The 540,960-nt window shown below is 37.1% G+C and overlaps 18 protein-coding genes and 1 long non-coding RNA gene across 32 annotated transcripts; 9 read left to right on the top strand and 10 right to left on the bottom strand.

Annotated features, from left to right (window-relative positions):
• Positions 1 to 27,056: 27,056 nt before the first annotated feature.
• On the top strand, positions 27,057 to 52,684 carry vwc2l (von Willebrand factor C domain containing 2 like). 2 transcript variants are annotated; one of them, XM_028021888.1, is made up of 4 exons: positions 27,057 to 27,658; positions 28,593 to 29,137; positions 46,247 to 46,376; positions 52,012 to 52,684. In XM_028021888.1, exons 2-4 carry the CDS (start codon positions 28,712 to 28,714, stop codon positions 52,158 to 52,160), a joined length of 705 nt encoding a protein of 234 aa, XP_027877689.1. In that variant the 5' UTR covers positions 27,057 to 27,658; positions 28,593 to 28,711; the 3' UTR covers positions 52,161 to 52,684. The 2 variants fall into 2 exon arrangements, with proteins under 2 accessions (XP_027877689.1, XP_027877687.1); XM_028021886.1 differs by having other exon boundaries at positions 27,058 to 27,955.
• Positions 52,685 to 61,284: 8,600 nt separating this feature from the next.
• On the bottom strand, positions 61,285 to 83,747 carry bard1 (BRCA1 associated RING domain 1). The gene is made up of 11 exons (XM_028024463.1): positions 83,520 to 83,747; positions 82,172 to 82,228; positions 81,510 to 81,658; positions 79,038 to 80,095; positions 78,396 to 78,476; positions 75,666 to 75,838; positions 69,676 to 69,808; positions 69,418 to 69,550; positions 66,007 to 66,099; positions 63,459 to 63,556; positions 61,285 to 62,415 (listed from the first exon to the last, which is right to left on the bottom strand). The coding sequence occupies exons 1-11, from the start codon at positions 83,609 to 83,611 to the stop codon at positions 62,080 to 62,082; spliced, it is 2,403 nt and encodes an 800-aa protein (XP_027880264.1). The 5' UTR covers positions 83,612 to 83,747; the 3' UTR covers positions 61,285 to 62,079.
• A 3,376-nt stretch (positions 83,748 to 87,123) lies between these two features.
• Positions 87,124 to 155,362, bottom strand: abca12 (ATP-binding cassette, sub-family A (ABC1), member 12). The gene is made up of 71 exons (XM_028022585.1): positions 155,097 to 155,362; positions 153,449 to 153,527; positions 153,206 to 153,299; positions 151,325 to 151,460; positions 150,241 to 150,371; positions 149,974 to 150,044; positions 149,412 to 149,582; positions 149,035 to 149,228; positions 148,640 to 148,758; positions 148,414 to 148,514; positions 148,028 to 148,174; positions 146,574 to 146,731; positions 146,016 to 146,149; positions 145,192 to 145,322; positions 144,788 to 144,946; positions 144,417 to 144,625; positions 144,054 to 144,187; positions 142,981 to 143,095; positions 139,634 to 142,240; positions 138,543 to 138,655; positions 138,346 to 138,413; positions 138,111 to 138,247; positions 137,804 to 137,934; positions 136,410 to 136,552; positions 133,930 to 134,097; positions 133,526 to 133,743; positions 130,378 to 131,286; positions 130,115 to 130,221; positions 128,156 to 128,253; positions 127,481 to 127,680; positions 127,166 to 127,236; positions 126,018 to 126,145; positions 125,564 to 125,728; positions 124,653 to 124,817; positions 124,187 to 124,382; positions 123,293 to 123,432; positions 122,790 to 122,909; positions 122,534 to 122,624; positions 121,471 to 121,650; positions 120,617 to 120,944; positions 119,642 to 119,756; positions 118,785 to 119,114; positions 118,171 to 118,240; positions 117,946 to 118,080; positions 117,253 to 117,414; positions 116,936 to 117,119; positions 116,253 to 116,471; positions 115,285 to 115,481; positions 112,998 to 113,155; positions 111,361 to 111,594; positions 111,133 to 111,274; positions 109,786 to 110,032; positions 108,573 to 108,662; positions 107,502 to 107,589; positions 107,232 to 107,359; positions 106,002 to 106,089; positions 105,572 to 105,680; positions 103,237 to 103,291; positions 101,100 to 101,277; positions 100,886 to 101,001; positions 97,747 to 97,909; positions 97,394 to 97,647; positions 96,956 to 97,160; positions 96,272 to 96,381; positions 95,892 to 96,042; positions 92,010 to 92,144; positions 90,808 to 90,911; positions 90,440 to 90,532; positions 90,217 to 90,322; positions 88,299 to 88,436; positions 87,124 to 87,805 (listed from the first exon to the last, which is right to left on the bottom strand). Exons 2-71 carry the CDS (start codon positions 153,512 to 153,514, stop codon positions 87,701 to 87,703), a joined length of 13,362 nt encoding a protein of 4,453 aa, XP_027878386.1. The 5' UTR covers positions 153,515 to 153,527; positions 155,097 to 155,362; the 3' UTR covers positions 87,124 to 87,700.
• Positions 155,363 to 158,751: 3,389 nt separating this feature from the next.
• pofut2 (protein O-fucosyltransferase 2) lies at positions 158,752 to 164,960 on the bottom strand. Its single transcript, XM_028022767.1, has 9 exons — positions 164,742 to 164,960; positions 163,934 to 164,187; positions 163,689 to 163,833; positions 163,381 to 163,491; positions 162,438 to 162,504; positions 162,100 to 162,225; positions 160,836 to 161,016; positions 160,445 to 160,568; positions 158,752 to 159,459 (listed from the first exon to the last, which is right to left on the bottom strand). The coding sequence occupies exons 1-9, from the start codon at positions 164,915 to 164,917 to the stop codon at positions 159,306 to 159,308; spliced, it is 1,338 nt and encodes a 445-aa protein (XP_027878568.1). The 5' UTR covers positions 164,918 to 164,960; the 3' UTR covers positions 158,752 to 159,305.
• A 728-nt stretch (positions 164,961 to 165,688) lies between these two features.
• On the bottom strand, positions 165,689 to 171,291 carry LOC114147944 (tubulin alpha chain-like). Its single transcript, XM_028022765.1, has 4 exons — positions 171,128 to 171,291; positions 167,246 to 167,465; positions 166,929 to 167,077; positions 165,689 to 166,837 (listed from the first exon to the last, which is right to left on the bottom strand). The coding sequence occupies exons 1-4, from the start codon at positions 171,128 to 171,130 to the stop codon at positions 165,863 to 165,865; spliced, it is 1,347 nt and encodes a 448-aa protein (XP_027878566.1). The 5' UTR covers positions 171,131 to 171,291; the 3' UTR covers positions 165,689 to 165,862.
• Positions 171,292 to 174,199: 2,908 nt separating this feature from the next.
• Positions 174,200 to 177,333, top strand: LOC114147945 (tubulin alpha chain-like). The gene is made up of 4 exons (XM_028022766.1): positions 174,200 to 174,291; positions 174,423 to 174,642; positions 174,966 to 175,114; positions 175,211 to 177,333. The coding sequence occupies exons 1-4, from the start codon at positions 174,289 to 174,291 to the stop codon at positions 176,183 to 176,185; spliced, it is 1,347 nt and encodes a 448-aa protein (XP_027878567.1). The 5' UTR covers positions 174,200 to 174,288; the 3' UTR covers positions 176,186 to 177,333.
• Positions 177,334 to 177,711: 378 nt separating this feature from the next.
• On the top strand, positions 177,712 to 180,458 carry LOC114147943 (tubulin alpha chain). Its single transcript, XM_028022764.1, has 4 exons — positions 177,712 to 177,832; positions 178,781 to 179,003; positions 179,092 to 179,240; positions 179,361 to 180,458. Exons 1-4 carry the CDS (start codon positions 177,830 to 177,832, stop codon positions 180,336 to 180,338), a joined length of 1,353 nt encoding a protein of 450 aa, XP_027878565.1. The 5' UTR covers positions 177,712 to 177,829; the 3' UTR covers positions 180,339 to 180,458.
• An 8,646-nt stretch (positions 180,459 to 189,104) lies between these two features.
• Positions 189,105 to 201,651, top strand: dnajb2 (DnaJ heat shock protein family (Hsp40) member B2). 3 transcript variants are annotated; one of them, XM_028022602.1, is made up of 11 exons: positions 191,672 to 192,596; positions 193,767 to 193,862; positions 194,131 to 194,240; positions 194,533 to 194,586; positions 194,749 to 194,862; positions 195,100 to 195,174; positions 195,323 to 195,449; positions 195,579 to 195,649; positions 197,823 to 198,098; positions 201,099 to 201,172; positions 201,308 to 201,651. In XM_028022602.1, the coding sequence occupies exons 2-10, from the start codon at positions 193,798 to 193,800 to the stop codon at positions 201,125 to 201,127; spliced, it is 921 nt and encodes a 306-aa protein (XP_027878403.1). In that variant the 5' UTR covers positions 191,672 to 192,596; positions 193,767 to 193,797; the 3' UTR covers positions 201,128 to 201,172; positions 201,308 to 201,651. The 3 variants fall into 3 exon arrangements, 2 of the variants coding, with proteins under 2 accessions (XP_027878402.1, XP_027878403.1); XR_003596161.1 differs by lacking the exons at positions 201,099 to 201,172; positions 201,308 to 201,651 and adding an exon at positions 196,280 to 196,533 and having other exon boundaries at positions 189,106 to 192,596; positions 197,823 to 197,960; XM_028022601.1 differs by lacking the exons at positions 201,099 to 201,172; positions 201,308 to 201,651 and having other exon boundaries at positions 189,105 to 192,596; positions 197,823 to 200,892.
• Positions 201,652 to 202,018: 367 nt separating this feature from the next.
• ptprna (protein tyrosine phosphatase receptor type Na) lies at positions 202,019 to 228,679 on the bottom strand. The gene is made up of 24 exons (XM_028022600.1): positions 228,315 to 228,679; positions 223,768 to 223,818; positions 218,478 to 218,588; positions 218,091 to 218,208; positions 217,848 to 217,995; positions 217,489 to 217,684; positions 215,394 to 215,540; positions 215,156 to 215,281; positions 214,978 to 215,012; positions 214,624 to 214,874; positions 214,418 to 214,504; positions 214,243 to 214,322; positions 214,031 to 214,095; positions 211,732 to 211,941; positions 210,813 to 211,079; positions 210,577 to 210,724; positions 210,315 to 210,388; positions 209,971 to 210,048; positions 209,448 to 209,567; positions 209,093 to 209,259; positions 204,019 to 204,072; positions 203,841 to 203,905; positions 203,593 to 203,666; positions 202,019 to 203,472 (listed from the first exon to the last, which is right to left on the bottom strand). Exons 1-24 carry the CDS (start codon positions 228,388 to 228,390, stop codon positions 203,401 to 203,403), a joined length of 2,820 nt encoding a protein of 939 aa, XP_027878401.1. The 5' UTR covers positions 228,391 to 228,679; the 3' UTR covers positions 202,019 to 203,400.
• A 6,137-nt stretch (positions 228,680 to 234,816) lies between these two features.
• On the bottom strand, positions 234,817 to 279,947 carry tmem198aa (transmembrane protein 198aa). Of its 4 annotated transcripts, none has more exons than XM_028023161.1 (8): positions 279,423 to 279,947; positions 260,354 to 260,646; positions 255,099 to 255,337; positions 254,502 to 254,714; positions 253,746 to 253,869; positions 249,154 to 249,464; positions 248,425 to 248,612; positions 234,817 to 234,827 (listed from the first exon to the last, which is right to left on the bottom strand). In XM_028023161.1, exons 2-7 carry the CDS (start codon positions 260,490 to 260,492, stop codon positions 248,463 to 248,465), a joined length of 1,176 nt encoding a protein of 391 aa, XP_027878962.1. In that variant the 5' UTR covers positions 260,493 to 260,646; positions 279,423 to 279,947; the 3' UTR covers positions 234,817 to 234,827; positions 248,425 to 248,462. The 4 variants fall into 4 exon arrangements, with proteins under 4 accessions (XP_027878962.1, XP_027878961.1, XP_027878960.1 ...); XM_028023160.1 differs by lacking the exon at positions 234,817 to 234,827 and adding an exon at positions 262,363 to 262,404 and having other exon boundaries at positions 245,328 to 248,612; positions 279,423 to 279,946; XM_028023159.1 differs by lacking the exon at positions 234,817 to 234,827 and having other exon boundaries at positions 245,328 to 248,612; positions 279,423 to 279,946.
• desma (desmin a) lies at positions 236,952 to 243,397 on the top strand. Its single transcript, XM_028023158.1, has 10 exons — positions 236,952 to 237,645; positions 239,001 to 239,061; positions 239,203 to 239,298; positions 240,645 to 240,806; positions 240,884 to 241,009; positions 241,126 to 241,236; positions 241,466 to 241,575; positions 241,667 to 241,719; positions 242,272 to 242,357; positions 243,292 to 243,397. The coding sequence occupies exons 1-10, from the start codon at positions 237,065 to 237,067 to the stop codon at positions 243,331 to 243,333; spliced, it is 1,428 nt and encodes a 475-aa protein (XP_027878959.1). The 5' UTR covers positions 236,952 to 237,064; the 3' UTR covers positions 243,334 to 243,397.
• A 1,678-nt stretch (positions 279,948 to 281,625) lies between the features above and the next one.
• Positions 281,626 to 300,601, top strand: bin1a (bridging integrator 1a). 6 transcript variants are annotated; one of them, XR_003596220.1, is made up of 20 exons: positions 281,626 to 281,954; positions 283,731 to 283,811; positions 283,941 to 283,995; positions 284,082 to 284,176; positions 286,289 to 286,384; positions 286,620 to 286,730; positions 286,818 to 286,910; positions 287,721 to 287,806; positions 287,947 to 288,022; positions 288,421 to 288,476; positions 289,282 to 289,326; positions 290,423 to 290,492; positions 290,927 to 291,049; positions 291,260 to 291,343; positions 292,535 to 292,555; positions 294,968 to 295,354; positions 295,816 to 295,872; positions 296,729 to 296,822; positions 296,926 to 297,027; positions 297,319 to 300,601. XR_003596220.1 is itself a non-coding variant. In XM_028023134.1 (20 exons), the coding sequence occupies exons 1-20, from the start codon at positions 281,868 to 281,870 to the stop codon at positions 297,418 to 297,420; spliced, it is 1,911 nt and encodes a 636-aa protein (XP_027878935.1). In that variant the 5' UTR covers positions 281,627 to 281,867; the 3' UTR covers positions 297,421 to 300,601. The 6 variants fall into 6 exon arrangements, 5 of the variants coding, with proteins under 5 accessions (XP_027878936.1, XP_027878935.1, XP_027878937.1 ...); XM_028023134.1 differs by having other exon boundaries at positions 281,627 to 281,954; positions 296,739 to 296,822; XM_028023135.1 differs by lacking the exon at positions 289,282 to 289,326 and having other exon boundaries at positions 296,739 to 296,822.
• An 807-nt stretch (positions 300,602 to 301,408) lies between these two features.
• ihha (Indian hedgehog signaling molecule a) lies at positions 301,409 to 311,276 on the bottom strand. Its single transcript, XM_028023140.1, has 4 exons — positions 310,971 to 311,276; positions 308,853 to 309,010; positions 308,525 to 308,628; positions 301,409 to 303,471 (listed from the first exon to the last, which is right to left on the bottom strand). The coding sequence occupies exons 1-4, from the start codon at positions 311,274 to 311,276 to the stop codon at positions 302,735 to 302,737; spliced, it is 1,305 nt and encodes a 434-aa protein (XP_027878941.1). The 3' UTR covers positions 301,409 to 302,734.
• Positions 311,277 to 343,194: 31,918 nt separating this feature from the next.
• Positions 343,195 to 352,453, top strand: snx4 (sorting nexin 4). The gene is made up of 14 exons (XM_028023534.1): positions 343,195 to 343,344; positions 343,916 to 344,040; positions 345,437 to 345,578; positions 345,709 to 345,858; positions 346,337 to 346,384; positions 346,533 to 346,588; positions 346,971 to 347,043; positions 347,357 to 347,418; positions 347,690 to 347,755; positions 347,911 to 348,000; positions 349,033 to 349,132; positions 349,369 to 349,514; positions 350,729 to 350,843; positions 350,995 to 352,453. The coding sequence occupies exons 1-14, from the start codon at positions 343,201 to 343,203 to the stop codon at positions 351,040 to 351,042; spliced, it is 1,365 nt and encodes a 454-aa protein (XP_027879335.1). The 5' UTR covers positions 343,195 to 343,200; the 3' UTR covers positions 351,043 to 352,453.
• A 2,833-nt stretch (positions 352,454 to 355,286) lies between these two features.
• LOC114148903 (protein TsetseEP) lies at positions 355,287 to 377,311 on the top strand. Of its 2 annotated transcripts, XM_028024410.1 has the most exons (12): positions 355,287 to 355,602; positions 362,250 to 362,347; positions 362,650 to 362,959; positions 362,996 to 363,178; positions 364,034 to 364,116; positions 364,222 to 364,282; positions 366,920 to 366,955; positions 370,559 to 370,588; positions 371,305 to 371,328; positions 372,488 to 372,598; positions 373,893 to 373,955; positions 374,047 to 377,311. In XM_028024410.1, the coding sequence occupies exons 1-12, from the start codon at positions 355,539 to 355,541 to the stop codon at positions 374,091 to 374,093; spliced, it is 1,110 nt and encodes a 369-aa protein (XP_027880211.1). In that variant the 5' UTR covers positions 355,287 to 355,538; the 3' UTR covers positions 374,094 to 377,311. The 2 variants fall into 2 exon arrangements, with proteins under 2 accessions (XP_027880211.1, XP_027880209.1); XM_028024408.1 differs by having other exon boundaries at positions 355,288 to 355,602; positions 362,650 to 363,178.
• LOC114148904 (uncharacterized) lies at positions 356,073 to 361,051 on the bottom strand. Its single transcript, XR_003596379.1, has 2 exons — positions 358,879 to 361,051; positions 356,073 to 358,828 (listed from the first exon to the last, which is right to left on the bottom strand). It is a non-coding gene; the product is annotated as an uncharacterized LOC114148904 (long non-coding RNA).
• A 3,036-nt stretch (positions 377,312 to 380,347) lies between the features above and the next one.
• Positions 380,348 to 390,826, top strand: arsh (arylsulfatase H). Its single transcript, XM_028024159.1, has 11 exons — positions 380,348 to 380,428; positions 380,903 to 381,058; positions 381,818 to 381,939; positions 382,059 to 382,181; positions 383,225 to 383,427; positions 384,056 to 384,276; positions 385,091 to 385,227; positions 385,449 to 385,586; positions 385,669 to 385,828; positions 386,074 to 386,195; positions 389,379 to 390,826. The coding sequence occupies exons 2-11, from the start codon at positions 380,910 to 380,912 to the stop codon at positions 389,777 to 389,779; spliced, it is 1,776 nt and encodes a 591-aa protein (XP_027879960.1). The 5' UTR covers positions 380,348 to 380,428; positions 380,903 to 380,909; the 3' UTR covers positions 389,780 to 390,826.
• Positions 390,827 to 418,850: 28,024 nt separating this feature from the next.
• Positions 418,851 to 439,170, bottom strand: LOC114148220 (immunoglobulin superfamily member 10-like). Of its 2 annotated transcripts, none has more exons than XM_028023320.1 (12): positions 438,806 to 439,170; positions 437,758 to 437,971; positions 436,629 to 436,758; positions 435,009 to 435,250; positions 434,633 to 434,784; positions 430,412 to 433,956; positions 428,074 to 428,215; positions 427,435 to 427,570; positions 425,092 to 426,240; positions 424,785 to 424,992; positions 423,987 to 424,208; positions 418,851 to 423,878 (listed from the first exon to the last, which is right to left on the bottom strand). In XM_028023320.1, exons 2-12 carry the CDS (start codon positions 437,943 to 437,945, stop codon positions 421,812 to 421,814), a joined length of 8,181 nt encoding a protein of 2,726 aa, XP_027879121.1. In that variant the 5' UTR covers positions 437,946 to 437,971; positions 438,806 to 439,170; the 3' UTR covers positions 418,851 to 421,811. The 2 variants fall into 2 exon arrangements, with proteins under 2 accessions (XP_027879121.1, XP_027879120.1); XM_028023319.1 differs by having other exon boundaries at positions 437,758 to 437,945.
• A 46,490-nt stretch (positions 439,171 to 485,660) lies between these two features.
• LOC114148738 (neuroligin-4, X-linked-like) lies at positions 485,661 to 515,132 on the bottom strand. The gene is made up of 9 exons (XM_028024195.1): positions 514,598 to 515,132; positions 510,940 to 511,867; positions 510,295 to 510,447; positions 505,327 to 505,512; positions 503,597 to 504,047; positions 499,494 to 499,707; positions 496,851 to 496,975; positions 491,611 to 492,220; positions 485,661 to 489,464 (listed from the first exon to the last, which is right to left on the bottom strand). Exons 2-9 carry the CDS (start codon positions 511,409 to 511,411, stop codon positions 489,057 to 489,059), a joined length of 2,619 nt encoding a protein of 872 aa, XP_027879996.1. The 5' UTR covers positions 511,412 to 511,867; positions 514,598 to 515,132; the 3' UTR covers positions 485,661 to 489,056.
• Between the last annotated feature and the right edge of the window lie 25,828 nt (positions 515,133 to 540,960).

Here is a 540,960-nt window from a genome sequence, read left to right as displayed (position 1 = left end):
AATAACGGAGCAACTCTAGCCAAAGAAAATGACATGTTAACCTTGTAGTTCAATCTCAGAAAAGCAGAAGACGATGGATAAATGGATTGATTATTGATTTTGAAATTTTCCCATGTCTAATAGCAGGGATTGAATCATCACTAAGAAGATGTTTTAAAGATAAACCAGGAGAAGTCCTTCAATATTCTTCTCTCCATTAAATAGTTTTCTCTGTATCCAGACTCTTATGTACAGACTCTGCTGCATGCTCTAGTCTGAATGCCTAATCATTTTCTGCTCTAAATATTTAAAATTTCTCAATGTTTCCAACATTAAAAGTCCATCTTTCTTTTCTTTTTCATTTTTTCTTTTTTTTTTTACCTTAAGTGACTTGTCATCTCTGCTTAGGATTACAGCTCTGCCAAACGAACCATAACATTGCACTTTTTATGACATTGCACATCAGACAAGTCTTTAAATTTTGCCTGCTATTTATGTTTAGCATGACTGGCAGTATTAACAGAGATGGAATAAGAAAGGTTAGAGAAAAAGAAGCAAAAAAGAGAGGAGAAAGCGACCCAGCTGAGAAAATCAACAGAATTGCCATATTGGAACTTTAGAAATGCTAAATTAACACAATCCCATGTTCATTACTTAGTTTATCTGGCTCCATATTGTTTGAAATGTTAGGAACATTTATTGTTTTGTTCAGAGGTAATTGGTCTCAATTGTTCAAATAAATATTAAATTTTTTTCACTGTATTACCGGTACTAAATGCAAACCTCTAATATATAACAGCCAAGAATGAGTACCTGACAAAATCTGAAAGGCGAGAGTCTCAACTCTCCAGTCCAATGCGATAAACTTTCCAAACACCCATTTAATATTGGATGTTGCCTCTGCAGAATTATGAAATCTCAAAACAACACAATAAGCTGAGCGTGCAGGAGCCAATTTGCAACAGAAGTTTGGTTTCTGATAACAAAAGAAACAGTCTTAAGAGTGCTGCAATGGGTTTATTGATAAGCGGACAATAGATCTACAACAGAGTAAAATCTGGACTTAATGGCTAATCGCTGAAAGAATTTCACTGATTTAAGGTGTACCAAAATGCTTTATGGAGTAGTAAGGAATATGCAGTATTGTTCAGAAAGGCAATGTAACATATGAGCTTGATTTATCAGAATGGCAATGCTCAATATATGCACTTGTCTTAAAAATGAAACTATTTAAAATTCAAGTCACAAAAAGGAACCTAATGACAAGGCCATCTTAGAGCAGTTTGGCTGTTATTTAACAATAATGTCACTAATGAATACACACAGTAATGGCAGACCTTTTTGCTCTTGAGTGCACTGCTGACAGTAATACACAATGCAAACATAAGTCCAAAGCGAGCCTTAGGAATTAACGGCTATGCAGATATGTCAGTGTCACATTTTCGGCGATGTCCCTTTTTGTATAACCAGACCTATCATCCCTCTGGCAGCAATGGAGGAGCTTTACAGATTCCTGGGGAAAAGGGATATTAATTCAACAGCCTCTGCACTCCCAGCCTGTCATTAATCTCCTTGCAGCGCCAACATTGTGGTATCAAACTTTTATCGCTTTTGCATCAAATTTGGAATCCCAAAGAAATTCGATGCTAGTGCCAGGGCTCAAGTAAAAAAAAACTCTTTTTTTCAGACTTATTCAGAGAGGTGCTGGAGCTGAGCATAAATAGCTCAGCATATTTAATAGGTAGGAATTAGATTTATGCTTTTTGTTATTCTTTTGAGCACCAATGGTTAGACTTGGTTATTTGTCTATTTAGAAATAATTTAATAAGATTTTAAACATTAATTCTGACCAAAATATATATATACGTGTGTAATTTGAATTGAAAGTTACAACTCAAAATAGTCTTAATGGGAGATCTAACTTACTTATTTTTCTTTTAATATTTTTTAAACATAATTGACAAATTCCTAAAAAAAAAAAAAGTCTTCGGAAGTGTACTTAGCTCAAGTACCTTTAGATTATACACTACATGAATCTTAGTGAATGAAAATTCAAATAAGCAAAGGAGGGATTTGGGTTTCCTTGTCTGGAACATAAATTTAACAATTTACCTCCAGCATAAATAATGCTGTGATGTCTGGACCACATTTTTCACCTTTTATCGTAGAATTCCATCCAATCCTTGTGCTGCTGTTTTCCAATTCACAAACTGCTGTAATGTTTTTCAAGAAACTTTAGATCTGAGGAAAATGAAGTTCCACTGCGTCTTCACAGATGCTGCCTGTATCATCAGCTTTCTTAGCATGCCTTGATAGTGGAGGTGGAGAGGCCTGCAGAGGGCTGAAATGTGCACACCAAGGAGCAATAAGCGAGAAATAATTACGGAACTTCATCTGAAATACCTTCACAAATCTGAAACAGCTATAACTTTGAGCACGTATCTCTTTGGCATGACAAGAAATTCAATACTTTGATTTTTTTTTTTAAAACCTTTATATACATATATTAAAGAGCATAAACTTTCTTAACATCCTCAGGCTGAAAATAAACATTTTAGGTAGACAGAGTCTTACAGAACTAAAGATTCTGTAAGACTCCGCAGACTTTCCTGCTCTTGTGTCCACACCTACAGACATGCATGTTATAGCAGATTCATTCATCTGAATGACATCATTTTAATCATTTGGCCCAGAATGTATGAATTATTACAAAAGGAATATGTAAAAATGCCAATGAACTAAGAATTCAGTTACAGATCAATTGGCAACATGTTATTGTCATTACCTTCTCAATGTCTGATCCAGCACAATATCACTTTGTTGCTTGTCTTTTCCTTTGAGTGAATCGGGATTAAGTTGACTCGACAAAATGAATACACCCATTGTAGGTTTAAATAACTTTAGTGTGAATTAGGCAATATTCTTTCACATTTTGGCCAGTAAAATAATGTGATCATGGCCCTGTATTGCAGAAGTAAACATAAGTAATGTTCTTTCTCCTGGTAGGATATGTCTGTTCTGATTACTGTTCAGGTCCATAGATGAAAACTATCAAAACTCAAAGGGGCAGATTGTTTTTATGTATTTAAATAATATCAGGATATACTTTTACTCATAAAACTATCTCATATAATATAAATTTCTCCCATTAATTTTTTTGCGCAATTTATTTTTACAATTGCCCTACTTTTGCTATTAAACATAAAATCATTTTACATTAGAACAATGAATTCTATGTTTTCTGTTATTGCTTTGCAATAATAAGGCACAATTTCAGTATTTTGTATCCTAATATGTGTTAGATTGGGACTACACTACCCATATGTCATTTCTGTAAAGCTATGAAATTTCCCCAGCACTGAGTTCCTATAGTATCATTCCAATTATTATACAGGGCATGTATAGAAGCAATTTCATCCTTTGCTCCACTCATTAGTCTTTTCATCAGAACTTGATAATGAATGTAGTAAGGGGAAGGCAAGGTTGCTGCAAGTCAAAAAGATAATTTAGTGAACCTCCTCACTGCTCTAACCGGAGTTGTTTGGAGAACATTTTTTAAATGAACAAAGTTGATGCAAATTGGCAGGCAATCATGTAACTGGTTTCTACATATTTGACTGGCAGACAGCTTTTTTTGTTTTTTTCTAAATATATCTTTATAGTTATATGGTATGACTATGTATACGTTTAAACTGTTTACCGTTTGAAGATGCCTTGGTCAAGAGATATCAAGAGGGAAGTAGGAAGTGATTTGATGATGTCTTTATTATTTATCAACATGGATCGTTTCAATTTAAATTTCGATGTTTTATAAATCTCCTTGGAAGCTCAGAAATTATGCTATCATATTTTTCCTTAAGCGATCCATCTGGACTTCCCTGTTTCCTTAAGTATTGCACCACCAAGCATATAATAAAAATTCATGAACCTAGTAGATGTGATTTATTAAATTATCAGTTAATAATTCCAAATAAGAAAGTAAGACATAGAATTTCACTCATCCTACCACTGTATGGTGTAATATATGCATGGATTTTCTTTGCAGTATCAAAATACAAAATGTTGCAACGCAAAGGTCTTAAGGATAATCACAGCAGGGTGGAGGAGCTCCAGACACACAATGATGGGGTTTTCTAATAAGGGCTGTATGAGGTCAGCCCCGTACTTAGTGCAGAGATGTTGCATGATAAGATGCAGTGGTTTGACACAATATAAACAAAGCAATTTTCTTTGACAGAGCTTTCATCTCTACATGACTCAAATCAGGCCTGATGGCACTGAAGCACAAGGATGTTAATATATTTGAAGGCATTCAATTGAAAAGGTGGTGATGCAAGATTGGCACAATGAAAGTCATTGTAAATATGTCAGACACCAACCACTCCAGCTGCGAAACAAATTTAGACTCAGAATCCAACACCTGAGGTGATATGCTGCAAAGCTGTTATGTTTTCTTTAAGCATGTATGGGTACAGCCTTTTTCCTGTTTCTTTTAGGTTGATGTAATGATAATCATTTATTCATCTGTAATATCTTGACTGGCCTTGGCTTGTTTCCTCATTTTGATGTTCCGCACAATTTTTCTAATTTTGTCACATTTTTGAGGCGATTTACTATGATCAACCCACACAGAACAGTGTGTAATTGGGTAGAAGGAAAGCAGCAATCTGCAAAGGGCTTTCCAATTTGATAGGGGCATGCTAACTCACACATGGTTTCATCTATATCATTCCATAGTAGCTCTGGCTGCATGTTTAGGATAGCTGTCCTGCTGGAAGCTGAACTGCCAGCCAAGTCTCAGGTCTTCTGCAGTCATTGTTAGGTTTTATTCCAAGATGTTTCCATATTATAATCCATCCTGGACATTGTCCTTGTGTGTGCTGAAGAAAAGCATCTCTGCAACATGATGCTGCCATGATCATTTTTCACTTTGCAAATGGCACTCATAATATTTTGTATGACTGAAAAATTTCTTTAAAAGTATGCCAAGAGGTGAGAACGCTTTTGCAAGACACTAACTAGTTGCAGTTTTCAATAGCAACTCAGTGACAATGTGTTTGACAAGCATGATGAGCAAGTTATGTTTCAAGGTCCAAAACAAAGCATTTCCCGGCTATTTCACTAACTGAAAAAAGAACAGTTTAAACTGGAAATAATAATGTTTATAATGTTTTAAAAATATTCACTTAGTAAAATGTCATACTGTGCTTAGGTTTTCTTGTGTCTCAGGAAATATACACCCAGCCAAGAACACGTCCCTCAGCAATGATTTCAGCCTCATCAAAGTGGAATAAATGGGTTTTGGGAACATTCAGGAAAATGCTGCTTCTGCACTAAGATGCAGGGTGAGGTATGGAGTTGTTTACTGAATGTATCCATATCATGGCACCAAATGGCTGCTGTCAGACTGAGAACAGCCATTATTTCTTTCGACAGACCTGAAAGCACACAACCTGATGATGGTACCACACTGGCAGCTTTCAGTGTTGCATTTGGGTCTGCCTCCTTAAAGAAGCTTTCTCTGGATTCCTAATAGCTTTGAAATCCCAGTGTATTTTGATGAAGGTGTGATCATTATTACAACAGAATCCTACCATACTAGCAAAAGTAAAAATATAAATCAACAGCTTGTCAGGTGAAATCCTTTATCTATGGCTTTGCCTGGTAATGAAGTATGTCCTACCTTCAATTAGCCCTTCTCAGGGCTAACAGAGAGAGATAGAAACTCACACTTCTGCTGCAGTGAGCTCTGGAATCAGTAATTGATCTAGTCACCTATTACTTTGACATGCATGCATTTTGGATTTTGAGAGGAAGCCTTATTACCAGAAGAGGACTCAAAAAAACACAAGAACAAACAGCTAACTCACAAAGGTACAGTTAATGAGCAATTTTTTATTTGGTAGTTTCGAAGTGCTACCTGTCCTCCCTTTTATGCTTTGAATTTAAATAAATGAAAAGATTTTGAAAAACAAAACTTTGGAAAGAATAAAAAAACTATTTCTTGATAAACAATCCCCATAAAGAATCTTTTTAAATAGTGTAGTTCAAACAGCTACCAGAAAGTCAAAGTCAAAAACTTAACTTGGCAAATACAAAGCGATTGTCAGTAAGTAGAAAATTAATATACAGTAATGTAGAAAAAAGGATCTCTCTATAAAAAGTAGGAGAGCAAGGAATATATAGTACAGATAGAAAGGTGATTCCAAAATTGACTGCATGAAAACAATTTAAAACAGAATAGTGGCCAAATAAGTTACAAAGGGATCTAAAAAATTAATAATAAATGTGGCAAAAAAGTCAAATTCACATTAGCTTAAAACAGAACTAAAATAAATGGACCATAGTCATGAGTTATGAGTCAAAAACTGAGTTTTAATTTGCTTTGTAGGTTGCAGTGTTGCCACATCACAACATACTGATAACATTTTATGTCAAGTATCTGAAATGCTTTCTTTTTTTTTCAAATTTCAAAATAAAAGAATAATTTTAATTGTTTAATGAAATATAGATTTTCAGCTTTCCATGTTAATTGTATATGTTACATTACAGGAGACATATATTCCACCTATTTATCTGGTAACATAATTAGAAATTGGGAACTGGAATAAAGGCGGCATTGTGCACCATGTATTCATAGCTGGGCAGTCCTGCTGACAGAATTGCAGGGCTGTGATTGTCATCTATTCATTTCCTGGGACAGATTCAGAGTCAATCACTGACCCTTTCAAACAGAAACTCAGAACTGAATGAGGCAGGATTAGCTTTGCCCGCCATTGCCTTGTTTACTAACTGAGAACCAAAAAAAGCATTAAGCCATTAATAGGAGCATACAATTTTCTCCACTACTGTAGCCCCTAGTGGAGCAATGACTTTCATTTCCTGTTCTGTCTCTTGACAAAAATCCAATCAACCACAGATTGTAATTTATTCACACATTGTAAGACAAACCACTCTCAGTATATGAAGATGTCTCATTATTTCGGCACATACACACAATCAAAGCTTACCTCATTGTCTTAACAAAGGGTAGAACAAAGGGTCTGTTTTTTGTTTTCTTTAACTTGACTGACAGGGGGAGCGTGCCAACAAGCAAAGCGTTATTAATTTTGTACAATTAGAAAAATAATGGTTGTCCTTTTGTTTGTCATTCATCCGAAACACAATCAACCTTTTACTACCTAGTGGCTAGTAAGTGAAGAGGATGCTCATGTTGAGCACAACAATTTGGGAAATAATGAGAATGTTTAGAAACTTGTCACATATTCTCCACACTGGAGTTTACTTCAATGACTAAGTTTCATGAGGATTGATATTTGTAGTCATGAATACACATCAATTACCCTCTTGTTTGTTTTGCTTCTATCTTGATACATTCTAAACTAATCTTAAATGTTGATTAGCATTGCTTTTCCTTGTCAATAAGAAATAACAACATTACAAAAAATTTAATCCATGCTGAGCATGAGTTTTCTATGTTTTTCTTTTTTGCTTTTAAATAGTTCTGTAGTGACCCAATCTTAAGTGATCAGGGAAACTCAACTAAAAATAAGTTGAGTGCAAGCCTGAACAATTTTTGTTTTAATGCCAAAAGAAAACAATTTTGGAAAGATGTAACTCTCCATATGAAATTTGTGCCTATTGGTATTGACTGTATATCACTTTGTAACATAATCCAGTAATGAGTAAGACTCTGGTCCCATCTGAGGAAATTCACACCATAATCACACTGAAGTCCAGCCAAAACATAATTTGTATTATATGATTTGATGAGGCTCATTTGTCAAATTAAAAGTATCTATTAAGAATAGTACCTTTTAAACAGATTTTAAGCATACTGTCATCAAGCCCACATGTCCATATTAAAAATGTTTTATTATCATTATTAAGAAATGAGTTGCTTAAATCAGTAAGCTTCTCAATAATATTCTAATTTATTGAACATGACCAGGTAGTACATCAGCGTTCAATTGCAATCAAGCCAAAAATTATGTGCTCAGGCCAACCAGAGTTTAGTTGGTTCTAGAGTTCAGATGAGCTTAATTACCTGCTGAAACAAAGCAGTCTACCTAAAGATAAGATCATTTAAACAGTGCTAAAATTGAAAGCATCCAAAGAGTTGAATGAAATAACATTTAGACGCCTTAAAAAGCAAGAGTTTGTCAAAACGTAAAGGTTGTGATGGTGAACATGCTTTGCTGAAAGTGGAAATAAAATGCATGTCATCAAGTTAGGAAATGTAGCATTTTTTTGTCCTGTTTGCTAAACTACATCCTTAACAAAACCTGCAAAATAAATGTAAAAAAAACATTTATCACTGTGAATAATTTCAATATAGGCTAAGAAAGTTATTTGCTTCTTTTCCTTTCATCTCTCTCCCTCTCCTTCTAGAAACCGAGTTGCTCATCAGAATGAGTAATGCCGTGTATGTGTTTGATAAGTGCGCCCACCGCACCTCTGGAATTAAAAAATCAACTGAAGCATGAAATAAACAAAAGAGAGACTGTGATATTGCTTCTCTTTTCCAGCAATTACCAGGCGATGAAATGTTACATTTAAAATCACATAGATGCTAACACACATCACCAACCGTCCGTGTCTTAAGCTCCCCAACAACTTGTCAGGAATAAAAAGTTCAGCAGAGAAATGTAATGCCCTGGGACATGTTAGCACACAGATGAAGTATCTCAGATTAGTGCTTGTGTTTTTCATTTTGGCTGAAAGAAAATGAAAAACAGTTCTATTAACTGGTCAGACACAAGCAAACTTCAGATCATTTTTTTTTACTTAATTTTACATGTTTTGAATTGATCCCCTATAGAAAATTTCAATAAAACACAGCGGGAAAAATATCCTTTGAATATGTCAATATTTTTCTAATATGGAATTCCCATCAGATCTCATTTGCAACATAAGTTGCCACACATGTGCAGCTTAATCCATCCATTAAGTTATTAAGTGTGTGTCAAAAAATGGAATGATAGCGAATAAGTATCAATCCCATTTTCTGAATTGTATTCAAAACTTATCAGCTAGACATTTTTGGTAATGACAATTGCAAGATAACGTCTTTATAAAGACACTAGTCCTTGCATTGCCCACTTGTGACTTTGAGCCATTCTTCCACACAAACTGTCATGAAGGTTGTGAGGGTTTGGCTGTGGACTTTAATCTTCAGAGGGTACTCACTTGTTAAATGTAACATTTAAAATCACAGATGATTCACAAGGCTAGAAATACAAAACACTAAGGTTACAAAAGAGCTCTTTTCTCTTGCCTGCCATGATTTAGTTGTTTTTTTTTTTTTTTTTGTACAATACCTTCATAATGAGAAAACTTTTTATAGGCTATTATTTAGAACTAAATGGTTTGGCATGAATTTGCACTGATAAGAGCAGGAGTGCTTTCAGAATAATGATACCTTTCAGTTGGTTTCCTGCCTTTTATTCCTTCTTGCACATCATTTTATTCTCGTGCTTAACACTTATTTTGTGTCATTCAACTTTTATTATACCTGACTTGATTTATGTATCATTGTCATTTGTGTGCATGGATTTTGTGGGTGGTTATTGACATCTGGTTTGAAATGAATCATTTGACTTTCTAAGAGCTGTGGTTTAAGTAGGCCAGTATCAACCGGTTCACAGTGCCACCATTTCTAAATTTTACCCTTTTTTTCAGCATGCGGTGCGTACTGGGACTTTTTCTAGTGTTGCAACAGGTGTTGATTTGTGCTTCTCTGTCAATATGCTCCCCTTAAACTTCAGTACTAAACAAGCGATTAAATCACGTTTGCTCGCTCTCAGTCCATCACCAGAGCACTCTGTTTTCACACAGTGGGACTCCAGCAACCTGTCAAGCTTTGTGGTGAAGAGACAAAGCCAATGAGCTGACAGCCACTAATGAGAGGCATTAGTGAGAATTTTAATTAGCAAAACTTACATTTAGGTACAGAATGTACAGAAAAGGGGACTAGCTGTGAATCAGGGAAATGGAAAATTCAGTGCAGAACAGTAAAAAATCAAGAGCTCATGTGAGGCAGTACAGGAGAATAACATGAGTGAAAACTAACATATACTAACACAAATCTAAGAAAACTAAACAAAATGCCAGAATAAACTAAGAAACTAAATTCAAAAGAATAAACTTATATACCTTGAGCATTTGAGCAATAATTAACAATGAGAGATGAATAGAATATGGCAAGAACTGAACTGAGGTAGAAACATAGTAGACCACGACTTAAAAAAAAACAAATGAAATAAATATTCAGGAAGGGGAATGCAACAAGTTCAGTCAAACGAAAAGCCATCAGATTAGCTGATCTATAGAGAGAAAGGCCGACAGAATAGTGTTGATTTGACTAGTTAATCTACTGATCAGTAGACTGGTAGACAGATCTATATAAAAAATATTACCTAAGTTTCTGTCCCATAGTTGTGTAACCTAAGGAAGCCCTGACTTAGAATAATGTTGAAATTAACATGTCTCGAATTGCATTCACAGATTCAAAAATGTCTTTGCTGTCAAACAGAATATTGTAGGTCTCGTTGCGCTATCAACAAGTACATAGTGAAATATGTGGCAATACCTCTCCAATCAAATTATGTCGTTCCTTTGAGCTATAACACGGATGGAAAGGAAACTGAAAACAGCTTAGGCTCACACCTCTATTGATTTATCCTTTATTGCTTGAGATTTATGAATTATTGTGAATCTGATGTTGTCTCTCATAATGCTGCCATGGGCTTTTTAAATCAAGTTGACAGGCTTATTATTGAGCTTTGGCAGACTAGCCAGTGTAGCATGGAGGAATGTACCATCCCTGATTGTGGAGGAGAAAATATTACCCAACATTTTTCATGAGTTGCTGCATCAATACTGCTGCAGGTTTTCATGCAGTTGGAGTTGGTCTTGATTAGTTATATCAATAAAGTAGGTATTGATCATATAGTAAAAACAATTTATCATGAATTAGTTTTACTAATTTGACAAATATACACTTATAAATGGTATAAGAGCTACTACATTTTTCACTAAAATAAATATTTTTAGAAATGGCTCAAAAGGATTATAGTAATGAACCCCTTTTTGTCTTCTGAACTACCTTAGTTATTCATAGTACTAATTCAGCAAGGTACCCAAAACGTCCCAAGACAAGTTGACCTTTGTAACATTTCATGCCTGAAGTAGCCATCAGAATGTTTAAACATTGTGGCGATAAAAGGCTGAACATATTTGGCAATGATATGTTGCAGTGGTGTTATACAGATACTGAGTTTTTACTAAGGAGTCTAAAGTGTGCCAAGAAAATATCCCCCAAATAGTTGCAGCGCCTCTAAAAGTCTAAAACATTTATCCAATGGAGGATGGATTCATGATTTCAAGGTCTGACCATACCATTAAATTACTGCTGCTGCACAGACCAGGAACCTTTTTCCTGGTTTGTTATTGTCCAATTATTGTATACCTTTGTCAATAGTTGCTCAGGTTTCCTACTGTTAGCTGACAGAAGTGGAACCTGGTTTGGTCTCCTTTGACTGTAGTCCATTTGCTTTCAAGTTTGTGTTGTGCATTGAGAGACTGCTGTCTGTCCTTTCTCATTTGACCTCTGACATCAGCAAGTTGTTTTTCTACAACACAAATGCTGTTTATTATATATTGTATCTTTCTGATCATGTTCTGTAAACTTGAGTAGCTATTTGAAAACCCCAGTAGATGAGTAAATGTGGAACCAACAACTGCAGTAAAGCAAGCTCAGTGCAACTTAAATCTTCCTTCATCTCCATTTTGGTACTATGAATGAAATAGTCTTGACCACATAAAGATGTCCAATGGATCCAGTTCCTGCTATGATATTGGTTAAGTCATTACATTAACAAGTAACAAAACAGGTGTATAGAATAAAGTGGATTGTGAGTGGACAGACAGACAATTTCACCTTTTCACTCTATTTCAAAAAGCATCAATCAACAAATGGAGTCTGCTATCAATCAAATCATTTCTGCACAATACACGGCTTGACGTGGCTTGTACTTCTCCTGAAGTGAGTAAGAAAAATGGAGAAGAGTCACACAGAGCCGCGCAGGATCTGCTATGGAGATGAATTTGGCCGTGGCGCTTTGGGACAGAACCTGTTAAAGTGGCTTTAGTTAACATAACTGGAATTAAGTGTCAAAGATTATAACACAAGATGCGATGTGTTGTTTGCTGTATTTCTCAGTGGTACTGATCAAAGCATAAACCCATTTACTGAAAGGCCACCTTTTTCCACCAATAAACCTTTTTTTCTGTGGGTCAATAATTTTTTCTTCTGTCAGCCACAGTGCTGGGGATAGAACCGCTAAATGCTGATGGTACGAAGCAGTGGCTGCAATCCCATTTGAGCAGTCAACGGTACTTTGCCTTAAATGCTTTTCAATCTGCTGGAGATCGCATTAGTTGTCTGCTTCTTATCGACTCATCTAAAGAGTTTATGTCTTCATCTAATTAAGGGCAGTGCTTCCTTAATAGCTCTATGCTTAGGCTGAGTTATTTCATAAGTGGATATCTTGGCTCCTGGTCTACTATCTTTCACTTCACTGTCAGTTTCAGATCTTATTCCAATACTTATTCTGGTTTGTCTTGTATTATAATGATAACCATGGTTACCGTTGCAGCAAACTGTTAAATTATCAGCATTATTAAACCATAACTCCTTATTGAACACAAATAATTTTTATTCAATGTAGAGTAATACAGAAAACAGGTTTAACGTATATTCTTTATTTAATGCACTGTATGTTTAAATTATTGAACGTCAGCCTCTTGATATATTTCATCCCCTACCTGGGAGGCTTAGCAAAGTTGACAGGAGCAGAGTTCAGGCATATATTAGATGGATCCAAGGTGTCCACTGCCAAGGCCTGCCAACTCAGCCTGTTCCCATGCTGCTCTGTGTGTCATGAGGCCAAGCTTCCTATTTAGACAAGGGAATGAAAGATGGGCCATGGATGTATTATGCATGTAAATGCAGCAGAGAGGTAGGCAGCTGCTCTAACAAGCTAAGTCACTTTCCCAGTCCTGTCTTCCCTTCACAAATATAGACTGAACCTTTGAAGCTAATGGAGTTAACTCAAAGCACTGCAGAGAACCTTTCCTAATTCATGTGGAATGGAATAAATTTCTAGATTTTGAACATGACCATAAACCTCTATTAACCAACAATAAATGTGACAACAAATCTCACTTTATCAGTGCAGCACTTCACAGTGGGTCATACTATGTTTTTTTGTTTTTTTTCCAAGCAGGATTTGTCTTTATAGGCTTAATATATTTAACACTGGAATGTGCATGTGGCATTTAGCTGCAACTGTGTCTTTTTTGAGCATCACCCACAAATAAATATTCAACTGATAACAAAACATGTTTGCCATGTCTCAGCTTGCTCATTGGATGACTGCCTTCAGTGAACAATTTAAGTAATTCTTCTACATTATCGCTTCATCCAATGAAATCAATGACTGAATTTTCTGTCCATCAGGACTTACCTGGTTGTGACAGGTGTGTAACTCATAGACCTGAGTTCAAATTAGGAAAAGACATGTCCTAACAAAGACTGTTAAGATTATAAAGAAACAATAAACAAATCAGCTCCTCATGAGGAAATTATGCAAAAGGGGGAAAAAGGAGTAAATCTTGGCACATTTCTTGTTGCATTGATAGGTTTAGGGCTTTTATTTTGTTGTGGGCTCAATTAGTCCAGTGTAGATTAACCTCAGGCAAACCACATTTGTTTGGGTTTGATCTTATTTTAACCTGTAACAAAAGAATTATGGGAAAGTTTTACTGCTTAAAAATAAGATGGCTCACTTGGGGATTGGCCTTCTATTCATTTTGTGATTATTCACATCAAGTGGCTGAATAAGAAAAATATAAATTATTATACAGTGCCCAATGAATGTTTCAACCTTTTTTATTGCTTTTAAAAATCAAGCATGATCAACAAAATTGGGCTTTTTTGACAAAAAGTTTAGGACGAGGTGCTATTTTTTTCCAGTCTATGTTTATTTAGGATATGTAAAATAATCAAAAAATATAGCAAATATTAAAAGTGCACAGACCAGTACTGATAGCTAAAAATGGTTTTCAATGAAGTACCTGACCAAAAACAGGACATGTAAAATAATACCACAGGAGATAATACAAAAATATCCATTAAAGGTTTTTGGTATTTTAGATGAACTATCATCTGACATCAACACCTTGTTTTAGTCCAAAGAATAAAAATGGTAACAAATAGCTATATAAATCCAAAAGCTGCAGCAGAAATCACAAAAGGCTGTGTCAACATCTTTGACAAAGATCCTAGCAAGGCAGCTTAAAAGCAGAAATCTTACTTTAAAAGTTGTAATTATGGGTTTATAAGTTGGAAATTAGCATGCAGCAAAAAGTTCTAAACTAAGCTCTGGTAATAAATTAGCTTAATTTAATTACCATGGTGTGCCACCACATCACCATTCCAAATTTTGGGGCATTCAGTGTTTGCACAAAGTATAAATGCTATTTTACAACTTTTCCCTTTAAAACAAAGATATTTTTAATAGCTTTGTTTCAATATTTTATAACAGTATGAAAGTGCTTGATGGAAGGACAGCATATAATGTTTTTTTAAACCAATACATTTCTTTTAATTATGCATAATTCATTTTTTTCATTGCTCTCGTGATGAAGGGGCATTGAAAACATTTTTTACTTTTGGGTAAAAAACACTGTTAATACTTAAACAGCCTGCCTCTTGTTTTTGAATCGTTTCAACCATCTTCAAAACATTTGACCGGCCCTGTTCACAAGCAGACCTCATGTTAGCAGCTTTTTAATGATTCCACATTAATTTATTAAGAACAAACACAAGACCACTGGAATGCAAAGTAGGCATGAAGAATTAATTTGGAAAATAATGGTGATGTAAATTAGGGCAGATGTCTACTCCAAAATTAAATGGAATTGTGTTACTCTTGTGACCTTGCAGCATAAAAAGTAAACAAAACAAAAAAGAAAAATCATTATGATTAGACAAATTCAATTTGACATTTGTTTAGACACAGACAGACAGACAGACAGACAGACAGACAGACAGACAGACAGACAGACAGACAGACAGACAGACAGACAGACAGACAGACAGATAGATAGATAGATAGATAGATAGATAGATAGATAGATAGATAGATAGATAGATATTTTTTTTACTTGATATTTGACAAGCATATCCATGTCAGATAATGCCCAAGCAATCATGTACTTTTGGAAATATATAGACAGTACATATATACAGTATATACAATATATATATATATATATATATATATATATATATATATATATATATATATATATATATATATATATATATAACCCCGTTTACAAAACATGTAAACGGGGTTTACCTTGTTCTTTTATTTAACGAGGTAAGCCCCGTTGAGATCTAGATCTCATTTTCAAGAGGGACCTGGGCAAAAAGAAATTGCAATACATAGGAACCTGGTTACAAGATAAAAACAATTAATACATATGCACAAGTATAAAACAATAAAAACAATTTAAAAACAATGACACTGTTTCATAGAATCTTGTTGCCTATCTTTAAGAACTGCCCGAAATAAGTCCAGTGAAATCATTTCCGACATCTTAAGTTCAGACTGCAACTGATTCCACGCTGTGGGGGCCAACACAGTGAATGCCTGCTTCCCTTTTTCATACCAATATCACTACCTTTAAGACGGTGTCTTATTTGTATGAAGACCACACACTCAACTTGTGCCTTCTGACTCATGCACGGGTAAATGCATGTTGAAGGATTATGTACTGCTCTTCATTTTAGTAACAAATGTCAAGAGGTTAGTGACTCATATAGTCACTGAATAAATCATCATGATACACTGTAACTCTCCCCTGAGGTCTTTGCGGAAGCATTAACTGTTAATCACAGTCGACTTAAAAACCCCAATAGGAAAATCAAACTGTCAGATTGGTAGTATTAGAACACAATCTATAATGAAGTTTTCCCCAAGTACGAAATCATTTTGCAGCCATAAAGGTCACAATGTGCTTCAGTGGACATTGTTAAATCTTGCAATATAACTTCCATTAAGACCTTTTTCTTTGATCTGACAGCAAAGAACTTATTCAGAATACTAGCCACTGCACTTCTCTGGAAGTTCTACTGAATAGTAAAAATGTTCATTTCCAATACATTCAGTCAGAAAAGCAAGAGAGTCTGAAATACAAACCAACAACAAAAAGATTTTAGAATCCTTCTAATGGCTATTTGACATATCAGTTTTAAAACCTTGCTTCCATTTGCCCTATTCTGCCATTTACCGTGGGTCATATCGACAAAAAAACTTTAAACAGGAAATACCTTTCCTGCAGATTTACCTTCCTAGATACTTCCTAGCATCTGTTTTATTTGTTGTACACCAAAAAAGCACACACACACACACACACACATCCACACAGTGTAATTATAATGAGTGAAATAACAGAATTAATGAGAAATTGTGGATAAAAGGGACAAACTATTTGGCAAATATTCTACAAAAAGAATCCACATTAACAATTACATGATTGTGCAAACATGTAGCAATTACTGAGAATTTATTTTAAAACAATTACCCTCATTGTTCTGAACACAGAGTTTGACTTTCAGGAAAATTATTTATTTGTCACTGCTTTTGGGTATTTGTTCTTACCAACCAATTAGTCAACAACTAAAACACTGTATGTTTATCTTCATAAAGTACTATACAAAATCTAGAAGGGCATGAATATTAAAAGCACGCCAGATGTTAGGCCTGCTGCACCTTTCACATACTTAGTTAAATGGGTTTGCATTTCTTCCACAATTCTTTTATAAATGCATGTTTCTGTCAGTGAAACACCTGGTCCTATTAGTGTAACACACCAATCAACATTCTGCCATCTGCATCACTGATGGCAGCCCCTCAGTGGGTTACTATTCCCACTACGACATCTCTTGGAATCAGTGATAGATGGAAGAAAGAAAGTTGATGACGAAGGATATAATGAAAATGAGAGAGGCGGGGAAAAAAAATCCCCTGTGGTGAGATCCCTTGAGAATAAATCTCTGAGTACCAGAAAGCAGGAGGATTCAGGGGGACCATGTACAGTAAATCTTTTCTTTTGGTAATTTCCTTAAACCACCTGTCTGCAACTGTAACTTTGTGCAGAACTTTAGTGGATATTAATTCTGCTGCAAGAAAATAAAATCTACCTTTGGGTACAAAGAAATCTTTAAACTTTAAACCTTAAAATGTTTATTACTGGGTAAACTGAGCGATACTGAATAAAAGTGATACAGAGAGAGGGGTTTTAAGGAACCTCCACATGTGATCTTTGTGTATCTTTTTGTGTGGTTGGAAATCCAAATGCAGATGAAGAACGCAGACGAAAAAGGAGGACTACATTTAATGATAAGTAGAACTCCAGGGATTAGGCTTTGAGAGGTGACAGCAACAGATGATCTGACAAAGAAGTGATTAAACCATGGAGTATAATTGCAGAATGTTATACTGCGGAGAAAAGGAATAGATAAGCAACAGCTATGGGAGAATACAGAACTAAGGCACTAACAGTACTGAGTAACCACAGGGGAACACAACAAAACAAAACACTAGAATATGTAGAAAAACAAACGTGGGAAAAACACTAAAAATACAAACCTCAATAGACTAAGATTACTTAACCCCAACAGAGAGGGGAACACTGCGGACATTATTTAAAATCACCTTTTTAACCTTTCTATAATGTTATAAATGTCATTCCCTCATCAAATACATATACAGAGTGTTGCTTTGACTAATTTCTGCCTGTTTTAATAATCCTTGAATATCCTGTGGCAGTCACTTGGGGGTGCCTGCAATTTATCGTCTATTTCCCCCCATACAGACTAGCGGCAGCAGCAATTAGCAGATATGTGGTGCAACTGTGCATCTGCTGAGCTTATCATACAAACTAAAATGCTCCAAAGAGCTGTTATAAATGCATTAATGGATGGCATGGAGAAGCATTGTTATGATGACATGCTGAAGGGGGAATGTCAGAAAGGGTAGTAGGTCTTACAGAGACAAAGGCTAATTGAATGGCATTAGATGAAGCTATGATGCGAAGTCACATTTCTTTTAAGTTGTTTTGATTGATACACCATTTTCATAACAACTGTAGGTAACTTAGTTACTTGATTATTCTATAAAATGGCACTGTGTGCCTAGAAAATACAACTACGTTGTTGCTCAATTTCAACAAAGTAGTTCAAGTCTTCCAAGTAAGGTATGCTTAGTGTGAAAATATTGTTACTGTGATGTCAGTTCAGTAGAGGATTAGGTTAGATGTCAATCATCAATGATTTATTTTATATTTATATTTAATATGTAGTGCATAAATATTATCTCACACTCGTTTCCCCACAATGCATGAGAGCTATCAGGGGCCAAACAGTATACAGTTAAAAACAGTGCAACATCATCTAAGTTCATAAAAAGATGAAGGACCAAGAATAGAACCCCCAAAAATAATACAATAAGAATTCAGTTCAGGTCACAGTGTGAAAACTCCCTGTAGCAATGGAGCGGTCTTAGTCTTTGATCACTGCAAAGGTTAGAAAAATCCCTGTGCTATTAGTGGAAACATGGGTCCAGCAGGAACCAGAAGACATGCACCAACTCATAAAATAGTACTAATTAGAGCCTCACGACCTTTCCCTTTAAATGATGCAATAGACAACAGTTACATAAAGGCTCTACGTTACAGAGATCTAAAAAACAGGTGGGTAGCTATTTCAGGGTGTGCACAATGAATATCACCAGGAAGTTTCTATGACACTTGAAAAGTCAAAGGACCCAGCATACTGTCAGGCTCTACAGAAACTTTGCCGCAATCTTTAACTGCTGTATTAGTTTCAGCCCTGGACAACCAAAAATGTTTATGGCTCTACTAATGGAGATGTGGAGATATGACATCCCTGCAACTACTGCAGAGTAGCAATGTTGGATTGTGGGTAATAAATGTCGGTAGCCCATTGCCAAAACCAGCACAGTAATTTCCAATTGCAGAAAATTATTATCTACAAACTATGATTTATTACAAGAAATGTAGGGAGAAATATGATAAATGCATAGGAACTAGGATTTACAGTATTTCCATGTCAATTGTATGACAGAATAGGAATTTATTTTAGTCAATAGTGAATAAAACAGCAAACATGTTTAAACAACAAACATTTATCAAACATGTTTAACAGTGAATTAACATCTAAACTTTTAAAATATGACTATAAGCATTGCACATTAGGTCTGTGTGGTGCAGTTGTTATTGTTCATTTCAAAGAGGAAGACTGAAATATTATCTGTAGTATTTGAAAAACTTACCTTTAGCAATAATTTATTAAATAAAAGCACAGTCCCAACTTTAACGTATCATTCCTTTTGGGAACCCAAAAAACAGAGTAACAAAAAAGGTATGAGGATTGGCAAAAGAAACTGAAGAAAAATTCAAGCAAGGGGCAAATCACAAGAGAGGAGAATGAACCAGTAGAAGAAAAAACTGGAACACAGAGAAACAAGCAAAAATATTACAGGAATCACAGGTGAAGGTACAAGACAAACAAGAAAGAAACCAAAACATGGTCCAAAAATAAGAATGAACAGAAAGTATAGAAGAAAGCAGATAATGTACATAAGTACAAGATGTTAAAAGAGAACTTTTACAAATGACATTTTCAATAAATGTTAATACACCAAATACAGTAGTTGAATGCAAACATATAATTTATCAACTGAAAGTTACAATACTTTACCTAGTTTTGAATTACTTGACATTGATTTTGAGTTCCCTCATACGCATACACGTTCTGAATCTTATAGAAAATTGCTATTAATACTTTGCCCTTAATTAGAATCTCTTTTTTCATTTCAGACCTTCTTGTGCATTTGTTTGTGAAAACAAGAAATATAGTGGTTACACAAAGCGTATCATTCAGTGGTCTGCTTTCTTTGTCTGTGGTAAATGATGATGATCAGATGTGACTAAATTGCCCTCATGACCGACACCCCTCGAATGAACTGGCAATCAGGGTAACTGAGGAAGACAGGAATCACCATACATTGACTTGTGACTCCTCAGAAAAGCATAGATAAGAGGAAGCTGGTATTGTCTCAAACCATGTTGTCAATGTAAGACTGACTTAGAGCACAATTATGTGGCACCTGCAGAAAGCAATTAGTATAACACCAGCAAGGTGAACACCAGAACCAAATCTAAACCCAATTAGCTGGCTTCTAGTGTGAATATAATAGATAAACGTGTGCACAGTTTTTAGTGTGTGATACAGTTTTAGCATACTGTTTCAATCTAACATTTACATTTGACCTTTACTAGGATAAATATGCCATCAATCACAAGCCATACAGGGATATTTAGATATTTACTGTTCAAGCCCTGTCTTTGTCCTCCTTCCTGTGAAAAACGACATTCTCCAAGGTCTGCAACAGAGTGTTCCAGATGGGTTTTTTTCAGTCTTTTGTTTAAAAGTCCTATCAAAAACAGAAAATAGTGTACTTGTGAAATGTTATTTTGGCAAACTATCATTTTTAAAATAACTTTTTTTGTGATAGGTTCTAAAAATGTCCAAAAAAAAAAATAATTCTTTTGCTTTCTTAATGTGTTATTGGCAATTTCTTTTCATTTTCTCTTAGTGGAAAAAGAAAAAAACAATATTTTCCACCGAACCATTCTCAACCTCCTGCATAGTTAAACTGATCAGAGAAAATTTTAAACATGTTTTTCTTTTTTCGTGCAGTGGTTTTACCGGCATGCCTTTGTGCTATTTTCTGCCAGTACAAAGGATGTCTCACATGCTTGCAGGGTATGAATGAGTTTGGCCTCTGAAGACCTCTTGCACACAGCTGTTAGTTCTCCTAAAGTGCAAAACTAAAGTCTTTGGTGAGGCAGTTCTTAGTTTTTGTGTCCTGGGCTGCTGAAGAAATCCAACAGACCCGAGAGCAGCTGGAAACACTGAAAAGCCTACAGAGTTAGACTCTACAATAGCATCTTCAGCAGAGCTTTTATTTATGATTTACAGATTGTTTTCAGCCTGTCTTAACTTATGTCATTGTTTTGGTGTTGTAGAATAATAGCTTTTTATCTTAGTATTATTACTCAAATGTGTTAAATAGATTAATTATACTGTAGTTTGAAAAACAGACCTGCAATATGAAATACATGTACTTATATTCTAATGTAGTCAGCTACAAAATTGTTTTTTGGCAGGTAATAGAATCTATTTAGCATGAATCCATCTGTAGAAAGTTTAGAACTTGCAAGTGCTCTTTAAACATAAATGTAAAATGATTTTAAGCATTGAATTTTAAATTTTTTTTAACTTGGGTAGCTCAGTCATGATTCAACAATACTTCTACAAATGTCAGTGAAATTCAGATAGATAGTTTTCTGTTTCCTGTACATTTCTTGGCATTTTCATTTCCTATATTTCAGATTGGCTGAAACTGTGATCTAAAAACAATTAATTATCTGAAAGGACACAAATGACTATTTATATGAAAAATAAAAGTAGGAGCCAGTGTGTCAACAATAATTTTGACATGTGAAATACATACTAAGAACATGTGAAATATTTCCAGTCAGTCAGTGTTTGAAATGCCAGTGAAGCAGTGTATTCGGTGAGTTTCTTTTGATAGATATGCTTTATATTATGTTCTCAGTGCATGTTTCACACAGAGAGATCCATAATGGTGAAGACCTTCAACAATAACTCCCTATGTAATTAATCAGCAGCATACCTGTAGGTAACCACCAAAGACAAACACGGCAACTATTTTCAGGTTCATAAAATAGCATTTGAATAAATGATGACATTTTTGAAAAAGGAAATTATTTTAATATTTTAATAATCTTGGACCCTTTCCAGCTAAACGTTTTCTCAGGTATGACTAATATGAATGTAAACTAAATGAAGAGTTATTCACTGCAAGTTTGATATTAACTGGCATGATATTTTATTTCACATTTCTGGACTATCCCTTTAAGAGCATGAAAATATTGCATGAGACGAAGGTGATGACTACCCCTCGTAGGTTGATGGAATAATTATGGTACGATACCATTCATGATGAGCACTACTTTTGTTGGCATTCAATAAAGATATTCCATTTATCCACCCTCATGAATCAGTCCTTTATTAAAGCCTTAAAACTTGGAATATTGCATTTTATTCACATACTGCAGTGTCCCTTCAGGCCCTCTCTCCACTTCAGTGCTATTTGCATGTCTAAACCAGCAGAGTCATTAAAAGGCAACCAACCACAGCGGCAGAGTCTCCATGCTGAGTGCCTTCCTGAAGCTGCTGAAGCATCGTCAGCCTTGGGAGAAAGAGAATCAGAGAGCCTCTACAGGTCCCCTCTGGGAAGAAAAAAGAGCTCTTATTCTAACTCGGTGGAAAATGCCAGCACCCACAGGGGCACTGTTACACACAGCTGGGATAATAAGCATCACAGGGAGACCCACAATCCACCAGCAAACTGAAACCAGCACATGCATTTTCTCCCTAATCCACCATTGCCACAGAGCTATCTCATCCCCAAAAGCCAATGAATCTCCTCAACCTTGCCATAGTGGGACTATTTTAGTGTCTCAGTGTGGTGTGTAATATAGGATGAGGTTTATAGGACTACAGAGGTAAAAGGGATGCAGTGAAACAATGAGGGACGAGATGCACTCAGACTCGACCTGAAAGCCTTATAGCATGCAATTCACACAGCACATAGTATTCAAGTAACTGTGATCTTGAATCTAATTAGTTTTAAACATTCATGGATCACAACATAATTCAGCTGCAGCTTCTTATTCAAATCTTACTACCAGTTATTTAATAATACCATTATTATGCATACTAATAATCTTTAGGTATGTGAGAGAGGTGGGGAAGCTGATATGTGAGCTAATATTTTCATGATGATAAGGTGACTACACTGATTTACAACTCAAGCTCTGGAGGACACTTTTTGAGCTAATGCGTGGATCAGAGAAAGATGTGGATTTGTATTGTTATTCAGTTTAATCATCTGGGGATTGCAGGAGCTCTATCCATGGATTACATTTTTAAAAGTCCAATTTTACTACCATCACTAGTTTTGAGCCATTAAACACAAAACCCACTGAATTGTTACATGTCAAATTCATTACATTTTTAAGGATTACATTTCCAACTGAGACCTCAAAAAAGCCTCAACATTCTCATGCACAGCTCTTATGTCTTCGCAAAGGGGAAAATATAGATGCTATGCGCAACAGCCTTGATTTCTCTTAGGTTTTCTCCCCTGCTGTTAGTTCCTACTTGTGTGTTTTCCGCGCTCACACTTTCTCGCTCAGCTTCCTCCCTCCCAAGTATTCAGCTTAATAAGTTAGCATGAATGGCCACATCCAAATATAATGCCTGGGACCTGCTGGCGGGCTTTAAATGTGGCCCTAATGGCTAAACCATTATACTGCTCGGTACATACTCAGAGTGTACTGAATGTGTTGCTTTGGGAGAACTGAGCTGGTGGCAGGCAGGAGGTGGCAGTGGGGGGAGGGGTAGCGGGGAGAGTAAAGAGCTGCCTTTCCATTAGCTGATTGAATTGGAACCTATTCTTGTTTGCTGGCACTTGTTTGCTACACATTAAATAAGCCCAAGATGTAAACAACTCTGTTATGCCGCTCAAGAAAATCTCGCAGGAAAGCCATGTCACACCAGCAGGACTTTCACCTTCTTAGCCAGCAGTAAGACACAGGTTGTGTGCTGGTAGAAGTGGCTGCCTTAGTACATTTCTCGGTTCTGCTGATGCTTTGTATTAGCCACTCCATGTTTTGCGTGAGCCAGAGTGAAGGCCTAATGGACCATGGCGTGCTGAAGTGGTTGGGCGGCTGTCTCAGACAACACATCACACATTAGGATCCAACATTTACCCAAGTGCAATGTCAGATTTAATAAATGATATATATACACTTGTGGTGGCTCTATTGCAAAAGGGCGGTGAGAGAAAAGAAGATGACAGGCTTCACAAGCCATAAGTGTTCCTTTTTTTTTCTTTAAAACCAGGTCAACACACAAGATGTCTCTGTACAGAGAACACAGGAGGGAAGAGGTGTTGCTCTGCATAGTTAAGGACATGGTGTATTACATACTGCATAGTACATTGTTGCATTCTGGATAATAGTGGATACCTTTGACATTGATAAAGAACAAAAATGTATTATTTGGTGTTGCTTGCATTTTTTTACTTATGTTCAGACCCAGCATGACTCCAAGTTCCAACTTCTACTCCAAGAAAAATGTCTGACTTAGAAAAAAGCTAAATATAGTCAGGGACATACTGCCCTAACACACATTTAGTGAAGTCAGTTGTAAATTGATTTTTTTTTTTTTTAAATGTATCAGAAGATAGAATCAAAAAGTCATATTAAACATTGCCTTCCCCATTCCTGCTTTTGGAATAAGGGAAACATTAATTGTGCCCCTCAATTGGTCCTTGCACATTTGCCTGTTAAATGGTTCTGCTGTCACAGTTCTTATCCACTTTGCTCTTGTTACCTTGAGTTTGACAAGTTCCCACCTGCCACAGGTTTTTTTGTGACCGCAGCTTTGCTGTTATCTGCATTTCAAAGACCTGCCAACATTTTAGAGATAACTAACCTCGCAGAATCCCTGTCAATGGATCTACACGCGCCGTCTCACAGCCTGAGTGACTGAGTGCAGCGCCCAGAAGCTGTTACTTGATCTAATCATTGCAATCATAGACAGTATATATTATGAATCATTTTCAAGCCTTTTGCTTCCCTATCATTAGGAAATATTATGGAGAGCTGCACTGACAGAAGTTGGCTATTTCAACACTCTTTAGAAAGAGTTTTATTTGGATGTTGTGTATTGCCAAGCCTGAAGCTAATGGGGCATATACTTAAGTAATATTAACAGGGGGTACACTCGCTTTCTGCAGCTCAGACTCAAATACAGATGAGAAGAAAGTTACTTAAACACAAGAAGTACTTCATATTTAAGACATCCAACTGATGTACCTTTATCCAAACTAGAATTTAACATTTCCTGTCATTTTCATATGCTCTTTCTGATTATTTACTCTGTGACAATTGAACGTAAAAATGCAGATCACAATAAGAGACGTATTCAAAGCTTAACTTCATCAGAGAAACATACAGTAGATTGCTCCAGTTCATAGTTTAATGCAAAAGAGCATCTGCTGACATGTTTTGTTTTCTTTCAACCACAATTTATCCAAATGACTAAGTTAAGTACCAGGTAAAAACATGTTACAGCAGTTTTATTTTTCTTAATTCAACAAGTTATATAATATCAAGCAAATCGGTATAAAAATATACTGATGCTTGTGATTATATTTAATACATTCAAATCTATAAAACTGTTATTAGGAGTTTAATACTGAATGATTATTGGCATCGAACTTGATACCCTGCTAGTTTTTTCATCATTGTTGTGTATTGTTTCAATGAGATGTGGAATATTTGCTTTCATTGATTTTAATGAAGTGACAACTGATTTGTTTGTAGTTTCAATAGGGGGAATATTTGTTGTCTGTATGGACATTAATGTTTCGACTTAACATGAGGGAAGTTTCAGAACATGCAGTTCAATCATTTTACCAACTTTATCCAGTTCATCAATTTACCTGTACAAATCTGTGCCTTTATCATTATTAATTAAACACAGTCTTGCAGCAGTATTCATGCTCATAGATCTCTGTTCACATTTAGTCATGTTGCAAATGCACAGTTCAATGTATTTAATTGGAAAGAAAAGTAGTGAGCACAAATCAAGATCGGATAATCACAATCTGCATTTGGACTGAACATATATGCACCATGACTGCCAATTAGGTCTTTTAGGTTACAGCTCTACCAGCTTTGCACATCAACAGATGCAATTCTTTGCCCAGTCTTCTTCGCAAAATAGGTCAGGCTCATTTACTTTATATTATTTTATTTTTTGTGGACATCAGTTTTTAAATCATGCTGTTCTTCTTGGTCTTTCATAAAGGTCAGGTTCTTGGGATGGTCTAATAGTTGTTCTTAACAGATTTTCCCATTTTAGCTGTTAATCTGTGAAAATGTTTCAGAGCTCCATTGGGCTTCTTGTCTTCTTCTCTGATTAATAGACATAAACTTTTAAACAAACAATAACGTTACACACAAATATATACTATTTATTTTTAAGTAAGTGACTTCTTTAGACAATTTGGTCTACAGAATATTCTTTTTGTTTGTTTGTTTGTTTAGCAGTATGGAAGTAAAAGTGTTAACCCATATGTCCCCTGCTGTTTTCATTTTTGTCTTTTTTTGTAACTGTCTTTCCTCTTTATAATTTTTATACCCAGTAATCCCAGTAAAATTTATACAATATTAAAGTTTGAGGTTGTAAAGTGGCTGAAAGTGAAACGTTCAGAAGGTGTAAAAACTTTTGCCAGGCGCAGTATGGAGTCAGAATACTTTTTGCTGTGTAGGTTCCCCCCCCCCTGTGAGGCATTTTCAGCCACATTTTTGGAGTAGTTAAATATTCATGATTTCTCATAGGAATATTTAATTAACTGATGGTGCTCTGGGCTTTCTCTCTCTCAGTCATGTGCTTGGGCTGAAACAGTTAGGCAGTGGCCCCTATGGGTTAGCTTCTGTAAAACAAAGCCCGCATTGCCACAGAATCTTACTGTATTTTTTCTTCTTTTGCTGCGGGGGCAGAGAAAGTCTGACTCCCCTCTGTGTGATGCACGGCAGAATACAAATAGGTCGCCGTGAAAATGTGCTGCAAATTATGGGTGACTCAGGGGAACATGCTGCAGGTCATGTGTAAAGACAGGAGCAGAGATGCACACAAGTGCGTGTACAAAGACATATGCATAGTTAGTACCTCATTATGAGACAAGCATGCACCGAGGCGCACCAGTTCACAGACGCAATAGTAAACTAACACCCATCCGTAAACTGTAGCCTATACCTGCTCAATCTACCGGTTGAAATCTGACTTTTTTATTATTATTATTATCTGATTTTTTTTTTTTTTTAGCCCTTTAGGCGCTCCCCCAGAAATGTAGTGGTAGTTTTTCTGTGGTTGTGAGATGTGAGTGTTGTGACTGTGGGTGACACAGGAGGTGGACTGAGCGGAGCTGGGGGGCGCTCTGTTCTGCTCAGAGCAGGACGCAGGAGACGGTCGCTCTCCAAGGTTCTGAAAGTCGGGAGCGCTCCTTCCTCAGTCTCGCCTGCTGGCGATTAGTGCAAACCTCAACTGTAAAATCCTCTAATGACTGCCTTCATTCAGAAGTGCTTTGCTTTTTCCCCCCTTTTTTGCACAATCTTTCGTCTTAGTCATAGTGGATTTTTGTTTTACAATGCAACCGCTGGATGTACGCTCGCATATATGCGCAACAAGACCGACAGCCGCTGACCAACCTGCATCATTTGGATATACTGACTATACTCTGGATTCCCAAGGAACGCTATACGGAGGATTTTAAGCAGTTTTCTCTTTCCTTTTTTGTAGCTCTGTGCGTCCGTGCCGCATGCTGTTGGACGTGAACTGCGATATTGTCTCAGAAAGGTGAGTCGGATGAGGGTAATGATGACACAGACCTACTTTTTCGTGAATGTCACCGTCTTTGCATTTGCAAAGAGCGAAGAAAAAAAGGCTGATCACTACTTGCTTTTGAACCCTTAATCCACGAGGAAGGAGGGGAACAATAGTGTTACGGGGAACCTTGTGAATCTAATGCGTGGATGAGAGTGAAGTTTCCAATGGGCAAGGCGACTATCTGAGATCTGTTCCAGCAATCCGTGCTCTGGATTTTCTTGGCTTCACACAAAGAGGATATCAAGATAAAAAAAAAAAATAACCACGGTGAGTTTGCCTTATCGCTTAAAGTGCGCCACTGCTGTCCCTGAAATCCATCTGGCATTGTAAAACACGAAGCTCTAAATGCACAGAGATAGATTTTCAGCCTATTTTCAGCTGTTTTACTGCTTCTTTATAAAAACTATAAGAAGGGTGGTGGGTTTTAAAATGTATGGCTGCATAGCCGTGCTGATTTAGTTTACTATTAAAGCTAACACGAGCAAATGCATTTTAAATGTGACAAATGAAACTACCTGTTGTTTATGGTCCTTTATATAAAGTTTCTCAATTTTTTTAACCTCAAATTCACCTTTTCAGAATTTGGACACTCCACCCACTTCAGTAATGAATATCACAAGCCCTTTCCTCTGTTGTTCTGTTGCTGCTCTTGGACCTACATCTGCTGCACTATATAACAAACCTGTTGAACAGTATACGCTGCCAGACAACCGAAACGAAACTGCTTTTCATCGTGTAAAATAATCTGTATGATAAAACTTGTTGCAAGAAAAACAAGAAAGTACATCGCAAGGTGAGACGGGGTTGTGAGAATGCGCAAAACAGCAGCAGCGAAATCACCACCCCATGCCATGATTATTATCTGTGTATTTATTTATTTAATTTCTTTGTTATTCCACTGCAGAACATCCCTTTCGGATACACGATGACAGCAGTGATAACGATGATAGCAATGATAAAGACCTGGTCGGACCCGGAGAGAATACCCGGAGCTTAGAGATGACATCCACGCAGTCGTGTTGAATGTGGATGTTACCGCCGCGGGGAAGGATGGGCCCTCTCCTCTCGGCCGCCTCCGTCCTCCTCCTGTTTCTCCTCCTGGCCCTGAGCGTCGCGTCTCCGGCCACGGTTGGCAACCCCGAGGATTACGTTGCCGACGAGGCAGAGCGGACCGCCGCGGATAACATCGTCTTTGACGACTACAGGGGAAAAGGGTGCGTGGATGACAGCGGGTTCGTGTACAAGCTGGGGGAGCGTTTCTATCCGGGACACTCAAACTGCCCGTGCGTGTGCACGGAGGACGGGCCCGTGTGCGACCAGCCCGAGTGCCCGAAACTGCACCCGAAGTGCACGAAAGTAGAGCACAATGGATGCTGCCCCGAGTGCAAGGAGGTTAAAAACTTTTGCGAGTACCGAGGGAAAACGTACAAAATCCTGGAAGAATTCAAGGTAGGCCAATATTGTTTGAGTTTGTCGGTCCTTGCACACACCCATAAGGTAAACTGTTGCAATTTCGAGCACAGAACTTGGATGCATTTTGTTTGCGTAGATTTAAATAACTTATGCAAAGCAGATACACGGATCTGGCATAACATTATAGCCATCTGTCTCCAACTCTGACTCATTGAGGCATGAACTCTAATGACTCCTTGAAAGTTTATTATGATACATGACACCGAGATATTAACAGCAGATGTTTTAAGTCTTGTAAGCCGAGAGGCAGAGCCTTCATGGGTTGATCTTGTTTGACCAGGACATCCTTCAGATGGTCAATGGGATTGTGGTCTCGGGAATTCAGAGAACTTATTGCCTTTGAGGCACATTATCCCGACCATCACATAAAACTGTTTCTATTCAAGGCTGTAGGCCTCCAACAAAGCTCATCATGCAATAATGTTTCCTAGGGATTTTCAATCTTTCCCGTCCAAAGAGCAATTTCCACCCATGATCCAGCTAAATGAAATTTGCTTAGAGTTGCAAACGTTGAATAACTATTTAGAAAAAGAATAACTTCTCCATTTTTATAAAAATCCACAATAGAACATTTTGTTTACATTTTTAGGTTTTAAAATAAAAAATTAAAATTAAAAAGAGGATGAAAACATTTTCTTCTATGGTATATTTTTTGGAGAAAAACATGAAAAAATTCCTTGCAGTATTAGTCTTATGCTGTTGTGGAAATTCTTTACAAATGTGTCATGAAAGCACAAGGAAAATCTGCCAAAACCAGCCTTGTTTAAACCACTATGTTTAAAGATATTGCTTCGTTTTTGCCATTTTGGGCCCTCTTGCACCAACAAAGACGTTGCCCGCTTTCTCTAAGCTGAAATATTCATTAAAATAACTTACATAGATCTATCACCCTTATTATTCTCCACTGGACATGACACAAGAAGAATGATGACCAACAGTGGACCCAACATTTCCATTAAATTTTAATAAAATGTTTAGGTAGAATTTAATACGAAAATAATTGGTTACAATTTCTTATTCAATATTATATTTGCAAGCTATGTGTGCTAAGTATAATGGCTAATACTCAATAACCCCCCAAATTAAATTTCTTTTAATTCTGTATTTCATATTAAAAGTAGAGAGTGATTCTGTCTTCAAACACCCAAAGACATAATTATAGTACTTAGAAGACGAGTCAAATTCCTTTCTGAATATGTGCTACAGTGTTTTAGATCTGATTTGTACAGTATAATCTGATAGGTTTACTCATTGATAGAGCTAAACTTAAATATAAATATCTGTAATGATGGCTATAGTTATTCAGATTGTATCAATTTTACTGGAAACAATAATAGCCCTTGCTGATCCAGAATATCCATAATAAACTGATGAGCTATTTCTAACATGTACAGGTAATATTTGTCATATTAATTTTATAACAGCCACCGTGTATTCATTTTTAATGTTTTCATTTTACAATTTGTTCACAGAAGTCACCCAGGTGAATATGCAGACCTATAGTTCCATTCAATAAATGACACCAGAGAAGGTTAGCCATTTAAACTAGATGCGTTTGTTATGGATTATCTTAGAAATGTGTATTGTTTAGATTAGCTTTTATATACTGTAACCCTATCATCAAACTTTATTTTTGGCCAAGAGCACCAACAACGTTGCCACCCAGTGTGATTCCACCCTTTGTTGGACCATCGTTGCCACACCGACAGATCCTAAAACAGTATTTTCATGCGCTGTTGTGTGGACACTGAGTAAGCGCTCTTGCAGCAGGTCTCTACCCATCACACCAGTGTCTCTGCAGTGGTTATGGCGCATGACAGCACTGTCTGATTAAAAATGACACCAGGGGTATGACAACTACAGTCTGTGTTTAAACTGTTGCTGCCCATGAGAAGACCTCCTAGTTTAAGCTCCCCGCAAGTGAATCCAGGCTGGGTGTGACTGAAATAAGATATGACACAACATGGCCCAAACAACAAGCTCCATAGCTAATCTCAGATTTTAGTCATGTCTGAGCAAACAAATCAGTGCTCAGAGATAAGATTAGTGCATAAATTCCAGTTCACTCAATACAGCAAGCAGACAATGGGAATAAAACTTTTTTCCCCCCAACATTGTTGTAATTTGAACTTATATCATGTAATTAAGATAATTGATGACTGTTTTTCTCAAAATTGTCTTGTTAATTTTCCACACACTTTAACTTTCAGATCGCACAGTTATGACAAGTATAACATCATGTACAACTTTAAATTATTGCTTTAGTGGATAGATATGAATAGACATCATTTCCACAGATAATTGAATCTGGTGTAAAGTTTTTATACTATAAGTCAGATTAGAAGAAAGCTTTCCAACATCATGTTGTTGGTTGTCAACTCAAACAATATGTACCCTTTGTCTATGTCTCTAAAGAGCTCAGCAAGTAAAGTGGGGAAGCAGCTATTATTATCCTCTGAATGAAACTAAAGCTAAGTGAGTGCTCGTAGCTTGGATATATTATTGAAGAGCATCTAACAGCTAGTGCTATTTGGGAAATGTGTTCTCTTGTTCACGTAAAATAGGGACGCAAAGCGTATTTGTGAATTTTTTATAAATGTTTTAAACTCTATACAATGTTAAAAAAAACTGGAAGAAATAGGGGAAAGAGATTAAAATTGTGTACATGCACGTTTCTTTATTTGATCAATAATCTTGAATAATTATTCATTTTCTTACTTGTGTGAATGAACACACATTGTTGATCTTTAGTCATATACTGTCTGATATTTTAATGGTAAAAGTAGCTGCAAATAAATAGGAAAGTTTTCATCCATTTTCCACATCAGCCTGAAGAATCATATTCTAGTCCTCAACACAAACTGAAGTTTGACGGCTAGCTACAAGAAATTGCTCTCTTTGATCTATTTTTGTTGTATCTTGACCTTTCCAAAACAATTTTGTTATTGCCTTTGTCTGTGGTGGAACAAAGTGGATTTATTTATTTATTTATTTTTATGGAACATGATGTTTTTTATCGGAAATATAACACTTTATTACATTGTTTTCTGGTGGTAATTCATAATGGATTAGCTTTAATTTTTGGTTGGTTGGGGTTCTCACTCCTGTGAGCATCACAAATCACCCAGTTGCTGTTTAGTGCCACACATAACATTTTGTCTGGCTTTAGGGATAAGTAATTGTCACTCAATTACTGCTTAATGTTTGCTAAGCAGTTAATAAAAGACAATGTTTGTGAAGCTCATATAAGAAGTACAGCTGAATGTCATCAGCAAAAATAAGAAGCATTGCTAAACTGCTGAGTTATCTGGCTTAAAGAGGAATACATTTTAAAAACCAAATATGTCCTAGTACAGAGCAATGAAGAACTCCAAAAGCACTTCTTGCAGCCACACCAAAATGCCTGACAGAAAGATGAACCACTTTTGATCAAACCCAGACTTCCCAACCACATCCCTCAATCTGTTTCTCATAATAGAATTATTCTGACAGACTTGTGCCAAAAGATGAGGAAGGGTCTAATAAGACCAGAACTTTGTATTTGTCAAAACTTGTCAAAATATTACTGGTAGCTTTAAGTAGTGTTTTTGGAGTGGAATGCATTTAGCACAAAAACAAATTGTAAATGGTCATAGAAATTTTACTCCAAGTAGGCACTAAGAAGGTAAGCAACATCCTTGTCAAAAAGCTTTAGCATAAAAAGAAATTTGGAAATATGCCTAAAATTTTAAGCTTTTTCAGGATTGGTTCCATGTTTTAAATAGCTTGGGAACACCCTGGTCTAAAGGGAAATATTAAAAGAGATTATAAGCCAATGGCCAACAGTATCAAAGAATCTGAAAAAAACAACAGGTAAAACACCTGAAAAGCATTAGGCTTAACTTTATCTACAACAGCAATCATGTCAGCATATCTCACAGGTGTAAAAGTGTACCAGGAGTAAGTAGTCAGTTCTTTACTAGAAGAACAAGAAAGCTTTGGGAAAAATTTGGCATTAATTTCTCTAATCTTAGCAACAAAAAAAATCAAGTTTGTTGTCATCTGATTCAGAGTACACAGAAATGGATACAGCAACATGAGACACAATAGCAGTGATTTTGTCAAACAACACTTCAGGATTTCTTTTGTTTTTTGATATGGATCTAGAACATATTTCAATCTGCCTTTTACCTTTTTCAGTAATTTATCTTTGTTGATAAACTTTGCACTATATCTGTCACACAAACCACATGCAAAACATTTCATAACAATTTGACTTCATTTCAGTCAAAGATGAAATCAGGGCAAAGCTAGAAACCCTCTGGAAGATGCTCAAACATTTTTCATTAATGAAATTTTCTGTGCATTACATGGCAGTGAAACAAACTGAAACAGGCATGTGTGTGCACTCAAACTTCAGCTAAATAGGTCAGTAGAAAAGCATCATTTTTCACAATGTTCCGACTTTTTATTAGCAGTCGTGCAGTTTTTTAAAAGTAGGCCAGTGTTTACTTTCTGCTTTATTAACTTGTTTTTGATATTTTTCTTAGAAAGTATTCTGTTTCTTCTCCTAGACTATCATTGACAGTTTTACTAACAATTGTTGCACATGCCCTTCAATTGTTGACTTTTTCTGCTTCAATTTGAGCTCACTTGGCTAAGCAATTACTAGGTATTTCCAAAACATCTAAAATGTGTTTAATAAACAAGCATTTGTGCTTGTTTATTCAAGCACAAATGCACAACATTGTCAGTTCCAGCCAGTTCAATTGTTACTTTGCATAATTTATATTTGATTACTTTTTACCTGTGGAAACTGAACAAAAATTCAGTTTTAGGACAGTATGTGCTTGTCTTGTTCATCACAGTGTTAGATTTGAATGATACATAATTTAATTATTCATTCAAAAAATGACTAATATCTTTTGGGCAAAATAAGTAACGGATCGAGCTCTCATTAGCATGTTAGATTTGGTAAATGGTGTGTGGCATCAACCTCTTTAAAATCAATGTGCCTAATCTGTACTGACTGGTGTGTTAGTGTGTCAAACCAAATCCAGCTTAGCCGTGCATTGAGATGCAAGGTTTCAGATTTTATAAGTACATAAGCCCCCCATTTTCATGTGAGATCAAGTCCATCAATAGTGCATTTCACCTCCATGTTAACCTTGACCAAGGGCCCACAGAATGAGAGAATCCTTCAACACATTAAGAGTTAAAACCGTTTTTCATTGATTTCAGTTCAGATGGCATGAGGTAAATGAAGAGCAATTATGTACAATTTTTATGGTATCATACCAAAAACTGCAGCATCTTTACCCACTTTAATAAGACAGTCTCTTTAGTTTGAGAATGAAAGTCTCAGAACCCCACAGTGTTAAAGGAAAGAGTAGTATCTACTTAGGAGACCCATGTTTAAGGAGTGCGAAAGGTTATGGGTTGTCGGTCTTATTAGCCTTTCTTTATTGTAAGTAGGCTGTGTTTTGCATATCATATTCAGTTTATGACACAGGGGTTTAAACGGGTAACAAAAGAGTTTTTGAAAATCTTAAGTCAGATCTATGGTATTTGTTGATGGCCTCATGTTCACCATCTCACTGCAAAAATAATGCAATCAGTGTGTGCTGTTGGAATATTTTTTTTTCACATCCTCATTTTGTAAGATTATGTGGTGAAAAGGCCGCTATGGTTCTAACACAAATGGTGCTGTGGGTGAGTCTCTCCTTCGGTACTCTGAAAAGATTATAAACTATGGGACAGAATAAATCTGCCATTAGCATTAATTTGGATCTTAGGGAATGCATGTTTAGTTTTGTTTGAGTATAGAGCAAAACAAAATTTAAGAAAGTATTACACATACTTTTCATTATTACAAACATCTAATGTCTGCAGTTGAATACTTGGAATTTGTAATAGATTTATCAGTATGTATTATTCATAAATACTATTAGGTCTAGCTCTTCAGGAAATCATTTATCGTTTATTTAACCAGTGGAGAGCATAGTTTCGCTGGCTCTAGCCAGGTTTGTATGTAGTTTCTCTGATTAAATGTTCACTATACAAAAATAAGCTTAGTTTCATGGTTGAGAATGTATAAAGTATAAAACGACTAAAAAGAAATTGCAGTTTGCAGTCATGTTCAACAGATTAGAGCATTATGTTTTTTTACACTGATTTTATCTTGGGTTCCTCGTTTGACCTACAGCCTCAAAATCCACTGTACTGGGGTTAAAGATAAATATGTAGTGTAGTTATATATAAAATAAGCATCTTTTAGAAGCTTATTTGTGTACAAAGATGAAACACTTGATGCTGTATGTCTTTTGAAGTTTTGCTTAAACTAGCGAAACTGGTCAAATTTAGCACAACCTACATCAGCCTTGCTCTTTCACAAGATGTTTTACTTTTACCTGACTGAATTTGATCATTAGAAATGCAAGAAAATACTCATCTTTTTGTGATATCTTTTTTCTTCATAGTTGTTCTAAGGACAACAAAGCTTTACTGCACTTATGTAGTACTTAAAATTCAACACATACAGTTATCAGTTGTTAAAAACAGAAGCCATACACCCATGGCATGTGTGATCTTTTTTTATCACACATGCCAGTCGTTAGTAACTCTTGTTTATCAAAAACATTTGCGAGAGTACATCCATAAAGGATGTAGAAATGATTGCTGAAATTGATTTTCCTCTCCAATTTGCCAGAGGCAACAATAGTGCCTATAAGTGCGAAACAATTTTGTCACAAAGAACGGTTTATTTGTTTGAAATTTTGGCACCTGTAGTCAATGTTCAGTGTTTTGGGGAGAAAATTTGTCATGTTTCAAGTCATTCTACCTCTTTCTATGCATCCATAGACACTGTAAAATATATTTTTAAATACACACAATGAAAAGAAGCTGTTTGACTCCTATTAACTGCATGAGTAAGCTTCCTGTGACTTTGCTGTCCAGCTTAAAAGTTTGACCATTGCCATTAACATTTGCCCCCGCTGAAAGTTATTAGACCTTTTATTGCCTCGCAGCCCTGTTTCCATTTGTCTACGTGTGGAATGGAAAGCATGGCAGCCAATTCACTCTAATACCCAGCCAATAATAGTGGGAACAAGCGAAGTGTTTTTTTCACCTCAACATCTGGCAGCATGTCTAAATTTGGTGCAACTGCTCCATTTTCCTTTGTGTGTCTGGGCTTAGGCATGACTGATCCTCTTCACGGTAGACCTCATACAATAGGACTCGCTGAAAGCATCAGACGCCAGAGACTACTGACAGGAATTTTCTCCAATGTTTTATAGGCGCATAAAGTAGTGCTGATGTCGAATTCCATCTTTCATGTTCCATTCCCTATTTAGCATCTGTAGGCTTCTACCTGAGCTGTTTGACACACCAGTTTGCCAGATTAACCTACAAAGAAAATGTCACTGATTTAAGGATGTTTGATGCATGACTTTGAAGACCACTCATGATATGAAAAAAACAATGTTTTTCTTCAAAGGGAGTTGAATCATTTTTTTCTTTTATAAAACACGATTAAACCTGTGGATTACTGCGGACATATCAGGATGAAAAAAAACAAAACACTAATCAAGCTTTTAAAAATGTCCTTGGTGACCTTAATTAGTCCAGCTAACTTATTTTATGCCACTCTCATTCTTGCTCTAAGGAAACTCTTTGAGCATTTGAAATTATTTAATTCTCCTTGTAGCTGATGTAATTCAGCTAATTTTAACTTCGGTTGTCAACAATGATAAAATATGACAAGAGGAATTCACTGAATCAAACTGTTTTGCAAGATTTTCGCGCACATTAGCATATTGTTGAGATTCATCTCCCTTCTCGTTTGTTTGTTTGTTTGTCTGTTTGACCGACCTCCCACATCTCAAGCACAGCAGTTTTCTGCCTACACAAGAGTGTGTTCAGACACCATGAAAAATGTTTGTGCTTAGAGGTTTGAAATATCTCTTAAAATTGAAATAAACCAGACTGCACCAGAAAAAAAGCAGTCCTTACAATCTTAATACATGCTATGCAAAATATAAAACAGTGTTCATCTTAGATTACAGATGTAACAGCAAAGCAGCTATTAGGTATTTGTCTTAAGTTTTGGGTTAATTGATGGTTTCTCCAGAAGCTTGAGTGTACTCTTGTTTTGATAATGTTATGATTCTAAGTCAGATCTGGCTTAGAAATGGTTGTGCAGATATTGGTATTATAAGTTGTACTTGAACACTCAAATATGCAGTGGAGATCTTTTTTTATTTTTCTTTGTCCAATTCAGCTGGCAGCTTATGGTTTTTCTTACATTTCAATTATGCAAATAAAGGATGTTTTTAAGGTCTTTTTTTATCCTGTCTTATAAGTGGCTGACTAAAAAAAACAAACATGCTGTGCATTCAATTCAATTCAAAAATACGATATCTATACCAAAGGGAAAATAAATGTTGTCGTATCTCATATGATCCAGTTATCTTTCAAGAGTTGTTGTGGATTGTGATTTTGTGGGCAGAAATGATCCCCAGTAACAGTCAGTCTTGAAAAAATCTGAAGAAGCCTCACTGACTATAATACAGACTGCTGCTGTATAATAGTCACATGAGTGTTATGACATGCTATAGCTCAATTCCTAGGTAGCAGAGACAATATTATTTTACAGTAACATGTCCAGGATGACACAATCAGTTACTGGCAAACAGTCATTTTATCTAATTTGCTTTTGCCACTCCTTTTTAAATCTCTCTGGCTGTATGCTTAGAAAGCCTGGCAGAGACACTCTGGCCGTTATGATCGATGGAGGAGATAGTCATAGTTCAGGAATTATTTGTGCTTCAGAGATGTTAATCAGCTGCTCCCAGTTGTAAAAACCATGTCTTGTCACCAAAGTTGTGCATCACAAGTTTTAAAGAAATAAATGTAAGAGCAAAATTTTTTCCAGTGGCACACCATCTAAAGCCAGAGGGAATAATTGTCTAAAAGACCAATGCATCAACCAAGAAAATAAATCATGAGCCAAAGTCAACAAAAAGAACAAATCCAAACAATCAGAGATACTTCTAGTCAACACCAGGAGTAGCACAATTCTAGAAAAAACATTGGTCCAAATGCATAAAAATAAAATGTATTTTAGCATGCCAGCTGTACCTGGATGCAGCAAGCACAGCTGTTGGAAAAATCCTCTCTCATCTAAGAGGATTCCTCCTCTTCTCAGCGAATTGGATGCTGCACGTTGCCATGTGGACAGCAGCTGATTTTTCCCAAGTACCAGAGATACATTCACCTCAAAGTACTGTAGTTCCAGGTGAGTTATTCAGTTAAGTGCAGAGTAAGCAATATACTATGGATGTTTACGGATGCGTACGGCCACATAACGTTTTGATTCAGCCACCTTACGGCCCATGAAAATCCCATGTTCCCAAAAAGCAGAGTTAATTGATATCTGGGAGTCCTTCCAATTTTATTTTAATGTCATTTTTTAAAGTAGCACATAAACATTCAGAATGTGTTCAGGTATAAAACAACTTTGTATTTGTTCAGGACCCGTGCGTACTGAACAATCAGGGCCGTAACAGATATTTTTGATTGACAGCCAATAACCAACTTGCCGTTAATCCATTATAACGTTGGTAAAATAACGCCATTTCTCTACTTTGTCAATAGTCACTGTCTTTCCTGGTTAGATATCACTGTTTTTTTTATGTCACTAAGCACAAACTTCATTCATTGAGCAAACTTTCAGGTGGTCTTAGAAAATTACTTTTCTAAGTCTCACCTGGGCAAACAATGGAAAATAAGTCACACTTAAACTGCAGGTATCTTATACTCGCTCTGTACTAAGTATGTTTTCAGTCTTTACAATTGATTTTGTACTATGAAGGACAAGTAACATGTAATGGCAACCAAAGGAAGCAGAAGTGAAATGCAGTTAAGAGCTAAGGTGTCGTCATGGATTATACATAATAACTGAAATTCGATCAGACTTTTCAGTGATATGGAAAACTAATATAAAGGTACCCTAGAGTGCGCAACTTATTGGCGTTTAAAAGCATAAATTGAAGGAAATCATCTGAGAAGCTAAAATAAGGAGGTGTATGGACTGGAAAATTAAAGAGAGGAGGTGTGGGACAAGAAAGACCAAAGCAAAGGATAGTAATTTCAGAAGCAATATCATCTGTGACTGACAATGATAGTGTATTTTCATTACAGTATGAGAGAGAGGACAACCGCTGCAGTCTTTAGCACTTATAATAATTTGTTTCAAAAAGCTGTTTTCTTACAGTTGTCATTTTGATATCTGCTTTACTTTACATATTTATTTTAATATGTGTCTTGTCCTTGCTTATTTTACTTTCATATTGTCTTTTACTAAGATTAAAAATGTTTATACAGCTGCAATAGTCTTAAAGATAATGTCAAAACTTCAAACAAAGGGAGCATATTTCAATACAACAGTGACTAAACGTCTTAACTTCTCTTTGCTTTATGTGTCACATCAAGGTTGTGGTAGGAAATACAAACTCAATGTGCAGATTAAAATGTTAAATAATTTAATTTCAACCACGATGTTTATTTCTGAGGGAAAATGAGACTGGCATACCTCAAAAGAAAAATTAACAATGTAAAAAGGATTATTTCAAGGGAGTATTAACAAAGTGATATATCTGTTTCAATTTACATTGTATTAAACATGACATGAAGTAAATAGGAGCACTTTGTTGGCATTTCAGCAATCACACCCTTCTGGCATGTTGCTAACCAGCTTTTTGCTTTTTTCACTGGCATTTTTGAAAATTAATATTGGCTGATAAGCTCCAGCTCTGCGATTGGAAGGCCTCACTTGCCATCAACAAATTCTTTAGCTTCATCCACAGATTCTTTAATCAGAAAGTCAAGATTCTGGCTCTGCCTCTCCAAAATGTTAACATATTTTTATTCAAAAAAACACAATGAAATGAAATTAAATGAAAAGTTTATATTCCTCAATTCACGCCCAGGCATGATGACTCCACGACGACATGTTGAATCAAGAAATCATTAATAGAACCTGAAAAAAATGAAGTAGGCGACATAACTCACAAAGCAAGACATCATGTCCCAATGGTAAGAAATCCAAGAACAGATGAGAAAAAAAAGTTACCAATATCTATTGGTCTGAGAAGGGTGATTTATAAGGCTTTATGTCTCCAACAAACCATTATCTATAAGTAGAGAAAACAACAAGGACTCATCACAAAACTCATCACAGGAAGAGATCACAAAAGTACCAAGAAAAATATATCTAAGGCACTGCATACTCAACTTTCCTGATTTAAGGTCAGTGCTCATGACTGGACTGGGAAACAGTACCACCCATTAGAGTAGCAAGGCAAAAATGCTCTGACCAAAAAGAACACAAAAGTCCAGCTCAGATTTTCCAACATATTCATCTTGATAATCCTGAAGATTTTTGGAAAAATATTCTGCAGACGAATTTAAACACAGTATTTCAGAGAAAAAGAACATCATTCCTAAGTAAAACATGATGATGGTAGTGTGATGATCTGGGGCTGCTTTGGTGCTTCAGAACACACAACACTTATGAATAACTAAAGAAAAACAAAATTAAAATAATATGATATACATTAAGTATAATAAATAAAATGAAAACTGTTTTATATTTTCCAGGTAATCTACAGTACTATAAGTTACACTACTTTGGAGCCATATAACAGGCAACACCTTCTTATATCTCCCAGTGGGCTTCTGGATGTCTTCTTTAGAAATGAGCTGAGCTTAAGAGTAGAAACCATGCTTACACTGTGCTTTGGGACATCAATTTTCACCATATGGTTGGACAACAACCACTGGTTTAGAAATGTCTTTCACAGTTTATTTCTTCTTGAAACAAAATAGAGGGCTTTTTATGTTCATATCAGTTAAAGGTCCGTGACTGACAGTTCTATAAAATAGAAAATCTCTTACCAGCCATGAAATTGGCTTGTAGTGACATAGGAGTACATTTCTGTTTAGGCTGGTTTCAACACACTGCAGACAGTATAGCATCTCTCTGCGACAGAGATACTATCCCTTTAGTGGAGACATTTTTTGCACACTTTAAATTATAGTTCTATTATTTATTTATTTTTTCTTTGTCTGTTCATATATTCCTTTGATTTTTCTTATTTAGCCATTGAGTTCTAGTTTGTATTCTTTCCAGAAATCATGTCTATAATGGTGACCTAAACCAAAAATGGAAAAACTGTTCAAGCACTACTATCATCAAGAAATAAAATAATGGATGATTTTAAATACTTTTTCAAAGATAAAAATAAGAATATTGTTGTTGTATGCATTTGTATTCAAATCATGACTTTTATGCCCGTCTCTACAAGCTTTTATGTCTAAAGTTGTTATTTTGCTGTAAGGTCGACTACAGCAGTTCAAGTCGTACTTCTCAAGCCTTTTACAGCATCTTTTTTTTCTCCAGCATTGGTTTTTATTTATTTACATCCACTTTCCCAGTAATTCTGTCCAGTTTCCTTATTTCTGCCAAAGAAAAGTCTCCCCAGAGTAAGATATTGACACCACCGTGCCTTATGGTGGAGATGGTGTTTGGTCAATGTGTTATGAAGTGTTCATTTTCTGTCACACATAGCACATTTGGTCTTTTTTGACCAGAGTGCCTTCTTCTGCATGTTGCTCTGTCCCCTACATGGCTCGAAGTACTCTGCAAACAGGATTTCTAACACATTTGTTTTTACAACTGCTTTCTTCCAGCCAAACTTCTATAAAGGCAAACTTGTGGACAGATTCCCCCACCTGAACTGTGGCTGTCTGCACATCCTGGAGAGTCATCTTGCTTCTTTGATTAATGCTCTCCGTATCATTTCTGTCATTTCACTGTCATATTCTGTACTTTACAATATTGTTTAAAGGTTCATTCATTTCTGTAATTAAATTTATGAAGGAAATATTTGGTAGATTAATTACACATGGACTGAGGTTTTCTGGCCCTTAAATGTTACTTATGATTTTTGTTCTTACAGCTAATGGAAACAATATTTTAGATAAGACTTTTATATTTAGGGAAATGCATAATTTTTAATACAGAAAGGTGGGCCTAATAAAAAGTAAGTTTAATACTTGCTTAAATATTGTCATTTTTAAACATTTCAGACTGAAAAATGAGACATGACAAGATGTGACAAGACATGATAAAAATAAAACAGCTCAGAGAAGACCTGTGGCTTCCCTGGTCTTCACTGCATTGAGGCTCCTTAAAACTTTGAAACAGGCTACAAGACCAGATCTAAATGTCTTCAGCTTTGAGTGGCCACAGTACAAAGTGTTAGCAAGAAAAAGTGAGTTGCTTGACACTGTAGAAAATCTTAGGATGCAGTAGGAAGCTAAGAGTGTCGCCTGCGTTGGCAAGGGTCATCATGGGGTCAAGTATGGTGGTGAGAGCCTAATGCTTGGGGGGGAGGGGGGTGTTGACCAACGTATATCAAGATTCTTACCCTATAAAATCCATTTATTTTCCAAATTCCAATTTATTTTCCCCCAAATTCCACTTTTATTTTTGTGAATTTCATTTTTTCATCTTTACCATATTTATTAACCCAAAAAGTATATAATCATTGCATGAAAGAATTTTGAAAGTAGCTAGAGGTCAACATTAACTATTATTGTGTTTCATAAATATAACATACTGAAATAGAAAGATTTTTTTTTCCAACAAAAAGATGACTTTAGATTTATAACTACAACCCCAGTCATAATGCACAAGGACATAAAGAGCTAATAACGTCTCATTGAAACATTAAATCACTTATTTACATAAACCTGTGCTGTGCAGCTGTTGTTGCAGTTGCTTGCAGATTTAGTAATTTTGTGGGAGTTACAGCGTCTGACATAGCTGATGACATAAACAAAATGAATAACCCATCAATCCCCAAGCACAGTGTCAGTGCTGCAACATGGTCATTTTCTTGCCAAAGGACTTCTTGTTGCCAAAGCTAGCAGCCGTTTACCCTATGATGACAATAAATAGGAGTAAGAACAGGCCTATAATTGCAATAATTCAAACCTACACATTTAAGATTCATTTATTTATTGTATTTAGCCAGGCCAGCTAGAAAATTTGCTGAACATTGAAGTTTATTTGGCCTCGAGGGTATTTTCATACACTAGGCTTTTTTCCTTCTTTTAAGCTTATGTACAAATGTTATCTTAATTTAATATACTTCCTCTGCAGTGCGTCCTAATGGCAATCAGAACCTTTTTTTTGTTTCTTTTTAAAACAGGTTTCCAACCTGCACTCTGGTTTTCATTTGGTGTCGAAGTGAAATACTAATAATAATAATAAAAAAAAAAGCTATTTTGCAGCCTGGATGCTGAGCTTGTAAGCAGACATCAAATTCAGGCTGTTTCCAGAGTCCATAAAGAACAAGCGGGATAACCTGCTGGGATCTCGGTTCAGTGAATGGCAAGCCATGTTTGTATCTATGATGTAGATCATAGATACATCATAGATGTATGATGTATCTATGACATGATATATCATGTCATAGTACAATGTATCATGTCAATTTTCTCATTAAACCATTTGTTTTGTCATTAAACCATTTGTTACTGTACTAAGTATTAATTTGGAAGAGCAGCAGTTTGCTGTCATGTACATCATTTACAGTTTATTGCAAAAAGTATCCCCTCTTGACCTTTTCTACATTTTTCCAGATTCAAACAAAACACTTAAAATGTATTTAACTGGATTTTAAGAAGTAGATTGAGACAAACATAATGGTGAAGTGGAAGAATACAGTTTTTTTTTCACTTGCTTAAGTCTACTTTTGAAAACAGGGCCTGGTTTTTCATAACACTTCACACAATTAGCACAACACTGCAGATTACTAGCAAAATGGAAGACTTTAGTCAATACTACAATTTCTTACAAAAACCTTATTTTCGTATCAAAACATCAAACACATCCATCATATGATTTGATCCTGTTTGATTCAGTTGAACACTTCCATGTTTATCTTAAAGCACCTTTAACATTTATACACAGAAAGTGTAAAAATAATTTCACCAACACCACATGACACCGGCTGTATAGACCAGTGGATTTATTTACCTCACAGTTTACTGTAATGGCCCAAGTCCAGAAAAATATATGACAATAAGATCCGCATCTATCCACCTATTTGGCCACAATGCCTTGACAACTTTCCAGGCAATGTTTTTCATTAACAAGGCAAAGTCCCTTTGGTTTGCAGCAGTCATAATGTTTATAGTCTGTTCAAAAATGTAAGAATGAGGTCAATGTTGTAAGGACCAAAGTTGGCATGACAATGGAGGACTCCTTTCTGTGTTATGTCTGTACAAAGGGGTAATGTTACACAGGCTTCTTTGCCCTGACACAGTGACAGTAGCCCTGTGGCCAATGATATTTCTTCATTAACGGCTATGTTTATTTTATTTTATTAGGATATGTGACTTGTTGTCTTTTTATACTGTCTATTGACCTGATTTGTGTGTCCCTAGCTATTTAAATGTATGTGTGCACACCTGGTGGCAGAGTTTTAACAATTGGATCATATTGTATTGGAAGTAACATTATGATTGATTTCAGTGTCAAAGCTATATAAGCGTGTTTACTCATTTGCAGGATTTTTTATCCTTGACTGTTGGACTGTTTTAATTTTAGTGCCTCAGCAATCATACAAAACTGCAATTATTCAGTTTATTTAAAACTTTGTACCAATAATGCTCTTAAAAGCATACCATTAGCATTTAACTCTACTAGAGAATATTCAACAAATCAGTTTTTGCCATAGATTCTCAACTGGAATTGACTGAGTCATTGTAGCACACGATTATGTCTTGATCTAAATTATTCAATTGTAGCTTTGACTGTATGTTTTGGGTTGTTCACCTGTTGGAAAGCCAACATCAGCCTCAGTCTTAAGTCTGTTGCAGTTCCTGGTTTTCACACTATTTGTCACCATCTCTTTTCCTAGATCCCCTATTCGTTTTGAACAAAGACATTCTCACACTGTTAAGGCTCCCACAAACATTAATTTATACACTTAACAAACAGTATCAGACACTTTTGATGTACAAGGGAAATTATATTTTTTGTCATGCAAACATAAAAAAGGGGGATGCCCATATCTATTTAGATACTATTTAGATACTGACACTAAAATGAAAAATTAGTGCAACCAGTTGTTTTCATATGTCACCTAATTTCTTCTACTTCCTAGTTATGCTCTAATATGTATTTGTTTAATTAGTAATGTGTAATTTATTCTTAGTTTAAATTCTGCTGTTCTCTGAAGGCCTCAGGGCAACCTGTCAACAGGAAATCTCTTTACTATGTCTGCAGCACTCCAAAATTCTGGTCTTGATGAAAACGTTGCCATTGTTAAAACAACGTTGTCAGTTCCTTTTTGTACTCTTCCACAAATGCAGGAAAAACGGATGTTGAAAAGGTTATGTGGTCAGATGAGAACAGAACTACCTAGAAAATCCAAAGTGTGGTGAAAAACTAATAACCATTGCCCTGAAAACATAATCCCTAAAATGAAATGTGGTGGTGGCATTATCATGCAATTAAAATGCTCTAAGTATACACCCAAAATAAGTGTATGTGCATTTCCTAAAGGTTGTTTCACCTCATGTACAATAAAAAGTTAGAATTTCTAAAATGCAAAAATGCAATGGGGTGACCCATTGAACATTTTTAAACAGAGCAGAAACTCTCTTGATCCAAAATGACATTTTTAAATTATACTGAGTTTGTTAAAAATAAATCATTGACTATCAATTGTGTTATGCCAGACAACCAAATGTCATTTCAAGGCATTGCTTCACTCTGATTTCTACTGTTGCAGTAAGGAGTAACACAAAAACTGAGACACAAAAAAGTAGACTTGTTTTTCCAGGGCTGAACAAAAGAATTAGAAATTTGATTCGAGTATTCTTTTCTTAATTTATCATTTGCCTTTCAGAGTTCAGCAACTTTTGTTTTAATTGTAGCAGAAACTCATGCATGCAAAAACACATTCATTAAGGTAAAACCAAATGAATCATCTGACCCAGATTTCTTCTCTCTTCCTCTACCCACAGCCGTCGCCCTGTGAATGGTGCCGCTGTGAACCAAATAACGAGGTACACTGTGTGGTGTCCGACTGCGCTGTCCCAGAGTGTGTCAACCCTGTTTATGAGCCAGAGCAGTGCTGTCCCATCTGTAAACACGGTAAACATTCATTTTGACATTCTCAGGAAATCGGCGTGCATTAGATTTCTTTAGAGTTATTAGGTTTTCATTAAACCAGTGTGAGCAAGTTTATCTACAGTGTCACCAGATGATTTTATTCCCTTAGAAGATGAAGACGTAATTGATGTTTTATGTATTAAAATTATTACCTTTGGCCCACAAGACACTAATGAGCAGTACTAGTTTTAATTATAAATGACACACTAAGCAGAGTAAACATTAGCCCATTGATTAAAGGCGATGGTACGAAGGACTAATGGGTCCTTGGAGGGCTTTTTATCTGCAAGCGCCCAGGCACCCTTGTCACATACAACCAATCTCTAAATTAGAATTATAGGATTCCAATGGTTCATTGACTATTTGCAAGGCGAGGTGGGTGGCTTCCCTTAGCAAGTTCCAATTCCTGAGGGACAGATGGAGTTTTATGACTAAAGTCAAGCTGTTGGAAACATCGCACGCAAAGGGCACTTTGGGTAATATCAAATTCATAGCCTGAACACAATGCTGCATTCATAAAGAGAATGCATTTGGAACTAAAATATATGCAGGTGCATTTGAAAACCGATTCTTCCGTAGTAGTTGACCTGCATTTCATCAAGACAGCGCACATTTCCTTTTACACTAAGTCTTTTGTTTATGTCCATTGTATATAGTAATAATCCAACACATCTTTTCTCACACAAAAACACCTACAGTAACAAGGCTGCCGAAGCTGCTTGAGGAGATCTAATTCAGCCTGACAGGACACAATGACACCCTTGGCATTTCAGGGAGGGCCTGCTGTTTGCAGGTGCCCCAAGGGTGTTTGGTCAGACTCTGGGATACACATAAATCGCAATACAAGTGGAAGGCTTGGGGATGTGAAGAGAGGACAAAGAGGGAGTGATGTTTAGCTCTCACTTCTGGGCAGAGAACAAACAAGTGGGATGAAGACATGCTTGAGTCAAACCACCTGTCAGGGTGAGGCATGCATTTTTCTAAATAATTACACTGCTGTGCAAAAGAGCTCAGTAAGCATTTTTTTTAATTGATTAATTTATTTATTTGGCAGAGTGGAGCAATTGTATTATTCCTTTTTTGTTGTTCTGAGCAATATTTATGCATCATTTACTATGGAAGAGTTTTACCTTCTAGTTTGAGACCAGAGTCTGAAATTTTCAAAGTATTTTTCAATTAAATGTTTGCTTGTCAAAATGTTAGTCTTGGCTTTGTGGCTTTTGAAGAGGCAAGAGCAGCATAGGATTATCATAATACAACAACATGTAACTATACATGGAAAAGAAATGAAAGTAAAAATCTATAACATTATTAATAGCTTTTGTATAACAGAAAGCAATTAACACTTGTTGAGATTGATGTGTAATGCTCCTTTAGTTTCCGCACCATAACTGCCCACATTTTTTATTTTTTTTATTTTGGTAAGGTTTATATTTCAAAACATGTAACTTTGTCCTTTATGTAAGTTATGGAAAAGTCTTGGACCTTTTTTTAGCCAGTTGACTAGAATTGGACAAGTGGAAATGCGAGAAGTGCAGCCCAGGTTTGTGCTTCAAATAACCATAGAAAAGACAGGTCTCATTTGCGCTATTTTCTGGTACTCTGCATTGTACAATTTACACTGTTAATTGTATTTTTTTTTACCTTTTTAGAAGCCTGTAGATATCATAAACATTCATGCTTGGGTCTTTTAAAGAAAAGAAACAAAAACTGTGTCAATAATTTAACCCATTGATTTGACGATAAGACACAGCAGTGGGTCCAAGAATCATCCTTGTGGGACTCCTCTGATAGTAATGATGCCGAATGAATAGAAACAACTAGTTTCAGAAAAAAATGCTTCCCGTCATATTTTCAGTGAGACAAAAATAATAAATAATGTCATAAAGTAACAGCGTATGTTTTAAAACATCTATTCAATCAATTACATCAGTATAATGCTGTGAAGATAATGCTGAAATCAGCCCAAAGCAGAAATGTCAAACCATGGGTTGTTTTAGAAATGAATGTTACTATATATCAAAATCATTATGACAAAATTTTTAATGGATATGTTGGTTAATGTGGTAGTACTTGGCAGCCTCACAGAACTCACTTGCATATTTTTATATTGTAGTTAGGTGAATAAACTCTGCTTTTACTGATTAAAATTTATATTGGGTTGTTGGCATGGACCCAATTGCTCCATCGGTTGTGGGGGAGAGGGGCAGCCATCACAGAAAAGCTCTTAGTGTTGTGAGGCAATGGAGAAGAGAGACTGTATTCAAGCTAGACTCCAGAGGTGATATCGGTCAAAGATAACAATCCGTAAAACAATGAAAACAGAATTTGCTAACAGAACAAACTACACAATGCAAAACATATAAAAAATAACCTGTAAAAACCAGGAACTTTATTTACCCTGTGCGAGTAAAGGACAGATCCAGGGCAGGTGTGACAGTGAGCAAATTGGAACAAATTAGGTGTGAAGGGGGAGCAAAAAGCAAGAGCATCATGAAAGAAAAGCAGCGAACATGCAATAAAAATGAAGAGCGATGACAAAAAAAAGTTTAAAAAAAAAGAAAGGATTTCACCAAAACAGAGCTGGACAAAACACAATTAATCTAACAAATTTACAAGAATTAATAAAACATGGGGGGCGGTAACCACAACATGCAAAACAAATACAGTTCCTCTACTTTTCACTCAAAATAAAGAAGAAAAGATGTTGGTATTAATAAATATTAGAACAAGAGGTGGGGTATTACCCTATTTGGATTGCTGCAATCCTACTTTATCTTTAATTTATAAAACAATAGACCCATGCCTGTAGGTCTCACTGTATTGACAAGGCTTTGATTATTAAGATGGAGAGTTTGAGCATATCTTTTATGGTTTTCAATGATATAACTTATCATTGTATAAAAGGTAATATGTATTCAATAGTAGTATGAGTGTGGGCATTCAGCAAACAGGTCAGGTAAATATGCAATTATTCTGTCCTCACAAATTGGCAACAACTGATGAGCACTTAAGACCAGCGATCAAACATCCTTTGTGGAGGAAAACAGGAAGCTGAAACTGTGCTCCTGTGTCCCTAAGCCTGTCTGGCTGTAAAATGTTAACACTTGGCAGCAGCACTGGTCACACTCATCCCACATCAACCTCAACTGAGTTTGTCCTGTAACCTGTGCCAGCTGTCTAGAGGTAAATCAATGGGAGTTAAGACTTGGCGAGCACTTTCAGTGTCTCCTCTAAGCTCAGATCAAAGGGACCTTTACCAGGTCAACATCCTCCACCCAACCACCGAATAAGATTGAAATTATCTATGCTAAGGCATATGAGGAAGATGAGAACTCCTGGTAGACATTGTGTTCTTAGGCTTACTGTTCAGGGATATTTACTTCATTTCCACCTACTTTTTCCAAATACTACTTTAGTTGGAGGGAAACTATTGGACTCTTAGACTGCAAAAGTCAAATATTTATTAAACTAACTATTTAAAAACATTTAGAAAAAAAAAAACATGTACTACTTGACGGCTTGTCAACATAATTAGTGAGTCAGGCAATCATGGCACTTCAACTCAATGCATTTTGCTGGTGCCACATGACTGGTCAGAGTTTTTAGAAAATGCCAATCTACAGGGATTTATACACAGGGATCTCTAAGTTTACAGAAAATGACCCACAAAATAGAAACAAAATAGCATCAAGTGAGCTGCAGTTTTATGTACCAATGATGTCAGAGGAGAATAAACAGATTCCAGGTTCCAGATGATAGAAAGGTAAAAACTGCTTAAAGAACCACTCCTTAGAGCTAAGGTCTAAGGTCTGAATACATCTCTGAATAAATGATGTGTTAGACCATAAACCAAATGGGCTGCAGTAGCAGCAAAACATAACACCAGGTGCCTTCCTGTTTGCTAACCTGAGGAAACTGAGGGCCCAATTCACTCAAGCTCATCAGAATTGAACAACAGATTGGAAAATAACTTTTTAAAAAGTTCAACTAGTCTTGATTTTGCTAGGGTCAGAGTTTGGCCAAAAACATGAAAGCACTGATCCATCCTGCCTTGTCAAGACTGTGATGGTGGGGAATATTTTCTTGGCACACTTAGTATTAACTGAGCATTGTTTAAGTACCAGAGACTCCCTGTGTACTGCTGCTGACCATGTTTATGTTCAAAGCTTGCCCATATTCCAAAGGCTTCAGGAGTATCATGCACATCTCAGAGCTAAAAAAACCCCCAAAAAACTAATTTCACGACTATATAGTAAAGTGTTCTCTTTTAACCTCCACAGTCACCACATCTTAACCCCAAAAAACACTTTCTTCAGAAGAATATTTCTGACACCTGGTTTAATGTAAACCAGAACTAATTAAGGCACTTCTCAAGTTAAAGTAGGGCCCAACATGGTATTAGCAAGATGTAGCTAATAAAGTCACTGGTGAGTGAAAATCTTTTTGTTTTTCTAAAATGGTTGAAATTTTTTCCAGACATGTTGCAGGTGTACGGACAGGAACCATGTAACTTTTCTAGCTGACAGCCATTTAAACCTCTCACATTAGATTATCTCACACTAAATCAGTTTTATAGGGGCACTGAAATGACTACTGGCCCTGAAAGAGACTCTGTCTTCAAGAGTTATGACACATTTTGGTTTTTTTATAGCAAGTTGTAGAGGAGTTTTCAGTCATCCAGGTTGTACAGAGCTGAATGCTGAGAGCAATCTCAAGTGATTGTCACACCAATTGAGCTGTTGATTACTTTGTTTAAATGAGTAAAACTAGGTAAATTCTGCACACCTTCTACTTATTTTGTCTCATGAGGAATGGGGAGAGATACCTTCAGTTCTCCTTTAGGAATGGAAAAAAAATAAAACAAATAAGAAAACTGTTCGGTTTTTACCTGTAACATCATGCAGGTCGCAGCAGATTTAGCCTACAAGAAAACATTGCAATCTTTAAACAGTATCTGCCTCTGTACCACCTCAGATTACCAAATACATGGGAATGATGTGTGTTCCAGTGGCACAAAGGCTCATTTTAAAAAGGAATCCTATCAACAAGATGGAATCCACAAAGGTAAATCCTACTGAGCTTTAAGGATAAATCAGATGTCAAAATTAATCTGAGTACTTTATTGCCTTGCAAGTCTGTTCTTGCATTTGTAGGAGAAAAAAAAAAGAGAAAACTATAAGGAGTTCTGTGGCTCTTTCATACAGAAGTGAAGTGATTAACACCAACCCTCGTTCCGCCCTCTCAAAGCAGCTTTCTCTCTCTTCCTCTGCCTCTTTTTGTGCACTCCAGCCTCTCAGTGCTGCCAAGCCAGCGCCTGGCAGGCTCCTCTGCTCGTGGCGCATTAGGATGCAAAGCGCTCCATGTCGAGGGAGAAGGGGAGACTAACAAAAGCGCTTTAGTGTTGCAAAAACAAGCCCATCGGTGCGTGCCTGTGAAAAGATCTGTGCGTCTGCTCTGACTCCCCCAAATCCCCCCAGTTCTCTGCATCACTCCACCACCCCTTCTGCAAAGAGAAAGCTCTCGGGGGAGATGCATCCATTTCTTGTCGTTCTCAATCCTCGTTTCCTGTGTTTCTACCTCCTTCCCCCCTCCCCGATTCATTCTCATGCGGCAGGTCCAAATTGCTTTGCCGGAACGACGATCATCCCAGCCGGAAAGGAAGTAAAGGTGGACGACTGCACCATCTGCCGCTGCCACAACGGAGACTGGTGGAAGCCGGCGCAGTGCTTGCGGCGGGAATGTCTCAACGGCCAGTCTTCATAAAGAGAGACTCCACTGCGGATGGTGAATAAACTCAGGCGAAGCTCTGCCTACTGCGCCATTTTATATGATTGACAGGGCATGAGCACAATTCCTACAAAAAAAACAAAAAGAGTAAAAAGAAAACGAGAGAGTGTAGAATTAAAGAGATGCTCTCACGAACTTCACACAAATGCAAAATTTTTGTCAGTGAGAAGATAATGGAACTTGTCTCACGGCTGTTCCCGCCCTGCAGTTTTACTCGGCCTATATATTTTCAAAAGTTGACTCTGCTACTTTCTCTCAGAAACTTTCTAAGCTTCTTGAACTCTTTCCTATCCACCGGCAATGTTGAACTGCTCATGTCAAGTTTCTGTATGTATGTCATCAGCTTGTTGTTACTATATGTTCTTCACGGCCACGCTGGTGTTGTAAAGTTCGAACAGCAAGAAAAAGAAAAAAAGAAGAAAAAAATTTAAAGCACACTTTACTGAGCTTTTTTATGTTCTCCTGGTTATACTAGGATTACCACTGCAGATAAACTTGAGCTCCCCAACTTCCCTCCGAGAGCTTGTTTACAAAAGGCACATTAACGTTTGTCTTCATAAGACTTTTTAAAATCAATGTGGCTGTCGCTTATCTCTACCCTGCCATTGTCATATTTCATAAACCATAAAAATCCTAAAAAACAGTTATCTTTCTTTATAAGTATCCCATTACTTTGTGCCATGTCTCTGTGTAAGAGCAGCACAAACTGAGGAGGTCAGCATTACCACGTGTAGCTGAGGTGCAAGCAAGATGGCAGCCACTGCAGCCCTTTTGATGAGCAGAAACTACAGCCCTTCCTGACCAACTGGTTTCTTTGTTTGTTTTTTGTTCTCCGAGATCCAGATCTGCCAACTAACTAGCTGCTTGAACTTGTTATCAAAGCACGTAGTGAGCCAAGAGCAGCCTGCTTTAATTTTCCTTAATCAGGAGTATTCTGTAATAAATCATCCAGCTGGGTGCTTGGCTAAGCCTGCTTGCTGGGCACATATAGCACGAACCGGCACACAAAGGGGGGAATCTGCACATGGTGAAGCGCTTTTAGGCAGCATTCACAAGTGTGATGTCCATGTGACGATACAGCCGTGTCATTCATCCACTGTCTCAAGACAGTTTGTCGCTCTGCACTCACTGAGGCGCATAAACCACATGCATAAGGCGAGCTAAGATACAGAGCTCTAAAATGTAACACTGATTATGTCACAGATTTTCACTCCGCTCTCTCTTTTATGCACCAGAATGTCTAAGGCAGTGTAGAGCAGCTGTGTGCCCATCGCAATAATAAACATCAAGGCAAATATATTGAAGCACCTTACCAAGCACCATAAACATAAAATCTTTCACTTGATAAATACTACTCATTAATCCAAAGGTGATTTTCCATATGCTCCCGCCATTTATCACAAGGATTTTTTCCCCCGCGTTTCAAGAAAATCTGTTTCCGTTAACCTTTTAAACCCCATTCCTGTGCAGTGATGGATGAGTTGCTTAATAGCAGCTTCTAGCCCTCTGTAATGAGACAGCAATGAACAGAGGATTAAAGACCTGTGACTAAAGAGGTATGTCACCTTAAAAGGCATTAAAACTAATTTTAGAAGGATCCCAAAGTATGGATATCTGCTGCATGTCTTGAAAAGTAAATTGGGTAAAGTTCAGTTTTAAAGAGGCTGTTTGAAAATTATGTTAAAAGGTTTTAAGCAGTTAATGTCTTACCAATAGCAAATAAATGTCTTTGTATCGTCATTTAGTGTAAACCCATATTATTCGGTCACAGAGACTGAAGTTAACAAGAGACCCAAGATCAAATTATATCACCTTCTTATAACAATTCTCAAAAAACTCATTGAAGTTTATGTAAATGTTATTTTATGAAGCTTTAAATTGTTATCATCATCATTCTTGCATTATATGGTTATTTTCACAAAGGCCAATGAGTATTGATGCAAGAAATAAAGGAAGGAGATTTTGTACCACCAATAATGTTCCTACATGAAATGTAATGAAACAAAATTATTTCTGGTCTGAGTAATTACCTAATAGTAAAGTAAGTCCTGTAAAGATTTATGTAAAAATGTTCACTTAAATTTATGTTTTTGATTTTTACCGTAGTTCTTAATGTTTTACAAAATAGCACTTACAGAAATTACTATAATGGTGAAGTTGCTTTAGTGTTGGCCTGTTGTGTACTAGCCATTACCTTGAGCCTTTCTGACCAACCAATCTGGGTTTACACTAAGTGAAGTTAAGAAGCGTTATCTACGGTAGGTAAGATTTCTGCTCATAACCCAGTAAAATAACCCTATTTCAAAAATCCAGGGTTATCAACTTAAATAGATAAGAGATTTTAGGTAAGATTCTTTGAAGAGATCATCAGACTTCCACTGTAATAGCCCAAAAAAATATTGCAGTGATTTTGCTGCAAAATTATAATTCCTCGGTCATGGCAAGCCAACAGCTCTTCAAACAACCTATAGTGTCTTCACCTACTGCAAAACAATAAAATTTAATTAGGTGGAGTCAATAATATTACCTTCAAAAAAGGAAAAGGAAAATGGCAAGTTTATATATATATATATATATACACTGCTCAAAAAAATAAAGGGAACACTTAAACAACACAATATAACTCCAAGTAAATCAAACTTCTGTGAAATCAAACTGTCCACTTAGGAAGCAACACTGATTGACAATCAATTTCACCTGCTGTTGTGCAAATGGAACTTTGTACAGAACAAAGTATTCAATGAGAATATTTCTTTCATTCAGATCTAGGATGTGTTATTTGAGTGTTCCCTTTATTTTTTTGAGCAGTATATATATATAACCCTAGAGTTACTTATTCCATTCCCACAGCATGAGAACCAACCTAGCTTTAAAAATACAGCACAAACAACCTACAATATGCCATATGCCATTATTTGCACCTCTTAATACTTTTTTCTTGAGGTAATTAAGTCCTCTGTGATATAAAATTCCTCACAGCTGTACCACAGGGGATTAATATAGTTATCTAATCCCATCATCTCAAGTTGCACTTAATTTTTTATTTTGAGGTATCGGTTCAGTTGGTCTATGCAGCATTTTCCAATTATCGTTCTAGCTACACTGTCTCCTTTGTTCACAGATGCAGACATCCCAGGGAAATTAACTAGCTGGTGAATATGCCGTTTCTCTAAATTTCCAAGTCTATTGGAGCTTAAGGCGTTGATTTGTTACATGTTAACTTCCATTTGAATCAAAATGCAGTACATCATCTCAATTTGAAAAACGAGGGAAAAGGCTAAAATGTTGTCATTTTATACAACTGCATCAAAATGGCTAAGAAAACTTAAAAAACTCTCTTGTAAAACAGTATATAGTAAATATCTACTAAAATACTAGTGTTGCTAGTGTTGCATCCTAAGCACATTACCAAAGTATTTAAACTGTTCCATTTCAGGAATCAGCTAAAATGGCAGACTGACTTTTTCTACAAACTCTCACAACAATCTGTATGACTTCAGATAACAAAACTAACAGATAACTTCACGTACCTTTACTTTTTAAAAAATACCATGCTATCTAAGAGCAACAACAGAGTTTGCATCATTTTCATCTTTTAGCTGCTTTGATTTATCATCTTTCGTTGTGCACAGACAGAGCTCATCTATCTGGCGAGAGGTCTGCAGGCTCATAAAGCAACACTGACACGAATGGTTTATCAGCTGCAGCCTCTGTGCTCCAGACATTTCAGAATTATGAAACGAAATTCATTCATCATTATTACTTTAAATGCCATCTAATTATTCAGCTTTTAGATGTATCCAAAACAGGGAGAAAAAAAATGCTAGAATTACAGGTCAAAGCCGAGACTGACTGGACAGAAAAAAAGGGAGTTCAAACTGACAGCACCACATACTGTATGGACAGGACTCAAAGGCTACGCTGCCACCACAGATGCCTTATTGCTACTGTTCCAGATAAGATTCACAAAGTATGGCCTTTGGCAACCACACAGACTGCGCAGCTCTGGACTTTTCTAAGTGCTGGCTTGTATCATTCCTCCTTGCTGTGATTTACTGTCAGAGTTTACCCCCAAAACTATTCATTGTTTTATCCTCCAACGTTCTAGAAACAGCCAGTGGGTTCAACACGAGTACAAGGACAAGAGCAGTTCATTCACAGCCGAAACTCAAGAGGCTGGATCTAAAAATACACAGGCATTGATAAAGGTAAAAAAAAGAGAGAGAGGAAAAGAAAAAGAGAGAAGATGCAAAAGTGGTGGATATGATTTGCACACGAAAGCTACTTGATCCTTATTGCAATGTGACATTGTAGCTCACTGTAGTGCTTGCTCTCACAAATGCATTTCCAACGCCTCTGAAGCACACAGCTTTTAGCAAACTAAATTGGATGAACAATGGGTTCTCATTTTCTTGATTTGGTGAGCTGCTCTCATTGTCTGAGCTGGAAAGAAGAACGACAGAAGGTGAAGTGGTTGTCAACAGAAAGTAAAACAGCCTAGACTTTAGATTAAGTGTTGCTGCAAATGTTGGAGCGGAGTTGTTATTCAGGTTGCTCTCAGAGAGCAAATCTGTAAATTTATAGCTGGATTTATGCTTCATTGTAGTAGATTGGATGCAGGCATGCGACAGCGCTGCACTGCTGCATTGTTTTTTGTTTTTTTTTTGGGGGGGGGGCCGGGGGGTGGTGATTTGCATTTTAAGAAAAATCACTTGTTAATCAGTAGATTATCCCAGTGGCTTTCTTTAAGAAGCTACATGGTTAAGCATACAACTGTAGGCTTTAGTGAAACAAATCACACTACCTTTCAAAAAGCAGCACATATTTGCTGTTCTCCTAGCCTCCCATTACTATTCTCCTTGAAAATATGTGCAAGGACGGATCGGCTGCTCTGTCTGTCTTTGTGTACTTTCTTGCAAGGAAGTTGAGTCTTTTTGTACGTTTGCAAATATTTTGTTCAAACAATTCCATCTGTCCTGTCTTCACACTGCAGGCTTGTACATGGCCTTTTGTACAGGTTCCCCCTTTCTGCTTTTTCCACGAGACACCAACTTACTGTAGCTGGAAACTATCAACGATTGTGTTTTTTCCCCTTATTATTTTATTCTGCAACAAAACTGTTAAATGAAGTGTGCCTGAAAACCAACACAGATGTGGTAAAGAAAGATTAAAACACTGTTACTATACAATCAATTGTATTATTGTTTGGGTGGGGGGGCAAGCACTAAGGACTTGTTGATAGTAGACTCAAATCATAGGAACATTTTAACTCATGAGCATATTTGATTGTATTTGAATACATGTTCACACAAGTTCAATTGAAACCGAAAAACAGAGTCCAAATTTCAAAGCAATCCTTGGTGCTCCACTAGTTGTTTATATGTAAATATCTTCAAAAGTAAAATGTGTATTCTGAAATCTCAGCTGGAGTAAAAAAAATGTCATCAGAAATTACAAAATATGTATTATTCATTTAGACAACAAAATATTTTGTTAAATAGACATAAAAAGAAGTGTTATTCAAAGGATGTGTGTCAGTTCTTTTTTTGGTTGTGTTCAGCCATTTTCTTTTTTTAAATCAGGAGGAAGTTTTGCAATTTGTTGCCCCAGATCACCTTGAGAGACACGAAAGCATCTCCAAAAAACAAAAAAAAATAAGAAAAGACATGACTTGGAGGATGCTTTCTGGACAAATCCTACTGAATTCTTTTTATTTTTGCTAAACACAACAACTAGTGCAGTGAACCAGAAAGCAGCAACCCTAAGGGGACCCTAAGGTATTACGTTTCCAAGGCAGTGGAAATCCGAATAAAAAAAAAAAAAGCACAGTCCTGCTGGCTCATGGTTGCAGGAGAGGAAGAATAGGGAGATACCAGTGCTTAATGGTTTTGTAATGCTCTCTGAGTTCAAGGGCATTACTCACTGGTTCGTTCTTCCATTCCATTTCATTACAAGCCAGTCCGGGCTTCTATCTCGTCCTCCCTACTAATTGCCCTCCTCAACCTCCCACCATGAACAGAAAAGGGGGAAGCAATTTTATGCAGCACATTGCAATCAATAGCAATTAGGCGTGTCCCTTACTAATCCCGCTGAAAATGGTATCTTGGGAAATGGCCAGCAGAAGGTATTTAAAGTGCACATACCTGAATGTCTTTTTGGGTGTCAGGGCTTTATTTTCCTGTTGTACACATAACATTGACTTTCTGTCGGGTTTTTGGTATCTGTTATATACTAAGCAGACATTCTCAATTAGATAATTATCTCTTTCTCCTATATTCATTTGCAATAAAAAAAAAAATCACACTCAAAAAAATCCACGCACACACACACAACATTGAGTTCACATGGCAACAAACAAAACAGCCTGCAGAGTAGAATTTTGAGCAACAGATGAAAGTGCTCGAATTGAACTGCAGATCGACAGGCGCTGATGCCAAGCCTGTGCCGGAGTGTTGTTGTCAAGAGGTGGCAAATTATGATCTAATTCAATCCAATTTCAGCCGATCTAACTGCAGACCTCAACCCAAATCCACGAACTTTCTCTGCAGGGTGGTTTAGCTCACCCGTACAAGGCTGGTTGGTTCACCAGACAGCAACTTTACATCAGACACTATTTTATTATTGTTTCACCACCTCCTTCGGATGAGATCTGAATGTCTAACCTAGTTTACAAGTGAGAAAAAAAATACCAGAGAGGGCCTATGTTAGAGGGATTAATATATTTACTGTAGCCTGGATATATTGTACTTTGTCTTTGGGAAAACTATTTATCCTTCAGCTGCTGTGAGGCCTGCCTGGAAAGATTTTTTGGGAAGAGGGGTTTTACAGCATTTCAGGCATACTATATGGAGAAGCTGGTTCAATCAATCAATCAATCAAATGTTATTTGTATAGCACATTTCAGCAGCAAGGCATTTCAAAGTGCTTTACATCACTACAAACACAGAAACACAAAGCAATATAGAATCAATCATTAAGTCAAGTTACATCAATAAATGGTTGCCTTCATTTGATGATGCAAATTTTCTAAGGGAAAGGGATATTTTCAAGATAGTACCCTAATTGTGTGATTAACTTTATTAACTCAAGACTGCATACAACATCAAAGTGCATGTTGGTGTAAAGTTCAAGTACATAAATGTACTTGATGGTTGAAGATCAAATTTGGATTATTTGTGGTTGTGTCTTGGGGTGGTGTTTCAGCAAGTATCAATAAGTGTGTATGGTTAGTGGGTGTACGTACAGTATGTGAGTGGGTTTGTCACATTGGGGTGAATGTTTGTTACATTGGTGAAAATGGTAGAAGCCCTGCAACACACAGCTCCCAAGAGCAACGAAGGACAGGTGGACAACAGCCTCAGGCACAGAAACACAAGGCACCACCACAGGGTAGCCATGCACCCTGCACAGAGGCAGGACATCAGTGCAGCACAGGAGCAGCTGACCCCAGGCCAAAGGAGCACAGAATACCGGGCTCTGGGACCCAGCACCGATCCCCACCGGCCTAGGACCCACAACAAACCCCAGCAGTAAGACTTCACAGCACATACCTTGTAGGCGGCTCAGCAAAATCAGATGAACGTTCATAGATCTGAGTCAGCAAACAGCTTTCATTTCTACCTAGTACAACACCACAACAAAATGGCCATCTGTTCTACAACCATTAAGATATCAAGCAAACATCAACATTATAGCTGCAGCGGAAGCTCAAAAAATGCAATAGGAGCATCATAATCAGCAATCTTTAAAAGAGAAATCCTAGAAATACAGCATTAGCATTATGCTACCCGGAGCAAACGCTCATCATATAAATCAAAGCAAAGTTCGATGAACTGGCAAAGGACAATTGGAATCAGCTGGTGAACAGAAAAGGTAAAGAGCAGAGCAAAATGGTAGCTAATAACAAAGCAAAAACAAAAAAAAATGCTGAACAACAGAAATAGTTTACCTGCCATCCGGAAAATCCTCCATAATCAAGATGGAGAATTCGATTCGTTCTAAGATTCCGATTGACTGTTGTTCTTCTCACCAAAATCAACTTCATCGCCATGCATAGACCCAAAACTTTCACACATTTTCAGCGCACCGTAGACATTAATTTCAGTGATCTTCAGTGATGCCAAATATTGTTTTAATTTTTCCAAGCAACCTTATACAACTAATTTTTTTAGTTCCATTTCAGAGGAGCTGTAGTCTAGCGCCACGGAAGAGTCATGAAAGATGTCTGTGTGGGCGAAAATTCACTGTCTAGAGTCAACTGATGGAAAAGTGTAAAAAAAATCAAATTGTTTTGGGTTAGCACACACTATAAAGGAAAACTGTAATTTATTTATTCATAATCTTCCTTTGACATATGAGGTTAGCGCCTCCTATGGACCAGCCGCCACTAGGACTGCCACGTCCCTTAAGTCCAGCGTAAAAGGGGGACCAACTAACCAACAGGCCTCTTTTCCTGCTTTCACTCACACAAACATAGTGCCAAAAAATGCCAGTTGATGATAAATCAACAAATCTGTCAGGGGTGAGTAACCCTAGCGTGCCATTAATGGTCTTTCAGCCAAACATTCATTTTAGATTGATCAAAAAATTTAGTTCCTTCTCCGTTTCTCCTTGAGTATAACAGTGAACTGACTTAAAAGATGGTTTTGGTGTAAGGACTTCTTTATCTGTGAGGGGTCCCTCAGCCTATGCCAGTACTAGACTTGTTTTATGATGGATAATGATACTTTTTTCACTAGCTGGGAGGCACCTTTAGATCTCTGGCACACAGAGCCATTTTCCTTCCTGAAGGCTGGACATTCCCAGCGTGTACACTTGCAAATAATTGAAGAGATAAATGTGGCACCTGCAGGCATTTATAAGTGGCTTTAAACAATAAACATTGGCTGACTTAAGAAAAAGTATATTTATTTAAAGTAAATATAGTTTCAATCCAATAAATGTAAATATTGAAATTTTATTTCAATAACTCATTTCACCAAGTTACACAGACTGCATACATTAGACTGGTGTTTTAAAGCCTTCATTTCTGGTCATTTTGAAAATGTTCTAACAGCTATTGAAATGAAACTTTTAAGATCAGAATATTACGTCAGACAAATAATGTGTAAATATTTTAATACAGAAATGTGTGCTTAATGAGAGAAATTTGATAAGAACGCTACAATAGCTACTTTGAATCTGATAAGCCCCATCAGATCTAATTTACTGAGTAGGATGTACAGTGTAGAAGTATTTGCCATCCTACTCACATATTTCTTCTGTTTCCAGGTACCCAAGCACATGTGTATCACAGATAAACAGAGAATTGTTTCCACATTTTGTCTTATGACAACCACAAACTAAGAACAATCCCTTTTTGTTGACATAGTAAATTCAAATCATAATAGTAAATTCCTGAATTTTACCTTTTTAGATCTCTTTTCTTTAATTGTTAATTTAAGAGTCCAAAAATGATTCCATTTCTACTAGGAGTCTCTACATAATAAAAAACAAAGATAATATACTGAAGAATATTTTTAATTCAGAGAAACATACAATTACACAACTACTCCACAAAAACTATACAGACTAATTTTCTGAAAACACAAATGTATTGGCTGGATTGATTTTTTTTTTCAATTTCCATTTTAGTTATTTCAGTCTTATGAGGCACTGAAAGCAAACATTGGTTAATAACAGCAAGTCTAAAAAGAAGAACTTTATTAGAATTTGTGCCGTATTTTAAACACATACGGGATCATAAAATGAAACATAATTGTTTTAATTTGCAAAGGAATTAGTTATTTGTGATAGCAAACAACCAATGTACCACAAGTTAAAAACCATGCAGAGTGAGTAAAATCTAGAAGAAATGTTAATCATAGTGAATAAAAAAAGAAAAAACCCCAGTAATTTAATGCTGAGGCACAGGGAGGAGGCTGAAGGCTGCAATGCAGTCGATGATCCAGGTTGAGGGAGCGGACCACACTTTCCCTCGTCTGACAACCGCCGGCTTGTAGGTTCCCTGTGGGTTGTAGATGATGTACTGGGTGCAGAGTGCCTGGTCAGAGCCTGGCTCTGCATGGTAGGCTGCTGCATTCAGAGTCTGTGTAACGTCGCTGTCAGGCTTTGGCTGCCGCCTCAGAAGTTGGCCGCCTCCTTCTTGCAACAGCTTGGCGAGCTCGTCTTTGGTTGTCCCCTTAAAGGAGCCGAGGAGGAAGAAGAAACAGCCATCGAAAAGTGGTGGAAGCTGGAGAAACAAAACTCTAGTTAATGTGTTATTTAGGTATTTGTCATGCTTGCATGGCTCCTAATTCCAGATGAATAATTATTATTCCATCAAAAGAGTAGCTCAGAAAACATGAAACACAAACTGATAAAACAGATCTGAGGCTCTTGTGTTTTCAAGGCAAAATAATTCTCCAAAAGATTTAATTAAATCTCTATGAAATTCATAAATGCTATCAAATTTACTGTACAAGTGCTTAACTTAGATACTTTGCCAATAAGAGATTTTCAAAAACCTCACCCTCAAAAGGAACTTAGTAGTGTTGCTGTTTAAAGCAGCACTGAATTAGAGAACTGTTCAAAGTAACTCAAGCATCATAGAGTATAACATTTGAAGTAATGATGTTCTTTAATTATACTTTAAATTAAGTTCCCTTTTTATCTTAAGTGTTATCTTTATTACTATTTATGATATCACATTAAGTTTGAATTTTTTTGTCCTTTCAGCAAAAAAATAATATAAAAAAGAGAAAAGCACTGTCCTGTCATTTGTAAAGCAAATAGCTACTTATATTTACATTGTCTAATGACAATACTAATTTGTATAAATTGTAGTTTTTCATGATAAAACATCTTTTTTTTTCAACATCAATCACTATCAATAATCTAAAGCTACACTAAAATGTGATTCTGGTGGCAAATGCAGCCTCAAGACAGAAAGTCCAGCTTTATTTTCTATCAAGCTCTCTTAATCCATCTGCTGTCTGGTGAGCAAGTAGAAATTTTCAAGCCTTGCAACAAATTCTTGTTTGGTCTGAGGTCATGACTCCGACTTGGCCAGTGCAAAGTGTTTGTCTCGCCATTTGAGGATAGTTTGAGCTGCTGTTTCAGCTCTTTTCTTTTTGACCTCTCAAAAAAAAAGAAAAACCCAAAAGCTGCTTAGGAGGCATAACTACGTGTATACTGAATTCAAATATATTAAACCTAAACAAGACTCTAAACTAAACATGCCTCTTTTGATTTATTTATTTTTTTTTGCTTTGTATTTGTGTGTTTAAACTTTACCAAACTACATCTGTTGATGCGGCTGCGCTGAGGGCCTTCTCCCGCTTCATGCTCAGCTTCAGGCAGCCACTTTCCCGCCTGCAGACATGCTTTCACCCCTGCCGACAAACAGATAAAGCAAACAAAATTAAGCTTGCAGCTGATTATGCTGACATGAAAGATTGCGACAAGTTTTGAGAGGATGACAATGCTCGTGACTACTCTGTTACAAGCTAGAAGATTTCAAGGATTGCCAAAGCTGAAGTTGTTGACAGAGAGATGCTCCCAGAGTTATGGAGTTAACGAAGCAACTATCATTGTAAATATTAGACAAAACTTGAAACTTGAACACAGTCCAACTGAAACTGTGACAGCCAGTATAAGAAAATGTAAATTTCTTTAAGGAGTAGAATGCAAATGTCCCACAGTGGCTGGAGAAATGTACAGCATTTACAGCAGCAAATTATGGTAAAAATGGGATTATGCATTTTGTATGCATATCAAGAGATAATGCATGAAGAAAAAAAAAAAATCAAACAACCCATGAATCAAAGTTCTCTGTTAATGGCTATCATATTGTGGGACTTGTGAGATGGATGTAATGTTTTTCATAACTTCTTTTAAAAACGCATCACACAAGCATTACATGGTATGGATACACTTTCTTACCACACCTCCAAGCGAATTGCAAGATGTAAATAACTCAATCCAGATACGAATTTCAGACAAATCTAAATGTAGAATGTCCTAAAAATACTTACATACACAAATATAGAAACATTATACCTTCATCACAGGCAATTAGACATATTTTAAATTCATCTTTCCTCCACTCACAGTCAGGAGGAAAGTGGGAGAGAGAAAAACCTCTAGACATCAGTTAGAGAACTTCAGCAAGTCACAATAACAACCATTACTGGTTATCTACCAGGCAAACAATTGTTTAGAAAGCAAAAAAGGGAAAGCCTGTTCTCTTAATGCCCTCAAACGTAAACAAAGTTTGCTGTTTATTTACATGTTAAACCATGTAAATAACATGGTTTAACAGGAACCATGTAATTTACACTATGATTATCAAGGGATGATGAATGACTGATGGTTCCTTCTCTTAGTGTTAATATTTTACAGATGGAAAGTTTTGGAACAAAAAAAAATGCCATGAGCATTTAAACACAAAGGCTCTTCATCCAAACATTACAAGGTGTTGATGGTAACTACGCTAGGGGAGGTTGTGTGTTTGATATATCTGTTGCTCTATGACTCACTGCTTTTTAATGAATCGCTAACAAAACAGAACCATTCTCCAACCATCCACGTTTACGTCTATTCATCCATCCATCCATCCATTTTCTCTTCACCCTTGTCCCTAATGGGGTCGGGAGGGTTGCTGGTGTTTACGTCTATTCCTGAAAATTAATTCATAGTTTACGACTCAGTGACGGAAACAATTTTAATCAGCATTGTATCCATGGAAACACTTGCCCGACATATATGTTTCACCTCACAACCACCTCCGCAATCATTCGACAGCATCTTTATTTTCTGGAACGTTTCTCCCAGCTGTTCGGCAAGATGAGAAAATTAGTGTAAATGTGTGCAAGTGAAAAACCCTGCCACAATAACACAAATTACATACATGCATATCTGTAGGAAGCAGTAAATAGAGTGGCACCATTCAACCCACTTAATTATAGTTTTGTTTCCTGTAGGGGAGCTAGGCCAAAGAAAAGGAGCAGATACTGAGGTTAATCGCTGCGGATGATTGTGCTTAGTGCTGAGGACTTATTAGCATATTTATTTATGTTCAGTTCAACTTCTAACCTCCAACCTTTGTGAGTCACTGAATGAGTGAGTGGCAAGATAAATGCTCCCCCACTGATTAAACATTAAACCAACTGCAGCTCATTATGACACGTGGATCAGGTCAGGAGGAGTTTAATCCTCAAACAAAATGACCTTGAAGAGATGCCCTGAGGTGCAATATGGGCAATTAGGAGTAACAAGAAGACACAGAACTTCAGTAATAAAAGAAACTCAAGTAGGCATGAGTACATGGTTAAATACACATGTCCAAACCAAACTTGAAAAAATTATTCAAAAACATGAATTTGATTTCAACGGCTTGCGGAGAGTACAAAGTTTGAAGACATGCTCTAGATTTCTTCGGCACTGAGGAGAATTAACCTCTTGCCTTTATTGCATAGGCAGCCTCAAAAGTAAACTCAGTGTTGCTTAAAGTAGCAATTCGGATGTTGCCTGGGACATAGCGGGAAATTATAAATATATAAATCAATTGGTCATTGTAAAATGCTACAAAGTGGTTTGCTATTGCAAAAAGGGAGCTTTGTCAGAAAAAAAAACAATCAATGTTGTGCTAGCCTTGCTAAGAAGAATTTTTTATTTTATTTTTAATTTACAGGTGCCAAAAAGTATGAAAAAACTGCAATGGCACTGCCTTAGGATGACTGCGGTGAGAGGTTAGTATACTTCCAGCAGTAGCTTTAACATCAAATTCAAAAAAAGGTGCCCGCAGAGAATTGTTCCAGTCAGCAGCTCACTTCATACTTACAGCTGTATTTGACAACCCAGCAGCCAGCAAGAAGACCCAGGAGGGTGGAGTAGGTGGTGGGCATTTGTCCTTCTGGCACGACGACATGGCTCACTGGGAGAAGAAAACAAACATGTACAAACCCAAACTGAAAAGAGACACTTAAGGGAGTTGTGCTACAAACTTAAAATAACAGCAGTCTGTGCTTGACTAGATAGTTCCAGATTATGTGATCAATAATAAGGTATAAAGAACAAAGAAATATAAGAGGCCATTAAGGAGAAGCTTATTGTACATCAGACATGGAGACGTAGTACCTCACTACTGTATTTGTACTGGAACTTTTAACATGTTGTCACGTTATAACACACCGACATATTTTATAGGGATTTTATGTGGCACATTAACAAGAAAGCAGGGCAATGAGACATGGCTTTCACATTTTTGAGGAGGGGAAAAAAAATAAAAAAATCAGAAAAGTAAATAAAATCCAGTTAAACAAGCTGCATTCAGAAGTCCTCTAATTAGTAAAAATAAAATAAATAAATTGAACTGCTTAATTTATCTAAGAATTAATGCCGGTATTTTGTAATGACCTTAGAAATTGCTATATTAGTAAACAAACAACATAATGAAGACCAAGTAGGTTTAGGTTACAAAACAAAATCCCCAATCTTTGACCAGCCCATGGGATACTGGTCAGATCAATCAAACAAAAATGAAAAGGGTAACACATAACTGTAAACCTGTAAATAAACAGTTGTCCACCCAAACTGTGCAGAGATCCACAAGTCATATGGGAGAATCGGTCACAGCACACATATTAGGCATGCATAAATCACTTTTTTAAACGGAAGAATGGCCAGAAGAAAGCACTTGTTAAGGTAAGCCATTTTAAGTTCTTTTGCTGTTTGCTACAGACCATGAAGGGGAAACGGCAAGTGTGTTGAAGAAGTTGCTCAGGTCAGACGAAACCAAAATTAAACTTTTTCATCTGCATGCAAAGTGCTTGTGGAGAAAAACTGTCACCTTGAACACAATATCCTCATGGTGACACATGGAAGCAGTGTCATTCTGTTCTTTATCAGGAACTAGGCCTGCACGATAGTCAAAAATATTGCGTTCTGATATGATTGCTAAATATTGCATATGACCACATGATTGGTTAATACTGTGACAACTATTTCAATTAACCCACATTTCCCAAACTACAACCTATATTGTCTATCTTCACAATGTTTCCATCATCCCTTAAAAATCTTCGTCATGTCTAAATAAGGACACTTGAAGGTCGCTCAAGTGGCCAAATTAAGTATTGGCAAGCAGAGTTTTCATGCATAAAACCTGAGCTATTATAGTCCACAAAACAGTGTATCCAACCAGCTCTTTGTGATTGCAACAAAATAGGTCAGAACTAAATCTAAATGAGCCTTTGGGAAACTGATGTTGAAAGGAAAAAAAAAAAAGTCAAAAGTAAAGATCTCTAAACGTGCAAAGATGGAGGAATGCAAAAGTGTTGCAGCTGCATTTACAGCAAAAGGTGACCCACAAAGACATGGTTCAGAAGAGCCAAATAATAATGTTTGCCACTTTTATTTGAAGGTACTCTACTTTGTCCAACACTGCGAATGCTTTTAAAGTATAATATGCAGGGCATAACATTAGCAATCATCAGATATACACATAGCAAAACAACATATTCTCATATCTCAGTTTTTCAATTATACATTTAGAGAGAATGTAGATCTCTGGCTGTTGAGGTGATTTCATTCACTCCATAATTAGTCATTTTTTGGGTTAATAAACAAGTTTTGAATGAAAGAAAAGTAGAAATTAGAAAACTTTTTTTTTTATTAAAAAGTGGAATTTGGGAAATAATACAACAGATTTCATAGGACCTACCTTAACCTAGCTACAATGAAGGTATACTTCTCACAGTAATAATTCGCCAGCGTTTCTCACTTTGAGTGAGTGACCAGGTAACCTACTGTACACCTGTCAAACTGCTGCTGACAATGAAACAAAAACCAGAGCAGGGTTTTTTGCTATAAAAAGCAGGGTCACATAATAATAGGTTAATTAAAATTTAAATACAAGCTTATTGCCTCTTCATTCAATGAGTGAGCCGAGTTGACAAGTGCAGAACGAACATAATTATATCCCAGGGGTAAAACCCTTTTACATATTGCATTGAAACTATAGCATTCAGCTCGAAATGATAAAAACAAACAAAAAAAAAACGTCTGGAAGTACAAACAGTCACCCCTGCAGCCAGAGGGGGGGAAGCAACAAGAAGCTCCTCTGCTTTTCATTAGTGTGAATTCATCACTCTGACAGCACCTCCAAACATTTTATGAGGAACGATTTCAATTACTTCTGCTCTCCAGTGTTCTTCCAGCCATTACTATGCAACAGTGAAGGAGCTGCTGCATCACAATGATGCATACACCACTAAAAGCAGCCGTTTGCTACTGTTGAACCTTCATGAGTGATAATGCTCAGGTACTGACTCACAGCTTTTACAGTACAAATGGATCTATGTTTCTTAGTAAGGCGTATGGAGCATAACTGTGTGTGGGGAAAAATATCATTTGAGTTAAAAAAAAAAAAAAAACTCTAAGATTGCAGAAATAATTTCACCAAACATTAGATCTGCAGTGTGTGACTGTCTCTTCATGATAGATTTCTCATTCTTCCTAAATGGGAAGCTGGGACAAAACTGCCCATTTATATAACAACTTATGTGTACTTCTAAGAATATTGGGCAAGAAAAGGTGTTTATGCAACAACAGCTGCATGAAGGGGCTGCAGTGAAAAACTGGCTGTTGACCAATTTTCACCTTGATCGACCTTCTTTTTACCTTTAGCGAATTTGCCAAGTGAGAGTTTAACTAGGCCACGTGAGAGTTTAACTGGTGTCCAAACGCCAGTGTCCTGCCAGTTTTAGATGAGTCTCTGCTCCAACACAGCTGATTCAAATGGTCCAATTAACTCCTCTGCATGTGACGCCTGCTAACGACCCATCAGGTAGGAAAACTGTTGCTCTGTGTTATCATTTGGATCCTAATATAAAGAATATGTAATTTATGACTACTCATGGCAGGAAGACGAGAAAAAAGATATTTTGAATGCTGTTTCTTTCGTCCTATGCAATAGGTCCAAAAGAGAGCTCAGAAAAAACAAAAACAGGAATCGGTATCACGGAAAAATAAGTTTTACAATAAATGGAAATCGGCCAAAAATTCTGAAGGTGCATCTCCAATTTTTACATCTATTGTTTACTCCTGAAAATCTCAGTTGCTGAAAAGTTGTTAGAAAATAATGGCTGTCAAGCAATGACAATTTGCAACATAGAGGCAGAATTTCAGGTTTATTCCTGAAATAATTGATATCCATAAGCAAGAGTTAGTAAGTAAGATAAAAGAATACTACCTGAGTCAGAAAAGGTATCAACGATCCTTCCTCTCAGTAACACTCCCAGTTTGACTAGCTGACGCTGCTCTCGTGATGATAGCTTGCTGGCCAATAACATTAAAGTCCGATCCCTTCTTGCACTCTCGCTCGACTAAAATGAGACATAACAACACGGTTATACAGTCTCCGGGCACTTAATGCAAGAATATCACCACTTGAGGGTTGCCAAATGCAAGATGGAAAAAAAGGATTATTCACTGATTTATGAAGACATACCGCAGAGATAGTGGCTGAGGGGCTATGAGATGTATGAGAATTAGCATATTGGATTCTTTCTGCAGCTTCCTGGAAAATCGCCAGCATCTCCTGGCTCACTGCATAATCTGCAGGACGCTTTCCATGTAGATTACTGCAAAGAGGACATAAAATTTACTGATAAAGCATATCAGTGTTTCAAAGAATGTACCTCTTTGTGTATTAATGAGTTTGTAAAGATGAGGATGAAAAAAAAACATAAAATAAAACACAACTAAAGCAAAAGGACACACAAAAACTCAGGTGGTTTAGTGCAACAGGATGCTCCATTCTATACTCCGATATCTCATAAAGAATAACTTCTGATGTTAAACATAATAGTAACCACCAACAGAATTTTGTCAAGATTTGTATGTGTAAAAATGTAAAATCTCAGAGTTCTATAGATGTTTTCAATATTTTACCAGTCTAATTTCAAGCCAATTTGTCAAGTATTTCCCACCCCCCCATTTTGGCCCTCCTCACATTAGAATCTTTAGTCCAAAGTACATCTTCTCAATAAGAAATTAATATTCTTCCAACATGTTATCACAATACTTGCAAATCTAAGTCACAATCTCTTGCCAAGCAAAACTGTAGAGTTCAATAATCCCGTGTTGAGGGAAAATAATCTGGCAAAGAAATCACATACCAGCTGTTCGGTGAAGCTGTGCAACAATATATGATTTTCCCTTGATGAACAATAATCTTTGTCTCTCTTAAGTTTGATATGAAACTAAAGAAAACCGAAATATAAATTCCAGTTTTACCAAAGATCAAAATTATTTTCTTTCCATTAATACAACACTCTTCACATTCATTGCCAACCCTGATAAGATTATAATAAATCATCATGGACACCTAGTGACTCTTAGATGTCTGTTCCTGCTCGAATTCCCCAACAGTGAGCCTCACTCCCCTCCTCAAAGTGCATGATAGAAACATCCTTGTCAAACTTCGTTTTATTTTTATTTTTACTTTTTATTTGTTGATGTGTGTGGTGTTTCAGTTATTAAAACGGTTTCCTTACACCAAAATGAATTTGAATCCTGACTGGAGCCCTTCTTTACAGGGCGTACATGTTCTCCCCATGCAGGCATCATTTCCCTCTGACTTCTTCGCACAGTTACAAAACATCTGATATTTTGAGAAATGCATCTGAAGAAGAAGATCCCCGTTTCTGTGGGGATTCAGCATATATTTTAAATCTGGTACATAGTAACCTTTTCAATACCGTGTGAGTAATGGAGGCTTAAAATCAAATCAAAAGCACCGCTATGAACAGACACTCAAAGATGATAAAAGTGCAACCATCTCCTGGTTACAAAGAGGATGTTGAAATGAAGTGCGAGTTTGAGAAAGCTGCCTGAAAGGTCACCTTGAGGAAGTGCAAAAGAGGAAAAAAAAGGGATGAAGAGAGAGGATGGCAGGAAGAGAGGATACAAATAGAAGAACCGAGCCCAGCAGGTCGTCTCTAAAAGATTAGGCGTCAGCAAAGATAACACCTGGGGGACAATTAATAGGTCCACTGGTCCATAAAATATTTCATTTGGATTCATTCTCCCAGCCGAATACACACACAAATATAAACAAACAAAGAATGTCCCTGACACTTCAACATATGCAAGCACACACGCTGGTGTGTGCATGCGAGAAGAATATGTTAAAATTTCAAGGGAAAGGGGGGAAAAAAATCATGGCGGAGGTAAGGTAATAAACACTACAGGGCTTTGCTTCTGCTTAACCACAAGTTTGATTCTAGTGAGCATGAGCTGCAACATGCATCAAAACTAATCACTGCCACTATTTTGGGACTATAGAAACATTATAACAATACAATAACAATTATAGCAATCTAAACAGTCCTGATATTGCAATAGTGACATATTGTGCAGCTCTATAATAGTTTCTTACGTGTTATAAGATTATAAGGATGTTTTCAGTTTCTCAGTTCTTATGTTTTCATGCAAACATTTGCATTGTTATTCCACACAATAAAATAAAACTAATGGCAAAAGATTTTCATTTTTCGTTTAGACCTTCCATGTCAGTTGGCTTCAAACAGTATGCTGTGTATTATGCTCCTTCAACTGCATTTTCTCTCACTGTAAACATTATTTTTTTGCTCTAAAACTCAAAAAGAGAAATAAAGCTGTATGTAAACAAGGTTGTATTAGCTATCTTTTCTTCTTAGTGCCAAAGGTTTTATGGTTCGTGTTAAAATTAATCTTTCGGTGTAAGGCAAAAATGACTATTTGAATTATAAAGACTGATGAGCCATGTTAGGTCAGGAGTTTGCATCCTCCACAAAATGTCCTTTCCTCCATGCCTATGAATTTGTGCACAGGTTAGACAAAAGACCGCTGACTTTTACTGCATATATGATTTTTAGATTTTGTTCAAAATTAACAGTAAAATTAACAGAGGGTGTCTAGTCATTTCCAACAGTCTCCTTGCAGCACCTTTGCTTAAACCATTAGCAATATTTCAAATTTCAACAGAAAACAATTAGAGTTCAGCACATAGGAGCCAAAACTCTTCAGTCTGCACTGCGGCTTGGCAAGCAACTGCAGCAGACAGTATAGTTTATGGAGTATATACTCCAAAGATTGGGAACCTAATGACACCCACTCTCTAAAAGTTGTCAGACCCACATCATCTTAAAGGTGGCCTCTAAGGCTTTCCTGTAAACAAGCAAAGTTTTTGCTTACACTCAGTCTTTCTCACCAAAACACATTCTGTGAACCATTGAGGTTGAACAAAGCTGGAGAATAATTTTGCCAGCTATAAAAACATAAGCACAGAATTTTAATTCATTTTGTTTCTTATTTTGTAATGACATGTTGACTCTGTCCATCTGTGAGAACTGAATGCAGAGAATTAAATAGCCAACAAAGGCTCCAGTTAGCATACATGCATCCAAATCTAAATGTTCAATAATAACATTACGGTAGAAAAGCATAACATGTCACTATGAGGTAATCAATATAGTATTTTTGTAAATGTAAAAACAAACGGCTAGAAAATAATAAAGTTCCCAAAATAAATTCACAATTACCTTCTACTATTTTATGGCATTGCTTATTTGTTGTATGAGCATATATTTTGTAACTACACAGATCCAGTTTATATGCAGTACATTTTAATGATATGCGAGAACTGCATAAGGCCCTGAGTTGACATTAATTAACAACCAAATATAGGTTTTGAATTAGTGTATGGATTCAGCATTATTCCTCTGCCAGCTGTCAATTCAAACATACTGAGTAACTTCTGATCTACTTACCGTCATTTTTTTTTTACTTTAATGGTAATAACCAGTGGTAGCAAACTGCCTTTTGCATGTTCAGTGTGTAATTTTCAGGCCACTACTTTAACGTCCTTAAAGTTCAGCTGTGGTAATATTTACACCTCCTGCACAGATGCAGAGCATTATTTTGCATATCATGTGGCTGTTCAGGTGTATAAAATGCATTCAGATTTAAAACTAAGACTCATGTCTAATGCACGGTTGATTATGCAAATAAAGTTTGTGCTGCTATAGCAAGCACAAACACACAAATCTGACTTTTCACCCACAAGAACTGTTTTCCCTCAAAATCCTTATAGAATATTCTAGACAGACCTTTTATATTAGTCTTGATCTCTTATTATGTGCAGTTCTCAAAATATCAATGTTTGCTTGACCCTGAGCGTGATGCTCACACTCTTGTCAAAATATCTGACAATATGTTGAAGTATTTATTGTACATCTTAAAAATGTTCATAACTAAAACTTGAATATGAAAAAAGCTGAAAGAAAAAAGTTAAAGAAATATATTCAGTTTGACAGCCCCACCCAGCCTCTAATTCAAAGTCTGTTTCTTAATAGTTCATCAAGTCATTGTGACAACTCTTTCCCCCAGACACTAACGGCTGAGTTCTGAAGCTCAAAGAAATACAACACACACAACCATGAGAAGTCCTGCCTGTTTGAGAAAACAGACCCACATCGAACAGTACTGGTAAAAACCAAATATGATGAATATTTGATTTTTATTTTATGCTTTGAGATGTCCATCCAGTTTAGCTTAAAAATCTTGCAAGATTGTAGTTTTGCTTTTTTTTTTTTCCCCCACACCATATAATAAGGTACTAAAGGTGTCCTTTTAGTGATGCATTTTTTTAAAGTCAGAAATACAGAATCTTTTGCCTGTTTTAAGTTGTAATAAAGATAATTTATTGGGAAATAAATAACTGATCCCTCAGACTGAATTTTGATAGTGATGGCTATATGACACTGATCTTTTACAATCAATACGCTTTCAAGTGCAACACAGCAGTGGAACGGGAGAGCAATGAAAGAATACAGTTAAAAGACAGAAACCTGTCATGCACACAGGCAACAAAAGAAGCCATCAAAAACTACTTCCAAACCCAGAGCTTCGTGCCAGTCATTCCATTAGGAATTGAACTGGCAGATGTCTTTGCTTGGCTTGTGTGAATGTGGCAAGCACGGACGAAGTTTGGATGATGATTACATTCACCAGGCAGTGACCTGAAAAGCTCTCTGCATCAGTACTGAGAGGTTACAGAAGCGAAAAATGTATGGCCATGCATTAAAGGAGTCACCCAAGCAATAAGACAAACAGTCAAGCAAGCAATGTAGAAAAAAGACGATTGGTAATTACCAAAGAAGGAAAGCGACCCTGATCAACTAGACTAATCATCATAACGATGACCTAATGTCTCCTACCTCATTACAAACAATGTTCTGCCCATCTACACTGCTTCCATAAGTGTTAGTACAGCATCAGGAAAGTGATAATAAGCATTAGCCTTGCATCTGTCCACCTATGCACAATTTTTTTTCTCACACCCTGTTCCTATACACACACGGCTCATGAGTGATTGGGAAAAGAGCATTTCACCATTTCTGTATCCATCCAGTCATTGTCTGTATCCGGACAAGTGGATACAGACAATTACTTTCTAGCAGTCATTGGGTGAGATTTGGGGTACACTGTGGATAGGTCGCCAGTCCACCACAGGGCAATACAGAGACACACAGTACAAACACACATGCATGCACACACTCACATCTAGGGACATTTTTAGAGTAACTTATTGACCTAACAGTCGTGTTTTTAGACAATGAGAGAATCCACACATGCATAGAAAACATGCAAAACTCCATGCAGAAAGACTTGGAATTTGAACCCAAGCAACAGTGTGGGTTTACTACATTTAGCCAGGAAACTGAGGAAAACCTGCTTATTTATAAAAGGTAACATTTGAATTTAGTGAAAATGTTTTCCTTCCTGTATCAAAGCTTCCTTGCCCGATCTGTCAGTCTCATTTTGTCCAAGTAATCTACATCCAAAATTAAAATACTTTGTTTGATTAGAATGGGCTTGAGAGGTACATGTAATACAATTTGCCATATTTAGCAGGGAGCAGCTGTTGGCAACCATATCCTTTACCCTTAATGTAAAAAGTAAATATTCTGCATTGACAGAGAAACTTTTGTTGCCAAGCTTCAAAGTATTCATTACAAAGATGGATGAAAGTGGGCATGGGCCAGTATGAGGTTCTCAAGATATAATGACTTGACTAAAACTACTACCTTTTCATTGTATCATGGCAATTTACAAACAAACGTTTAAAGAAAGAAAATGCAGAACATGATTAAAATTATTTTGTGTAAGACAAAAATCCTTCCTACTTCACCAACATGTTAAATTTCATATTTCTGACTTCATATTTATTGATGTTTGAGATATAGCTTTTAGCAAAAATATAGCAAAAGTCTTCAACAAACTTGGTCAGACCTCTGTCTCTTTAAAAAGCTCCTACTCTTTCCAACAATGCGCCTTCAGCACAACTTCATAACAATGCTTATGATGTCAATAGTTACAACTATTACTAGGAGAGTTGAACAGAAAGTAGTCAACAAGACTACTTCAACAAGAAAAGACATATATGCAACTTACAGAACGTTCTGTGAGGCACCGAGCTGCAGCAGCAGCTTAACAATGGCTGCATGTCCATTCCTCACAGCATCATGGAGTGGAGAATCATTTTCATAGCCAGGTGTGTTCAACAGGGCTCCCCTTGCGACCAAAACCTTCACAGCTGCCAGGTGGCCCAGATTACAAGCCTCATGCTGAAACAAGAGGCAAAAAGGCTAGCAGTCATTCTGTGCAACTCATGCTCATTATTGTAAACTGTTATTTTCAAAGGAAGTCTATTACCATAAATTCTGCAATGAAATGTGTTTGGGTTTTTTTGTTTCCCACTTTGTGTTTGAGACGAAGATATATCCAAAAACACATCATGTAATTGTGAAAGGAATGTTTACCTCTGAAAAATACCTCCACACCTTCAATACACTTCTGCATATTTTTTGATACCTAATCAAATTAATAAAAACTAAAACAAACTCAATCACCTTCACTTTTTGTAATTATTCACTATTTAAAACAATATTTTTCTGAAACAAATACAAATGAGGCTTAGAACTAATAACATTTAATTTGACAAAGTTTTTAGCCTGTGTTAATGATTTATTTTTTCTAAACAAAAGTAGAACTGCACAAAATCTGCACAAAACGCTATTTTGCAGCATATGAAAGTTATATTTTAAATAATAGGAATTATATCTGGTGTAAGCATAAAGGACAATGAAGTAAATCCAAGTTTCCAAATATATCAAAATTGATGAATATAAAAGCATGACATCTAAAATATTATAGTGTACAGAATATTATGTCCAACCAGTCATTCTCGACTGTGATATTGCAATAACATTTGTGATCGTTTCATTGTGTACCTCTAATAAAATTATATGTTTTGGTTGTTTTCGGATTTTACAATTCAGCTAAAATGTTAACTATTTGTTTTAAATAAAAAGTCACAATAGGAAACACATAGCACAGTGAATACTGAGAATGAATTGCATTACAATATTTTATCTAGTAAATTAAACTTGCCTTTTATCATTTCTTACCACCCAACTGTTTCATGCAAACACAGGCTATTTCCAGCCTTTTTTTTTCTCTTTTTTTTTAGTGCTGGCCATCTGTACCGAACAAATGTTTGTTTTACTCGCAGGAATTAAAATCCACGGATTTGTAAAGTGCACAAACAAAATCTGTTTCATTTTATTTGCTCAAGGCTCAACAATCCCAGAAAAGCAGACACTTATATTATCTTAGAAGACTAATAAAACAGAGTTATGAAAGTGCTGCTGAAACTAGAGAAGTGAAAAAGACACATCGGGGAGCAGAAGCTCACATAAGTTCCAAGAAATATACAAGCAGTCAAATAATATTTCAAACTCAAAGCTGTATTGTAAGCATTTCAAAACATCAGCTGCAAACTGTCAGAGCTCAAATTGAACAAGTCTGAGGGGAGCTAGCAGTCACATTAAGGGATGTAATAAAGTCAGAGGCAAACACTGACATTTGTTCTCAAAGACAAAAAAAAAGCATGATAACCAAGGGAACAAGTGACAGCACTTCCAACTTTTCCTGTTGAAGCAGAACTGTGTAAAAGCACAAAGCAACACACCTTTTAGGTTAGCCTTAAACAATTCCAGCGATTACAGTAATTATCTTACCAAGGATACAACACTCTGATAAAGTCACAGCAAAATCCTTTTTAGCTGTGTTCCACATAAATTTCTATAAGAAAAGACAGTTAAAATTGTACTCAGGCTTCCTTTTGTTTAGCGCTTAATATTCTCTTAACATGAATAGTGTAAAGGATTAGATGAAACCTAGTGCTGAATAAAAATGACAAAATTCCCCTGTGCTACATCTATTAAACATAAAAAAACTGACTTCTTGTCATAAGAAAAGCTAAAGCTTTGGTCGTTCCAGGCTGTTGTCAGAAATGTGTGTGGCCAGCTTTTCTCGGGAGAACTGTGTGTATGGTTGAGCGGTATGAACTTAGAATTTTTTGCAGTATTCTGTGCTACTATTATGATAAGATTAAAGATGGTAAAAAAAAAAAAAACAAGTTTTTGTTTTATTTTTGGTAACTGTATGGTTGTGACTGCATGACAAAGCATTCATAGCACCAGAAACAATAATTTTTATAAAAAACATTTCCATTTGAAAACAGCTTCTTCAAGACGCCATTTACCAAAATGCACACAGTAACCGTATTTAATAATACTTATGAATTTATTGCCATTTATTGATAATCCTGTGGAACAGTGGAGAAAACAGCAAAAATAACATTTTCAATTGCATTGTAAGTTTTTTTTTTTACTTATTTACCATAAATAATTGAAACTTACAATGATAAAGATACATTTAAAATCCTATGATAAGAGTGACATTTTTCATTCAGTACAAATGTTTCACTTATGCAAATACAGTCATGTAAAATATAATAATTAGGACACCTAATTGAAAACCTGATTGCTTTCCAAACACAGGGATATTTCAGATCAAATTTAACAACACTTAAAAACAACATAAACAAAATAAATTTATTTTGTGATGAGAACTAAATCTGGACACCACCTCATTATCATAGATTCTACCAAATCTCCAAATAATTTAATTTCACTCATCAACCCAAAGAATGTTATTCCTGATTGCTGGTTTTTGTCCATGTTTTCTGTGGCCAAACATAGTCAGGCCTTCGTGTTTATTTTTATATCTCTTTGCTTCCATCTGTACAGTTGCTTAGATTGATGTATGTAGACTTACCAGTGGTGTCCAGCCGGCGTTATCTTTCAGGTTGGGGTCAGCTCCCTGATCCAGAAGTTCTTTGACAGAATCTACATCTCCCTGCAGGATACGTATAGTAAACAACAAACCTGAGGTGAGAATCACAAAAATGTAACGTCAACCCATATGAAAAAATAACACCCGATGCCTGAGGACAACACTCTGATAAAGTCACAGCAAAATGTGACTTTATCACACATTTTGTGTGATAAAAAATCACACAAGTGACTTTCAATCTCCACAGGCTGATTGATAAACCTGTGGAGGTTTATCAATCAGCCTCCACAGAGAGCCATTGATTCCCGTGTCAGTGATACTGGGAGGGATTACAGCCATGTTCATGAGGATTACTGAACAGCAGAACATGCCTGTCCGATCACCTGAGTACTGATTTGAAAAGGATTGGGTTTTTTATTATGAAAGAATCAGTAAACCATAAAAAGGCCACAAAGTCATGGCCTTTTAGCACCTTTGTCTGTCAAAGGTGCTAACCTTTGACTGACATTTAATTTTTATCTTTGTAGGAGACAATAGATGCAGCATTAACTTGAAATCTAGTTCCCTGGGTAAAGTTGCTTGCATTTTAGCTTTAGCAATGTGATCGGTACTAAACGTCTTCACCTTTATTGCAGCAAGATGTAGAGGGGTCTCTCCTCTGTGGTTCCTCTTCCTTATTGCAGGGCTTCCAGGGCTTGAACGGCCGAAAGACGACCGAGGACTGCACACGGATTTATTGTGGCTGTCTGAAGACATGAGGGCTACTACAGTCGGACTATGCTGTTTACCTTCTCTCGGGTGTTTCTTTTTCTTTTCACTTGTGGGGCTTGCTAAAGTTAAACGCTCAGTGAAAGGTGAAGCTTTTCCACCAGGTGATTTTCTCCTTTGGCCTGAAGAGGCCCTCTGTCTTTTTGGCGTGGTTTCCAAGGAGCAGTTTCTCTCCACTGTTTTGCTTCTTTTGGAGAGACTCTCCTGGGGAGACGTGTTTGTCTCTTTTTTGGAACTGTCATCCAGATTTGGGTTATTTGTTGACGACATCTGACTGGATGTGCTCTGACCATGCTGGCTTTGGTGACTCAGCACATTGATCTCCCCTCCCAAGAGACTTACGTTTATTGTGCGGTTGGTCAAACTGAGTTCACAGACCTGCGAGGCTTCAGCCTGGGCCTCATCAGTCGAGACAGAAGAGCTTAAGAAAGAAACCCTTTTGCGGGACCCTCTTGCTCCAACAGCACAGGATGGCTCTGGTCCAGATGAGGGATTTTGGTTGCCTGTAATTCCCCACTGCTGGTTTATGGCCTCCAGCTTCTTCTTTTTCAAATTCTCTTTAGTCTGTCTACGTGTGGCACTGGTGTGCCCTTGAACCTTCCTTGTAGTAGCAGTTTTCTTAGATCTTTTCTTTCCTTTACTGTTTACATTGCTTTCATTTTGTGAAGATGAAGAGTCTTGGGAGGACGAAGTGAAATTAAACACTGAAAGGTCCTGGCACTGAGCTGTGGGGACTTTGGACTGAGCAGCAGGCTGTTCTTCAAACGACTTCCTGTCTGGAGCAGTGATCTCTAAAGGCTTCTCTACCTTGCAGCGCACCTTTCGACTGCGAGGACTGAACCAGAGCTTAAAGTTCTTCTTGCATTTTAGAACTGCACCCTCCGCCTGCGAACTGACCTCAGCAACAGAGGAGTCTGAAATAAAATATATGAAAAAATAAATAAGTAAATAAAAAAGCAGAAGTGATATATTTTAAGAACAAAACAGTAATCCCATCCTTGTACTGTGCTCGCTACAAATTTTGAAAGTGAATTGTTTTCAGAAAGCCTTTTTCTCTGTGTGATAACATTCTACTATGCACTAAAAATTTAAAACAATTACAAGAACAATTCATTTCAATGCAATCAACTTTTGCACACATTTGACAACACATTTCCATTGCCTTGCAATATATAATAGTATAAAACAACCACAAGCATTCCAGAATTGTATTATTGGTTCAGTGGGTTAGGGTCAGATTTAGGTTAGGGTCAGAGCTGCAGTGGAATGGTTTAGATCCAAGTATCATGTGTTAAAAGTCAAGACAATAAATGTTTTGCTAAGAGGAATTAGCATAAAGCCAGGAGGCAAACTACCCAAGAAAGTTGAAACTGCAGTGAAACGTCACTGTGGACGACACAATACCAGGAAAATATGTAATTGCAATACAATTACATGTTGCATTACTGCATCATAATTACATAATTGTAATGCTGTAATTATTATGTTTTATCCACTTTATCCTGATTATTTGATTATATACAGTTTTCTCACTGTGAACTGTAAGGCTTAGCATCTCAGGTATACGAAGAATGACACATAATGTGACTTAAGGGCAACTAAAAACCGAGCAATAGGCTGAATATATACAGCTCTGTAAAAGAAATAAGAGACGACTGTACTGAATCCCCATTGAAAACCTTATGGTTATTCCACCAAATTTTGATTCCTGAACTTTTCCTGAGTTAAAACAGGAGTATCGTTGTTTTTAAATGAATATGAACTTGTTTCCTTTGCATTATTTAAGGCCTGAAAGCACTGCATCTTTTTCGTTATTTTGACCATTTCTCATTTTCTGAAAAATAAATACTACATTTTTGCTTGGAATTTCAGAAACATGTTGTCAGCAGTTCATAGAATAAAAGAACAATGTTCATTTTACTCAGAGTAAAATCAGAGAACTGACAATTTTGCAGTGGTCTCATTTTTTCCCCAGAGTTTTATATTACTGGTCTGCAGAATGATGGTGCATGTCCCTTTAAATATGATATCCAACCAAATACTGCATCCAAACAGTCATTTGCAACCACGACACCCTAAATATTAATATTTCAAAGGTGATTGTGATTTGATATATTGTGCAGTTCACCTCAAAACCAGGCACTCTGCATTCACACTTTTCTAATATTTTTGGAAAACATGAATGCTTTTCCTTCCACTTGAATCACGCACCACTTCATATTTGCTCATAACACAAAATCCCATTAAGAAATAATGAAGCTTGTGGCTGCAATGTGAAAAACATATCTGGACCGACTGAAAGCAACATGTTGCTGTGCATGCATTTACCTGGTTGTTCTGTGGGATTAAGCAGGGACTCCAAGTCACTGAAGAGCTGTATGATGCTGCTAAGCTGCCTGTTGATTTGAATGTCCTTCACCCACGCAGGGCTGAGACACACCGCGCAGCCGTCTCCTGCCCAGGGGCCAGCACAAGACCTGAGCAATAAGCCTTTCTTAGAATGGAGTCCTACTTACATTTCAGTACAAAGAAATACAGTGCATCTATTGATTCCCCCTCTTAGTAGTTTCAAAAAAGAAAGGTTTGTAGTTCATACCAACTTTGGATCTAAGCACATTAGATTTCTTCATCCATGTGAACCTTATACTTTCAGTATTAGCATCATTTAATCTCTGCAGAGATTAGTCCAAATAAATTAAGTAATTTTCCACGCCTGAGGCAGAACGAAGACGACTCCCACTGTGGCTATTTTCATGTGTCATAGCAGGAAAACCAGACTGTTTTTTAAATACCTTTCAGGCATGCCAGTATGCCCTGCCAGTAAACCAGCATCCACGCATTCATAATCTTGGCAGTCGCGCACTTAAATGCAACGAAGCAATCATTATCATTATTAGCTACACCTGTGTTCGGCAAATAAAAATTCCTACCACGGTGAACGCCTGCCCGTAATAAGCATATCACAGCAGAACACCGTGAGGTTACATTACCTGCACAGCATATGCTCGCACATCCCCAGACACACTGGCTCCTCCATCAAATTTGAGCTGGGAAACAGGGAAAGGATTTATTAGTCTGTGCCGGCTTAACTCATTGCCACACAAAGAAAGCAATTGCAATGCAAGATGCTGTGGAGCGGTAATTAGGTTTTTGATCTTTGCCATTTTGAGAGTATTAAAACCTAAATTCCTTTATCACAGAAAATAACTAGATTTGATACAACTCACCCTTCACTAAAATCACACGAGGAAAACTAAAAACACAAATGATCATTTGCAGGGACTTCGCATGGTGTTGCTTTTTGCCTGTATGCATTTCCAACATCTCACGCCATTTCTCTGAAGCTTATTTTTGCCTGGGGATTGTTTATTGAAATTCATCAGCTTCCTCATCCCTGGACTGCAGTGTGTACCATCAACTGTGAATTATTGTTCTCACAACATAAGGCTTTGTTTATTTTTCTTGCATGGTGGATGTGAAAAGTCTACACAGCCCTGTTAAAAAGACAGGAGAAATTAATGCAGAGTGCTTTTTACTTTAGCAGGGACTCCAACACGTACAAGTATGTAGATGAACAAGGTGAAATTCTTTAAGGGACAATTTTAAAGTATGTAGTTGCCTAAGTACACTGCTGTTGACTTATGACCAGAGTCGTTGTTAAGGCATAGGAAGATGTTCCTCTTCATCTTTCTTTTAGGAGGCTGAAACCTTCGCACCAACACTGACTGTTCATACCTTCCTAAAACTGAACAAAAACAGCCCCAAAGTATGATGCTGCCATCACTGTACTCTAATGAGGGTTTGAGATTATAAGAGCATGTGAACAATTACACAGCCACAATAGTTAATTTATATTTTTTAATAAAAAAAAAGAAAAAACAACCTGTTTGATAAATCAAATTAAAGATGAGAACATTTCTGAAATACTTTTCCTTGGTTTAATTTTTTTACATCATAAAAAGCTGGCATTTTAGCAGAGGCAAATAGACTTCAATATCTTGAATACTGATATGAAAATATTCTCAATAAATGTAATTGCAAATGCACAATGGCGTCAGACACTCATATACTGTATTACCATTCTACAGTATATTACGGTGGGAGAAATCCCTTCAACGCATCTAGTTATACTCGCTCTTTTGTCTTTTTCTGTTGCGTGTAAACATTCAGGTTAAAATGACGTGCTTATGCATGTTTAGACTCGTCGTGTATTAAAGCTAGAAGTGATTAATCCTGTTATATTTATTCCCCTCACAGGAATACACCTCGTGAAACAGCTGTTTACGTTGCATTTTGCGTAGCTACGCAGAAAAACGGTTCGGATTCGCACCAACTTACCATTTGGAGCAAAGCAACAGTCGACGAAAGTTTGCAACCGCCTCTTTAGTGTTCTTCCAGCCATCTGTTTGTAGCGATGTGGTGTTATCCATTTTTACAAAAGGAAATATTTCTATTACCGACTTGTTGTCGAACTCGTTTCTCCTATCCTGCCTCTAAAAAGTAAACCACAAAACAACAAACTACTTCCTGGTTCTTTACATCTCCCGCCAATTATTTACGGAAGTGACCTAAGGGTTGTGACGTCAACTGAGACGCGCATATTGTCTTAGTTGACGCTCCTTGCTATTTGAAGATTTTACAGACATGTAGGAGAAATATACTGTATAACGGTTCCGTACTATTTTGGCTAAAGGAACACGCAAGATATTGTGTTAAATTTACAAAACTTGCTGTGGATATTTCTTCACTTACAAAATAACATAAATGTGTCCAAAACAAGCTTTGACACGCGTGACTGATTAACATCACAGACTGGAATTGATTAATTTAAAAATAATTGCTAGAAATCATTATGACCTTTGATGTAATAAAACTAAATGCTCCGATTAGGTTCAGATAATGTTTCCTGCAGAACTGCAGCATCATTTTCTGCTTCATCAAGCAGATATAATTATATTGAGTTCAATACTACCAGTTAGCCTCCCATGCATGCAAAGGCCTCTTCAACTGGTGGAGCTCACACTGTATGGACCAGAGCATAGTTTTGCCATAAGAAACATTTCTGATAACATTCAGAAATTCCTTTAAAAAAATTCTACAATAGTAACAATTCTCAGTGGTGTAAACTCACAATGGAGTGCTTTGTTTTGACTATAGTGATTCTGCATAGCTTAATTCATGGAGCATGTCATTTTGAACACTGAAATGTAAAACTGTCACTGAAAATTGTACATTTCAAATATTTGGATTGACAAATTCAAAACCAGCAGTCAATGACAGTTTTAACTAAAATAAACTTTGTTCACTATTTCTATTGCCCAAGATATAAAATTCTAACATGGAATATATTATCAGTATAATATTGCAATATTCCAATTCCCATTCATGTGATAAGCAAGAGTAAAAAGTTTTGGTCACACTTTATTTGATGTGTTGTGAATAAGACTGTCATGACACCGTAACAAACATGACATAACACCTGTCATGAACGTGAGTAAGTCTTCATGAATATTTGTGACTGTTGTCATGATCATGATTTCTTGGTTAATGTCAATTTGTCATAACAAAGACATTTTGAATAATGTCAACTTTGTATTAAAAGTGTCATGATTTACCAAATGACACTTTATGACAACAGCCATAAATATTCATGAAGACTTACTCATGTTCATGACAGGTGTTATGTCATGTTTATGACGGTGTCATGACAGTTTTATTCACAACCCATCAAATAAAGTGTTACCAAAGTTTTTGTAGATGTACAATGTAAACAAAAATATGAAATGACTTTAAGAAGATAAATTAAACACATTGTGTCTATTACTGCAAAGTAGAAAACAAGTATTTAAACCACAGGGACTTTGTATGTAATGTAAAAAAAAAAATCTAATCAATCCCATTTACAAAAAACTTGGCTGGATAAAAATATTGAACAACTAAAACACTTTTCAGATATATTGTTTTAAGTAAAAACCTCTGAGATCCCAGTAAGTCTGAAAAGAAGCTTAAGGAATTCACAAAGATTACATTTCAAGATGTTAAATATCTATTTGCAAGCAAAGACTTGAAGGCTTATAGATTATTTGTCATCATCAAGCCTTCAGCACTGCAGCAAAGCCAGGCACACACTATGGTGGAAATAATTGCATGGGCTCAGTCGAATCCCTTTTAAAAATGACTGTGGGTGAACACTTTTTTTTTTTTTTTGCTGAATCCAATTGATTTAAGATCTGAAAGCAACACTGCAATTTTTGAGCCTGCACTGAAATAAGATAGACGAAGGCAAGGTAAAAAAAAAAAAATGTCCCCAGAGTTTAACAAATCAGACCGTGAATACATATTGTATTGTACATCTGCTTTTTGTTCTCTTGGTTAAATGTGATGGAATGCAGTTTTTCATCAGGACACAGCTCATAAGCCTGTATCCGCAATTGTATGTGGATGTATAACTATATGAGGTACAGGTGACTTTCTATTTCTGAATATACCAGTGATGAAGAGCAATATATGAACTGGGGAAATATGCGTTGCCATTCAGATGACACATTTTCCAAGAAACCTTTTGCTGGTTTTGCAAAAGGATGCAAAAAAAAAAACCCAACAACCTTATGCTGGGCCTATTACAACTGCAGCCCTTAATAATTAGAGTGTGAGCATTTGTACATTTTAGATCTGCTGCTTTCCAGGTAAATACTAGATCTAGATTTTTCCATCGCAGTGCTTTCTGTTTATATTCACAGTATGTGGGACACAGGGTTGTAAACAATCAGTGCTCATGACCAAGAGCAATATATTGCAAAGGCTAGTGGAAACACTTCTGTGCATACATATAAGGAGAACACAAACACTGTGAAAAACATACCATATATTTATAATACCTAGCTTCCTTTATTATTCTTAGTTTTTAAGATGTTTGTTAGTGTGCTAACATTTTTTCTAACATTTCTTGGTGTGCTTTAACATTGTTTTTTAGCTAAAATGGATTCAAGCTAAATGGATTTACAGTGCAATCCTGGTCTTCACTAACAGTTTTTTGTACCAGGTGACAGAACTTTATTGCACAGTGCCTTGCAAAAGCATACTAAAGCAAATAGGGCTTTATATGGCTTTCTTCTTCCAAGGTTTTCATCAAGGACAGATTTGGAGATTGCAGGGCAAATACTGGTCATGTCACCAGGTTCTTCCACCTGATCTGTGAATCTTTCCAACTCTTTCAGAATTACAATGGGCCTCTTGACTGCTTCTGTGATTGATAGCTTCCTTGCCCAGCCAACATTTGACAGCCATCTCTTTTTAGGTTTGCTGTTGTACTCCATTAGTAGAAATAAAACAGATCATAAAGGAATGTTGGAATGAACATTGCTCTATGAGCTGTTCAAAAGTGGGGATATTATTTTTTTTATAACCTAACCCTGACTTTATTTTCTTCACAACATTATGCTAAGAGTGCACCTTGGTCTTAATTATGCTGTTTAGTAACTAATGAGCTCTAATAAATCTATACAGCCTTCAACTAACACTTGAGAAAACCTTAAAGTGAAATAACAGGTGTAAATGATACACACTAATTATGCGAGTCCTAAAGTAATTTGATGCACTGGATTTTATTTCGGGTGTCACAGTTAAGGGGTGTTAAAGTATGCATGCCACCTTTTTCAGATTTATTTGTAAAACAACGTATTACAGTTTTTCACTTCTTAATCATGGGCAATTATTTAGTTGGCCTATCATATTCAATTAAAATGAAATACAGACAAGTTTGTCGTTGCAACTTAACTAAATGTGAAATACCTCAAAGAGATGTAATTATTTTCCAAGACAGTATGCATCACACACCTAAGCAACACAGAATAATAGAATAGTAATTAAATTCAGAAATAAACATGATATGGATCAAAAGTGATGAATCACAATGTAGAATCAGAAGAAAATGCATCACATGTACTGCAACAGCACTTGAAAAATAGTTTTATTTTGATTACAAAAATACATTCAAGATTATAGTTAAGATGGTCAAAGAGCAGGAGAGACTATTTAGTATTCAGTACAGCTACTCCAATAATGAGCTATATCCTTAGAGGGTGTGTTAAGGTGTAGAGCAAAACTGCACATTGAGTTTGGAGTAGAGATATTTTCTTTTCAGTTTTATCTAGTACTTAAGATAAAATGTACTTACATTTGAAAATTTGATGATGAGTAAGATTCATTTGACATAATCAAAGCATACCAGCATTATGGTCAGTTGAAGATAATAATTGAGGAATATTGAAAATTTGTTCTAGTAGCCCAGCCACAAAGAAAACAATTAAATTTCATAAATATTAAGATCTAGTAAATTAGGAAAGAAAACAGTAAGTAAACACAAGATCAATCTATAAACTTCATTTGCTCATCTGTGCATAAAATTGCAAGTGATAATTTGATCTGATAATTTCATTTACCCTGCATTTGATCATACTTTGCACATGTTACAGGTATTTTACATTGGGTAAATGAACCTTCATTCCAACCAGTCAGCTTTATGTCTTAGCAGCCTTAATGGGACCCAGGTCTTCAAAGTCATTTTCATCGTGAATTGGGATGGTTTCCATGCCAATATTTCCCATGGCAAAATTGATGAAGACCTGCGGGGATTCAGTAATAATGTAAGATGGAAGGCAAAGTAAAAAGTAATAATTTCTTCTGAAGAAAACTGTAATATTTAGCTTATCGTCTGGTCAGCTTCACAGCCCAACCCCCCTCTTTTTCTTCCATCTATGGTGTCTTCCAATCCCAGAGCCCCAAAGGGTTTAGACTAGTTGAAGAATATCAGCTTTGGCTGCATATAAAGCTCATGGATTCTCTTCTAAACTCATATTCCATTTATTTTCCCTCAGGCATACCCTCTGTCAGTTTTCCTCTGACTCTTTTAAACTTTCTATGCTCTGTCTTTCACTCCCACTCAGCTTTCTTCTGTCCCTGCTTCCCCTACCACCCTCCCGCTCTTTCTCTCATCTCATGTCCCTTTTTTCTGTCCCCTGCTACCATCTCCCCCACACCACAAAGTGACACAGTACTTCCTTCCCTCTCACTCTCACTCTCACTCTCTCTGTTTAGGTTCTGTCTCTTTTTCCTCACCTCATCCAGTGTGGTCTGGCTCACAGAGAAGTGTTTGATCCGCAGAGCATGTTTGTTGGACTCGAGCTGGCTGAAGATGTCAGCAACCCCACCAGGAGCATTTGGTACGTGGTATTCCACCATGGCAGAGTGCTGGTCCTGTGTGTTGAGAAAGAAAGCAGAGTTTGTGTTTAAAGTTGGTGAAAACATAAAACTCCCAGTGAAACCAAAAGTAGTGTACTGAACATTAGACATAAAGACATTTGCTTCGGGAGAAAATCGACATTCTTTGATAGCCAATCCACAATAAGCTATATACAAACTGAGTGTCAAGACCAAACTTGGAGCATTTTATATTCCTAGATTTTTAGCTAAACAAATCTCACACTTTTGGAAATCAGTAAACTTAACAGACCAATAGCAGTCAAAAAACAGCTCAAATTATTTTTAAACTTGCTATAAATAAACTTGTCATTATCATTTAGAATGAATCCACATTAGTTTGTCTCCAAAGCTAACTAGCAAGCATACTGGTTATTAGCTACTTAGATATATGCCAAGACCAAGGTGCTTGTACAACACCTACAACATTTATAATGGCTTATGCAGGCTTTTTTTTTTCATTGTCAAGTTTGCATTGAATAGTTATTTACAGAGTAAGCCAATAATTTTTTTAAACAGGAAATAGAAAGTGTGTCATCAATGATCCTCTTGTTTGAAACACATACTGAGAATAGAAAATGAAATACAGACAATACAGATGTTCAAAATAACTATATATTTACATTTCTGTCAGGTAGCTGATTTGACCCAAAACCCTTTTACAGGTTACATTCTCAAGAACATCACTGGTGGTGCATTGCCTCCAAGCTCCATTTCAAGTTTAATAGTCACTGGGTTATGGTTTAAGAACCACCAAATGCAAACTTAGTGATTTGAAGCTTCAAAACACAGCATTTGCATAAACCACTAATTTGTCTGATTGAATCTTGGCCCCTCTCAAAGTTGGCATTAGCTTCAGCATCAGGGGCCAGCTAATCTGGGTTTGAACTGAATGAAGATGGGAAAATAATCAATTTAAGACCTTATAAGTTTTACTGATCAATATAGTAATGCTAAGACTGTTTTAGGGCTGCACGTAATTAAATATGCAGCAACCTTCTGAACCTATCATTCTGTTTGGAATATCTTTAGAATGTGAAAACACAAATTTTCAACTATTGGTAAGTATTTAGAAGCTAAGGAGTTACAAATGTCCTTCAGGACTTTTTGAAAGTTTTTAACACAAACAGGAAGAATTACTTCTAAACCCACATCCATGTTTATGCAACAGCTTGTTGACGCTTAGTTTTTCACACTAAACAAAGTGGAATGTCAGAATGAAGTTGTCAGACTAGTAGAGAGAAAAAAAAAAGATTTACTGCCGCTGGCTATACACAGTGACTGTGCCATGTAATTACAGTGACACTGTCAGACATTACTTGGCAATATTTTAACTCTTCTTCTGTCTGTGTTTATAACGCTGGGTTATGGTAAGTTTATGGTTGACAGATTTCAATTAATTTGCAGAGACAAATGAAGTTTCAGCAAGTTCAAAAATATACATATCACTGATTCAGTCCTGTAAGATTAAACTATATTTTTAACACAAGTATTTACATAATTAAACAGTAAAAAATTGCACAATTTCACCAGACCTTTAAGCTGCTAAAATTTTAAGTTTCAAATATGTCTCTTCAGTGTGTTTCAATAAGGGAGAGAAACACATTGACTTAAAAGACTCAGACTCTACTTTATTTCATAATCATGTTGCATCTGCTATTTTTCTTTACAACAAACATCAATAAATGTCTCGCTACATTTATTAGAGCATGCTATCGTCTTTCACCTTAAGTCTGTTAAGTACTTTTGACTCCTTTGATGAGTTGACGAAGCTCACCTTGAGAAACGTGGTGGGGAATTCGCGCTGCATGAAAGCAGTGATTGCCTCTGTGTCGCACAAAGGCTTGGCCAAGTACATCTTCACAGTGAATCCGCTGCCAAACCTGCAGAAAAGAAATTTTTTACAAACAATGAACTGTTATTACATGTCTGAGGGGTGGCAAGCGTGTGGGTGAGGAAGAGAGCGGAGGTGTGTTGAAGGATGAGTAGAGGTCACTAACCTGTTCTTGATGTGCTGCAGGGAGCCCAGGCATCGGAACTGACCTTTCACCATGATGGCAAGACGGCTGCAGAGCGCCTCACACTCCTCCATGCTGAGATCCGGAGACAAGGGGAGAAAGATAAAAGGTCATGCAAGGACCATTCAAACTTAGAATAATTAGTCTTAAATATTATTATTTCAGCATATTTCATTTGCAGAACGCTAGGAAAGAGTGGAAAAACACAAAGCATATGGTGCTACACTGCTATCCAACTTGTTTGTCCAGTTTTGATTTTTTTTTTTTTATCCTTACTCCTTTTAATAAAAAGGCAAAGTATAGATTTTAGTTAGCTGAAATTAGAATACTAATCAAAATTTACTTCTTACCTGTGAGAGGTTAGAACCACTGCGCATTTGCCCCTCACTTCCTCTGAGATGATCTTCCATAGATGACGCTTAGTGCGTGGATCCATGCCAGAGCTTGGCTCATCCTGGGAAGATGAAATGAGTCAGTGAAGAAGAGGAGTGCATTGATATTAGTATTAGCGCTGCAATGACAAAGTGGTATGTGATTGGAATCAGCCCATTTTCCTCATCATCATCTCAAAACTTTCACCTTTATCCTATCGATGAACCCACTGCTTCAATCACTACCAGGTTGTGTTAACAACACTGTATTCTTGAAATGAATACAATGTGAATAAAAAATTACTAAGGTTCCCCTCAGAATGCAGTTATTTCAGTATCAGCATGGCATTGAAAAGGTAAAGATGTTAAACACTACTTAAAAGAAAGCTGTATTCTCTAAGACATCAAGACATGCAATTCCTTCAAGGTTGAAGACAACAAGACGTTCAACAGAAAACAATAAGATCGAGCAAAGCACACCAAAGTTGCTCAGTTTGATTACTTTGAGCTTTGAGCATCTGTTTATTATGAAACATGATGGAGCATTGGGAGTCTTTTAGAAATTTCACAAGTAAGTTATAAGGAAATTGCTGTTTTCACTAATTGAGAACATATAAAAGTAAAGACAGCTTAAATGCTATTTCTACAATAATTTTGTTATAGTTTTAAAATAATAAAAAAGTCCATGTTTTACAGTAGATTATATCCTGTCTTACATCTTCTGGTATCATAGTTTGTAAATCAGAATCAGGTTAATATCAGTACTGAAGAGTCTTTACAAAACGTGACAAAAATTGCAGAAAAATAATTGGCTTGTGACAGAGGCTGGCTTGTACCATACATTGGAAGAGTACCAGGAGGAGTTTAGAAAATTTTGATTTACTTATGGTAAAGCAAAAAAGATATGGAGAGACTGAGAGAATAATTTATTAGAAACATAACAGAAAAATAAAGTCTAAAGCTACAAGAAATACGGTGCCATATACCTTTGAGATGTGGAGTAATTAATAAGATCCACTCAATCTAAGGGATCATGACAAATGCAATGTGCAAGTATCTAATTTACTTTAAGGACCATTAAAAAAAAACTATAATCAACTAGGTTGATATTATCATTCTGGTGACCATTGAGGAAAATAATTAGCCAGGTGGGGTTGTATAGACAGGTGCATCCTCCTTACCAGTAGCAGGATTTGTGGATGTCCAATGAGCGCAAGAGCAGTGGAGAGCTTTCTGCGGGTTCCGCAGCTGTAGCCATCTGTGATGGTATTTTTGTAGTAATTCAGCTCTAGCCTCTTCAGAAGGTAGTTCACCACCTATAAGGGAAGGAAGCATGCAGGGATTAAACGAGTGTTGGGCAGAATAACTAGTACCATAGGTTTGTCCTCTACATGTTTATTCTTTTAAATAAAATGCAAGATCATCATAATTCTCTGTCCCTGTAACAATCCAAATTCAAAAATGACTGATTATTTATAGAACTGAAAGTTACATTTACAAGTAAAAGTCTTGTCAGTAATCTACACACACTCTTCATTGGCAACTTCAAAGATTTTTTAGAAAATAACTGAGTACTCATGTTTGAATTTAATGCAGATCTTCTCTAATTCCTTTTTTGCCAATAGTGGGAAACAAATCACTTAGCATAATAACTTTTACCCCACCACACTTGAAAGGTGGTTTTGGAATCCTTGCCTATCTCTCTCTCTCTCTCTGTATATATCTATATATATCTATATCTATAAATATATAGATATAGATATATATGTAGATATAGATATAGATATATATACAGAGAGAGAGATGATGCAACCTAATTAGAACCTCAAACTCAAAACTCAAATCAACTTCCTTAATCTTCTGACTCCAGATCTGTTGAAAGTTTGTTGAAATGCTTTAAAATCGGCTTAAACAAGCTCTAGTATTTATGATGAAAAATAATGGACAAAAAGTACACCAGAATCTTGTTGATGGCTATGACACGTGTGTGGTTTCTCTCTTGAGTCTTTATGAATCATTTTGACACTGTCTGGATGAAAACATGTGTACAAAAAAAAGATCACGTTGTTTAAAAAAAATCAAAAAAATCACAGAATTTGTCATTGGCAAAATCATTCCTCCCTGGAAAATTTACGTATTGGGTGTATGTAAACTTCTGATCGCAGCTGTATGGTATTTCCAACATGGAAAACTAAAAGCCATTCAATTGTTAACTAAAACAGATCTAAACCAACAGCCTCAAAGTTGATTTCCTACCCATTTAATCCACCAAATGGATGCTCTCAGCAGAGGTCCAAAAAGCCACTACTGCTTTGAGCGTATACTCAGCAGGGAAATGTGGATTTACAAGGACAAAGAGCAAACAGTGGCCTGCCCCTCACTGGGAACTTGATATTAATGGTCTTACAGTAATTGCTTTCTCCTATTCAGTCCAGTACAGCAACACAGTAAATTACACAAGGTGTCTATCAGCTATGCTCGCATGCATATTTAATATTGTTTGCACTGCAATGATGACATTACATGGTGACTTTACTGTATCAAAAACTGGCAGCAATCCTAAGGCAGAAGGAACTGATGCAGGAAAATCCATTTGGTAGATGTCAGTGAATTCTTTTTTGCAACGGAATAAGTCACCAAAGCAGAATGATACCTAACGATTAGAGGCGCTTGAAAACTATCTCCACTGTTGTCTTTTGATCAATCGCATGGAACTGTGAGCTCTAATACTAGTGTGCTTTAAAAAAGCTTGAGGTCATTTCCAATTAAACTATGGTCATTTCCTCACCAGCTGGAGAGTTGGAAAAGCAGATCAATAGAGCAAGCTAATGCAATAGATACCTCAGTTGGCTTAGATTTTCTACTTTTCCTTTGTAAGAGGATTTCAGCCATAACTCTTGTTTTTTCTGTTTGGTTCACTGATCCAGGTAGTTGAGGAATGTCTACAAAATTAAATAGTTACGAAAACTACTCAGTATTCATCTACCGAATCTGAATGACTAGTAGCTAGAGCTTATTACATTCCTCCCAGGTTCAGATCAAAATTTGTTGTGTTTTCATGTTCTCTCATAAAAGCCACTCTCCAGCACCTTTGATGTAACAACTCATTAAGCCGACAAAACCATGTCAACGTGAAATGACCCCATTAAGGTTTGTCTCATTATCCACAGCAAGGGGACTGTCAGCGGGAGACATCATCAAGAGAAATTCTCTATACATAGCTGCATCTTGGTGAATTAGGCTGACACTGCCGTTGTGGCTATTACAACCATTGTTGTCATTAGCCTGATCAGATGAAGGCGAAGGGCTTGTGACAACAACGGCGACAGTGATTAGTGTCAGACATCTATTTCTGTGCTTCATTGTCTCTCCCTGTCTTTGTGTGTCTGAGTATACTTGCTGATGTTGTCTCTGGTTTTGTTGATAACATGACTGAGAGTGTCAGAGACAATCAATGTTTTTTAGTTTCTGTGGAAAATGGAGCACAGGAAGAGAAAGGGAGGTAGATTTTTTTTTCTGCGTATAATCCAGATATGTCATGACAACTGCCGCGCCAGTTGTCAGTACTTATGAGAAATGATAGTACGTTTTAGCAGACTACTAAAAGTCAAAAAAGCGGTAAACATATCTTACATTGTATGTGAGGACAATTTTTTGACCTCTTTTACCTGTGATCTATGACATCATCCCAGAACGTCACCTCAGTCGACTTTAGCAAGATCAATATTAGTTTTTAGAGATTTATTGCTTTGTTCGCTGAACTAATGAAATGATGGTGATGTCACACAAAGCTGTGCTTATTCTGTGTGGTCAGTGAGGTGGGCTATAAAAAGATTAATGAGTTAGAAAAGCATGAGTCATGAAACATGACTGACTGAATCTCTATTTTAACCTGACTGGGTGACCATGCTTATTTACACTGAACTCACAAAACCCTTCAGTTAAGTGGCACAGATTTTCAACTGTATTTTGGTATTTCCATGGAGATAAGCCGCATAATTACAAAGTGTATCTACTGTAAATGCTAAGGAAATAAATACACTTATTCAATTTCTGTATTAATCAGATGATGCAAAGATTATATTATCTAAACACCTGAGTAATTTCATCTGAGTGGATATTGGTTTAGATAACAGAAAAAATAATCATAATCTGAATATAAATTTGTTAAATAAATATGCTTTAGCTTACCCAAAGTGTGTTGATATAGAGCATACTACTGCACTGAGCTAAAAGGTTTATTGTAAGTCTATCAAGTGTTATAATCACAGGAATACACATAGAGCCTACAGAAAAGAAAAGAAAAATCTGAATTTTAAAAGAAAAATATTCCAAAAGGAAGTTATGTTGAATTGGCTTTGGAGTGCAACAATCAGAATAGGAAAGGACCAGAAATATAAAAAAATTAATCTATGATTATTGATCCATAACTGCTTAATTTTATGCATGAAAGTGCACTGCCTTGGGATCTAGCAATGCACCTGCCATGTCGGAAGCTGATCAGGGAAAAACACAAGATTAGCACAAAAGCAAAGAACATACAGGTTGTCAGAAAGACAAAGATTGCTTGCTCTATATGCAAAATGTTTTCAAAGCTCCCTCTAAACTCCATTTTCGTTTTGTTCCTCTGCTAATTTCTCTCATGTTGGCAGCAGTGACAGACAGGCACGCTGAGTAATTACCACAGAAGCAAGATTGATTAGTTCTCTCAAAGATAAATGAGAAGAATGGGGATAAAGTGACACATCTAATAAGATCCTACCACCATCAATGTATCATTTAAACACAAATTTGCAGAAACGCAAAAAACACGTCTGCATTGATGAAAAGTTCAGTCCTCAATTCTGAAGTTTGGACGCCGAGCCAAGATGACAATAGCTTTTCCATTTCGCTCCAGACTGTAAGGCTTTCAGCACACATCATACGCTCTGATTAGGTATGCATGGAAGCAACAGCTTCCAGTGCTGCACTGAGAGTGCACCTTGGAATATGTATCAGATTCTGTGTCGTTTTGCATATGATGTTGTCACTACCCAAAGCTTTGAAAGACCGCTCTTGCTTACCCCAGCTATCTCTCTCTTTGAGATGCCACGAATGCGAGCATAGAAGTACAGATGTTCTTCTCCAGTGAGCAGATCGTCGAGTGCATCCACCTGGGGACAGTAGCCGATGTTAATTCCCTGGCCACGGCAGTCCATGATGTCCACCAAGTGCCTAGGGCCAAGAAAAATATTTTTAAATGGTATCAAATATGATTTCCTCTCTGAGACATACTTAATAGCTTTAGAATGACATGTAAACATCTGAAATATATTTGTATCCTCAAAAAAAAAAAAAGTAAAAGCTACGCTACAAACATTTACCTATTTCCATCAACACTGCACAAAAGACAATTTGAAAAGTTTGAATGTTTTGTGTATAAGCTAGTCGTCATACAGCTTACCCATTCCTGTCCCTGATCTGTGCGGAGCCATCCGTGGGGCTCACGTCTCCTGTCAGCATCTTGAAGGTGGTTGTTTTTCCTGCCCCATTTACTCCCAGGAGGCCAAAGCACTGAAAGGCAAAGGCTTAACTTAGTAACTCAAATGTTTATTTAGAAAGCAGTAAGATTACATTGATGTTCATGCAAGTTTTCAGAGCCTGAGTCTACAACAATGTAGCAAAAACAAAGTTAGTGGTTTAATACAAATGGATAAACAAAAAGATGTTGAGAAATAATTTAACATTTAAAAGATCTAATAATAAATGTCAGTCTCTTGTCACCTTTGAGTTCAAGAGGCAATAACTTTGTAAAATGAGTCCATAGCATTACAAAATATGGATACTTTGAATTAATATATTATAGCATTTGATTATACGAGTAATACTAATACTCGTATAATAATAGCAATAATTACAAAAACTGAATTTGGTTTAAATCTCTCATGGTGAGCTGTACAAGAACTAAACTCTTCAGAAAACAGCATAATTTAGACATTATTTGGACTCTGCTTTGTTTGGATAATTATAGAGATTTGTTTCTGCCACAGGTTGGTAATTGGGGAAACAATGACCACTTCACTGTCACACAGTCTTTAATCAGACTCCATTGTATTACTAATTTGTGTTCTTGTTTGTGAGTTCTTACCTCTCCAGCAGGGATGCCCACAGACAGCTTCTTGACAGCAGGGACCTTCCTACTGAAATGTTGGTAGATCTTAGTGAGCTGGTTGATCTGCAGAAGGTCTGACCTGGCTGCTCCACTGGTCACCCGAAGATTCTCCGTTGCCACATCCTCATCCTCCTCTTCAAGGTCAGACTGGGGCAGTGTCTTTCTCCCCAAAATTAGATGCCTACAAAAAGAGAGGTACTGAACCCACCATCTTCTGACACACTACTCTACACTTTGCTGCACCTGTTGTATATCCAACCTCATAACAGCAAGAAGACTGAAAAAACAGACCTTGAAACAACATTCTGTACATGTTGTATTGGTTTTAAGGGTTAAAATGAGTGGACCCTAACTTAGTGTTGTTCATAAGGACAAACAAAAAAAAAAAACTCCCTTTAGCATCTGGCACCTTACCTGACTTTCCGTATGAGGGATCTGTTTAGCAAGAGGCGCAGAGTGAAGAAGAAAAATCCTTGGATGAGGGAAGAGATGAACATCCAGCCCAAGCTCTCTGTGGAGAATGGACTCTTGTAGGCGTCAATTCCGTAGCCACTGAGAATCTGGATCTCGATGTTCGACCTGGCCAGCAGCATCAGTCCGTTCCCAAAGCTGAACTGGGGGAAGATGAGGAATGCGTTGCTCAGCTTTCTCAGGATCTCCTGGATGATCTGTTAGGATGAAAGAAAAAAAAAAAAACTAAGCTTAAAAGATCTTGTTTTTGAATTCAGTGTTGTGCTCTGTGTGGATATGTGAAACATCCTGATCACCTCAGAGTTGTGGATTGATATTTGTCCCAAAAAGTACAGAATGGAGGTGGTGATGATGGTGTTGGTGCTGATGAAGAGGTTGATGCACACATAGGTGATGAAGGCCTTTTCCACATCTTTGAAGATACCCGCTAGCAGATACATCCATGGGAATGTGGCAAACCTGAGAATATTTTAAAATAATTTATCACAAATAACATCCAGAAAAAAATTTAGATGAGGGTCTCTAAACAGACCAAACAGTCTATTTGAGCTTGATGAAAGCAGGCACAGAAGAATATTGAAAAAAGTAAAGTGGAAAATACCACACCAAAGGAGAGTAAACATTCAGTTTTGGTGCCAAAACAGACAAGGATAAATTACTTCTCTCTTTATTCTCCAGGTGGAGGAACATTTCCTTTCCTTTTTCTCTCACATAATCTGCTACTCCATCTGATTGGGGGGGAGGGGTTAGTGAGGAACAGAAGAAAAAAGTGAAACAAAGAGAGAAATGAAAATAAAAAAAAGGAGGAAAGGAATTGAAAGAGACACAGCTAGACAGAGACAAAGCATCTGTGTGCCATGTCCAAAAAAAAGGTGCTTGGTAGGCAGACTGTGGGTGCCAAGCCATGACAAGGAACAGAAGCAAGAAGGCTGCACACCAGACCAGGTGGGTGCAGCCTGACAGATGGAGTAGTGCGATTACTCATTGCTTGGGAGGGAGACATCTGTCTGATAAATGAGAAGCAGAGTGCTGACTCTGCCTACGATGATATGAGGCCTGGGAACAACAACGGTCAACACAGGTTCTAAATTCCCACTACAGTTGGTGAATGATATAATGGAGTCTTCCGGTACAAGTAAAGAAAACATAACAAACTATTGGTTTGAAAAATCTGAATATCTTTATCAGAAAGAGTTTTAAACTTAAGATCCAGCTGTCACTGTATTAGGGTCTATTTATTTCTTAGGCCTCTTTCTATGGAATAACCAAGTTGGGAGGGATTTTATAACAGCCTTTCTATGCTAATGCCATCTGTTGTCAAAAGAAATTAGAAAGTAAAAAAACAAAACAAAAAAAAAAAAAAAACATAGCTGTCTTTACGTTTGACAGTAGCAGCCTCCGTCTGGTCTGTGCTGTGAATTTAACCTCGCAGCAAACAAAGTAACATCCATTAGAGATTAGAAATCCCAGTGCATATGTGAGGAAAGGCTGTTGTAAATGTAGGAGCAGTTGAATGATCACAGGAAAATCCTCTGTAAGAAACATTGGATTTTTGATTGATCCAAAGTTTCACTGTTTGCCAACAAGATTTCAGTGTTTATATTGATAATATTTTACAGGCAGCCAGAAGCTTCGTGCTGACATCTTGTTACACACTGATGCTTAGTCAGAAGCCCCTGGGCCTTCCACCATAAAGCAATATGTACCCTTCCAGTCAAAAAATACATCTGTGGATTTATTTTGCAGAGGATTTTAAAGACTTTAAATTCTACCTTTAGAGTTTGGGGCTTGGGAGGATAAATTCACAAAAATCCAACAGGATTTCTTGCGTAAAAAACACAATTACAAAATAGGAAATTATCTTATTGTGACTATATTAGCCTTGCAACTCACAGTTTCCTTCAGTTCAAGATGAAATGCCTATTTGGTTAAATCGCCTCTTATAATGCCCTGGAAAAATATGTACTTGCCCAGCATTTAGCTTGTTGAAATCACAAATCTCAAAGTATATAATTTTTGAAAAATCACTCTGGACCAGCACTCCCCTCATAGTTGTAGTATCATGTTGTGGGAATGCTTTTCTTTAGTCAGGACAGGTACATTGATGGGAAGCTAAATAAAGCCAAATCCAGAGCAACATTGGAGGAAAACCTGTTAGGGGCTGTAAAAACCCTGAGGGGAGGTTCACCTTCCAGCAGAACAACAACCTTAAGCATAAAATCAGAGGTATAGTGTTTAGATTGCAGTATATTCATGAGTTAGAAAAGCCTACTGAAAGCCCAGATCTAATAATAATTTTCAAAGGTGACAAGAGACGAAAATAACTGTACACACTGGGTTTTTATCTAATCAGAGTCTAAGCCATATAGATGCAGAAAACCGGTATAGAGATACTGTAAAAAGTAATATAATTGAATTGAAGGCAACTTGTAATCTCAAAAAGAGACGGCTCTACAAATCATTGTCTTAAGGGGCATAACACATGGAAACTACTTCAAACTTTTCTTTTGTAAGCAGAAAAAATAAATAACTTATCTTTTGCTTTACAATTTTGCACCTAGTTTTGCACTGCTTTGTGTTGGTTTATCACATAAAATCCCAATAAAAATGTATTGATGCTTGTCATCAAAAGAAAACACAAGTTCAAGAGGCTGAATACTTTTTCAATGTAATGCGATGATCTGCACCACAAAGGGTTAATTGATACAATAGAGACTAGTGATTGAGCAACACAGTACAGTTATTTGTTGTATAATCAGAGCACCTTCTATGAATGAAGTTTTTAGCTTTTCATTTTTAAGGTCCCTGCTAAAAGCTCCAGTCAGCCGTGATTGAGCAAAAAATTGCATCCAGCAGGATGGAGCTGCTCAAACCTTTTATTTTATTTTTTTTTAAATTAGCTATAATTTGGTAGCTTCAAGAAGATGATCTTAATATAATCCTAAAGTTGAAGTAGAATTAGATTAGGAAGATAGGAAGAATGGGTAAGGAGTTATTTAATTTACCACTTTGATGTGATAAAAAAGTTTCATATAACTTTTGGATTTACGAAAAAAATAGTAAAGTCTTCATAGTTTTCCAATCTAAAACTGATTATTGTCTCACTACAAATTTCTTAGGCCGTTTGATACGTTTGAGCGATTATAATGTTTTCAAAGGTTACAGATTAGTAAAAATAACTGTATCATAACCAAAACCTAACTGTTTGATCAAGTACAAAATTCTGTTTTTGTTTCTTTACAATATAGAATTTACAGCTACTGTAGCATGTGTTCTGGCTTGAATGATTTCTATAAAGGTTGGAACAATATAATGGCCTAATTTATTATCACATACTATACATTTGAGGTGAAAAGTGCAACCACAAATGATAGCAAAAAAAAAAAGATAAAAATAATAATTATCAATTTCTAAACTTTTTCCAAAAATACTAACCCAAAGAGCACAAAAAGCAGGCTGATGGCACCCAAATTTTGTCGATCCGTAAAGGCAGGAATTTGGAAGGCAGCAGTCACACAGATCGTCAGTGTCACTGGGATCAAATAAATGACCTATGGGGCCACAAAAACATATTACCAATTATTTACATGATTAAGTCAGGTACTGCAATGTTCCTTTGGGTTTGCCGCCTCAATACAAGAAGATATACCATGTCATAAAAGAAGTTCACAGCCCAGTAGAAGGGCTCGCTGATGCCGGCGATGTGCTGGAGCCTCTTGGAGCCGCTGTGGTGCTCACTGACTTCGTAGATGGCAAAGCTGGCTGTCGCAATTGAAAATCCTGTGAGTACACACATGGCCACCATGATATGAAGCATTCCCTCGACACTGTGGGGGAAAGAAAAAAATCATTCAGACGATTGGATTAAGTTATGCTCATACTTCTTGAAGTATCATTAATCAGAAATATTCTTGAGGAAGATATTGCAGCTTGCTTTGCTTCGTCTGGACTGCAGTGAAGACAAATGAACCAATCTACTGGGATGTGCCAGAATTGTTTGAAAATTGCTTGAAAAGGGTGGCCCATTTTTAAGTTTTGCATCCAATGATCATTAGCGTCCCCTGTTGAGATCTGACTAATTTGAACAATTGAAGTGGCTAGTAATAAATGGAATCTCATTAATAAGTAATTCTTTGTACAAAAGGATTAATGTTCCTCACTTATAACAAGATAGCACCAAAAGAAAAAAAATAATTAGACAGCTTCATGTAGAGATTACTGTTGGGGCGGCTGTTCTGATTCAACACAGCTTCAAAACCTTGTTGAAGCTATGTTCAATTTTTGATGGTCAAATTATTTGAAGCCCCCAGTCAGCAGCTGTTCATTTCTCCAAAGCTTTTGTACTTCCACTGAAAAATGCTCAACTACATTTAGTACTCTGCTCAAGTATGTCTAAAACACAACAGATTAGACTAAATATCTTGCACAAGGCTGTGAGGAGGATGTGGATAAATCTGCCAGAGTGACCAAGAGCGAGGGCGAGGAAACAGCAGAGAGGGACATGTGGTGGGTGTTTTCAGGGCAGCGCTTACTACAGAAGAAAGCCAGGAACGGCAGCTACTCAGCAGGCTTGTTATCAGTGCAGCCAAGATAGCCTTACAATTTCTCCCAGGGGCACAGCTACAGCAAGGCGAGAATCAAGACATTTTAAGGAATACATCTGCCATATCTTTAACACAGCACAGGCCAAATCAATATATCAAGCGAGGAAGCCAAGTATTACCCTGGAGTGAATGAATGAGCAAATGTGGCTGCTGCAATATGTCAGCAGGCTGCAGCTCAGACAACAGAAGAAACTAGTGATAAGTCACAATGAATCGACTGGTGAGAGAGTTAGCTCGACTAGGGTTACAAAAAGAAGAGACTTTATGAAGCAACAACGTTGCTACAATTCCTTCTCGGAGTTTAATTTCCAAAGTGAAATACAAAGTATTTTTAATAAACTAATACTCTGAAGCCAAGGAGAATCAATCCACCTTAGTGCCACCTTAAGGATAAACACTCATTACATTGGGACTCTGATCAATAGCGCAAGCTAAGAAAAATCCATTTAGAAAATCAAATATGGGTAAATACTGCTGTCATGTATCTCCCTGTCCTTAATCCACCCTGACTTCACAGTCCAATTTTGAAAAATAGAATGTTTTTATTTTATTATCTCAGGTCATGCAAACAACAACTCATATTCCCTTCTAACTGGGGTAATTTTAGAATATTTACACCAACTGAACTGTTGATACCAGTGATGGACAGAGAAATGTGCAGGATTTGCTCAAAGATAATCAATATTCCAGCAGTTTTTAGACTGAATAGTATATGCAGAAAATCTCAGTTATGGTAATAATTACAATTTTTGAGGGAATACACACAGAAAATGTGATTTAATAATTCTAGCAATGCCAACACATACAAGATGCTAACATCTGCTCAAAATGTGGACTCTGCCATCCATTTGTTGATTTAAAATGACAGTAAAGCCATGTTTCACACTGCTCTCTAATGCATCACCTCTGTTCTTCATATGAGAGATTAAAACCATTAATGATGGGAAGGCTGTAAAAACGTAATTTGAATGCTTGTCTTACGCATTCTTATATTTCTTAAAGAGAAATATTCCAACATCAGTCTCAGCGGATCTCATTTTACAAAAGCTGCAGATCTCAAATCCACAGCAGAATTTTCAAGTGCTGAATCAGTGGTTGATACAGGTCTTTTCCATGACTACTGCTGTTTATGCTTTTGCGTGCTGGTAATCAGTTCAGCAGAACACTGAGCTTAGTTCTTACACTATGTCTTCATCATCCTTTCGGCCAAAGTAGGGGTGGCTGGAGACAGAAATGGCTGTAATAGAAAGAAACAGGGTATTTTATTATCAGTGGTAAAAAGAAAACAATACTGCATGCAAGCTGTTTTTTCAGCACAGAATCAAATGAGCAATGATATTCTCTTAGCCTGGGACACAGTCAATTGCAAAATACACAACAAGATGATTTGATTTGCTGGCGCACACAGAGGGGGAATTGAATTTACTTTGTCATTTTCCTGTGGAATTCTAGATGCTCACTGACACAAACAACTCTTCCTCGTGTTTTGGCTTACATTTCCTGAGACGGGAAGAGTATGTGTCCACCTGAAGCACATTAGCCTCAGAACAGAATGGAGGATCAGTGCGCTCCTTAAAAGCACCAAGAGTGCAAAGATGGGACATTTATGACTAATGCAAATTCATATTCATATCATGTTTGTATTTATCTTTAGCTGCTGTAACCATTTGTCTTATCTTGTAGTATATGCACTCCTATCTATGTATATGTACTTAGCTCTAACCATGAAGAAAGGATGTTTATTTTGAGAATATCCAGTCTTGTCACACTTCTAAGCTTGGTTTGGTGTGTGTATATTGGGATGAAATCTATAATGTTTCCAGGGCATGTTACTTTTGCCTTGACATCTTCGTCTCGTTTTATTTAGGTCGCCACTTTAAGCATTTGGCACGCATTAGGTTATGTAATTTCTTTTAATCATATTACATAGCACTGGAGCATGTCTGATGACTATGTGATGAAAATATGAACAAAGGAAGTATTTTTTGTAAAACATCAAGTATTGTCACATCCACCAAGTATGTGCACAATCTACATTGTGCTATTGCAAAAGGATAGAATAATTTACATTTGTCCAAATATCATTGGCTAATTTTCATTTGTCAAAATTTAAAGACCACCTCATATTCTGGCCTTTAATTTGAATTTGTTTTATAAAGTCTAAAAGTGCTAGCAAGTGACCAAAGGATTATAAAGCTAAATAAAGCAAAAGATAAATAGGAGCTCCTTGCTGATGGAGACTCTTCCAGCATTTGGCATTCTGATCCCAAATGCATCAGCATGGATGCATTTGGGATCCAACATCCCTCCAAACCTCCAACATCATCAGGAGGGTGATGTTGGAGCTTGCTTTTTGTTACGTTAACTGTGAAATACCGTATCGTCACTTTAATTTTTTTTTGTCTTCTAAATAGACCATGTTTTCTACAATTCAAGTTTGCTATAGGTGTTTTATTATTCTTAGTTGTACATTTCAGCTCATAACTTTGAGTTATTAAACAGCTGATAAAATGTATATTTTCTCAAGAGGTTGAAACAAAAAGTATCCCAATACAAAATGCAACACCAGTGAGTCTGATTAAAATCTACAGTCTTGACAGTAGAGACTGATGATCTAAAGTGTTACAGCACATCTGCAATAGTGGGTGGATATGGTCAGAAATCCTGTGAGAGGGGGATGAAAAAACTGTTTGAGGCAGACATCTAAAGGCTCCCAGCCCACTGCTTACACTGTGTGCACAATGTGAGAGTGAGAGCATCAGTTTTGACAGATAAACTGGTCACCTTGAAAAGTAATCTCACTGGATCCACACCCTTGCCAGCCTCCCCCATTAACGGTAACATTTAAATGGTTACACGTTTTCCTGGAGCAGTTCTATCATCTGCTGGGGAATTAAAATGCATGCGTCTGTTCTTCTGTTCATGCACCGTATACTGTATGTGTATCTGTGCACTTTTTATTATTCATATGTGCATGTATGTGTGTTTGTGTCCTGCTCAAAGGCAGATGGTTGGGGTGCTTCTCAGGGCTGAAACGAAACAAAAAACGTGGGCCAGCCTTGTCTCTCTTTAGCATAGTTCCCCAGTGGGTGACACTAATTAGTATGCACCACGCATCATGCTGTTAGTGTAAGGATACACAGCACCCCCTGGCTTTAATCTAGCAAAAATGAACCATGAGTAAACAAGCAGTTTGTAGCTGTCTTTATTTAGAGCACAAAAGGTGCAGGCTGCACCTGGTAATGCTGATATGCTAATATTGCTGATATGTATTTTTTTTTTTTGCTATCCTGTGTTTTTCGTGTGTTTTTTCTGATCAAATCTTTATATTAACAAGGATAAATTGCTTGCCTGAAGGGATATTTTGAATATCAGAGATTAACAGTGAAAAACTGAGGATATAACTTCTCAAAAATATCTCAAAATGGCATTAAGCTTCAACCAATAGTAATCCTATTACACAATTATTTCTGGTATTACCAGAAAACCCTGAAACAATTTCTTAAATCCAGCTTACCATATTTCTGTGGATCTTTGTCTGCTGGAATATTGGAACGCAGGATCAAGTTGTTGAGGCTGTTTAAGTACGCTGGCATTGTGTGGTGGCCCTCTGGGTTGAACCAGACCTATGATCATGTAGGCAAGCATTAAAAACAATCACTCACTTCACAGTGGTAAAATTCTGAAAATGTAAATTAGCTCAATGAAAGAACAACTTAAAGATTTGCAGAGCTTCAGATATTATTGTGGGAAGCCTTTACTGCACAAGTGTCGCAGTTAAGCAAATTTATGACAACAGTGACGATTTAACAGTCGGGCTCCATCTTAGAGCATTAATCTTGCAGAGTGCAATTAAGATGTTATATATTAACTTTTAAAAACTCTTCAGTACAACAATTAAAATTATAAAGATGACACTTTGTGGGCAAGTGGGAACACAAAGTTACCTTTGACAGTGTGCGGTTTTTGGGAACGGCCTTAAGGTCCATTCGCAAGTCAGGTGGGAGCGGCATGCCAAAAGCAAAGCCACCATACCTGAAAAATCAGAGTGGACACATCGATCAAAACAAGCAGCTCTGGTTCCTCGTGAGAAATAAAATGTGACATGCCCATGTTTTTCAGTGGATTCTTCTCTTGTTCTCACGGCAAATATCCAACACTGAGGTAAAAAGCATTTGAGGTAAAACCTCAAAGTATGAACATGAAGAGTCATTCGAGGCATACAGGAGGCTAGTTTATCTCAAGCTGAGCAACAATAAAAAGAAAGCTTTGAGGAATTATCAAACAAGTTTTTACATTTCTGCTCTCCCCTCTCTATAGTAATGCAATTTTTGAGAGACACATTTAACTAGGAATACTCAAAGTGCTGTCACACTGTTTCTCATCTATCACGATGTATCATGGTGCATTTTACATGGGGCTAAATTAGATGAAAGGAAGAGTGTTTAGAGAGTATTAAGTCTTGTCACATCTATGCAGTGGCAATTCCTGAAATGCGCAACAGCCCAGGGCGGCATCTTTTGGGAGAGGCATGAGCAAGTCAATATCAAGTAATCAATAAGCTATATATTTGTGTTTAGTGGATATAGAGAACCGCTTGTAGGATGTAATATTCCTTAGTCCTGATTAGAAAAAATAGTAAAAATGCTCTCATATGGGATACAATGCCATATTAGTGGAAATTACAATTCATTAATATTCATTTTCAGGTTTAAGTTGAGGTTAAAGTGCTACACACATCTAGGACATGGGGTTCTGTCTAACTAGCTTACTTTTCTACAAACTGCAAAACATGACATGCGTTTAGCAAAGGTAAAAAAAATACTACCAATAAGAACTTCACCGTATGTAATTTCAGCAGCAGAGTTTCTATGTATTTCAATAAAATCAAAGGCAGTTGATAGTATGATGGATTGATTAACAGGAAGGAAAGGTTCAGAATAAAATTCAAAATGGCATCTTCTGTCAAATCAAAACGGTATTTGCAAAATTACTAAAATACAGATAGAAGGATAAAATTGGGTAGAAAACAACATAATAAAATTATGCAAAACACATTATATTTTGACTTGCTAAATCAAAATATAATCAAATAATATTTTGCAACTCATTAATAAAACATGAGTAAACATTTTGCTGCACCACTATTAAACAGAGCTAAATTATCCTCCATTCACCTGTTCCTGATGAAGTCATTGGCTGTAGCCACCAGGTAGTTCTCCACGTTAACGCCAGTCAGATTGTAGACAATCTGAGATGAGGGGATCTTTTTGAAGGGGGGCTGAGGGTTGTCCTTCTTGCAAATCTGTCATATACAGAAGACGCAAATAGTTCACAATTGCCCATTTTTTTTACAATGATGGAGAACGTGGCCATCAGAGGAAACAAGTGAGAACACAAAAACTCACTCACTCGCACACATACTGTTCTCCCTGACCCAGACTCACCTGTTCCTGTTTGGTGCATTGACACACACTAAATGGTTTGGAGACATTCCCACCGGAGTGCCAGCTGTTTGTGCTCCTTGTGCAGATGCTTTAAGAGGAAAAATAACAAAAAAATAAAAAAAACATTTGCAGTGAGACAAGGCACCTCGACATGTGTTTGTGTTCATACCTTTTTCAAGATTCAGAATTTTGGAAAGAAAATAAATCAGATCAGAAAGAGTTGATCCTGTATGTTTGTCTGCGCCATACTAACAATGTGCATGGTTAAACTGAGAGAAGAGTAAAAGCCACAGTGACTCATGAAGAAGCTATGAGTTTGGCTGGTTTCAGTGAAACTAGAAGTTAAATATATTCTCTGATCACAGTTTTCCAAGCTGTTTAATGCGGTGAGATAGTTCATGAAATGCGTTTGTGTGGGTTATTGCTCGACTCCCACACAGTTTACTTTCCACCAAGTGGTTTAAGGGACACTACGTGCAAATAAAACAACAGACTGCTGAAATACATGCACAGTAACTGCCAATAATGATAGTTAAAGTGCTGTTTTTAGATTTACTTCTGCAAACACAATGTTTAGCAATAATCAATGTCATTTTTTTATAGCAGAAAGTTGTGAGCAAACATGCAAACTGTTTTATGCTTTTGCTATCCTTTTTTATGTTGTCTTTTAATGATTTTTTTTGGGGGGGGGAAAGGCAGGCGGTTTAAAATTCCCCATGGTTCTGCTTCATGAGTGCCAACATTGATTTGAGGGCCTGCAAGGGGAAAATCTCCCCTATAAACACGAGGTGTTTATGGAATACAGATGATGCTGTCACATCGCAGAGACCTGCTGCAGGCTTTCAGCCTCGTTCCTCGAGCTGAGCAGCAAGGAAATGAAGAGGAGAGACATGAGAGAGAGACCAGAGAGAATGAAAAATAAAAGACTAGAGAGAGGCTGTCCAGTAAAATAAAATAAAGAGAGAACCAGGAGGCATGGGAAGAATAGCAATCGCTGGAAAGTGAAGAGGCAGTTAGCAAAATGAGTGCATTTTTTAGCAAATGGGAACAGCTGGAAGCGTAATTACGTACTGGTTATCAGAGTTGTCGAGGCAGGCGTTATCGATCCCAGGGAATGACAGCATAGTGTCCACCAGATGGCTGGATTGAGGATTCTGGTTGCTGTGGAGTCAGAAAACACCCAGCTTAGACTTAAAGGTACCCTGAATACTTCAAGCAAAATGATGCAACCTAAAACAAAAAAAGTCAGTCTGAGGGGCTTTACTGAGATGTTATTTTAGGTTTCATAAAACCAATATATTAATCCTGGAACTGACATGTAGACACAATTAGTGGTATTTACTGAAAAACACAAGCACATGAAAGGCAGAGATGAAAGGAAAGCATGAAACAACTGACCTGCCACTTTAGATTTAGCTGATTTTGTTTTAGTCACCCCCTTCTCTTGATTTAAACTCAGGAATACACACTCATAAATAAACAATGAGATAATTACCATTGTTGATAAAAAAAATAAGAAACTAGATGCCTGAAAATAATGATAAAATCTACAAACAGGAAAGCCTTCTGTGCATCTAATCTGCCTTTGTGCCCCCACCCATAACATTCCTGCTAAATATAATGAAGTGTCATATTGTTGGTCTAATTTGTATGTCAAGTTAAAGAGGTGTAGGAGGAGTGTCCACTCCATCTTTGATATGGATTCACATTTCAGCGTTTTCTCCCCTGCTTTATGTCCCCTTGATCAAACAACAGAACATGTTGAGGATGAAGCCATCTCACGATCTACTGACACTCTTCATCTCTCTCAAGCATCAGAGCTCTCTGCATCTCGATGACCTCAAATCTTTGCATTCTTTGCCAGCACCTTGTACTTAAAGTCCATCTGCCCTTCAACAAACTACCACTTTAAATTGATTGTACAAGTGTTGCATGCAAATTACGTGGAAAGAAGTGATTAAATCACGCATTTGTGGAATATCCTGCTATTTCTATTTCAAATGTTTCGAGATTGTTTCCCGTGAAATCAGAGTGGCGTTGCTTCTTTTGGGTTATTTCCTATATGCAACAACAAAAAAGTCCTGACTGAAACTGTGCTGATAAGGACTTTAAATTCCCCTGACCAAAAAAAAGCATGTGATCAAATCACATGCTTTTAGTTTCCAGCTGAGAGGAGTGATTGCACAAGCGCTACCATTTGTCTGGAGCCCTGATTAGCCTGATTTACTTCTTTGATTTCCATTTCTGGTGTGGCCTGTAATTTCTCTGCCAAAGGGATTCTGACCTGAAGAAAGAGTAGCTCGGCCCGACGTTGTAGAGAGCAGGGCTCAGCTCCAGCTCAGGATAGTGCTGCACGTCGCTCTTGATGGAACCCAGGCCCATAGCGACTACCACAAAGAGAACAGGAAGCAGGAGCTGGGCAAGCAGGCTCTTCCAGTCTCTCCGGGTGTGATGGAACCTCTTGATCAGCATGGCTGTCAGCTGCTGCCAGGCCAGGGCTAGGCCAGATAGAGTGAATGACCCGGTAAGGTCTGGAAAACATCAACAAGGTGTTTGGTTTTTTTTAAATGTACAATGATCATAGAGGATAAAACAGTTCCAGAATATATTCTGGAAGCAGTAATATGTTTCAGAATATATTACCCCTTTGGAGAAATGTTGTGGTCTGTACAGTTATTGCCATTTCAAGTCAAGGACCAACAAAGATTTGTGCAGATTTATTTAAGATTTATTAAAGTTATGCAGCATAAATAAATATGTGAAACCAGGAGGGGAATCCTGCCAGAGTAGCCCTGGCAGGATTTCTCTCCTGGGAAAAAAGGGCTATCAGAGTAGCCCGTTTTACTCTGATACCCCCAAATAACTGCAACTAATTGCCTTCAGAAGTCACCTGATCAATGAATCTCCCTGTGTGCAACTTAATCTCAGTATAAATATAACTTTTCATGTAGGACATCTATCAAATGTGTTCTCAAAAGAATGTTAAAAAGAAAGTCATTGTTAGGAATGCAAAAAAAAAGTAGAAACAGAAACGATAAGGAGCAAGGTCTACTGGTCTGTTGAGACTAAAAATTTTGACTTACCAAGTACGGTGGAAGACTACAAAATGCACATCACCCTTAAAACCAACAATCACAGAAGAGCGCCAGTTAGAGGGGAATGCTTTAGATGAAGCCATATTAACGTGTAACAATGGCCCAGGCAAATTCCAGATATCAAATCTAAAAAAATAAATGTCTCCACCTGATCTGAATGAGCTTGACCCATTGTGCAAGAAGAAAGCACAAAGTAAGCTGGTAGAAGACCCCCTTAAAACTGTAACTGAACTGCAGCAAAAAGTGTTTCTACAAAGTTTTCACTCAACAGGTTTATTATAAATACACTTTTTGGATAGTTTTTCATGCATTTAAAGTTTTTTAAATGTATGCACTACTTTATGTTGTATACTGCACTAAAATACTGTGAAATCTGTGGCTGTAGCATGGCAAAATGTAAGCAGCTTACGGGAAGAGAAATACTTTTGAAAGGCACTGTAGGGGATTAATGGAAAACCAAAACACAATAGGTGAAGAACAGGAAGAGAAAAGAAGAAACTGTTGAAGCGAACAATGAAAACAGCATTTCAACTCACTGATCTTGTCACCAGTGCCGCAGCTGCTCGCATAGGAGTCTGATGAGAAGCTGTCGATAGATGCAGTGTCAGAAATCGTCTCAGAGATAGACAGAGGTCCGTCCTTGCCGTCTGGGCTTCCACTGGTCAACTGGAGAAACATCTGCATACGCCCAAGTAAAAAGGCTGCATTCAGTCATGGTTCAGCCTCTGTTTTCATTTTTCATATGTGGTTGTGTAAAAGCTCACCTCCTCCAGTGTGGTGTCAGACACGCCATAGCCCCCAAGCTGAAGATCGTCCAAGTTGGCATCCAGCGCAGTCAGGAGGGAGCGATATGATGAGGCGTTGGATGAAGTGAAGGGAGGTAGAGAGTAGACCACATCACCCCTCTCGGCTTCTTTAAGCCGTGCTTCAGGAAGATGAGCTTGGATGAAGGCCTTGAGGTCAGCACTGTCAATTCGCTCCGCTTCTGGGCTTTGGATCTGTAAGAAAAACAGCAGAAATTTTAAAGTCTATTTTTTCCTATTTGGTTACATAATCCGCTTTCCCTCCTGTATACTGAGAAGATGATATGGAGTTTTAATGTTTTGAGAAGAGTTTATAAATTTATTCTCCAAAAAACAAAGGTCTGCAAAACAAACAACTGAGCACTAAGAGGAAAAAAAAACATCTAAAAAAACTAAAATAAACTAAGTCAATTTTGCACAACCAGCACTAAAGGGCTGGTTGTGCAAAATACATAGGTAGTTCGTATTTGTAAAGTTCACCAATAACAAGAATTAGTTTTGAGTTGGATTCACACAGGTTGAAACTAATTTCACATTTCACCTCCCAATCTAAAATCCCACAACATTAATCTGAGATGTTTCAAGACATTTTTGCTTGCCTAAAATAAAGACATTTTTGGTATTCTGGCTATATCTAAGAAAAGAGTTAGAAATGACACAATACATTAAGAAGAAGGCACATTTCTCTACCCGTTACTGTAGTACTAAAAAACCCAAGCTTTGCACGGTGTGGCTGGGTTGCACTGACCCTGTGTGCGCTTTTATGAGTTTTTTTATGTGTTGTTTTGGAAACTGATGTTCTGACAGACCTCTCAGCTGTTTTACCATGACATTTGCCGTGCTCCTCATAAGTGTCACGCTAAGAATGTGGGAGGGTTCAAGAGAAAGTCATCAGGTTCTTGCCTTTTGTCTGAACTTTGGGCAATCTTTGGTGTTTGAAGTAGGTACGGTTTGCCATATTATTCAGTTTACAGCTGTTCAAGTTGTAATTTAAAAAGCATTACCTTTAAGTTCAATGTTCTACATAAAAAGCTAATGCTACATTTAAACTCGTTTGTGCACAACACAAGTTAAAAAAAGTAACTCATGCCAGTGTCGTCAGTCACAAAAAACGGCTAAAGGTGTATGCATGTGTACACACAGTATGTTGAAAAAACTCAAAAGCTAATTTTAAGAAGGAGTTTATAGTTTCAGTCAGATTTGTAATGGAAGTGGTGCCCATCTCTCAATGAGAATGTCAAAACCTAGAATTAATTTCCACAGGTTTCTCCATAATAGCGGATTGTGAAATGTTTCAATTTATGCCAGCCAAGAGCTATCCTTGACTGCTATGACAAACGAGAGATATTCAGGTGCTCCAAGCCCTTTGGGGATGAAGGTTGTGCCCTCCCATCTCTCAACTCTGTGTTATGCAAATATTATGACATTGACAACAAGTACCTCTGGCGTAACATGAAATATTTGACTTACTAAATGGAATAAATTCTGAGCACAAATTTATGTTGAAGAAGAAACAGCAGTAAGAGAGTTTTCACTGGTTTAATATCAGTTTTCATTGCTTTGCACCGACATGCCTGCATGCCTGTGAGGATGATTACCTTTTTGGTGAGGGTGAGCTTGTAGCCTTGACCCAGCTTGTCTTTCAAGTAGAAGGGTGAGCCGCAGCATTTCAGTCCACCTCTCTCCAAGAAGGCAATCCGGTCGCTCAACACTTCAGCCTCGTCCAAGTGGTGGGTGGACATAATAATGGTCCGATCTGAAAGGATACACGTACATGAGAAAAAGCTGCATCGTTGACTCGGGGATTATTGAACCAATAAATATAGATCAAACAGAGTTATTACAAAGGAAAAGAAACAAGAAATATCATCATACAAACTGTCATAAAAAGCGGTTTTATGAGTGTTTGTTTCTGAAATTGACTAGGAACTCTCACTGCAATAACATCTGAAACAGACCTTAAAGCTAATTTTTAATCTTTTTATCTTTCGATTTCAGTCAAGGCTTTACATACAGTCTTTATGAGCATGAATGTAATATTAAGTCAGAGATTTTGGCAATGGAGCTGAATGTTCTTTTTATGTTGGTATAATTTTATAACTTCTATTCACTTCAAAAACTAATTTAGAACACAACTTTGAATTTATTGTTGGATTTCTACAAATGGTCAAATTGGTAAATATAACTCCATAAATATTGGGTATGCAGTTCTGACTGGAGATTGTAGAACTCTTTCTGGCAGAAATATAATATAATAAAAAATAATTGTACAAATTCACTTAAATGTTTAATTTAAATTTTATGCAACTGACCAGGTTTTTAAGAATCCTCTACAAACTTTCAATAGTTTTGAGGTCAGAGTTGTAAAAAGGCTACTAAGAAAGTTTGATGTATGCCATCCAAAAGGTCCAAAATTAATCTGCTGTTGATGCTGATGATCTGTGTATATAAACGTCTGACCAGAACTATATTTAGCACACTAGTATTCCCTGTGCAGCAGCAGTAAACCTTAGCACTAAAAGAATGCAAAACATTTACAGATGAATTAAGTGGTATCTATGTTTTTAATAGAACTGATGGAATCCCTAGTTGCTGCTTTCAATCTAACTTCGTAAACAAAAGCAGCTCTCCCGTGAACTATAAACCAAGATTTTTTATTTTATAAACCTTTGGACTAACTCATATCTGGAGGAAATGTAGGCTTCAATAGTAGACATGGAAAACAATGTCATGAAATTATATAAAAAAGCTAAGAGTCAAATACTGAAGAAAAGAAAAAAAAACAAATTATAAGAAACATAGAAAATTAAACAATGAATTGTAATCCTGCCAAGTGATGATGTCAGGGAATTACACCCCTTAAAAAGCAATCATGTGATAAATAATCTGAACAGCAAAACAAATAAGCAGGCAATGTAACTCATTGAGAAGTAGTCTGCTTGACTGCTGCAAAAGGCAGCGGTAACAATCAAGTCTCTCTAGAAACAAAAGCCAAAGACTAAATTGTTTTATTAAATCCCAAGCAGTGATATTTCCGCTATAGTTTTCCATTTTGTTGACATATTTCCAGGGGAGTGATTCTTCTGAGACCATGGTGGCTGAAATGTTATGATTTGGAGCACATCGGCTGCCTCTGGCTCAGTGCAAGTTGCTGTTAGTTGACCTGTGATTTTTTTTTGTCAAATCAAAGCAACTTCTGAAAGCGATTGGGTCACCTTTGCCCGAGAGCCTAAGCTGCACTATAAATGACCAGCAAAGTATGGATCACAACAAAATCGGGCTTCAGCTATTTTCTGGAAGTTTTGTTGTTTGATCAGACTGTTATGAAATCAATTTAGAACTTAGATGACATAGCAGGAAAAAAAATGATTTAAACAAGCCATTTTAAGACGGCTTCATCAGCAGTGTTCTATCACAGCTTTTCCAGGAATGCTGAGTGACTGTGGATAAATTCATTCTGACAGGCCTTACCGCTTCCCTGCATCATGGAGTTTGTAGTTTTATCACAACATAATAACTATCCAATACTGAAAATGCAATATAACAATAACCAAATATCTGCAGCTAGAGCTACAAATCACAGAATAAATGGATGACACCAGAGCAGAGTTCTTATATTTAAAAAAAAAAAAGAAGAAGCACTGGAAATGTAAAATTACAAATTTAAGTCATAGCCAAATCTATTTTAAGCCCCAATCTTAAGCCTTGTGAAGGCCTAAGATTATTAGAGTTAAGAATCAAATTGACATACTTGTACTATGTTGTAGGTGTTTTATGCAAAAGTACTTAATTGCAGCTGTAACATTGGTAAATGGTAATAATAGCCACAGTATTGACTGATATAAAGTACATTTTGTTTACTGTCAGTATTTAAGTGAGACTCACTCTTCTTATACTGGATAACAATGTCCCAGATGCTGCGCCTGGAGCAGGGATCCACTCCTGTTGTGGGCTCATCCAGAACCACCAAGCGAGAGCCCCCAATGAAGGCGATGGAGATGGAGAGCTTACGCTTCATACCGCCTGACAAGGTATCAACCCGCTTGTGTCTATGAGCGTACAAGTCTGTCTCCTCCAGGATCCTAGAAGACGAGTCAATGGAAAACGTTTAATCTCGAGCTCGTGTGAACATTTTTTCCCTGCGTTCAGGCTGAGTGTTGGCTCGTTAAGTTCCATTAATTAGCCATCAGAGGTTTGCATTGCAAGAGATGTAGAGCGTTTTTGCCTTAAGGTACAAGCTTAATACCGCTCCCCTTGTAAAATTGAAACCCTCCAGAAAGAGTCTCATGATGCAATACAGCTTGAGATGAAGAAGAATAAAAAATTAATTCCGCCCTATACTGATTTAAGAAGATGCAAAAAGGACTAAAATAGATAGAAATATTACATGTTCTTGTAAAAATATAGTCTTGCAACTTCTTCCCAGTGCTTGCCCCTATGTCTGTGGAAGAAAAAGACATTCTGCAAATAATGAAAATCTGAAGTAAGAACTTATTTCAATGATTCTAGTTAGAACTACCGTTTTGCAGAAGCCTTGGCATTCTTATAAATCACAGTAGTTATTGCTCTAAAATCTATTCAAGTAAAGAAAATCACTACAACGTTAATTTAATACTTTCATATTTTATCCCACCAGTTTATTGAGCTAATATTTCTCCTAAGATTCTCATAACGCCCACACTTTCTGATTTTAAACTGGAAGTTGAAGAAAGACACTACGCAAAAGACACTCTTCAACATTCTCTGTGAAAAAATTAAAGACCAAATTTAACTGGTACACAATCTTTGAGCTTTTTGGTCTTTTGGATGCATTATAGACAGCAGTCTCCTTCTCTGATTGATGTGTCACTCACGTGCGGATTTGTTCTCGCAGTTCTCTTTGTGACCAGTGTGGGGCCTTGATCTGGCCGTACAGCAGCAGGTGCTCCTTGACAGTCATGTAGTCAAAGAGGACGTCATATTGCATGCAGACTCCAAGTTCTTGGCGGACTTTTTCTATGTTTGTCTGCATGTCCCTGCCATACACCTCGATGGAGCCAGATGTTGGGGGGTACAGACCAGTCAGGAGGGACCTGCACACAACACAGGTTAGGGCAGAGCTTGAAAATAAAGTCAAAAAGATACAAAAGGCGAAGAAAACCACTTTTTGATCTGCATATTTCTCTTGAACAATTACTTATTACTAGTTTTTATGGAACAAAAAAATATTGTATTTTCTCATTGTTATTTAATCTGGTAATGCTGCAGAACTCATTACATGTCCCCCTGGATGAGCGCATCAGCAAAATGAGTCACATTTAAAATGTAAATGTAAGTGCTCAAGTTGATGAAGATCCGTTGGGCTAATTTCTACTGCTGTGCATTTGCTGTGCCAGATTTGGACGGAACAATCTGTCTGTCAGCACTGAGCCACTGAAATGATTAAAGGGATGCGCACATCTAATCTTAAAAGCAGCTGCAGTGGTTATAATGAGTTGGGACTCACAGAGAAAGCTGATAAAACAACAAAAAACAATAAGAATGGATCCACACATACATGGTAGTTGTCTTGCCAGCTCCGTTGTGACCGAGCAGTGAGGTGACATGACCCTCATGAAAGTTGACATTCAGGTTCTGAATAGCTGTTTTGTCGCCATACATCTTGGTGAGACCGTGGAGTGCAACTCCCACTGGGAGCTCAGAGAAATCCTCGCCAGCTTCGTAGGACAGGCTGCTTTTGCCTGAGAGAAACATAAACATTGAGGTAAATTGTAAATCAAACAGAATTTTTAACAGGATCTAAATTAAAAATGACAAAAATTATAAATATAACAGAGATGTAAGAGGAAGAGAGAGTATTCTTGTCATGTGTACCTTTACCTTTGCTGTCTGCAAAGACAGGCTGGTTTTTCTGCATGATGTTGGAAAAGAGGAGTCCTTTGCTTGCACTTTTATTTGTCTGAAAACTGCTGCACATGTCAGTCCAGAAGGAGAGTTTGAACGGGAAATACCATGGAGCTGGGATTCCATATTTTCCTGATGGGTTACAAAGAAAGAAGTAGATCTATTTAAATAAATGAAAACAGGCAGGGTCTTAAAAAGACGTGCCTGCAGCAGCACATGAAAAAGAAGCTAGATTTATTATTTAAATCAAATGCTGTACTTATGATTTTGAGACAGAAGGACTTACAGAAGGACAGTTATTTATACAGTAATTTTGTTAAATTCAATGGTTTATAGAAGTCCTATTAGACATTATGGAGTACTTATTGTCATTTCAGTGAAAAATTAAAGTAAAACTAAAAACCATGAGTCCTTTTAATCGATTTTGGAGGCTGGACACCTGCTCCAGGAAATCAAACCCATAACATTGTCGCATTAAATAAAACTAGGGTTGAATCAGTCTACCAGTATATTTGTTCCAGCATTTGGTTAGGGAAATTATTGAAATTGGATGGACTGTATTCCAGCAGCTTTTATAGTAGAGTAGATGCAGAAATATTATCAAGAATATATCCCAGAAAGTAGCAGCACAAACTAATAGCAACCAATAATTGGAGGTTTCACCTGGGAAAACTGTCCTGATGTAGGCCCCGATGAGGAAGTACAGAAGGGAGTCAATGAGCAAGAACCAGCATAGAAATCCAAATGTTGCTGTGTCTCCAGCTATGGGCGAGGTGTAAGAGTTGCTCCACTGGATTCCTAGAGGAGAACAGAAAAGTGAATCCTTGATTCAGCTGGCTGAAATATCAGAAACATTCTGATGGTATTAAGGTATTCACACGCTCATACCTTCTCCCTGGGCCTCGTAGCGGGAAATGTATTGACTGGCATAGCAGAAGCAGGTCGGTGAAAACAAACTCTGTCAGAAAAGTGAAGAAATTTTTGACAGGAGATCAGAAGCAAAGAAACATTTCCCTTTTTTTTTTTTAACAAAGCTATGCAATGTGAAAATATGGCTCTTTCAAAATACAGTACAAAGATGTTCTCCAAGGTAAATTAGTTTTAGTTATTTGTAGTCAGAAAGTCTGACTTCCGATTAATACTCATCAGACAGCAGGGAGTAAACTTAAAAAAACTCAGGTTGTGTCATGCAAATGAGTGAACAGATTTTCAGAAAATTACTTCACCACATGCTACCTTTCAATATGCTGGAAAACAAAAAGATGAGAGCTACACAAAGACGTTTGCTGCATTATTTGTTGATTTTAATTTTTTTAGTCATATTTAAACAGCAAAACATTTTGGAGCAAAATAAACTAAATTATAGCTTGCATTTACTGTCTTTGTCTCGAAAAAGAGCAATTTTTAAAAATAAAATAAAATTATTTGGTCTAATTATACACAATAACCATGCTAGTTTTACGCACATTATAAATAATAAAGCCACTTCAGAGTATGCTCACCAGAGCGCTCTTCTGGGAAAGGGTTAGATTAGTCTCGACGGACATGACTATGATGAACGGGAAGAAGCTGAGGATGTAGATAAGGCTTCCACTTAGGCCAGCGATGTAGGTCTTGTCGAAGAAGGAGCTCATCAGGTAGCAGAAGGAAATGATGTTCAACCCAACGTCACAGAGGTAGAGGAAGATGAGGAAGCCGTTGCTTATGGGTAGGATGTTTCCAAACTTCAGCACCAGCGTGAGGACGATGATGGTCAGAATCAGGAAGCCGGCGCACTCCAGGAACCAGGCAAAGAAATGACTGAGCTGATTCACACCCATCATTTTCATGTACTGTAATTGGAAGGGAAATATTGTGATGAAGTATGTTGGAATGGAGAATGTGGCTAAAAAGATGTCAAAACTAAATAAAAAATTAAAAACCACAAAGTGTTTATAACTTTTAAATGTTTGCACATTCTGTCACATTATAGTGCAAACTTTGTTTTGTATTTTAGTAGTGTGTATTTGTATGTCAACTCCCTGAGAAAATAATTTGTATGACATTCTATTGCTGCAATTAAAGATGCAAATCATTTGTGGTATGCTTCTTCCAGCTTTGTACATACTTCAATTATCAAGTTTTGCCACTTGCTCATTGATCGTACCCATTCTATTGTAGGTGACTGTAATGGTGGAAGCTATAGTTCAACCACAGTCTCACTTTTTTGCAAACTAAAAGGAGACTGGATAAATAAATGCCACACTTTATAGTTTTTTTAAAAAATTATTTACAATAAATCAAATAAATCATAAATTTCTAAAAGTAAGCAGGTTACAATATAATACCATTAGTTTTCAGGTAGAGAAAAACCCATTACCTCATGCAGTCTCAGCTCTCTCTCGTGTACAAGTTTTTTCACGAAGTCAGCCACAAACAACACCCATGGTATCATCAGCAAGAGAGGGAAGACAAAAGAGATGGCCTCCAGATACCTGAGAAATACAGAGATGCCAGCTGTCAGTCAGACTCTCTGCAAACCAAACATCCAGACAGATGGAGGGGCCTATCAGTCAGTCACCGGCTTGACAGAGTGAGGAGAACATGGGTATGCTGACAACCGCATTGTCATTCTCGTCCTGCTATTGTTTACAAAAATAGATTAATCCGTATTGTGTTTTTTTATTGTTTGACCACTCAAACTAACAGCCTGAAAATTTTGATTTCAGTACATGCAGTGTGACATTTACTTAATTTTTTTTTGTACTGTTTAGGTGACAAATCAAAAAAAAAAAGAAAAAGAAAAAGAGAGCACATAGTCTCTTATAGCTGGTCAAAAGGCAGCCAGCTGGAGGGAGAAGCTCCACTGGCTCTTCTCAGATGAAATATGAGCGCTGCTAAAAGCTGCACTCCAGGGCAAGTGCACACATAGACATTAAATTCAGCAATAATTTATTGAAAACCATGTTGCGTGGCAATGGACAAGTTAATGTCAAAACCATGTTGGGTATGTTTTACAGAGAGAGAAAAGTGCTGTGTTCTTTAAGTAGTTTTTTTCTTTTTTTTAGTGCATGGGGTATTCAGTATATGGAATGTTTTCAAAAATGAATGCACAATTACATTGAATGTCAATGTACATGGTTCAGAGCTAATTACACTGTGACAGGTTCCTGTGAATGACTACTTACTGTCATTCTCAAGTGGCAAATGAATAATGAAATAGCATACATTATTCCACATCAATGCTTGTTCCCCCTCAGTGAGAGCGTGTATCCTTTCATGCCGCCTTGCACGCACTTATGCGTTAACTCCGTACACATCCATTCGTACGCATCCGCTAACGCAGAAAACTCACTCGTCTCGCAGAAAGCAGGGATAGGGGAAGGGCTGCAGCTGCACGGCCGGCTCTGTGACTTTCTGCCCGGTCTGGGTTTCGATGATGGCCCGGTCAATGTTCTCCTGCAGGTAGACGAACCCACGGTTGTAGCGCATTGTGTGGCTGGCCGAGATGTGGTTGTCCTTCACAAAGTACGGGTTTCGTGCCCGATCCGTACGCATGATGTTATCCATGTGCATTCGAATGGTGTAGCTGACTTTGGGAGGCAGTTCAGTCGAGGAGGAGGAAGAGGATCTGGCCTCACGTTTCCTTGATGAGTCTTCGTCTTCAGTCTTAAAGATGACACCTAAAGAACGTACAGCACATGCAGTATGAATTCACAAATCAACGGTTTGTTGCCTTTCATAAGCTTCAGCTTATTTTTGCTAAGCCTCCTAATCTCAGCTCATTATTAACAGCCTTTAGAGAACCAACACAGATGCACATAGAGAAAGCTGTGAATTATCACATACTGTGACAAAATAGCATCTTGTGCAGTTGAAAGCCAAGCTGTAGCTCTCTGTTGTGTAGGATCTAATAAGTCATCTTGTGAAATTTTCCTATTTTTTCAGTTTGGCTTAATAAACTGCATAATCCGTTTTTTTCTTATGCCATTACAGCGTTCTCCTTTTTTATGTTGTCAGCACTTTGATTTGTCTTGCTGCGGAAATGTGCTATACAAATAAACTTGCCTTTGATTCTTTTATTTTTTCCAGTGATCTTGATTAAATGAGATAGCTCACACTTAACCCAGTAGTCTGAAAACACAACATTCACATGGTCCAAACAGAACCAGACTTGCATGGCAGATAGATGACCTGATATTTACTCACTTGCATAGAGCTCACGGTTTTTGGCGAGTTCCTGGGCCATGGCGTTGAGCTCCTCAGCGGAGTCATAACCACGGTAACGGTCAAACTTGATGCAGGAGGAGATCTTCACCATGAGATTTGACAAACTGCTGATCTGATCGAGTATTTTCTTGTTCTTATGCAGCATCTCTGTCATGTTAGCTGTGAAAGAAAACACTTTTTAGCAAGGAGCTGACATAGTCAAACCTAAGTGCTACCTTGTGTTAAGAACAACACTCTTTGTTGTGGAAGTTGTTACTGTGAGAAGGACACTTAAAGATGGCTATTTTTATGCGTGATGAGAAGATCTTCTCTGAATATTCAGAGAAGGTTTGGATTTGCTCCAAACCATTTCAAAAGGTTTGGGGCAAATCTTTAATGTATCATCAAACCAAAAACTATAGGTCCCACTCCTTCATTTCAAATTCATTTTGTCAAAGGTTACATGTGTTCACATCTAAAAGATGAGATATTTCATCTGTAATGTATTTTGTCTGAATCCCATTTCACTAATTCTTTGCTATTCAGTTCAATCAGCTGTTTTGGTCCTTGTTACCAAAGTTAATTGCATGACTAAGTAATTATGCATACCATAACTTTAGATGGATTAGATATTAAATGATGACTGAATCTAATAAGACTTCACAAATGACTTTCATCTGGTTTGAGATGGAAAATGTGCCCAATATAAAAAGTTCTGAATGTATAAATTTAAGGAAAGAGAGAATTTCCATCTTTTCCTGTTGCCTAAAATTCTAATAATAATGTGAAACAACACCATGCTCTGCTCTGTTAAATTGTAATTCTGACAGATGCTGCATTCCTTTATTATGACTCCAATTAGTTTAAAAACCTGAATATCAAAGGTAAACCTAGAAAAACCTTCTCAGAAAAAATAAATCCCCCGTTTTGCATCTAAATCCTAAGAGCAATCGTATTTTCTGGCATCATGGATGTTTTATGCAAGTAATAAGTAACAGAAAAATCTACGTTTTGAGCTGGTATCTGCAGCTTACAAAAGTAAGACCCACAAATGCACACTCACAGAAGCTGCTGAGCGTCTTCTTTATGCTGTCGACATTTATGTCTGTCTGCATCTCAATGAAATTCTTCACAAAGGGGTTGTTGAGGGAATTCTGCCAGAAAGGTAGAGAGAGAGGAAGAGAGAGGTGGAAATTATGAACATCATCAAGATTCAGCTGCAGAAACTCATCCACGACAAGCTTTATCTTTAGATTTTCAAACGACAGAGAGGCGGCTGGCATGATCAGATATAAAAAAGCAGCTCTGAGACTTTATACCTGCAGCATTGGCAAAGTGGAGCGGAGTAATTCCGCTGACTTTATGATGTAATTTGAGGATTCGATCCAGTCCTCCGAGGATTTCTTCAGATTTGCAAACTCGTGCAAGGTGGCATTGGCCTGAGCAAAGTTAAGAGAAAGACATGAAAGAGTAAAACAATTGTGTATCAGCAGAAAGTCCAAACTTTGTGTGTTTATGCGGAATTGTGAGTGTGAGTGTTGCATTCAACTGAAAACAAAATCAGACCTGCTAAAATATTTAGATCATACCAATATGAACATGTGCAAAGAAAAGACGGTACTATGACCAAGAGAATCTAGAAATATCTAAATGTTTGGAAGTCACCCCATGTTGATAGCTTAACCACAATTTTAAAAAAGTAGAAATTGTTACAAACACAACTGAGATTGTTCTGTCTTTACAGTCTAATGATAATTTATTATTTGTCTGTATAAGTAAGTACGCCCACAGTGTATTTGTAAACCAAGAAGTTTGTATTTACTTTCTCCATTACAGCCCTTGTGGCAGGTGTGTCCGGTGTGAAGAGGATCTGGCCCATCAGCATTGGTTTGAGGAAGGCCCAGGCGATGGCTCCGCCTGTGGTATTGACCATGTCCAGATACATGTTCATGCAGAAGGGTGCTGCCCAAAGGGACGAAAGAGAAGCGTTAGGTACAGAGCTGAATTGCAAATGGAAAACATGCAAACTTAGATTAAGATTTAGAATCTGAGAATTTTGCTTCTACAGCCTTTTTTAAGAATAATCATGTTTTAAAATGTGTTACTGTATATAGTTAAACTGGTGAAAAATACATATATATTTGAAATATATCAACCTGGAAGATCTTCAAAAGGATATTTGATTGTAGAAATCTTTTTCCCCCTTTTTTTTTATTATGCCAAAGTTTGAGTATTCACAAATCAGAGGATTTGTCCAGTTTTACCTTGATCCCTAACCTCAATCATCGTATGCATTCATACTAAATAAATTTGAAAATATGTTCTAATGAGGATTAGTTGTCAGATTACCTTTTGAAAATAACTACCTCTAAGTAGGTATTATTAAAATGTTTTTTATTGGTCCAATGTAAAAGTCTAATCTTAGATGTCCTGTTTTGATTAGCTATAAGTGGAAATATCCATATAATTAACAAAGAGACATAAAAACATGATTGTCTAATTAACCTTTATAAATGAACTTGTCAGTAATATTCTAATTTATTGCATTAACATGTATTAATGTAAATGCAATAATATTAATATATGTTAAGAAAACCCTCAAGGTTAGATACGGTGGTATCTAAAACAAAAATTTCTACCAACACATTTTCTTAAATAAAAAGGAAAATGATTATATTAATAGTCTAAGTATTATGCCCCAAATCTTGCAACTTACAGGAGTCTCGTGGGATCTTGAACCTCTCAATCATCTCCTCCCTCTTTTGGTTGTTGTGGAATGAGGGGCCAGATTCAGACAGTTCAGGCAATTTGGAGATTCCAAACAGAGCGATGATGCCGTTGCTGCACAGAGCCCGGGACAGGGTCACGAATGTGGCTTTGGTGGACATGGTGCTTCTCCTTCCTCTTGTCATCTGGTTGGGGGAAAAAAAACAAAAAAACAATAAAATCACAGTCTCCATGCAAAATATTACTAAAAGAAAACTAGAAAGCTATTTTTTCCAGCCAAAATTATGCTTGCTAGAGATATACATAAAGTACATTTGTATTCCTGAAACGCCTTCTACCGCTATTGCATTGCAATTCTTTCTTTTGGCTACTTTGACCACCTATGTTTTAACACTATGTTTTAAAGAAAAGTGTATCCTGTGTAAACCTAGTTTATAGGTTTAATGAAAACGCACTTCGGAGAATTCAGTGCTGGAGTCCAGGTTAAGATCTTTGATGGATAGCAGGTAGCCATCCAATTGCTTGACTGCGGGAAGAATCTTGTTCATCATATCCGTTGCAACCGTTGCCACTTGGGCCATGACTTCTACCAGACCCTGGAGTTCCTCAGACAACACCATCTACAAGAAAGAGAGCAACATTCAGGTTTTGATCAAATCAACGAGACACATTGTTGTCTCTAAATTGAAAGAAAATTCTCAAGATACGGCCCACAAGTTAATAGTGGAGTGGTAGATATTTTATTATTATTTAACTATAAAGTTTATGCTATGAAAAATAATAAGTTGCAAAAATGAATGCAACAATGTGTCTAAAAAGCATATATGTGAAGGCATAATTAATTAAGTTGAATTTTAATTGAAAATTAAACTTTAAGAACTTTATTTAAATTCAAGAACTACACAAATTGTAGACAATCCTTGCATAACTTGATTACATCTTTAACCAATGTTATTCTATCTTAAATAAAATGTAATATTTAGCTAAATATGTCTTGTCAACTTATAGTCCTTGTCTTAGCATAATAACACACACGGAACAAAAAATGTTTAAAGAAAATCACAAATAAAATCATTGATAAAAGAGATAAATTCATGTGCAAACCTAAAATCTGTAAAAGTCACTGAAGAGCTAGCATGAGAGGTCTGGGTGTGAAATGGAAATTTTTGTCTTTTGTATTTTCTCTTATTTCTTTCTTTAATTAACTAAAACAGATTTAAAAAGGAAACAACGAAAAAAAAAGAAAAAATATGTGACTCATGTTTCTGAAACAAATCCTCTGTGACATCCTGCTGCTGCAGTTAGGCACTAGGTGCACTGTTTTGATGAGACGGGAGGGAAGACACATGTCGACTTTGAGCCTTACTCTGTAAATGACCTTCTCTGTGTTTATATGTTCAGCCGTCAGCAGTGAGAACTTGTACCAGTCTTCAGCAGACATAGCGCAGAAAGTTGCCAGAATGTCCACCTCTGTCGTGTTCACTGGTTCAGTGGGGTGACAATAATGCAGGTTTGCCAGCCACGTCAGGATCTGTTCCAAAAGGTATCATGAGAGATATATAAATAGGCCTTAATGCCAGAGACATGACTAAGATTGTATGTTGTGTATATAAAATGGATGTAAACATAAGAAAGTTTGATTTGATTTGATCAGACAAATCCATTTGAGCAGCAATGACAGAATTGCAGGTCTATTCATTGTTTTGTTAAAAAAATAACTCCCTGAATTATGAGGACAGAAATTTCAAATAAAAGGCACCAAAGAGCAGAAACAAAAAGTGCACTTCTAGTGAAACTCTAACATGTAGGTCTTGGCTCACCTCTGTGTTGTTAGGTAGAGGGGTTTCCATCAGAGCAAGAAGAGCTGCAGGATCTATATTCATGTGCTCCTGGACGGCCAGAATGAAAGCTTCCTTATTCCTCAGCATTTCGCCAGCTGTCACCACTCCTGCCAGAACAAACAAGATATGTCAGCTTAACGATATTTAGTTAAATTACAAAAAATTGCTTTTATGGAGAGTAACAAGGTGTTTTTGCATGAAGAGAAATTATTAGAAAAGTAAAGGAAAATACTTTTTTTAGTCTTAACAAAGACCCAAGTGAGAGAAAGAGTGGGCATCAGTTATACATAGGGAAACAGAATAATCATTAGCCTGTTTTTATGAGGAGGTTATACTAGTTTATAGTAAACTTGATTAACTTGGTTAACACAAACCATCAATCATATAGCGGCAACTCCGTGAATGAGGACACATATAGAAGGTAGCTTGCTAAAGTTCACACAGCTAATCAGAAATGGGAAAAAGAGGGGATTTAAGTGACTTGTGAATGCTGAGTTGTTTTTGGTGGGGTATATTTTCTTGGAGCACTTTCATATTAACTTAGCATCATTCAAACACCACAACCTACCAAAGAAATCATATTGAGATCAATAAGTCTACAGTGCTAATATGATGTTCAGTCATCAGATCTCAATTAATTTGAGCAAGACTGTGTTTTAATAAAATAGGAAACTTGCATATGAATGGGCAACTATTTGATGTTATCTTCAATATGGGGCAACATTTTTGAGAAATGTTTTCAATGCCTATGTGACTCTTTTACACAAAAAATAAATGTGGTAGGACCGACATGTTACTAGTTGGCCCTTTATAAGTTTTCTTTATAAGGTACACTTTACCTATACCTTGTAAAGTGGCTGGTAGTTGTATATTCTTATCAAAAAGATGGGGATATGCTTAAACCTTTACAGTGCAATGTGTACAATGTAATATTTGATTGCGGTAAGCTCCAATTTAATGGAGTTAAAAAAAAATGTTTGAAGGTTAAGAAATGTTAGATAAAATAAAGCCAAAGAAAGTTAAATCCTAATGGTAAATTCAAAATTAAAACCAGACAGACAAAACTGAAACTCATTAATTACAGCACTGACAGTTTTAAGAATGGACGTAGAGACTGACAGACTCACCTGGAGCAGTAATATTGATCGAGCGCAGACTGCTGATGTTCAAGCCCAGCGTTTCACTCAACAAAGCAGTCCTGTAACCATGTACATTCATACTGTAAATTAAGTTTGTACATAAAAAATATTGCAAATTATGCTGTTTAATTTATTCCAAGGGGATAACACACCATCATAATTTGATTAAATAAGTTAAGTTAATTGACTCTTCTTAAAAAACTACTAATGATATAGCCCCATAAGCATTTTGTATATTATATTTGCATGCTTCTTTGGACAATTTGTAATTTTAAAAAAATCAGATGAGGGAAATGTTTATACCAGTCTGACTGGAGGTTGTATCTTCTGGGATCTCCGACGACAGCCTGGAAGACGATTTCTGACAGGGAGGTTTTGTTGCTCTGTACAGCGTCAGCCAAGACCTGCAGGCTTGGCAAAACTGTGTGACAGAGATCCCCAGGTTTCATGGAAAGTGACTGCAAGAGCAGGGCCACCAAATCTGAGTTCTCCAAAGCACACACCTATAGGACACAAAGTGGCTATAAATATAATGAACTCTGATGGTATAAAATTATCAAATACATATTTAGACACTTTTTAATGAGATAAGGTGCAATACATCAAACATTAGTAATAACATACACACAAAAACACTTAAACTGCAAGAATATCTTGTTGAAGGTTTATTTGTAGTTCTAAGGAAGTGCAAAGAACAAAATAATGTCACTCAATTACAGCACAAAATCTTAAAACCTTGATAATTAGAGTGAAACTAAGAACTAGGTTCTGAGAGTGGACTTTATTGGTGATTTTTAGTTTTAAAAATGTAAGCAGTTCAAAGTGATTAGGTGATAACTTTCAGAATTGCTAATAGCACAGAAATTAAGCTGAATTTCAAAATGGTTGCATCTGTGAATACAATCCGCAGCAACCTTCACCTCGTCTGAGTCACTATCATACGATAAAAATAAATGACAGGCAAGTTAATGCACAAACCTCAGATCTCAGTTGGTTTAGTTGATCTGTGTATCCTGGGTCAGTTGGGCTGATCTGAAGGGCTGTCTGGATGGCTTCCTGCATGACTCTCAGGTTCTCTGTGACAGGTGGAAAAGACAGAGAGTTGCAGGGGTGAAAAGAGGGAGGCTGAGAGAGATGCCATTAGTGTCTGGAATCTTAAAGAGTTCGGCCTGCGAGGTGACAGAATAACATGACATCCCACTGGGCTTCATTACGACACACGCCATTACGGTGGTACCGTCGTTGAGCAATGAGCAGCAAATGATGTGCTTAAAGTAAAGCTCTGTGCGGGACTGATGGGGCCAGAAGGGCCAGCAGTCCTAGATGCCGTCATGCATAAAAACGCATCTGACAAGTCCTAAGAAAAGCACCACCTCAGGCTGCAAGATGGGATGACAGAATATTTAATTAGTCCAAAATTAGACAATTGTAATGTTTAATCTCAGGCTGCTCAATACCTTGAGGTCTTTGCAACCACAACAGTTTGCAGTGTTTATTAGTGGGGTTTGAGAGTTGAAAACTGAACTTGCCTACAAAGGGGTTCTATGCACACAGAAAAACATTATCGCACAAGCACAGAAGCATATTAAAAAGAGGTCATGGATGCATACTTGTGCGAGTGCAAGGGGAGACATTTAGCGAGGGCGGACAGGATAAGTGATTGAATTCTACTTTGCTAATGAGATTTAAAAAGGTGCTGAGTGGCTTTCTGTTGGAGATGGGCCACATGGCCTTGGGCTCTTTGGGAGTTGAAGCTAAGTCGGTGTGAAGTCTTATTCCTCATATCTGCAGAGTGAATATTCGAAGCGCTGTAATCATATGTGCAGTTACAACAGCACTAACAAAATGTTTTATGGTCTTCCCTTGGTCTTGCAACCGTTATAAATTACAGGGTGACGATGCTCCAAGCTGGAGTCACTGGTAACTGTTTAATGGCAGGCTGTATTTATACATTCAGGCTATCACAGTGGCTCTGCAAACACAAGCTATAGCAACAGCAAGTGAAGGAATAAGTAGCTAAATCTGAATTTACACGCATGCTCAGATGGAGATATTTTATTATTACTTATTTAGTTATTTATTTATTTATTTATTTATTATATTTAAGTCAATAACTCCATGTAGTTGGCTGGGCTTTCTTAGATAATGTTTTTTACCATTTGACATCACATGAGGATCTGAATTTGACCGTATTATCAAACAGTCATAGTCAAATTGTATTATGGGATTGGATTGGATTTGTACAAACCGGATTGTTTGATTATATATTCCTATATAATTTAATGTTTATAACAGAGACCTCTTTTCTAAGCGGTGTGGCTCAAAATTACATTAATAAGGCATTGGCATAGTAAAAATAATCTGAAATGACCTAAAATGAAATCCCAATCCCAAATAATAATAATAATAATAATAATAATAATAATAATTTTTAAACATTCATATATAATAATAATTTCAATAAGATTGTAAAATATAATCATTTAATAACAAGTTCTAGTTATGCAAAATGGTGAAATTGTTCAATATAAAAAATAAAATGCCTTTGTTATTTGTTATTTACTTAACTAGTAATTTAAACATTTTTGAAAAATCAATTAATGTTTTTATTTATTTAATGTATTCCTTTAAATTTCATAAAGTGATCAAATATGTACATTTATTTAAATGACTTATTGAATTTTGGTCCTCAATAAAGAAATGTCATCTCAATCAAGTTTTGGACAAGAAGCTCTTATTTTTCTAGTTGCACCAGAGTAAAAAAAGCAATCATCAAACATGTGTTGATATTAATGTAGTAAGAAAAAACAAAAAACAAAGACAAAACTGAAGCACAAATGTTCAATTCCACTCTTAGTGTTTTTTATGGATTTTGCATGAAAGCCTATAAAATATACTGAATAAAAGAGAATAGTCCAAAAAACATTTTTTTATTACCTGGAGATTCACTTGCCAGTGCCCTGCTAATGGTTTTGATCTCAGAGGCAAATGGCAAACCATCAGGAAGCATCTCAGCAGCATTTGTCAGAATATCCATTGATGGCCTGAGGAAAATAGTACCAAAAATGTTTATATAACCCAGACTACCATATAAGACAAACAAGGAAGAACAAGTTAGACTTATCATTGTTTGGACTAGAGAAAATAGTAGTGTACACAACATTTTTCTTTCTTTGGCTAATCTTTAAAGGAACACTTACGTCTCAAAAACTTGAGGATGAGTAAAGAAGGCAAACATCCCAAGGGTGGCATCAATAGTGTCTTCTCGTGAAGCATTCAAGCTCCATGGCATGTCTCTTGTTGCTCCCTTCATCACAATGTTCAGATCAGGATTTGAAAACAACACATGGGCCGTCTCTGTCATGTCTGCCGTGGTCGGAGGGACAGAGACGGCTCTGAACATGGCTGGGTAGTCGATTTGAAACATATCAATGATGTCATTCAAGGGGTCTCTTGTCATCATCAGCGACAGGTCGCGTTTCCGCCTGTTCCTCACTTCATGGTTGCCGCTGGACATTGGGGGTAGAACACCACTAGTGCTAACAAACTGGTGAAAAGCTGCAAATATGTTTCCAACCAGCTCTTCATACACTGCAGTATCCACGTCCACACTCACTCTGGTCAGAATAGACAGTGGAAGTCTGACGATTTCATACATCTTGGAAAGAGCCTGACTCAGCATTTCCAGTCCAAATGTTTCAGTTGAGGCCAGCCACACGGACATCTCATACACGCGCTCCACCGTCAAGTAAGTGCCGTTTGTTGCCAGGAAGTGCTCCATGGCCTGGTACACCACAGGCGAATGTCCAAAAGCCCTTGTATCGACAATCAGTGTAATTATACTTTCTATTGTGTCAGCAAAAAAGGCCAAATTAACTCCAGAAGCATTTCCTGACACCATGGGGAAGATGTCATTCAAAGTGATGTTTGCAGAGGTTAAGAAGATCACGGCTGCCTCTTCAATGAGCTCCTGGGATGAGCTGCTGCTTTCAGTGAGATGGTAGTTGACCAGAACGTGGCTCAGTGCTTTGAACGCAGCTTCAATGTAGGGCTGAAGGAAAGGAGCCACATCAAGCAATTCATCTGAAAGCTGTCTGATGGAAACCAAACTGTGGAAAGAAGACATTAAATGAATGTCAAAACGTAAATATGTTTGCATAACATAATAACCTTTGTTTTATTCTAATTCTTTATTGCAGTGATTCCCAAAATCTTTCTTTTTTTCTTTTCAGATTTGGAAGAAAAGGCATTTCCAATCTCACCCTTCATCCTCAGGAACAGATTAAAGAGCTATAACTCATGTAGTTAGACCTGTTTGATTCCCTGGGATACTCAGATTGTGATCCTTATCCCCATGCCCGGCTCATTAATGGTGCCGACATAAAATGAGAAATCAATTTTAAGAAGAGAAGAAGGCTGAATCATGGCTAAGCTACTATCTATTCAGACCTGCCTGTTTTCAGGCAGACCAGCGTTAAATTAATCAATTTGAATGCAAATGTGACCACTTCAGCTCCTCGTGTAATTATGTATGAATCAAATAGGTTTCAGTGGTGCTTTGTGGATAATGTGGTCACAGCAAATTAAGTATTAGGTTCACGATGAGTTCATGTAAGCTGCAGGTGAAATTGTCTCTAAAGGTCGGTGCTCTAAACAGAATTCGATGGAAATGTTTTCTTTTGTCGCTGCTGTATAGCACATCTTTTACTGATTGCGCTGTAGTCAGGAATGACCTGATCCGATCCCAGGTTTCAGCCCAGAGTCCTGATCACGGCACTTTTAATTAATCAGTATCAGGAGTGTTTAACAAAACTCTGGTTCCCAATATTTGTCATTGATCTATGTCTCTGATTATGTCAACCACTTCCCCAGCAATAATAGTTTTACGCAGCCAATTTTTCACAATTACAGCCTGCTTTTATTAACACAGTCTGAGAAACTGTATGAAAGTTTGTGTACATTATTTTGGTGATAAAATCACCAATTTTCAGCTTAGAAATGAAGCTTGTTTCATTCTTTACAATAGCTTTCAGAGTGGGAGAGAAGCTGCAGCAGTTCCCTCTGTCATGAGTCATGTGACCTGCTCTGTCTGATGTGCTTAGACATCACACACAGGTCTTTAACACCATCCTTTAATTTCCCAATCATTCAAAGCAGCACTTGTTTTGTGGAGCAGAGAAAAGACAATTCTGTCACCCTTCTAAACAAGGTAAATCATGTCCAGATAAAGGAAATGAAAATTGTAAATAAGTGGTATAAGGTGGTTGATCACATGGGCTAACCAACTTCTATGCATAGGATGAATTTGGATTGGACCTATGGGTAAAAAATATCACAGTTTCAGCATATGTTTCATGGCTAAATAAAGATTATTACTAAATAACCTTTAATATCCTACAAAGAATACCGTCATGACCATTCATTATTTTGATTGTTTTCAAAAGGAGAGTATCTTTGTTAGAGCATGATTAACTGGAATTGCATCAAAATATGTAGCAAGGTGAATAAAGTCATGTCAAAACAGAGAGGAAACATGCTAACATTCGCAGAACACTAAAGCAAATATGATCAGGATATGAGTTCATTATTCACTGTGGGTATGCTGAGTCAGAAACATTTTTAGAAACAAAAGCACATTATAGGAAACATGTTAAGTTACATTACAGCAGCTATTTTAATTGAACTAACCCATGTTGGAGCAGCATATTGAATCTGACCTACAGAAATCCCGGTTGGAACAAAAAATATCTGACACTGTAAGCAGAAAAAGGAACATAGGAAAGAACCGGAGAGACTGCTTCATCTGGAAGCTAGTTAGTGAGTGAATTGTAAGACTGATGAAACGTGGTGTATAATTTTACAGCATTTTAAAGTTGCTGCGTTGTAGTTAACGAATATGGCTTTATTAGCTTTAATGAAGTGTTGCGCTGCGATTCTGTACTGGCTGATGATTAAAATAACTCAGATTGGTGTTTGATGCAGTAGATCCCAATCAAACTGTCCTCAAACTTTTTGGTTAAATACCATAAAGGTTGTTTCTGTTTAAAAAAAATGGCAACGTTATGCTCCTTTTTTCATTCTATATTTTTCTCCTCTTTTCATTCTATATTCTTCTCAAGCAATTTTCCCATTTACCATGGGAAAATTGCTTGGGTTTCCTGGAGACCTAAATAGACCACTAAGTTAATTTGATATGATTTACTGTCAAAACAGCTCTTAGTGAGTTGAATTATTATCGCCAGATTCAACACTAACACATTGTTTAGTGATTTCCTTGAGAGCACCCAAATTATAACAAGAGTAAAGAGCACATCGTGTTAGGAACAACATAATCCAATTGTGGCTGACCTGCTTTGCAACTGCATGTCCTGGAGCAGCCTGTACCAGTATATGTGTCCCTCGTAGCTCAAATGCATGCCTGTCAGCTGCAGGAGCTGGCAGGAGAGAGTCTTGATGAACTGTTGTATCACATCTGTGCGGTTAATGCTGACGTGATAGAGAGACTGTAATGTTTTGACAATCCTGCCAGCTGCCAAGCTCACACTTATTGGTTCCATGTCCATGTGCTGTGTAGAAGCATGCAGGAGAAAAAGAGTGTAAGAAGCGAGACTGTTTATTTCCTGAGTGACAACACTGCCACCAAGTGTTGAAACTGTTTTTTTTTTGTTGTTTTTCATTTCCAAGAAAGCACTTTTTTTTTTTTTACAAACACATTTGTAGTTTGCATTTTAATTTGCCATGCTCCTACTCACACTCATGTTCAGGTGGGACAAGTCGGTGATTGCTGCTGCGTAGGCATCCAAAACAGGCTGCAGGCTGGTGTTGCACCACACAGCAAATCCGGAAAGGTTTGTCCCTGCTGCCTCTGCAAGAGGCTCCCAGGCTTTAAGGGCGTCACTCCAGTTCAGTGTGCCACTTGCCTAAAGAGACAAAAAAGGAGAAACCATTCTTATATCATGTTCCATACAATGTTCTAATAACCTGCTGAAAAAAAAAACATTGTGCTCAAAACACAAAAGACTGTAGGGAGGGGGTGGCAAGGGGAAGATCCAAATATCTCTTCTTTTGAGGTTTAGAAAGAACCTGTGGGAGAAAGATAATTCTCCCACAGGTGTCTGTTTTTCATTGTGTTAATGTTGTACGCCCACATAAGCACTGAATAAATAACATACACTGAAGTACCGTGTAGTCTCTTCCGTGTGTAGACTCTGAGGGTATTCATGTCTTTTGCAAGATAAGACACAAACTTTTCTCCACTGCATGGTGGTTTTTATCATGATAGGGAAATTAATTAGGATGGCTCTTTTTTAATTTGATGAGGAAATGTGCAGGTTCAGACAAAAACACAAAGGAACATAGAAACACTAACTTTCTGTTGCTGTTGAAAAATGTCAATTTTACACAGCAACTGAGGAAAATTCAAATCATGGCAGAGCAGAATTAGTATTCTGGCAAAGACACTCAGACATTAAAAGTTTAAAAGCACCCTCGGATCTGAGCAGCAGGTTGGTAAACCTTTAAGTGTATATGAGATTTGTTTATCCGCAAAAAAGACTCAGATGGGTGTTGGTTTTTTCACTCCTCCACCATTTTGTATACCCAGCTTTTGCAGGTGTGAATTTGGGAAAATAATAACCTGCAAAGTTCATACCAACCATGAATCAATTTGTACCAGCCAGGGAAACTATTGTTACTCACTCTGACAACCACCTAGCAATTTAGAGTTATTTTCCATAACCCACTCAATGTGGAAAATGTGGTTGTAGAAAACAAACATCACCTTGAGGCCAAGGGTTACTTTAGTTTGACACAAATACTAGCTAATTTGCTATTTTTAATGAGAGTAATACAAAGTTTTAGGTAATAATACAGAATGTGATTTGATTATATTACACATGGGATTTGAGCATTTTTATGACAATTTATCTCTAGAATTTCTAAAAAGATGAACCAGAGCACTGGCTTCATGTGCAGCTTCGCTAGATTCTCATCTCCCTTTAGTACTCCATCTGGTATTTCTCCCATTGAGTTAAATTCTTCTGGTTGAACTTCAACTGGGTCAATCAGTGAACAGAAGGTGTTGTTGTGAAGCGGAGGAAGTGAACAAAGCCATTCAGTTTATGTTGGCAATTATTTCAAATACTGAGCAATTTAAGTCAGAGCAAGAGGAGGGTTTAAGACATTTTATTGCTGGTAAAGACATAGTGGCTCAGCAGGGGTGGGCAATCCTGGTCCTCGAGGGCCAGTGTCCTGCAACTCTTAGATGTCTCTCTGGTCCAATTCACCAAATCACCTCTAAGTGCAGTCAAGTTCCCCAGAGTCCTGCTCATTATTTGACTCAGGTGTGTTGAAGTAGAGATACATCTAAAAGTTGCAAGAGAACAGCCCTCAAGGCCTGGAGTTGCTCACCCCTGGGCTAAGGGGTTGGTTTTTACATATAAATATGTAGCTATGAGGAAAAACTGAATTCATATGCCAGTGCTTCACTATATGGGTACAAAATGCAGGCTGAAAAGAGCAAAATGGCAATGCGTACATATTAATCTTGGCTACAATATTTCAAAGGGGCAAAATGACCCAAAGTCAATTCAAAGTCAGGCAAGCTATATTTTTTGTGAAGCTATACATGTAAAGTTAAAAGGTTTTTCTTTCACAGCCACATGTAAAAGAGAAACTATTATGATACTATTATTTTTTACGTTCTTGTTTCTTAAAAAAATAGACAACAAAACCAGTGCACACAACAAAAACACTTTTGAAATCTAACTTTTTATCTAAAGAGTAGATTTTTCACAAATATATGTAGAGTGAATAATTTATAAATAAATTCCTGCTTGCATGCAACCATCAGCTATTCTATATCCTGAAAATTTGTAATTTGGACTGTTTACCACTGAAGTCAAACCCACATTATATTCCAGTATGACAATACTGTCTCAAACCTTGTTGAGTTAAATAAATGTGCAGATGCCTATTCAAACTGTTAGAACAGACAGATTAAGTTACAAAAAAACAAGACAGTTTTGATACATTAATCAGATGGAAGCTATTGAAAAAAACGAGACATTAGACAAGGATGAGAAACGGCTCTTGTCAAATGCAATAATGCATGACAGCTGGTGTGATGGCTTTATTGTCCACCTCAAACGCAGACATGTAGACAACTATAACAAAAGGAAACTGCAAATGATTGTGAAGATTCAGAATAATGAGTGGATAAAAGCTGACTGACCTGCTGGGCTGCTTGAAGAGTTCCTTGTATGGCAAACTGCATTCCTTCTGTGAGCTCAGACATGTTGAGATGACTAGTGTTCACAGCCAGCCCAATGTCTCTCATCAGGGCCACCAGGGGCATCTGAAGGCTTTGTAGCATTACTGAGAAGAAGAAAAAATGAAACTGACAAATGCAAATTACCTCTATAAGCTAAATGAAAAATGTACAGACACGGTTCCTTTATGCATTTTAGTTTGAGATTAATAAAGATCAGATAATGTGAAGGAACACTGATGCATAAATGAGATAGTGCTGCCGTTTTCTTCATTTTCTCTTAGATTAATTATGACTACCTCTATCAAAGTACCTACATCGCATAATTTCTGTGTTTTATTTGTTATTTTATTTGGGATAAACATAACTGGTGGCAGCCAAAATCAGGTCAGGCCAGGACTCAGAAAACGGGACATTGTTACAGAACAATTATTATATGAATATATTCTGGAATGAGGCAGTTTTGAAAGTCAAAACACCACTGGTGACCCCAAGGGAGAGCTCTACGAAGGAGATGGAAATGCACCTTCAGGTGCTTTGAGTAGAAAAGCTAACTCACATGTCTTTACTTCCTAAAAGTTTACCAAAACCCTTAATTTATATACGCTTTCACAAAACATCAATGAAAATCCACAGATATGATGAGAGTTGTGTTCTTACAGTAGGAGTGGGCGTATGGAGGTTAACTTGTAACTAAATAATACAATACAAAAAAGATATAGAAATATATGGAGAATGCTGAAACAAAGTTCTCCTTTTTTATTTTTTACCAGTGTTGAAATAGTTTTTTAAACAAGGGAGAACAGAAACAGTTAGAAAACAACCTCTGGAGTGGACTTAAATTTGGACCAGAAACATCTTTAGTGATGCTTGAGCTAAATTTCAACACATAATTTGGACTAAAAGTTGTACATTTGCAAAAAAAGACTATACAATCCAAGTTAGTTAAATAAAACGGGTGTACCAAGTGAGCATTCAATAAAGATTACAGTCAAAATTGTCCGTCAAAGCTCACACAATCACTGGAATCATTTTGTCTTGGCAGACATGATTTGACCATGTGCTTGTTTGCCTGCCTAGCGGCAATAACCTTAATTTAACAAACTATAATTTAGGAAAATTGGCTGGAGCAGATAGAGTTGCTGAAAGGGAAGTGCCTGTTTAGTTTTGTGAATAATGTAGATGTTTAAAATAGCAAAATAAGGCTTTGAGGCAAGATTGCATACTCTTGGTACAATTGAAATTTGCACAGTGTGTGCCTTATTCCTTTTAGCTATCTAAACATGCTTTGTCTGGATGAGTCAGCAGTTTGCCTGTAAGACTTTTTTTGTGTCTGTTGTGTCTCTTGGTTTTCTCACCATTCTCTGCGTGCATGTTCTTTACCACAGCTTCAGTCAGTTTTTCAAAAACAGGCATGACTGATGAGATGTTCCTCCATAGTTCTTCTCCTTCGAAAGTTGACAGCAGGCCTTCCAGCATCTGTTCAAGGCTGGTACAGAAGAAAATAAAATTTGGATTAAGGCAACTTCATCTGTCTGTGAACTGAGGGAGATCAAAATGCATTATCTGGCACAGACAGCTTAAAGGTATGGTTTAAAATAACTTGAAAACACCAGGTAAATATTTCTTATATCTGTTTATATTGCTCTGAATAATTGTACTTACTTGTCCCATGTGTCTTGATCTGCATTCCCAGTCATCATCTGCTCCAAAGCAGAAACAATAAGGCTCAAATTGTCCAAAGATGTTGAAGGTGGGCTTTCAATTACAAGTTCCAAGAACATTCCCACAAGTTTGGCCAGCTGTTATTGAAACAAACACACACAATTAGGCATGACTTTATTATTACTTTTGTTGCAAAGGTTCTCACACTACATGTATCAGAGGACATAAACTGCACCTTGTCAATAAGATCTGGTAAGGTTTTCATTGACGCTCCCTCAAAACTCTCCCAGAGACTCATGTTGCCTGAAATTATATGGAACATTTTGACAAAGTCAACTTAAATTTGTAATGCTCAATATGCAAACAAATATCAGAAATCACCAGGATTTAACATGACGTCTCCCCAATAATTCCACTAAGAAGCTGACTTACCTTGGCCAGGGTTCAAGATGAAGTCTGTTATCTTAATGAGGACAGAGATGTAGTATTGTGCTGAGGAGTTTTGAGGCAGGAAGCTCTCGATGGCCTTCATCTCATTCAAAATTCTTGAAAACAAAGCAAAAAACAACAGTACTTTCCATTTTAGTATTCCTCTTGAAAAGGTTAAAATGTTCTTTTCAACTACTTTATCTGGTTTGTTTAACTACCAGAAAAAAAGTCTGACATAATGCTTCCTTTCTACAAATACATTTTATCTTTTTGCTTATCATTAGTGCAATAAATACCAGAGCATATCGACTTAATCCTTTAAGTACATATCTGCCATTGGAAATTTTGTGCAAACCATTTGTTAATGATCTGGGATGCTATGTACCTGCTGTGATAACTAACAATTATTTTCTTTATACTACACATAATCTCTTGAAAGGAAATGTATTTATGTTACTCCATCAAATTTCTCCCTGTTGGAGTCTGCATAGTTACCAATATTTTGGTAGGATCAGTGGTCATTATTTGTCAGATTCTATGAAAGGGCCAAAATGGATCAAACAGGGATCAGAACCAAAATAAAGTTTTCAGATATTATGCAAGTGAAACGATATCTAAACATTTTCATTTCACATTTATTATATTTAATAATTTATGAAAAATACTGATCTACAAAAACAAAAACTGATGGCTCATGGTTTAAATTAAATGGTGCAAATGGAATGAGAATGGAATAAGTTTGGGATGAAATGTCAGTGCAAAAGGACAGAATGAGAGTCTGAATAGGTAAAGTGGTAAACTGACCCTGCAGGGAATGTTTGCTCCTTACATGAAACAAAATAAGATATTGCTTCTGTTCACAGCTGACTTTACTGAATTAATTGCATGACAGGCCATATTTGGTTCAGACAGCAAGACACACCAATTTTAAAAGACAAAGATGTCAATAAAACAAAAACTGATTTTAAAGTCAAGATTTTTTTGCTCAACTATTATTTTCTAATCAAAATGTTCTCATATTTTTTCAACTGTGAAAACAAGAACTGTGATCATTTTACTCCACGAGAATTAGCAAAAGCAGCCCCATTACTCACATTTGATTCCACTGATCTGGCCCGCTGGATGTAGATGCACTCTCAAAGTATGTAGTGAGCAGCTTGACCATTGGCAGCAGATATTCTGCAAAGTCTTTTAGTATTGTTTGTTGGATAACTTTCTCAGCTCTCTCCAGGATGAATAGGGAGATGTTCCGTGACGAGGCAAAACTTGTGTCCTGATTAATGATAAAAGTCAGAGAACCCTCCACAATTCCCAGGATATCCTGCTGCACAGCAGGTGAAGGGGGCCCCAGGACTGGACCATGGATCTGCAGGGCTTTGTGGACGCCAGTTAGGATCGCAGCTATAAAGACATCGCTCTGTAATTCATCTGGTTGCTCTGCCATTCTTATGGCATTGTTGAAAGCCTCTGTGATGTTGGTTATTGTCAAGAGGAATGCTGCCACATCTTCGTCTATCAAAGGAGCTACTGTCTGTAGCAGAAGATTTAGGTCTCTAACAGAGGTGGAAAATGTTGTTGAAGAGTTTCCCCACTGGAGCATGCTAGAAATGGAGGAATGGACGTTTGGCTGTTTTATCCATCTCTCAGTGAGGTCAAGGTAGAGTCTGACTTGAAGCTGAATAGAGTGCAGCTGTTTCATGCCTGGAATGTTATCCTGAAGCTCCATTATGGTGTTTGTGTAGTTCAACAGGTGGCGAATGATCTCAATCGTTGTTTGTCCAATGACACTCAGGTCTGCACCATCCAATGGGTACTGCAGATTGTCCATCAGGAACTCAATCTTCTCACTGACATACAGGGTGAACTCAATCTGAGACAACTGGGTTGCCACTTGAATCCTCGTGATGTGGAAAAAGTCACGTAGGAACCTTGAGACTGAACTGTTTCTGGTGATCGTTTCCAGCTTCGTCAAATACCAATCCACAAGCTCCAGGAAGACTTTCTGTGTACGAATTGGGTCCTCCATTGAGGTAGTATTTAAGCGGTTAAATGGTTCCATGTCAGTGACCAGCTGTATCAGTTGCTCCACCATTGTGATTTCCATATTGATATCTGAACTGTTCTGTTGGTTCAGTTCAAGTATCATCTTGATATTGGTCAAGATGGTTTCCAAGGTTTGCACAACAGCAGTGTCAGGATCAGAGCTAAAGTCCACTTGGTTGAAATCTCTAAGAGTTTCTGTGACAACATCTGAGATGAAAAACAGGAGGGTTGTTTCGTTTCGGAGTGCTGGTGTGTTTGCCAGAAAGCTGCTAATGTCATTTATCAATCCAAGAAGACAGTCCGATGTCATTGTCAGGTTCCTCTCTTGTCCAGAACACGTTTTGTTAATGTCAGTGAAAATGTTCACCATCTTTACCACCAAATCATTCAGGTTGGAAGGTCCAGCAAGTGTTGCAATTTCATAAAGCTCGAACCCAGTGAGGTTTGACTGTTCCAGAATGTTCTTGAGACTAGCTGTTGTGATGTTTTGCATCTCTGTGACTAATTTCAAGAAATAAAGGGTCTGTTTGAATGTTTCCACATGGGCTGTATCATTTGGTGACAGCATAAGCGAGAAGACTATTGTGCTAAATTCTTCCAGCTCCTGGCTCCAGGGGACATTGCTGGCCAGTGGTATTGTGACAGTTGTATCTCCACCCACTGCAACCATGAATTCTATTATGTTATCAAGTAAAGTAAAGATTTCTGAAATTCCTTCCATGCAGTTCTTGCCTTCTTCACATTTGGGGACCAAATTCTGCAGAGCTTTAAACTTCTGCAGAAAGTAAGTTGCATTTTCCTGAACATTGGGTGGCAGGAAAGCCATCAACTTCTGAATGATTAGGTCCTGGGCAACATCTGGTACAACCTGAGAGAGAGCCTGGAGGTTGTCAGGGTTGAATAACTTAAGAAGGTCCATGAAGGCTGCCTGAAGGTCAGTGATTTGAGCAGTAGTTAGTTGGTCATTGGTTGACAGAAGATGCTCTATGTTTTGCTGTCTGAAGAGAGAAGTTACAATCTCTTGAATCTCTTGTAGGTATCCAAGAATTATGTTGGTTGGCTCACCATCTGGAGAATCAGCTAGATTTTGCAGAAGCTTCATGGCACCAAGGATGACTTCATCAAAGGACTGGTTGGTGAAACCGTAGAGTGCCTCTTTGAGAAAGGCAGCATCTTCAGGTTTAATGGAAGCTGCATATGTTAGCAAACTATGTCTCAAGATGTCAGAGAAAGAAAGTGTCAGGTTACTCTCCAAAGACAGGAACTCCATGATTAACTGCTCCAGTCCTTTCATTGCTAAATCGGTTTCTCTAGAGGTAAATATCTGGGGGTTGAGCCTGATTATCTGTAAGACTGCATCAAGCACTGTGGAGGCATTAACCGGAGCACTTTCGAAGAGCAGAGGCTGGAGTGGTTTAAGACCTGCGGATTCTAACAAATCACTGATGAGCGGACCTATGACGGCGGGGTCTGAGATATTTTGGTTAGGCAGAGCAATGATTGTTTGGACAAAGCCATCCAGGTCCAGAACCAACTTAATGAGATAGGCAGAGAGTGCATCTCCCTCTTCAATCGCATGTTTTAAATACGTGGCTGTCAGATTTTTGTAGACTTCCCCATACACATGCTGCAGCAGACTCCCTGTTCCTCTTAAAGCACTATAAGAGTAGGATAGAAAATAAGAACAAAAATTACGATTAGGTATGTTCATGTAACAACAATGATAAAGCAAGAAAACAGTATAAAAATTAATGTGGAAAGCGAAAACGTCTGAAAAGAACAAGTTCAAACAGGTTTGTCAGCTGCCACAACAACGGCCTTCATCTGCTCACCACACTGTTGATGTGGGATGATTTTTATTATATGTTCTTATGTACTTTTACATCAGAAATGTGTACTATCCTTTATTCTATTTGTAAAACCATGGGAATTTCTAATTTCCCTATGATTAAAACTACAATCTTATCCTATTTAAATTTGTGAACTCACTGGTTCATACTTTATGTGTTAATTAACTATCTCACTAAATTCCACAAAACCTAAGGAAATTTTGGAGCTCAGTGAAAGAGAAATTCAAAAATGAGCAAAAGAACAAAATAAATCTTTAATATCTTGGTTATTAACCTTGGTAGAGGTCTGTACCCTTAGAACATGTATCTCGTCCTGATACTGTCTAATATCTGTTATTTTATGTGAGATCATATTTTCCAACCAATAAGAATGACGACAAACATAGACGTAGCATTTGACAAAAGACCATTCCTCTAAATAGCAGTGTTTGATAAGACCATAGATAATCAATACTTAAAAGCTTTTGAAGGTAAATCAAGTCCACAGGGAGACAAAGTACTCACATAATTACCTCATATAATGTAGACAAACAGTTTTTGACACTTACTTCAGAAGGACATCTTCATTTGGTGACATCACAGCATCCGCTACTGCTTTGACGAACTTTGACCACTCCAGACCAGTGTCACAATGAAGGGCCATTGATTGGGCATTAACACAGCCTAAAAATAAAGTTAAAAAAAGGAGAAAAATAAAAAACAACTTTGTAGCAATATCTGGAAATACATATTTTTTTATTTTCACTGGTAAACATCTATTGATTACTGTATTTAGAAAAATTATCCTGGTTCACAGCAAACATAGGTTGGCTCAAAAGTATGCATACGGTAGTTGTACATTAGGAGTTGTTTTCAATCAACCAACAACATCTTTTCTGACAGCAAATGACACACGCATCTTTGCGAAAGATAAGACCGTGCACAATCAGTATCAATTCTAATTTATTTTATATTTTTAAGGTTTTTTAAGTTTTTAGTTGATAGAAAGGCCTTTATTGGCATTGCAATTCTTATAAATTCTTATAAGATTTTTGCAGCTCTTTATTAGCATTTTTGACAGTTTATTTTTTATGTGACGATCTTAAAGGCTTTAAGGTTGGAAGGCCTGATATTGTAGTCACCCTAATCTTTAGATGCATTCACAGATACCCTATTGCCAAGGTTTTTTAAAATGTGGTACAAGTGCCACTGGTGGTGCTTGGACTGCCTATTGATAGTAAAAAAAAAAACGAATCGCAATGGTAATAGTTTTTTTTAAATGTAGTTTAAAAAAATTGTATTAACTACAATGTAGAGCTGCTAAAAGTCAACATCCAAAAGAATGAGCTGACCGTTACATTGATATTTGTTTATTAAGAAAGAGAAGTGGAAAACGATTGAGAAACTTTCCAGATCTCCTAGTAAACAATGTTGGGTTAAATTAAAAGTGATTTTATGTTCTTCAACCAAATTATTATTCTTCTGCAGAGAATATCTTACTGAGCTCTTTTTAGTGGCTCAATCTATAATTGTGCACAGGACATAGAGCCAAATGGTGTCTGTTTATTTTTTCAAGTCCTTAATCTAGCTTCTTGATGACAGAAGAGAAGAAAAAAGGCAAAAGAAAAGCAGCTGCACTCACAGTTTGGTGGGTCTTTTTCAACATCAGGTCTGTAGTTCAGAATCCAGTAAGTGATGTGGAAGTAATCCTTCATGCTGGGCCACAAATCACTCTCCTCAAGCTTTTCTCCCAAGTTTTCCAATGACATGAGGAGACTGCATGAAAAACAAAACCAAAGGCTCCTTCAGATTAACAGTGGACGTTGGGCCACAACTTTCCACAAGTCTTGTTTTTGGAGCTATGATAATATGACTTCTAAATTCATGAGTTGGAAACAATTCCAGCTCATGGTCATTGTAATTTTAAAGCCTAAATAATATTCTGAACTGCTTTATTTTTAGAGCAACTACAAAAAGAAAGTGCAGTGAAAAGACATTGTAAAACCTCTGTTGAAGTGTTTCCTTGTAGTCATGTGTGTGGTGGCCAGGGATCCAGTCCAACCAGTAGTCTTGATCCAGAAGGGTTATGAATCTCTGCAAAAATTCTCCAAATTGCATGCTGGCATTGACCAAGTTGTTCCACTCAGAGAGCATCATGGGAAGTGTCAGGTTAAAGTCTGCTTGGCCTGTAAGGATGTAGTACACTTCTCCTGCCTGAAGGTAAAATATGACATTTTCAAACAAGATTCAAAATAAGAGTAGGAATTACATAATAAGAAGAATATTTAACACCCTTTCCTCAAATCTTGAGAATTTAATTTAAAACAATTATACAAATCCTTTTAGAAGTTTCTAAAAATATTGAATGACTTATACCTTTTGCACTACAGGATTCCAGTCCATCAGCAAAGCATGCTTCAGTGCAGGGATGTTTTGAAAGTACATAGATTTCCACACTTCTGCCTTTACAGTTTTGGAGGACAGCAGCCACTCGAAAGGCTCAAAAAGTTCCTCACAATCCTCACGTTCCACCGCCTTAAACAAATACAAGAAAAGTCTGTTGCAAAGCATATATTCCCACTCGTGTGTGACTTGTAGCTATCATATCTACTGAACAAAAGAATATAAGCTGAAAGTGTTGTTAGACCAACTACAGGTCTGTCTTACTTTTGCCTGAGGAGCAAAAGTAAGACATAAGTATAGATGCAATTTATATTTATTAATTTACATTTATTTAGCATAAGAACAAACTATGTTGAATTAAAATAGAATTACCCTACCTCCTCAATGACTTCCATCACACTGTCTATTACCCGGCTAAACCAAGCTGCTGCCTCCGACTGGTTCGTCTGCAGCATGTGATAGGTCATTTGGAGATTTTGTGCGTCTTCCAGGACATTGCTCATCACTTCTGTAAGTATAAGCAACAAATATATGACGATGAAACACCGGATTGGCTGATAATGTATTCAATGGGAAAGTGTTATCTTATGCTTAAGAAACGGATAATAAAACATATTATATATTATATTATATTATATATATATTATATATATTATGTATTCGTCTTTAATTTTAAGTCAGGATTATCTTTTTTTTATCAGTCCCCAAAGAAAGAGTGCATCCTTGTATTATTCAGCTCTCAGTTTCTCAACACAAAAAGTATACATACTATTCAGAGATGTTCAAGTCAATCAGAAAGGTTATTATTATTATAATAGGTGTATTAATCTTTTACTCATTGGACCGAGTCAGTTTTCACTTCATCTGTGTTTAATGAAAGTCTAAAATGCTTTGTGTGTCATAGTTAGATTAAGAATTTGGCATAATCTTAAACTTGTTTCACTTTCCTTTGGATTTCAAAGTTCTATTTCTATAACAGAAACTGCTGTGCATTTTTCTTTCTTATGTCTTCTGGTGTTTAGAAGGCTAAAAGAAAACCCCACCAATAGTATCGGCCTGGTAAAATGGGATGTATCATCATACAACAGTAAATGTTGAAGTGTATGGTATTTACAAAAAACAGAACAAAAAAACAACGTGACAGTGCTGTTACACCCATAGCACCTGACTTGCTATGAACATATTTTGTTTGTAGTCTTACTTTCTACAGTGACCAAAGTCACCTTTGCTGCCTTCATGGACTGGAAGCTGGTTTTGAGAGCTCTCTGAACAACCTCATCCAACTCAGGATCAATTTTTGCGATCTCCAGCAGCACTTGAGTGACTCCCATAAACCTGCCAAAGCAAAAAGTCGGACTCATTACTGAGGGGAAATTAACAGTTTCTTTTGTACAGATATGCAACAGCAAAGTCTGATTTAATAAAGAAGTAATTCAAAACCTTCAAGGTTGAGAGGAGAGAGAATATTGAATCTACAATGTATTTGTAGTCGAAAGTAGATATGATACAAAGAATGTCAAACACCTTTATAAGATGAAAAATGTCCATGTGAATAAAAAAAATCATTGAATAATTTATTGCTATTTCAGTGTCTTGCAATAGGAATAAATACTACCATTCAGCATAATATAATTCTATCAACTTTGTACCTATGAACCTTTCATTTTTGAGATGTTAACTAAATGACCAAAATTTGAAAATAGTTTATGAATCTTGAAATAAATGGCTGCATGTAAATAGGACATGTCCTTGTACTTACAGCTCTGCCTCATTGCTTTGTGGTTCTGTATCTAGGCTGCGCTTTGACCTGGAGACTTCCTGTTCCCCTGACGATGAACCTCCCATAAGACTTTGCACCATTTGTCTCACAAAGGACACATCATCTGCCGCCACATGCTTAGTCCATGCCAGGAAAACCTAGGGTTTAAAATGTCACAAAATTTCATTGACTTGTCAAGTGACTGCAGAGGCAAAATGGCTTCCTCTACAATCTGGTACAGTGCACCAAATGGTGACATTTATGTTTGAGTTGGAAATTGTCCCTTTTTAAATAAAGTTCATTATCAGAAGAGGAAATCCTACATATACTTTTTTAAGTAAAACAATTCCACATTAAACTTCTGCTTTAATCTTCAGTATCTGCAAAAGACAAATTAGTAAAGCAAAACATGTGAGGTACAGAATGGGAAGAACAATAAATAAATAAATAAATAAACTAAAATCTGTGAGCACCTATTTCATTTTCTAGCACACTTAGCGCATGTGTTACATCAGAGAAGCACATCAAATGCGTTCATTTTCACTGTTTTAACATCAAATGGGCATAAAGTAAAACGATATAAGGGTTAAGTGATTAGGAAATTTAAAAGATGGACACATGAGAAGTGTAAAGGTAAAGTGAATAGAAAGGTGAATAGAAAAGTAAAACACTGGACACACCCACGAATACATGTAAAATTTTCCAAGATCATAGGCATAAATTACGGGGTTTTTTCCACCTACTCAAGGTAGGATACACAACTGACAGCATTCCTGTTTTCAGGTCAGACCAGTCAAGTTAAAAGGGCTTCCAAAGATGATAACTTCACCTGGAAGTTCAGTCTTTGCAGCTGTTGGCAATATAGTCTATAATTAAAACTAATTGTCACAAATTTGATCCATGTGAGAGATGCTACAAATCATTGTGTCAACTGTTCCTCATGGCCATAAAATAAGAGCAGGCCGGCTGATGTTATTACTAAACTGTGGGCTTTGCATTAGACAAAGAGAGATTTAAAAAAAAAAAACCGATGCTCAGTCTGACTACGACAAACCTGACAATAAAGCAGACGTTTTTATTTTCTGCTCAAAAGCTGAGAAAAGTGGTGAAATAACCTAGTACCAGTGTAACTTAGTGGAAGCGATATATGCACAGAATTACTTATAATAGCTTAAAATTAATAAAATACAAGACGTGTTTGCTAACATCTTGCAAACATGCATATTTCCATGACTGCTAATTAACTTCTAATTAAATGCAGTTTCCTGGTCTGTTAGTGGCGGAACCGGAGTTGTCTGTTGTCAGCAGGGTTTTTTTGCATACCACTGGGTCTATTTAGCAACATGACACAGCAACAAAAAAAGGCGAAGCAGAAAAACATTCAGCAACTGGATCAATACTAATTTCCCAAACTACCTTTGGTTCTGATTATAACGCTTGAAATAACACCCTACCTCTTTTGCCACTTTGTCAGGACAAATCCAACTCAGGAGCATATCCAGGGTGCCTGTGCTGCAGGCTGCTGTTATCCACATTGTGTTGTTGCTGTTGAAACACAAGTGAGAGCGCACCATGTCTTTGTCCCACATCAGTCCTACAGCCTAGAATAGGGAGGACAGTTTATTATTATTATTTGTTTATTCAGTGATGAGTGACATAATAAATCCCCCCTCCCCCCCAGACATTGAAGATTTGGCAAAACCTGCACTGCAAATTTAAAGTCTTCTAGCTTTTGAAAATGGTTGCTTAACTGACACTTGGGGGCAAAAGCTAGAGGTTTTTACCCCAGCTTAGGCCATATTGGTAACCCTGTGCCTGTAGTCACTGGTACTTTGTTTACCTGGTGCAGTGGTATGTGAACCTCCTGTAGAATTAGCTTCACAATGTCACTGACTGAGTCACTCCTTAATGTGACAATGTCTCCAAGGCTTATCGAAACATCTAAAGAGATTTAAATCTCACATTAGCACGACATTTCCACAGCTTCTTTTTAAAGAATTATTAAAACAGCAAGAGATGGTATTCTCTTTATACATATTCAAATATAATATATGTTTTAAAGTTACCTTGTCCGGGCCAGTTCTGGACATACTGGATGATGTCAAAGCTTCCATCAAGCACTGGATCTACCTTGAAGATGAAGTCAGCAGAGTCAGGGAAGTTCTGCTGGGTGAAATTCAAAAAGCTAAAGAAAGAACAAGAAAATACAAATCTGTGAGTACAACAGGCAACCAATGAACCAATGCACATGGAGACAAATTAATTGTCAAGGTCATTAAAAAATTATAGGCTTAAAAGAAGGCTAAATATAGTATTTGAAAGCATATACCAGTGCAGAGGTAGTTTGAATAAGGATTTAGACAACTACCATCTAAGAGACCTGTCTTTTTGACATAAACCTTCATATATTGTATTTGTAAAATCAAGTTTTTGTGCTTTTACATCAGCAAAATTATATTACCTCTTCATGTTTGTGAGTAGGGTTTGCGTGTTGTTCAGTATGTCTTCAAGAGAATTGGCAGAGAAGAGCTTGGGAAAGGCTAGAAGGTTTTCCCACATTGATGTCTCATTTTGCAGCTGATCAAAAAACATCACTGTCCCTCCTGCCAGCAATAATATCTCATCCGGATTGGTCATCATTAGCTCTGTTATTACCTGAGAGCAAAGAAAAACATCTGAGCTGCTATGCAAAACAGGTTAAAAGAGCCATTTCTCTATTAATTTCAAAGTGGACTGAAAGAACAGATAATCATTTTTAGTTTTTGCACCATCACGAAATTAAAAGGTAACATGTGCACACTTAAGGCCAGATGGTTTAAATGACAAACTGGAACATACCTTGTTCAGTGTTTGAAGTGAGGCTTCTAACAGAGTGTTGTTGGAGTTGCAGAAAGTTACCATAGCATAGGTGACTGCATTGGGTGAGGTTTGGTTCATCCAAGGAAGTGTAACAGTGCAGAAAGCTTTCTTAAAAATGTTCACTGACTCCATAATTGTGTTCATGGTTTCCTGCAAGACCCAGGTTGGAATTTACAACAGTAAGTACAACATCCATCCAAGAAAATATGTATTCGATTCTCTTACACCAATGTTAAATTTTGGATTAATATATTATAATTAAGTGGAACAAATTAAACTCTTAGAAACAGACAATTAGTTTTACATGTTTTCATACATTTCTACAGAGTTACAAAAAATGCTCTTTATTGTCTCAAGGACTTGTATGCCCTGGTTTGACTGAAGACCCAGCTTTAGTCATTCTACACTCTTTCAAGCCAATGAGAGAAGTTTAAGAGTCTCTGTTGTCATTAGCTTATCTATCCTAAAGAGTATGTACATTATATTTCTGCAGAAATACAAACGACTGAGAACGACTGTCATTACTCTAGCGGACACTCACCTGATCGGGCAGAGAGGTGTTGAGGGGACCCATGAGAGGAACATTTGTATAGTTGGCTCTGTTAGATGAACCTTTAAAATATAAATCCACAGTTCAAGGAGAATGTCGAAGTCAATACAACAATCTGAATACCAGATAATAAAGTCAAATTCCAAAGACTTCTACTTTCCTGTATAACCAAATCTCAACCAATGGTGTGAGTAATTACCCTCATTATAACAAGAAAAAAAACAGTACAACATAAATGTATGTAAAGTAATAACATACCAATAATGCTTTCCATGAACTTAACCAACTTAGCAGGGTCATTTTGAGTGTCACTGGGGAAAGCCTGGCTGAAAAACTCCTTTCCTTGCATCAAACCTGCCAATGGAGATGTATTTGGCAAAGGAGCAGACCTGTGAAACAAATAATGAAATGAAATGACATCAGAGTTATATATTGATTTTCAGAACAATAAAATCAATCATTCCCATTCACGGGCACACGTGTGAAATGGTATTTCTTCAACATTAGTGGAATATCAACAAAGTCTTGCGCATATTTGTAATGGGAACACTGCTATTGTCACCAGCTCTACATTAGCTAGTTAAAACAGCCATTAAACAACCCCAAATCACAGAAAGTCCACCACAAATATTTTGAAGAAATAGAAGGGCAATTTTTTCATAAGTATTGTAAATTGACTATAACTGAAATGAAATGTGTCCCAAGCTGGGTAATCAGTGAGCCATAAAACAAGAGCGAGTATACTAGCCTGTATTGTGCGTAATATTTGTTATTCGAATATTAAACTGTACTCTTTTTCTAGTTTTTGCATGATTATATATACTTAAATCTCAAAAAAATATAATGACAATGATCATTGATTATTGCATATTTATTGTCTTGTTTGTTGTTCTGCTTATTTTTGTTTATCATGGACCATGTTTGTGTCTGAATAAAAAGGATTGATTGACAATGATAAACAGCATTTTTTGTTTGCTTATAGAACAGTCTTTGAGGGAAAACTAAGGTCAGGCGTTTTATATAGCTAGACACAAATTGAATGCAGACAACCTGAACGACAACACAAACTGGTTTTTCTACCAGCTATTCTCATTCCATTAAAGGGCATTCAACTTGTTTTTTTCTGCTTTATCAATCAACTAAAAAGAAAAGAAATCTTTATGTAAAAAAAAGCAACGTAAAAAAATTAAACAGAAAAAAGAACAGAAGCAATAAGTAAAGAACTGTTTTTCTCTGTAGCCAGAGAAAAAGGATCAGAGCCAGTTTCTTCTATAAAAGATGAGTTTGCAGTGAGCACACAAAGCGTATTCGTAAAGGTAAAATAAAGTAACAGACAGATTACCTTCGATCTCTTGATGACTTTGATGAAGTTGAGTGCAGGCGGGATGTGTTGTGACATCTGCTGTCTGTGTTGCAAAGAAGGGTCTGTAGGAAAGGGAAAAAGCCCGTGCTTGGTAGGTTCCTTGGTCCAACATAACCTAGAAGACAGTTAGAAAAATGTTATAGTTGGATGTAGATGTTCATAAGCAAAACCTTTAATGAGTATATTAGTAGCAAACTCTAGCAGTTATTTATTTCTCATGTTTCATTTTGAAAGAACATTTCATGAGAAACAATGTCATGGATAAAAAGTTTTAGTCTATTGAGTCAGTGCTATATCACTTCTATTCCCCTCACTGCAAAACCAACACCACCTTTTGTCAAGAAAACAATCTCAGCTTTGGTACAATGGAAAACAAAAGAAAATGACATGTGACGACCGTGAAGATCAAGTTACTGTCAACCAGCCATCACCGCTAAATTCATGGAACTATGCTTTCCCGGTATTCATTCTGGGGAGCTCATAGTGTTTTCTCAGTGACAGTCACAGTGATTGTGTGAGACATTGTCAAACCCAGAGAAAAATGACTTCTGAAAAACTTGCATTCCATGAAACGTCACAGCTTTTATCTGCTTTTATGTGCCCAGTTTTACTGAGTAAATAAAGTGTTGACACAAGGAGAAGTTAACTGAAGAAAATGAAAAACTCATGAAAACCACATAAGAAGAACAAAAAACTATGTATTCATAAATAGATATGAAATCAGTCTTTGTATTTGTTCTTTTACAATGTAGATAGAACTAAACAAAGTACAAATTACATAACTTTTAAAGACACTTAGTCAACAGGGTTACTTATACTTATATATATACTGTATATACAAATACAGTATATAGATATATATATGCATGTTCTCATGCAAATATAGCAGAAAATGTCCTAATAATATAGTGGATGTCTTTTTTTGTCTTTTTTTCTATACAAACCCACAGAGATGATCAAGTTCCAAGTGTGTGTTGATATTAAATATAATCTTTTTATAACAGGTTGAACAAACAAAAGGAAGTTGGTCAGCTGTTTACGTGAAAGTATGTACTCTTTCCCTGGTGTTATTTTGCAATACATTTACAATCCAGATCATGAACACTGATATATTGAAGTATGCAGTTTACTTGATTACCACCATTACTATCTATAATGTGTGTTTTTTTAAGCTGGAACCATTTCAATACCTGGTAACCAAAACACTAGATCATTTTTCTCCCTCAACATGAAAAAATATTTGACTATGAACACTCAAAGGAATGTGTGTGCCACTCCTATCTTACAGATACCCAAAGGATTTAAATAAATAAAAGCATACAAATGGCAAGTCAATAGTTGTATAGCAAGCTTTATTCTTAAGAGGAGTTGGTGTTTGACATATGTTTGCTCTGATTAAGAAACTTGAAAGTCCTGAAACATCAAACTACTGACCTTTAAGATGTCAATCCAGAGTCCTACACTGAATAGCAGCTCAGGAAGTCATGCACATTTTAAATCTGGTTTCTCAGCTTTAAGTAAGTCCTTCATAAAGACTTTCCAGGACTTAAGATAAATTTCCACTAATCCTGTGTTTTATTTTAAATATTTTCAATTAAACATGTTTAGCAACACTTGAAAAGCTATTAGAGATATAAGATACATAAGATACATTTTATATATTTATTCTTTTTGGGGGGTGAGGGGTGGAAATGTATAATCTACCTTAAATAATGGCTAGAAACAGAATAAAACATTGATTCATTAATCTGCCTTTAGAATTCTTATATGATCTCAATGTAATGACATTTGATTTCCAATACCTTCATTTGATTTGCTTGGGACTCTGAAATACTTTATTTGCTCCAGTTTTATACTTACATGTGTTTCTTACAATCGGAGGGAAATGGTTCCGAGTCACAGCGATGAGGATGAAGATGATCAAAGGCCAGGCAATCAGAGTCATGGACCACAACTAGGATGACATCGTAGGCGTCAGTAATGGTAATCAATTCTAACTACATTCATTTTAAGAAACACAAAGTTACATGAGACCTACTCTATGTTTTTTTCTTAATGTAAATATCTAAGCGAAAGCCTCCACTACATTGGAAAGTCACCCACCGGCTGTCTGATGATGCCCAGTCCATTCTTCCAGAGAAGAAGTTTCAGCTGTCTGAAGAACGCCATGGGACCAGAGAGGCTAAAAAAAATCAATAAAAGATAAATATACATTGATTCAGTGACATTCCCATTGTTACTTTTAGGCTAAAATAAATGGAAGTTTATAGAAAGCAGTAGCAATACTGTTTCTTGGTACAGTATGTTTTGTTTTCAGCTACAACATATTTATTCTGAAGAACCACGATGGATAAATTATTTCAGGACTGAAATTCAAAGCATGTATTCATAATTAGCCATTGAAATATTTTTCAAACTCTGGTACCAGTACCCTTGGTACTTCACTGTGTTTTAATGGTACCCAGATGAGATTTTGGTGCTAGTTAAAGGTAAATACAAATACGTTATTATGGTAATTTATTTCCATTTGTTTTCTGAAGAGTAATATTACTTGATTAACAAACTGAAGCAGGCCATATTGAAGGAACAAGTGCTGGAGGCGGATAATACTGTTTTTGTTTACATCTGAAGTTGGAACTTGGATCTGAGGAAAATCATTAAATCCAAGTTATTGTGTTTCAAGTTGAAGCTCAGAAACAATTTGCCAATGTTCATTGACCACGATTTAATAACAATGTAAATGTCCAAAGAATTAGATTAGGTTTCATAGTATTGTGTGAATCAAAGATTTGATTAGATATAAATCATCAGAAAGGCGAATAAACAGCAGCAACTTTTATGAATTTTAAGCACTCCTATTTCAGTTTCTGAGTAAAAGTTTAACTCCCTAATCAAACAAACCATCTTATAAGTAAATGTTCAGAAAAGGTCATGTGAATTTGTTCTAAGAGTCAGACCTTGTAAGGCAGCATTCCCTGTCATGATGTAATGTTTCCCCGGCATTTATTTTAGGAGAAAAAAAACAATATTTTAACCTTTTTTTCTCCATTCAGTAATCATCCATGGAATATTTGCTAAAGTTTTTTTTTTTAACAATTTCCTTCAGACTTCCAGTTAATCTGAACCTAAACCTTTAGGGATTGCTCTAAAGCTATGTTGAACGTGTTTTGAAGGTTGTGTGGAGGGGAGCTCAAATTAAGGGTGATGTCAAGGTGGGCTTCACATCATCGTAATTATAGAATTGTATTAGATATATACCACTGTAAACAAGCAAGAAGCTAATCAACAATTCTGGAAATGGTTTTCCAAAATGCCAGGAGTATAAAACTTTTATTCATTTCATTTAAATTGTATTTTATTGACAGGTTACTTTTATGTACAAAAGCAAATGCAATGCCATGTAATTAAAAAATGTTTTCAAATGATTAATCTTTTATGTAGTCATGGCTACTGGAGAAACTGTATCAGCTGTACCTAGTCTACTTTAAAAGTAATCAATTCTAGGAATGTAAAAACAGATAAATTGACATAAGCATTTTCAAGACATCTTCAAAGAAAAGCATTTTCAACCAAAGCACCAAAGTAATTTTAAAGTAGTTAAACATAATTAAGAAACAAATAAATGAAAGGAAAGTGAATTCTTCTTGTTTTCTTCTTTTTATAAATCAGCATTTAGAATTGATCCATGTGCTACACATTCATAAGCTGTTGCTTAATAATCCAACTTATTGTAAAAATAGTTTTGACCTACCTGAGCACTGTTGTCCTTGTAAATTAGTTAAATTGTTTGCTATCTGTGTGAAGTCCACGGGGTTATTAATAAGGACATCTTGCCGCAGGAGATAACCCCCTAGCAGGATGTCCTTTCCATCAGTCGTTAACTAAAGTAAACTGAGAAAATTTCCCTAAAAACAGGTCAAATCTAAAGCTCAGAACCCAAAACGTTCCCTCCGTGACTCCGCAGTGCTTGAAGCCGTAACAATCCTCACTTCATTAAACGTTCTTAGTTTTCCTGAGAATGATAAGCACCTCCTTTGTGCCAGTAGATCTGTGAAAGGGTGTGTACTCTTGCTGTGTTCTAAACAATGGAAAAAAAAAAAAAAAACCTCCATTACTTCCTCGAACAAATAGACATACTTAATACAGTACAGTATACAGAACAAGTAGAGGAGCTTTTAAGAACTTATTTAAATTAGAATCAAGGGATTGTATGTTGCAGATTTATAGAGCACTTTATAACATGTATATAAGCAATAATAAGTAAAAGAATATAATCTAAAATCATAAGGCTATGGGTAAGACATACTCATGGGAAAGGAGATGTGTAACGTGTAATTTAAATTACAGAAGACGAGTTATAAGGCAATCGTGCTATTATTCTACATTGTAAAAAGTGGCACAAAAGCATCAAGTTACGCCCAATCATTTTGTAGGCTGTTGTTGAGGCAGTAAATTCTCCAGAGGAATTAGTCACACATTATCACAGGACGAATCCACTGGGATAAATCATTTCCCCTTTATAGCTAAGAAACAAGATACACAAACACTAAATCACTGTAAAGTAACAATCAAAAGAAAGAAAGTATTTAGAAATGGAGTAGCCAACTATATAAAGAAAAATGGCAGGATTTCAGAAAAAAGAAAAACAAAATGGAAAGCACGTAATTTAAGTTGAACCATGTTTCCTTAAACAGAAGTTGTATAACAACATGGCGCTGCTCTGAAGTTTTATCTAATCCTGGTAAAAGAGCAGCTGTCAGGCAAGCTGAGCAACAAAAACATTCTTTTCATTTCAGCTCTTCTGCAACAACGTGAGCAACTGGAAGCTTCAGGGTTGGGCCTTGTGGAGTTACAGAGGTCATATGACACCTTTGGTTCGCAAAACATCCAGAAGTCATCCGTCATTAAGGTAGATAGACCGGTTTTTTATGCTGATATTATTATGCGAGGGTTAAAGGGTGCCACAGATACAGTTAAGCAAGGTGTAACTACACTCAAAGTTATTATTTTGAACAAGAATTAACTTGTCTTAACAGCGAACAGATTTTGAAGAATTAAGATGGTATATCAAAGTAAATAAATAAATACAGTCATATTAAATAAATTAGAATATTATTAAGAGGCACTTTTTTAAAACTTAATTCACTAAGCCTTTATTTCTGTTCACTATGACGAGCCTCCACTTACACCTAATGCAAACGGGATATTTTAGATTAGAATATTACATCATACACATAACAAAATCTGTTTTATTACAGGAATGTGGACTTTATGAAAAGTATGTTTCATATCTGGACGTAGGTTATCATTTTCAAATGGTATCTTTAACCTGTTAATCACGCCTCACCAGAATGAATATTCAAATTGAATATGATTGTATACCAAAAGAAGTAAGCCAAACTTTTAGGTTTGGAAATCCATTTTAAAAACAACTTACATTTTTTCTCAGAAAAAATAAAGATGGTTTCATGTAAAATAAATTTTACATAAAGTCATTAAATGTAAAAATATTTTTAATGCAGAAATGTAATCTTTGTAGATACAGAATTAATTTACTTGTACAAAAATAAGTTTCCATTATTTTTGGAAACTTATTTCCAAAAATAATAAAAACATAAATTGTTTTTAGAAATAATTTATGAAGTCATGTTAATTGCTGGTGTTGGCTGTGATAAAAGTCAGTACTGGTTGCTTTATGGAGATGCTTATTTAATTTGCCAGCACGACTTGGAACCTGCTCATAATGCCAATAGCATCACTTCTTGCTTAAATAATCTGGGAATTGATACCTCAGAGAATCTGTGGGATTTCATCAGGAGAAAGATATTTTTAACTATAACAATGTTAGCATGGCCACTGCCTTCCTATGCAATTCCACTCGAAAAAAATTCTCACTTGCAGCACATTCTGAGCTTTCTCCCCTTGACTTGGATTGTCTCCAGTAGATTTTCTCTACAAGGCTAATTAGCGAAAAGAAAGAGAAGTTGTGAACAATTACATTAATTTTCTGTGCTGCTTTTATTATTGTAGTCTGCCAGTAGTTTGTGCAATGGCAGCGGAGGACGTGAATGAAGTGGTTCAATCTGTGTTGACCACGCTTCTCTCTTCGCGGTGGAGGACAGCTGTTTACACTGCAGACAATTTCCGTTAAATTTCTTACGATCAAACTGGCACATTACATTTGTCACGGGAGAAACGTTAGCAATTGGGTAAAATTTAAAACCTCAACACAGTCCACGCCTCCAGGAAGCAATCGTTTCTCAACAGCCAAGAGCCCAGACCCTCTGTATGAAGCAAATAGTGTAGGACAAGGGGCTGGATTTAACCAGACTGCCACAACGTAGTCTTGGAGCTATAGTGTGGGGTGGCAGCATCAAATACACACTATCATTTTGTAAGCTGTTGTTGAGAAGGTATATTTCTCCACTGGGGTTAGTTACACTGTAAACTAGGAGAATCCACTGGGATAAGTCATGTGGGAAAAACAGACTTTTTTTTCCTTCCCAACAATTCCCTTGTCTAGTAAATGATGAAAGCTGTTTTAGAATAAGAGTCCACAATAATACAAAGACTAAGGGTAAGAGTTCAGAATAAAAAGCTGAATGGAAAAAATTGTTTGTTTCACATTTCCTTATACAAAGACACATAACTATGAGTATGTTTGCACTAAGCTTTTATTTTATGTCAAAGGGAGTTCCAGAAAGAGAAGCAGTCCAGCTAGCCGAACGACAAACGCATTCTTTCCATTTATCAGCAGAGGTTACAGCAGCTTAGCTACAACATGAGCTACACAAAGCGTCACTGTTGGGCCTTACAGGGTTATAGGTGACATAAGGCCATTGCTTTGTAAAAGGTTGAGACCGCGTCACCAAGGTAACTATAGTGTTTTCTTTCAGTTCTGCTAATACCATGTGGTTTTTATAGTCACAAACATAAAGGTAAAGGTGTAGTTAAAACACCTTATGCAATAGGGTCATTTTCCAAGACTGCTGATGAGGATTCAGACTGACCTTTAAAATAGGGATATCGTGACAAATCAATGTCTTTGAGGTTTATATAATATTATTCCCTCATCAAAAACATACCTGCTTTTATTTGCTTTGATTCTTTCATGCATGTCTAAGAAATTCTTGAATCTTTCATGGCAGCCATTCAGCGGTGGCTAGGCGCTTGCTCTCACAAAGAACCATCTATTTCCACAAAGCTCCTCTGGAAGCAGCAGTCTCAAGCCAAGCTTCTGCCTCACAGAGAACTACTCCCCGGTCTCAGTTCCTTCAGACTAGCAGTAGCAGCAATTAGCAATCACCTGGCAGAAGTGCACATCTGTCAAGCTCATCTTATGAACTACTTCTCAGTATTTTTGTGATATACAAAATTTAACTATGTGCCTAGAAAAAAGCATAATACCAAATCTTTAATCATTTTATTTACATTGCTTTTTTAGGAATAAAAAAATTAATTTCAGTTATGCATATACACTTTCTGTAAACAAATCTTTATTGAATGGTAGATCTTTAAGCCTAGCAAGCTTTGGTTCCTTCCTCTTGATGTGCTTTTGATTTTTTTATACATTATTCTTAAAATACTTCAGAATTCTTAAACAGTAAAAAACATTGTTGATAATATCAAATCTAAATCAAATACAGTCATACACTAGTGTCAGTCTCCACTTAACATAATTCACTCCACTTGTGAGTTAGAAATATAACGCAATAAATACAATACCCTTTTTTTATGAAAGATTCACAGACCATCGATCTAAATAAAACTATATACAAATTACATTTCTGAAGCCGACACTGTTGAGCAGCAGAGATTGAGCCTTTTAAGCACAAAGTTCAAACACAGTGGCCATCTAACACTGAAACCATGAAAAATCCCCAAACAGATCTTTTTTCATAAATCTGTCAGTTGTAATACTGCTTTTGGCACTTGTGCTTCAGAAGAGGTGGAGGTAAAGTTAATAAACAATTTTCCAGTGTGTGGGTTGTTCACATTGTTTCTCAGAGTCTCCACAGAATCGGTTGTACGTGGTTTTGGGATCAAACCCCAGGATTTCTCTTTCTTCGTGAATCCGAAAAGAGAAGGTGGAAACTGATGTCCCAATGAAAAACCTGGGAACAAACAATTAAAGATATAAATTAAGCAAAATTGTGAAGAAACAGCAAATAGAGGAACAAAAGACTATAAAGGTGTGTGAGAATGTCACTTGTGGTGAGAAACTCCATGAGTCACCCTGACCAGCTTATCAAGTTGGGTGATTTTTACTGACGATCTGAAGATGTGGCTGGAAGATCTCAGTACAGACTACGAGCTTACTATTTATACCCTGAAACACTGGTCTAGTGTAACACAATGATTCAGTAACTTATCAGATGTCCTAAAACAATGCTCTCATGTATCAAAGCAATTCAGTATCTTACCAGTCGCAACTCACCAACTGTACATGTTTCCGTTTTACATGCAGTATTTATAACATGTGTTTTAGCTGAAAGCCTATCATTTGCAATTTGACCATAATGCTGATAATCAACAATTTAAATGTGCAATATACCTACAGCTGTTAGTATACTACCACCACTTTAGTCATTACATTAAAAAAAAAAACAAGTGAAAAGTAATGTGATCTCATTGACATAAAAAACATTCCAAACTATAATGACTGCATTTCACTTAGTTCTGTAATTAAGAGACTAATTCAACTCTCATTAAACACCTGATCTGGCAATAATTTTTTGCAAGTTTTAGAATTGGTCAAAACTAGCATTTTGAAGAATTGGTCAAAACTTTTTTTACTTGTATTATTGCTAATACAAGTAAAAAAAAAAGATTGTATAGTAATAATATGGGGTCTAACAGCATGTCAATCACATTAAAAAAGGCTTCAAATGAACATGTAATTTACTTATATCTTCTGGTAAAATGAAAGGTTGGCGGGTTTGTATATGTGTCTGCATATTTATAATAAATGTTACACTGCCTCATTTCAAAATTGTTTGAATCACCTAGGTTAGTAGGCTGGAATTTCAAAGTGTCTACAATTTTTTTTAAGCTCTAAAACAAAAAAAAAGTAAAGTACAACCTGTCAAAGGAAATTACCTTGCATGAGCACATATCCACTGGTCAATAATAGCCACTCCTCCATCTCTGAGCAGCTCCAGATCCTCTTTGGATGGCTCAAACCGCACCATGTCTGGCAACAATCTTTTCAGCTCTCTCAGTTCTACATGAATAATAAGATCATTACCACTTGCTTGTTCTGTTGTCTTTATAATTTGTATGGGATTTATTTGCTTGTTGAATCAAACATGATCTAAAAAGTTAATGGATTAGATTTTGCATGTAATAAAAAAAAACAAATCACAGTTAGTAGAAATAATATTTAGGAACACAGGTCCGAAAGCAATTGGTAATGCACAAATGAATGAAACAAATACACATGTTATTTTGATAGATTTATTTCTTTCAATATAAGCTGCTCTGCCATTACCTTCTCCGTCTGCATCAGTTGCAACAAACACTGTCTGAAGCTTGTGTTTCTTCATCACACTGCGTATCTTTTTGGCTGCCCCTTTCAGGCTGGGCACATCATCTCTGTGACCCCAGATGAAGTCCTTCCTGCGAAGATGAACCCCAATATATGGACCTCCTATAGCAGAGCCAGGCTTGGACTGATGGGAATTTAAAGGAACAAGTTTAAATTGTTGAATTATTGCTAGTTCTGCTCTACATAAGTGTGTTTTTGTAGAGCACAGTTATGTAGAAGTCTACACAAAGCACAGTTAACACAGTGTTTAACAGTATTAACTGTTAAACACAGTTAACACTGTAAACACTGTTTAACAGTTATGTAGAGTAACAATATAGACTTACTGTATGTTACATTAAGCTGCTAATAAGGTCTGCTAATAAAAAGGCACACCTTCGACATGATGCTGCCAATATTTTTCAAGAGTGTTGCGCTATTTCTCTGGGTATTTGTTTTTCCTTCTACTTCACAATTCTACATTATTTTGTGTGGCTTTATCATAATACAATACATACTGAGATTTGTTGTAGTGTACATGAAAAGATATGAAAAACCATAATTCCTTTTATAAGGCCCTATATAATCAGGATATTTTTCAGCACAAGGATTGTGTTGAAAAATATCAGCACAATATCCCAGTGCTGCGATGTGACACCCCCTCAAATTGCAGAATTTGTTGGTTCAATAAGCAATGAGATAACTAAACTGGGATGGGCAATATCTTATTGTTCATCATTAAATAGGAACAGTAGTATTGATGATCTAAAATGATCTCCAATTGAGATCTCCAAATGTCCTTAAATGCTAAAAACTGCTAGCATGAGTGGGACTTTACTGCTTCAAATATCATGAGCATCAGAAGGCGTTTTATTGACATTTTAAAATTTGATCAAATGGAATTATTGTAGCTTGAAAGCTGTGAAAAAATATACTCTAACAAAGATTTGTCTCTTTTAGTTAGTTTTTTTTAACTGGCTGAGATAAAATATATTTAGCTGGTTTCTGTTTGTATTTCTAATTGTCCATCTCATGCAGTCGTTACTTCTGCTTTCTTGTCAAACAGGGTAGTGGTTATTATATAGCTCAATACATTATATAATCCATCTACTTGAAAGAGACAAATATATTCCCCTCAAGGTTGTGAATATGGTTATATGGCAAACATTTCATAACATGAAGTTTTCTAAGAAGTGGCTGTGCAATAATGGGGTACACAATGACTCACTTTCATGCGGGTCCAGTTTTCATTATATAGTGTACGGTCTGTGTCATCTGTGGAGTTCAGATATTTTGCTCTGAAATCATCCCCTATGAGTCGCAGGTGCTTGACGAAAACCATGCTGCGCCGGGTCTAAATGAAGTGAAAAAAATATAAATATCTCTGCATCATCTAACAAGAAACATCCTTTAAATGCATATTAAGGACACGTTCTTTCTCAAAGAGAGAAGAGCAATGCCCCAGGATTGGTCAACATTAACCTAAATTGTTATTAAGGAAAACAAAGAAACAAAAATCAACCTTTCGAAGACCAAAACGTCTAATACAGAGGTAGTGTTACTTACATTCCAGTAGTCTTTTCCAGCATAGTGATCATGTAGGAGAGTCTCTGCTCTGTCAAGCATGACTGAGCTAAAAAAAAACATCACAACAAACAAGTTGATTCAATCTGAGTTCCAGTAAGGTCAAAGAGAACAAACAGAGACACACCACACTAAAACAACAAAGAATTCAGATCATTCTTCCCTGGACACAAACAAAGGATAGGGATAGGTTACTTTTCAAGGAATTTTGCATTTAATCTTTCTCAGTATTTGATAAAGTACAACCGTTTTTAGTTAGTTTTCAATTTTGGCTGATTCCGTTTTTTCCCCCTAAGGACTGCAACACATAAAACGACAAATGTGGTCCAAATAATAATAGCAGTTTTGAATCCCACAGAAAATAAAGAAACTACAAAATAATTCTAATTTATGCATCACGGCATATGCCTCTAACTTTGATCAGACTTTTATTAATTATTGTCAAGATATGCATCTTGACAATAATTAATTGTTGTGCATCAATGTGCATCTAAGAATGCACATTGGTGAGCATTCTTAGATGTGATAAATAAAGAAAAACTGTTTTTTTTTTCAGTATTTAGCTGCTGATTACTGATATGTCAGTCAAGAAAAACTGGAGGATTCTGATTTCTGAAAAACTGACTGGAGCATCTTCAGTGCTAAAGTGAGAACATGACATAGTTTCAACAATTTATCAGTAAATTCGATGCAGAAGCATTTCCAATTAAACAAAACTGATTCACCCCATGCTTTATAAGTAATGATTAGCAATGTATTTGGACATTATGATTTCTATCATTATATCCAATATACTTATTATTTATTATTATATTTATTTTTCTTTGGGTTTTATCATTTTTTTTGGATTAAGAATGTGCAACGGTATATGATATTTCAGAAAGTATTTATGTTCGTGGAATGTGAAATATATTTGCGGACTTACATTGCTGTGAAGTTTTTCTGAAGAACTGGGGCCATGATGGATGCATGGCCTTGAGCTGATAAACATGTCACATTCCGAGCCCTTGTTTCTTCATAGCCCCAAAACCAGCCCCTGCAGAAACACACAGAATAGTGCAGAAAAAGAGCTTGTTTCTACATGTCTGATTAAACATTTCATCAAGATAAATGCATTTACTTGACATTTATTCTTTATTACTTCTACTGTGCTCTCAAGCTGGTGTATATTACACATATAGCGTCTTGGTCATGGACTATAAAAACTTTATCTGTATTGTATACATTTTTTACCTGTAGTAGCCCTGTTTATCTTTGGTGTACAGTAGCTTCTCAATGCATGCACGCTCATCAACTTTTTCCTCCCATCTTCCATCAGTCCATCCTTCGGCATAGTTCTGTAGCACAAGCACCTGGTCTATGAAAGGCCCTCCGTTTTCTAAATTGAAAAAGGTAAAAAGGTCTGTTTGGCACACTGGAGTTGACATTTACATTAAAAGTAGTTTAAAATGTTTAAATGTGCAAATTGGTGTTCTCACCAGCAATAAATTCCTCATACTCAATAACAGGTACGTTGGCTTGCAGGCTGGTCAGGCTGAAGAACTCTCCCCATGGGATACGAACCTGGTGGATGTCAGGACTTTGCCAGTGATAGAGTCGACCCCAAGGGGGGAGGACCAATACCCAGTCATCCCCTTCTTTCCTCAAAGTCTTGACCAGTGAGGCCATGCGGATGTAGACATCTCTTCGCAAATTAAACCCTTCAGGTGGGTTTACATCATATAAAAGGTACCTGATATGTAAAAAGATATATAGACAGATACATTTTAGTACTAACTTTACAATTATATCTATTGTAGATCAAGTCGCAGTTTTGCTTAGTGTTCTTACAAATCATAAGATTAGGTTTGATCGAATACTACACCTTTTGAATAATACACGATGGACAACCCCCCTCCAAAAAAAACAACAAGATTTCAACTGTTGCAGGTTTAGATTAAGGTCTATGAAATAATATTTAATCATTTATTCTCCATGTCGAATACATATACAGCACAATGATGTTTGGTTAACCTATGTAGGCATACACATAAAAAGGGTTTATAAGTCGTAAAGGTAGAAAGAGATCAAATTAACAACTTTTTCAAAAGAATCGTGTATCTCTCGTCAGAGACAGAGGGCTCGAATACCCTCATGAATGCTTGATAAACACGAGATAAACGCGCACTTAAAAGTCGAAGACTGTCGCCAAATAGTGACGTACAAATCAAAGTAAACACCAACTAGTAAAGAAAAAGCGACAATCTTCAATTTAGCATTTCTGACAAGCTAGGACAATAAACTCACCGAAGATCCCTTGCTGCAGAGATTGACACTGAAGCCGTGCGGCTCGCACTGAACACATCTTCGGATTTTATTGTTTGTAATGCTGCAAAAGCGACGAAAACAGACAAAAGGAAAGGGCTAAACGAATGCGTTGGTGCCACACATATAAGAGGTATATGCAGTGGGCTATACGCCATTTTTCTTCCCAGCCACGCATTTCCGGAAGCTGGGAAAGCGTCTGTAGTTGCCGAGCAACTACCAAGAACTTCTTCTTCTTCTTTTCTATTATGGGGGATCACAAGCAACTTTCAGATGAGTACGTCACCTACTGTACATTAGTGTGTAGCAACATTACCTTACATCCATTAAATTCTATTTTTTTTAAATTTTGCATTATGAAGATAGATATTGCTCTCTTTAATCTAAAAGTATCCTCTACGTTTCCTTCAGTTACCAATATTCATTTAAGCCTCCATGCATGTCATGTCCTTGTTATTTTTCTTAATCTCTCCTTTTCAGGCTCATTTATGCAATTCATTAATACTTGTTCTACATTTTCTTTCTCTCCACAACCTTCATATTTATAATTTTTCCTCCCAGTTAGACATAACATGTCATTTAAAAAGATATATTATAGCTTATTTTTAACTTGAGAATAATTAATAAATGAAGTTTAATAATGCTAGACAAAATGCCTAGCTATTGCTTAATGTAAGATATGAAGTAAAATTGCTTACAGATACAGATTGTTTATTTTTATTCCTCAAATTGTTATGCCACAAAACCTAAGCTCAACTTGAATGCTTATGGCTAAAGACTAAAAGAGGGAAATCCTTTTCAGAATATGGATTGTGACTGGGCTTTAAAGGGAAGCCATTAAAGACACAAGACTATGGGTATATAGTACAAACACAAACACATTATTTTCTTCAGCATGAGTATTTATTGAACAACAACAAAGTCAAAAATAAGATTAATATGTTTTAATGTTCTGATATAAATAAAAACCCAGCCAAACCCTAAAAAACAGAACTTCACTGGACAATAAAAAGAGGTCAAGATGATTAATACAAAACAAATATTTGAAAATATGCAAGGAGTGGGTTCCATTCTTTAATAAATAACATTATTTTGCTTTTTATTTAATATTCATCGCCTTCCTCCTCTTCTTCAAATGAGTCAATGCCCACCTCTTCATAATCCTTCTCCAAAGCAGCCATATCTTCTCTGGCCTCTGAGAACTCTCCCTCCTCCATTCCCTCTCCAACATACCAGTGGACAAAGGCTCTTTTGGCATACATGAGATCAAACTTGTGGTTAAGCCTGGCCCAGGCCTCAGCGATGGCAGTGGTGTTGCTTAGCATGCACACAGCTCTTTGCACCTTAGCAAGGTCTCCTCCAGGAACCACAGTTGGAGGCTGGTAGTTGATCCCCACCTTGAAACCTGTGGGACACCAGTCCACAAACTGGATGCTGCTTTTGGTCTTAATATTAGAAATGGCTACATTTACATCTTTGGGTACAACATCACCACGATAGAGCAGACAGCAGGCCATATATTTACCACGACGTGGGTCACACTTCACCATCTGATTATCTGGTTCAAAACAGGCATTTGTGATCTCAGCCACAGACAGCTGCTCATGGTAGGCTTTCTCAGAAGAGATCACTGGAGCATAAGTGGCCAGAGGGAAGTGGATACGGGGATAAGGCACCAAGTTGGTCTGGAACTCTGTCAGGTCAACATTCAGGGCTCCGTCAAAGCGGAGAGATGCTGTGATTGAAGACACAATTTGGCTGATAAGGCGGTTCAGATTGGTATAGGTGGGATGTTCAATATTAAGGTTCCTGCGGCAGATATCATAGATGGCCTCATTGTCCACCATGAAAGCACAGTCGGAGTGCTCCAGGGTGGTGTGGGTGGTTAGAATGGAGTTGTAAGGCTCCACTACTGCTGTAGAAACCTGGGGTGCTGGGTAGATGGCAAACTCAAGCTTTGACTTTTTCCCATAATCAACAGACAGCCTCTCCATTAGCAGGGAGGTAAAACCAGAGCCAGTACCACCACCAAAGGAGTGGAAGATGAGGAAACCTTGCAGACCAGTGCACCGATCAGCCTGAAAATCACATATTCATATACGTTAAAATAACCAAATAGTAATATGCTTGCACATTACAAACTTGTGACCTTAGACCTCGTAGACTCACCAGTTTACGTGTTCTGTCCAAAACAATATCTATGATCTCTTTGCCAATAGTGTAATGACCTCTGGCATAGTTGTTCGCAGCATCTTCTTTTCCAGAGATCAGCTTTTCAGGATGGAAGAGTTGACGGTATTTTCCTGTTCTCACTTCATCTGATAATTTAGAAAAATAAACGCGTGAATGTTAGATCAATCTCATCAGTGAAAAATAGCTAAATTTTCAAACATTTCGTAGTTCAATTTGACATTTATGTATCTCAAGAGAAGAAGTAAACAACTTCCAAAAATGTACTTTCTACATGAAAAAAAAAACATACTGACCAATGACAGTGGGCTCCAGATCAACAAAAATTGCCCTTGGGACACATTTCCCAGCACCTGTCTCACTAAAGAAAGTGGTGAAGGAGTCCTCAGGACCTGTGGGGGAACTGCTTGCCATCTGGCCATCTGGCTGGATGCCATGTTCCAGACAGTAGAGCTCCCAGCAGGTGTTCCCCATCTGTACACCCGCCTGGCCCACATGGACAGAGATGCATTCACGCTGCAACAGAATAAAGACATTATGAGCAACTTCAAAAGGCTTGAAATAGTGTTATTATGCATTTCAGCCACTGGGTGGAAGCAAAACCAAGATGATCATGTTGCAGATGTCCCTAGATTTCATGTAGATGCTACTAGTGGGTGTGAACTCGTGCCTGTTTTTTGGCTGATACAGAGGTTGAGCTTACACCACATATTAGCAGTTGCTATTCATGCATTCAAAATAATTTAAATGGACACTTGTCATGTGGCAGACCTGGAAACATTCAAATTATTTAAACCAGTTTGCCTCTCGTTACCTATTTAATGTCCATAATGAAAAAAAAAAAGAATATATTTATGATGAGCCTTGTATGGGTATAGGAAGTCTGACCATATTCTCTGTTCTTGACTATTGTGGGTGGTGTTACTAACCAAAGAAGCACCTTTTAGCATTCTTATTTGGCTCTAGATTTCAATATTGTGCCATAAATTACAAACAATTTAATGTAAACTGCCCAGAACATGGATGAATTGGACTCTGTCACATTCAACAGAGTTCTACCTTTTTCAGGACTATACTGCTATTTTTTTTACATGTTGCCCAACTTTCCCTTCTTACTGACCAGATAGTGGGTGACAGTTGACAGTCAGTGTGGGTAGTGGTGATCCTGAAAGCTTAGTATAGTTGCTTGGTGTTTCTTCAATATAATTTAGCAATTTTACAATGTAGACTCATATTTTCTAAATTTCAACAATTTCTGGTGGGCAGTGGGCAGAAATGGTGGGCAGTGGGCAGTGGGAGATGATTGATTCTTTCTTGAAAAGAAAATTACAATACAACATGAGGTATCTATAACTCACAATTTTTTTGCATAATTGTGAAGTTGCAAGTAAATAGATGCATTGTTTTCAAATAGATATATTTTCACATAAAACAATTTTGTAAGTTTTGGAGCATCATGTAATAAATCATCATTGAATAAAAAGAACATTTGACCCTACATCAGTCCCTAGATGTACAAATGACTTTCAGGGGTAATTGTATGTTTATCGTTTCTATTTTTAAAACCACACATATTTTTTCCTTCTACTTCACAGTTCTGAACTACTGGTGGTGAACCATATAAAATCTGAACGAATCATGTTGCAGTTGTTGCAGTTTGTTTGTGGTTGTTATGTTAAACTAAACTAAAAGTTAAAGGTGAACAGGTACTTCATCTTTTCCTCCTGCATGACTTGGCAGAGGTTTCAGTTTAGCAAAGGCATTTTTGTTAACTCCTACTAACCTCACACTTAGCTGTAAACACAGACTGCCAGTCTTCTAAACATTGGTCGTTGTCAAATAAAATTTTAAATCCTATTCACACAAAATGTTTCTCAAAACTATGAGGGTTTAAAATAAGAAAAACACCTCACCCCACACGTATGAGTAAGTAATGCAGAGATAGATTTAAAAAACAAAACTGTCTACAACTGTAAACCTATTAATGACAAGTAGACCTTTTGGAGGTGTGGCTGCATAAGTCACAATCCAGTTCTTCAACGGCATGTGTAAGGTGCGGCCAAGCCGACTTTGGAATTCAGTTCTTCGTGAAACTACATACGGTTTAGTTTTCAAAACCGTGCAAAGCAACATTCAATATCTGGCAGAACCACATCCTTCATGTCACTGAACATGACAATAGGTTTCCGAACTGATAAGATGGGGTGTACTCTGGAGTGTATCTCTGCATCTCTCCTCCCTTGTGTCTCTGACTACTTATTTGTCAGAGACACATTCTGAGAAAATAAGTGTTGAGGCTGGAAGCATATTACTCTATACATAAGCTTTATGCCCAACATAAGACTTTTGAGACTAAAATGCATGTGTGGCACGAGAAAATAACCAAAACACCTTAAGTCCTAAACTCTTACGGCGGAAATTAACACTGCTATGTCATTTTAATCATGTTAATAACCTGATTCTTGCTACATTTGAGACAAAATGTCTCTGTCAAAATATATTACAAATTTGAATAAAACTCAGTATAGCAACAAAGAGTTAAACCATATAGTTTAATTCCAATTGGTCCTCCACCTAACCTATGCTGCTGCAACTGGCTGCATCATCTGATTTAGTCAGATGATGAAATGATGGAGTAGCAGGATATGTCAACTGATGAGTTTGGTAACCACGCCAGCTACTATTTACAATAGAAGCAGCAATATATTTGTCTCCTTCTGTACCTGTTGCCTCTATCAATAGGTTTTAAATTGATGGTAGCCATATTGGAAATAATTTATGTGGTTAAATGTGGTTGACATTTTTCTAATTTGGAATGCTGATTTCAGAGGACCTTCTCCCAATGTTTTCAGACTTTGAATTTTCAAATGAAATACATAAACTGTATTTTTCAACCAAATGCTTTTTAATGTCACAAAAACACAATAAACTTGAAGGCCCAATTGTAAAAAGACTCTAAATTGTCAGCATGTGGTATTTGGAGAACTTAGAGTTTATTGAGGTGATACTTGTAAGATGTAAAGAAACCTTTAAGTTGGATGCAAAAGTGTTATTGCTTAACAGTTTCTTAACCAATGTTGTACATTACAAATAAAAACTATAACCACTATTAATTACAATAGGCTACAAAGTAAGTGCTGATGATAACAGCTGCTAACTACACACAATGTCCAAAGTAAAGTTCCCTGTTTTGAATTTATTACAAAATAAGGCTGAATGTGTAATTTTTGTTTTACTTGCCCATCATAATCAACAGTAATCAGATGGGAATTGGGTGGGAAACATCTTAAACACAACTTGTCAAAATGAGGATTGAATTTTTCCCATCCAACTCTACAGTTTTAACATTTACATGATCAAAAATTACTATACCAACAACAAAGGAACTAAATGTTATGCATCTTTTTTTTTTTTTTGCCAGGGCAAACATACAGCTCCAGTGTACTCAGTAAACACTTGTCATTTGTCTTTTACAGCAATTCTGTCTCTAACAAGCTGTGTTTACACTACACAGTGCAAACAGAACACAGAGGGAAAAAATATGGTGAAAAAATAATTTAAAACAATAAAATGACTGAAGTTTATCTGCTAGATAGGCCAACTTAAACAGACAGGAATGCATTCTTCTACAATTGCAAAATGGTATTCATTTTAATTCTTAAAGCTGCTGGAGAAACATATTCCAATTAATTCAGAAGAAGTATTTCCTGTTCTACAGGGTTATTTGCGTTGTCTTAGTTGCAACTGGTTTGTCACCTAACATGTTCTTATCACCTAACTATCTAACTACACTGCTTCTACAATGATACCCAGTTTTAAAAAATTTTACTTCATAGAAACAAGCATATTTTATTTTGGTTCACATAAAACAAATGCATCTAAATAGTGTCGGGAATGCAAATAGACATCTTTGTATATATTGGATGTCTTTTTAATGTTTTTCAATCACCTGGTAATCACAAAATTGACAAGTCATCAGCACCTGCTCTCACAGCCAGCTCACCATTTACTGACAGACACTATTTCTGACAGAGGGGTCCTGCTTCAGCAGGCCGTACTAGGAAGCACATCAGGACTTTTTAGCACAATCTATCCAAATTCTTAAGAGACATCATACCATACCAACAAAACTTTGGAGTGAAAATTTCTCTGAACCAGGCATACAGGATTATACTTACCATGGTTTTAAAATAGTAGGAGGACTTTTTCAGACTGAGCTTTGCTTTCGTAGCGTCTCACAGCGGCCTTCAACGTGGTCCTGGTCAGTAAGTTCTGCCAGGTGGGTGAAGTCAAGAGCTGCCACGAACTGCTCAGATGCATGCCACACCCATCTGTCAAGTTGACGTGGAAGTGCATTTCGAGCACGCAGAGGTTGTGTAGAAGTCGGTTTTCTAGAAATTTTAGTCCTCACCCAAACTCATTCCGCTGGGAAAAAAATAAATAAGTAAATGAAAAACAAAATCAGATTTAACCTTCTAAAAAAGATAAAAAGCAACAACTGATATTTAATCGTATTTGCAGTGTGGCTTGTTAAACACTAGGGGTCGCAGTTGCAGTAACTAGCAGCGCAAGGAGCCAGATATGCATGCCAGGGGCATATTGGATAAGGCGCAGGGGCAGGACCTACTCAAATCTTTTCAGACTGGTATTGAAAACTATTTTTTAGTTTGAAATTGTGAGCACTAGAGGTCGAAATTTGTGTAAACAGATGTTTGATGCGTAATCCACAGTCAGTCAAACGTTTTGAGATGGAGAAAATAAACAGAATTTTCACAGATTTCAGTCTTGTTGGAAGAAACATTTTAGGATCAAAATATTCTCAATGCAGATCAAAATCTTGGGAGACTTGTATTTCACAGTTATGATGACTGTGACATGTTCTGTCATGTTGGAGAAAATATTGTTTATTATCAAAATGTTCTTGGATCGCTGGGCATTTTAATCTCATTCTTTCTTTGGTCAATGCAGCATTTTCAGGCAGAGCTATGAGTGAGCTGACTCCCTTCAAAAAGAAGCAACCTCACACAAATAGTCTCAATATTTTTCAATGTTGGCATAACACAGTCCTTATTTTAAGAATTCACTATTTCTTTTCTACACAGAATCCTAGACATCCCAAATAGTTGAAAATGGGGTTTGAAGGAAGAAAATTACTTTATCTTAAGTCCCTCCTGTCTAATCCAGGTATTTCTTGTTGAGCGCCAGATTTTCCTTTGATGCTACAAAAGGCCAGTGTCCAAAAGTTACTGACTTGTTGCTAAAGCAATTTATCCTTTGTCTTTTAAGTTCTTGATGATTTGATTAATAATTTATATGGTTATAATTTTACTAGCAGGAGCATCCTTAATAGCTTAATATCTATTAGACAACAGCAAGGATATCAAATATAACATAAGCAGAAATGTGTTGCATGAGTCCTATGCATAATCTTAACAGCAGTTCAGCATGTTATCGGCTTAATCCCTTTGTGTTGGTTCTGCTTTTGTTCCAGTGCATAGCATTTAATTTATGTTAATTTTACAATTATGTTATGTAAGTCTGGTCATTGCCACTTCCTTTAGGGTTTTTTGACAACTGTCTACACATTTAACAACCAAAATATATTTCCCCAACAGGCTTAAAGAAACTTTTATAAAGAAAAATTAAACAGCAAGAGTGAAAGAGTCAATCAAATCTTCTTCCTACATGACAAGTTATGTAAAGATGAACACCTAAACACCTGCGGAAATTTCTGGAACTTTCCTTTATTCTTGTGTTCACTGTAAGGAACAGAAAGGAGGAACATTATCTATGAGAACTTTGGCCATTGTAAGAAGGAAATGGCTGGCAGTAGCTCCTGTTTACCTAAGCAGAATGTCTTGTACATGAAATTGTTAAGCAAACAGTGCATTCACTACTGCAACGAAAGCTTTACAGTCCATGAACTAAAGGCTGTAGGAGGCGTGATTAGACAACTTCAAAGCTTCTATTTCTGACAGACTTCACACAGTGGAAGTCGATTAGAGATTTATGACTGAACCAACACCTCTAGGAGGCTATTGGGGGGAATAAATATGGTAGACAGAAAAAGTAGGTTGTGTGTTTGTGTGTTTTGTTCTTTTTTTATTACTATTTTGTGGGGGTTTTATTAGAGTGTTCTGTTAAAATGTAGATTCAAATGACATAACTTTGCATACTGTTTGCACATACAGAACACATACAGATTCCTTCATAATTTCATGCTTTAATACGACATGTGTCAGTAAACATCAGAAGAAGAAAAAGAGATGCCTGACAATGAAGCATCACTTTAACCGTTGCCCCCTTATCTTTATCACCAGAAGACTTCAAAACATTCAGCTATTTTTTCAGTGCTCATTCACAAGGGCTTGAGCTTTTTACTAACCGGAGACACTTTCAGTGATTTATCAGACACAAAAGCTCTTGCAGAGTCAACAGCCACATGTACTTTAAAGTACCAGTAATGAGGATGCATCCTGATCTTGAAAGTAGTTTGACTTGTTTTAAAAACCTGCCTTCAAGACCATGGCAGTTTACTAAGTTTAGGTTTTAGCTAAAGCCGAATAAGAAACACATAACATAAGGAATTTAAATTAATCAAAGTAAAACTTTAGGTGTTCTTGGACCTCTTTATTTTATGTTGTTGAATTTAGTTTTTGACACAACATAAGAGGTCATTATTGTCTTTTCTACTTTATACAACCTAGGGTCCCATGAGGCATTTCGCATGCATTTTATTCCACTTTAGGAATCTTAAAAGTCAGAAAATGTTTGGATAGGTTTCACACTTGCAGTACCACTTCAAACTATAGTAAAGATTTAGGATACTTATCTTAAATATTAGTCATCTTGTTGATCAAATGCTTAGGTTCACATTATTCAAGTTGCTCTTATTGGAAAATTAAAACATTAAAAACAATAATGTTGAGGACCTATATTGCTGCTCTTTGACAAAGACATTTTCTCCATTCTGTTTGATTCAATATAATACAATACAAAAACAAAACTTCAGAGCCAACAGACTTTTTGTTTGCAGGATTTAACTTCCCAACCTCTGAATCTGTGGTTTTCCTTCTGCCTTCTGAAATTTGAGGTGCACACACACAGGAACAAAACACCACACATAATGAGCAGGGTGGTGACCTCCTTTAGCATTGTGTGTGTGTTTGTAAACGGGGCGATCTTATCCTGGTTTCACAAGTAAAGCTCTCTGATTTCATCTCAGGTTGAATCGCTGTATATTATAGCTGTACATGCTGTATATAAAAGCAGCGTACTACAGGCGTTTCCAACATTATCCTCTTTCTGATACCTGAACGTCAGGCGAGAGACAAAAAATATGGTAAGACGTGAGTTTGTTAGTTGGACATACAAAGTTTCTCTTTTATATTTAGGTTGATTTTTTGTAATTATGTCTAACTCTATAGAAAGCAGTATGCTTCAGTAAAGTTACATTTATTGTTGTATTTGCAGCGTGAGTGCATCTCCATTCATGTGGGCCAAGCTGGGGCTCAGATTGGTAATGCATGCTGGGAGCTGTACTGTCTGGAACATGGGATCCAGCCAGATGGACAAATACCAAATGACAGGACCACTGGAGGGGATGATTCCTTCAATACCTTCTTTAGTGAGACAGGAGCAGGAAAACACGTTCCCAGGGCCATCTTTGTCGACCTTGAGCCCACTGTCATTGGTAAGTGAAAGATATTTTGTACGTATTTGAAAGATATATATGGGCATTTGAGAATTTGAGAGTGTTTTGTATTTTGCACAAATGATTAATTACCTGCCTTAAATGTTGTAAGTTTCCTTGTGCCATCATTTAGTGTGATGCTAGAGTACTTTAATGTTAAGTTTTAATACTAAGTATATGTGTCAGGATATATATATATATATATATATATATATATATATATATATATATATATATATATATATATATATATATATATATATATATATATATATAATTTTTTTTTTGTCTATTTGTTTTGTTAATTTATTGCTCATTTACAGATGAAGTGCGCACAGGAACCTACCGTCAGCTGTTCCACCCTGAGCAGATGATTACAGGAAAGGAAGATGCTGCCAACAACTACGCCCGTGGTCACTACACCATTGGCAAAGAGATCATAGATATTGTTTTGGACAGAACACGTAAACTGGTGAGTCTACGAGGTCTAAAGTCACAAGTTTGTAATGTGCAAGCATATTACTATTTGGTTATTTTAACGTACTGTATATGAATATGTGATTTTCAGGCTGATCGGTGCACTGGTCTGCAAGGTTTCCTCATCTTCCACTCCTTTGGTGGTGGTACCGGCTCTGGTTTTACCTCCCTGCTAATGGAGAGGCTGTCTGTTGATTATGGGAAAAAGTCAAAGCTTGAGTTTGCCATCTATCCGGCACCCCAGGTTTCTACAGCAGTAGTGGAGCCTTACAACTCCATTCTAACCACCCACACCACCCTGGAGCACTCCGACTGTGCTTTCATGGTGGACAATGAGGCCATCTATGATATCTGCCGCAGAAATCTTGACATTGAGAGACCAACCTATAGCAACCTGAACAGGCTCATTAGTCAAATTGTGTCTTCAATCACAGCATCTCTCCGCTTTGATGGAGCGCTGAATGTTGACCTGACAGAGTTCCAGACCAACTTGGTGCCTTATCCTCGTATCCATTTCCCTCTGGCCACCTACGCCCCAGTGATCTCTTCTGAGAAAGCCTACCATGAGCAACTATCTGTGGCTGACATCACTAACACCTGCTTTGAGCCAGCTAATCAGATGGTGAAATGTGACCCACGTCATGGCAAATACATGGCCTGCTGTCTGCTGTATCGTGGCGATGTTGTTCCCAAAGACGTCAACTCGGCCATTGCTGCCATCAAGACCAAACGTACCATCCAGTTTGTGGACTGGTGTCCCACAGGTTTCAAGGTGGGGATCAACTACCAGCCTCCAACTGTAGTTCCTGGAGGAGACCTTGCTAAGGTGCAAAGAGCTGTGTGTATGCTGAGCAACACCACTGCCATCGCTGAGGCCTGGGCCAGGCTTGACCACAAGTTTGATCTCATGTATGCCAAGAGAGCCTTTGTCCACTGGTATGTTGGAGAGGGAATGGAGGAGGGAGAGTTCTCAGAGGCCAGAGAAGATTTGGCTGCTTTGGAGAAGGATTACGAAGAGGTGGGTGCTGACAACGTAGATGACGATAATGATGAAGAAGAATACTAATCAGACTTTGTCCAAAGCCTGCTTTTAGACAAAATTATTAGATGTCTTCCTGGTTTCAAGGGCATTTACACAGCTAAATTTTGTGCAGCAAGTTGAAATATAAAAAACAGAGACCCTATCCAACATTTGTAAATGTGGTTACATATTAGACCAAAGTTAATTCCATTATGCAGATTCAAAATAGAACAACTGTGGATAATAAGTCAAACTACTTTTTTTTCCATCAAATTTTTTTTCTTTTTGAGGTCCAGATAAGATCTATATCAGTTACCCAACGTTTTTGATGATATAGCTTTTATTCAGCTACCAATAAAGTAGGCAATTTTTGGTGAAAGCCCTGCTTAACACACAAACAGCCTCGACAAAATCAGCACAAAAGCTCACAAAACTATGAAATGAATGAAAAATCAACATATTTCTTCAAATCAAATCCCAATAATCTTACATTTGAAAGGCATGAACTGCACATTGTGGCACTTGGTTATAAAATAAATTTAATTTCACTTGTCCAAGCATTGTCTATTTTGAAAATGTACTGATCATATTGTAATCGTTTGGTGTGGTGCCATCAAAATGTTTCAGCCCTAAACAGAACACAGTTGCTTTTTTGTTTGAGCATTTCTTTCAGCTTTTTTGTCAGGCTAGAAAACTTAGACCAAACCCTCCATTTTGTTCCCCTCCCCCCAAGTATCCTCTCCCATGAGGAATGCAAGTTATGAAAGGACTCCTATGTCAGTTTCTACATACCATTCAGCTGTAACTCAGTTAGAGTGAGAACCATGGAGAATAACTGATGTCCTCACTGGCTGGTGTTGTTTGTACAGCTCATTCTCAGACAGCGGGCTGTAGCAACAATAGGATCCCAGTTCAGTTTTGCATGCATGTATGACTAACAGCTTTGTGATTCTATTGGGGAAGTTTTATTTTGTTTAGTCTTGAGTTATGCTGTACTTTACAGTTGCTTCAATGTTTTAACTCTGTTTTGAATTGATCACAAATTATATAGGTCTACATAAAAACCAGTCTACCATTTCTTTTAACACAATCTTTTAGCATTGTCATTATGTGTTCTCCACTTGCTCTATAATTAAAGCATATGTCTGCCATGTTCAATGCTAACAATAAAAAAATATTTTTATTCCATCCAATTCAACTTTGTGTGATTATTCAATGAATTATTCACTTCATAAATTTGGCCATGAAGGCAAGTGTGTAGAAACAACTGTAAAAGTTTATTATAGTCAAATTTGTGCTTGTAAATGATTCAAGGTAACAAACAAAAGTAATTCTAGCATTTTAGGTATTGTCCATAAATATACATGACCATATGGAAACCATTTAAAATTGTATAAAAGGTCAAATAGGGGAATTAAACTGATACCTTCAGAACTTGTGTTTTTGCAATGCCCTAAACACTGTATAAATGTGTTTTAAGGTGGCTATAATGAAAAGCAACAGAAGGAACTTGCCTCTTTTTTCTCTTAACTGCTGTTCCCTCCCGCCAATAAACTATGCAGCTGCTTTCTGTGGTTTACTGCCAGCCCCCTTCACATCCTTGTGTATATAAGGCCTGGCTCTCCCTTTTTTCTGCACTTCTGCCTTGTGTCTGAATCCTCATCGTCAGTCGAAGGACAAGCAGACAAAATGGTGAGTAGCTGCTTAGCTGATGACATGGCTTGGAAATTTCCACTGCCTATTTTCATTGTTTAGCTTCAACATGTGAGCCTCTTAAGGCTAAGTTGCCTCTGCTGCAATAAATGTTTTGATACAAAGGGAACTTTTCCCCTGTAAGCAGTAGCTAATGGGAATGCATTTTACATAATAAAGCCTTTCAGAGAGCCTTTATTGACTATTTGGGGGAGGGAAGTGAGAGTATTTGGAATTCAGGAAAAATTAACAATTCATGTAGACTTGACAAAACATGATCAGATAATGGAGAATTCATATGTTACAAAACTTTTTTCTTACCAGATGTGTTTCATGTCAGTATGTCTTGTTAAGAAGCAGAACACATATCCAAATAAGGACAAAAAAAATCTAGATTTACTGTTCTCTTTTCTCAGTGGGACTGGTCATAGTAATCGTGGCAGTGGGAGGGATGAAATAAACAGGAAAGAGAAAAGAGGAGTGGTTTGCCTGCAGTGCAAGCTAGATGGCAGACATTTTGTAAGGAATCTTTGCTTTAGGAAATGTGGAGAAAGAGGGAGAGAGAGAGGGAGAGAGAAAAAGAGAGAGGGCGACATCCCTAAGTGTTACACAGCACTACAGTCTGCAGCTGTGGACAGGATGGGAGGAGGGATCCAAATGGGGGAGGGGATGAGGAAAGGGAAGGATACAGGAATGGGAGGGGTGGGTAAGAATTTTCCATCTTCTTGACGCATAGCCTTCCTGTCTGCCAAATATTCTATTTTTTGAAAACCAAGACACAATGGAGACTTCCTTATATGTTTCAGTGACACCCAGATATGCTTCTTAGTTACTCTAGTGCCTGCAGTGTTTGGTGATATAATTCAAGCTCTGTGTGCAAACATTCTCACAAAGTATATGAACATGTGCTGATAATAAAGTAATCAACCTTCTCTCCTATTTCTTTAGCGTGAGTGTATTTCTATGCATGTTGGCCAAGCTGGAGCCCAAATGGGCAATGCATGTTGGGAGCTGTACTGCCTTGAACATGGAATCCAGCCAGATGGTCAGATGCCTTCTGACAAGACTATTGGAGGAGGGGATGACTCCTTCAATACCTTCTTCAGTGAAACAGGGGCAGGAAAGCATGTACCCAGAGCCATCTTTGTCGATCTGGAACCTACTGTCATTGGTCAGCAGTCTACAGATGAACAATCACTTAGAAATATTTGATATTGTGAACTGGTTGTCATTTTAATTTTTTTATTGCTCATTTACAGATGAGGTGCGTACAGGAACCTACCGTCAGCTGTTCCACCCTGAGCAGCTTATTACAGGAAAGGAAGATGCTGCCAACAACTACGCTCGTGGTCACTACACCATTGGCAAGGAGATTATAGATCTTGTTCTAGATAGGACACGTAAACTGGTGAGGATTTGAAGGATATTTGAATTAGCTTTGCAGGATTTTGATTTCTTGAGAGGTTGTGGTTAACTTATACTTCTGGCTGGAGTCAACTTCTAATTCCTCACAAACTTTTTTTTTCAGGCTGATCAGTGCACTGGTCTGCAAGGTTTCCTCATCTTCCACTCCTTTGGTGGAGGAACTGGTTCTGGTTTTACCTCCCTGCTGATGGAAAGACTCTCTGTCGACTATGGGAAAAAGTCCAAACTTGAATTTGCTGTCTACCCAGCCCCCCAGGTTTCTACAGCAGTAGTGGAGCCTTACAACTCCATTCTAACCACCCACACCACCCTGGAGCACTCCGACTGTGCTTTCATGGTGGACAATGAGGCCATCTATGATATCTGCCGCAGAAATCTTGACATTGAGAGACCGACCTACACCAACCTGAACAGGCTTATTGGTCAGATTGTGTCTTCAATCACAGCATCTCTCCGCTTTGATGGAGCGCTGAATGTTGACCTGACAGAGTTCCAGACCAATTTGGTGCCTTATCCTCGTATCCATTTCCCTCTGGCCACTTATGCTCCAGTGATCTCTGCTGAAAAAGCCTACCATGAACAATTATCTGTGGCTGACATCACCAATGCATGCTTTGAGCCAGCTAATCAGATGGTGAAATGTGACCCACGTCATGGCAAATACATGGCATGCTGTCTGCTGTACCGTGGAGATGTTGTACCCAAAGATGTCAACTCAGCCATTGCTGCCATCAAGACCAAACGTACCATCCAGTTTGTGGACTGGTGTCCCACAGGTTTCAAGGTGGGGATCAACTACCAGCCTCCAACTGTAGTTCCTGGAGGAGACCTTGCTAAGGTGCAAAGAGCTGTGTGCATGCTAAGCAACACCACTGCCATCGCTGAGGCCTGGGCCAGGCTTGACCACAAGTTTGATCTCATGTATGCCAAGAGAGCCTTTGTCCACTGGTATGTTGGAGAGGGAATGGAGGAGGGAGAGTTCTCAGAGGCCAGAGAAGATATGGCTGCTTTGGAGAAAGATTATGAAGAGGTGGGCACCGACAGCATGGGAGATGAAGATGAAGAGGGAGAGGAGTATTAAGGGGGCCAAAACCAGCACACATTCCAAATATTGCTCTGAATAGAGCACATTCCCAGCAGCATCCATATATGCTGAGAAGGTGATCTGTCAATGTTATCAATAAAGGCTCAAATGAATGAATTAGGTGAATTGTGATCTTTTTGAAAGTTAAAGGCATAGCAAATAAGGTTAAAAGACCTATTCATCATGGGGTTCAATTGTCCAAAGCAAATAAACAAGCAAAAGAAATCTGTGACACACCTCACATGACTGCCTGAGAGGAACTGCACAACTGTAATAATAAATGTGACTCATAATCAAAGTTGGTAAGAGTATTTAAATATTGTACTCAAGTAAGAGTAGCACTTCATCAACATATTTTTACTGAATTAAAAGTAAGAAAGTATTGTCCAAGAAATTACTCAAGTAGCTTGAGTCCAAATTACTCAAGAAATTGAGTCCACAGTAAGAACAAAAAAAGTATTATGTAAAAAAGCTACTTGAGTACTGAATACTAATCATAAAATGCCATTTATAATTTAGAAAGTGTCAGACATACAAAAATATTAACTTTTAAGGAATTTACAAATTCTTATGTTTTACAGATTAAAATGGAAAGGAATTCAAATAAATAACATAACATACTACATCACAAAGTAGCAAATCCAGGAAGAAGAAACAGGAGAAATTTTACAGATCAAATTAGTTCAATATAAAACATATAAACTAACACACACAATAGGTAATGTAAATGAAACAGGTTAAGGTGCTTTTGGTGACAATACGTAATCTTTTTTTTCTAATTTTCTTCTAATGTCACAGAAGTTTCAGATGATAGAAAATAACATTAAAACAAAAAACCTGTGGACAAACAACAGGTCTCACTAAGCTGTAAATGTGTGTTTGTGTCTCACAGACTTTTGGTTAAAACAAGTTTGTTCTTGAAGGTGATAGAGTATTCAGAAATTTTAATAGCATAGCCTATGTAGAAGTAAAACTACTGCTAAAAGTTTTTATTTTCAAAGTTACTGAAGTACGTAACTGAATAAATGTAACTAGTTACTATACCTCAGCTCATAATCAACATTAACCTCATTATTCAATAAGTACATCAACAACGGTTATGAAAAGCCTTATTTTAATATATTAGTCAGCAATAAGTACAATGTTTGGAGGTGCAAGGATTAAATACTTTAATTTTGTACTGTGTGAATTATTATTTACATAAACGTTGAGCTTATTTCTGTTTACATTAGTCATGGATACAATTGCCTACGTTAACCGTTAGAGAGCAGTAAACACACCGTTCAGACTGAGCGACGTGGCGAGATTGTTCAGTCACTCACCACTTACAGCTTGAAAACTAAACAGCAACAACAACAAAATCTGTCCGTGTTTGATTTTATGTGAGTACATCTATGCAGTAAAATTACCCCGGCAGGAAATAAACTCCGTCACAGCAGTCTTTGACCAAGTCCGGGTGCTATTTGAAGAATTTCAAAAATATAAATGGGAAATGCAGTCTGTTTTATTTGCATCCATCCGTTCACCATCCTTGCGGCAGGGTAGACAGAAATGTTACTCAGGGAAGCAATATATTGTTGATATTACTCAAGATATCACTCAAGATATATATATATATATATATATATATATATATATATATATATATATATATATATATATATATATATATATATATATATATATATTGTGTCTGTGTGTGTATGTTTACTGTTTCTCTAAATTTTTGTTCTTATAAATGTACATTATAAAAAAAATACATTTTGCTGTTTCTCTAAATTATTCTAAAAATATAATAGGAAATATATTAGGGATAGATTATGAATAAAACATATAGTGATATTAACACGAGTTTTATTAGAGGTTTAGATTCGTACTGTTTCTTTGCAGTTGGGTAGGTTTTACAGGTTTAATTTTACCCTGTGTTTGGACTGGAAAATGTAAAATCTACCAACAGTAACGAATGGCGCCATTTTTGATATTAATGAGCGTGACGCGCATGCGCCATGCTGGATAGAAATATGATGCAGCTTCTACGTGAGCAAGATGAGGCTAGCACCTGGCTGCACACAGACACGAAACTGTCGGTCTGATACTCATGAACTTTGGGACCTGGATTAAAAATGATGTTCTCTGATCTCCCAAGACCCGGAATCCGAGCAGACGTCCAGCCTTATGGCTGAAACTGTGGATCCGATTGAAATCGCGTCAGTGTTCATCGAGGCCTAGTTTGTCGTCTTGTACTTGACCTACCAGTAGGCAGCAGTGATGGCAAGTAGGTCGCGGGAGCGCCGTGTTTGAAATCGGTGCGTTGGTTATTCGGTAAGTTATTTTTCGGAAGCCTAATTCTAAGTTGGTTGTCGTTTTCCACCGATGACGTTAGTGAAGCACTTTTTTTGTTCCTAAACAGAGCAGCACACAAGGAGAGACCCGACCATGGCCTCTCAGCGGTGGTTTGTTTTGCTGGTGGCGTCCCTGAAACATCTAAGGAGATATAATGGCATCTGGAGCTACCAGTTGATCGATTTTGGATATACTACAATCAAGCTGAGGATGGTTAGCAGTTGATCGATTATGGATATTCTACAATCAAGTTGAGGATTCCCTTCAATCAAGCTGAGGAATCGCTACCTGACGGATCCGCCCGACCCATCAAAGGTTTGTTAAGTCAAAGAACTGTTCCAATGGCGGGTCCAGAAGACATCTCAGGGTAGGAGCTGTTGCGGGTTTTGCTATGCTACGCTGCTGATGCTAACGCTGTTTGTTGAAGGCCAACGCTAGGCCTCTTGGTGTGCTGGTTTGGTTTGATTATCTGCTGAGAGTCAATGAGCTGAGAAGGATTCTGCTGTTGTAAATCCTTCTGTCTTTAAATTTTCAGTGCTGTTTGAAGCAGTTGCTGTGGTCTTGTGACCTGTGGAGGTTTAGGTGTAACTAGAATCTGATATCTACAATCTGAAGTTCCTGGCTCAAAGTCAGTTGTGATGTGAAAGAAAGAAGGCTGCCAAGGATTTGGCAAATACAGTTTAGAGGTTGTAGGAAGTCATTCAGCTTAGGCTTTGTAAATATCACAATAATAAACCTTGATAACATACCTACTTATTAGTTTTCATGTGGCTATGTTCACATTAGTATAGCTGCATTAGGATAATTATATTTCCAATGAATATCAAATGTTTTTGGGTGAAGATGAGGTTTTTATATTTCAACATACATTTTTTTTATTTTTTGTACTTAATATTTAGTTTGAAATTTAGGGTCCATACTTTAATAACTCAATAACTCAAATTAATTCAATTTACGTTCAATTTAAACGTGAAAACTGATTAATTTTTGCGCCGGAAAACGCGCGGCCTTGTGCAATTTCGTCATACGACTTAATTTCTTCTGGACGACAACGGAGAGATCTGCTGGAGCTGATTTAATTTCTGCTGGAACTGACTTAATTTGTGCTGGACTACAACGGAGAGATCTGCTGGAGCTGATTTAATTTCTGCTGGAACTGACTTAATTTGTGCTGGACTACAACGGAGAGATTTCTGGAGCTGCAGGTCGGAGGTAACAGAGGTAATGTTCACACTGTAATCCACCATCTCCTATTTTCAGGATTTCAGCTGAACTCCATGTTTTCCTTCTGGAGAGGGTTGACTGGGACCTGCCCTTCAGAGTTTAAGTTTGTTTTAACCCATTTTTTCTCCTAGACTAAGCAACTGGCCGAGCTTTTGTTGCAAATAACTTTTTTCTTTCTCATAGATAAAGCGCCAAAGGAGCTTCTACTACAACTAATGCTCTTTTCTCCTATAGAAACACTCCTGGAGCAGCTCCTTTTCTTTTTCTGTCTCTCTCTTTATTCTGTCCTTTCAAATCCCCCGGGGTAGTGACGGATGGCCTTTCATACAGAGCCAACTTCTGGTTCTGCTGGAGGGTTCTTCCTGTTAAAAGGAAGGTTATCCTCTCCACTGTCACTACATGCATCCTAAATATGAGGCATTGATTTAGCTTGTTTAACTATTAAAATAATTGGTGCAGTGTTGGCCTCATTTTGGAAAGTTTTCCTGTTAAAGGGAAGGTTTTCCTCTCCACTGTCACAACATGTATCCTCAACATGAGGCATTGCTTAAGCTTTCATAGCTTTTAACCAATGTTTGATAACCCTTTTCTTTTTTTTTTTTTTGGAAAGTCTTCGTGTTAAAGGGCAGTTTTCCCTTTCTGCTGTCACCACATGCATGTTCATTGTGAGGCATTGCCTAAGCTTACCTGTAACTTAACAAATTTAAATTGGTGCAACTTTGACTTCTTTTGAAAAATCTTCCTGTTAAAGGGAAGTTTTTCCTCTCCACTGTCACCAGATGAGATCCTCAGTGCGACTCACTGCTTTAGCTTAACTATTAACCAATTTAAATAAATGGTGCAGTATTACCCTTATTTTGGAAAGTCTTATCACGTGAATCGTCGGTAGGAGGCATTGCTTAAGCTTACTTAGTGCATTCTTTTTTTTTTTTTTGGAAAGCCTTCCTGTTAAAGGGAGGTCTTTTTGGTAAAGCTCCCTGTTAAAGGGAAGTTTTTCCTATCCACTGTCACAGCATACTTCTTCAGTATGAGTCTGTGCTTCAGCTTACACAACTTTTAATCAGTGTTTAACTGCAGTTTTTTTCTGATACATAGTCCTGTTAAAGAGAAGTTTTTTTTTTTTTTGTTATTTTCTCCACTGTCACCACATTCATTCTCAGTGTCTATAGTGGTGGATAATGGTTTTGAGCTCGTGGTTGGGAATTTAAGCCCTTGTCAACACATGGTGGACCGGGAAGCTATGGTATATGGACCGGTAAGTGATGGTATATGGAAGCCGATCAACAGTTTTTGTTGAGATGGAACGACGACACCAGATGGCCTCGGATTGTGAAAGGTAGGAGTGTGAATACAACGCCAGGAAATGTGGTATGGTACTTCCGGTAGCTACTCCTCAAGGCTATGAAGTCATCGGATGAGTTCAAGGAATTTGGTAACAAATGAGTACAATGAAGGGATCAATCTACTCCATGTACAGTGCTCCACGCAAGAAAAACACTATTTGAAAGGTAGTTCTGATCTTTGTTACAAAAGGGTAAAGGGTTTGGGTTACCCTTCGGTTGAGTGTGTGTGAAAACTAACTATCTCAACTTGTAAGGGGTTAATTGCCCTTCGGGCGGGTTTGTGTGAAAGTGAACCATATCGACGGGTAAGAGGTTAGTTGCCCTTCAGTTGGGTTTGTGTGAAAAGGAACCCGACCGACGGGTAAGGGGTTAATTGCTCTTTGGTCAGGTATGTGTGAAAGCGAACCATATTGACGGGTAAAGGGTTAGTTGCCCTTCGGTCGGGTTTGTGTGAAAAGGAACCTGACCGATGGGTAAGGGGTTAGTAGCCCTTTGGTCGGGTTTGTGTGAAAAGGAACCTGACCGATGGGTAAGGGGTTAGTAGCCCTTTGATCGGGTTTGTGTGAAAAGAAACTCGACCGACGGGTAAGAGGTTAATTGCCTTTCGGTCGGGTTTGTGTGAAAAGGGACCCGACTGAGGGGTAAGGGGTTAGTAGCCCTTCGGTCGGGTTTGTGTGAAAAGGAACTCGACCGACGGGTAAGGGGTTAATTGCCCTTCGGTCGGGTTTGTGTGAAAAGGAGCCCGACCGACGGGTAAGAGGTTAATTGCCTTTCGGTCGGGTTTGTGTGAAAAGGGACCCGACTGAGGGGTAAGGGGTTAGTAGCCCTTCGGTCGGGTTTGTGTGAAAATGAACCCAATCGACGGGTAAGGGGTTAGTAGCCCTTCGGTCGGGTTTGTGTGAAAAGGAACCCGACCGACGGGTAAGGGGTTAGTAGCCCTTCGGTTGGGTTTGTGTGAAAAGGAACCCAACCGACGGGTAAGAGATTAATTGCCCTTCGGTCGGGTTTGTGTGAAAAGGAACCCGACCGATGGGTAAGGGGTTAATAGAAGGTAACAATAAAAATAACATTGCAATGACCGACAGAAAAGGCCATTATCACCTCCACTGCTGATGGACGACCTCAGTGATCCTGCCATCAGGCTCAGAAGTCTTCCTCAAGAAATGCAGGTATTTTGCTATTATTTAAGAGATCTTTTAACGGGTTTAACTCTGAAATGTGCTGATTTCAGAGTTGTTAAAAGATTTGACCTTAAACCTGTACCCGTCTTGTCTTTCTGTCCTGTTGTCCTTCAGGAATCCTTCTGGTTCGTCTGATTTTTTTTCATCTCGGAATTCGCCCTTCATCGGACCCCAATCGACCGATGGAAGAAGCCCTCATTGCTCCAACAACGACGGAAGAGACCCTCATTGCTCCAACAATGACGGAAGAGACCCTCATCGCCCTCCCTCCCCCCTGCTGATGGATGACCTTAATTACCCTACCATCGGTCTCAGTCTTCCTGAACAAATGCTGCAGGTATTTTGCTGTCTGATATTTACAAGTGGGAGTTTTTGAAACTATTCATTGAGTTCTTAAAGGGTTAAACCTGCACCCGTCCTATTGTCCTTCAGGAACGCTCCTCGATCATTGCCCCAACAACAGAAAAGAACCTCGTCGCCACCCTGCTGATGGATGACCTTAGTGACCCTAACATCAGGTTCAGCAGTCTTCCTCAAGAAATGCTGCCGGTATTTTGCTGTTATTTTAAGTGATGGTTGCATGTTTGTGAAAAGTGACAATTTCATTCTGAGTTAAGGGTTTGACCTTAAACCTTCACCTGTCCTGTTGTCCTTCAGGAATCCTCCCTGATCATGTTGTTTTTGTCTCGGATTTTGCCCTTCATCGCCCTGCCCCATTGACCGACAGAGGAAAATGATTGAACTTAAAACGATTATCAAAACGACTTCAGTTTCTTTTTCAGTTTCTGGATAAGTCTTCAGTCTGGTACTTTGGTCTTATCTAGCCATTGTTGTGTGTGTTTTTTTTTTTTGTTTTTTTTTAATGGACAATTTTGCTTCGAGAATTCATAATTAATTTTGTTTTGCTTATTTATTTTAGATATTTAAAATGTCTTCCAATTTAATCTATATTGATATTTGAGAATGTGTTCTTGCGTTACCATGGTTATGGCATTGATTATGAAAAGACTTAGACTGGTTTATTGTGATCTGTTTATTTATTCTGCTGTTTGTCATTTTCTGTTTCTACTACATTATTTATTTAAACTGTTTTTGTTTTCTGTAATTTTTCTTTTCCATAGATTCTACACTTGGTCTGGTGTTCTGATTGGCTGTGGTTTCTTGCTGGAAAAGAGCATTGGCTGACATGATGCTGCCATCACCTAACCATTCTCCCTCTCCTTTTCATTTCCATGAACATGGAAAGTTCTCCTGATCAGCAGACCTGTTGCGTCTCTGCTCCGTCTTCTCTCACCTCCAGTCTGTCAGGCAGAAGCCTGCTGGTCCTGATCGCATTTCTGGTTCTGCTGGAAGTTTCTTCCTGGTAGAGGGGATTTCTTCTTCTCCACTGTCGCTACATACATGATCTGCATGAGGGACTGCTGTAAAGTCAACAACTCAACACAAGCGATTTGCTGTCGCCCCCTGCTGGTCAGTTGGAGTGAATGCTGTAAGTAATGACTCCATAGAATCTGTTGGGTTTCGTTTGGTACAAACTTTAAACTACTTTAATAATCAACTGAACTTGTTGTACTAGCAATTGGAATACATGTGATTGGACTAAAATTACTTCAAAGTCCATTGAGATAACATTTGTTGTGAATTGACAATATATAAAATTGCACTTTCAAACTAATGAGCCCCACCAATAAACGATATAAAACAAAAACCTCAAAAGTACATACCAAAATGTTCAAAACCCCCAAAGTAGATATCGAAACGTTCAAAACCCCCAAAGTAGATATCGAAACGTTCAAAACCCCCAAAGTAGATATCGAAACGTTCAAAACCCCAAAAGTAGATATCGAAACGTTCAAAACCCCAAAAGTAGTTATCGAAACGTTCAAAACCCCAAAAGTAGATATCAAAATGTTCAAAGCTTATAATTATAACGTTAAAACACAACAATGTTGTTAAGGCATTTTACGAAAAGTCATTTCAATTTAGTGAAATTCCTATTGATTAAAGTTATCAATTCATTAGGTTCAGTTAATTATAAAGTAGTTTGGAAGGTTTGTACCAAATAGAACCCAACAGATTGTATGGAGTCATTACTTATGGCATTCACTCCATCTGCCCAGCAGGGGGCGACAGCAAATCGCTTGTGTTGGGTTGTTGACTTTACAGCAGTCCCTCATTCAGAGCATGGATGTAGTGACAGGGGAGAGGAAGAACTTCCCTCTACCAGGAAGAAACTTCCAGCAGAACCAGAACTGGGCTCACGACTAGCAGGCATCTGCCTGACCGACTGGAGGTGGGAAAAGACAGGGCAGAGACACAACAGGTCTGCTGATCAGGAGAACTTTCCATGTTCATGGAAATGAAAAGGAGAGGGAGAACAGTTAGGTGATAGCAGCATCATGTCAGCCAATGCTCTTTTCCAGGAAAAAACCACAGCTAATCAACGCAAGACCAGGCGTAGCTTCTATGGAGAGAAAAATAATAATAAAATAGTTAAAGGTTTTGTTTCTAACTAAACCCAGGTTATGGGTTATTTTAAGTCTAACTAAACTTCTTGTTTAGTTAGAAACACCAGAGCGCCACCTTCTGGCCTCTCTCCAGTTCAGTTCAGTTTAGATTAAAGAACTGTTTCTGGCTTTGTTTTTTTCCCCTCCGTGGGCTGCCACCTTATCGTGGTGGAGGGGTTTGAGTGTCCCAGTGATCCTAGGGCTCATTTGGGTCGGATCTGCCGGGGCAAACGGGTCCTAGGTGAGGGATCGGACCAAGAGCAGCCCCAAGATCGCTTAGAAATATAAACACAGAATGTTCCTATTTAAAGATGGCGATATAGACAGGGTTTCCGCTTACAAAAAGAGCTATAGACAGAAGTCAGTTTCTCCCAGTGTTTTATCAGCCTTGCGGGCCACCAGGCTTTATTTCCCCCCACCATGCTTTGGGTTATTTTAAATGGGGATTTTTCTCCACAACTGACAGTAAAGACAGTTTAAGCTAAAGGTTTATAGTTGAGACGTTGAACTGACTGAGGAGTTGTGTACCAATTGTGCTGTCCCATCAGTTGTCCGTTGGATTCACACACTGTTATTTCTGAGTTTTGATGCCTGATCATGCACCTTAGACTTTCTGTAACTTAAAATTTTTTAACCCAAACATGCAGCAGACCACTGATGGATGACCCCTCAGCTCTTCCACTGGGCTCAGCAGGTTTTCTAGAGGAAACCCTCAAAGTTTTCCCAGGTGACGCTTCCTTATCTCCATTTTGACTTGAAACATTCTTAGCAATCTGCCTTAAGGAATGCTGCAGGTATTTTGCTGTTTATTTTAGTAATATTTAAAAGTGAGTTTTTGAAAAGGGATTTCATTCTCGAGTCGTTAAACCTGCGCCTGTCCTGTTGTTGCCTTCCCGTCCTCAATCTCCATTTATGTACATGATTTGTTTCTCGGTTTCTACCAAAAACTGGATGAAAAGTATTCAGTCTGGTGCTTTGTAAACAAAATTGGTTTAGTTGAGACCAGACACTTCATAATTCCTTTTATTTTGTAGTTTCTGTTTATTTTTTTAGGATATTTTTAAATGTCTTCAAGTTCCAGTGTTAAATGTTCAATATGAAGAGGACTTCTTCCCTTTGGTTGTCCACTCAGCTGCTTCTTTCTTCTCAGTTGGGTTTTTAAAGTTTATTGGTCTTTGAGAATGTGTTCTTGCATTATGCTATAGCCATTGTATTAATAGAAAATGGTCTCATTACCGTTTTACTGTTTATGGCAATAACTTCTCAGGCAATTTATCATCCAGCATAACTTATTGTGACAGTCATTGACAAATTTTGCTGGACAATAAATTGTCCCAGAAGTCATTGCCATAAACGACAATGTTGTTTTAAAACCAGTTTCAGCTTGATGAAATCAGACTCCGGTACCGTCAGTAGTGAGCCGAACGGGTCAGCTGTGTGTCGCTACGACTCGCTCATCTGAGGCGCCATTGCTGGGGGAGATTTGAGATCAAACAACCTCACCTATTGAGTTTGAGTCACTACGTCACACTGAGCCGATGGACACCGGAAGAGAGGAGACACAGTGAGCTTCTCTGCAGGGCAGATTCGAGAGAAGAAAATGAGGATTTAATTCTACCGTCCTGCTTCTCTTCATTCTTCCATTCTGGTTCCCTTCATTCATGCATCCAACCTGGTTCTCTCCCTCCCTCCATCCATCATGGCTCCATCCATCCATCATGGTTCTCTACATCCTGGAACCCCCTCTCCCTCTGTCCTGGTTCCCTTCATCCATCCATCCAACCTGGTTTCCTGGGAATTACGTGACCATTTTGATTTCTTTACAGGGATGTTCTCACAATCTGTTAAAAGAAAAATTAATAACACCAGAAAATCCTTGATGTTTGTCTTTGAAAGTGGAGATTCGACATGAAGTTTCCTTTGAGATGACAGAAAAAGAGACGATATTAAACATCGGGGACAATGTTATCTCCAATGTTTAAAATTGTAAAGGATGTTTAACGTCCCCAATTTTGTATTTTATCTCCAGTGCTTAACATTGTCCTTGATGTTTAAGTTTATAGCTGATGTTTACTGTATCTGGAATGTTTTATTTTATCTCCAATGTTTAACGCAAAAGCAAACTTTTCCAGAGATGAAGTTTGACATCTGATAATGTTAAACATCAAGGGTAACATTAAGCATTATCCTAGATTAAGTAAAAAATCAGGGACGTTAAATATCTTGCATGTTAAATGGTAAACATCAGATGGCATTAAACAGCTACTGAATACTGAATGTTAAACATCAGACATAACGATAACCATTGGTGGCTAAAGCTTAACATTGACAATATTAAAATATTGGGGGCAACTTTATTTTCACACGATTTATTAATTTGATTTCAAGTCTACGAATCTTAGATCCATAAAGTGTTTTTAATTAAAAGTCTGAAGTTCAATAACAAAGTTCTACCTTTTTCATTTACAACTCTGAAATTAGTAATTCAATTATAGTAACACATGTATTGTAGAAGTCCATAATACTTGGTTAATTAGGGAAAATTGACCGTTCATCCCAGAGTGCAATGGTTAAACACACAGAATTTCTAGGTGTACATTGGCAAGGAGTTGGTAATTATTCTGCTGCTGTATGATTATTTAAATTGTCTATTACTATTATGTATCTGTAGATTTTCTTGTCTTATGAGTTATTTTTTAGCCATTTTGTTTATGTAATATAATTTGTTGACTCTTTAGCAGAGCATATTGAACAAGAACAGGAATATTATAACATGGTTTTAATTTAAAAAAATTTGATTATTAGGGCATTGTAAGTCATTAAATTGTATAGGATTAAATAAGTGTTCCATATTAATACGCAAAAAAAGAGTTTGCGGTGATCCGTATTTGTAGATGTCTGTGTTTAATTTAATTTCAATATGAACTTTCCCCTGACTACTATTTCATTCTTACAGACGCATGTATTTAAAATATCTTTAAAAAGGTAGGATATTCTAAAAAGAGTAGTGCATACAACTGCTATAGCTTTTAATTTTAAACGGATAGGGTATTCTGTCGAAGTGATATTTTTGTGGTTTTGTCGTGTATATAAATTGTTCCAATGCATAACTCCAAAGCTTCGGTCTTGCCACTCAAAGAATTTTATCCAATGATAATATCTAACATTAACACAACCCGCTATAGTTTTCGGTTTGTAAACATGACAGAAGTTTCAGACGGGTAGCACAGACAGTCAGAACACCGGTTTTTTAATTAACGTAGTTGAATCAACCATAGACGTGGGAATCAACAAGCACAACATGAGAGTGGGCGGGGCTTGTTACGTATAGTAAACGCTGGTATTTTCTAGACGCCTTCTGTCCGCTCGCAGTGACGTAGCGGGCACGGCTCAGACCAGCACTCAACGTAAACTGGGTTAACGGTCTTCCTGTCCTCCCTACTGAAAACACCGGGGGCACCGCACCAGGGCTTAACCAGAACTGTAGTGACACCGTATCGCTGAAAAACATATTCGTGACGAGACATCTTGGAAGTAAAACAGAAGAGGGAGGTGGCTACTTGGTTGTCACAAGAGAAAATTATTCCACAAGACACATCAACTGTCACCTGTAAGGAAGGCAAACGGCTCAACTGCCTGGATCGTAACACTTGAAAGGTAGGTCATGTTTGTCTGTAGCATGTAAGGTGTGGCTACCACCAGCTAACATTACACTCCATAGTACACACTCATTTGGTTTGTTTACAATAAACCCAAATTCACCATAAAAGGAATATGTGGCTCTGATATTATGAAACAATGGTAACTCCCCCAACTCTACGCACTGAAACAGCACAGCACCTGTGCGTGTAAGTATACATTTGCCGTGTTTAGGCTTCTTATGGCCTACTGTTATGACAGCAGCAGTTGTCAGATGCCACAGTCCTGCATATAACACAGAAATAACACTTGTGTGAGCGCATGGAGTTCCCCGAGGGGAGATAAAAAGTTAAGTTTAGTTTCGTTTCTCCTGAGCCCTGAAGCCCCCTCTGCTTGGAAACTGCTGTAGCAGGAGACTAACGAGATTGGCATGATGGTTATCGTGTTGTAGTTATTATAAATTTGCTACACTGAGGTCAAGGACACTAGAATTCTTTAGAAATTGTTTTTAATGCTTTAAACAAACTACTATTTTTAACTGAAGTAAGCTGATATTTGGAATATTTAAAGAGATTTTTTACTATTTTTAAAAAGTACTTAAAAGTAACTGTACTATACTTTAGCAATGAGCACAGCATAGTGTTATTTTAAGCATCAATTTGCAATGCATGTGTCACATTATTATTATTATTATTATATTATTTAATTAACATAGCCACCTTTAATGGAAATTAACTCATTATGGATTTTTTATTAGCAAGCATATTTAAAAAATAAAAAAAATGCCGCTTTTTAAAACATGCTTTAAAAAGCATCATGTTTTCTAAATCTGATGCATGATTAACTCCTCAGATAGCTTTACTTTCCAAAACATATAGCTGGTTTGAAAACCAGCTATATGGTTCCGTCTGTAAAGGAAGAAATAGTTTGAAATTTTGTTAATTAAATTTAAAGCTGGAGAAACTAAACAATCCACTATGCATTTTTCATGCACAGTATTGTTTTTATTTTATGGCGTCTTTGCTAAAATACATATCAAGAATATTTTATTTAATATTGTTTTGATAAGAATTTGGTGATTCTGCCACAGCTGTTTAACATGCATCTTTGTAATTGCCTTAATGGACAATAATATTCAGAAAGGCATTCACCCAGATAGTGAAATATGAGTAAATGATTGAATTTCAGAGTGGTGTTCTAAAGAGTGACGGGAGGCGATATGGTGAACTATTATAGTGTACTGGGAGTGTCCAGGAATGCCTCACCGGATGACATCAAGAAGGCGTAAGTACAATAAGAGTAATTGATGGTTGTCTTTATTTTCAAAAGAAATAAAGTTCTTTTGAAAAAAAGAACTTTATTTCAAATGTAACTTATTGCTGGTCTGGCCATTTAGGCTTGGCTAAATGAGAGGACATTTACTGTATAATTCTTAGTTTCAGTTCCATTAATACAACTATTTTTATAATAATGTTATGCTATAAAAGGTGTTTATTCAGTTTGTGTGGTTGTATATTTGGTATTGGCATTTGTTTTTGAATATCTGGTGCAGGTACAGGAAATTGGCCCTAAAATGGCATCCGGATAAAAATCCAGACAACAAGGAAGAGGCAGAGAGAAAATTCAAAGAACTTGCTGAGGCCTATGAAGTTCTTTCTGACAGTAAGTCATAATTTAAAGATTTGTGTTGGTGTGTTTTAAACTCTTCACACTTTACTCAATTAAACCAAAGTTAATGGCAAAAAAAACATTTTTTTGCCAGTCGATGAGATCCTCTTTCAAACAATCAAAAAAATTGAGGTGTCTTATTCACAATGTTCTAACGGTGCAGTATTTAATATTCAGTTTTAACATATTGGTATTAATTTTTCAACCTAACACTTGTGTGTTTATATGTGTTGAAAATTGTTGTAAAAAAACAGTCATTTATGGGTGCTTTTTTGTTTTTTTACAGAAAGCAGACGAGCTGCATTTGACAGATATGGAAATGACAATGTGAGACACTCAGGTACATACACGTACCCTGATGTATGGAAGATCAATAGTTATTAGGCAACTTACTTTAATTGCTAACATTTGACGTTAGCAATCTTCAAATTGTTTTCCAGTTATTCATATAATGCTACTTGCTTTTTCCTCATCCACTAACTCTGACATCATAATTTCCCAGGTTCTACCACTACAGACTTCTCAGACCTCCCAGAATTCACCTTCACATTTCGCAATCCAGATGAGGTGTTCAGAGAGTTTTTTGGTGGACAGGATCCTTTTGCTAGCTTTTTTGGTATGTCAAACTGTTGGGACAAGATTCAATTATTTTCTCTCCATGACTTTAAAACATTTTTGAATTTTCTTCTCAGTTAGGAAATAGATGTACATTAATGAAAAAGTCATTAAAGTAACTGATCTCACCTGTACTGGACAAAAATTACATTAGTGGAATCATCATCCCTTTCCTTGATGCCGTTCCTTCTATATTTATGTGCTGATATATGCTGACATGACTGCATTTCTCATCCAGATGACTTTGCATCGTTTGGAGTCCCACATTCTCGCCTTGGCCCCAGTCGATTTTTCTCTTTTCCCTCATCTGGAGGTAAACACCTAAGGGCTCAATGCAGCAATAAGCAATTTCATATTATGTTTTCAGTTAAAATAGCTTGTTAACTTTTATTTTTTAACAAATGCTGGATATCTGCAAAAATTCCTGTTTTCTTTTTCTTTTCTTTTTTGCTTTTCTGAAGTTGAATTTAGCTCCTTTTCCTCCTCTTTCGGTGGTATCGGTGGGATGGAGAGCATGGGAGGATCTAACTTCAGATCTGTTTCTACCTCCACTCGCATTGTAAATGGAAAAACCACCACCACCAAGAAGTATGTGAAACCTCCTCTTATAAAACCATTCAGCCAATTAAATATTTCCATTAAAGTAAATTTTTCTTTCAGATGAAGTGCATTTTTTTCTTCTTTCTTTTCACTAATCCTAGTTTGTTTTATTTGCAGGATAAAGGAAAATGGGAAGGAGAGGATAGAGATTGAAGAGGATGGGGTATTAAAGAGTGTTCTTATCAATGGTAAGAAACTGAACACTATAAGTGGTGAGATTACTGATATCTGAGACCTAAAAAATGAGACCATAGTAAATCACTTCCAGACTTTTTCCATCTTTATTGTGACATTATTCTAAGCAATTCAACTGAAAAACAAACAAGTCTGTTAATAGAAAATGCATATTAAACTAAAAAAAGTTAACATATGGGTTCTCATTCTTAAAGCCACTGTATGCAATGTTGTTAAAACTGTCACTATGTTGTGACAGCATGGTGTAAGAGATAATCTGAAAAAATCTATTTCCTCCAAAAATTGAATAAAAATAATGTACTAAAACTAGGAGGAGTAATAGTTGTGACTATTTTGGAAGTCATTGATCATGTCTACTAGTTATGGCAGCAGGGGTGGATGGCCGTCTGGCACACCAGGCAATGCCGGGTGGGCTGATGGACAAATTTGGGCTGGCCTGAGGCTGTTAAAATGTAACCAAAAGAGTATATTAAAAATCATTTTTATCGACTGCAATGTCCCAATGCTTAATTTTCTTAACGGATCTTCTTGGACTAATCCAAAGAAATCCCTCAGACCTTCTTGGCCTGCCCCTCTTGTCTCTTCCAAGGTTATACATTTTTCATTTCATCTGACCGCTGTAGAGAGGCAAGTGGATATTTGGTGTGGCGGGCCCAGAAAAGCTGCAAGAAGAAAAGCAAAAAAGCCCCTGAATGGATGCAGAAAAGCCAAACTAACTCATATGTTTACCACGCAAACTTCGACCGCTGGAATAGATTGAGGGCTGGAGAAGCAGGGAGAATTAGTGATACAGTGGATTCGTCATCGTCGGAGGAGGATGAGAGACGTGACCCAGAGATAGATTGAGGAAGAGGTCAGATTAGCTGCTGTCGCCCCGGTAAGAAGGAGTCGAAATGTTCATGAAGACGCACATTTTACATGGGGAGGAGGGCAGGTTGGGGTGTGTGTGAGTAAATATTTTAGAGGGGAAGACAACATCTAAGCTGGCAACACAAAAAGCACAAAAGTAAGAAAAAATAGAACAGTTAGAAAAAAAATGATTAGACACCTTTTTACTAAATAATATCTGGGGGAGTTGTAGCCAAAATGCGGAAATGCTCAGCATAAGAAATGATCACAAGACTTATTTTATTTAATCAAACTTAAAACTTGGCTAATAATATTAGGTTGTAGTGTTATGTGGGATTGGTGCACAAAACTGGAGTTTTCTGCACAAACTATAAAAGAGAGATAACTGCTTTTATAGCATTTGTTTTGTAGTAATTCTATTCTAAATTAATATGGTATTTGCTGTGCAACTTAGTATGTTATTTTGATATAAAGTTATGGTTTGCAGCAAGTGTTACGGCCTCAAGTAATTTTTTATCATAAAATCTTACTGAAATATTGCTTAGGTGAAATATTTGATTTATCATTGGTAACCAGAGAAAAACATTAGTCAAATTCTCTTTGTTTTTCATAGTTTATGGAGCCACTTGGATGAAGAGCTCTTTATTTTGCATGGATACAAGGTCTCACTGTGACCATAATTATGTTTTTGTATAAACAGTATATTACAGAAAACAGTGAGAAGAACTCTCTAGAAGACTTTCCTTGACATCCATTTTTCCACTTCAGTATGGGAATTTTGACACTGTGACCTGAAGGGTGGTGAAAGAACATGCAATTTTTTTTTACCACATACACAGTAGCCTCCTCCATGTAAGCTGCTGTGCTTCGTTTTAATTTTTGAAACAGTACAGTCTGCGTACATATCGTCTGGTATGTTGCGTACCTTCGCATATCATATAAATAATTATAATGGGCAGCCATGGCCAAAAATGCAAGAGCCGTTTCTTTGATCCCAGTCCAGCTCTGTATTGTAGCCCTACTCTGTTTCATTCTGCAACAGCTTTGAATTAATTTTTATGCCTATTTACACTTCATGATCCAAAAAACATTGATATATGAAAGTGTTTATTTTAGCCAACATGGCAATTTTTTCCCCCTAAAAATGCAAATGTTTTATCCAATTCTGAAGGTTATAATGGTGGGATTGTTTCACCCACCGCTCTAACACTACTACATATAACATGAAGACTAATCTTGAGTATCTTTATAAGTAGTTAATTTGTTTTACTATATGATATATAAACATAACCATGTTTTGGTGTGTGTTTCTTGTAGGTGTGGAAGATGAAATGGCTCTCGCAGTGGAGCTCAGCAGAAGAGAAGGAGAGAAGTCCTCTAAGAAATCCTCCATCATGAACGGATCAGCCCGCCACTACGACCGCTCTGCAACTCCACATCGCTCATTTAGTGCAGCTTCCAGCTACAACCATGTGGCTACAGGGGACAGTGAAGATGAAGAAGAAGATGATGAAGACCTTCAGATGGCTTTGGCATGCAGCCTGTCAGAAATGGAGGCCAAGCAGAAAGCCAATTCTACCAACTTCATATCAGGTGCTGGGGGTAGGGGCAGAACCAAATGCGGTAAAATTGGGGGCTGCACGGGAGAAGGGCTTGTAAATGGACAAAAAGTTAATTTGTCCAGTGGTTGCAAAATAGCTGCAGGAGAGCAAGATGATGGAGGTCAATTTAAACCTGGCACAAGATCTGGAAATATTATTGAAAAGAAGCAAAAAGAAACCAAAGAGCCAGCCACTGCTGCTACGGCACTTCCGAGTGAAGAAAAGGTCAAACCTGCAGCAAAAACATCTGAAGGCTGTGTGAAAAAGAAAATGTGTGGGTGTGTTATGTCCTAGTGTGGTTTAAATGCATATTTGGGAAGGTTTCTCATGCTTTTACTTACCATGGTGTCAGCTAACCACACTACATTGTGAGTGCAAAAATCCTTCTTCAAGTCTAAAGATTTTGATGTCAAAAATAGCAGTTGAAAGAAACAAACTTTAAAGTCTTGCAGGTGTTTGCTTTCAGTGTGTAGTCTTGACTTCTGCACATGAGGTCAAATGAACCTCAGAATTAAACTTGTTTGGATTTGTAGCTGCAAAGGATATCAAATGATTGTTTCTGAATGACTGTGCATGTGCCAGTTTTAATATTTCCACAGATGGGAAAGGGAATGTCTGAGTAGGATAAGAGCTGACAGATCTAATGGGTCGGAAGTTAGATGAGAAACACTTCAAGTTTTGTATTCTTAATAGAAATTGTTAGAAATTGGAGATAGTGTGTTTTTGGATTTGAGCTACAAGAGATTTGGTTTCAGTGAGAAGATTTGAACTGGGATTGTTCTTTAACAGCTTGGTGCTAAGGAATAGGGTAAAAAAATATTTGATTCTTTTTAAGGAACAAGCAAAAAGCCTTATAACAATGAAATATGTAAGACTGGCTCTCTTTCTGTATGTTTGAGTTTGTGGGTTAACTGCAATTCTGCCACAGAATGTTCTCGTTCAGACTCTATGCCAAAGACTGAGTAATTGAAATGTGCCAAACCAATGTCAGTCTGAAACAACAAACTGAAATCAAAACGCATAACACAGGACGCTCTGTGGCAGTTTTTGTCTATTTGATTAAATAAGTCTTCTGTAATTTACTGAGAATCATTGATTAAAAATTAAATTATTTGAAGCACAAAGTTTGAACTTAGACATGTTCAAAATGCACACAATTTTCTTAACAATCTACCTTAAAGAACAGTGTAATTAAATATGTACAGTGCCTTGGGAAAGTACCTCTTGGATAATTCCAGCTTAAACATTTTCTACAGCCAATGTAGGCGAAAGGCGTGCCAAATGAAACTTTTTGATCTAGATGATAAGCACCTTAAATAATGCCCAACCTAACACAGAAAATCACCTTCAAGACACCATCCCCATTGTAAGACATGGTGGTGGCAGCATCATTATGTGGGTATGTTCTTCTCTAGAGAGAGTGAAGATGGTCGGAGTTGACTGGAAGGTGAATAGAAGTACAGAGAAACGTTGCGAAGAGTCTGCAGAAGAGTGGGAGATGTGGTGGAGGTTCACCTTTCAGTGGCACTGAACAGACAGCAATAGCTAGAGTAGAATGGTTTACATCAAAGTGTCTTTATCTGTTAGAAAGGCCTACTCAAATACTTTAAAATGGATGCTAACTGATCAAATCTATCCAATCTTACTAAGCTTGATCTGTTTTATTTTTTAGTTAAAAATGCCTTTAGATATGTAAAGATGTGCAAAGACATACTCTAATGGATCAGGAGAGCTGATGTTATTAAGGTGCAGCTTCAGAATACTCTCAGAGCTACACTTACCTTGTATTGGATTGTTGTGACTTCAGGGAGGTAGTTGGTCCTTCAACTGGAGGTCACTGGTTCAATTCCCAACTTTCTCAGTTTTCATTCAGTGACCTTGGACACGAGACTAAAATCCCACGTTGCTTCACAATGTGTTGGCTACTGGTAAGCTGCTTTAGATAAAAGCATCCTCTTAAATGATAAAGTGTAACTTTGTCATTGCTATTATTTCTTTTTAAGACATAACCAACAGATGAAGACAACAGCAAATCAATTACTTTACTAATTCACAAGAATGTGAGGTTCTGCTCACTCACTAATAGCTGCCCTTTATATTTGTATGCACTTTTTACTCTCACCATTGCACTGTAATGGCACATTACTTAAACCACAGTAATAATTCTTTATGTGCACATCAAAGTGTAAAATTTAATAGGGACACAGAGCTTATGTGCGTGTTAGTGTGGGCTATTGCTATGATTGGTGCTGTCTGATTTGAAAAAACCTTGTTTTAGACCTTGAATGAGGTAAAAGTCATGTTTAATGGTACAGTAATAACTGTGAAAAGGATTGTTGTTTTTGTGAAGATTGCATCTTAAGTTAAGAACAGTCTTGTTGGTGCCAAATTCCAAAACATTAAAAGTAAGTTACCAGCAGTGTCTAGTGTTAAAGGTACATTTCAGGCAGCATCTGTCTGACTTGTTTTTCTGGCTCCTCATACACGTTAATGTTCTGGCACGCACATTTCATCAGTGCTTTAACTGTTTTATGTTGTGACTGTTTTGGATAAAATTATTACCATCACTGGCAGAGGGAAAAGAAATAAAGGATTTATTTTGAAAGAATAAAAGATCATTCCTCCTCTTAATAGTTAGTATGAAGAACAACACACTTAACAATAAAGAGGAGGAATGGTAGAATGTTGTATTAATTGCCTTGCAATATTGTTCTAGTTTGCACTACAATGTTTGTTTTTTTTAAACATTGCTTAATGGATAATGACAAATAAAAATTGAGCCTAAAGATGAGTTTGGATTATTCTTTTCAGGTTTTTATATTGCCTCTTTCAATCATCTTACTGTGTCTGAAATGATAGTTATATTTTTATTTCCGACTGGTATGGATAATGGATATAAATCATGTCACATGATTTACATGATCAAATATTTCATTTTAATCTCGGTGCATGAGTGAAAGCCCTGTCTTATACTTTATGCTTCCTGTTTCAGACTCAGACTTCAAGGCCTTCACAAGCTAACCTGATTGGCTCTTGCTGCTCTGTGCCCTTAAGCCCAACTCAGAGGTAAAGGACCAGTGTGACTCCGAGACACCCTGAACATTAAAGATTTTTCTCTCCTTCCTTTTGATCCCAATGTAGCTTCCTATTGATCATCTTTAGATAAACTGTAACGTCTCATTTTAACATCTGTTTTTGCAGGTCAAAGGTCATACTCGCTACAATGCACTTTCTCTGCCCAAGAGGTCGCCCATCTCGGAATTAAACTTTAAAAAACGTTGTATTTCTTACTTTGTGTGTCTGTATTTGCAGCTGTTGATAAAGAAAAAGAATGGGTTGAAAACCAAGAAGAGTTCTCTGTACTATAAAGTTTTTGATTGATTCTTACTGAAGTTCTGCTTTAGAAAGCTGGTACAAAATATGTAAATCTTGTTCAAAGATCAGGAAATGACATATTTGCTTAATGAAGTTATTGGACAAATTAGGAACAATATCTTCAAGACATAAAGCAGAGGAAATAAAGATTTTCCCACTTTTTACTTGGATTAATTTTGTATTAATTTCCCTGTTGTTGGAAGAAGGATTAATTGTAAACATGGACGCACAGTGAAATCTGCTTTTGACCAGAATCAGCTGAATTGAACTTGATTGGGCCTGACAGGCTGGTCTAAAACTCAATTGGTCATTTTTTTCTGATCAGTGAATACATAAGATCTGTAGTAAGATCTGTGGAAAGTCATGGAAGGCTGGCCTTGAAGCTTTCTGAGATGTTCAAAAATGAAGCCAGAGAAAGAAAATGAGAAACTTGTCACAATTATTCATGTCTGTTGGTTATCCAAACTGTAAGTAAGTGAGATTTGGAAAGACTTTCAGCAGATAACAGGAAGGCTACTTTCTGCACAATCAAGTTACTCGGTTTTTATTCTTTTTGAGTTTTCAACCTCTGTCATGGAACTTTCTGGATCTGGAAGTGTTGGCAGCATTTTGGAAAAGTTAGGATCTACATTCTCTGGGGAATGCACAGAGCAAAGCCAACTAGACTAATCACTAAAATAAAATTCCAAAGACGTTTTTACAATAAATTTCCCTAATAATTTTTATTTATTTTATTAATGTTGGTAAAAAACCTTGTTGAAAAGCAACTGCTTTCACACACTGGATAGAATTTGATCTGTTTTACATATTTTTAGCTAGAAATTGTAATCAACTGAAGTTGCTATCAGAGGGTCAAAGCTTCTCTAATGGCAACTATTTAAGATAGAAATCAGTGAAAACAATTGAAACCTACTTTTTCTCTAGCCTATCTATCATTTGATAAACAAAGCACACTGTAAAGCAAAACGACTCAGAAATATATTTTTTTCTGCTGCATCACATCACAAATTTATTTAGGTCAAGTCAAAAATACATTTTTATAGATATTTTCCGTTTGTCTGCTACATGAAATAAACACAATCATCAGCATGAATTATTTACATTAATCACAAGGGCACACATTGACTAAGATGGTAAAAGAATGCGAACAATGCATCGTCGTGTGCAGAAATAGAAAGATTTGGTGATAGCAACGGACAGCATCCAATGCTTAAAGAAGCACAGCTGGAATAGAACATTTACATCAGCAAGGCAAAGACAAAGCCTCGAAAGGAAAAGAAAATGTCTAGAAATTGACACCACTGACACTTCTTGTGACACAAAACACCACATCCAAAGATTTAAACTCAACAGTAGGCTAACCTTGCTTTGCCTTAGAAAGATTGATGGAATAGATGTTTTAATTTTGGTCTACTTATCAATGCAGCAAAAAAGTCAGTTTGTCAGCGGGCACTGAGATCAATTTTATGACATCATAGTCATATGGAGGTATATTGCAACTGTTTGGTCACATATACTTTCTTCACTCATGGGAGAAATTGTGTAAAACTTGCATTTGTATTTAAACAGACACAATTGTTTTAATTTTACACCAGTTGGTTGAATCCTTTTGTAGTAAGGTGGACTTATCAGAGACCAATGATAGATATTACATTTGTATTGTAGTTGTGAATAAATATGGTCCTATCTGTGTCTTGCCAGAAACCAGTCACCACAATTTTTTCATATCAGTAAGCTCCAAAAAGCTTAAAAAAACAACAAAGGAAACAGGGAAACAAGGCTGTAATGACAATATTTCAGTAAGACTTAGCAGACTCTTCTCAGCATAATGAACCTAGATGAATGGTGAATATCTCCTTTGGAGCATGTATTTTGGTGTGCCTGCATGTGTTGCGGTCATGTTCCTCAGCTGCTGCGTCTCACTGCGGCAGGGCTTTCAAAATGGCGTTCACCTCCTCAGCAACTGCTGTCAATGCAAACTCAAACTGGTCCTGATCAGGAGGCGCAAAGGAGAGGAAAACTTTTGGGTTATGATGAACTTCATCCAAAAAAAAAGTCAGAAAAGTTAAGCTGAACTACTTCACACACAACCAGATAAAGGGAGCTGGTACCTTGGTGCGAACCAGTCCAGGCCTCTGGTCTCTGATGTGCTCCAGTGTGGCTGCGATGTCAATCTCTTTCACTCCTAATGAAGACAAACAGGAAAAAACAATATTATGATGGTATTGAGTCTATAACTCCCTCTGGTGTCAACTTATGTTAATTAAACTTTGACATGTGCTAACTGTGTCACATGTCAAAGACTGGATCTTTGAAAATGTTCTTAAAATTTTCCAAATTGTGTGTGTGTGTGACTCACCCTTAGCCATGCGATTTAGTACCATGTCGATGAGGACATATGTGCCAGCTCTACTAGTCCCATCGCTGCAGAAAACCCCCAGAATATATATATATATTTAGTAAAGTTTACCTAAACTGAGAACATTCATGCCACATACTGCATATTTATATAAATATATAATACGTATCCTTTTTACCTGCAGTGAACAATTATGGGGCAGGATCGACCTCGGTAGCATTTATTCACCTTTCTGAAAAGAACAACCAATGGACAGTGAAGAAAGAAAGAAAAAAGAACAAAAATTCTTGATTACAAATCACAAACTTCATAATATGATTCTTTTTCAAATTGAGAAGTGCATTTATATTGCACAATTTTCAATATGCTAGAAATATTAAAGGCATATAATGTGTGCCTTGCAAAAATATTCATACCCACATTTTGTCACATTTCAAACACAGACATCAATTTTACTCAAACTTTTTGTGATACAACGACAAAGTAGTGGATAATTGTAAAGAGGAAATAGGTAATACATGGATTGAAATTATTTTTTAAAGCAAAACTGCAAAAATTGTGGCAGGCATAATTCCTTGTCAACACTTTGTAAAACCACAATTCACTGTGATGACAGACAGCGAATATTTTTTTTAATATTTCTTTCACCGTTGCAACTTTGGAGACTCAAGGTTCAGTAAGACTGGACAGAGAACATCTGTGAATATTCAGTTTTCAATTCTTGGCACAGTTTATCAATTGGATTTACCTTTGGAGTTTTACTGTGCCATTCTAACAAATAAAAGTAGTTTGACCTAAACCATTTCTGTATCTCTGGTTACATGTTTCAGAGTTTTGTCCTGTTGGAAGATTAACTTTCTCCCCAGTTTCAAATCTGTTGCAGTCAGAAACAGATTTTCTTCTGGCCCTGTTTTTAACGCCACTAAGAATTCCGAAAATGATACATCTTAGTCTTATTTGATATGCTTACTTTATCCAATACATGGCTTGTTCCAAATGTTAAACTGTATTTCTAATGGTTTTTTGGACACTCTTCTATAAAAGCTAGCCATATGGAGTGCAAGACAAATAGTTGTCATGCCAACCTATGCTGCAGATCTCAGCAGCTCCTCCACAGTAACATTATACCTTTTGACTACTCCCAGTCTTGATGGACTCACACAAGATTGAAATTAAACACAATGTGTTTGTGGTTGAAATGTGTCACAATGCCAAAAAACTAATAGGTAGAAGAACTTTTGCAAGGTATTGTAAACATTGAGGCTTAAGCAGTTAAAGGTGGTTACTGCTAAAATGAATAACAATAAACGTTGTGGAAGCAGAAGAAATCCATCCATCCATCCATCCATCTTCTTCCGCTTATCCGAGGTCGGGTCGCGGGGGTAGCAGCTTCAGAAGGGAGGCCCAGACTTCCCTCTCCCCGGCCACTTCTTCCAGCTCTTCCGGGGGAATCCCGAGGCGTTCCCAGGCCAGCCGAGAGACATAGTCCCTCCAGCGTGTCCTGGGTCTTCCCCGGGGCCTCCTCCCGGTGGGACGTGCCCGGAACACCTCACCAGGGAGGCGTCCAGGAGGCATCCTGACCAGATGCCCAAGCCACCTCAACTGGCTCCTCTCGATGTGAAGGAGCAGCGGCTCTACTCTGAGTCCCTCCCGGATGACTGAGCTTCTCACCCTATCTCTAAGGGAGAGCCCAGCCACCCTACGGAGAAAACCCATTTCGGCCGCTTGTATCCGCGATCTCGTTCTTTCGGTCATGACCCAAAGCTCATGACCATAGATGAGGGTGGGAACGTAGATCGACCGGTAAATCGAGAGCTTCGCTTTTTGGCTCAGCTCTCTCTTCACCACGACGGACCGGTACAGCGCCCGCTTGACAGCAGACGCTGCGCCAATCCGCCTGTCGATCTCCCGCTCCCTTCTTCCCCCATTCGTGAACAAGATCCCGAGATACTTAAACTCCTCCACTTGGGGCAGGACACCCCCCCTGACCCGGAGAAGGCACTCTACCCTTTTCCGGCTCAAGACCATGGCCTCGGATTTGGAGGCACTGATCCCCATCCCGGCAGCTTCACACTCGGCTGCGAACCGATCCAGCGAGAGCTGCAGATCACGATCTGATGAAGCCAAAAGGACCACATCGTCTGCGAAAAGCAGAGATGAGATCCTGAGGCCACCAAATCGGATCCCCTCAACACCTTGGCTGCGCCTAGAAATTCTGTCCATGAAAGTGATGAACAGAATCGGTGACAAAGGGCAGCCCTGGCGGAGTCCAACTCTCACCGGAAACGAGCCCGACTTACTGCCGGCAATGCGGACCAGACTCTGACACCGGTCATACAGGGACCTGACAGCCCGTATCAAAGGGCCCGGTACCCCATACTCCCGGAGAACCCTCCACAGGGCTCCCCGAGGGACACGGTCGAACGCCTTCTCCAAGTCCACAAAACACATGTAGACTGGTTGGGCGAACTCCCATGCACCCTCCAGGACCCTGCTGAGGGTGTAGAGCTGGTCCAGTGTTCCACGACCAGGACGAAAACCACACTGCTCTTCCTGAATCCGAGGTTCGACTATCCGACGGACCCTCCTCTCCAGGACCCCTGAATAGACCTTGCCAGGGAGGCTTAAGAGTGTGACCCCTCTATAATTGGAGCACACCCTCCGGTCCCCCTTTTTGAACAGGGGGACCACCACCCCAGTCTGCCAATCCAGGGGAACTGCCCCCGATGTCGATGCGATATTGCAGAGTCGCGTCAACCAACACAACCCTACAACATCCAGAGCCTTAAGGAACTCCGGGCGGATCTCATCCACCCCCGGGGCCTTGCCACCGCGGAGCTTTTTAACCACCTCGGCGACCTCGCCCCCAGAGATTGGAGAGCCCAACCCAGAGTCCCCAGGCTCCGCTTCCTCAGTGGAAGGCATGTTGGTGGGATTGAGGAGGTCTTCGAAGTACTCTGCCCACCGGCCCACAACGTCCCGAGTAGAGGTCAGCAGCACACCATCCCCACTATAAACAGTGTTGGTGCTGCACCGCTTCCCCCCCCCCGAGACGCCGGATGGTGGACCAGAATCGCCTCGAAGCCGTGCGGAAGTCTTTCTCCATGGCCTCTCCAAACTCCTCCCACACCCGAGTTTTTGCCTCAGCAACCGCCCGAGCCGCATGCCGCTTCGCCCGCCGGTACCCATCAGCTGCTTCCGGAGTCCCACAGGCCAAAAAGGCTCGATAGGACTCCTTCTTCAGCCTGACGGCATCCCTCACCGAAGGTGTCCACCAACGGGTTCGAGGGTTGCCGCCGCGACAGGCACCGACAACCTTGCGGCCACAGCTCCGATCGGCCGCCTCGACAATGGAGGCACGGAACACGGTCCACTCAGACTCCATGTCCCCCACCTCCCCCGGGACGTGTTCGAAGTTTTGCCGGAGATGGGAGTTAAAGCTCCGTCTCACAGGGGATTCCGCCAGACGTTCCCAGCAGACCCTCACAACACGTTTGGGCCTGCCAGGTCTGACCGGCTTTCGCCCCCGCCACCGGAGCCAACTCACCACCAGGTAGTGGTCAGTGGACAGCTCCGCACCTCTCTTCACCCGAGTGTCCAAGACATACGGCCGCAGATCCGATGAAACGATGACAAAGTCGATCATCGAACTGCGGCCTAGGGTGTCCTGGTGCCAAGTGCACATATGGACACCCTTATGCTTGAACATGGTGTTCGTTATGGACAATCCATGGCGAGCACAGAAGTCCAGCAACAGAACACCACTCGAGTTCAGGTCGGGTGGGCCATTCCTCCCAACCACGCCCCTCCAGGTCTCACTGTCGTTGCCCACGTGAGCGTTGAAGTCCCCCAGCAGAACAAGGGAGTCCCCAGGAGGAGCACTCTCCAGTACCCCCTCTAAGGACTCCAAAAAGGGTGGGTAATCTGAACTGTCGTTCGGCCCGTAAGCACAAACGACAGTCAGAACCCGTCCCCCCACCCGTAGGCGGAGGGATCCTACCCTCTCGTTCACCGGGGTAAACCCCAACGTACAGGCGCCGAGATGGGGAGCAACAAGTATGCCCACTCCTGCCCGACGTCTCTCTCCCTGGGCAACTCCAGAGTGGAAGTATGTCCAGCCCCTCTCAAGGAGACTGGTTCCAGAACCAGAGCCATGCGTCGAGGTGAGACCGACTATTTCTAGCCGGAACCTCTCGACCTCACGCACTAGCTCCGGCTCCTTCCCCACCAGAGAGGTGACATTCCACGTCCCAAGAGCCAGTTTCTGCAACCGAGGATCGGACCGCCAGGGTCCCCTCCCTTGGCCGCCACCCATCACACAGTGCACCCGACCCCTTTGGCCCCTCCCACGGGTGGTGGGCCCATGGGAGGGGGGGCCCATGTTTCCTCTTCGGGCTGAGCCCGGCCGGGCTCCATGGGTAAAAGCCCGGCCACCAGACGCTCGCCATCGTGCCCCCCCTCCAGGCCTGGCTCCAGAGTGGGGCCCCGGTGACCCGCGTCCGGGCGAGGGAACACCAAGTCCAAGGTTTTCCTTCATCATTGGGGTCTTCGGGCTGCACTTTGTCTGGTCCCTCACCTAGGACCTGTCTGCCTTGGGTGACCCTACCAGGGGCATGAAGCCCCAGACAGCATAGCTCCTAGGATCATTGGGGCACTCAAACCCCTCCACCACGATAAGGTGGCAGCCCATGGAGGAGAGCAGAAGAAATATGGAAATATTTGTTATAAGACCAGATGTGTGGCGAAAGACACACTGACAGGGCATATAAAGGTTGCAAGTTTGACGTGAGGATGTGGGGATAGGACAGGAGGAGAAGGAGAAGCCTGTAGCAGCCAGTCACACCTGCCAATGCTCATTTTTGTGATTATGCAACTGGAGCCAGAGTACTAGCTGCAAACCACAAAAATGACACTGGGAGATGTTAAAATACAAACCTATCAACCTGCACACAGGGAAAGAAGGACAGGGAACTGGGGTGATTGATGGAGGGATGTATGAATGGATGGATGGGTGAATGGATGGATGGATGTGGTATGAAATAGAAAGCAAGAATGCCTTATTATTTTTACATCGGTCAATGGTTGGAAAGGTACAAGAAGAAAGAAAAACATGGACTCGATGAAAGTATTTAAAAGTACTTAAACACATCATTCAACAAACTGCATCCTTTTTTATTTATAGAAAAGACTGAATTATGTGTAATGTTCATATAACATACTAGCTGTTCCTGCGGACTGTGCAGTTTCTGTACCTGCGAAAGTCGAGCAGCGGTCTTGTAGAGGTGGGAATGCCGTCACCTGGCCAGCTCAGCAAGTGAAACTGCGTCAATGTTCTTGTCTCCTGCGTCTGAACATTCTTCAAGTAAAAGCTGCGCACCAGGAAGTCCTTACACCAGATATGCTCTGAAACCAGATTCACCTGGGTGAGAAAAAGACAAAAGCAGGATAAAAATACAGGGGAAGGGTTTAAAATGTCTTGCTTACAAAAACTTGCAATTTTGCAAACACCAACCTAGATATTCATGTTATAAAAATAGGGTAATACTTTTTCTTACATTTATTTGTGATTCCCCATCATGTACTTAAAGGTTACAGCTGAAAACAAACCTCATAGATGTGGTAGAGAGAAGAACCTTCATCAGGCCAATATCGTTCGCACTGCTTCTCCCCATCTTCCACCAGAGCAGTCATCATCACAATCACTGTGCAGCCGTTCTCCCAAACCATCTGCATTTCAAAGAGACCACTTTGATTATCACAGAGAAGTAAGAATGAGAAATATCCTGTTTTCTGTTGAGCTACATATTTATAACGTTAAGATCATATCTTGAGATCTGTTTTTCGAGTCAGATTGGTCCAGTTAATGATAAATGATGATGCACTCTGGCACCTGAGCCATTTGTCTCTACAATTTCTCTAGTTACCATGAAACCTGATTGTTTCTCTCATTAATGTTCTTCTTCAGGAGCTATAAATACTTTTGAAGTGCACCAAAGTTTTATTACATTTTCTAGTATAATGTACTGTCTTCTATAACTTGTCCCATACACTATTCCACAGTTTCTTTGAAGAACAAATGCATCGCAATGCAAGGATGGGAGCACAAATACCAATAAAAAGCCTAACTGACCTGCCAGAAATCAGCAACAGTGTGGGGCAAAGGTCCCTGTGTGGCAATATAGGCTGGTTGGCGAGGGTCATGATCAAACTGAAAGTCACAAAGAGAAACAAGAGTCATGCAGATCTTCTGTTGGCAGGAAAGAAAATTAGGTGAGGGGGTGAAAACTTTGAAACACAAACAGGTATCATATTTCAATTTGTATATGTTAAGTGTTTGTATTTTCTTTATTATTTATTCTCCTAATTCAGATAATGGATCTTATAAAATCTTCACATTTAATAAGTGGAAGATAAAATTAGACTTTTTGGTGAGATCATATAGGCATCTTGGTCATTGTATCAGTGATTTCTTACAATAAAACTGGCGTTGATGTAATCCTGTTTATTGATGTTAACTTCTTGCTTCAACTTCACACGAGAGTGATCATCTGAAAAATAAACATTGCTTGTAAAGAGTCTCCAGCCAACCAGTGTTTAATATGTTTGTAGAAAAAAGAAAAAAAGCAGTACTATATTTATTGTTCGTGCTGCTTTTTACTTTTTATATCAGCACTCACTCCACAGAGCAAACACAGTGACAGAAATGATCAGAAAGAAGGATTGATTGAGGACTAACAGGGGAGGGCTTCAGTGTGACGATTTCGGTCCATGTTGGAAGTCTCCTGGGCCACAGACACAGAGCAGGGCTCAGCCTGATAGGAGCACAGAGCCTCCCACTCCTTCTGCAGCCTGTCCTTGTTACGCAGGTGATCCTCCATGTATGCCTGGCCGACACAAGAGAAATCAATATTCACACCGCATGCACCTGGATGTATTTTTCATTACACTTTCTGTGCTCTGTTGTCCCCTCACCAGTATCATGTGACCCGTGGAGATGTCCATATTAGACTGAGCTGGCTCTTCGCTCCAGGACGGGGTAGAGCTGTGAGTGGAGGACGGGCTGTGCTGCGGCCCGTCGCTGAACTGGGATGACACGCTGCTGACACGGGACGTGTCTGTGCCTCTCCGTCCGCCGGCTCCGGGTCCTGTTGCAGGCCCCGCCATGCCACTGCTCACCCCTCCAACACAATCTTGACGGCAGAGGGAAGATTTGGAGGCCATGTGCTGTCGACAGAGCTCCTAAACAAAGTGATAAAATGCATGTGTTAAATGCATTGAGCTAATGATACTGTACAAGCTTTACACAATAAAACGCATGTTAGAATTATGCGTCGAACTCTAACGTTATCCCCAATTATATCCCCATTTTAAAAATCTCCTCAATTTTTCTGAAGGTTTCATGGTAATTTGTACTCCTTCTGAGTCTGGTGAATTTGATAGAATGCTGCATAATTTGTGCTTTAGAAAACATAGCATGGAACAAATTTATTTTCTGTACACCCTTGTCCCTAGTGGGGTCGGGAGGTGCCTATCTCCAGCGAACGTTTCGGGCAAGAGGTAGAGTGCACCCTGGACAGGTCGCCAGTCTGTCGCAGGGCAACACAGAGACAGATGGGACAAACAACCATGCACACACACTCACACCTAGGCAGAATTTAGAGAAACCAATTAACCTGACAGTCATGTTTTTGGACTGTGGGAGAAAACCGGAGTACCCGGAGAGAACCCATGCATGCACAGGGAGAACATGCAAACTCCATGCAGAAAGACCCTGGGCCGGGAATTGAACCCAGGACCTTCTTGCTGCAAGGCAACAGTGCTACTAACATGTTCCATTTTAAATTTGTAAAATACCCCTGCTAGGTTTACACTTTCTGTAACCTGGTCTCACCTGGTAGTCAAAGTGTGTTTCTGCTCCTCCTTCTGGCCCCAAGCCAAGTTTACCATTGGCTACTTGATGACCATAGTGCCTGAAACAAGCTATGCCCATTGCCAGTACGAGCACACCTCCGACCACTGCCATGGAAACGAGGGTGATGACTGTACCACTGGATCCTGGAGGGACCCTAATTACCTGAGGGAGACCTCGTGCATTTGTTCTCTGGAAAAAAAAAGTAGCAAACGTTTCAGTGTACAACTTTAAAGAAAACTTGGTATTATCAAATAAGTATCACTGCATTGCTTGTCTTGAACCTCAGTTGTCAAGGTGCTTCAGAATGTGTGCTATGTCATGACTCTGACTTAAAGGTCGCCTAATGTTATTTTCACAATTGATTTGATTCTCTGTAACAGCACAAGACAGCTGTGTGTGCTCATCGAGCAACGAGGTTGAGTTTCACAGACAGATGTCTGAAAGGTCAGAGTGCTGTGCTCTATAAATCTAGTAAAACGACAGCTGAGGTCTCCATAAAGATCAACCAACCATCCCATGGGTCGCTCCGCACATCAATGCTATCCAAGCAATGCCATCCCACCTGTTTGTAAAACAGTTTGTAATATGCAACCCACATAGACCGAAGGAACAGTTGCAGTCTTAAGATCTTGTGTTTTTACATTTATGTACAAATTATTAATCTCAACAAAAAGCCACTGTGAAGCATGTGCAATGAGTGACACTCATTGCACATAAATTATGGAATGATTTAAAAGATAAAATTCATAATATTGCAAGAAAAGTAGCTTATCTTTTTTTTGCAAATCATCTATACTTAATTTGTCATTAATCTTTTTTGCACAAAGTAGGAGATGTGGGGGATGCTCATTGTGTGAATGGCAGATACTGAGGTCACCAATGCTTGTATGACAGTTGCCATAGCACCTGGGATCTGGGAGTAAAGGATGGGAGGTGGAGCAGTTTAAATGCCATGGCAACAAGTGAAGTACTGGCTTTCTGAAAGTGTCGCTTGACTTACTAGCTCTGGCTACAGATTTATGCACACACACACACAGGAGAAAAAAAATGACTCACAGCATTACAGCTTTAATGGTAGTGGGGGATGGAAAACAGTCCTTGAAGGTAAGATACATGCACTGCTGGTGTTTGTTGTGTAGCAAGGCTTAACAGTTGAGAACTAAATAATACAGCTGTAAGCACTCAAAATTGATACTAGATTCCTGAATCAAAAATATATTTTATTATAATCTTAGTGCTAAGATTCAACTGTCATGAAAGACACCCAACAAAAAGAGTTAAAACAGAAGGTCGAATCTTATGCAAGGCACACTGTCTCACTTTCAAACTAAGAGTAGTGTATGAATTAGAAGTATTTTTGTTTTGATTTTCTCCAAACATTTGTTTCACTCTTTTCTCTCCTCGTAGTGGTTAACTATTGCTTGATACACGTTATTCTTCATTAGATTGGTTATCTTCTATCCCTAATTCTTTACATTTACAACCTGCATCACATTTTGTGTTGATTTTTAATGAATTTTGAATCCAGGGAATAAATAATCTTGGACTTTTTTTTTTATCTCAATGTGTAAAACTTTCTAGAAAGGAAGATAAAGCCATGCTTTCAGATTGGTTGAGAACATTTTTGAGATTGAATGTTTTATATATTTTAATACAACCTAATGTATATTAAGGTGTACGATGCACATGGAATACTTTTCAAGGTAGGAGCTGATGCTTTCCAAAATCAATCCCCACAATCAAAGTTATTTTTGTTAATAACAGAGAGATGTTGCTTTTGCCTTTCACAGACTTTTACTTCCGACAAACAACTGCAGTGTATGAGTCATTGTGGCACGGTTGTTATGGCTATTAATTTGTAAGGTTAAAGTCACTTCCTCGGCAGCAACAACACTGAAAAGTTCTAAACCTGCTCATTAAAATAAACACTTTTTTTTACTTCTGTAGATGGCAACTGTGATGCAGTCCTAAAATGTTGTACAACAATAGGCAAATCAGGTAGACAATTGGTTTAAATTGTATTATTATATTTTACCTTCCACTTTAATGAAACTTGGGTCTCCACTTATAAAAACAAGTTAGAAGATGCAGCTTGTGTACAAACTCTAAGAGGATACACTAGGGCGAAGTCAGGCCTTACTTTTTTGTTTTTTGCATTAATAGCTAGAAGTAATTAAAGTGATTACAAAAACAAAAACAAATGAAAAGATAAATCAAAAATAACAGCCAAAAGTAGTTTGACTTTCTGTCAGTCTCTTTAACCATCTGTTTGAATTACCTCTCCTACACCAGTCTGGACGATTTTCAGGCCAGTCTCAGACTCCAGAAAGTTCTTCTCAGATTCTGTTGAGGTGGAAAAAGCATCTCAAAAAACAAGACTGGAGAAAAGCACAAAACTGCAAGTGTGACTGAATAAAGTGCCCACGCACAATGCCCATGTGTATGTGTTGCTATGCATCATAAGTGTTAGAGAGAATGTGTGCATCTCACCGGCTTTGGCAGCCACCTCTGCAGCCGTCATGTTGTGTTCATTCTGGCGGATGCGGAAAGTCAACGCCTGACCCACCACACTGGTGACGCACAACAAAAAACAGCATGCATGTTGAAGTCTCATGAAAAAGTAAAATAGTTGCCCTCTGGCATGGTGACACTATTTCACCCTTACCTAATGTTGATGAAGCTGCTGGTTGTCAGGTGTATTTTTTCAGCCAGAAGTTGCAAAAGCTTCACTCCATCATACAGACTCAGGGGACTGCAGAAAAAAAAGTTCCCAGTTATATTAATCTTGTTTAACGCATTAGCTGTTCTCCATTTTTTTCTACAAATGATTATAAATAATAACTGCACATTGCTATAAGCACAAATGCTGACCTTTGGTTGGTGACGATGTACCCATACTCCTCTTTACCTTCCATACCTTCTACTAAAGGCTCTTTAAAGCTTTTCTCAACTTCAACAGGAGCAGCCTGTGGAGGCTTGGAGGTAGATGTAGGGATGCTGGCACTCTTAGGTAGAGCTTTATCAGGGACTGTAGCAGAGGGAGCAGCAGGAGCATCAAGTGGACCAGGAACAGGAGCAGCCTTATCTGGTTTGGACATACTTTCTTTTTGTAACAACTGCATCTATAAAGGTGATAGACCAGTCAAGATAGTATATCTAGCTGAACAGTGTAAAAGATTTATGGTTACATGTTTCAATTACTGCTAAATATGAGGGTTGACATACCTCTTTAAGAGTGATGAGATCTTTCTCATTTGGTTCTATTTTGAGAGAGACAAAGTTCAGTTTCAGACTTGCACATTAAAACATGATACAGCTTGCCTCCTAAAAACAAACCTTTTACTTAATTTTTTAAAAAAGTAGCAGAACTTGAGAGAGGTACTGTAAATATTTCATGCTGTACCTGTCTTGTCCTGCCCTTGCAGCAGCTGCAGTATGAGAGCCAGCTTGTAGAGTTGCTCCTGACTGAGTTCCCTGGGATCAATGTTGTACTTCTGCAAGACACCTGACATCCTCTGGAGCAAGCCATCTAACATGGAAGAGCAGTGTATTTACACAGCTAGAAAGCAGGTTGTGCTAGATTTTACTTAGAGGTCTTACACTACTAAAGAAAAACTGTAATCTTAAGCCCTTTTGTTCACCATTATTTGCAACCAGGGGAGCAGACTCCTGTGGAGCTTTTTTATTCTGAATGTTTGGTTGTCTTCCTGCAGTACCAAGCCTCTCCTCTAGAGTGTAGTCTTCCACATAGTCCACTGGTATCTCTAAATCTTCATAATAAGGCAAACCTGTACATAAAAACAGAAAGTTATTATGAATGAATTGTGTGTGTTTGTAATTTATCTGATATTTTAGCATGAATAGGCAAACTTAAAATACTGACACCAACAACAGTATTATCTACAGTAATTATCTGTTAGATTTTAATTGCTTATTAAAATCTTTAAGACTGGCTTTTCCCCTCATTACAGATCAGTTTTTTTACCTGACCATTTTAATACAAACATATTTCTGCTGTTCCGTCTAGAAAGCAAATAACTGGTATTCTTTAAATATAACTTAAAAAATGCGTCATAAAAATCCCATTCAAAGTTTTTAGTTTGACACTCACTTGCAATGTACTGCCAGTAACCAAATTCTTCTATGTTTTTTGTATTCACAGAAATGCCAATCAAAACACAGGTTGACTGACATTAAATTGCATACTTGGTCTTACAAAAACTGGAAGAGGGCTTTTAACCAGGAACTTGTAGCACAAAAGAAAAAAGTGTCATATCTATAGTAATTATACAGCGGAGTGAGAGTAGTTTCTAAAAGTCAAATATCTAATAAACAGGGAAAAATGAGAATTGTAAAAGATCTGCATATACTAAATTCATTAATCAATTTATAGTACTGTAAATTATTGGTGCTAATTTACTCCTCTCTTGTCTGACTTTAAAATTGTTTAGATTCAAATAAAGAAAAGAGAAAATATTGTTTCTGATTGGCTATTGTAAACAGAAAGACATAATCTAAAACTTGGTTCTTTTTTCCAGCGTTTTTTTTATCCTTTGCCTTCACAGCAGATTCATCATTTTGAGTTAAAATGTCCCTTTAGGTCTAAATAATTCATGCCAGATGAAAGTGGCCTAAGAAGTAATAAAAAACAAGTACTGCTCTCCTAAAATGTTGCAAAGGCTGGACTAACAGTAGTACATTTCAGTAAACAAATAACTATTACTGAAGATTTAAAAGATCACATAATAAATGTTGAAGTAAAATGTACTGCAATTTTCAATAAATTAGTGAGATTATTCATTCTGATGAGGCTCCTTGCTTTGTAAAATTAACAATCTTCAAACATGTTTTTCATTATACCTACATTTCTTAATCAAAAAGGTTTTCTTTATATTGTTCTGATGTGATATTCCAATTTAATATGTCATATTTCCATTAACCGTAAGCATAAAATTATCATAATTACTAGAATTAAAGACTTCAGTAATGTGTTTCACATTTTAAATTGAGTTACTAAAACAAATTAACATCTAATATACAAAACATATAAATATTTTTGACGTTGACTGTTCCCTAATAATAGATTCGATTTTAGTGGATGTTAAGCATTTGCACAGTTACTAAGCCTACACTAAGTCTCAAAGAAGTTATTCTCTCCCATATGCACATAACACACCTGCTCAGTTCGAAATGACTCAACTATAGACTCCACTTACAAGTTCCCAGAAACTTATAGCACATATACACAGTACCTTCTCAAATAAAACAAATATTAAATATAGAATGGACAACAATCATATGGATATAATGTGGATATTTTGATATTTTTAGTTAGTAAAATATCTAACAAGACTAGAGCTATGTGAAAATGTTTTTTTGTTGTTGTTGCCAAAATCAATGATTTATAATACAATGAACATAATTTTAAAGCTCATCTTAAAACCCATCTATTTTATTTGGCTTTCAACTCTAGCGGGATCTAGTTTTAAATTGTATGTTTTTGTTTTTAAACTGTAAGTATTTATTTTATGCTTTTTTATTGTTATGTTGTGTTTTGATGTACAGCACTTTGTATCAGCTGTGGTTGTTTTAAAGTGCTTTCTAAAGCACTTTAAAACAAAGTTCTAAAGTTGGTATGGTATGGTATGGTAATTTCCAAGTCAAGAATGCAAGATCTCTCGGAGCTAACCAAGAGATAATAATGCAAAACAATAAATAAGATGAATATGGATTTACCTGCAGGAGCTATGGGAGCAGACCCTCTATGCCGATAAGACGGCTGCGCAGACGCCAGGTATAGAGACAGAACTTCCTGCAGTAGCTGCCGGTCCCGCTCTTGTTCCCTCTGGCTGCCCTGAGACCTTGAAGAGGGGCGAGCATATCCGCCTCTTGCATTCAGAAGAGATCTTTCCACTTCATCTTGGTATCTGTGCTGTGATTGATCAAGATTAAAAACTATTACTTATAATTGAATCAACTACATTGGGGATTGATCTTGGCTTGAGTTTAGATTTAAATGTTTGACTGCTGTGAAACTATGACTTTAAATTAAACCAGTCAACTTCGGCTGGTTTATATCAAGCATGCGTATATACCTGGTGATAGGCGTATGGGTCCAAGGGTGCTGTTTGCATACGCAGTGGGGTCTGAGGAGGCTCAACATACATGTAGTCCACATATTTACCACCAGAAGATGTGGACCCTGATTTAGAGTTGGGGTGGTGGGAGACATGCTGTTTTGAGCTGTGAAACATTCCAGAAACACAGGCAAGAGTTACATGGGTATTACTCTGCATGATTGTAGCTTGTTCATCAAGCATATGAGTACAAGTGCTCACTGAGATGAATGAGAAGACGGTGAAGAGGAGATTGGCTTTGAGAGAGCGGTGGTATGGGGAACTCTCTTCAGTTCTTTTGATAAAATGTACTGGGTTATGTCATCTTGCCATGACAGACCTGCACAAAACACACCAAAATTAAGCAAGACCATAAAAGATCAGCTTTAGGAGGGCGTGTGAAAAATGGATGCATGTCAGCAGAAAATTTCTACATTTATTTATATAATTTTTTATATCATGAAAGGTTTTATGTCTAACATCATTCAAAAACATTGGGGAATGACTTTATGAAGCACTACTCTCCTAATTCAACATAAAATTGACTTTTATCAGTTGTACTTTTCTAAATATTTCCCAACTATTGATGCTTTTTATGATCTGTCTTACCTTGCAGCATGAGCTGTTTGAGGACTTCCTGCATCCTCTTCAGAACAGGAACTGTCACCTGGTACTGGATCTGGTCATGCTTGGAGCTCTGACACTGACCAAACAACCCATCTGGAATACGCACACATATTATGCATTCAAAAAAAGGCACAGTTGCCTTGCTCTCCTTATGCTCTCTCAGGGTACTTCAGCTTCTTCCCATAATCCAAAAACACTTTTTTTATTATTTAAATACTTCAGTTTGCTCTTAGTGCATAGTTGTGTGTCTCTATGTTATCCTGCCTTTTGCCCAATGCCTATTGGAGATAGGCACCAACTCCCCACCCTGTGACCCTGCAAGGATACACGTTCAGAATAATGGATGGATGGACATCTATTACTCAAGTCAGTTATTGTTTGAAAAATTAGAAATCTACATTGATTCTCACTGTCGGTTTGACAAGTTTCCTTTTCTGCCAGTGTCTGTTTTTAAACCCAGTTTAGCCGTCCTGAAACAGCTGTTTTAAACTGTTTTAAATAAGGGACATTCTTGTTGGATTTTTTTTTTTCACAAAACTTAGTTTTCTCAGATTTTGCTGTGAGAAAAGATCGCTATATAGATCATAAGTGTAGAGAGAAGAAAGATAATGCAGGGAGAATATATTTTTTTTTCCATTTGGTGCACTGATGAGTCACTGCAGACACCACACCGGCTAAACTGCACACAACCAAATCTGCTACAGAGAGATAAGGGGGTGGGGGGGGAATTTATACTGAGCTGATAAGACAGTTTTATAACCAGAAACAGAATGGCAAAAAGTCAGGGGGAAGGTGTGAGTCATGTTAGGTCAGACTGATTTCCAAGTAAAACAAAATCCTGAATGTGAATTTAAGTGTAAGGATCGATACACACCTACGCGGTTTAGCTTTTGTTTGTACTTTTGTAAGAGACCTTGTCTATTTAAATAATCATGATGACATTTACAATGATTTTTGTCTATCATGGTAAGGTAAGACAAAATATGGAGAAGGGAGTTAATGATGATGGAAGCAACAGTGAAAGTTGAATGAAAACATGACAGCATAATTAGATATTAGCCAATCTATAAATATGATTGTACATGTCAGTATGATGCTATGAAGGAAATTCTAAAAATCTAATTATAGTCTTTCAGTAAAATAAAATCAATACAACAAGACATGTTGGGTAGAGATACACTTTATATTTTAGCACTGAACATTTGTTTGACCTTCAGTTATGAGATTATTTTTGTTTGTGGTAAATGACAGTGTTTATGATATTTTTATGTGTTTTCTGGAGTACATTATTTTTATTTCAGATATTAAAATTCCAAAAATGTACCATCAGTTGTATATTGCATAATATTTCTCAGGCCTAATTGGTTTATGTCAGTTGATACTGAATAAGTAGCACAGTTGAAATTCATTTCAAAATATAAATAGGGGCAGAAATGATGACAAGAGGCATAATAATAATTTTAATGACGGCTAAATTGTTTATATTGTGATAAAAGAGGCAGAAAACAAATACATGCCACACTTTTCAGATTTTTTTGTCAAAGACTTCATTTGCCTAGTGTGCTTTTCCTTCAATTTCAAAGTCAGAGGCTACTACATGTTTATGTATCATAAGGGTGGCCACCTCTTGGTTGCAACATTTATGTTTTAGATGTGGCCCTGCTTCAATGTATTATTAATCAAATTACCACCTTTGTATGTGCTAACACCCAATAGACTCATTTTTATAGCAGAACAAAGAGCTTCTTCATGTATAGAGTAGGTTCTTAATGGACTTTCCTTAATGTACACTTTAAAAGAACATTAAAATGTTCAAGGTAAGTAGCTTTAACATCACAAAAAGTTACGAATGCTTTATCTTTCCAGCAGCAGAGATGAAACAAGGAAAAGAAGCAGAATGTGATTTTATTCCTTCCAGGACATAAAGGTAAACAATAGCATTGGCTGAAAGGCTACTTTTTGATGACCCACAGAATTGAAAAAGCCTAAGAGAACTCTACTTAGGAGATTCTAATAGCTCTTATCAGTGCCAGCATGAAAAGGAAATCATTGTTGTGCAAGTTCAAATTGCTTTGTTTAGTTTAGTGCTTAAATTATGAGCCCATTCTCTCCTTTTTGTGTTACAGAGATCCCAAACAAGTAGACTGAGCATCTATAACCAGTTTTTTAGGCATATACCAAGTGATTTTGTTTGAATCACAGGAGTACACCCTACAATGCAGTTCAGTAGTCAGCTTGAGGTTGAGTACCTTGCCTTGAATATCAACCTGTGGCAGGGTAGAATGCTGGAATTGGACTCTAATCGTTCCAGCTAGATAATGATTACTTAAAGAGCCATAGCTGCCTCTCCCTTTTTGGTCCCACATTGTTAGTAGATTGTTGTGTTTATATGTTGTGATTGTCTTTCTGTCGTCTGTGTTTCATGTTCTTCTTTAATTTGTCTTTCCTGCTGCACTGGTCGAAGCCTTTTTGTGTTACATTCTTCTCAATATGCACATAATGTTAATTTGTCTCTCTGGTTTGTGAGTATGCTTACAAATGGCTATTTTTTTTTTTTACCCCTCCAGGGTTTTTTTTGTGGGCTCTAGTGTCCCTTATGTGATAGTAGGCTGACAGGAAACAGGGAAGGAGAGGGGGGAAGACATGCGGCAAATGTCGTTGGGTCCGGGAGTCGAACCCGCGACGGCCGCATCTAGGACTCAAGGCCTCCAAATACGGGTCGCGCTAACCCCTACGCCACCATGGCACGCCCCACAAATGGCTATTTGTTGTGAATGTCTCTGTGGCAGACTGGTGACCTATCCATGGTAGAATGTTATTTGCTCATTGTCCTTTATAGATAGGCACCAGTTGTTATGTGATCTTTCTAACATTATACCGGTATAGGAATGGGAGGGTGAACAATTTGTTTTAATCCAAAAATTGTTTTAGTGATTTAGTTCATAGATAATTTTGTTCTGCCCCCTTCTTGGTAAATTTCATCCACCTTTTTTGCATATTAGTAACTTCGGCCCATTTCTTTGATGAAATAGCTAATCCTGTTAATAGATTAACCCCTAACCAGGGTTGCCAACCTTACACTAAAATGCAATATTGCTCTGTTTATGACACTAAAATACCCTAAATCAATCAGGTTGTATAATTTTCAACATTTTATGGAATCACTGCAAACCTATTTATAAATGAAGATGATACATTAAATGTGCAGATCAAACCTCTCCTCAACCCAAAGAGGAAATTAATCAATTATTGGTAATTGTTGGGTCACAGAGTTGTGTCTCAGCATTGGGAGGATATGCTTCATAACTTCATTAGGTTTTGTTAAAACGACAAGCATGGTACAGTAGAATTTTACCAAGTAGGTAAAATTTATATTGTCTGTAGTGGGAGGAATGTATAGAAGGCACACAGCAGGGAATTTTTATTCACTTTAGGATTTAGTGACATCAAATGAAATGCAGAAAAAAAGAAAAAAAAATCCTCACAAAAGCAAGAAGCAGAGGAGGCAGCGAGCTGAATAGAAGCTTATTGCCTGCTTTAAATCTGATACATGTCTAATCAACATTGAAGAAATTTTTGCTTTTTTAAACTGTTTAGACAAATGGAGCTTCATTTATTTTAATTTGTGTTTTCATTTAAAGCAATTTGAAACAATATATTGAGAACATAACAAAAATCAGGTAACAGAATGCGAACCAAACACATCTTGTCTCTTATTAAACTATAACAATGCATTTGAGTTACTATGTCTATATCTCTTGAAGTCATCACAGGACAATGTGTATCATGTGTTTCCTTAACTAAAATGCATATTGCTATACTTAAACTTACCAAACATCAAAGTAAAACAGCTGAATAAGTCATTGATAAAAACCTCATTTAAGGGAGTACCAAAAACAGCCAGTTTTAATGAATCTAAATATTTTTGTAAACATGTCTTTATCCTTTATCACATCTTTAAGATCCAAAATTAAAAAGTCCAACTAAAAAAAACTAGATGGACTCTGGATGCTTTTTTATGAGCAGAATTGAAACAAGACAGAAAAAAGAAACATCAGTATTTTAAGTACCCTAAAATCACAACTTGTAATCATAGCTTGACACCAACGATTTCCAGAATACTAATCTGTCTAAAATAATTTCTGCAAGACACGGCTTTACTCTTAAAATAATTAGCAGTGTTTGTCAACTCAATCCAATTCCATCCAATTGTGGTAAATGTGACAAATGGGCTTGATGGGTATATGACCCAAGAATGACATAGCAAAAGAATAAAAATTGGTCGTTTTTCACCAAGCAGGCTCTAAAGTATAAGATCAAGCTGATGTCGCTACTTATCTTAAGTACTTTGTGAAGGTTTAGTAAGTACATGTCAGTCCAGAATTCCTAATCATTATCAGGTAAAATTATGGGCATCAGTGGTAAAAAGTGGTCACCTAGCAGCAACATTTTTTAAATCACAAAGTATGACTTTTGTCCATTAACTAAATTCTGCTGCTGTTTCTGTACTCGTGTCTCTCAAAAACGTTTCTTTTAACGTTTTTTCATAATGTTGCAGTGTTAGTCATTGCAGGATTTTTTTTTATAGAATGTAATGGCTACCATTTTATTTTCTTCCTGGTGTTAAGGGTCTCTCACACTGTTAAAAAAAAAACTTAATCAGCCTTTGTTGGGGCCGAATAATGTTGCTTATGGCTTATTTTGCGAACTAGGCTGTTGAAGAAGCAAAGTGGTTTAAAAATAACTAAGTGTTTTGGGTGGATCTCCGAATGTTTTTCTCCTATTCTAATTTTCTTTGGAGTGTAAGTAAGCTCACTTATCCATTTGATATTCTGCTCAACCATCAAGTGTGTGCGTAAGTGCCGTTTCCACAGAGAGGGACGTAAGTGCGTGTTAGTGACTCATCGCTGTATCAACACAACAACTGTGGGGGAGTTGGCCTCACCGTGATGTCAGTGTTGCTATGGAAACTGGGGGTCAGTGGGGAGGGGTTTAGATAGAGATGACGAAAAATAGAGGGACAGGTGACGGAGAGATGAAGACGAATGAAGTAAAAGGGGAGGAATCCTTGATTTTTTGTCTATTTTTGTACACAAACATTTAACCCTGTGCTTATTTTGACACTTAACACATGTTTTAATATCTATCTGTTTGTGTGTGCACTTAAAGATCCTACAGACATAGTCACATTTTTGGGTCAAAAAATAAAACATGAAGTTTTAACAAAAAGGACATAGTCAATTTTTTCTGCATGACTGCAGGTTGTACTCACCATCAGAGCAGAATTGATCCCTTGTGCACAGTTTTCTCTCAAACAGGCAACCTGAGACAGAACGACACAGAGAAAGCTGACAAATTACCATCTTTTGCAGATATTTCCATGCCAACAGTCGATTTAAAGCACACTTAGAGGGCGAAAAGAGTTCAGTCCAGATTCACTTACTAAAATTGGTCTCGCATATCAATGAATGAAAGGTTTCTTTGAACCAAGTAGGAGAAATAGTTTTGCAAAAACTGGAATTCTAATTTCAGAATAATTCAAATCAGAATTTTAGCTTGAGCATAACTAATAAAATTAGCTGTACGAGTAGTTTTTTAAACTGGTTCAAAGAAACACCTTTTCATTATACGCTGCAATGTACAAATCACTAATTTTATCTATCGAACTACTATTTTTCATTATTTATGATTATTTATCATTAATTTAGTGACACAACAACCTAAAGACATCTGCAGTACTTGCATAGTTTAGTTTAAAGCTTTGGATCTGAAAATAACATTGGTACAAAAATGTCCTTTTCTAAACATGCTTCTAAACACCTAATGGTGATACCTCTGTCTTTATTTTTTAACTGTTAAAATTTTCTATTTTAGCTTGGTGAGTAAGACCTTGATGTATTAGTAGTGTGGGAAGGAACAGGTGGTCAGAGAAAGATATGGATGCATGGATAAGACCGTCTGGCTTTCTGGCTTTTCTCTGTCTCACATCACACCTTGGATCTCTTTAAATTTGGAAATCCATGCTTGAAGGGACCAGTTTAACTAAATTAAACATAATCAGTAATTTGAACTTGCAAACAAAATTAAATACAGCACATTAATTTTAGTGTTGAGAATGATTTTATCTGATTAAATAAAATAAAAAGTGCAATAGTTATGCGTATCCATAGAACAAAACACACACATAAAATGTTTTGCGGTTTCATAATTTCTCCTGAAACTTGACTAAGAAACATTTATTTTAGTTTCAGGAAAGAAACATTTCCTGAGTGTCAATCTTGCGTGCAAAGGTGCTTTCCTTTACAAATAACAGAGTCTTGTGCCATTGTGGACTATCCTGTCAGCAATGATTAACCTTTATTAGAGTGGTTGGAAAAAGAAGAAAGAGTCTAACGTTGCTATTTTCATTGAACAATTGGGTTAAATTTCTGTGCCAGTCATCAAACTCTGACTGATGTGAGGGACAGAGCATCTGTTGAACCAAAAGGGCAAGACAAAAAAACAAGGAATCAGATTTCAAGTTAAAAAAAAATCCCAGTATTAAACATTTTCATAAGCAAAAGAGCAGCCCATATGGCAACCTGTTTGAGTAAATATTCGATATCCTTGATGTAAGCCATCATTTTCCTGCTCCTTTCTGGTTTGCCCCTTCACCCCACAATTTAGACATTTGCTACTGCTTATTCCATATTTCACCGTACTTCTTCAAAATAGTAAATTAATATGTATTGTATATTCTACCAGTGACAATTTTTGACATGATTACTATGACTTTCTTCACTGAGCAGCTTATCAAAGGGGGCTTGCCATGACACAAAAAAAGCTATGTCAGTTGAACACTGAACAGCTTTCTATGTCTTAGTTTTTCTCTCCAGTCAATAGAAATGAGTGAACCTTGTGGTGTGCACCATGTCATCTCTGCCTATCTGTCTGCCTGCCTGTCTGTCTGTCTGTCTGTCTTTTCATTAATACAAGAAACACCACAGGGCTGTACTAGATAACCAGTTGAGTAGAATGTAGACTGCAACAATAATAATAGTTCAGTATGCGGTTTAATGTCAATTAGTTCTCTTGTATACTACAATTTCAGACATAAATGGAGTCTTATTATTAGATAGTGAATCTAAAAGTTCACTGATCAAGACTTTTGTGCTATTGTAGAGGCACTTTGGCTTAGTAGTAGAACTTTTGTACCTGTTGGTCTGAGTATGTTTTACTGGAGAAGGAAAACATTGAACTAGACCAACAAACGGCCAACTAGATTTGTATTGTTTCAAATTAGTAATCGAAATTGCAATCAAAAAACCATTAAGGACATTGAAAATGTACGTATATAATGATCACCTTACACTTCATGCCAAAAGGTAAAGTAGTCTTTATTGTCATTGTGCATTTCTGTACAGTGTATGTATGCACAATGACATTGGGGCACATTTGTTTCTTCAGTACAGTTATATCAAATAATCAATCAACAAATCAAATCAGTAATAAATAATTTAGGCTATTCAATGTCAGGGTTTTTATTGCAGAATTTTGGAGCAATAAAAATGTGATTGTCAAAAACAGTCACATTAGTTTAATATGATGATCATTGACTAACACAGCAACATCTTACTAGTTAGGACTTAAGTGTCACTATTATCACAGTTTTGGTTTAATAGTAGGACATTTGATCCTACTTGATAGACAGTGTCACTAATCAAGCAATTTTTTTACATAAGCAGTTTAGGATAACAACAAATAATTAATCATTCAATCAATCAAGTTTATTTGCATAGCGCAACTCAGCAGCAAGGGAGTTCAAAGTGCTTTACATCAAAAAAGACAAAAATGAAGTCAAAGAAACACTGCACAGTCATCAATTGAGAAACAACATTTTGTAAATTGCCATAATCAAAATCATTAATACATAATAAAATATATTGGTCAATGTTCCAATTAGGTTCAAAAGCAACTCCAAACAGGTGGGTTTTCAATCTAACTTAAATAACTACTTGTCAAAGACACATAGCTTTAGACAACCAAAGAGCTGGCAAAAATTCCATCTTTTCACCATCATATCTACCAATTAATATCCATCCATCCATCCATTCATTGCAGGGAAACACAGAAACACACAGAACAAACAACCATGCACACTTACACTTCACGACAATTTGAAAGACCACTTAATTTAACAGTCCTGTTTTTGGGCAGTGGGAGGAATCTGGAGTACCCGGAGAGAAACCACACATGCACAAGGAGAAAATGCAAACTCCATACAGAAAGACCCAGGCATTAAACCCAGGGGATAGCAAATGTGTCACTGTGCTTCTCCAATTATTATTCTTTCTTACAAAACAGATATCGTGTAACAAATCCTTGCAAAGTAGACCAAACATTGCAATCATCCAAAAGCAGTGTTTCTCATAGCAACAGGACATCTGACCCTAAGGGGAAAAAACTGACTGCTAAGATGTAAAAGGAGACATGAGCATCATACCATTGCACATATGGATAGACGGCAAACAGTTGGATAAATCTGAAGTGTAAAAACAACAACAGTGGAGGCAAAGAGATGCCAGTGATTGAAAGAACCAGTACTAATTTCCCTCCATGGTACTGACACGACCTCCTTGTTGATCACAGCTGCTTATCAGGTTGTCTCTTATTTTTATGCATTATTCTATGTAAATACAAGTAGATTTATTTGTGTTCTCTAAAATTGCTCTAATCAATTTCCGATAACAGTTACATGCTATTTAATACATTTTGGCAATAAAAACATTCAAACAAACTCATAAACCACACCAAATAAACATTAATCAATCTGAATGAATACAAATTAAACACAGAAAAGGGGAGGGTAAGCAATGGTGATGCTCTTTTTATTTTCAGGGGCTGAGCGTATGAGCAAAAGGAAAATACTTTAATTAAAGTCAACAGTGGCTAAATTTCTTCAGTAAATTCAAATCTTGTAAAGACAAGATTTGTTTCTGCACTGCTACGGAAACAAAAATAAAAAGACTAATGGGTATGAAGCTCACTTGTTGCACAATTGTCTCATTAAAAAAGGTCAAATCAATGCAGCTACCAACAAAAACAAGTACGGTAATAATCTATACAAGTCAAAATCAGTTCTAAATATTCACAGCAAGACTGTTATTGTTAATGATATTAAACTGCCAGAAAACACTGCAGCTGTCACTGTATTTTCATGGACATGAATGGAGCACAGCAAACGTATTAGAAATTATAATTGCACTTCTACTCCTCTAAATGTCTTTTACTGAGTAAAGAGCATGTTTAATGTGATTTCCATTTTATTCCCTGAGCACAGAAAACATAGATGAAGTTTTGGATTTCAAACACAACAAATAAGTGCTTTTTTAATTTTATGTATGCAATGTAATTTTAGTGTTTTCATTCTAATGTTCCATTTAGAGCGTGTGGCTCTGTGTCACTGGCAAAAACATAACTGTAAGCACAATAAAAAAGCAGAGTGAAAGTGGTGAGATGTCATGAGCGATGTGATCTAACCTGTTCTTTTATGATGCTATAAGATAAAACAGCCTATGAAACAGACTAAGTGTTTCTCTTCCCCATCCTCCCTTATCTTCCATCTCTTCTCCTCCCCTGTGTAATATGATTATAGCCCCCTGTATTTACCCACAGATGCAATCACTGAGTTAATTTGGTAAAGACATGTACAGTTCCCTCTTGAAATGCACAAACGCACTTGATGCACCATGCAAAGTAAGGATGTTTTACAGTAGAATATGTAGCTGTTCACTGTTCACTCTCTTAACTAAATTGTAATATGCAGCATCATCATCTTACCGTATTTCTCAGAGACAGCTGGTTGGTAGAGCACCGCCAGAAGGAGCAGAGCTCGCCATGGTTTCAGATGTTGCATGATCCCCTGAAGCTTTAGTGCGACGGACGGATGGAGAGAGAAAGACTCTGAGAGTTTTCCACCTGTTTTAAATCCCCATTATGTTTAACTGAGCCGTCAAGATCGTGTACAGTGAGGAACAAGGGGGAAAAAAATTGAGAAGGGAATAAAAATGATGGATGGATAGGGAAGAAGAAACCCTCCCGATGAAAAGGCGGGGCGAGGGGATAGAGGAGGAGGGCACAGACCGCGGACACGCAGCCTATTACCGACTCACGACAGCACTGCTGCGGAAACAGCGAGCAGTCTGTGGAAACGGAGAGCTCTCAGCAACAGAAGAAAGCAACCTGCAGCTGCGTCATCAAGGTGGAAAAAAAAAACACAGAGAGAATGGGGGGAGTCAACAAAACCGTTCACTTATATATTCCATATTCCTCCCATTCAGAAATGACAGAAGTGCAGTTGTACCCTGTGCGTGCACTGGGCACACGCACAGAAAAACGTGGAGGGTTTATTTATGTATTTTTATTTTTTTTTTATTTTTTGTTTTTTGCATGATTCAAGCTCTTCATTATTATTTTTTTACATATTTAACATAAGTAGTGAAACTTACACTTGTAATAGGAAAATTTAACACAATATTAGATGAAACTTCTTAGAATCTAACAATATGCATTTGTAATGCAAGCTGAGGGGAGGTGCACACTACTTAACATCATCCATCCCATATAGCAGCCATATTTTGCATTAAAAATCAATTCAACTGCAATGTTGGGCCTAAAACAACCCACAAATAAGGTGGAAAAGACGACCTATAGGGTAATAACATGCCTAAATTTAAAGCTTTAAAGTTAGAGGAACCCGTGCTTTGAAGTTCATGTTGCTGTGCTCTCACGCCCTCTAGTGTTTGCTTTAACGTAGTATTTGCTTTCCCAAATTTTGTTTATTCATTAAATCTTTAATTAACCAGATAAATAACATTTGTGATTAAGTCCTTTTCACATTGATGACCTGGCCAACAAAGCACACGTCATAGCTGGCAAGACAAACATCAATAACAAAATAAATATTAGAAATATTTAATTTGACAATAAAGTGTACTAGGTATTATTACAGTAACGACTTAAGATTTTAAAAACAGTGACGATTTAATATTTTAAACACAAGCACTGTGAAAAGTATTTCTACTGTTGGGATCTTATAATGTAAGTTTTGTTAGCCACTGTAGGTCATAAAACCTCAATTAATTAAACATATACAGTACAGACCAAAAGTTTGGACACACCTTTTAATTCAATGAGTTTCCTTTATTTTCATGACTATTGACATTGTAGATTCACGCTGAAGGCATCAAAACTATGAATAACACATGTGGAAATATGCACTAAACAAAAAAGTGTAAAACAACTGAAAATACCCCTTATATTCTAGTTTCTTCAAAGTAGCAACCTTTTGCTATGATTACTGCATTTTCTTGATGAGCTTCAAGAGGTAGTCACCTGAAATGGTTTTCACTTCATAGGTGTGCCCTGTCAGGTTAATAAGTGGGATTTCTTACCTTATAAATAGTCATGAAAATAAAGAAAACCCATTGAATTAGAAGGTGTGTCCAAACTTTAAATTCTTTGATATGAATTATCATCATTCACTTGTTTAATTGCCTCCATAAACCGTTTTTATATCTCTGAGTAAAAGTCAATACCATTTAGCAAATACTGCCCAACACTGAACATTGAAAAGAAGTAGGTAAAGAAATTTTCACGCATCTTCCAAATATGAAACAACATATAAATTCCTAGGAATATCTTCTGCTCTGTGTCAAAGCAGTTTCATCAACTAACAACAAACTGTAGAAATCCACAACACAAGCATATGTAATACAAATTTTTACTGACTTTGTTCAAGGTTTAAAACAATAATTTCTATCATAAATGCTTACTTTATTAGATTTTAGAAATCACATTATCTTTTATCCTGTAGAAATTGAAAAAAAAACACAACATAATAAAATACTTCAAGCTTTTCTACTCTTAATGTGACATATCTCATATTGACCTGCTCGAATAAATTTTGCTCTGAAAAAATTCTTTAGATCAATTTATTCTGTTTTTGACTTGAGTGTACAGCTGGACTTATGTTGATGATAAAAAAAAAGTCCTTCTTGATTTTCAAATTATTAGCAAACACATTTAGGATCAGGAAAGAGGTAGGCCAATACTAAAACCTCAAGTATTGGCCTTTGTCAGTTTCAATCATCTTGATAAAAAGTGTACGGTAGTTACATCTGAACTAATGTAGCCCTAGATCTACCTCCTCTGTGTATCAGTGTGTGGTGGTCTTTTGGTGACGTGCAGTGTTTTTAGATTTCTTTTTTGCGCCAAACTTACCTTCTGGAGTTCTGATCAAATGATTAATTTAGTTTCACTTGAGCATTTTTCAGTGTTACTTTCAGACTGTTGGTAACTTTGCTCACCAGTTTCTTACTCATCTTATTAACTTGTATGGAGAAACGTTCAGTTTTCATAATGTCACTGTTGGTCCATATTTTCTACAATTAGATCCCTTTCTCTGTACTATTGAGGTGCACGGTTAGCCAGCTGTCTGAAAAAAACTCCTTCACTTTTCCCTTGGTTACAAGGAAGATAAATTCAAATGCTTGGAAGTGTTTCCAGTTACTAAATACACAGGTGGCTATTTGTGTAGCTTTCCTACTATGTTAAACATGTCTGACTGCATACTCCTTTCCCGAGAAGAACGCCTTACAAATTAAAAAGCTTACATCCATTAGACATTTTTGTGTATATGAGAACAGAATAAAATTGGCTATTATATTTTCCAATATTTAGTGAAATTAAATATTGGAAATTTAGTGTTCTTTCTTCTGTTTTTAGACTTATGTCCATATATCAAAATATATATTATAGCAGTCATTCTAACATTGAGAAAGAATAACTAGATCATAATGCACATTTTGTGTAAAAGCTCAGAAACTGTGGTACTTTCAGCTCTTAATTCAGTGGTCTCTCTTATTTGCTGAAATAAGTTGCATTACCAGTTGACACAGCAACGTGCAGTTTGAGTGCAGGGATTTCAGGAATTTCACCAGGGAGCAATAAATTAGGCTAAGGAAATTTGGATATTTCTCTAAATGTGACTTATGTAGGTTTCTTTTAGCACCCAGTAACCATAACAGAAGAACCAACAGATTTACCAGTATGTTTGTACTTTTAATGTCAGACCTTACTTGTACTATTATTATTATTATTTATTTTTAGTCAGATATACTTGCTCAATAAATTGTAAAATGGGACTAGGTGCCACTGAAATTGAATCTCTGCAACATATCAAAGTCTAATGATTTTACTTTAGGAACTCCGTAATGTTGCACCACTTTGATATCAAATCTCTCCCAAAATAGACCTGCATAAAACATGGAACAACTGGTTTCTTCTTAAAAATATAATATTTTTAGAAGGCTGTTAGAGTCTTTTATGTTTCACACTTGCATGCAATCACAAGCATGCAAAACCTGTGACAGAGTCAGACAAATACAGCACTTCTCTGTCTTCCTTTTTCTCCTTGTTTCATCATAAAGTCAATTTTGGGCCGCAGCTCAACTGTTTGGCATGTTGTGTATGCCTGTTGGGTTTGTTGCTGGGCAACAAGTATTCTGCCTGTATAAATGTTTAAACCACCTGCTCTTTCCTCACCATTGAGTATTATTTACATCGTACTTGTGCACAGTTTTTTCAACATTCTTTACCTTTTTAAGTTAGAAACTCATAGCTTGGGGCATCCATTTGTGATTGTATCTACTATCATCTTCTTATATTTTAATCGGAAGGATTTAAAATAGAGTCCCCACAATGCTTATTGTTCAAAAGCATTTTGATTCTCCATGCAATTTGTCAAGCTCAGTGTCAAGGAAAATTATTAGTAGATCAAATTACCATCATCTCCCTCACATCCTTTGGCTTCCAACACTTTTGCCTTTCTGCCATACTAACAACTGGACAAAATACTTCTAAAAGATGGCACATTAACTTTACTCTCCCAATGTGTCCCAGACTGACTTTGGGTGCTGTCAGGACATCAAGTCTAGACATTTAAAGAACTCTATGTCTGGGTTTGTAATATTAACTGCATCATAGAATGGGTCTGATCTAACATCTAACAATTAGAATATAAGATTTTTCTCATCTTGTGACAAATTGGCATGTGATATAATTTACTTTGTTGAGAAATGCTGTTGTTATTTTCTTTTATTCAGATTCAGGTCAGGACATGGATTTTAAAATTAGTACCTGACTGTCATGTGCTGTTCATTTTCCGAGACTTGTTTCCTGTCTGGATAACTGTTTCCATAGTCGTTTTTTTCATTAGGGTGCTAACTTAAGAGTGTCTTTTCTGGGATACAGTTCAGGGTTGTTTGGCTCTGAGTTTGTGGCTGTTAGGCAACCGTTTGCTGGCTCACTGTCTGTCCTAAGCTCACGATGTAGTATTCAAACCACTTGGATGCCTCTTCATCTCGTATCAGCAGTTTGTTTCACATCCAGCCCATAAAAGATTTGCACTCATCTCTATCGGTAAAAATCTCCACCTCTTAAGTCCTGCTCACTGCAGCATTTGTCACTGTTCTAACTACATTTACTTCAACTTTCTCACCAATATTTGTTGGACGCCACACAAGAAAACAGTTCTGTCCAGAACATTTGTCAAGAGCAAAAAACTACAAGACTTTATGAACCAGAACTTCAAGAACAAAATAATAGAACTGCTCTTGAAGATCTAAGAGATGCATACTTTTTTTTTGCGTAATAGGCACTGGTCATACTATGGACAGTACGTGCAAATTTCACATACTGTCATGGCACAGTATTTGGAAACAGTAAATTGTTTTAAATGGTGACCTAACAGCAAGACTTGAAGTTTCTTTTAGATTTTTTTTTTACCTGCTCAAAATGAGGGATGGCATAGACTTAGATCTCTGGCCAACTTTCTTTGTCACAAGCCCAGATATTTTAAAGATTTAAATTATTGTTATATTGTTACTCCAATCTGCCTCTAATCTGCTGGTTTTTCAGCCTACAGTAGGAATAAGTCGGGAAGGACACCATTACCACTTCTAGTAATGAGCAGTCAATAACTTAAAACAGATGAATATAGAAAAAACCGTTTGTCCTTAAGTTTTACATGTTAATTGAAATAATTTAGCTGTATATTAAAAAAGATTAAGATGTATAGAGTTGTACCCCCCATTTGCACTAGAGGAGATGAATCAGTTTTATTGGTAATCATATAACATTTTATGGCCCTTCCATAAAAACAACACTTTCAAACAGGTTCATCTGAGCATGTTCGGCCTATACTAATAGAGCATTAGGGATATGTGAAATATTTTCTTTCTCTTGACGTTTAAGACAATATTTAATGTCATTTGACCTATGAGCTTAATTTTTTTTCTCATGCTTTTAATTAAAATTACATTTGAGTCACAACAATAATCCTTCATAAAATATGCAAACAAAAAATCAAATATTATGCAATTTTTCATTATTAATTGGAGTAAAATGAATCAGTCTGTCTTGAAAGTACTAATGTCTGTACTTTCTATATGTTACTTTTTAAGGCTAAAATGAGAATTTATGACACAAAACTGAAGCTCATTTCTAAAAGTCCATACTTGAAATAGAACAGATATATTTAGTGTTTTGATATTAACAAGCACACTTTGCATGAAGTTGATGGCGCAGCTTCTCTCATTGTGACTATTTTAATAGCTCAGTTTTATAGCTCCATTGTTAAAAGCTGGGTGACCTTCGATGGTAAAGGAAGGTGTTTGAGATGAACTATCTAGAAATCAAATTTCTTCTCTAAGACACATTAAGTATTTATGTAATTTTACTGTTTTAAACTATCAAATGGTTTTGAACAACTAAGTCACTTTGGTTTTACTCTCTGTAAATAATGCGTTATAGGTTTGTGAAGTAAACACAAAGTTCTTTCAAATCTTGTCAGACATTATCATTACCTTTTCATCAGTTATATTTACAACAGAAAAAGAAACACAAAAAGGCACATACTTGAATTTCTTTAATTAGTGCTACTATCCATTATCTTTACTCCTCTGGGGTCTTTCGGGGCAGACGACCAAACAGGCTGAGCTCTGAATAGGAAATCTAAAAATAGGGCTGCTACCACCCACTGCAGCTGACAGGCACGCTGCTTTGTGAAACACAAATATGTGCATGACCACACACAATGACCCCTCCAGCATATACCTATAAATACAGTACATATGCACACTCATTGACACAGAGTGTCTTTTTAAATCCAGAATTAAATCTTATAGGTTTGGAGATTAAACACAGAAGTTGTGTCACTTTATTCTATGTCAATTAAAGCAGAGAGTTTTGTAAGTACTTGGTAGTCGGCTCTCAAAAGTTACTGTTGGTGTACTTTTTAGAGTAGTCATTACTGACAATACATAAACCCACAAAAGTAGCTATGACAGAAGACTGAGAGCAGGACTTAGAAGCCTCTTAAATCTACTATCAGCTGGGACCCAGCTGTGTGTAAGGTGCTTTCTATTTTTTTTTTTATAGATGATGTTCTTAATTTACATATGTGTATTATTAAGATCCTTGCATTGACTACCTGAAGTCCTAATATGTACTGCTGACTCATCAGGTGCATTTGGAGGGATTTCATCCCACTGTTCCTCATTCAGAGACTCTTGCCAACTTCTGATCGCTTCAGTTGGAGAAATGTTTCCTGATTTCAAAACTTTGGCTGAAGTGGCCCTTGTAGATCCATTCTACAATATGGGAGCAGAGTGGGGATTCAGTCTCCAAATCTGCCATCAATATGCTGAGACATTTGAGTACACACAGGTGAGTATGCAATTCAGGTGTGAAGTTTTAAATTCAGGTGTGCTCAATTGTCCGGAGATTACGGTAGACTCATTTGTAATGCTGTTTTAAGACCACTGTTTCATGTGACTATTTCAGTTCAGTGGGTACAAAGACCTTAGTAAAGGCAAAGCTGGCAATGCCCTGGGCCAGGTTTTATTGTAAGATGACATTTTGAAGAATTGAAATGTTGTCTCCATGTCAGTTATACACTGCATCAATTTGATTACAAATTGTGAACACACCCTGAGTCACTCAGATGCTTAACTTACATCTACTGTTGCAAAAATTCAACCAATGCATCTGACCACTCACACATGGTGTGAGTGGTCTAAGTGTAGTGTGTGACAAATTCGAAGTGTGGAGTGTGACCTTCCTGGCAATCCTATCAGTCAAACTCTGATGCTACTTATATAACCAAGGACAAATATACACTTCTAAAACAAAAGAGTTTGGTGTAACTGGATTTAATTTAAGGATATCAGATTAAAGGGAGGTGAATACAAAAGCAGTTGGTTTTTTATTTTTTATTGACACACATTGTAGAAACCATTGTAGAAACCATGTACCATTGTGTCAGCTTACTTGATAAAATCCAAAGAACATGCATTAGAGTTTGACATTATAATAAAATATGGGTTTGTCTCGGGCCTATGAATATTTTTGTAAGTACACTTTATGCTAGGCATACATTCTGAAACCAGTTAAAATCTTTATAACTCATGCTTGAACAAGAGGTTATGAATTAATCTGAAGAGACATTTTCACAAATATAATATAGTTACACTGAAATATTGAGTTTCAATAGCTTTTATTTTACCCGTGTTGCTTCATTACCCACAAAATTGTGAAGAGTTAAACATTCAACCAAACACTTTAGGTGAAGTTCTACAGAACATTACATTAGTATGGAAAATGTTTTATTTGAGAAAATACCACTGATCTAATATTTTACCTCATATTTCTACTAACATGGTTGGTTCAGTAAAGACCAGCATTTTTTAACTTTTTGAGATCTGATTCAGAAAATTTTCCCATAATTTCTTTTTTAATGACTTTTACAATTTGTTACTAGCACAATCACTGAATGAATCGGACTCTTAATTGCTCATGCAGTCATGTTTCAGAAGAGACAGCTACGAATGCACAGCTGATCAACTTTACCAGCAGCTGAAATTGGATCCCTTGACAGCTGAATGTAGGGCTGGCAACAGACAAGACAAGGTGGGGGATTGAGGATGGGAGATACTCTGGAGCCATGATTGTTGTCAAAGAGGTTAAAATATGTAACTCTACTTATATTAAAAGACTGTAATAAACTGGTGTAAAAATAAATCTATGATCGCGATCGTTGAAAATGGCATCCAGAAGCTTGTCTATATTTTGAGTTTATGATCAACAAAAAGAGACTCGTTTACAGTTTTATTGTGATCTGATGCAACTGGCCATTGAAAAAAAAAATCTCAGTAAACATGAAAGACCTGGATTAATGTTCTCTAAACATCCTGTCTAATATATCAAAGGGATAGGGTTGCTTTGGTTTGAGGGTGGTTGAGTGGTGGGCGTAGGACAGCATAGGTTGAGTGGTGGGCGTAGGAGAAAGAGGGAGGCCGTAGAGGAGGGGTTAAGGGCTAGAGTGGGTGTGGATGGTCTACAAATAGTTGCTCTGAGCGCCTGCCATTTCTTCACCAAGTTTTTCTTCCGCTTGCCTGGTGGGACTGTTGGGCCTTAACACCCGAAGCAGCTTCTTTGAACCCACAAACCAACTAAGCAGTCAAGTAACCATGAGCAAATCCTACTCCTCGTCAACCCAGAGTGCCTCCTCCTACCGCCGGACCTTTGGTTCTGGTGTTGGTTCATCACCAATGTCATCCCTCTTCTCCTCCTTAGGAGGAGGTCGAGGCTCTGCTTCCAGCCATATGTCTTCCAGAGTGTACGAGGTCAAGAGTTCCGCTGTTCCCTCCTTCTCCAGCTTCAGAGTTTCTTCTGGAGCTGGGGGAGCAGGATGTGGCTCCTCAACAGCTGTGCGTACTTATGGAGGCGAGAAGCTCGACTTTAACCTTGCAGACGCCATGAACCAAGACTTTCTCAACACAAGGACCAATGAGAAGGCCGAGCTTCAGCACCTCAACGACCGCTTCGCCAGCTACATTGAGAAGGTACGCTTCCTGGAGCAGCAGAATGCTGCTCTGACCGTGGAGATTGAGAAGCTGAGGGTTCGCGAGGGTCCTGGCCGTGTGGCTGAGCTGTATGAGGAGGAAATGAGGGAGCTGAGGAGGCAGATCGAGACCCTCACCAACCAACGTGCCAGGGTGGAAGTGGAGAGGGACAACCTGGCTGATGATCTGCAGAAGCTAAAGCTAAGGTAGGTTCTGATGGTGTGTCAATATAGAATGAATACATGATGAGTAGGCTCCAGAAAGTTTTGTAAAAGAGGCCAGAGGGTTTGCTAATTAACAACTTGAGGTGGCCCAGAATATTCTGAGCTTTATATAAACGTGGCAGTACTAGAAATTTGGGTAACCTTAAAAAAAGAAAAAGAAGAAAAAAACATTGATCCCATGTTCTGTAAAACAATACCAAACAGGATATTGTTAAGCTATGTGGAAAAAAGATTATTTGAAGACAAAAAACAGAGGAGTAGAAATACTTTGTTAATTTCTCTCTGTTACAGAAAAGAGAAGCCATAGATAAACCTTGAAGAATTTCAAAGTAGGCCTTCTTGAGTGAATGCTACCGTTTTCAAGCTTCCTATAATTGTGGAAATGTATTCCAAAGTGACATCACTGAGGAAAATAGAGATAGAGACAGATTTACAGACTCATAGGAATGAACCTTAGACAGACAGATAAAGTTTCAGCCAGACGTAAAACATTCAGACAGGAAGAGAGGTGGACAGACAGAAAAAAAATCTATTATTTTTAGACACTAAAAGGAAATAACATTCTAAATTTCACTTCAATCCCTTGTAAAATTTGTTTGTTGGCCTATATTTGTCTGTTTAAAGCTTTTAGGTCAGTTTGTGTTTCTGGCATAACTCCATCATGACACTGGATGAATCATCGCTCACATTAAAGTGTGTAATAAAAACCCACCCCAACACGCACAGCATGCAGTCAGCTTCCAATTCTTACACACATGCACACACACAGTCTACAGCACGTACACCCCCTCCTGCTCTTCACATTCTGTTTATCAGCCCTCTTCGAGCAGCTGCCTGAAGCTGTGAGTAAGTCCAGCAACAGCACTTGCTTCACCCACTGAAATCAAAATACACACCCTAACCTCCTGCTTGCTCACAGCTACAGCACGTGAAAATAACAAGCAGGTATTCAAATTTTCATGTCGTCCTCCAAAGATCAGTCACTTTCCCAACCTTTGATGCCTGTAATTATGCATAGATTAAAAATTTTTTTGTGTTTTTAAAAAATGTTTGGTGAAATGCTAAATGTGGAAAGAGCAAGAATGGTTCTTGTTATCACCCCACGGCCGCTGACAGTGGGGGAGCAGCTGCATTAACTCTTTAAGGCTGAAAGAGCAAGCAGGCGAAGACGTGTGGGTGTGTGGATACAAACAGAGTTTAAATAGAATACAGTTTGTGTCTCTCGGGTTTTATTTTTAAGTACAAATGCAGCAGCACTCAAGGCAAGAAGAATTTGTCCTTTAACATTCCTCTGTTATTGTTTTTTCCCCCTGTGGGATAACTCTTCCACCTTTTAGACTGCAAGAAGAAATCCACCAGAAGGAAGAAGCTGAGAATAACCTGTCTGCCTTCAGAGCTGTATGTCTTAATTTTTGTTTGTTTGAACTTTAGTTTAACTTTTTGAATAAAACTCTGTTTCCGCTTCATCTTTTTGTACAACAGATTCTTAGTCATTTGCCTTTGCCTGAATACATTCTCTTGCTGTGTGCTTGTTTGTAGGATGTTGACAGTGCCACTCTGGCCAGGCTGGACCTGGAGCGGCGCATTGAGAGCCTGCAAGAAGAGATTGCCTTCCTCAAGAAAATCCATGAAGAGGTTTGATACTCTTCTAAATGTTTCCCGTACAGAGGCATTGTTTTGTCTCTGTGATGGTTTGTAACATCTGATCAGTCTCTCCCACTGATGTTAAATTACATGCACTAACACACTAATATAAATATGCACAACCAAGAAAATCCTTGCCGAGATCAAAGGACTGGATGAGCCACAAGCTCAGCTCAGTTTCAGTGCACAGCTGAGGATCCATCTTGTCATTTTGTCTTTTTTGTCTCAACTTTGACCTCCCAGAAATGCTTAAGTGCTGACTGGTCTAAAGGAGCATGTCAGCTGTTGCGGAAATAGCTCAAGTGTGTGTGAGTGTATACGTGGCAACAAATGGATAGCTATTTTAAACTATTTGATTAAACCAAACGACAGCTGAATGCAGCTTAAGCTTGTAAAATTCTATATTTTTATTGAGAATGAAAGAATTGCATTTGCTGCTACTAGAATTTATGCTTTTAATACTTTCTCCCAGTGCACATAAAAAGAAGGCTTTATTAGTGTCTAGATATTTTATTTTTAATGTCAGTTCAGATAGGAAGTGCCTCATTACACATACAAGTTTAATTTCACAGAAACAAGTGTTTGGTATTGGAAAGTGTACCAACACAAGTGTACCAAGTGTTATAAGAGGTGGGGTTTTAGAAATACACAGCCTATCTTTACCAGTTAATTTCAACTTAACAATTATAAGTTATTACACTGAACTTATAATTTTTTATACAACTGTTTCTGAGGCCTTTAATTCTTTAAGGAGGTTTGTAAGATAATTACAGTTAAAAATGTAACTTGTTAATTGGATTCTTTTAACAAAACAATTTTAAAACAATCTGTTATCTTTCTAATTGGTTTTTGTGGTTATAACCAATCAGATATATATATTTTTTGCATTTTGCTGATTGTAGAAACATTTTATGAAGATTTTTCTTTCTTTTTAATGGTTACACAGAAAAAGACAGAGGATGCAAAAAAAGTCAAAAGAAGACTGTAGTGAAAGTGTGTTTATCAGTTCAAATTTTATTACATGGGTTATTGTGTGTGTGGCTTTCTACCATGTTTTTTGTAGCATATAACTTATGCCCTTTTAGTTGGGAAAATAAAAATAGATGACTATAATCTCCTAATGTATCAAATAAGATACAGAGCTAGAGAAAAATCTAGATGTGTACTTTCAAACTATAGAATATTCTGACTATTATTTATTTTGTAAGGCTTTGAAGGGTTAAGCTGCAGTCTATTTCTCTCTTAAACATCCATAAATCTCTTTCTTTTTGTTACATCATTTCATTAAGTTTACTTTTGCTAAAAATGAATCTCTTCTTTCCATGAACACCTTGCAGGAGATCCGAGAGCTGCAGAGCCAGATGCAGGACACTCAGGTCCAGATCCAGATGGACATGTCCAAGCCTGATCTGACTGCTGCTCTCAGGGACATCCGCATGCAATATGAAGCCATTGCTGCAAAGAACATTGCAGAGGCTGAAGACTGGTACAAGTCTAAGGTAGATTAGAAGCACTTCATGAGTTTATTTTCTTCTGTTTCTAAAATTCTTAAACACTCACCTGGTGTCTCCTTAAGGTGTCTGATCTGAACCAAGCTGTGAACAAGAACAACGACGCTCTGCGGCAGGCCAAACAGGACACCATGGAGTACAGGCACCAGATCCAGTCCTACACCTGTGAAATCGACTCTCTCAAGGGCACTGTCAGTATTTATTTAACTCACTGTTTTCCTGTTATTTGTAAACTATACAGCTTGAATTTTTTATTTTGCTGCCAGTCCTGTTTAAACACGACTTCACCTCCTTTCTAACCTTTCAGAATGAGTCTCTGCTGCGCCAGATGAGAGAAATGGAGGACAGGACGGGCCGGGAAGCCTCTGGCTACCAGGATACCATTGCACGGCTGCAGGAAGACATTGCCAAGATGAAGGTAATAAACCTTCATCTTTAGCATTTCACATGAGGCATGCATTGTGACAGCAGATAATAAAAGCAACAGCTGTCAGATATAAGAGGTGGGGTTTTAGAAATACACAACCCATCTTTACCAGTTAATTTCAGTATTTCTAGTAACAGTGTGATTTTTGTTGGTGGGGAAACTTTAATTTTAGGAGTCAATAAGACTTTTAATTATATTTTTTTAATGTCTTGATCTAAAGGATGATATGGCTCGCCACCTGAGGGAGTACCAGGACCTCCTCAATGTGAAGATGGCTCTTGATATCGAAATTGCCACCTATCGCAAGCTGCTGGAGGGAGAGGAGAGCAGGTCTGTTTGCTTTACACACTGATTAGAAGGATGATAACAAGCTCAAATTACGTAATATTACTGTTATTTTCTCTCTTTCTTTCCATTGCAGGATCACCACCACTATGCCTGTCCAGTCTGCCTATTCTTCCATTGGATTCAGAGGTAACAGGAATAGTAACATGTTCTTTTTTCAACACATAAATACTTGTTAAATCCATTTTACATTCCAAATGAGTCAATAAGCAGGATGATAACGTTTAATTATAGCCTGTGACTGAATATGGTAGATGCTATTTTCAGTTTATTACATATCATGTACCTGCAGTAACACTTTCTGACCACTGGGTGGAGACGTTACAGAAGACAAAATACCTCACAGGACATTGATTTCACAGATAAGCAACCCAGACTTAGATGATTATGTAACGCTGTCTCCTCCTTTAGTCTTCAAATGTGTTTAATTTTACATGTTTAATTATTATTTTGAATAAATATATGTAATTTTCACATTTAAAATAGAAATGTAACACTGGAAAACAATAAGCAGCTTCAAAATCTCTTTTCTGATTCTTTCCCTAATGTAAAAAGCTTAGAAGAGTACGGTACCTTTCTCAATCAATAGTAAACAACACCAGTGCCTTTAAACTGAATTGATTTTGTGTTACTGTAAATAAAGTTAATTTCCAAGCTAATTAGGTGAATGCATTCTTACAGAGACCAGTCCTGAATCCCAGCGTGGATCAGAGGTTCACTCCAAGAAAACTGTTCTTATCAAGACTATTGAGACCCGCGATGGAGAGGTGTGAGCTCACATGCATCCACGTGTCGACAACACAGACAAACAAATTATAGACAAACACAAGCTGAATTACTCACATGGGTGAAAATACCCATTGTAATCATTGTTTTTAAGGATTTTAAATTTGGAAATATGACATCTTTACTATTTTTATGCTTTATAGCAAGATTTGGAAGTAATACAAGATGCAATATACCAGAACACCTCAATCTAGGCATCCCAGTGGGAATTATGCCATTTAAAATTTATAAACTAAGAAAATGGTTCCTTTTGTGAGTGGATTTGACAGTTCTGGTTCCACTTCTATATGTCTAAGGGTGAACCACTGAAATGTGATATTTTTAAGGGCCACAACATCATTCATTTTTGCAAATTCCTACTGAACAAACACAATGGGATGTGCTAACCCTTAGAAACACATGGTAAAATTTTAAGAATGAAGAAGCAATAGGTATAAAAGGATTCAGCAGTAATTGCCATAACACAAACAATGTTAGAAAAGACTGTAAATTGGCACACTTATGTGGTAACAGATCATGTTTAATATATGACATTCCTAGATGAAATATTCCATGAGCCAGGGTGCTAGTGCCCAGTGTGTAAGTTTAGTTTCATTGTTCCACCTACACTTTTAGCATCTGCTCACTTGCTTCTATAGCTTTGCTACAAGCATGATAGCAACACTGAAATGACATGGAAAGTCTTTGTTTCTCCTCTATAAGATAATGTAGATTGTAGGCACTTCTTTGAAACTGTGAAACTGTAACACTTTCTTCTTTGAACTGTTAGCTTCACTGGCCTGCACAGCACTTCACTCCAACCAATATCTGCACAATTTGTATTAACCTACTTAGCGATTTGTCAACATTAATTACTGGTTCTTTTACATGAATGATCATTGACATTAATTGCTTTTATTTCTTCTGTCCCTTAAGGTTGTCAGCGAGTCAACACAGCATCAACAGGACATCATGTAAAGAGACAACATGAAATGAAAAATAATAAAATATCAACAAATATAGAAACTGTTTCTTACCATTACTGTAAGAAAAGATAAGCTGAGCCGATGTTTGTAGGCAGAATTAATAATGTAAGCTTCAAGTTATGAACATAATTTAAATCGATTGTATTCATCATAAAATAGATGCAGGCAGGTTGCCTTTAGCCTGGTTTTAAATGAATAGCATTCCAGGATTTTAAACTTTTTTAGCATTACTTTATATTTCAGAAAAGCATTCGACTTTGCTATTTCTCATCTCTGCATTTCCATTTTAACAAGTTGTTATGGTTCAGCATAATAAGGGAGGTTTTTGAGCTTCAAGACGGTTCAGCGAGCCCGAAACACTGTGGTCAAACATAATACTGAAAGGAGATATTTTCACTGTGCATATTCCATTATTTGTTTTAGCACAAATATGAACATATGATCAGTTAGGGACAATTGTTGTTGCAAATTTAATGAATGTGTCAGGTTGGATTTAAAGAACATATATATTTAAAAAAAAAGTATTGAACTAAGAGGGAACTCAGTCATGTTTAAAGGTCGAGCTTAGCTGCATGTGTTTAGTGCTTGTGAATGAGAAGGTAAAAATGGTTTGATGTTTCACTCCAAATAAACCTCAGTGGAGATGTCCAAAACTGTGTGGTTTTAAATTGTTCTAATTTTAAAACCTAATAAGAAAAAATGTTGGTATTGGTCATTTTTTCTTTTTATTGTCTGAGACTGCATACACACTCTTGCAAAGGTAGCCCTTAAACATTCTCACAACCCCACTGTCACAACAGGACAGTGGGGTCATCGTGCTGTGGGAAAGTCTTTTGCCTCTAGGGGAAGAAAAACTATTCATAGTTGGTGGGAAAGGTGGTTTATTTAAATATATGAGAACCAAACTACTTAAAGCTGAAAAAACTTGAGACTAGGTTTGGTCTTAAAATAAATAAAATATGTCAAAGTGTGTTGTAGCAATGTGAGATTTGAAAAAGTTCAGAAGGATACCTTTTCAAGGTACCATATCGCTGATCATTAGCGCTTCTTAAATAACATGCACATCTTTGTATTGATACCTTTATGAAATGTAATTATGCAAGCTTTGTCAGCCAAACATAGCCCTCTATTTCAACATTTAATTCACGAGGAAGAGAGGAACTGAAAAGAGATTAAAACAATCAGTGTAGGAGATGTAGAAGTGAGGGAAATGTGAACAATGGCTGGGTAATGAGTTGTCCCTGGTCACACTTTGTTTCCAGCTGAAAGCAGATTAGAAGCAACAAGACTTGCAGTCTGTGTCATTTGTCTCTGAAACCACTGGAGTGAAAATGTCAACAGAGATGAAAAAAGGCCACGGCTGTGAGTGTTGAAGACAGAAAAGAAACAGATAATAAATGAGCATTCGATGAAGAACAGGAGAGATAGATGGTGATGCAGGCTGAAAAGAAGAGAAATGAAGACGGCGAACTGAATGAAAAGGTTATCTGGACAGAAAAAGACGCAAGAAGAAAAATTAGAAAGAGGAAATTGCGCAGAATGTTGTAACGGAGTTCAAAAAGAAAAAATTTGATGGATATTACAGTAATTAGTGTGAGTTGCGTTAGCCAGAATATTCTGCAGTCATTTTTTGCAGCTTATGTCTAAAACGCCCCACTCATTATGTAGCAGGTCAACAGCAAAGGGCAGCATATTTCTACTGTACCTTCTGTTTTCTTTAAAGTCAGCTTACTTTATGATTTCTTCCTACTTATTGCTTCCAGTTTTCTAATACCAGAGGAGAACATTGATTTCCAACCTCTATGCTAATTCATGATTTGTATACTGTACATGTCTTAACATTTTTCTTCCGAACATAAGCCATCTTTAATTTTGTACCCAGGAATATGTTTTTGGAAAGACCCCAAACATGCCACAGTAATTGCTGATCTGTGCTTTAAACAAGCATGCAGCTGGAATAGGTTTGAAGAAAAAAAGATTCAAAGCCAAATTTAAATTCCAAGTTTAAAATTTGTCGGCTGAATTCCATCATCACAGGTTCAACCAGCAGAATGAGAAACATATTTACACAAGGTCAAATCAAAAAAACATTCAGCAGGATCACAGCATGACAGGTCTACTCCATTAAAAGTATTCAGCTGCAGAAATGAAACACAACATAATATTAAAAACATTAAAACCGAGTCAAATATTTGCACATTAAAATTATTTACAAGTCAGTATCTACAGTCAAAATATTCTCACAATATAAAGTACAATATTCAGTGTATCTGAATATTGTACTTTATGAAAATAATAAAAGACAAAGCAAAGCAATATACATAAAAGAATTATTAGCCCACACTACCAATTACAAGCAAGAGAGGAGCCAGTGATTAGCATTTACATATGATAACATACATCACCACTACAGTAAAAACACAACCAGGACATAAAAAAGAGGACTGAGGTACAAGCAAAAATAAAGTTACACTATTACAGACATTACAGTGAAAGACCATAAGAATAATACCATAAAGTAGAACAGGAGGTGGTTTAAATTAAAAAGAAATAGTTCAGAATTTTTTACAGCAGTTCTTGTTAGGAAGTTGTAGTTGTCTACTGTGGGTAACAAATTATCCACAACCATCTTTGCATCGTCATTTAGTATAAATGAAAATCAGTTGGTTGATGAGGCTGAAGCTAAAGTGTAATCTGAGGGGAGCCCAGACCAAAGTGGATTCATACCATAATAAAAATATTCCAGTTCTGAAACCTTCAAAGTGGTTTATGCAAGCAGCCTTTGATCATGTTTTGAACTGTCACTCTGTTTTAGCCGGGCTGCTTATTTTCGCAGCAAATGGAAATAGGAGGTGTCACAGTGATGTTCCTGTACAGAACATGCACCTCGAACTGCACATATACAGCATCTTGACAGATTAACCACCTACTAGAGAAGTGAGTCAGAGTAAAAATCAAGTAAAACATTTTCTAAACTACCAAAAATATTTTTGCTTTTTGACCAGAAATGCTTTACATATTTAATCTTCAGCATGTTTAATGCAGGAACATTACTGATGGTGCACCACGTTCTAGCTCCTGTTCCGGTGAAAATAGCCACCAACGATCTTTATAAGTAATCACAAAATACAAACCTGATGACAGTTATAGGGTTAATAAAAGAGCACCCACATAAACCACTATGATGTTTTTGAGATTGGAGGTCTGCTTTGGTCATGGCCTCTGTCAGACTGGCCATTAGCTTCAGCCTCTGGGACCAACTAATCAGGATTTATGCTACTGGAGGTAAGATGTCAACTGCTTGTAACAGAACCTTACTTTAAATATTCTGAAGCATCCATCTAGTAACAATACATGTCCTGTCAAAGGTTTTTACTTGGACAGTGTAAATATACAGAGATAAAGCAGTGTTTATGCACCCTTGGTCCAAAAAAGCTGGAAATCTGGGGTTTCCACATGGCAAAAAATACACAACACAATGGATACAGGTATTACACGAGTTTTGTCATGCAATAATGGAGTATAACATAGTTAATTGTCCCCCTGTAAGAAAGAACCGCAAAATCTGCAAACGTCAAACACTATTAAATCAGTGCGTGAATGTTTAACTGTTGCTCCGCTTTGTTCTGCTCACATTTCAAATCATGGAATCCTACATTTTTAGGAATCAAGTTTAATCCATTTCTTATTTTTGCATTATTGGCAGTATCATTTGTCATAACTCATTGTAATATTTCCTTAAGTTAGGAATTGTGCGTGTGTAAAACATCTAAGTTTCTGTAAGGCGTAAATAAAATAATGTTAAACATTACATCTTTACGTAAAACATTGAAATCCACCTCTCCTCTCTAGATGTTGACTCAACATCTTAATTGCAAGAAATACATAAATTAAAAATAGAGTAACATGTAAATTTATGTTGACACAAACACACATAAAGTCTAAAAGACAGGTCCAGCAGTAAACATTAGAGGGTGCCATTTGCAGATGCTTTCATTTTCTTACCTCTTTTCAATGAGCTAATCTTTCTTTAAGGCCTCCTCTTCATTACATAACATGTCATGAAAAACCTTCAGAAGTTAATCCTCCCAAGCGAAGCAGTATGTGGTAAAACAAGAGGAGGAAGAGTATTGTACATCATGCACATCTGACATTTAAATGAATCCCCTCGTGTTTGCTAATAATTGGGCCAGCCCATCAGCTGTAGGGCTCACGTGTCCACTCAAACATAGAAGCAGACCATTTGGGACCAAACATGGAGGAAGGTCAGTGATGAGATGTAAACACATCTGCCTTGGAGAATGGCACAATATGCAGAAAGCAATACTAATTTAGAAGAGGAATTAACAAAAAAAAAACCCTCTTTGGTTTGAACCGCTCAGTTCGATTCACACCTACAATTCACCCCCCTTTAAAAAACCCACAGGATTTTCCAAGCCACTTGCTATTTTCTGTATTAACAAGCTCTGATAAAAAAAAATAACCCCAGTGAAATAAATATCTTACTTTACACAGACACCTCCAAGTGGAAAAAAAATGAACAGTAAGAGCTTTCAGTTCAGTGTTTGCATTGTACCTTCAGTTTGTTTTAACATTTAACACTGAGCACTCCCCTCAGAACCCTTGAAGTGAAGTGTGTCATCCTTTAACTTCCTTGAAGGTAGAGATACTGAATACAGATGAAGAAAAAAAAAAAGTTGCAGTTCCCCGATACTCTAAAATACACACAATTCCACTTCAGCTGCAATGTTACAGAGTATGACAAATATGCCCTCTTCCCTTCCCAGAACGGTCACATTGAAAAATTACTGAAACAGTTTGCTTGATAACATATAAAACAGCTCCATTTTCTTCAGTGCCTCGATGGAAAGCAAAAGCTTCACTGGCGCTAAATGAAGAATCGGATGGCCATCAATTTGTGCTCCCTCCAAAACCAAAGTCTTTGTTCATTATCTTTCTGAAAACCAAAATGGTTGGCAAAACACCAAACAAGACAAAACCATTTTGGGTTACAAATGATCAGAATATGGTAATCTTCAGTTGGGTAAACTAACAGTAGATTGGGCTGTTTCAAGTCTTTTACCAAGAGTTTTGAAGGAGACAGTGATTGTGTGAATGTGTTTAGATCCGAACTGCTGGTCCACTGGGGACTGTGAGAGGCACTTGAGAGCCGCAGTCATAGTCCAGTTGAGCCATCCGAGAGCGACTCATTCGAGTGTGGGAGTAAGCCCGTCTTTCTGTCTGTCTGTCTCTGAAACTCCTGATGTAGCTCTGTGGATGGACAGAAGATTAGAAAAAGTGAACAAACATCCTTCTCCTCAACTGTATCTGTGATATGTCACAGATAATGTTTGATTACTGAGCCATATTTTACTCATTAAATTACACTAAGTGTACTAATCTGTTGACTTCAAATTGTTTGGACTGGATATCCGGTTTGGACTGATATCAGATTATAGGGGTCATAACACAAACATGTGCCATACTTTGCAGGTTGTATTTGTAAATGTTTAAAACTATGAATCATCTACATTACAATTATGTTAAACTTTTATGCTAGATTGTAACATAAAAGCCCAATAAAATACAGTTAACTGTGATTTTAACATGGCAAAAAAGTGGAAGAGTTGAAATGGTATGAATAATTTTTCAAGACACAGTAAATCTACTTATGTTAAAGCAGGACTGTAATGTAGGATCTCAATAAAATCTCAACTTTTGTGGGATCATTAATTCCAAAGAACAAAAAGACAAATATCAATAAAACTTTTTTTTTTTTCTTTCAGTTTAAGAATGAGAATAAGAATATTACCGGAGACAGCACATCTCCATCAAAGCGTCTTTTGGGGTTGGGTTTGCGGTGGTAGCCGGGTTCTGTCTGGGAAGGAGGAGGAGGGACCTTAGGTTGCTGAGAGCTCTGGGTTTGGTGATGAGAGTGGGAGACCACTGGGTGGTGGTACTGCTGGTGATGGTGGCTGTGATGGGTTTGAGCCTTCTGCTTGAGGGTGGTCTTCTGGTTTTGACGTTTTTTCTTCTTCTTGTTCTCCTTCTCTTTTTTCAGCTTTTCCTCTCTTTGTCGGATTCGCATGAGCTGAACCCGCCGCTGCTGTCGACTCAGTACCACTGGAGGTCAAAAAGAACAACCTTACTTTAATTATGTGGGGAAGGAAAGGAGAAAGAGAACAATAGGTAATCAAGTGAGAGGGCCTGTATTGTATTAGGGAAAACCAGTGAGGAACAATGCACTTGATAAGAGAGGGCAGATTAAGATATAAGTTTGCCTGTGTCACTTTGTGGTCCTATGTGTGTTTTTTGCATAATGCAGAGCAACTTGAAAAAATTTAAATGTAAGAAAAATGCAGACAACTTTTGCTATTTTTTTTTTTGACATTTCTAATTTGTGAGGCGACTAATTTGCCATGCTGAGTCTACTTGCACCAAGCTGCTCAGTTTCCTGACATATTGTGAGTGGGTGAGTGTGAGCTTGCTATTTTAACACGCTTTTTAGCAGAAGATGTCCAAAATCCATGCCGTCTTATGGTCCATTATTTAAACTAATGGATATACTTAGCTTTGATTCATTCATTTTATATCAACATAAATGATGCTTCAGTTGAAGATATTTGTCCATTTATATTGTGTCTTTTATGAGCGTCCTCACATTGCACACAGACAAAGACTGTGTGTGTTCATGTGTGTGGAAATGTTTGTGTGTGGCTGTTATGTGGTCTATTATTGTTCCTTTGTGCGTGTGAACATGAGGCACCATCTGCCAGGGAAACTGAGTAATGATACCCCCTCCTTTTCTATTTCTAAGTTCACTCTATGCCACCCCTCTCTGCGCACATGTTTCTGTGTGTCATAGGGCCAGCAGACTAGTAAAGCTATCTTGTAAGGTCCAACATAAGTTGTTTTTTTTATTGTAACAGACAAATGAAAATGAGATACAAATATAAATTTGACCTAATTCATTCATTCATGTTGTGTTGCAGTCGCTGTTCTGACAGAAAACATGATTTCCTTCACGGTTTCACTTGGGTGCTCCTGCTTACCCATTGTGCCCCGTGTTGCAACCCTCACCCATGCCCTTCCCCCCATACACCTGCTCCCTCATTACGCTGTCCCTTTCCAGTCACTCTCTTTTGCACTAAAGTTCTTGTCACCATTAAATGGCACCTTTAGCAGCCTAATGCATTCTTACAGCTATTTATATTTTGGAAAACACAAGCATGGATACTTTTACTTTGAAGCTGACAGTTATAAAGTAGAATATTTTTTTAATCACCATTAAGCTTTTTATCTATGATTGATTAGTTTATAATATTTGACTTAAATGGATGCAAACCTATGAATTTACCTCTAGAGAAATGCTCACACATACTGCTTCCTCTTGCTACATTGAGGGAAAATCTAAATATATCAACAGTGATATGAAGAACAATTAATAAAGACTTAAGCATAAGTCTGGTTAATCATTGGGTACAATTTCCAGTTGCCAGAAGATACCACAAGCATTGTATTTTAGCATAAGCAGAAGAGTAATGTTTAGTCATAATATTAAATTATAAAGAGGATGTGATAATTTTCTCACAGCTTTTCAGTGCAAAATGTGCATGGATACTGGTTGAAGCTAATTGTCATTATTCAGAGAGAAATTAGTCATGCACTGAGATGCTTTGGCAGGCTACTACGAGAGGAGGAAGTTCATAAAAGCATCATAAAGTGCCAAATTACATTCACCAAATGCACACAAGAATAAAGAATCTAATTTCCGGAAACATGTTCTCTGCTCTGATGAAACAAAAACTAAAATGTTTGGCCACAACGACTATGACGACATTTGAAGAAAAAGCAGGAAACTTGCAAGTCTGAGGACCCTAATCCAAGAATTCAGCAAAAATGAAGTACTTTTTGAAATATTAAATAGCCTAAAAGAGTAAATGTTTAGTCTGATTTAATATAAGACAGGGAAAGAAAAGAAAACTTATGTGTCTTTCTATAGAGTGTACGAAAATAGCAAATAAAACAACAAATACACAATGCCACCTTTGTGTTTAAGGCTGTTTTGAATTTAAAAGAAACCATTGCTGTTTTTTTCTCGGCTTCTATCCACTGTATAGAATTGGATTTTTTTCTTTTTCAAAATAACACTAAGAGCTTCCTCCAACTCTTTGCCCACGTCCTCTGTGTGGTATCCATGGCAGCCTGCAGTTTAATCCTATTATTTGAGCCAATGTGTAACTTATTCTATGAAACTTTGCAGCTGTGAATGCCAGCAGAGATCAAATGAAGTGTGTGTTTCCATCATAGACATGTGTGAACAAAATACTTTGCACCAATGCATTTGTGTGTCCCTCCAGCCCCTGCATTTGATTTAATACAGGAGTTATAAAGCATTTGTAAGCTGCATCTAGAGATTCGCTTTGTGCGTGAGTTGACCATCTGTGTTGTGGTTGTTTTCAGAATAGATTAAGGCTGTTTTTGTCAATAACAGATTCTGGTGAAAACATTGTTGCTGGTATATTCAGACTCTCCATTGCAAGACAACAAACACACACCTACACACACAGAACCTCAGTCTCTAATTCCTGAAGCAATGACAATACTTCTTTAAAGTTAAAACTTATCATAGAAGCTTGTAGTGGCCGTGGTCGGATCAATGCTGAATCAGGTTTAGAAAATCAGCATCTGTCAAACGCATCCATCCCCACAACTCAGAAGCTATATCTAACTTTTGGTTTATTTCTGAAGCTAATTCATGTTCGTCAGCATATTTATCAGAACATATGACCATTTATGTTACATATCATAAAAATATTCCCATGGGACAAACATCAAAGATGATGTTTTCTGGGACATGTTTCGCTACACTTTTTGAATGACAAAATCTTGAATTTCGCACATGGTATCCTAAAAATAAGGCCTTATGTACGCTTGGAAAATATTCTCCAAATTTCTTACCAATTTCTCGTAATCATCAAGCTATAATTCTTTACCCAAACATAAGTGCAGGGAAAAATGAATGCAGCAGAAAAAAATACAAAAGCTTCACACTTGACACAATAGTTTGTTTGTGCCTGGCAAGGATTTATGGCGCTTCATTCTCTTCATATGTTTTCATGTTACTACCACAAACTACAGTGTACATTATTTAAAAACTTTTGTGATAGACGTTTGTATGTATATTTTTGTGGTTACAACCTTGCAGAAGGTAAAAAAATAAATAAAAATATACAGTTTTGGCTATGAAGCTTCTTCATTTGTTTTCTACAATTTGACTTGAGTGTTTCAAATGTATATCTTTTACAGTTTTCCTGTTACCGGTAATTATTTTTATTCTCCAGCCACTGTGAGAACTATTTTTTAAATTTCAGTTTTCATTTTCATCTGTCAAATGTTATGAAAAGAAATTAAATTACTTTCAAATCCATGCTGAGCTTAAATAACCTGTCTCCTGTCATTGCTTTGAAGTCAATTCTGCATATAACCGGATGAAAAGATGCATTTATATGTCGCTGTCCTCTCTCTGTCCCTGAAACTGTGAATCAGCTTATGATCTGCTGCTACCTGTGGCGAGGTGACACTGTTTAAATGACACCCATGTTTTTTTCCTTAAAGAATTTTGCAGTTATAGTTAACTTCACTGAGTTAATCTTTTTTAATTTTAAGAAAACCATTCTGTTTTTTTGTTTGACTTCTGTTGCAGTGTACTATGTAACATCAATGTCATGAGCTTCAAAGAGTCTATCACACGAAGAGAAACTGTGAGGCACAAAGGTTGAATGCTTTATTTTGAATGTTTTTCTCTGGAGAAGGTTAAACAGAGTCTGACAATTTTCAGAGGGGGCTGAAAGCTTTTCTAAAAGTGTTCATGTGCACTTCGATTGATTTAGAAAAGAAAATTGATTAAATGAACACATTTTTTTATTCATTTATCTTTGTTCTGCTCCCATCTCATAGCAAGACCAAGAATTTTCCTCATAAGATGGAGGAGGATTCAAATAAAAATATTCTGTGTGGTAATTCAGGAGGAAGTGGTTACATATGTAAAACTGATTGCTATTTCTCTGCTTCATGGAGATTTGATTAAGAAGGCAATGAAGCATGATTTGATTTTGTGCAACACACTGATTGGTATGTTAATACTAAAATAATTGAGTCTATCTCAGAGTGCATCAATTATTGTGGGTTACAAAAGAAACAATGATGAAATAAAAATAGTGAAATATTGCTTTGATTCTTTAAGAGAACAAAAGCTTTCCAAGTCGGGTCAACAGAATTGTTCTCTGAAGCAAACCTCTTGTGGTTTACAATGGGAAATTTCTTCTAAAACAATTTTGGTGTGCATTCCTATTTAAGGCAGTGCCAAATTAATTCTTAGCTCATTCAGGTTTAGATGCTTACCCTCCGTGTGAGAAAATCCCTCTGCAGTAACTTTCCATTGGATCAGAACTCCAAGGAGGGTCAGGACAGGCCACACCCCTAAGATGACCCAGGTGAACCAGCAGACAGGCTTCTTTGGTGCCACCTGTAATTAACATCAGTACAGTTTTTAAAAACCTTTGCTTTATTAGATATAGTGAATTTCCAGAGTTTAACTTTCTATGATATTAGCAGCATTCTGTTGGGAAACACTATTTTATTTCTAAGCATATAAAGCACAAGCATGTAGTAAAGCACAAGTTGCTGGTCCACTGCTGTAGACACCTTTATTTCAGTGCATTCATAACCAATTGAACTCAGTTAATTTATATAGTGCCTTTTCATAATTAAGGTAATCTCAAGGCACTTAACAAATTACTTTGGCAGATTGAGAGGTCTATAAATCCAAATCTCTGTTTTGAATTATGTAGAAAATAATCTCAGACCTAACTTGACACCCTTAACTGCTATACAATGAAGACCATAGAAGACCATAAAAGACCACATTGATCAAAAGTTATTTTTGAGCGAAAATAACTTTTGACTGATTCACAAAAGTTTGACTTAGAAATCAAATGGTATTGGCAAAGATGTAAATATGGCACATTTTATCTGTAAATTTGCAAACCTGTCAATCTGACTTTCACTCAAACATTAACATGTCATGAATTTTCATCAGAAACTGCCTCAAGGTGAATTCAACGCTCACATTCACAAACACACAGGAGCTGTCCTAACCTTGAGTCTCTCATAGATGTAGTGCACCAAGGCAAACAGCTCTATAAAGTAATCCACTGTGACAGTGATGATGGCAGAGCCAAATGTTGCTGTAGAGAAGGTGACAAAGCACCGTTGCCACTGAAGAGTGAGGACGGCAAACAATGTCCCAGAGCCCAGAAGGATTCCCAGAGGAACCCATACTGTTTTAGGGTGATAGAATTCCTCCATAACCTGGAAAAGGAAATGTTGTTTAGTAGTTGCTCTTTTCTACGATAGCTTGTAGAAGCATGTTAAACCGTCTCCATTACAAAAGAAAATCAACACTAATAAAACATAAAAAGTTTAAGCTGGGATGAACAGCTTAAACAGTTGCTAATATAGACAATTATCATAAACGATAAAGAAATATAAAGAAACATTTTCAGATCTGTTCCCTATAGTTTTTTTTATGGTTAAAGTTTATACTTCCTGGAAGCTTTACAAATGCTACTTGGGATTATAAATCTGGTTGCAAATGTCTATTTGGTGTATCTCTAATAATAACTATGAAATATTTTCATTGTATTTTATATATCCACAAAAAATAAAAACAACGAACAAAAGGAAGGGATTTACCACAAGTGATGCAACTCCAACCAGCAGGCCCAGCAGCAGGCCTACCATAAAAAGGCCCACGCTGCGGACCAACATGGTCACCAGGCCACACAGTGTCCCAATGCCCAGGCCAATACCGACAGATGCCTCTACGCTCAGCTGAGTGTCCATCACCCTCTCCTTGTAGCACAGCATGAAGATGACCACAGAGCCAAACATCAGGCCTGTTAGAAACAACACTGCCTTGAAGCATCGATAGCCTGAAGGGGGAAAACAGAGCACTGTGAGGCAGACACATGCATTAGACATTTGGCAGCTGGATGGGTGTAAACACTAATTAATATTGTTTGATAGTGGTCAGTGATTTATTGTTTAAAATAAGCAATGCTTAATTCATCAAAACCATTATGTCTGATCATACTCTCACAGCGTTAAGACTAATATGCAATAAGAAAAGTAATGGTCTCACTATTAATATCTTCAAAGCAGTGCATCTTACTTCAAAAACATGTAGGTGAGAAACTGTGCTTTTTGCTTTCTTTTTCTTTGTTTGAGATATATATTTTTTGAAGGTCACAGCATTTATCATCAGAACATCTGGAAAAAGTACATTTACTCATAAAAACCTGATGACGATAACAACCATTACAAAGGAAAGCAAGACGGAGGATGCATGACTGTATCTGCCCAGAAAGACAAGGACTATTTATTTAAAAGAGCTCTTCATATAAGAACCTCATTAATAAGACACACATGTAGGGTTTCTCTGATTTACCAATTTATTCTCATTATCTGATTGCACACTTTCCTCCATTTGGTATGTTGATTGACTCCATAAAACTGCATAGATGCAAGCATTTCTGAAAATAAAGAGCAAGTTATGAGATTTTAACACAAAAGATCAAATATAATGTGGAGGCTGCACAATGAGCAGCAGCAAAAAAAGGATTCAAAAATGCTTTTTTTCCCTGAAAGACAAGTGTGCTATCCTTACTGGAGTACTGAAGCAAAAAAAAAAGTTTAACTCTTATAAAGTAAATAAAATATGATAATCTTTGTATTTTGAAAGGTCATCTACATTCATCCGTTAAAACATTTGCTGAAAACAACAGCTGCTATCCTAATTTTCTGTTTACCATCATTTGCTCATGCCTTTTCTATCTGTTTTTTATGTATTTTATTCAAATGAAAGCTTACAAAATTCTGCAAAGCATTAAAAGCTGAGCTTATCGACCATTCAAATCTCCTTTGCCTTTGCTTTTGTGTTTATTAATGTTTGCCTTTTCGTTATTTTTTTTCTGAATCTATTTCTTTCTCTGACCGGCCTTGGTCTCGAGGGTACCCAACCTCAGATTATTATCTTTGTTTAATCAGGCATTGCACTGCTGAGCAGCACAATACTCTTTCTTATCTAAGCCAATGTCCAAGCTTCTCCCCTGTGACCATAGCTCATTTAATTGACATGCTTCTTGTAGCTTTTTTTCTCCCTTGTATACAGTTCTCTGAGGGATTTTAGATATCTTTTATCTGGGATGTTTGTTGAAGCCACTGCAGCTTTTTACAGCTGTTTGCACTTGCGCTACATTACGCCTGAAGATATACAAATCATAACATCTACTGCCATTTTAAGCATTTGTTTGATCGCTAGCCGCTAACTAATTCCCAACATGCCATGATTTCTATTAATCAACAAATGAATTTTAATGTCACTTCCTATTTCCTGCTAATGATTTCAGTGACTCATCTTTCCTCTCCCTTTCTCAGTCGTTTATCCCTCCAACTGTTCCACTGCTCATCCATCCCTCCCTCTCTATCTTTGTTCCTTGCTTCTTTCCTTTCTCTTCCTCCAGCCATCAGCCAATCCCATCTGTTCATCCCAGCTTAATCAGCTCATGTCCTTCCTCACATTATCTCCCGTTGGCTTTGCTTTATCAGTCCTGTTTCAGCAAAACCACTCCTGATTTATACTACAACTGTGTCTGGATGAACTAAATAAATGCAAACATTTTTATCTTACCCTCCAGTCTAAGATCAGCACCTACTTCGTCAGAGAAACAAGCAATCTGAAATAATCCCTCCTCTGACTGATCACCCTTACTAATGTGCCGTTGTTCAACTCTAACTGAGGAACTTCTGAGGCATAAACAATTTGCTGTCTTCTAAATCTAAACGGCAGCTTCTTTTTTATATAATATTGTGTACAGCTAAGGCATAGAGAAACTTGAAAACAGGTTATTGAAGTTGAATGTGTAAAATATCTTTTCATTCTATCCTGCTATTATTTTTAATACCATACTTTGCCCAGTTAAAGTGCTGTTTTTTTATAAAGACACTCTTTCAGCTAATATAAAATACTTTATTTAAAGTTATTTTTTGTATAGATACAGTCCATTTCAACATTAAAGGATCTAAAACTTCTGCCTTGATAAAATTGGATCGTAGCGTTGAGTTTGGCACATTGTCACGATATGTCATGCACCCTCAAGGCTCCATTCTCAGGTTGCTATACTTATTACATTTATCTGTATCCCAGAAAATTACATGTGTGCTTCAGTGACATTTGTCGGTCAGATTAAATATAATTTTTGAAAATAATCGTCTTTAAGCAAGTATTTAACATGCTTTTGAGACCACATTTTTGTACTAATTGGTTTATTAATCTGGTTTGGTATAATATTGTAAGAAATGAAAAGTCATGTTTTCATTAAAATTATCAGACAATGAGGTGTGTAAGTCTATGTGTAATGAATCTACCGTCTATAATGTGTTTCCCTCAAGGGAATAAGTTACTGAAATAAATAAACTTTTAAATAATATTCTAATTTATTCGGATGTAACTATGCTCTGCCTCAGATTATAAAGTACTTCAACATCTCGTATTTTATCCTTATGATACAGTTTTATACGCTAATATTTCTGTTTCATCACTTGATCAAATTCAATAGCTGTCAATAGCTGTCAGTGTGCCTTTTCAGTCAATGTGTAGATTGGTTATAAGTTCTTTTCTAATTTAATCCTAAAAAACCGAGTTTTTGGTCTTGGTCCCAAAAACTAAAGACAGAGCTGCACTCACCTTAACCCTATCCCTAAAAGAGGCTAAAACCATAGACCGTGGAAAAATCCCAGATGTTACCACTCAGACAATAATTCTAACATTGAGTTTATTACTATTTTAGAAATCATTCTCTAGAATAAAGAGTTTCTTGTTGTTGTTCTGTGAGGCACCAAATGGCGTTGGGACCTAATATATTTCAGAGGTGCTTGTCATGCATGAGCTTAAGAACCTTGTTGTCATCAGAGACTTTTACTCTGTTATCCTAGGACCAACACAAATCAAGGAAGGGTGATATGAAGTTTATATAATCTTCTGTTCTGGAACCAACTCATCTTCCTTTTTGTTTCTCATGCATTTTTCTTTACCTTTGTTCCTTTATTTTCCTCTCAAGCGCTTTGAATTAACTTGTATAGATTGTGCTAGATGAATACAATTCCCTTGCTTTTTATGATAGACCTGAGGACTATCATCTTCTCCTCTAATGCTAAAACTCCATAAAACATTTCTGTTTCATTGTTTCTAGAAATGTATATCTATGCAGTGCTGCTTACTGTGTTTGCTAAGTTTTTGAGCAGCTTACCTATAATGTAACATCTGACAATAGGTTTCACCTGGGTTTTATTGAATCTTCATGCTGTCTACACGCCTCAGTGCATCTCTATTTGAATGCAACAACCTGCTGAAAAGCCCTATTAGCTCTAAACCTAAAGCTATGTTTTGAGATGCTTTATATTCTTTTAGGGAAAGACTTATTAGCACCAACTAGATGTATTGCCAAAAAAATGATCAGGATGATTGTAAACTCAAACCTAATTAACTGACTCTAGCTATGATAAGATTAATTACCAGTCTGACGAACTCAGGGGTTGGGATAGCAGTGGTTTATGGTGCTAGAACTAAGTTTTTCTCCTGGTGGAAGCACAAAGAGCTGGTACTTATACAACTACTTTAAAACTGGAACTGATTTTTTGGACAAGATGCCAAAAGGGATGTTTTCTAACCAGCCATTAAGGCCTTCAAAAAACAGTTGTATTTATATTGTCAATACATTTCTGACAGGTGCTCTCTGTTTACATTAGATATCCAAATGATGCAACACTTTTCAGATAATTTGTAAAAAAAAACCATAAAGACCATACACTTTCCCTTCAAATTTACAGTTATTCACTACTTTGAGTTGATTCATCACATGGGGTATGAATGATTCCCACTCTATTTTCCTGACCTGTGGTTATTTTGACACCTCTCACAATTTCTAATTTATCAGTTGACCAATCACAGCAGACTCTGTCTCACATGAGTGAAGCTATTTCAAACAAAATATATGAGCTGATGGATGGGAGACAAAAAGAAGCAGCACATCTGCTCTTGTGTATTATAACTGGGAATATTATGGGTTGTTCATGAACTGCTCTTGCTTGACAGTGGAAACTGCTGGGTGGTGGCTCAGGTCAAGCATATTAAATGTGTGGTTCAGATGGTGTGTGGACACATTTTGTGTCTAACTGTAACCACTGATAAAGAAGCATCAATCCCTTCAAAGGCAGAAAGCAAAGATGAACAGTGACTTATAAAAGTATTCACACCTTCTGAACTTTTACACATTTGTAAAGTCAGAACCACAAATTTGAAAGCATAAATCATTTTCAAATTTCTTAAACATAAAATATATTTTCAAGGGTAGTTGAGTAAATGGGAAAGAGAAAATAAATCAATACCTCACTTGTTAGTTTATGATGAATAATCATAAAAGACACATTTTGAAAAATGTGTCTTTTCCCACCTCTTTAAAATAATCTTGTCTTTGTCTACCACATACATACTTTCACACTGGTGGGTGTAACTTGACACAAATTGAAAAGTTCAGAGTTATGCAGTGCATTTGTAAAGCACTGTATGATATTATTGTTCCTTTGGAAATATTTTCTGTAATTGTTTATTCATTACTCCATTGTGTGTTGACCCCAAAATTTCCTACTGATGATCTAATACATTCTATTTTCAGCCTGATCACAAACTAACCCTCAAAACAAAGCTTTGTGTCTTAGTGCCTGAATTAAACCCATTTTCTATGACAAATGTATCTACATTTATAGCATTTTTTTTATACAAACTAACTGGTTTCAGGTTATTGATAACTATTTAACACAGTAGTGCTAAATTTCATTTTGAATTTCACATTAAGTTAATGCTGGCATTCTGTTTTCACGGCTTCACTTACCAAAGAAGCAGTAGATGATTCCAAAGAGGCAGCACATGGAGCAGACCACCGAGGGCACAATCTCATACCTCCTCTCGATCTCCTGGTCACACTTTAGGCCCATCTCGGCTAAACCCAGAAGCTGGCTGGTGGAAGTCATTGTGGCTCCTCTTGAGGGGGGGAAGGGTTTAAGGGTAGCAAGGAAGGCAGGGAGGGGTGAGAGACACAGGGATTCCTGGCTCAGTGGACCTCACCCATGGAGACGTGTTTGCCTACAAACAGGAGGCGTGTAGAAAGAGTGATGGAGAGGGGCACTGGAAATGAATGAGGGCATGAAAGAAAGAGAGGAGGAGCATTATTGATTGCTCTTCTAAGTACTCAGCTGTGAGTGCTGACATTGCAGTAATGATGTGCCATAATTTTGAAAAACGAAACATCTGAGTAGAGAAGCTGGCATAAGTACTACTTAAGATGAAATGCAACGCAGCCACCATTGCTGACCAATATGTACATAAACATTCTCTTACAAATAGTCAGGGAGGATGGTGCAGCACAAATAATAGTTGCTATAGAAAGCTCAACCGAATGCATTTGCATAAATTAGCATTTCGTTGGAAATTGTGGCACAAGTACAAAATACCTCGTGGGTTTTACATATGTCTTATAAAGCAATTGCTCTCAAAGACTTAAAAGTCGTCATATACTCTGACAACTCACTTGAAACAACTCAGTAGAAAACAAATAAGAGGCATTTATAGGAGCTAATCAGAGCTGCTTTGTTTAAATGTTCAAGGCGTTGTTATGACTGTGAGGCTTTTACTGTTTTGTGGTTCAGCAAAATTATGTTGGAAAATTTATTTTCCTCCATGACAGCAATACACTTCCATAACAATACGCGTCCCTACACTAACATTAATATTAATTCTTTAAAAAGTATTTTTTAAATACTTTTACTTCCTAGCTTACTGACAGTAGTTATGCATATACAAGCACTTTGATGTAATTGCAATTTTATTCAGATCAACAATCTTAGATGGGAATCCCTGTTCTGTCTTGTTATGTCTTTCAGACAAATATTTGCTCATTGCTGACTTCCTGAGATCAAGAAACACGTGTCGTCTTGTTCAATACATCCAGTATCCTTCTTTCTCTTATCTGGGTGTCTATAATAAAAAGTCTAATTGGCATATCTCTGCTCTGATGGTGGTCGGTAAAAACGCACAAGAGCTAATCATCAGCATTAAGAACCCCATAAATTCTGCACAAACAGAATAAATGCATTTCAGTCGTTCACGTAGAATAAAAACGTAAAAAAAAAAAAAAAGTTTAAAACATTCTTCTTTTGTAATTGTACATTGATAAATGTGTTGGACTCTGAATAGACTTTAAAAATATGTTTGCTAGATGTTTTAAAGATTTAGAAATGTCCCACATGCTCAGCAGGAAAATGCTTTAAAAAACATCTTAAAACACATTTTTAATGTAGATGCAGTGCAGTGTGTGATTCATGTACCACAGACTGTTGCTGCCAGCCAAACGCCCACACACAGCTCCACATTCATTCACGTACCAAATCCCAGTGGTTAAATTTCTAGTTGAGACACAAATTAAGACCTTCTTAATCAATACGCTCACTCAGCGGTGGATACATGTTAATAAAAGCATCAGTGTTTTATTATATGCACCAACTCATTTAGGAGATAATATCACCTGCCATATTTTACCTGTGGCCTACCTGGTTTAGAGATGTACTTTCATTGACAGAAAGGTTTGTCAGGCTTTATCAACCCTTTCCTGAGCTTATCAAAACATATCCTTCCACTGCTCTTTGTAGTTATGTTCATTCTATGTCTGCTTAAAAACTGCATATTGAATGACAATAATCTGGCTTGTTTAGATGTACAATTACAAAACAATTAGATCTTGGTAGAGGTTAAGATGTTCAGACAGAAAACACTGGTATTCTGAAGAACGTTGGGTTTAGAGGCTTGTGTGTTAAATGTCAAGAGTTGTTTCTCTGTATCCATTACCTTCAAAAGGTTGTCTTCTTCAGGTCAGTGAACTCTTCATGTCTGACAACAGAGAACAGACCCACATTTTTTATTCCTCCTATTTCACACCTGTCTGGATCATTCAAAAATAGAAAATGCACATGGTGAACACACACTTTGACTGTGCTTTCAAAAAAATTTGTACACCTAGAACTCTTTCACGTTTTTGTCATATCCGAAGGACATTTTAAAATGTGGCATGCATGTATATTTACAAAACCTTTAACAGTTTTTGCTCCATTTAGAGCAAGTTTTTTAAGGTATGTCTTTGCATAACTTTTTGTAATGACGAAATTAAACATTTGCCCATCCTTCTACACAAAACAGTTCAAGCTTATTCAGATTGGATGAAGATCGACTGTGAACTGCAATGTTTACATTTTAGCAGCAGTTATTATTTTTGGTCTGTACTCCAACAGGGCCATTTTAACGTGAATACTTTCCAAGAGCTACCAGCCTGAAACCTTTGGGTGCGTTACTCTACTACCACACCTGGATCCAATGAATGGCTAATTACCAGGCCTCTACAGAGCTGAATGACATGCTAAGGGAATTTGGCCATTTTATTCAAGTCTATTGGGCCAGGGATTCATCTAAAAGTTGCGGGATAGTAGCTCTTGAGAACCAGAGGTGGAGACCCATTTTATTGTCACTCAGGTTTGAATGTTTAGAAATGTTGAAAGGTGAATCTTTGCTCTGGTACAAAATCTTTGTTCAGCCAGATGATAAAATAAGCAATTCTCTGTGAAATGTTCAATGGTTGGGATATTGGTTTCAAACCTAACACTGCTTAGTCACCAGTCTACAGTGTTCCCTGGTGTTCATGAACCTTTTGATTTCCAATGCTCTCTAACAGCGAGGCCGTCACAGAGCAACTGTGTTTATACCGGAGGTGAAATAACACAGATAAACTCTATTCATTAGTTAGGTGACTTCTGTTAGAAGTTGGTTGAACTTAATTTTACTTCAAGGTGTCAAAGGAAATGATTAATGATTATATACAAATCACACTTTTCATAACTTTATTTATAATATGTTCATTTTGAAAATCACAAAACCACAATTTGTCAAGTTCCATTTAAACATGACAAAGTATATAATAACTGAAGGGGTGTAAATACTTTAGTAAATTGCTATATGTGATTAGACAGGAAAAATAAACTCCTGTTATTCAGCATTGACGAAGCAAAAGATGAAAGGCACGTACACATACTGTCAATATTCTCTGTTTTAAAGAAAAATATATCATGAAGTAGTGTTTAAATAAGTACAGGACGTTAAGAAGAAAGAAAAAAAATCTAATAATCATATTAATTATTTCATGAGCACTGGAAAAGAGCAAAATCTATTTGCAATTAATGATTGTAAAACGGATGTGTGCAAAGTGAAAGATGTATTGTTCCACCTACTTTACAAAATGGGCTTCAATGTACCCTGCATTTAGGACAAAGGAAAATAGCAAAAACCTCAAAAAATAAACTATAGTAAAAATATACTTAAAAAAAGGGTCAGCTTATGAAGCCAAAACATTTTTTATAGCAAAAAATAGAAAGCTTAACACATTAAAAACAAACAGAGCTTCTGGTGAGGCTGCAAAACTAAACAGCTAAAAATGTAAAATCTCTACCAAAGCTTTAATTCAGCTGCTTGTTAACACAAGTCACACCAGGGAAAACTTGGATGTTTTTCAGAACTGAGATTTACAGTTCCTAATTGAAAGAAAATCTGTTTAGTTTGAATTTTAAACAGGTTATATGCAAAGAAAAATTTGCACCACAAGGATGGGGATGGGGTATGCTTATTACCTCCACGCCAGTGGTAGATGAATGATGAATAAACTTAATTTTTCTTTCATCAGTTCATTTTGCTGTCTTTTTTAATAATAAACAAATCTACACCTACATCAAGAGGTTTCCTGCAATTACAAACACAATATCCATGTATATATATATTTGTAGTAACTTTTAGCTAGTGGGGTATTGTGTTTTAAATGTAATCATAAACATTTGTTTTTGTTGATCAAAAGGCACAATCTAAGATGAAACTGTGTCCAAGATCTCTGGCATTTCTTTTGCAGAACAGGTTTAATTTCATCAGCATGGCAGATTAAAGACTCCCTATTGCAAACTATGAGCAAAACAATTTATATACATAAAAACTGTTAAGCACATGAGATTGTTATTTTACAAACTAGAAGATGAAAAAGGATATTTGTCTTAGATGCTTGTAGATCGGAGTACAGCTGCCAAAATAGCAGAATATTTGTACCAGTTCTAGGTCAGTTCTTGTATTGACTTCTTAAAATTTGCAGTATTGAACCAGAGTTTACATTATGCCAGACTTGCACATTTCTTTCTTTATGTTGTTTCTTGATGTACGTTTGCTGCATTCAAATTTGGTAGCAGACCTAAAGTTCTTCCCAGTGTAAAGTGATAAATTCTTGGAAAATGTATGCTGTTGCTTGGATACCATGCCGTTGCTAACGAGCTTGTTAACATTAGAACTGTTCACACTCTCAAAGATAAATGTAGAGAGTCATCATCTTATAAACATACTTGTAACTTTAATCACTGGAAGTTAAAATTTAACTAAATCTTCAATTTAAAAATCCAAGACATGTTTGATGAGGCAGATGAATACTGTGTTTGTCACTTTATTTAAACTAATACATTTTGTTAATGTTAATTTCCTCAAAATCCTTTGCCCATATGGAAAACTGTCATAAATTCAAGAGTAAACTTCTAGAGTCTACATTTGACCTTTCAAGCTGAATGTTGTGTCACATTTTGCAGTGACCCCAGCAGCACCCCAAGCTACAGCCACATAGTTGTGGTACAGTTAGATAAAAGCCAACCAGTCAGGTTAGAAGGACAAGGAATAGCATATTATGCAACAACGTCACGTAGTGACTGTTGCTATAACAACTAGCAGAAAGAGTAAGACCTTGCAAATGGGTCATAGGACTTGTCTCCATGGGAATGTACAGAGCCAATTCATGATGGCCTCCTTTGAGACTCCTAGCTGTAGAGAGGCCTGACCTTTGACCCTTTTCAGCTACTGCCTTTTTAGAATTGACTCAAATGTTAGGATTTCTCCACTGAAAGCGCTTGATTTACTACTCATGAGTAGTATAGCCTAAGACTATTCTTTCTTGCTGTAGTAACCAACCACAAAATATATGCTCAGCTCACATAGATTAAAACAAATACATTTATTTTAATAATTCACCATTTACAGATTCTAAGCTAAGTTCACTGTCCTCACTAAGTTCAAAATGTAATTCTGCTGTAATTCCTGCTGAGACAAAGTCTAGACCAAAAATTAACAGATAACATCATGTGTAAGTTAGCATATCAGCAGCGTCATTACACTGCAATCTGGAATCTGCAGTTTGGTTGTTTTCATCTATTTGCTTCTAATGGCCAAATTAACAACAAGGCTGGTCTAAACTACATACAGTGAGGCTATTGAAAATGATAAGTGGTTTTACTCTTGAAATGTGAGAAGCGTGACATGCATTCATTTTAACCACTCACCTAAGACTTAAGTAAATAAAATCCAGTTTAGCTGAATACCTGCAGCCATCGTCTAATTAATAGGAGGAGCTGCAGAGAGTAAGATGAAAGTTATTTTAAAAGCTGTAAGAATTTTCTTTTGTAGTTTGCCACCAGTCACATAACAGACACAGCAAATCTGTGAAGATGATGCACTGGACCAAAACTAACATGTCAAATGAAAACCTGCTGCAGAAAACACCGCACATCACTCTGAAAACATCTGCAGAACGTTGTGGAAGCGGCATTATGATGTGGAGAGGTTCACCTTCTAGCAGAACAATGACCCACAGAGCCAGAAAAACAATGGAATATTTTGATCAAACCATATTTATTTGTGTCAGTATGGCCCTGTCAAAGTCAAGAACTAAATTAAATTGTGGCAAGGCTTGGAAATTGATGTTCACAGATCCCTTCTATGCAATCTGACTGAGCTTAAGTTATTTTGTAAGGTCATGGGGACTTTCAAGCGTACTTGAATTTGATAAACCAGTTAAGAAAAGACGTCACATGATGTATTAATCGTGATTGCTCTTTGCAGTGATAAGATATTTATAAAACAATATAAATCTTATACTAAGCACTTTGTTCCCACAGAAAATTGGTCACGTTTTTGTTGTGCATCCATAAATTTTGATAGATTATGGCAACTGCATTTGTACGCATATACTGATGTTATGTATTGCTAATAAATCTCCTACTTCCTTAACTGATTACACATGAGTTTAAGTTCTTAATAAATATATATAGCAGACAAAATGATGACTAAAAGCAATAAAATATAGCATTTTGGTACGTGAGTCTAAACATTGTTTTCAGAATACAGAAAAAAATAATAATTATGCGTTTCATCTGCTCCCTCATGAGCTGTAGTGTGTGAATGCTGCACTAAAACCAACATCTAAATGATGCCTTGCAGGCTTCTTCTGCCTCCCACTGACAAACAACCCTGAATCAGACCTAAGCACCCCTGACACAAATCACAGCACACAGTCCTTACTTCCATCATCTGTAACAACATGGGCAATAATTTAAGGTCACATAACAAAACCACTGGCGATGTAATAACTTTTCTGCGTGTTGATGCGCTTTCTATTCAGTGTGCTGCTTCTTCATCCACTCTTCTAAAAGAAAAAAAGAACTTGATACTGCAAGGGTACAGATCACATACGGACATTGCTGGCACTGCAAAAAGGTTTTTGAGATTTTTTCCTGCTATATAACAGCTTTTACTTCGGGCAAAAATTGCATTTATCATTCACTGTGAAGCATGACTTTGCTTCTGCCACTGTGCTGACCTTCCTAATCTTTAACTCCACACTTGTAGGGAAAAAAAGATCACATCATACATGCATCTTGTCATTATTACTGGCAGAGCAACTGTTTGATTTTGTATTTCTATGACATTAATAAAACCCCAGAACCAAGTATATGAAATCTTGACAGAATCTTCTAAAAAAAGATCAAATCTTCTCATAAATATGCAGTGTGAAATGAATATGTATTTGCAAGGCTCTTTAAATTTTTTTTAGGTTTTTACTCCACAGACCCTGCTGTGAGATGAATTATATTTTCTAATCTTCTGCTGATACAGAACAAACTGTCAGGAAGAAAAACATGAAGCATTTGAAAGTGTCAGGCCAGTGTGAGTTTCTATGCGTTGTGTATGTGTGTCAAGATGAATATTTCAAAGGCCGCACACTGAGTGGCGGCAACAGAGCATCACCAGAACGGGGACACACTGCTCTTCCTGCTGGAGGTCGGTGGAGTTGGTCATAGGAGAGAAGAATAGCAGCCACAATTTTTAGCTGTAGAAAAGTTCAGTCAGAAATGTGAATTGCAAATCTCACCTCATTTTCCAATTTTGCAAAACTAACAGACAAACAAAAACAAGCTTTCATCAGTCTTCTTTTTTAAGAGTTAAATATTCAACTTACTGGTGCAAAGAAAAACAAAACAAATCAAAACTTACTCTGCTATCTAGGAGTGCAGTTGATTCGGAGTAAATTTGTAGAAGATTTGAGAAATCCGTCTGTTAGATTACTGCTTCAAAACACATGGCTGTCATTTCTTTGGATGAGAAAGCAGTACATACTGTGAATAGCAATTTCCTGTGTACTGTGCAAAGAGGTCCAAGAAATATTTTGACAATATATTTTCTGGAGTTGGTGACAGTTACCAGGCTCTGTTTCTCAGAGGTGATTGTGTATGCATTAAAGTGGATATAAAATGTAAAATCCACTTGTTTAGCTCTCAAATACCTATGTTGTGTACTTTGAGTGCATAAACTTTTAATGTATTCTCTCCCAAGGCAGCATGGACATCTTATTATTCATTTTGGGTCATATTCTGTTCATTTCTCTCTGCTCTATTACGTTTTCTTATCTATTACTTCACTGTATTTGCCATGGAACTGCTAAACAAGGTCATGGACTTCTGGGTAATCAGTTTTGTGAATCGGCCACTTTTTTCCTCGCAATGATTTTGTAGTTAAAGTTCAGCTATGCTGAACAGCAGGACAATGCAAATGGAACATATTACTTGCCAAAGTCCACTATATTCAGTATTTTCATCATTAGTGGATATTGGCTCTAGCTACCGTTTTACTATGTCCAGGTGTGAGAGTAATCATGCCTGACTATTGCTGGTGAAAATACCTGTTTTTGAGTTGGAGTGGACAGCTTTTGCTGTCTTAAAAAAATTCAGCACTTGAGTGTTTTTTGTGCATACTAAGATCTTGTTTGAAGAAGCTAGTTAGTAAATACATTTTAAAGCACTGTGCAATAATTTTATCTCAAGCGGAGCCATACTGCAACAAATTTCTAGGGCATAACCATCACAACTCAAAAATGCCCTGCATACAGAAATATTCTGACACTGCAAGAAATTTAACTAAAAGCTATTGAAATGTTTCTGTTTATTTTGTACCCTGCCTCACTATGCACACTCTGTCTGTACAGTACAAACTGAGTCACCATGGCATGATGAAAACTTGGATTGGTTAGATTTATGAGATGGCAGATTAGCTAGATCTTTTTTCTGTTTTTGATGTTTATGAGGCACTCTCATAAACATGAGAGTGCCTCATAAACATCATTCTTCATCATTTTATTGCCTAACGCTTCCAGAAGCACCATTTTTTTTTTTCTTGGCGCTCCTGGATTGGTTGCCTTTGTCAGGATTGGGTTTTTTCTGTGTTGATTTGAGTCTTCTGTGTGTTTATTTTTGGGTTTCTGTATCTTGAGTCTCCGTGTTGTCCTGTCTACCCCTTGATTGTTCCCAGGTGTGTCTCGTTCCGTGATTACCCTTTGTGTATTTAATACTACCTGTGTTTCTGTGTCTTTGTTGGGTCCTTGTCGTACCAGTGTGTCGTATCTGTCTAGTCATGTCTGCTGTCAGTTATTTTGTAACCAGTTGCTACCAGAATTTGAGCTTTTAGCCTCCTGCTCAATCTGTGCTGCCTGGACTTTCTGGATTTGTATTTTCGTCATTAAATCATCACTTCTTCATCCCAACCTGGGTCCTCAGTATCTTTCTCACCACCACTCACCACATTTCATGACAGTCCTCCCAGTAGCGGAAAAAGAAATAAGTAGACGTTAACTTCTGCTCTGGTGCTAAGACGGTTTCCACTGTGGATATTAATGCATATTAATTTATTACTTTATATTTGTGTGTGAACTACTGAAATAGGTAGTTATAACAAAAAGCCCCAAATATTCACAGATTTTAGTTCTATAAGGGCGGCTTTGGTCACTAACCCACTCGAATACTGGAGGTATCAGAACACTTGGCAAAACCAGAAACAGTGTGGCGGCAGCTTACATCCGATCATTCTTAAGTGAAATGTTACTGAGTTAAACCTTGTTAATACCACTGAAGCTAATACCCAAATGTCAAGCTTGTTTGCTTAATGAGGCTAATGAGTATTATAGATACAAGGATGAGAAAAGAAAAAGAAAAAAAAAACATGATCAACTTAGCAGCTTGCTTTACTAAATTAATTTGCAGCATCTGGATAAGCCAAAAATTGCTGCAGTCAAAATGTGATGGGCATTATTTTAATTTACTCAAAGTCTTATAACCCCATCCAACAGTGCAATGTCTAGATGTACAGTACAAAATAAATGCACTGAAGAAGTACTATTAGATATTGTTCATGAATTAGGCAGCAAAAAAAAAGTCAACTCCAACATCAACAATTTGTGTTCAGAATACCTGATGCTCATATTTCTCTGGTTTGAAATATTTTCACAGGTTTGCTTCCTATCCATACAGCTGCTTACCATGTCTAACTCCTCGTTGACTAGTGTAGAGAAAACAATACATTTAAAAGTGTTGTCATTTATATGCAGCATTGAAGGAAAAGAGAAAGTGAGAGCATGCATGAGCATATGAGTGCTGATCTAATGATTACTAACAGTATGACTGAGCTTCAATCCAGGCCATCTGCCACAGGGAAGACTACTACTGTGTGCTTGTCTGCGTTGGCAGCTGGGGGGATGAGCAGAAAAATAGTCTGCTTGGGACTCAATACAAATCACAGATGAAACTGTCATCCCAATCCTGCTCAATGTTGTATATGTATGTTTATAGGTATTGGATTCACTTACTGAATGATTACACTGTTTCTGGTCAGACATCATTTTGAAGATGTTATTTTTATTTTAATGATGATGAGAGCAGCTTACTAAAATCTGTACATGTTACTATTGACCTCTGTAATCCAAAATAGCGTCCTCTTGAGAGATGATGGATTTGACATTGATGTGCCGCTTATACGTACATACAGTGACTTGCAGCATGTTTTCTTACATAGTTACAGTTGAAAAAACTCTAAAAATGCCTCACTTAAAAAATAAAACATGCTATCAGTAGTAGAAGTCCGAACATTCACTATTTTCATGCAGTATTAAGCATATTTTGCTTAGTTATGCTTTTTGGATGTTTGGATGTTTTGCTTTAAGTGCAGTGAGTGGGCTTTGGGGATTTGTCTGCTATCTAATGTATTTTACAGACAGAATATTCCATTAATTTGTCAACAACTTCACTCCAGATGAAAATGATGTAGGAATAATAACAAAGTAGATTGGACAGTAATCGTGAACTACACCTCCCATCATCACAGTTGGCATAGTAACCAGAAAGGAGCAGACAGCCTTGCTTCATTGAAAATAACTTCACTGTTGCATCCTTGATTGACTGGCTTGCCAAGATGGAAATTTTACCCTCTGTACAGATTCTGCATATATTGGATATCCAAGTCCTGCAGCTAAGCAATATAACTGAACAGGTTAGATGAATTATACCTTGACACTTCATAGAAAATCTAATATCGCTCATGTAGGATTCTGTAATTTTGTATCTGTTGCTCAGGAAAATGGTTTTGACGTTCCTTTTTGAACAAATGTGAGAATTTAATTTAAACAAATTTAAGAACTTCCTCACAAATAAAATAAAGGAGTAAACACATGCACTACACCCTAACAAAATATATATTTTTAAATGGAAAAGAGATACTGACAAAATAGGTTTTGTGACACATTCAAGGCAATCTCACGAGCGACTTCAGAGAAGGTCTTCCTGCTAATACAAGGACTGGAATGATAACCCCAGCTTAAAGAGAAACATTATTTGGTTAATAAGAGACACGATAATTTGGTAATACTACTGGGAAAATGAAGAACACAAAATTTCAGATTTAACAAAACAAAGTAAGATTTCACAAATCAGTGTGTTTTAAAGAACCAATAGTCAAAGCAAAATGTCCCAGTCAGTGTTTGACTGATTCACATTTTAAGCTTTTGGAATTTGGAGCTCGCCATGAATGCCAAAAAGTTATTGAAAATGTGTAAATGTCATCCTGAATTTTCATAATGACCCATAAAAAAAGCTCTTGTCTGCTCTTTGCATCTGATTTCCACTATCTACAAAAAGACAGAAACTTAGTTGAGAATAAAAGACATCTTCTAGCTGCAACAGAGTTCCATCAAACTGCTCTGACAGAGACATCAGAGGAACAATAAATGAACAAGATTGAGTCTTGAAGCACCTATTACTAAAGTCAGATGCTGAAAACAGTAAGCGGTTATAAGGAAAAAGCAGTGGAATCTCTCATGGTTGAAGTAAACTGAACAGCAGTCAGAAGATGGTTGCAGCTGCTGTCACACAGCACTGATTTCCCCCCAAAATTCGTGACACTGATCGACATTTGTCACTGCTCATTTGATGTTGGGCGAGAGCTAAATCTGGCAGTTGGTTTTTCTGTTACAACGAACAACTCCACACCATCAATTTTAGCTCACCGATGGAAAATTTCTTGAAATTCTTTCATTATGAAAGACCGAATAAATGATTCCAGTGTAAACATAGCTTCATAGAAGCTCTGTTCAAAGTAATCATCTGGTTCAAGTTTGTTCAGTTTATGTTTCTTGAAATTTGGATTAGATTAATAAAATTCAGTCCAGAGTCACCACAAAACGTCTGGATAACCCTTCCTTTGCCTTAGCTTTGTGATAAAAATTTCTCCTCCTTAGACTTACCAGCTAAGGTAGGTAAACTTACCTTAGCTGAAAGAGGATGCTTTAAAAATTGTTCAAATGTACGAAAAAGAACAAACTTTATGGTGGCTAACTAAGCAAAGGTTCTGTTACAGGAACTTTAATACGAGAAGCAATTATGTCCTCTGAAGTAACGTGTATGTAACTGTGTGTGTGTGTTAAACTTGGTGGCCTCAGCATTGATCCATATGTAAGCCTTGGTCATTGCTCATGGCCTGAAGGAGAGGTGACATGGGAGTAAAGAGGCTTTCATCAGATTACAGCTCATTCTCCGTCTTTCTCCGTCCCTCTTTTCAGCACTGAGTATCTCTCAGCTGCTTTCAGCCACTTGGCTCCATCCCTCCTCTTTTCACTGCTTTGCTGAAAACTGGACCTGCTTTAAGCGACCGCATTAAATTTGTCTTCAATCTCACAAGGATTCATTGCCTTTTCCAACCTCGCCTGAAAGTGTCTCTTCAAGAGCAGGAATGTGACAATTTGAAGTACAATGTATTTTTTTTAAGTTTTTTTTTTTTTTTATCATATTCAGATATTTGAGGCCAGAGTTTTTTTGTTTTATTTGCAAAAACACTTTTGTTTTTAACCAGTAATTCCTCCAGTATTTGGGCTGATAAAACAGCAGGGATGCAAAAGATCAAGTAATATGGGTGTTTGGCCGCTGGCCCATATTGTGTGGCTTCTGGTCTGGGCTAGAGTGGAGTAGAGGGAGATGTTTTAATATGATTAGCTCCGGTGAAGCAAATTGTTTCACATAAGTCTTGTCTAATCTACCACAGCTTTGAGAACACCACACCAGTATTGGCCCACATCCTTTGCCCTGAAGCTGTCTCACAAACTGAATTGTTGCTACTTCAAAACAGTGAAAGTTGAGAATCCTGCCGCTGACTGCATCAATGTCATTATGTCAACCCTGTACAGTGGAGATTACAACAAACGCCTTATTGTTTGAATAGAGACAACTGCTCTAAATCATGACAAAATGAAGTTACGATGGTAAAAGCTTTCATTAATAGAGTACTAGTAAACTTAAGGAATCTTTCCTTCTGAGTATAGTCTTTAATTGTAATTAAATACTTTTCTTTGTAATAGTTACCAGTTAGTTTTTGTTGCATGTATAAAGTTAAATATACAAGTATGCAAGTTTGAAAATTGTTACTTCAACATTTGCATGCTAATGGAAGAAAATACATTTCTAAATAAGAAGTGCAAAGTATTAGTGGAAGAGTTTGAATTTAATTGTGTAAGCTAGAACCTCATAATATTTCATATACAAGACCCAACTGTTGAAATGGCGATCAAAATTACAATTAATGGAAAATCTCTGTAATAAAAAAAGTCTTAAAAGATACAATTAACTTCCTATAGCTACATGTTTGCTTTGAATAGTTCTAGGATTGTTTATCTGCATAACTTATTAAGATACCTAGCAAGAATAAAATCACAGGACGGATAGATTTCTTTGTGCACATAAAATAAAGTAGGCTGGAATGAAATTGCTTTGTGTGGGTATAAAATTGGAATATAAACTGTCAAAGGGGTGAATAAACTATTCTGTTCTATTAATGGCTGCCTCGCACAAGCTGAGACCTGGAGTGAATGAATTCAATTTACTTCCGCTAGCAAAACACAAGCTGTAGGTTTTAGAGAAGTAGGGGCGAGCAAAAGAACTAACACACTCACATCACCTGCTGTTTCTATTAACTGTGCCTCTCACATCCTGTCCCTCTGTAGGCCTGTCCTGAATAACTGAATTTCAATGCAAACTCTGCTTCAACCACTTTAATTTGTTAGCCAGTTTCAGTGTAATCACACCAACACACACATACACATCACTCAACAAAAATATCCAGTCAGAAATTTAAATTGAAAGGGTGAACAAATCTGCTACGAAAAACACAAAAAGAATACCATGCAAAATTATCATATCCCTTGGATGTTTCCACATCGTGTAAAGTACAATACCAACTTTAATGCATTTCTGTTAGCTGATTCTCCCACCTGAGCTGTAGATCTCTGCAGCTCCTTCAGAGTTACAATAAAGCAGTTTTAATGCTCTCCTTGCCAGGGCTGTTGATGCCCTAATACATTTGCTGTTTTGCCATATTCCAATTTCAGATGATTAACGTACACACAGGTGGAGTCAACTGACTTTTGAAGACTAATGTAAGCACTAGACTTTATCTATGGGTATTATTTATAGGTAGTGTAAAGAACACTGAACACAGAAACACAGCACACTTTTAAAAATTATTATTATTTGGAAAAAATGAAATGTTTCATTCTGTGTATCCTTGTTCTACTGATTTATAATTAGGTGCTTGTTTGTGTTGGTGCCTGATAAAATTTTACAGGGACAGTATTATGAATTTTCCAGGCACATAGTGTCATTTTATAGCACAAGCAAGTAACTATGTTACCTTCAGCTGTTAAAACATTGTATAGATATCAAACATGACTTAAAAGAAATTTGACTTCATAATTTGACATGAATTTAGACTCCGTCTCTTTAAGAAGTCCCTGCTGTTTCTGACACTCCACCTTCAGCATGTCATCACAACATTGCCTTTTCACTATGCTGTTTGCGTTCTTTGGAGCTTTGGACTGAAAAGTAGTTTCTATGATAAGCACGGAAGGTGCACAATCCCACCAGGTGTGTGCAAATTGCTACTGCCGCTAGTCTGAAGGAGCTGTGTGTGTGGGGGGGAGGGGGGGCGGGGGGGTGCTCTGTGAGGCGGCAGCTCAGCCGGAGACCCCAGCTTCATGGAGGGGCTTTGAGGAAATAGGCAGCACTTTGCATGAGCAAGCGATTAGACTCCCCTGAATGGTTGCCATGGGAGAGCCAAGGATTTTTCAAACATGCATGATAGAATCAAGGTATGTTTTTGTATGAGGGAATACCATTATAACATGCTATAAAGCTAAAAGAATTGTTGATATTACATAATACCCCTTCTTCAAGAGTATACATTACAGTTTCTGCTTGTTACATAAAAAAAGATTTGAAAAAGCACAAGCAGTCTGAATACTTTTTTAAGGCGCAATATTTGAAATTACTGGAACCTGCTATGTGGCAGGAGGTAAAGGCACTAATGTGTCTGTTGTGATGGTATGCAAAGACCCTTCCAGCAACAATATAACAGCCAAACACAAACATGCAACATGGTGCATTGCATTGCCAGAGGGTTGCTCCACACTGGGATTTCAATGAGCTGTTTGAAACCAGAGGCTCCCAACATGACACTATCTGCATCATGCTGATGGTGCACAGATCTGTGTGGAGAATTTTGCCCGAGGTGCTCTTATAATGTGAAGGAGCACACTTGTGAGCTGAAAACTAACACGAAAACATATCCGACCACACCTTTCTTACAGTTTGACTGTCGTTTATAAAATAAGCTCAAATGTGTGTTAATGATATTAGGATAGATTTTTTTTACCCTTTCAGTCATACTTTAATTTCCTTTCTCTGTTAAATTTGCTTCCCCTACTTTGAGCTCACATCTTTTCTACAAACACATACCAGAAACACTCACTTTTTGTACTTATTTCCTCTAAACTTTATATATCAGTTGCTTAGGCTCCTAAAACTCCAAATATACACACACAATTCAAAGCTCCCCATCCACCTTGTTTGACCTCCTCCCTAAATAGAAATAAAGAAAAATACAAAGGTTGTTTTCTGCACACTAGACACGAGTCTCTGCAGTTTCTGATCGTTTTTTTTAGCTTGTGTTTGCCACACTAATATAACTCTTTGTCAGGGTGGACAGTATCTCAGTGATGTCCACCACATAAATGATAAGTTGCCTTGTATCGATTTTCAGATTAGCTTTCGATTCTAACTTTTAATTATTTTGGTGGTGAGATCTGTCCTTTATCATTAAAGTGTTGGAATGGAAATATTTCTTCTGTATATTTATGATGTTAAAAATGTCTCCTTTTCTGTCTTCAGGCGTCAGACTGTTTTTCTGGAGAGGGTATAACTTAACGCTTTTGATAAAAGAGAGATGCCATAAGGACAAGGAGCTTTTCAGATCTGGCCAGACTCCTCATCAACTGAGCCTGTCGCTCTGGCTAAAGTCCTAAGTCTGAGGACTGGTTGGCTCACAGTAATGGTTACATAAGTGTCAGGAAAGTGCCATATGGGAAACTCACTGGGGGATGAATGTGTAGGTTTAAATTTCAATACATGTCACACATCTCTATAGCTACTTTGTGCTCCCCAGTATCTCTGCCTTGTTAATTTTTTGCTGAACAATGTAGTATTAAAATACAAAGGTCTCTGGGATGCAAATGGGTCATTAGTCAAGCAATATCAATGTCCGTACTATGACATAATAAAAATATACCACAGAGGATCTTTTTGTGAATCATCATGAATTACACTTAATGTTAATGAATTTCCTGTCTTTAAATCTATTATTGTAGATCAGAAGCTGAGCTCTGGTGAAACAGCAATGATTCTAGACATGCTGTGTTGGAAACAAAAAAAATAATGTGACAGTAAAAAACAGAGACATAAAGTCAATTGCGTGTTGCAAGAATTGATTCTTTTATCTATTTACTCCCCTCAAGGTTATCTGTTTGAACAGACATATCAGCTCAGAAAATGAATCACAAACTGGAGGAGAATTTTCTTAAGGAAAAACAACTTTCAAGTCAAGGATGCCTGTAGGCAGACATCAGGACGCTTTCCGAGGTTTCTTCAGACCAAAACAAAAGTATGATTTTGACAGAATGCCATTTAATAAAAACTTAAGTGTCCTTTTATTCCTTTTCATATTTAGCTTTATTGATTACTGTGCTCTATGTTGTTTCTGTATCTCTTTTTAAGTCAGTACAAGAACTATGCGCACCATGGTTCCGCATCACAGTCCCATGCAAATATGTTCACACCAATTAAAAATTTTGACATTTGCCACATTACAATCAAACGTTTCAACGGTTATGTCAGAAAGCAATGCACAGCAGTAAAAACAGTTTTGAAGGTTCTCAAGAGACAAGACAAAATCCAGTGCCTCCATGGTATGCAAACTAATATCTACAGTACATACCACAGTATTCGACTATAAAGGAATAATAAATGGCTGACCATGTGAGGTTACAAGCGAGGTGTTGAGAGTGTTAAAGTAGCATGGGACTTAAGGTGTGATCTATGGTAGAGCTGCAGGAGTTGCAGAAAGTCACAGCTCAAGTAGGGGGAATCTTATTACAAGATAACTACAAGGTTTGTTGTGAACGGGAAGAGTGGTAAAATAAAAGCATCTTTTGAAAGAAAGCCTTATAAAAAATGTATGATAATAAACGAGTATGCACTGTGAAGATGGTAGTGATGTCATCATGGTTTGAGAATGCATTTCTTCAGAAGGAACAGAGAACCTGGTTTAAGTTGACAGGAGGATAAATGTTCCTAAATATCAGAGAGTCCTAGGAAACAAGTTATAGGCTGTTAGACAGAGAGAAGGTTCACTTTCCATCAAGATAATAACCTAAAGCCAGGGCTGCAGTGAAATGGTTCACATCAATGCTTATAATAGGTTGTAAAAGTACACTAAAATTCCTGCTGAGTGTGTACCTCACTTTTAAAGTTACTGTTCCATTTATTTTCCATTTATTTTTAAGAGGCATCAGTTAAGAGAAACCATTTTCTTTCTTTCTTTTTTTTTACGTTGTTCATAATTTAGGAAAAAATCAAATCATTTGTCAGATTTGTGGAAATAGTTTGATTTTATCATGTTTTAGAGCTTCAAAGCGTGCCCAGTGTAGAACTGACTGGATAATTAATTTGAACATTTTCAACTAATGAAGGATTATCACATGTAGCCAATACCTGAATAAATTACACAACCATAAAGCCATCTGGAAATGGTCATTCAGGAAGTTTTGATTGAATATTTTAGGATGACAACTGTCCTAGTGGTGTTTACATTCAGCTTGAATTTGTTTCAGGTGAGAAATTAAATTAAGAGTCGAAAAATGTTGACAGGCTTTGGTCCAGCCTGTCCTTTCTTTCTTGATTCTCACTCTGGGTAGCTGACTAAGAAACTCTACCTTCCTTAAATAGTTTAAATAACTGGGACTTTAGCAATAGCTGGGAGTCCACATTGTTTTGTTTTTGTTGGGTCATGTAAAGGCTTTTGCAGTAAGTATTCCTGTACCAATCCTTATCCATGTTTAGAATGTCCTAGTCAAACTCCAGAGCTAAATCCAATTGAGGAGCTGTGACAATATTTCTGTCAGCAGATGCTCTCCATCCAGCCTGACTGAGTTTGAGATACTTTGGAAAGAAGAATGGGCAAATGGCCAAGTCTCTGAAGCTGTTAGACACATCAACTACAGAGGATAGATAGATAGATAGATAGATAGATAGATAGATAGATAGATAGATAGATAGATAGATAGATAGATAGATAGATAGATAGATAGATAGATAGATAGATAGATAGATAGATAGATAGATAGATAGATAGAGGCGCAAATCAATTTGACTTTCTATGTTTACTCCGTGTCCAACCTCGTTATGCCCAGTGGAGTTAAATTTATCCTTTATTCTCCTCTCCATTATGTATTCCTCACACACTGAAAGTATCCGTGTGGCTGTCACTGATATGTGACCTGTGAGTGGTCTCGGAGCGCCCACGTCTCTCGTTGTGGAGCACCAAATGTTCTCTCAGGCATCGGTTTGAAAACAATAGAGGAAAAACAATAGCAGCACTGAGGCGCCATGTGTCCACGGTTCAAACTGACAGCCATGCACGGACAACAGGGAAACCTGCCCAAGAAGCTGCGCTGTGATAAAGGTGGACTGTTCATTCACCAAGAAAGAAAAACAAAAGACTAAATTAAAAAGTCGTTTTTATTTTAAGCTCCGCGTTCTATAGTTGAAATGACTGTAATTTGCGGTGAACAAAGAAATCTCACTCACCTCACAAATGCAACATATTGGCGTTCTCTTCTATTGTCATTTTCGCAGCTCCAAAGCGCAGAAAAAAATAATCCCGTCCCTCGTTGAACTTGGTTAGCTTTTGCAGTCCAACATCACGTCTCCAAAGCAGGCGGGAAACTCCAGAAACCTCATCAAAGCGAGGATGAAACAGAGCTCAACTCCTCTTCCCTCTCCTTCACTCTTGGCTTCAGTTCCTCTCTCTCTGGCTGCCTTTCTTTCTCTGCACAGACAGACGCGCAGCCAGTATAGCTACTACCTCATATATTATTAAACACCTTTAATGGACAACTGCGGCGGATGGACGGAGGGGGGCAAAAAAAAAAATGGAACGACGCCTTTCGATATTTATTCCGTGTTTACATCATGTACCCAATTATCTCCATTCAGAACGATCAGAATGTGCACTTCCTTTGTGCGCCCAGTCTCCCTCTCTCTCTCCCTCTCAGCGGGTTGAACCATTCCCTCCGCGCAGTAGGGGGGATGATGGGATCTATTCATGAGAGTGTATGGGAACGAATGGGTTTGGTGACTCGTGGCCAAATGTTGTTATTGTCGTGGGATAAAGAAATGGGGGAGCTATGAGGGTGATAGGAGAGGGAAAGGAAGAAAGTGAGGGTGGGGAGGAGATGAGAATACATGCAAGTAACTGAATTAAAGTGGGAGATTTTTAAGGCAGTTATATAGAAAAGCAGAACAAACAGCCTATCTGTACAAATGTTCTGCTTTGGTATGAAATAGGTTCCGTCTTTCTTTGTTGTTGTTTTCTTACACTGCGTCATACTGAAGACTGTGTGATACCCCGCTCTCCTGAAACGACGCCCTCACACACCATTTTTTTCCCCTCTCATGTATAAACAGAGGTTCTCTCAAGCATCCTGTCGAGCTCCACTGTGCAACAAATTTATAATTACACCCCGCATCCTCATGGTGAAGACGTAAAAAACAACAACAAAACAACAACAACAGCAACAAAAAGAAAAACTGACTGCTGCCTGTCTGTTCCTGTGAGTTCAGGACCTCGGAGAGCTCCAATTTAACACAACTCCACCTGTTTACCATTAGCGCTACCAAGGGATAATGGAAACACCCGCAAATGTGGTGCCCTTCTTTCAGGCAGCATATTTAAAATGAAAATGTATTTAGTTGTAATTATTCTTTTGTCTATTTACACCTAAAAATTTAGATTTCATACACAAAACTACATAGCATTTCATCACTTGACTATCAAATAGATTGTGGACTTTTGTTTATTGTATTTGTTTACTCTTTATGCTCTGTCTGATCACACTGCTCGTTCTGTTTTTTTCTACCCCACAATAAATTAAAGGTTGGAGAAAATAAGTGATGTGCTGGTAGCGCCCCCTCCTGGAGAAAAGTTCGCTACTTGTTTGGAAGCCAGGCACATTTTGAACAAGATCAAACCTGTTGTTTTGTAGAACTTGCTTCAATACGGACCCTATTAGAAAAGACAGGAGGGGTTCAAAGTGCTGCTTGATAAGAAAGCGGAGCTGTCAGCTCGTGTGGTGCTGAAGCAGCTTTTTATTCTTGAGCTGCCGAGACATCAGTCTTAATTATTATCAACCTGATGCAAGAACGTTGTGAAAACGAAAATAAAAAAATAAATGAAACGACTGGACGTTAGCAGAATATAAAACATATATAAATCATAGAATATTTTACAGGTGTATTGTGTATATTTTCAGTTACACTTTAAATATATTCTGATCGAATTGAAATTCTTCATAATCTGTGCTTTTTCTTAAAAAAACACACATTTTATACAGCTAAACTTGAATAGCTTTTAAAAAATATGTTTTAGGGAATTTAAATAACTGATTCATTTAACAGATGAGTTGCTCTTTAGAGATAGCCTACTTTAGAAAAAAAAGCCTGTCATGATCCTTCATGTTATATAATATTAATAGCTGACTCAAGCGGTAATGCCTCACTACTACCGTTAAAAAACTGATAAAAACAGTTCATGTTCACTTTAGATTTTGAAAGGAAATTAATTCCTCCCAGCCTCCGCTTCAGTTTTTGTAAAAGTAAAAACATAATTCACGAATTTTCCTCGTCTGTTTGTATTTTACGTACGTTTACATAGGTGTTCAGTTTTTCCGTGCAGACAAGAGGAAAAGCGAGAGTATCTGTACCTTTAAGATCATCGCTCAGCATCCTCCTCCTCTGTCAGGGACGCGCGCACACGTACAACAGCCCAACACTACAGAGAACAGGCTACAATCACGCTTTGCCCACAGACATCATCATTATTATATAGAAGAAAAAAAAAAACATCTCTAATTTGCATTTGTCATCGTCTTTTTCCTATTTGGACATTGATGCATTTGCCTCAGCGGTCGCCGTAGCGGTCCAAACGATCAATTTCCTTCCCTCCTGCATCCAAAGACTGATCTGCACTGCAAGATGGCTGAGCTGAATTTGGGGAAGGGGCTGACAGCTGGGAAAGTGGCCAGCAACGTTCAGAAAAAGCTCACCAGAGCCCAGGAAAAGGTAATATGTGCCCCGCCATCTGCCTGTTTTTAAAAAATACATGGGGAATTATGGTGGTTAGGCCTTTTACGCGCCTCGGAGCAGCGCTGCCGCATCCTCCGCTGAGGCGCAGTGTCGCATCACGACATCATAATAAGAGCAAGGATAATGTGTTTGTGGTTGCTCATTTATATGCCCTTTCCTTAAATACTCTACCGATGGACACGTGCAAATTGATTATAAAGTGCACCTCAGTATAGGCTCACGCATATTTTAGCTTTATATGCCTAGTATTTTTAAATAAATAAAAAAACCGGTTGTATACAAACAGCTAAACGAGTGGATTTTTCTCATTTAAGCTCCACTCGAGCACAATATGTATCATTTCAGCATTACACACTTACGCTTTCTACAGGAAGTGACATATAATAGGCCTGTGCTTTCAAGCACCTGCACGTTGCGGAGAATGAATGCGAGGTGGCGCTGTTTGTCATCCAAAACACATGTCTTAATAGGATCAGGGCAGACGTTCCAAAAAGTCATTTTTGCAGGATGACTTCATATTTTCCCGTTTAATGTAATTGAGTGTTTATTATGTGTCTTCATGTCCTTCACTGTCATATGCCTTGCAAAAATAGTAAATCTTTATTAACATATTTGCATGTTGCCACAAAACAGCAAATGCTAATGTATTATGGTATTACTGCTCAACTGTGAATTACAAAAAGTTGTTTTAAGGGGGAAAAAATGCCTCTGAAAACTGTGACATGCATTTATATTCAGCCCTATGACTACAGCTAATAAAATCCAGTAACCAAATGCACCCACTCAATTAGTAAACAAAGTCAATTTGTGGCATCAGAGATTTTTTTAGAGAACATCATTGAGCAAATTAATCATCGAACACAGATGCATTTATTAAACTAAAATGGTATGACATAAATGCAAATATATTAAGAATGGTGATACACAAGGCCAACATTTCTGGCAAGGAGAACGTTAATCAGAAACAACCAACTGCTCCATGAAATCTCTGGAGGAGCAGCAGTGACCTGTAGTTCATGTAGTAGATTATGTTGGAAAAAAAGTAAACATTACAATGCTCCATATGAATCTACCTTTTGAATTCTTCTTTGAATTCTTTTGAATTCAATTTTCAAAAGAAGCCAGTAGAATACCCATTTGCAATTTTCCACAAAGTCATGAAGTTGACATACTAAGCAAGTAAATACATTTCTTGGGTCAGAAAAGAGCAAAACATTTCAGCCAACAAGCAAAGTGTTATACATGGCAGAAAACAAACTGCACATCACCCACCATCTCCTCTGTGGCATACTGTGGTTGCATTATGCAGTGGAGATGTCAAATCCCAAACATATTTCAAATTGGAAAACACGCACAAAACTTAAAAACATCTCTATTTGCAGACACTCTTCATCCAATCTGACTGAGGTTGACCTATTCATCAAAAAGCAATGGGGAAAATGTTCCCTCTCTGTACTGTATGTGCGAAGCTTGTGTAGACATACTTCAGAGAATTTGCAGCTGTAATTACAGAAAAAGTTGACAAGCCATCATAATCAATTCTTGTGCGCTCACAAGTGTTTAGAAAATATCTGTCATATTGTATCCACTCTGCAGTTACAGTATATGCTGCTTTGTGTTTTCAATCACATAAAATCCAATTAAAATGCATCGAGGTTTGTGATTGTTACCTGCTCTCTCAATGTTATGTGTACTGATCCATCCAATATTAGCATGTCCCTGGTTTTGATCACTCATTTCTTTGTTTGACAGGTTCTACAGAAGCTTGGCAAAGCAGATGAGACCAAAGACGCTGCTTTTGAGGAGTGGGTCATCAACTTCAACAAACAATATGTGAGCCTACATGCCATACACTTCATTAAATGTTCAAGTTACTGAATAAATCAGTGTAATATTAGTTAAACAGCTGTAACACACAGTTTAGCTGCATAACTATGGACTTATGTTAAACCTCACCCTCAGACTGAAGGCAGCAAACTCCAGAGGGACCTAAGAGCATACCTTGAGGCAGTTAGAGGTACGGTCACATCCATCAAAGTCAAGCAAGTCTGACCATCATTGAAAATCACTTCAGCTTATTTGCTTTTTGTTCATGTGTTTTAGCTATGCACGAGTCCTCCAAGAATCTACAGGCATGTCTAGGTGACATGTATGAGCCAGACTGGTATGGCAAGAATGAAGTGGATTCTGTTCTGGAGGTCAGAAAATATTTTTTATTGTGCTGAAGTACACCACAGTGGTCTTTGTGTCCGCATGAGGGAATGAATTTCTTTTCACTCAGAGGTCAGAACTAATATTAGCTGACTAGGTGTGAAAAATCTATCATGCTGGCTACTTCAAAGATTCTGGCTAGCAACAGCTGCAAAAACCAGTGTAAAGCAGAGGAGTAGATGGCTTGAAATACATTGGACATTCATTTTAGTTTTATTTATTTAGCAGCATAATATTCTATGAATCATTTTTACAACATTTACAATATTGCAATACTAAATCCGTGAGAGAAAAAAAGATCAAGCAATGAAACATGTAAAATGTAGCAGCAACACTACAATATATTTTAGAATAATCTGGACTGGCACTGACTTTAAACAGCACTATTAGAAATATTTATATCCGAAAAATAAAAGGGGTGTCCACTTTTTGATCTTTTTGCAGAGCAACATAGCTGCAGCTTGACTTTTATTCACCCCTTAGTTAAAACACAAAGAAGGAAATATGCTTTTTATCTAAACAACACAGGAGGAAACAATTTGGACACTAAAAGTGGTTGAAACATTGTCAGGGTGGATTAGATGGTTCAATGAAATCTGATGTTTGACATTTTTGTTCAATTTAAATTTGTACAAGGTGCAGTGTGCAATGTGTTTTTCTTGGTGGAATAAAGACTGATAACTTTCTAATGTGTGTAACCCTCCTGTTATGTTGTGGGTCAAATTGACCCGTATTAAAGATAATATTTTTTTTTAATAGTTGGAAGTATTTTTTTTGCATGAAACTTTTTCTATTTGTCTTAATAGGTGCACTCTGCTGTACATATAAATTGAAAATTTATTCATTTTAAAAAATTTGCAACCTCCCCTACATAGTACATAGATACTGTTTGGGTCAATTTGACCCGGCAGTCAAATTGAAGGGTAAAAAAACTAAAAAAATGTCCAATTCTATATGTTTCCTTGCAGCTATGAACCATATTTCACCACACACACACACAAACACAACACACAGACATGCACGCACAAAAGCCCACTTTCTCACTATTCTCTTTACTTCAGTAGGAAACTGCGATAAAGTAGGTGTTCATACAACTTTTGACGGGAACCTTTTCTGTTCCCATGGGCAAACTCTACCCACACTGAGTGGACACTCAGCAGAAGTGGGAGGAAAACAGAAATACTCTCTGCATGACTCATTTGTATTGATTTTAATCAGCAGGTCAATTTTACCCAGAACAGTATATGTGTCTCAAGTTCAATTATAAAGATCACCCATTGAAAAAAAAAAATCTAAATGTAATATATATATATATATATTTTTTTTTTTTACAAAAGATCAACTTCAAGGAAATTATTGTTTGTTTTGTGTCTAGGTTTTTTCAGTGGACATAAAAAATTTAAATTCCATTTTTATGTCCAAATCAGTAAATGAGTAAGCTGTCGTCATTGATTCTTTATTTGTGAGAAATAAAAAAAACATCTTTGCACAAATATTGATTGAAATGGTTAATATTGGAGTTAATAGTCAGATACAAAAATGTTTTGGAGAAGTTTTTTGGTTTCTGACACTATTGCATGATTAAACACTCTACGGGTCAAATTGACCCACGAACATTATTGCTGTACCTCAGAAACGAACATAACAGGAGGTTTAAGAGCAGCTCTAGGAATGTTTGGATACCTTAACCATGCCTGCACTTCAAGAGGAAAGTATTATTTACATTAGCACAATTCTCTGAATTCGTCATGATATAATGTTGCAATACATGTTTGGTTTAAAATGATAGAGGAAATAAATAATTGTGTGTTTTACATAAAAATATTGAAAGCAAATACAACAGGGATCAACAACGCCTCTTTGAAGACTGACCTATATAAACAGCAGAGAGGCAGAAGAATTTGTGAAAAATTAAGTTATTTTTACAATGTACCGTAGTTCTTTTTAGCATTTTAAAACCACAAAAAAATCATTATAACAAAAACAAAGACTGACCATGCCGCTCCTCATGACTTTGTAAATGTGTAACACTGATATTAGATTCTAACGGCATGCCTTCTGTTATTGTTAATGACTGTGCATGTTAATCCATCACGCAGGACTGTGATGTGCTTTGGACTGATTACCATCAGAAGTTGGTTGATCACGCTCTGATCTCCATGGATACCTACCTGGGTCAGTTCCCTGATATTAAGGTAAGCTGTGAATTCATGACCTCAACCCAGGATTAGTTGCATTAGTTGCCGATCCACTGGCACCCTGGATTGATTTGAATGTAATTCATAAACCCAGAGTATTATAGATAAAGCAGGCTATGCATATTTTACTAAACTGAGATCTAAGTAAAGAGTAAAACGTTATGAAAGTTCTGTCTGCAGCTCAAGACTTATTTTTCTGTGGTTTCTTTTTTTCTTTTCTTCTTTCTTTCAGGCTCGCATTGCAAAGAGAGACAGGAAGCTGGTGGATTACGACAGTGCCAGACATAACTATGCTGCTACACATAAGACTAAGAAAAAAGACGGAGGCATTAAAATTACAAAGGTAAATGTAATTTATTTATGTGTTTCAACATAGGCTGCAAATAAAATGAACATAGGCTAATATGTAAATATGTTTCTATTTTTTTAGCCGTCCACCTTGTTGGAAAGAGCCACTCCAGGCTGGGCTCAGGGTATCTTGTCTGCACACAACCTTGCTCAGACCAGTCTCTCAAAGAGTCAGGTACTCCGTAGAGTGTTTATGGACAGTGAGATTACTTTATAAAGAAATCAGTGTAATAATATCTCAATATTGTTGTTTTTTTATTTTTTATTTTTGCTAAACTAAATAAAGCCAAAATATGCTAAATCACAATGAAGGAGTCCTTATACAAATACTGATATCAGACAGTTGGAATGGTTGGAATTAACTTGATTTACTATTAAACATTTAAAAATGCTAGATAAATTCTCCATTGAATAATGAGTGCATATTGTCTTTGTATAATTTCTTTTTTAAAAATCACATGAACTGTTAGCTAGTATGACTGTGTGCATGAGTAGTGGATGGAAAGTTGCAGCCACCAGTTTAACATCTGGTTGGGTGCAGCACTTCTTGTTATTGACATTTCCAGGATTATGTAACATGCAGTTAAAACGTATTGTGAACATTTCACCTCACTGTCTGTTGTCTCTGTATCCACTCCTATGTCAACAGATACATAATGAGGAATCAGAGTTGTATTGCAGCTGTATTATTGAGATTTGAAAAACCCTCTTATGAACGTCATGGAAGAAATGTGGTGCAATAGTTTTCATAATCCATGACATTTTTTTTTACATTGTCATGTTACAACCACAACCTAGTTTGAGACTACAGCAGGTAGCACTTCAAAATAATAAAAGAAAATATATTTAATACATGAAAATAAATTTGAAAAGCTAAGACTGTTTACTTGGCAGCCAGGGATGCAGCATGAGTGAAAAAACGTAATTAAGTTAACACACCTGAGCCAACAACGTGGGTGTTTGCTTGCTTGTTTGTGCATTTCAGGCTGAGGAAGAGTTGGAGAGAGCCCAGAAGGTGTTTGAGGAGATTAATCTTGATTTGCAAGAAGAGTTACCTTCACTCTGGAACAGGTGTGTAATCTTTCTGCATATAAGTGCCTCTTTAGATTGGTTTATTTGCTCACTAAGATACCAACCTAATATTAATGCTACAGTTACCCACATTGGGTTCGGCAGTGACAATGATATCTTTTTCTCTCTGCTTTCTCCAGTCGTGTTGGATTTTATGTCAGCACCTTCCAGAGTTTGGCGGGCTTTGAGGAGAAGTTTCATAAGGAAATCAGTCGGGTAAGACCCTTCCGCAGACCTCCAGTACAGACAGGGCTGAGGGTGGATATGGGAGTGGATTAGATTACTGACACAGTATATCAGGTGGTAGGTAATGGAAAATGTTGACTACGTGAGACAGAAACAGTCTCGTATCAGTTGATCTATACATGTTAAAGAGTCTGCAGGTTTTATTCTTTTACCTTAACACGAGATGTGTAAATAGTGTCTAATGAACAATAAAAACTATGCAAGGAAATGAAATGTGTTACACTTGGCAGTACATTGTTAGATATACAAAAGAGAAGAGAACAGGCACAACATAGTAATACTGGTGTCACATGAGGCAAAAGACGTTGAAATTATGAAATTTGTGTTGGATGTCACAGTTCACATTTCGTTCTCTCATATATTTGCAGTTGGATCAGGATTTGTATGATGTGTTGGAGAAATTGGAGAATAGCGACACAACCAGGTTGGTTTCTCGTACTTTAATAAAACTCCTAAATGCCTTCTAGGGGGTTTGATGAGCAACAATCATGAAAGAGTCTACAAGGATCAAAAGAAAATACACCCTCTATTAACTGTGTGCTTGACCTCAGTGTCAGGAAATATTGGTTCAAGTTGGCCCTATTTCTAGCAAATAAACTGGTGACCTCTAGATGAGTTTAAGTCAAAGCTCAAGTATGAAAAACAGATTCTTCTGTGGCCTCATTTATTAACAAAGATAAAACAAAATGAGAAGGTTTGTGGAAAGCTAAGAAGTATAGTATACTGCCAGCATGCATTTTTTAAAAAGACTTCAATAAACAAAAACAAAGCCAAACAAGTGTTAATGTAATACAAGCAGTTTAGATTATGCCTGAGAGCTATTTTGCTTAATTTAGATTTGCTCAACTCATTTTGAAAAACATATCAGAATAATCATTTTCAGGATGGTATAACTCTGATTTTGTATTCCTGACCCTTGATAGATGAAAATCTCTGGCTGGTCTTTTACCCAGCACAATAATTAAGGGTTTGTGTCATATAAATCAGTTTCTTTAGACCTTGTTGCTTGTTTGACCAATGTGTATGGATAATGAGGTTATTACATGATTAATGTGCAATGAGTTCTTGAGAATCTCCTGTCTTGCAATATGTATCAACTGACACCTGAATTTTATTTTGGTTTATCATGAAAAAAAAAAAGATAACATTAATAAATACATCTAGCTCTGCAAAGAAAGGAAAATCAAGCAATAACCCAGAAACCCCCTTACCTTAACTTCCCCTTTCAGAGCGACTAGTGACCTTGGCACAGCATCGTCAGGACCAAGCAGGAGGTAACTGGCAATAGTTGTGGTAACAGCGGTGACACAATGTTTGTCTGTCCTTCTAACCTGACCTGTCTGTACAGCTGGTGTATGTCAGTCAGTCTGCAGATGTGGATAATATCAGGGAAACCAATGCTTGATTGTGGTAATGATTTCACACAATGAGAAAGTTGAGTGCTTGGAGCTGGAGCTGAAAAGGAGCAGAGCAAAACCTGCACATGTTTATTTGATGCCACAACAGGCAAGAAAAGTCCACAATAATAAATCCACAAGATGTTGCCTCTTTCCCCAAATGGGCCTTGGAGGTTATTAAATAATAAAACTGAAAATAAATGATTCCATGGTGTTGGCAAATCTTCACCTAAAGGTGTGTGTGAGGAACACTCCTCAGCAACTGGGACAAACTATTACATTGGAAACGCCTCACGCTAAATATTTTATAACATTATCAGATCTGCTAATGTATCTCAAACAACGAAAAATAAGCATCTAGCTCTCTGTTTTATTACGCTACTACAATAAGAGATTTGTTTACTTTGAGACGTTTCTAGGTTTATTTTTTACTTGTGTTGTTAACTTTGACTAACATCAAGTGGATGGGAGCAACTGTCAACTTGTATATAGCAAATAATCTCCTCAGCAGTTGCTGTTCAAGTGTTATAGCAACAGGTTTTTCAAAAATGTATCTTGGCTGGCATTTTGAAATGACGATTGGACAATGTTGCCTGTTGCAGCAGTGATGTGCAAGTGTATGCTCGGCTCTTTGATTACCTGAAGCTTGGAGTTTGTGTTTGTCAGCGGCAGAATATTTTCCCTACAACAGCAAATGCGTCTCACACTGCTCACATATAAGGATTTACTAGAGGACTAAGTCTGCTTGCATGGTAGGAGATGGACAGCAGGAACGGATGCTCACTTTTCTTGCATGACAGCTTTTACAGTGACATGTTCTGCTTGGACTCTTGTAGAGCATGCCCTGTTATCTTCCTCAAGTCGGTTTAACTTTTGAAAGCTGTTCAATAGTTTCTTTCTTGTTGCTGAGCAGCTGTTTGCCACTACAACATCTATACTTTCTTATTATCTTTTTCATGTCCTTTATTCTTAGTGATAGAGAGGACTCTAACCACACTCTCAGACCAGGAGGACCACCTCCAATCCCCAAATCCCCATCCAAGGTGAATTTCCGCAGATGTTTCTTTCTCAGAGTTGAAAGAGTTGGGCCTTAAGTATTTCTTTCCGTAAAATATTGCTGTTTATAAAGGGCAAATAATGTAGATTTTTTTTTGTTTTCAATTGTGTTCATCCTTGCAGATCATGATAAAAAAACTGTTTCTGTGTCAGTGATCAAGAAATTAAAAAAGAACATGGGATAAAAAGGAAAAAGAGGCAGCAAAAGGTTGCCCAAACCATAGAATGTTGAAATTGTTGAATAAAAGTTCAAATAGCAAAGTCTCCTGTTGTAATGTGGTACATGAACTTATGTAGTGATTTATTAATTGAAGAGAAACGAGCGAGGAGAAATGTTATTTGAGTTTGGGAGTTTATAGACCTAACAAACCGACATCCTACAGGGGAATTTAAAAGTGCTCTTTTTTCTTCTAAATTCTAGTTAAGACCAGCAGTGCCTCCACCACCTAAGGTAACCCCATCTAAGGAACTAAAAACTGAGAACATCATCAGCCTGTTTGATGCTGCAGCAACTCCTGATATCAATGTCACCTCTCCTACAGAGGTAAGTGAGTAGCAGCTCTCAATAAACTGTAAACCAGCACTTTAATTTCCCTCTTTTCCAGGACAGAAGTGCTAACCATTAATTCCCGGCCTCCCAAAAACATATTCTATTCTATTCTATTCTATTCTATTCTATTCTATTCTATTTCCCTAAATCGTTGAACTTTAAGCCCAGTTAGCCAATGAGTGCTCCTGTTCCTGTCATTGTCAGTTTGACAGTCCTGCAGTCAACAACCTGTTGGATATGGACCTGGAGTCTTTCAGTGAAGCAGCTAAAGTCTCCACAGTCTCTCAGGTGGACCATTCATGGCATGAACATAGTGATCATAGAGACCTCCACCGTAAAATGTGCCAGTCTTCACAAGAGATTTCATGTTCTGCTCAGATTCCCCTGCAGTTTATTTTACAGTATTTATGAATGGACTTATCCACTGTCACATTGCTGTTTCGATTAAAGATGTCAGCCAAATAAATATGAAACTTTTGGTGACATATTAAATGCTCTACTTATTGTGCAAATGTTGGTTGACCTAAAATATACTGAATTAGCTTGACAGATCTGAAAGAATATGAAATTGCTTGGTAAGCTTGGCACAGTTCGAGGTTTTGCCTGCTCTGTTTCTTTCCAAAACAACTAAACCTGAGGTGGATGATGGCATGACGATCTTTATAGACTGGCTTCTAGTGACCACTTCTTTCTGCTTTGGCACTATATCTACGGATCACATTCGGCATGAACTCCAGACCGTAACCCTGCTGTAATGTAATTTCTTTCTCTTTAGTACTAGACGAATCTAATATGACAGTATCGTAACCAATAGGTACTGGTTATTTATATTTATAGATGATCATTTTAGGGATTAATGTAAGGGATTTTGATTGAGATTTTCTCCCAGAAAAAATGCAGATTATCTTAATTAATGTTTTGAGGTGTGGAAATCATGTGCAGATTAAATAGACATAAAGAAAATGTTTCAGTTTTGATTGTTTGTATCAAGCCTCTGTTCAGAAACTTTACATTTTCCATGACAGATAGTGCAGACTGTTGCCATTTTGGGTGAAACAAAGCTGTTCCACTGCAATGATTTACGCTGAATAGAACACAGTAATTGCTTCAGCTTAACAAGAAACTCAATTTGCAAATTAAAGCTTCAGAAAAATAATGATCATCATCATCATAATAACAATAAAGGAAAACAGAACCAGTCAAAAGGTGTACTCTGAATGTCAGGATTATTGTGTGACGTTCCAGAAGGCTTTGTCGCTGGCACATTTTGTACAAACCCTTTTTTATGTGTGCAATGATTAATCCTCCATGATTTAGAGCTCCCTAAATTATTTTCTTCTCTTCTTCTTAAATCTAGTGCTGTGCTGGGCTTGTAGTTTCAGAGCATGGGTCCTGTTGTGGAAGTTTTACATTAAATTCAACAGAAGTTATGAAAAATTATACTTTCATGTTCACGTTGTCTCTCTTTATTTTCCACAGCCAGCTAACTGGGACTCATGGGTAAGTACAGCATAAAAGGTGCAAATGTTCTAAAGAAAAAATAGAATGTGCTCAAAATTGTTACTTACTTTTAATAAATATAAAGATCTGAAGATGTATGTATGAAGTAGCAATGAGTTAATTAACTTTGTGAACCCATTCACAAGTCACACCCATAACTTTTCCATTGTCTTTCTTTTGCATTGTTCCTTTTAATATATATATATATATATATATATATATATATATATATATATAAAAATTCAACGTTTTGGTCTCACTTGTTTTTTTCCCAAATCTGTGTGAGTGTTGTCTTTGTCTGCAGTGTTCAATGTTGTAATAAAACACTGAAGAAATTGTTTTACAACACAAATTGAACTTGGGAATGTGCTCAAGTCAATTCAGTTTCAAATTGACAGAATACTGACTAGCAGTAAAATGGGTGACTCGCTGTGCAGTTTCACATTTCATGTTCAGATTTTACAGCATGAAGATAAAATACAGAACGTATAAGAGACTAAAACTCAGACATCTCATGTTTACTTCAATATAAAAAGATGTAGTTATTTATCTGTGTGGTCTGAAAGAATTTGTAACTGAATTCCCTCCTTTCTTTGGTTTTCCTTCATATCCTTGTGTGTTCACATGTTTTTATAACTAAACATGTAACACTTACATGTGACCTTCATGCTCACATGTAACGCACATGGATTTAATTATTATTATTATTTTTTTTTTATAAATGCTTAGTGAAGTTGCTCACAGTCTTCCAAATTTCTTGTTAAGAATTCATAAGCAGCTTCCCCAAGCCTTGTGTGTTGGTAGACCATGTGACCATCAACTAATCCCTTTTTTAAAATTCTGCCACTGTAAAAAGAGATGTGTCTCAAAAATCATTGTGCACTTGTATATCAGAACTAAAGATAGAGCAAGCTCTTTTCAGAAATGTTCTGGTTATACAAAGGCACTAAGACCACACCTGCAACGCAAACATTCAGCATTTGTTTTGGAGGTGAAACAATACTTTTGTTTTGCATTTCTGCTTGTTACTGCTGCCCTACCTGTTTTTCCTCAACCTTTGGTTATAACTGAACAATGTCTGTAAAGGTTAATACTTTATGTTAAGTTCTTGTAACCTAATATGGGTATCTTTATATCTGCTGCAATCAAAAATTGCAAAACTAATTTGTTCTACATTAAAGTAATGCAGATAAATTGAAAAGTTTTTTGTGCAATTTATTCTATTGTAAATTATTAATAATAATGCTTTTTAAGATTTTAAGTATGTAAAGTATTAACCTCATTACTTACTGTTTGATTGTTTTTATAGACTAATCTCCTCTTTTGACAATGAATATATACAATCATGTTTCCAAAAAGTTTTAAATCTGTGTGAAATGAGCAAAAGGTGCGAAATTTCCAGCTTTATATTCTTTTAATTTACAAGAATGCAAAAGGGTAGAGTTTACTTTGTTGGTTTTCTTCCTATTTTGAATGAATTGAGTAGACAAAACGTTTTTTATCAAATTTTACATTTAACCAATACATATGCATCATCTTTTCCCTGCTAATATACAAATAATATGTTTAAACTGTGGGAAAATATTTAACTTTGAGGACAAATTATGCATTTACCACAGTATGCAACTTTTTTGGAAACACAGCAATAACCCAACCCTTTTGAACCCCTTTTATATCAAATCTTGCTCCTACATTTTTCTTTGTACAGTTGCATCTAAAATTATTCAACCTTCATTTGCTTTATTGGTAAAATATGTAAACTTCAAGCTGTTTGCAATGAACAATTTAAGACAATGTTATCTATATATAGAAATCTTTTCATGGGGTTGAATAATATTGATACTGCAGTCATCATTGAACAGAGGGTTTAACCCTGACTTTTGAATAAAATCTACGGAAGCCCTAAGTGGACATGGGTAAAAAATATGTTGGTTTTTTGTATTTGATACACATGAGAGAATAATGTTAAATTTGATGAGAGATATAACTTACCTTGCCTTCTTTGAGTTTTTAGATGACATTATCAGATTCATATTTTCATAAAGTTATGCAGCCATTTTATATTTATAATATCTGGTGTGCATGAAGATATACGTATATATATATATATATATATATATATATATATATATATATATATATATATTTTTTTTTTTTTTTCTTTTGCTATTATTATTTTTACCCACATGCCCTGAGGGGTTCTGTAAAAATTCTTGCAATTGGTAAAGCTAAGTTTTATTTAACAAATTAAGCTGTACTTTTTCCTGCAAACTCATGGAAAATATCATTAATTATCCCGAACTTACTTTAATATTTAATATCCATCTGATATTTAACAGCCTTCATTGTGTATAGAAAAAAAATATATGTTCTTTTCTTCTGACCACTTGAAACCTGACCCTTACCCTTCAGCCGGAGGATGCTGACGCACAGGAAGAAGAAACTCAGAAGCACTATGACCCTGTTGCTGCTGCTACAGAGGCCTGGGGTGATGATGGTACACAACCCATCCGCTATGATCCCATAGCAGCAGCCTCAGAGGGCTGGGGTGATGATGGGACCCAACCTGTTCGCTACGACTCTGTGACTGCATCGCAGGAGGGATGGGAGAACGATGGGAGCCAGGCAGCTCACTACGATACAGTACAAGAAGCCCAGGAGGAATGGGGTGACGATGTAGAGCAGCCTGTCAAAGAGGAGCCAGCTGCAGCTGAAACACCTGCTGATGAGGCTCCGCCTGATGTGGTTGAAGAGGACAACACTCCAGCTGCTCCCGAGCTGGATGAAAAAGAGGGTCAGGTAACTGAGGACATAAAAATGGAGAGATGCATCTGGACGAAAACAGTGGATGCATCAACCATTAACAAGGAGAATTGAGCATGCAAAAACTAAGTAAATGTATTTTGTAAATACATGTTGGAATAATTTAGGATGCATCTGGACCAGGGGTGTAGATGCATCAACCAAGGTTGGAGAGGTTAGGCTGAAATAGAAAAAAAGAGACATATGTTTTCAAGTGAACAGTTGATTTCTTTTGCCAATAAACAGTGTTGGTATGCAGTAGCATTTTAAAATGAATCATGCAACTTATTTTATCTTACTTCCTGTGGTGGATTTTAGTTTATAGACTTTTTGACTCGTGTTTTTGTCTGTTCTTGTTTCGTTTACGTCTTCACCCTTTCATTATTTCCTCTTCTTTCATGGCCTACTCCTTCTCTTCATTTGAAATCCCCTAATGCTTCTTGATTTTCTGGCTTCAGGGAGATTCTTCAGCATCAGCTGCTGAACCTGAACCAGAAGAAGCAGCAACAGAGGAGGTGTGTTAAGAGGGCTGAATCTGAGTATAGAGTATAAATGTTGCTGTTAGATTTATAGAAAATGTTTAATTTAATTTATTAGCTACATTTGACAGGGACAGACACACATTAACATAGACAAACTGAATAAAACAGCAGTCCAATGATTGCATCATGGTGCTTAAAGTGTGAGCTCATCATTTGCAGCACTTGTCTCTTTTATAAACAGTATATCTAGAAACTATTAGGAAGTAAAATTGTAATGATCACTTAAAATAATACTAAAAAAAATGATATTGACAACATATGAAAATGCATACAAGTAAAGAAAGTAACATGACAGTAAAAAATTAAACTTTTACTCTAGATTCACTTCTGTTTTTGACATAGCCATAGTTTTTTTTCTTTTTACATTTTGAAGTTGGTTAGAGACTTTAAGCTTACTGGGAGTAAGTTCCAAATTGAGTCCTATCTCTTGTGTGATGTATATCTGAAGCAACTTTACACATCTCGAGAGAGAAGTCTTTGCCATTTCTTTAACAGATTTGGACAAGTTGAACTAGAAATCAGAGTGGGTTGACAACAAATCCACTTTTCAGATTTTCTAAGCTGTTTTTCATTCTTTTTTACTGAGCATATTATGTCATGGTATGCACTACTTTGCACTGGTCATTTTAATAAAAATCCCAACAAAATACATTAGGTTTGTGGTTCTAGCTTTAAAAACTGTAAAACAAATGCGTAAATAATAAAAAGTGTTTGAGGGACACAAAAGTCTTTCTACTGACCACACCATTTCTCCATTCTATGTAAAAATAAGATCAAAAAGTGCCTAGTTTTATTTGCCTTGTCAGTAATTCTTGCCTCCCTTTGTGTCACACCTGCAGACTCCGCAGACTCCGACCACAGCAGCAGAATCAACACAAGAATCATCAGAGACTACAGACATGCCTCCTGGCTTCTTATTCAAGGTAACACACACAAAAAATAAAATACAAAGACTGTATAGCTGAGAATGTAATAAACAGATACATTTAAAAAGCTCATTAATATCAACCTTTGTGATAAAAAAAGGTCCAGGTGATGCATGATTATGCTGCCAATGACACAGATGAACTGGAGATGAAGGCTGGTGATGTGGTTCTAGTAGTCACCTTTGACAATCCAGATGAACAGGTACGTGACCTCATTATCTCTAAAATAGCAAAGGAATCCCACCACCTACACCAATAAATCATTGCAACCTTATACTAACACCACTAAAATAGCTGTTGTCATTGTGTGACAGAATACTTATAGGGAAAATGCAAATTCAGTGTCACTGTTTTTTATTTAAGGTTTAAGATAGATGATTTTTCCAAACTGGAAAAGTAGCTCAAATAAAGAGCTACTGGCCCTGCATATGTATTAACATTCCACAAGCACTAAAGCAACTGTGTCATTTATTTGTCCTGTTTCTTCCTGTAGGATGACGGCTGGCTGATGGGACTGAAGCAGGACGATTGGCAGCAGAACAAAGAAAATGCCACTAAAGGAGTATTTCCTGAAAACTTCACACAGAGGCTGTGAAAGAAGGGCCACGTTCCTTTGTTGATACTCTGTTCCTCTTGCCTATTTATGTCCTTCTCCTCTCTTCCCCCTCAATACTGTATCCTAACAAGGACTTTGGCCATATAAACAGAGCTGTGATAGCCCTGGATGAAGTCATGCATTTCTAAGATCTGCTACACTGTGGATCTTTTTATTTATGTTTCATTTCTGTTTTTTCATGATGTATCCATTCCATGGGGCTTTTTGCCATCACACTACTCAGTATTTGAGGGGTCCTGCTCATTCAGGATCAGGTGTACTGATAGTAACATATTCAGTGGCTACAACTGAAATCAATTTCTGATGACTCAATCTTTGTCATGTCGCATCAACTGAAATTTAAGATTTGTTATTTTTGTGGCAGATTGAGAACCGTGTTAAATATGTAAGATGTTGCCAGATGTACTAGAAAACTTGAAAAAACATATTGTTGTAAAAAGTAAGTACATCCTCTTTCAACTATAAGATTTACTTGAGAAGGACAGTGCAATACGTCCCGTTTTAGTTTAATAGGCATGAACCAGTTATCAGTGTCAAGGTGTATAGAAGTTTTAAAAAAGTGGAGTTTAAAAAACAGAAAAATGTTTAGTTTTACCACTCATAGGTTTAAAATCATTTTACTAAGATGCAGAGGAAAGTATGAAACGCTGTGCTGACCGTCCCCCATGTGGTACCACACACTGCCAGACAGCTGGCTGAAAGAAGGCTCTTACCCTGCTTCCCCTCTTACAAGATGGTGAAATTTGGTTGTTTGTAGGTATTTTCAGGCATGAAAAACACAGACAGTGTAGTGTACTCTTAACAAAAAACTTTTCCGCAACTAAGCTTGCGAGGTTAGATCGACATAATTTTCCTATGCAGTAAGATTACAAAGCCTCTCCTGAATTTTGAGGCTGTTTATTTTGGACTGTTTCTCGTATATAAAATTCAATTATTAATATGTAAATGTACAGTAACATTGTTATACCTATAATAAAACAATGCATTTTATTGATTTAACAGCAGTACAAACGTGTTTCTGTTCTAGTCTGAACAAAGCCAATTACATCATGTTAAATATTTTCATTTGATACATTTTTAGGCAAGCATGGCGAAACCGTGGTAGTTCCAATTCATACTTGCTCAATTCCCTAAGACCTGGAAATAACCTCATTTTTTGGGGGGGACTAAGTTCTGGTATATAAATGTGTTGAAGTGAAAGAGGGTGTACTTCCATTTTACATGTGTCTATAATATAAAACAAGACCTAAATGTTGTTTTACAAAGATAAAAAGGGGCAAAAGTGCTATTCTCTAGCTGACCAAATGGGCAAAAAATCTTCACTCCTTAGTCTAGTCACAAAAGAATAAAATAAGTACCATTCCAGAAAATGCAATTTTATTTAATCAAAACTAAAAAATAAATAAATAAAAAAATAGAAAGGAAAACTTAATAATACTCCCGTCTGATCAGTCAAGATGCTTATCTCATTGCTGGTGGAGTTAATTTGATCGATGATTAAACTCCTCACACATTGCCTTCAGGATATGTCCAGCAATTCCTATATTCTTACTTTCATTGTTTACTTGTGAAAAAGGGGGCCCTTGGTTGTTGTTGTGTTAGTATCGAGTCTCTGGTGGCATAAGTACGATCCTGTTGTAAAAAAAATCAGATAGTGACAAATGTAGAAAGCAGCAAATTCAGACAGACAATGGGACTCCAACATCAACAAATCCCCCAGAAGCTAAAAAATAGAAATCGCTATAATATATTTTGAAATAGTTTGAAGTTGTGTGATATGATCTTGTTTCCACATGATTCCAGATATGCATTGCTCAGGCTGGCCATAAAGCTAGCCAGCATCACAGAGAAGCTGCTGCTGGTAGTATAATAGATGACACACTAATTATAGTCCAATATATAACAACTGAGCCAGCCGAACTCATAAAAAAATGTGCCGAAAACAGTTTCCTCTGTTTGCATAGAGACTTCTAAACACCAATGCAGATGTTTAAGATTATGCACCAGAGCAACTTCTTTTATTTTTATACGCTGCCGAGCAATGATTACATATAGTCTAGTGTAACTATGTTGACGTAATTGCCAACTGAGGATGATCTGGAGTATTTTGTACTTATCTGGGGTTCACTGCTCTCTGTGTAGGTTCATAGATATGTAGTACTAACCCAGTTGTTCATTCAGTCTCTAACTTAAAAGTCTCAAATCTCATTAGGTTATTAGTGTGTAATAGGCACGAGAGAGAATGTGAGTGAGTATGTGCGGTGTTTGAGGAATGCAAATGTTTATCTGTAGGAAAATATTATTAACCACCACCACCACTTACAGAGGAATACAGTCAACCGCATCAGTGGGAAGGTTTTATGATGTTACAGAGGGAAACATATGTTTCTTTTTCCACTGGCTGATATTATGGTTCCAGGTATTATAGTGCATTTGTTGTGTATCAGTGTAATTTTTTCCAAGCTGTGATGACAGATACATATTCTAAGAAAACATTCATATCTGTATGTGAGTAACTGTGAGCATGCTGACTTTCCACGTGTTGTGTGAACACCCTTAATTTAAGGCGGTGATACTTGGGTCACTTTTGAGGCAGTTGCAACAAGCTATTTTTTTCTTTCTATATTTTTTATTACTTTTTTTATGGCGACTCTTGGTAGGAGAGATGGTGTGGGCATTACATGGATTTCTTTTTCAACATTTTCTCATAAATTTATCCTGTTTTTTTGTTTGTTTGTTTGTTTTCCATCTGCCGTGCCTCAAAATGTTTCTAGGTATCGTGGTCCAAAGCAGAGTTAATTATAAGGGAGGCAGGACTCATAGAGATAAAGTTAATACAACCAGACTCAGGTGCACAGATTTTTTAAAATGCTTTTCAGTATTTAGCCACTGTGGATGTGAATTTTTTTTTCAATGTGTATTTGAAAAAAAAAATTCTCAAATGTGAGAATAACCACCTTCATATTTAGGTAAATCACACAGTAAATCACATGCTTTGTTCTCAAATGTTGTGTATGAATTGGAGTGTTTTACCTGGGTCTGGTTCTGTCTCCAGCTTTATGGATCAGTCTCTAATGGTGGTATCTGGGATATGACAAAAATATTTTTTTTTTCCCTGTACCTAAATGACCAGTAATAATAAAGATTACTTAGAATCTGCTTTACTGTTTTTATCTTCCTTCGTAGTGTAATCATGTTTAGGCGGAAAACAAACATATGATTTACAGTATCTCATAGTTACATTTATTGATTGGTCATCTTTTAAGCAAACTAGCTCTCTGGTCTACTGTGTCTTGCAAAAGTATACCCTTCTGTAAACTTCTCAGCAACTTTATTTGTGACCTGTCAGCCTTCATGAAGCCCATCGCAAAGCTAAGATGAACTATGAAAACAAATTAATGCACAAAACGTTACTTAGGGGCATTGGGGTAAAAATGCATGCCACACTTTTAAGATTTTCAATTTGCAACAAAAAAGAAGAATAGTTATCCTTTATTTAATTTGATAACACATCAAAATGGAAACAGTCCAAGTGGTTTAGATTATTTTCCAAGTAACTGCATTTGCTGCAAATATGTGGAGTTCCAGCAGAGTGTGCTGTTTTCAAAGAGTAACTCTTCACCCTAGAAGAAAAACAAAACAAAACAAGCCCCTATCATCCACAGCAGCAAAGTGGAACTTCACATGGTGCTGCTGTCCTTGGTACTGAAACTAACAAGCAGACCACCCTTTAACCACAGTCATTCATGCATTGTCTCCATTGTGCTGGTAACGATGACAGGTCCTTTTACCAACAGATAGTAAATTGTTGGATGTTGTTTAAGCTAGTATAATGTGTATGCTTTTCTCACTTGGACAGTACATTTTAAAAGGCAAAAAACAAACTTTTCCCAGTAATCAGACATAATTGTGAATTTATTACACTCCAAAAAGGATAAAATAAATAAACAAGACAGGACACAATTAGTTCTTTAAAACTTTTATGTGTCAAATACAAAATTTTATAAACAAAGTTGCCAAAAATAATATTACAAACAACATTTTTCTAAAAATAGATCTTTAAATAGTTTATCCAATAGCTTTAATATACATATTTGACAATATTTCTGAGAAAAATGCCTTGGAGTTACAAGATAATTGTGTCTTTTCATTAAGCATTTTAAAGTCAACACCAGAAACAGTTCAGGCAATCTGAAATATATATTAGATATTTCTACATTTCTATACAGCCTTCCATAAAATTAATATTGTCACTGATAAAAATGTACTGCTCCAATGTGGGTGTTTCAAAAGAGATGAAGCACAAACATAATCTGATATTGGCATTGTAAAATTAGAAACTCTTTTCTATGTGCTAATTGTGATAATTACTGATATTTAACGAGATGCATAGAAGATAATACAGTAGTTGAAAAAAGCCTGAGTCATATTACTGACCTGAAAAGTGACACCCTAAGACAATGATCAAACAATTATCTCTTCAATAATACACCTGATAAAAAACATAAACATTGTAGATAAACATGTGAATAAGAGAAAGATCAAGTAGTTTTAAAACTGATGGAAGACTTGAAAACAACTGAGAAGGTGAGCTAGTTCACCATACAACTATCTGTAGAGAAAAAGTCGTGGTTTCATACACACTTTTATTCCCTGCCATTTAGTGGCTTTATTTAAGCCTTCTATAGATGTTTTGCAATTTGTGTATTACTGCTCTACATCACACTGAAAAAAAATCCTGAAATAACAAGGCTTAGATTTTAAAAAGAGTGATGAAGGAGACAATTCTGGAAGTAAACCTTTACATTATTCCTACATAGTTGTAAGTGTATAAATACCTATTTACATACAAAAGCTTGACAGCTTTATAAACTTTTCTCTTTTCTCACTCTCCTCTTTAATATTCTTCAAATGTTTTTGCGCCAACCTTCTCCTTTCAGTGTCCCAAAGTAGGGATCATGTTTATATCTCAGACAGCACAAACAAAGGGTTTTCAGAAGGAATTAAACAATTTAAGGGCAATACCTGTTTTAGCTGAATAAAAGCTTCAGTTGTCAGTCTTAATGTTAATGCAATTGAAATTATTCCCTCCTCAATGTCTTACACAGGGACATACATAAGAGATTTATTGAAGTACAGCAAATATAGGCACTTGGAGTACATACAAAATATATTTACACTTTTGATCAGTCTTCTTCTAAAAACAGTTGTGCTTTTCCTCATTGTGCCCCTGCATGCAAGTGAGTAAAATATGCCATCAGTTTGATATTTATTTGTCCTCCTTAAGTTTATATCACTGGTCAAAGCCATAAGGGTGGAAGTGTTCAGTGCCCAGCAGCACTTTCCCCAGCCTTTGCAGAATCCACGGGTACCAGTGCAGCCCATCATTCTGAACTTGAGAGTGTCCTGTTATTCTGTAAATAAGTCTCAAAGGAGCCAAGACCCAGTGGGACAAATAGTGACTGTCCACGGCAGCGTAGCAAGATGCTAACACGCTGTTCACCACTATAGACCCATGCTGGGTGAGCGGGGCATATAACCCAGTGCTTGTCTGCTCCTCAACAAACGTCACAACTGAGAGTCTTGGATGTGACTTTGATCTGCCAGAAGATGTAAAGACACACTGTCCAGGCTGGACTTCACTGGCAAAAACTGTCCTCATACCTGGTTCATGTCCCCTTCTCTGCCAAGTGGAACCAAAAAGCTTTGTGTCCTGAGATGTCTCTTCCTGCCCTGACCTGGTCAGTCTGCTGGAACATTCTGTGACAAAGATCAGGTGAGCGGCTGTGAGGGTGATGTTATGTCCCCCATCCGTCCCAATAACATAGGAGGTCCTCGTGGCATTGGGCTGGCGATCCAGAAAAGACACAACGGGGCTGTAGAGGAGTGGAGCGTGGACATCTGTTGAGGAGGACGCAAGGACACGGTCGCCAGGGAGGAGGTCACGCATCTGTTTGATGCGTCCACCTTCAATGGTGACCTGAGCGTCGCCAGGGAAACATCCTCCGGTTTTGGCTGCCACTGAGTGCTCTGAGGGAATAAAAGAAGAAGAAAAAAACATCCATCTATTTATTTTATTTAATTCTATGAAGTTGTGCTTTTTATTTAATGGTTTAGTTTGATGTACGAAACATAAAAAAGAAAACAAGGAAGGGGAAAAAATGTGGTTGAAATAAAGTACTGATACTTCCTAGCTTGATTTTCTACGTTCGTTCACTACACCTGCTCTTTATTCCAGGTCACTTAGTGATCCATAAAGCAGGTGAGACTTTGACACGAACTCAAGAACAACATTATCTCAGTTCAATCTCTGAGGGGTTGTTAACATTTGTATAGCAGTATGACTCAGGTTCAAACTATTTGCTCTCTGTCTGCCTTTCGGCTCTCCCATTATAACTGGAAGTCAAGTGCATGACCAGAACAAATTTCAAAAACACATTTTCCACTGATTGCTTATGAGTTGACATATTTTATGAGTGTTGCTCTCACCCTTACTTATCTTGGATATGCAAAAAAAGAAAATCTGTAGACTGTAACTGGAGCTAATTCAAGTCTCTTTAAATGTTTTAAGAATGTGATGAAATTCACAAGATGACTGTAAAGAGAGTAATCACTGGAATTTCTAAAACACTGACCTACTTTTGCAATTTATCATGTTTAATGGGTGCTGTTCTAAGAAAAAGTAAACAGCAAAAAGTAATTCCAATATATTTCTGGGAAGAAACACCTCTTCACAAATATTACAAATATTACAATTTTCAAAAATTCTAGAAACACTTTAATAACATACTGGACGTTCTGATGGATCTTATGATCTATTTTGTCAATATGGATTTAGACAAAATAGATAATCTGCACTAATAGATAATAATACATCTTCTCTGGCCTAAAAACCATTTAAAATTGAAATATTCAATTACATAAAAATGGCTTTTGACACAGTAAATTTTGACATTTTACTTATGAAACTTGAGTAGTACATAATCAGATGAACAGTACTATAATGGGTAAGGAGGTATCTGATGATCAGAAAACATTTTGTTAAGAAGAATGAATTTTGTCTCAAATTTTTGAACATTCCTTGGGGGGTCCCCCAGGGGTCAGTGTTGGGCCCAAAATTGTTTGTTTTTCATTATCTTTGCGAAGTATATGTTCTTAAACCAGTTTTATCTGCAGATGGCACTATAATATTTTATTATACTGTGCTATAAAATAATGAGGCGACTAAAATATATTTGCTATACCCAATTGCTAATCATAGACAAATTATTTGGAAATCACATATAAAGTGCATAACAAAGTATAGAGAAGTATATCTGTATTATATGAAGCCAAAAAGGTTCTGGATAAGAAAGTACTTTTAAGCTAATTTGAATAATGGAGTAAACTTAATGTGCTGTTTGATAGAATCATTTGGAATGTATGTATGATTGAATTGTAATGACTTATTTTGTAAAATGCCTTGAGATGACATGTTGTGGTTTGGTTATATAAATAAACTGAATTGAATTAAATACATTCTTTTTTGGTTAATTATATTTGATTTGGAAACGGGGTAGAATTAATTAAGTTTGTATTCCATTCCATGTCGTCTTTGATATGAGATTGTATTCATTTTATTCTTTGCTTCTCATACTTTTGACTTCTTCACTATTTATTATTTGCATTATTATGATTATTTAGGGTGTTAATCCGCTTATTTCCTGTTGAAAGCAGTTGTTGCTTAACACTAACTTTCAGTCAAAAGTAGCTGTCCTGTTTATTTAGTTGCTTTTGTTTATTACCTACAGCCTTATTAACGAAGTTAATAAGGCTTGGTTTTTGTTGTTGGCTTTTTAGGCATACATCGATAAATTAAAATGAAATGTTATTGATTTTTCAAATAGATTTTGCATGTTTATTCTTTCAATAGATTTTTTTAAATAAAACTTAACATAAATCTCTATTTTAGTGCAATAATTTAAAATTCACAGTGAAGGTTACAAATTCTTTTCAACCATCTTGTTAAGTATGACGGACTGCAGAAAAGTAAGTGACCCAGTTCAACTCACTGCCACTTGCTTATTTAAGGGGATTTGTCCTGCAAGGCAGTGATTTGATGCCATCAGCCAAGTTTCCTTAGGCAGAAGTTGTTGTTCTTTTAATTTTTTTTACTCAACTAGACTGGATTGTTTGATAAACATGATCAAACTTGATTTTGAATTTCTCTGTATGAATGGACTGAATTACTTTTTTTTGTAAAATTCCTTGAAATGAAATGGTGACATAAATAAACTGAAAACAACTTGAATGTTTGAGATAAAATTAATGTTGTTAATCATCTATGACTGGTCAACAAAACAAATAATATTTTGCTATCCAGTGAGACTGGGTTAAGAAAATTAAAGTTTAACGTTTCACCTTGCTACAGCTTTGTTTATTGTTGTTTTTTTGTTTTATTATTATTATTATTTTTCTTTTCTTTTGTTGTTTCTTGTGTTTAATGTGGACAATTTACCAAAATAAAGAGATTGATTGAGTGATAGATAAAACAGAGTACAAGCTTTTAAATCAAAGTTGAAGATCTATACACTGTATAAAAATATAGATTATTTTCCCCCATTGTCTGATACTAATTCAGAATAGACCATTCCTGTTTTAAGTCAGCTAGAGTTACCTCTTTTATTTTAATTAGACAAATGCCAGAATAATAAGGGAGACACGTTTTTGAGATTTGTCGCCCTTCTCACTGACTGACATTTAAATCCATGTGATCAGATTTCTCTTTGGATAGTGATATTGTCTTTCCAGCATCAACACAAGTTCTTTTTGTCTGTTTTTTTTTCTGAGATTGTTTCGCACATTTTGGATTAAAATATGTTCATATGTGAGACACAGAACCTGCCTTCTTAATGGACGGAACAATGGCTGGAAATGTCCATAGTGTTCATACTGGCATATTTGAATGGAAAAGTGTGGCACGTTCAGGGATCTGGAAATTATACCCAAGGATTAAGAAATTAATTTAAAAAAATAATAATTTAAAAGTAACTTATTCATCGTTCTTGTATTTGGAAATTAGAAACAAATTTGGTAATCCTAACTCAAATAGCCAGAAACAAACAAACAACAACAAATATCAGGTCAAACAATGAAAAATGTTTTGTCTTTTATTACAGATTATATGCATATATCATTCGGCTGTATTAAATTACTTAGTTATCGTTTTGCCTTTGAGATGCATTTCTTTACCCAGAATTGTCTGCACAATATATCATGCTTAACTCTGCCTGGATTAATGTTCCCTTTAAGATGCAGTGAGATGAGGTGGCAAGAAAGTGTAGTCGCCAAGAGCTAATGGATAACCAGCTGATTGTATCACTGCAGTCAGAGCACGGACCGAGGTCACGGAGGCAGGAAAGTACACAGACTCAGACGTGGTTCTAGATATTGTTTGGACTGCAGAGATTTAAACCAAGTGACATCCTTATTTTTGGTTCCTGTGAGTTTAAATCGGACAGAAATAAGAAATCAATCAGTATAAACGTGCATATAGTTACCTGTGTATGTGTGTGTGGGCGTGTGGGGGTGTCTGTGAGGGAGGCTTGTCTTAAGGCAGTCCCAAGTGAGCCAAATATTTGTTCAAGGTGTGTAGGTGTGTGTGGGTCTGAAAGCCCGAAGGCTCCACAAAAAGGAGGCCTGTGATAAGATTCAGATAAGAGATCTGAAAGAAACTCACTGGAGGCAAAGCAACGGCAAAAACAAAGAGAGAGTTAATCATCTCACAGCCTACTAACCTAGGCAGACTGCTAGAGTGTGGTTTGGCATCAAATAACTGGTGGTACCAGACGTAGGTATATGGGTTTCTAAAAAAATTCAAAAGTTACATGGAATGTTGTCACGTATTATTTTTAGGAAAATATAATCTGGAAAAGAATCTGTGGTGGAAGACATAGCTTAGCTTTAACATTAACACATGGCAAAAGCAGTCTGTCAGAAATGGAATCAAGGCATTCAAATTTAGACAAGATGGAAGTGAAAGTAGTTTTCAAAAGTATTCATACCCCTCAAACCTTTTCAACTTTTTGTCTTGTGACAACCACAACATTTTTATGGACTGTATGTTATAGATCAACAAAAAATAGTGGCTAACTATGAAGGAGAAGAAAATCGATGCAGATTTTACATAATACATTTACAAATAAAAATCTGAAAAGTGTTGCACAAACTTGTATTCAGCCCCCCCGATTCAAACCTTTCACTGCATTTAGAGCCACAGATCTTTTGAGTAATGTCAGTTTCGCACATCTACAGACTTAAATTCAGTTGTCCATTTAAAAAAAAAAAAAAAGCAAATTAAGCTCAGTCGGAGAGCATTTATGAATTTAGCTCTGGTGCTTTACAGTGTCATTGTAATGGTTTGATCTAAACCAGGGGCTTCCCCAAGTCCAGTCCTCAAGATCATCCATGCATCCACTCTCCAACACACATAAATCAAATGGCTGAATTCCCTCATTAGTACGTCACTCGGCTCTGTAGAGGACTGGCAACGAGCCATTCATTTGACTTGAGCATGCGTCTAAAAATTGCAGGATAGTAGCTCTCGGTGGACACCGCCCTGATCTAAACCATTCCATCAGCTTTAGGTGATCAGTGTGAGGCAAACCTCCGCTCTAGTCGTTCAAGTTTTCATTCAGGATTGCCCTCAACTTAACTCTAGCCACGTCACCATCAATTCCAATCAGCTGCCAAGTCCCTTTTAAAAGGCATAGTAATTTCATTTCTGCACTACATTCTGGAAAAAATAGGCATGTAGGACAAATATTATATATGCCAAATTCTGATAAACTGATAAATTTATCATAAGACCTGACAGTAAGATGAGACTGCATAAAGGAGAGATCACAGGTGCACGCCCTGCTTTGATTGGTTCCCAGTAGGCTTTGCACACAAACACCTTCACAAAATGATAACACAGGCGCTCAAATGGAGGCTGTACAAGCAGGGAGTCACCCCACAAGGTGTTTCGCATCAGCCTCATTACTGCTAACAACAGCTGACCGCAAACACAAAAATTTTCAAATTCGTTAAAGGTAGTTCTTACCTGACTTCACGCTACAGTGAATGTGGGCTTTAGACTCATAGTAGACCCAGTCAAATCCAGCCTCTACTGCCAGGCGGGCCAACATGGCATACTTATTTTTGTCCCTGTCAGAGAAAAAGGTCTGAATCACAATTGCAAAAAAAAAGACATCTGCAAAAGTCAAGAAATATTCAGTTTCACACATTTTAGAAGCAAAATACATATAGTTTGCTTTTTGAAAGTGTCATGTGTTAGCTTATTGATAGGTTTAACAAATTATTGATAATTTCAAAGAGCTTAAATGTTAGTTGGCTAGACTAGAAATGTGTATCAAGTTTGTTTCTCTTACTTGTCTGAGGTGGTGATGTCGACAGCACGCCCCTCATAGTGCAGTGAGTCGATTGAGTGATGACCATCCTCATCCCAGCCCTCTGTTACTCTCAGCTTCACACCTGGCCACATGTTCATCACAGAGATGGCCAAAGAGTTCAGCTTGTCTTTACAACGCTGGGCGAGACAAGGAAAAAGCAAAAGTAGTTAGAGAAAAACAATCAAGGATGGTTCAGCTTCTGTTCGCTTTATGTATGCAGCACCAATTCACAACAAATACTCTCTCGAAGCACTTAACAAAACTAGCCAAAGAAATTCATTTTATAAGAATATATGAACAAACCCATCCAAAATATTCTACACAATAAGAATTTTATAATCAATTATATACATTTGTATTTAATCATAGTCGTACGATAGAAGACTCAAATACAATCAATCAAAGCTTTTTACATACATTTAAAATCAATTACCTATTGACCAAAGTGCTTGAAAAAAAGTATTGTGTAAAACTTTAGTAATGAAGAACCAATAAAAAAAGAACTTTATTTAGCTATAATAGACTTTACAGTCGAGAAGTTATTTGCACCTATGGTTTTGGTTCTAAATTTGTATTTGCGAGTGTTTAGTAATAGATGTTATTTAAATATCAAAACTTATGCTCAAGTGTATAAAGCCCAAGATTATCTGAGGGAGCCCAGCTGATTGAATTGAAGCACTCATTTTGCATAAATTCAATTGAATCAAAAACCATGTTATTGATCCCAAAGCGAAAATTTAAAAATTCACTTAAATCAATCACTTATCAAACATGAGGTGATAGTAGGAAAGACTGACTCCCATTTAACAGGAATAGCCTTGGTTCTGTTGGAGTGATATTGCTAAATTATTTTAAAACAACAACCCATCACACCAAGTCACTGAGTTCACAACAATCCCTCATTATGAATAAGCACATGGAGACAGTGGACAGAAGTGACTCTGTAGAAATCTCTTTCAGGACCTGGCCCAGAGGGGGGCTTATGCCAGAGCTGGATGGGAATTAAGAAAACAGACAACAGACAGACAACGATCACAGAAACAATGGAGTTAGTGGTAAATACAACTCCATAACTGTCTTTAGAAGAGAAGGACAATAAAACAAAAAGCACTTTGCCAGTAGTACAAGAGTGAGAATTACAGTGCATCTATCTAGTTGAAGTATTATGGTTTTGTTCAGGAAATAGATACGTTTATACACAGAAAGACAAAGCCAAGTCGATCTTCATGAGAGGAATAAAAAAGATGATCCGAAAAGCTGACTCTGTGAGACTAAATTTTGATCAATGAGTTTGGCTTTTTGGCTATTCAGCAATGCCAAAAATTGACCAACAGGCTGCAGGAGTATCATTTAATTTAAAACAACTCATATCAGTTCAATAGATAATTTTCATAAATACCTTTTTTTTTAAAGCATAAAGAGCACAAAAAAGAAAAAAACCAAACCAAAACCGCACGAAACCAAAACGTACGTTGGGTCTATGAGAATAACAATATGTGCACTTTAAATAATTGCTCCAAGTTCCAACTGTGTCAGGTGAATGGTCAAAGTACACACAACTGTGATTGTGGTGTTTGCTTGAGATCCATTCAATCCGAATACACAAACCAGGCTGAAAGTCAAGGAGTGGACATGCATTTTAATGATTTGCAAATATGAGAGGTTATTGCGTAAAATAACCACAGCTCAAGCTGGCAAGATGGAACCGGGATAAAAATACATGTCTCTTAAGCAAAAGCATAAAATGAATCGAGGGTTAGGACTACTTCCCAAAGATTCACTTATGTTCGGTCAAATGGAAAATTATAGCCAGATTGGGGTCAGGGAAGGCAACACTTAAAGGCAGCCTCAGCAGCTAAGTATGTCAGGTAGCAGAATCCAGAGGTGAAACCAAGAGTTAATGGAATCAATCACTTTGGTTTAAACATTTAACTGACAACAAACACTCAGGAGACAACTGGAAGCAGCAGCGTGGCTAATCTGGTTCATTCAGCTCAGTGTAATTTGATCTCCCTGATAAACAAAATGATCTCGAAAATGGCACTTTAACCGAGATAAGACCCTTTTACGTATCCCACATCCCCCACCCAGCTTTACCTGAGTCATAAGCCTGTCTGCGCCCGTGTCCTCCTCATCTTTAAAGATTATGTCTGTATTATAGTTCGGCGTGAGCTCCTTGAAGCGCTCAGAGTTGCGCGTAATTTTCCCCTCGGGTCGCCCGCTCGCTCCCAGGGTCTTTTCGGCCACGTTTGGGCTGAACTGCTTGTAGGCGAGCGGGATGAGCTTCTTGGGGAGCCGCCTCTTGCCGTATCCCCTCCCCGGCCCGCAGCCCTCCGAAGCAGGTGCGAGGAGGAGGACAGAGGCGCACAGAGAGGCTGCGAGAAGGAGGAAGGAGATCCGCATCGCCCCGGGGAAAAGAGGGAGGACTCTCCCGGGGGGAGAGAGAGAGAGATGTCTTCAGTGCCACTCCGGTTTAGTTTCCATTTTTCCGGGATAAATAAAGCACAGCGTCTGAAAATATTGGATGAAATAAGGTCATCCCCTGGTCTCCACGAGGCACCATTGGAATACCAAAAAGTTTTTTGCACGTCTACAGACTAGAGAAACTCCGCTCTGAATCGCCTGACGGAATCAGCAGTAAGTGTGCAGGCTGTGAAGTCCGTGTATTTAAACAAACAGGTTCAAAGTCGATTTGGTGGGTGTGAGAGTTAAAGAGAGAGAGTGCGGCTGCTGACATCCAAGTTGCAGTGTTGTGGTTTCTCTGCCCTCCTCTTTCTTGTGCACCAGGGTATCTGGAAGAACATCAGCCCCTTATGCGCTCTTTTTGCTCGATGCCCTGCTCTGGACTTCTCCATATGCGACAAGCTGCAGCTTTCCAGTTGAATTGAAGGGAATTGGGTGATCCACAGTGATCTGTTGCCACTTCAGACCGCACCCTGCCAGTCCTGCCCTCCCCTCCTCCTTCTCCTCCTCTCTCCCTCTGCGCTCTCTGTCCCTGCGCTCTGCCACCCAAACCCGCCCCTCCTGGGCACAGGGCGCACTGGAGAGTCCGGTCCTCATCTGCTGGAAGGCAGGAGAGCCTAAGGGTTTTCCCACCGTTCCTCCTCTGTCTTTGTCCTTGACCACTTTTGCTGATAAACGATTTTTGACATTAAACAACAAAATCAATTAATCTAATCAATTTCCCAGAGGCTGCCAGTAGTTTCTCTCAACTGGATTCCAACCCCATGTGATAGAAGGGGGATTGGTTGTTTGACTTTTTACCAGTAGAGAAGTAGAATACTTTGCCTAAATGACTCACTGATTTATTGGGTAACTGAATGTCTGATTGATTTAATTACAGCAGTATCAGCTTATGAGGGTATAATAGATAACCATTTCCAATCATGCATCAATATAAACCCTATTATGCTACCAAACCTGCACATAAGAAAACTGTCTTGCAAAAGATTTCATAATTTTTTTAACTGCTCTACATTTTGTCACTTTACAAATACACTTTAATATATTTATTTGACTGCACACGGTAGTGCATAGTTAAAAGTAAACAGAAAATGATACATGATTTTCAAATGTTGTTTACACACTTATGCCTTTAAACAAAATCCAGAATCGGTAATTTCCCCACAGAAGGCATCTTTCTTTATAAATATTACACTAACAGCTCATCTAATATCAGCATAAGAGGCTGCAAAAGATGCAATTGTTTGTACCTCAGAAGTTTGGTATAGAGCAATGGTGAAAAAGCAGCGTAATGAAGACCAAGGAACGCTGGTCTTTATTTTGCTGTCATTTGATCAGATGAGCCCTGGCCTGCAAACAAAACCCAGTATGGTGAAAAAACAATACTCCACATTTTCCTAAGCATATCACACACATTTAGTTCAATTCGGTTTATTTAAGTAGCATCAATTCATATCAAAGGTACTCTACAAGTTAAAAAAAAAGTTATTTCAAATTAACCACACAGACTTTCCAATTGGTCCTATTTATCAAACAGTACATTAAGCTCAGATAATTATATCAAAGTAGTTTAAAAAGTTTTCAACCTGGTTCAATACAAGTGGCCATCTGCACTGATCGATTTGGGGTTTAATAAGACAGAGCCGATACACAAAAACGAAACAGAAGAACGTATGAAAGAGTACCTTCTATCTGAATGAAAAGTAAAAAGTTAACAGCAGGAGAAGAAGAACATTTAGTTGTTGACAGTATCTCAGCTGATCCTCTGTGTAGGTACTGTAGCCAAACATAACTTCAGACCAGATGTAACTTCTATGGAGAGAGAAAAAAGTGAAACATGCTGAAACATGGGAGTGTCAGCATTATACTGTGGGTATGATTTTCTTCAAGAAGAATGTGGAAGCTGTTCAGAGTTGAAGCAAAGATGGATTGAGCTAAAGTCAGGGAAATCCTATCTGTCAGAGGCTGCAAAAGCCGCTAATATTTCAGTTTCGCAATTACACTAAACCTACAATCAAAGCTACAGTGGAATAGTGCAGCATATGTATGAACCTAGAATGGTCAAGTCAAAGTACAGACCTAAATCGAATTGAGAAATCAATCAGTAAATATGCGAAACTCTTAGATACATATCCCCAAAGACTTCCAGCTACAATTACCACTAAAAATAGTTACATAAAGTACTGGGTCAGCAGTGAGCCAAAACCATGAATCATTTTTCTATTTCTCTACAAACACAGATTATTTTATTTTGCTAACACATACAATTCCAATAAAATACAATTAAGTTTGTGATTGTAGCATGTCAAATGTGAAAACGATATTTTTAAAGATACTATATGTATTTGATGCAATACGTTTTAGTTTCTAGTTTTCTGGCTGCATGTGCATGACACACATGAAAACCAGCACACATATGCACATCAGCAAACTCAGTCCCTCCAAATTAGCTCTTCAAATATTTGCCAGGAGAAAATCAGTGGTCTCACCACTGTTTCTCAGGGCTGACTCCTTTGAATGAATTGAACTGTGCAGAGCTGAGGGTTTTCCACAATTTGTGTTTTATTATTTGTGGGTGTAAACACCATAAAGAATTTCTTACTGCACCACTGCTTTTTTCGTGTATCTAGGAGGAACAGAGAAGGGCAAAGAGAAGGATTCCCAAACAGTAAACAGCCAGCTATAGCTGTGTTTACCCTCCAGCTAAAATAGAACCTCTTTGGACACTTGTGTAAATTGAAACTTTCCTGGGAGGGAACAAACAAACACGTTTGACAGAATCAAAATTTGCCATTAAGATGGTAAAGTTTCCACCTCCATAAAGTAACAAGGCTGTGATAAAGTTTAACTTTTCTGTGGGTACAGAATGTCTCTTTGCATTTAAAGAAAAAAAAATATAGAACATTCATTAGAGTTTTGTTTTCTTTTCCATCCAATCTTCTAATGATTCCATTTGAAACAAATTCAACAAATTTCTAATAAGAAATTTTTGACGAGACATAGGTCGGAGCATTACAGTGAAAGCCATAATGCGCCACTTGTGAAAGTAAATTTGTTGGGTTTCACTTTGGCATTCAGGGAGCTACAATTGTGAGAGTTTCACTGCCATACAGGACACACATAAAAATGTATGATAGGATAAAGAAGCATCACCAGCGTCTCAAGTGTGAACTGTAGATGGCACAGTCACTTTTTAGTTAACTTCTTTCAGTTATATTTAAATTGGTTTGTCTAAATGTGAGCATGTGAGGGGAAGGTTTACTACTCAAAAAAAAAACAGCCAAAGGAAATGTAACCCACTTCTAGACAAGACACAGTGTGTAATAGACTTCAGTCCAAAGGTTGCCTAATCCACCACTATCATCTCCGAAGCTCAGCAATTAACAAAGGTTATCTTGGTTGTTACCTATAACACTTTGCACTTTTCATAAACAATATGTTTTTTCAGGTGTAAGGTACCTTCAAAAAGAATATTGAGACATGTTTTGACAAGAAATCTGAGATTAATTTCATGTAAATTCCATGAGACAGAGGTGGTTTGATTTAGCTCAGTATGGTAACTAGCAAGTAATAAGTAATAAGTAATATGTGGTCACATTAGAAAATAAAGTCAGATAATGAAGGAAGGCTACATCAAAAACTTCAGACTCCTTGCAAACTCTGTGAAAAATATAGATGGGAACATTGAAGGATCAGGGCAACCATTCTGTAATGAAACTAAAAATGTTTCCATTAGTAATTGAGAAGGGTATAAATCATTTTCAACAAGCCATTTTTAAAACTTAAAATGTTCAATCAAAATAAACTGTATTAAACATATAATGATGGGTCTTGATCTTCCTTTATACCTAACCAGCTACTATCAGATGTGGACTAAGACAAGCCTCTATATTTCATGGTGGTGCTTAATTGTTCTTTAACTTAAAGAACAATTAACAATTAAACCATCCTGCAGTGTTCAGTTCTGAAAATGTAAATTTTTTTCTGAGATTGAATAACATTTTCCTCAAGTACCAAAGTGCAACTCATGGTGGATCCTATGATGGTGAACTGGCAAGACTCTTCTGTAATGACACATCCCTTCCACTTCCAGCTGTAAGTTTCCCAGTTGATATGAGGTTATTTTCCTGGAATGTTATATTAGGTTTTATACTAAAAATATTCTCTGTTCTAATAACCAAGTAACTTGTCCAATGATCTTTGTTTCAAACTTTCTAAGTTTTTTCTCTGTCAATTCTGGTACGTTACACGGGCAGTTTTGATTTTCCGAGGGAGCCATTGTTTCCTTCTTGAACACCTCCCATTGAAGGGAAAGTTTTGCAGTCTCTATATGATTTTACCGGCATACAACTTCTTATCAGCAATCTGAAGTACCTGCTGTAGGTCCTGTGATGACATGAGTGTTTTCAGCCTCTTAAGGTCCTTTTTTTCAGGTAAGCTTGCCTGTATGTCCAGAATAAGGCATCCTGGCAGTGATTTTGTTTGCATCAACTTGTGCAGTTCAGTAACATGGAATCAAATTCATTTTAGGCCAAATTAAATCACTTTTGAGGAGTGTCATGATGTCTTAATAAAGTATGAGGAGTACAATTATGTCTTAATAAAGTGTGAGCAAAATTCCTGTTGATTATTTGCCATTGAAAATCCATATGCAAATTAAATGTGAACCTGCATTTGCAGAAGCTTGGTTTTCCTTTAAGTATAATCATTTTGTGGGTGCCAGTTGGTGCGTGTGAGTGTGTGTCTCATCCTTCCTTTGAAGTTCATAAATACAGGAGTGGTTCAAGGGAAAACCGTCTTTTTTCAGTGTGGCTGTCGACAATGCTTCAGAAGTGGTCACATTTTCCAATCCAGTCATCTCTCCCTAAATCTATTCATCTTTTAGTTAACTTAGGCTCCCCTAAAAAGACACCATAGCCTTTCAAGGAGACAGCTTTCTGATCAGGTCAAACTAAATGGAAGCCTGATCTCCAACCAAAATCTTATTTTTCCCCCAAAACCATTTATCAAACTGTCAGTTTCTTTGACCTGTGCTATTCCTGTCACCTTTTTTCAGACATTTAAATGGTTTGCATGCTGCAAGGTATCCGCTAAAACATATACACACTCACATTAGGCTCCAAAAGCATGGAAAAACAGACACACAAAAAAGACACACATATGCAGGCATGTGCACGCAGTCACCAGGCCAGCTGACAAGCCAACCAAGCATCAGGCCCTCGCTCATTGATGTTTGTCAAAGTTATTAATTTTCTCTGTGAAATAAGAGGCCATGGTGGCAGGGCAGAAGGAGATGGGTGCCAGCCCCAGAATCTCCCTCTGCTTTCATCTACTGACACTGAGGCTCTAAAAGTCCACAGCCTTTACATGGGCATCGGGGTTACCCACGCATACCCAGGGCCCTAACCAACAAAGGTTCTGTGTCGTCCAAAAGGAGGAAGATACAGATGAAAGAAATTTTTTCAGAAGATGAAAAGAAAAAGATGGAAATGGTATAAACTGGATAACACAAAATGGTTAAGTAATGAGAAAACTGTGAGATTTACACTTTTCTATTAGTTGAAGTAAACATGTGAATTAATTCATTATTAAACAATTGATGGAAATTGTTTACTCATTTAGTGGGAAAATGATACAACATTAGACACAAAGTAAAAAAAAAAAGTGTTCTACTTTTTTTTTACCTCAGTTTCAGTTTCAGCTAACATAAATATCAAAACATGCATATAGTATTTGACGTTACTGTCCCCATAGTGAATTCTTCAATTAGCTGTTTTTTCTCTTCTTGAAGTCTGAAGACATTTAAAAATATACATTTGACCTTGCCTTGATGACAAATGTCAAATGAAGCTGACTGAGAAGACTGTGATTTGACTGATAAGGAGTCTTACAAAAATCTGGCTCACATTTTATTCACTATTTTATCAGACAGGTTTGCTTTTCAAGCTCTTACTTTTGTTAATCGTAAACGAGCAAAATATGTCACCTGTCAGCTGAGTTTGGATGTTAAAATATTAGAAGGGAAGACAGCAACGTTCTGCACAGCTATCAGTATGGGATGACAGTGTCAATGTCAGCACCATATAAAAACTGAAAGTGGAAAATTATATATTTTTTTTCCCAGTAATATTTAGATAATTTCACCCTTTTACTCTTAGTTAATTAATAAACTTCTACATCCTGCAGCTAATTTGTTCTTATACAAGTCAGCATAGTATGTTATGGCCATAACAGAGGTGGGCTGACTTCAACCACCCTCATCTTTTCACAAAAAATAAGGAGTCTTCCTGTCCCCTTGAGTCTAATGTGAATGCTCAACCTTTACCCAGGCATTTGTTCAAAAGGTCAATGCAAAAGCATTTTTTTGGACAATGTGTGCTTGATTAGCTCAATGTGGAGCAACAATTGAAGGTGACCTCATCTTTGAAAAGCAGAAGCAGAGCCTCCTGCACAACCAGCAAGAATGGAGTAAGTGATCTCAGGATAGTAAGTCAACAACAACAAAGCACTTGTCTATTCCAGCAGCCATTTTACTGTGCATACAATGATAAAACCAGCTGACTAAATATCATGGAGTTGCTTGGGTTGCCAGGTGACGGGCTGGGCTTTGCTGGGGTTGTTAGGGGAGAGGCGGTGCCTGCTGATTTGAGACATTACATTTCAGAGGTTTTGAAATGGGTAATTTTCCAGACACCAAAAAACATTAACTCATTTCCAAAAACTGGCAGCAGTAGGAACCCAGATGTGTTCCTACTGGGTTCCTAGCACAACTACAAAAATGTGCAAAATGTGAATATTACACACTACATTTCCTTTAATACTCAGTGACTATAGAAGCACAGAAATAAATAATAAATGATTTTCATAGTAAATCATATACTGTCGCAAACCATGATATCGGTCAAAGGTGAACATAACCTGAACAAAACAATATCTTAATTTTTACCATCTTCTTTAAGAATAGTTTCTTCAGTTTCCCCCTTTGTTTGAAAGAATGTCCAAATATATGGGATAGGCACAGCAGTTTTTTTTAAAGAACCCAGTGCCTTCTCAAGTGAGAAAGCAGGAAGTGAGTAATGAAGTTTGAGAAAACCAAGTAGTGGTGTGAAAGGATTATGGGCAGTGAATTCCATAAGGGACATTATTTTGTAAACAAGTGAATTTGAGTTGTTTTTCACAGTAAGCTTGCATATTTGTGGCTTGTGGTGGGTTTCTGTAATTGGGGTTAAAGGTAACTCAAGGTAACAACAGCTGGTGGTTAAAACCACTATTCCTCTTCCTCCTCCTTTTTTTCCCCTTTCTGTCCCTCAACACACACTAGAGCATCCAACCCTAGACCACAATAAACACCTACCGCTATCTTTATGTGTGAGGGGCATGGGAATCAAAAAGGTTTCATAAATCTCATTATCTTTTATAGTCTCTGACAAGTTGATAGCACTTCCTTCTGTGCTAAACTAATATAAATCATTCACACATTTTGCCATATATTTTTGGGAATAAGTGCCACTTGGTCAGCACCAGTACTTTAGAAGTTAAAGTGTAGCTAACATGGCAGCCAGTGAAAACCGCAATGACCAAAAGTGTCTGTCAATGGTTCAGAGTGGCACCAGTACCAGTCTTTCTAAAGGCCAGTTCAGTGTAGAGTGCTTGGTCAGAGCAGACAGAAGGAAAATAGGAGCAGGAGGGTATAAAAAAGGAGCACAGGCTAAATGTGTCTTGGAGTTAGCGGGTAAGGCTAGCCACCACATGGCTAAAGCAAACAAAAAGCTTCCCAGGGGACTGAAGCAGGGTAAGCTGTGCTCTGACATTAAATACAAATGCATGAAAGAGTTGGAGACACACATGAATCCATTTAGAAGTAAAGATACAAGTAACCCAATTGATTGTTGGGTATTTATCACAAGCTCATGACAGCATAACATGCATTATTAAAAGAACTTGCAACCTTCATGTACTAAATCAGTAATGCTCAAAATATTTCCAAACATTTGAATTTCATACTCTGAAGGGTGTTTATTTCTATTTATTTCATTCAACCAGGAAGGGCATATTAAGGACAATTTCTTGTTTATAACCCCAATCTGGCAAAAAAGCAGGGCCTCTTGAGGGCAAGAAGCATAAGAGGCAGTAAAAGAAGACATCATTTAAATAACAGATAAACTTGTATAAATAGTAAGTAAATATGTTACCAAGTATAGTTTTAAAGATGTTACTAACTCAACATACAGATAACTACACCTGTCAAGATGTCAGCAGCCCAAGAAAGACATTTGTTCTTAAAACTGTTACATAACACTTTCAGTTCCTTGCTAAATCATTTAAAGCTCTTGAATTCATTCATATTTTGTCACAAATTTTAGGGTTCAATGCTGTACAAAAAGCATTTGCCCTGTTATAGAATTTCTCATTTTCGTTTTAACAAATTGTTTGAAATCAAATCAAACTAAATGTTTTAGATCAGCTGTCAAGCATCTTTGATTATTTGTGGATTAATTTGAAATGTGTGTAGAAAATTTGGTCCCATTCTTCTTTGCAGAATTAGTTTAATTCAACCAAATTGGGGATTTCATGAATTGATGGCCTGTTCAACATTATGGCCCAGCATATCATCAAATTTAAGCAAAGGATTTAAGTATGTCACTCTAAAACCTTGCATGGATTATTGTCTTACTGCATAACTTCTTAACCAAGGAATGATTCAAGATTTGTTTTTGAGACAGTGAGATTGATGATTCCTCAAACATTTACAATACCCTAAAGCAGTAAGGGAGCCCCAAACCATCTCACTCTAGATTTGCCTGTTAGTAGGAGTTACTTTTTTTCATAATTATTTCATGTAGATGAAATGGGATACACACTCTCCAAAACATTTCCCTTTGGTCTCATTAGTCACCAGAATATTTTCCCAAAAGTTATCAAGATCACCAAGAGGTGGCGGTTTGTGTTATTTTTGGTCAGCAGTGGTTTTGGCATTGTAATTCTCTGACGGAGACCTGTATCTATAATAACTCCCACTAACTTATTGCTGAATAATAAACTTTGACCCAAGGAAAGTGAGGCATGTACTGTAGATCTTCATATGTTGGCCAGTTACTCCTGAGAAAGTTCAACACCTTTTCATGTTTTCTCAATTTAAGAATCGTGGCTCTCATTGTGGTTTGCTTGCGTTCCAAAGCCTTAGAAATGGCTTTGTAATACTCTCCAAACTGAAATATGACATCTAAATCTTGAATTTGTTTCTGAATTGATTTAGATTAAGGCATGATATGTTGCTTTTTGAAATCTTTAGCCTACTTCATGTTTTCTGACAGGTTCTATGTAAGTAATTAAATGTATTTGTCTGGTAGGATTGCAGCATGGGTGTAACTAAAAAACTCGGCCTTTTGGCCACACCCAGCTATGATCTGCAGTTAATTAATCAGAGATAAGTTGTGATTTAAAAGGTCTTGTGGCAGATTGTCTTGTGGCAAACTGCAAACAGCTCTGTTTATGGCTTTATTTTAACAGGTTTCTCTTCTTGTCTTCTTTCTTAAGTTGAGAGTCAGAATACCTTTGTCCTGTTGAACAATTTTCCTACCTGAGCTGTTAAGTTTCTTCAGAATTACCTTTGTGAGAAGCTTAAAACTGGATATAATGTTAACCCTAACCTAAACTTTTCCACAATGAAGAAGAAGAAGGGTTCTGTACTGATGACTACTATGGAACCACTGGAGATGATGGTGCAAAGAAAGAAAATCCAGAAAATTATGGACAGGCCTGAGCATCCTCTTTATGAGACTCTCATAAAAAAAGAGAATATCTTCAGACAGAAGCTTCTTCAAATTTGATGTAAAACAGACTGCTCTTTCTTACCCACAGCCATCACCATCTACAATAACTATTTTAAACACCATCTACATCTACTATTTGAAAAATCATGAAGAATCAAGATATATTGAATTAATATGTTACAGCAATATTTAATTTCCCTGACCTGTCTGCTTTTTATATGGTCTGCTGTTTTGTTGATTAATAGATTCTCATAAACATTTGAGGCTTTCACACAGCAGCTGTACTTATAGCTACAGCTGCTATAGCTTCTTATAGCTACAAAGTAGCTATAAGTACTACTTGTGGTGCCGCTATAAGTAGTAGTATTATAAGTACTACTACTACCATAAATATATATTCCCACTATACTTATAGTGTGAATATTAAACACAGGTGGACTGTTTACTAATCAGAAAAGTTCTGAATGCAACTGGTTGCACTTGGTTTATCACAGGTTATCACTTTTATAATATTTATCTGTGAAAATATGCAAAAAATCATTTGTCATTTTATTCTTCTTCACAATTAATGTACTTATTTGTGGTGGTCTATAATATAAAATTGCAATAAAAAATGAGTTTATTGTTGCATCATCACTAAATGTAAAAAGTTCAAGTATATAGGGTAATTACATTGGTTGTTTGTGACTAAAACATTTATTTGTCAAAAACATACATATCTTTACCTGTGTAAACAAATACATGAAAAGAAGATGAAGATTATTTATTTAATATATTTGCAGTTGGTGAAAATCTTCTAATCTTCATAATGTCTTTTGGAAGTTGTAACTGAGTACATATCCAGCAAGAAATAATTTGTTTTTAACATCAGACCTTTATTCTGGAATTGAGTCAGATTTGTGTGGTTTTGTTTAATAACGAGTCTCATAGCCTTTTACTGTGAACAAAAAATGCCGGCCAGTGCTCCTCCCGTTACACATGTCATAGGGTTTCTTCACTCCTCCCACTCCGCATCCTTCTCCCTCTATTTCCCTCCTGACTATGTGCCACATCTGTGGGCTCTGTGGTGATGTTTCTCTGCTCAGAATGGATTCACCAGCTCAAAAACGTCCTTATTATATTTATATTTTACTACACCACTAGAAACCCATGCCAGCTGGGCTGCAGAAGTTTGGGCAGAAAAAAGAAAAAAACAGGGGAGGAGGGCAAGTGAGAAAGAGAGGGAGCAATGGAAAATGGTAGAAAATTGGTAGACGCAAACAACATGTAAGAAGAGGGCATAGATCAAAAGTTTAAACGGGAACAAAGTAAGATGGAGGTTTGAAAAATATTTAAAAAGTTGAAGAAAATGGAGTGTTCATCTATAAATTGTAGCAATGGTAATGCAACATCATATAAATACATGCTTAAAAGACAAAATAGAGTTTTAATGAGATTTATGGAAAGTTATGGGCAAGCATATCTTCTGATGACTTCAGTCGAGAAAAAGCTAGAAGGACATGATTTAACAACATTAAGAAAAGGAAATCTATCTTGGCTATGAGGTAACAAAATGTACAGCAATGAAGGATATGGACATAAAATGACAGAAACATTTGACACACAATTTAAAACACAAGCTAATAGAGGAAAGCATTGTTGAAAATAGTATAAATGCAGAGAAGACATAAATAGACTGTACTTTCTGAACTGTCTCTTTGCTTTATTGTGAATTATGTGTCAGTGTTATCCAAAAAATATGAGAATAAAGCCAACAGTGTAAGATAAAGCTTCCCTGGTGATATATGTTTGATGGTGTATTTGTTGATAAGAGATAATCCGGTACTTTATGAAAATATCACAAAGTTACACCAAAATTCATTAGTTAAAGTTATGCATCATTGAAGTGTTTCAATCAAAGCTCTAGTGTTCATTATTATTTTCAAGCTCATCCAAGTTCATTTTTCTTCTAAAAATGTCATACAGCTATAAATCCAATACACACGTGTGGCATGTATTGGAATTCAGCACCTCTGTCAAGAGTTTGTAGAACCACTTTTTGCAACTTAAGCTGCATGTGTTTTTTGAGTATTTTTCTACCAACTTTAAACATCTACAAATAAAAACTTTTAATAATTTTTCCTGGCTAAATAACTGAAGAATATAACATCTGGTCCGTGAACAAATTTAGGTCTGGACATTGATTAGGCCATTTTAAAACTTGAATATGCTTAACCATTGCATTGTAGCTCTAACTGTAGGTCTTACAACCCTTATATTGTTAAGGGGGATGGTCCATCTCTTACCCAAGTTTTCCTAAGCCTCCAGAGGTTTTCCTTTCAAGTCATTTTTAATAATTAAAGTATGCATTCTGACTGTTCTCATTTGTTAGATTAAAAGTATCTTATCTGCACACTTGAGAATTTTTTTGGAGATCCTTTGACTATCTGTGTTACCAACATGAGAGTGAGAAAATACTTTAATCCAACAGATTATCTGCCAAAATATTTATGATGTGTCATTAAGTGGAACACATATTCTGCACAAAATGTCCCACTGAAAACAGCATGTGTGAACAACCACTGAAGAATGTCTGCCTAATTTCAAACACATTTTTCGCATTCTCTCTGTTATTCACATGTAAAAAGCCCATAGACTGGGTACAATATCCAGCATTAACCTCTGAAATAAGGCTTTCTTCTCGGAGAAAATACTGCATTACGTTTTACAAACATAAGCACAAAGGAAAATGACCCTCACAAAACAAATGATGACATAAAAATGTTTTTATTTTAAATTGAAAGTAAGCTGTGCTGCACAATACACATACAATTTTGATTATCAGCAATAACAAATAAACTTACTGAAACTTTCTGATCTATCACATCTTCTGCAGGTAACAACATTTAGAGACATAAGAACCTGAAACCCTGAGTGTGTCTGTGGCTGCAAAGGGAGTTTTTGAATTATTTGATACCCTTTTTTGGACACAGTCCAAATTTGTTAAACAATAAAAAATACATTCATAAAAAAATTTAGAAAAGCATGTATCTTTACATAATTTGTTTTGATATCACAGCAAAGGAACATCTAATGGATCACAGTTGCATAAAAGCCCTGGCACCAAACATTAGAGCAAGTGTTGTGATCTGCATCAACATGTTATTCTGAACAGAAAGCACATTTGCATGGTTTTCTTTGAAGTTCATAGAAAGTTTTGAAGTCTTGATCTGGAATTTGTTTTCAGCATTCACTGCCCTGTTGTCAAACACTATATTGGTCACTTGGAAAATCCAGTGCAAAGCTTCATGGCTTAAATAAAGATAATAAAACACAAACACAGATCAACTCTAAAATAAACTCTACTGATCCAGATTCAGTCTGAAATTTAAAAATGTCTTGTTTTATAAAAAAAATAACTTGTTTTAAATATTGTTTCTTTATGCTAAACATAGGTATATTATCTTTATCAAAATGAACAGATAACAGGAGGCTAGGTTAAGTGAATTGAAGTTGGAATTTGCATAAGTTCCACTTTGTACCACTTTGTATCCATATGAGCAGAGACCTAAACAAAACCAGAGCATGTCAGCCACTAACGATAAACATATGGTTTGCAATATACATTGCTGGAGATCATTCAACTTGTCAAATTAAATACTGGCATGTAGAGTGTGAATTTATGGTGTCTGAAATGTTATATCCAACAAATATCACATCCAAGTAGCCCTTTGCAACTGTGAGATTACAAACACTGATGTTACAGTGACAAATTCATATTGAGCAGCTCTAAACATTTTAAGAGTGTATTTTGCTAAATCTACCACTGCCATATCTGACACCTTTAAAATGACCTCTATCTCTTTAAGAACTTCTAAATGCTGTCCATTGATGCCATCTATAAACTTTCCTAGGAGCATTGTAGTTTGTATGATAGCCTCTGGAGATGCTCAGTTCCACCAGATGTTTGCTAATTGCTGCTGCTAGTCTGTTGGAGCTGAGTGGGGAAGGTGCATGAAGGGGTTCTCTGTGTACTCTGAGCTCAGCTGGGGACTGAAGCTCCATGGTGGAGCTTTGGGTTAATGGGCAGGAGGGGGTAGAGTAATGCCATATTGACTTTTTAAAATCCTATAACATGTTATAATGTGATCATGTTATTATTCTTTGACTCATTCATGCATGTTTGAGAAATCCTTCAGTCTCCTGTGGCAGCCATTTAGTGAGTGCCTTGATGTAATGAGGTTATTATGAAGGTTGGAATGGCTCTTCCAAATCGTAACCTCAACACAGTTGAACATTTGTGCACTAAAACCAACAAACACTAAAAAACTGGCTCAAGTTATGTCAAGAAGTAGTCAGAAAATTGCTACAAGCTAGATAAACAAAAAGCTGGTGGCCAAGGTGTGTCTTGGTAAGAGACAAAACCACATTTAAGTAGTTTGGGACTAATAGTATTTGAGTTATTTGTAAAATTTTGACTATGAGATCCAGGTGAGAATAAAATGTAAACCACTTACTATTGTCAAGTATAACTGAAGGATTTGTTTTCTTTCTGCCCATAGCAAACTTTTTTTTACAACAATGCTGGTTCACTGAAGGCACACATTATCCCCCACAATGACATCATTTGGTAAATCTGGTCGGATTTAACCTTCTCATGTTGTGGTGTTAGGTCTCTGTAAATTGTATGTAAGAAGGCCAGGATAAACCGAGTGTCATAGTTCTAAGTCTGTGCATATGCTCACACCATTCTAAGAAAAAGCAGGTCAGTTATTTGCCTGTCTCACCATTATAGCCAAATCTTTTGCATTCGGTGAGAATACATTTCTCTTGTATAACATAAGCAATAATTTATGTACATTTATTTTTACAACAAGTATCAAGTGGTGAAAAATTAATAAGCTGCATTGCTAGAAGTATTTAATAGCTCTATCTGGACAAATTTCCTCAAGCAACAAAAGAAATAGGTGAGGCTATTTTGCCTACAATTTATAGATTAGTTTTGAACATAAAGGCATATTGTGGTACAACCTACACATTTTTATGCAGCTAGCAAATTCTACATGTGCGCATTCTCACTCCGAACTCGTCATATATTGACGAGTTGGGACGTTTTCTGACCATGCGTCACATATTGACGCGAAGGGGGTACCCTTTGCGTCAATATGTTGACGACTTGGGCAGGGTCCTTCAGCGTCACATGTTGACGATTTGGGAATGTCACATGTTTTACATGGATTTTTGACGCGAAGGGTTCTCGTAACTGCTGCCGAACCTTCAAAACCCAACGATTTGGTTAGGTTTAGGGCAAAAATTATGGTAAGGCATAGTGTAAAACACCTCGCGTCACATATTGACGCGAAAGGGTACCCTGCGCGTCAACATGTGACGAGGACGGACCGTCCCATGCGTCAAAATATGACGAGTTGGGAGTGAGAATGTGTTGGCACATCAAACATGTTTTACAGAATTGCTCAGATGTTACTCTTCTAATAGAAATGTAAAGAAAGAAGGAAATCAAAGCAATAAGAAAATGTGTTGTTTACAAAATTTGTAATATAATAGATTATTATAGGAGGAAGAATAGTATTATGGCAAGTAAGCAGCAAGTAATTACTGAGTAATTACTTGCTGCATTCATAAGATAATAGATGGGAAGTATTAGCCATAGCCACATGCTGCAGAATAAGGCATTTGATTAAGTCATGAACCAGTATCACCATGTCTCTTGGTATTTTACTTGTTATAATGTATGGCATGCATATATAAAAGGACTGCATAAGTATGGTTTTTTCAGAAGGTTACCGTGAAAATGCATCTTATGCTAAAAATAAATTACCTACTGAAGCTGTAACTCAAATAATACTCATCGGTTTACAGTCAATATACTCAACATGGGAGTTTTGATGGTTAAAATGAGATTTAAACCCTTACTTGCTTTCTGAATAATTCAGTTGATATTCTTATGTTCATCTGGAGCCACCTTTAGATCACTGAAATGCCATTTCAGATAGTGAGTTGTTCCTTTCATCTGAAAAAGTAAGTAAAATCTAACAATAATGTCATGCATAAGTAAGATGAATACTAATGAAGAGTGAGAGAACAGTTTTAGGTTTGTACAGTTCAGCCACAATGAACCTTTAGACTTCCAGGACTTCCTTTGAACAAGGATAATTAAAGTAGTAATGGTTGGCCTTCGCACAACTGCAAAAAAAACCAAAAAAACTTATGCCACTTGACAAAATCACAGTAATGAAGAGACGATGATTCTGGATTGTTTTGCAGCCACAGTACTTGGATATCATGCAGTTACTGAGTTGTTTCCCTGTATACATTGTGGGTGACTGTGGCCCAGTGGGAAGAGTAGTGGTCTTGCAATCTGATAGCTGTGGGTTTGATTCCAACTTCCTTATGACAGATGTTGATGGGCCCCTAAGTAAGAAACTTAAACCCATAAGTTGCCTCCCTACCTCCATATTAGTGCATGAATGTGTGCATGTTTGTGAGAGCGACTGGGTGATTGTGGCTCTGATGTACAGCAAATGTAAGGTATTTCAGTCCATTTACCATTTACACATATAAAATATTAGAGAGGAAGGCCATTTCCTATGCCTGAAGCTTGGCCCGAACTGTGTCATCAGTTGGACAATAATCCTAAAGACAGCAGAAAATTAGCAACAGAACAATAGAAAAAGAAAAGAATAGAGGCGTTGTAATTCCTCAGGCAAATTCCAGACCTCCACCCTATTGAAACATGAATGAACATGAATGAATGTTCAAACGGCTCCATGAACTGTACAACAGAAATAGAGATGTTTCCCTGAAAATATGTAGCTTGAAAAAGAGTTAGAAAGTCTCAAGCAGATATATCAAGAGAAATCAAGTAAACTGTATAAGAAACAACGGAAAATGGAGAAGAAATAGATAAACACTGTTAGTTAATGAAAAATACAGGAAGATTACATGCTGTTACAAAAAACAAGTAAAAAGCAAGTAGAAAAGCAAAAAAGAAAGATGCATGACTACAAGGACTGGTACTGATCAGTAGCTCTTTTTGTGATGCGGCTTCCATATTCCAGCCCACTGATTGGTCAGCTGCCTAACTTGGAACATGCGTTCCCACAATCCCTCAGCACCACTTCAATTCCACCACATTGGTTTACCACTCTGTGGTTCAAAACAGTGCCTGCTGGCATGAGTAACATATCAATAAATTCATTATACATTTATACTGAAATATTTATACTGCAGCAGTGTGTTTTGCACAGCAAAGGTATTTATAGAATGTGGGTGCATGTGTTTGTGTGTTTCTGTGTGTAGTCACTGTGTTACACTGAAGCTGTGTGAAGCTGCGGTGAGACAGACGTCTGGGGTGTGGGCTTCAGAGTTTGGGGGGCTGTAATGCAGAGGAACAGAAAACAAGTGTGAAGGAAGACTGGAGGAAAGTTTTTTTTTCTTTTCAACTGAGATGTGGAAGATGAGAAGGAGGAAATCCAGTTAACTCACTGACAAATATGGGAAAAAGCTACATGAACAGAAAGAAGCAGCATTTACAAAGTAAGAATTACCCAAAGAGTCCCCCAAAATGAAACAAAAGCAGTAATCACTATTGATGCATCTACAAAAAAGTACAAAATAACCCCAACCAACAGAAAATAAATGAAATATCCCTCCACCCAGCAACACCCACCCTTGGCTTCACTTCTGCAAAAACGTAGAAATATTTATTCAGTGAACAAAAAGAAACCAGGGAAATTACACGGTATCTTATTGTTCAGCTGTTTATTGAATGAAGACATTTCCATTCAAAGGGCCGTTTGGATACTTCACTATTGTTCTTATGATTACAATAGTTTTTAGAAAGTCCATTCAAAACAGAAGCTCATGACTACGTGCCATCTAGACCATGGCAAAGAGGGTGAAAAGGCCACAGAAACATCAGAAAATTTAAAGAACTCTCCACAGCAAACCAAAGAGAGTTTAACATCACAATCTAATGCTGGAGGTTAGCTCTTAGTGTGATTAAAGTGACTGCTTAAGGTAATTATCTTACCTTAAGCTCTTATATAACTCATATACAGTAGTATGCTGATGTATCATCCTAATTTGTTTGTTTCAACTTAAACTTTACAAAATAAATAGATGAGAAGACAACAGAGAACTATACATTATCTACATAGACATGTTTAATATTATTCAACCATCATATGGACAAAGAATAGTAAAAATAGCTGTATTGATGAAAAATAAGTGAAATATTGAAGAATAAAATGTTGTTTCTTCGCATAGAGTATTCTTGTTCTTGTGGTGTTTTACCAGGTGCTCTAGATTCTCTCTACACTTCAGATACATGTTCTTCAGACCAGCATTCTATAAAATGTGACCTTGAATAATTTAGATTTTTATAGTTTTACAATTGTCAAAATAAAATATTCAGAATTAATATGTATTTTTGATTGTGATTAAATAATTTAAAAGAAAGGCAAAACAAAGGTTAATTTAATTACAATGTACCATATGATTGTTGGCCTTGGTGCACTTTACCTCTCACCTGACTACAGGCTCCACTTTATACAGTTTCCTGAACATGACAAAACAGACTCAAACCATCAAAGTGTGAATGCTGCTAAACTCTTGTTCAGGGAATAAGAATATATTAGTTAACCTGTCTGTTCGTTACAGTTAGGTCCTGTTCGACATATAACACTATACAGGAAATGGGGATGCTCTATTCTTTATCACCCACTTAAGGTAAATTAGCATAACAGAAACTGATCATTTTAATTTGCCGTGTATTGTTTCCCATGTAGTAAATACAATTGCAGTAGAAGTTGAGATTTTACCCTTGTAGCAACCAAACTGTTGCACCTGTACCAACTTTTTTGTTATGTGTTACAAGCATCAAATTTCAAATGTGTGAATATTTGGAAATATAACAGTTTATCGGGTTTACCATTAAATATCTTGCCTTTGTAGTGTATTCAGTTGAATGCAGGTTGAAAAGGATTTGCAAAGCATTGTATGCTTTCTTTATGTTTTACACAATATCTCAGTTTCATTAGAATTGAAATGATAGATGTGATTGGGACTGTATAACATTTTTAGGTCTTGGGTAGGACTAAAGAAAGATTGTTTTTTTTCTTTAGCAGTAAATATGCTAAATAAATTTATGCTTTTGCACCAGTTTTGTTATTATACTGGATGTCATTAAATGTAATAATGGATTTCTCCTCACTCAAACCAAAATTTTGACCAAGATGAAAGGGTAGCAGTTTCTAGATCTGTGTGAGAAAAAAACAAGCAATGATGTGAAAACCTGAGAAGTTGACAGAGACTCACAGAAACTGGGAGAAAGCAACCAACAGACTGAGAAATTAGGGGCTCTACTGACCAGAAACGACTCTGACTCAGGCAAAGTCAACATCTTTGCTGACATCACTGACCTTCAGCTCCATCATTTCAACTTTAAAAGCTTTGATGGCCCAAACAGCCTCCATTTGTTTAAACCCACAAGAGGTTTTACCACCACCACTGAGACATGGGTAGCTCTGCAGCCCCATGAAAAAAAAAAAAAAAAACAGTAAGTTTTAAAATATGAAATCACTGCTGAGTTTTACATTTACCATTAACCTTTTGTACTAACAAATCTTCACTTCAATAAGAAACAAACTAAACTCAAAAAAAGTTTGGTGGATGGGACCCCAAGCAGATTTTTATTGGATGCCTTTTTTGAGAGGGATGTTCTAAATAAGAAGACTGTACGATGAGATGAGAGAGGTTAACAGTTGACCACAGGCGTCCTGCTGGCACCAGTCAAATATACACAGACTTAATTAGCACTTCCACGAAACCCTTAACAAGACCAAAAAGGTGATACTGGGTAGATTTTCATAAATTTAAGCATGCATCAAAGAGCCTATGAATAAGTTATTCATTTTATTATGTATCTCCTTAACTGGTATTGAATAACTTTGACAGATTACAAAGAAAACAGAGAACTGTTTTGCAGGAAAAACGTATTTGTCCACTTTCATGTTTTTTGTCATACTTAAATGTTTCAGAAAAACAAAACATATATATGAAAAAAATACAAAAGACTAAATATAACAATAAGTTCTGAAATTATTACTGAATTCATTAAAGGTAAAAACTAACCAAACTTCCTGACCATATGCAAAAAAAATAGTACTTTCCTTTTCAACCCATTCTCACTCCCTACTCGTTATATATTGTCCTTTTATACCTAGTAACTAATAACTAATGCCATCCTTGGCTGAAATAACTTTCAGCAAGCATTTCAAATATTTAGCACTTTTACATCACTGCAGAGCAGTTTTGTTCCTCTTTTTTTAGTATATTTATTTTAATCCAGCCACATTAGGGTCATTAGGAGATAGAGATTTGAGATAGTTGTTTTCCGTAATGAATGGCCTGTTTATTGCATTGCATCTCAATAGGATGTAAGACTGGAATGTAAATAGACTTCCACAGTCTTTCTTCATATTTTTCTTTTTTTTTTTTGTGTGGATGTTTTAACGTGTGCTTTGTGTTTTAAAATGACCACTCATTCGCTTTCAGGATTTGCTCCTTTTTCGCTTCTTCGGGTCCTGAAGATGGTGCCACTCCATCACCATACCACCATCATGTTTGATGTGGTTGGGTCGGTACAATGGTCTTTTTCTAAAATGCTGTCATAGTTTTACTCCAGATGTAACAGGATGCATAACTTCCAAACTGTTCTTTTGTCTCTTCAGTTCCCAGAATATTTTTCTAAAAGTCTCAAGTCAATCATAAATATGTTATTGAGGAAATGTGACATGGTCTTTGTGTTCTTTTTAGAGAGCTATTTATTAGTCATGGACACTGAGCTTAACTGAGCCTAGTGAGGTTTGCTGAGCTTTTGATGTTCAGAGTTCATTTGTGACCTCCTGGATGAGTCGTCACTTTGCTCTTGAAGTCATTGCCACTTCTTAAATGTCCTGCAGGTTTTTTTTTTTTTTTAATTTGTGGATAATGTCTCTGTATGTGGTCCTCGGGATCCTCTAACCCATAAGGGGAACACATACTGAGAGCGCTACACCTCATCATTTACCACACTGTAATTTGCGTCTTTAATACACAGTAGATATGTTGTACTGAGGAGTGCCAAGACAGAGAAAATAACTGGGCTCAGGCTTGCACAGTTTTATCAGAATATTGATGCTTTGGAGTAAAACAAGTGTGAAAAAGATTACTGGGCACTGCACCTTGGGAGCATCAGTCTAGAACCAAAGATCTGTTGGTTGATTAAAAAAAAAAGAAATGAAATCTGTTGTCTTTTTTTTTAATCCATCACCACTATGTATGCTTACCTAATTCCTGATTTATTCTTGATTTTCTTTGTCCATTTATGCTGTTGTTGCTGATTTATTTAATAGATATGTTTTTTGTTGTTTTTTTGCAGTCATCAGGCGTGGGAATTGCTTGTAAATTTGAGTCAGATATACTTTCTGTATATATATATATGTTTATATAGATATATATAGAGAGATATATATAGATATATCTATATATCTCTCTATATATATATCTACTATATAGATATATCTATATATATTTGTATCACTGGTGATTTTTGATTCAGCAATGAGTTCTACTCTGTATGTTCACATAAAGCCAGGGTTCTTTTAACAAATGCAATCACCATTTGAAAATTGTATTTTGAATTTAAATTGCTTTTTGGTGATGTGTGACATTTCACTGTGGGAAAAAAACAGCAAAAACACAGAAAATTATTTAAGGAGGGAGATACTTTTCAACAGAATTGCTTTTGCATTTAAGAATGAAAGTCAGAATGTTGAGATTTTTTATTTCATAATAAGTGAAAGAATCTGAAATACAATAAATACATTTGTCATTTGTCAAAACTGACTGACAAGATCTATCCAAATGGTTTTCAGGTACAAGGTTGTGGTAGTCCCAATGGAGGATAGGTTCAGTATGATTGGAGAGAAGGGTTGGGGACACATGAGGGGAAAAAGGGGGTGTCAGTGTTTGGAACCAGCAGCCTCTAATCCTGACACGCTCCCTCTGCCAATTATAAGGCCTTCAAACACAACCGGTGGGAGGAAAAAACATGACCAAGGAGACCAGACTAGCGTCGAGGCATATTTAGCAACATACAGGCAGACTGTAATTACATATATGGCCAACAGAGAGATTTAATGACTTTCCTGCCTCAACTGATTGACAAGGCAAGAGAAACTCAAGTCAACAAGTGAGAAAAATTCTAATAACTGCTGCAGCTGACTACTACAAGATCCAAGCTGTAACATTAATATGTCAAAAGGTATGAGAGATGTTTATGTCATTTCTTGCGAGAGATTCCTGATAATCTTGTGTATATTAGATTGTATTAAAACATCTGTTTGTTTGTTTTTTACCATTCCACAGGAGTGCAAAGAGTGAAAATAATAAATTGGTAGTAACGAGTTATTTATTTCTAATTTTATGTACATTAAAAATAAACTAATTCTATTTCTTGTCTGACAAATATCAGTAAAGTACAATATTTCAATAGATATTTGAGAACAAACAACCCTTTGGAGGGAGCAGCTACTATTATGTCTCACAGAAAAAGCAACTGAAGCTGGAAGGAAATCTTAAGACTGGTGATGAAGAGGTGTCCAGGTTTTGTATCCGTGTCTGCTCTTTAAGTGCTTGCACAGTTGTAGTCATTTATGAATTATGTGTCCAAAAATACAAAATTTCTAGGAAATTATTGATGTAAATATTATCTGTCCTGCGGTGCAGGAATAAAGAGTCATTCCCATTATATTTTAGCACCAAAGTCTTACTACTTTTAAAAAATAACACATTCTACAAATCGAATAAATATCTATGATAAAAAAAAATAGAGGGAAATAAAACAAAGCACAGAAGTCTACGAAGACTCATTTCTTTGAATGTTCAAGATCAGTTTACAGTAATTTCGTTAAACACAAGTAAAGCAGGTTTTGTTATGTAAAAGAGAGAAGCTGATAATCCATTTCTATTTAATGATGGCAGAGGAATAACTTCTGTCTTTAGCAGCAACAATACTTTTAAAATATTGTTACTTTCAAATGCATCTGACAAGTATAAAATTGAACAGTATTTGAAACCCTCAGTTTATTCACAGTGAATTTACTCTTATCCAGCCAGGAATAACATGTACCAAAAAGCTACACAGTACACTCAGTTGTTAAAATTTTCCTGTCTTTCGAAATTAAGAAAAACATAATGTTCTCATCTTTCTAGATAGCGTGCTGTTCTTGTTTACTCCCTTGTGTGCATCTCACATCATTACAACCGCAGCAACATAATAACAGCATACACTGCAGATGCACACGCCAAGAGACCAAAGTGCACACCTCATACCATCCTTTCATCACACACCACATTCACACTTCCAGTAAAATGCTGGCTTCTTAACGATGGGTCGGACCCCGAGATCTTTCTCAACCCTGTTTCCGATGGGTCACCACATGATAAAGACTCCACATATTGTTTATTGAACTTGCATCACACGCTGTATTTCCGCTTCAGTCTGAAAAGCAGTAGATAAGAGAGTCCGCCCAATGCACTCTGTTCTGTTGCTAAGAGATCTTCCCTTTTTCTTTACATGAAAAAGTTGAGTCTGGCTTAATGTTTGTTCTTATTATTGTGATCCTCCTACTGTCAGACTGAGTGTACGAATGTAAAAAAAAAAAAAACGGAACATTCCATTAAAATTTTCTCTCAGATTTGAAATTGTGGTTATTATAAAATTTAAAAAAAATGCTTATAAAACTCAAGTATTATGGTCAAACAAGAAAAACAGAAGAAAAGGCTTTCTAAAAAAATAAAAAGCCTTGTCTTGATAAATATAAAAATCATGTCTTCTGGTGATTAGAACCACACAGCCCCACATTTATTCTCAAACTGGGTAAAATCCCACATGGGTGTATTACATGTTGTAGGAACATCCTTCTTGAGCATTTGGAGTTTAGTATTCTCCTGATTAGCAAAAAGAGAGGAAACATATATAATGTGATCCAAAGAGCTCACAAGTCTGGTAAGCCATTTAAAGGCTTCTCAAAAGAATAGGAAGTCAGACTCCCACTGTCCAGAAAATAGTCTACAAGTAGGATACATTCAAAATAACCGCTAAGATGTCTGTGTATGCCTGTCCAAGAATAATCATCTTGAAAGTTGATTGCAAAATGTTAAAAGAAGACTCAAAAATTCCTAAAATGGAATGGGACTAAAAGCCAGCCCCATCTATACTGTTGCCTTGAAATAAACAGCAGATTATGGAGAAAAGTTTCATTTTAATAGGAAGGTGTACAGAAGGAAACATTTGATTGCTCAATAAAGCATCACCACCAGACTAAAGTTTATCAGAGAGGACATAGACAAAAATCAGCAATTCTGGAATAAAGTTCTTTGGAGCACTCTGTTTAAAATTGACACCACTACAGATGAGATGTTTGGCAGTACTGAGAAGCACAGAGGTGGAGGTGTTATGGTTAAGGGATGATCTGCTGTATCCAGTCTGCATACTATCATAAAGTCCAGCATGAATTGAATGAACATCAGTGGGTGCCTGAGGACAATGTGAGGAAAAGAAAAACATGAAAATATATACATATATAAAAAAATTAAGTTGAAGCAGAACTGCTCCTAGCTACATGACAATGATCCAGACCATATGATAAAATCCACAAGAGACTGGCTGACAACTAAGAAGGGTAAAGACCTGGGCAGAGTCAAAGAGTTAAATGTTTTTTCTTGATCTGTCTGAGATGCTGGGAGATAACTTCAAATGGCTTTGCATAAAAGACACATGTCAACCTAAAGCCAATAGCGGGGCAGACGGATGTAGGAGACAGGTAGATGGCAACAATAACGTCCTGACAGATCTTATTTTTATATAAGGGGAGAATGGAAACTTTTAAGGTTAGGGTATAGTAATATTTTCCCCAACAGGATTTTTTTTTTCTTTTTGTGATCTTCTGTTTAACGTGTAATAATAGGTTTATTGATCTTGTTTTAAATACATTTAAATTAGTTTCTTTTCCAGAGATAGAAAACATAAATATGTGGAAATTTCTTAATTAAAAAAAATTAAATTAAATTAAATTTAAAAAATTAGCACAAGAAAATATACTTTGTTTTAAGTGAAGTTTCTTAATGCAACTAAATGTATTTATTTATCTAAGGTTTCTGGGTTTATATGATGTATTTGAAACTTTGATACTTTAACTATTTTTTTCTTTCTAAAAATCATATTACATAGAACCAAAAGTCTCAACATGAGATTTAGTCTCATTTCAAAAGATTTCTCCATTGGCAAATACTATTTAACAGACTGCTCAACAAAATATTACTTTCTCTAATTGGCTAACTGTGCGATAAAGAAATTAATAGTTGCATTGCCTTTTGGTACAACATGACAAATCTGGTTCACTGTTAACCTTTCATATTGATTCCAGTTTTATCAGTGAGCTTATGGATCTAAGAGGGAAAACACAATGTAAATATGTTTTTTAAATAGGGTCATGATCTTATTTATAATATTTAACCTTTAATGGTGTGTTTTGTAGCATAAAACAAATCGTGTAGGATGTTTTCCTGGTATCTTTTGCTGTGCTGCTATTACTCAAAAGGCTTTGAAAACTCAAACTGAAATCCCACAGCAGGGGCTTCACATGCACATGCTCACACATACAGGCATACACACGCATGCACAATAAAACACATGTACATATATCTTTTGCTCCCAGCAGATGTTTCATTCACCACCGCCTTCCCAGAAACCCACAAGTGAGCGTATTTTCCCGCCGCAGGGTCGGGGAGCAGAACCACTGAAGAAGACCGCTGCACCCCAACATAAAACAAAACACCAGAAGACGAAAAAAAAAAAATGTACTGAAAACCTTTCAAAAAGGGAAGGAAGGGAAAAAAGCAAAGGATTTTCTAATCCATCCTTTATTGAGGTGGCTGGTTTTCGGCAGCGCAACCTTTTTTATGTGTGAGAAGGCTGGCCTGTAATTTGGGTAGCCACGTCGACCAGAGGGACTTGTAATAAAACTAGGCTCTATTCTGGGATGCTCTGTAATAATGGACGCCACCATCCACTGCTCTTGTTAGGGATGGATGGATGGATGGATGGATGGATGGATGGATGGATGGATGGATGGATGGATGGATGGATGGATGGATGGATGGATGGATGGATGGACGGACGGACGGACGGACGGACGGACGGACGGACGGACGGACGGACAACGGACTGACAGACAGATGGAGGAAGATTGGACAGATGGACAGATGGTTTGATGGATCGCTCATACACAAATTGCTATAGGACATTTGTGGTGAAAAAGTCACATTACAGGTCATTGGACTTAATGAAATAATAATACCTGATTACAAGTACAATGTCTGCTAATAAAGTGTCATATTCTAGCTAGCATTATCAATTTGCTTGTCTGGAGTTCACATCAACTGCAGATGTTTTGAGTGACCATGATGCCCTTCAGCGCTGTTACAAGTCTATGTGGTTGGATTGTTGCATTCAGACACCTCTCTATAATCTCCACGCCATGTTAACAGTCGCCCATTATGCCAAGGCCATACTTAGGAAATCACGTTGGCATACACATCCTGTCATTAGAAGTGTCTATTGCTATTGCATTGTAATTACATTTTAGTAGGTTGTTATTACACCATTTAGAAGTTGTCCATCTTACCTCAATCTCCTCCTTAATTGGTTATGTTGGTCTGTCCCGCCCCCCCAGGTCCGCCCACCTTTTTGACGGAACATTCCAGTGGTCTAGGCTTTTTAAGCCTGAGAATATTACAACTGAGGCTAATGTACCACAAAATGAATGAAGTAACGAGAAGAAGTAAAAAAATAGGGAGAGGAAAGGATAGAAACTGGAAAAGCGACAGAACTCGGAGGAGTAAAAAAGCAGGGCTGAGAGCACATGAAAGAAGCGAAAAGGGTGAAAAAAACAGTTTTCTTGTTGCATGACAGATTCCCTCCCAGCCAACCAAGGCTTGTCCTTTAATACCAAGAAGCCTTCATGTGGCTTCTCAATGATTGGACATGGGGCAAAGTTGACCACATTTCTGCCATGCTACTTATTATACTGCATTGCTCACACTCTGCATGTGTGCTTGCATATGTGTGCCTATGTGTGTATGTCTATTTACAGTAAATGCGTGCGCACACGTGTGTGTAAGCTTGACTGTGGCAGGGAAGGATTCAATGAAAATTGCACCTCTGAGTTTGTCAACAAGCTGATGACGGACGGCAAATTCAAATCTGAAATTAAATAGCTCTTTAAGTAATTTTTCACAGCAGTGTTGACTGGCCGCAAGCTGTATACAAAGTTAAACAAGCATAAGGCTTTCAAATCCTAATTTAATGATGTTGCTACATGGCTGAAATATGACAGACTTCAAATTAGTCATTTGAAATGTGCTCAGTAATTTAGCAATTTATCTTTGTGTTTATGTAGATTGGAATACTCAATTTGTCTAACACTACAATAAAAATAACCCAAAAAGTGAATAAAACGATTTCAGTTTATCAAGGTTTTACAAAGGAAATTACTGAAGTAAACTCAGACTGGTTTTTACTTTCCAAATTTTATGTAATTTGCATCATGAGATTTTTTTATTATTAAGTCCTGCACAATGGGCTGAAGAAGATGTGGTAACGGATCAAGGCTATGACCTCGATGACTTCAAAGATGCTTTGTTCCAAGGTTTTTTTTTGCTCCAAAAAGATCTTTTTAACAAATGAAAAATATTTGTTAAGAATGATACACTTCCTGGTTTTGATTCTGAGTATTTTAATGAAGAACTTGGACTTGATTTTGTTGTACGAGCAAGTATAAATAAATCATCTGTAATGTTGCACTTTGTGCATTTATGTTCTGTAATATTTTTATAGACCAATAAATATCTAATAAGCCTCAGAAGGTTCTGTTAACGTGCTTGTCATTTGCTGGGATGTTAATTCAAACGACACACTATCAACTCTTTATCTTTCCTTGGATATAAAGTGCTGTTGAAATGGTCTGAAAACCTGCTGTGGCATTCACAACTTAACAAGCATTTTCACTGCAAATTGAAATTAAACATTTATAAGTAAACGCAATGTTACTTATAACATTACATCTACTAATTGTTCTTTACTTATGCGTTCTTTGCTCATGTTAATGAGCAAAGAACACCCAAAAGAGCTCAATAAAATATTGGTTTTAACATTTTTAGATTGATTAAGAGAAAAGCATATGTTGTTGATTAGCAATTACCATCAAACTGTAAAAAGCTTCCCTTTATATATTTTGTAGGCTGTAAATGTTTCTTTCTTGGATCAGAGTGTTCCAATAGACTGCCAACATTTCTAAATCCAGATTTCTCCCCACTGGACTGAGGTTGAAAAGAATGCAACTAATATAAGCTGAAACATGACCAACAGCTATCTGATCCAAAAATGTCTGTATCAACAACTGGAACGCTTACACAACAATTTATTATAATGTATGACATGATCAAATTCATATATTCACAGACAGAGCTCCTAATAATGCTACATATTGTTTACTGAAAACATATTAAAGTTATTTAATTGTATTTATTTAGATTCTGATACATAGAAAGATAGAACCGACACGTTTTAGCTTCTACACCATGATTCTCCATGTATTTTACAACCACAAATATTTCCAAACAACTGAATTTGTTTTTTTTGTAAGATAGGGAAAAGTTGAGGAGTCTTCTTTCAGCCAGCTGTCCAGCCATGTCCAGTTCAATGTAGAGGGCAGAAGAAGAAAACTCCTTTACTGACTCCTTCTCGTGGAATCTAATTAAAAAGATCAACTAATATTATTTTGTATGAGTATTTTGGTGGTTTTCGAAATCTTAATTTTTCAATGATGACACAGGTTAATACTGATCACCAGCCTGGTTTTTGTCCATTACACACTGCCCCTTACACACTGATTTTTGTAGATAGCCCATCCAAAGGACTGGGCAGATATAGCAAATGAATGAATGAATGAATGAATGAAGGACACAAAGAAATTCTTACTCATTTTACTGTTCACTCATATTTTTCACTAATGTGCAGCAGGTTGCTTCATGTGGTTTTGTGCTTCCCTCTGCTGTTGAACTGCTCAAACCAACTGGCAGATAATCATGAAATTAAACAGGTTAATTGGTTTTGATGCATATTTGATAAATAAATAATAAGAATATGTATTTTAGCCAAAAACCTATCAGTTACGAGTATATATAAAAGTGGGCTAACATATTAAAAGTCACTAATTGCTGTTTTGAACCAACTGATATTGTAATAGTTCCATTCTTCAGTGCTGTGAAGCACTTGGCTTTTAAATCACAGTGAAAACATAGTGTACTTTTAAATAAATATGCAATAATCAAGGAAATACACAAAAATATTATGTGAAAACTCTCTTTAACTTTGTCTCTCTCTGTCTGACCCTCTTGCTTTCTCTCTCCCTCCCTTCCTTTCTCTGTCTCATACACACACGCACATATAGTGCAATATAAATTGCTATTATTGCTTCTGTTGGTCAGACAGTTGTAAAAAGTTGTCAAGTAGCCAATTATAGTAAGTCAAATTGGACTTGATGTGTGTGTGTCAATATGTGTGAATGCCCATGTGTCCGGACAGGAAGTTGTGGTGGCTGGTTTGAGGTCAGTGGTAGGAAAGAATGGGAACTATGCTGCTGCTGAGACAACGGCTGGTCACAGCACAAGCTTTGGGTTTCCGGACACGCTGCAGCCCCAAACCACATCCCACCATTACCCCCTTAACCCCTCCATACCTGGTGAGTGTGCACTACTGATCCTTTTACAGCAATTCAGTGTGGCACTTTTTCTCCCCTTTTTGTGCAGTTTCACTTCACCTCGTTCTCCTTTTCATCCATGTCACATCCCAACACTCAGCTTCTTTCAGTGGAATTATACAAAATGTTTCCTCACTAAATGCTGCCCCACCCTTCTCTTTAAACATTAAACACTGCACAACATTGTGACCACAGGAACTCAAGTGTTGTATCCCGGTTCTGTTTGCTAGCCTGAGTTATCCCACATTCCACTCAAAAAGATGTGGGTCTATAAAGATTCACTAAAAAATCCTCAAAATATGTCTTTTTGTATTTTCTTTTTGCAGAAGTCTTACAATGTTGCACTAAAGGCATCCTAACCTGAGCCATGGTGCTTCTTACACTGTTTTGGGCCTTAGTTGCCTTATTTTCTTGAGCCAACGGAAAGTTTTATGCTGTTTTCTCTAACAATCTAAAATAAAAGGTGAGCTCTACAAAAAAGCCAACACACAAATTTAATAAAAAGTATCTCAACCTATAATTTTTTTATGTTTTGTATTATTACAACCACCTTGTTAAGGACATTTAATTTTGATTTTGTGTTCAATTTTATTTAAAATTAAGAATCTAAAAAGTGTGGTGCTCACTTCAGATTTTTGTTCAGTAACCTTTATTCTCATAAAACTGGACTGGACTGACAATGAAACCTATGGTAACTCTGGAGGAGATGTCTGCATCTTTATTGTTGTGTGCTTTATGTTCATGACCTTTATGTTCTAGTGGCCAAATAAAAGCCATTATTTAAAGTCAGCCATATAAAATCTTATTTACAGTTTCCCACAAGTGATGCAGGGAATACAGCAAATACATGGTGAGAAGATGCTCTAATCAGATTAAATCAAAAATATAACTTTCTAGACTATAAACAAACTTACATGTTTGGAGAAAAACTAACACAGATCATCACCCTGCATCCCTACAATGAAACATGGTGGTGGTTGCATCATGCTGATGGAATGATTTTCTCTAGCAGGCATGTGGGAACTAGTCAGAATTAATAGGAAGTTGGATAGAGTGCAGAATAATTTAAGACCTGGTAGATTTATAAGATCTACCAGAATGACAACATCCAGCCACATGCAACTGGAATTATTGGGATAATATCAAAAAGTTGTTAGTGGCCCAGTCACAGACTCCCACTCACGCAATGTGAAAATCTAATTTTAATGTGTTGTTTCCAGATACACTTCATCTGCTTTGACTGCGTATAAGCTATTCTCAAAAATGTAAAAACATTTTCAGTAAATTTGTCAAGATGGACAAAACTGGTAAATACATAACCCAAGGTCTTGCAGCTTCAACTGCAGTGAAACTTGGAACCACAAAGTATTGACTCAGGAGGCTGAAAGAATGCCATACTTTTTTATGTGTTAAAAGAATCTGGAAACTGGGTATTGATTAACTTCCACTTCAAAATTATGAGCAAATTCATTTTCATGTATCTCACATACTACCAATGAAAATACATCTAGGTTTGTGGTTTTGATTTGACAAAATATCAAAGATCAAATGGTTTTGTTTTCTTCCTTCATTTCTTTCTTTCTTTATTTATTTAGTTATTTATTTGTTTGTTTATTCATGTTATACATTTTCAAAAGTTGGTATGTTTATGTGGACAAAAGGAGAATCCAAAATGAGTGCATAACCAAACCAAGGGAAAAACAAATCACTACATTAATGTAACACCAGTAGATGTCAGTCTTGCCAAAGAAAAGTCTTCAGAATGAAAACATTAATCATGCAGAACAATTAAAACATTAAGAATGTCATATGAACTTATGATAAAATCAGTGTTATAGGAGTGTAGAATTATTTCTGTTATTGCCAATAATGTTATTCTCTGTTGTTGTGTTATATTCACCTAAAAATCATATAAAAACTTTGTCAACTGAAAAATGGAAAAGAAATGGTATTCTTATTTTGTTGTGCTATTATTGTCCTGATACGGACTATGTGGTGTTTCAAATTCTTACAATTTACATAATTATTATTTGATTTGTTTTTATAAAATATGCGTGCTTTACATTGCTCGAGTAAATGGATACATGATAATTGAACCATTTTCTTTTTGATTTAATTCCAAATTATGGGTGACTTCTTTATTAATGTGCTGTGTATTTCTCATATTTTTATTCATTATTTTAAGCCCAATTTGGAACTTCCAGGGCTTTTCCTGTAGTGCGCATGCGCATTGCCAGCTCAGCTGACAGCAGCGATAATAGCAGGAGTCAGATGATCATGGCAGACTCTGGAAGTAGCGACGAGGTGGCTGTGATTTGCAACACCGACATCACTTCAACGGAGTCGGAGAACAACATAATAAACACGGTTGTATTTTGTTTTATTCTTTTTAAATTAGCAGAGATTTCTTTTTTCTTTTTTTTTTTAAAGCGACCTCAAGTTATCCCGAGAGAAAACACTTTCCAGGCCTAAACTAGCCGAATTATGCTTAGCAGCGGATACTTTTCCATTGGGTTTTGTAAGAAGATTTTTACGGTTTTACGGAAGGTAAAATTCAGCGGCAATTTCAACCTTTGTATCTGCTTGTTAATGTTAGAAATATACGCTTTCAGTGCGTGTGCTCAGAGAGTACAGTAACTTTTTAAACTTTGCTCTCGGTGTTAGCTTGCCAGTTAGCAGCCGAAACAGGACGGTTTGTTTACTTTGAATGAGCTTTATATTCATCCAGGTGACTCATATGCTCCGCGATTTGTTTGCATATCATAAACTAAATGAAAAGTTCTAGATTTTTTTTCCTACTCATTTGACTGTTGTATATATTTGTACTGTGTTTTGCTCAAAAGACTTACTGTGTCACAGCTTTTCTGCTCACCTGGGCTGGCATTGCTGTGCCTCTGCTGCTCTCGCTCATGTTTCTGGTTCATATTTACGATTTTAGATGGTGGAGAGGGGCACGGCTCTGCTGAAGAAAATGGAGATAAGCGTGGCAGAGGCTGATAAGAGGACAGGAAAGAACACGGTTAACATGCAAGAAACTTACACTGTCTACCTCATAGAAACACGGTAGGTTATGAACTGATGGATATCTGATCATATCTGCTCATGCTTTCTTCAGTTAACCAATGTACCAACAGCTTCACGGGGATGTGGATAAACACAGTGGGTTGACTTGTACCACATTTATTGGCATAATACGCTCAGAGTAACAAGCTTTTGCAATGCAGTAGAAAACCATTAACCCACTTTACAGATTTCTTCTGCTTTTACCTTTTTATCACACTTGCATAAAAATCATCAATCGAATTTGATTGGCAGCAACAACAGCCATCAAGCATTTTTGATAACTGACAAAAAGTCTTGTATTTATGTGAAGGAATGTTGGCCCACTTGTCTTTGCAGGAGAGTTTTTCAGCATGGATGGCCTATTTAAGATCACTTCAATCAGATTTAAGTTTAGACTTTTGACTAGACTTCAAAACATTAATTTCTACAATCTAGTCAGGTGTGAACTTGTTGGTGTGATTTGGATCATTGTCCTTGTGCATAAGCCAAGTGTCCATGAGCTGACGGTAAAAAAACTGATGGATATTTTCCCTCAGTGCTTTCTGGTAAAGATCATTTATTCAGTTTTTACACCACATTTTCCAGATAAAACAGGATTCACACAATCCAAGAAGTTCCACTTTTCTCCCATAATTGATCTTCAGGACTATGAAGTCCTGAAGATTAAGATGCATTTGGCAGAACTGAGACAGGCCAACCTTATAAGTGATTTTATCCTTTAAGTATCCCATCAATACCATTTCTTGGCCAGCCTTTGCCTAGTTGTGCAGTAATGAACACTGCTGCTGACTAATGAGGCCTGAAGTGTTTTACATGATGAACCAGCAAATTCATGTCTTATCACTTTTCTCTTTTTCTTGTCTAGTGCTTTGGTCTCAAAGTTTACAGAGACTTCATAGTTCATTTTATTTGCTGTTTCTGTTCTGTTTTGTGTATTTATTTTGCATATTGAAAATATCTTCCAGTTCCAGTGTTAAAAGTTCATCAAAATTTAAAGTTTATTGATCTTTGAGAATGACCTCATCAGAATGAGCAACTTATAAACATATAAATTATAATTAAAGTGGGAAGAGCTGTTGTACAGTGGACTCTTGTCTTAAGCTGGGTTGATTCAGTTACTAGAAAAGCATTAGAAGTGCTCTGTTTGTTGTGTGCTAATTAAGTAATAAAATGGCCCTTCCCCACAGAACTGAAATATGCAAATCAGACGCATCAACAGCAGTGGTTTTTGATAATATATTTTTTACAAATACTGTAGTTATTTTTTGGTAACTACAATATCAGTATCAGTAAAGCATTTTTTATACATATTATACATGCACTTAAAACATTAGGGTGAAATATCTTTTTTCTTTTCCTTTTCTGCTGTTTAATACCATTTGTTTCCTGCCTGAAGGCCAGCTGAATCAGTCTCAGAAGGAGGTACACCAGTGGCACCTGACACTTTGTGGAGACGCTACAGTGAGTTTGAGCTTCTCAGAACATATCTCCTGGTCACTTATCCCTATATCATCGTCCCTCCACTGCCAGAGAAAAGGGTGAGTGAGATTGAAGTGATGGTAGAACAATGTACTACTAATTAAACCAGTTTCATAGTATGGAAATCGTTGGATCTGTGTTTTTACCTTTACTATTTTTGATGTGTTGATTTGACCCCGTCTCTTGCAGGCAGAGTTTGTGTGGCACAAGCTTTCAGCAGATAACCTCGACCCAGATTTTGTAGAGCGGCGGAGGGTTGGTCTGGAAAACTTCTTGCTGCGTCTTGCATCACATCCTGTCCTGTCAAACGATAGCATTTTTTTCCTCTTTCTCACAGAGGTTTGCAACCAAATATACAAGTCATGACCCTTTTTTACTCCACTGTTGCTTAACGTCTTGAACATTTGTAGCAGATCTAAAACTTGAGTGATTCAAACATTTCTTTTGTCTGAAAGTTACAAAGAGTTACAAGGGCTGAAAAAATTCAGCTAAAATTTTTTTAGCTGAATTTGTTTAGCTAAAATTCAGCTAAAAAACAGAATTTTAGCTGAAGATAATTTGCCACTGAGCTGTGTCAGACTCACTTTAAGCTTTCTATTTAGCAGTTTTCATGTAACTCTTCTGCTTATTTTATGTTGTATTATTTTGAAAGAATAAATGATACACAGTAGTACGAGTAGTAAGTATATTCTGTCTAAAAGGTCACAGTTTTTGGCCTTTTGTTTTTCTCAATCACTTTCAACTTTTATGTTTTGAACTGATCCAGTCGACCTTTGACTGTATCTCTGTCTGCCTTGTGTTCTTTGAATGTCCGCAGGAGAAGGGATGGAGGGAAGCAGTCCTGGAGACAGGTTTCCAAGACAAGGTTGGATCAAGTTAATGTGGTTGAATGTATTTGCTTAGTGTTCGTAGTTGTGATATCAGTTTTGTCTTATGATATTAAATCTCATCAAATCTTTAGATTTTCTGCTTGTCATATATAAACAGAAAAAGTATTTCTTGTTTTCCAAAAGGCGGACTCCAGATTAAAGTCATTAAGTGCCATGTTCAGAGTCAAGAATCCTGACAAGTAGGTGGTAAACAGTTTCTTTTAATTAACTGAAATAGAAACTATCTTGCAACATAAAATAGGCTAAACCAGATCACAAAGCAACACATCACACCTCTGTCTAAAGAAATTCAAGAACAGAAAAGAAAGTGACACCTATTAGCCTAGAAGTAGTTTTTTCTTATTAAAAGAATTTTAACTCCAGCAGTTTTCTGGAGCTGAAGCTTACACTTTTATTTTAAACAAAATCCATGACGACTGTAGTAAAATAGGTTGCAAGATAAAGAGTGGTTTTAAAAATAATTCATCGGACATTTACTTGATATTTAGAACGATATTTGCAACATTAAACTAAAGTTTAGCATAAACTGAAAAACAAATGAAGGACTTGTCATGTTTTTAGGCGATTCACAGCTCTGAAACACTACAGTGAGGATTTGAGCACCGTCATCTCTCAGTTACTCAGGATAAGAGCAGTAAGTTTGGACACACTGTAGATAATCAAATACACATATTTAGCTTATATTTTGTTTTAATATATGTATGTTTGTAATATGATTGTGAATATTTTTGAACATAAGCTGGCATTCAGTCTTTTAATTTCTGTACATAATCCGCTATTAGCCTTCTACATTTTGGAGCAATACTCGCATGTAATTATATACCATGTAACATTTTTAGTGAATATTCTGACATTAATTGGAATGTAACTTTAAATCCTGAAATTACTGGTACCTAAGGTAAATAAAAAAAATAAATAAATAAATATGTGGCTGTTTGTTATTCCAGCGAGTTGCAGACAGACTCTATGGGGTTTATAAAGTTCATGGCAACTATGGCAGAGTTTTCAGGTAAGAAACTATTGTCTATGGCTTTTTTTTCTAAATTGAACAATTACATTAAATGGTTTTGATGTTGTAAGTATTTTAGATTCTTATTAAAAATTATCTTTGTCAGAAATGTTATGCTTTAAGTGCCATTTTAATACTTTAGTTACTAATTTAAGCATGTAGAACAATGTATAAGAATATAGAGAAAAAATAATTATTTAGAACTCGTATTGCTTCAACAAAATAAAGAGACCTGTTGGGGTAAATCACTGCTCAAAACTTTGTTTTTCAGTGAGTGGAGTGCTATAGAAAAAGAAATGGGAGATGGATTGCAGAGTGCTGGCCACCACATGGATACGTAAGTAGCAGACTGAGACTTTCTAACTTTTACCTTTCTGGTAAAACCTGATTATTTTATCTTAAGTTACAGATTAGCACTGTGTGCAAACAGTGACACAACATATCTTGTTTTAGCTTATCTCTACATAAATACCTTTTTGTGTTTGTGTCTAGGTATGCTGCATCAATAGATGACATTCTTGAAGAAGAAGAGCACTATGCAGACCAACTGAAGGAATACCTCTTCTACACAGAAGCTGTCAGGTAAATTACTGTAAAAGATTGAAACTCCTATAATCAACAGCCATAAAATGTTAAAATGTGATCCTCCATTTTGCCTCAACCAGAGTCCCCTACCTGCTTGATTTTTTTAAAAGTGATTATGCCTTATAAATCAGTACTACATTTTTTTTGTTATTCCTTTCAAATAAATGGTTTGGATTTTTTCTTGAAATGTTTATGTTTTCCAGATAGAACTACTTGAATGTGCAAAGTATTAATCATAGTACAGAAAAAAACAGAAGAACAAATATTAGTTGGCATTTGTCACACATAGTTTGAATTGTAATTTTTATAACGGTAAAAAAAAACAAAAAAAACGTGCTCCTTTTTGAAATGTTTACTTCATATTTTAAAATATACAAACAGTCCATAACTCTGTTTATCTGTGTAACAGATGTCCAACATTTTTGCAAGGCCTCTTTTAACTCAAAGTATCCTTAAAAATTAATGATTATCAAGAGTGCTACAGTTATTTTTGGACATGCATCAAGGCTGTGTTGATTAGGTAAGACATAATAGAAAATCAAACTCCACTTATCACTTTTAAGGCTTGACATAATGTAAACACTGTGAACCGGGGGCATTCTGCCTTTCAGTTGGCTTGACGGTTTAGCCTCATCTACCAGTTGGCTATTTGGTTTACCTAACTCTCAAATATCAGCAGATTTTTGTTTGCCTTTATTTTGTTTTTAAGGATGAATTAAAAACATGTGGGTAGCAGCTTATGGCACAGTTGAGCAGCTGGTACTGCTGTTGCACAGTCGCCAAGCCACAACAAATTGTAAGCAATAATGCATGTCCTCTAAGAGCCTTTTACTGTGTTCCTGTTTGGAACATCTGCAACTCTGCCATCCTGTCAGAACATCTGTCTGTTAATGTAGCTGCATTAAAAATATATGTCCTTTATTTTAATCCTTATGTTTACATTAGGTATTTTAAAGAATACCATTGACTGGAACAAAAATTAATTTAAAGATTTACTTTTTGCATTTAAAAAAATTGTGTATGTTTTAGGTCAGTCTGTAGAAAACATGAGTTGATCCAGTATGAGCTGGAGATGGCAGCACAGGACCTCTCCTACAAGAAGCAACAGAAAGAAGAGTTGGAGACAGGGGTAACAACAACAACAACTTTTTTCTCACTCATTTGTACCAAATCAAAACATGTGTCCAATTCAAAATACACTAATAAGGCTTTTGTGTGGTGTGGTCCATATAAACATTAACCAGTGATGTATTTATTTATTTATTTATTTTTTGTAACTAAAGTTTGGAATAGTTGTGCAATGAGCGATGTGTTGACTCTGCTTTCACTTTACACGGTTCTTTCTTTTCTTGTGTGTGCATGCAGACTGTGCGAATCTTTTCTTTGAAGGGAATGACCAGTAAATTATTTGGCCAAGAGACTCAGGAGCAGAGGGAGAGCAAGGTGGCAGCCCTGGAACAGAGTATCCAAGAGGGAGAGGAAGCTCTGAAGGAGAAGAACGCAGAGTCCCAGTAAGGCCTTCCTTCATACTTGAACTTTCTAAACATGCAGTTCATAATATGAAACGGCCTTTTAAGTTAAGCCTGGTGAATAATTGAGTAATACCAAGGCTTTAGGAGTATTTATCCCTTTATGGATTGCATTTGTTTTTACCATTTTAGTCTAACTTGAATTATTCATACCATCAAGCAATCATTCTCAGATTGATTTTCATTCCTGTCTTGATTGCCTGACATGTAGAATTAAAAACAACCATCTGATTAAATAGAACCTGTCTTACTAAATGATAAAGTGAAAGAGCTCATAAAGTAACACATGATATTTCTACGTAAAGAAATTCAAGAATCTGCCAAAAAACCCTGGGGCTTATTAAGCAATCACAGCAGCGCATGTACTAATTGGGAGATCACATAACTCGGACCGCTGGTATTTCCGTTCATTTTCATGGCGAGCTGGAAAACACTGTCCCTCCGCACATTGTCAGATTGGGGGGCGATAGAACTTCTGATTCATTTTATTGACTGCTCTTGGTATTGAATTAATGCACTTATTTTTCTGTATAGGCAGCTCACTTTTTAGGGTCCATGTTAACTTTGAATCCAGAACAGAAAGACGATGCACATTTCTGTATATTGCTGAGAAAACAGTCATCATGACTTTGAGTATTGCAAGTTATTCAGATGTTGTGCAGACAACTACGCATTTGTGCAGACAAAATGCGTTTTATGCATTTTAAAGGTTGTGCATATCTTTCAGTCAGTTAGGTGGCCAATGTTTAATGGAGACATTTTTGATAACATGCAGTCAGCGTGAGACAAAATCAAAGACTTTGCTACATTTTAAGCTCTGGTGAGTCTTTATTTGAGTTTCTTCTTAGTGCAGGACTGAGTCCACAATTCCTGTCTTTTCTTTTCGACAATTGACACGGTTACCTGCCACGCTGTGTCTGCTTAGAAGCTTGTCCTTGCCAAACAAACCCTGCTGAGTGTTGCTTTCAGCCCTGTAGTCGATAATGCATTTCTATGATGTTGCACAGCTGTCTGTCTAGTCAGTGGTTTCATATACAAAAGCCACCTGTGTGAATACAAAAAAAGAGGAAGTAGCATATGAATAACTGAAGAGCAAACAAAATCATCTATTGTTAGTTTCCTCTTCCTCTCACTTATTCTCGGTTGTTTTTCTTCCTGACAGACAGACTGATAATGGGTTGTGTTTGTGTCATCAGAGAGTTTGTAGAGAAAGCATGGAATGACATTGAGCGGTTCAAGGAGCAGAAGGAAAAAGACTTGCGTGAAGCGTTGATCAGCTATGCCATCATGCAGATCAGCATGTGTAAAAAGGTACACATCTCATATTTTTCCCAAATAATTCTCTTTATGTATTTAGTAGTTTAGATTATCTGGCATTCTCATTCCAGTTTTTTTTTTCTTCTGTATAACATTCTTCATAATTCAAACATTCTCATTTTCTGCCACCTTTTTGCTTTTTCAGGGAATACAAGTGTGGTCCAATGCCAAAGAGTGCTTCAATAAAATGTGAGCCTTCTCAATGGCCAATCAACCACTGCACCAAAAAAAATCACCCTTTGGCCTGTCATCATTTCATCTCACTGAGACAGGCTGAGACCGCAAACACTGCCTCCTTTTTGCTTTCAATGTTACTGATATTATTTCTCCCAACTCCTCCTGTCTCGTTCACTTATTTACTTGAAAACAGCCCATGGAGTTAAAAGACATGTATTGAATTGAATCATCTTTTATGAATGCCTGGGTCTTAATTGTACGTCAGCAGGCAATCAAGACTTTATTCTCCCATCATCAGCATGACCAAGAAGAAAGTTTGGTACAAACTGTTCAAAACTCTAAAATCAGTGTGCTTTTTGTTATTTTTTTCTTTCTAAATAAATGGATTTCACAGCAGATTTCTTTAAGTCCAATCATAAGAAGGTTCCTGTTATATGTAACTCAAGTTAGTGTTGCCTTCTGTGGAGATTTCTTCAATATTTAATGAAACTGACTATAAGTGGATGAATTTTAGTGGTGAATACTTGCACCACCAACAGCTTCAAGTTTTGTTGTTTTATTTGTTGCTGATTTGACTATTTTTTGCTTTACATGAAACCTACAAAAACAATTTAAAGCTTTTGTTAAATTTTAAATTTCAACAACAGTTTTCTGTAATATCCAGGAGTTTGGTGACTCGCCAAAGACGTATATTTTGAAGCACTTTCTGCCTCACACTACAGACTCAGAAAACCACTACATTCCCAAGTTCCTTTTAGTCTGGTTTGTCATGTCATATTAGACTTGGTATATCTGGTACTGTTAATATAAAGCTGACCAATATTTTATTTTGATGACCAAGTGCTTTTAAGGTACAGCTGGCTGGTGGATAATATGACTTTGTTTTTCTAAAAGAAAGGATCGAAGAGTATGTTCAGTCAAAGGTACAACCTAAAAGTCAATACTGAGTGTGTACGTGTGTACTACTTTGCATACCTTGTTAGCTTGTGTGAAAAGCAGCTCATGTGAGTTCAGAACTCTGCCTTTTCTGTACTGTTGAGCTTTATTGCCTTAACAAATCAAGTGGTGTTCTAAAAGAAATGGCCAAGAAAAGCCTGTCAACCTTTTATAGCAACTGTCAATGTGCCTCAACAATTTTTTCCTCTGTGACCAAAAAAAAAAAGGTAACTCATTAATTTCATCTTCACGGTTTGATATTTTATTAACCAATTGAATACATAAGTAACTATTTCATCACAACAGTTGAGAAGTGAAATTTGGTGCCAAATGGATCTGACATCTGAATGTTGTGCTGAGAATTGCTGCAAATCTTTGGGTTTTTTCAGGATGTACCATTTACTGATATGTTCTGAAGCTAAGGCATTATGTTTGTTTTATAGTAAATGAGTCAAATGTAATTATTGTACTAAAACTAATTGAAAACATCATTTTGTTTCATTTTTTCCCCAATATTCAGCATTTGTAACATGAAACTTCTAGTTTTACATATCTTAATATCTATTATTTGACTTACTGTGTTTAAAGTCTGACTTTAACTGGACAACATATAAAAGGTCTGTCTTTTGAATGTCATTTGGCTAACCACAAACAGGCGTTCCCCGATGTTGGCGTTTTGCCTCCACACCTGCTGGTAATAGGAAAATCACCTGGGTGTGTTCCTGTTTACATTCAGAATATCTGATGGTATACTGAGAGTTTTCTTTGTATACTAGTTATTTTCCATCTAATTTGATCAACATCTTCTCTATTCCAAAAATAAAAATCTTGTTTACCAAAACAATTGTTTTGTACTAAATTGTAACAAGCCATTGTTTTTATTTTACGTACTGCACAATTATGTTTTATGATGAGTTAAAAACCTTTGAAATGTGCTAAATGATTGCAATTGGTTCTGTAATGCCATGGAGCAAGGGTCTCAAACTCCAGTCCTCAAGGGCCGCTGTCCTGCAACTTTTAGATGTGCCTTTGCTGCACCACACCTGAATAGAATAATTAGGTCATTAAGGCTCTGGAGAACTGATCTACACAAGAAGGAGGTAATTAAGCCATTTAATTCCAGCGTTTTGTACCTGTGGCACATCTAAAAACTGCAGGACTGCGTCCCTCAAGGACTGGAGTTTGGGACCCCTGCCATGGAGAAAAACTTTGTAGCGGAATCAATAGAAAACAGCTAAATGGCGCCACCTTCCGTTTCAAAATTAGGCCAGAAAGCGTCTCAAAAAGGAGTGAAATGTTTGATGTTCTACTTGTTCTGCCTGTGAAAATAGAGACATTATGTTGAAATACACCAGAAGTCTTGCATGCATATATATTTTTTGGCTATTCCTGGATACATGTTTTTTTTGTTTTTGTTTTTTCTAGAAATATAAAGGCTCTTTGGGTTGCAAGAAATACTCAAATAATTGAATCAAATATAATAATGAAGGCCATTGCAATTTTAGTATTTAGATTTGAATGTGATACAATTTATTTTCTGTATATCATTACCATGGACTTAAAATATGCCGTACTATTATACCTATTGTTTTAAGGAATCTTAGAATAGCCTGACGAGTGGAAAACATTGAGAGCTTTGTAGGATTAAAAGTAATCAAAATCTTGATGGGAAAACAAAATCTCAATTTCCATTAAGCTCATCATCGGAAGGAAGCATAAATGGCTCCAATTACACATTACACTGACTTTTAAACACAGTGGACCAACAGAAGACGAGACTGCTTCCCAGATCATCACTGTCTGCGGAAGCTTTACACTCCAGCAATTGGTTTTGTTGCCTCCCAGAAAGTTTAAGAGTTTGATTCTTAAAAAGGAACTTAAGACTATGAGAATCCATCCTCTCATTTTCTCCACAGCCAAGGTAAGACCCTACTGACATCCCTGGTTGTAGCCTGTGCCCTTAATACATATCTATGTTTGGAGGCTCTTGAAGCTGAATCCACGCTTTATGAATCTCTGCCAAGCTCTTGAATGAACATCGCTTGTAAACCTTTATCTACCACATTTTTTTCCCATTCTGGGTGGGGAAGATGATTCATGCCCAGTTAATATGTTTAGATTAAAAATACTGAAAACAGCGTGCCACAAGCAATGCCCGTTTATGCCTTGTCAGCAGTCTTCAAGATTCTTCAGGACTTCTAGCATTAGGCTACTAATCGTTTTTTAAATTTGATTGTATGTGATATTCCAAGATTCTGAAGATATTTGGACAAATTTAACAGTAATAAACACTTGCATTTGTCACTACGTGTGTTTCATTTTTTTAAATGAACTGAAATTCACTTTTCAATTATATTACAATAGAAGAGCAAATGTATGAGCAGTGAAATTGAAAAACTTACACTTTTTTGTGATATATTCTTTATTAAAGCAACAAAACCAACTGAACACGGATCCACATTCAATGGCTGTATTTTAAACTCATGTAGTTAGAGTCATACCTTTAAATGTTTGTAGGTTGATTCGTGAACATTGCAAAAATATCTCAATCCAAATGTAACGTTTTGGATTTCTTTTTTTTTTTTTTTTGTATTTTAGGAGTAATTTTACTGCACTGTTCTATTTACTTTTACTTACGTAAATAAGTAGCCTACCACTACTATTATTTGAGTAAATTGTCTGGCTACTCCACTGCAAGTAACTTTACTGAGAGAGGATCAAACATGTGTTAAACAAAAATTTAAGGCACAGACACACCCCGAGTTTATGTTAAAGTGAGACTTATTATTTTTATACAAACTTCACTGGTCTAATGTTATTTTCTATTTACTGAGACTGATGTGCCACTTGGTGCTAGCCAGCCCATGACTCTTCTACTTTATGGGAGTAAAAGTAGAATAGACATGGGACAAACATGAGTCTGGGGATGCTATGCCTTGTGATTTGCACAATATATAAAATATTGGCTATTTAAGCGTGTTTAAGCATTTTACATGTTAAGTATAGCCTGCCTCTAGTTATGAGTGTCTTTAAGTTTCCAGGAAATGCGTGAGTACGACACGGACAAGTAAGTAAAGGTTGTACGGGAAATATTTATGCATGTCCTTAGTTCCCATGGTTATAATGACGAGAAGGTGATTGGCAAAACAGATTCCACAGGGCAATACCGGAATAAAAACAAATACTTGTTGATTAGTCACACTATTGGCATTTATGGTGCCGAAACTAATTAAATCACGGATCAATTCGTGTTACCACAGCAACAGCCTTGCCTGCCGGTATTTGGGAGACCCGCCCACCTCAATAAAGACCTAACCCTCTCTCCTCCAATCCAGACAAAAGACGGCGGCAGATCCGCGGCGGCGCGCACTGAGCCAGAGCATCTGGAGCACCTTCAAGGGGAGCACGGCGGGACTCATTCGAAAACGCAGGAACGCACAGCAGGCACGCCGACAGGACGGACACGCCCTCCAAATCCACCTGAAAACCTCCGAGCCGGCTAATTGACCTTGGTAAAGGACACAGGCAGGGAAAGTGAGCCCACGTTTATCCGTAAAGGCAGAACAGCGCGTTCCCATGATGTCATACCTGTGGATTCTGCTATTAGGGAGCCTGCTGGCCTCACACGCCAAAGCGCAAGGTAATGATTTAGGTTCAATTAGTAAATGTATTCGGGCTCTAATTTTGTGCAAATGTTGCTCCTTCTTTCTTTTCCTATCTATCTATCTATCTATCTATCTATCTATCTATCTATCTATCTATCTATCTATCTATCTATCTATCTATCTATCTATCTATCTATCTATCTATCTATCTATCTATCTACCGGTCTTCTGTCTGTTTGCATGCTTCATTAATCTCATTTCGTCTATAATCAATCCCTGCATTCTGCTTGGTTTAATTAATGTCTAATTGGATGACCAAACAGATTTTCATCTTCTGTCTGTTCAGCTGGGCCATCATCAGTGAGGAAAGATGTCCCAGCCTTTCTAAAATGTGTCCAGATCTTTCTCTTAGAGATTTCAAACCTGAGGGGTGTGGTGGACCCAAGTAACCGTCTCCCCATTTTCCTGTTTCTTACTGCTCATTTCTCTGTGCTTAGCTGACTACTTCCTCCTCATGTCCTGTTTTTTTTTTTTTTTTGCTTTTGTTCCAGGTGTCTTTTATTTGTCTTTTTTTGTTTGTCTCCCCTCTTCCTTCCCCTTCAGCTGGTTTGTAAGCTCCCCCTTTTTTGCCTGCAGTACATGCAATGATTTCAGATTGCTCAAATGCGCAATAAAATTCACATGGAGAGAAGGGGAATGGTTGAGGAAAAACACATAAACTGAGGGAAAAACAAGGGGAGGTGTTGGAAGAAGATGAAGGATAATTGCTTGAGCTGATTGAGAGGGAAAATAGAGAGAGACACAATGAAGGAGAAGTAAGAACCACGCTATCATTATGCAAACAAATTCAGTTGAACGTTTGGTGTTTGGAGGTGAGGTGGTAATCTCACTCTACCGGTTAAGTTTTTTGATACTAGACAAACCGCCAGGGAGAAAGCACCTTTACATGTACTGTCTCTCCCACACACGCACACGCCCACACACACCATTGTTTTTTTCTTCTCTCTCTGTAAACTGTTTTGAGATAGTGTAAGCTCACTGTGAACTCAGTGGACTTTGATGCACTGGGACCCTGAAAGTCTCCCCAGGCATGTTTCACTGACATGCACGTGTGCAAGAGAAATCAGTTTATCAGTTTACAAGATAAAGTGTGGGGTCAGTTGCGCATGTGGACATTATTTACGGTGTGTGTTAAGCTATAGAAGGGAGGAATAGGGAGTGTTCGGTAACCAGATCCAGCTCCAGTTCCAGCTCCAGCTGTAGACAACACCCAACACACACAACTAGTTTCAGCGCCTTCCATTCCCCCCAGGCCCTCAGTGTTTCTATGTCTGTGTGTGTAACTAAGAGAGGGTGGGGTGCACTGCAACTTTTATGTACAGAACATGTGCGAGTATGAGAGAGCTCCATGCATTTTGTGTGTGAATAAGCTAACCATTAAACATTTGTGTCTGAAAGGGAAATGAAAAGGGTGTGAGGTGTGCCAGGTGTGGGTTTATATGTGTGTATTGTGAGTGCGCCAACTTGTCTGTGTTTACACCTTCAACTGCCAACGCATAAATCATCCCTTTGTGGGTTAGTGCTCACAAACATGCACACACATATTCTCTCCCTTATGGGTGCATTAAGGTGCTATGATTGGGGTAAACAGAACACTGTTCACAAAACACACAATAAAAGGTTTACCTGAGAGAACAATGGTTTGAAGAAGCTCTAACATCATCGGACACATGTGCACAAAATGTTGTGCAGTTAGGACTCAATGTGTGAGATCATTCACCTCCACTCAGGCGAACTCACACAATCATTGCGGAAACCAGAAGAGTCAAAAGATAAAATTCCTTTCATTGCTCCAATAGTTCTGTTGGCACATAGCCTAGCTAATGGTGCTAAATGATGGGTTCCCAAGCTTTGTATAACTAGCACCACCTCAGTAAATACCAGGCCTGCCAGAATCGGCCATCTTGTCAGAAGTTTTATAACGATCACAAACAGTTTGGACTGCTAAGTTCATTACGTTAGCTTCAAATAAAAAATGAAAGGCAAAAAAGTCAATAGGTTATAACAAAAATGTAATTATAAGTTGTAATTAAAAGTGAAATTTTTCACCAATATAAAAAAATTATGACAACAACTTTTTTATTTTGAATCCTGATGATTTGTATCTTGTATATCACACAGAATTATAAAACTTAATTCAGTGACCAGTAAAATTGGTCAGTTAGCTTTGATGTTATTCCTTCAAACAAAGTTCTGACCTCACCAATAAGAACACAGCACATGTGGCACATGTTCTCGGTTTACTGTCATTCACTATTTTCAGTAAATTTCTTTGTATTTACCTTGAAAATAATTATTACCCAAACTGAGTTCTACATCAACCCCAAGCTCAAAATCTTATATGGCGGCTTTGTATATAAAACTACATATAAGAGAAATGTCATTAAATTGGGTCTAATGTCACTGATTTTGTATAATATGCAACTCCACTTTTTTAACTTTTGCCCCATTTTAATCCTTAAAGGTTCCAAATCTCCTGAACGTGTCTAATATTTTGTAAACAAGGCAAGCAGCAACATGAAAATTTAGCAGCAACAGAAATCTTTGAAATATTCACTCAAACTGATACAATGCCATCATGTGACCATTAGATGTGCCTAAGTTTTCATTTAGTATTTTACACCATACTGATTTTCATGTAAACATTCCTAATGTCCAGACATTTCCTGCTAAATTTCACCTACTTCCAAGCTGCATATAGAAAATCTGAGCCGTTGAGGACTACAGCAATCCTGTTTCCTTGAGGAAGATCATTATCAGGAGGATGATCTTGATGAAGACCAAGGTGAAACCCTTTGGTTGGTCAATAAAGTTGTTTTATCAATATTACAGATGCTGCTAGAGTCCTTTTCCTTGATGAATTACTGTCCAGATTTTATTCATGTTAGGTAAATCTGTGACACCCTGTAACAGATTGTCTTCACAAACTGCATTCCTCACCTGTTCAGTTTTGAAATAGTTACCAACCACGTTCAACCCTGACAAAGAAAAGTAAAAAGGAATGAATGGCACTCACTGTCAAACTTTTAATAGTAGCCTGCATTGTTATGCAGTTGTCAGTACAGCTGACTTGCAGCAAATATTCTGGGTTTGAATCCCAGCTGGAGCTGTTGAGTGTGCATGTGTGTATATATAGGATCTTTTCAGGTACTGTTTCCTTTATTTTTAAAGTACATTAGATTAATTGAACACTTTAAATTGCTGTTACCAGTGCATAGTTGTCTCCCCACAAGTTCCCTATGACTGAATACATAGTCATAGTATGTAACCCAATGTCTTCTTTTCCTTTTGTAGCTAAAAGGACAGCGAGGGATGTTAATTAACAAGATGTTGTACTACCTAATAATTCCACTCATTGTCTCAAATTAGAGCTTTCTGGGAGTAGTTGTCTGTCAACTGTTTCAAAAAATGTGCAAGAAAGACAGATATGTGTTTATTTGAACAAAGCATTAGCCAGTTGTAAAGAACTCACAGTGTACTTGACCGTGTGTGAGGATCACATGGTCAAATACACTATCAGTATGTACGAATCACATGGTTTCAGTTAGGAGTTATTCCCTCAGGGACCTTTTTGCCGTTCGCAGTTACATACAATAGCATGCAGTCATGTTGGAGACTAAGATGACTCACCAGCCTCAGGGGGAAGTTGTGGCAATGAAAAAGAGAGAGTTAGGACTTTGTGAGTAAGAAAGAGAATGAAGAAAGCGGGGTAAGAGATTCTAAGAAGAAGCAGAAGAAAAAGGAGGGAGAGGAAGTTTAACTGCTGGGGTAATAGAAAACAGGGCACTCTATTAAAAGTGTGAGTAGATGTCAACATGAGCTTCCTTTGTGTGCAAATGGGATTGTTTGTTCTATTACTGGAGGGAACAGACAAGAGGAAGCCTGAACAATTTATATTCATGCACGAGTTGTATTGGTAAGGGTGGCTGAATGAGGTAGTGGTAAACTGATAAGTGAGAACAGAATGTTCAGTGGAGCAACAGAAAAAGTTTACATCCAGGAGTAGCTTCCCTCTCTGTGCATGTACAGGCTTACACTTACTAAAGAGTTAGAGCAGTTACATGAAATCCATCTAACCTCCCACTCATATGCACGCAAGCTCTAACCTGTGCGATAAAGACGGGACTCATTTCCACATGTACTGTTTGAGAAATTAGAAACAAGGGTTATCACTACTGGATAAAGATTAAGTAAATTTTTTTGTATAATGTATAGGTTGTGTTTTCAGTGGTTTATCACTAGCCTTTGAAATACAGAGGCTCATCAAATTCAACCACGTACGCCGCAATTCATCTTTGATTAAGACAGCGATTTCCAAAGAAATAATGAGGAAACTGAAACAACCACAGTGCCACACCCATACACACATGTGCATACAGTGTGATTCATTAGGGGCTGTGATTAATGTTTAGCTTTTATACAGAGCTGGTAGCGTGGCTTTAAGCTCACAAAGTAAAAAGGAGGCATTAGAAACTCTTCTATAAATGAGTGTAATGAATGTATGCAAATTTGTTTATAGCTTGTATATACTGAATGTACTTGTTTAAATAAACTGAATTTCTATGAATTTTGAGTTGTTCCCACCGAATCCATGCTAGAATGGCAAGAGCCAGGGTGTCATCAGTGCATCTCGCCTCCAGATGATTTACGGTGTGATGGAAATACTTCAGATATTGTTCATGCTGGTCACCCTCAAGGCTTCACTGACTCTTATGCAATCTGACTTGGCAGGTGTAGCAATCTTTTGAAAATTAACTTAGCAACGAACGCAGTAAATACAGGAAGAGAAGATTTTTATATCACCCTAAAGAAAGGTTTTAGGGTATAGAGCTATTTTCTTTTGTCTTTTCCTTCTATCATAGTGTTTCCTATGTATAGTTTAGCTTGGAGAATAACATTACTGCCTGGCTCTGTAGTTATGAAATACATGATATTGTGATGATAAGACAAGATTATAGCTGTATATTGTATAGTTGTATAAAATGAAACATCAAAAATGCAGCCCTATTATTTTTAACAGACCACACCAATGAAGTCAATACTCTTAAGGGCCATAAATCTCTTTGAAATCGTTACATTCAGTGTGTTAAGGTCGTAGGCCAACTTTGTATGCAGCAGAATTGGATTTATTGTCCCTTTTCCTGTTAAAACTACCTTTAACAGTGTTTGAGTATGGATTTGGTGAAATTTGTGGTGAACCAGATCCTTTGTGAGTTTCTCCAAATCCAGTTAGCTTAGTCCAACTCTGTTTCTTCAAATGCAAGCTGACAATGGAATGACTGAGAGGAAAGAATAAACACAGCAAAACAAACATATGCCACAATTGTTGTATTTGTGTTGAAGCTGAGACCTAGTTCTTAGGTGGTCCAAATGTCCTTCTATTTTGTGGTTTTAAAAGTAGCATGACATTTCAAGAAATGTAAATCCATCTTCTCTCTATGAAATTTGAATCTGTTTAAGTATTTTAGAACTTGAAGTCATCAGATGATGTCCAGATTCAATGAAAAGACAAAGAAATACCCTCTAGTTTAGCTGCAATAGAAAGCAATTTAGCTCACCCTACCATAGGTGTTGTTAGAGGCTAACAATTAGTCAGTCATGGTTTCCTCTCAGGGCTTACAAATTGTTTACATTTTGTCTGCTAGTCTATTTATATTTAGTTTGTTCAGAAATAACTACAGTGTAGATAACATCAGCATGGCGGGGTTAGGGTTGTGATGTGACTGTATACAGAGTACAGCAACCACCTAAGAACTGCTTCCTTTATTATTACAAAAGGAAAAGAGAGCATTAAACATGAATACAAAAGCATGTCAAGTTTTAAGCATCTTCATCTCAATGACTCAGAATAGATGCTCATACTTATCAAGACTTGCTTGTTAGCAGCAACTGGTGCTGCTTTGACTTGAAAATTTGTGGAAATTTAGCATAAATATCATTAGTAATCACTTCAATTATTGTGAAGCGGAAAAGTACTGCTGGGGTGATTCAGCATCAGGTTACATGTGAAATCAGCTGAGTAAAGACAAATAAAAACTAAACAGTGTTTGTTGCTTTAGCTACTCACAGGGGAATGTCACAAATCTGACTCCAGCACGCACACAGTCACACAACAAAGAAGAAGGGTTCTCATTAGTGCAAAGCTGCAACAGCTGTCCTGAGGTTGAGACTTTTGTTTAGTGCTGCCTGGGGTCAGATGTGATCGAAGTGCCTGTCATCCACTTCAGAGCTGAGCGTTAACATTGTGGATCAGTCAGGACAGGGTGTGGCCCTGGATCTGCATGCATTCTCACAGACCTTGAGGAATTGTGCCAGTTTCCACAGTCATCACCATGAAGTTTTATTAGCACTGCTTTAAACTGAACACAAGTTTTCTCATTCAGTAACAATAGAGTACACTAAATATTGATCAATGTTGGAAATCTTTTCAGGGATTTACCCACTGAAAGAATTCAGAGGCAATCCAAGCTTTTTGAGACTTGGGTGGCCAGATCTCTCTATTTTTCACCCGTTTTTCTTTTAAAGCAGAAGACTTGGACCTGAAGCTCAAACATGTGTCAGTATATAATGTAAAAGTCTAATGTTATTCTGTTGCTTTTATTTTTCACATGACTTCATCCAGATGAGGGAGACGTAACTGTTGCTCCAGAGACGGAAGAAACGGCAACAGAACCAGCAGATCCAGGGGTTGATGGAGAAGCTGATGGCGCAGCAGAGACAGTGAGGAAAACAAAATGCTTCCTTTCAGTTGGATTTGCTTGTTTATAATATGTACAAGATGTCACCTTAAAATCACAGACTAAAAATGTATCCTTTTGATAACTAAGTGAAAATTTGAAAGCTGAGAGTGAGAGGTGATAACATAAGCAGAAGCTAATTTTTTGTTAAGTTTTGTAGAATTAATGATGTGCCAATTGATTTTTCATTAGTCTTTGTGTCTCACTGTAAAGTTTAGCACACCGTTATTCTGCCTTATAACACTCTCAAGCTTCAATTGTGCTAAAAAATTGTGTTAAATACAGGAAGCACCAGAAACAGAAGGTGAAATAGACACAGCAGCTGACCTTCAACCAACGGCTGACCCTGACCCAGCAGCTGACCCTGAGCCAATGCCAGAACCTGAACCAGCAGCTGACCCTGACCCAGCAGCTGACCCTGAACCCACGCCAGAACCTGACCCAGCAGCTGACCCTGAGCCAACACCAGAACCTGACCCAGCAGCTGACCCTGACCCAGCAGCTGACCCTGAACCAACGGCAGAGCCTGAACTAGCAGCTGACCCCGAGCCAACGGCAGGTCCAGAACCAGAAGCTGACCTTGAGCCAACGGCAGGTCCAGAACCAAAAGCTGACCCTGAGCCAACGGCAGTTCCAGAACCTGAGAATGAGAATTTGGGAGAAGAGTTAGAGACATCTACAGCACCGTCTGCAGGTGTGACGACCCCAGCAGCACCTACAGAAGATGGCTCAGGAGCAGTTACCCTAGCTGCTGGTGCAGAACCTGCACCTTCCACAGTGGCTGCTGAAATTGAACCATCTGCCACACCACAAGGTAATTTAGAAAATAATAATTTATTTGTGCTTATTTTAGATTAATCTTGTCAATTTAACATTTACCTATACTCTCAAAGTCCACTTTATTAAGTGTGCTAATAAAATGAAAACATTTCTCAAAGATTTCAGTCAATGTTAAGATAATAGCATCACACAGTTGCTGCAGATTTACCTGCTGTGCCCCCACAAAGCTCTATTGGACTGAGATCTGGTCACAGTTGAAGAGTGGAGCAAACTCAGTCAGTGTGATGGTCCGAAACCCTGTAAAAATACAAATGTAGGCTAAGGTGTTTAAATGATGCTCAAGTCGTAACTAGGGACACACAGCGTGGAGCTAAATATTCCCCCAAACTCTATACCACCACCAACAACATGAATTGTAAAGACAAGACAGAATGGATTCTGTGCTTAGGTGACAGAAGTGGCATCTGGTGTGATGTTCTTCTGCTTCCTCTAAATATGCTTTGAGGTTTGATTAGCTGAAAAATGTTATTCTGCATACCTTTTTTAAATAGATGTCTAAATGCTTTGAGTTGAGTTGCTGCCATTTTATTGACTGATTCTCTATTTGCATATAAAAGCAATTGAACTGGGGTATCTGTTCAATTGGTGTATGTTACATTACATTAATATTACTACACTAATCCTTTCTGAATATTATCACTGTAAAATATTTGTAAAAATCTAATTTCTTGAAGCAGAGCCATGGTGATAATGATCTTTTGTGAAGCTACTATTATTTTTATGATATAATTCTTTATATATTGTCTGCAGTGACAATTATTTTCTGTACACTGTAATAATGTAGAATTAGGAAAGCTATTTTATGTCCTGCGTCTCTGTTTATTTGCAGTTAATTCAGATGCTGACGTGGAAGTGCCTGAACAAACAACTCCTGTACCTGAGGTTGCTGACACAACTGCTGCACCCTATATAGTCAGTGCTTGTTTATGTGAAGACTTTAAAAACCATTAAGTAAACGTTTGCTTTGACACATCTTGTTTCTACTGGTTAATGTGTGTTATGTTTTGTTTTTAATAGCCTGAAGTAGATGAGGAGACCGCACAGAAAGCAACCCTTATTCCGCCGATAAATGAAATAAGTAAGAACTTATGTGATTACAATGTTTTGAAACAGAAAACTAATTAAGATACATTTAAATCCTGCTTGCAATAACTGTTGCAAAAGCATTCATGCCCGATGAGCGTTTTCACTTTTTATAATGCTACAACCATAAATGGCAGAGTGATCATTGGAATTATATGTGACACAACGCTGTGCATAATTATTAAGTGAAAGATAAAGGATGCAAAGTTTTCAGCATCTTTCACAAATCATATAAATATGAAAGGTGTGATTCTCATTTGTGTTTAGGGCTGCTGTGTAGATAACCAGAATGCATAAGGCTCCTACCACCATGTTTTACCATTGCAGTATTAGTTTCCTTTATACAGGGTTTTAAAAGCTGGCAAAACTCTGGTATCATCTGACTGAAGGCTGTCTTTTTCTAATGTTTCCTCTATGGTTTATGACAAACTACAAACAAGATGCTTTATAAATTTCTATTAACAATGGATTTCTTCAAGCCTCTCTTCTATCAAAGGGACACACCGTCCTGTGTCACCTGTCCTTACCATCTCGACTGGTTGACAGGTTAGGTAGATGGCATGCTTTGGTAGGCTTGCAGTTATGCAACATTCTTCTCACAATCTTATAATGGATTAAATAGTTCTTTATGGGATGTTTAAACCTTGGAATTTATAACTTCACCCTCATTTAAGCATATTTGTATTTGGATGTATTTAGACATATAGAAGGACACATTTTTGGGATTTAATCTGTTAAAGGAATTAAACAACAATACATGTTTTTCCTTTCACTTTACTCTGATGTGCTACTTTGTGTTTATGCTTATTGCATAAAATCCAACTAAAAGATTAATGGTTGTGGCTAAAAGGTGCCAAAGATGTGAACATGGTATATGACAGGCTATATGACGAGCTCTTTGTATCATGCAAGTATATTCTGACAACAAACAAATGATCAAGCAGGATCAGCTTAATTTTTTTATTCATTTAGAAAGAGAGCAGACCCTTTTAAAAGACACAGAGACATTGGTGATTTAATTAAAAATTCATTTAAAACAAATTTTATACAGCAAACCATGCAGTCTTTAGAAAACAACCACATTTGTAGTGGAAAATTGGCTTCCCTCATGGAGTGTGCACAATGGAATGCTAATGGAGTAAAAATCTTAATGTTTGCACCATGCCAACTTCGGTATATTGACTCTTGTATGACTTTTATCTAGCAAAAAATGACAAGGTGCAGAAAGATCTGAACACAGATGATTCTGAAATCTTCATTCGTGTTCTCTTGATGCTGTGAAAGTGTCCAGACTTGTTTATACAGCTACCGTCTCTCATTTTATGACGGTTGAACAGGAAAAGAACCTATTCAGTAAATGTGCCATATAATCACACAAAATAAAAACAACACACCCCTCATCTTAGTCCGCCTTGAGAAGTTGCACACTTAAATTGTGCAGTGATATTCACGTGTTATTCTTTTTGGAAAAAACAGCATAATACCTCAAAAAACACTATTTGAGCATTTAATGGAAGTGGATAAAACAGGCAAACAAAAAAGAAACAACATTAAAACATTCCTAAAACCAATGTTATTTGTTTAGGACAGCAGGCAACTTTGATCTCTATAGAATAATGTCTCCATAATGCCTATTTGAGCCATTTCATGCTGCCATATACTGTACATATGGCTTTTCAAATTTCACTTTGTTTCACACATATATCACCAATTTAGCCACAACTGAGGTCAGTGGAAAAGAGGTCTGTTGTTTCCCACAGCAATTTTCTTCTGGCAAAATGTTGCAGTTTCCATTGCTTATTTTTTCCATGTCTTGTAAGACACTCACCTTTCCAGATAATTGTCAGTCGGCATCCTGTTTGATGCAGACTGTTTGCTGCTGTTTGGTCCGTGTGTGACAAAACATTGGCAGATCTTGTTGTGAATCTGTGATTCTGGGAGGGAGGGAACATTTATACAAAGGAGTTCCCTGGTAATTGTTAGGCTCACATTAGAAATTCCACAGCAAATTAAACAAGTCGGTTAAGTTCCAGTGTATACTGCTGTTGAGGATCTTTTTTTAAAATTTTTTTTTAATTGAAGTAGTGCCTGTATGCTTCTTGTAGATACAAGCAAAGGTATGCCCATCTCTGTAAGATACATTTACTTGTATTACAAACTTAATTTAAGCTTAATTTAAATTAAATTGAAAAGTACTTTTTTTTATCCCCAAGGGAAAGTGACACAACAACCAACAAGGAATGTGATTAATGAATAAAATATGTTAGTTGTGTTTGCCACTATAAAATTTTTTCTTGAACAATTTTTGAGTGAAAATAGAAAAATAAATCATAATAAATATTTCCTTCCATCAAATTTTTTGTTCCAGCTGTTATGTATGTTTTTAATATGTTAGGTTTCATTTCCTTGCAGTAATTTGTTCCATTTATACTTTGATACATATGTAGCTAAACACCTATACTTTGATATTTACATGGGTTGATTAATTCATCTATAAAGTACTATCCAAATATTGTTTTTCATGTCATTTATGAATGATCTCACACAGAAAAATTATTTTAGTAATCTTTTGCTGTTTATTTTTAATTTTTAATTTACCTGATTTATTAATTTCTTTTGTCTTTTCCTACAGTGATAAAGGGGGAAGGCCGAAAGATTTATAACCAAGGTAAATTTTGTTTAACTTTGTTCTTTCTGATTTGGTTTCTATTCTATTTTAACAGTCCTTTTGATATTAGTAACTCGATGTGGATATATTTGTGGAGGTTGGCCCTTTAAAGCCTCACCAAAGCTGGGAGAAATATTTGGATAGTCTCAAAGAACCGACATTTTTTTTTTTGCTTGGTGTGTTTAAAGTGGAAGAGTAACTATTTTATGTTGGGAGTTTAGAAGGAGTACGGTAAGTCCTAAACTTAAATTAATTTGAGTTCCAATGTTTGATTCACTTTGTGTGTAACAACAAAACCCTTGCACATTTATCACAAAATTTTTAAAGACATGTCAGATCTTTGTTTTGTTCTCTTTTGGTTGTTTTAAAAGAGTCCATGTTTTTTTGTTAAATTGTTGTGTATAGAGTTATTGCATCTCACTAATTTCTGAAAAATTATGAGGAACAGATGTGCTGTTTTGCCTATATATACAATCCCGGGGATTGCATTTAAGGTGGGAATTTTGCCTCCTACATTTGGGTGTTGCCATTTGGTTTTTTTAAGACACCTCCCGAATGATTTACACTGACTTTACAGCTGAGGGACCGCTCTTTACTTTCTACATTTCACTGTGGCGTTATTCTCTGTTTTTTTTCAAACTGAAGTGTTGATTTACGAAAGGCACAAGACCATGGCAGTCTAATTCGGTTGTCAAGAAAACACTTTATTACATGTATCAATCATATAAAAGTTAAAACTGTTAAGCAATAAAAAGGCTTTATCAACAGCGTGTTAAAGCCTCAATCATAGTTCTCCCTGCTCATCCGTATCAGTTATGTTGGTTGAGCCACACCCATATACATGAATTAGAACACCCATGGGATTTCCCCTAAGATAGAGTTAAGTAAACCATTGTTCGTGACAAATTATATCCTTTTATAAAAACCTTATACTGGTTCACAGGATCATCGTTCACACCCTTTCTGCTGAAGTTTCAGACTGTAGAAATGAGTTTTCCAGGGGTGCCTAACTCAGATGTTCTCCAATTTATATTATCTTAATATATGATTCAACAAGGAAACATTGAAATTAAAATGTGTTATTTTAGAGATAGTGATCTCCATATTTTGATTATCACTTGAATGAAATTTGCTTTACTTGCAGTTTCTATGTATTTATTTAATTTAATTAACATCTTGCAACATTGCGTTCAACTTAGAAATGTATATCAAATAACCCACCTAGTCAAGGAAAGATATGGACCACAATAAAAATACTTTAGTTAGCCCAAATGATCCTTAGATCACTGTTTTCATCAGGTGTATCGAACTAACTAAAAGTAATTCCATTACATTACTCAGTTGTAGCTAAAATAGTTATTGAAACCAATAAAAAAATAAAACGATGGTAAAGACATATTATCTTGGTTAGTTTTTATCTTGGTAGAATCTTATCTTATTACTACGATCGTTTAAATTGGTTTCCATGTTGTGATAAGGCTTAGTGATGCAATCTTTTTTTTTTATCAGAGAGGCTTAGCTACACAAGCAAATACAAGATACTGTGAATGATATCCACTTGGTTCTTACAGACAAGCATGCTCCCATAATTCTACTATTTTTATAGAGTGCAAAAAAGAGAACTTCAAAGATAGATTAAAGTGATCTCTCACCAAGATATCAGTGCAATGTTTGTCCAGAGACATTAATTATCCACACTGAAAAACAACAGAACTCTGCTCTCTATGTTTCATAAAAATAAATGTCATCATTGTGATTCTTCTTCTGACATTTTCATTATGTGCTGTGTGTTTGGCAACCTGTTCTAACAAAAATTGAAATTTTACCTGGTGCAGTCGCAAAACATTCTGGGCTTCACATAAAGAGTCAAACTGAAAGCACTCCACTTCATTGACAGGGCTCATAATAAGATCAGATTTATTTAAATTTCCCTTACCTGGATGTTGCTTTGAAAGACAGACTTTCCTTTACCAAGAAATAATTTTACATCTTTGTATTGCAATAGCGTGTGCGTTGTGATCTTGTTACAGTGGAATAAATAATGGAATAAAAAGTTAATAAAGTCACATTAAAAATGATGCCAATACCATGATACAGTCACTTACAGCAGTGGTGGGCCGTGAATTTAGTACCTGGTCCTTCAGAGGGACTTTGCTGATTTAATCCACCATTATCACTCTACAAGTATAAATAAACTCAATATAACAAGATCTGGTCTTACAGAGGTTTGTTCAGCCCTGTCATCAACATCAGTATTGAGTGAAAGGATGTCAAGCTTCCTGCTCTAAATGCATTATTCAGACCAGATTTTTAAATACATCTTGAGTGACTACATGTGTGACCCTGAGTAACTGTGCTGTTTCCAAATAAACACACAAAGACAGCAAATACGTCATTATGGAGATTTTCTTCTGATGTGATTTTTATATGATCAGGATGTTTATGAGGGGCATGCAGAAAGACGGAGGAATGAGACGGTGCTATATAATTTACACAGCAGTGTTTATCTAAAGCTTTTCCTTGACTGTTCGATATATCCTGTTATATATACAGGATATCTCGTTTTTATTTCCCTAACCTAACATCTTGCAGCCATGATGTAATGCTGGAAAATTTTAGTCCTCATTCAAATATTTTTTTTCTTCTTTTCCAAAGATATTTATGTTGTAGCCTAGTCAAACTGGAAGTCATTTAAGTTAAATGAGTAAGTTCAGAAATCCAAAGAGACCGTGTAACCACAGTGTTTGGCTGAAATGTGGCCAACATGAAAATAGTCAGGGTCTACCTTCATACTTTTGCAAGTCTCTAAGCCCGAGATGCATTTAAAATGCTTTTAGAACACAAATGTTTATATTTTCTGAATTCTGCTCATCATGACATGTCTCTAATTGTCTCTAATTTGAATAAGTTGAATCACTTGTCACACTTGGCAGTTTGACTACAGTGCATTAAGTAGAGATTTTCTCAGCATTTACTCCTTACTGCCCACATGAAAGCAAACTCTCTCTAATCTCTACAGTCATGGATTTTGTTGTGAAAGAGTTCTTTAGCAGCTTTGTCAAGTTGAAGCAGGCTGGCAGTCGCCATGATGCAACAGACACATTCGGACAAGCAGAGCAGATGGTGATAACGGACTTGTTGGTACACAGATCACTTAGATCAAAGATTGAAAAAAAGGAGTTTGCATCTGATATCTCTGTGATGATATTAACACATGTGCAAGTGTTCTCAAGTGACACTAGATTTAACCTTTTTGTAGACATGATTGTGCATGTTGTAATCTGTTTGAGGATGTTTTAGCATAGTTCTTCTCAGTTTTGCAATTTAGCGCCACAATGTTGTATATGTGCAATGATTAACTTAGTTGATGGCTATAATAGCTTCCATGTCAAAAGTATTGCTTTAAAGATCTGTTCCCCCAACAGTTAAGGCAGAAATGTAAGTGCTTAATTCTCCTAAAGTACAATCTGCCACAAAGAGATTAAACTTCATCCTTCTTCTCATTTTTTTCTCTCTTACATATACTGCCAAACCACTTTACTAATGCTTTTTCCCCCTGCTTTTTCAAATTACATATTCTCCTGTCTTTTTTTTTCTTTTTAGGTCCAGCAGAGGTTGGTGCCAGTACAGAGAGTAAGTTTGTTTGTTTTTTTCTGTTCATCATCAAAATATTTATGACTTCAAAAATTTTATTGTATTGCACCAGGTCCTGCTCATATTCTTTAAATCAGAAGAAAAAACATTGGGGCTTATGTAGATCTGAAACTTGGTGAAACAGGATATTACTAGCATACCTTTTACAAGACAAACAAAATCCATGCAAAGTTTTGTAGTTTGTGTCTGATGATACATCTTAGCAGTAACCTTTGTTCAGGAACACAATGCCATAATCTTTTAAAGAATTAAAACCTTGAATATTGAAAGTATAGTACAAAAATGAAATCATAATGAGTCTTGTAGTTTTTTCCAATACATTATTTTACAGGTCTTCACTTGACCTCAGACTCAATCTGGAGACTTTGTTTTTGCTATTCTTTTATTGTGTGGCCACTGTTTTATGCTCTAATGCCCAAGTTTAGACTTTAAAGTGTACCATCATCACTCCTTTGGCTGCGTTCTTTGTCGATTTTGTCTTTGTTTTTTGGGGTTAAGGGCAATGGTAACAAAAATGGCTATAGCATAAACTAAAACGTAAGATGAGAAGATTTGAAAGGATCTTTGTACACTGCCTTATGTTATGTCTATAACTCAAATAAATCAAAAATGATGCAAATTAAGTGATGATGGTGCAAAATCTATGTTATTTTCAAATGTATGTTAAGTGCTAATTTTGTTTATTTTGCTTCCAGATCCAGAAGAGTCCAAACCTAAAAGTGAGTTATCTCTCTTCTGTGTTCTGGTTACACTACATTCTCCCACCCTCTCAGGCCCTTCCCCAAACATACCTGCAGCATAGGATTTGTCCTGCTTATTTGTATTATGTGTTGGCCTAAGCTGGTTTGTGCTTCCCTCGTCACATTTTCAAAACCTCCTCTTTAAACTGTGAAGATTAAGTGTTTGCATCACTGTAAAAAATGAGTAGACGCAACAGTCGCAGAAGTGGAACAAATTTTAAGGAGTGCTATAGTTATTTCTTCTTATTGTTGTTATTACTTCATTTTCTGAAAGACTAATGGTGGATTAAACTCAAAGCATAGATTTGCTGCTGTCTTCTTTTCAAAATTATTTCCTTTCACTGTGTTTCTTTACCCTTGGTGTTCTGCTCTTTCTCACATGCATGTTCATTCATGTCTGACATTCACTTCCTTCTACTGACTCACTACAGGCTCCTGTTTCATCCCCCCCTAATTATGTTGACTCATTCTCTTATTTCAACATTTATTGAAGTTCCCTGACTCACTCCTCTCACCCGTTTTTCTCACCTTTTCCTGTTAGTTTATTCAGGTGTGCATATGTGGTTGACTCCACTTTTATATCCCATCAATCACCTTCCTCTTCAGTCCTCATGTCACATGTCGGGTCATCTCAGTGTATCTTGCCATTATTACTCTCTGTTGAATGAAAAGCAACCCCTAGTACAAAAAAGCCCTTGTTTTCATATTTGAAATACATCGACGTGAAAAACTGTGTGGTATGCCAAGCAGCAATGCAGATACATTCCATTCATATGATGTGGTAAATTGATGTTATATGCATTAAGTTATGTTAATAACTGACTGAAAACAGGTAATTTAAGCAAAGTTGTTGCTGAGTAAATTATTGGGTACAGCGGTTCTAAGCAGACAATCATCTTTACTTATTTGAGCCATTTATATTATTTGGAACAGTGGTTTTACATAGCTATATGCTTGCACTAAGGGCAAAAAAACTATCCAGGCTGGTTTTATGTGTGAGAAGATTCTCTGCATGCTTTTAAAGAGTATCATTCTTAATTCCAAATGAATGTGACCATGTTATTGCCATTTAAAGTGTTCTCATCTTCTTCTATTATTATTTCTTTAATAATTTGTTTTATTTTGTTTCTGTGTGCAGGCTCTAAAAATTTAGCAGCAATCCTGTCTGGAATCATTGTGTCTGCGGTGGGAGCAGTCAGTGGGTACTTTGCCTATCAGAAGAGGAATTTGTGTTTCAAAAAAAGTCAAGGTAGCTTTAACAAACATGATTCTTTTTTAATACTGCAACTACAGAAATTCCAGCTGTTTATAATTTATACTACCAAATAGAATGAATTAAGCATTCCTAAAACCAGACAGTGGTGGTTTTTACATGGCAAATGTAAAAACACTAATTGGTTAAAAGTATTTTTGCAAGAAATTGTATATTTACAGTAGTACCAGTTAGTGGTAGGATGCCACAGTCGATTGAGCGTCTTTGAGATAGATCAGAACTGACCAACTGTCTTAAATTGATCTCCTTCAAGCTCTTTTCTGGTCGAGAAGAAAGTGTTGTCTCACGGTTTGTCTTTTAAACAAAAAAGCTGACCTTTCAAAGGTCAGCTGTCTGCAAAGACAGCAGACTCAGCTTCACGTCTCAGTGAGTGTTGGCAGTTACGATTAGCTCACATACAACCTGCATCCCAGTATTGCCTCTTCAGCAAAGTTTAAATTTACAGTCAACACAAACTGTTCTGCTTTAGCAACACATACTAAGAGGCAGATTTAGACTGTGTTTGGTATTGGTTGAATGTTTAGTTTAATTGCCTGTTAGTGTTAGTGGTTTTTAAAGTAATCACATTTATAAATGTTACCCTGGAAAGTCCCCACAAAAACCTTACTCTGTGGAGATTAATACATTATTGGTATTCAGTTTTTAAAAAAAATAAATTTGTAATCCTTACAATTATGAACAGAAAAGACAAAAGAGTGAAGTTAATTAGAAGTTCTGCATAATTCAACCCAATCCTTCCATAAAATGCCTGCAGATAAAATCCAGTAGAGTTTTATAATTTACTGTTTAAGGAATACTAATACTATTTTACTTGTCATATTCTCCTGTGTGCACTGTGGTACAGTGGGTGTAGCAGTCATCTTGCAATCTTAAAGTTGTGGGTTTGATTCCAGTTTCCTCCTTTTGCACGTCCCTTGGGCGAGGCACATAACCTCAAATTGTTTGCCAATCTGCATATCGGTGAATGAATGTGTTTGTGATTGTGACTCTAAAGCCCTTTAAAAGATTGAAATTACAAGGGACAGGTTGTACACATTTTGCCCAATTAACAACAGGGGCGTCCAATTCCAGTCCTTGAGAGTTACCACACTCCAACTTTTAGATGCATTCATTTGCAACACACCTGGATCAAATGAATGGCACATTTAAGACTTTTTTTAATGGGCAGGAAAGTGATTAGTAAGCAACATGAAGTTTTATGATGCAGCATTTCATTGTCTTTTACTTGTTTGTTTTCTTTTAACTGACTTTATCACTCTTTTTCAATTAGAACCAGATCTCGAGGGTGGAGCAGACAAAGCAGCTGCAGCAGAGGCTAAATCGGAACCCCACGGTATGACTGAAACACTGATCAACACTCACCAAATATAAGTAAATACAAACATTCAGAACATTCAAACATTCAATTGTTTTATTTTATGCAGAACAAAACACCCTGCTAGAAAACTCCAATCAACAACCATCTGACTAGCCTGGGCCAACTTCATACAAGCAGAGGCAATCTCACTGTTAGGCTCTGCCCCGAAGAGCTAAATTACTGTGAGGCCCCAGAGCAGGCCTGTGTGTTTTTGATTGTGTATGTGTGTGTTGGTCTGCATGTGTGTGTGGGCGTGTAGGCGTGTGTGTGTGTGTATGTCTTCATTCTTGTGTGGGGCAAAGGAGTTAGATAAAGATCTAGTGGTTTCTGGTCATTCCAACAAGGGAATTTATTAAAATGATCAATCAAAATTCAACTTTGGTTTTTTTTGTCAAGTTGCCATCAAAGAGATTAAATCTCATATTAACTGTAACCATAAAATATCCCAACTCTGCAACATTTTTCTTTTATTTGAGGTGGCTACTACATTGCTCTGGTAATTTAATATAGTTCAAAACCAGTAACAGAGAGTGATATTGTTGGTAACTACATTTTTGCATTTATTGAGCCAAACATATGATAATGAAAGTATACAAATGTCCTAAAGAAAGAAAACAATATATATAACATAAGTTATCTCTTGTAAAAGTGTAGAATAAGAGGACAAGAAGTGGCATGAATTACTATCACTGTACTTTGTGAATTTTGACATAGGAGAAGTGTTAGAGGATTTTAGTCCTAGTTTTAGGGGAATGATTTAGGTTATCATGTGCTTGGAATACCAACGGCATCACTGTAGTACTGTGTTTTCTTTAGTTTGTCCTGTTTTGTTTTGTTTCTCTCTGGTGAAGGGACTCAGACTTGAATCTTGTTCAGTGACGGTTTCTCTGTCAGCTGAATAGATTAGTCGTTGACATTTCTTATTGACCTTTGAAATAGACAATAATCAGATACAGACAGTTCATACCCTTTGATTTTTTTGTCACATAACAACCACAATGTTCAGTGTATTTTGTCGAGTTTTTACGTGACAGACTTGGTCAAAGCAAAGCAGAGTTGTGAAAGAGAAGCACATATAGAGCCAGATCTTTTGCTAATTTTTTTCTTCCAAAATAGTTAAAACCCTCAGATTCAATGGAGGACATTCATTTTTGAGTCTTCACTAGATTAACGTCTAGGCCATTCTATAATCTGTTATCTGTAAAAAATATAGTTATTTGCATTTTGGTCAAAATGTTCAGCTGTCTTCTCATCTGACCAGAACAGCATGTTTGCTGTCCTCTTCATGACATCTCGTGAACTTTTAAATTACGGTAAGTCAAAACTCTTCTATGGATGAAGGATTGAATACTTAGAGAGAAGTTTAGAGCTTTGGCTATTGTTTTGTTTTTAATCTAAACCTGCTATTAACTTCTCTATACATTTTATTATTGTGTTAAAGTACATACAGTAGAGTTTTAAGGGAACTTCCGAAATTCATTAGTTTTCTGGATTGTATTTTATGGAATCAGATTAAATTCAAGTCACACTATTTATATTTCTTTGGGGACGATAAAATATTGGTTGTTATGTGACAAAATATGAAAAGGCTCAAGCAGTATTATGACACAGTAATCATTACTGTTTTGTTTTTTTTCCCCAATATTTTAAATTCACCTAAGTTTAATCCAAAAGACAAAGGAACATCTAACAATTAAAAAGAAAAAAAAAAACATAATGTAATTATGTATATGCATTTTTCTGTTAGTTTTGTTTATTTTTTCTGTAGTATGTGTAGTTGAGATGCAGTAATTTCTTTGTTATAGTGCCTTTCACTGTCACAGCCTGGCTTGATAAATTTAAAGGCACACAGAGAAGACATATGGACTAGTAATATCAAAACACGCGAATCACACGAAACAATAAAAGGAATGTGCTGCATGCTGCTCAAAATTTAAACAAAATGAATTTGAAGGTATGGTACACACAGGGTGATAACAGCAACTAACAGCATGCTTAAAGCAGGCCAGCTTTGTTTTTTCAACAAACAATTTTACCAGCTTGATCTGATTTTATGTGCAAAGCTCTCCTCAGTGTGTGTCTCTTCTTTGAAACAAGCCAGTTAGTGCTGTCAGTGTTTTTGTATCATTCATACACGAACATTCACCTGTGACCTTTATATAAATTTCTACCATCTTAGCAGTGGTGCCTCTGAGCCGACACTGATGGTTTTTTGAGTCAACTAGAATCCTGAGGTATTTTGTGATATTTTGTGAAAATGCCTCAGAAGATGCCACGCTACTGCCTTTTTTTTTCTGTCTCCTGCCACTGTAGCACAAAGTAACTTCTGAATGTCTTTTCTTTTGCCTTGAAGTTTTGTACTTTCTGTACTTCTTTTAAACAAAGTAATGTGGTTATACTGGTTGTATAGTGTCGGAGTTCCTGAGATGTTAGCTGTAAAACACTACGTAGCTGCAATACAGGACAGAGACTGTTGCTAACAGCCTAGCCTTGAGCTGTGAAATAGTCTGTGATGTCACATTAATTGGTTTTATGAACTGTGGGCTGAACGCAAGTTTGATGCTCTGCTAACTGCCATCTTATTCTGTAACCACTGATAGACAATAGACAGTTTTATCTTGAGATGTTAAAGCAAGCAAATAATATGTCTGGCGTAGAGTAAAAATGCACAAACTTCCCAATATATAACAGTACAAGCTTTCTTAGATAGCCATTGATGCCTTCAAAACAGATTATCTTCCTTTAAGTGCAGCGCTCTCCCCCTTCTGTGCACATTCCACGGGGTGCTTTAAGATTCAGCAAAAGTACTCTGATGTCCGGCAGTGTAAATTCTGACTCATTTAATACACAAGAGAATTCCTCAGTGCTAATCTGCTTTATACTTTATCCCTAAATGTCCCAAAAAGACACAATGTATCAGACTGCAGCATCCCAACCAGAATGTAAACCTTTGGGTCCTGAAGTGCACTTTCCAGATCAATCAAAAGGGCATCAAACATGACGCTAACCAGTGCTGCCTTATCATTTATATCATCTTGAATATTTCTGAGAGGGAAACAAAAGAACAGTGTCAACATCAACAGAAAGATGAGCAGAGATTTTGATGTTTTGTTTTGTAAGAACATTCTCAATTGGAGAAGCACTTTCCTATTCTGTATACACATTGACTTATTAAATGCATTTAGACAAGTGTAAAGCTTTTCCTGTTAATTTAATATTCCATGTTGATATTTCGTGTATGAACTGTCTTCTTCAATGTCATTCAAGCACTTGTGCTCGACTGGAGTTGTGTAAATAATGTTTGACAAGTCGATTAAATGCTTTTCATGGGAGCTTCTGGTTGGTTTGTGTATTTTGTCTATTTTTTATGTTTTCCTCCCCAACAGAATACCAGGAAAGATTGATAAGAAAAAAAAGATCAAGTGATGTTTGGCTATTTTACACATCAGTGGAAGAATCTTGATGATGGTCCATTTCTTTTGAATGAACTTGTCCCCTCACTGCACATCAGACTTTCACGAGCAACAGGCACGAGACGATGATAAAGCCCTTTGAATCACCTCTAGACTTTTGACCTGTTGCACCAATAAAGGAATAATAAAGGAGTAATCCATACCTGTCCATAAAAAGTCATTTGAGTTAATCTCTCCACTTAAAATTTGTCCCTGGAAAAAAAGGTTAAAGATAAAGGAGTTACAAATTATGAAGAACCTGATTTGCATCCCATATATGTTAGAAAATAAACTTGAAGACATTTTGTTAAGCTGTCAGAAAAATAAGCAAAACAAACCAAAAAAAAAAAAAAAAAGCATTCACTAGTTGAATATACAGTATATGTGTTCTGTAATGGGCATAAGAAAGTATTCCTTTCCTTTCTAGGATTTTATAGTTACATCACTATTGTTTTTATTTTTGTTAAGTAATTTTAATAACTTTTCAACTGCATATTTTATTTACTCAGGTTGTCCATGTCTGATATAAAATTGCTTTTGGTGATCTAAAATATTTAAATGTGTCAAAAGTGAGAAAAATCTAAATCTGATAATATCAAGGCATTATATTGCAAAAATCCAGTTTGTTACTGTGAACTCACACCACTATATGCACCTTTTCATAATAACTGAACCTGATATATCTGTCAGGTTCAGAAAAGTTATGCAGAACTGGAAAGCTCTATCCGAGACTCTGCAGACTCTAAACATGGTTAAACAAGCTAATTTTAAGCACAAGATTATTTTACTATGAGTTGATAAGGACAAACCCTTGAACTGTCTGTCAGTTGTTGGCTGTCCCTTAACTTAATTGTTATTTTATTTTTATAGGTCTCAGCTGAACTTTTGCTTAATGTTTATTAGAAAATTATAGCATGACAATGTGGACCTTCTTTGGAACACACATTACACACTTCTTGGAAGCCTGTCATAATGTTGCTAAGGCATGCACCCCAAGGACAATAATGGTAAAAATTGATCCGTGCATACAAACGGTTTATGACTAAGGCTTTGCAAAGCCAATATAATCCTGCGCACAAACTCTTGAGGAAAAATTTATTGATGTAAAGTTTGTACTTGTGTATGAATGTTTCTTCTTGTTTTTCGACTTTTACAGCGCCTTCAAGGTGTCAAAATGTTTATAGACTTCATGAGGAATAAAAAAAAACTGAACCACAAAGAGATCTGAATAAAAGAGTTGGAATGTCAGGTACTTCTAGATGGAAACTCACACATAACAAGTGCAGGTTCTGTGAATGATTTATGGTGACAGGCCTATAAAGATTCACTTGATTAGAGCCTTAGAAACGAAGTGTGGGAACCTGCTTGAGGTTCAACTTGCACAACACAAGCACTGTTGATGCCTTTACATGTGCACATATTTATTTCATACCCTGAAGCTGTTGCACCCACACAAAACCACCCCTTCTAACCAAGTACTAGGAGTGCAAGCAGAAACCTGGTGATGACTAATAGATTTGCTTTGATTACAAATAATTGAGGCTGAATTTTCTGACTCATGCTGAATTAAAGAAGACGGGTTTGGTTATCTATGTCTGTTAAATAAACTGACTCATATAAATACAGATAAATCTTTCTTACAATGATCAAATTATACTAGCAGTGCCAATTCATATTGTCTGTCTTTGTCTCAGAAAATGGATCATATGTTGGGATACTGTTGACAAGACATTTATGTTATGTTTGAATCTCTCAGAAACAGTTTGGTGTTCTCTGTCTTCAAAGCACTAACAAAAAGCTCAGGCTGTTAAACTTGTTCGACAGCTTGACATGGAAGTGATCAAACTGCAAGTTGCTAAGAAAGGCCAGGCTGTTTTATTAGTGGCTTTTTGTCTGGTTTATTTGGTTTGGCATCGTACATATTCCTCTTGGCAGTACTATAAGATCCTGAATATTCTGTTCTACCTCTGCTCTGTTTTTGAACACCTTTTTTCCTTCCACTCTACTTTCTTCTGATATGAATGGATTTGGTACGTTGTGAACAGTAAGCGTCTTATATGTGTAAGTTTACATATGAGTGACAGCTGATTGTGATACCCAAAACAAACATTTTTTTATTATTTAAATTATGTTTTATTAATCTTTTATAATATTTTAATTGTCAGTTGTTTTTTTTTACTTATAGGCCATAATTATTGAAATTACCTGAAATTGATTATAAAAAATATCATTCTATGTCTAAGATTTTTTTAAAGAATATGACTGTACTTTTTCTTATTGAATAATTGAAATGAATGTAACTTTTCAATAATATTCTAATTACTGAGGTGCAAATCATTTAAATTCAGGTTTACATTGATCTATAAAGACAGGAAGTTATATAATGTTTTAAGGACGATTAAAGTGATGTCAAGGAGGCATTGTACCTTAAAGAAATTTTCAACCAGAGATAAATAATAAACACACTAGTGGAAATATGCCAAAAGACAGTCACTAATTATAAGAAGGGTTTGATTGCTGTATCTTAAACTATCAAGATGTATTTTTTGCAAAGGAAGTCTCATTATTTTATATCAAGAACAAACTTTTTGTCGGATGAAAATACTGCGCATCCCTATGACCACAAATGTAATATACTTTCTTGCACTACTGCCATTTTCTTTCTAATAACAATACTATTCCTCAAAACTAGTACTTAGCTAATTTTCGTAGGCTCTGATTATTATTTTGTCTATTAGCAACACAGCTGTGAAAACAACATTTAAATTAAACGTTTCTGTAATCTCTTCATTGTTTTAACCTTTTATTTGTTGTATTTTAAAACTCTGACGACATCTTGACGCAGTGCATAAGGGTGTATCGTCGTGGCGCATGAGCTACATGTTTTACGGGAGCCTGAAATGTGTTGTGCGTTGGTGATATTTATTACTGTAAACTCCTGGAGGCGGGACCTGAGCAAAGCAGGAACAGCTTTGAGCGTAGAGTAGGTTTATTGAGGTGAGTTTAAATTCCGAGGAGTTTAAATGCATTTTAACGTTGCAGTTAATCAGGAGACATTCCGTTTTATCCACCCACGTTACGGCTTGCATTTAATTGGGGCACATTTGCTCTAAGAGCCGTGCGGACTCTGCAAGAGCTCATACTTCAAATAGTGTTTTATAACTGTGTCTGAATCTGGGCACTCCTTCCTTACATAAGAAGTGTTCAGATTCACTTTATATGTAGGGATTACGCAACAACATGCAGTCTTTAAAAGATTCCCGTAATAATTTCCACTTGAGAGGCAAAACAAAATCACTTGCAGAATGGCTAGTTAATGCAATGTGTTTTGACAACATAAAAATGTAAATAAAATAACTTTTCTTGCAAAATATAAAAGTTCATGTCAATCAAACTAACACGGCGCAACTTTTGGTAAATAGTTACGCCGAAGAAATAGGAGTAATAGCTACATGACTGCCTTCTGCTCAGGTCTGCCATGCTGGCACCTCTTCTTCTTTCCCTGCTCCTGGCATCAGGAAGTGATGTCAAAGGGGAGGTGGAGGACAAGAAGCCCAACTTTGTCCTCATGATGGTGGACGACCTCGGGATTGGGGACATAGGATGCTATGGCAATGATACCATCAGGTAAACCATACACAATCCATATTTTTGATGTCCTTAGTAGAGATCTGTGAATTTGAAAAATGTTAGAAAAATCTTTTAAAGAATGAAATGTATTCATGATAAGAACCTCACAAGTAAGTGTGGCTGACTGAAGCTGTTTTTATTTTAATATAATATACATATTTAAATTGATCAGAGTAGCTTTGATGTAGCTGTTTTTTTTTTTTTTTTCAAAATTGGAAAGACAAGAAAAAATATAACTTAGATAAAACAGATTTTCATCTAAACTTGCCCATATTTACAGAAAATGTTTAAAACAACTAAAACTGTGACAAAGCTACTCTTCAAAATGGAACAGAGAGAAAAACATGAGATTTAGGTAAGAGTTCACTAAGCTTCCTAAATCAGGAAATGACTGTACAAGTAAAAAGCCACTCACCTGCACTTCCCATATGAAAAATATGAAAAAAATCTGGAAAACCCGGAACTGTAATAAACAAGGATATATGAAGAGGCAAGTTTATACTGTCATCTTTCACAGTGAGTACAACGATAAGAAATTGAAAAAACAAATCTTCTGCACATTTTTCAATTAAAGAGTATGCTGCTTCAGAAAGATAACAAATTACCAAGGCTGCCAGTAACAGTTGGATTAGCTGTGCGTAATTATCTCTGGTCTTAGTACCACGTTTTCTAAAACAATTGTATAATACAAAATCATATTTGTATTATACTACTTTTTATATTACTCTTTACTTTTATTTTTTACTTTTCCTGTAGAACTCCCAACATAGACAGACTGGCTTCAGAGGGAGTAAAACTGACCCAGTACATTGCAGCAGCTCCTCTCTGCACTCCAAGCCGGGCCGCTGTGATGACAGGCCGTTATCCACTTCGTTCAGGTAAATGATCTCCTACTTAGGGCCAAACATTTACATGATAATGTGTAGTTAAATCTGCCACATCCAAGGTTCCATCAGTTTTTATTTAACTTGTTTTTGCGTTCATATGTGTTGACCAGGGATGGCTGGCACAGGCCGTGTCCAGGTAGTGTTGTTTCTCGGAGGTTCAGGGGGACTTCCACCTAATGAGACCACCTTTGCTAAGAGGCTGCAGAAACAGGGATACACCACCGGCCTAGTTGGTAAGAGGCGATCAGGTTTGACTCAGAACTTTTCCAACATACTTTTATTAAAAATTTAATTGACAATTCACAAATCAGTGACATTACCTCCATCCTTTGTAGAAATTTCGCTTCTGCTATTTTCTTTATATGTGGATTAGATTCACACATGAAGACTGCACTAAATTCATGGCGATTCAAACCCTCTCTCAAGTAAAGCAAATGAGAGCAATTTGAACTTGCTATTGCATAAGCGCAACGTTGTACTTAGCAGAGGTAAAAAATGAGAACGAGATGGAGAGTTATTTTTATTTAATAGAATAGAATAGAATAGAATTTATTGTCCCTCCTAGATAAAATTTTAGGTGTCCCATCAGTGAAATATGGAAACATTCAAATTCAGACAAAGACAAAATATTATAAAAAATAAGGGAACATTTGCAACAAAAGAAAAAATACAGTACATTTGTTTAAAATAGCACACTCAAGTTCCATGAAATGTGCAATTGAGTAGGATAGTTTTAAAAATATACAAACTTTGTTTGTATACAATATGCAAACTTTGTTTGTATATCTGTGCTCAGTAACACAACGCCACACTATTTACAAAAATCTATGAGTTCTAAAATCCACACCCTCACAGATTTTTGTCACAGAGTTAATTTATTTTGTCACTTTTAATGAACCCACTGTGAAACAGGTGCTGAAGTCTCCTATAATTCTTGCATTTCCTGCATCAAACCACCAACTTTCAGTAGACAGTATTTTTCTCTCCAGTCTTCATAGAGCAAATAGCAGCGGCCTTTTAGAATGCTACCCTTGATGAATTTGCCCAGGAGGGTGTATCTGTATTTTTTCATTTTTGTTCAGTCTTATGCCCATGTGTGATGACACATAAGGAAAGACATTTTAAAGAACGTAGTAGGATCTGCTGAATTTTGCAATCAAACCAGTCCAAATTATGCATGATGAAAGGTCTGAAGATTTATGTAGTGATGTGGACTCTTTGCTCATTTTTATCTTTACATTAATAGCATTCTGTTTTTAATCTTGTGCTCCTGCAGGTAAATGGCACCTGGGTGTGAACTGTGAATCCAGAGGTGATCACTGTCATCACCCAAACCAGCATGGTTTCAGCTATTTCTATGGCCTGCCATTCACCCTTTTTAATGACTGCGTTCCTGGGGAGGGCAGCGATGTGCTGGTAGATCTTAGGCTTGCACTCCAACATCTAACCCTACTACTTGGACTGGGACTTCTTACAATGGTGGGTGTGACATTGTCTTGGTTTTATTTTTCTTTCCCCACATTTATAAGAAACAGATATGGTTGGTTTTTTTGCTAGACAAAAAGGAACACATTAAAAAAAAAAAACAGTTGTTGTGTTATTAAGTCAAAAGCTTAGCAACTCATGTAATCATTCAGACAAGTGCCAAAGGGTTTGAGAAGCAGATTGAAAACAGAAACTCCGGTTGTGAAACTCAGTTGCATGAGTCAGAGACTCACATTAAGGAAAAAACCCAATGTTGAACTGAAATTCAGAGGAACTGGCAAGGAAAGTTGCCTGTGGAACAGATAGAAACCAGCTGTTCCACAGGTAGAGCAAAGGGAACAGCACTTGAAGCAAAAAATGTAAATGAAAAGAAAGCATATTCATAGAAGCCTTTAAGAGTGACAGCCACGTTGAGTATTTTCTATTGATAATTGAAAAAAGGAAACAGGTTTAGTAAGAACATTTAAACTATTAATATCTAATGCCATGAATCTCAAAGTCACAACTCTGTAACATGAGATGTGTCTATATATCTCAATATACTAAAATCAAACTGTAACATAAAAACTGTTTGTAAAAGAGTCAATACATTTGTGTGTGTTCGATCCATATGTCTTTTCAGGTGTGTGTCCGTCTCTCTGGGCTCCTTGAAGTTAGCCTTTGGCTACTGGTGCTACTTTTCTTTGTCAGTATAGTAGCAGCAGCTGTGTGGTATGTCCCCTTTGGGTTTCTTCAAACCTGGAACTGCATCATTATGAGGAACCAAGATGTGATAGAACAGCCCATGACAGTGGAGACACTGCCCCAGAGACTGCTGGCGGAAGCACAAAATTTTATAAAGAGGTAAGGTAAGCATGTCGGTGCAAAATAATGAGCGGCTCTGTCCTTTTTTCCTCACAGAAAGTCTCAAAACTCACAGGTACGCCAAATGTGTCTTTAATTTAGTTTTGTGAAACACATTGTATTATAAACCTGGCGGTTTATACTCACAGGTACGCCAAATTTGACTTTTAGTTTTGTGAAACACATTGTATTATAAGTCTGGCGGGCCACCACGCTTTACTTGTTCCCCCACCAGGCTAAGCATTGCTTATTTTTTAAAGTCTTTTTAAAATGTTTGCATTTTTTAAGACTTTGTAGTTGGTGTTCAGGTATTAATTTTACAATCTTTCAGTAACACATATTTATCAAGTGATATTTTCAAATTTCCTGTCAACTTTAAACATTTTTTAACTCAAAAACACGACGGGGCCGCTGGATGAATGACTGCCCTAGCGCCCAACCACCGGGCTTAGCAAGTAGCTGGAATGAAGCAACAGGAAGTTATCACCCCAGTTAGTAAATTATTTTAGTTCACTTGAGAATTTGGCATAATTGCAACTTATTTTGCTAATCTTGTCCACATTATTATGTATGTCCATCTAAATTGTTTGTTATAAACATCAGTTAAGGTAAGTAAGGGCTGGATCTAAAAAAAAAATGTACGTTGAAGAACAGGAGGAAGATTCCACAAGCACCACCTATTATTGGCATTAGTTTATTGATGTTTACGGCTGACTTAGAAAAAGACACAGATAATTTGTGACATGTCAACAGTATGAGTAATGGTTAAAGAGATGTTATGCCTGAGAACATCTCTGACTCATTTCCTCTTTAGGAATGCTGATCATCCGTTCCTCCTCTTCTTCTCTTTGGCTCATATCCACACGCCTCTGTTCACAACGCCTGCCTTTGCTGGGAAGAGCCGCCATGGTCGCTATGGTGACAACCTAGAAGAAGTGGACTGGATCATTGGTAAGTCAAAAGGCGTAAACCTAATATGTTAATAAGTGCAAATCTTGTGTTAGACCTCAGTAGGCAGGAATGTTTTATTTTACTTAAGGAGTTCATAACTGACTAAAAGCATAAAATTTCAATAAATGTAAAGTTTTAAAGAGTGGAAAAGGGAAAGAATGAGTGGCCTTTTACTGTGTTATCTCAGATCATTGTATCTCACCAACCTATACTGTTTTCAGGTAAAATAACGGAAACTGTGGATTCACTTGGCCTAGCCAACAATACCTTCATGCATTTTACTTCAGACCATGGTGGGCATTTAGAAGATTCTGATTCTCGTATCGGCCAGAAAGGAGGCTGGAACAGTATATATAAAGGTCAGTCATATGTCAGGGTGATTTTGATTGATGACACTCCCACACATATTTGTGTAATTTCTGCCTTTTGTCTCATCTCCAGGTGGGAAGGCGATGGGGGGCTGGGAAGGGGGCATCAGGGTGCCTGGTATTTTTCGCTGGCCTGGCAGACTGGCAGCAGGAAGAGTAGTTGATGAGCCTATAAGCCTCATGGATCTCTACCCCACCCTGAAATACTTAGCCAAGGACACCCAGCCAGATAGGTACAGACCAATACTTTATAATATGACACTTTTGTAATCTTCAACAGCTCGTCTAGCCAGAAAACAAAGAGAGAAAATGTGAACTAAATCTCACTTGAATTCCTTTACCGTAAAACACAGGTGCACACACTATACATGGGAGGTCATCAAGATTTTTGTCACAGAATCTTCACATACAACAAATCTGAGTTGTTCCTCATGCATTCCTCATAGTCCTCTCTTCTCTTACTCTGACTCTTTCTCAGACATTTAGATGGCTATAACCTCATGCCACTGCTGGAAGGGAAAGCTGCACGATCAAAGCATGAATTCATGTTCCACTACTGCGGTGGGTACCTGAATGCGGTACGGTGGCACCCAACTGATAGTAAGTTCACACACGCAGAAACAGAAATGTGTTCAGCTATTCAGCAGATGTATATTTTCAGATTTAATGAGGCATGAAATATTTCCATGAGACAGAAATGAAACAGATCTTATCATGACTGTTTTATGATGTGTGGCTTTTCACTAAAGAATGACAGAAAAAAAACAGAAAATGACAGAAAAAAACACAACAAAGTTGAGACATTTCATTGTCTTAGAATCCACATGTTGAACATAACATATGGTAATGTTATGTTAAATGGTAAATAGAGATGTATATGTCTGACTTTTGTAGGTAATTTTGACTTTTGTAGTTAAATTTTAACTTTTGTAATTAAATTCTATTCTCCGGTAAGGTTTTTCTGTGTCAATACATATTTTTTTGTACAGCTGTAATGAGAGTTAAGACAACATTTATGTAAAAAAAATATTTTCTGCCCTGTGTCTTCATTAATTATCTACAGCTGGAACAGTGGTGACATCAACTGTGTGAGAAAACTGAATCTACAAGAGAGCTTTACTTATTTTAAAACTTTATTATTTGAAAACAGAAAAAGTATAAGCTGACATGTCTTGTGCATCCTGAATTAGCAACTACTATAGTGACCATTGGAAATAAGAGAAGTGTCCCAGTATACGTACTCCATTGAGAATCTGAGCTTTCCTAAAAGGTTCCATCATTTCCTGTTTCATAACAGGAAGAGGTTGACAGGATAAACCAGAAGAACATTGCTGAACTAGAAAATTCCTGAAGAAATTTAACCGGGGCCTGCCAAAGTGTGCCCGTCGGTTTGGACCCAGCGTTCTGATGCTAGAAATTAGCATCGATGCTAAAGAAAGCTGCAAAGTAATCAATAGCATGTGGAGATTGACAAGAATGTTTACTAACATGGACTTGCACCATTCAGTATGATAAAGTAAGTGTATCAGCTAAAATTAGCAGAAATGCTAATGCTAGCGTGATTGCTGTCAGTAGCATGTGGGACATCACTAGGATGTTTTCTATAATGGACTTACTCCATTCAGTAGACTAAACATGGCTAATAAGTCAAATAAATAGCTTATAGCTTATATAAGCTAAAATGCTAATGCTAATGAACTGCCTTGCTGCGCAAGGCAGTTCCCTGACCTGAGAGAAAAAGATAATGCAGAATAATATTATTGCACCGCCTGCGGCGGTGCACTAACCTCAGGGGCATGTTGAGGCTTTTATTTTGAAATTTTTGTTAAGCTTAATTTCAAAGGTCCAAACTAATCCCATGTCTAATAGTCATTGGGTTAAATCAGTTATTTATTGCTCAAAAGAGCAATTACCTAATGTAAGATTTCTCAAGGCTTTTATTTTGAAATTTTTGTTAAGCTTCATTTCAAAGTGCCAAACTAATCCCATGTGTAACAATTGCTGGGTTAAATCAGTTATATAATGCTCAAAAGAGCAATTATCTGATGTAAAAATTGTCAAGGCTTTTATTTTGAAATTTTTGTTAAGCTTAATTTTAAATTGCCACACTAATCCCATGTGTAACAGTGCTTTGGATAAAAAAGTCACATAAAGTCAAAAAGAGCAATTATCTGATGTAAAAATATTCAAGGCTTTTATTTTGAAATTTTCAGTAAGCTTCATTTTAAATTGCCACACTAATCCCATGTGTAACAATGGTTGGGTAAAATCAGTTATATAATGCCCAAAACACAAGTAGTTCTAAAGGCCAGCTCAGTCCTCCTCTGTAGTAACTGACAGTTCCTCCATGTTGTAGTTCTGACATTCAGCTCAGACCTCTTTTGTAGGCACTCAGTGTCCGCCATGTTGTAGTTCTAACCTTCAGTCATTGTAGTTCTAAAGAGCAGTTCAGAGAGGCAGACTAAATTCTATGTCTATTTTGAGTCTAACTGACACTGTTTTGTGTCAGTTAGACTTTTGTTTTGAGTTAAATTTGGCTCGTTTTTTGTTAATTATGTCGCCACAGTTACTCGAAATGCCAACAAAAATAATAGCTCCCCTCACGGGATTGAGCCTCACGTTTTGATATATATATTGTGAGGGGGCATGCAGCGGTACGAGCCGCATTAACGGTAGTAGGAAGCGGCAGTTATTTTGAGGTGTAGAACAATAGGTGCCTGCCCATAGCAATGCATAGGGAAGAAATCCCTATGCATTGCTATGGGCAGGCCCCAACTAGATTCAGCCTTCCTGTTTTCTGCTGAAAGTTTTGTTCTCTCTTACTTTCATGCAGCCCCAATACACAATAGACGCCTTTCAATATGTGAAAGAAAATAGATCCCACATGTAGGTAGATTTGCATTTCATTTTTCTTTCTCTCACCTGGTTTGCGATATCTTGCTGAAACAGAAAATATCTAAGAATGAGTCTTCTACACTTGACTACATCCATACACCAACCCAGCTTTAAACTTCTCCACCACTTTGTCCCTTATTTGTCCAGTCTGTTCGTTGATCATCATGATGCTGTTTGCGTTGTTGTCTAACAAGCTGTTGTTCTTTTTCTCCTTAAATTACAAATGAATATGGACTGTATGTAACCATTTGGTGATGCTCCGAAGGTCGTTTTATTTAGGGGTATAAATGTAAGAGGTGCCAAATACACATAAAAGCCACATTTTTCAAATATGTACCTGTTAAAAATATGAATTAATTTTCTTTCCACTTATTGATTTTACACTAATATGTTCTAATCTATATCAAATAACGGCAATAATGTATCACTGCTTGTTTCAGCCTATATTAGACTCTTCTGCTATTGTTAGTGCAATATCACCTTTTGATTCTCTAGCAACAGAAATCCATCTCCAACCAAGTTTTTTTTTTTCTTTTTTTTTTTTTAAAGATTTGAATCGGGTTTTGTTGTCAGACTTGGCTCTCTGGTTCTTTTGGTGAACTGCTGCTAACATTTACTAGGGATTTGTTTTCAATATTGTTATTGCCCAAACTGCCTGTTACAACAAGTTCCTACTTGTCAAGTTTTTTCTCTTTCCTGCTTCCTGGGTTTAGTGCCACATTATTTTTTATTTTGATGTTTCCAAATAAAAGAATTGACATCAAACAAAACATTGGACAGGCCTGTTTCCACTGGTGATGTGTGACGTTCTTGGCAAAACATTATGCAAATATGTGATGGTGAAGAAATCACTAAGTGTTTCTGGCTTTTGTTGTGTGTCTCTGTTAGGTAACTCCATCTTCAAGGTGCATTTTTTCACGCCAAACTTCTTTCCGCCGGGCGCTGGGGGGTGCTATGACACTAAGGTTTGCCTGTGTCATGGCCAACATGTGACCCACCATAACCCACCGCTGCTGTATGACATTTTCCACGACCCTTCAGAGTCCCGACAACTGACCCCTGAGACTGAGCCTCGATACGCTGAAATCCTCCAGCAGATTGCCAAAGCCGTAGAGAAACATAAGAGCACCTTTCCAAGTAAAGAGGGATTTGATGATGTTCAAGTTCAGACCAACACAATTCAAAACCAAATGAGCTGGGAAAAGATTTTGTGGAAACCCTGGCTGCAGCCATGCTGTGGGACCTTCCCTTTTTGTGGGTGCAAGGAAGACAAAAACATTTATAAATAGGTTTCAGGTTAGTGAAGTTTTTCCTTGTTGACATATGTCTGCAGGTTTACTGTGTGATGGTTTAACAAAGGATGGAAATAATAATAATAATAATAATTCTTATTTTATTGTTATTTGACAAAAGTGAACCATGTATTTGGAATTTGAGAATTTCAGGGTGTGCAATTATTCTGTATGGAAGCTTATTGATTTGATCAATAAGCTTCCTTGTACCATGTTGTTTTTCCTATCAATTTGTTTTAGAAATAATGTGATTATGAGTATGTTTCTATCAGTAAGATAAATTAAGAAAAATAATAATATAATTAAAAAAGAGAGTAATTTAAATGTGAAACAAAATGTAAACAGAATAAGTCAAATTGCGTTGATATGAACGAAGCAATTTAAAGTACTGTGCTAAACAGTCAGTTTTTATACTGTGTAAATCATTTAGTTTATCCAGAGAAACTCCTTTTAGTTTGTATTTTGTGGAGTACTTATTCTTATCCAGCAACCCAGAACAGGAACATTTAGTTTATATACTTCACCCAGAACAGGAATCAAACATATTAGTTAGAACAAAAAGATCCAGAGAAACTCCAATTAGTTTGTACAGAGAAACACCTGGTGTACTTATTCTGCTAATCAACCCAGAACAGGAACATTTAGTTTTAAACTGCATTCAGCACAGATCAGGAATTAGAACAAAATCCAGAGAAACGTCTATCTCTGGATTCTCTATAGGATCTCCACATATATTGTGGAGTACTTATTCTTATTTATTAGAGAATTCTATTCCTAATAGTTCATAATTGTGAAGTACTTTTATTGGTTTTTTTGCTTCTGTTTTTTGTTTGTTTGTATTTCTTCTAATTCATGTAAAGCGCTTTGAACTACATTGTTGCTGAAAAGGTGCTGTATAAATAAAATTACCTTACCTAAAAGGATATTTTCCCACATTTTGTTGCAAGTCAGGCTCATCCCCATTGTACAGAATGTTTTTTTAATGCTCATGAAATAAAAACTGCATTTTATACTTGTTTGTAAATTTATAAAAGAATAAATAAATAACAGTGCAATGTACTCTTGTGTTTATTACCTAGTTTTAGCTAACCCTAAAAGTTCTCAAGTTAAGACAACTCTATTTGTTTTCCTCTGCTGAAGCTGTGAAGCATAAACCAGGCTGAGTAAGAATAGCTATCAACTCTTCTGATAGATGCTCTACTGAACTGACATCTGTAAGAATATGGATGTCTTTTTTCCAAAAGTCAACCCTGTGTTGTGCTGATAGTCATTGCTATGATGACTTTGTCTTTGCTGGGAACATTTATAATGAAGGATTACTTGGTGGTTTGATTTCTCTAAGGCATGCTGCTGGACGTTCTGCTTAAAACTTGATATTTGGTTCTTTTTCCTGGGCTCATAGATCTTTACTAGAGAGCAGGTCATTTTAGATCCTGATATATTATGAACATGAGCTTTGGAGGTTTTTGAAGTTTCTTTAGCACTTAAATATTTTAAAGTGATGTTTTATTACAACATTATTTTTAATGCCAGATTGTTTGTGCTAAGCCATTTTACAAAAAAGCATAGGTCCTGCCAAGCATTTTGTGAAATGAAAGTAGTTAACTCCTTGCACCATTAGGGGGCAAAGTCAGACTGTGGTTAAAACGATGAATGGTTCTACAGTGTCTTAAGGTAGGAAAAGAAAATGCCAAAATGAGACTGGAATTCTGTCTGATGATGAATATGATAACAAAATAAGCATTGGTTTGCATCTTTTTTGCAAGAAAAATAATTCACATTCAGCCACTGTAGAACAATGCTGCATTTTCCAGCATTCTAAGTTTTCTATTCGGTGTTCTTTATTTGTTCTGCACCATTTTCTTTATGCTCCTTCCTCACCGTCTCTTTTGACCTCTGACTTCATAACCTTCTCCTCTTTTCTGCAGCGGACACCATAATACTTTTATCTCTTCTTTTCACTCGCAACCCGTCATTAAGATCAAGTGCACAAAGTCTGCTTTACTGAATTAAACCAGTGCCAGGCAGGGGGATTGAAGGGGAACTGACCTACTTTGACATGCTTTAATAATAAAACACTATGAAATACAGTGTGAACTCCTTCATCATAGGTGTCATCACCATTTGTTATCACCCTTATCATCATCATCATTGTTTCCCCTCCAGCCATGGCAGGCAGTCCCAACATCAAAGTTAGCAAAAGCAGCATCTGATAATTTCCCTTCCTCCTCTTTTTACTGTTCTTCAAACTCATTTTTGCTTCTCCTCCTAATTTTTGTCCTTCCCCTGCAGAAAGTGCTCATGTCGTAAGTGAGGAGACAAATTTCATCATCATCATCACCACCGTAATTGCTGCCATCACAGATGTAGTGTTTATTCCCGCCCCCCACCTGCCTTCCCCCAGCAGTGTCCCGTACATCAAACACTCTGCGAGTTCATTACAGTAGCCACTCCATTATGTCCCTAACTGTAAATCATGCAGTCAAGCATACATAACGACATTTGGCTGTACATCAGAGTTAATGATGGCTGGTTGGGTAGAATGTTTCTGGCCGTAGATCATGTCACACAGGAGGGCTACTGTGTGCACATGTAAAGCATGGTCATGTGCATGGGGCCCAGACAAGCGCACATTCATGAACGAGCATTCATGCACATTCATGTGCACAGTATATCATTCTGAGCAGTTCGGTGGTTTTCTGTAAAGGTCAGTGTTTCACAGGGTGCCGTAAAGCATTTTTAGAACCCAGTGTTTGTCATATGTAAACACACACCACCTTGGAAATGGAGGACTGAGGCATGAGCGCGTAAACATGCTGGAGATTTATTTCCTGGACCTCAAATAAAGATAGCAGTGAGGCTGGTGATGCACTGTTTTCATGTTTTGTTTTTCTTTTGATATTCACGTGGCTGTGGCCCATGTATGAAAAATACAAGAAGATGAGGTAATTATAGACCAAAGATGCCTTTTTTAAAAATTGGTTGTGGAAATAATGTTTCTCATGTTTGCAGCTGGATTTCTTTTCCATTGAAATTAAATGGCAATGTCAAGGCTTTATAATGTTATGGCATATAAACACACACAAATATAATGTGACAGCTATGCCATCAATCAGATTACATACTCTTTTGAGATCTTACAAATGAACATCTCAACTTTCAACCTTCTGTGAAGTATATTCACAGTCTGATGGTGCCTCATTACTGTGTGTTTTTACCATCTGGGAACCACACAAATTGGAGAAACTAATTCATGAAACAACACTACACAAGTTAATTAGCGATCATTTATTTTTCACAGCTTGAACTGATTGCACTTTCCTGTTTTATGATCAAAAGAACAGTGTGAAAACAGCTTAAAATGTAAGCCAGTTAAGTAGTTGAGCACAAGGAAGTGTAGCAAGATATTAAGCACCATTAAGCTACTTTTAATTCGAGATTTTAACCCAAATAGTCTCACCGCTTATCAATAATAAGCCTAAATAGTGAGTTCTTTACCTCACCGAGGATCTATGTCAAATACATTATAGCATGAGTAGATTTCTGTGCATTTCTCAAGATTAGAATAGATTTAGAATCCACATTAAAATCAATTTTCCTTATAAAACCAAAAACTACATTTTATGCCAATCAAGCTGAGATTCACTCAGGTGAGATTCTGCCTCCAATTAGACATGAGAAACACAAAAGTCTACTCAAATAGATTACAGGGAAACTTTATAAATTGGAAATTATGGCTCAAAATTGTATTACCTGAACTTTATAAAAGTGTATCTGTACAGAGAAAGATCCTGCATAAAAAGATTATTTGAACTCCTGGAGCTTACTTCACACATTTGCAGGGAATGCCATGGATTTACAGTACATCAATATCCCTGTGCTGTATTTTTTTTAAAGTGACATCTTAGTAATTATCACACTTATAGCTAGACTTATAGCTAGACTTTGCATTTTTGTCATAGGTTGTTTGGACTCTTTGTTTCTTTATTTTTCTTTTGCATTGATTATTTTCATTTGTTTTACCTCATTCCAGTTTATTCATTCTGTTAGTTCAGATTCATTTTAGGTGATGGGTATATTTTTTGCTAGATTTAGTATTTATTTCTGTTATTGTTTACTGGAGCCTCCACAGTAAGTGCTCACCCATTAAATCAATGAAAATATTTACACTTTCTCTGACTTATAAAAGTCAGAGAATCACCAGGAACTTATGAAGTTGTCATCAAAATAAATAGGTTTCATGTTTGTATGGTCTATGTTTTTTGTTAGAGGAAAAAGTTAAATATGACCAAAATTTATAGCCAATCACAACTGATCAGCTTTCAATGATAGAACTGCCACAAGAGAACAAGAAATAGCACATTAGCTGAAGTGCCTGGATCTCTCCTGGTGCATTGTTCTGGCTCCCCTGCTTCTCTTCTTGGCTGATGGGGAAATCTGGGCACAAATGACTGTTAAAATAAATCCAAAGGTCAGATGAGGCATGGTGTTAGTCCCAGTACAGCTCTCTGAACAAGCTGGGTGTTTCCTTATTTTTGAGTAATAGTCAAATTGACGCTATCAATATTCAACATACAAAGTTACGACTAATCACAGATTATTTTTAAGCTTTCTGATTTTCTGAAATACATTATAAAGAAAGTACACAAATATAAAAGAAGTGAACAAGGTTTTAAAATACAAAGTATTTTACAGGAATTCTTACTTGGTCAATTAGCCTAATAAGAAGACCAATTTTGTTAAAATCAGAATTAGCTTTTTTCACTAAGCCTAAGTGCACAAACAAGGAATTTGACTTTGGTTCCACTTTGCTTTCAGGTAAGTATTCTGTACTCCTTGTATTGCTGTATTAGATACAGACTCTGCTGGACCTTCTACTGAGCAGTGTCTATGTGTGAGGACTATCTCAGGTCCTGAAAAAGGATGTGTCCTAGGAATTGGAAGTGATCCACAGTAGACAGTAGTAGAAGATGGTGAGGACAGGGAGTGTGTGTGGTATTCTCCACTGTCTTGAGTGAGTTAAGTTCCAGGTGGTTCTGACAGAACCAGTGGACCATCTGGTCAACTTCCTGTCGGAATCCAGACTAATCATTGTCCTGCTTCAGATCAATTTCAGTAGTGTCATCTGCGACCTTCAGAAGTTTTGCAGATAGGTTTTCTGAGGTGCAGTAATTTGTATAGCGGCATGAGGAGAGTGGTGCTGATGGTTCTTGTGCTGGAAGAGGATGTTCTCCAGCCTCACCTGCTGCTGTAGGTCAACACTGTGGCATGGGTGAGCTTCTGGTGCAGGGTAACTGGGTTGATGGTGTTGAAAGCTGAGCTCAAGTCCACAAAGAGAATCCTGGCTAACATCCCTGGGTGGTTGAGGTGGTGCAGGAACATGGAGAATGGACATGGAGTTGATTATGTGAGATAGACAGAACCCAACAGAAGGAGCTAGTGAAGAACAAAGAGACCGGGCAGCTTAACATAGTGAGAAGGAGTGCAAATGAACTGATTAGAGGTAACTGACTGCAGCTGGGGAAGGGAGCTAGTGAAACTAGATGAGGAAATACCAGGCAGCTGGGAAAGAGAAGCAAATGGCAAATTATTAAAGCCTAATTTACACTGCATCCAGTTCCACTGCACACTTCCCAGGCGGTCATTTTGGAGCACCCATTTGCACTGCTTGTGTTCGATCTCAGTTTCACTTCGCTGTGAACTACAGAGCTCCTACAAGATCCATGTAGCGATAAATAGTGATAAATAAGCATGAGTGGTGTCATAAAATGCTGTAGTTCTTAACTTCCAAAATTTATATTTTCCATTCATTCCTCTTCCATTTCCTCTGCCTTGACTGGCACTAATGCTGTGACCTGAGAAGAAACTTCACATACTAGTTTTCAGAATTAAAACCACATGTTTTGTGTGTAGGCATAACCACAGTTGATGCTGACAGCATATGTATAAATATAGCCATATTTTCATTTATATAGCTGGCATTTTGAGCAACTATAGGGTGAATTATTTTGAAAATACAGATGGTGTGCTTGTACAATTGGTTCTAATTTTGGCGGATGGCTCTGTAGATGTGCAGCGCACTGCGTTGCCGTGCGGACGTGTAAATGCTTTCATTGATTTAATGGGTGAGCACTTACTGTGGAGGCTGCAGTAAACAATAACAGAAATAAATACTAAATCTAGCAAAAATATACCCATCACCTAAAATGAATCTGAACTAACAGAAGGAATAAACTGGAATGAGTTAAAACAAATGAAAATAATCAATACAAAAAAAAATTAAAGAAACAAAGAGTCCAAACAACCTATGACAAAAATGCAAAGTCTAGCTATAAGTGTGATAATTACTAAGATGTCACTTAAAAAATAATACAGCACAGGCATATTGATGTACTATAAATCCATGACATTCCCTGCAAATGTGTGAAGTAAGCTCCAGGAGTTTAAATGATCTTTTAATGCAGGAACTTTCTCTGTACAGATACATAAACTATTTCTCAAACATATCATTTTTGTTGTGTCTAAAATGCAATTCAAAGGCTAATCTTAAAAACCTTAGGAGTGGGGAGTGAAACTGCTTTAGACCAAGCAACCATGCAAGGTTGTTCTGTGTGTGTAAAGATGTCATGTCTGTGGTTTTACATGGGTTTGTGTTGTGTACTGCACAGTTTAAATTACCTCTCAAGGCACCAGGCAGAAAACAGAGTGGCATTCACAAGCAAGCACACCCATATATATATAGATACATATATTATCTCTCCAATGTAATTATGCTGACAAACACTTTCAGAGATTAGCCCAGTCATATAAGCAACATTCAGCTGTGAAGTCAATCAAACAGACATAAACCTGGTCACAATTACATTTTCGGTTCTCCTTTAGTGAGAGAACGTATTTGAGAATGTGAAGTTTGATTGGAACCAGATAAGGAAGATACTACACACATACAACAATTACAGTTCACTACACTTAGAGATGCACACACAGCACAACCTCTCTTCCTGTCCTTAGGCCTCACAAACTGACAAAAATTGGCTCCAAAGCTATCATATATTTTTTTGCTCAGCTCTCAGAAGTAACTGCTCTGAGGTTTCTTGTTGCAGAGACACACTTTGACTTTGAGGCAAAGCAAAAAAATTGCAGCAATGAGCTAAACTACTTCCAGTTTCTTGGACGTCTCAGGGTGGTGTGTATAATTTAAACCAATTATAGGTTTTCAAAGAGCTACCTTTCCCCACATCACACTTTAAACTGCAGACTCACACTAAATCACATCCAGGCGGCATCTGTGTGGTTTATCTCGACATAGAAATACGACAGAAATGTCTGTATAGGCTGTAGGAGATAATAAAATTTGACCTGCATTTGTTTGAGGTAACAGTTAGAGTCTGCAAATTCCTGTGTTGAATTCTATTTGTTTTGAAATTTAAATGACCTTTGGTTAAAGCAAATTTAGTTGGAAAAAGAGTTCATAGCAATACTTAATACAGTTTGTATGGTAAATTAACTGACGTGACTTTTGTAGAACCTACAAGTTGCATTCACAAAACTTGTAGCTTACTTTCATAAAATGTATTATGTTTCCCTCCTGGAGATTATGTGTTATTTTCAAGAATTTACAGGTTACTCTGCAACTTACAGGTGCATTTGTGGAACTAATACAAAACATTTTGAATACTGGCTCTCACAGTCATTTTAATATAGGCTGGTCCTCAGAGTAGGTCTTATGTAAGTTCTGTAGTAGTATTTTTATTCTAGAAAGTCCATTTTTACTTGTAAATTCTGAAAATAACCTGTAGGTTCTGTTTAAGTTTTAAAGAGTAAACTGCAAGTTCTACAAAAGTAACCTGCAATTTGAGGGTGAAGTAAGTATATTATATGTTCTCTATAAATAAACTGAAAGCACACAGTTCTACTACATAACATGGAGGTTTTGCAAATGTAAATTCTAAAAATTAAACTGGAAGTTTGTGAAAAAAAAATGTAGGTTTGAAATAAATTCTGGGAAGTAACCTTTCTGTCCATGTAAGTTCATGAAAATAAAGTTTTGTAGAGTAACCTGTAAGCAATGTGAAATTTGATGAAACTTTGTGGGGAGTAAACAATATAATGGTGCACATTCTTGATATGTCCTAATAATAAACTATACATTTTATAAAAGATCTGAAGATTTGAGAAAGTACAACTGTAAGCTATCAAGACTAAGTTGTAGCTTCTGGGTAAATATAAATAATAGAAAAAAAAATAAATGAGGGAAAAAATCATAAAAATATGAATCAAATACTAGAATGAATTTTGATTAGTTTCTTTTATCACATATACTATATCTTCCCAAGTAAACCCACAAATTGATTTCAACATGCATATGAAGGCTTTCAAACAATATGCAAATGCAAACAAAATGGTATTGAAATATCAAAAAACCCTGCGTCTAGATATCCATTTTATAACTCACCATGGCAGGGTCTAAGCTGGTGAATAACAGAGGTAACAGGGGGCATAAGAATGAATAATGGAAAAAATGAGCTGATAGTGAAGGAGGGGTGGGAGACATGTGACAGTTTTACAGAAAATGTAGAAATAGCTGTAAGATATGTGACCAAAAACATACAGACTTCCTAGTTTTTTGTCATAGTAGTCAAAAAGAGATGGAATATAAAATATAAGATAACCATAAAATAAAGAATGACAACAGCTGTTGTATTATGAGTCAGAGATTGACAAAAAATAGAACATGTTATGGAAGAGACAGACTGCAATGATTAGCAGTAAAGAAAATCTGCAGAGAAAGAAGCTAAAATAGGGATGGGAGAGAGACAATAATTTTCAAATCTTTACAGCACTTCCCCATCCCCTCATCCACCCCTACCCACCTCCTCAGGACTCACTTCCAGGGTAAATGATAAAAACCTGGAATAATTAATGTGGCACAAATGAGGAGTTGATGTTGTATTTCTCTGGAAATATACAGTAGATGTGCTCTTTAAAAAATGTGCTCAATGTGTGAAAGAAGCACAAAGAGAAAGCATGAAATGGAAATGGTAAAAAAGAAAAAAAATAGAGACAGAATACTCTACACAGTCTGAAGTGTTCTGTTGTATATCCTTTTGCAGACTATTAAAATAAGATATTGCAGTTGGACAGTTGGTTTTAGTTCTTTAGTTGTTAGTTTATTTAGTAAGATATTTCCAGCTAACACTATGGATTATGATTTCATAAAGCCCACTGTCATGATATCAAACTCTAGCAATTTAAATCTAGCTCATTTAATGTTTTGGCTGTTAATATATGTGCACTATTCTACTTACATTTCTGGCATTCACTTTGATTTTAGCCTAAATCAAATTAGTTGAGTGGTAATCTCTTAACTTTCTATTCTGAGACCAAAAGTAATGAATTCTATCTTTTCTGCATAAAGCTAGAAATAATTTTGACCCATCCAGTGACTGATATTATGGACACAGGAACTAAGGTCATGAGGTCATGTTGAGACACAAAAGTGAAAAGGTGTTTGTGTATCAGCAGCATATTTTGCAAATTTAGTAGACCTAGAGTTTGTTTACATTTACATCTCAGTTTTCTTTAAGCTTCAAGATCCTCTTCAGAAAAGCAATGTACTTGTTTTCCCAATACAATCTCAGTGCTTTAATTCATAAATATATTAATAAACCTAAAGTTCTAAATTCAGTAAAGTTGTTTGTTAACTTAATGGTCTAAATGGAGGGTTTGACAGAATAAAACTCAACTAGACTACCTGTGATTTTAATGTGTATTCCTTTCTTCATTTATTTTATTTTAGATTCCACTGGACTTTCAATAACCTTTACACTGAGTAAATCAGAAGAAGGTTTTGGCAGAGTGGAAGACACTCAAATAATTTCTACCAAGTTCCAAAGGGAGTATTTCTTGTTGATTGGCCTGATCAGATATTTGTTCTGAATTTTGCCTCATTTGTTAAACCTTCCCAGAAGACTTCTGTTCTTATATTACTAGAATAAAACCTTTTGGGACCATACAGACTTGTTATGGCATTGTTCACCTGTAAGTTAAGTTGTTTGAGTTGGAGCAACAAAAGGGCAGATAGAGGATATGGCTACATGTGAAGAAATACAGATAAGCCTTAACATGTTGAACGGAGGGAAAAAAAGAGGCAGCTTTCTTGAATGATGAATGAAGAGTGATAGAATTATTTGTCATGGCTCGGGAGATGACGAGAGAGGAGCAAAATGAACCAAGGGTTGAGTGATAGAGAGATGGAGTTAGGAGAGAAAGATGGAGAGGGGTGCAGAGGGCATAATAATGACAAAATGACAAGAGGATGATCGAAGCATGGGTCATGTTTACCCACAGGAGAGGGAGGCTGAGAGACTCTGCAGGCTGGATAGTGACAGCAGGCTGAAGGGTTACTGTTTACGGGGAGAGGAGAGATTGAGGGATATCGATGTGGGGAGGAAAAAGAGAGATGAAGAACGACAGTTCAGGATGGAAAGAGGGCTTCTGGCCCTGAAAGGAGAAGCGGCTGATGAAGCTGAGGAATGATGAAAGCCGAAAGGGGACAATGAAATCTCAGAGGGAAGAAATATACTTGAAAATAATTGCAAAAAAAAAAAGAAAAACAAAAAACAAAGTGGAATCAGATCTAATCAGAATAAAATGTCCACTGCAAAAGGAGCACTTCTTTGATGGTTCAGATTGATGTGGGACATCTAAGGGTCTTCATACTCAAACAGGAAGAGTTTAACTGTTTTGGGTGAGGGGGTGGGGGATTCAGAAGGAAGAAGCAGTGAAAAAAGCAACTAGAATTTGTTTGAAAATGTAAAATTTTAATCTTGAGCAGAGAGACACATCATCTGTAAAGTTGGATGGAGGTGTAGATAGCCAACCCTGAAAGAAAACGTGTTAGGCTGCTAAAGTCCTTCACCTGAAGTACAGTACACCTTTAAGAATGACAACAGTCCTTGCAAACCATAGCTATAAAAGTATAGTTTAGATCAACTAAAATTCTGTGACAAACTTGAAACATTCTTATATCTTTTTCCAATCTGACTAACGTTGAGCTATTTTGCAAAAATGGAAAATTTCAGTTTCTATGTGTGCAAAACTGGGAGAGACATACTGCAAGACTTGCAGCTTTAATTGTAGTTAATGAATTGTGTCTGTACGGCTAAATGCATGACTCTCTTCAGATTTCAGGAAATTGAACCACCATTTTCTTTACATTACACAATTATATCCATTTTATATCACGTAAAATATCTATGCAATCATCAAACATCAGAGTTTGTAGTTGTGGTAAGACAATGTGAAAGGAATTGTTTTGCATGACACTGTGTTCAAGTTGGTAATCATCCAGAAATAAAGAACACGTCGGATCATGAGAGCAGGCCTTTTTAAGTACTGTCGATTCAAACTTACTGGCATATTGTCTGTTACATCACACTTCTGCAATTTTACCTTGAGGGAAAATTAAAACTTGTCCAAGAAGTGTCTCTGCATGCAACCCTGGAACTGTTAGGGTAAAAAATGAAGTGCCTACAATCAACAAAGTCACAACATTCAACATGTAGGTGCAAAATATCTTTCTACTCCAAAGAGTGTTGCAAGTAAGCTATGGCTTGCCAATGATGAAATGCTGATCACATGTGCACACAATTTGAAAATTGACATACAGATCTCCTGAGGAAGGCAAATAACACAGAGGCTGCAGTCCAAAACACCTGCAGATTGTATCCATAAACAGACAAACCAGCTTATTTTAGCAAACAAAAAACATCTAAATGCACTGGCAGTTGCATATAGTTAGCATTTGCTAATTATCAGAAGGTGCAAATTGCTTACAGCATAGGGTACATTTATTTCCTGCACAGATAAACACTGATTACAATTTGTCAAGTTTTACAAGTCAGTAGAACTTGACTATATGCCTTGGGGAAAAAAACAGAAGATATTTAATAAACTTTTTTCACAATTGTCAGAAAAAAAAAAATCTGTCCAAATCTGAGCGACATTCAGATGCTTCAGTGTTTATCACAGCTCAGGACAGCATACAAGAGTGGGGTGATTATTTTGTCATTAGAGCCTAATGCGTCGAAATAAACAAAATGAGAGAAATATTTACAGCTCAATAATCCAGCCGGTGCTAATCACAGACTGCTTACCAATTCTCGATTTCCAAAAGGTCGCTATTTTGAAAAAATGAACCCCTGTGAACATAAATCCTACCTGACTGAAAGAATCATTACCGGACTTTCTGTAATTCCTTTGGGAAATTAAAGAAATGTACACTGTTTTATCTTCACCTTTCTTTTTAATAAATGCAGTGATTTAGAAAACATACAGGAGGTTGTTTTACTTCAAATTGGAGATCCGTGCAACATCATTTCTGGAAAAAAAAATGAAAAAGTACATATGGTGTGTGTTTGTGCTTCATTCAGTATTTGTATGTAACTTCTGAAGATGGTACAGTCAGGTCTGTATGGTGAATGAGTGAAACCAATGAAGAAGCCCCTACTGCTTTTCCTTGTGTGGCAGCATTTTGGGTAGTTCGTAAAAAAAAAAAAAAAGTAACTGCGACTAAGTGATAAGTTAAGATAAAAACCCTGAAGTTAAAACTGAAATAAATGAATGTTTTGCACCTTTCTTGGTGTTTCTGGGACACATATGATCAGCCCTCGTTTAAAATCCAAAATGTCATCTTGACTAATTTTCCTGTACCTAAAATCATTTTTACAGTTTCATCATAGTTTCATTACAGTTTTACATTTTCATCATAAAAATGCTTATTCATTCTTTGCTTTACACTGGATTTTACAGAGACTATAAAAACTAATTTCTGGATTTAAATGATATACCATACCATACCATACCAACTTTATTTATAAAGCACTTTAAAACAACCACAGCTGATACAAAGTGCTGATATATTGAAGTAGGTCCTATAGCACAACTCTACACTGTAAGCCAAAGTTTGGAGGTAAGAATAAACAAAATGTCAAGTTTTGAGTTTGTCTCAGAGGAGAAGTCTGTGTGAGAAAGAGATGAGCGAGCAAGATAAACATGGAGAAACCGCTGAGTCAGCCTGATGGGAAAAAATGGTTATAATGAGGAAGCAGCAAGCAGCGAGTGGGAGAAGATGAAAAATACAATACAAAATTTAGAAAGACAAAGACAAGACAGAAAAAAATCTAAAAGATAAGAGGCATAAATAAGGAAAAATATAAATAGAGCGATGAAGACAGCAGCCGAAACGAAGCTGCACTTTAACTGAATTTGTTGAAATGTCACATGACAGCCTATTTAGAAATTTCTTTTTTAGGATTGGAGTTTGACAGTGATGACAGTAGGTGAACAGTTCAGACTGCTGACTACTTCATGAAGTAGAACCATCTGAAAAAAAAAATCATTTTTTTTCTCCTCTTCTATTTTACCCACTCCCACTTCATCTTACTTGCTGACTGACATCGTTGACATCCTCTTATTTATGAAAATGTGCCAAATGACATAATTTTTTTCCTGTCAGAAGATGGAATAACCTCACCCTAAGCATCGTGAGCATAATTTATTTGCAGAGGTAAAGTTAAAGCCTCCAGCAGTGCTGAGGACTATGGCCTACCTGCTTAAAGAACAATGCTGGATAAACGACGAGTTCAGAAACTTCACATAACTTGTCTTTAGTTCTTTTACCAACAGTACAATAAAATGTACCAATAATTTACAAGCTTATTTCATGGACATGTTTCCACTGGCTCCTGCTCCACCTCAGGCAGTCTCTTCTTACATTAGAAAAGATTTCACTGCTGTTTTCAACAACTAACACTGAAAAATAATTGAGCAGTTCTCTGAAAACAATTTTAATCTCATTGCCAAAAATATAGTTGTGTAATTTCATGCTAAAAAATAGTTGGAAAATTACATCTGTAATTTCAGGGGGTGGGGCGGAAATATCCCACAGTAATGAAATATGTTTTCATCGCAATCACACAATTTTTGCCTCCCCAGCTGTTTGTGCATTGTACAGGGTTGTTTGTTAAATAGGCAGTACTTAATTTTCTTCTTTAAAATTTAACAAGGTTCAAATATACATTGGGTAAGTTCTTTGACTATTCCTTCTTGCCCAATCACTCCAGATTTCCCAATGCATACAGAGAAACAGAGAAACTTAAGGCTATTTTTCTGAAACAGATTATGCAGTTACAGCCAAAGATTAATCCATGTAGTGTTTTTTAACACATCTTTTACAAGGGCCAATAAAATTGTCCACATCTGTAAGCATGTCTTTATGCATTTCTTATTAGGTAGAATGTCTTTTATTTTTACCTGGAAAACACATATCCTATATGGCACCCACCAAGACAAGATCACTTTCCTACATATTGTTTAGCTATTGCAATAGATTGCACAAATAGCCTAGGGAATATTTTGAACAATAGAGTTCTTTGTTCCTGTGTTGCGACCAAGAGGTGAAACATATTGTGGAAATAAGCCACCCTGCTTCTCCTGCATCTTACTGACTCTTGCAATTTGTGTGTTGCAAGAGTTGCATCAACATATGCATTACAATAATCTGCTACAAATCAAAAAAACAAAACATTCACTTGCCAGTGCTGTCTTTAATGAAAAACATTTCTGCTATTACGACTCAATAATCAAAGGTTAAAGTGAAGCTTTTGCCTGTGACTCACATGAGAAGTCTATAATCAGAGCAGATGGCAGAGGCAGCATTTGAATGTTTTAGCTTTAAATGCTCAGGAATACTGAACGTGCGCTGCATATTTGAGGCAGCAGCAGCCAGTGAATCTCTGTCAGTCCAGTTAAATTCAGCTGACAGGATGACTCCTGCGTTTGGGTCTAAATATAAGGTGAGCGCTTAAGGGGATATTTTCTCTCCTCTCCAGTCCTCTTACTTTCACATTTTGGGTCTCACTTCTGTGTTGCCCACCTCTCTTTCTCTGTTTAACTGACAGTCTCATTTTCTCTCTTCTGTTGTTTCTTTACTCAATTTGTTCTTATGTCTCCTTTTTGTCCTATAATTTATCTGTCTTCTGCTTTTCGTATAAATCCTCAATTACTCCTGGGACTATGGGAGTATTGTTTCACCAGAGACAGTTTACTTTGAGAAAAAGCATCCTTTTATGATCTCATGAAGATCTGCAAAGGGCTCTTGGCTTGTCTTACTTTTGCAGAAAGAAAAAAAAATATCACCACATAGGAAAAATGACATGTCTGAATCTAGTTCACAGGATTTGTAAACTTTCCAAGTACTAAATCCAAGCCTCTTCAGAGTCAAAACAGCAGTGTTCTCAGTTCTTTAAGCTCATCATGATGTGGAATTTAATTTTAATTTAAACTTTTTCAGATTGCATAGAAAAACTGAGTTAACTGACCTAACTTTGAAGGACATTGTTGCATTCTGTAATCACCAGTGCTTCTTCACAGTTTTTCATGCGAAAAATAAACATGGCTTGCTTTCAAATGCACTCGCTCTGATTGTGCACACACGACTGATCACAATGCACCAGTCGTGAGATGAGTCAGACCACCTCCGGTTTTTGTGACTCAGAAACTTCTCTTATATCTTCGATGGCTTTGTCTGCTCTCTCTTTGTACTGTCTACCTTGCACATGACTACACACAGGCACCAAAAAAAAAAAAAAATTCCTAGGTCACATAATATGGTAACATGCACATACAATAAAACAATTTTCACTTCAAAATATTTACAGAAAATTAGGATCATGAGTGGTATACACACCACTCAGAATATTATTTTAACCACAAATGTATTGAAAAAGCAGAAAATAACATCCATTATGCTACAGCATTTTCTTTTGCTTAGTCATGTGAGTTTGCCATAGAAACTGCTCCCCTCCTCTTGTGCCTGTTTCCTTACTAAGCAAAGATGGAGCTCCTGTGAGCATCTGCAAAAACAGTAAAAACAAAAGAAATGTCATGGGAAGCAGACTTGCGACTAGTCTCTGTTGTTGAAAACACTTGGTACTTGTATTTTCCCCTCTGCTGTTTTGCACATTTTCAGTTTTGATCACATCCTACTGATAAACATTATCCACCACTGAAAGTTCACTCTGAGATATTTTGCTTTGGTGATGGATTACCATCTTTCATATTTAAAAAATAGTTAGCTATGGCAAACACCCCTCCGCTAGACAAATACGATTCAGTTAGAAAAAATGTGCTGCAATAAGTACTGAAAAATATATCTAGTATGAATAAGAAAATACAGCTCATACACATCTTTTAGTTATTATGAATTTACATTAAAGGTAGTCACACCTTCTAAAAATCAGTTAATCAAACACATTTGTAAATTATGGAAGCTTTATTTTTCCAATAAGTTTACAGCAAAAATCCACAACAACTACGGCCCATAAAAGTTTCATGAGCTTTCAAAGCGATGGCTGGATGGGGATACACCACAAAAACTCAAAACCTTAATAGGAGATCTCACAAAGAGGCTTTAAAGGACAAAACCCCCTAAATTATGATCTAAAGGAAGACAAAAACAATGATAAAAAATCACAAAAAAATATTTACATATAGTACATCTGCCAAATAATTTTAAAACCTTGTCTATGAACCAGTCTGTTAATTAACAGAAGAGGCCAGGAGCCTTTTCAGAATTTGTGAACACATTTCTGAAGAAACCATCTTGTCACAGGAGCAGAAAACTAAGACTTTATACAGTCTGTAAACGCAAATTGAGATGTTTTATTTGATTAATAAATCGTATTTCTTGTATCTGATTTCTCTGCAGCCAAACCAGAAAAGGATCACATGCACACACAACACATTTGGCAAATTACACAAAATAATGTCAAAGCAAAAGAAAGATTAATGGATATGATTACTTGAGGTTCTTCTTACTCAAATCTTGCAGTGCTCATGCACAAGCTTTTCAACACAACAGCCAAGTACTACAGCTTCATCTGGAAATATTTATAAGCTCCCTTTAATGTTGTACTGTATATGTCATAAGGTACATAAGTAACTACTTTCCTGCAGGTCAGTTCAGAAGAACCTGTCAACTCAGCGGCTCTAATATAGATGGATCACCACATTTAAGCTAAAACAGACACAGAGGATAAAGAGGTAAATCTCAAGCTCTTCCTGTAAGTCACTATACTATGGGAGAATCTCAATATATATATGTAGACTGTGACAGGAAATAAAAGGACATAACCATGGCTGGGGATTGATATTATCCGGTCTTTATTCAGAGTGTGACTTGGTGCTCCCTGTCTTCTCATTTTCCCCCAGTTGACACTCTCTCTTCCTTATTGCTCCGCTTTATTCTGTCTCCCAGCCTGAATCACATCCCAGAAGAAGAGATTACATTAGCAAGGTCTCCTTTACTTTTTTCTCAGAGGAAAGGAGCATAATTACTGCGCCTAGGCCTCTGCCAGACTTCCTCAGTGCTCTTTGTGTTTTAAGAAACTTAATTTTCACAGCTGAGTCAATGAAATTGAGCAAAATAATTAAAATGATACAGTAAAGTTTTCACATGACATTATAGAACAAAAATCTCACATATTTAACTGTGATATGAAGATACTTGGTAATTTTTTGACAAGCTTAGAATTTATTTTTTTAACCTTTTAACCCTCTAGATCTTGACATTTGAAAGTGGAACGTCACATAAGGATGGTTTTTGTCCCTTCAATGCATGGAAAGTGTAAAATAAATCAGTACTGGACATGAAAGTTTTCAACAAGGCTTTAGGTATATAGGGCAATAAATTCAGTTTTATGCATCCCTCCTGCTTTTCTAAGACTTAAGAGTTTTTATGTTTTTTCTGATACTAACCACTTTTCTGTCATGAAGGGTTTTTTTATAGTTCACATTGTGAGATGTGAGTTGTTTTCATTTTAATAAAATAGTCCACGCTTAATCAGTTTGGACACAGAATATGTGAACGTCAGTTTCTAAGTCTTACAAGAAATCTAAACTAAACTTGAACTTGTTTATTCTAACAAATTAACATGTGTTGTTTTGAACCATTTGCTTGTATTTATAGCTGACTTTGTAGTTGTTGGAATAGCTGTGATAACTTTTGAAGTTAAACATTTTCCTAGTCTCAAGTCTTTTGCTTCTTCTCAATGATTTATGTGTACTTAGCTCCATCCATCCCCACAGCATGATGCAGCCACCACTGTGCTTTATTGTGAAGATGGTGTATTAGGGTGATGCGAAGTCATATTTTTCTGCCACACAAAATGTTGTCTAGAAAGTTCAATTTTGTTTTCCTCTGACCAGAATACCTTTTATGTTCCTCCTATATTTATGGCCAAATTTAAACAAGGTTTCTTAAATTTTCTTTAAACAATGGCTTTCTTCTCACCACTCTTTCTGTCATAAAGCTTAGATTTATAGAAGCCTCTAGTCATGCTGTTGATTTTCACCTGATCTGCAGATATCTGCAGCACCTTCAGACATACAGTAACCTCTTGGCTGTTCTCAGATTAATGTCTCTGGCATGTCAGCATAGATAGACAGCCAATGTATTGGTAGGGTTTTTGTTGTTCTATCCTGTTTCCATTTTCAAACGTTGTACTGAACACTAATCCATCAGATGGACTGACACACCCTAAGAAAGACGCACACATGCTCACACATACTCCCAGAAAGAGAAGCCAAATGAGGACGAACCATCTGAGTTCCTCAGCTTTATGATAATAACTGCTTCTTCCAATTAGATGCTTCTGCCCCTGTAATATTTGCCACCCTGTTTCCATCCTCTCTAATTGTCTCCCTCAGCCACTCTTGCTCCTTTTCTCTTTTCTTGAGACTCGCTATCAGCCTGGAACCTGCCTCTGACACAAAACAGATGTTTCTCCATTCCCTCCTTTACTTTCTTTATCTCTTCCTGCCCTTCTGCCTCCCCATTCTTGCGCCTAATCTGAACCACCTCTCCTCTGGTTAACACTATATTTTTCTTAACTCCCCTTTTTTTCTGTTTTTTCTTTTTGTTTTGTAGCCTAATGTCTCATTCTGTTTGTGTTTCACACTACATTTGCAATTCGGTGTTACAAAGCATAACATAATGATTCGCAGAGGACTTAGTCATGAGATAAGTATTATTTGACTCTCTTTGTCAGAGAGGCATCATGCATTAACAAACACACATAAATCAATGCTGTCTATGTGTCTCTTTTTCAGTGAGTTTATAAGGCATTTTATGGCTTGATTCTGTTTCCACATTTATTCATTGCAATTTTTTTATTGTGTGCAATGTTCTTGCAACTTCCTAACCCCACCCAATTTCCTGACAGAGGTTCAGTTTGTCTTAACATTTTATTCAACAGATGTTTGTCTTAACATCTATCTTTAAAACCATCACATTTATTTCTTATACAATTTACTGACATCTGTCTATTTGCTTGCTTTGTTGATACCCTTCATTCATGGCTTCCTAGACTCCCCTTTTTCCAATTATGGTATCCTCCACTAATCCTCTTCATTTCTTATCACCTGAGGCAAGCCCACCTGCTGTACAGTTGAGTGAAAGTCTTATTATCGCTGCCACCTGAAGAGCATGTGCCAGCATTGGTGAGCAGCTGTGAGTATTTGTTTGCTTGCTTGGGTGCAAAGTGCATCGTGCAAGTTCCTCTTGTCATTTCAGAAATGTATTCCTCCCACCACTGCTTTGTGGTGTACAGTTACACCATTCATGTTGAGGGCAACATGACAATTTAAGCGAAAAAAAACATAAAATTCCCTGTTTTGAGTCATTGCCTAAGTTTGTTGCAGGCCTTCCATGGGCCCCAGCGCAACAGTTATTTGTTTTAAACAACCACAGTTCTCATTCAAAGATGATTATATCCACCCTGAAGAGATTTCAATACTTTATACTTTAAATCACTGACAAACAATGTGAACAGAAACAATCCCTTCTGCAATTTTCCCAAGCACCCCTCCCTCTATAAATCCAGGAGTTGCTGTCCACCTCAGTCAGTTTATTGGTTATTGCAAAGACATTTCCTTTGAATGTCTTTGCGTCCTTGAGGCCTTTCTTACAACTGGGAGTTGCCAGATCCACATTGTCAAGTCTGATTGAGCAAAGCACTGATTGATTCACACCAAGTCGACACATTGTCTTCATAATTTTGGGGATAAACAGGTTTGACTAATTTAGCAATAAAAACACTAAAGTTAAAGTAGGAGGGTGAATTCCTTAGCAAAACTGCCTCGCCCAAAGGAGAATGCTAGTTTCATAGCCAACTATTTCTCTTTTAGATTCACACACACACACACACACACACACACACCCACACACACCCCCACACACAAGAAAAAGAAATACAAAAATCAGTAAATAAGGCAATTTTGAGCATAGTGCTCTAGAAACGTTGGTAATACAAACTTGTTTGGGTTTTATATATTTGCAAATCTGGTCAAGGGACAAAGTAGAATGTTAGAATTATTATGTTTTGTTATCTTTCTTATATTAGTAGTTTTTATATTACCAGTGTAGCCCCCCCCCCACCCCCCTCGCCACCCCCACCCCACCCCCTGTTTTGTTAAGATCACTCGCCCACATTCCATTCACTCCCCTTCTCTGCTAATAAAAAGACAAGTTCTGCAGCAGGATGGCAGAACGCAAGGAGATCGGCTTGTAGGAGCTGATCCTCTGTTCCTTCTCAATTCTTGCAAGAATTTGGTTGAAAACTCAGTAATGTTGTCTGTGGTTCTTTTCTATAGGTTGAGAAAATACCTATCATAGGATAGTTCCAGAACTGAAGTCTGTTGGCAGAATAAAACTTTATTTTTTCAGCTGTTTAGTAATAATAATGTAGATGTACATAAAATCAGACTTAGCATACATCCACGTGCCACTTTATCAGTTTCACTATGCAAGTACTAGATTAAACACTCCTTAGCCTTCAAAACTGTGTCTCGAGTGTGTTAATTCAACAATGTGTTGATATCTGGACCTGTTATATTTTTTTAGATAATGGCTATGAGGACAGAACAGTTATAACAAAGGAGACAAATAACTCTTTAGGCAAACTCATAGCAAAGAATATTTTCATCTTTCATTGATCTAATGTTTCCAGACTGTAGGTGGAAACCTCAGACCTACAACAAACCTATTACATACATACACCATAAAGACAGAATTTGAACCCATGACTTTCTTTCTGTGAGGCAGCAGAGCTAATTACTGCACCACTTTATGTAGCAGTAATTATGTGCAAAATACAAAACAAGGCATCAGATTTTGAATACTATATATTTAATTTTCACAGCTACTGAAATCCTCAATTCATGACTATATAAAAGTTCTTCTTTAGGACTGGAACAGTTATTAGTCCACAGTTGTATTATGCATAATTTTGTTTAGTCAGTATTGTAATCTTCCATCTGTCTGATGGGAGTCTGGTCCAAACCGCATAACCAATGAGTGTTTGAAAGAATATGTGACGCACTGAACTACGTTTGAATTTCCAGTTCCTGGCTGAAATAAAAGAGTGACTCAAGAGACTCAAACATTGCTATATGTGAAGCAAAAGGCAAATGTTCAAATGTTGCCATATATTTCAGTAAATGCAACTGACAAAACATTGTAACTCGTAATCATTTACAGATAGATAAACGTTGAGACCTGCCTAGATAGATAGTTCTGCAAATAATAGCGCTACAAATCTACAGGATCTTTGGATGCTATATGTGTGTGCACTGTATGTGTTTGTGAGAGTTGTGAACCAGTTTCCAGTTCCAGCAAAAGTAGGCCAGCCAGTTAGTACATGAGTCAGGAGTGTCCCTTGAGAAAGGAGACTCCCTGATGTGACAACATCATTAACAGCTGATCCACACACTGCCCCTCTTGAGCCCTGCATCGAACTGAGTATCACATAAACATAATGAAACCATTCAAATGGACACATTGCAGCATATGCTGCACACACCCAAAGTCTTCAGCGTTAATACTGTGATGGATACTGTAACCATTTGGTTCCCCTGACGGTGAGGTCACTGACTTCAGATTGTTTTAATGAAACTGACATGAACTGTGCTGAACTCAGTGATGCTTCCTTAGTTCTGTCTATGAATGCATTATTGGATGTTTTTTGGTGTTTTTTTTTAACCTGCGCATTCAGCATTGCATGGTTTACATATTTATCACCTTTAAAATGAACTCTTTGTTCAATGACTGGGCAATTTTTATCATCATCATCATCATCATCATCATCATCAATCACTTTATTTTGGTAAATTATCCACATTAAACACAGGAAACAACAAAAGAAAAAAAAAAAACAACAATAAACAAACAATTTTTCACCAAAGCATGACTGTAGTTCTACACATACAGACTGTGTCTCAGGAAACGTCTTCATTTTTTCAGTGTTTATTAAAATGTTACTAAAAAATGCAAAACAATCTTTAATCACCACAGCATGAAGACTAGGTCAACCTCTTGAGACAAAGTTTATGATGAAAAGAAAAATAGCAACAATACCTTCTGTATAAAATGCAGGAACAAGTGACTAAAAAGTAAAAACCAAAAAAAATCATTCACATTGCCCTGCCCAAATATTAGGTAACCTTAATATATCTGAGCATTGTTGAAAAGCCACAGTCTTCCTAAGTATTGTTGCCGACCATATCAAATGTACCCATCTTCCGGTAGATACTACAAGCAGAATAATGGATCTTTTTTTTTTTTTTTAATATGACAGTGGTTTTACTTTACTCCAGTGAGCTTAATAGTCATTATATCTCAATCCATTAGCAAACTTTTGTGATATGGTACTATGGAGGAGCCGCATTATGAGTGTGATGTGGGTGAGAAGCGGTTATTAATGTCTAAATATCCTTAAACATTTTCAGCATTGATGAACTAACCTGTTCTGATTTTTGAACCCTTTTGATGCCCTTTTTAATACTAAATTTGACAGGATGTATGGGCTAAAAATCCATTCATGCATAGACTCATAGGGCTAAAGGAAATAAGCACTGGCTTCACCTAAGAAAGCCTCAACAGGATTTCCTCAAAAAGCCCTGCCTTTTTGTATTACATTTAGTTGTGCTCCACAACGCGGCCTAATTGTTTCACATGTCCTCCATTCCCCTCTAACAGCTAGATAAACATTCATGTGAGTTCAGCTTTCAGCTTCAAATTGCCCCATGGTGCGAGTAGGTGTGTGTGGTTTGTGTCCCTCACTGTTATCCTTGTGATGGACAGGCGACCTGTGCACAGTGCATGCTATCTATTTCTGCACTAGGCCACACCAAACGACTGTGCTCCACGTCCCTGAACATGATTAAGGAGGAGGGGGTTGGAAGTGGTTGGCGGTGTGGGAGGGGTGGACTGATGCCAGCTGTCATTGGGTGACAGGCAGCACACAACCTGACAGGTCCCTACGTACCACAGGGCAACAAAGAGATCCACAGGATGATCAACCATTCATCCACAAACTCACTCCTAAAGTCAATTTAGAGCAATCAGTTAACACAGAAGCCATGTTTTTGAAGTATAAAAAGAAAAACAGAAAGAGCATGCAGATGACATGGTGCAATATGATATGAAGAAACAAAGTCAGCTAATGCTTCATTTTTTTGAGCTTCTAAAAGGGGGATTGGAATATGTAGAGCTGACTTGGACTCATGAAGGCACACATCTTCGTAAATTATTAGGATGTACTTTACTAACAATCTTGAACTGCTAATGGGTTTAAAGAACAGCATAATCTGCTGTGTGAGATGATATCATTGCATCAAATAAGTGAGATTTGTTTTACTACTTATGACATTAAAATGCTTTGCGCTGACATTTCCTTATTAGGCCTTTAAGTGGAAGAGGTAGATGCGTGTTATTATTGTGATCTCTGTATGTTTCTGAGTATTAGTTGTGTGTGCATACAATGTATCTCCGCTAAAAGCTCATAATTTCATTTGCCATCTGTGTTCCCATCAAAGCACGGCTGAGAAAATTTTTTGACAACAGCTGACTATAGTCAGAGCTACAAACTAAAGTCTTGCTCCAAACACATTCTCCTCCCACACATTCAAGCTTAATTTCATGTCATCGTGTTGACTCATTATTACAGAGGTGGATATCTAATAACATAAAGCCAAGAAAAATATTTTCTTGTTATCTGCAAAGAAGTGCAGGAAGAAACAAATCATACCCATGGGTAAAATAATATATGACCGTAAAATGATGTGCAATGTACGCACACAAAATACTTGATAAGTGTGGTTACAGATGAGTGTTGCTGCAATGCTCTTTTGGCAATAAAGTGTTCAGAGTTTGTTTGCCTGAGATGATTTAAAACATTCTGGTAATGCATAAATTATGAATCTAAAGTCATGGGCTGAAGATATTTACAAAGCCTATGAAAAAGTGTTCACCTTCTAAATGAATCAATGACAATTATACAAAATATAAAATAAGTGATCTATATGCACCCCTTATAAAGTAACTGACATTATTTAATAGATGTCCAGGCAGTCGGGGTGGTAGTCTCACAATGAGTGGAATGGAGATCACCTGAATGCAGTGAGTGTGTCTCAAGTGATTGTGAAAGAGAAACGTGTCTGGAAGGTCCATTCATTGGTCAATCAGTATTTGTGGCGACCATGACAGCATAAATATAAAAAAAACAAGCCGACAATTCAGAGAAAAGGTTGATTTTAAGAAATATATATAAGTCAAGGGATGAACACCCAAAAAAATAAATTAAATCTGTCATTAAGAAATAGATGTATTGCACCAATAGACGCAATAAAGACTATTGGTCTATTGGAGATTTATCAAAAACCTTTGCTAATCTCCAGTTCTAAACATCCATCCATCCATCCATTTTCTGTTCACCCTTGTCCCTAATAGGGTCGGGAGGGTTGCGGGTGCCTATCTCCAGCTACGTTCCGGGCGAGAGGCGGGGTACACCCTGGACAGGTCGCCAGTCTGTCGCAGGGCAACACAGAGACATACAGGACAAACAACCATGCACACACACACTCACACCTAGGGAGAATTTTAGAGAAACCAATTGACCTGACAGTCATGTTTTTGGACTGTGGGAGGAAGCCGGAGTACCCGGAGAGAACCCACGCATGCACAGGGAGAACATGCAAACTCCATGCAGAAAGACCCCGGCCGGGAATCGAACCCAGGACCTTCTTGCTGCAAGGCAACAGTGCTACCAACTGCGCCACTGTGCAGCCCCAGTTCTAAACATATTTAGTTCTAAATATATTTAGATTGTTCCTACTCACTTATTCTTTCCCAAGATGTCATTCCTATCTCCTAACTTGATAAGAAAACATGGAAGTTACAAAAGTGTGGATGTTCTTTGTTGTCCACAAAGTATGAACTGAACTGTGCAAGACAGCTTTCGGGTTTCTGGGTCTGGATTAATTCATAGGCTAAGCTTCAACTTCAAACCCTTGTTACATTGAGGGAGTCTAAAAAGATGGTGACATCTTTGCAGATTTTTGTGAGCAAATTTCAGTGTGTGTTGTTGATTTTTATTGCAATTGTGCTGCTGCTGTTTTGGTGAGGTGTTTCTTGTAAAAGAGATATCTAATTTCAATTAGACTAAACTGTTTAAAGAAATAAATAAACATTGACAAGGCTGGTTTTGGAAATTGCACAAATTTGAATAAGTCACTAAAGCATTTCATAATATGAAGTGACTTTAACAAATTCCCTGATGCATGAGGTCTCTCTTTCACTGTGATTGCCTTTGGAAAGGGTACAAAACATTTTGCTTGTTATGAAACGTAAATAAATTAAGTACACAAAAATATGTAAATCCTATACTAAAATTATGCACAAGTTTTATGGCTAATTCTGTGTGTAGCGGATAAAATCACAGCCATTACATCATCCTAAGGGATTTTCAGTTGAGTTTAATCAAGGACTCTATTAGTGATCATCTAAAACAGAGCGATCTGAGCTCTAAATCGATGCTTGGAATCCATTAAAAGGTACTCAGTTCTGAGTTACACAAGTTGATTTACATACATTCAGTGTATGTTGTTATCAATATTATAGAGCAGGAAAAGTCCCCCCAAAATTAAGATGGAGTAAGAAAGTCTTTTCCTTTTTTAAAAAAAACATTAAAACCAATGATGTTGTTTAAGGGGACTGAGTGGGTGTTCAGATATCTTCTGAAGATAAATTACATCTGACAGTCAGTAATGCAACAGTTTCTTTAGTAATTAAATTTTATTTATGGATTATCACTCTTAAAAAAGTACTGAGAGAAAATACTTTATTGTAAAGTGCTGATGGATGACTAGATTCTATCTTTTCTCTGTGATTCATTCATGAAAGTTGGGTGGACCATGACATGTGTCCTGTTGATGTGCCAGACTTAGCAGGCGTGAATAATGTCTGGCTGATGATGTGAAACAGATTAAGCTGAGCAGATATAGCATCATTGTATGTTTTGTGCAAACTGCTATGTGTACTTTTTCATTTTCTTGACAGATTCACTGACAATATCATTTTGTAACATTAGTTGTCTTGTCAAGCTCTACACTGAAGGAGAGTAATGTTCTGAAGAGCTGAACCTGGCTTTAAATTTACAAAATCGATGTCTTGTCACAGGGTGGTAGATCAAAAAAAATAAATTAAAATCAAATAAATTCACTTAATTGACCAGATTTGGAAGGTAGTTAGCGAACATGTGCAGATACTTCTAGTAATGCTGAAAGTGCTTTTACTGACAGATGGTTTGCTGCTGATGTGGAGTCAACATGACACATGTGACAGGAACTCAAAGCTTCTTGTGGCTGAAGTCATGCCTATTGGCACACATTTCCAGGCAAGTTGGTTCAGCCAGGATTGTGCTCATTCCTTATCCTGTCATGTCAGAGGCTGAGGGGGAAGCAAATTGGATGCAAAAGCAAACATTTTATGTCCTTAAACATTTGCAAAGTGGAAAGAGTCATTATTTCACAACCAAGCTGAATCAAAGAGTGAATGAAAGAAATCTGCAATAAAGTCAGTTTACAAAATGAATTAGGACATTATGAAGACGATAATTTAAATCACATTGTCTCATTCAAACTAGGCCACAAAACAACATTCTTGTGTTGCCTCCCTGATCTGCAGTCCCTTCAACACCTCCTACATACACAATTCATATAAACTGTCTAATTTACTGGGTGGTGTGTTGCAATGATTCTAATTAGCAGCGTGTTTAATCTGCATGTGAAAAACTTGACATCAATGAGCTTCATCTCCGGAGAGCGTATAATTGTTTTGCTTTTCAGCATTTCAGTTAATCAACAACACTCATTGTGTTGGCATCAGCAGGTTCAATGAAAGTACTTTAATTTGAGCTGATTGCAAGACACTTTGTCCAGAGATAGGGAGATGTGGAAGTTATTAGAGACTTTGCATAAAGCACTTCTAGGTAGAGTTACAAACGGACTGCCACTTATTCCCCTCAGTGCAATTAAAAAAGGAGAGGCAGAAGTACCTCACAACAACAAAACTCAGCAGGAGCTTTCTCAGTACACAGTTCAAATAATATCACAGCGTAATTGTGTTTGGTGTTTGGCTTGTGTGCAAAGTTATGCAAATTTGTGGAAATAATGATAAAGCTCCACCTTCCTACACACCTAATTGTGTGAATCCAGCGTGGAAACACTAACAAAGATCTTTTAGACATATTAAAGCTCTGTGACATAAGCATTCCAGCTTAAAAATACAACATATTCTGCACATACCATATATGCCACTTCTACGGAATTTATATAACTACTAAAAAGTGACAGCAATGAACTACTAATAATGCTACCAAATGTTACGCTGACTATGCAGACGTTAGGTCTGCACCGATGACGTTTCACTTACTTTGATTAGTTGCCAGGAGAGAACAGTTTGGCCAATTCAGCTATTGTTTATTTTACTCCAACACACAAAGACATTTGGGAACATTTATCCTCCAATGGTCTTATGATGATGAAATTGGAAAACCATTAAAAAGAGACAAATAACATCAGAGCAAAAGTAACTTAGTGCTTATGCACACTACTTGTTCATCTTATATGGAGCAAGGTTTGATGTTTCACAAAACAGTCTTTATTTGTTTACATTCAGTTAAACTTGGTTTATACTGTATATATATCTATATCTATATCTATATCTATATATATATCTATATCTATATCTATATATATATATATATATATATATATATATATATATATATATATATATATATATATATAAATTAATAAACCACTGAATGCAGCAGTGATGTGAAGCATACTGCAACTGGACTCTAGAGTCCTGGAGTGATAAATCATGCCCCTCTACCTGGCAATCCCATGCACAGTTGTACAATTCAGGATGAGGCTCTTGCAAGGAGACCAGCAATCTTCTGACTGCATTTCATCAAGTACGAAGTTTGGCGTAAAGGGAATGGTATTTATCAGAAGTCTTGCTCTGCTCCTTACTTCCAGTGAAAATAACTCTTACTGTTTCAGCATCCGAAGACAATTTTATTCTTCTGACTTTATGAGAACAGTTTGGGAATGGCCCTTTTCTGTCCCAACATGATTGAGCACCAATGCACAAATCAAGTTCCATAAAAATGTGGAACAAGCCGTTTAGTGAGGAAATACTTGACTGGCCTCTACCCAAGGGAACACCTTTGGAATGAATGACAACAGAATCTCTGGGCATGGTCTTTTTGGCCATCATAATTGCCAACAGAGTTTTTAAAAAATGCAATTGCTGAACCTTAAAGACAGCCTAGATGAGTTAAACCTGTCATTACTGCAAAAAGTAAATGATTGTAATCATTAACAGCTATTTTAGATAGAGATAGTCTTAAATAGAACCTGTTTGATATCTTGAAGTAGGCTAAAGGATCTACAAATTGCAACTCACTGCAGTCTAATATAAAGAAATGCAAGAACAGGTTATTAACAAAGTCACTAATATGACAAAGTATGGAAAGGTCTACAAATCCAGTTTCTGTATATAGCTCCTTTACATAGCATGCACTGTACATATCAGGCATGATTAATTGAAAGTGTTGGTATTTACTGTAATTAGAAGATAAAAACCAGGCGGGAAATCATGCAGTGTGGAAGGGGTGTAGCAAGGGCTGCAGAGTTTTATTACATTTCCTAAAGAGGAGAACATGATGTCATGAACATGTGTCTCATCTACTGTACAGAACCTGTTTCCTGGCCAGACAGCTGAGCCAAGCATCGGGAGTTTATGTTCTCATAATTTCTCCAGAAAAGGTTTGAGTCCTCCCACTTGCCCTCATACAAGGTGTTTTCTTTTCTCACTCAGTCACACAAACACTTCACAATATCTGTGACCAAAACTATAAAACCACAGAGGGTAAACAGTTTGTTTTGTTTTATTTTTTTAATAAAATGAATCCTGTTAAAAACAAAGCAGGAATCCACAGCTGGGTAGTAAGACACCCAACATACATAATTAAACCATTATCTCCATTTAGTACAAAAATATGTTACATAAAGTGAGTCTTTACAAAACAAATAATTTAATGTAATGATGGAAACATTAAAGAAAATAATTGAGAAAAGACCAACTGCTGACTTTGTGCACAAACTTACTGCAAGTTATTAAAATATACACGTAATTAAATATATGTATTTAAATCAAAACAATAGTCCATTAGACAAGCTTTGTACCAAATCCCGTTCCCAACTGACAACATTTTGAAAGTCCTGAAGAGGTTTTTGTAAATTTTAGCTCTTCACACTGAATACTCCACCATCAGATTTGTTCAAGATTGCCATCACAACAGCCCCTGTGTGTTACTTTTTGCTACATCTGCACCATGGCAACAAACCCAGGTAGTTCAACATATCGTCAGCAAATAAAAATTTAATACCAAGCAGCTAAATGTCAAGCTAACCTATCAGATCTATGTTTTGTTTTTATTTTTTGTACTATTCTGTGACATTTGAAATAATAAAATAAAAATTTTTACATAAGATCAAACAGGGTCTTAGAATAACAGATCATTTGGCATTAAACTGCAAACAGAGAGAAGACAAGAAAAAAAAAAAAAGCCTTATAGTTTAGTTTATTCAGTGACTATCATAAAGCTTTAGATAACTAGCTGAGCTTCAGATTAGACAGTTTAGGCCACAGCTATACTTCTGCAGTATTTGATTTCTCTTTTTTTTTTAAAAAGATTGGCATCTGCTTCCCGGAAAGAGTCAGAGCATGGCTACAGAAAGGTAAGGGTCTCTAAGTTAGACACCTGTCAAAGTACTACGTATCTGCCTTACACTTAAATAGAATAAGAAAATGTATTCTTATAAAATAATGCTTCAGCATTTCTTTCCTAGCTGCTTGACACTGTACTGAAAAAATATCATCTCCAGCTAATCCAAACACCCACATAATGTTTGGATACATTGAAAAATCCTTCTGCCTATGCTTAGCAAATTAGAGGTGTCATCCTTAGCACATAAATTCATCAGCGTTATGAAATTTGTCCCAGTGCTATTCAACTGACACAATAGCAATCTAATAAAAATGTACTTAATTTCATGCCGCACTATACAGATGCTTCATCTGTTTTGATAAAAGTTCACTAACGTCAGAATGCTAAATGTCACAGTGAATCCAGTCTAAAATTATTTCTCAATAAATTAAATGATAATTATTTGAACTGAATTAAATAAGGAATTCAACTTTAATCTAAAAATCATTAAGTATGAAAAAAAATTATCAGTGACTTCACAGGTGAAGTAAAGTAAATGTAAAAAGTGCACATACTTTGATTGAAATCCAAGTTAAGGTAATCATTTCAAAACCTCTATCTATTAAAGTGACATGTTTCATATTCAATAAAAAAACAAATACTTTTAGAGGGAAATAATACAAATAAAAAGTTGCAATTACTCAGATTTCTTAAATGTAAACACTCTTAGATGAATCTGTATTTTATCATGTTTTGAAAAGGGCCATGGATAAGAAATGTCTTCATTATTTATGAAATGTCTGAATACAGATTGGAAAAATATTACTTAGCAAATAGCATGGTGACAAACTCCAACAAAATAAGAGTAAATGTTTTTGAATCAAAAGGTGAAACTTAGGATATGGACACTTACAAAACAAAGTGTTTTTTTTATATTTTCTGTCTTGTATTTTTCCCCAAAAGAATATCTGGACATCTCACATTACAGTTGTAAAACATTTTTAAAAAGTGTTTTTTATGCTTTCGTTTTTCACAGAACAAACGAAAGCATAAAACTCACTATTTTAACAAGGGTGTGATCACTTTTAAGGACCGACGTGCCCTATCCTGATGCAGTAGAACACTTTAAATTTTACACCATTCATTCTAACAGACTCACACTTCACAGTTACACATATGTGTTACCTCAGTGAAATACCAGGAGTTGATGTTCTAATTGAAATAATTACTTTTAGAAATGCCGACATACCCCGCAAAAAAAAAAAAAAAAAAGCAAAAAGTCCAATTATTTTTCACAAAACCTGAAGGAAAATATCTCAGTTGATTAAAAGTACATATTTGGATATTTTTTAAATGACTGCCATATTAAACTGAGTTTTAAAAATTACATTGATATTTAATGTTAATTCTTGATGGCAGGTCTTCTGTAAGTTTCTCTGGTTTAACACAAATAAATTGACTGAACTGTTTGGTGCCAGAGCTTTGTAGAACTTGATGATACACTGAAAAGGTGAGTCAGCCTTTAGAGTTACATGTTTTAGAGTAGAGAAACATCAAAAACATGCAGAATGTTTACCTTTAATGACTGGAATTTCACTCTAGCTATTTTTTGCGTGCTATAAATGTGTCAAGTTCCGGTATGAAACATTCCGTGATTTGCAACTCTATGCACCAGAAGTAAATATGATGGATGTTTTCTGTTCTTGAGTTACAGCAGTATGTCAGGAACAGTGCTTTGCAGTTCCTTTGGGCACCAGGGAAATACAAATATTTATTTCATTAAAGGCTGCGTCTCTGTTTCTCTGCATCAAGTTTGAAAGGGTTAGTGTTTATATAGTTGCTTTGTCTTGTTACATAACATGCAGATAGGTTGCCTTGCTGTCCACTCCGATTACATTTTTGGCGATGCATCTGTAAAATCCTGTGTCCCTATGTGTCGGGTTTTGTATCACCAATGAACCCTGAGGACTCAGGTAGAGGTTGCCATAAATACGAGGCTGACCCATTACACTCAGTTGTGTCAGGTCTGGTGTTTCCCAACTAACTGTTGCTCGCGGGGTGGCTATGGCCATGCAGGGCAGCTCCACAGCAACACCGCCTCTAGTGTAGGTGACAGGGGAGGGACCGATTGTGATGCGTGGAGGGTAGGCGATGACAATGACAGGAACTGTGGTGACTGAGACTGAGGAAGAGTCATGACTGGAAAACCTGCAGATGTAGCTGCCTCGATCAAAAACAGAAACCTGTTTGATTATTAGTGTTCCATCTTCTTGCACCACATACCGCCCTAGATCACCACTGTCACCTCTGGATAGTATCTTGCCACTAGGCATTGTCCATGAAACAGAGCCCCTGGTTGTAGAGGCAGGACAATGCAGTCGGAGAGTCTCTCCATTAATGGTGCTCACTAGAGGGGAGGTGCTGGTGCTTACTGTGGGTTTGGAGACTGAGCCAGACGGTGAAGAGTTTATAGAGTGAGACCTGTCTGGCATACCAAGGCCCCTCTGTGAATGCTGCAGAAGCGATACTGTCCTTGTGGGTAATGACTGAGTTGCATCTAAATTTTCCTTCTGCTGTATATTTTCCACTTCTCTGCCTTGTTGGGATTTCACATCCACCACTGGTTCTGACACTTCAAGCTGGACCCGCATTAAAGTGTCACCTCTTTCAGTTTTTGCAACACAAACCAAATTTCCACCGTCACTCACACGTACATCTTGAAACTCCAAAGAGCCGTTCCGATGCACAGTGAGTCGGCTGCCGTAGTAAGGAGCCGGCAGCATGCCATTTCCAGGCAGAAGCCAGACCAAACGAATTGGAGGATAACCTTGGTATGGGCATGGCAAAGTGACAGCCTGGCCTTTAACTGCTTGGTGCTTTGCTATTTTCCCCCCACCCAGATGTGTATCTGAATTACTACTTGAAGAAACACTATTTCTTCTGTTATCATTACCTCCCCCTGCATGACTGTTCCTGTTGAAAACATGTCCTCTTTGAGTGCTTGTACCAGCTCCATTATCTGACAAACTACCACTAATACTTTGGCCATTTGTTGAAATACGAGTTAACCTGCTGTTGTCTCTGCTGGTAATAGCATCATTACTTTTCTTTCCTGCAATGACTTCATTATTATTCATCTCAGGATTTCTTTCAGTACTTTCTCCTCTACCTGTGCTTTGGCTGTGATCTACATTACCACTTCTACTCTTAATGCTAGGTGTGTTTCTATTTAATCCAGTACTGTCTATCTTAATGCCTGTATTCTGTGCCTCATTTGCCCCAGCCATTATCCCAGTATTACCCCGTCGTGTTGAAAATCCTCCAACAGGACTTTTAAACTCATGTTGGCTGTAACTTCTTAGCGTAGGATTCGAGCCACTGAATACGGAGTTGAGATTGGTATTAGGAACTATGTTTACTTTTCTACTATGGTTATCATTATAGCTGTTATTGCTTCTGCTTTTGCTTGCAGTTACAACATTAGATCCAAGATTGATTTTTCTTGCAGTAATGACTCTGTGATTGCCATCAGATTTCTTTACACTCCAACCTTGTCCTTTTTCTACCTGTGCTATAACTCCAGAGCTAGAAGTCTCCACTTCCAAGGTCACCACCATGCTCCTTATCCCAGCTGAGTTGCTTGCTCGACAAGTGTAATTTCCAGAGTCAATCTTTTGGGCGGAACTCACTTCCAGGGTTCCATCGGAAATGGCCACAACTCGCTGAGAAGAGAGGCCTGATCCCAAGTTCTGTGGTATAATAATGAATGATGGAGAAAACCAGGTAACTGTTGGGGCAGGATCTCCTGTGGTCCTGCAGGGAATTGTAGCAGTTTCTCCCTGCTGCACTTTGATGAAATTATGGCCTCTGTCATTAGTGAACTTTGGTGGGGTCGTCTTCATGGCCTTCACTATGACCTGAAAAAATGTATGTCTTACAATCACATTTATATCAACAAAGACAACTTTGTAATAACAATCAGGTGATGTAATCATTTTTTCTGCAGAATAAATAGTGTTACATACCTTCATGGAATCTTGGCCTGCCTGGTTCTCTGCGTAGCAGATATACTCGCCTTCATCTCCTTCACCAACTGCTGGAATCAGTAACGTCCCATTGTCAAAAACAGTATGTTGCCGTCTTTGACCCCTATTGTCCTCTTGAAATAGCTCACTCTTCACAGTGGTTCCATTTGGTAACTTCCAATGCACAGCTGGATGAGGCAATCCAGAGGCCTGGCAGTCTACCTGTATGAAATCCATAAGTATATTTTTCCACATCATTATTGGATGCAATAACACTGTATGTTAAATAACTGGATGTTTTCTGTTTATCTAATCGGTTTTCAACTAAATTGCTCTTAAAGGATCTTTCTAGGAGCTCATAACTACCTCTATTGAAATATAGGGCACCACATTTTCATAATCATATAAAATCTCATTTATTGCGTTAAATATTTAAGGCCTCAGTGAAAAATAATCTCATAAAAGTTTATGTGTGCATTACTGTCCCCTTAAGGCAGCTGTCTGTGATTCACAGAAGCCAGTTATATAACATGTCCAGTTTTCATTTCTTTAAATAAGAAAATCTTTAGTCTTCAGATTCAGCCCTATTTTCACCTCATGATATACAGTTCTCTGTAAGATAATTTTTTAGAACTTTATAAATGATCACCAGTCATATGTAACAATGAAGTAATATGCTGAGACACATTTTTGTTCATTAGTCCAAAAAATACACAGAAGTTCAACTGAAACAAAGAAAAGTATAATACTTATTTTTTTCATTACATAAAAGATAATGATCTATGGCTTTATTTTTACCTTTAGAGGTTTTCCAAATGACACCATCTGATTGATTGAGTGTTTTGGGTCAATCCTGGGAGACTGAGTAACCACAGACACACGCAGAATTCGATAATCATCAGCAACCTTGTTGCGTGCGATACACAGGTAGTCTCCACTGTCCTTCTCCGTTACTGCTCGCACTGACAGCGTGCCATTAGGATGCACCTTGACACGTTGGTCAAAACTTAAAGTCAAACACAAACAAAAGGCCAGAAAGTTATATTATATACAGGCTACATTGAAAGAATTAACAAAGATTTGATCACACACTTAGCAAATGTACCTGTAGTGCATGTCCACAAGCTTTCTGGTGGGGGTTCTCCATAGAATGGTTGGGGGAGGGTTTCCACTTACAGAGCAGTAAAGATTCAAAGTCCCCTCATAGTTAACAATAGTAGCAGAGGGTGATGTAGAGACAATGTGGGCTTTAGTGAAGGGGGAGACAGGCTGAGGCTGCAAAACAGTTGAGATTTTTCCACTAGTATGGAAAGAAGAAGCAACTCTTGTGCTGTTTCCTCTGGGTGATACTTTGGTGTTATTTGTTGGCACCGTAGAAGGTGAGAAAACAGAGAAGGGATTTGCTTTTTTGATGTCAGGAAAGTGTGATGGGTAAGGTTTTACAGTTTTATTGATTTCGAGAGATGAGCTAGAGGAAGAGTTAAAAGGGCTTGAGCTGATCGACAAGTTCTTAGATCTGTCAGAGGGATTTACAGGAGAGAATTTACTTGGACTGAATGCAGTTGAGGTTTGGCTTGGGATTACCGATGTTCTGACTTTGTTGAAAAAAGATGAATTGGATGTTTTTTTGGCTTTTGCTTCCCCATCTATAACCGCTATTGTCACTGTCCTCTTAGTAGTCCCTACAGCATTATTAGCAGTACACTCATAATTCCCTGTATCCTTTGACCCCACATTGCGAATATGGAGTGTCCCATTTGACAGGACAAAGAGATTTCCATTAAGAAACTGAGATGGTCGAACAAGCGTCCCATCTGGAATTTGCCAACGCAGAATTGGTGTTGGGGCCCCTCGGGCAGAGCAGTGAGCATAAACAGGCCAACCTACAGAGAAAAGCAGGTGTTCCTCCCTGGGTTGCTGAATAACCGGGGGGAGCAAGGACACATGGAGACGCACTGAGGCGCTGGCTGCACCAGCTGAGTTGGATGCCACACATCGATAGACTCCTTGGTCAGTGGGTAATGTTACCGAGATGTGAAGGGTCCCATTTGTGTCCATATGGATTCGATTAGAAAAGGTGCCAGAGGAGGTTAAGGTAGAACGATTAGGCAGAACCCAGGACAGCAAAGGGGCTGGAACGCCATCTGCTTGGCACTCCAGGTGAACCTGGCCACCCTGATGAATGGTAACTTCCTTGTAAGGCATCAGCTGCGTATGAGGCGGGCGTGTCCAGATTTCTAGTGTGGTGAGCAACCTGTAAGAAAGAAGAAGAAGAGACACATACACAATAAAGAAATGTTAACATACACATTCTACACTTCTGCACTCTCTAAATGTGCACTGGATTCTGGGAAGTATCTAAAGATATAAATGTTTATTTGACTCAGTGAGGAAAAAAGTAAAAGCTGATTCATGACCTCATGTAGATAGAGTTGTGTTTGCTGGATGAGTATAAATCAGTTTCTCATTATGTTTGCAGTAACAAATAATGAATATAGTTTATTTCCAAAACATCCCATTCCTTTGAATTGTTGTCACCTTGTCACTACAAATTTTGATTTATTGCACTGGGTTTTTGTGCAATAGGCCAATACAAATTAATGTATAATTGTGAAGCAAAGGGAAATGCTGTGTGTTTTCAAAGCCTATTTTTTAAAATGATCTGAAAAGTGTGGCATGCTTTTGTTTTCAGCCCATCTGAGTTAATACTTTGTACAGTGTCCAGTCATTGTAATTACTACTGCAAGTCATCTGGGTTAAATGTGGTTTTGCACATTTAAGAATGTTCCTAATTCTTCTTCACAAAATAGCTCAAGATCAGTCAAACCAGACAATCCATGAAGAGCTATGTTTAAGTTATTCCACAAATTCTCAAACGGAATACGTTTCTGTGGAGCTTTCTACAGGAATACGGTCCAAGTGAATTGGAACAATGAGATATTTTGGATTAATTTTAACAACTATTGTTTTTGTGTGAATTTCTGGTGTGTTCCTCAGTTCTTATGACACTGTTAGTTCATTTATGTAACAAAGTTAAAATATATTTATAATAAGAATAAACAATGCAAAGACTTCTGAAAGTAATTGGTAGCAATAGAGTTTATTTTGTGGTATTTGAGTAAAAGACGTTACACATAAATGTACAAAACAATATGGTTTTTAGATATTATTTTTAATAAATGTTAAAAACTGCAGTTTCCCTCCCACATTAAAATGATTTATTACTTCGTGTTGTTCTATTGTGCAAAATCTCAAGTTGTAACATAACAACATGTAAAAAAGTTTAAGGAGCCTTAACCACTGTTGGAGGGACTGTTGCACTGTTGCTATTTTTTTCTCTTACCATATGCCTCGGTGAATAAAACTGATTATAATGTATGTTGTGTTCTAAATGGCATGCTATCCAGACAAGCTCATCAGTATTCATTTCTAAAATCAGCATTCCCACCTGTCACGGCCCAGCAAGCTGCTTGCACTGCAGATATATGTTCCTCTGTCCTGTACCTGTACAATCTGGATAACAAGGGTGCCATTTGGCAAGACCTCAAAACGCTGAGCCCTGGAGTGGATTGACATCACCGCTCCTGAAAGAAAGGCAAAGGGGTGAGGCAGTAAGGCAGAAAGAGAAAACAGTAATGAGAAGGCAGGGGTGGGAAGAACAGAGACAAATTTGGGAAAAAGTTCCAGAGCGAGAAAGGAGAAATATGGGCACAATGAATGGCACAGCTTGAAGTGAAGTCAGTGATGCAGTGCAGAAAATGTTCCATTACTTGCTTGCAGTGTTTTTCCCACATGGCAAGCCAGAGAAAAGCTTATTATGTGCTTGCTAGTGTATAATGTTTGGTGCTAATGGATTTTTTTTTTTTTTTACATCACAGTAAAATAAGTTCTTATTTGCTCTGCCATACCAAATCTTGTTGCAGGCTTAAGCAATCAGAAAGGTTTCTATCAAAGAGTGAAATTTTAATATTTTATGTTTTTTTCTTTATAACAGAATCAAATAATACGCCTTGTCTCTAGTTTTAAAACTTCTCCAAGGAATGGAGCATATTTATGTCTGAGTACATGTCCTCTGTTTGGTGTATACCTGTAGCAACCTTAGTCCATGTGATTGAAGGTTTTGGCTCTCCCTGAGCTTCACACACCAGGTTTACAGTGCTGCCTGCCGGTACTGACATGGTGCGGATGTGAGGGTCTGCGATCCTTGGCCTAGATCTAACAACTGGAACCTGTGCAGTGGATAATTAAGACAAGTTAATCAAATAAATAAAACTTTCAAGCACCAAAATAACACTGTAACACTGCAAATATAGTATCAGTTCACCAGAATTTTGTGGGTCTTGTATGTCAATAAACAATATACAATTCTGTTACAATGCTACTACACAACTGACAGGTTACAAAGACAAGGATTTGTTATAGACAGACAGGTGACAAAAATAAAAACATCTAATGGAAAAAATCAAAGCCTTGTCGATGTCAGAGATTAAAGGATAAAGTCTGGTTTTACATAATCAAAAAGCTACAGTAGGTAAACTTGGAGGCAAACATTGGCAACTTCCCCAAAATAAAAAGAGCTGTAGCATTTCCTCTCAAGGTGTGTCTTTGTGTCTGCTAAATGTCAGTGTGTGCACAGGTGGTAGAGATGCAGTTCAGCTTTGTAAAGTCCTGTGTTGGTAATTTAGGCCTTTGCTTTTACCTTTGCTTTGAACTTGATTATGGTGGATATTAATTGAAAGCTCAAGCTACAACCTTTAAAGCGATCGAGTTATACAGGGATTTTTTTACTGCCTGATTGTTTTTTGTTGATGTTTATGGGCCAAAGATGGAGCAAAGATGAGGAGAGGAGCTGCAGCTTTGAACTTTTATACAACATACGCATTTAATGAACATAATTGTGTGAGTACTATCAAGTAGATAATAATACCATACATTTTGCAGTACACATTATAAATATATACTCCAAAACCTTCCATTAATACATCACATATAAAATCAATATCTGGGAACAACTAATTGTACAGTCAGTAAATTCATTTCAATTTCTTTGTGGTCTTTGAAAGATTTAGTTTTAGTTTGATAGACAGCAGACGTCTGGCTATTAATTAAGGATTAAGTATCTAAATTCCATAAGACTGAGCTTTAAAACACATTATGTTTGTTGACTGTAGATTTTTTTGCCATGTGTTTTTTGTCTCTTCAGATCAGTATGAGGTTTAAAAATCGGTCAAATAAGGGGGTAGTGATGAACCTCATTTGGATTTTATCAGACGGTCATGTGGGGACAAATTAGATTGTTTTTTGATTTGTTGTGCATTCCAGCGAAGTTTTTGCCCTCAAGGGTTTTCACAGTTGGATATTTTGTGTGTGAGCGTATGTGGAGGGGCGGGGGGGGGGGGGGGGGGGGTGCGTGTGTGTGTGTACTTCTTTTTTCTGGGTCAACACTCTTAAATAACTGACTTTTAGTTTGTGTTTTACATTTAAGAAGTACATAGTTTATTACAATATGCATTGAAAGAATTACTAATCAAATGAAAAACTCAATAATGCAGCAATAAGAAATGTATAAAAATTTGGAATAATTTAACAAATGAACAAAAAATAGAGGTTAGGATATTTGATGCTATTCTTCTCCTGTTATGTAATTTGTGTTTATCCTCCATGACCATACCTGATACAACCATAAAACAAAAGGAGAAAGCAGATATTACACTATTTTGAAAAAGCACCCATGAACTTGCCCCAAAAGTAGTTAACATTTTGTCTTTTAACACAAAATACATTTAGGTGTATTTTGTTAAAATTTCTGAAACAGATCAAGATAAAATAATGTGGAAAAAAATAATAAATGTATTTCAAAATGTTTATATAAATAAAATGACATAAATTGTATTTCCTGCCCCTCTGGGACTATGCTGGGACTACTTTTAAGCGCAATTACAGTGGCAAGTCTCGGTTAATATCTTCAACTGGTTTGCACATCTAAAGTCATAAACTCTTGCCCATTCTTGCAGAATGATGCAGAGCTCTGCAGTTCCAATCGGGGTAACAAAGACCCTGGGGCTGTTTCTTTGAAAACCTTTCACTGTTTGGCTTGTGTGAATAGGTGAATAGCCATGGCTAAATAACTTTGCAGATCTGTCACACACTTACCATTTTTGGATAATGGAAAGTGTGTGACACTTTCCACATGTCACAGTGTGACTGTGATATGTTTGTAATATAACCCTGCTTTAAATGTTTCCACATTATCCCTGAGCTGCCTGGTTAGTTTTTCTACTTCATAGTGCCATATGTTCACCAGTATTCTCAATGTATAATTTACTTCCAATTCATATTTTTTAATCCATAAAATAAAATCCTGATCAAGTACATAATAGTTTATAATTGCAATATGACAATTCAAGTGAAGCAAGAAAACTTACCGTTGGAGAAGCAGGAAGTGATGGGGAAGGCTGATGAAAACTGCTTCTGTGTGAATCTGGAATAGTGTTAACTCCATGGTTCTTCCAGTCAGTAGGTGATTGACTCCTGTTTTGACCATTCGCAGGGTGGTCAACCTGGCCAGTTGCTTTAGTGTTTCTTGTTATTGCTTTGGTACTTGTCAATTCCATTGTGGTGGTAGTGGAAAAAAAAGTTTTAACTGTAGATTGTTTTGTGGTAGATGGAGGTGTTGTGGTCAGAATACTTTCTGTTGTGGCTGGAAGAGTGGTTTTAGAATCAGTGGATGTAGTAGAAAAAGAGGAAATGGACACTTTAGGGATGGCATTTATTGAAACTGGAGAACTACTTTTGCTGGTAGAAGGATTAGAAGTGGTGCTTAGCCTTGTAATTATTGGCCTGAACGTAGTGTCGGAGGTCAAAGTTGAAGAGATAGTAGAGGAAGTAGTTGGCAAAGTGATTGTAGAAGTCATTGAGGTGGACAGAGCTGAAGTCTGACTGGGAGTGCTGGATATTGGAATGATAATGGGGGTTGAAATAGACATGGTGGGACTTATTATAGCAGCCGTGGTTGTTGTGGGGAGTGTGTCCTCATTAGTTGTAGAGGCTGGTGTACTTTTAGTGCTGCTAAAATAACTAGTTCTCTTGGGAGCAGCCAAAGAAGTAGTTATGATTTGTGCTGCACTGGTGGTGGTTAAAGATGCACTGGGGACTGAGGAAGCAGTGAGAGAATGAGTGATTGAAAAGTGGGACTCACCCAAAACATTCATCTCTAACTCCTTGCTGTGTTTGCTCGGGGGTCTCTCAGCATGTTTGCCTAAGGTTGTTTGTGTTGCTGTATGAGCCCATGCAGCATGTGTAAATGTTCTGTTATCGGGTTCTGGCACATGTGGCTCTGAAATGATAATGGTAGCATGAGTGGGGGCTGGTGTGCTGTTAAAAGTAGACTCCTCAGTTATTTGTTTCTTGCCTGAATTAATCATCATGTCTGTGTATGTGTGTGGGGTTGTAGAGGAGGGACTGAGTGGAGGTGATTCAAATTTTGAAATAGTAATAAAATGAGGGTCGGAAACAGTTGGGGACACAGGAGTCACAGTCACACCATTTATAATAGTTCTAACATTGTTTCCCAGTGTCAGCATAATAGGTGGAAATGTGGTAGTTGATAAGGGCAACAACTTTGTGATTTTATCTGGACTTGAGTTAAGTGTCTCTGCTTGGTTTACTGAGTTTATCGGGTCGGAGTGAGGATGCGGTGAGGGTACAGGCTGAATCTTTGGCCTGTTAATTCGCCTACGTTGTCCAATCTTCCTGCGGGTGTCCCAGGGTCTTCGAGGTTGGGAGTTTGGAATCGCATTTGGGAAAAGTCCCTGTAAAGGATTCTGTGGCCTGGTCCTATTAGAGCTTAGATTTGGTACTTTCTCATCCAACACAATTGATTGCAGAGCTATTACATTTGCCCCTGATAATGAAGTAAGTGTGACACGCTCTGTTTCTGTCACTGGGTTTATTGTTGTTACAGTTTGTTTGTTTTCTTTATCTGTCTGTGTTTTTATGTCAATTTCTAGATTCACATGTGGCTGCTCAGTCACATTATATATCTCTGCAATGGTTTGTGTTGCTTGTATTATCTGTACATCCTTATCAGGAGGTTGAATGGGTTGTGGTTGTTCTTCTTTTACAATAGCATCATCAACTGAAGAACCTTCAGATTCTGTTTTCTCCTGTAAGTCATGAGATATACTTCTGTCTTTATTGTCACCCTTTTCTCCTTGTCTAATTTCTTCATCTTTTTCTTCAAATATAGGTTCAGTTGTTGTTTTTTCTTCTGCATTTGCTTGACTATGACTTGACTTGGTGCTGTTGGTGGTCTTTTGACGAATCTTTGCCAAGAGATCAGCCCATTTCTGAGGGTCTATCCTGTGTTTCTTTGTGGTTATTCTGGGTCTGTTCTGAAAGCGGTGTTTCTTCTGCTTAATTGGTAAAATAGGTCCTCCAATCCCTTTAAGATGTCCCTCTCTAACACGACCATATCTTTGTGACTTATTAATTAGATATTGTCTGTTTGGACGCTGTTGGAGAGATGTTGGATATCTCCTTTTACCAGTGGAGGTTTTCTCATCCTCTTCATTTTCTTCATCTCCTGATCCTTCATCAATCTGCCTAAAAATGGTGACTGGTATCTTTGTTGACCTGCCAGCAGCTGATTGAGGTCCTCTAGGTAATGAAGTCTCAAGGGCAGAAATATGCTGTGCTTTCAATATCAGCTGCATTGACATGGTGTCACTGCCATACTGGTTGACAGCAATGCAGCGGTAATATCCTGTATCCTTCAGAGTTGATGTAAGTAAAGACAAACTTCCATTTGAATATACTTTCAATCCACCTGATACAGCTAATCCTTGCCACACAACATTTCCATCTGGCAAAATCCAACTTGCCAAAGGTTCTGGTGAACCAGATATCCTGCAGGGCAGAGTGACAACATCTTTAATGGTTCCAGTGACCGGGGGTCCACTTAGCTCACCTGTATATGGAAAGGCAGACTCTTGTACTGCCAGACGTAATTGAAGGACATCGAAATCTCTTCCAGCTCTGGCAACACAATGGTAAAGCCCTCCATCAGAGAGCTGTACTCTTTGTACTAGTAGGCCTGAGGCTGATAGCTGGAACCTTCCATCTAAACTGCTGGAAGGATTATTGAGTTTAGATCCATCTGGAAGAATCCATTGCACACTGGGATTACTAGAACTAAGAACAGGACAAGATAGCTGTATGTTCCTGCCTGCTATTCCTACTGCTGTAACTGCTGTGTTAGTGTGATTAGTTAAAATCATTACCCATGGGTGAGAAGTAGGGGAAGACAGTGAGGGATTAAAAGTTGGATCAGGATGAGCAGAAACTCTTGTTGAGTAGATAAGTTGGACTTTATGACTGTTAGACTGTGCTCTGTCAAGCTGAATACTAATTGCTGATTGTAGTAACCATTCTGGTCTGGCTTTGACAGAGGCTTTGATCCCAGTGTGATAATATCCATATGTTTCTGGTGCCTGTCTGTAGCGGTAGGCCAATGCCGGAGCTTTACTTAACATGATCTCCCTCTCAAGGCGAGCTGCAGTTTCACTGTAGTAAGCCAAAATCCTCCAAAGTTTCTCATAGCTTTGTCCCAGAATAGGGCAGTCAAGGGAGAGAGACAAAGCGAGCGGGAGAGGAGAAGAAGAACTCCAGGAGAGATCTGGAGGAGGAGCAATGTCTGGGGAATTGGTAGAGTGAGTAATTTTACAACTTAGATCAATGTTGTATCCTTGTTGGTCAGAAAGACCCAGAGTGACATTGCCTAAAGGCTCTCTGAACTTCTCACTTGGTTGGATTTTGCTATGGTCTGATTCTAAAGGTGTTTCTTTTCCAGGAAAGCTGATGATCGGTGACATGCAATGTAGAGTTGTCTGATCAAGCAAATTCTGGCCCTGGAGAGACAGGGGTGAGGCACAAACTGGACACTGAGGACCACCAGGACATTTCAATAAGCCTAATGACAGAGAGTGAAAGAGAGCAAGAGAAAGAGAGAGAGAGAATGTTGTCAAAGCAAATCTCTCATATTAATAGATATATTCTTTTGTTGTCATTGTATTTAAATATAATGAAATGTGATGCTTTAGTAATTTGCACATATTTTTTTGAAAATTAAGTCATTGATTAGTCACACCAGTTTATTTCAAGCATTCATTACCCCTTTTTGTTTCTTGCTAATTTACTGTGGTTGTTTCATCTCGCGAATCACAATGCATCACTTTTTAATCACAGCACAATCATTACCCTATATATCAGCTGCCACACATCAGCACTGTCTTCATGTATTAGTCATGGCAGGTTAAGCCTGGCATATCAATGGCACACATTTCATGGTTCAGCTTTCTTTCACATTTTAATAAAGCCAACAAGACAGACTGCAAAAATAAGGGAGTGCCAAACAAGGACGTATGTGTGACAAAACAATGGTCAAGGGCATCTGTGTAAATTAGATCTGTCAAAAAGTAGGTTTACCCACATCTAATGGATTGGTCACAATTTTTTAGCCAGTTAAAAAAGCCTTTTCTATTCTACAGTTTGTCTATTCAAAGATACAGCAATAAATAGCATACAATAAAGGATGATAAGAAGAAGTATAGAGAAAGAAAATATTTTTTTCTAGACTTAGCAGTCACCTGGGTGAGCAAGACTCCATGAGAGAAACCAATTCATTCTACAGTCACAGCTCCAAGGATTAGCCTGCAGGACCAGAGTCTCCAGCAGAGGTGCCGTTGTCACACACTTTTCAGGCAGGATAGTTAGACTATTGTTGGAAAGGTCTAGATGTCTGAAAAAAAAGACACTGGCTCAAACATTGTGAAAGAACAAATTAGTTAAGTCTCCATAATCATTCGCTTTCTGTGCATATATGATTCTGTTCCTTCTTTTATTTGATTGTGCAAATAAAATCCAACATGCAAATGTTCACATTTTTTCATGTAATTGATGAGGAATTGTCTCAAGCACCACCAGGGCTGTGAACTGTTACACATTTTTGTTGTCAAATCTCACCTCAAAGTAGAAAAATAATATGTATTCAGGATGGACAGCGTGCACAGAGCGTGAGGGTGCAGCTGATGCAGCCTGTTGCCTTGTAGACGAAGCAGCCTGAGGCTAGGCAGCTGGAGCAGAGCCCGGGGGTGGATGTGTTGGAGCAGGTTGTGATCCAAGTAAAGCCGCAGCAGTGATGTCAGGCCAGAGAAGGTCAAAGATGAAGAGATCTCTCTCAGCTTGTTATAGCTCAACTTGAGTATCTGCAATGGGGGGAAGAAAAAAGGGGTGAAGTGAGGAGTACAAATTAGAAAAACAGACATCAAGGCTGATTGAAAAAGCAAGTCTTATGCAAGGGATCTAAGTGTTTCAGTGGCAGCCACTTGCTTGGAAATTGAATTTAGAACAATTATGAAACAGCATAAGGATTTGAATAATAACTCTTCTTGGAATTTATGAAGATTTTAGAACATAAGGTATTTCTTACAGCTCTCCATTTCCCAGTTTATATCTAAAAAACAGTCCACAGCACACAATATGCTATGAACATAGGACAGAAGCAGGGAGAACTAAAAGGATTATTTTTGCTCTGGTGGTAACTCCAATGCAGTTAAGCTTTTGATCCAGAATATCACACTGTAGGAAATCTATTAAAATTTAATGCACATATGAAGAATTTACCCCACTTTTATGCATACAAAATTATTATTATTATTATTATTATTATTATTAATTATTGTTGTTGTTGTTGTTCCTCTGCCCTCCAGGGAAGCTACTTAGCTGGAACACTTCCAGCTGCTGACAGATTTAGCACGTGACAATGTCAGCACATGGAAATATGGGTCCTATTATCCCAGTAAGGAAAATATATCAGCATCTGTCTCGAAGATGAAGGGTACAATTGCCTGTGTAATATCAGTTCCCCCAAGGACTCCAAACGCTGCCCTAGGGTTGCTGCTAAAGTGTCCAGCATGTTTCTTGTCACTGAAAGGGCAAGGAATCATGATACATAAATTATGCATTAGTTTGAAAGAAATTGGAAATAAATGGAGATAGGAAAATGGAATCTTGTGGACTGTTGCAGCCTTTTGACAAACATCTCAAATATTGTTAATTCCTTCCTAACTCAAGTTATCAAAAATGATAAGATCCTTTCTGACAAGGAGTTTGTGTTCATCTGCCATAGTCAGAGATCAATGAAGACTTTATCCTGCAAGTAGAGTGCAAATACAGTTTTGAGAGCTTAACTTCCAGCAAATAAAAAAGAAATTGAAACAGACTTCTTTCATGAATGATTGAGCTCCTCCTTCTCTTTCTCCTAAGTTAAGTGTCATTATCCAGCCAGTGTTTAGCCAAATTGCACTTACACAGTACACAGCACAGAAGGGTAGCCAATCCCCACTGCCCAGACATAAGAAATTTCTTTCAGTAGCCACCTTAACACGTTTCCTATTGCTTATTTTTAAGTGCTAGCTGCTGAGATGTTAATTCTGTCAGTTATTTTGTAGACATCGGTTACAATGCTACCAATTGTCTGCACATTTTACTGAAAAGTTGTTTTTAAAAAAAACTATTAACAAAAAGGACTTTATATTGGCTGCTTCTTTGGGTACCATTTGGTACTGTATCTTGTTGCATTACCTGAAGCGATTTCATCTCTTTAAACACTCCATCTGGAAGATGTTGGAGGTTATTGCTGTGGAGCATCAGAAGCTCTACTCTCCTTAACCCAACCAGAGATTTGTCATGAAGTCTGCTGATACTATTAAACCTGCAAAAGCAAAAAGGCATCATTGATATTCTGAGGCATATGTATTTCTATATATATATATATATATATATATATATATATATATATATATATATATATAGTTTTTAGTATTTAGTCAGCTTCTGTACCCTTGTTTCATTGAAAGTCTTGAATCACTCTTATCCTCACATCTCCCCTGAAGTCAGTTTACCAAGGGAAATGCAACAAGCAACTAAATCACTGAACAACATAGCCTGCAGGCTTGTGGAGTTATTCAAACCTCTAACAATGAAATTATTTGGAGGGTTTGGAAGGCATTTTAAAAGGAGTCAGTATTCCTTAGGGCAGATCCAGAGTACACTGAAGGTACGCTGAAGTGAAAATATCTTCCTGTAATTATACTATTTCTTGTGTCCGGCACATAGAGTCTCCTTGCCAACAATATGTTGCTGCTATTCAGTCTAAAAAAACCCTTTGAGATACCTTTTAAAATATTTGAAAATTTTAGCTCAAGAATTCCTTTGTCCAGGAAAGTCTCATTGCAAGCAAAAAGTGAAGAAATCCCTCAAGAGTTACCTCTGGTTATGAGACCTTTTTCTAATTCTATTGCAGTACAAACTAAATTCAGTTCAGTTTATGTATATTGCGCCAATTCGTAACAAATGTCGCCTCAAGGAACATTTGTTTACAAAAAAGTAAGTTCCATCACACATACATGCCACTTTATCCTAGATATCAAATGGTACACTGAACTCAATTAATTATCCAAATTGGTTGAAACAATTCTTTATCTAAGGAAACCCAGCAGATTGAGTCACTAACTAGCAGCATTCACTGCTATTCACTCCTAAATAGGAACCACTTATCTTGGCATGTGTTATGCATATCTTACAACTACTAAAAGATTTTATATTGCATTATAGTTTGGAAAAATCGACACTGTATTCTACTGCATCAGAATATGACCATTGTGTTGGAGAGAATTCTAATAATTAAAAACTAAACTGTGCGTTCACATACCCTAAATTAATCCGTCTTGTATGCTCAGGCAGGCCAGGTGGGATGATGAGTAGTGATCGGAAGGTGCAGTGAACTTCATTGGCCTGGTAGCAGTTACAGCTCCTGGGGCAGGACTGGCCGCTGGACATCTCAAGTGTGAGCACCAGAAGTGCCAGCAATGCCAATAGTGCAGACCCAGTCTGATGCATCTTCACCCACAGGGAGAGAAGCTAAACTGAGATTATCACCGCCAACATGAAATAGGATGTCAAGTTTAATGTAGACAGACAAGTGCACCACAAACTGCAGTTCAGATGGGAATCATTGTGTACTAGTCACACTCACATTTAAAAATTTACAACAACAAAAAATCAAAAAGTGATTTATTGCTGTGCATCACACAATATATATATATATATATATATATATATATATATATATATATATATATTTTTTATTATTATTATTATTATTATTTATTTATTTATTTTTAAGCTAAACATGGTAGTTGTTATATTAAAATTAAAATATGATAACTGGAAAAATATTTGCAGATGTACAACACAATAAATTCCATGAGTAAAAATGTTAACGTTTAAGTACTATGAAACCCTTAATCTTTCATCTTCCCCTATTACACCGTACCCCTTTAACATTTGGAGTCTGGGCAAGATTTACATAGGAAGTTACCAGGAAAGTTAACTTGTAATAATGAAATTTATTTTTAAAAATGAAATGTCATTTGAAGGAGAAGCTTTCAATTTACCCGTCAATATGCATTTAAACCCTAAATGCTGGTCATGAGCTTTGGATGGTGACCAAAATGATGATGATGATGGTGCTAGATAGAGTTCATTTTAATGTCAGTCACTTACAGAAGGAGAATGAGACACAATAAGTCACAGAAACTTCGCTGCGCTTTCTTATCTAATCACACACAAGCGCTGAAATTTACACCACTTCAACGTAAACTGAACACATAACTGAGACTTTTCGTCTTGTTCAAATCTTACAGAGACATGTTTTTAGAATATGTTATGAATCCAAAGTGATAAAAAAAAAAACATACCTTAAACTTTTCTGGTCCGGAGGCATAAATTATTGTAAGGAATTATTCATTTTCTACATCAAATGATGATTTCAATCCATCCGTGTACTTCGGCGAAGTAATCCTCACTTTTCCACCTTCATTCATCCATTTATCACCACAGTGTTCGCAAAGAATGCAGGGGGAAATCCTTCAAGTAAGCACTTTTTAAAACTTAAAAATTCCCATAAAACCACTCCTACCTAAATCAAGCAGGTCTTCTTGTATGTCACGGAAGGAAAAAAAGAGCGCTGCACACGCGGCAGGCGGACAGCAATCGCGTCTGGTCCCTGCGTGCACGCGTTTGTGTGGGGAACAATGAGTGTGTATTTGATCTTGGAAAGTGGGACAGGACAGCAAGTGAAGAGAAAGACGCTCAGGCAGAGGGGTCTATCCGAAGAGGGGCGGAAACTATGAAGTAATAAGTCACTGTGCTCCAAGCTGCTTCTTCTGCTGTACAGAAATTACATTTTTTTAAATGAACTTTTTAAAAAATTATAATCAATACAAATATTATATCTTATTATTCTGAGTAAAAATGGGATATAATTTCTTATTTTGGTGAAAGTTTTAGCTCCCATTTGCCTCTCTGTTGCACCAGGGTTCACCAGGGTGTTCCTCTAGAGGTGACAAGTTGCCAGCCTTTCATGGGGAAACACAGAAACACACAATTTTCTCCTAGCCTTAAGAGAGAAATAGAGAAACTGTTTCTCTCTGAATATGACCTCACAGTCAGGTTTATGGACTGTGGGAGCTGGAGTTCCAGAAGAGAATCCACATGAAAGGAGGCTGAACATGCAAACTTGATGCAGAAAGAGCAAGCTTAGGTTCAAATCCTAGACTTCCTAGCTGCAAAGCAGCAGTGCTACCAGCTGTTCTGTTGTGCAGACCTTATTATCCTTTTTTATTTTACTTTGAACACTTGATCCATGTAGGTACATTGGCCTATTAATTGACTGGCTTGAAAAATATGCTGGTCTAGTTAACATTTATCATTTTAATTTTGGTGTTTGATAACTGAATCTTCTGGATTAGGAGCCAATATCGCTGACAATATCTCATGCAATGATGCAACATTCTCAGACATGCAGATCGGGACTTCTTATGGGGGAAACCAGAAATAGACCGATGCTCCTCAGCTGTTGTCTCCAGTAAGCAACCCCCAACACTCCCCCTCCCACCCCCACTGTGTTGGAAGGCTTGTGACAGAGTGTGATTGATTCTAGACAGGAGCAGCTTTGCAAGACAATGTAGTGAGATGTTTCAGTTCACTTTATTTCCATCATCTGGTCATAGCATTCTTCTTTTGTATATTTAGTAGCAAAAGTCTTCAACTATTCTCATGCAGCAGCTACATCAAAGAACTGCAGCTTTAGGCGTGAGAATAAGGTCACCCAAATGAAAAGTTTAAAATTTCCTCATCAGTTGCCTCAGTAATGAATGGCTACATTAATCATGTACGACTGTCAAAAGCCTGCAGCTCGGCAGTCAACAAATGAACATCTGCAGACGTCTTAGCAAATGTGATTGGATGTTTTACAGTCACCAGCAACATTCTCTCTGATATTTTTCAGTACATGATCCAATCTTTGCCACCTTATCACCCTTGTCTCTTCAGGCAGCACTGTTCTGTGAACAGTTATCAGAGCTGAACTCATCCCCCATAGCTGTATTACTGCTCGGATTCACTTCATTACATTGCTCAATGTTATCGAAACATGGTGGACTGTAATAGATGAATTGCTGCTGGTCTGACTGGAAACAAGTAAGGAATGATGACATAATGTAATATCAATGGCTCATTGGGGAAGATGAATTAATGACTGAATGACATGAAAAGGCATACTTTAACATATTGATGCCTTTCCCTTGTAGAACAATACACAGCTTTAAATAAATGTTCTCGAGTCTATAAATGAATAAATGACATTCTTGCTTACAGACATTTAAAGCCAAACATTTTAAAGTTATTTTTAGTATATAATTAATAAAAAATAAACCCTAAATCTAGCATGAAAAAAATTCCAAATCATATTATTCAGTGCAGTGCAGAAGTGTAGGGATCTCAGCATTTATGATTCAGTATTGCTAATTTGTCAATTTCTTTGTTTGTTTTTTATGCACCTTGTTCATTTACTGTCAAATTCATTTCTTTTTGTTTTGTTTTTAGTTGTGAACTGTCTTTTTAATTATTTTATTAATGCAAATTTGTATTCTGCAATAACTGGAATTGTAACATGCAACAAAACTTTAAATTGTAATTTGCTAAAAATAGTTCTACAGATTCAGGGGCACTGTTACTCCTAAAAACAAACACAGTGATGTTCAGAAGTTTATTTACACATATGACTGGTTTGAATGTATTGTGGATTTTGAAACCTTTAAGTATTTATCTGAATGTTTCTGTGTTGAGGGTAGAATGACACAATTTCAGCGATGAATAAAATAAGAATTAGGTGCACAAGTAGAAATGTATTTGAGATTTTCTCTTATCAACACAGATTAAAATTTTATATGCAGGTTCCATTGTATAAATAAACTCTCACTAACATTTTTGTTTGCTTGTTTTTTCCAAAAGATTACCCAAAACAAAATCAAAACTGGTCTTTGAAAGGTCTACATTGGGCCTTCTGAATAGGCTCACCAAAGCCAGACTGTCAACTTTGCAGAGAAAGGAAAATCCTGTTGTCCATCTTCCCTGTTATTTCCGCCACCCAATAGTATGTGTGTAAAATTGATGCCTGAATTGTGTTTCTGAAGCAGGGATTTTTTCCATAAAGATAATGTCCTAAAGATGGCTTTTGCACTCCTTGCTGATAACAACCTTGACTATCATTCTTGTTTTTTAGTGTAAAGAAATTCATTCTTTTTTTTTCCAGTATTGGATGAACTGATATTTTGCGAACACTCAACAGATTTGTTTTTCAATTCACCTGTACTCTGAGAAATCAGTAGCATTTCAGCTCAAAACTGCTAAATTGCTTTCTCTAACTCAGGTTACATTTTTGGATGCAGTGTCAGACTTTAGTGAGAGATAAATGGATGTTCAATGTACCCCTCTAGCCCAGCTGGTGATTTTGATCCTGGTGGCAACAGCTTCTCATGCAGTTCATACTGAGCCAGTATGTTAACCAAATGACTGAAGACACACTGGATAATAATTCTTTTTCTTCATACCTGCTGACAGCCAAAGTGTTAGAGAAATGCATCCTTACTGAGAGAAACATCTGTAACCAATCACATTATTATAGCAGGAAACTAAATATTGAACTAGAGCCCTGTCTTAATCATAAAGAATCAATCATCTTTGGTGTTTTCCAACTGCATTGCATTATAAATAAGATTTTCCATGACCATAATTAGAGTGGGTCAGTGTATATTATAATGAGGGAAATGGCCAGTGCCCTGAAAGTTTTTCAAATGTGATTGTTGTTTTTTTTAAGATCTTTGAAAGTACTCAGCAGAGACTGGAGGACTTGTCAAAAGCACTGCAGTCATCAGTCAGCCTTTCATGGAAGAGCAGTTCAGTGGAAATCACAGAGTAAAAAGACAAATGACAGCCCACTTGGCGTTTCGCAAAATGCATTTGAAGGACTCAGTGCCTGAGGAAAACGATTTTCTGATCTGACGAGCCAAAAACTGAACCGGTAGGCCGAATTTCAAGGGCTGTGTCAAATAAGATATAAGAAGGGCTCATCAGGATGCTGCAATCAAGCTTCAGAGTATTATGGTGGCCCACTTTGAACAAGGGAAAGGTTGATCTTGCAATACACCAAATAATAAAGGTCTCGAGTTGTTATCTAAGCTTAAATCATCTGTGATGTGTGAAATAGACCAAAAAGTTTTACATTTCAAGTCTGCCAATTCAACTCTGCAACTAATTAAAGAAATGTATGATCATTTTTAATATAGATAATGTGTGCACAGTTTGTCACTCTGAACTTTAGGTGAAAAAAAACGAACACAAGTTAGGTCAGAACATGCCAGATGCAGCTGTGCTGACCAACAAAATGTAAAGGGTGTAAAGTTCTTCTCTATAATCCCTGTGAGACTCCACCTTTTTGCTTCTGAGGATTTGTTGCAATCTAGGTCAATGACTAGAACGCTGATTCAGGAATTCAGGAAGTAAACAACTCTGTGCCTAGAAGAGACCATCCTGCTGATACATTATTTCAAATCATGCATACATTCTGTTTCATCTGGGGTTGATCTGCTAAAATCTTTGCTTTAATAAAGGCTGAAATCACTAACAACATCTGTTATTTTTTATGTTTTTCTTAAAACAAGATTAGAGTATATGTTGTATCAGTTGGTGTTACCAAAAAAGCTAATGATAGAAGCTACTGTGGCAGGTCTTCTATGTACTGCTTTACGTGAATCTCAATCAACTGCAATGTTATGAAGTAATTAATTTGGTTCAACATTTCAATTCAAAAAGAGCTGATACAATGTTTTGATTCACTACGCACAGTAATATATATATATATTTTTTAAATTACAGTTTATTTTGAAGATTATGGCTTATAGCTGATGCAAAATCAAAAATCTTTCTCCCAGAAAATTAGAATACAGCAAAATACCACTAGAAATATTTTAATGTTGGTATTTCTACTGTAGATACTGGTATTTAAAAAGTAATTTTCACAGTATTTTCAGGTACTGTAGAGTAAATACACTCAATCTTAAGTTGAAGCTCCTTTTGCCTGAATCAGTTTGCATAGAGTGGGGGTGATCAGCTTGTGGCACAACACAGATTGCTTTATAAGTAGCTTTTATCCCATGTGCATGGTTGGGTCTGGTCTCTCATCTTCCACTCGACAAAACCCCAGAGGTTTAGGTTTAGCCAGGTTAATGTTATGGTTATTAAATCAGGTGTTGATTCTTTAATCTGTGTGGGCAGGTGCCAAATCCTGATAGATTAATGAAATTAAATGAAGTGCTCTTAAATTTCCTAATAGACAGCTGCTCTGTTTGTATATTTTATGAAAATGACATTACATCCAGCAACTGAATGTAATTTTGTCCCTGACTAAATTTCAGTTTAGTCACTACTGACCCATATTTTCTCCAGAATATGGAGAAAATATGGAGTTATTCCAAATATAACTTAAAGTTCAGTATCGTTCCTTTTTTTATTATGTTTATTGAGCATCAACAATACAGACTGAAACCAGGAGAGATTTGATGAATTATGACATTTAAACATCACATTTAAAATCCTCAGTTGACAAGAAAAAAAACCACTGTGATGGACTGAAAAAAAAGTGTTTCACAAGAGCTTGTTTTAAAGATACTCTCATTGTCAAGGTAACTTAGAAAAAGTGAAAACAGGAACAGAGGTATCAGAAAGGGCACAGTGCCACAGGCTATCCATAAAAAGACCAAGACCTTCAATTACATTTTGGATGACCTCACGGCTTCAAGCGCTCTGGGACTGTGGATCATTAAGGACTGGTTGAAGGACAAGACAGGTTGTCTAACACTTGTGCTGTTTGGACAGACAGCTTCACACACACAGGGGACACTCACTGGTTGGCAGGTCATTTATTTGTCATCACCTGGAAGTATTTAAATAAGGAGATGGTACAAATGATTCACAGTTTAAAATAGTGCTCTTATTATCTATAAAACAATGCTTTTCCTGGTGTAGTAACAGATGAATGTTTCTTAATTCAAATATACATGTTTTTTTTCCTGCCTCTGTGCCAGCCGATGAGATTCATAGCCTGCATAACTGTCTACCTTGATGAAATCTAACTTTGAAGATAAGCTGAGGCACTGCCTGAAGGCAAATTATGGCACAGGGTCCAGGACCCTGGGGTCTGTTATTGATTTGAGGCTTTCAGCACCCCATGGAGTCAAGGCATTTCCAGAGCATGAGAATTGGGAGCTCGGTGGACAGGCATGACTGGGCGTTATTGACTGATCTACTCATAAGGATCAGAATTTACTATAATATGGTAATGGTCTTAGAGCCCTGACTTGAAGGTATGGGCTTGGAGTGAGGGTTAAATTTTGATAGATGTTAAGAGCAAAATAAAAAACTGATAAGGACTAGAGACACAAGAAAGGTAGGGTGGGGGTTGCTGTTTGACCTTCCTGGAGGCATACAGTCTGGTAGCCTGCGGTTTCTGTATTTTCCTCATAAGGGGCCTTTAAATCAGCCTGAAAACTTGTTCTAAATGGCCACACTAAACAGGGCAAATAAAGAAGCTTGTGGGAATTTCCTTTTCATTCACACATCAGGTCTGCTTCCTCCTCTCTATTTTTTTCTCACACTTGTCAAGTAGGATAACTCAGTTGCAGTATCATACATCAGCCCAACAAAACAGTTCAGTCCAGAACATAGATGCCTTCTGGGTGTTTCTGTGAGGTTTTACAGGGAGGTGGCAAGGCATGTTGAAGTAAACTTGTCACTGTTACTCTTCTGACATTCCAAGCAATGTAGTGACAGCCCTTTAAAGGTCAGCTTATGAACAGGTTAGCTTCCAGTGGACATGGAGCAGAGATGACAGATGGTGTGTAGGACCAGCTAACTATTAAGTGAAACAAGGGAAAAACTCTGACTTTGATAAATATTCTTACCACTGACACAAATTTCGCAACGTGTACTAAAATATTGCAGTACAAGGCAGATCATCATGACTTTGTGGAGTCACAGAGTGGTTATTAGAATAAGATAACCTTTAGATCAGAAAACAAGGAGGAGTTGAGAGACCTAAAGAGACCGTGAAGGGGTTGGTCCTCAGCGATCTACGCCTCCTGCTGACGTCTTCATTGAATCCACTTCAGTCCGCCTACCAGCTTGGGATTGGGGTAGATGACACCATTACCTACCTCTTGTACTAAGCTTTGACCTATCTGGAGAAGCCTGGATGATGTTCTTTGCTTTCAATACAATCCAACCAGGACTTCTGAGGGACAAGCTTGGACTGTCAGGAGTGGATACTACTTTTACAGTACCATGGAATTTACTTGAAAATTTAACACAGTGTTACCTCAGTAAAAAATTGTAGTTTTTACATCATAACTACCATGTTTCAGCAGCTAAAAGTATTTTTTAAAAGGACTTTGTTCTTCTTGTAAGCATATACAAAGTGTAGTCATATTCCTTACCTCAGTCATTATTGCCTTGCTGTATTTAGAGATGTGATGACCTTTTTTACTTTTACTCATAAAGACTCTGTTATCTGGCTTAAATATATTCTGCCATGAGCAACTCGGTCACAGAACAGCTGCCATTGTGTGATTGTAGCAGTTTGGGTGGAAATTACAAATAATTAAAAACAACTGAACAACTTTTGCTAGGCCCATGCCTAACGTCACCGTTAGCAGCGCCAGAGGAATTGAGTAGCATAAATCAGTGTTTTCCTTTAAGCATCAACAAAGTTCTAAATTTCTACTTCCAGAAACAATTAATGGGGCAAAAATAATCCTCTTTTGGACTGTAGTCAAGAGGCTTTCAGCATAACCAATTGTTATTCTGTTTAACCAGATTTAATCCCAGTTATGACACTGCTGGTTATCATAATCCCTACATGCCAGCTTTAATATTTTTTCAAATTCCGTTTAATGGTTTTGGGTTGTGCAAGAACTTTTTCACTTACTTTACTCAGAAATCTGATGTTTGTTTTCTTTGCCTCTGGTAATCACTGAAATAACACTCAGTGAGCAAGCTAAGAAGATTTCTTGAGACATGAAGATTGTAGTTCACTCACATGAATGACTTCTAAAGGCTAATTGTAGTAATAAGTTACAACTAAAACACACTATCAAACCGCATTAATGGAAAAATCTTACATTTTTCCAATAATTGGACCATTTGTGGAATCTGCAGTCAGGACTGGGATGAAGATTAAATAAAAAGTACTGCTTTCCGTCTCTGAATGGGCATTTTAGAAGCAGAGAAAACAGACCACTGAGGAATTTGTAATCTTTAATGAAGAAACACTTCACAGTGACGAGAGTCCTGTGTTGCAGGGTTCATCTGAAAGGCTAGAGCATACATATGTTCTCAGAATTAGCTTGGCACAAAGACTAAAACAGGAATTTAATTATTTGTTATTGTTTTCTGCTTTTGGACAAAGCCAGGCCAGATGTTTCTTCCTGTTTTCACTGCTTGAACTAATCTGACCATCCACTTGCTGTACCTCTGTATGTTACATGATATATGGAGCAATACATCCCTTCCTATCACGTTCTGCAGTAAGGAAAATCCATTTATTGCCTCTAAAAACAATATTAACCCTTGATTTACAATACAAATTTGGTTTGATGTCTTTCTCGGGTAATTGGACAATTTCCAGCAAATCTATGAAATTGATAAAATGGTTATAAAACTCAGAGGAACTGATGAACAAACATTGTGAATTCTGAAAACCTGTTAAAATTCTGACTCATTTTATTTTATTATATTCCTCTACTTTAACAAAAAAGCAAAAAGTGAAAAGAGCCCCCATCACAGCCTCTGGCTTTTATAAACAGAGATGTTAGCTTTTAATTCAGTGAAACCAGCGCCATGGAAGCACAGGAGCAGCAGTGAAACTTAATGCTGGTGAGTTCAGTGCTGAATAATAAGCACTGGATAGATCTTTGTTGAAATGGGGAGCATTTCATTTTGGCTATCTTTGGCTTACTAAGAAGGAATCTTAAGAGACCCCATATTTGCAAACGGTGGAACAAATGTAAGCATTCACACACTCAGCATGACTTTCTTTTCCCAGAAGGAAAGGTTTTCTGTTTAATCAAGGGGAAAATGGGTTGAAAGAAATTTAAAGCTACAAGTTGAACAAAGTCCACTTTAAATTACTACAATACAGTTTAATGTACTAAGAGCAAACATGTACTAAATGATTTTTAGATTAGCAAAATTATGTAGCCAATTTTCCAACCGTGTTTAGTTAGACTTCTTTAATTTTTTTTACTTTTAAGGACAAAAACACTTTTGAGCACGAGTAACAAAACACAAGCAAGCAATAAATGCAAGTACATTTTATAGAGAGTAGAAAAGCAAATAAAAAGGTTTACTGAAGCACTGTTATAAAGGAGGTAACTGCTAGCACAACTGAACATCTACTGTAGCTCCTATGGGGAAGGAGAAAGGAATCATTTAAAACTACCATTTGAAATTGCTTTAAAAATCATAAAACTTTTATAATCCATTTATTTTTTTCTGACTTTGCAACTAGAATTGACCCAAATACTGAATAAAGAATAAATGATGAGGAGAGTGAGTCTGCTTCTAGAATTGTAGAACGAGAGAGGTTTTAGTGAGATTCTAATTGAGGTTGTCATGTTCTGGAACTGCCTCAGTCATGGTGGCAGCATGTTGGAGTAACTCAGAAAAAATAAGCAAATATGTTCTGATTTACTTGTTTTGTAGATTTTTGTTCATAATTTGGTTAAGACACTGTGTGTTTGGACAATTATTTCCTATGGTTTTGGATGCTGTGGAGCTGGAAAGATTTTTGCTCTTACATTTTTACTTTTGAGCACTTATGATGCATAAATGTGAAAAGTGATTAGCATCTAAGAAGCTTAAGCAATACCTAAAATAAAACCCCAAATCCCAGATAATTTATAATGCTTTATGGATGCAGACTAGGACCAAAAAGCAGAAAGAGAAGGAAGAAGTTCAAACCATCTTTCCCACTGATCATTATGGGCAATGGATATATCCCCAACTCCAACATCTCTGTGCAGACAGATGGGAATTTAGAAAGGGCAGGTGAGGTGGGTTAGGGGAGGTGAGATGCTTGCCAGCAGCAGATGGTGACATTCAGGCCATGTTGCTATGAAGTATTGCTGTGCTGCCCCAATATTGAGCTGTTAACTTGTCATGACAGTCATGTGCTATACTGAACAGATCCTTCTTTGTTTTTTTATATTGGTCTTTGAGAGGCCATGATATTTGCCTTTTATAGGGTTCTCATAGGGTCACTCTACTTTTGCTGGTGATGAATAAATTAATTACATTTATGTTTTAGTAGAAATATGACCCTTCATCTCTTACAAGAGTTTCTCCTTTGAATTACAGTAGGTCTAGCATGAGTGAGTTAAAGAAAACTGATTAAACTCACTTTGGTGGAAATACTAGCATTCATTTACTTCAAGAGCCTGTGTTCATAATTAGTTACAGACTTTAAGGTTGTCCATTTATCATTCAAGCAGGAGCAACACTTACGGTAAGCAAAAGAGTAAAAAATGACCTATACTGTGATTGGAATATTTTTGTTGCAATAAACATTTATAGGCAGGGCAAGTTGATAAAGTTCTACTTTTAGTTCAGATAGGTAAAACATTTAGATAATATTTAATTTCAACTATATTCTCTTGGTCTCACTGACTAAGTCATGACCTTTGCAAGACCTCCTATGGTATCTGGCACCAGCATGTTAGCAACAAACCCTTAAAATGTTGCAAGTTCAGCCTGCGTCAAAGCAGCCAAACACACAGGCAACTCAGCTTGCCTGCGTGTTTAAACTCAGCTTGGAGGCACCTGTACATTACTTCAGTGTTTTAGTGTTTCAGAATACACTCTAGAATCTAAAGCTCATCAAGAGAAACATCATACTAACATAAAATCATTAGTTGTCCAGTTTGTGGTTATTTTTCTTTTTGTTGTCTATTTCTTGGCTCTGAACTAATAATCAGTGGTATATTTTAAGTATTTTTAGATTGTTTTAATTATTTGAAATAAATATGCCTGCAATGATTTTCTTTAGAGAACGTTAAAGTCTTCAAGAATAGATCTACTTGAAGTGAGATGGTACAAATATAAAGACATACACAAGTACTGGTAGCCAAAACTTAAGAAACTACATGCCCAGATGGCTCAGCTACCGTCTATGTCATTTTACAGTTAATATATTATTTAACTTAAGCAAGATTTTTCATGAAAGATTTGCAATTTCTGGTACTTTCTTTTGTAGAGGCAATTAATACTTCTCCCACCAGTGGTTACCACTATTAAGATTTACTCTAATGCCTACTCTGTCAGTCTGGTTCTGCCTGTGTGATTTTATGATTTTTTTTTTTATTATTTCTGTAGCACTACCAATCCTTCTAAAGAGTCTATCCAGTCTTCTTCCCAAAGTACTGCCATTTTTTTACTGGATATATGTCTATGAAGTCCGACTTTCTGTCATTGTAAAAATAAATCCATCATAACTGACATTTCCATTTCCTAAAATCATCCTTTAGCCCAAAACATAATCATTTTAATTAATTAAATATAGCAATATTCGAAGTCTGATATTTAAAAAAAAATCAATATGTGAATGTACTGTCAATAACAAGTTATTTAAAAACTTTCTGGAAGCTTTTTAGCCTTCATAAAACTCTTATTCAGTTTCTACCAGTATTTAGATAAACAAGTTGGAGAATAAAGTCCTTGCAGGGTCATAATTTCCTTGTGCTTCAAAGTGTTGTGCCACTACCAGCATGGATGACAGTTTGTTTTCACTAAATGTGTGGTCCTCTGAGGCCATTTGAGGTTGCCTGCAAAGAGACAGTTTTCTGGGTTAAGGTTCATTTCAAATTAACTGTGTTTTACTGCAATACTTTGAGAAGTGTTCCCTTTAAGAGGGACAAGAAGAGCTCTGCAATTTAAAATAGAATCATAAAAAGTACAAAGCCAAGGTCACCACTCAGTACCTAATAATTATGTGTGGGTCAGTGGTTTTTTAATGTTTGCATCCATTCAACCTGATAAGACCCAAGATATGAACAGAAAAGGGTCCATTAATAAATGCTTCGAGTCAGAATCAATCTAGAAATTCTGTGCAAGATGCACTGGTCACGACTGTGCCAACTTTAATCCCATAATTCCATTTTATCTTCCTTCGCTCCCAGCAACTGCTTTTTATGAGCTAACCATAATAAAATTGGTTACTTTGTCGTTCAGTAATAGAGATAGTTGGAAGCACCTGGGGCAGAGGCCTACAGAGTCTGCATGAGCGTGAGAGAAAGAGAGAGACAGAAAAGGTAAGAGTTAGACCTCCATGAAACGCTCATTTCTGAAATGAATCTTAGTCATTCTCTTTTTTACTTTCTTCTTTACTCGAACTTATAAAATATTTTCAAACATGTTTGAATCAAACTTGTTTAAGAAATTATTGGATGACTGTTTTAGAAATTAAGAGAAATACATGGCAAAAAAGAAAAAAAAAAGAAAATTATGTTATCAGGTGAATTATTTAATAATGAACAGCAAATGCAATCCTAAACAATTACATTTTTTGGACTAGACTTTTTTGAGCAAGATTTTTGATGTTGCTGAATTTGGCTAGGTGTGACAGGATTTCTATTGTTGGTCAGCAGACAAGCAGCTGAAATTAGGTGTGACTCAATAACTAAAATTTGCAAGAAACTAAATTAACTTGTGAAAATCTCTAAAATAAAATGCAGGCCGTAGGTTTCGCCTTAATGTGATAAAAAGAAGATTTAATGGCTGTATTTGTTTGTTCTCAAAATGAATAAAAAATAATCTTGCTCAACGGAGAACATGAAAAAAAGCTTAGAACAGCAAAAGCATTTGAAGATTTAAATAGTAACATCCCTGTCCTCTTTTCATTTAGACTCAAGCAGTTTTCACCTTCCCTGCCTTTCATTCATGATAACTCTCAGGCTGCCGAAAATCTTGAGCAATCAATTTGTGTTAAGGAATACAAAGAAAGAAAGACAAAAAGACAGAAAGAAATAAAGAACGGAACCTTTTTTATTGTTCTTCCTTCTTTTAACGTATTTTAGCTGATGGCTTTAATTTTGCCTCGTCTCTCACCCTTTCTTTTCCATAATGCCCTAAAATCAGCAGATATATGACATCACTAAAAAGATGTATGAGTGATAAAAGAGGCTTTGGTAGAAACATAGGTGACTCTGCAGGTAATGTCCTAAAAATCAGACCATGGAGTCTTCATTAAAGTAGTTCCTCTGCAATAGTATCATATCTATAAACTTCTCTCTGATCTCCATTTTTTTCTACTCGTCCCATTCTCTAGCTCATTCCTCATCTTGTTTCCTTCTTTTCTAATGGTTTGCTGTAAAGAGACCACATGTTATGGTCTCTGAACCCATCTCCAGATGTCAGGGGGCAGAAGGGCTGCAGATGCTCTTCATTCCCCATTGACAGTGACAGGGGAAGTAAGACTGAAAGAGATAGGCAAGGAGAGAAGGAGAGAAGGAAAGAAAAAAGATAACACGGAGAAGAGAGAAAAAAAGACAGGAAAAAGACTTATCCTGTCACAATATATTTGCTTGAGGGGGAGACCTATCTATCAGTGTTATGAGTGGCATTTATTTTATTTTTTATTTTTTTGCTATTTATACCCGACTTGCCATCCTCCTCACGGGAAGTACAACTGTCACAGCTATTTTGTGCACCATTCAAACTCTATTGCATGTCTTCAAACTGTCTAAATATTTCAGTCACTCATGAAAACTCGTCATTTTCTCATTAAATGTCACCAAAATGTGTAATTTCACCTCTATATAGCCGCATCACAACCTAGTCCAAGTGTCAATTCCATAGGTAGCTTTTATAAGTCTTTCTAAATGTTCTTTAATACTAACGAGCTAACCAGTTGTTTCTCTTCCCTGTCATGCATCCATTTAGATCAGTTGTGTACATGTGCTACTGATGCTGTAGCATGCGAACTGTTAGGAATATGTACGGGTCCTGAAGATGAGGTCACACTATGCGATTTCTTGCCCAATTGTTTAGAATGTTGTTTTGAACTATTTAAAACACACTGACATTCAATAATTGAGTCAAATTAGCTGACTAACTGTGAAATAATGCAAAAGTCCTAGAAAACTGATCTGTCTTTAAAGAGATATGTGTTTTATGACTTGAAGCCCAGAAAAATATTACAATACATCATTAATAAGTCAATTCCTGCACAGAGAAATCTTTGATGTGGATGTTGGCGCCTGCAGAGGAAGAAGAGGAGGAGTGAGTGAGGAATGCTGGATGGGGCAGAAAGAGGAAAAGAGAGAAGAAATGAGGAGTTTAAAGATGAATTGAAGGTTAATGACGAGATTGCCAGCCTCAGGGAACCGTTTGTTGGCTGCAGACGTACATGCAAACGTGCACAGACACCTTAACTGCATGGTAAAACCCCAGCAAAAGCATTTGACCTGTGATTTAGCTTATCAGTCACCCAATAACACAAGGCAATTGACTCCTTGAGTCACATAAACTCACAAGGCAACACATGCTTTTCCTCTTACAAGGAAATATAAGTATATATGCATTCCATCATTTGTTTATTCATCCATTCATCCATCCATCCAATCAAAATGTTTGCCCAGAAGACCATTGAAGGATAATGTGCTCCTTGCCTGTATTTATGTGCTTTGAGTAAATATAAGATGTCCAAATATAAGTGAATGTATTGAAGAATAGTAAGTGAACGTCATTTTAAATAAAAATAAAATTGCAGTGGTGTTCCAAAGCCAAAAAGTAAAGCTGAAGATTGTTAGGCAAGGGAACGATGCATCCTTTAAACTAGAGGACATCAATCCTGGTCTTCAGGACCCACTGTGCTGCATGTTTTTGATGTTTCCCCACTCAAGAACAACTGCCTCAAATAAGTGCATTATCTATTTTGAATGCCTGCAATTGATGCAGAAGCCTGTTAGTCACCCATCAATGGATGCACATTGTGCAGCAGCATCGAAAACCTAAAGCATGTAGGAAAAGTAGGTCTTGAGGTCCAGGGTTGGGGACCTCTGCTTTAAACTGGTTTACTCAGAGAAAAAGAACACAAATGCAACACAAATTCCCCAGTACCTCTTACATAAGTCAATCAAACAGATATTGTTTATGGACATAATGAAAATCCAGTGTAATTCACCTCAACAGTCAGAAACTTGTATCTTATTGGTGTAATTGGCACAACTGCAATTAATTGTCTTTTTTTGAATTACACTTATTTTCTGTTTTGATGTACCTTGACTAAATGGTGTTGAATGGCTTCCTATCATCATTGACTCTGCTCATGCATACCAGCTTTCCATAGTTAACTAAAAAAAGACACGTTTCAAGCCAAATAGTTAAATAGGCACAATACGTACAATGTCTGTATTTGTTGTTCTCGTGGGGCAATGCTCTCAGTAAACCTTGACCATCTGGAGTGAAGACAATTTTTTAACTAATTTATCGTTTGCTGTGAGGTGATTAGTGCCACATGCAAGCACCCACACACACATACCCAGGGCCCATGCACACAGCTGTCCTTCACAGTGCACAGTTTCTGAATGACTCTGCTGCCAAAATTGGATACAAACAGACCTAGAGAGTAAATACAGAAACTGCTGAGGTGTAAAAATGGCAATCCAGCCTGTATAAAACCAAACCCTCAGAACCAATGGTGCTCACTAGAGGCACATTCATTGGAACAAAGCTTAGATAAATGTGTCATGTTGACTTAAATAAAAACTAGCTAATTTAACGCATTTAGAGAAAATGTTTTTTATATTGTAAGAAATAGAAATCTAAGACAATTTAAAAACAAATAAATATTGTTGAAGTCAGCATCGTTAGAGCTTCCACAAGCAAGTGAACAATAATTATGCTTTATTTGGAAATGCTTCCACTGCTGTCATGCCTCTCTAATTTATTAACTTATTAAATTTTTCCACATGACAACACTAAATTTTTATGTATTTTATCATATTTTTTTTGTCATAAAACATGTAATTGAAACAGCGAACATATGCTCTGGTCAAATAAAAAAAAGTTAGTTTATTGATCTTTATGCCAACTCTTTGGCTTAAAAGTTACATTGCACATCACTTTCAACACACCATCCACACTGTGAAACATGTGGTGGCATCATGCTGCCAGAGCAATTTTTGAAGCCAGCTATGGGACAATCCTGGGAGAAAATCTGAAAGAAGCTGCAACAGTCTGGAGTGAAAGTTCCACCAGGGCAACAACACAAAACAATGGTCAGCTAAAATAGCTATGCCATTTTAGACAGTAGATCTAAGATGGAGTGGTTTCTGCAGTAAAACAATAACTGACTTCACACCTCTCCATTCAACCAATCAGAGCTTACACCAGACTGTAAAAATGAATGGCTGAAAAATGTGTTTCCATATGTATAAAGTTGGTGGACAAATACAAAAAGTACTTTGCAGTAAAAAATCATTAATTTGTGGGAGCTGATTTCAAAAACACACTTTGCTGATATACAGTAGATTTTGGAAAATAAAACAACTGGTCTTTTCTTTCCTTGTACTTCACAATGATGTGTCACTCTGTTGATTTTTGTTCGTCTTCGGTTGATTGATTGTCAGACTTTTGATCTGGTGCCTTGAGCCAACATCTAAATGACTTCCACTTGTCTGTGTCAACCCCAGCAGGGTGACATGCTGTTTCAAGTTCAGACATTGGGCCAGGGATTTGGCAAACGGAGCTCAAAGTAATCATGTGATCTGATGGTGACAGCCCATTGAAAGGAAAGTGGATTTGGAAGACAAGCAATTGAATGGCCAAATTGTAGCAGAAGGACATTGAAAGATTCAGTAAGTCAGAAAATGTGCTAAAGAGCTGAAAGGATGAAGACCGCATAAGAAACAATGTAAGGTCAGTGTAATTCTTTAGAAGGATTAATGCTATCTCCCTCAGAGTTTTGGTCATTAACGCACAGCTCAGCGAATCACACCACAGAAGACATAGGCCTACTGTCTGAGCATGTGCACACTCACATGGATTTATTCTGATCCTGTCATAATCACATCACATCTGAGGCTTTTTTTCATCACTTCTGGCAGGATGTACACAGACAGGCTGTTTGTGTGTCTATCAGCCTGACCATATGCATCTCATCCTAAAAGAACGACATATCTCCTCTTTGTGATCTGTTCACAATCTATGCTTTGAGGAATGTCAAAAGATCAAAAAATTTGATGCTTCATAAATGGAGTGAAAGGGAACGATGCAAATGCAGAACAATTGAAAACAAAAAGGGTAACTGAGATGTAGAGATAAAGAATAGAGGCAAAATGAACTCATTTCCAGCTGCTTTTGCAAGCAGAACTTTTATGTTTAACCATTAAAAATAGTAAAAGGCTTTAAATTAAACCATCATGCATATTAATTTTGAAAAACCTTAGAATATGGACTCTTTTCTTGTGGTAAGATCATGGAAGTTTTTGTTATATCTATGAAAACTCAACATTATGTACGGCCAGTTAGCTGTACATACCACTGGTCAGAGCGTGGTGCTAATCATGCCAAGGTCATGAAATCAATCCCCATACTGGCCAATTGAAACATAAAGTCTTCAGAAAATCAACACTTGAAAATACCAGGAGGTCTTGAAATAAACTATTATGCATATTGATTTTGAAAGATATTGGAATATGAGTTCTTTTCTTAAATATTCATTGTGGTAACATCATGTAAGTTTTCTTCAAACCATGGAAACTCAACATTCTGTAAAGTAGGTTAGCTCAGCTGGACATGGTGTGGTGCTAATAACACTGAGGTCAGGGGTTCAATCCCTGTACTGAACAATGGAAATTCTTTCAGACAATCAACACTTCAAAATAAAAAAGGATGGAAAATAAAATCAACACTTCAAAATAAAAAAGGGTGGAAAATAAAATCAACACTTCAAAATATCTAGAGGCATTAAATTAAACCATTATGCATGTTGATTTTGAAAAACATTAAAATTTCACTGCTTTTGTCAAGATCATGTAAGTTTTTCTTACATCAATGAAAACTCAACATTATGTATGGCTGGTTAGCTCAGCTGGTCAGAGTGTGGTGCTAATAAAGCCAAGATCATGGGTTCAATCCCCTTACTGGCCAATTGAAATCTAAACTCTTCAGAAAATCACCACTTAAGCAGTGTTGTTTTTTATTCCAATATGATATGCTGGGATTTTCAAACAACCATTTATTGGACTTTCAGTGAATGGCAAATATATATATATATATATATATATATATATATATATGAAAAACTAGTGAGCAGCAGTTGTGTGGGCGATAATATCTTCTTGTCCGATTTCAGTAGAGAATGAACACACTGATTTGAGATGACTGAAAGACAACAGCTCACATATCCAAGGTTTGGACAACATCAATATCTGAAAGCCAACAAATAGTCAATAGCCACACAGAGGATCGCCTAGAACAGAAAACAGACACAACAAAACTGAACAGACTGGATAAACATTGCCTGCTCCTATGAGTCTCAAATTCATCTGCAACAATCAGATGGTAGGATCAGAATTAGAGATAGAACATAAAAGCATGGAAATATCCTGATGTTAGTGATGTATGGATGTAGGAGACATTTTCTTGGAAGAAATAATATGTGCACTTTGTATGCAAAATATATGTCATTATATGCATATAAATGGCCTTGATTTTAATGATGGAACAAAATCAAACTCCACATCTGAAAACATCTAATAATGAATGAATTGCATCTGCATCAGGAACAAAGAAATCCTGACATCCCTCAATGAGCTGCAATGAAGAATGGTTAACAAAGAGTACAACATAATGCCTAATGGAGACAAAAATAAACATAAAAGCTATGGACACTATTTCACACTGTGCACATAAATTCCTGCATATGATGTAGTTTGGTTTCATCATTAGAAAAAAGTATCAAAAGCTGCTCATTAAAAGAAGAAATGAGAAAATGCAGAATCTTACCCTAAATGGTGTCAGATGCTTAATAATGCCTGGCTCTGTCCCAACAGCTTTGGTTTATGAAATGTAATTATGTCCACAGGGTAAAAACTGGACACATTATAAATTGTTGCTGTTACTAGACTGATGCCTGAGCCTATTTACCCCCTACACTTTCTATTTAATTGATTTAACTCAAATTATTTTTTCTACCGTTGATTAGTTCTCACAGTTGATTTTCTTCAGTGTACTATTTAATATAGAAAATCGGTTTGTTCCTGTAAGTCTCTCCAGCTGGAAAAATGATAAATGGGGTATTCTGAATTATAAAATAATGGGAATGGGAAAATTCATAGACAAAAAGTAATAAAGGAAGACTTTATATCACCATTGCAGGATTTAATGTGCTTTCCAGTGAGTTTTCCTTAAGCCACTGACATCACCTGAGGCATTTTGTTGCTTTTGTGGCAAAGTCAGAAAACCCACAGAACAAATTTAATTTTATTCTTCTCCAATAAATGCTGGTATTCTAGGCATTATCTGTTGGATTTGTTATACACAATACAGCAGAGTGCAGAATGTCACCTGGTCTGTTCCTCGTGTTGTTAGCTAAGCTGACAAGGTCTGTTTGCTCTGGCCTGCCAGGTTTGTTTGCCGGCTCTTTCTTTCTGTCTGGTCAATTACTCCTTACCCACAGACAGTCTGATACTTGGTCAGAACATTCATGTTTAACCCTTGTTACCAATTTTCTTTTTTCTAATCATATCAATAATTGTAAGAAGCAAAGCTAGGAATCTCTTCCCCTAAGGCACATTAACATATGCATCCACTTATTTCAAGTATTTTAACAGTGGCTAAAAATACTTAACAAAAGTCAGAAGGACATTGGAAATAGCCATTAAAAACAAGCAGCACATATTTATGCACACAAATAGGATATATATTCACCATATTAGGCTCTAAGCATGTATAGAGGCTGTTTCTGGTTGGTAGTGAAAAATGAAAAGCCACAAGCAGGAAATTCTGTGAGATTTCCCAGAGATTTTTGTCTTCATGTGGTGAAGAGCTGGTTGCTTTTGGCCACAAAGTTGGAAATAGAGTCGAGCTGTTTTACTGGTCAAATACAGGATCTATGCCAGACTTGTCTTGATTTACACCCTACAGGCAGAAAGTAAGATTGCCGTTGATATGTCACAACAAATCAAATAATTTTAGGTCAGATATGAGCTGGTTTAAATGGTGAAAATGTTCCTGTCATTTTGTCTCTGTTTGAAGTGCCCTGTGTTTTGCTTGTCCTGCTGGTTTTCTAAAACTAAGACAGCACACAAACTACCAGCATTAAAGCTCTAACTACTCATTAAGGCTTCAAACAGTCCTGTTTTAAGAACAATAAGAACTTAATTTGGTAGTCATTTCAAACCACTTCACACAGGATTGCTGGGGTGTTTTTCCTCTTCTGTTCAGTTTTCTAACATATTTTCTCTCCCAACTCAGCAAATAGTGGAGCTGTAATCAGAAGCCTCTGTTATTACATTTTTATCCACTGGATGTCCAGTTTGAGCAACCTTTTAACATGCAAAGCAAAACATTAATATTTCTCTTTCTGGGGGATTGATTGAGTCTGCAGTCAGTGGTTGATTGGAAAAAACAAAACAGGATTTCCTCAAACATCATAATTTGACACATGTGACTAGAAATAAAATGTTCATGACTGATAAACTAGAGCATCTTTATGTTTTACCATAATCAGCCATTGTCTAACAAAAATTATTTTGCAAAACTATTTTGCTTAGCACAGCACAACACCTAAGCAAAGGGTAACTCCAATGATTGTGTGCCATATTCACACCCAATCATCAATGGGATTATTCCCCTGCCCCAACCCCCACTCTGCCCCTCACTACAGGGTCTAATATTATTTTTACATAGAAATTAACAAGTAATAATTAACGAGTCTTCCATACTAGTTGAAATTCAGACCATATTGGCTGAGTTTGGGTTGCAAATTGCAAACTTGGCAATGCAAGAATGCCAGTATATAGCAGCTTATCACTGCTGCCATTTATACATTTTGTGCATGAGGCAGCCATATTGGATCATGGAGTTGAGGTTGATTAGTAACCATTTGCTCTCCAACCTAAAGCTTAATTTTCAGTTGGAATTCTGCAAGACTTGTCCAACTTGTAATTTGGACTTCAACCATCTATAAATCACTCGGGATTTATGCCAAAAAGACTGAAAAAGCTAGAACTATTATTTACTGTTACATTTTCCAGAGATATCTTCTGTCAGCCTCATATGCAAGAGAAAATGTAAAGATCATTTTCAATCTTTCAAAAAATCATTCCAACAAAAATGAATTGTAAACAACTATACATAATGCACACATTCAAACTAAATGTTCTTGTCATGTTGAGTAGTTTCCATAAACATGTTTTAAGCCAAGAGCTGGTTTTATTATGGAGGCTGAATGATGAGTAGATGCTTTAGAGAAGTTGTCCAGGGAGCATTGTGAAGATGATAAGAAATGTATCAACTACTTTCTTTTTGCATGGTTGCAATTAACTCAGGAAAATTACTGTTGATCACTGTGTGGGGCAGGTAAGTGATGGTAAGAAAATTATCTATATTTTCTCTAAGGTTCCTTTTGATGTTGCTGTAGGGGTGCTTGAGTTTTGGTAGGGAAGGGGACAGGTGGTGCAGGACCAGTAGTTAGCTTCACGGTAGAAAGATGAGTTTCCCAGATGAGTATGTGGCGGTCTGACTAAGGAAGTGGCTTAAAGACCATAGAATTGCTCTGATATAAACTTGCGGGTTCCCTTTTTCTACGGTAAAAGGAAAGAAAAAGTAAACAGGAACTGTGAGAGCTATATCACTGCAACTTAGATGAGGAATCACTGAAGCATTGTGCGTAAGTGCTTTTGGCAAATGTTAGATCAAGAATATAAAAATGTATTCTAAAATGATAATATGTTATAAAACCAATCCCTTTTTAAAATTGATTTTTGTACAAATGCAGAGTGTCTTTATCTAATATTGGAATGTGTGAGATTATCACATTTAACTCTAACAAAAAGCTAAAACAGAGCACATACATTTCTCTGTAAATATATGAATATTTAAAGAGAAAAATAAAAAATAAAAATTTAAAAAAATAAATTTTTTCAGAATTTTATTGAGACAAAAAGTGTCTCAGAGTTAGAAATGGACAAGTTTCATTACATCTAACCAATCTGCAAAGAGTAACTATTAGGGTTTGGACTCAAATCCCCAGTGATACCATACCAAACACTTTACCCCACAGGAAGCAAATGACCCAAATAGAATATTTCAACTAAACACATCTGAGCAATTGGGAAATTTGGCTTGTTTTTTTATATGACATCATCAAGCTCTGCATCCACTGACTCAGAGCCTCCTGCGCTTCTGATAAAGAGCACACTTCCCTTCAATCTGTTCTCAAAGGGTGACCTTTGAGAACGTAGCAGAAAACTCCCTGGAGCCAGAGCATATTCAGCATTCACTAAAGCCCTTACTAAATGTCTGCTGATGAACAAGCCTTGGACCTGTAATCCCCTGGATTACTTCTAGCACAGACATGGGAGTATTACCTCTAAACTACTGGTGCTGAATTTTGTGACATGAATTTGAATTCCAAACAAGACAACCTATGAATATCCATCCATCCATCCATCCATCCATCCATCCATCCATCCATCTTCTTCCGCTTATCCGAGGTCGGGTCGCGGGGGTAGCAGCTTCAGAAGGGAGGCCCAGACTTCCCTCTCCCCAGCCACTTCTTCTAGCTCCTCCGGGGGAATCCCGAGGCGTTCCCAGGCCAGCCGAGAGACATAGTCCCTCCAGCGTGTCCTGGGTCTTCCCCGGGGCCTCCTCCCGGTGGGACGTGCCCGGAACACCTCACCAGGGAGGCGTCCAGGAGGCATCCTGACCAGATGCCCAAGCCACCTCAACTGGCTCCTCTCGATGTGAAGGAGCAGCGGCTCTACTCTGAGTCCCTCCCGGATGACTGAGCTTCTCACCCTATCTCTAAGGGAGAGCCCAGCCACCCTACGGAGAAAACCCATTTCGGCCGCTTGTATCCGCGATCTCGTTCTTTCGGTCATGACCCAAAGCTCATGACCATAGATGAGGGTGGGAACGTAGATCGACCGGTAAATCGAGAGCTTCGCTTTTTGGCTCAGCTCTCTCTTCACCACGACGGACCGGTACAGCGCCCGCTTGACAGCAGACGCTGCGCCAATCCGCCTGTCGATCTCCCGCTCCCTTCTTCCCCCATTCGTGAACAAGATCCCGAGATACTTAAACTCCTCCACTTGGGGCAGGACACCCCCCCTGACCCGGAGAAGGCACTCTACCCTTTTCCGGCTCAAGACCATGGCCTCGGATTTGGAGGCACTGATCCCCATCCCGGCCGCTTCACACTCGGCTGCGAACCGATCCAGCGAGAGCTGCAGATCACGATCTGATGAAGCCAAAAGGACCACATCGTCTGCGAAAAGTAGAGATGAGATCCTAAGGCCACCAAATCGGATCCTCTCAACACCTTGGCTGCGCCTAGAAATTCTGTCCATGAAAGTGATGAACAGAATCGGTGACAAAGGGCAGCCCTGGCGGAGTCCAACTCTCACCGGAAACGAGTCCGACTTACTGCCGGCAATGCGGACCAGACTCTGACACCGGTCATACAGGGACCTGACAGCCCGTATCAAAGGGCCCGGTACCCCATACTCCCGGAGAACCCCCCACAGGGCTCCCCGAGGGACATGGTCGAACGCCTTCTCCAAGTCCACAAAACACATGTAGACTGGTTGGGCGAACTCCCATGCACCCTCCAGGACCCTGCTGAGGGTGTAGAGCTGGTCCAGTGTTCCACGACCAGGACGAAAACCACACTGCTCTTCCTGAATCCGAGGTTCGACTATCCGACGGACCCTCCTCTCCAGGACCCCTGAATAGACCTTGCCAGGGAGGCTTAAGAGTGTGACCCCTCTATAATTGGAGCACACCCTCCGGTCCCCCTTTTTGAACAGGGGGACCACCATCCCAGTCTGCCAGTCCAGGGGAACTGCCCCCGATGTCCATGCGATATTGCAGAGTCGCGTCAACCAACACAACCCTACAACATCCAGAGCCTTAAGGAACTCCGGGCGGATCTCATCCACCCCCGGGGCCTTGCCACCGAGGAGCTTTTTAACCACCTCGGCGACCTCGCCCCAGAGCCCAACCCAGAGTCCCCAGGCTCTGCTTCCTCAGTGGAAGGCATGTTGGTGGGATTGAGGAGGTCTTCGAAGTACTCTGCCCATCGGCCCACAATGTCCCGAGTAGAGGTCAGCAGCACACCATCCCCACTATAAACAGTGTTGGTGCTGCACCGCTTCCCCCCCCTGAGACGCCGGATGGCGGACCAGAATCGCCTCGAAGCCGTGCGGAAGTCTTTCTCCATGGCCTCTCCAAACTCCTCCCACGCCCGAGTTTTTGCCTCGCAAACCGCCCGAGCCGCATGCCGCTTCGCCCGCCGGTACCCATCAGCTGCTTCCGGAGTCCCACAGGCCAAAAAGGCTCGATAGGACTCCTTCTTCAGCCTGACAGCATTCCTCACCGAAGGTGTCCACCAACGGGTTCGAGGGTTGCCGCCGCGACAGGCACCGACAACCTTGCGGCCACAGCTCCGATCGGCCGCCTCGACAATGGAGGCACGGAACACGGTCCACTCAGACTCCATGTCCCCCACCTCCCCCGGGACGTGTTCGAAGTTTTGCCGGAGATGGGAGTTAAAGCTCCGTCTCACAGGGGATTCCGCCAGACGTTCCCAGCAGACCCTCACAACACGTTTGGGCCTGCCAGGTCTGACCGGCTTTCGCCCCCACCACCGGAGCCAACTCACCACCAGGTAGTGGTCAGTGGACAGCTCCGCACCTCTCTTCACCCGAGTGTCCAAGACATACGGCCGCAGATCCGATGAAACGATGACAAAGTCGATCATCGAACTGCGGCCTAGGGTGTCCTGGTGCCAAGTGCACATATGGACACCCTTATGCTTGAACATGGTGTTCGTTATGGACAATCCATGGTGAGCACAGAAGTCCAGCAACAGAACACCGCTCGAGTTCAGGTCGGGTGGGCCGTTCCTCCCAACCACGCCCCTCCAGGTCTCACTGTCGTTGCCCACGTGAGCGTTGAAGTCCCCCAGCAGAACAAGGGAGTCCCCAGGAGGAGCACTCTCCAGTACCCCCTCTAAGGACTCCAAAAAGGGTGGGTAATCTGAACTGTCGTTCGGCCCGTAAGCACAAACGACAGTCAGAACCCGTCCCCCCACCCGTAGGCGGAGGGATGCTACCCTCTCGTTCACCGGGGTAAACCCCAACGTACAGGCGCCGAGATGGGGAGCAACAAGTATGCCCACTCCTGCCCGACGTCTCTCTCCCTGGGCAACTCCAGAGTGGAAGTATGTCCAGCCCCTCTCAAGGAGACTGGTTCCAGAACCAGAGCCATGCGTCGAGGTGAGACCGACTATTTCTAGCCGGAACCTCTCGACCTCACGCACTAGCTCCGGCTCCTTCCCCACCAGAGAGGTGACATTCCACGTCCCAAGAGCCAGTTTCTGCAACCGAGGATCGGACCGCCAGGGTCCCCTCCCTTGGCCGCCACCCATCACACAGTGCACCCGACCCCTTTGGCCCCTCCCACGGGTGGTGGGCCCATGGGAGGGGGGGCCCATGTTTCCTCTTCGGGCTGAGCCCGGCCGGGCTCCATGGGTAAAAGCCCGGCCACCAGACGCTCGCCATCGTGCCCCCCCTCCAGGCCTGGCTCCAGAGTGGGGCCCCGGTGACCCGCGTCCGGGCGAGGGAACACCAAGTCCAAGGTTTTCTTTCATCATTGGGGTCTTCGGGCTGCACTTTGTCTGGTCCCTCACCTAGGACCTGTCTGCCTTGGGTGACCCTACCAGGGGCATGAAGCCCCAGACAGCATAGCTCCTAGGATCATTGGGGCACTCAAACCCCTCCACCACGATAAGGTGGCAGCCCATGGAGGAGCTATGAATATCAGCAGTTAATACTTGTAAATGTATTCAAAAAGCTATCTGAATAAAGAAAAACCATAGTAAACATTAATAGCCTCTTTTGAATTCTGCAAATATCCGATACACATGAAACCTTTATTTAAAACATGAACTGTGCAGACTTCCATCTGTAGAGAAATATTAAACTGCTTTCCACCTGTTGTCTGAGAAACAACGGAAGGAACATCAATCATCCTGCCATGCGGGTTTTAAACCTTGGTACTGTTGAAAATGTAAGTCTTTCCCTCTCTCTCTCTCTTCCACCAAATCCTTGCTGCTATGACAACCGCCAGGGAGAGGATGTGTAAAACTCTGGCCTGTGTTTGGGGTTATGTAACTCATCCAGTCTTAAATTCTGTCCCAGCTTTCATTTTGCACCCTGAAAGGATCAACAGCAAAGCTGAGACACAGATCAGATCATCTTTGAGGCTTTCTTAAACTGAAATCCCTTTGGTCATCTAAATATGAAAGACCTACAGCAGACATGAAGTAGGATGACAGGAAATACAGCACAAAAAGTGTCAACATCAATGTTTTCCTCAGTAAATATACTTCTAATTGGGCTAACATAAACTTTACACCAGATGTCGGTACCAACCCAAGTAATAAAAATAACAAAAACAATATACTCCATACATTACATAAAACAAGGCTTACTTAAAACACCATGCCAACAATTTAAGCTTTGAACTGGGAACATTGTGATGTGTGACTCTTTCAGCATAGAGTGCTGGCAGGATTTACATAATCAAAAGAGGAAGAATAAATAAATGTAGCAGGACATTCTTGGTCAAGAGCTAAAAATTAAACAAGGGTGGCCAAGACAACAAATCTGAACATTAATTAAAACTCAAAATGCTTAGGAAGCCCACAGAACTTCTAGACTTTCAAAACACTTTGTGTGGGAGAATTAAAAAAAAAAAAAAAATCACATGTACGCCACTAGTTGCCACAAGTGAAATGTATTTACTTTTTAATTTCAGTAAGAATCTTCACATGTTATTCTCTTGTCATTTCATTTTATTGCACATAATATAGGAAAAAAATGTGTGTTATTTATTTTTGTGATGTCTTACATATGCACAAATTATTTGGATTGAACTTGTTGAATTTCATGTCAAGATCTATGTTAAGAAGTATATTTACTGACACAGAGGATATTAGTTACATTCTGATATATTTTGATAGTTCTTAAAAATAGGTATTAGAATTGTGAAATGAAGGCAAGATCAAATAATAAGATTAACTGTGAGTGAAATGTTTAATAAAAACCTACTTTGTATTTCCCATTCGGGCAGTAAATTTGTTAGAATGTGAAATCACATCTCACTTATGTATCCAGCCTTTGTTGAAAATGAATGAATCCAGTGTTTAGCTATTTTTCCAGACCTGCTGGTAGCAATAACACTGAACATCATTGAACCCCAGGTACCAATAAGACTGTTCCCTATTCTGCATGCATATACCAGTGCATTACATAAGCTAGCACACAAACAAGATTGCTCCCACACCAAGAAATGAACTAAATTATAGGCCGCAGCATAGTAAATGACAGACACTATCAAATGTACACATCCGTCACTGACTGACTGCGCTTCACCTCTTAATCAACTCACCGTCACACACGGCTGCACGGATATTAAACTTCCCCCTCTGGCCTTACTGTGACCACCTACAGATTAATAATTACCGACACACGGAAAATCTTTGAGCCTTAAAGAGGCAACTACAGTGCACACACACAGTCACACCCCCACTGTTAGATGCATGTAAAACATACACATGCAAGCAATTTTGGAGGGTGAGACACTCCGATCGTTCCACACTTAAAGTGTTTAACACTCACAAATCAGACCTTTCCGCATAATCCCATCTGCTTGTGTTCCCTCTGATGTGGCCTGTATGGTTGGGTTTGGTTGTATAATTTCTTGCAAAACAAGTAGAAGCTCTCCAGAGAAATGCGATAGCCCTGTAATTTGATGTTTGGAGATAGCTATACTTTCGCTATCAATAAATAAGCAATCAGTCACAGAGATGATCCCCGAACAGATGCCAAATTGAAATTCAGTGAAAATTTCCAATCAATCTCTTCATCTCTTGCTTTTTAAGCTGTGAAAGAGGTTAAATGTTTAATGCAGTTTATGTCCCAGTGAGATGTCTGTGGAAAATTAATGAAGGGAAAACCTTTTCATGTGGGATTACTGTCTGAAGCCAACATCTTATCTTATCCACGCTTGATTGTCAAATCAAATTTAGAGCCAAAGCACGCTGGAGAGTATATTTTCAATTATCTGAAAAGTGTATTAAAATATGGGTGACCTAGTGCAGAAAACTTAATCACTAGCTCACTGTAAAAAATAAAATGAATGAAGTTGTCTGAGAAAAAACTTATTTATGTGCATAATAAATAGCACATACAGAGATGTAGGGAAAAGTAACATTAAAAATCAAAGACTGTTCAGTTCTTGGACAGTTTTTGACTGCTACCATAACCAGAAATGACTGCATGTATCTGCTATAATCTGTAAAGTGACAACATAATCATGGTGCAAAAGGAAAAGTCTGTTTAATCTATTAAATTTAGTGGTTGCGGCATACAACTTTTACATTTCAAAGTGAAAACAGAAGGCATTATAAATAAGTTTAAATAGAGGAAAAAGAAATAAATCATTAATGCATGGTCCTCACTAAGACTGCCTGTGTTTGCAGAATAGCTCGGCCGCCTGTGTGCTTGTGTACATACACCCAAATGAAGCACCAAGCTCTCAATTTGGAGAGAAAATATTGTGGCTTTTTTCTGCATAAAATAGCTGAAGCCAGCACCCGAAAAACACAGGCTTCATCTTTTGTCCAACCTCCATCCACACACTCCCTTCCCCACCCCAACACACACGCACACAAAAGGCCCCTCTTTTGACATCTGGATAACGTTCCCTTTCAAGTTTGACATCAAAAAACAGTGTTGCTTAGTTAAGAATTGTACAGTTCAATGCATTTATTCACATCACTGCCAGTGGCAAACTTTTTTTCACATTTTTGGTCAATTAGACATACAATTATAATTTCTATTTCCTAGATGCCAAAATAAGGAGGGAGAGATTTTTTTTTTTTTTTATCACTGTATTCAAAGTTGGTTTAAACTACATGGTTATTTTTGTATTGCACCATTTAAAATTTAATCAAAATTAAAATCTATTTCCTCTGAAGATTGTCTCTTCTTGGTGGATATTCTACAAGAGGTTTTACTAGAGAATGGAGCCGAGTGGAAAGAAGCTGATGTAGATTACAGTAAACTGTGCCAAGAATAAAATGAGCTTTCCATAAATCATATAAATTTGCTGTGAAGTGAAAACTGAGCCTGAGTTTTAGAAAAATGGAAACAAATTGTGAATATTATGAGATGATTGGAAATGATTACATTATAATGATTTTTAGATAGTAATTCCTTTAAGCTGTTGTTCACATGCATTGTTTAGCCGTGTTTATACGTTGCCATAAATTTTGGAGACCTCATAAAATATATGTTTTGTTTTGTGTGAAGCAGCTTATGGAAAACAATTAGATGTCTCTCTGCAGGGATGCACAAGAAAGATATCATTCTGACCTATTTGTGTGTTTCTAGAAGCAATTTATGTCTTCAGAAGGTAAAATATTGCAGTTATATTTTACTTGACAAAACAGATTGCAGCTCAGCTCTAAATTCTGGATCACTGAGTCTGAAAAAACGGATGTTTTATGCAGGCCCCAGATTTTATTAAAGAAGACAAGCTTTTCCTGCAAAAAGAGCTTGTTTGTCTAAGTTTTTTCCCAGTCTTTAATCTCAAACCACCTATAAGTCTGAAACTTACTGAAAAGGAGACAACTGTTTCTGCTTTAAAAGTAAAATACCAGAGCTACATGCTGTTCTTTGGCTGAGGAAAGAGCTACATTCCCAGACTGGATGTTACTTTATTGCCAAAGTGATTGCAAACCCACATATGCTTTCTATCGTGTGACCTAAAGAGTGTTGCATATGGGCATACCAATCATGCTAAAACAGACACAAAGGTCTACACAGAGTCACATGCATGCAGCTACATAAAGAGGCATACTTAAGCTTTATCGGGGACAAAGGCAGTACTTTGAGTACTTTGAGCTGCACTTACAGAGTCACTAACATTAGCGGTAAGACTAAAGCATAGCCTCTGGTCAGATCTGCCCCCCTGAAGTGAGGCAGACAAACAAAACTGCATACACACACTTCCAAACACACTATCTGGCACACAGTCACACGCACACACCTGTTTGTCGTCTTAGGTGTTTCCTGTGCTGGTCTTTACACACCTGCATCCATATCTTCCTGTTCAGACAGAAATTAAGGATGGAATTTGCAAAGTTTGGCAGCACTGGTCAATGAGCATACACCCAAGTTATAACAAAAATAAATAAATAATAAATAAATAAGATTTTTTTTAAAAAATGAATAGAGTGAAGAAACTATGTAACAAACTGGGAAATACAGAATGAAATATTTTTTTTACTTCTTGCAACAGCTGCCCCAAGGGGAAGCAAACTATGCTGTGCGATCATAAAACAATCTGCTCCTCTTAGGAAAAGCAGACCTGTGCTGAGACAGACAGGAGATTCATAAGTCCAGCTGCATGTTGGTATAACTGAGATTTCCCTCCTATTTCTGGTCCTGTGAATATTTGAAGTGTCCTTGGGTAAGGCAATGAACTCCACATTGCCCCAGATGGTGTGCTGTATGAGCGTAAAGGGGTGAAGGTTAAAGTAATTTATGCATTTAAAGCTGTGAACATGTATTTTCTCCTCACTGGTTTTCTTTTTATGAGTTTTTTTTGTTTGTTTGTTTGTTTGTTTTGGGTTTTTTTGGCAAACTGAACAGATAATCAAATAAATATCAATATCAAAGACAGCCTGGGTAAAATTTAGTTCTCACAATTATTTTATTCATAAAGGGTAAATAAAAATCTGTTGACATGAACCTGACTCTGTTTTGCACAGTAATTCTCCCTAATCTGTAGGTTGTGTTTAGTCATGTTGTCCTTGTTTCATAGTTTCATAATATGAATTAATAAAGACTGACCTAAAAGCTAAAATAGAACAAATCTGTAAAGGAGTCGATGCTTTTTCACTGCATTTAAGTGGCTGGAATGAGAGCATTTTCAATGGCAGCATTTTTCTTTAAAACTTCAAACAGGAAAGACTGGGCTGAGTCAAGACTCACCTCAAAAGAGAAATACTCTTAAAACGATTCAGACCATGACTGGTTCAGAAGTGAAGATATTGGTCCTATGAAACTGTCTGCTTAAAAAGATCACAGAAAAGTGAAATGAAGGAAATAGAATAAAACAGACATAAAACTTGAACTTTTGAAAGAATGGAAAATATAGACTAAGTTAGTCTGATTAAAGAGGTCTGAAAGTGATGAAATGTTGTTCCTCATGTGCCTCATTAAAGCTCTCAAAAAAGACTTGAAAAGGTAGGAGCTGGGAAAAGGAGGAAATCCAAGATCAAAGAAAAAGGAAGGAACATGAGTTTAACCTTTTAAGAAGAGACTGAAACAGTTTGACCTCTGGCATCTGTAAAGTTAGAGTTACTCAGAAGCATATTTAATAAACACAGAGTTATTTCCAAAATTTTTGTGCTCTGATATGCTTGTTCTTCAGTGTTTCATTATTGTTTAGATTAAAAGATCAAACTCAGAGACTCAGAAAACTGATGTTTTGGGTTTTTTGTTTGTTTTTGACATCTGAAATTTTGCTTGTTCATGGATTTTTATTTTCTAAAATATTAGAAAACAATACAGCTTGAGAAGTTGAATGCTACTTGGCATGCTATTAGAGTGCCATTATTATTTTTTTTGTTGCTGATTGATTGGACCTCTAAGAGAGGAGATATATAGATGACTGCAGACATGGCTTCTTCAGGGCAGTGTGTATAGTAATGCATATCAAGGGATATTTGGTGATTTAACTAAATTGAGCATTACAAGAATTAATTTCTTTCAGTTATATGCCTCCGATTGTTTTGTACAGTTTTTTTCTTTGTTTTTATTTTTTTACAAGCACCTATTATCACTGTGATGAATTACAGACCAACTAGGCACTCCACAACATTTGCTAGTCCAAGATTCTCCTTCTCAGACAGCAGTTTTCCAGACTTCCAAATGCTAAATCACCAGCTGTTTATTCACCTTATGAAATCCAAGATGGAGACTTTGTCATTCCTTCTGTCTTCTTGGGTCAGAAGATCTGTATTTTCTGTCCAGATGTAATGGCATCACTTTTCTGCAACTTCTGGCTTCTTTGCCCTCTGTTTTTCTTTCATCTTATCCTTTTCCGTTTTAGACATGAAAATATAAATAATTATGAGTAACAAATTAAAAACAACTGCAAAGAAATAGCACCAAATTAATGATACATGTGGCAAAGTATACGTACAGCTTTTCTGTGATGCAAAATTACAGCATGGTCAGACGTTCCTTCATTTAGCTCACTTTTCAAGACTTGTAACCTTAATTGAGAGACAAAGAGTACCAGAACTAACATTATGATTTTCCTTCATTTAGAATTTTCTCCAAAGGCTTGTTCACACTCACAGTAAAAGGGAAATCTTCTGACTAAAAGTAAAAGAGAGTTTAACCTATAATTTACTGATACCACAAAGACAGTTACAGTATGTAGGTCAGTAAATTAAGAAGCTACACTGTTATTGCAAAAGGTCTAGATTGGGAAGCTGAAAGAAATCTGTTGCTCATGACAATCCATAAGTGTGATTCTGCAACTGTGCTCTCAAAGCACATTTTTGTTTAAAGTGAAAGCGCTGCCTTCCAGGAGAAACTGAACTGCAAGCATGAATAAATAAATGCATGAAGGGGATTTAGATCTAAGCCCTGGCCATAGTGAAATTCAATGAAGGATACATCTTTTTGTTGTTGTTGTTTCTCTAATCAAAGAAAATCCTATTGAACATTCTTTATGATATTTACCTACAAGGTCTTAATTGTGTAATCAGCATTGCTCTATTTAATATTTTTGACATCTTTTTAAGTATGACCTTTTAAAAATCCAGTTTGAAACATGAAACCATTATTGCCATTTTCTACATCATTACTTCAATGCTTATTGATTCAGGTTCCATGTTAGTGTTTCCTTCTGGGTCTGAAGTGCTGTGATTACTGACCAACAGTCCAAAGGATACGGCTGCATGACAGCTTAAGTAACAGAAATGTTGAAAAGGAGAAGCCTTTCTCCTCTCACTGTAAACATGTCTGCTATGGAACATTAGCCCCAATACTTCTTTTATAATGGCTGCTTGCTGTGAAGGTTATTGTGAGTTCATTTCATACAAACTTCAAGATTTCTGAAAATTGGCAGGAGTCTGTGGGGTCCTTTTTAATGGATGTATTTTTCAAGCCCAAAAATACCTTTACAGAACTTTGAGAATAATGCCAAATGAAGTTTGTCAAAATTGGCACTATATTCCAAATGACTAGAGTATAGATCTCTATTTGGGCAAGTCAGTTCTTCTGAAAAATAATTCTTACTGGCCTCCTGCTGGTATCTTTATTGGAGTGTCATAATTATGTTTCCTTAAAGCAGCCTACGAATAGATTATCAAAAATTGCTTTCAGTCAGCGGTTGTCAAAGCATAAACAAAATGTCTACAAGCCGGTTACAATTGATGCATGGTTTGTACCAAATGTTCTGCGATAAATAGTTCCTTTTCATATTCTGGGTACAAAACAACAAAATGGTGAAGGGGTGAAACAACCTTTAAAAATAAAATAGATTCCTAATAAAAACAGAGAGTGTACAGCGGGTGTCCTGCAACTTTTAGATGTGTCTCTGCTTCAACACAAATGAGTCAAATAATCAGGTCCTTAGCATGACTCTGGAAAACCTGACTGAAAATTGAGCAGGTAATTTATCCATTTGATTCAGGTGTGTTGGACCTGAATGTTTCAGCAAACAGACTCTTGGTCTGCAAATATTCCTAAAAAGAACAACAATTACATAAATTGTACAGTAGGAAAGTAGTTCATTTAACACATTACCTTTTTAATGTAGATATTTAACAGGATTTCAGTATTTTATTTTTATGTCTATGGTGTAATAGATGAGGATAAGTACTATTTTATTGTAGAGGGTTTGATAGGGTTCCCTTAAGTAAAATAAGAAGATTTAATTGGTTTCCCAGATAAAACTTTCCAGTTTAACATTCATTATCCTATTAATCCCAGTTTTACCACTAACAGTTCCCTTCACTCTAAAGCACACCCAAAATCAGAGATGCATGGGCATGTTTTCACTTACCAGGAAACTACTTTAAGGTTTTCTATGTTAGCATTCTGGTGCTGAATTTTCTCACCGCTACAAATCAGATCAGCCTTACCATGAAACCTGATCAGCCGAGACCAACATTTCTCCAACTAGAGTCAACATGGCTCAATAACAGCTGAAGCTGATAGAGAGAAAAAAACGTAATTTCTTATTTTCTGCAGATACTAAGAAGAAGATATTAGAGTTAACAGCTTGGTGAAGTGGTTACCTATTTTACAATGTTATGTCTTTTAAAGCTTCCAGATTTACATTATTAATATTAACAAGCTTATTTGCTTTGTTTGGTTAATTTGCCTATTATGGACAGATTTTAATGCAGGTTTCTGACTGATGTGGCATACCAAGAAATCCAGATTTGTAATTGCTTTAGTCAGAGCCTTGCAAAAAAATATTCACTCCATTTACGCATTTGAGCATTTTCAAAACAACACAACATATTGTATTGTATTTCATGAATTTACGCAAAGCTGAATATTGTGAAGTGGAAGGAAATGGCGGCATGGCTTTTCAATTTCTGTACAAATAAACACATCCCACAGTTCATTGTACTTTGTTAGTCATGTTGAGTGAAACTCTGTCGAGCTTTCCTGTCACTTCTGAAGCAAAACATATATATTTAATACATTTACAATATGCATTATGTAATATGCACTTTTCTCCCTTTTTTTACATGCTATACAGTTAAATGTTTGAAGTATTTAGTGTTCTGTTTGTAATTTTACATTGATTCTTTACAATAATAATAATAATTATTATTATTATTATTATTATTATTATTATTATTATTATTATTATTAATAATTATTATTATTATTATTATTATTATTATTATTATTATCAATGATTTTGTATGCTGGCCTTCTGGCTTATGCAGTTATAGTTTTCTTACAATGGCTTTCATCTTATCGCTCTTTCAGCAACACAAGATTTGTGGAGTTTACAATTAAAAGTTGTGCATCCAATTGATTTTCCCACCTGGGCTGTGGATCTCTGCTCCATAATTTCCATAACCGTCTTTCTTCTTTCTCTGTTTATCCGAGTTATACTGTCCCTGCAGGCTTTTTGTTTGACGTTCTGGTAGGTTGCATTTGGTAGGTTCGCCTTCCAATGGTAGTAGACGCTGGGTTTTATCTAGGGGTCTCAGATAAAAGGGGATTGAATACAAGAGCATCTCAAATTTTTCCAGTTTTTACTGTTACAATAATTAAAAAAAAAATGTACATAGTTTTTCTTTCATTTCGAAGGTATGCACTTAGCTACATTGAACAAATTCTTGTGTATCCAATCATTTGACTGGAATTCTTGAGTGAAAGTTTTCTACTTACTGTAACATTACGTTTTATAAGTCACATTTGGAAAATTAAGTTTTTGTTATTAAGGTACAAGCTCCATGCTCTTGAATTGTCCTTTTTAGTAATAATATGTGTTTTAAGGAGTTTGTACTGAAACCTGACCTGACATTTGCTTGGTTTTCTGTCCCTTCTTTTAGAGGTCTGTATTCGGTCTGCCAAAGGTGTGAACACTGTCAGGTTTCATTATGTTGTGCAGAATAAACAGCTTGAGGCTATTTGGTCAGATTCACTAAGGAAACATAGCAACATCACAAGGTCGAGTGGGATCTTTGCTCCATTATAATCAGCTTAACTGCTTAAGAGTACACCCAGAGTACAAAGAATATTAAAATATATTGCACAAACACTAACATGTTTAAGTGGTTATCTGTGCCTTGCAGCTGTGAGCCCACAACTTACATCACAGCAAAACTCACACCTGGGAATATTCTAAATGTGCACACATCAAAAGCAACAACGTGCAAAGACTCACATGGACAAATCTTTTATGTATTTAGTACACATAGCTGTGTAAGTTCCTGTGTTCAGGCATGAAGCAGGTCTGTTAAATTTAGGAATAGCTTGGTCTCAGCAGACTGTGGCTATACATCTGTCATTTGAATCAGAGCAGGGACACGGCACAGTACCTGGAGAGCTGGCCAAGTGATTCTGTTTGCCTCATCTATCTCTACATGACCAGACTGGGTAAGCAGAACCATTTGTCTGGGAGAGCCGTGCCACTTAAAGCACAGAGGCCAGAGTGGCTGCACATCCTGGCTGCATAATGACTGAAGGCTGTGGGTGACAAAGGGTGAAGGGTGAGCAAAGGTATTGCAAGAAAGAAAAACAGTGAATTGAATTAAAGATGACAGGAAATTCAATTTTGGAAAAATAACGTTATTGGTAAATATGAAACCACTAGTAAAACATTTAAAATTTCTAAAAGGAAGTTATTACTCACACAGCTGGTTGTCATGCCATTGCTTTCTTGTTATCATCAAGTCATTCGGAGTTACAATGTTTTCTCTAAAAGGGTAGTACTCCATCCGGAGTCAGACTGATTGTGTACAATTAGAGGAAATTCAAGACTATCATTACCTTCCCTAGGAGAAATGTTAATGAGTAAGCCATCAGACAAACACTGGACAGCAATTGCATTCATAGTGTGACTGCAGGAAGATAGTTTCTGCACTTGAAAACAAAACCTTGCTGTTTGCCTACAGGCTATTGGAAATCACAGAACACCGGCTGTCAGAATGGATGCTATTTGGAAGAGATGAGATTAAGGTAACCGTATGCCTGGAGGAAGAAAACCACTGAATTCCAACATCAACCTAACAGCTATAAAACATGGAGGCTGTGGTACCATGGTTTGGGCGAGGCTTGCCAGCTGTACTTCTTGGCATTTTTGCAAAACAATTAGGTGTCAATTATAACGGTTATTTCGAACCAAAGACTACAAGCAATTAGAACAGAGGTTGGTAGAGGAGCTCGTTAAATTTGTAAAAAAAAAAATATATATATATATATATAGTAACAAGATAAAAAAAAACATATATGTGTTTTACAGTGTCTAGAATATACAGTACATATTGACTAACTGAAATGCTGTTGACTGGTTGGGTTTTGATACAAATTTAAAAACAATTATAAGTGATGTACAGAAAAATCTCCTCAGAAATCTCACCTCATCATATTGGCAACTCTGTCAGAAACAGTTATCCAGGTTTTCTTGCTCCTAGATCTCATTGTGTGGTACTGGCCCAGAATTGAAATAAATCTGTAATTCTATATAAATAATCTATCAAAAGTATGTTAAAAAAAACTCAAAAGACTCTGGTTCAGGACCTGAGAAAAACAGTACATACAAGGAACGTAGCATCTTAGAAACAAAGCTCTTCTAAAACAAACACATTTATCTGATTACTGAGGGTTATGGATCCTTTGTTTTTGATCAAGTTTTAGCGTTATCTAATTTGGTTTTATTTCAGATAGAGATAGATAAAGGACATCAACTTTTTTAAGCGATATTACCAGAATATCGCTTAAAAAAGCTGGAATACTGCACCGTGAAAAAGTATTCACCTCCATACAGATTTCTTCTGATTTTGCTTCTTGTCACTCTGAAATGACCTTTAGAACATGCTTATATTAGACAAAGACAATCCTAGAAAATGCAAAAAACCCCCCAAAAAAAACATAGTTTCTCAACATAGATTTGATGTATTATGGAGGACTGAAGGCAGTAATTTTTGTGTCGTGACAGAAGGTTTTCTGAAACTGATAAACAAGCAGCAGACAAAAGCTAACTTTGAGGTCAACAAAGATTATCCCCAGCAGTGTTTTGAGAAGTGGTGTCTTCTATGCCTTAATTAGCTAAGGCTGTGATTCAATAGACCTAATTAGAAGGAATTATTTACAGATGGTCATAAAGTCCCAAAGACAGTTAATGGCCCATCCTTATAAATCGGGTGAACATCTGATTACAACAACGTAATGTGTCATACGGACCACAATCTGGATGCAATAACAATCATGGTTTATTTGAATTGTATTTTTTGTCTTTTTTACATTTTGTTTGATCCTTTAACTTTTGTCTGCAGCTTTGTTAATATCGAAGAGAACTTAGATTTAATAGCCAAGGAAAATGGCAGGAACTGGAACGAAGTCAATCTCATATTGCATAATTGAACCAATAAAAAAGCCCAACCTGTAATAACATGACCAATGGTAATGAGATGTTTCCAGCATTCATTTGGTACACTCAGCTACCCAGCTCATAGTAATGCTGCAAACATACTGGAAAATTAATAAATGAGGCACAGTCAGGATGCAGAGGAGCATTACAGCCTATAAAAACACAAGCCAGATAAACTTTGAGCACAGTGGGCTTCAGTGTGCTACAGGGGGCCACCAATTAGCCTGCTTTTTGTGCTATTGGAAGGGACATGGTGGCATAATGCATGAGATCTAGGAAGGAACATGGAAGTGAAAAGAAATGACTTCAGCTTTTCCGCCTGCAGCTACTGTGGGGTTGAGGATGACCACATTTTATTTACACATAATCAGAAAGAGTTTGTACACACATAATAAGAGTTATGTACCGTAATTTCCATTCCTTAAGCAGCTACTTTTTTTTTCTTTTACACACTTTGAACCTTGCAATGTGGCTAATATATTGCTTTTTACCAACTGGACTGCTGCGTGATGAAGAGGACAGCTCAAGCTCAAGACCAAGGCAAAAGTGTTATTGCGAGCGACAACGAAAGACAGACTGAGGAATTGTGTGTGAGACCAGGGACGCCTGCAGGATTAAAAAAAAAAAAAACATCAATGCATCTGACTCACACAAGCCACTACATCTCCAACATGCATCATATGCACAAGTATGCTTAATGAATGTGATGCACATGGCACACAAAAACAGTCCTTTTGACCCACAGAACATGGACAAAACAATGCAACCAGACACATACAAATGTCTACATAGTCTATTTGTTGCAAATTACTCTAAATAACAAGAAAGGAAAACAAAGCTTACCTGTCTGAAGTGAACTTTCCTCCTGCAGGTTAGGTCTTGTGTCTGTGACATCCAAAGGACAAGTAGGTGAGGTGACAACATCTTCTTAACGGCTACCCTTTGTGGCAAACATTGTGACAAGATTAACTGTTTATTAAAAGTCTGATTACTCACTTTTAGATGACTTTACCACACAGTCGCAATTGGCTTATGGAAAAAGCGTCGGCTGCCAAATAAAAAATAGTAAACTAACTAAAACACATTTTTGTTTCAGATGTATGTGGGCCCACCCTCACAGTCAGATACAAATGTGCATACAGGATATTTTGACACATATGATCATTTATATTTTTTTCCCCACAATTTTGTTAATAGGGTAAAGTCAAATAGCAATAATGAAGCATTTTTTTAACTCAAAGGAAAACTTAGAGACAATCCAGAGACAAATTCAACCTATAAATGTAATTTATCTTATTGTTTATTTGTTAGTTGTTGTGGGTTATATTCAGGTGCATCTGGGAATTAGTGTTTTAGTGGTTGTGTGAACATGCACAGTTAACAGTGTAGGAAATCAAGTTCTTTGGGTGATTAAAAAAATAAGGCATGCATACAGTACAGGTGAGGATGAATAGTCCTTTTTTTACCAGCTATCCAGTCTAAGCGGGTATGCAGTGGTAAATGATGGAGGCTTGACTTTGTGAGAGAGAAAGTTTGATAACAGTTTTAAAGAGGGGACAGTCGGTGCTGAAAAGCCAAACTTCCTTCCTGTCTGAGACATCATAGTCCAAGAATAACACATATATTTTCTCTTTTTTATCTCTGTCTCAGGCTTTAGATGCAGACCTTACTCACTGATCTGAAAGGGAGAGAAGTGGATGGATGTTCCCATAAACACAGCCCCTGATCCTACTCTTTTGAAACGTTCAAAAAGAAACACACATCCTTGCAAAAGTATTCATACCCCTTTAACATTTTACACTACAACAACAAAAAATAGAAAAGTTTTTTTCTATTCATTTTTTTTCTGGGAACATTTATTTACCAGTCTTGGCAAAGATTATCAGTTATCATTTTGTTTTGATCTAAACCATTCATTATACCTCTGGTTGTATGTTTAAAGTTGTTGTCCTGTTTGAAGATGAAACTTCCCTCAGTCTCATGTCTTCTGCAGCCCTAGAATAAGTTTTCTTCAATGCTTGTATTTAGCTTCATTCAGCTTCTCATCATCTCTGACCAGATCCCCTGTTATTGCTGAAGAAAAGCATACCCAGATCATAAATGCTTTCACCACCATGGTGGCGTTTTAGTTTTTCATCATACGTAGTTCAGTTTTGTTCCCTTTTAACAATTAAACAAAATGTTTGCATTGTTCCTTACATGGTTTATGGCAAGCTACAAATGGGAAACCTCAAGAACTTTTTTAAAACAGCTTTCTTATTGTCACTTTTCCATAAAGGGCAGATTAGTGGAATTCAAAACTCGTAGTTGTCAAGTTCACAGACTTTCCCATCAGAGTTGTGGATCTCTGCGGATTCTCTTAGCTGCATTCTTAAAACATGCATTTTTTTGCCCAGCCTGTCAGATTAGATGGACAGGCAAGTCTTGATTTGCAGTTTTGTGAGACCATTTTAGTTTTCAAAATGATAGAGTGAAAAGTGATCCGTAGATGTACAAGTATTAGTATATTGTTTTAGAACCCAACTCTGTTTTTTTACGCCTCCACAGTTGAATCCCTGAGGTATGTGTTTGCACTTGATTGTACGTAGGGGAACTGGATAAAAGGAGGCTGAATTCATATTCATGCCACACTTTTCCCTCCCCTTCACAATTTAATTGGCCAACCAAATTAAATATCTATACTACACATTAAAGTTTGTGGTTTTCATTTGATAAAATGCAAAAAATGTTCAAGGAGGATGAAAACCTCTTTAAAGCACCCAAAGCAGGAGAAAATAATTAATGAATTCATTTCATGTTTTTTTCCCTCCTATTTACTTGACTAGATAATATTTTTACCACTCAACATAAAAGTTTACCAAAATAAAAATGGGTAAAACATGCAAAAATTATAGGTCACTAGTATGCAGCCTGGCATATGAAGTGTTATGTTGGAGCTGTGTTAAAGTGTTTTCTCAGGTTTGAAGCTGCTTCCCAGCTCCAACCTCTGTGGTTTAGCACCATTATGGTTTCTTAATCGTTACGCTTTAAGATGGAAAGAGAAAAAAAAGCAAAATCTTCTCTCTAATCCCCTCTTCATCTCATTTACCTCCTTAATAACCAGGAACAATGCTGACCTCAGCTGGACCTGACGAGTTACTGCTGTTGTTTACACTCCTTTATGAAAAGCAGCAGGCAGCATAGATGATTGACTATTGTAGCCGTTCTCCCACAGACAAGAAGACTAACCGAGCGTGCAATCAGAGAGACAGGAACGGGGAGTGGTGAGACAGGGGAGGCAGCAAAAACAATTCAGACATATGGAGAATGGGCTCCTAACAGGTAGGAGACTACAACATAGCGGCAACAGGGAGGTGAGACAGACAGATGATCAACAGGAAGTGAGGCAGATGAGCAATATATGTGTTTAAGTGTCCCACACTTAATTAATTAGGGAATGGAAACACTGCAGGGCTTTTGGCTGCTTGAATCATATAAGATAACCACACCAGCACACCCACACCGCAAGAACAAACAGACCCAGACATGTGCAAAAACAAAGTGTGTGTTAGGACATGAAGGAAGAACTCTATTTCCCCTCTTTGTAAAGTCTTATTCAGAGGGCAGGTGAAGAAAACAGCAACAAAAAAAATAAATAAATAAGTTGTGTGAGGCAAAAAGAACAGCGGTGGGCGGGGGTGGGTGTTAAATGGCAAGAGTGGGAAAGGAGTGAATGAAGAGAAGAGAGGAGGCAAAGAGCGGCTCAAAGCAAAGACGGAGTGAGGATCAGTTGGGAAAAAATGAAACCATTTGAGGTAAAGATAGATGGTCGCAAGGAAGGAGAGAAATGGAGTGTGAGATGAAAGAAAAGAGATGGATGCAGAGGGAGAGAGCGTAGGAGGAAGAGGAAGAGGAGGAGGAGGAAGTTGGATTAGATGAAGGAAGGAGATGTGGGGAAAGAGTGTAGTGAAGTGTAGTGGAGAGGAGAGAGAAGTGGAATGAGAGATGAGAAACAGGAAGCTGTGACCTCACATTCTCGGCTGCAATAACGCTTTGAAGATCATCTCAAGGTTGTTAGATAAGAGGGGACCCATTCAGACCAAAGAGGAGGCGGGTAGGGGGCAGTGCAGCAAAGGTGGGGTGGTTGTTGGGGGGAGGGAGAGAGGTTGATAGTGAGCAGACAAGCAGAGAAATAAAAAGCAGGAGACAAGCAGGTGAATAGGAGTGATGAAGACCATGAAGAAAATGATTCAAGATGCCTCTAGGTATGCATTAAGCATGTCGGAGGGTGTGTGTGTGTGGGTGTATGTGTGCAAATCCATGCAGCGTATGCATCACTTGTTGGGAGATATGTAAGACTGTGCAGGTTTGTTTACCGGCGTGTACCTGTCTGTGTGTGTATTTTAGCAGTTCTCACTTTTCACAACAAATACTAACGTTGTAAGGACCCACTACACCTCATGGGGCCCAAACCCCAGGGCCCATAAGGAGCAGTGCTGTTTTAGGGTTGGGGGTGAGCTTTAGGACTAAAGTGTGAATTGAGTTTAGGTTAGCTTCAGGGCTAAGGTCAGGGTTAGGGTACAGAAATGAATGAACAATGAATGGAAGTCAATGCAATGTAAATATAGGAAGTGTGTGTCTTTGTGTGTGTATGTATATCTAAGTGTGCAGTTTGGCAGAAGTGATAAAATGCTGGGAGCCTGCCAGCCAATAAACAACCAGGACGGCTGTGTTCCATTCCTTAATGAGTTACTCTTATCAGTAACCCCACGCTTCTCTCCTCCTTACATGCATCCTTTAATTATTCTCTATTACATTATCTTCTTCACTCTTTCTCCTGCATATGTCCTATTATCCTTCGTCTTACATCCTGCACTTCTTCCTCTCTTGATACTTTCTGGTTCAGCTGCTGCTTTTTTCTTTATCTAGCTGCTCTGCCCGTACCTACTCACTTCCTTTAAATATTAAAAAAATCACAAGAAAATGACTTTATCGTATTACAAATTGTGAAATGTGACACAAGTAAATATAATTAATTTAAACATGAAATTTGATATGTAATCGTCTTGCGTTAGACTGCTTTTCTTCATATTCCATATTATAACAGTTTTTGGGTATGTTTGACAGCTGCTTAACTGCCCTAAACAGGACAGCTCTGCAGGGACAGCTGAGACTGTAATTACTTTTGGATGTACTGCCATGATATTTTGCTCAGAAAATCATGTTCGCTTGAGAAAGGTTAATGAGTCTGGTGATCTTTTGTCTCAAGACCAAATTGTTGCAAAATTAACATCTGCTTCAGCTGTAATTTCCCTAAGTAATTGTAAGCCAGTTAACACACCAATTCTATTATTTAACTCAAAACGTCACTGGGTGTAAAACACAGCTGCACAGAGAGAACTGTTCTCAAGTCTTCTTTTTTGTTTCTCTCAATGTGAACCATGTTTAGTTTAAATTTGGATAAACCCAATTTATACATATTTGGTTTTATTAATGCATAATTTATATATAGATTAGCGAGTTAAATATTTGTATCCATGTGAGTGTTGAAGACTATTTCCTGCACCCCAACTACACATTTGGCATTTAAAAACAATCTGCAGAAAACACAGCACAGAACAGGAGTTTCAGTCTGGTGATAAAACTGACTGTTGGTTAGGGTCAAACATACATTTAATCCCTTTCCACTCTTTGTTAAACTGCTGTCATACTTTCCCATCATGCCTTTCTAACATAATAAAAAAAATATAATATGGACAGATTTTGCAAACAGCAAGTCCTGTCACATTTTTGATATACGTGTGCTGTTGTTTGTAATAGTATGTGTATACTGAAGTCAAAGGTGAGGATTTTAATCTTTTCTGTATGTACTACTTTAAACCCTTCCATAATTTTGAGTAGTACTAATGACTCAAAGGCAAGACTGGATCTGCTAGTTGTTGCAGGAAGACAATGGTCTATTAAAAAAAAACAAAAAAAAAAACATTTTTCCCCAAAGCAAAGGTTGATGTGCTTTGGGGAAAAATTTTGAGTTGCTTTGCCACAAAACAAACATCACCACAATTGTCAGGAACATTTTTGATGTAGATGATTGTAGCGAGCCAAATCAGAGTTGCAAACAACATTGTTTCAAAAGTGGTAAAATAGTGGTGGTAATTACTACACAGGGTTATTTTGACTGAGTTTAAGACTATTGGCTTAAACTCACTTTTAATCTTTCCACTGAAAATATTTCTAAAAAGCATATATTTTTTCATAACTTTCTCAGTTAAATCTGTCAAAATACATTTGGAATAAGGAAATATTTGAAAATGTATAAAATATTCACATCTAACACACTTTTCTAATAGACCCACAGCATAAAATGAGTCTATTTAGAGGTTGAAATTTAAACCTTCAACAGTAGAAACTCCTCTTGAACTCCATCGGTCAATCGGTCAATTGAATATTTATTTTTCTCTCTCTACTACAAGTCTGAGCAGATATATCACTTTCTATGAACATAAAATGTCCATTTATTGAGGCAGGAGTGAAATCCAAGACAACCTGCTTTTATGTCAAGAAAGGACCACCCAACTCAACCACCCACCAACAATACCATTTGCCTCATGGATCACAATTTAGCTCTGATTAATCAATCTCAGTAGCAAAGCTCAGTCTTGATAACTTGATAACCAGCCTGACAACATGGAGTAAATAAAAATCTCAAAAAGTAACACATCATTAAAAGGAATTAAACAACATATGGAAAACAAAGCCCTTGACATCTATTAGTCTAGACATCCTTAAAAAGTCACTTGGAACAACAGCAAACCACCGTGAGGTCCATTTTCTACAAATGGAGAAAACACCAACATCTAAACAGATATACTAACAAAAGTGCTTCTGTTTCTAATTGACCTTTGTTTTGTCTGCTGTGGAGCTAATAGTTGGCAAGATAAACAAAGCAAGAGTGTTTTCAGTTCTGAACCATTCCTAACAGGCCTTGACATTAAGCAAAGGAACACCTGGTCATGGATTCAACTCATGCATTCTGACATGGTGCCTTCCACAAATCAAATTAAGTGGAGTTAATGGGATTAGAGGAGGGACACAATGTTGGAGACATCAATCTGGTCTGGAAGTCAGCCATGAGTTTAGTTTGTTGACATCTAACAAGGTCTGCTTGGCCAGCTGACAGTTGGTGATGGTTCATTATGATTTACATTTATGCCTACTAATTGCCTCTGCAGTACTGACTTCAGTCAGATGCAATTCAAACCTATCCAATCTCAGGTAGAGCTTTACATTATATTTGACTTTAATCATTATCACATTTTCAGTCTAGAATATTGCAAAGAACTGCAATATGAGGTCAGCCTATAGATGTGAAGAGCTGTGCCTTCCATCTAGTTTGCTCCACATATTTGACCAGTTGCATTCATTCTGACCATCTTTCTACAATCCTTACATTAAAGTACAGAAAACAGTGAAGCACCTGTACTAATGGATTCAGTGCCTCCTAGTTAAGTGTTTACACCTGTTTGCAGCGTTTCACCATTTGTTGTACCATTACCTTGCATTTGCACCTGTCGGCCACAGTAGTGAACTGTGTTGCAGCAGCATGCTGATGCTGATCTGCAGGGGCCTTATTTGGAAATAAATATCTAAGAAACACAAATAGGACAGACTGCTGTGCCCTAGATATCATTAATTAGCAAGATGTTGCTAATCTTGCTAATTAATGATATTAATGATAACATCCTAAAACAGATGTTATGTCACTGCATAGTTAATCTAATACATAAACTAAGCTTATATGTGTAGTATTGATTTTCTTAATCTTAAAGAAGTATCAGACTGGGATCCTTCCTCAGTGGGACTTCCTCTAGCATACCTTAGAACGTAAAGAGAAATGTAAACAGATCAGAATTGATATAACATTAGAAGTTATTTGACATAAATAGTGGTGTAATAAACATACCACAGGCAGTTTATAGCATCAAAAGATGAGCAGACCTTTCATTTAAAACACATTAAAAAAATCTCAAGCTGGGGAGAATTTTTTCACTGGTACAAATATGATGATTGTGTAATGAAATGTAAACTTCTGATAAATATTTAAATATTTTTATTCAGAATGTGGGATTAAACTAAATAAATATTCTGCTTTTAGATTTGCTGATGACATCAATGAATTTATGTTTATGAAAATATTCAATAAGTTTTAAATCTTATTCTGAATTCTATTATGTTGGACAGAATACTTTTGTTTTTCTTTTAATTTTTGTCTAAAGGATATCAATTTTTATGGATTTAGATGTGAATTTCATTTTGTCATAGAGTCCACAAAATCTACAGTTATATAACCAAGCTCAATGTTCATTCACAAAAAACACGACCATAAGCTTCTTGTTACATTGCTCATATGTTATTGATCTGCTACGTGCATTTTTTTTTTTTTTACCCCTCCAGGGGGTCTTTTGTGGGCTCTAGTGTCCCTTATATGATAGTAGGCTGACAGGAAACAGGGAAGGAGAGGGGGGAAGACACGCGGCAAATGTCGTCGGGTCCGGGAGTCGAACCCGCGACGGCTGCGTCAAGGACTGAAGGCCTCCAAATACGGGTCGCGCTAACCACTACACCACCACGGCACGACTCTGCTACGTGCATTTTTGCGAAGAAGTTATGTCCTCTGAAGATTTTCTAATTGCTATAAATAAAAGAACCATCAAGTTACAGAAAGAAAATACCCACAACAAATTAATTTTAAAGTAATCAAATATCTAATTTAAACAGTGCCATACATATTAAAACAGGGACAGTAAAAATGTAAAATGCACAACAATTGTAAAATACTGATATTTTTATTTTTCAAAAATGCAGCAGAAATGTTTTAGGCTCGTCACACGCCATCCATCTGCTGAGACGGCAAACCCATAAGAAGAAACAAATATTCATCCAAACATCCTTTAAATATTATTTTTGTATCGTTTTGTAAAAGTTCTTTGTTCGCCACAAAGTTTTCAGCCATTTTAAATTTTTCACATATTCAGTTAACAAGTGACTAAAAAAACTCTGAGGAAAACTAATGAGGAAGTTACTTAGAATGAGCAGAGATTATAAAGGTCTCAATGTGACAAAGCTGCTTGTGGTCACACATGTTGAGGCTGGGAAGGAGAAGGGATGGAAGGACCGGACTAAAGTTGGATGAAGGAAAAGGGCTGGGAAACAAATGCAGTATAATACATAAATGCTGCAAAACCTTTGCTAGGGCACTTGGTTCAGTTACTGGATTTTAAGTCATTACGGGTCCTATAATCATTTTTGTTAACTGGAGCACTGCAAAAGGCTTTTATATGGTCTCCATGGGAGCTCTTTAAGTTAAATACTTTACTTATGCATGGAAATTGTTTGTAATGGATTTGAGAAATGCTTGATCTCTATTGCTAATGTCAAAGACCAGTAACAACCATAAGCCCTCCTACACTCACAGTGAAGTCAACAACAAAAACCTCAGTAATGTCATTATATCCACAAGACGATGGTCAGAATTTCAGAGATAGATTTCTTTTAATTCAACATTTTTAATTAAAAAAATGATCCTGTTTGAGGATATTAAGGCTTAGGAAGCAGCATGTTTGGAGCCTTGTTTTCCTACGGTGTTATGTTGCTCTCATTATAACCCAAAGCTACTTTATCTTCACCTCATTAATCAAAGCTTGCTCCAAACCAAGGTCGAGGAAAGTAAACCCAACTTCAAGCTGTAAAAAATTGATTTTAGAGAAGTTTTTTTAATCAGGGCCAGGATTTTTTTTTGTCAGCACTAGGTAGTTTAATCAGGGGAACAACTTGGAAAAACAGCGGCTCTTCGTGAAGTGTAAATATCAAGAGCACAGTGCCTTTCAGAAGTATTTGTACATTTTTATGTTAAAACCACAACCCGTAAAATACTTTATTATAACATATCAACACAAAGTTGTTAAAAATTGTAAAATGGAAGACAATTTATGAATTGTTATTATTTATTTATTTATTTATTTTTTCAAAAAACAACTGCAGATCCACATTTACTCTGGTACGTAAAAATAAAATCTAGTGTGCAAACTTCACCTAAAGTTCCAGGGGTCTCAAACTCCAGTCCTCGATGGCCGCAGTCCTGCAGCTTTTAGATGTGACCCTGCTGCACCACACCTGAATAGATTAAATAGATCATTAGCAAGGTTGGGAGAACTGATCTACACAAGGAGGAGGTAATTAAGCCATTTCATTCCCGTGTTTTGTACCTGTGGCACATCTAAAAACTGTAGGACAGCGGCCCTCGAGGACTGGAGTTTGAGACCCTTGACCTAAACTAACAGACAGTGCAAAACAGCATTGATCTGAGAAGCAGCCAATAGTAATATGTAAACTGATATGTAATATATAATTGCATCAAATCATATTGATGTGTTAAAATGACCCAAAGTCCAGATGTAAATCCAATTGAGAACCTTGGACTTAGAACCTGATGGTTACAAATGGTTCATCAAATTTGAGCTCATTTGTAAAGAAATATGGACCAAAACGATTCTTTAAAACAACAAAAGGTTTCTATTTGTGCAGAGCTGACAATGACAAAAGATTTATAGCTGTAAATTCATCAAAAGTTGACAAACCTTCCACTTTCCAATGGTGTACTATCGTGTAAAATGTCATTAAATTAAAAAACAGTTTGTGGTTGTAACATGAAAAAAGCGAAGAAGTTTCATAAATTTAATTACCTTATAAGGATCTTTTACAATAAATAATGCCTCATTGAGTTTTTTATACATTCCGTAAAATTCTGGGCCCCTTTAATCATCACCATCTGTCTGTCTTTCAAAAATCTCATTATGAGTTGGGGTTCAGAAAGGAAAATCATGTAAGAACAATCAGGGACAACGGGATAAAGGGTCAAAGGGTTAATGTTTTTTTTTTGTTTGTTTTTTTTGGCTGGTGCTTAATCATCAAACCAATATTGCATTATCTACACAGTACTAGCTCATTGATCAATGTTGAAAGAAAAAATGGCAGGATGATGTGTAAATATTCTATAGTTCAGCTGCTGAACAAGTATCTATATGGTCACATGTAAAAAAAAAAAAAAAACATCTCTAAAATGATTCTGCATAGCAAATGTAGCTTTTATATCAATGTACTGTGTAAATACTACAGCAGGTGAGATGGAAAGTCAACCAGCCTTGCTTTAGGACACCTATACAATAATATATTAATATCTGAAATGAAAGCAATAATGTGGTTAAATAAGTCATGTTTTAATGCAAGTAGCAGGTAAATGCTATAAATCATAATATATCTGTATCTTTCCATTCTATTTACAAGAGTTTGACACATAGCTGGTTAGAGTGACTCCTCAGTGAGTCTGGCAACGCTTCAGAGGACCGTTCTTCATCTAAATCTAACCTCTGTCTCTTGGCATACTTTCCATGTTGTTTTTTGATATCTATCCTCTTTTCCTCGCTGTCAAATATCACTCAACAAAATCTTTATCTCCCTTACAATCAATTTTTTTTTCCTTCAACTGAAATTGTCTTTTAATCTTTCTCTTGTAAATCTTTTTTTTACAACCATCCCTTGCTTTTTTTCTTTTCTTTCCATCTTAGCTTAGTTGGATCCTTGGCAGATAGGGCCTTTGATCTATTTTAATGGAAAAAAATGCTACATTCACATTTTAACAGGTTGTTCAAGTTGACATTAGCAGTCTGTGTGTGGTACTTCTCGACTCATTTCTACATCTGCGTCTGATATCCTCACTCCCAGGACAGTCACTCAGGTGTGGTAGTAGAGAACCAGAACTGACCCACGCACCATTTATCTTCTTCCTCAGGTGTAGAAAAAGCTGATTTAAAATCCAGAGCAGGTCTTGACATATTGGGTTTCACAGAGTTGTGTCTCTGGGGAACCCAGTTTAACTGCAGTTACCCAACATGCAACACACACACGTCTGCCTTCTCATTCTGACAGAAGTCTCTCTGTGGTTCAATCTGTAACAATCCTGCAGGGTAATTATTAGAGGTATTTCAGTCTGTTTTATGCATGTGTGTGAATGTGTATGTGTGCATGTGTAGGCGTGTTGGATTGTGAGCTGTAGATGTGTTTGTCAGTGTCTGGCTGCGGTTATACACGTGTGGTGGAGTGTGTGTGCGTGGAGATGTGTGTGTGGGGCAAGTGTGTATTACTATACGGGCTATGGTGTGTGTATCCCTGGTGAGGGTGGCCCATCCTCATCCCAGCCACCGATCCTGGTGTCATTGGGGTCATTGGTGTTGCAGGAGTAACAGGGTGTGACCCCGGGGTCACGGGCAGCGAGCCCGGGGTCAAGGAGGTCATGAGAGGAACATCATCTGGAGAGCGGCGCAAGGTTAGGGTATAATCAGGTGGACAGGTGAGTCGCACAGTGTCCAGTGTGCTGTAAATGTCCTGGGTGTCCAAACCGTCCAGGGCATCAAGCGTGTCCAAAGTGTGATGGTGGTGGGCGTTGTTTCGCTCATCCGCTGACGCAACATCACACTCGAGCCGCTTCACCTGAAACATGAATATTAGAAAGTAAGCACAATGATGATAAAGAAAAGAGAATAAATTTTAGAGATTTTTTACAGCATTTTCAGTAATAAATGCAGATTCAGTCAGTGTACAGTACCAAATGATGGAAACATTTTTGAGCTTTTGATGACAGAACAATGGTTCAATTTCAGTGAACCTTAAAAATAAAAATCATTTGCTCAAGTTTAATATTGAAGCTGAGTTATTAATCAGAAAATAAAGCATTTCATGGCAGGAGGCATTAGTAAAAATATAATGAGAGAGGGCATCTATGTATCATCTTGGCAAACCAGATTATGATTACTTAACCATTTCATTTTTTTTATCCAAACACCAAAACACTAAAAGGGATCAAATTAAATAATGATCTTTTTCCCAAAAGACTTTAATTCAAAGTAGATTGCTGAAATGGTAAATATGATAATCAGATATTTATTTTGATTCATATCTGCTAAATCACCTTAATGATATTGCTGGAAATGTATTCATTTTCAAATTCAAATAAATATTAGCCGAGCAAATCTTCATTTATAAGGTTTTAAGAGACAATTGGCACTACAAAAGAATTTATAGGAATGAGTAATAGTCATAATTTTATGAAAAATAATTTTCTTTTTAGAGGCCCCTTAAACTGCTTGTCCTTCCTCTAACATAATTTTAAATACATTTGAAGCTCACAATTAGCTACCATTGAGATGTATTCATCTCTAAAGGTATCAATAGTGAGGACATCACATTATTAGTTCATATTAGCTCCTATGTTATGGTGCGTTCACAAATTGAAAACAATAATTGGATATGTGTATCTACTGAGCACTAAGCTAGCCAGTAAAGAGGAATAAAGCTATTCTTATTTCATTAGCAGTTTTGCAATTGGTCCATCCATTCAAGCAACATTAGATATCATTTGGTCACTTCATAAAAGCTCTGCTATAAATCAAATGAGCAAACACACACTGTATCTTAATATCACTGGTTTACAGACTATAAAACTTATAAAGTTATTCTAGCACATGCCTAAATTGCATTTGAAACCTGTAAATTAGCATATCAGTCCTCAACTCAAACATGGATCACAATACTGTGTGTAAAAATAATGGAGTTTTTTGGGGGGGAGGGGGAGGGGGGAGGGGAGTTCTCACATAATCTAAAAAAAAAAATAACATAACAGACCGTTTAAGCAGGTGTCCTGCTCAGCAATATAGTTGAATTGCAAATGATTAGAAATTGTCTGGCATAAAAAGAATGTAAAAAGCTTCACTCAGTGTAATATTTTCAACCGAAATACAGAAAATGCATTTGAGACATTCAGTGAATGAATTGGAGGCAATTTGCCGCAATTCAAGCCATTGTACATCCACACACGCGCACCCATCCGAAAGCTCTTTTGCATTTTCATACTGATAATATCCTCTGATGACAGGCTGTGAGTCAGAAGAGCGATCTGTCAGCAGCTGCGCTTCCGGCAGGCCAAGAGTTTAGTAAATCTTTCCTCACAACCTCAACCAATTGAATCTCAGTGATTGACTAGTTCTGTATAACTTTTGTTGTTATTAAAGTCCTGTCAAACTCACTAATTCACACAAAAAGAGTTGAGTTATTTATTTAATACAAATAAATAACTTTATGCTGTCAGGGCAGATGTTTAGTAGTTTTAGCGAAACACTGGGTCAAAAAATGTGACCCAAGTTGTTGGATTGGACAAAGGACTAGAATTGTGTTACTTTTGTTACTCTATGTTACTTTTAGCTAATAGCTGTTTCATTTTTGCCTTTTCGTCAAGATATTATTTCCACTTTATTCTCATTGCCATTATTTTTTACATTGATCACAAAACACAAGTTAAACTTTTTCTTTTAATAGAGTTTTGATAGAGTTTAATAAGGTTTTAATAGACTTTATGTGGTTGTTTTTTTATTGGTTGGATAATTTATAAATGTAGTCCACTTATTTATGCAGAATTAAACTAAACCCACACCTCAATATTAGTTATTTGCTGCTCTAACAATTTTTGTAGAAAACCTAACACAGGAATCTATATCAAACTCATAACACAGCCGGTTAAATTAGATCAGCTTTGAGAAGGTGCACATGGGGCTATTTTAGAAATGGACAGAAGATTACTCACCTGTAATGACATCAGCCCCTCCCCCTGCAGGTGGGCTGCAACATCTGCAGGAGTTATGTCTCTTCTAGGAGGAGGCAGCGGACGTGGTCTTCTGTGCTCAAGACGTCTTTTGTCTTTCTTATAAAGCAGAGCCGCGAATGCAAGAATATTGAGAAACAGCAGTGATGCTCCTACTGCTATGGTAACTGAGAGTTCAGTCGAGTAGTCCTCATTTGGGATCCGAACTCCACTTTCCCCTCCGTCCTGACCCAAAGCGGACTCCGGAGGCTGTGGCGTTCCTCCTTGTGAACTTGGATGACGTGTGCTTATAGGAGGCCAACCTTTGGATAGACGCTTGGTATAGGAATAAGGCGTATCGTCTTGTGGAGAGGGACTGTGTGTGAAGGAGGAAACAGATTGCAAGAGTTCATTAACATGATGCAAGTGAGGAACAAGCTGGAGCCAGAAGGAGATCTTGGTGGCGCGGTAGTGGTCTCTGACACGCGGCTTGAGGCCAATGTGGAGGTACAGTTGCTCTTTGGGGGTGTATTTAGACCAAGCAACTTCTTCAAAGCGATTGGGCTTTGTGTGGATGAACTTGGTGTCTTGAGGAACTGGCTGGTTTGGATCCCTGAAAAAAGGAAAAATACTGACTGGTAAATCATTGTGAGAACATTCAAAGTGGGCTTTTTTGGTTTTAATAATTAAAATGTCTCATTTTAAATTTCTTGAATCATTTCTTGAATTAAGTGCTTGTATATTATCTAATGTGTCAGAAGCTTCCAATCTTAACTTTCCTTAATTATCTTCCCTTTGAAATTGAAATTACACGTATACATTTTGCCATAAAGTAATAATAACAACTTTAGGGCAGCATTGATTACTTTAATTTAAGTAATATTTAATGATGATCATCCTGGCTTCGAGAAACATTTTCTTCTATTTTCTCAAGTTTTTCCTTAGTCAGCAGCAAGCTAGAACCCTATAAGCATTTTCCGATCTTATTATTCTTTCTAGTGAAATGTTGTCCAATGTTGATTTTCTTTTCTTAAAAAAAACATACTTCTGGAGAATATTAAATACACCACATGTTCTTCTTTGTATGTACAACTGTTTACTCAATGAAAAGGTAAAAGTTAATGTTTCAGGTGAAATTACTTTCATTGAGGACTTACAAAACTGATTTTAATTTTGATAATGAGATGAGCTGATTATAAATATTTATAGGTTATAATACTTATAACCAATGATCACTTGAAAGTAGCTAGTATTCACTAAAATAAGTAGAAACTTAACTGGGACATCTATTTGGTCCTTAAGGATTCGATGGACTGAGATAACGTTTTGAACTCATAAATTTACATTAGATAAAATGATGCAATAAAGATCAAATGGAATTATTTTAATGCATCATGTTCAATCTCTTGTGGTTCAGATGTTTTTTGAAAATCTACCATTTATACTTGTATTTATTCTTTTGAAGTTCTTAAATCTAGCGGAATCCAAAAAAGCTTCTGAGCTTCTTCTTAGCCAGCCAAATTCCTCTGAGGAAACTGTTTCTCTCAAAGCTGGCCAACAATTTCACACAGACATCCATCCAATCAATATCAAGGTGACATGAAACAAACTACTGGCAAGTAAATTCTCAAAGGATACATTTTGTTTTTGGTGTGAGATTTTTTTTTTCCACTGAACATAACTCAAAAATGATTTATGTGTAGATCACTGACTTTTCCTGGTTATGTAATAGTTGGACACGATACAGCACAAACACATAAGACTGAGAGGGCAAGAGTAAGCAAAGATATACATTCAGGTATTTATAGTAAGAAAAATATTCATTTAGTAATAAAAAAATTACTGTTATGAAATATATTATTATCTACAATAATGAAATAAGAAAGGGGGAAAATCCATCTTCCTGAGACATGAACACAGACATCCTCCACTTTCTTTTTTTCTTTTTTTGCAATTTCTCAAATTATAACTACAAACTTCAATGAATTGTATTGGGATTTTATGTGATAAACTAACACAAGTGTTGATTTTGGTGGCCTGAGCACAAATATGTGTCACAGTTTTCAGGATTTATTTGTAAACAATGTTGAAAACCATGTTTATCCCTACTTTACAATTATATGCCATTTTCGGTTGATCTTTGACATAAAATCCTACAATGAACTGTTAGTTTTTCACAAATGTGAAAATACCAAGTAACATTAATATTTTTGCCTGACAACATATTTGCATCAATCAGCATACAGTATTTGCATTAGCAGTCAAACTGTTACAAAATGTACACTAATTTTGAAATTAAAATGTCATTTGCTGATTTTGCTGTATGAGCAGAGCAGAAATGCTGCTATAGTGGGAAGCCCAACCAACACCCAAGCAAATGCACAAGCTGAGGATTGATACGCCCACGCAGCTCACAAAATATACATCTGGGAGTGTCGCCTCGCCAGTTAAATTGAGCTGTCGCAGAGTTCCATCATCGTCTGTGGCGCTCTCAGCAGAGTGGAATCTCTTTTTCAGAGAAAGTTGCCCATTGATAATTGAAGGGTGGACTGAACTCTTCACATCCCTCTTTTGGTGATTTTTGTTCTGCGACTTGCTATGGTGGTAATGATAATTCAAGCTGTGCTGGAAACTGCAAATCTAATGTGATGTCACTGCTTTAGTGCATCCACATTAGAGATATGTTTCTTTATTTCTTTTTCACACGTCAGAGTTAAATCTCTAAAAGCACTTTTCCTATTCTTTATGTTGTCAGAGAGAGAGAGTGTTTGTTTAGATTAGCAGTTACACTGAAGATGTCTCTATAAATCTAAAAAGATCGTAGTGGAGGGAGCCTCAATTGAATTAATCAATGGTAATTTCTCACTTATGCTGGTCTATCCTCAGCTATTATATTTGTCTCTTAGAGTGTTAGAGTAAAGAGATAAGCAAAAGTCTCATCAGTGCCTGCAAAGGTAATCACACCCTTTCAATGTGTTCACATAATGAACATAACATTCAATGTAAAATGTTAAGGTTTCATGTGGTAGATCAACCAATGCATTACTGCAAATAGTTGTTAATGTGAAAAATGGCTGCAAGATAGCCCAAACTCAATCAGATTGGAAGGAGGGCTATGACACAGATTGGCAATTCATTCTAAATCTCAACATCGATTACGCCATAGAAAACCAAACCAAAGCCATCTCAGTCTCAAGCCTTTTGTCAACTCTAATCAGCTTTCCTGTCCCTGCTGAAGAAAAACATGCCCACAGCATGGTGCTGCCACCACCATGTTTCATATGGGTAGGATGTTTCCAGTGTGATGTTCACTGCCAGTTTTCAACCACAAAATGTTTTTCCTGTGGGGATTGATGTTCAGGCTTGGTCCCATCTGACAAGAGTACTTTCTTTTTATAAGCGTGCTGTGTTAGGTCTCCCTAACATAACTGCCTGATGGCAGATGGAAATTTTGACAGCATTCTTTATGGTCACTTTCTTCTTGTTAGCATTTTAATGAAAAGCAGATGCATAAAAGAGGTATTTATGTTAATGGTGGTGGGGTCCTTCTGGACAGATTCTCTGGCTTTTGCCTATAATCCAAAAACATACAACTGCTCTCTATGCAACTGCCTTAAGAGTGAGTTTGTGTACATTGTTGTTTGCCCCATGAATCTCTTTGCAACCTTGTGATGGACTGGTAAACTTCCTAGGGTATACACCGCCTCTCACCCAGTAACTGATGGAAATAAGCACCAGACCGGCCCACAAGTCCCAGTAAGAATGAAAGAACATTGTTACCAAACAGATGAACTGAATAGTATTTTATGAGACATTGAAAGCGTCTGATTCTGTTTTATAACCTAACTATGCTTTATACTTCTCCACAACTGTATCTGTGGCCTGCATGCTGTGCTCCTTGTTCTGCATGATGCCGTTTGTTCACTATTGTTCTCTAACAAACCACTGAGGCCTTAAGTGACTTCAGCAAATCATTACTTGCTCTGGATTTTATTTAGAGGAATCAAAATAAAATGGATAAATGCAGATTGATTTCTCTCTTTTACATCTTTATTGGTAAAATATTTAGAAAACCATAAATGTGTTTTCTTCCACTTTGCATGTGTACACCTCTTTGCTTTGGTCTACCGCATAAAATGTACATTGTGGTCTATTGTGTTATGTTAACAAAAATAAATAAGGGTTAAGATGTTTGCAGGGCGCTGTATATACTGTCAGATCTGCAAAGTTTAAAAGTGATATTTTTTCTATACTTATATTTCTCTAAGCCACAGGCAGATAATTTCATTTTCAGTTTAATAAATTGAATCCTCTAGCTTTAGGCAGTACTTTTTCATTTAACATTTTGAGTAAGTACCCCGTTCCGCAGAAATGATCGAGTAGAGAAAAGAAGAGAGTAGGTTACTTCAAGGCCCTGAAAAAACTGAAAAGGCCTGTCAAGATTTTGACAGAACATCACAGTGCAACCATTGCCAAAACAATCTGCAGTGCTACTTTCTTGATTTTATTTGAATAAGTATCTCCTCATCACCCTAAGATGCTTTGAAGGAAAAACACAGCACATTCCTCACCTGTCAATTCATTGTTTGTTCCTATTAACACTGTTTTCTACTTTAAAAATCTGTTTTCGTAGTGGAAACTCCCCTTCAAAATAAAATAATTCCATAATATAAAAAAAATATATGTTATGAATAAAAATGCAATCCTGAATGTCAGTTAGCAATTAGAAAGAAGATATGTATTAGAATATGTGTTATGAATCACTTTGAGTTAGCCCAAAGAATTAAAGCGAGCGTATTAAGAACTGCACAGTGAAGAGGCACAAAGCTGTTTATCTTAATAACAACATTGACTTGAATCTTGGCCGTCTCATTTTAAGCTTGGATGAGATTTGTTCCTGTAAATTCAAGAGTGAGCTGTCCACACTCACACAAACAACACTGTATGTTGCCAAACCCTTGTCTCTGTGAAGTCATACAAAAAAAACGAGGAGGAAAAAAATCAATCAGCACACTTTATTTTACATTCGAAAATGTGATTAAATGTCTGGGCCTTCATTCATTAAAATAAGACCTCTTCTCCTCGTAGGCAAGGATTAGATATTGATATCGCAGTAAAGCTAATTAGCTGAAGAGATGCTTTGTTTTTCATGAGTTTTTGCTGCACAAAGAAAATGAAAAACCCTGTCAGTGGGATTTTCCGTCTGATTGATGTTTCACGTCACTGAACCTTTTTCAGCTTACCCGGTCTTGGCGAAGTTGGTCCAGTAAGTCATTACCACTGCACTCAGCATCACGTCGTTCTTGGAGAAGTTACAGTTGAACAGATCAGTGGGACCCACCATGGGCACCCCGAACACGTAGGGCACCTACACACACCAATACACACGCTGGATTAACCTACACAATACATCCAATCCCTGCTTAAAATAAGACAATATGTAAATTGACTTCAAAATAAAGCCTCTAATTCTTTTGAAGATTTAAAAGGATTGTGGTGTAAGTCAGACCTAGAAGACAGTAAATACTTCTGTTTTTAGAGAATATGCGTAAAGCCTTAGAGCAGAACATGTTTAGCATCAGTGAGCTAAAATTTCATAACCACTCAAAAGACTGTATTTGAAGTAGCCTAAAAGAAAATTAGAACTCAGCTCCTTCTCTCTCTTCAGACTTTAGAAGAGCTCACATGAATGAAAAATGTGAATAAAATGTTCAGAATTTCCGTATTGAAAACAACTGCCTACACTGCAAAGCAAATAAAAATAAGGGGGGAGAGATGTGGAATCGCACAGAGCAAATTAAGCACATTAAAACCCTTTTCATCTTTAAGGGTACTTGTACAACTGATGATGCATCCAGCAACTGCTGTTTTCTAAGCTTGGTACTGTTCTCGTTTAGATATTCCTTGCAGTATTTACATCTCTGCTGTAATTAAAACAGGTGATTAGGGTCTTTTTTTGCTTTGTTTTGCCTTTTGCTTAGAATAGCTCTCTGATAATTATAATAACCAACTGTGAAACACAGCTCACATTTGTATTTTTCAAGCAGAATTTTAAATTGATCTCTTTCTTTGCACCTTTCTGCCTGCCTTAGCTTTTATTAGTTGCACATAAAAAGGGAACCCACACCTATAGTAGAAAGTATCAAAACATAGACCAAGGAAAATAATTCAATAGTTTTTTTCACCTTTATTTGACATCTATTTTGTACAGTTCAACTAAAAAAACAAACATCTGTTGGAAGGAAAAATGTACAACTTAGTTTGATTTGGTTCAATTCTGAGTATTTCTGCTGTGAAGCTTTTTGAACAATTTCCGAAGAGTTCATCAAGAGATGGATTATTTTCTGACATTTCCCAAATGCTCTTGAGTATTATTTCTCCTCTTTTCATTTAGCTTCATAAATTAACTTTTATTTAGCAGTACACTTAACCTGTGTTGCTGTATGCCTTTTAATTTAAAACAGTTTTGAGCAGTTGAGTGTACTTTAAATATTAAAGTTGTACTTGGCACGAGGGTAAAGTTGAGAAAACAGATGTAAATCTATTTACAAAGGCATAGTTGTTGGGTTTTGAGATCATCACAGATCAGGCACTCACCATTAACATGAAAGTTATATTCATTAAGTGCTATAATTGATCTGTTTAAACAGTTTATTTTTTGTTTTGTTTTATTTTTTGTTTGGACTTGTGAAATGTGTAGCATCAATGCGGGATCAAAATCTTACATACAGACTGACATTTAAACATTCACCTTTGTATTTGTATTTGGATGAATGTCCCTCATAAAGCCGTAGATGAAGTGCATCCTTTTTGGAGCCATCAACAACCTTGCAACTTAATTTTGCTAGAGTATTTGGCCACTTCTCTTGTCAGAAATGGTAGTTCAGCTTTGAAGCATGGTCCAAACAAGTTTAATAGGGCTGAAGTTGGCGCCGTTCCAGAGCCTAAAATGTTAGACTGATTTATTCCTTTCAAAACCACTGTTTTTACATGGTTTTGGGATATGTGCTTTGTTGAAACATTCAGTTGTGTCCCACTTTTTGACTCTCTGATTCTAAATGTCATTATTTATATTGCTCAGGGGGCAACCGAGTTACCACTAAAGCTCAAGCTTCCACACACTGGAAGAAAGATTCCGAAACACCATGAAGCCACTTAAAAATCACATTTGCCGAGCGACCAGCTCTGAAACCGACACCTTCAAGGGGAAATGAAATTAGCTGCAGTTATTGGATAAGTACCTTTTGGTGATAAAGATTGATATTTTGGGCCAAAACAACAGAAAGAGAGTCAAGGTAAAACTTTTAAACCCAAGAATACTATACAATCTTTTAAGCACAGTGGCAGCAGCCTCTTGCTGAAGTCTGCACAAATCTGGTGCAACAATGAAGATGGAGGACTACACTTATCTTCTCCTCCACAGCTTTCATGCTAAAACCTGGATTCAGCGTGGTGGACCAAACAGAAAATTATTAAACAGTTTTTTAAACGAACAAAGCAAGCAAAAATATTAAGCTCTGTAGACCCCTAAACCTCAACGTTATTGGAAATGTAACAACTATCCCTAAAAACCAGAAGAGACTTAGCTTTATTGCAACTAATAATACCATTCTAATCTTACCATAATATGATTTTTTTCATACTGTGTAGAAAATACTTAATCATTTCTAAATTGTGTACCAAAATTATGGAAGTTGTATGTTGTATCATCATTCCATTTTGAAAAATTGTTTTAAATAAATCATTAAAACCCCCAAATGAATCACATTTATGCTCATAGTGAGTGTATCTAAACATCTACATATATATTCTCGTTTTCTTAACATCTAATATCATCTCTTTTGGCAAATCAAAAGCAAATATTAGGAGAAACCCAGCAGTCTTACCTCATCACCATGGGCAGAATCAGCCCAGGGTGGCGTGGCATCACTCTGGCAGTGGTGGTAAAAGGAGTAGAAGTAGGTAGGAGACCCATACTGTGCATGGAGATCTGCTGTAGCAATGGCTGGCGCCACCCACTGGTGATCTGTAAACAGTGCTACCAATGTCTTTCGACGAGTTTCTGCGTTGTCGCGGTCTGCCCAGTCAGTGTACATGAACCTTCACAAAACATATTTGAAATCAGCTTGCTGCTTGACTAAACAATATATTTCACCTATACCAAATAATTTGTGCTCCTAAATACATTTTCTGCATGGTCAAGTATTTACATTTAATGCATTAGCTTTCCAAATGTTGGAGTCACAGATGGTTTGTTTAAGTTATTAAAAATAAACAAATGAACTTCAGGTCTTCCCTGCTGCTCATTGAGTACAAAGCTTTCAGCTTGTTAATAGTACTGTAAGCTGGGTGGTCACGCCAGTGCTGGCAAAGCAGTTTTCTAACAGCATTTTATTGCTAAAAGACAGTAAAATAAAGGATGGCATCTACACGGAAGTCCTTGCAAAAAATAATAATAATTAAGATTAGCTTGGCAGAGTATTTTGAAATAGTGAGAAAAGACAACTAAAATGACAGATCAAGTTAAATGGGCCCCACCAAACACACCCAATGTGTGTGCAACCAACAAATAACCAACAACCGCTCGGTGAATCTGGCTAAATGCTAAATTCATTAATCGTGCATGTCTACCGTGACATTATATAGCTGAGTATCTGAAATCTTTAGAGGGTGGTTTTACTGCAGGGAGGAGGGAAGTACAGAGGAGTTGAGAGCAGAATGATGATCAGACCAATGAGTACAACAAATTGACTAATGGATGTTACTGTCCAGAAAGAAGTCCAGCGATCACTGTGTTACTTGGCAACACAGAGCTTTGTATGCACAGTAAATCATGGGAGTTTATAGGCTACAGTTGCTGTGCGAACAATATATCTGGGACTGTAATGCTCAAAGATAGCTGTTTTATCTACATGTTTATTGTCTGTGAGGGTGGATTTTTATTTATTTCATAGATTATTATTTTTACCTAAAGGCCATTGACACCTGATGGCATTGAAGTGGTTCGTTCTCCTCAGTATGTTAGCAACTTGCAAAATTCAGTTTGTCTGCACTAAATCAAAGTGTAGGGATAAAGATACAATATAATTGGAATTATCTTTAGCCTTACTTTGTAAACTATGATTTTATCAACGCATATTGTGTTCATTTGTGAGCATTTGAATTGCAGCTGGCAGACTTTGGTACTTTCCACTCAGACACATTATTCCCCATTAAGAGCTTCAATGTTTTGTAGCATTATTCAAAGAAAAGGTTGTGCTACATAAAATTTACTTTTGTGTTAATCTATGACCATTATTAAGCTTTTAAGCTTTTTCGTTTTTGCAGAAGATCAGCAGATATACAAAGATCAAAGTCAAGACAAAAGACAAAGCTGCGTTCGAACTGCGTAAACCCTGCTTATTTCAGGCACGCAATAAATAGAAATGTTGCTTACAAACCCCCATTGCTTTAATTTTATGCCATTCCTTGAAAAACCTTTATCAACATTCTTTGATCAATAATTATTATTTCTCAAAAAATGGTTGAGACTAGGCCTGTCATAAGCATTGTGTACACCAAGGTTTCAAAACCAAATGTTTTGAACGCCGCCACCTTGAGCAGGCATAAAGAATAAATATGTTTGAACTCATCTCCAGTCATTGTGTTCAAACTAAACGAGTAGTGTCAGCACTCTCATAAAGGTATTGCTATTTTAAAACTACAACTGTAAAGCTATAATCTGCATGTCTGACAAGCAACCAACTGCAGGCTAGATAGTTAGTTCTATTATTAATCAGCTGATATCAGCTTGTTATGTTTTTCAGTAAAGGATTTAAAGAGAAATGCGTCAGACTAGAATCACCTGATTTTCAGTTTGACTGACCCTGACAGGTGAATTGCCCAATATAACCTCAAAAATCAAGTATTTTTCTTATCAGTGGAGAGTACTGAATTAGGTTTTACCAGATCTTCCATGTGTAAGCTGTTACTTCAGGGAAACCCAAGTTTGATTGTTTTTTATCTACCAGAAGTTTAAAATTAGGGGCTGCACAGTGGCGCAGTTGGTAGCACTGTTGCCTTGCAGCAAGAAGGTCCTGGGTTCGATTCCCGGCCAGGGTCTTTCTGCATGGAGTTTGCATGTTCTCCCTGTGCATGCGTGGGTTCTCTCCGGGTACTCCGGCTTCCTCCCACAGTCCAAAAACATGACTGTCAGGTCGATTGGTTTCTCTAAATTCTCCCTAGGTGTGAGTGTGTGTGTGCATGGTTGTTTGTCCTGTATGTCTCTGTGTTGCCCTGCGACAGACTGGCGACCTGTCCAGGGTGTACCCCGCCTCTCGCCCGGAACGTAGCTGGAGATAGGCACCAGCAACCCTCCCGACCCCATTAGGGACAAGGGTGAACAGAAAATGGATGGATGGATGGAAGTTTAAAATTAAGTTTGAGAAAGCTGAAAAAGCGAAAGAAAATTGAAACTGCATTTTATGCAGAGGATGAATGTAAGGCTGCTACTTTTACTGAGAGGCTTAGTGAGATAACAGGTTTGTTGTAAGTGCTACATCTCAATTGCAATGTTATTGTTTGATGTCTGTTAAGGATTGCTGGATTTGGAAATGTTGGCAGCTATTAGGGTTTTTTTCATGTGTTAATCTTAGCAGAAGAATCTCCACTTTGTAAGAAATATACAGAGACAACTGTTTACATTTAATACTACTAGCCAGACTATTTGAGCTAATTTCTAATTGAAGATGCTAAGGACAAATTCCTATTTCAACTCTAATAATTTTGTCTTTGTTTTAAAATAATGGTAAAACTCTGTTTTACAGCAACCACTCATGAAACATACACTTGCCACTCTGCTCTTAATTATAATTAATGGTGAAAGGCTGGATAAAAATAGTTAAAAAGGGTTTATTTATAGTTTATTAAGACAGTGGTTCTCAAAACGTTTCAACTTCTGACTGACACATAAGCAGCAGAAGAGACCGCTGAGGCAGAGCTAAGGTTCATTGTGCCAGCCTTATGTAAGTCAGTCATACATGGGGTACAGCATCAACAGTGAACACATTGTCTTTCATCTATTTGTAAGAACTGTTTTTAATCTCTTCTAAAATAGATAGCATAATTATTCTTTCACCATTATACTTTTTGTTATTTTGTGATTTTTTTTTTTGCACTCAGTATTGTGAACTTGTTGATTTTTAACCCCAAGTGGGGTCCAGACAGGCCAGACTTCATGAGCCAGTACTTTAAGACCATCAAGGAAAACTGGGATTGGTAGGTCAGCTTTACAAAAAAAACTTATATCTGTCTTTCAGCCATAAAATTGGTACATCTCTGCTCCTGGTGTTACTGTAGAAAGAGCAACATGGCTTTATTTGGTATTATAGCAACTACTGATGCTATGAGCTATAATTATTAAAATATATTAGTAGCAGATATTTGAAGTTGTCATACCGCAAGAATCTCATATTCATTCATGCATTGTAACCACTAGATAAAAATCAATAAACATAAAAAGAATAGTATTTAAAGCAGTAGCTCATGACTTTTAAACTGCTTCTTTTCTAATACCCTGCATTAGCCAGCTGTGCTGCAGTCAAAACACTAGATTCAGGATCATAAACAGCAACAACAACCGGAGATTCAGTTTTGGATTGTAGCTTTCATGTCTACAAATAATACATTCATCACTGCCTTTGCTTATTAAAAATATAAAAGTCTATATTTTCTTGTAAGGAGTTTCTGTTCATTTCAGTTACAATGTCCTTCAGCCACCTTAAGGATCATCACTACCGAGTGCAGCTGCATAATGCTTGCCAAGTACCTATTTCTTCATTCCTCCAACATACAATTATGCATCTGTGGATGAGGATAATGTGGACCCATTTATTGCCCTTTTCCCTTCTTTGTCTATTCGATTAATTCTAAGCAGGAAGGCTGGTAATCATACTTTCAAGAATGTCACATGGATGCTTAAACATACATAGATTTTCACTTTCTTACTCACCGTATGCTCTCTCTTAGTGTATCTCGGCCTTCTGGGTAACCATACAGACTATCCACAAAGTCTGACACGGCAAAGTCAAAGTCCTCGGCTGTGACACCGTCCTCAGAGTCCACAATTCCCTCCACAAACTTCACGCCTTCCCCTTGGTTGACCCCCAGCATCACATCATAGTTCAAAAACTCTCCCTGCTCCATCAGAATCTGAGGGTCATCAGGTATAACGTCGCCATCAATCACCGGGGCAAAAGCAGTGTGATATTTGGCCGGAGTAATGTTCTGCTCCACAAGTTCACGGAAACTCCGGCCCTGGAGGCAGGTGACCAGTTGAGTGCTATCATCAATGCCACAGCCAACCCTCTCGCCGAGCTGCCGGGCATATTTGCTTGGCTGGTAGTTGACAGCCCAACTGGCTAAAGCGCTGCCACTCTGGATAATGGCTCTGTGGAACAGATCTGATGCAAAAAAAAAAGAAAAAATCAATAAATGCAAAAAGGCAAATTTTTGTAAATACATTTTTGTACACAAGCCCACCAACACACACGTATACTAATATTTTTTTGGTTAAAAAGTGTAAATAGCCTTGTAATACATGTATCTTTACTGTCCAGCTCTGTCCGGATTTGTGTGTGTGTGTATGAAATGTGTTCATCAATGCCAGAACAAAAGTACAAGACTAAAGAAGAGGCTGATTGTAAACGGGGTTAAATGAGTCCTGGGTTGACATGACATGAAAGGCCACTCAGACAAGAAGAAGCCAGTTCTCCAACAGCAAGTTAGAAAGCCAAATGACAGCAAAAAAAGATGCAAAGTTTTGAAGACATATCATGTGGTCTGATGAACTTACATTAAAGTGTTCTGCCATAATGACTATTGCAAAATTTTGAGAAAAAAGGGGGACATTTGCAAACTTGAGGTCAACATCCCAATTGTGAAGAACGGCAGTGGCAGTAGCATGTGTGGTTGTTTTTCTGCAGCAAGGACTGGTGGACTTCACAAATTAAATGGCAGTATGAGGAAAAGAACATCATGTGATAAAATTGAAGCAACATCTCAAAATTTCAGCTATGAAGTTAAAGCTTTTAAATGCTTTAAAAGATTAAAACAACTGGAAATGTTTCAAAGGCTGAACAAGGACCAAAGCATAACTTGTAACCACACAACTTGAACAGGAATGCAATGGAGTTGATAATATCCAAATCCCAACATAACTAAAATAAAAGGTATGTGAATTGTATCCAGTCAATTAAGTTTTATTTATGGTCCATTTTTCATGTAATTAAATGTCACATGAAAGAGTTCAAATGACCTTAGAAAATCACATCAAATATGCTAAACTAAGTAAATAAAAAAATAGTGAAACATTAAAATTTTCCTGTACATAAAAGAAACAAATAAATCAAGATTTAGCACAGAGTTGTAGCAAAATAAAAGTTGAATTGCAGCAAACAAAGATAAACTTACTTAAAAAGTGATAAATGCATAAAATGTAAAGGCTTAAGTAAAAACCATAGAAAAGGAGACAAGTTTTTCATTTTATTTGAAAGGCAGCATTTAAGGCTTTTCATTCTTATTTACCTTGGTTCCAAATATGTATGATACATAATGAATGAGTTTTCCTAGAATACACCATCCTCATCAATTTCTGTTTACTATTTTTTACGAGGAAAAAAAAATCAAGTGAAAACTAAACATCAGTGAGTAGTGAAATTGTATTGCATGATTTTCTCTTACCTTCAGAGTAGTGGGACAAGGTGAGGAGGCTAACGCATGATGCACCAGCACCAGATCCAAACACGGTGACCCTGCTTGGATCGCCGCCAAAGGATGCAATGTTCTCCTTCACCCAGCGCAGAGCCTGAATCTGATCTAGCAAGCCGTAGTTCCCTTTTGCTGCCTGGTCACCTGTACTGAGAAATCCTGCAGGTAGGCAGAGATAAAGGAAAGTCATATTAACTGCAAAACATATACGGCCATGCTCAGTTGACTAAAATGTGTGTTCCAGTTCATCTCTTCTGTCAGATTAAAAGTACCATTTGAAAATAACTTTTAAGCAGGGTTTAAACATACTTTTGCAGTAAACCCACATTTCTGAATTAAAATGTTTCTTATTGGTCTGACTTAATATTCTGATTTTAAATGTAATGTTTTTGGCCAATTATAAGCTGGAAAATCATAATAGTTAACGGATACAAAACAAATTGTTTTTAACTTAGTGGGCTTTTCAATAAAATTCTCAGTGATTGAACATGACTGTATGAATGTACAACTTTACAGTATCTTTTGAAATATTCATGCTGCTTTTACTTTTTCACACACTGCTGTGTAATTTAAAGAAACTAATGGGACTTTATGTAACAGACCAATACAAAGTAGTGCTAAATTGCAGACACATTAATAAAAATATTTAATGTGTGTTATTAGTTGTTTTGAGTTAACTAACTCAGGGCTTATCACGAATGTATGCCACACTTTTCAGATATCATTTGTAAAATATGCCGAACACTGTGTCCTTTTCCTTCCACTTCACAATTATACACTTTTTTGTGTTGGTCTTTCCCTGTTATAATATCTCTATAAAACACATTGAGCCTTGTTATTGCATAGTGACAGAATGTGGAAAATTTCATGGAGTATAAATACTTTTGCAAGGAACTGTATTTATCATAGCTTTAAAAATGAGATGGGGGAAAAAAAGATGTGGTGTTCTTATTTGGTCTTAGACTGGACCAAACCACAAAGGTGCAGTCATAGTACTGTGAACTTACACAAGCAGAAAACCACACACGCTTGCCATCACACCCACAGCCGCCTCCTATTCCCTCTTCTACTGACATTATTAAGTAAACACAGAAGATCCTAATGGCTCATTTTGCCACAGTATATCTCATTACTGCAGAAGCTCATTTCTGTGAACCTCCGGCACAAAAAGAGTATAATAACCGTGAAGGCAAGGCTAAAGCAGTGCATTACTTCACTCCTGTGCATTTTATCAGACGTTTTATTGAAGCAAAAAGGAAAATATCAGGATTATATTAATTCTGAATGGTTACAGGATTATATGCATTCAAGCAATATTTAACTAAAACTGTTTAAGGAGTTCACATTTTCACAGAGGCATATTTCATTTCCAGGTAAATACTGCAGAGTAGGCAAAAAAATCATTGGCATAATAGTGTATTGCATTGTGTAAATGGGCTCACCTCATGCATCCACTCATGACGATGGAAAACAGGGGGAGGAGGAAGGTGATTCTGCTACTCAAAATGAGGAGGATGATGATGATGATGGTAATGGTGAAGATTGTATTGGAGGTGGCATAAACACACAAAATGGAGGGAGGGGGGGTGAAGACAAAAATAGGCATGTAGAATTGTTCTTTGTTTAGCTCACAATGTTGATCACATCTGCAGCAGCAATTTTCCACAAGGTCAGCCTTAACTCTGCATCTAATAAAAACATTTAATTTCAATGTTTAAAGATGTTTACATTTTTTTAGAAAATGTTCAACTCTGATTCAATACATTTTCAAGAAAACCTGCGCCGCCTGAGGCGACCTGATAGCTAAGCTGTGAGGGCACATGGGCATAAATGCCTTCAAGCAGCGAATCCCAAGACCAATTCCAAGCCTGCTGGACCTTTTACTACATGTCTTTCTCCACATTTCCTGTCTGCACCGCTGTGGGCTAATAAAAAAAACCATTATCTGTTTAATTAAAGCTGAGCCAAAGATGTGGTGTTCCTTTTAAGAGCAGAACCTCTCATAAAGTCTTCAAATGCTTCCATACAGCAGAATTAGCATCAGCTTTGTGCTTTTAAAGAACATTTTAATGGATAAACAAACTTGAAACAATGCCCCTGACATTTTGTTATTGTTATAGTTTTTATATAAAATATCAATATCACTGAGGCAATTGAATATTCATCTTGTCCGGTTGACTTAATCACGCTGAGGCCATAGATACTCTGCTCGCATAAACAACTCAATACTCCGGCTCTTAGTACAGCCAAGTAAATGATGCTTTGTGGCATTAAATGTTTTAACCCTTATGTGCCCCTTCCTTAGCTATGTCACACCGATAACTGCAGCTACAAAAAGCCTAAACGGATTTTAAGATAGTCTATTTGTTCAACTCTTTGGCTTTGTAGGGCTGACTAAAATTAGAAAAACCAAAGGGAATTCAACATTTTTTTCTCTTCAGAGAGCAATGAGTTGAAGAGCCATGGAGTTAAAAAGGATCAGATTCAAGTCGATGACAGTAGTGGAAGGAAAAAATGGCTTCAGGGAGGTTTTGTTTCCACAAGGGATGCTGAACATGTTTCCATTCAAACAAGAAGGAATAGCGGGAGAGAAACTGTGCTCTGGGTAAGAAACAAATCACTGATGGTTTGAGCATTTTTATAGCTCATTGAAGGATTAAATGACCCAGATGGTGAAAATTGTATAAATTTGTTCAGAAAAATGAGCTGTTGTGTTGAGATTAAAAAGTTACATGCAGAATCACCTTATACAAAACTGTAATGAATCATTAAGGATCCCTGGATAATAGAGAAATAAGTTGAAAGATAATTATCAACCTGCCAGAATTAATATTCTGAATCAAGTCGCAAACTATAGGCATATCTCAATAAATTAGAATATCAATGAAAAGTTAATTTATTTAATTAATTAAATATTAAAAAGTAAGACTTTGGGCATGCCGTGGTGGCGGAGGGGTTAGCGCGACCCACATTCAGGCAAAAACGTAGCCTCGACACGGGTTCGACTCCCGGACCCGACGACGTTTACCGCATGTCTTCCCCCTTCTCCTTCCCCCTTTCCTGTCAGCCTACTTTGAAAAAGGGACACTAGAGCCCACAAAAAGACCCCTTGCGGGGCAAAAAAAAAGTAAGACTTTTATATACAATTATTATTCATGGAGTAATATCTTTCAAATGCTGAATTTTGTTCATGTTGATCATTGCAGTTTGCAAAGTTGCTTCTTAAAAACACTGGCTACCACATAAAACTAATAAACATGTATCCCATCATATTACAGTATTTGAAAGTTTAGTGGAAGGAAAAGCTGTGGAAGAAGCAAGTGTTCTAGCAACAGAGAGAGATCTGTGAAACAAATTCAAGAGTCCGGGGGAGATTCACAACAAATCACCCCCAGTGGTTCTGATTCCACTGTTTGGAATCAGTGCTACTAGATTCACCACAAATAGATGTTTCCAAAACACTGGACATGTCCTGGACTGTTGTACTCTGTGGTGCAATCTTTGTTACCACTTTGCTACTCAACAATGCAATAAAACTTTTTTACTGCATAGAAATGGTGCATGAAGTGATGCAGTTGCAAGGGTCTCATTTTTAAAAGTTATCCCTTTTCCAAAGCCCTTTCACTTTAAATTCTAAATGACAAAAACTATTTATTAACACATTCCATTTGTGAAAGGAAAAATAATTCAAGTACTTCATGAATTGGTCCAATTTTTTCATTTAAGCAGGTGCAATGTCAGTGCATCCATGAATACTCTGTAAAACTATGTAGCCTGCAAACGACTTGTGTTGAGATTAATGTTTTTAATTAATGTAAGACATCAGAGTACACTACATTTCACATTACAATAGTTTTTCTGACAAACTATATTTTTTACTCCAAAAATTGTCCACTCCAATTTAAAAATTGTCTATCCCAATTCAAGCATTCAGCATGCTGAGTTGAGTGAATGGTCATCAGTGCAGGCAAAAATCTATGTTTTATAGCACTAGATTAGGTAACAATATTGCTATAACATGTTTATAGCAGAGGGAGGAACATTTGTGCAGTGCACATGTTTACATCAGGTCATGGAATTTTAAAATCCCCAAAAATGTGTGGTTGCTTATCTTACTTGGGAATTACATTACTTACACTATAATTTAATGTGTAGAAATTTGAAGATGAAAATAATTGACCTTTTTCCATTTGTCTTCACATACATGTAAACCAGAAAGGGTAAAGTGTAGGAAATACTTGGAAATTGATTTCTGAACTCTGGTCATACCTGACTTTTTAAGCAAATCTCCGTTTGACGAGCCAAGTAGTGCTACCTCTCTGCCAACCCTCAGCATTACAAAAAGGGAAGGGAAACCCGGCGACCTTGGTATGAACGAGCAAATTAAAGTGGTGCAGATATGGCATAAGGGCAAGGAATGAAAGGGAATACAGCTTTTCTGTGCACTTGTCCTTTTGGACAAAGAAGCCATTAGAAGTAAATTTGAAATGGTCCAGAGAGATTCCTTTTGAAACTTAATGAAACCTTTAAACCTTGACTAAACAGGTCTTTTTCAGTGAAAATTCTAGAATCCTATAACTACTGAGGTGCAAAAGCTTGACTATGCCAATTAATGACTTTATATATGATCTAATCAGATTTCCTCCACCATCTGAAAAAAACAGACACCCACAAAACAGTTCCAATAAATGGAACAACACTGTTGTATTGCTGCTATGGCAAAGTAGATGTTGGTTAAACTGGCAACATGAAGGGAAATTATTACATAAAATGAATACATTTAACGGAAATTAAGGTTTATTTTGGAAAAGTATTTCATACAAAACTATACTCATACTACTACTACTACTAAACTTATAGCTACTTGCTAGCTAATAACACAATGTCCTGCACATGGTTACACAAATGATGTATTAAACTGAGATAAGTGATTCTTTTTACCTAAAACTCCAAGGCGATAGTTGAGGGTTATGACAATGACATTGCCGTAGCTTGCGAGCACACTGCCATCCATCATGTTCCCGGTGCCTTCAGAATATGAGCCTCCGTGGACGTAGACCATCACTGGCCGCTGACCCCCCTCTTCATGGATGTCTGAGATAGACAGGCAGATTACCAATGTGTTCAAATCATCAAGGTGACATTAGTTAACCACCAAAAGCCAGAGGGTGCAGTCCTTGATTTGTGTGTGCATGTGCATGGGTTCACATGCATTTATATCAACCAATATGTATGCATGAGTAAGCCTGTGTCCTTCCCATTTTCCTCCACAAGTAAATGCGTAAACCCCTTAGCGACTGACGCAGGTGTCTGCATATTAAGCGTCAGTTCAACCAGCGGCATGTTGAAGGGGAAGAAAAAACAAGGCCCATTTTTAAAAACCTTTATTTATTTATTCAACAAGCCTGAGTATGTGCAGCAAGAACTCTCTGCCATGTTTTAATATATTGTCTAAAGTATCATTCTCTTAGCTCATGTATTCACCATAGGGCATAAACCATAACATGTATTCCCAACCTTAACTGTGCATGCAAATTTAACCGCCCCAGCCCCGTAAACTTACTGCACATCGACAAGTTCACTCACCTTCCTCTGTGGGTACGTAGATGTTGAGGTAGAGACAATCCTCGCTCTGGTGAGTGAGGTAAGTTGCTGCTATATCCAGGTTTGCAGTGAGCCAGGATGGCATCATATCTCCCAGCATGCTCCTCTCATCCAAAGCCTGCGGGCACACTGGAGCAAACTGTGTCACATTCCGTATTCCGGGCCACGGCAGAGGCGGCTCAGGTGCCTGAAAGCGGCGATCCCCAGTTGGTGGCCTTGCATATGGTACTCCCAGGTACTGGATGACAGGCCCCAGAAGGTCCGAGGGCAGAGGGGTCAGGATGCCACGAATGCGGCCCTGCGCCGTGGAAACAACAGGCACTGTCTGCTCAGCCGACAAAGAGGTCGGCTGGAGAGAAAGGGAGAAGCAAAGGGAAAGGAGGAGGGATGGAAATCCAAGTGGGGAGGAGAAGGGGGAGGGAGGGATAGTTCTGCTGGTCCTCAGCTCAGACATGATGGTTTGATTAGGCAGAAAACTAGAAGGATGAGGAGGAGAGTGAGGTGCTGGAGGCAGGTTGAGGGTTAGGTCTATGCTGACCCCTCAGAGGTATCCAACTCTAACGCACAGCTGCTGCTCAGCTTGGCCCATAACACACGCTGCACGCAGTCCTGTCTCTTGAGAGCAACCTTTTCCCCTTGTGTATGTGTCTGCATGTGAGTCAGTGAGTCTTTGCCTCTGAGTGTGCAGTGACTCAGTCACTGAGTCCCTGTGAGTGTACGTATGTATGTGCTGGAGAGTTTAAGTGAGCGTGTGTGTCCTGGACTGGCAATTTCAGCCTGCATGCATGTCGGTATGTATATACGTGTGTTGATGCATGTGTGTGAATGTGTCATTATGTAAACAGTGGCATCACTGTTCCTCTGTCACTCTCTCCTTCCGGTCACCCCCATAACATTCCCAGACTGACTCCTGGAAGCAAGAGAAGGGAGGGAGGGAGGAAGGGATAGAGAGAGACAGAAATAAAAGATGAATTTAATTAGTTTCCAGTGAAATACCCTCACACACACACATGCATGTATGATACACACGTCATCAGGCTTTTGCTGAGCTACCTTACTTGCTCTTTTAAAAATAGATATGAAAGTGATAGATGGGGCAAACGAGATGTTGTCCGCTCAGCTTAACTTGGTGTCAGGCTGTCAGGGCTGTTGCTGTGTCACATCCTCACTACAGACTGTTTCACAGATCACAGGACCTTGTTGGGGGAAGGGGTGGTGTATGTGTGTGTGGGGTGGGTGGGTGTCACGTCACACGCTTAATTAAATCCTGAATGCACCACGGGGCTCCTGACCTGTATGTAGCGTAAGGCTGGACACATGTGGCACAAACACACACTTGTTTCTCCTCCACACACACACACACACACACACACCTTGTTTTTTCCTTGACATCACACACACAACAAGCTGAATCAACTTTCACCCTGTTACCTCTGATTCCTACCCTTTGACCCCATGTTGCCAAGGATAGAGCATCCCAATTGTTTATCTGGATAATGGGGAGGTTTAAGGGGTAAGCCTTCACAGCTCTGAAAACTGAGATTTTTCAGAGGCACACTTAGAAACAAAAAGATAGAATATCTCCCAAATTGTTGTTTTTTTTGTCAGTCATTACATTTATGATGGAGTAATAACCTCTGTAATGTGCTTTTCTTATCAAATGGCAAAGATCAAATTTTCCCTAATTTAGAATGAAACAACCATTAGATGTGTGGTTAAATGTATACCTTTGTATGTTCTATGATATTGTTTTCATTCCTCCACAAGCTATGTCTGCTTGTTATATCTATTACTTTGTTTATATACTAGTGTATAAAGTGTTTATTCAGCAGTCATTAAGTAAATTTGAAGATGAGTGTGATAAAGTCTTCTATTTTGGCAGTACATTTTTATAAAAATGTGAATATTGAACATATCAAAGCAGATTTAGTCCATAATACAGTACAAGCAACTGAGATCCAGTTGCTTGAGTTACTGGATCTCAAGCAACTTGGCCTGTGTGCCTTTACACTCTTGTGTAAAGGCACACAGACTCTCTGAAACCAGACTCTCTGAAACCTTGATTTCAAAATAAAATGTAATATTTATTTTTATTTAAAAGGAAGATATTTCACACCTTGGCAACAGTCCAGATTTATTTATATCTCTACTTCAGAAGTGGCTTGACACAAGGAATTGTATAATTGTAACCTGTGACTTGGTGCCTATGCTGTGTGTGGTGGCTCTTGTGTGTGTGTGTGAAGTGACTCCAGTCATGCTCCACTCTTGCGAATCTCCTCCAAAGAGCTGAATGAGCTTTGATTCACAGTCATCTCAAGGCTGTAGTTATCCTTGCTAATTATGTGTTTTTACCTACCACTGTTTTTCCTTCCACTAAACTTTTCATTAAACAGCACCGTGCCAACTGACTTTGACATAGAGGGTATCAACAAATTTTTATTGGACAACTGTCAAGTCAGCAATATTTCCAATGACTGTGTCTAATTCTAGTTTGTTTTAGTTATTTATTATTATTATTATTATTATTGGGTTTACGCAGTTTTCGATTTTTCAAAAGATACATGTTTTGGTTTTCTAATAGCTGAAGCCTATAATGATCAAATTAACAGTAAAAAACACTTTGAATATATAATTTTGTATGTAATACAAAATATATTTCCACTGAATTTTTCCAATTCAGTTGAATTAGAAAAATAAACAAGTTTTATATTACTATTCTGACTTTTTTTTTTTTGATGCACCTGTATGTTTATGTACAAGTTGATGCATCAGCATCTTGAAAGAGAATCTTATTTTGACCACTACCAAAACTCAGGTGCCAAGAGTTAGAGGGAGGAGAGCAGAACTAAGGGCTGGGGTAACCTCAGTAAATGGGATTCAGCCTGTAGTTCTGGTCACCTTTCGTGCTCACACACACTCCTTTCTCCCTCTGTATCTCAAACACACACACACACACACACACACGCACGCACGCGCACCCCCACAGCTGCTTCCCAGCCGGGTCTCTCTGAGGGCCTGAAGATAGAATATTAACACATCCGGACATACACCCCCTCTGAGAAATTTCTATACAATCACACACACAGTGATCTCTCACCCGTATACCCCTCTATAATCTGCAGTCGTGTCAGAATATAGCTATGATCATCACTATCTCCTCTCTTCCTGGGTCGTATTGGTGCTGTCCAAGGTGCTAGTTAACATTCCAGTGGTGATCACACACACGCTGATGAATAACGCTCCATTTATCAAGGCAGACCCGCCGCCTGCCACCCTCCCCTTGGTTTATTTTCATATGGAAAGAACTGATAAAAGCAGCAACCAAAAAAAAAAAAAATAGAGGATGGGGAGGAAATGCTTGCCAGTGAGGCAGAATATCCCGTCTGAATCTCTATCGGCAATGAAGCTGACTACGGCAAAAAAAAAAAAAAAAAAAGAAAAGACAGGAAGAAAGAAAGAAAGAAAGAAAGAAAAACACACACACTCTACTGCTTTTTTCACCCGTTCTTTCTTTCACACACACACAGACGCACCCCATACCAAAATGCACAAAAACTCAATCTGCATTCCCGCTGCAGTAAATGAACAAAAAAAAAGAAAAAAGAAAGAAAAGAATCCCCAAATGACAGATGCACCGTACCCAGCCGGGGTGAGCGGAGTGAGATCCCGCGGTGCATGTTCTCCTCTTCCAGTCCACCGCAATGATCGCCTCGTGTTTTCGCTGCTGCGGCTGATCCGACGTGCCCGGGATGGGATATAGGGAGATATTCCTACGCTGCTGCTGTTCCTGCTGCTCCTGCTGCTCCTGCTGGTAAATGTGGTGGTGGTGGTGGTAGCGCGTCTCCCGGGTGAAAATAACCCATATAAGAAAGAAAAGAAAAAGAGGTGGTGGGGGGGGAGGATCAGCCCTCCAGTCCCTTTCAGTCCGCTGAAACGTGAAAGCGGTGGTGGGGGGGAAAGCACAGATAGTTGGAATGTAGGTATTTCTTCCGTGAACACAGGACCCAGGACGTTTAAATGATCAATCTCCTTCTCTCTCTCTTTCTCCCTCTCCCTTCCCTTCTTTCTTTCTCCTCCCCCATCTCCCTCTCTCTGCCTTTCTTTCTTTCTCTATTTTCTCCTCCTAGATGTGATTGGACAGTGTGGCAGGCAGCAGCTACTGATCCAATGATATGCACCTAGCTCTGCTAGACTGGGGGAGAAAAAAAAGAAAGAGGGGAGTAGGGGAGGCACACTATTGAAGAACATTTGTGGGTAAGCACGCATGGCTTCACACACACCTGTAGAGCATGACTAAATCACTATTGCTGTCAAATGTGGGGATTTATACACCTGCTTGCACACGCCACCTCTCATACACACAAATAATGCTGAAGTACACAGTGACCTCTTCAGGACCAGAACAGGAGAGTCTGTCCCCATTCTATTTAGCTATGGCTGCAAGCAGCTCCCTCCCTTAGGCGCTCCGTGTCAGTCGAGTGTGTGTGCATGCGTGCGGGCGTGTGTGCGGGTATGGTAATGCAGTTGGTCCGCAGTCGCTACTAACTGTGTTTGGGAACACTCCTCACGTCAGCACACCCTGCTGCAGCAGCATTCAGGACATTTCTATTCCTCTCCTCAACAATCTCCTATCCAGTCATCCATCTACTCCTGCTCCTGTGTCTGCTCTGGAGCTCTCTTGTGTCTGCTTAGCCCTCCTGCAGTTATTCTCCTTCTTTAAAACCAATAACGAGAAGGAGAAGAAGAAAAAGAAGAAGAAAAGGAAAAATAATGCTACTCAATTTGTGATGGGGTTTAAGAGGAGATTTAAAAGGATGACATTGACTTCTAGTCTAAGCTTCACAAAGTCTTGCAGTTTGGGACAGCAAAAGTTCTGTCGGTTTTTCTTTTTGAACTCAGAAATGAAACCCTTCCATTGGTAACATGAGCAAAACTCTGGCTTATATTGGCTTCCAATGTCATAGATGTAGATGAAGGTGAGGGCTGTTGAATTTTTCAAAAGTTGTAGCTGAAGTTCAGTGAAATCTTTTGCCCTCAGATTAAGGATGCCACAAGTATCTACAGAGATGTTTAATAAAGTTTAAAGAATACAGAATAGGACATCACCTAAAAACACAACAGACCCGCAATCATAAACACAGAACCCGACAATGTTTTCTCAGTAAATTTATTTCTAACAAGGCTGCTGATGGGATGTTCACAACAGCTGTTAGTAATAACCCAATCATCTTCCCAAATATCAGTCTTCAAATCTTGAAGGCTCTGAGGATCTGTTCTATATGCTGGTTTTCAGTTCTTTCAATGCATTTCAACTGAATTCAAGTCAAATGATTGACTTGATCATTCTATCAGCTTTGTATTCTCTCTGAAATAAACCAGAGGTTTTATTGGCCACATTTGGGATCATTGTTTTGCAATCAGACTGCACAGTGGCTGTACAGTAGCACTGTTGCCTCACAGCAAGAAGGTTCTGGGTTCAAATCCCAGCAGAGGGTCTTTGCATGTTCTCCTCGTGTGGGTGTGGGTTCTCTCTGGGTTCTCTGGTTTACTCTCACAGTACAAGTGACTGCTAGATTAATTGATTTCTCTAAATTTTTCCTTAGGTGTGGGTGTGTTTCCCTGCAACAGTTGATTGCAAATGCAGGCCACACTTTTTGGATATTTATTCATAGCTAAAGAATATTTATAGAGCTGTAATTGTCTTTCCATTTCACGGCAATGTAACCTCATGAAATGTGAAAAAGTTGGAGAAGTCTGAATACTTATGCAAAGCACTGTATGTATCATTTGTTCTGTTCGGAAAAAAAGTTAAATCATCATTAAAATATTTCTGTTGATCTTTACCACATGGTTATTTGCTATGTTTTCCCCTAACTAAACTTAACAGCAATGAATGGTTAAAACCTTTAAGGAACTACATTTGAATTATTGCCCTTTAATTTGCAGACTAAGGATGTTCTCTCCCCAAACTTGGCCAACCTGTGCAAAAACAAACAGCAAGCCAATTCATAACCTCCAGGGTGCATCTAATGGAAATCAGAACATGCTTTATGTTTCTGTATCCAAGTGGTTTTATTAGGTTGTTTTAAGGCTGTTAAGGAGATCTTGATAAAATAAAATCATCCAACTTTTTTTTCTGGACTGCAGTCTGAAAATCTTTCATTCGGTAAGCTTATTCCATCGTAGTTTTACAAGCATGCAGTGGAAATATCCGGCTTCCTCATATTTATCTTCTCTCAAGATCATCTTCACACCATGCTGCCTTCACTGTATATTCATACTTTGTCTGTACTCTGTCAGAGCTTGAAAACCAAACCCAAATCCCTTGTTTGCTTTATTGGTCAAAATCTTGACCAATAAAGCAGATTCTGATTCTGTAAGACTCCTTTGCAGTTAACTGAAAATTATTAGTCATTAGATATGAAGCCAAACTGGTGTTAAAACAACGTATAAGTCCTATCAGACTAGTATCCACTATAAAAGCCTTCTGTGTATGAAATACGTAATAAAGTAAGTAAGTTGTAACAAAGTAAGTAATATATATACATTTTCATTACTTGGTAAAACATTAATGACTGTCATGAAGTTGCTCCTAAACTAATACAACAGAATCAACCTGATATTTTCTCTTCATAATAAAAATATTTAAATATAGAAGTTTATCCATGTTACACTGTAGGTGTCTGTATTAAGCAAAATGCCATAGTAATCACAGTGACAAGGCAGCTGACCTTTTAATAACTTGGCTTCACTGAGCCGCAGTACTGCACTCTGTATGACATTTAAACAATGTATACATCATGCTCCTCCAGACTACTCGGGGTTACAACTACAGTTAGAATCAAACACAAATGTTACTGAATTCAATAAATGTATAAACTTCTCATATCTTCATTGTTAATGTACTGGAGCGATTGTCATTTTTAGAAACAGAAGCAACTTTTTCCTGTTGTCTGATCTCACAAAATCTTTATATTGATACAGTAATTTTCATTTTCATAATTAATTCCTCAAATTTTAGTTGGAACTGAAATTATTTTAAAGTATGTTTTATAATATAATTACAAAACAATTACAAAAATTACTATAATTTTGTTAGTTAAAAACTTAAAAACTAACTAACTTTTGACTTTTTAACAGCAGGTTAAAAGTTTATAAGTTTTAACCTGCTGTTCCTTCAAGTGAAATTGGAAAAAAATATTCAAGAGAAACAAAAAAAAACATTATGACACTTTCAAAGAAATGCTCGGAAAATTCCTCAAAACCACTGCTTTGACAAATATAATTTAACACATAATTTAGAATTTAAACTGTTCTGATGTTACCTTTCTATTTTTTCTTTTGTTTCACTCAAGTTAGTCCTTTTCTGTGGTGTAATAGGAGGCCTGGGAGGAATGTTTGTTGCCATAAACTGAAACAGCTATGACAAGCTGTGCACAGCGTCAGAAACAATTTATCATGCAAGAATAATACTGTCAGAAAATGGATTAATAGACTTGGACTTTGCAGTAATGAATTGCAATTTCTTCTCCACAGATTAATTCAAATGATTATGTTTCATTACTGTTTTTTAAATAACATTGTTATTGAAAAAAAAACTGACAAAGTGAAAAACAACTTCAGGTGTATTTCTTAGGTATTCAGTACTGAAGTGAGGAAAAAAAAAAAACACTGGTTTTGTCCTGATAAGGTCAAAAGAAACATTAGATACATGCATAAATGGAATTGCCCAGACTCATTCAATCTGGAAAGAAGCTATTTTCACATTCTGATAGATCTTGATTCCATGGAATCAGATTTGAAAAGTATTGAAGGACTTTGTTAATATATGCTTAAGTATCTTTTTCAGGTATTTGTATTTTATTTAAGTATTTATTTTTCTGACAACTTTTACTCCCTACATTTGAACTCAAATATCTATTCATTCCACTGCTTACATTCTCAAAACTGGCTTGCTACTTCTACACTTCAGTAGTACAAGATAAAATCAGCTGCATAATGAGAAGGTGGGACAAACTGTGGAACCACAGTCTGTGACAAGGAGAACAATGACATGGATGAAGAAAGTGAAACGTTGCAGACAACAGAAAAATTCAGAAAAGCGAGCCAGTCCGCATCCATGGCCTTGAATTCGCTCATCGACGTTGTCGGCTCCAATAATATTTCACACCAAATGTACTTTGTTTTGTCCTAGCCTAAAAAAAAAACATGTTCTTTGACGTTCAAGAACTCTTCATCTCTGTAAACTATCCTATTTTGGGTCTCATTCATTCTTAGGTTTGTGTTTACAATTTTCTGTCGCTTTTAATCTTGTCTTTTTTTATTTGTATCTTTTACCCCTTTCGCTCAAGTGGTCCTCCCATTTGCCAGGCAAATTTAGCTGTAAACATATATTTTTTTCTAATTCTGCCCTGCCCTAATTCTGATTAAAGTCTAATTTTAAGAAAATTAAATAAAAACTGATATTCTAAGTAGAAAAGATCAGAAAACAGCTTTCTAAAACCAGCTTTTGACACAGATTTATAAATGGAGAGAGGCTTATTTTCCCAATATTATACATTGGGAAAATAGTGTATATTTTTCCAAAATATATAATGTATATTTTCCCAATATATTGGAAAAATAATGTATATTTTCCCAATATATAATATGTTATCTTATCATAACAAAGCTTGTGTTGTGATGCTAATGCAGTGTTTCCCAACCCTGGTCCTCAAGGCACACTGTCTTGCATGTTTTAGAGGTTTCCCCGCTTTAATGTCCCTGATTCAACTGATTGCAGTTCAACAAACTCCTGTTAATCAGTCATCAATTGAAATCAGCTGGACTGAAGCAAGGAAATACCTAAAACATGCAGGGCAGTGTGCCTCGAGTACCACGGTTTGGAAACACTGTGCTAATGGATTACTTATAATTGCAGATACAACAAAGCAGTTTTTCTAATGAAAAGGTTAATATAGTTCACTATTTGGACCAACAGTGCAATTTTTCATCACGACAACAAATATTTTTAGGATCACAATAAAAAGGGTCCTTGTTTGTCAGAAATTGTACCAGATGTTCAAAAGATTCAGCCTAAAATGTAACACCAAGGAACATAAGCAATCAGAGCTGAACTTAAGGTTACGAGGGAGAAGCAGAATAATTACACTGAAGGTAACAAACAGGGACTGATATTTGCACCATTATTATCCAATGCCCATGCCCATGAGCAAACACAGCTTGTTTTTGCAATATTGCATTTTTTTATGCTGTTTATAAACAAAAGATAGGTTTTCTCATATCACCACGGGAGAGTGCATTGGCAACTTGAAATATACACATTACTTTTGGAAAAACATACGTTGCAAAAAATATACATGTTGAACCTTTTAACATTTTCTCAACCACGTTATATATTTTATTGGCATTTAATGCAAACGACACAATACAAAATAGTGCATAACTAACAAGTGGAAAAATTGTTTTACATGTTGCCAAAGTCTCAAAGTCAAAAAAAATGTTGTGTGCATTTGCATTCAGCCTTCCTGTGTCAATACATTTAAGAACCACCTTTGGCTGATATTACATGCGTATGTGTTTTGGGATAAGTAGCTACCAACTCCGCACATCTAGATTTTTAACAGTTTTTCAATGTTTTTATTGCAAAATTGTGTAATTTCAGTAAGATTGGATGTTTTCTTCTATCTCTACTATAGTTCTAGTTGAATGTTTTGGATAAATGTCATCACTTTTGAAAGAAACAACCTCATTGCATCACTTTTGGTCTCATCTCAGTGAAGTATCTTCTTATACAGATTCTCCCAGCTGATCTGTGGATTTCTGTTCAATACCTACAGGTTTACAACTAGCCTCTTGGCTAGGTTAGGTTTAGGTGGGCATCCATATTCCTTCGATTTTTAGATGAGGGATTAAACAGATCTCACAATGCAGGGTGTTTACCGTGTGTTCATTTGACCTCCAGATAACATAACAGCCTCAGCAGATAACATATAATATTAGAACAATGAAACATAACTTTCCCAAAATTGCTACAATGGGGAAGAAAGAGCAAAAACAGAACAAAAAACAGACACGGCACTGTAAGAAGTGTTTTTGCATAATAATCAGATTTATATTTCAGCAGCTGCTTGAAAATTGTTTCATCCTGCTTGCCAAACACTTGCATGTCATGTGGAGGGGGCGACACAAATCAACAACATATTTTATCACTTAATTCAGTTGACTTGTGTGGTGATGGGTTTCTGCTTTGCAGCTCTGCTATTACTGTCCTGCGTAACAGTCTCGGTTATGTAAGAAACTCTGTATCCTCATTTTTCATCCTCACTTACCACACTACTGCACAAGTACTAAAGCCATTGCATGTGTGCTTTCAATTGCAGATCATATCTGATATCTTCTCTTGTGCAGTATTGATTCTGAAATGAACCCTGTGTCGAAATCGACTCATCCAGTACATGGGCATTAATTAAGTTGTTTGGAATCTATATTAATTGGGTAATTATTTGCTTTTCAGAGGTTATTAGTAACTAAGCAGCTCATTTGCATATATATTTGTGTCTAATAGGTAGTGGCATTTTTCTAACCACCACATTTGGGATCAGTTCAGTTTTTTTTATATTTGTTACATGAGGTTCTATAGTATTAGCTTCACATATTTACCTTTTTTATTTGTTTTTTCCCAGATCCCGGTTGAATAAAACATACCAAGATGTTTGTGACATTCAAAATGTCATAAAATATTTGGACTGGTACTGACAGGGCTTTTCATGTTCATTCTCTTGAGTGCATGTACTGGTACTGTTTTCTGAATACTAACCATTCAAGATATTTATAAGGAACAGAAGTAATTATGCCTTCATTAGCCAGCATAATGAAGGCTGAAAAACACTGAAAAAAATCTGAGGTTGTGATAAGGCAGTTAAGAGCTGTCCTGCTGTGATGTCTAAAAGAAATATTATATTTCAGGCTATAAAAACAAACTTCAAAAGCAAACTTTGTTTTTAAAATTGGAAATTTGTGGAAACTCAATTACCATTTCAAGATTGTACATGGGAGATTTAATCTAGCACAGTTCCCCTACTGCGGTGCTTTGGATTCCTTACAGAAACATTTGTTACTACCATTTTATGATGCATTAATTCTGGCTGTACTGCATTATAATTAGATTATACCGAACTCCTAGCGACATAACTTGAAACTGAAACTGACTGTAATTGTAACTGAGCTATATTTGAATAAAACGTATTATATATAACTGGATATTTATTTATGTTTGCAGATTGACTTCTGCAGTGAAATGGACCTTAATGAGCAAGCTAAATGAAATCAGAGCTGTGCAGTCTCCCAAAGTACTAAGAAGAAGTTGTTCAGCTTGAATCTGCTCTCACACTTTTACTTATTTCTTGCCTTATTTCATGTTTCTTACCTTGCATTGTGCTAGCGTATCTAAAAATAGGTTAACCATAAATAAATGAATTACATTTTATAAAATATCAAGTTTTGCTTCTTCCATGAGGCTGTGTTTGCATTCTTGTTGAGAGTTTGGAGTTCATGGACAGGATCTTGAGGAGTAAATGTGCAGAAGAGGATGTCTGGTTTTGGAATAACTGGATGAAAAAAAAAAAAAAACAAGATTCCAGACACAACCTGCCAAAATGTGCTTAAATTATGAAGTCAAATTTCTTTTAAGTTATATTTGACATATGTAGCGTTATTATACCAACAGAAGGAAACATAATTACGTAACTGTGTTATAAAGTGGCACTATGTACCTGGAAAATACATAAAACTGCCCCTTCAAATAAAAGAAAAAAAAAACAACTAAAAACAACATCTCTCATTTTTCTGCTATATAGAAAATAGAAATAAATTTGATAATCCTAAATGAACTAAAATATAAAACCTTCAGTGTATTTTGAAGTCAGACAGTGAGAAAAAAATGTTAGTTGAAATCAATTACTTTTTCTGAATTACTTTTGAATTTCAGTGTTTAAATGAAAATGTCATCTACAGAAAGGTCATCCAAGACTGATGTACAGCTGTCCAGGCAGTTGTTAGTCATTACGATGTCTTATCAAATCAATAAACAATCAGACATGTCTAGACCCTGCTCTCTGTATGCTAACATTACAGCTGACCCAAAGGTAAATTGAAACACAGGAACATTACACCAGAAAAAGAGCTGCAGATAATAAGTAGTTGACAACAAAGTCAATATTATGTACTACAAAAAGTTGTTCCATCTTTTGTAAGGCGTGACACACAAATAATTTAGATTTTTAATTGAAGTAAAAACAACTGTGAAACTGGAACAAGCATTTATAAGGAAACCCACAGACCTGAAGTATTGAGGAGCTGAAAAGAAAAATACTGAATGCAGCAAGTAATTATGTGCAATTCTCTGCTTTTTCTTACATTTTCAATTGCTCTTGTCATGTTGATTAAAATGTATTATGTGTATCTCTATTGGATTCTCTCAACAACAGTTAAGAATAAGTCCTAACAAGCAAAATACTTGAATAAGTTATCAAAATATGTCAAGCATAATTCGAAACATTCCCATTCTACTTTTTTCTAAATCTGTCCTAAAATGGTAAATGGTTCCCAGGTGAATCTTGACTATCTTCACATATTAAATGTGTGAAGTATTAGATCAACCAACGATCAGTAGGTCAAAGGTGCATCTCATGAACCATCAACTGGCAAGTATGTAACGTATATAGCCAGAACACAACGTTACATTTCTGTCAAAGGAAGAACAAGGATTTGGATAACAGAGAAGAGGAAGAGGAGTGAGGTTGTGTGGAGGAGTAACGTGGCAAATCAGAGGAAGAGTCAGATAAAGCCAAGGACATAACACCAGTTTCCATCACTCCAGCATCATTAGGCAATGGTTTGTGACCCACAACAGGATGCTGATGGAGTTCCTCTCACCTTACTCCTCATTACTTAGTCTTATTGAGGAATTTTCTCAGAAGCTGGATGCTTTTTGTCTTTGTTATTGCTCTGTAGAGCTGTCTTTTCATTTCTGTCTCACAATGTCATGGTCTGTCAAAATATTAAAGTAAAACCATAGCAGTAGTACTACAGAACATACCTCTACTGTTATATTGGCAACATGATTAAGCCCTTTGACTGTCTCATTAGTACACAATGAGACAAGGACTTATCATTCTGATGTTCATTGACACAGAGATGCTTTACTTTTGAGATATGTATAAAGGATTTTGAGAAATAAACTGGCAGGTAATCCATGGTGCTTTGCTGTGTGGATGAATTGTTTTGAGAAATGCATTTACTGTTTTGCAAAAGTTGAGGATGATTTGAGAAATGCCATAGTGACTGAGAAAAACTGTGATTAAAACTTACATTTAGAAAAAAGATATTAATAAATAACTTAGGTTTATGTGACTAACCTTAGAATTTTATTAAAATAATTGTGTTTTTTGTTATTGAAAGTAGAAATAGTTGCTAGAGTTACTACACTTTTTTATACTGGTACTATCCTCCACTTTTTTGACAATTTAATGTTAGACAAGCAAGCAGATGGACGGATAACTTCTATGTGCATTAGCACACTTAATTGTTATCAATTTGCTATTTAAAGGCTAATTAAATTCATATATTATCAGCTGTATCTAATTAACCTCTAACATATCACCAGTGGAGCACAAAAGCAATCCAAGTTAACTGAACTTGGGTCAGTTGTTTCCTGTATTAAAAGAAGAGCCCAGTTCATCATCTTAAATGGCTCCACTGCTGTCTCCACAGCAAAAAAACAAATAGAAATATTATTTATTTCACTGAAGAAACAATCTGCACTGTTTGGTTTCAATATTGTCTCAGAAAGCTAAAATCTATTTTTCTTTTCCTTAATTTTCCGTCAAATAGTCCTTTTTCCAATTTCCCCTTCAAGTCTTCAGCTGTCTAAACTTTGAGTCTGCCGTTTGCTTCAGATTTCAAGATTTGCTTATTAGACATATTCCTAATTTGACAGTCATTTATTATTTGTCAGGCTTATCAGGTTTAAAAGCTTTTTCCCCCCCAGCAGTCTTTTGTCTGTTTGCTCGTTCAACCATCTCATCAAATTAACGTTGCATCCTCACTCCGTTACTTATTCCTGATCAGTCCACCATTCATTCTCCTCATATCTCTTCAGCTTCTCTGTCTCTCCTCCAACACATTCCCTCTGCCCATCTATTAAATTATCTCTCTGTCTCTCAGCAGCCCAACTCTTTCTCAGTTTGTGCGTGGCTCCCGCAGCTCCCACTTGCTCCTAAAATATTCATTGATGTCTTAAACACTTTTTCTGTTACCTATCCATGAATCTTTCATTCTTCAGTGCAAACCCCATGTGCATAGAATTGCATTTACATTCATTTAAATATTCACTTTTAAATTTTATTGAAACTATTATTAGGATATTAATTTTTAAAAGTGATATCTTGTGGCATATTTTATTGCACTATGTACTTTAGTATGAGGCGCCAGAATTTGCTTTTAGAGTTAAACAGTTTTTCATTCTTGCATATTAAAAACTGAGCCATAGAGAATTTAATTGAAAATACCTTCAAACATGGTCTGTATGTGCAGAAAGAGGTTTGTTGTATTGCTGGTTTGAAACAACAATACGAAACAGAAATAAAGGAACGATGAAATATGTACTAGTGACCCATAAGCACTAATACACCCCTTTATTATTACAATACAGTTAGTGCATTGGATAATAAGTTAAATGGCTTCTCTCAGATTAAGCATGTAGAATGATTTCCAAAACCCTTTTTCCATGGTTCACTTGAGAATTAATCAGTTCTCCAGTTCACATCAGTCTTCTCTGAATGAATTCAGACCCAAGACTGTTTCTGGATCCTGCATTGTTATTGCATGGATGAGCTTGAAAGCAACCATGTTCATTTACAGTTCAGAAGTGTTTCTCGGTTTTATACAATGACTTCAGCAACAGAGTAGAGTCTAGTTTTAATGCAATTCAGCCCAAGGCTTAGAGAATCAAGACAATTCAGTAATCTGTTAATATTAGCATCAAACCTTCAAATGTTTTGCAGCAGTAAAACTGGCCAAAATTGTTTTTTCTTTCAGTTTTTGGTGACATTACAAGTAAACATTGTTCAGGGCCCATCATAGTGTAGAATAAGATTTGTTGAAAGTATTTAATGTTGTAACACTGTCTTTAGACATAGGTTAAATGTCTTGTCATTGTTCATTTTCTGGAATTTTAGAGTTACACTCTATATGGTGGATCACGCTCTTCTGTTAAGCAACTCTCAGAACGATGTTGGTATTTGTTGAAGTGACACATGTCTTATGCATCTAATAGACCCTATTCTGAAAAAATGGGACATTTTTTTCCAATTTTTCCCCAGCGTTTTGTTCTGGGGTCAAGTTTTTCACAAACACTTTAAACGTTGTTGGTCCTCAAGGATCCATTTTGGGGTCAGTATTATATAGTTAACATGATCTTCCTTCTGTCTTTAATCACACATTTTGCAGATAACTTACAGATTTCCTTTCCACTGAGTCCAGGTGATACCACACCTGTAAGACTGATTATGAACTGCATTGAAAATATGACAGCTTTCTACATTCATAGCACACGACTACAAATCAGAGATGGAAATGTTTGTTCCTCCAATTCCTCTGCACTCCTCACATTTATCTTAGCTCAGCATCATTAATCTTTAGGCACTAGTTAGAATTTTAGGAGTATTTTTTATTAACTATATGTGTCTTCTCAACTTATGGCAGTTAAACTCCCCCAAACAGATCAGCTCTTTGGTTAAGAAAAAAAAATCAAAGCTTCCATTCATACTATAATTTAGAGAATGACAGTTATCACTGCTTCAATCCCTCAAAGATTAGTTTATGTATTTTGGCATCAGCCAGTCTCCATTGTCTTGTCTGTCGCTGGTTCAGAACTGTCTTTCAAGAACCACAAAAAGAGGCATTTGAAACCAGATGTGTACACGCACCGTTTAACAAGCAATAAAGGCTTTTTTTATTTTGTAAGATATGAAATTGTACAAAATCTTTTTGTTGTAGGTTGGTTTGTAGTATAAAAAGTAATTTATTTGCGGAAAGCATCGTGTTTTGAGGAGCTAATGCTGCAAGAGGGACTGCTTCACTCAAACAAAATAGATACTTGTCGTTTCATGCAGAAACGACATTATGTGAAATCAACTGAACTACATTGTTCTACAGCTAATATCGAATTCGAATGTATGCAATTAACTTTGAATATTTCTTTAAAATTAGGTTAAATTAAGCATGTCTTACTTTTAATAACTTGGATCTCCTATCTTTTATGAAGTGCCTTGATACAACATGTTCTGTGAATTGGTGTCTGCTAAATAAACTGAATTGAATTTTAGTCATATTTGTAATCACAACCAGAGAGCTTAAGCTTCGGCACAAATGCGTCCTTGGAATGGTGTCATTTCTTCCAGAGGAAATATTGCATTTAAAAAATGTCTGATAAAAAAATCTCCTCAATCATTCTATATTCATAGAATATATTCTGGTATTTAGCAAACACAAAAAACGTTGCTAGTCTTAACTCACCTAAAACAAGAAACATTTGATGAGTCTGATTTAATGTCAAATGGTGAGAAAAAGAGGACTGCATCTTTTTTATAAAGTGTAATTCCATATTTGTAACTGCCTCTTACATGGTTCAATTAAATATATCAGAGTAAAAATACAAATAAATTCACAATCATTCTTTTTACTCTTGACATGAAGTCATAAATATTCAAAAATACATTTGCATAGCATAATGCTGTCAGAAAACCTCTCTCTCACTGCCCATCTTCCTGACATCAGTTCATAATGTAGTTGTGTTTTAAAGAGATGTTGTAATCCCATTATGATATTGCATGACAGAACAGTCAACTCAAGTTAAAGTTATTTATAAAGCACTTGTCACAAAGTGCTTCCTAGAAAACAGAAGACAGGCACACAGAAACAAAGAACCATAAAGACAAAACCAACATCACACAAACTTAAGGTCAGTGTAAAAATACAAATCCATTTTAACACATAAAAAGGCAGACCATTTCTTTAAGAGAAGAGCCTAAACAAAATGTGAGAATGAATCATAAATTATGATAACAGAGGTTATAAGGATAAGACGGTTGAAAAATCTATGCGCTAATGAATCCATATATCAGATTCATGTTTCTGAAATGAGTGACAAAGAATTTTGATTTTTTTTTCTTCACAAACTTCATGTTTTATAAACTGCACTTGCATTTCCCAAAAAACAAATCAACCAACAAACAAACATTACAACTGTGCACTACAATAGGGACTACACTTCCAATATTAGACCTGAGGATGTTGTGATTGGTTACCAGTTTCTTTTGGCACTTGTAATCACATTTGTTGGGTAGAACCTCAGATGAAACCAGTAATCCTGATACAAGGCAACATCAAATAAATTGTGATATCCTGTGTGACCCCACAGATTATACCAGTGTTCAGATAGCTTATGTGTGTGTGTGACAGTAGGCACATATAATATAAACGTAGAGTCATCTTACTGGGACAGAGAACATCTGCAGATTATTACTTTGAGGCAATAAAGCTGCAGAAGTGATCAAGTTGTCACTTTCACAAGGGTCACTGTGTTCTGCAAAGGGAGGCATTAAAGCTGGTAGTGGTTTAACACACACACAAAAATAAAGAAGGCACCCACAAAGACAGAACTAACAATTCACAAAAAGTCCAATAAACAGCTGTCGCATTTAAAATTCTTGCACTTTTATAAACATATTTAATAAATACATGTCGAGTAAGATAAATAGAGACACCCTTGAATAATGATTTTCTGTAGGATTTATTTTAATTTGCTGAAAATTTTGCTCTAATTTGTGAGATGTAGAAAGGACAAATGTTTATTCAGTAATTTCATCAACAGTCTCATTTAATCTAACGCTTACCATATGTTATAAATGTACTGCGGTTCTAGTAACATACCACACAGTCTTCAGGTCATTCCAGAATCCTACTCTTAGCCCAGTTGTCTGGTTGCAACTCTCAAAAGTCTCCAAGTTTTAACTAGTTTCCTCTTCAGTTGAGATTAAGTAGTCGGACTAGGAGAAAATCTTCCACCATAAATGTTCTGGTTAAATTTCTGCAATACATGCGTTCCCGCAGCATGAGACTGCCACCACTGTCCTTGATAGTTGTATCTGTGCTGGAAAGCTTCACCTGGACTCCTCTAAAACTTTATTGTGATCAAAATGCTCAATCTTTTTTCATCTGATAGTAAAACGTTTCTCTAGAAGACATTTGGCTTGTCCATGTGAGTAGCTGCAAACTGAAGCTCAGCTTGAAGGAATATGTCTTGGAGCAGAAATTTCTTTCATGGTGGAACCCTCTAAGTCCATGATGGAACTCAAAAAACTTCACTTTGAACAGTGACTAGTATTTTATCTCTCAGTTCAAAATGGCCGGTGGTTTACAGGTTGTTATTGAACATCCTCGCCAATTTTCTTTCGTTTAAGTGTTGGCGGCTTGGTTAGGTGACTAACACTTGAATAGAGGTGGGAGTTCCAACAGGATATAGACACCAAATACATCTGAAAATGATTTAAAATGCAGATAGACTAGAGGTTCGTTTTTAGCATGAGGAACGGCCCTGTCTTTCTACATAATGAAAATTCTTGGAAAATCAACAATGCTGAAAGGTTTATCTGTTCTAGGAAGCCAACAAGTTCAAATGAAGTTAACCAGTTCTGCTTAGAAGATAGGTTAAAATATCCAGACAGAGTTATGACAGGAGCTTCCTGTTGGTTACAGAAAGTGTAGCCAATTTTCTGTTTGCAAAGGGACATTTAAGCAATATTAGTGTGGGGTATTTACAATAAATTGGTGCACCCAATTATAATATATATGAGTCCACACTGAAAAAAGAAAAACTTATAAGAAACATCAATGACTATCCAGGTGAAAACTGAAAAACAGCAGCAATAGTCATTGGTATTTATCACAACTTCATGGTGGGAAGACAGGACATAAACTAGAGAGAAAAGGTCATTGGGTGTCAGGTGGAGAATAGGGGACCTAATGATAAATAAAGATGAGGAAACTGAGCCATGAGTTTAAAACATTTGTGAGAAAATGGTAGAAAAAGTGTGTAAGAAACAAGAAGTGAAAACAGAAACAGAAACATGAGATATTGTTTACTTTTTCTCATTCTCTTGAATTAGACAGCTTGCAGTCACTTGTGTTTAAAAAAGTGGTGTCATAGATATCACAGAGTTGGGCACCGAGTACTGATTTACTCATGGCATCAGAGCAAACATACATCCAAGCGCAGCGAGGAGCCATAAACACGTCTGGGTTGGTGTAGGGTGAAAATAAAAGCTCTGTAATTGGTCATTCCCTGAGGACTGGTTTGGGCAAAGGTTAGAAGCTGAAAAATGACAAACAAACAATGTGGAAACTGTTCATTAGACCGCAAGCCACAAGACTGCATTTTATAGTTGTAGTTATTTAAACTGAGATAATGAGACGCAAATTTATTTTTTCAATTGAGAAATTTATTCTTCCTGTGCATGGTTTGTATACTTAAGAACAGCTATTTTTAAAGGTTTGAAATCAGGTAAAGATCTGGAATTACTTTTTAATGTGTTTTTGACTGGCTAAAAATATTATAAGCATCTAACCTAACCAAATGCAGTGGGCCTGTTTGTGTCTGTCAAAAGCATCCAAATCCCTTTCATTTCTTTCTTTCTATTTACAATTACTATTTGTTTTTATTTGTTGTAAATTTCTATTTACAACAAACAAAAACAAACAAAAAATCAAATTTATTTTGGGGGGTTATTATGACAGCCTAAAAACATTTAGTGAATAATTGTGCACAGGAATGAACATGATACATGGTTTTCTAATTATTGTTTTTTGTTTGTTTCTTTTTGTAAAATGTATGAAAAGTGTAGCATGCTTTTGTATCCAACCCCCCAGGAGTCAATACTTTGTTGAAGCAGCTTTCACTGTAGTTACAGCTACAAGTCTTTTGGGGTACGTCTTTTCCAGCTTAGAAAATACAAAGGCGGTAATTGCACTACTTTCTTTGCACAATTGTTGAATCCCAGTCAGACTGGATGGAGAACATAAACACACATTTTCAAGTCTTGTTAGCCATTCCTAATTTGACTTAGGTTAACACATGCATGTGCTTTGATCAAAGCAAGTTCACTGTTGCTCTGTTTGTGTGTTCAAGTTTGCGACTTTGCTGGATAGTCAAACTTCACCTCATCTCAGGTCTTCAGTGATATGTTTCCCCTACCTTTTTAATTTTTGGTCACTAATGTTCTCTCAGGCCTTCACCTAACAGTTGGTGTTATACTGAGGTTAAATTCCACACAGGTGGACTCTGTTTAGAAATAATCTGATCATTTATCAAGAAAGTTACAAAAAAAAAGTTGGATGACCAATTTTATTGAGGAGTATCACAGTAAAAATTTCACCTTCCAGATTTTACTTGAATGGTTTGTGAAATCCATATGGACGTTTTTCTTTACAATTAAGCTCTACTTTGTGTTGTTCCATCACATAAGATTCCCATAAAATACATAAAACATTTGTGTTGTAACTAAAACAAATTCAAGGGTATTGAATACTTCTGCAAAGGCACTGTGGATGGATGTTTTGCAGCCCAAGATGTTTTGCAGCCCGTCCTTGGCCTAAATGCCCCCCTAAAAAATTTATAGAAATCCTGCCTCACCTGCAACCTTTAATATTTTCCCATCTAATATTTATACCCAACGATAATCAGTGTGCCTTTGTCTCTGCGCGTTGGGAGCGCTGCCCGTGTAAACCCACAGTGCCTGAAATTGATGTCCGCGTTTTGCAGCCTGGAGGAGTTTCCTGCTGTCGTCTCGTATCAAATGAAATAAGGCACTCTCATCACTTGGAAGGAGGGGGAGCTGGAGCTTCTCTGTTTCAAAATATTTGTGTTCTCATGTGTCTAGCAGGGTAAAGTCCCAGTTTGTGAGGTAAGAACGTTGAATTGAGATGATGGTGTAGAGTGTGGAAAGGATGTGTTCACTAGTGCATATTGTAACTGTGTGCTCCTCTTTCTTTGTGTCAGGGAATTTATTGCTGAAGGTATCGCTGAACTACAAATAGCCACAGCGCTGGCCTTGGAATTGATAGGCCAGCTGTTGCTCCCAGAGAATCACAGTCGCTGCTATAGGAGGTAAAATCTTTTGGAGTGTCAATGAAATCCTGTTGCTTCACTTTAACAGTCCTCCTCCATCCCTTGTGTCATGGTGGTGCATGAGCCTCCTTTTTAAATTCCCTCGTGTGGGAAACATTGCATCAAGTTTAATTTGTCAAATTAGAGACAATTTATGCAGCAGCCCCATACTCCCTGCTGTGTTTACTTAAGCAGAGTTTTAAAAACATACAGTCATAAATTTGATCCTTGTTGAGAAGAGAAACTTATAAGTTGAAGATGTACTGTTACAGGATGGATCATGAGCGTCGATAATTTATTTATTTATTTACTGATTTATTTGTGCTTGAGATAACACAAATGAGTATTTTAAAGACTAACAAAAGCGTCATTTATAGTAAGTGTAAAACCCAATCAGCATGTTCTGCTGTCCTTGCAGATTAGAAGGTCAAAAGTGTAGAAAAGCTCCATAAAAAGAAACATTCAAGTAAATAGAGCTGCAACAAACAGCAGGCCAGTGTTCAGGGTCTCTCTGGGGAGTGATGGAAGCTTCTGGCAGCTGTCCTTGCTTTGATGTGTTTGTGGTCCAACCTGGCTGCCATAAGAGCTCACTTATTATTTTTTTATTTGTCTAGTAAATGATCATATCTGAAGAGCCAATATGCGCTCTTGTTGAACGCCCATCACTCCCTCCAGTACACACATGTTCATAAAAAATAATCACAAGCGTTACAAAAACACATTAGGTTTAAAGAGCAAAGCAAGCTACAATGCAAAAATTGCACATTGCATTAGAAGGCTGCCCAACACTCATAAAGTTGATTTACATGAAATCCTGCAAAACAATAAAGAATTAAAATATTTAGTTGGGAAATTAACGAGCAAATTTACTAAGCTATTTGTTAAAATGTGCAAACTTAAATATGAGTGCTCTTTTAAATCTAATACTTAAACCAGGTCAGATCTGCTCCAGAAATGTCTCTACAAATGAAAATGTTTCTCTGTGTGCGGCTGCAGTTTGTCCAAGTTTCAGTACATTTAGCGAGCATTTAGGGGTGACCCATTCATATTAATGGAAAGTACAGCCAGATCCTTTTTTTTTATCTGATAGCAATCTGGTATACAAACCTCGCATAAAAAATGCATATCCTCAACATTTAATAGCATTGTCTTTTAACTGCTGTTTAAGTTTCTTTTAGAGTAATGTCTACCTCCTCAATGGAGTGGCCTTTCAGCCGATGTTGGTTCGGGATGCATTTCACTGTGGATAATGATACCGATTTAACAGCTAAAGCCTGACTTTACAAATGTTTTGTTTTGGGGTCATTTTGCATATTTCAAACCAAAACACATTCATCTCTGGGACACAGGACCCATCTCCTTCCTGAATGGTATGATGGTTAGACATTCCTTGTTATATCAACCTTCCAGACCTCTCAGGTCTTCTGGTTCTGGTCTGCTCTGCATCCCCAGAACCAGAACCAAACGAGGAGAAGCAGCTTTCAGCATCTATGCACCACAAATTTGGAACAAACTTCCAGAAAACTGTAAAACAACTGAAACACTGTTTATGGTTTGACATAAACAAAAAAGCAAAGTGCTATTTTTATATTCTTCTATTGCTTGAAAAATATGTTCAAGATAAAATAACCCTTTCATGCATGAATTATGATCCTTTGTGTCAGGATTTTTTTATTTTTTTTTTATTTACTTAAGGCATAAAAAAAGGTAGAAAAAAATTCTGTAAAAAAACTTTTATTTTCTTTGTTTTTTTAGGTGATCAATTGTAATTTTCTCCAAATACAAAGTTGTTATTTGAAAAATACATCAGTACTATTGTTCTTTAGGGGTTATCTGATGTCACAATATTTGTTTTACCTGCAAGAGTCGTCTACAGTAGAAGGAGGGACAGGGTCGGTTGGCATGTTTATTGTCTGTCGGCCATATTTGATTTAACAAAAATTATTTCTTGCGTTTGCAGCTGATGGCCAGTAGTTGATAGTATATTTTATGATGCATTAGTGTCCACTTCAGTGGTCTGTGTCCATTTATAACATAAAAATCCACAAGAAGCACAAGAAAATGGCTTTTAGATAGCTGTCCACTGTGGTGACCACTATGCGTGAAAGGGATAAAATAAATCTTTATTCTACTTGTACCAACATACAATCTGCAATAGTACAATGAGGTTGGTCTACTGACCCATGCAAGGTGAACAGAGAAATGCTGTAATAAAAATGAACTCCTTTACTAGCTCTACTGATTCTCAGCAATGTATGTGTTCATACAAAGAGAAATTTTCTGAATCCCCAACTAGTCCAGCCTCCTTTGGAAAGATGATGCATTCGGTTTTAGTTGTCGCAACTTCATAGTATAAATTATCCCCCAAGGAGAAAGAAAAGTCACGCGCAGATGGCGCTGTTTTAAATTCAGATCCAGTATTCTGACCATTACATGCTCAGAAGGAGATGCAGTAGAGTCAAAAGAGAAATTACTAAGTGATGTTCAAAATACAGACACCAGGTAATTTTACCTAAGATCCATTGGGTTGAGCAGCCCTGCCTTTATCCAAGTTAGATTGCAATTGGACAGTTATGCAGTTAACCACATTGGGAAGGATTAAAGTGCTTTGCCTAAATTACCTTCATTGATCAAGCATAAAAAGTCAGCAATTATTGTTCTCAAAATTTGCACAATAAAAATGATCAAAAAAGTGTAAATTTAGCTTCTCTTGACTAAAGTATTTATTTATTTATTTATTTATTGTAAATGAATTTTTTATGACTCTGATTGCTCATTTTATCTAAGTCTAAATAATGTACTACTTAAGACTACTAAATGTGCTTATTTGAAGATATTTGTTTTTATTTATTTTAAAAATCCAGTTATACAACCCCTGGCAAAAAGTATGGACTCACCAGTCTTGGATGAGCACTCATTCAGACATTTCATGCTGTAAAACAAACTCAGATCAAAAACATGATACAATATTAAGGTCGTTCCAAAGTGCAACTTGTTGGCCTTCAGGAACACTCAAAGAAATGAAGAGAAACTATTGTGGGAGTCAGTGAATGATACTTTAATTGACCAAGCACAGGGAAATAAATATGGAATCACTCAGGTCTGAGGAAAAAAGTGTGGAATCACTCAAATTGGAGGTAGAAAAAAAAGGACACACCCAGTCTATTTCCTTTCCCTAAATGGACACCTGCCCCAGATTAGATGTGCCCGTTAGTGTGCAGTTCAAAACACCTGCAGTCATGACACCTTGGAGGGCTGCTGGACGAAGTGGAGTGGTGAGAACCATGGCTCCAACAAGAGAAATGTCCCTTGAAACAAAAGAGAGGATTGTGAAACTTCTTGAGGAAGGTAACCCTTCACGCATGGTTGCTAAAGATGTGGGCTGTTCACAGTCAGCTGTATCCAAGATATGGACCAAATACAAACAGCATGGAATGGTTGTCAAAGCCAAGCGTACTGGTAGACCAAGAAAGACATCAAAGCGTCAAGACAAACAACTTAAGGCCATTTGTCTTGAAAACCGAAAAAGTACAACTAAACAGATGAAGCATAAATGGGAGGAAGTTGGAGTCAATGTATGTGACCGAACCGTAAGAAATCGCCTAAAGGAGATGGGATTTCAATACAGGAAAGCTAAACGAAAACCAGCATTGACACCTAAACATAAAAGAACGAGACTCCAATGGGCTAAGGAGAGGCAATCATGGACTGTGGATGACTGGATGAAAGTTGTCTTCAGTGATGAGTCAAGAATCTGCATTGGACAAGGTGATGATGCTGGAACTTTTGTTTGGTGCCGTTCCAGTGAGATTTATGAAGAGGCCTGCCTGAAGAAAACAACCAAATTTCCACAGTCCTTGATGATATGGGGCTGCATGTCAGGCAAAGGCACTGGGGAGATGACTGTGGTTAATTCTTCTATCAATGCACAAGTTTACATTGACATTTTGGACAGTTTTCTCATCCCTTCAATTGAACAGATGTTTGGTGATGATGAAATAATTTTCCAAGATGACAATGCATCGTGCCATCGGGCAAACACAGTGAAGGCATTCCTTGAAGAAAGACACATTCAGTCGATGTCATGGCCTGCAAATAGTCCAGATCTCAACCCAATTGAAAACCTGTGGTGGAGATTGAAAAAAATGGTCCACAAGAAGGGTCCAACCAGCAAAGCTGATCTGGCAACTGCTATCAAAGAGAGTTGGCACCAAATTGATGCAGAATACTGTTTGCCACTCATCAAGTCCATGCCTCACAGACTGAAAGCTGTTATAAAAGCCAAAGGTGGTGCAACTAAATACTAGTGATGTATGTTGAATGGTCTTTTGTTTATGCGTTTTTCATGATTCCATACTTTTTTCCTCAGAATTGAGTGATTCCATATTTATTCCCCTGTGTTTGGTCAATTACAGTATCATTCACTGACTCCCACAATAGTTTCTCTTCATTTCTTTGAGTGTTCCTGAAGGCCAACAAGTTGCACTTTGGAACGACCTTAATATTGTATCATGTTTTTGATCTGAGTTTGTTTTACAGCATGAAATGTCTGAATGAGTGCTCATCCAAGACTGGTGAGTCCATACTTTTTGCCAGGGGTTGTACATTACTTATGGCTGATTGTCATTGTCTAGCTAGTTGTCTTGATTTTTAAAAAACTGAATATTTATAATTATTATTATTACCTTTATTTGAATTTCAGGCATGATTATTCCATTCCCTAAATTCCATTAAATTGTTTCACAGTTTTATTATGCTTTCAGTCTGGGTTAAAATTTGTCCTTTGTCCTTCTACAAATCCCAAATGCAGCTGTGTGATTCATAACAAAATCTGCAGTTTATTAGTTCTTGGATCTCTTTTATTCACTGATCCTGAATGATTCTATGCCGATGTATGGTTTCTGTATTTTCCCTTAAAACACCTGGTATTACTATTTACATATGAAAGTGCTCTACTATTGATATGTGATTGAAGGATGAATGTAGAAAACTAAGAGATATATAGTCGTGCAGAAGAATAAAAGGAAAATGTTAATGTTCTCAAATTCCTTTAAATCTATTTAAAATATGCGACATTTTCTAGCTATTTTTATTACTTTCTATCACCAAAAATGGCAACTGGTAAGTACAAGAATAATTCACTTTGGTGAAAATGATATCATACTGTAAGTTATACATGATGGAATTTAAAGTTAACTGTAATTTCCATATTTAGATTTCCTGCACAAATGGTCCAGCACACGCGTCAAAAAGAGCCAAATGGAATTTCACCTTTATGACTGTCTCATTAAGCTTTGACTCCCGATGTCTTCCCATTTCCCTCATAAATGAAGTCACAGATCCATGTGAACTGTACGGCTGGATAGCAATTTCTAGGATATATTCCCTATGTGGGCTGATTACTTTAAATGCTCCTTTCACACATAGATTATTAAAATGGAACCAAAATTAGAAAACAGAGGGAAGCTAATGACATTTCTCTAATTTAAAGAGCAATCTAGATTCAGAAGCTGTTTGATGATATGTTCTGCGAGATGCTTGAGCTGAGTTAAGTCACTGGTTATAATCTTCTCATCTTTCTGGTCTGAGAACGGAAAGATGAGTCTCTTACATTGTATTGCTTCATCAAATATTCATGATGGTTAACATCACTGTGTCTATTTATGTGAGAGATATCTAACAATGTGAATGTAAGACTAAGGCTTAGTATTACAAAGAACATGACATATTTTCACATGTTTCTATACAAACAAGGTAGGGATAAAATACTGATTCATTAGTAAGATAAAATCTCATCTTTAAATGCTAAAGTATGAAAAGGTTAGAGATTTATGAGAACCTTTTGCAAGGTACTGCATAATAGCTGTTCTCATGTGTGTTTGTACTCAATATTTCTGGTCTGAACAGGAGAGAGTTTATAAACATCTTTCCTGAAAGGAAAGAAAACAAAGACGGAGATTGTCAGAGGTTCACTGTGAAAAAGAGAAGAAACAATCAGTGGAAGAAAATGCTTAAAAATAACTGAGAAGGCCATGTAAAGCAATAGACTCCTGCTTAAACATTCTTTTAGAGTAGATTGTTTGTCAGCTGGGCAGTGAGCACAACCCATTAGGGGCAAAGAGAGTATATAGCAGGCTGTATAGTAAAGTACTCTTTCCACAAAAACATATAAGAATCCTCAAATTAAAAGCCTGCTAAATATCTCTACATCTAGAAAAATCTTCCTTTCAAGCTAAAAATAAACAGTGCCTTGCAAAAATATTTTTCACAACCACAAGCGTCAGTGTGTTTATCACCATTTTATATTGTAGGCAAAGTTGTGCATAGTTGTGATGTGGAAGAAAATTGAGATATGTCAGTAATAATACTGACATATTAGTATTATTAGTCTGATGGAAAAAATTACGTTAATGTATAATTAGTCACTCTAATTCTCCAAAAATAATCATGCACTCTACAGCTGAAACCAGAAAATTAATTGCACAATTATATACCCACTAAGATATGTTGTCCAACTGAACAGACAGGTCAGGCAAGGAGAGCAAGTCAAGCCTCTAGGAGTCCTATGGTAACTCTGGAGCAGCTTCAGAGATACACAAATGAGGCGGGACAATCTGTTGACCAGAAACACTGTTAGTCATAAACCATACAAACTGGGTAACAGAAGAATGGCAAGAAGAAAGTCTTTGTTGAAAGCAAAGTTATAAGAAGTTGTAGTCTCTAATAACTTTACAGATGCAAGTACTTGCAGCTGTAATCATAACAAAAGATTATTCTACAAAGTATTGACTCAAGGGATCTGAATGCATATGCACACCAGGTTTTTCAGAATTTCCTTTGTGATAAGCTCCAGAAACCAGGTATTATTTTATCTTTCCACTTCATAGCTATTCAGTGCTTTGTGTTGGTCTATCACCACAAATTGTACATTGAAGTTAGTGACTGTGACAAAATGTGAGGAACTTCAAGAAATATGAATACTTTTGCAAGACACTGTACACATGCCACACAAACTGAGGTGGTTTTGGATATTCTCAGACTACAGAAGAAACTTTGGTCTATCCTACTGTAAAATGCATGAATATGATTAAATATGAAGATGCTGCCTGTGAATTTGTGTCAGCACTGAGACGTAATTTTGTATCTACAGTCAAAATTTGCAGCCAGCAAAAATGACAGCACCGAATCCATCAAATCCTATTACAGACAGAAACCCGTTTCCTCTCTATGTGCCTCATTCATGATGCATACTGCAAGATCCTTTCTGGCAAGTGACCGTGAAGAAGCCCAAAGACGAGACTCTCTGCGAGTTTTCATCCAGGAAAACAAATGGAGGTCAGCGTTGTCATACAAGCATCCAAATTCGGGAAACAATTGGAGACAACATACAAACAGTCTGATGAATTTTCAAAGTCGAGCATGTCCCGCAGCAAACAAAAGAATTATCAAAACAATGACACAACAACTTTCCTGTGCATGTTGCTAGAGTAAGTTACATTGAGAAAAAATATGTAAGGCATGCAAAAATAAACACAAAGACTGTTCCCCATATGATGGTTTATAATGCATATGAGTAATAATTAAAGGCAGCATATTCCATAGTTTTCATCAGATATTAAATGACCACTAAGTCGCAGATAAGGAATGTAATATCCTCCAACTCAGACCATTAAAATAAGGCCATAATGTCATAAATGGGCTCATTTTTCATTTCTAAGTTAGGGTGGGCTCCATTTGGGTGGACAGGAATTGGGTTCACCGCCATGTGAGCCATGAACTTCTTGGCCACTAAATGAAGTTGCAGATCTAATCTATTTTGCATGGAATCCATAATTAATGCATGCAGCGACAGGCAAAAACCCGCATTTCTTGGCTGTCCTGCTATGTCAGGGAACTGCTAGTTCACTTTAACAAAGATGTCACGTAGAAAAATATGTAGCTATAAAGCCAGATGTAAATGTGTTGGCACGGCAGCCAATGGTTTGATACTTATGGTGGAAACATGTGAACTTTTAACACCTGGCATGAACAAACAGCCTCACTCTGTTGGAAAACTGCCGGGCATTAAAATTTGTCAAAATTTAAAAATGTCTGAATACCTCTTGAAGTCTTGGAAGCGTAATTTCAAATCAAAATTATTACGATTTACTTTTTATGTAATTCGTTAACAAATGGATAGCTTTTTGAATATAAATTGGAGTCACTGTAATCATTAAATATATCAGATAATGTAAATCTAACGGAACTCATGCAGGGCTAAATGCATAATGGATGCAGGATTTGATTTAATAAAAGGTTAGTCATGAACAGCATTTGAATGAGCTAGCTTTATAAATGGTAAATAAATGGATCTGATTTATACATCTCTTTTCTAGTGAAACAATAACTCAGAGTGTTTTTCACTAGAACCACATTCATCCATTCACACTCACAGATGTGCATATAGTACACTGATATGCAGATCTTAGGTAACTTAAGGTTAAGGATCTTCCCATGAACTCATTGTGGAAAGTAGAAGTTGGAATCAAACCAACAACTTCCCCTACTCTTCCCACTGATCCACAATCCCTCAATAAAGGCACTTACAATGAAAATCGTCCACACTTTTTGATTTGTTGATTTCTTGTGTAAAAAGTTGAAAAATAAGTGGCCTTTATTGCAGTAAACTTAAGTCTAATTTTTCCTCCAATACCTCACGTGTAATTGCTAACACAGCAGGCCTAGTCAAAAAAATCCAAATATTTATTTACTTTAGCTATAAGCTAAGAACTATGTTG

This window comes from Xiphophorus couchianus, chromosome 7 (genome assembly GCF_001444195.1).
Source record: "Xiphophorus couchianus chromosome 7, X_couchianus-1.0, whole genome shotgun sequence".
Lineage (NCBI taxonomy): Eukaryota > Metazoa > Chordata > Actinopteri > Cyprinodontiformes > Poeciliidae > Xiphophorus > Xiphophorus couchianus.
This window is presented reverse-complemented; position numbering and strand designations above follow the sequence as displayed.

Excerpts from the sequence above, each read along its gene's own strand:
- vwc2l (XM_028021888.1), top strand. The coding sequence starts at position 28,712 with ATGTGGATGTTACCGCCGCGGGGAAGGATGGGCCCTCTCCTCTCGGCC. Across the intron at positions 29,138-46,246 it reads AAATCCTGGAAGAATTCAAG|CCGTCGCCCTGTGAATGGTG; the intron begins GTAGGCCAATAT and ends CTCTACCCACAG. Across the intron at positions 46,377-52,011 it reads CTGTCCCATCTGTAAACACG|GTCCAAATTGCTTTGCCGGA; the intron begins GTAAACATTCAT and ends CTCATGCGGCAG.
- arsh (XM_028024159.1), top strand. The coding sequence starts at position 380,910 with ATGCTGGCACCTCTTCTTCTTTCCCTGCTCCTGGCATCAGGAAGTGAT. Across the intron at positions 384,277-385,090 it reads GCACAAAATTTTATAAAGAG|GAATGCTGATCATCCGTTCC; the intron begins GTAAGGTAAGCA and ends TTTCCTCTTTAG. Across the intron at positions 385,829-386,073 it reads AAGGACACCCAGCCAGATAG|ACATTTAGATGGCTATAACC; the intron begins GTACAGACCAAT and ends ACTCTTTCTCAG.
- LOC114148903 (XM_028024408.1), top strand. The coding sequence starts at position 355,539 with ATGATGTCATACCTGTGGATTCTGCTATTAGGGAGCCTGCTGGCCTCA. Across the intron at positions 364,283-366,919 it reads TCCGCCGATAAATGAAATAA|TGATAAAGGGGGAAGGCCGA; the intron begins GTAAGAACTTAT and ends CTTTTCCTACAG. Across the intron at positions 370,589-371,304 it reads GGTTGGTGCCAGTACAGAGA|ATCCAGAAGAGTCCAAACCT; the intron begins GTAAGTTTGTTT and ends TTTTGCTTCCAG.
- bin1a (XM_028023134.1), top strand. The coding sequence starts at position 281,868 with ATGGCTGAGCTGAATTTGGGGAAGGGGCTGACAGCTGGGAAAGTGGCC. Across the intron at positions 281,955-283,730 it reads TCACCAGAGCCCAGGAAAAG|GTTCTACAGAAGCTTGGCAA; the intron begins GTAATATGTGCC and ends TTTGTTTGACAG. Across the intron at positions 289,327-290,422 it reads TCGTCAGGACCAAGCAGGAG|TGATAGAGAGGACTCTAACC; the intron begins GTAACTGGCAAT and ends CTTTATTCTTAG.
- bard1 (XM_028024463.1), bottom strand. The coding sequence starts at position 83,611 with ATGGATAACACCACATCGCTACAAACAGATGGCTGGAAGAACACTAAA. Across the intron at positions 69,809-75,665 it reads GGTGCCTCACAGAACGTTCT|TAATCTACATGGAAAGCGTC; the intron begins GTAAGTTGCATA and ends TCCTCTTTGCAG. Across the intron at positions 66,100-69,417 it reads TGATACCTTTTCTGACTCAG|TGAGCCATGTCGTCGTGCCA; the intron begins GTAGTATTCTTT and ends TTCTTCTCCCAG.
- desma (XM_028023158.1), top strand. The coding sequence starts at position 237,065 with ATGAGCAAATCCTACTCCTCGTCAACCCAGAGTGCCTCCTCCTACCGC. Across the intron at positions 241,237-241,465 it reads AAGACATTGCCAAGATGAAG|GATGATATGGCTCGCCACCT; the intron begins GTAATAAACCTT and ends CTTGATCTAAAG. Across the intron at positions 242,358-243,291 it reads TTGAGACCCGCGATGGAGAG|GTTGTCAGCGAGTCAACACA; the intron begins GTGTGAGCTCAC and ends CTGTCCCTTAAG.
- dnajb2 (XM_028022601.1), top strand. The coding sequence starts at position 193,798 with ATGGTGAACTATTATAGTGTACTGGGAGTGTCCAGGAATGCCTCACCG. Across the intron at positions 193,863-194,130 it reads CCGGATGACATCAAGAAGGC|GTACAGGAAATTGGCCCTAA; the intron begins GTAAGTACAATA and ends TATCTGGTGCAG. Across the intron at positions 194,863-195,099 it reads TCCTTTTGCTAGCTTTTTTG|ATGACTTTGCATCGTTTGGA; the intron begins GTATGTCAAACT and ends TTTCTCATCCAG.
- abca12 (XM_028022585.1), bottom strand. The coding sequence starts at position 153,514 with ATGGCGTTCTTCAGACAGCTGAAACTTCTTCTCTGGAAGAATGGACTG. Across the intron at positions 107,590-108,572 it reads CTCGACAACTCTGATAACCA|CATCTGCACAAGGAGCACAA; the intron begins GTACGTAATTAC and ends TTCCTCTTAAAG. Across the intron at positions 88,437-90,216 it reads TCCCCACCACGTTTCTCAAG|GACCAGCACTCTGCCATGGT; the intron begins GTGAGCTTCGTC and ends CTCAACACACAG.
- ptprna (XM_028022600.1), bottom strand. The coding sequence starts at position 228,390 with ATGCAACATCTGAAACCATGGCGAGCTCTGCTCCTTCTGGCGGTGCTC. Across the intron at positions 204,073-209,092 it reads CCGCTGCTCGACTTTCGCAG|AAAGGTGAATAAATGCTACC; the intron begins GTACAGAAACTG and ends TGTTCTTTTCAG. Across the intron at positions 203,906-204,018 it reads CCCATAATTGTTCACTGCAG|CGATGGGACTAGTAGAGCTG; the intron begins GTAAAAAGGATA and ends GGTTTTCTGCAG.
- ihha (XM_028023140.1), bottom strand. The coding sequence starts at position 311,276 with ATGCGGATCTCCTTCCTCCTTCTCGCAGCCTCTCTGTGCGCCTCTGTC. Across the intron at positions 309,011-310,970 it reads CAGACAGGCTTATGACTCAG|CGTTGTAAAGACAAGCTGAA; the intron begins GTAAAGCTGGGT and ends TGTCTCGCCCAG. Across the intron at positions 308,629-308,852 it reads GACATCACCACCTCAGACAA|GGACAAAAATAAGTATGCCA; the intron begins GTAAGAGAAACA and ends TTTCTCTGACAG.
- LOC114147945 (XM_028022766.1), top strand. Across the intron at positions 174,643-174,965 it reads CCTTGAGCCCACTGTCATTG|ATGAAGTGCGCACAGGAACC; the intron begins GTAAGTGAAAGA and ends GCTCATTTACAG. Across the intron at positions 175,115-175,210 it reads TGGACAGAACACGTAAACTG|GCTGATCGGTGCACTGGTCT; the intron begins GTGAGTCTACGA and ends TGTGATTTTCAG.
- tmem198aa (XM_028023161.1), bottom strand. The coding sequence starts at position 260,492 with ATGACTTCCACCAGCCAGCTTCTGGGTTTAGCCGAGATGGGCCTAAAG. Across the intron at positions 253,870-254,501 it reads ACATCTATGAGAGACTCAAG|GTGGCACCAAAGAAGCCTGT; the intron begins GTTAGGACAGCT and ends TGTTAATTACAG. Across the intron at positions 248,613-249,153 it reads ATGGAGATGTGCTGTCTCCG|AGCTACATCAGGAGTTTCAG; the intron begins GTAATATTCTTA and ends GTCCATCCACAG.
- LOC114148738 (XM_028024195.1), bottom strand. The coding sequence starts at position 511,411 with ATGTCTGAGCTGAGGACCAGCAGAACTATCCCTCCCTCCCCCTTCTCC. Across the intron at positions 504,048-505,326 it reads CTTGTCCCACTACTCTGAAG|ATCTGTTCCACAGAGCCATT; the intron begins GTAAGAGAAAAT and ends TTTTTGCATCAG. Across the intron at positions 492,221-496,850 it reads ACCAACTTCGCCAAGACCGG|GGATCCAAACCAGCCAGTTC; the intron begins GTAAGCTGAAAA and ends TCCTTTTTTCAG.
- LOC114148220 (XM_028023320.1), bottom strand. The coding sequence starts at position 437,945 with ATGCATCAGACTGGGTCTGCACTATTGGCATTGCTGGCACTTCTGGTG. Across the intron at positions 436,759-437,757 it reads ACAAGACGGATTAATTTAGG|GTTTAATAGTATCAGCAGAC; the intron begins GTATGTGAACGC and ends TTGCTTTTGCAG. Across the intron at positions 435,251-436,628 it reads AAGAGATGAAATCGCTTCAG|ATACTCAAGTTGAGCTATAA; the intron begins GTAATGCAACAA and ends CCCCCATTGCAG.
- pofut2 (XM_028022767.1), bottom strand. The coding sequence starts at position 164,917 with ATGGCGTATAGCCCACTGCATATACCTCTTATATGTGTGGCACCAACG. Across the intron at positions 163,834-163,933 it reads GTATGAGGAATTTATTGCTG|AAAACGGAGGGCCTTTCATA; the intron begins GTGAGAACACCA and ends TTTTCAATTTAG. Across the intron at positions 162,505-163,380 it reads CAGAAAAACTTCACAGCAAT|CTCAGTCATGCTTGACAGAG; the intron begins GTAAGTCCGCAA and ends GTTTTTTTTTAG.
- LOC114147944 (XM_028022765.1), bottom strand. Across the intron at positions 167,078-167,245 it reads TCTGGAGCCCACTGTCATTG|ATGAAGTGAGAACAGGAAAA; the intron begins GTCAGTATGTTT and ends CTAAATTATCAG. Across the intron at positions 166,838-166,928 it reads TGGACAGAACACGTAAACTG|GCTGATCGGTGCACTGGTCT; the intron begins GTGAGTCTACGA and ends TGTGATTTTCAG.
- snx4 (XM_028023534.1), top strand. The coding sequence starts at position 343,201 with ATGCGCATTGCCAGCTCAGCTGACAGCAGCGATAATAGCAGGAGTCAG. Across the intron at positions 344,041-345,436 it reads GTCTACCTCATAGAAACACG|GCCAGCTGAATCAGTCTCAG; the intron begins GTAGGTTATGAA and ends TCCTGCCTGAAG. Across the intron at positions 347,419-347,689 it reads AACTATGGCAGAGTTTTCAG|TGAGTGGAGTGCTATAGAAA; the intron begins GTAAGAAACTAT and ends TTTGTTTTTCAG.
- LOC114147943 (XM_028022764.1), top strand. Across the intron at positions 179,004-179,091 it reads TCTGGAACCTACTGTCATTG|ATGAGGTGCGTACAGGAACC; the intron begins GTCAGCAGTCTA and ends GCTCATTTACAG. Across the intron at positions 179,241-179,360 it reads TAGATAGGACACGTAAACTG|GCTGATCAGTGCACTGGTCT; the intron begins GTGAGGATTTGA and ends TTTTTTTTTCAG.